Source organism: Lissotriton vulgaris, chromosome 1_1, assembly GCF_964263255.1.
Source record: "Lissotriton vulgaris chromosome 1_1, aLisVul1.2, whole genome shotgun sequence".
Classification (NCBI taxonomy): domain Eukaryota; kingdom Metazoa; phylum Chordata; class Amphibia; order Caudata; family Salamandridae; genus Lissotriton; species Lissotriton vulgaris.
Genome location: NC_141685.1, coordinates 1,824,726,835 through 1,825,303,550, shown reverse-complemented (window position 1 = coordinate 1,825,303,550; position 576,716 = coordinate 1,824,726,835). Strand labels below are relative to the sequence as shown.

The 576,716-nt window shown below is 45.7% G+C and overlaps 3 protein-coding genes across 7 annotated transcripts; 1 reads left to right on the top strand and 2 right to left on the bottom strand.

Moving 5' to 3' along the window:
* Nucleotides 1-114,060: 114,060 nt before the first annotated feature.
* NUP37 (nucleoporin 37) lies at nucleotides 114,061-251,307 on the bottom strand. Of its 2 annotated transcripts, none has more exons than XM_086919237.1 (10): nucleotides 250,950-251,307; nucleotides 238,902-239,087; nucleotides 237,496-237,620; nucleotides 228,415-228,487; nucleotides 221,477-221,571; nucleotides 195,462-195,552; nucleotides 187,439-187,620; nucleotides 149,411-149,461; nucleotides 145,677-145,770; nucleotides 114,061-114,247 (listed from the first exon to the last, which is right to left on the bottom strand). In XM_086919237.1, the coding sequence occupies exons 2-10, from the start codon at nucleotides 239,055-239,057 to the stop codon at nucleotides 114,134-114,136; spliced, it is 981 nt and encodes a 326-aa protein (XP_086775363.1). In that variant the 5' UTR covers nucleotides 239,058-239,087; nucleotides 250,950-251,307; the 3' UTR covers nucleotides 114,061-114,133. The 2 variants fall into 2 exon arrangements, with proteins under 2 accessions (XP_086775363.1, XP_086775366.1); XM_086919240.1 differs by having other exon boundaries at nucleotides 250,832-251,018.
* A 175-nt stretch (nucleotides 251,308-251,482) lies between these two features.
* On the top strand, nucleotides 251,483-448,118 carry PARPBP (PARP1 binding protein). 2 transcript variants are annotated; one of them, XM_086919200.1, is made up of 11 exons: nucleotides 251,483-251,733; nucleotides 271,196-271,358; nucleotides 280,856-281,083; nucleotides 282,778-282,888; nucleotides 296,233-296,403; nucleotides 322,653-322,807; nucleotides 379,785-379,968; nucleotides 383,468-383,649; nucleotides 431,776-431,857; nucleotides 439,120-439,285; nucleotides 447,641-448,118. In XM_086919200.1, exons 1-11 carry the CDS (start codon nucleotides 251,603-251,605, stop codon nucleotides 447,958-447,960), a joined length of 1,893 nt encoding a protein of 630 aa, XP_086775326.1. In that variant the 5' UTR covers nucleotides 251,483-251,602; the 3' UTR covers nucleotides 447,961-448,118. The 2 variants fall into 2 exon arrangements, with proteins under 2 accessions (XP_086775326.1, XP_086775319.1); XM_086919193.1 differs by having other exon boundaries at nucleotides 251,496-251,733; nucleotides 447,638-448,118.
* A 21-nt stretch (nucleotides 448,119-448,139) lies between these two features.
* Nucleotides 448,140-553,246, bottom strand: PMCH (pro-melanin concentrating hormone). Of its 3 annotated transcripts, XM_086919219.1 has the most exons (5): nucleotides 553,101-553,246; nucleotides 477,217-477,430; nucleotides 476,362-476,549; nucleotides 474,929-475,136; nucleotides 448,140-448,278 (listed from the first exon to the last, which is right to left on the bottom strand). In XM_086919219.1, exons 3-5 carry the CDS (start codon nucleotides 476,497-476,499, stop codon nucleotides 448,229-448,231), a joined length of 396 nt encoding a protein of 131 aa, XP_086775345.1. In that variant the 5' UTR covers nucleotides 476,500-476,549; nucleotides 477,217-477,430; nucleotides 553,101-553,246; the 3' UTR covers nucleotides 448,140-448,228. The 3 variants fall into 3 exon arrangements, with proteins under 3 accessions (XP_086775345.1, XP_086775353.1, XP_086775337.1); XM_086919227.1 differs by lacking the exon at nucleotides 477,217-477,430; XM_086919211.1 differs by lacking the exons at nucleotides 477,217-477,430; nucleotides 553,101-553,246 and having other exon boundaries at nucleotides 476,362-476,642.
* Between the last annotated feature and the right edge of the window lie 23,470 nt (nucleotides 553,247-576,716).

Here is a 576,716-nt window from a genome sequence, read left to right as displayed (position 1 = left end):
ATAAAGAAAGAAACAGCATCTTTAACGCACCCTCGTGTCCTGGTCTTCACTGGAGGGGAGGGTGCAGCTCCCTACACCACAGGTACTCAGCAGGGCTGTAGGCACATCACTGGAAAATGTGATGGGGTGGGGGAATGTGGCAACAAGATTGGACATTGATGAGGTGGCCTATAATGGACAGACCATTCAGGAGCAGTCGACCACTCTGAACAATCAAAAAAGGACACAGCCAAGTGCGGGAAAACATAAATATCGGCCCGAAGAAAGAACATGGGTATCGGATAGGGAGGGTATTAATTTATCCGTCTATTTATTTATTTTTTGTGTAGTGTGTAGTGCGGGCCCTGCCCAAAGGTGTTATAGCACTTTACAATAAAAACTTGTTTCATTACAAAAGATACAAAGTTACAAACAGTGGTTAATTACGATCATTACAAAAGGCACAGCGGGGTGGATCTCCACAAAGGGATCGTTGCAAAGGCACGGGCTTATAGATAATTAGAGGAGGTAGGCGGTGTAGATAGTAGTGGTTAGATTGGGTGAGGCAGGAGTAGTACAGTTAGTCTCAGTCTTGAGGATGGTACATTATCTTGGGGGGAGGTTGGCTAAAGAAACAACTGGCCACAATGTCTTAGTAGGGCAAGGGCTTTCAACAGTGTTTTGAATATCGGCAATGAGGTAGTGGGGTATAGTTTTGGGGGTAAGGAGTTCCAAATTTTAATACAAATATGCTACAAAGATTGTGCCATGAGTCGTTTCTTTGTACAGGTCGGAGGCTCTAACAACATAGCTTCAGCATTTCGCGATGGTCTGAAGGCTACGGAAAGCTTCAGTTTGTTTGCTAGATAGCGAGAAGTGGATGTATGCAAGTCCTTTTGGGTGAAACATGCAGTCTAATAAATTGCCCTGGCTTTTATGGATGCCAGCAAAGAGTGTCAAGTATTGGTAAGATATGTTTGTTTCTTTTCACCCCATAGACGAAGCATCCTACTGAATGCAGAACTGATTTCAGAGGGGTGAAGTAGGTCTTGGGGAAACTTGTCAAGATAGACTTACAATAGCCAATTTTGGAGAGAACTGGTGATTGAGCTAGAGATTTCAGATCTAGCTCAGGAATGTAGCAGAGCATTCCCCAAAGATGTAGTTGATATTGCGCATTCCTGGCCATGGTGCTGATTTGGGTTTGAAGGTTGAGCCTTTTAACTAGTGACTTTCACAGATTTGGCACTGATTTTGGGTGAATCTTTCCAAGATTGTGCAGGTGTTGGGGAATCAAAGAGGAAATGAGGAGTAATTTGGTTTTGGAAGGGTTCAGTTGTAGGTTATGGGACCTTATCCAGTCCTGAAGAGAGTTTAAGGTGTTGGCAAGAAGAGAGATGCAGTTTGTGGATGAGACCTTTAAGTAGAGCTGGCTGTCGTCTGCATGTTGATGGTAGAGGATCCAAGCCTTTCAAAGTAGGACTCCCAGAAGTTTGGTATAGAAGTTGAACAGGGTAGGAGCAAGGATAGAACCCTGTGGTTTTCCTTGATCACCAGCCTTTGGTAAAAAGAGACAATCATCAATTTTGATTCTCTGTGACCTGCCCATGAGGAAGGATTCAAATCATTTTAGGACCACGTTGTCAATGCCCATCCACGTTTTTTAGTGTGTCTAGAAGCCTATGGTGATTTGCTGTATCAAAAGCTACCAGCAGGTCAAGAAGAATAAGTAGGCAGGAGCTGCCAGTTTCTAGGACTCAAAGAGCTTTGTCAACAACTTGAAGCAGTGCTTTTTTGAATTTACATCCTTGACTGAAGCTGGATTGGAAATAGTCTAGAAGGTTATTGTCTTTGATGTGTTCAGTGTGTTGCTCCGCTACCCAGCTTTTGATGATCTTTGCAAGAAAAGTTAGCTTGGTGATGGGGCAAAAGTTAATAAGGTCATTCTCTTCTACTGAGGGTTTTTTGAGAAGTGGGGGACTTGACCAATTTTGAGGGAATCAGGAAATGACCCTTGTCTGAGAGAGAGACTCACTAGTTTTGTCCAGTAAGGGAGCATGTGTGTGTAAAGATGTTTGTAAATGTTACTTGGATTAGGATCGTTTGGAAAGTATACAAAGGCAAAATCCGGTACCTTATACCTCTGCTTTGCCGATTTAAGCAGTGCATTTGACCTGGTAGACCATTCTATGGCCAGTCTTGCTAGAACTAGGTGCACCGGAGGCTATTATCTTTTTCTTAGCCAGACTTTATGAAAAGATGCAAGCCTGCGTGCGCTATGGGGTAAACGGAGAGTGCACCCCAAATTGTAATGTAAAGCGGGGAATTAGGCAGGGCTGTGTTCTTGCCCCCTTGTTTACTCTTTTTGTTAACGCTGTGGATCCCGTTTTGAAAAAAGTTAAGGCGGATGCTCCACAGGTTAATGGATCAGGCGTGCCAGTTCTGCTTTATGCAGATGACGCTGTGCTATTATCAAGGACCCCTATAGGTCTACAGCGCCTGATGGATAGGTTCTCTGTTTTTATAAGGGAAAGAAAGTTGTTGATTAACAAGAGTAAAACCCATATAATGATCTGTGGGGCTAAAAACAATAAAAAGCAAGCCTTTTTTATTGAAGGGGTGAAAGTGCTGCAAGTGGAAACATTTTGCTACCTGGGTGTTACTTTTACGTGTACTGGTAGCTGGACCCAAGAACTTTTAAATGTTAGTACCAAGATAGCAAAGAGTGCCTATAGTATATTTAAATTTGCCTCCAAGATCGGCGATAGGCGGATCAGAGACATGATGTCAATCTATAAGGCTAGGAGTGTCTCAATTGCGTTATATGGGGCAGGGCTATGGGGTTATACTAATGTAGATTCTGTGCAAAGGGAAGAGAATACTTTCCTCAAAAAACTTCTTTGCCTACCAACCTCAGCCCCAAATGAGTTGATCCATAGGGAATTGGGTGTCGCTTATTTAGGCGACCTCATCCTGTTGAGACCTCTGATGATATGGCGTGCGATTTGGCGGAAGGAAGAGACAGCTTTTAATCAAAACGTCATTAAACACTGTCTAGATCCGGACAACTATATTAAGATACCTTGGCTTAAGTATGTTATAGACAGTTTCCGGGATATTTTTGGGCTCAATATTTTGGTAGAACCATGTTCTGCAGGGAACATCTCTAAAACAGACATGAAAAATATTTGTATGCTGTATAGAGCCCAGAAACGCCTATTAGCTAACTGTCGCCTTACTACAGTTTCCCTTTATAACAAATATATCGAAAGTGATGGATTCCAGTTATACTTGAACATGGTAACTAGACCTGCCCATAGGTTTGTTTTAACCAGACTCAGACTTGGTACGGCTCACGTTTTGGTGTCTTTTCCCCAACCAAAGAAGCACCCTGTTGGGCCGTGTCCATGTGATGGGCGTTCGAAGCAATGCACTCTGCACTTTATGCTAATTTGTACTCTCTTTTTGAATGTCAGGGTTGCCTATCTGAAGCCAATCTTTGTAAAATATGGTGTTAGAAATGTGAAGGACGCGATGAAGTTGATTAATAATGTGAATTCCCCGGACAAATGCTTTTTTACTGCGACATTTATATGTAAATCAATCCAGTTTAGAAATAGTATGATATTTTAATATTTATTTTTCCTTTTCCTTTTTAAATCGTATCTGTATTTTACCACACATTTTGCTTGTGTGCTTTTATGGTCATTGTTTAACATGCACCGAATAAAGCTACATGAAATGAAATGGATCGTTTGTGATTTCATCTTTTCATGACATTTGTCCCTTAGGTAAATTGATCTTTCATCACTGAGTCCCGCCAGATTAGTGGTGGAAGTTGTCAGTTTCCATTTCTTGTACGGAGAGCTCATGGTTTTCCTTTCCTTGTATTAGGCCTTATTGCGCCATGGAGCAGGTGGTGTTGGTTTTTCTTTTTGCTTTGGATTGGGGTTGCCTTGTCAAACAAAACAAAGAAACTGTTGAAGCAGTGGGCAGTAGAGACATTGAAATCTGTGGTGGGACTAATCGGGGGTAGTACCTTCATTGTAGATTTGCTGAGCATGTTGATGTCGATGTTCTTGATATCATAAATCTAGGAAGTAGCTCTTTTTGGTTGGCCTCTGGTCACGGCGTGAGAGAGTTGTATCAAAGGAATAAGAAGGTGGTTGGACCAGCCTACCGGAATGGGCTCATCAATTAAGAGCAGGTCGTCTTTAGAGATTATTAGATCAAGTATAGATCCTTTTTTGTGTGTTGGTATAAAATTGTGTTGTATCGGATACTTTGCAGAGAGAAAGTTGGCAAGCTGTTTCACTGTAGAATCTTCTGTGTTGCTCCGATGAAAATTAAAATCACCAAGAAAGACCACTTTGTCAACTTGTGTTGATTGGTCATTTGTGAGATCAATGTATTCCTTGATAAAGGGCAAGTTGTCACCTGGTGGGTGATAGATGACATTAAGTCTGAAAGGAGAGTTGTGTTGCACTTGTAGTTCCTAGGTTAGGCATATGACCATTGGGAAGCGCCTTGCATTTTAGGGCATCTCTGAAGATTGCAGTAATGCCTCCCCTAATTCTACTTACTCTGTCATTTCTGGTGATGGAGTAGTTTGGAGGAAGAAAAAGTAGGGTATGAGATGAGTGATTTAACCAGGTCTTTGTGAGAATTAGTAGGTCTAAATTTTAGTGTGTAATATAGTGTCTGAAATTTCAAGCTTAAGATTCTTTGCTGATTTGCAATTATGAAGCATGCAATGTAGAGACAATGTGTGTGATTGGGTGTAAGGAGTGTTGAGATTCTGGTTGCAATAGGAATGCTATTTATGTTGGCCAGTGTCTGCTTTGGGAGAGATTGGTGTTTGGACCGAGTCTGGGAAATAATTGGAATCAAGTGTTTGTTTGAATCATCTGGGGTAATGGCAGAAGAGGGGGTTGATAGTGTCTGGGTGTTGTAGCTTGCAAGTAGGTTTGCAATATTGGCATGGGAGAGGTTGGGATTTTCAAGTTAAAGGTTGAACCAGTACTGTAGAGTGAAATCTGAACTCCTTCCACGCTATCAGTGGTAGCAGGGGTGTTGCAGTCCAAGGCTTCTGAGGTGATGAGTGGCGGGGATAGAGAGGTAGACACGTCGGGTGAACAAAGGCTCACAACTCAAAATATGCTCAGAAGCCGCAATAAATGATTGTGCAATCAAATACTTGCTTTGATGGAAAAAGGAGTATTTATATACGAACACACAATAAAATACGACGTTCACAAACATTACACATACTCCCCCGAGGTCTGGGATCTAGTGTTTCATAAGCAGGTCCCACTCCACTCACTCTGGCGGTAGAGGTTATTTCCTTTTCACTTTCGGTAAGTTTCAGGTTATTCCTTACTAATAATCTGAGTCCTCCGACTCTGCCTATTTAATAAAGTCAAAAGTGTTCCAGCACTGAAGCGCTAAACAGCAGGCAAGTTCTCCTAGGGCCATCTGGCCCAAAAATCAGTCTGATCTGCACAGCAGGATCCGAGCAACTAGAGGTTTTGAGCATGCCCCCTTTGCGGTGCTCTAGCCGCAGCAGCTGCCTCCATTAAGTCTTTCACACATGGCCCAGGAAGGACTGAGGTGGGGTGTCTTCGAGTTCCTCACATGCAGCCCTGCAGCTTTCTAGGTTTTTTTTGGTGCTCTGCCGATGCTGGCAAGTTCCTTGGCATCCTCCCCCCAGGTCGGGGGCCTACGCTTCTGGTGCTAGTCCTCAGTTCTGACTTGGGCTACTCAGGTAACCACGGCGGCCTCCTTCCTCCTCTGATAGTCTTGACCAGCGCATGCTCCTTGCCTTATTCTAGTACCCCCCCCGGCATACGGGGTCACAGTTCTTTCTCTGCACACAGGCTACAGCCTGATTGGCACAGCAGTAATCTTCATGGCGGTCCTACCTGGCGTATGGGGTCGCCGACTAACAACCGTAATACGAGTGATAACCCATTCAGTGCAGCAGCGTTCATGGCTCACTTCAGGGCAGCCCTCCTCGGTCATTCGGAGTTGCTGACTTTCCTCTGTACACGAGCAATGACCCGATCAGTGCAGCAGCCTTCTCCTTGCACCTTACTTCAGGGATCCAGTCACCAGGATCCCCCACAGGACCGAGCTCCCTCCAACTCTCTCCTCTCCCTCACAGGGCACACTGGTCTTGGCAAGCAGGTAGGCACTGGTGCTCCAGCCTCAAGGGGCAGATGAACTTGAAGTAACTTGGTGATTTCCCCTCTCCCAGCTGACAGACATTGGCCCCTAAGTCCTGGTCACAGGCAGAATTCTTGCTGAGCTTCTCCTCGAATAGCCTGACTGGCTGCTTGACAGTGACAATTTGGGGGGCCTCGAGCGCCCATTCTTATAATCCATTTCCAGACCCAAAGTGTGAATCTTTGAAGTTTATATCAGAGGGTCTGCTACCTTTTGAAGAGCCATATCCTCTTACCCTCCTCCAGAAAGCAGTCTGTCACAGCAGGAGCAACTTCAAATCTAATAGCCCACACCACAGGCCATCGGTGTGACTAACGGTTCACACCTGGATCTCAGCCACAGTCAATCAAGTGTATCCAGACGCTGTGTTGCAGGTATCAGTCAAAGAGCCTGGTCTTGAGTCCCTTTCTGAAGTGGTTTAGCGAGGGTGCAGTGTGGAGATGGAGGGTGTTCCAGGCTTTTGCGGCGAGGTGAGAGAAGGGTGTCCTTCGGAGCGACTGCAGCAGATACGTGGTGTCTGGTCGAGGTGTGCAGAGCGCAATTTTGTGGTTGGTTGGTGGAAGGTCAGGTTCATGTAGGTTGGTCCTTGCTTGTGGAGGGTTTTGTAGGCATGGTTCAGGAGTTTGAAAGGGCATCTCTTCTAAACAGGGAGCCAGTGGAGGTATTTTATGTGCTGGGTGATGTGTGTCAATTTAGGCACTTTGAGGATCAGTCATACTGCTACATTCTGGATTGTCTGGAGTCTTTGCATGAGTTCGGTGGTTGTGCTGTCATAGAGTGTGTTGTCATAGTCAAGGCCGCTGATAATGAGGGCCTGGGTCACTGTTTTCCTTGTGCTGAAGGGGAGCCATCTGACGATTTTGCGGAGCACGCGGATCGTATGCAAGCAGGGTGAGGAGACGGCATTTACCTGATGTTTCATGCAGAGTTCACTCTCCAGGATGATCCGAGGTTGCGGGTTCGGTCTTTTGGTGTGGGAATAGTTCCCAGCTCTGTTGGCCACCAGGCGTCGTTCAAAAGGGCAGGACTTCTGTTTTGTCTCTGTTGAGTTTCAGGCAGTGGTCTTTCATCCAGATTGTAGGAGAGTAGGATCTGCTTTCTATGGTTACCCCCACTTTTTGCTGGTGTTTCACTGTTTTTCGACTTTAGTCTGGCTGGGGCCCTGCTATCCAGAACTCCAGCCTAGCTGCTTCCTCTCTAAATTGATTACCTGTTCTTTAGGTACACTCCAGTTTGGTTACTGAGGTACCCTTGTGAGTCCCTAGTATATGGTACTCTAGGTACTACATAGGTACCCCAGAGGCCTACCAGGGGCTGAAGCATGTATTATGCCACCCCTGGGAAGCTTTCCAAAATGACACCACAGGACTGCTACTGCAGCTGCGGTAAGGTGGTGCATGCACCCCTTACGAAGATATAGGTTACCTATATCTACCTTTAATCACTGACACATATAAATCAGTCACTCATATGGCAGGCCTTATCAATCCTGAAGGCAGAGTGATTGGTTTTGTGTGAGAGGGTGCCCATGCATGAGCTGGGCCCCTCTGCAGCTTTCGAAGCCTATTCTTTGAGGCTGTTCTGTGATGCAGCCAGACTATATACTCTAAGTGCATTATAACCTCATGGTAAATGCTAACTTTGGAATGGCTGCATGGAAACATGTTGTGTTTGGTGTCAAACACTTTGGAATCCTACCTCCCGCCAGTTGTGGCGGCGGGGGTAGAATTCCACCCTTCTAGAGGGAGAGACATGTACACACTGGTCTTACTGGTAATAGTTTAAAAGAGCCCTGGAATCACAAAATGGATGCTGCACCCACAGACACAAGTCTGGCCTCCTGCTGCTGACCGAAACTCCGGCATGGGAGGCCTGGACAATAGGTTTCCTGTCACAGGGAGGTGTAACCACCTCCCAGACAGGCTTTAGTGTATTGTGGCTGGGGGTTGCACTCTGAGAGTGCTTTGAAGTCTGCACTGGGGGCACATTTGTTTTCCCTGTGCATAGTCCAGTCCAAACCATTTGCAGGGGCTACCAGCCCCTGCTCTGGTGCAAAACTGGACAAAGGAAATGGGTGTAGCCACCCCTCTTTCCAGACCCTTCCATAGGTAGGTCGCCAGAGTATGTCCAACCCCTTTTCTTAGTATAAGTACGAGAACCATTTCCACGTTTTTTCCTCCTTTTACTTTTAAAATAAAATAAATAAACCCTGGCAACAGGACGGTAGATTACACCTGGACAAAACTCTGAAACTGAATCCTGGAAGTTCGACGCTCTACTAAAGACTAGAGGATGGAAGAATCTCCCTTGGGGTCAAGGAGTGACTCCCCTGCTCAAGCAGGCACCAACGAAGCATTTGCCGGTCTGCATCTCCGAAGCTCCAGCTGGACTCAGAAGTATTTGCAGCCCAGGAAAGGATTTCCAGACTTCTTGAAGGCTGACCCGAGTCCTCAGCAAAGCTGAGACCTGCAGCCCTCACGAGTGACGTGGAACCGGAAGCCCTGGACACCGTGCACATTTGCTAGTGCATTGGTTTCCCGAGCTTTCCTGAAGTTGTGCTTTGGGTTACTTGTATCACAAGCCCCGAGCACCATCTGAACAGAAGATTGTAGACCTACACTCCACGAGTGTTCCATGAGCCAGCTTCTTGCATTTCTTCTTGCGGCTCCTTCGCGATCCCTGGTCCGTCGACAGGTGGGTCCCCTCGAAGGTAACTCTACTTTTCCTTGGGCTTCCCTGGTTTCTCTAGACATGCCCTGACTCCCCACCAAGGGGTGAGTCCCTCAGACCTTGCTGGTCTGCACCGAATCATTTCTTTGATTCCTGCGTGGGTCGCTGTTGCCAAGGCTTGTTGGGTCCAATCTGGAAACAGACACCGCAGCACTCGACATCCTTCGTGGGACAGCTCGAATCCAGAACCTGGTAATCGTCGACTCCTCCTGGCCCTCGTGGCTGAAGAGTCAAGGTTCACCTTCTTCACCTGAAATCACCCGATATCCGTGGGCATTCGACTATCGTGCCCCTGGTCACTGGCAAGTGACCCAGACTCTGTCCCTCTGCTTTCATGTTCTTCTCATCTTCAATCCAGGCTTGGATCACACTGGACACTTTCCACTTGGACGCCAGCAGCACTTTGAAGCAGATCGCCATTGAAAACGATGAGGAATCCCAACACCAAAAGACACCTATGCACCCGGCTTCCCTGGGATAGGTAACTCGAGTACTCCAGTGCTCCCATAGGTGTTGGCTCTAGAACCCCCTAGTTCTAAAGGGGTTTGCTCCAAGTCCTCTTCTAAGTGTCCTTCATCTTTGAAATTCCAACCTCGACTTTCCCCATAGAAGTTAATGGTGATTCGCAGCTGTGTTTAGACACTGCACGCGTCCCCTATGTCACTACCTTGGGTGGTTCCTGGCGCCCCGCAGTTCTACAGGCTCTAGGCCTTGCATCTATGCAAGTTGTGGTTCTTATACCACTTTCTTAATATATGGTTTGGTATGCCCCTAGGGCTCAACGTATATTATGCTATATTACTGTGTGTTATTAAGTTTACTGAATGTACTCATAAAGAGACTTGTGGGATGTGTTTAGAATAAATACATATATTTTATATATATACCTGGTGTGGTTCTCCTTTCATTTGGTCATTCACGAGATTATAGACTGGTAAAATATGATGCTTTACATTCCTCCAAGACTTAGCCTGAAGGTTGCTCTCCACAGCCACCACTAGGATAGCTTTCTATAAAAGTTGTCTTTAACCTACCATCAATAAGGGTTGTTTGGACTGGTGCAAGGTGCTCACTAGAACAGTGGACAGCATATGCCAGCCCAACTTCTCACACAGATCACAACGACCTTCATGCAGTTGAGGAATTTGGTCTTCATCGATGTGGAGTCTACGGAGAGTGAGAGGAAAAGCTGTGTGTCATCGGCATAGGAGATGATGTTGAAGTTGTGTGGTCTGCGAGTGGTGTCATGTAGATGTCGCAGTGTTATGTCCATCAAAAGGTTGCCCCAGGGACTCATCCCTACTATTTAAGATTCTCATAACAACCCCTCCTCCTTCCTGAGATGTGCCTAGGCCCCTTCCCAGTGACCATTCTCTGAATCATGGAGCATTCTTTGAGGTGTACTGAAGAGCCTGGCTATTTGTTCCTCCAGTGTGTCCCGCCGAACTTACAGGAATGCAGCAATCTACAAATCTGTTTGGGGAATTCCTCACCTCATCATCATGTTCCTCCAGTCAGCCCTGGGTCTCCCATAATGGAACCCAGAGTCTTCCATGTATTGTACCATTCACAGGCACACATACACCCGGCACAAGCATATAATATACACACACACACTGGACAGCAATGCACTATGCCTGTATTGTACCACTCACAGGCCCACATACCCAGCACTTGTGTACCACACACACACACTGAGCAGAACTCCACACCAAACAGATGTAGCCCAAAGGTGAGTTAAGCACACAGCAGTGGAAATTTGAATGAGTGAGCCTGTCGGCCTCACTCTAGTGACACAGGTAATAAGGGCCTGTTCACTCCTATTAATCACTATACGGTATGCTGCCACAATCGCCATTGTGCTGCTTAACTCGTGGCAAAGGCAGTAGCCTTTCACCACTATGAGGGTAGTGCTTTGCGTGCCCCCTTGGTTCAAACAGACCTCATTCCGTGAGACAGGCCTAAGTCTTGGTACACACATGAACTGTGTTTGCCCATGACAATAAATAGTAGCATTAGGAATCCAGACATCATTACAGGTGGGTCTCTCAGAGCAGGGGTGTACGTCCATCCCCATGCACAGGACATTTCCGACCCAACAGAATGCGTGTTTGGAGGGGGGGGGGACGTTTGCAGAATGCAGGGACATTAGATAAAAATCTTTGCAAGTAATTGACCAATTGCACTTTTTCCCCTTGATTAAAGCACATGTTTGCAAGACAAAATGTATATATTCTGGATGTTGAACATTCTGCTTGAGATGGAAGAGTAGAGTTTCCAGTTCTTTTTTGAAAGTTTTGTGGAGGGGATTGTTCTTAAGATTTGTGGTACGGAGTTCTGTAAGGTTGTGTCATAACCTCAGAAGGAGAAAAGATTTTACACATGAGAATATAAAGAATGTTCTTAGAGAATAAATGTGGCATTAATAATAGGTAATACAAGTACATACAGTCAAAAGGTGATGCAGTCTTTTTGCTGTAAAGCAATTTTTAGGTCGAGAATCTCGACCTATTGTGATTGAGTTCCTCCTCAAGGGACGTAGAGGGGTGCACGCGCGGCGATTCAGGAACGTGAATGCGCACGTACAGGCATACGCACATCTCTTGCTCCACTTTCACACTCACGAAACACACACACACACACACACACACGCACACGCACACGCACACTCACACTCACACTCACACACACACACACACACACACACACACACACCAAGCCCCACTTACCAAGCCCCACTTACCGCATCAGTGGCTTCAGCCGCCACTCCTGACGCCACCGGTCCTCTGGCCATCCACTCCATGGGCGCGGGCGCAAAGACGGAAGTCCCGCCCCACGACAGCCGTGAGCGTGCGCATCCCGAAACCGGAAGTTCGGGAGAGTGCACGCTCACGGCTTTTTTCGTCAGCTTTGGTACATTTTTCTAGCCCTCCGATATCGTGCACGCGATGACGTGCTCTCTTCCTGGTTTCGCTACAGCCTCTCATTTCCTTCCTGCACTTTCCTTTCCTTGCCTAGGGATGCCACATTTCTTAGAGTAAGCTCCCGGCGCATCGATTGAACAAAGCGCTGCACGTTACTGTGGTCCGGCTGACCCACAGCCCGCATTTGCCAGGCCTCCAGGGAGCGCATGGAGGCAGTGGTCAGGTGGGCAGAGAGGCTGCTGCTGCAGAGCTTCAACCATGGTGAGTGTGGGCTACACTGATGCGTGTGTGTGGGGGCGCTAATCCCAGGCCACGCGATATTGCTGCTGGGCGCAAAAGTGGGGCTTTTACTTTGCACACCTGGCTACACTGTAGGCGGAGGTATTGCTCGCCTCCAACTGAACAATTGCGCGAGGAAATTCAGGTGAGCGTTTTGGTGGAGTACATTCACATACTGTATGATTCCCCTGACCCTGTGGGAATAAAGATGTTGCATGTTGGGGAAAGCCGTGACAAGTCCGGGGAACTAATGTGAATACAGTCACCTACTGGACCATGCAGTTTTGTTCTCCCCCTTTAAATGATTCTAACGTTTTAGGAGAGGACGCTTTCCAGTCTAGGACTAGTAGTTTCAGGTTTTACCATTACAAATAAGGCCATATACATCTCGTTAGGCAATCTTCTGTTCTTAAAGCATGGTGATTGTACCATTGCACAGTTACGTACTAAGTAACAATAGCACGTTGCAGGGCTCCACTTAGTAGTTATTAAGCTGACTTCACTTCCCGGGGGTAACTGAATAACGAGAGAAAGCTGGGCGGATTAAGCATCGTAGTTCAACCAGTCACAGACAGATGACCCGCTTCGTATATAACCGCTTCAGCCCACCTTAACTATATTTGTTTCAAACTGTCATTTATATTCTAGACTGGCCTGACTTGTAGGTCCTGATTAATGTAAAACCTGAAACTACATGTCCCACAATCCCTGTGCGTTGCTGAGACTAGAAGGCAGTGTCACATGGATGCACATTGGTCAAGTCCGAGTAATTCTGGCGTTAATCTGCTTCAACGCCACGATCCGGAAATAATGCGCTGCATTAATGCAAATGCAGTGAGCAGTGTTCGCTTTTCGTGCCTCCTTCCCTCTCCCCCAGGCGCATATCCCACATTCCTGCAAAACAAAAGTTGCTATTGTTTCTAAAACCAACAGGCGCTTTAAGTGTGTGTTCCTGCGCGTCCATGTAAATGTGTGATGGTATTGTAAATATGCAAAATATAGCTTTCGCAAATTATTATCTGCTTTATGTTCCTGTTTAGAACAAAAATTCCTTTTTTATGTGAAAATAAATTCAGTTTTAGCAAACTAAAAGTGTTTAGAAGGTTAGTCTAGCTGTTTATGTATTCAAGGCTTTACAGCGACTCACTGACACACGGCACTGCTTGCAGTTAAGTTACTCTCCCGTATATCTTCCCCAAACAACACCTACCGCCCCTTACGGCTAGTTATTTATCAGTAGGATTGTTCGTAATTTTGCCACTACACCCATTTTGTGAAAAAACCCTCACTCCCTTACATAATGAACAAAATGCTGCGCTGCAGGAAATGAATCAACTGATTACACACCCAAAAGGACATTTAGTTGTGAACAGATATAAAAATCCAGAGTGAAACATAATACGAAAATAAATAGCAAAGCACCAGCAAAAATACAGGCTTTCCTACTCCGCTTACCTAGGCTCTTCCTAGGTGGCTTCCCCCTTTCATTTCACTGCGCTTCCATAGGCCTTTTTCAATTTTGTTTTCCTCTCCCATCCCTCCCACTTTCTGTCGCTCCACGCCCGGTTCGAAATATCCCAGCCAGTAATGTCCTACTCCAACTGCTAATCCAGGAGGTGCCTGGCCTCCTGCAGCTCTCGAGTTCGCGCTCCAAGTCTGGGATCCAGTGCAGATCGATTCATAGAGCAGGACAGCCAGGGAACTAATGGTGCCAGCAGCTACTTTTACCTACCTCACTTGGCCGTGCTGCCTCCTACCTATCTGCTCTACATGCTATTTAAGGGGTCAACAGTGGATACTGCCAACACTCTAACAGCTGCCAATAATACATAAACAGCGAACACTACCAGCACAGCACTAACTAGGAGCAGCGTGCTACTGTAACCGCACAGCTGTGTCTACCACAGTGATAACACACTGCAAGCTGCATTAATAATGGGCACTAACAGCACTACACGTTCACTGACAGCTGCCATTCCATATTGGGTGGGCACAAGTACCCGCTTTCTACACCGTAATATGCACTCATTAGCCTGGCATATTTCTTTGTGACCCGAGCTGGGTTGCTGCAGGTTGGCGTCTGCATTTTTTCCTAAATAGTTCCCATATGTACAATTAATAAGGCTGAGTGTTTTGATTGCTACATTCGGTTACACCAGTCTCTTAATGTTTGGTTGATTCTCTGTGGTTGTTGCAAGTTTTGCTCCAATGGACTGCACACTTATATATGTAAACAGCTTCTGTTATTGCCCCCCTCACATCCCCGTAAATGGTAATTTATATTAGCACATTGGAACGCAGGGAGCTTCTTTGAAGACCTTGGTTTGGGAGAGGGTGACTCACTGTAGGCAGAAGCTGTTGTATTCTTTCTCTTTTCAATTTAAAACCTTGTGCTCACAGTGGGTGACGTGTTCTTGTAACCTTGCAGACCTAGGTTTTACTTGTCCTTTAAGCATTCTCACTTCTTACAGGCCTTCATCTATGGTTTTAGCCTATAACTTAGGCAGAATGCATTTGACATCCATTTAGTTGACTGAGCTATGCTATATAGCTACATGTTAAACAAGTGTACATATGTAGTTTTGTGGGCCTTTAGCTGTTTGCAGACCTCTGCAATGGGGACTGTGCATCCTTACCGCACCCTCTTTTTGGTGTTTGTGAAGTGACATCGGATTATTATGTGTCGAAATCCTGGTATGCACTTACCATTCATACACTTCAAAATGGCAGAGAGGGTGTAAAAGAGAAGCTTGCCGTGCATGCATAAGTGAAAGGCCTTCGTTTATAATAGTAGTTTGTCTGAAGCCCAGCACATCACGAATTCAGATGTGCACCTTCTTACATACAAAACAAGCATTTGCAATGCAATAGGTCTTGCATTTAAGCTATTAGCATTGTAAATGACAATGCCTTTTATTTATGTTTTAAAAACCAAAACATAAATCAAAGGCTTTGCCATTTACAATGCCAATAGCTCAAACTTGCGTAAATGCGAGACCTATTGCATTGCAAATGCTTGTTATAAAATGTAAAAGAAAAACATTTCTATGGAAAGTAATCAAAAGTTTTTAGCATTGTGAACATTTGGATTAAAAACATGGAAGCAAAGATTATAAATTCTTTCTTGCTTTAAGGAACTTAACAACCACATTAAGACATTAAAAAACCAAGATGTTATAACAAAGATCTGCAATATCATGAAGTATGGCTGTCCGTCAGTAATAATCCAAGTACACAGTCTTGGTGGAAGTAATCCACATCTTCTTCCTTTAAGAAATCTATGAAAAGTCAGCACATTCAAGAGCTTACTCTCACTTCTGATCAATAAATGAACCCAAAGGGGGCAATTAATAATCTAATACCTGTACACTTTCCAGTAAGTAGCAGGTGTTATCATAACATCATCATCATTTCAACCTGTGCTCAAGGGTGAGATAAGCCTCAGTACCTTGTCCTTAACAGAATTGCTTGAAAACAGATTCTGAGCTCCAATTAGCCATGCACATATTTCTTGTAGACTCGCAAATAGAATTTGGGAACCATACCCCATCTAAATGAATGGGCCCTGAAAATGAAGCTACCAATACTCGCCTTTGACGGAAGCCATCTTAACCATTTGGCTAACTTGGGCGCAGAACCTGTAGCATAAGTCAGACAATAGATATGGGAAGCTGATCAGAAGGGGATTGCCTAAGATCTCATCATTCTCTCATAAGTACATAGACACTCTATCACTCAACATTTGGGATCCATTGGGAAACTAATGTAAGAAAACTGTCTTGAGGAAGTCTTAATTCTTCTTGACAAAACAAAGGTAACAACTTCCAGTCTAAGGAACCCACCTGCCAAGTCCAAGGTTCTCGTGCCAATATTCTTTGTTAAGACTTCAAAAAGAGAAGCAGTCAATTACGCTGACAATGGTTTCAGGGATCAGGGATCGTTCTGTAGACAATTTTTCACAAATCTTAGAAAAATTGAGGTATCCCAAAGAATATCATACTTGTATTTGTAAAGAGAAGTAAAGTGAATTCCACGAAGGAGTTTGGACACTAGAATTTGTTCATGTACCTGAGGATCTGCCAATGAGATGTGACATACTGAAATATTTGAATGGTAAAAATGGCCATTAGCGTTCAGAATTGCACGAAGTTGACCAAAAAAGTCACATCTTCTGCCACAGTATCCAGATCCCATTCCATGCACCAGTATGCAAATTGTTAGTCTCTATGAGTAGAGTCGGGCCAGGCTTTAGCAATGAAAAGAGCTTGGCTCAAAATTCCTGCCACTTACAAGCAAGTCCTGATAGATTCTATGCTACACAGTAGATCTGGTTGCAAAGTACCAGGGGATGCAGCCTGATGGATCCAAGAGAAGAGCTGGAAAGGAACGAAGTGGGATAGCAGATTTGCAGGATAACTCCAATAGAATTGGGAACCATGGTAGAGTCCTCCATAGTGGAGGATAGTCTTCGCTGCTTGGCTCCTCATCTGGCATTATGGAAGCCCTGGCTACTAAAGTAGGCCTGCTGGCTACTTAGACAGCCAACTTCAATATTGTTGGGGACCTCAATCTCCATCTGGATGTTAATCAGGATGGGGAGATTAGTCATTTTTAGCCGATCTAGCTAAGGTCCAACTGAGACAATATGTCCCTAATAGTACGCATGCAGCAGGCCACCTGTTAGACCCTTTTTTTCAAATATAGAGACTCTCACAGCCCTCCATCCCCTTCCCATGAGCTGGATGGACCACTATTTGGTGTCATTGATGCTACCAGGTATAGGCCCTCCCTTAGAAGCTCCGCAGAGACCTATCCTAAAACGGCACGGGAATAAGCTGGACGCGGATCGCTTCCCCGATCTCCTTCTTACTCATAGGCCAAGTTTCCCTAATAACCCTGACAGAGCGAACAATATTTTATCAGACTGGCTCACGTCCACGCTAGACACCCTGATTCCGGCTAAGTTGACTAACAGCCGCAGATTCTGATCCTGCCCATGGTTTAACGGCAAACTAGCCCAAGCTAGGAGGGCGTGTAAAGCCCTGGAAAGGGCATGGAGAAGACATTATGATCCAATTTTGAAAATTCAATATCAAGCACGCGTCAAACAATGTCATAAATCCATCCTGAAGGTCAGAGAGGACTGTTTTCCAGGGAAATTAAAGACAGCAGTAATCCCACTAAATGTATATTCTCCCTTCTTAAGGATCTCAAAAACTCTGGGCAACCCACGTCATCCCCCCTTACCTCCAATGAGCAATGTGTGATCCTCGCCGCCTTCTTTATTAAAAAGGTTGATGATATCTATACTACTTTCCCATACATAGTGCCCCGTATAGGTCAGCCATGTCCTATGGTAGCTACCGGTCCATCACTTTCTGTTTTTCCAGCACTTCCTCAGGAAGCCATGCGGTCTATCTGCAACAAACTTAAATCGGGATCGCCTGCGGATCCTCTTAAACCTGAACAATTAATTTTTTGTCCCTCAGGTGTTTCTCCATAGATTTTCACAGGTGCGACATCAACCCTGTGGACTATCCGATTATTCCCCAGTCGCTATGCAATTTCATACGTGCTCACGTAAGCCCCCATTCCGCTGGAGAATGTCCCCTTGGCACCTCCTCAATTCTGCATACCAAGATCTGCTCAATAGGGTGATCACTACTTATTTGGCAGATAATGGCCCTTCCGCCCCCTCTAGTAGTATTCTTTGGAAAGCCCTCCGAAATGAGTTACCGCACTACCAAGAAACGTACAAGTCGAGAGCTCCTCGACACCCTAGAGGCGCGCCAGGTTACCCTATCTTCCCAACTCAATGCAAACCCTAGCCCCATCCGTAGTCTGATACTTGCACAGCAGGAGCTGAGACAATATCTATTGAATGAAGCCAAGAAAATGTGGGCGGCGTCACAACATCGGATATATAAATGGGGTGATAAATCCAGTAAAATGCTTCACAGACTCTGCCAGGCAGAGGGAGCTCCGGCCGTGACGCCCACTATTCGGGGTCCAGATGGGTCTATATTCACGACACCGGAGGGGGTTGCGGTGGAGTTTGCAAGACACTTCACATCCCTATACGCCCGGAAGGAAAAGATTTCTTCCGACCTTATTGCCGAATTTCTAGTGGACATTCCGCCTCATCGTCTCCCAGACATGGTCCGGGAACATCTGGAGACCCCAATCACATCGGATGAACTGACTGGCTCCCTCAATACACTACACCCTGGTCGTGCCCCAGGACCCAATGTGTTCCCAATGGAATTCCTACACTCCCACATGCATCTTTTAGGGCCCTTATCTATTGGCAACAATCACGGAAGTCGCAGACCTGGCCTGTATGCCAAGGGACTGGCGACAGGCGGAGATTGCACTCTTTCTCAAGCCGGGTTTACCCCCGGAAGATCCCACTTCTTATCGCCCCATCTCCCTTATTAACTTTGAGCCCAAATTGCTAGAGAAGGTCCTGGCAGATAGCCTTCGCAGGTGTATCACAGACCTGATTTATCCTGACCAGACTGGCTCTATGCCTCAGAGGGCCACTAGGGACAATATCAGACGAGTCCATAACGCTATAGCTGCCGCCCCTACTTTGGGTAGATCTGCTGCTCTGTTATTAGCAGATATTGATAAAGCTTTTGATTCACTGAGCTGGGTCTATCTCTTTCAACTGCTCGAGGCGGTCAATTTCAGACCCTGCTTCCTAGGTGGAGTGCTAATTTAGTTGTGGCCAATTTGAAAAACTCAAACGGAAAACCGTTGGGCCCCATTGTCTTACCCAAGCGTATATCTCCGATTGCTATCTGTAGTTCTTCGATTGTGAGATCACCTTCGAGGGAGACTCGATCTTAGGGTGTTTGAACAAAGGAGGGACTAGAGAAGGACAATGTTTAACGGGGTCCAGTGTACAAGTCTACCAACTAGTAACACAGGGGAGATAAATGCCCTTAAATTATCCGAGCATGTTAACTACTACCCTCTGGTTAGGTCGACATGTTTCTTGCCGTGATGACAATTCCTCAGGACCTCGGCGGCGCACGGTCCTGACCGTTAGAACCGAACCCACGTACAGCGTCCGATCAAGACGCGCACCAGCTGCTCTGCGCCTTGATCGGACGCTGTACGTGGGGTAGGTTCCAACGGCCAGGACCGTGCGCCGCCGAAGGTACCATACCTTGACAGCCGGTCCCACGGGAGCAGACTGCGAGGTACCTTAGGGATTTCTCTGGGGTCGCAATACTTCAGCAAGACCAATCGGCCTGTGCTCCGGTATTACCGACCAAAGAAGGTTGTATACCATATTGCAAGTTTTAATAATCTTTTCACTGTGTGGTACTATTTACCGAGGTCCTGAGGAATTGCCATCACGGCAAGAAACATGTCGACCTAACCAGAGGGTAGTAGTTAACATGCTCGGATAATTTCAGGGCATTTATCTCCCCTCCCACCTTTTAATCAAGGGAGTCTACCACGTGAATAAATTAGATTGTGGACTGACCCACCTTTTTTATTTTCACCTTTTCACGTCACGACCACATCTCCCCGCCCTCTCACACGCATGCACCATATGGCCGGAACAAAAGATCTCCGATAAAGAGTCCCGGTTTCGGGAGCCCGTCAGATATTGCAGCGCCAGTCTGACGAGGAGCAGAACCCATATGATGAAGCATGACACCTAGTTATCTGGGTGTGTGAGGGTTTTAGTTCCAACAAGGGGATTCCCCCTTCTTTCTAGTACACGCACTTCTTCTCTGTCACTCTTCCCGGGGAACTTTGTACCTTCTTTGTGTTACTCGATCTTAGGGTGGCCAAATAGTGGCCAGAAGGTCATGGCAGTCAGCAGCAGTTACGGTTGTTCCCGTGGTTTATATTGCCTCAAAATGGGATGGAAATCCCTCGGCTACCTCGTGTGGTTGGACTATGCCCTCTCCTGTAGGACCCTGGTGTTGGTGGCCATTTGTGTAGTTCTAGCCGTCTCTGTTAACAATAGTCTATAGTCCAGTCTCTTAGCCTTGAGTGCTTGCTGGGCCGCTTTGCCTGTGATGTGTGTGTGGACGCCACTGAACCTACGTTTTCGTGAAAGTATAGGTCTATATTTTGCAATTATTCTGCCTTAATATGTGGGATTCTAATTTTTGTTGTTTTTTTGCAATTTGTAGAGCACACAAATGCTCTTGGGTGTCTCGGGCTGCGGACTATGTAAATGGAGCAGGTAATTTATTATTATTTTTTTTAAACTTTATTGTGCATGTATATGGTTACACTTACGGGCCTACAACCACAGGGGCCGGCCGCTAGACAAGGCAACAGCAATCAACATTTACCACAATTCCATAGCCGACATCCTAGAGGTACGGCAGTAGTGCAGGATAATGTTCGTAGCAACTCAGGATGGAGCCAGGATACAATAGTATTTTGTTTTTTTATAAAAAGGAACAAAGAAAAGAAACGAAACAACTCTCAAGGCCTAAAACATTGAATATGAAGTAGCGCTTGTACAGGGGGGAGCCTCAATTGCAAGATGAACAGATGTGTAAACGGTGGAGTTTGTCTGTGGGGGGGGTCAGTGAGGGTATCAAAAAGCGGTAACAAATAAGAATTAGACAAGGAATGTCGGATCAGGGGGAGAAGGAGATGTCTGGAGTATCTTCGAACGGGGGTGTACATATATTCCCTCGATAGGTGTTCCACTGACTCCAAATTGCAGTCCACGCCCTAGGCTTGCCCCTAGCCAAATACACAGTCTTCTCTCTGAACATACACTAATCCATATTTTCCTTCCATACTGACATGGTGGGCGGCCGCTGGGAGCCCCACAGCTGCGCAATATCTCTTTTTGCGATCATGTTCCCAAGGGCCGCCCACCGAGCCTGGGCGACGTTGTAATCATTCAGCTCCCACACATTCAACAAACATCTCCGGGCCTCAGGTAGCAAAGCAATCCCGGTGACACACTCCATCACAGCATGCACTCGATTCCAAAATGCGGCCACCTCCCGGCATTCCCAAATGATATGGAGGAAAGTAGCACTCAATCCACAGCCACGGTTGCATAACCCATCCGGAGAAAAACCCATGGAGACCAACCGAGGACCAGTGACATACACACGATGAAGGATCTTTAGCTGGACGAGGCGGAGACGGGCGGGAATGGCCACCTCCTTAGGGGAAGATAATGCGGACTGCCAGTCTTCATCATCCAGTTCCAGCCCGTCTCTAGTCCAGGCCTCCCTGAGGCGTACGTGGAGATCCACCCGATTGTTAATCAATTTTTTATAGATTAGCGAAATCGTACTATCGGGCAGATGACCATCGAGTATACGATCTTCCAGTGGGGAAGACTCAGGAATGTTGGGATCGGAGGCGAAGACCGCGGTCAAGGCATGTCGGACCTGCGCATACCTAAAAAACTCCCTGTCACTCAATTCATATTCATTCTTCAACGTCTCAAAAGTCTTGACAGCACCCTTAGCCCAAAGGTCACCCACTCTACTAATTCCAATCATGTCCCATTTCTCAAAACCTTTCGTTGTCCAGAGGCATCCCAATCTCTCCGACGCATACAATGGAGTCGCACGTGTCAATCGATCCTTCCAACCCAAGGCAGCAGTTGCGTCACACCAGACTCGTACAGCAATCTTAGTAGGTCCTGTTAAATGTCTCCCTGCTCCCTTAGAATAGAGCGTCCTATTATAATTCCCACCCGGCAACTGATACTTGTCCATCTCAAATGCCGGGTTTGGGCTGGGTGCATACTTCGCGTGATTAATCGCGCTCAACTGGGAGGCCCAATAGTACCGCCTGATATCCGGGAGCGCCATGCCCCCGTAATACCAGGGGAGGGTTAGCTTAGCGAGAGCAATTCTTGCGCGCCCATCCCAGATAAGCCGCCTCTGTAAGCTTTCCACCTCCCGAAAGTAACTCGCCGGGATGGTGTCGAGCGAGTTCTGAAGTGCATACAGAAACCGTGGCAGGCTCATCATTTTAAAGAGCGCGGCACGACCGAGCGGTGACAATGGCAATTTACGCCAACGAACCACGTCAAGCTTCAGCCTCTGGAGAGGGGGGAGCAAATTACGCTCATAACGAGCAACAGGGTCCAATGATATAAAGATCCCCAGATATTTGAATCCCGTGTGTGAAACCTGAATGGGAAATCTACGCGGCAAGGGGGGAAGACCCCCCGAAATCACATAAACACATGATTTGGTCCAGTTGATCACTAGACCTGAATTTTTGCCAAACGAGGTAAGAACGTTGAACAAGACGTTAAGCGATTTTCGGGGGGAAGTGAGGTATAATAGGATATCGAAGGCTCCCAGCGGAGCCAAGCTGCGAGGGGCTCCAAGGCTAGCGCAAAAAGCAAGGGAGACAGCGGGCACCCCTGTCTCGTACCCCTCCCAAGTGTAAAGGACTTGGATACCCGGCCGTTAACGACCACCTGCGCCACAGGGTCCTTGTATAGCAGCTTCACCCACCCGATAAACTCCGAACCGAAACCAAATTTCGCGAGGGTGGCCCAGAGATAAGGCCATTCGATAGTATCGAAGGCCATCGTGGCGTCCAAGGAAGCCAAGATGGCCGACTCTTGAAGTGACCCTGCCCTCGCGAGAACACCATGCAAGCGCCGCAGGTTGAGTGCGGTGTTACGGTGCGGTATAAAACCAGATTGATCCGGATGGATCAGGTCAGCAATCACCGTTATCAACCGCGGTTAGCCAAACTTTAGCAAAAAATTTTGGCTCCGCGTTCAACAAAGAGATGGGCCTGTACGAGGAGCAACGATCCCGAGGCTTGCCCTCCTTGGGAATTACCACAATTGTAGCCAATCGCTGATCACAAGGGAGGGCGCCAAGGTCTCGTGACTCCAGGAACATTTCTCGGAGATAAGGTGCAACTTTATCAGGGCGCAATTTATATAGTTCGATGGGCTAATCGTTCGGGCCCATGGCCTTGCCGGAGCGAACAGAACGAATAGCGATCGCAATCTCGTCCGCAGACAAAGGAGCTTCCATCAGGTCACGGTAAACCTCCGATAGGCACGGCAACGTAATACGCGTAGCAACAAATGGGAGTCTTCCTCATCCCTATCAGACACCGGGGAATACACAGTACGAAAATAGTCCACAAAACAGTCCACAATCTCGCTCGGTTCAGTCACACACTCGTCATTCAAATTCCGAATCACGGGAACCCCACGATTCGCCCTCTCTTTCTTATCCAGCCACGCAATCAATTTACCCGCCTTGTCCCCGACATCATACAACCTGCCCTGTTGCTCCCTGTGCATTGGGACTTATAATCCAGCTGCTTTAGACCAAGGGCGTGGAGTCTATCATGGGTAACACCTGATTCTAAGTCATTCTCCAGCTCAACTATTTCAGCCTCAAGACGCACAACCTCTTGATTCTTAGTTTTCTTGGCTTCAGAAATCAAGGATAAGGCCTGCCCCCGAATGACAGTCTTGAAGGCTTCCCATAGTGACACAGATGAGGACACAGACCCCTCGTTTTCAAGGAAGTATTGATCTAGGGACTTTATCAAACTGGCGCGGGTTTTGGGATTACGCAGGTACCAGGGGTTTATGGGAGCGACTCGCCCCGCGCTACTCACTCCAGCATCCATACGAAGCCACACTGGGGAATGGTCTGAAATGCCCCGGGCAAGGTGTCGAATCTCTCTAATTGAAGGGGACTGGGCAGCAGGCACAAGGATGTAATCGAGTCTGGAGAGACTTCCATGAGCCCCAGAGTGAAAAGTGTACTGACTCTGCGTTGGATGCATCAGCCTCCAGCCGCCTACCAGACCAAAAGTGTCCAAAAATCCACTAAGCCATGACTGGGATTTGAGAAGATCCCTGGGGGGATGACCATCTACGGTACCAGAAACAACAGAGTTAAAATCCCCGCCCATAACCAAAAGACCCTCAGGAAGCCCCAGCACAACTCGCCCAATATCTGAAAAAGTGGAGGTCTGGAGGCCCGGGGGAACATATGTGGTGAGCAACGAAATAGTCCTACCCTCCCATCTACCAGTGAGGGCGGGGTAGCGCCCCCTGTCGTCAAGAATTACATCATCTATCTCCAGGGGGAGAGAGGACCGAACGAGAATGCCCACCCCCCTAGAGCCAGTGGTGAAACCAGAATGTGCGGCAAGGCGATAACCCCACCTATTCATGGCGAGACATGTATTGCCCACCAGATGCGTCTCCTGTAAAAGAGCCACATCGGGAGACAGGCGACGCAAAAATTGTAGCACCACACCCCGTTTTATCCTGTCACCCAATCCATTAACATTCCAAGATATTAACCTCAACCCACTACCCCCATCCCAACAAATGATGCAGAACTCACCCCACAAAGAGCACAACATTCGAATCATGGAGAAAAACAATACATTGCCTTGAAGAAGAAAAACAAACTTACAAACGACCCTCCCCACCCCCCAACCTAATCCCGTTACAACTCCCCCCTCCCTGCACCCCTGCATTAGACTAGAAAGCCACCCCAACTTGCAGTGTGCCTGTCGCCCTACCATTACCCAATCTACAAAAAGACCCTGGAAGAGGAAAGAGACCCACCCCCCGCCACCCTCGGGCACATAACAATGAATTACAAAAATAAGGAGTTTATAGAACCCAGCTGCACAAAGTCAAATGTTTGGAGATCAGGGTCCGAGTCATCATTTCTGCTCCAGCTCACCACCCTCAGCACCACCAGGGCGCTCAGTTCTGTCGTTCCGGGCAGGCAGAGAATCCAGCCAGTCACTCACATTCTCTGGTCGGTCAAAGAAGAATGTCCGGTCCTCGTATTCCACCCGAAGCCTGGTGGGAAACAGCATAGCGTATTTCAGGCCCAAGTCACGGAGACATCGCTTAACACCCTGAAAACCTATCCTTTGCCTCTGGACAAGTTCCCGATCTCGGAAGTGAAAAAGCTTGGCAATGATAGGCCTTGGAGGGGTGCCCGGTTTCGGCTTTCCACCCGGAACACGATGGGCACGTTCCACTGCAAAGAACTTGCTCAGTCCCGTAGGAGCAAGATGGTTCAAAACAAGGTCTTCCACCAGGAGGTCCATCGAGTGGTTCTCAGGGTTTTCCGGGACACCTATGACGGGGATATTGTTGCGTCTTGCCCTATTCTCAAAATCTTCCAGTCGATGAGACATGAGATCAATGGTTGACTTCAGGTTGCCAATCTCAGTTTGAAGTTCGTTCGGACACATCGGCTGTGAGGCTAGCGGTCTTCAAATCCAACGATTTCACCTTCTCGTTGGTTTTAGACAAATCGGCTCTAATCAAGGTGACATCGATAGCAACCGTGTCGATTTTGTGAGCTAGAGCCTCATACTGCTGGCCGATGGTCTCCTTCATGCCAACAATGGCGCTCATGATGTCGTGAAGAGACGGATCAGTAGGCACGGTGGAATCTTCCTTGGCGTCCTCTGGGGTACGGCTGATGCCACCAGGGGATCCTTTAGGTTGCGTATACCGATCCATGACATTGGTTTGGAATGACCCCCCGCGAATGGGCGTTTTAGTTTTCCGTTTCTCAACTTCGCCCCTCGCCGCCATACTGGGAAATAGGCCCCGGAGTGGCCCGTGACACCTGGTGAAAATGGCCGACTGCGGGCAAGTCACCAAAAGTCTACAACAGCAGGCTTGTGCGGCCGAGGCAAAGATGTAGTTCAACACAGCTGCGTAGAGGAGAGAAGGCACACTCTGATACAACAGAGCCTGGGTGAATCTCCAACAGAACGGAACTGTTGTGCCGTCAGACAATGCCAGGACCCAAAAGTGAAACCGAAAGTCGATGCAGGGCTACTGGGGGAAGACCCCTCAGCCGTTGTTGTTCAACTCCGTCCCGGCGTGCCAACTTGCCAAGTCCCCGGCTCGCCAAGAGGTGGGCCTCGAAAGTTCAGATAAGCGTAACTTCGGTTCCCAAAGTCCAAATCAGAATTTTAAATGAGCAAAGCGATCAGCAGAGGTTCATCTTCAAGAGCCCATCTGAAAATTCAGGATAAAGTCAGGATAAATTGCAAAGAGTGGCGAGGGTCCCGGGAGCTCTGTGCTCACGCGGCCATCTCGGACGCTCGCGTAGCTCCTCCCCGGGCAGGTAATTAATGGTTGAAAAAGCCAGGTACTTATTGGTTAAAAAGCCAGATCTTTACTAGTTTCCTGAAGGAGAATAGTGTAGAGCAGGATTAAAATTTGAGGGGGATGGGTGTTCCATAGCTTGGCAGTGGCAATAGTACATTTTCTGTCACCCCAATAAACTTTTTTGTTCGAAGGACCTTCAGGAGATTGGCCATTGCTGATCGCAAGGGTCTCTTGGGCTTGTAAACACACAGAGCCTACTTTAAGAACTCAGGCCCAGTGTTGTGGATGGCTTTGAAAGTGATGCAGAGTAATTTGTATTTAATTCAGCTTCTTATCGGTAGCCAGTGGAGTTGTCGGACTGTTTTTGAAATTGGTTGACATTTAGGGGTGTTAGTTAGCATTCTGGCAACTGAGTTCTGCGCCATCTGTAGTTTATTTATGACCTTCTTCTGGGCATTGAGGAGGAGGCCGTTGTAATAATCATTTTTTGACATTACTAGTGTGCTAATAAGGGTTTTTTTGGTACTGGATGGAACAAATGGTAGGAGTTTTTTGATCATCTTAAGGGTGTAAAGAGATGAGGAGACAACTGCATTAGCATGAAATGAAAAGGACAGTTTGTCGTCGAACATGACACCTACATTTCTGAGTTTCGAGATGGGGCGGTGGAGGACCTAAACTGGTGGCCCACCAGAAGGGAGACCATGCAGAAGAAAGATTACCAAAAACCAAAAACCACTACCTCCGTTTTATCAGAGTTCAACTTTAAGCAGTTGATGGCCATCCAGGTGCTAATGGCCAACATTCCGTCTTGAAATCTTGTTGCAATTTCTCCTCCATCATTATGAATTTCAAGCACTAGTAGTGCCCAGGGGTTAATTGTGAGGGTAGATCGTGGTGGGTGCAACCCCCCGTGCATCTCCATCAATATTGGGGAATAGTCCGAGATGCCCCTAACCAAAAAACGGGCTACCGAAAAGTCATGGCAATGAACTGCATGTGTAAGCATATAGTCAATCTGGGACTGGGTGTTATGATTGAAACCTGAATTGTGAGGTAGTGGGATTGAGTGGCTGCCAAACGTCGACCAGGCTCAGAGACGACAGAAAAGCAGCCAGTTTAGACCCCGTTCTTGGATCACTACATGGTGGCATCTGGTCCGTCATCCCATTGAGTGCCAAGTTAAAATCGCCACCAATTACTAAGGTACCAATGGGAAGATCAAGCATGAACCCACTAAGATCCTGAAGTGTGGTTTGTTGCAGTGCTGGGGGAATGTAGACAGATAATACTGTTAGTGGTCTCCCTTCCCAAGTTTCGGTGGTTGCTGCAAATCGGCTCTGCTCGTCTACCCGAGTTTCTTTAACCATGTATTGGCAATTCTTACAAAGCAGTATACCCATCCCACTGGAACTTATTGTAAACCAGGCATGCGTCACCAGTCGATAACCCCATCTATTTAATGCCTTTCATGTATTGCCCAGCTGAGCTAACTATAACTCGCACACCCGCAATCCACTGCTTATGACTTCACATACTACATCATTCATGACATGGTCAGTGACATTATTGATGAAATCATTCAGTGACTGTTTTTAAAAAGTTTATTGATATTGGTATATGAGTGGTATATAAGTGCCTGTATGGATGATTCAGTGGGTGCTTAACTGACTATAAGTGAGTGATTACATGTCTCAGTGAATTTATGGGTGAATGACTGGTTGTTTGAATGTCTGTATCAGTGTGTAAGTTGTTGTATAAATGGGTGTGTGAGTGGGTATGCGAGTGGCTGTACGGGTGAGTGATTGGTTGTCTGAGTACCTGTATGGGTGTGCAGTAAAGTGAACCTTTTTTTATTGTACCCCCCACTTTTTGCCTGACATCTGATGCAACCTGACTTGATGTGCCCTGGGTTCCTGCCAATCAGGTTCCCATTGCCTGTGGTCTTTCCCAAAACTGTACCTTTGTATCCACAATTGGCACATCCCTGGCCATCGGTAGGCCACTTGTAAAAGGTACCAAGGGCACTGTGACCTTAGAAGGCCTATAAGGGCTGCAGCACCTATTGTGCCACCCTTAGAGGCCCTGCACCTCAGCACATACACTACCACTGCAGGCTGTGTGTTGTTATGCAGAGAAAGGTGAAGAGTCGACATGGCACACATTCCTGTGTGCCATGCCTGCAATCTACTACCTAAAGTCTTGGTAAGTCCCCCTAACAGGGTGCACTAGCCCTAAGGTGAGGGTACAGAGGCATGTATCTAAGTTCATTCCTAAACATTGTAAGTGTAGTAAAGCCGTGAAGAGTATATGGTATGGGAGTTGGTTATGTCGAACTCCACGGCTCCATAATGGCTTTACTAAAAACTAAGAAGTTTATTAGGAAACTTTTCAGCTCATTAAACCCACACTTATGCCAGTGTGAGATTTAATGTAAAATGCACTCAGAGGGCACCTCAGAGATGTTATGTTATGTTATGTTATGTTATGTTATGTTATAGTAAGTCTTTTATAGCGCTCGGCTACTCAGAAGAGTGTCCCGGCGCTTTATTGACAACCTAAGAAGACAGACACAACACAACAGACGGGGAAAGTAAGATCAAAGAACAGAAGAGACTAGGAAGCAAAGAGCCAGGTTTTCAGGCCCTTCCTGAAAGCCAGCAGATTTGAAGTGCTGCGTAGGGTAAGGGGCAGACTGTTCCAGAGCTGAGGTGCCCGGAGCATGAATGAACGGCCTCCAATGCGGGACTTCCTTACACGTGGAACAATAGCAAGGAATTTCGCCTCTGACCTTAAAGATCGGGCAGGGCGATAAACGGCGAGCCTCTTCTGAAGGTATTTCGCCCCCGTGGCATAAAAGACCTTGTGGGCAAGGGTAAGGGCTTTAAAAACTATCCGCTGTCGGATAGGCAGCCAATGAAGTGACTGCAACAGTCCCAAGACTTTAGCTCGCCTATGCAGGCCAAAGATGACCCGTGCTGCCGCGTTTTGGACTACCTGCATCCGTTGCAGGAGATATTCGGGCAGACCGAGATATAGGACATTGGAGTAATCTAGTCTTGACCCTATCAGGGCCTGTACCGTCGTCCTCCTGTGATCCACGGAAAGCAACGGAGAAGCCCCCTGAAAATAAATCGACCAGCCCTGGAGTGGTTCCTGAATGGCTGCCTGCCATTTGCCACCACCAAACAGGTTTCTGGACCCCTGGGTAGAGAGCCTCCGTTCTCTGGGTCCAGGAACAAAGCCCATCCTGGCCAGAGGTGTCATGCCTCCTCCCCCAGGATTGACTGGGTCCATGAAAGGGAAAGCTTCAAAAGCCTGCCGCCTTTGGAAGCAGTCCCCGCCTTTTGCTGCCCCCAGCAACTGTCTCTCACCGGTTCTGACCCCCACTTTGGGCGGGAGAATCGTCAGGAAAACCAAGCTAGGAAGAGGGGTGTGCCCACCTTCGCAAACCCCACCCCTTAAGTGGGGGTGGTGAGGTGAATCACACATCTCAGTTCCCTCCATCTGGAAGATATGGGGACTTTGCCAATTAGGAAGAGGCTCATGCCCGCTCCTACTGGAGGGTGGCATAATAGGGGGTATACCCACCCCAACGAAGGGACCCATTGGTCATGACCTGCACACCCCTTTAATGCCCCTACATTTAGTATTAGGGGGTGACCCTGAACCTTGTCTCCTCAGATTCGAGGAAAAAAGAAGAAGGGCCGAAGAGCTGTGCTGCCCCAGGAAGGAGAAGAGGACACTAACTGCCTTGGTCCCAGCCCTACTGCCCTGTCCCGTCTACGACCTGACTTCTGCAAGAACCCCAGCAAGTCCAGCAGCCAGCAACTCCCAGAGCCCGGAAGACCTGCCCTGCATGCTTCCCACAAACTCTCTCCTGTGAGCACCAGATTTGCTCAACCAAAGACTCACTTCCAGAATCCGGATACCAGTGTCTCTGCGATTCTACACCCGACACCCATGGCCCGATTTTGGTGGCCCAACACCCCAAGGAGGTCTCCCCAGTGATCCTGATCTGGGATCTGGTGATCCCTGACTTCCCTCAAGCCTCAAGACGACGCCTGCAACCTCAACCTGAAGGGTACTCCCGACCGCACCCGGAGTTGGTAAGAAAACCCAACACCCCTGCACCTGATGCCCCACGCCCTTGGGTGACCCAACCAACGGTGTTCAGGCATTACCCAAGATTCCAACTAACCTGTCCAGAAGGTGGTCGCATTCAGGAACTCTCCCTGCCTGAGCCTGCAGCATCTTTCCGGAACAGAAGGTTTCCATTTGAAAGCACAGGGTTCCTGAGGTCCAACTTGCACCCTACACCCAGCTGCCCCAGTGCCGCTGGTGATGCAGCTCCTGTGCTGGTTGTTGACCCCTGCAGTGCTGACCTTGAACCCCAGGAGCTTTACTCCAACACCTGAGTGGCCTGCACATCAGCAGTCCTTAGGCGAAGACCCCCTTAGCCCTATTGGCTAACATTGGGCCCCTGCATTATGCCCCTGTGCCGCCCCAGTGACGCTGGTGGTTCAACTTGAGTGCCCTCCTAGACCTTGGGGAACCTTGGTCCTAACCTCAAAAACTAGCCCTTGTAAGTCGCGTACCTACCTGCAAAACCAATAACCATTTTTCTCCAATAGGAACCCATGTTATCGAAATTCGGGCCTAAAAATATTTAAAGTGTGGAACTGTTAAATGTATGGAGAACTGTGAACTCAAATGCAAAGTATAAAAAGTGGTACTTACCTTGTATTGCACGAACGTACAGTGTGGTATCTAGGTATACCACCTCCAGTACTCAAAGTATTCAGAAAGTAATCAAAAAGTAATTCTAACTGCATTTCTAATTGCAAACCTGTTACAACTGCAAATTCAACCAGAACTGCATTTCCTTGAACAGTCTTGCTTTTGAAAGTATATTTTAGTTACATGTGCCAAGTCCTGCTTGGCTCTAAAATAAAACCTAAGTAGATATTTTTTTATACTTACCTAATTTGTCTGGATTCTGTCTCTGAGTATGTGTATCAGTCCTTGATTGAGTGAATACAAAAAAATGCTTAACACACCCTCTGGATAAGCCTAACTGCTCGCCCACACTACCACAAAGAGAGCTGTCAGTACTTACCTAATTCAGCCTATGTTATACCTTTGGAAACTCCTTTGCAAAGACTCTGTGCACACTATACCTTACTACGGTATGGTATATACAGAGACAGCTTCCTAAAGGATGTCTGAGTGTCTATGTGGGTAGGTGGGTGAGGGGGTGTGTGACTGCTTGTATGGATGATTGAGTGGGTGAGTCAGTGGCTGTATGGGTTAATAAGTGCATGTTTGAGGGTCTGTATGGGTGACTGAGTGTATGCAGGGCTTGTCGGTGGTATACAAGTCAGTAACTGCATATGTGAAAGGAAGCATAGGTGAGTGTTGGATATATGAGTGACTGTATGGGTGAGTGAGTGAATGTGAGAGTAGTTGTATGGGTTAGTGTGTGCTTATGTCAGTGACTATATAGGTGAGTGAGTACATTTTAGTATCGATATGGGTGAGTAAGTGGCTGTGTGATTGACTATGGGTGAGTGAGCAGGTGTGAGTAGCTCTATAGGTGACTGCCAGTGTGTGAGTGGCTGTATGGGTGTATGAGTGAATATGTCAGATTTTGAGTGAGTGGCTGTATGAGTGAGTAACTGGGTGTGTGTAGACCTATGAATCAGTGAGTGGGTGTGTAAGTACTTGTATGGGTGTGTGAATGGGTTTGAGAATGTTAGTGTGGAAGTTGGAGTCGGTGTATGAAAGGTTATATGGGGTGTGAGTGGGGGCATCAGATTCTGTACTCAGTGTTGTCATTTGAGGTGTGTTCCGTGATGTCACTGACCATGTCATTAGTGATGTAACATGAAGTTATAAGCAGTGCATTGCTGGAGCGAGAGTAATAGTTGGCTTAGCTAACTATAACTGCTTAATTTCACTGGTTTTATACAAGTGAAATCTGAGCCCAACTATAACGCCCCTGCAACCTTTGGTGTTATCAGGGAATTTCTATGTTTTTTATGTGGTTGTCGCGTTTGCAGAATTTTAAATGCTAATTCCTAACTAAAATGTCCCAGCAACCTTTGTTTTTTCTTCAGTGAATTTTTATGGTTTTTTAAGTAGTAGTTGCGTTTGCAGAGTGGTGGAGAAAGGGGGTTGGGCCTCCAACCAGCTCTAGGAATCCTGCTGTGTAGGTATTACAGGAGGTACCAGGAGGGCTTCTTGGCCCCCAAGGTCTCTCAGGAGTAAAGTAGACTTCATCCCCCACCCAGTAGTGTGCCAGGAGGCGCGTTTGCAGAGTGGTGGAGAAAGGGGGATAGCCTCCGAAGACCTATTAGCAATCCCGCTGTGTGGGACTTACTGAAGGTAACAGCATAGGTAGTTGGACCCCCAAGGACGTTCTTGGTGGGGGTTCAACTACGCCTCCTGTTACCTCCAGTAAGTCCCATACAGCTGGATTACTAAGAGGTGTTCGGAGGCAATGCCCCCTTTCTCCACCACTCTGCAAACGGAGGTCCTTGGGGGGCAACTACCCCTGCTGTTACCTCTAGTAAGTCCCACACAGTGGGTTTACTGAGAGGTTTTTGGTGGCCACGCCCCCTTTCTCCACCACTCTGCAAATGCAACTCCAGGTGCACTACTGCTTGGGGGAAGAAATACCCTTTAGTCCTGAGTCCAACAGAAGGCAAGAGGACGTCAACCCCCACCAGCAGTGCGCCGAGAGGCATGTTTGCAGAGTGGTGGAGAAAAGGAGCATGGCCTCTGACCACCTCTCAGCAATCCTGCCGTGTGGGGCTTACTGGAGTTAACAGAAAGTTTTGTTGGCCCCTAAGGACCCTCAGCAGCCAAGATGACTTCATCCCACAACCAGCAGCATGCCAAGTGGCACATTTGAGAGTAGTGGACAAAGGGGGTGGGGCCTTCGGCGAGTTGCTGCCTTTTTTTTTCTTTTTTAATGGAAGGGGGCTACCTTAACCTCCCTTCATTTGGTCGATTTCGGCCCCGAGAACCAAATCCCCCAGGGCCTGGCCTTTTTTCAATTTCTTTCAATAAAGGTGTCCTCGGGTGAGCCTGTCGGGTGCGTACAGATGCCCAACAGACTCGCCCAAGGACACCAATATCAGAAGAAGAAGTATAATTTAAAAAACAATACTATAGGTGTCATCTTCCATGTTGAAGTTAATCTTCTGGATAATAAGGGCGACAGACTCGATGGTCCTAAGTAGAAGGAATGCGATATAGGCCAGCAAAACGCGATATAGAGAGTAGTACTGTCAGTTTTAAATTGTACAAAGGAGGTTTCTTTTCGAAACAGACAGGAGTATTGCAGACAACCCCTATGTATGCAAGATTCTCTCTTCACAATCTTTAGTCCTGAAGAAGGTGGTGTTGCCACGAAACATGCGTAGACCAAGCCTGCCCCGTCGAAGTGGTCCTGGAAAAACAATTTCATCATTTAGGATTGTTTGTAGACATCTACAAATACAGATCTCTCTAATACAACTTGCTACCTCCCAGAGGGCCGAATCTCTAGCGATGTGTATTTATAGTATGTTTGCAGTTAGAATGTGTAGTATGAATTAATGAATTATAAGTTGGTGCTTGTTTAAGTATCTTGATATTCTTAGCAAATTCCATTGCAATAAACTATGAATTTTGAAGAAAAGTGTATTGGTTTGTATTTATTGGGATTCACAACTCTGCCACAGAGAAACGGAGACGCACTCTCCTTCCAAGCATATTTAATTCTGTCAAGCAGCAATCCGGGTAAGAAATAATGAATGCAGGCCCAACGCGTTTCAAACTATCCAGTCCTTGATCACGGGCCATTTTTAAAACACTGCGGAGGTGCCGCGCTTTATAGTCCTTCATTAGCATATCTTCCATCAAGCTCATGTGAGCGTCGTGATGCCTTCTGGGACCATGAGTCTGCGGCAGGAATTTCCCTTTCAATCATTCTAAAATAGAAAAATATTGTGCTTTAGTCCATAGGCATATTTACCCAAATTGTCTCTGCAGTGACAGAATTGCTGAAGAATACACCCAGAGGCTCATTTCCATGCCCCGTGTAGTCGCTACAGTCTGCGATGGTGCTGTCTCCCGGCTGGCGACCGATACAAATTGGGATTCACAACTCTGCCACAGAGAAACGGAGACGCACTCTCCTTCCAAGCATATTTAATTCTGTCAAGCAGCAATCCGGGTAAGAAATAATGAATGCAGGCCCAACGCGTTTCAAACTATCCAGTCCTTGATCACGGGCCATTTTTAAAACACTGCGGAGGTGCCGCGCTTTATAGTCCTTCATTAGCATACCTTCCATCAAGCTCATGTGAGCGTCGTGATGCCTTCTGGGACCATGAGTCTGCGGCAGGAATTTCACTTTCAATCATTCTAAAATAGAAAAATATTGTGCTTTAGTCCATAGGCATATTTACCCAAATTGTCTCTGCAGTGACAGAATTGCTGAAGAATACACCCAGAGGCTCATTTCCATGCCCCGTGTAGTCGCTACAGTCTGCAATGGTGCTGTCTCCCGGCTGGCGACCGATACAAATTGGGATTCACAACTCTGCCACAGAGAAACGGATACGCACTCTCCTTCCAAGCATATTTAGTTCTGTCAAGCAGCAATCCGGGTAAGAACCGAGTCACAAGAAAACAGTAAAATAAAGGTTAAAAAACAAGAAAAGGGGGCAGGGTAGAAACAACCTGATCTCCTAGGCCTGCTCAGGGGTTCCGACAAGGACCCCCAAGGCCAAAAAAAGCATTACAAAAAATATAATTTTGCCCGAATTTGCGCTGGGTGCGCGCATTCAGCTGCAATTATTTTAAAAAACGAAGCATGGTCTCTCCCGCTTTGGTTGTTTCAAGCTCCGAGTGGGCCAGGTCCCAGGGGCAATTGTTAGTTATGGTGTGGGGGCCCCCACAGCCCCGGGAACCACCACCTCCCTGGGGCTTTGTTTATCATATGCATGGGGGGGCTCCTGCACCCCCACCCTGCCCCGGGGCATTCCTAATAATGTGGGGGGGCTCGTGGCCCCCCCAAGCCCCGGGGACCACCACCTCTCCGGGGCTTTTAATTATTTGGGGGGCCTCGCGGGGCCCCCCTAGGCCTGGGGATCACCACCTCCCCGGGGCTACCTGATTTAAATGTGGGGGGTTACGTGGCCCCCTGGGGACTGCCTTCTCCCTGGGGCTATATTCACAATTAAAGTGTGTTAGGGGGCTCAGCCCCCCCTTCAATGCCCCGCGGACCACCACCTCCCTGGGGCACTGTTTATTTAAATTTGGGAGTCCTTTATGGACCCCCTGCCCCGGGGTCTACCACCTCCCCAGGGCTTTACAAATGGTGGGAGGGGGGCTGCGTGCCCCCCTCCTGGAGCCCATGATGACCCTGGGGACCACCACCCTCCAGGGCTAGCTCCTGCAATGTCCTGGGGTGCCCACCCCCGGGACATTTCTGTTTGCTAATGCAGGCCGGGAGCCGTGCGGCTCCCGCCCTGCCATAGCAAACCCTGCTTTGCTTTTTGGAAGCAAGAGCAGGAAACCTTCTCTTGCTTTCAAAAAGCAAAGCAGATTACTTTGGCACAAGGGGAGCTGCATGTCAGGGGGATGGGGCTCCTGGGGACAGAACTGGGCCAGGGGAGGGGTGCCACATGGCCCCCTCCAGAAAAAAAAAATATATAAAATAAGAAAAGAAGCAATGCCCCGGGGGATGGGGTCCCTGGGACAGACAAATGCCTCAGGAGGGGGCGGCACGGCCCCTACCCAGTTTTGTTTTTTCTTTTTTTTAAATGTGCAGGCCCTGGGGGATGGGGTCTCCGGGGCCCAAAACCTATTGAAAGAAGGGGGGGGGGCACACAGCCCCCCTTCAATGAATTTTTTAATTAATTTTTTTAAAGCTGGCATCACGCCAGAGGACCGCCCCTCTCTTTACCACTCAGCAAACGCATCCCCTAGCGTGTTCTAATTTGGGGAATTATGTCCCCTTGAATACTGAGGGTCCCTGGGGGCCAACTAGCTGACCAGGTAACTCCAGTAAGTGCCACAAAGCTGGATTGCTGAGAGGTGATCTGAGGCCATGCCCCTTTTTATACCACTCTGCAAGCGTGCCTCTTAGCACACTGCTGGTGGGGCGATGAGGTCCTCTTGTGTCCTGAGAACCTCAGGACTAAAGTGGACTTCATCCCTCAAATAGCAGTGCGCCAGGAACCGTGTTTGCAGAGTAATGTAAAAATTAGGGTGGCCTCGGACCACTCTGCGTAGTACGGGAAGGGGGATGAAGTCCAATTTGACGCTTCCCTCAGCTTCGATGAACATGTGCGCATTACCGCTGGGCGCTGTTTCAGCCTGATCAGGCAATTAAAGAAATTTTTCAATTTTCTGCCCATCACAGCCAGGAAATCAGTCGCGGTGGCGCTTATCCTCTCCCGGCTGGATTATTGTAACGGCCTCCTAGCAGGCATCAAGAAGTCCTCTCTGAAAAAGCTGCAGAGTGTCCAACATGCAGCAGCCAGGCTTGTTTTGAAACTCCCCCGCAGGTCCTCAGCCTCTGCAGCCCTCAACACCCTTCATTGGCTGCCCCTCCATAAGAGAATCTTATTCAAGCTCCTAGTCACTGTATTTAAAGCAAACAGGGGCTTGGGTCCATCTTACCTGACCAAGCGCTTCCAGCACTACATTCCTATCCGCTGCTTGAGGTCATCTGGCGCCAATTTCATTTCGGAACCCCGCATAAAACTAAAATCCAAGGGTGGAAAGACCTTCTCCCTTCTGGCGGCTAAGGCATGGAACCGTCTCCCCCCCAACCTTAGGCACGCTCCCTCAGAAAGCCTATTCAGGAAATTTCTGAAAACCTGGATTTATTCTCAGTCTGACTCCTCAGTCCTCGCAGCTATTTGATCCATGCACCCCTAGACGACCTTCTGTGTGCTCAGCGCCAAGATGCTCCCTCCGGAGCGAAAGTTAGCGCTCTACAAATGCCAATAAATATCAAATATCAAATATCAATTTACTCCTGAGGGACTTTGGGGGCTAAGAAGCCCTCCTGGTACCTCTTGTAATTCCTACGCAGCAGATTTCCTGAGCACTGGTCGGAGGCCCAGCACCCTTTCTCCACCACTCTGCAAATACGAATAGTAGTTAAAAAAGTGTTTGCAATGTAATAGGTTTCGCATTTGTGAGAGTTAGAGAGAGGTATTGGTGATGTAAATGTAAACGTTTTTTAATAATGTTTTTTGGAGTGGAGTGGATGTACGTTGTGTGTAGTGGAATTATGTGGTAAATTGTGCAGTGAAATTATGTGGATAGAAAGTATGTGGTATTTATTTTATAGGAATTATGTAGAGTGGGATGATGTGTTAAGGAGAGTAAGTATGTGGTATGGTAGTCTGTGTTGTGGAGTGGTAATCTCACGTCTACTCTTCCTCATTTCCATATGAACTCAATGAGACAAAAAAAAAGAACGAATCACGGAGGACAACTTCTGGACCTAGTCAGAGGTATGAGCAGGGTCACTGGACTTATGGGACTGTTTGGCTGCACCAACTTTTGGACAATTATACATTTTCCGCATTAGCCTAATAATTCATTATCTGCTGCCTAATCTGCAGATTTGAACAAAAAAAGCCTTGTTTCTAGCTCAAACTGATCAAATGTTACCAAAAATGCAGCGACAAGTGTTACAGCGTAGTGGAAGGTCCTTCGTAAACCTAGAATGGTCAACTGTTACTTATTGCTAAATGTGGGTGTTAAATTGGTACTAATGGTGTGCAAGCCACTCTTGCTTCTTTCTGTACCTTTCTTGCCTCTTTCTGCATTTCTGTTGCTTCTTTCTGCACTTCTCACCTCTTTTTACGCATCTCTTCTACTTTCTGCACCCCTCTTGCCTCTTTCTCCACCTTTTTCTGCATATCTATTGCTTCTTTCTGCACCCCTCTTCCCTCTTTCTGCATCTCTGTTGCTTTTGTCTGCACTTATCTTGTGTCTTTTTGTACCTCTCTTGCTTGTTTTTACACCCCTTGAGCCTCTTTCTGCACCCCTTTTCTCTTTCTGCACTCCTCTTGCCTCTTTCTGCACCTCTGTTCCTTCTTTCTGCACTTCCGTTGTTACTTTCTGTATCTCTCTTGCTTCTTTCTCACCTCTCTTGTTTCTTTCTCCTCCCTCTTCCCTCATTTTGCACCTCTGTTCCTTCTTCATGCACCTCTCTTGCTTCTTTCTGCATCCCTTGTGCCTCTTTCTGCACCCCACTTCCCTCTTTTTACACCCCTCTTGCCTCTTTCTGCACACCTATTCCCCTTTTTGCACCCCTGCTGCCTCTTTCTGCACCTCTGTTCCTTCTTTCTGCACCTCTCTTGTTGCTTTCTGTATCCCTCTTGCCTCTTTCTCCACTGCACCTCTCACTTTCTGCATCTCTGTTGCTTCTTTATGCACTTCCTCTTGCTTCTTTCTGCACCTCTCTTGTTTCTTTTTGCACCCCTTATGCCTCTTTCTGCACCCCTCTTCCCTCTTTCTGCACTCTTCTTGCCTCTTTTAGCACCTCTGTTGCTTCTTTATGCCCTTCTCTTGCTACATTCGGTACCCCTCTTACCTCTTTCTGTATCCCCTTTGCCTCTTTGTGCACCTTTCCTGCCTCTTCCTGTAGCTCTCTTGCCTTTCTCTGCAGTTCTCTTGCTTCTTTCTGCACTTTTCTTGCCTCTTACTGTACCTCTTTTGCCTCTTTCTGTACCTATGTTGCTTCTTTCTGCACTTCTCTTGCTTCTTTCTGCACCTCGCTTACCTCTTCTGCACCTTACTTGCTTTTTTGTGCACTCCTCTTGCCTCTTTCTCACCCCTCTTCCCGCACCTCTCTTGCCTCTTGCTGCACCCCTTTTCTCTCTTGCTGCACTCCTTTTGCCTCTTTCTACATATCTGTTCTTTGTTTCTGTACTTCTTTTTGCTTTCTGCACCTCTCATCTCTCTGCTTCCATCTCGCCTCTTTCTCCATCCCTCTTCCCTCTTTCGGCATCTCTGTTGTTTCTTTCTGCACTTCTATTTTTTTCTTTCTGCACCTCTCATGCTTTTTCTGCACCCCTCTTGCCTGTTTCTCCTCCCCTCCTCCCCTTTCTGTATCTCTGTTCTTTTTTCTGCACTTCTCTTGCCTCTTTCTGTACCGCTGTCCCTTCTCTCTACAACACCTGTGCCTCTTTCTGCGCTCCTCTTCCCTCTTTCTGCTCTCCTCTTGTCTCTTTCTGCTCTCCTCTTGTCTCTTTCTGCTCTCCTCCTGTCTCTTTCAGCGCCTCTGTTGCTTCTTTCTACACCTCTTTTGCTCCTTTCTGCAATTCTCTTGCCTCTTTCTGTACTTCTCTTGCCTTTTTCAACACCTCTCGTGCCTCTTTGTTGACCCCACCTGCTTCTTTTTGCACCTCTCTTGCCTCTTTCTGCACCCCTCTCCCTTCTTTGTACAACTCTCTTACCTCTTTCTACACCTCTCTTCCCTCTTTCTGTACCACTCTTGCCTCCTTCTGTACATCTGTTGCTTCTTTCTGCACCCTTTGTTCCTCTTTCAGCACCTCTGTTGATTCTTATTGCACTGCTCTTGTTTGTATCTGCTATTCTCTTGCCCATTTCTGCACCCCTCTTGCCCCTTTCTGCACCTCTCTTGCCTCTTTCTGCACCTCACTTGCCTCTTTCTGCACTTCTCTTTCTTCTTTCCACACCTTTGTTGCTTCTTTCTTGCCTGTGTCTGCACTTCTATTGCTTGTTTCTGCACCTCTTGTGTCTTTTTGCACCTCTGTTGCCTCTTTCTGCACCTCACTTGCTTCTTTCTGTACCTCTGTTGCTTCTTTCTGCACTTCTCTTCCTTCTTTCTGCACCCCTCCTGCCTCTTTCGATACCTCTCTTGCCTCTCTGTGCACCTCTCCTACCTTTTTCTGCACCCCCCTTGCCTCTTTTTGCACCTCTGTTGGTCCTTTCTGCACTGCTCTTGTTTCTTTCTGCACCTCACTTGCCTCTTTCTGAACTTCTCTTGCTTCTTTCTACACCTCTATTGCTTCTTTCTGCACTTTTCTTGCCTCTTTCTGCATCCTTGGAGCCTCTTTCAGCACCTCACTTGCTTCTTTCTGCACTCCTCTATCCACTTTCTGCACCCCTCTTCCCTCTTTCTACACCTTTCCTGTCTGTTTCGGTACCTCTCTTGCCTCTTTCTGTACCTCTGTTGCTTCTTTCTGTACTTTTCATACCTCTTTCTGCACCCTTTGAGCCTCTTTCAGCACCTCTGTTGCTTCTTTCTTCACTTCTCTTCCTTTTTTGTGTACTCCTCCTGCCTCTTTCTGTACCTCTTCTGCCTCTTTCTGTACCTCTTCTGCCTCTTTGTGCACCTCTCCTACCTCTTTCTGCACCCCTCTTGCCTCTTTCTGCACCTCTGTTGGTTTATTCTCCACTGCTCTTGCTTCTTTCTGTACCTCGGTTGCCTCTTTCTGCACCTCTCTTGCTTCTTTCTACACCTCTGTTGCTTCTTTCAGCAATTCTCTTCCCCCTTTCTGCACTACTCTTGCCTCTTTATGTACCCCTGTTCCCTCTTTCTGCACCTCTCTTGCCTATTTTTGCACCCCTCTTACCTCTTTCGGCATCTCTCTTGCCTTTTTTTGTACCTCTGTTGTTTCGGTCTGCACTTCTCTTGCTTCTTTATATACCTCTGTGCCTTCTTTCTGCAACCCGTGTACCTCTTTCAGCACCCCTCTTTCCTCCTTCTGGACTCCTCTTGCCTCTTTCTGTACCTCTGTTCAGTCTTTCTGCACTTCTTTTCTTTTGGTACCTCTCTTGTTTCTTTCTGCACCCCTCGTGCCTGTTTCTCCACCCCTCCTCCCCTTTCTGCATCTCTGTTGCTTTTTTCTGCACTTCTCTTGCCTCTTTCTGCACCTCTGTCCCCTCTTTCTGCAACACTTGTGCCTCTTTCTGTGCTCTTCTTCTCTCTTTCTGCTCTCCTCTTGTCTCTTTCTGCACCTCTGTTGCTTCTTTCTATACCTCTTTTGCCTGTTTCTGCACCTCTCTTGCCTCTTTCTGTTCCCCACCTGCTTCGTTTTGCACCTCTCTTCCCTCTTTCTGTACCACTCTTGCCTCTTTCTGTTCCCAGTTCCCTCTTTCTGCACTTTTCTTGCATCTTTCTGCATACTTCGTGCCTCTTTCAGCACCTTTGTTGGTTCTTTTTGCACTGCTCTTTCTTGTATCTGCTATGCTCTTGCACATTTCTGCACTGCTCTTGTTTCTTTCTGCACCTCGCTTGCCTCTTTCTGAACTTCTCTTGCTTCTTTCTACACCTCTATTGCTTCTTTCTGCACTTTTCATGCCTCTTTCTGCACCCTTGGAGCCTCTTTCAGCACCTCACTTGCTTCTTTCTGCACTCCTCTATCTACTTTCTGCACCCCTCTTCCCTCTTTCTATACCTTTCCTGTCTGTTTCTGACCCTCTCTTGCCTCTTTCTGTACCTCTGTTGCTTCTTTCTGTACTTTTCATACCTATTTCTGCACCATTTGAGCATCTTTCAGCACCTCTGTTGCTTCTTTCTTCACTTCTCTTCCTTTTTTGTGTACTCCTCCTGCCTCTTTCTGTACCTCTTCTGCCTCTTTGTGCACCTCTCCTACCTCTTTCTGCACCCCTCTTGCCCCTTTCTGCACCTCTGTTGGTTTATTCTCCACTGCTCTTGCTTCTTTCTGTACCTCGGTTGCCTCTTTCTGCACCTCTCTTGCTTCTTTCTACACCTCTGTTGCTTCTTTCAGCAATTCTCTTGCCCCTTTCTGCACTTCTCTTGCCTCTTTCTGTACCCAGTTCCCTCTTTCTGCACCTCTCTTGCCTACTTTTTGCACCCCTCTTACCTCTTTCGGCATCTCTCTTGCCTTTTGTTGTACCTCTGTTGTTTCTGTCTGCACTTCTCTTGCTTCTTACTATACCTCTGTGCCTTCTTTCTGCAACCCTTGTACCTCTTTCAGCACCCCTCTTTCCTCCTTCTGGACTCCTCTTGCCTCTTTCTGTACCTCTGTTCAGTCTTTCTGCACTTCTTTTCTTTCGGTACCTCTCTTGTTTCTTTCTGCACCCCTCGTGCCTGTTTCTCCACCCCTCCTCCCCTTTCTGCATCTCTGTTGCTTTTTTCTGCACTTCTCTTGCCTCTTTCTGTACCTCTGTCCCATCTTTCTGCAACGCTCTTGCACATTTCTGCACCCCTCTTGCCCCTTTCTACACCTCTCTTCCCTCTTTCTGTACCACTCTTGCCTCTTTCTGTACCTCAGTTGCTTCTTTCTGCACCCTTCGTTCCTCTTTCAGCACCTCTGTTGATTCTTATTGCACTGCTCTTGTTTGTATCTGCTACTCTCTTGCCCATTTTTGCACCCCTCTTGCCTCTTTCTGCACCTCTCTTGCCTCTTTCTGCTCCTCACTCGCCTCTGTCTGCACTTATCTTGCTTCTTTCCACACCACTTTTGCTTCTTTCAGCAATTCTCTTGCCTCTTTCAACAGTTTTCTTGCAGAAAGACACGAGCAGTGCATAAACAAGCAACTCTATTGCCTCTTTCTGTACCTCACTTGTGTCTTTCTGCACCTCTCTTGCCTCTTTCTGCATCCCTGTTCCCTCTTTTTGCACCTTCCCTGCCTGTTTCAGCACCTCTCCTGCCTCTTTCTGTACCTCTGTTGCTTCTTTCTGCACCCCTCCTGCCTCTTTCGGTACTTCTCTTGCCTCTTTGTGCACCTCTCCTACCTTTTTCTGCACACTTCTTGCCTCTTTTTGCATCTATGTTGGTTCTTTCTGCACTGCTCTTGCTTCTTTCTGCACCTCTCGCCTCTTTTTGCACCTCTCTTGCCTCTTTCTGCACCTCTCTTGCCTTTTTTTGCACCCCTCTTCCATTTTTCTGCACCTCTCTTGCATCTTTCTGTACCTCTGTTGTTTCTGTCTGCACTTCTCTTGCTTCTTACTATACCTCTGTGCCTTCTTTCTGCAACCCTTGTACCTCTTTCAGCACCCCTCTTTCCTCCTTCTGGACTCCTCTTGCCTCTTTCTGTACCTCTGTTCAGTCTTTCTGCACTTCTTTTCTTTCGGTACCTCTCTTGTTTCTTTCTGCACCCCTCGTGCCTGTTTCTCCACCCCTCCTCCCCTTTCTGCATCTCTGTTGCTTTTTTCTGCACTTCTCTTGCCTCTTTCTGCACCTCTGTCCCCTCTTTCTGCAACACTTGTGCCTCTTTCTGTGCTCTTCTTCTCTCTTTCTGCTCTCCTCTTGTCTCTTTCTGCACCTCTGTTGCTTCTTTCTATACCTCTTTTGCCTGTTTCTGCACCTCTCTTGCCTCTTTCTGTTCCCCACCTGCTTCGTTTTGCACCTCTCTTCCCTCTTTCTGTACCACTCTTGCCTCTTTCTGTTCCCAGTTCCCTCTTTCTGCACCTCTCTTGCCTACTTTTTGCACCCCTCTTACCTCTTTCGGCATCTCTCTTGCCTTTTGTTGTACCTCTGTTGTTTCTGTCTGCACTTCTCTTGCTTCTTACTATACCTCTGTGCCTTCTTTCTGCAACCCTTGTACCTCTTTCAGCACCCCTCTTTCCTCCTTCTGGACTCCTCTTGCCTCTTTCTGTACCTCTGTTCAGTCTTTCTGCACTTCTTTTCTTTCGGTACCTCTCTTGTTTCTTTCTGCACCCCTCGTGCCTGTTTCTCCACCCCTCCTCCCCTTTCTGCATCTCTGTTGCTTTTTTCTGCACTTCTCTTGCCTCTTTCTGTACCTCTGTCCCATCTTTCTGCAACGCTCTTGCATATTTCTGCACCCCTCTTGCCCCTTTCTACACCTCTCTTCCCTCTTTCTGTACCACTCTTGCCTCTTTCTGTACCTCAGTTGCTTCTTTCTGCACCCTTCGTTCCTCTTTCAGCACCTCTGTTGATTCTTATTGCACTGCTCTTGTTTGTATCTGCTACTCTCTTGCCCATTTTTGCACCCCTCTTGCCTCTTTCTGCACCTCTCTTGCCTCTTTCTGCTCCTCACTCGCCTCTGTCTGCACTTATCTTGCTTCTTTCCACACCACTGTTGCTTCTTTCAGCAATTCTCTTGCCTCTTTCAACAGTTTTCTTGCAGAAAGACACGAGCAGTGCATAAACAAGCAACTCTATTGCCTCTTTCTGTACCTCACTTGCGTCTTTCTGCACCTCTCTTGCCTCTTTCTGCATCCCTGTTCCCTCTTTTTGCACCTTCCCTGCCTGTTTCAGCACCTCTCCTGCCTCTTTCTGTACCTCTGTTGCTTCTTTATGCACCCCTCCTGCCTCTTTCGGTACTTCTCTTGCCTCTTTGTGCACCTCTCCTACCTTTTTCTGCACACTTCTTGCCTCTTTTTGCATCTATGTTGGTTCTTTCTGCACTGCTCTTGCTTCTTTCTGCACCTCTCGCCTCTTTTTGCACCTCTCTTGCCTCTTTCTGCACCTCTCTTGCCTTTTTTTGCACCCCTCTTCCATTTTTCTGCACCTCTCTTGCATCTTTCTGTACCTCTGTTGCTTCTTTCTGCACTTATCCTGCCTCTTGCTGTACCCGTTGAGCCTCTTTCAGCACCTCTTTTGCTTCTTTCAGCACCTCACTTGCTTCTTTCTGCACTCCTCTTCCCATTTTCTGCACCCCTCTTACCTCTTTCTGAACTTCTCTTGCCTCTTTTTGCACCCCTGCTCCCTCTTTCTGCACCTTTCCTGTCTGTTTCTGCACCTCTTTGCCCTTTCTGTACCACTGTTGCTTCTTTCTGCACTTTTTATGCCTCTTTCTGCGCTCCTCTTCCCTCTTTCTGCTCTCCTCTTGTCTCTTTCTGCTCTCCTCTTGTCTCTTTCTGCTCTCCTTCTGTCTCTTTCAGCACCTCTGTTGCTTCTTTCTACACCTCTTTTGCTCCTTTCTGCAATTCTCTTGCCTCTTTCTGTACTTCTCTTGCCTGTTTCAACACCTCTCGTGCCTCTTTGTTGACCCCACCTGCTTCTTTTTGCACCTCTCTTGCCTCTTTCTGCACCCCTCTCCCTTCTTTGTACAACTCTCTTACCTCTTTCTACACCTCTCTTCCCTCTTTCTGTACCACTCTTGCCTCCTTCTGTACATCTGTTGCTTCTTTCTGCACCCTTTGTTCCTCTTTCAGCACCTCTGTTGATTCTTATTGCACTGCTCTTGTTTGTATCTGCTATTCTCTTGCCCATTTCTGCACCCCTCTTGCCCCTTTCTGCACCTCTCTTGCCTCTTCCTGCACCTCACTTGCCTCTTTCTGCACTTCTCTTTCTTCTTTCCACACCTTTGTTGCTTCTTTCTTGCCTGTGTCTGCACTTCTATTGCTTGTTTCTGCACCTCTTGTGTCTTTTTGCACCTCTGTTGCCTCTTTATGCACCTCACTTGCTTCTTTCTGTACCTCTGTTGCTTCTTTCTGCACTTCTCTTCCTTCTTTCTGCACCCCTCCTGCCTCTTTCGATACCTCTCTTGCCTCTCTGTGCACCTCTCCTACCTTTTTCTGCACCCCCCTTGCCTCTTTTTGCACCTCTGTTGGTCCTTTCTGCACTGCTCTTGTTTCTTTCTGCACCTCACTTGCCTCTTTCTGAACTTCTCTTGCTTCTTTCTACACCTCTATTGCTTCTTTCTGCACTTTTCTTGCCTCTTTCTGCATCCTTGGAGCCTCTTTCAGCACCTCACTTGCTTCTTTCTGCACTCCTCTATCCACTTTCTGCACCCCTCTTCCCTCTTTCTACACCTTTCCTGTCTGTTTCGGAACCTCTCTTGCCTCTTTCTGTACCTCTGTTGCTTCTTTCTGTACTTTTCATACCTCTTTCTGCACCCTTTGAGCCTCTTTCAGCACCTCTGTTGCTTCTTTCTTCACTTCTCTTCCTTTTTTGTGTACTCCTCCTGCCTCTTTCTGTACCTCTTCTGCCTCTTTCTGTACCTCTTCTGCCTCTTTGTGCACCTCTCCTACCTCTTTCTGCACCCCTCTTGCCTCTTTCTGCACCTCTGTTGGTTTATTCTCCACTGCTCTTGCTTCTTTCTGTACCTCGGTTGCCTCTTTCTGCACCTCTCTTGCTTCTTTCTACACCTCTGTTGCTTCTTTCAGCAATTCTCTTCCCCCTTTCTGCACTACTCTTGCCTCTTTATGTACCCCTGTTCCCTCTTTCTGCACCTCTCTTGCCTATTTTTGCACCCCTCTTACCTCTTTCGGCATCTCTCTTGCCTTTTTTTGTACCTCTGTTGTTTCGGTCTGCACTTCTCTTGCTTCTTTATATACCTCTGTGCCTTCTTTCTGCAACCCGTGTACCTCTTTCAGCACCCCTCTTTCCTCCTTCTGGACTCCTCTTGCCTCTTTCTGTACCTCTGTTCAGTCTTTCTGCACTTCTTTTCTTTTGGTACCTCTCTTGTTTCTTTCTGCACCCCTCGTGCCTGTTTCTCCACCCCTCCTCCCCTTTCTGCATCTCTGTTGCTTTTTTCTGCACTTCTCTTGCCTCTTTCTGCACCTCTGTCCCCTCTTTCTGCAACACTTGTGCCTCTTTCTGTGCTCTTCTTCTCTCTTTCTGCTCTCCTCTTGTCTCTTTCTGCACCTCTGTTGCTTCTTTCTATACCTCTTTTGCCTGTTTCTGCACCTCTCTTGCCTCTTTCTGTTCCCCACCTGCTTCATTTTGCACCTCTCTTCCCTCTTTCTGTACCACTCTTGCCTCTTTCTGTTCCCAGTTCCCTCTTTCTGCACTTTTCTTGCATCTTTCTGCATACTTCGTGCCTCTTTCAGCACCTTTGTTGGTTCTTTTTGCACTGCTCTTTCTTGTATCTGCTATGCTCTTGCACATTTCTGCACTGCTCTTGTTTCTTTCTGCACCTCGCTTGCCTCTTTCTGAACTTCTCTTGCTTCTTTCTACACCTCTATTGCTTCTTTCTGCACTTTTCATGCCTCTTTCTGCACCCTTGGAGCCTCTTTCAGCACCTCACTTGCTTCTTTCTGCACTCCTCTATCTACTTTCTGCACCCCTCTTCCCTCTTTCTATACCTTTCCTGTCTGTTTCTGACCCTCTCTTGCCTCTTTCTGTACCTCTGTTGCTTCTTTCTGTACTTTTCATACCTATTTCTGCACCATTTGAGCATCTTTCAGCACCTCTGTTGCTTCTTTCTTCACTTCTCTTCCTTTTTTGTATACTCCTCCTGCCTCTTTCTGTACCTCTTCTGCCTCTTTGTGCACCTCTCCTACCTCTTTCTGCACCCCTCTTGCCCCTTTCTGCACCTCTGTTGGTTTATTCTCCACTGCTCTTGCTTCTTTCTGTACCTCGGTTGCCTCTTTCTGCACCTCTCTTGCTTCTTTCTACACCTCTGTTGCTTCTTTCAGCAATTCTCTTGCCCCTTTCTGCACTTCTCTTGCCTCTTTCTGTACCCAGTTCCCTCTTTCTGCACCTCTCTTGCCTACTTTTTGCACCCCTCTTACCTCTTTCGGCATCTCTCTTGCCTTTTGTTGTACCTCTGTTGTTTCTGTCTGCACTTCTCTTGCTTCTTACTATACCTCTGTGCCTTCTTTCTGCAACCCTTGTACCTCTTTCAGCACCCCTCTTTCCTCCTTCTGGACTCCTCTTGCCTCTTTCTGTACCTCTGTTCAGTCTTTCTGCACTTCTTTTCTTTCGGTACCTCTCTTGTTTCTTTCTGCACCCCTCGTGCCTGTTTCTCCACCCCTCCTCCCCTTTCTGCATCTCTGTTGCTTTTTTCTGCACTTCTCTTGCCTCTTTCTGTACCTCTGTCCCATCTTTCTGCAACGCTCTTGCACATTTCTGCACCCCTCTTGCCCCTTTCTACACCTCTCTTCCCTCTTTCTGTACCACTCTTGCCTCTTTCTGTACCTCAGTTGCTTCTTTCTGCACCCTTCGTTCCTCTTTCAGCACCTCTGTTGATTCTTATTGCACTGCTCTTGTTTGTATCTGCTACTCTCTTGCCCATTTTTGCACCCCTCTTGCCTCTTTCTGCACCTCTCTTGCCTCTTTCTGCTCCTCACTCGCCTCTGTCTGCACTTATCTTGCTTCTTTCCACACCACTTTTGCTTCTTTCAGCAATTCTCTTGCCTCTTTCAACAGTTTTCTTGCAGAAAGACACGAGCAGTGCATAAACAAGCAACTCTATTGCCTCTTTCTGTACCTCACTTGTGTCTTTCTGCACCTCTCTTGCCTCTTTCTGCATCCCTGTTCCCTCTTTTTGCACCTTCCCTGCCTGTTTCAGCACCTCTCCTGCCTCTTTCTGTACCTCTGTTGCTTCTTTCTGCACCCCTCCTGCCTCTTTCGGTACTTCTCTTGCCTCTTTGTGCACCTCTCCTACCTTTTTCTGCACACTTCTTGCCTCTTTTTGCATCTATGTTGGTTCTTTCTGCACTGCTCTTGCTTCTTTCTGCACCTCTCGCCTCTTTTTGCACCTCTCTTGCCTCTTTCTGCACCTCTCTTGCCTTTTTTTGCACCCCTCTTCCATTTTTCTGCACCTCTCTTGCATCTTTCTGTACCTCTGTTGCTTCTTTCTGCACTTATCCTGCCTCTTGCTGTACCCGTTGAGCCTCTTTCAGCACCTCTTTTGCTTCTTTCAGCACCTCACTTGCTTCTTTCTGCACTCATCTTCCCATTTTCTGCACCCCTCTTACCTCTTTCTGAACTTCTCTTGCCTCTTTTTGCACCCCTGCTCCCTCTTTCTGCACCTTTCCTGTCTGTTTCTGCACCTCTTTGCCCTTTCTGTACCACTGTTGCTTCTTTCTGCACTTTTTATGCCTCTTTCCGCACCCTTTGAGACCCTTTCAGCACCTCTGTTGCTTTTTTCTACACTTCTCTTCCTTTTTATTTGTACCCCTCCTGCCTCTTTCTGTACTTCTCTTGCCTCTTTGTGCACCTTTCCTACCTTTTTCTACACTTCTCTTGCTTTCTTCTGCACCCTTCGTATCTTTCAGCACCTCTGTTAGTTCTTTCTGCACTGCTCTTGCTTCTATCTACTACTCTCTTGTATGTTTCTGCACCCCTCTTGCCTCTTTCTGCTCCTCACTTGCCTCTTTCTGTACTTCTCTTGCTTCTTTCTACACCTCAGTTGCTTCTTTCAGCAATTCTCTTGCCTATTTCTGCACTTCTCTTGCTTGTTTCTGCACCTCTCTTGTGTCTTTCTGCACTTCAGTTGCCTCTTTCTGCACCCCTGTTCCCTTTTTGCACCTTCTGTGCCTGTTTCTGCACCTCTCTTGACTCTTTCTATACCTTTGTTGTTTCTTTCTGCACTTCTCTTCCTTCTTTCTGCACCCCTCCTGCCTCTTTCTCTATCTCCCTTGCCTCTTTGTGCACATCTCTTACCCTTTTCTGCACCCCTCTTGCTTCTTTTTGCACCTCACCTGCCTCTTCCTGCACTTCTCTTGCTTCTTTCTACATCTCTGGTACTTCTTTCAGTAATTCTCTTGCCTCTTTCTGCACTTCTGTTGCTTGTTTCTGCACCTCTTTTGCAAATTTCTGTATCCATCTTGCCTCTTTCTGTACCCCTGTTCCCTCTTTCTGCACATTTCCTGCCTGTATCTGCACCTCTCTTGCCTCTTTCGGCACCTCTGTTGCTTCTTTCTGCACTTCTCTTGCCTCTTCCTGCACCTCTGACTTAAAGGTAGTTTTAATCTTCCTGCCCTATTATGTACTAGGGCCTTACAGGGGAGGTCATGCCAATCACAGGGGTACCCCATCCCATAGTGCACCCTAGTGTATGTAGGTGTTTTCGCTGTATTCTAAGTGTCTTTCTGCTTAGCACTGGTTGTGGGCCTGGTTAGTCAGAGTCAGTTACCACCAGTACCAGTCAGCAAAATGTTGTGGGCACAGATGACTTTGCAACAAGGCCTCTTTCAGCACCTCCGTTGGTTCTTTCAGCACTTCTCTTGCTTCTATCTGCTACTCTCTAAAACATTTCTGTACCCCTCTTGCCTCTTTCTGCACTTCTCTTGCTTGTTTCTGCACCTCTCTTGCGTCTTTCTGCACCTCTGTTGCTTCTTTCAGCACCTCACTCGCTTCTTTCGGCACCCCTCTTGCCTCTTTTTGCACCCCAGTTCCCTCTATCTGCACCTTTCCTGTCTGTTTCTGCACCTCTCTTGCCTCCTTCGGTACCTCTGTTGCTTCTTTCTGCACCCCTTGAGCCTCGTTCTCACCTCTGTTATAGTTAGAAATTAGCATTTAAAAAACCTTAGAAATTCACTGAAAAACCACAGGTTTCAGGGACGTTACAGTTAGTTGGACATTTCACTCGTACAAAACCAGCAAAATATGGCTGTTATAGTTAGGTAAGCTAACTATAACTCACTCCCTTGCAATGCACTGCTGATAACATCACATATTACATCATTCATGACAAGGTCAGTGACATCACTGATGACATCTCAAATGACATCACTGATGACTTCATCCACGTGATAATCTGATGCACCGCCTCACACCCTAATATAACCTTTGATACACCCACTCTAAAATACAGACTACCATTTTTGAAACCATAGACACAACAATACCAGTTGCTACATACCCACTCACTGAATTCGAGTTCTTAATACACATCCACTCATTCACTCACTCATACATGCAGTCACTTATCAATACAGCACTATCATATGCACTCATACACCTATACAATGTCACACACCACCACTCCTCCATAGAGTTACTCACACACCTAGTCAGTCATGCATATCACACTCCCAATTTCTCACCTATACAGTTATACACACACCACCTCACATTCATACAGATACTAACACATACTTACTCTCTTAAATAATCACTGATACAAGCACACACTCATCCATACAATCACTCACTCTCACATAGTCATTTATATACTCCAACACTCACATATACTGCGTTTCACATATGTAGTTACTCACACATGTACCACTGAGACATCCATTCACTCACCAACACACCCATACACACTCAACCACATACAAAGCCCTTCACACATGCAGTCTTGAACCCAAACACCCATTGAATCACCCACTCACACATCTATGCACAGTGTGACACCCCCCACCCACTCAGGCACCCATCCAGATACTCAAACAACCAATCAATAAACCATATAGACACTCATGTAGCTACTCACCAACCCATGCAACTGCTTACACATCAATGTGGACGTGGGGTTGTGGCGGACCGGAATACCAAGCGCGGAGGCCGTATGTAGTGGGCAATGTTTGTTTATTTTATGCCACTTGAAAAATAGAGTAGGTAATAGTCTTGCAAATTCAACACAAAACAGCTCCTCGGGTAGAAGGATGAGCCCTGGTCCGGGACACGTGCAGTGCTGGTTCTTCCGGGGTTCCGGTCTGGGTTGTCCTCGGAGGTTCCGGGAGGGAAAACAAAGAAACAAAAGAAAGGAGCCGTTAGTCCTGCCGGACTTCCGTAGGTCGGAACCTTTACTAACACCCGGGTATCCGTGAAGGGGAGAAAACGACAGTGAGGAGGGGACGGTAGGGTCAGGGTAGGAACGGGACACAAGACGGGTATCGAGATATAGTAGGTGCGCTGAGTGGTAGGACGTGAGGGGGGACGAAGGGGTTCTATCTACAACGTGGTATGGTGCTTTACAGTATATACACAGTGTTACGGGTGACAGCGTGATCCTAAGGATAGGTCTATACACAAGGGAGTTATTTACACTGCACCTAATGTGCTACAGGGGTGATTCCGATTCACTCACCCGCTCCGCCGCAACTCTCCGAGTTGAGTTGCGGCCGCTCCCCAGCAACCTCCTGTGGACACCACCAGTCTTCGGACCACTCTTCCTCCTCTTCGGTCGCCTTCTCCTTCTCCGCTCCGGTCGGGGTCTCCTGCCACAAGCTTGATCCGACGTCTGACTGCCTCCTGGTTCCGGCTTTTCCAGTGTCCGGTTCTCGCGAGGGGGAGGTACTTCCGGGGTCAGGAGGGTGTGTTTCCGGGCGTCCGCCGTTCCGGATTGGTTCCTGGAACAGAGGACAGAGGGTTGGACGTTCGGTGGGCCGGGTTGTTGCTATGGACGCCCTGGATGTGACTTCTGTGTTATTCGAAGGGCTGAAGTGACGCGGACCAAGGACGGCATGGGAGGGCACCGCATCACAATCAACTAACAGACTGATACAGACATTCACACTAACCCATGCATTCAGTAAGACATGTTTAATCACTGATTTCTGCTATCAATCACGCACCTACTTAATCATCCATTCAGACATTCATACACCCACTCATTCTTCAATACACCTTGGCATTTACATATATAAAACATTTAAACTTTACAGGAACACACAGTCACTGGATGATGTCATCAGTAATGTCACTGACCATGTCATGAATGATGTAATATGTGACGTCATCAGCAGTTCATTGAGGGGGAGCGAGTTATAGTTAGCTTAACTAACTATACCGGCCACATTTCTCTGGTTTTGTACAAGTGCAATGTCCAACTAACTATAACATCCCTGAAACCTGTGTTTTTTTCAGTGAATACATATATCAATCAATAAACAGGTGCTTAGCACATGAGGGTGCACTCAGGGGCCGCAATCTTCCACAGGCACAGCCAGCACTTCAACCATACGAGTACGCCTGAAGCATTTCAGGAACATCCCTTAATCATATGCTCAACTCTATATATATATATATGGAAATTGGTTTTAACAGTGTTTAGGGCATTTTGAGGGTTTAGGGTGGTTACGGCTTTTTGGCTGGTAAAGGTAATTTTAAGGTGTGTGTAGGTTTTTGGGTGGCAAGGAAATCTTTAGGATTTAGGGTGGGTATGGATTTTTGGGTGGCTAGGGAATTTTTAGTGTTTAGGGTGGGTAAGGGTTTTTGGATGGCAAGGGATGTTTTGAGGGTGGGTATGGGTTTTTGGGTGGCAAGGGATTTATTTGAGGGCTTTGGGTGGGTATGGGTTTTTGGGTGACAAGGGTAATTTTAGTGTTTAGGGTTGGTATAGGTTTTGGGGGTAAGGGTAATTTTAGGTTTTGAGGTGGGTATGGGTTTGGATGGCAACAGAAATTTTAGGATTTAAGGTGGGTATGGGTTTTTGGGCCTCAAGTGTAATTTTAGGATTGAGTTGGTATGGGTTTTGGGTTAGCAAGGTCATTTTTAGGGTTTAGGGTGGGTAAGGGTATTTGGGTGGCAAGGGACTATTTAGGGTTTACTTGGGTATGGGTTTTGTGGGTGGCAAGGGATTTTTTTAGGATGGGTATGGGTTTTGGGGTGAGAAGGGTAATTTTAGGGTTTAGGGTGGGTGTGGGTTTTGGGGTGCCATGTTTAATGTTAGAGTTTAGGGTGGGTATGGCTTTTGGGGTGTTAAGGGTAATTTTAGGGTGGGTATGGGTTCAGAGGTTGTAGGGTTTTATGGAGATTGAAACATTTAAAGAATTTGCAGCACACTATGGGAAATGTATTTTTGAACTGAGTCATGTGACAGAATGGTTTTTAAGCATGCATGAACGCACTTTGCACAGAATTGCTTTCACCTGTGATCAAGGCTGTACTTTAAGCCTAACACTCAAGGTCAAGGAAACGAAATGTGCTGCTGTTTCTTGCAATAAAACACCATGCATTCTGGAGTTGGGCTTCAGCTTCTCTTCTGTGTTTGATGGGTCGCTCCATACCCATTGTACTGAAGCCGCCCTGCATAGTCTGGGGTTGCTCTGGCTCGGAGACTTTGCTTGGAATTAATTCAGGAGCATGACCTGCTTGCCTTCACGTGTCAAGAAGAGGATTATCCCAATACAGTGAAATGTGACGGTGAGCAAGGGATTCTGAGAGCAAAGCCTTTCCTCTTTGATCTTTCCAGAATACCAGTGCTTTCCAAAACACTTGTCATACCAGGTCACCATGCAAATTCGACAAGTCACTTGACTTCCATTAAAGAATGTCGTATTGAATATTAGTGCACTAAAAGAGAATGATTCGAAAAAACAGGATACCAATAATGGTTTTTAATTTTCAACATTAAAATAATTTTACAGTGCATTATGGGAAATGTATTTTTGAACTGAGCCATGTGACAGAATGGCTTTTAAGCACGCACGAACGCACTTTGCATAGAATTGTTTTCACCTGTGATCAAGGCTGCTGTTTCTTGGAATAAAACACTGTGCATTCTGGAATTGGACTTCAGTTTCTCTGCTATATATGTGTATGTGTATGTGTGTGTGTGTGTGTGTGTGTGTGTGTGTATATATATATATTTACAAAACATGTGTTTGTACCTACCTGTATATTTTTATTTTTAGGAAGCATATGTCTTTTAGTATACATGCTTTTAGCACGAAAATGATAGTATTTTACAAGAACATATTAACCTTTATATATACGGGTTTATACTTACCTGTGAATACTTGTAATTGCTTGTAAATCCTTTACATCACATATGCCTTCACATTCATGCTTTTACAATAGAATTTGTTGTAAAGCCATGCATGGTAAAGGCTTATGCGTTGTAAAAACATGCATGGTAATGGCATTTGCGTTGCACCAGCCACGTTGTAACGGCATGGTTACAACAGAATGCGTGGTTCTGTCATACATCCCCTCCTAGGTTGATGCTTTCTAGCAAAATTGGAGGTAGCAGCAATAAAGAGGAAACATGGGGACTGAGAAATACTGTCCATCAAGACCAGTTAAGTACACTGTGTATTCCTCTTTTTCTCACAGGTGAAGGGCCTCCATTTTTAAATACCTGTAGAGAATCCAGATTTTGTAATCCCTAGGTAGATGACCGACCACTAATGTCCCACTTTCTTGTCCAGGAGGAAAATGCTGCTTATAAAACTGCCAGATGAGGGAAGAGGAATAATGTTATTTCTTTGGCAGCTTTTGTTTCTCTGTTGACAGTTGTATTGGTGTCAAGGGGAAAAGTTTGAGGAGAGTCGTAAAATTCCAAATGGAAGCCCCTTACCACTTAGAGCACCCAAGCATCCTGTGATAGTGATTTCACAATTGGCACAGATACCTATGGGTGTACACCCATAATTGATAACTAGGCAAAGAACAGTCTAACAATTAAATTGTGGAACCTGGCGGGTATCCACTCTAAACTCCAAGACCCAGATTGGTTTTCCTACATAGAGAAAAACAATATTTGTGTCTTCCAGGAGACCTGGGCCGTAGAAAGGGTACATATAAATGGCTACACCACTTATAGTGTGGAAGCTAACCCTCCCAAGATGCCGGGCAGGGTTAGTGGTGGGCAACTAATATTTGTAAAAAAAACTATTTATCTTGCAAATATAAGCATATACCAATTGATTCTCAAGATATTATGGGGATACAGCTTGTTTTTCCAACCAGCTTAATTTTGACCTTGTTTAATGTTTATGCTAGGTCAGAATTATATAACAGCGATTCCTCTGTACCATCACTGCTGGACGATTTGGTCGAATACATCAATCTAACTCTAAAGTTATTGTTGCGGGGGATTTTAATGCTGCATTTGAACCGTGTATTTTATTGAGCACTCTGCTCGAGGAAGTGTATGAGTTATGGGGTATCCCTAATTTGGTTGCTGGCGAACAAGGCCCTCGCCTATCAAATGTCTCCTTGCAGATTGCTTCTCTAATCACAGGTACGAGCTTGAGAGCCTGTAATGGGAGAACCGCGTATGATTTAGGGAGAAAGGCCACCTTTAAAAGGGGCACCTACTCTAGTATCTTCGGCTATATATTCGTTGATGTAAGAGTGTGGTATCTGGTTGAAGATATGAGCATTGAGCAAGGGGACGACAGTGATCATAATTCTTTATTATTAAAAATGAGGAGCCGCGCGTAACTAATAACCGGGTGATCAACCGGGTGATCTGTATAAATCAGAACCAATGATATGGGCGCTGCACATTAATCTTTTGTCTAATTGTATATTGGCTGGTGGGGACATTCCAGAATCCTGGAGGGGAGCTGAGATAATAACCATCTATAAAAAGGACGATGCTGCTATCCTCTCCAATTACAGATCCATCAGCCTGATAGACAATTTACAAAAGATTTTTTCCAGGCAAGTCCTAGAAAAATTACAATGCTGGATGGATGGTTATACAATATTGTCAACATAACAGGCGGGTTTTTGTTCCAAAATAACCACGTGTGAGCAAGCTTTCCGATTCACTTTATTAACCTGGAAATATGTGCTACTTAGGAAACAGAAGCTTTATGTAGCATTTGTGGATCTGCGAGCTGAGTTTGATCTGGTACTGCGTGACTTGTTATGGAAGATTATGCTCGATCTAGGTGCCCATGCAGATCTGGTAACAGTGATAGCACAATTCTACATGGATGATTATGCCCAAGTCAGATGGGGGAAAATGGTGAACCAACTGATACGATACGGAGTGGGGTGCAATAACGGTGCATTCTCGTCCCCACACTGTTTTCCCTGTTCATCAATGATGTGGCGAATCGCTTAATGGTTAGCAAGAATGATGCACCTTCGCTGAACGGGGAAAAAGTCCCTATCCTGCTCTTTGCAGAGGACTCCTTATTAATATCTAAGACACCAATGGGTTTGCAAGTATTATTAGATAGATTTTTAGAATTTTGCAGAGATCGGAGATTGGAACTCAACACCTCCAAGACAAAATATATGGTGTTTGGGAAAGTACTGGGTGATCACACAGGAGACCCTGGAGCGGGTAGAAAAACGTTGATTATCTAGGCATAGGTTTGAGTGAGTCACTCAATTGGGAATACCAACTAAACAAGAGTTACATAATCCTATGTCAAAGGTCTAAATCTATACTAAGATTTCATAAACAATCCTATACTCAACCCCTATCCCCAGCACTGGAAATTTACTGTGCAAAAGCCCAAAGTGGAGCCCTGTACGGAGCTGAGATTAGGGGCTACACAACTGTCAATAAGTTAACGACTTGTTAGATCTCATATTGCGGTACAGATTACAACTCCTCTCATTCCCCTTTTTTTCTGTGATCTTGGGTTGAAGAGAATTGGGGATTTGGCTGCTCTGAAACCCTTAACCTACTGGTTGCGCCTATGGATAAACCCCTAGCTCATTGATTATCGAAATTCTTTACAGGAGGTTATGATCATTAATGGTGCAAAAAGCTTACCATGGTTTAAATATATTGCAGACTGGTGCAAGTCATTGAGTATGCAGGACCTGTGGGAAAATCCGGATATGGCTACAAGAGATGATTTATTGAGATTAAAAGCCAGATATTGGGAGGTGGTGGGTAATAACTTTACTAACAATTTGATCAGTGGTCAGTTAACATCCACATTTTTAGCTGTAAAGTCATGCACACAATTTGAACCCTTTCTGGACCGAATCTCTCCCCCCTCTTGCAAAAAGCTTGTACGTGAGATTCAGATACAGCAATCTGTACCTAAAATTTCCTTGTAAGGAGATGGTTGGACTAGTTCTGGATCTTTGTCCTGCCTGTAGTACTGTCAGAGAAACTGAAGAACATGTTTTGTTTTTCTGCCCTAGATACCAACAGATACGCAGGAGGTGAATAAGATCAATCTGCCTCAATTTAGGAGCCATCACCACCCCCTTTTGTAATGCTTTTGGCCGCCATAAGTGTGGCAGGGTATGCTCAGACGTGAGTGCCTTGCTCATTTTGCCACTGGATTCAAGCAAGCCGGGCTGAAGACGGCTGGAATGCCAGAAACCGGTCCTCGGAAGCTTGTTTCCGGTCCAGGGAGACATGGCTTGGCAGTTCGGGCAGGACTGTTCCCATGAGGCACAGGGTCAGACTGATTTGCATATAGCCATGTCTGAACTGGGGTGGCAGAGTGGGCTAAAGAACGGTGATGGATTAAACCCAGATCTTTTGACTGGGTGTGAGTGTTTGATTGATTCATATGCTCCGTCCATCACCACCCCCTTTTGTATCAATTTAGGAGCTGGGCAGTATCAGAATTTTAAAATCAGATGTATCTGAACCGATAGATTTTTCTGTCCGTTACTTTTTATTTGCATTCTGGATAATTCGATAGAAGCTTTTATTATAGATTGCACCGTATTATTAATTGTCTTGCAAAATATGCACTTTATGTATTGTGTACATTAGGAACGCTCCCCTTATTTCCTTGGGGACAAGTAAGCTGCATGCTTCTTGTCAGGAAGCATGCTCCACAGCTGTCTCTTAATGTATTCTGATGTATGCTTGGCTGTCCATTTCTATTGCCCCTTTTTTAATAAGCTTCTTGAAAATTTATTTTTGTTTTTATAGTTTTAAATTGTGAATTGACAATGTTTTTATCCTTTGTATACTTTGATGGTTTTGTACAAACAAACCGAATAAAGTTATTTGACCAAGTATTTTACCTAGAATGCACATTTAAGAGTATACATGTTATTGTGGTACGGTACGTATTCAATCAAAAGAATACTGCATGTCGTACCGTTCCATTAACAAACAAGAATACTTACATCATCCCCCATCTTTGCAAAACAACTTTAATACATATAAAAATCCTTACATTTTCAAGGCAATGGACAATTGTGAGAAGACTTTCAATTAACTTGACATGCCTGGTTTTCCAAGGTACCTAAATAATAAACATTCATGTGCGCAGAAGAATCACCTATATGTTCAGCCTCCATAGAGACAGGACTGGAACTCCTGAGCTGAGCAGTATCAGGATACTGACTAGCATTTACTTCACTGCTATCCAGGGTACCCAACATCAAGTAAGAGTCAAAGTCAGTATCTGGATCATTCGAATTTTTAGTGACCAAAATCTTAGCTGCCTGTTCTTGAGACACTTTGACCACAATTCTTTTACTCCACCACCCCTTTTTATCCAGAAAGAGAGAGCCTTTAGCTATTGTCAAGACTTGGAAAGGGTCTGAAAATGTGGATGCACCTTTTATAACTATGTTGGGTTTCTTAACTCTTACCCAATCACCAATTTGAAAGTCAGGACCTGCACTTGTATATTTGGAATCAAAGTTACCTTTTTGTACCATTTGTTGACGTAAAACATTTTCTCTTAGAATGAGTTCATCATTGCAAGCAATACATGGAACAGTCTGTTCTTTTAACTGTTTCATCCAATCAGGGAATAAGTTACCTTTCGGATCCCTTTTACTAAGTAACCTGAACGGAAAAATTCTTGTGGTGGAATGAGGAGTGGTCAGATATGACCAAACTTTCTTTTTTAAGCAATCTTAAACAGGTAAGTTACAAGATAAAGCAGATTGGATTCCTTCTGTAATGAATCTGTTCATCCTCTCAACAAGTCCATTTGATGAAGGCAAGTATAAGGCTATTCTGAGATGTTTTATATCATGATGTGTGAGGAAGTCCTTCATCTTGCCTGACATGAAATGAATGCCATTATTAGTTACTAATTCTTTGGGAAATCCTTCAGAATTTAATACCCTGGACAGAAATGTGATAACTGACCCAGTGTCAGGTGTGTTAGTGAATTCTAATTCTACCAACTTAGAAAAGTAGCCAAAAGCACCATAATGTATCTTTTATCATTCGGTAGTGTTGTGTGTCGATTTAGATATCGTATCTAAATTTCCCGATTCATGCCCTTATATAGGTATAATTCACATTGCCCTTATTTAGGCATAGAAATCTAGTCCTTATTTAGGCATTGCTCATGCTAACCAAATACAGGCATGGTCAACTACATTCGATCCTCTTCATCACAACGAGTTCTTGGAAAACCAGACTCTTAAGCCTTTAGGACTTCCTCCCCCTTGGATATTGATTTCTCCAAGAACTCATTTATTATTCATGAACATCTATTCCTTAGGGATTCATGACGTTCTTATGCCCGACTTTGACAACAATACTGGAATTTCTAAACACCTTCAAGGTATAAATAGCCTTCACTTGTTATGGCAAGGCACGGTGCGGTTCGACTACCTACTTGCACAACGCGGCTCGCCACAGCAAGTCCCGAAGGAAGTCAAGTCCCCAACTGACGCACTGACTAGACGCTGCCATCCTCCTCGCAGAGAATCCAGCTCCAGTGCCTCTGACTCCCCTTGCGGGGTGTTAGAGATTGAGTCCCGGGAAAGAGATACCAATCCCTCTCATTCTAAGGTATGGAGCTTATTAGAACCTAAAGAAACTTTTGGCAACTCTTGGCATAACTAAACCAGACTAAGACAAGACCGTCTTCTTCCCTCGTACTACACTTAGGTTAGGTACACCGGGGTAGGATTATTTTAGTATTAAATCATTTTTATTGAAGTATTGTCACACAAATGATCATACATTGACTGGCATAGTTATTACATTCGTTGGTATAACGAGAATTTGAGAATCAAGGGGTTAATGAATCCAACCATGCTAATGGGAATGTAGACTGGCGAAGAGAGCTAATGCATGCAATCCCCTAATAAGAAAAAACAGACTAAAGAACACATAACTAAACCCCCCTCTAATCCACTACCCTACCCATCCTACCCATCCCACCCACCACCCGTGTTCAATGTCCACCGCCTATTGCACCCAGGTCCACCTCTCGCTTAACCGGGCCCTCCACCCTCCGTCTCTGAGAGACACAGTAATCTAAGGTATCGATGACAGGTGACTTCACGGAACTCCAAAGACAGCAAGGACAAGAAGGGCTGCCAAAGCTCTGCATATTTGGCTCCCTCCCCAGCTGCTGTCAGCGAGAGCTTTTCCATGCAAGCACCAGCCAGAGGCGGTGGAGCCACCCATGAAATGTAGGAATATGTGCAGTCCACCAGTGTGTGAGAATGTTTTGCATCGCTGAGCCTAGCGTGATCGCAATCAGGCGACCTCTGCTGGAGGGCAGCGGGTACGTCAGGGAGTTTGGTAGCCCCTGGATAACGTATGATGTGAGACTGGTAATCTCTGTATCAAAGTGCGCACCTACCTCGTCTAGAATCTGCTTCCAGTACCCCTGGAGTTGCGTGCAGTCCCAAAGCAAATGCACCAATGTACCCACCGGCCTGCAGCCCCGCCAGCACAGTGCATCCCTATTGTGATCCATTTCATGGAGACGTTCGGGGGTGTAATACCAGTAAGTCGCAATTTTAGAAAGGGTGTCCGTGAGCCCCATGTGGTATGCTCTCTATAATAAATACCCTACCACTCTTTACGGCTAAGTGTCCTGCCTAATTCCTTCTCCCAGCGAGCCCTACCAGCACTATAAACGTGTGTGTATTTAACTTGTAGCATCTTGTATAGATCGGATATTAATTTCTTATCCATCTTGTGTGTGATTAGCTAATACTCGTAGGGTGTAATACGTCTATCTGCCACAGAGCGCACTTGCTCACTAAGCGCCCAATGCTGAGCCTGCAGGTATCTGAGCCTCTCTACTTCTGGCAGCCCGTATTCCTGCCTGAAATGGGAGAAGGGAATTATCCGCTCCGTCGTGTACATATGAAAGAGGAACCGGCATCCTGCTGGCCTCCATTTCGCGTAGGCCGCTGAATCCAAACCCGGAGTGAAATCAGGATTATCCATGATAGGGGTAAGGGGGGACGGGAAGGTGGTAAGTTCATAGCTAATGTTTGTCTGGTCCCAAACCTCCAATGGAACCCTGGTAATATACGAGGCATATAGGTTGGGGGGTTTGTGCTGCTTACGGAGGAAATGAATTTCTTGTTGGGGCCTACCAGCCACAGCCTGGTCCTGGAACAACCAGTGCTTTTCAGACTCCCATCTACTCCACTCCACCAAAAGGCATAGCTGAGCCGCTTGAAAGTAGAGCGTTAAGTCTAGAAGCCCAATTCCTCCTCCTTCCGGCCGGAGCATCGCCAGTCGTAGTTTCAGACGCGGCTTTCGCCCGTTCCATATGAACTGAACGAACTCCAATTATGTCTGCTTTATCCAACCTAGAGGGGGCCGTAGAGGAATAGTTCGAAATAAATATAAGATCTGAGGTAGGACAGTCATCTTGATTGCTGTGACTTTGCCTAACCAAGACAATGGGTAGTGTTTCCACTGCACCAACTCCCTTCGAAACTTAGTCCTCAGCAGAGTGTAATTGATATTAACTGTATCCCTCAGGGATGGGGCCAGCCGAATCCCCAGATAGGGAACTGCCTCCATCCCCCACTGAATGGGCAATGAGCCAACCAAACGAGTCCAGGTCTTCAAGACACGCAGGCAACGCTTCCTTCAGGTGGGACAATGAGATCAGGACATCGTCAGCGTTAGGCTAAGCGTGTGAACATAGCCCCCAAATTTGATCCCCGTTACTACTGGATTAAGCCTCAATTTCTGTGCTAGCGGCTCCATCTAAAGGGCGAAAAGGAGAGGAGACAATGGGCACCCCTATCTCGTTCCCGTCTCGATGGCAACCCGAGGGGATGTATAGCCGTTGACTCGTACAGTGGCCGCCGGGAATTTGTAACAGTTCAGGACATAAGTACGGAACTTCGGTCCCAGTCCCGCCTTCTCAAGTACTTTAGCTAAATAAGGCCAATAGACCCTATAAAACGCCTCCTCAGTGCCGATAGCCAACATCATCAATCAATCAATCAATCAAGGCATTTATAGAGCGCACTACTCACCCGGAGGGTCCCAAGGCGCTTGGGGGGGGGGGGGGGGGGGGGGGGGTACCGCTACTGCTCGAACAGCCAGGTCTTGAGCTTCTTCCTGAAGGAGAGGTGGTCTTGGGTCAGGCGAAGGTCGGGAGGGAGGGTGTTCCAGGTCCTGGCAGCTACGTAGGAGAAGGACCTTCCTCCTGTTGTCGCTCTTCGGATGCGGGGGACGGCGGCGAGGGCGTGGTTGGTTGATCGGAGGTGGCGTTTGGGAGCGTAGAAGTTGAGGCGGTTGTTGAGGTAGCTCGGGCCTTGGTCGTGTAGGGCTTTGTGTGCGTGGGTGAGGAGACGGAAGGTGATTCTCTTGTTGACGGGGAGCCAGTGCAGGTCTCTCAGATGTCCGGAGATGTGGCTGCGTCGGGGGATGTCGAGGATGAGTCTGGCGGAGGCGTTCTGGATCCGCTGGAGTCTCTTATGGAGCTTGGCGGTGGTTCCGGCGTAGAGGGCGTTGCCGTAGTCCAGTCGGCTGGTGACGAGGGCCTGGGTGACCGTCTTCCTGGTCTCGGTGGGGATCCACCGGAAGATCTTCCGTAGCATGCGCAGGATGTTGAAACAGGACGCGGAGACGGCGTTGACTTGTGTGGTCATGGAGAGGGAGGAGTCCAGGATGAAGCCCAGGTTGCGTGCGTGGTCTGTCGGTTTGGGTGCGGTGCCCAGGGCGGGGGGCCACCAGGAGTCGTCCCAGGCGGAGGGCGAGGAGCCCAGGATGAGGACTTCCGTCTTGTCTGAGTTCAGTTTCAGGCGGCTGGTCGTCATCCACTCGGCTACGTCTTTCATCCCTTCGTGAAGGTTGGTTCTGGCGGCGGCGGGGTTGTTGGTTAGGGAGAGGATCAGCTGGGTGTCGTCGGCATAGGAGATGATGTTGAGGTTGTGTTGGCGTGCGATGGCCCCAAGGGGGCTCATGTAGACATTGAAGAGGGTGGGGCTGAGCGAGGAGCCCTGAGGAACGCCGCAAATGACTTCCGTGGCTGCAGATCTGAACGGTGGTAGGCGGACTCTCTGTGTCCTTCCAGCGAGAAAGGAGATGATCCACTCCAGTGCCTTCTCCTGGATTCCGATGTTGCTGAGGCGCTGCACTAGGGTGCGGTGGCAAACAGTGTCGAACGCCGCGGAGAGGTCTAGAAGGATGAGGGCCGCTGTTTCACCGTTGTCCAGCAGGGCTCGGATGTCATCGGTGGCAGCGATGAGGGCGGTCTCGGTGCTGTGGTTGGCTCGGAAGCCAGACTGTGAGGGGTCGAGGGATCCATTCGTCTCGAGGAAGGCGGCCAGCTGCTTGTTGACGGTCTTCTCGATGACTTTGGCTGGGAACGGGAGGAGCGAGATGGGGCGGTAATTCTTGAGTTCGGTGGGGTCCGCTGTTGGTTTCTTTAGTAGAGCGATGAGTTCGGCGTGCTTCCAGCTCTCAGGGAAGGTGGTGGTGTCGAAGGAGGTGTTGATGATGTCCCGCAGGTGGGGTGCGATGACAGCGTCGGCCTTGTTGAAGACGTGGTGGGGGCAGGGGTCGGTCGGAGATCCGGAGTGGATAGAGTTCATCGTGCAGATGGTGTCTTCTGTGTTGATCTGGGTCCAGGCGTTGAGGGTGGTGGTGGGGGGCGTTGGTGCGGCCGTGGGGAGCGTTGTTTGTGGGCTGAAGCTGTTGTGTATGTCAGCAATCTTGTTGTGGAAGTAGGAGGCGAGGGAGTTGCAGAGGTCTTGCGACGGGGTGATGTCGTTGTTTCCGGCGTTGGGGTTGGAGAGCTCTTTCACGATGTTGAAGAGTTCCTTGCAGTTGTGTGCGTTGTTGTCCAGCCGGTCCTTGAATGCTGTTTTCTTGGTGGCGCGGATCAGTTGATGGTGCTTCCGGGTGGCGAGCTTGAGGGTGGTCATGTTGTCCGGTGTTGGCTCCCTTCTCCAGGATTTCTCGAGGGCTCGGCAGTTCTTCTTGGAGCTCTTGAGTTCGTCGGTGAACCATGGGGCCTTCTTGCTGCCGGGTCTGCTAGGCGGGGTCCTCAGTGGGGCGAGGTCGTCTGCGCAGTTGCTGATCCACTTCGTGAGGTTGTCGGCGGCCTGGCTGGGGTTCGCTGAGCTGGCGGGAGGGTGCTGGCTCAGGGAAGCGGCGAGCTGGTCTGCTGTGATCTTGTTCCAGTTTCTTCGAGCAAGCTGTTGCTGGTGGTGGTGGATCGTGGATCTTCTGAAGGTGAAGTGGACGCAGCTGTGGTCCGTCCAGTGGAGTCCGGTGGCGTGGCTGAAGGCGATGTCCTTGCTGGAGGAGAAGACAGCGTTGAGAGTGTGTCCGGCGAGGTGGGTGGGGGTGGTCACCAGCTGCTTGAGTCCGAGGTTGGCGAGGTTGTCAAGCAGGGTGGTGGTGTTGCGGTCGTTGTTGTTCTCCAGGTGGAAGTTGATGTCCCCCAGGACTCCCCAGCCGTACGTGTCGCTTTCTCAATAAGATGTAGAGCCCGCTTAGTATTGTCAGAGGTTTGGCGTTTCGGGATGAAGCCCGCCTGATCCGGGTCAATTAAGCCTCCCATGTGAGGTCCAAGACGGGCAGCCAAGATTCCCGTGTATAATTGGAGGTCGACATTGAGAAGAGAAATAGGGCGGTACGCCCCGCACTGTGACCGGTCCTTTCCTGGCTTTGGTATGACCGCAATGGAGGCCTCCAAGAGATCACTCGGAATCGCTCCTGGTGCCGAGAAGGAGTTAAAAAGGCATACGAGAAGAGGGGTGATCTGGGCGCAGAATGTTTTATAAAAACTCGCAGGGAAACCATCAGGCCCCGGAGTCTTTGCCACTTTTAGGCTGGGGATGGCAGCAATAACCCCCTCCGGTCGGATGTCACGCTCTAGATGGTCCGCCTGATCTTTCAAAAGGGTTGGAAGGGGAATGGAGTCTAAAAAAGCATCTTCCTCCAGGTCGTCAGTGGTATCACCAGAATAGAGGTCGGCATAAAAATCCCTGAAGGCTTCAGCAATATCATGATCCTCTATGACGCGTCGACCGTCTCCCCTAGCGATTTCCTGTACTGACTGCTGTTGTCTGGTTTCACGCAATTTGTGTTCCAATAACCGCCCGCATCTATCCCCTCCCTAATAATATGCGTGGCAAAAAGTCGCAAGGCTGCAAACTCTGCCCTATCTTGATCAATAGCTACTAACTGCTGCCTCCAGTCCATAGGCGCCCCGTTCTCTGGTGCATTTGTTCCAGCTCCCTGGCTTTCTGGGTGAGCTCATCTCGCTTGCGTTGCCTTTCAGCATTAGCTGCGGCAGAGATCGCTATAAAGTCTCCCCTTAGAACGGCCTTCAAGGCTGCCCACTGTGTCGCGAGCATGGTATCTGTGTTACTATTGTGGAAAAGATAGTCTGTGATAACGTGCTGTATTTGTGTGATCACTTCCTTGCGGTGCAATAATGTCTCTCTAAGGCGCCATGTCCGCTGCACGCGCTGAGTCGGGGGAGGGAAAGGACGACAGTCACTGGGGCATGGTCAGACAGGGAGGCGACTCCAATCTCCACCTTAGTAGCTAGTGCGTGTGTAGGCGAGGTCACGAGCAGACAATCTAGACGAGCATATGTTTTATGCGCATTAGAAAAATAAGAATATTCTCTCTCCTGGGGGTGGAAGCTGCGCCATAGGTCCCTGAAGCCTAACACGCTCAAACGAGACAATCCCTCTGCGGAAAGGGCTCCCGCTTGTGTGGTGCGCTGACACGACCTATCCAAAATGTTGTCGAAAACAAAGTTGAGGTCACCCCCTAGCACTATGTGGTGGTCTGGCGTAGACGTGGCTTCTGTAAGTGCAGTATGAAAGAACCTCTCCTGACCCTCATTGGGTGCATAGACTGAGCCAATGGTGAACATAGTGGAGCCTAAAGAAAACCTATAGGTCAACAATCTACCCTTAATCTCCGCCGACTTGTGTAGGACTTTACCCTTGAATCTCTGGGACACAAGTATAGCGACCCCCGCCGTCTTAGTGGAGCTAGAACAAAAAAAACTGTAAGGGGAATTTCCGAGATCAGAGACGATGGCAGTCTCATTGTAAGATATGCGTCTCCTGTAGGAGGCAGATGTCGGCGTGGGCTTGTTCTAAGCATAACAGTACGGCCCTGCGCTTAACTGGGTTATTTATCCCTCTCACATTAAGTGTGAGTATTTTAAGCTCTGTGACTGGCATCTACCCTATGGTGTGTTTGAGCATCCATCGAAGTATGCTAACAGGAAAGGATCTAAGAGCCCAATTAGGGCCATACCCCAAGGGGTGCCATCCTCGGGTGTCCGATGTAATCTTAAGCACTTGGTGGACAAAAAATATTAAACTCCCTCCCAATCCACACCCCACCCCAAAAAGCCCCAAAAAGATAAGAAAAATAAGTTCAAACATATTGTCCATCATCCGCAGATGTTTAGTGCTACAACAAAACAGGTAATTTGTTGATTCCCGATGTACTCCCTCCGCCAACGGCCCAAGGCTGAGAACAAGTAAACTATTGGCCATACAAATTAGAAAAGTCAGCCAGGGTGGGTCGAAGCTAATTCTGATTCGGCCGCCTCCACTGCAGCACGCTGGCTCTCCTCAATATCCACCATAGGAGGCTTTTTCACTTGTTGTCGCCTCCTGTGTTGGCGCCACTGAGGCCTAGAATCGTCGCGTTCCATGGCTTGGCTGGTCGAGTCACTCTCTTCAGCTGGTGGATCAATGCCCAGTAAACGGCAGGCTTCTGACAGGGAGCGCAGCTGATAGAGTTTATTGTCCCACTTGAACACAAGGCGGAACGGATGGCCCCAGCTGTAGGAGATGTTGCAGTGATGTCTTAACTGGTTTAAAGGTTCTGCGTTTCTGCAGAGTGAGGGCAGACAAATCCTGGAACAGAAATGGTGACTGATCTTTAAAGGAAAGAGGTTGCATCTGGCGGGCCTTTTGAAGGATCTCTTCTTTGGTGCGGTAGTCCTGCACACATACTAAGATGTCCGGGGTGGGGCAGAGGCAGAGCGTGGAGGACCCACCCGGTGCGCCCTGTCCAGGCGAAGCTCCGCATCCAGAGAAAGCCCTAGTATGTGGTTGAAGAGCTCTTGTGCAAAACGGACCAGGTCCTTCATCTCTTCAGTCAACTTCACTCCCCGGATCCTAGAGTTATGGCGCCGGGAGCGGTTCCCCAGGGCGATCTGTAGATCTACTTTTTGGTCATGGATCCGTATAATTTCCTGCTGCAGTGACTCTATCACGGTGTCCCTCCCCTCGCTTTTGCCCTCGCGGTCCGCCACACACTCCCCAATACCGTCCATGTCTCTGCAAGCCTCTTTGATTTCCTCCTTGAGTTCCTGTTTCAGGGTGTGGATATCTTATCGCAGGGTGTTAAACAGTGACTCCAGGAAGGACTTGGTGATAGGTTCCGATCCATCCTCTCGACCAGAGGTGGGTTGGGTAACACTTGTCGCCATGGGGTAGGGTTGTTGACTCACCTGCGCTTTAGCAAACAAATCCTTCAAGGTCTTGTCCTTACGTCCCCTGGAGGTGGACATTGTGCATACCAGACACCACAGGATTCGCAGATGGGGCGCGTTTCCTCCCAAAGAGACCTAATGAGTGAACAGGCCCAGGAGTATCGATTCGGACTCCAGCATTCAGTGTAGTCCAAAGGGCCTCATCATCGCACTCTGGAGTGTCTGGGGGCCCCAGCCCCTAGAACCCGCACCACAGTCCAGCCCGGGCCACACAGCTCCCAGGCCCCTCAAAGCTATGTCATCCACTGTGTCTCCATTCAGCTTATGCTCGCGCCCCTCTGGGTTCAGTCCTAGAAGGGGGCGCCGATGGGCCTAGTAGGCCAACATACCAGGGAGGTCTCTTTCAAGCACCGTCGCAGTGCAGTCTTTCCCTCCTGCGGTGGCCTCGAGCAGGCCTAAGCTTCCATTTCCGCACCGCCGTGTCCCCAGGGGCTCCGCCACACACTTGCTCTCTCACTCAACCCTCAGGGCTGTATCTCGTCCAGCTCTCATCTGTAGGGGAGTGCCACTACCACTGCGGGCCTTCAGGCCTGGAAACTGCCAGATCCCTGTCTCAAAATGGCGGTTGGGCCCCTCCTCTCCATGAGTCCCGCTCTGGAGCAGTCACTGTCCCAAAAAGGCAGATCCGGCACTCTCTGCGCTGAGCACTCCTGGGGTATACTGCCGAGGAGTCTACTCAGTTCCCTCAGTCGGGGTGTCCTCCTGGACCGCACCTACCGGCAGGAGCCGGCCCAGGCTCGTAGCTCAATCCCCACGCGGTCCACCATGTCAGTCCGCAGGCCGCTGCACCTACAGCTGCATCGCTCCCCAGTCGGCTCCTGGCCTCCACCTACCAATGCTCTAGGCCTCCCGCCCAGGGTAGCACTCCTCCGTCTCTGCTTCTCCGGCTACAGTACATAGGTAGCAGACTTTGCAGCGCTCAATCGCTCCTTGACTCGCGGCGGGGATCCCCAGGAATCGCCAAGCCTGCTTCTATAACCAGCGCCACCGGCTGTGACCACCAACGCCAGAGTCCAAGCCCATAGAGTGGTACCTCCGCGGAGCAGCGCCTTGGTCCATCAGACAGCCTCCCGACACCCGGCCATAATCTTGTAGGGACACCCACGTCGACTCCGCCAGCAGCCCAGCCCCGCAGACCATCCAGTAATGGCACACCAGATCCTGCTGCTTTTCAGCACCGCTCTGCCATCCGCAGCCTCACTCACCGATGGTATCACTGGGCCTCCGTCTATGGGCTCCTCCAAAGTCTTCGGCCACCATCAAGCAGACCAGGCAGTAGGCCCGGCCTTGTGCTCGCCGCAAACCAGTGCTTCGGGGTGCCCCTACACCTTCACTCCCGATAGGCCGCCTTCGCTGCACAGTTGGCACCAGGCTCCCCTTCAGGCGCTTCTCGTTCGGGCCCACCACTCGTCGGCTTCACCGGGGAGGCCCACACTCATGTCTGTGCTGGCTCAGGCATGGCGGGCCTTTTGTAAAATGGCGGAACAGTCTCGCCTCTCCAGTGGCTTCTCAGGGCTCCACCGCCAGGGGTCATCAAACACCGCAATCCGGGCTGTCACGTGGGGAGCCGAGGCTCCGTTGTCGATACTTGTGCCCTGCAGCTCACCAGAGGTATCACATCCCTTTGCATGCCTTACCGGCACTTGTTCAACTCCGGCACTCCGGTCCGTCTACAAAATGGCGGCCCGACTGGCTCCTTTGCGGGACTTCAGACCTCCACCTCAGGGGAGGGGATCACCAGGCCGCTCTCGCTGGGACCGCCGTAGCACAATTCAACGCACCAGCAGGGGCTCTCGGACACGCCGGCCCAGCAAGGGCGAACAGCAGCGCCCGAGGCTTCCCGCCACTCGGCCGCGGCTCCTAGCTGCTCCGCTCCCCTGACAGCCGCAGCAGCGATCGGCTCCCGGCCCAGAGCCGAAATGCCCCTCTAACCGCCTCTTTTCTCCTCCAACCGCCCATCACCAAGCCCAGGGTCAAGTTCCCCGAGAGATTCGGGCCGACTGCAGCTGTGTCGGCCAGAAAGCTGGTGCTAATGTAGGCCGTCGGCAGGAGCTCCGGAGCAGAACGTCTGCTCACACCGCCATCTTAACCACGCCCCCTAGGATTATTTTAGAAGCACCAGTTGAGTATTTTAGCCTGTTTTATTTATGTATATATTTTAATGAATATATGTCCTAGCTATAAGACATGCTATTACAGTATTATTTTATCTTATTGCTAACGCTGTACATTTTATACTTCGCATCCTGTCTTACAATTGTAGCAGTTCATATCTCTTGCATGAGAAATAAGACTGTTCAATAAACCCTTTTTATTGAAACACCCGTCTCTCTATTTCTGTGCAAACCTGTAGAAACGAAGCATGCACGATTGACTGAGTGAAACGGTTATGTATTGTTTCCACGACTCTGAAGCTACTGTTCAGATTCTAGGGGAAACAAAGTTGTCATGTTTATGCGATTGTCAGAAACTAATCCCTTCTTGTTCATTCGAGAAAGTTTCTAGTGACCTCTGAGTTAGCTGGCACACACAAGTAATTAAGTTTAATGTACTCGATAGAGACATACTGACCTCAGTCCTATGTCAAAACTATAGTGCATATTATTCCAATGCGCAGAGCCTATTAGGGATGTAGGAACTACACTACAGTAGTAGGTCAAAGGGACCAGCAAAATCAAGAGCCAGTTTCAAGTAGGCTTCATTTGGAATGGGTACATTGTATAAGGGTGTTTTGACAGTTCTCTAATGCTTGTCCGAAACCAGACATGTCTGACAATCATTGACCAATTGAGAAACATCTTTTTCCAAACCAGGCTACCAATTGTGTTCCTTTAAAGTACATCCAATTCCCAAATGCCCTACATGAGCCATTTGGAAAGGTTTAAAGCAGAGTGAGACCAGAGGAATGCATAAGTCTCCCCGCATTAGATTATTATCTACTATCGATAGTTCGTCTGATATTTAAGCAGAGATTTCAAAGGAGCAGGTAGAGAACCTATTTTGGGCCAATCATTGACTACCATGTTCTTTGCAGATAGTAGTACATTGTCTTTGTCATATGCGTCAAGCCAGTCTATGTAGAAAAATATGCTCCTGAAGCAAACAAGTCCTCAATGTTGGCCACTACACATTCCACCTCTTCAAATGTACTCTTCGTGGTGTTGTCATTCAATAGTAGCCTGGATAAACAGTCCGCTCTCACATTATGTCCACCTGGAAAGTAATTAATAATAAAATGATATTCATGTAAGCGAGATCAAATGCGAACCAATCTCACGGAGGCCTTTCCTGTACCATTACCATTAAATAGATGTAGTAGAGGCTTATGGTCTGTGTATATATATCAAAAGATGTGCCCCAAATGAAAGTTTTACATTTTTCTACAGCCCATGAGCAAGCGAAGGCCTCCCTTTCTATGGTGCTGTAATTGGTTTCAGCAAAGCTAAAGGATCTAGAAGTAAACACAATTTTATGTTCTTTTCCATTATCCCAATACTGCACCCAGTCCGTGTTGACTAGCATCAACAGAAATGAAACATCTCTGACCAGGTGAAAATGATGAAAGTGCAGGGGCATCAATAATCAACCTTTTGATTTTGACAAAGGCTAATTCAGCAGCGTCATTCCAACAAAAGATAGTTTTCTTAAGCTACTCACGTAGGGGTTGAACTATTTGAGCATAACCAGCAATGAATCTAGAATAATTTTCAGGGTTCGCATCCCATCCTCGTCGCCAAATGTAAAGTATTATTCCAGGCGTAATCCAATATTGTTAAAATATGTTTATTTACAGTATCAATCCAGACAACATGGGAATACCTCTTTCCTCGATGAAGATCAGAGAGCATTTGTCGTTAAGTGTACTCTGAACTTGCTGACAAGAAACTGCCTCACGTGAAAGCACCTTTAAGATTATACATGTTATTGTGGCAGGGACGGCACGGTACGTAGTCAATCAAAAGAATAATGCATGTTGTACCGTTCCATTAACAAACAATAATACTAACATCATTACAATCACACTATTAAGGCGAGCGTCCACCAGAGCACAAAGGGCTGACTTGGAAAGGGGAAAATGCCACCTACCGCACCACCCTGTAGGGCAGGGTCTAAGACAGGGGTCTTCAAACTGTGGGGAACGACCCCCAGGGGGGCAGTGGAGCGATACAAAGGGGGTCGCGCCTTCACAGTCATACTTCTTCCCAGGCCCGAGGGCTTCAGCCCCCCTCCTCCCTCGTCTTGTCTCAGCCCAGCTGCTGCTGCAGTGCAACTCGATCTGCTGGGGGCTTGGCTGGGCAGCGTCTGGAGTCCTCTCCGGCAGGCCAGAATTTTTCACAGGTCTTTAAAGACCATTTGCATATTTACATGCCTTTGTAAACTAGTTACAGAGGCTTCGTTTTTTTCCTGGTTTCAGTACCCCATGGGTCCCCACTGTGCCTGTGCCTTACATTTGTATTTTACAATTACTGCTGTAGTGTGAGAATGCATTTAATGAAAAGGAATATAAAGTAGGGTTGCCAAAAGAAAAATGCCTGCCTGTTTTGTTTAAAGAGCCTGTAAAGACCTCCTCTTGACACTAAATAGACTTTTAAATACAAAAGTATATATGCATTAGTTATATGACTTTTCTGTCTTTTTTCTCTTTTTCAGTAATGGATCATTGAGGCAGCCCTAGAACACAATTAAAAGTTCTTTCTATTTATATTTGCTGTTCGAAGTATGCACATAAGTGCTGAAAATACAGCTTTAGGTGACTGCTTATTTTTGTACCGAGTGGGCCATCAAAATAATCTGATGGCAACCCTAACCATAGGACTGTAAGTTTGTTGCAGGATCAGCACATTTTTTATTTCCTCCACCCTCGATCCCCGATTAGTGTCGCAGTAGTTTAACTTAGATCTTAAACCCTACACCGCCGTCAATAACATGCTGCGTTACTTCAAGTGTCTGGGAATGCACCCTGCATTCAGACACCTCGCCCCTCATTCTCGCCCTTCACTTTCACTCTCACCCTGCACTCACACTGATCACCATGCACTCACACCATTCACCCGCTCACCCTGCACTCACAGTGATCACTCTGCACTCACAATGCACTTGCGCTGTTCACCCTATACCTCACCCTGCAGTCAAATGAGTACACTACTCATCCTGCACTCATGTGACACTTCACTCACCTGACCCCCCTCACTGCTCAATATGCAACTCACTCAATCAGTAATCATACATTCATTCGTCCCATTCTGAACTTGCATCCGCACCCAAATTCATACACCACCTCACTCACCCTGCAGTCACTCCTCTTACCCTACTCTCGCACTGTTGCATCGCTCACCGTGCACTCACATGGGCACTCTTGTCACCCACACAGTGTGCAGAGGGTTAATGTGCCTGCTACAAAGAATGAGTACCATGCAGTTCACAGAACTGAGTGTGAGTAAACTATGAGTAGCGCTATAAAAAATGAAATGTTTGTCAGAAAGGTGCTATAGAGAGATGAGGCGCATTGTTGGTGAGTGGCAGCAAAGAAATTCATGGAGAAGGAGGAAACGGGGGTGGGGCACCACAAAAGACTGTTGCAGTGTGCGACCAGTATTAGGACCAGCCCTGGCTGGGAGTGTTAGTACTCTCCGAATTTCTGGTCTAGTGACTCCCCTGCTTCTGGCTAATATTATTATTTACATTTGTAGTGCTCTACTGTTACCAAAAGATGTCCTGGGGCTAATAACCATCTGCTGCCTGTAGGCAAATGAGAAACACAGAAGGAGAAGTAGTACCAGCCAAATGGGGTAACCTACAGAGCATAGAGAAAGGTTTTTATATCTTCCTAAAGGATAATAGATTCTTGGTGGAGCGAAGCAAAGGAGGGTGCAAGTTCCATAACTGCGCGGCCTGCACCAAAACAGCGAGACAGACAACTCATGCCTTCTTAAATTAGGGAACAATAAGCAGAGTGGCACAGGCCGAGAGGAGCATACGGGTCCGACCCATATGCTTGATGAGGAGAGATGAGAGGATAGCAAAGGAGTGAGAGAATTCGATTGAAGAGGTCAGGGATGAGGAGAAATGTGAATTGCCAAAGAGAAGTGTGGACACGCAAGAAGTGAGTGTGAGCCAAAGGAGAGGGCTTCTGTTAGAACAAAGGGGAGATGTGAAAGTTGAATGGGGGGACTGGAAAGGTGTAAGATACAAATAGACGTGAATGGAGAATGAGAGGTGCTGAGGGGCACAGGAGGTGACAGGACCAGCGAGGCCATGAGATAAATGTGAGAGACTGTTCGAGATGAGGGTAGTGAAAAGACAAAATGGCAAGAGGTGATTAGAGGGGATTAAAGGTGAAGTGGGAGGTTGAATGGGGAGAGTTCAGATGTTGTAAAAAGAAAATGGCCTGCAAAGTGAGAGAGGGATCCGAGGTGAGGAGAGTGGGATGGAAGGGAGGGGGTGAGAGGAAAACTGCATGGGTAAACTGCTTAACTCTGCACAAAACCGCCAGGTTTTTAAGGGACCCCTGATTCTCCCGGCCAGGGCCAGATGAGCTTCTAATCTGGCAGCACGTATTCCTGCGGAGTGGAAGGCCCTTCGCAAAGGTTGACTAGAAGTCTTTCTGATGTTAATTGCTGTATTTTGGTTATAAACGGGTACTGATGGGGTGAATGTTGTGTTTGCATTTCTTAAATGCACTGTTGTTCTTTCTTTGTGCATGTGCCAGTTAAGGTCACTGCTAGAATGTAGAATGTTATACATGTCATGATACTGTGCATCATTTGTAAAGGACAGTTGTTCCCGAGATGCTGAACTTACTGGATGACATGTGATTGAGCTCTTCGATTTATTAAAGGAAACTTATCTAGATATCCTGCATTTATCCTTTATTACACTGGCAACGGGATTCGAAGAGCAGAACCTACGTGAACAACTCGGATTTACTTTATTCTACCTAAATTCCTGTTTTTATGGAATATATATGAATATTTAATCTGCATCTTTCAAGAAGATTTGGAAAAAAGAGTTTAAACACTCTCACCGTTTGGCGATTTTGAGTTACGATTTGCATTGGAATTTTGGATTTGCTGTGCTGAAACTTAAGAAATGTATTCCTTTGACCGCTGTCGGAATTAAGCCTATTTCACAAGGAGTTGGAATTGGTGTTTTGACATTGTTGATTTGCGCGATAAAAAGGAAACATCGCGTTTTACTTCGGACATTGTCAATCAGCGTTCTGCGTGATAAAAAGGAAACATTTTATCTTACTTCGTCTTGTTCCGTTATCAGCACGCACCATTATTTCAAAGGTAATCACCTTGTAAGTTCGATCTCCGACGGACCTTGGATTCTTCCTCTGTGGAATTCTTCCTCTGTGTCCAGGATTCAACGTTCCGAAAATGCATTGTGGGTATGCTTGCGTGTGACGTTACACGTATTTGGCGGCCATCTTTGTAAAACGTGAAGTCTTCAAACAAGACGTTCTTCACCAACGATTCTTCGTGCGTTACCTTCATCGGTGATTCGCACACCTCTCATCTGTTATTGTGACTTTATTTATCTTTGCTATTTATTCGCTAATTACAATTAGTTATTCTTTTTTTTTTTTTTTTGCATTTCTTAAAACAGTGATTCCTACTCTTAGTTACCCGTGTTATTCAGGTGAGGTAATTATAAAGCATTGACAACTACCACTTTGTTTATTATAAATTGTTGACATATGTAATCCAGTATTTGTTCAGTTAATTTCAATTTTAATAGGGTAATATTGTCTAACATTTTAACTATATTTATTTAAGTTAGCTTTGATTTCACTATGATTCAACCTAATTATAATATTAGTGCGCCTCAAGCTTTTTGGGTTTCAGGCAATGAACCTCCACTCAAATGGTTGGAGTGGAAACCCTACTTCTGCAACTATATTGACGCATTGGATGAGGATGGTAAAATGTCTCATGCTCAAAAAAAAAAGACTTCTTTTACATTCCTTGGGTCCTGTTGGATTGAAGGTGTATGAAACTATGACTAAACCTTCCTTTCCTGGAGATTTAAATGTTTATGCGTTAGCGCTATTGCATTTAGACACTTACTTTGCTCCTAAAGTTTGTATAGGTGTAACTAGGTACAAGTTTTTTTCTAGAAAACAAGCTAAAGATGAAAATATTGATCATTATCTTGCTGACCTTAAGAAATTGTCGTTAGATTGCAAATTTGGTGTGTTACAAGAAGAACTTATTAGAGACCAAATTGTTATGCACTCTTACAATTCTTCCATACAAGATAGATTATGGATTAATGGAGATTCTCCGTTAGATGATATTCTTGCCATTGCACGTAAAGCGGAAATGTCTGGCAGGTGTGCTAATGTAATCAAACTTGATAATAGTTCTCTTACTAATGAAGTTGTTAGTAAAGTAAATGCTGTTGATAGAAAGAAGTTTAACTATAATTCATAGAATACTATGAGCGCTAGTAACAGACCATTTTATGCAAAACATTCTCAAGCTTCCTCAAATTCTAGGCTTAAGTGTTATAGATGTAATAGTTTGGAGCATTTGGCAGACTTTAAGGGATGTCCTGGCCTTAAAGCAAAATGCGCTAGTTGCGGATTAAAAGGTCATTTGACAAAAGCTTGTAACAGGAAAAAGAAAAGTAAAGTGAATTTTGTGAATGACATGGATGAGGATGAAATTCTGGAGAATGATTTAGAGGATAATTTAGTTATGAATTTACATGACAAGTTAGTTTTGAAGATCCGTGATGAAGATGTGGTTAACAAACCCATTTGTTTAATGAATATTGGTGGGGTGGATGTTAAGATTTATGCAGATTCTGGTTCGCCCTATACAATTATTAATGAGATGTGGAAGTCTTCTTTTGTCCGACAAGTTGGTGAAAAATTATTATCACCAGATATTCATCCTGAAGGTTATATGGGGGAACCTATTGCTATCCTTGGTTTCCGTTGGTTTGTATTTAAATTCAAGGGTAGAGAATATAGAGGGAAATTATACATTGCCAAGAAAGGGCCACCAGTGTTAGGGTGGTTCGACCAAAAGCAATTGCACATCATTCTGGATCCAAACAGCCGTGAACAAGTTTTGGTTTTGGATGATAGTACTACAGTCACTAATGAAATTTTACATACATTTCCAAAAGTTTTTAGAAAGAATTTAGGAAATTTAATTGGGTTTGAGCACAAGATCATAATTAAGGAAGACGCTTGCCCAAAGGTACATAAATGTAGAAATGTTCCCATTCTAGTGAGAGATGAAGTGAGTAAAGAACTAGATAAGTTAGTATCTACCAATATTATTGAGCCAATTGAAGCTAATGAATGGGTTTCTCCGATCGTCGTTGCGAGACGGAGCAACGGAAAAATTAGGTTATGTGTAGATTTAAGGTACCTAAATAACAACATTGTGGTTGACAAGTTCCCACTTCCAAAGATTAATGAAATGGTGTCTAGTTTAGGCAATGCACGATGGTTCTCGACAATAGATCTATCGTCGGCGTATCATCAAATTTCTTTATGTCCTGAGTCAATGAAATTCACATCCTTTGTAACACCTTTTGGTTGCTTCCGATATAAGCGGGTGCCTTTTGGTTTGGCTTTGGCGGCCGCTGTTTTCCAGCAATTAATATATCAACTTTTTAAGGAGGAAAAGAGAGTCAGATTTTTCCAGGACGACATCCTTGTTTTTGGGGATGATAAGAATGAGCATTTGTCAAGGTTGGAAAGAGTTTTGAGTATTCTTGAAAGCAAATGCCTTACTGTAGAGCATTCAAAGTGCAAATTTGCACAAAGGAGTGTGACATATCTTGGTCATATTATTGACGAGGAAGGCGTAAAACCTAAACCCTCTCTTGTTTCTTCAATTTCAGAGGCTCCTGTTCCTACGTGTAAGGATGACATCAAGTAATTTTTAGGAATGGCAGAATTTTGCTCAAAGTATGTCCCCAATTTTGCAAATATCACCTATAACATTCGACAACTCCTAAAGAAAAATGTAAAATTTGAGTGGTCTAATTCTTGTGATGAAGATTTCAAAAACATAAAGCTAGCTATTGCCAAGGCCACTGCCCTGCATAGTTTTGATCCATCTCTAGAGAGCGTAATTACGACAGATGCTAGTAACAAAGGCCTTGGAGCTGTTTTAGTTCAAGTGGATAAGAATGGCATGGAGAAAGTGATTGCTTACGCTTCAAGATCTTTGTCCCCTTGTGAAGAAAAGTACCCAATAATAGAAAGGGAAGCCTTAGCATGTGCTTGGGCGTTGGAACATTTTAAATCTTTTGTTTGGGGGAAAATGTGTATATTGCGTAGTGATCACAAACCTTTGGTGAAAATTTTAACAACAGAAGGTGTGATCAATGCATCAGCGAGATTAGCTAGAATTTCAATGAGGTTGCAAAATTTCATTTACAAGATTGTTTATGTTCCAGGCAAAAGTAATGTTGTTGCTGACTTTTTGTCCAGAATGCCAGTCATGTTGGAAGAGTGTGACAATAATGAATGGAATAAGTTACAAGTTGCTTTTGTTCATGATGAGGGTCTTTCAGCTTTCAGTAAGGAGGAATGGAATAGGGAGTATTCCACAGATGATAATTTGCAAAAGGTGATTTCATTTACTGTTAATGGTTGGCCAAGTAAAAAGGATTTGTTGGATGATGCCATTAGATCTTTTTGGGAGGTTAGGTCTGAACTTTCTGTGGCACATGAAACGCTTTTAAGAGGTGAGAGGATAATCCCTCCTATAGGATTACGTGCAGGGATTATTGAACTCTGCCATGAGGGTCATCCAGGAATTGTGAGATCTAAGTCATTGGTTAAACACTTATTTTGGTGGCCAGGTTGTGATTCCCAGACAGAAAAGGTTGTTAGGAATTGCGTTATTTGTGCTTCTTCAGATAAGACCTTACGTACCTTTCGTCCTCCGATGTTAGAGAGTGCTTTTCCTGAACATCCTTGGGAGTGTGTAGCAGTTGACATTATGGGTCCTATTCAGGAGCATGATGGTTCTCATCATTTTTTAATTGTTCTTATGGATCTTTTCTAGAAATGGCCTGTTGTTAAGGTTGTTGAGAAGGCAGACACAGATTCAGTTCTTTCTTTTCTTGATGAGACCTTTGTAACGGAGGGAATTCCTTCCTGCATCCTCACGGATAATGGAGTTCAGTTTTTATCCTTAAGGGCGAAAGCGTATTTTTAAAAGTTAGGTATTAAGCATAGGACAACATCGCTTAACAATCCAGGTGGAAATGGTGTTGTTGAGCGTTTTAATAGAGTTTTGAAGAATACCATTCAGTTGTCAATAAGTAATAATCTAGATTGGCCTACACAAATTGGGAAGGTTGTTTGGAATTACCGTATCACTAGTAATGATTCTACTGGTATTTCTCCATTTGTGTTAATGAAAGGTAGAAATCCACGTTATAAGACTATTCCTGCTTGGTTATTTTCTAGTGATGTGGAGCCTTGGTCTAGAGAATTGGTTAAGGCACGTATGGAACTAGTGCATGATAAAAGTAAAAAATATCATGATTTGAAGCATGGTTCTAAAGAGGTTCAGATTGAGGTTGGAGATTGGATCCGAGTCAAGAAGCCTTTTAAGGTTCAAAAAGGTAATTCCCAATTCTCTGAGCCTTTTCAGGTGGCGGAGGTTTTGAAAAACTCTGTTAAGCTTAACAATGGAAAGGTTTGGAATCTTAATAGGATTGCAAAATGTAAACCTTGTAGTTCTCACACTATTTGGAAACCAGAGGATTTGGATGTGGAAAGTTCTTCTAAGAATGATGAGTTGCTGGTTAATCCAAAGGAGGTTAATTGTCCTAGTATAAGTGAGGTGGAAAATACCGTTCCATCTGCTAGTGGTGATGTGGATTCATCTGGTGATGTTTCTGAGGCATCAATTATGGTTCCACAAGAAGAGGGGTCTGTTTCTGAGAGTGAAGATTCAACTTTGTGTCGTCATTCCTCAAGGGAGAGGGTGGTGCCTCTTTGGCTTAAAGATTACATTATTAATAATAAGTAGAAAATTGTGGATATATTTAGAGTACCAATTATATCATACAATGTTTTATAATTTATATTGTGTTTTAATATTTTCCTTTTTTATTTACTCTTTTTTTATTTTTTTATTATTATTAGGAAAGGGGGATGTGTTGTGTTTGCATTTCTTAAATGTACTGTTGTTCTTTCTTTGTGCATGTGCCAGTTAAGGTCACTGCTAGAATGTAGAATGTTATACATGTCATGATACTGTGCATCATTTGTAAAGGACAGTTGTTCCTGAGATGCTGAACTTACTGGATGACATGTGATTGAGCTCTTCGATTTAATTAAGGAAACTTATCTACATATCCTGCATTTATCCTTTATTACAGTGAAATCTTTCCTCAGTGTACTGTGTGTAAAAAATGTCAAAATAATGAAGCAATGCTATCCCAAAATATGTGGCATCACATAACATCACTTACATTTTCTTCCCACACAATTTAGTCAAGCCTGTTGCGTAATTTGGTCCTCACCTGCCTCATAATTCTAGTAGCCCTGCCTACAGGTTTAGAAATTTTTGTCAGGAGGGGGTCCTTACGCTTCAAAATGTTGACAGGGCGGTCTCGGCATCCAAAAGTTTGAAGACCTCTGGTCTAAGATATAGAAATGTTTGGCGAGCCAACCTATAGGCAGGGCACATCCCGCCAGGTCAGGGATGCATCCGAGACAATGAGAGAAGGCATCAGAGGCAGTGAGGGGGCGGTCTGTGAAGGGCGTGCTGCAGCACGATAAAATGTCACCGGTACAGAGTTGATCAAAATATGAAGCGATGTAACGGGCCCACAGCACGCAACACGATTTGAAACAACACTGAGTGTTAAGGGACAGGAACGAGAGTATAAATGTTGTCGACAAAAGTCCGCGCAGCGTCACACTAGAAATATATCAACCTGTAAAAGGAAATATATTACATAAAATGTGAATGTAATCAAATTGTGACAGCAGGAAAGGTACTGACAATGGGTGGTCAAAGAGGCGGAGTTACTTCAGTGTTTATATTGTTACTTGGACTGTTATTGGTGGGTAACCAGATTTCATGCAAGTCGTTTTTTTCTCAAAGAAGCATGTACACGATCATTCTTTGTTATAAAGTTTTGTGTTTATTTGCGGTCCTAATTTTTTTCCCTAATCTCTCCATTATCCTTTTTAATCCAACCAACCAACTCTCCCATGTCCAGCGCTCAAATTAATTCATAGTTCCTTATACTAATCACCACTAATCCTTTTTGGGCTCAGAGTAGCGTGCAACTCGCCGAAAAGCGCGTTAACGCCTCGTAAAGTAGTGAGCGCTATATAAATGCAATTACAATTCAGTAGGATATTCAGTTTCCACATTCCTGCTTCGCATACTGGTGCAAAAGAAGAAGCAGATTGATGAATTTGGACTTTCATTCGGACTCTGCCCGGTAATGCACCATGTATAAAAACCTGGAGCTTTGACGACAAGGTATCCTGCTGAAATGGTCAGGATGTTCCCAAATACAACAATTATGTATTGTTATTTGCATGCAAAAACAGCTCTGACGTTTTAACTGTCATATGACACTACAACGCGTTAACTACTCTGGCTCACACAAAAGATGTGCAACTAAATAAACATTAAGCCAGAGCCGTGGGGTCCTGCCCGTGGGTGCGGTGACAATGTCACGGAAATATATACAAAATGTCACCTATGTTTTTTTCCGGAAAAACGGCGCTTAAAAAAAGCGGTCAAATACAAACTGCCGAAGCTGCAAAAAGAGGCCCATTTTAGACCGCCCGATTGCTCTACCGATGACTGTGATCAGCCTTTAAACTGAAGCCAACACGTGAAATAGAGCACGGAATGCAGCGAACAAACTACTCTAGCGTTAAACATGTGGCTAAAAGGAAAGGACCTGGAGTTTTTTTTTCACATAACCGGGGTAAGACTACAAACACTTAGTCGGATTTTAAATAGGACCGTTTCATGATCATAAAAGCTAAACATTACCTGAAATGAAGATCCAATCTAAACGCGTGATTTCACAGTTATTCAGCTGCTCTTTACTTAAACGACCGTGTAGCAAAAGGTTTGCCTTCTGCGAAATTCAGAATGAATGTTATGTTAGCTGTTTTTGTACCGCGCACAGCTGCCCCAGCAAAGGGGCGTCCTGGCGCCAAAAGAAGGTATACACAACATTGCAATAAAGCCGCTGAATCAGAGATTTTTATTAAAAAGAAAGGTTTTAATGGCACGTCTGAACTGGAATAAATCTTCCATTGCACGAATTTCAGCAGGAAGAGAGTTCCACAGTTTTGCAGCTACTACTCGGAAGGAGCGGCCGCCAGTCCTACTCAGCAAGAAACGTGGGACAACAGACAGGTTCTGACCCATCGATCTCAGGGAACGAGAAGGGACATAAGGGGTCAGTAAATTCATCAATATAGGGGGGGCCGTGCCTTTAAAAATTTTAAAAGCCAGGCAAAGCACCTTAAACTCGATCCTCCGAGCAACAGGTAGCCAGTGGAGCGCCTGCAGTGCTCTTGAGACCGAACAACGCCTAGGCAGTCCTACCACTGCTCTTACTGCGGCGTTCTGCACTCGCTGCAGCCGCATAAGTTCCGCCTGGTTTGTTCCTGCTAGCAGTGCACTGGCATAATCTATCCTAGATAGTACTGAGGCCTGGACCACAAGCTGTCTAGTGGGGGCATCGAAGAATTTAAGTACAGGTCTGATGCCCCTGATAATGCCAAAACAGGAGGCTGCCACCCTCTTAGTATGGCAGGTGAAGCTGAGGGTAGGGTCCAGCCAGACCCCAAGATTTTTTATCTCCATTACAGGAGAAGGGGTCATTCCTAACTCGGGAGGCCACCAGTTGTCATTCCACCGTCCAGGCTGCTTTCCGACCACCATGACCTCTGTCTTCTTAGTGTTCAATTGGAGACAGTTCTGATTCATCCAATTGGCCACCGCACGAAGCCCCTCGCAAAACTTGAGGGCCTCCACAGCTGAGTCCCCACTTAATGTGACCGCCAGCTGCGTGTCATCCGCATAGGAAACCATTGTCAGGCCCCAGCGTTTGACTACCGCAGCCAGCGGTCTAACATATAGATGAAATAAAGTGGGACTCAAAGATGATCCCTGTGGGACCCCCCGTGTAAGCGGGTGAGAGGTAGATTTACCGGGTGGGATCGCGACCTGGAATGATCTGTCAGAAAGGAAGGAGCGGAACCAACACAAAGCAGACCCCCTAACGCCTGCTTCCTTTAACCGCCGCAACAGGATCTCGTGGGACACCGTATCGAACGCGGCACTCAGATCTAATAACAGGAGTGCCGCTGTTCGTCCGGTATCCAGCACGGAGCACAGATGTTCAACCATAAACAACAAGGCAGTCTCCGTGCTGTGGCCTGCACAAAATCCATTTAGAGTGGGATCTAAGTTGTTGGCTTTGGCAAGATGTGGCCTTGGAAACGAGCATTCATCACTCCTGGCTACATCAGCTCCACGGATTTATAATGAAACCATTACAATGCACATCCCTTGCCACAGCACAGGGTGAACCCTGGACGCTAGTAGTTTACCCTACAGAACAATGCCAGGCCCACCCAAACACGAGCCTTGGTCCTCGCAGCGAGGACATGAAGGCCAATAGAAAATGGGCACTATAATTTAAAACATGCCCCCGAATGTTATTTTTCTTCCTATTCTAGAAGTGCAAGATTGGGCCTTGGCTCTTTCTCACAGCCATCCCAATCACCCAACATCTTTTAGAAAGGTGGGTTGTCGTGCAGGTACAATAGGGGCATGGTGAAGGAGACAGATTCTTTATTTGGCACCGAGTAACTTTTGCCTACCGTCCTACTGGTTACCTACCGTCCTGCTGCGTGGATATTTCCTTTTCAGCACAGTAGAAAAGAAGTTTGTTTATTCTGATTCACTTTTCCTGACCCCTGCAGCTGCTTATCACATCAGGCTGTGACAAAGTTTGACTAATGGAGTAGGTAAGAGAATGTGTTGCTATTTGTTTTTCTTTTTAAAATCTCCACAGGCCCAGCAAGGCACATACTTGGTGTATGCTGCAGTTAATTTTTTTAACATTATCATGGGCATGGATGCAAGACAACAATAAAAATATCCAGATAACTGGTGATTAATGATCCTGCTGGAGAGCAATTCTTTGCGTGTTGGTAGTTTTGAAATGCAGATACGCTGTATTTTATGTGGATAGCTCAGTGGGTTACTGCCTTTGTCACGGAGTTTCTTGTGTTACTTGCAGTTCAGAAGTTACAATCCTAACATGGCCTATGAACTGTCATCATAGTGCTGCATGCAAACATGAATGGTATAGTTAGAACTTCACTTTTTTGTTTTACTATATAGTTAGAACTTCGCCAGTCTTTCATTATTTTAATGTTGCTAAAAAGAGTTTGGGCCGATTTACATTTTTATTATTAAAGCCAACCCCCAACCACTGAGGTATGCTTTAAATCCTGAGTTTGTGCTTCCCCAGCCCAAACTCTCTTAAAATATACTGCCCACCAATATGGATGACATGTGATTCCTACACCTTGTAATACTCATTGGCTTATGTGACATTCCCTATAGACTAATTTACATATTTGTTTGATTAATTGTCTCGGTATAATATGGGCGTGTGGTAAAGCACAGTGACACCCTACACTGATATGAGAAGCGCTACACAACAAATGAAATGCATATGAGAGAGTGGCTTAGGAGAGATGTAGGGCATTGTTGGAGGGTGGTAGTAATGGTATTGCGGAGAAAGAGGTCATTGGTGGGGCCCCAAAAAATACTTTCGCACTAGCGCTAAAGCCGGCCCTGTTATGGCCTTTCGGTTTTATTTAATTAGCAGTCAGGTCATTAGAGAAACTATGGAACATATTTTAGAGTGTGTGCTAATTATATTTACTGCTATATTCAAAGTTTTCAGTTTGAAGGTGATTTTAATAATAGTTTTTACGGGAATAATGAAAGTGGATTTGGATGGTGGCTGGTATGGGGCTGGGGCCCAAGGTCAGCCCTGAGATAAGGTGCACAGGAGAGGAATGGTAGAAAAATGGATAATCGGGCCTGGGCTGTTGGAATTTGAGGGTTTTCACTTTGGCCCAGACATTGCTCTTACTTTCAAATAACTATCCACATGCTCTTTATACACACAGAATCGACTTGTTGTATCATGGTGACTGTATGCAAGTAGAAATGATGTAATCTAGGGCTTGTAGACTACCAGAAGAAGCGACAAATTGGGCCAGCAGTGGCTCACCCAAATGCACCCTTGGCCCACCAAAATAAAAATTCCTGGAGCTGGACCTGCTACAGAACAGTAATGTAAGTCCGCGTGTTAAGCAATGCACTAGTAGGGTTTTATTTGTCAAATACATTCGGTGCACAACTCGAGGAGCCAAAAAAATATCACCTGCACATCAGACCCTTTTCCTTAAAGGAAATGAGAAAATAAAATCCAAACCAAATACAGCAGTTTGCAGGTGCCAAGAGTTAATCACAATCGATGAGGTACACCTCCCCACCACTGTATCTCTAGGGATATGGATGGCAGAATGGACCCATCTCTGCCTACTCTCACACCGCAGTGTCTGCTCGGTCTCGAGCTCCCCGCCACGGACCATCTCTTCATTCACTGTCCCTCCACATCTTCTAATGTGCCCAGAAAATCAAGTAAACCAGCAGTAGGTATGTTTTGAGGAAGGAGTGTATTTTGGTGGTATTGCTGCACAAAAGCTTCGATTGTGGGAATGGACAGGCAGTTATCTTGTCACTCAATTCCTCTGCTAAAAAGCAGACTCTGTACTTTCCTCATGCAAGTATAACGGCGCAGTATGGCAACATATATCAACCAAACTGATTTACATGTGGGCACAAACACCAATTCTGCCAATGAACTGCTGGCTCTTTAAACACACCTCCCTTCCTGGAGCAGCCTTCATGGCAGAACACATCCATTAGTTCCACTGTGGTGGCAAAAGTGGTGCAGCAGCAACAACTTTATCTTGGATGAGTAGGCCACCGCCTCATCTGGTAGAATCAATGCCCTGAAAGGCCACCATGTAAATGGAGCAAAACCAAAGGGGAAGATGGACGGAGTGTTGAACATTGCAAGCACTCACCCCCAATGAACTGATCTGGGTTTAATCCATCATTCTTTAGCTCACTCCGCCACCCCAGTCCAGACATGGCCATATGCAAATTAGTCTGACCCTGTGCCTCATGGGAACAGTCCAGCCCAAACTGCCAAGCCACGTCTCGCCCTGGACCGGAAACAAGCTTCCTGGAACCGGTTTCTGGCTAATCAGCAATCATCAGCCAGGCTAGCTTGAATCCAGTGGCAACGTGAGCAAGGGACCCACGTCTGGGCATACCCTGCCAACATAGGGCAAACAAAGCAAAACCAAAGGGGATGATGGACGGAGTGTTGAACATTGCAAGCACTCTCCCACAGTCAACTGATCTGGGTTTAATCCATCATCATTCTTTAGCTCACTCCGACACTTCCGGTCTAGGGAAGACATGGCTTGGCAGTTCGGGCTGGACTGTTTCCATGAGGCAGAGGGTCAGACTGATTTGCATATGGCCATGTCTGAACTGGGGTGGTGGAGTGAGCTAAAGAATGATGATGGATTAAACCCAGATCAGTTGACTGGGGGTGAGTGTTTGCAATGTTCAACATTCCATCAATCATTCCATTTGGTTTTACCATGTAAATGGAGGACGACTTTTACAAAAAAGGTGAAGTCTGCACTGGTATTCTGAGAACCACCTTTCAGCACGGCAGAGTGATTAGACATCCATGTACCTGCTCCTTAGTTGGTGGTAGAAATCCCACTTTTTACCACTGGCTTTGGTAGTATTTCAAGTAGGTTTCTCATTACCAAAGAGCCACATCCAATAACTTCCAAAACCATGGCAGAAAGTAAAAAACAAAGAATAATTTATACCAGTGAAAAAGGTAGATCTGTATAGACCTGCCTCAACTGTGGGACCAAAACACTATAGACAAAAATCTAAACCTCTTCTGGTTAGGTCGAGCATTCAAGACCTCTTGTATATACTTTAGTATATCCTTATATGTGTATGTACTTTGTGGGCTCTGGAGATCAGTCCTAGGACTGGTCTGCTTCCGCTTAGGGGCCTCTATTTAACTGCCTTGATAGAAGATGACCAGTAGAGGTAAGTAAAATACCAGAATTGCTTTCTGCTTGTTCAACTGCCTCTATTTAACTGTCTTGATAGAAAACAACCAGTAGAGGTCCAGAATTGCTTTCTGCTTGTTCAACTGCCCCTATTTAATGGTCTTGATAGAAAACAACCAGTAGAGGTCAGTAAAATACCAGAATAGCTTTCTGCTGAGGGATTTTCTTTTGTTTTATTTTTCTGGCAACTGCCTCTATTCAACTTTCTTGATAGAAAATGACCAGCAGAGGTCAGAAAAATATCAGAATCACTTTAGCATTCTCTAAATTCCAGTCCATAGAAATAGTCTTCCACGAGCACCCATATTCCAATAATATTTTTTAAAATCTTGTATTTTCAGTGATATGACCACCGAAGGCCCTGATTTTATATTAACCCCGTCCACGCTTGTGACGGAACCGTTCCGTCACGCCCCTCGGGTGGGCTGTGCTGGTGACGGAACGGTTCCGTCACGGCCCGCTCGCCGCGCCTGCGTGGCGCTGATTTCGCACCTGCGCGGCGCATTTTATTGAGCGGGCGGGGCTTTGACGGAACCGTTCCGTCACAAGCACAGCTCACCCGAGGGGCGTGACGGAACGGTTCCGTCACCAGCGCGGGAGCGCCGCGCGGCCCCCCCGCCCCTTAGCACTGCGGCGGAATAGCCGCCGCAGTGAAAGGGTTAAAAACAGAGCTTTGGATATATCATTTACTGCTGAAAGGCAATATTTCTCTTCATGTGTTCCTATACCTGGCTTGTCACGCAGTTTGGTGCTTACTTTCCCTCCATGTTAAAGAACAGTAGATGCTTCAACACCCAGGCGAATGTGCTGCATAGCTAAATACATATAAGGTCCCAAAGGCGAAACCGATTGCATTGCAAATGGACAATGGAGCGCAGAGCTCACTTCAGGGACACAGCGCTCTGTTTTAGTTTTTTTTCCTTTTCACTTAAATGCTGAGCGCAGCACACGCTTCAGGGACACCGTGCTGTTTTTTAGTTTTTTACCTTAAATGCAGAGTGCAGCACCCGCTTCAGGGACACTGCACTCCGTTTTAGCTTTTTTTTTCTACTTAAATGATGATCACAGTGCCCGCTTCAGGGACACCACCCTCTGTTTTAGCTTTTTAAATTTTTTTTTTAACTTTAATGCTGAGCGTGGCGCCTGCTTCAGAGACACCGTGCTCGGTCTCAGCCTTTTTTTTAACTTTAATGCGGAGTGTGGCGCCCACTTCAGGGACACATTGCTCTGTTTCAGCTTTTTTTTTCACTGTAAACTTTAATGCGGAGCACAGCGCCCACCTCAGGGACACCGCGCTCTCAGTAATGCAATAGGTCTCGCATTTGCCAAACTATTACCTATTGGGCTTGTAAATGACAATGCCAGTTATTATTCCAGGTTTTTTAACACCAGAAATAAAAGGCATGGTCATTTACAATGGCAATAGCTCAATATCTCACAATTGCAAGACCTATTGCATTGCAAATGATTGTTTTTAAATAAAGTGGAAGGGCACAAAGTGAAAGCACACCAAAAACAAAATTACATGTTACTGGCTCTGCCCCTCTAACCTGTCAGAAGTGAAAAACAGATATCAGACTGCCACGGTGGGTGCTTTTGATGTTGATGACCAGGCTTGATAATAATGCCCTGAATTGGAGATTCTTTTAGAGCTGAGTTTCAAGTATGGTATGAGATGCTTGGTGATTGCTTCCAGTGATTTTTCTTTTTTAAGTGCAGATAGTCCTCTTTTTAATTTTTATTGGAGTTCATGGTGCAATAAGGAAATACATAAATAAATAGCCATAAGCAAGGTATAAGAACATCCGATACATATATAAGCAGTTAAAGAACACAATATTTTATGTGGGGATAAAAATTATATAGAAGATCTGTCATTAAATATAACAATACAGTACATTTCAAATTCTTATTGTATCGTCTAGCCATTTCTTAACCGCAGCCCATAATCGTCTTCCCATTTCTCGTTTTTTAACACCTTTAAATTCATAGAGGCCAGACTCAATATTGTAAATGGCCAAGAATCTGGAAATCCACATCTGAAAAGACGGGGCTGTAACATCCTTCCATCCGGCCGAGATTATGATTCTGAGCACAGCGACAGACATAAAAACCAAAGCAGCCTCATCCTCTGTTAAAACCAATTTAGAATCTGAGCCAAATAACATCAGTGTTGGGGCTAGGTCGATCTTATGACCTAGCAGCCCCTCCCAGAATTTTGTTATTCCATCCAGGGCGGGGGCCAGTCGCTCACAGGTAAAAAACATATGTAGTAAGTCGGCTTGCCCCTTATTACATCTCGGACAGCAATCATCATTTCCAACATCCCAAGCAAATAGTTTAGCCCGTGTATGGTACAGATTAAAAACTGTTTTAAAGTGTTGTGCTCGTAAGTTGGACGCCCGAAAAATCTTTTTATTCAAGCATAATGCTAGGTTCAAATCTACATCCGGGTTTCCCAATTTAGTTGCCCAGTCACTTTCTACTTTTCCTACATCGTCCTGTAATCTGGACACTAGCATGTTGTAAACATCTTTTATCTTCCTACACCTTCTTCCTATACCCTCAACCACAGGAAAGTCTGCGAGGGGTTTAAGATTTGGCCTACAAGCCTGTAAGATACCGGAGATTCAACCATATATAAGCCATTGATTTGAAGGGAGGCCAGATCTCCTTTGCATGTCCTCAAACCCGCTTATCTTATCTCCTACCATTAGGTCTCCAATAGTCTTAACCCCTAAGCCCTTCCAGACTTGTAGGATCCCATCATTACTTAACTGAGGAAAAAGGCTAGAATTTACCAAGAGGAGAGAGGGGTAGACTTTAGGGACATGAAAACATTTTAAGATTGATTTCCATACTTGCCATGCACCTAGCAAGATCTTAAATCTTGCCTTCCTATAGAACCTATATTCCAGTTCCGTCAGCAGTAGACAGTGCTTTCCCCCCCATCAGTAGTTTGAAGATGGGAGGGGGACCCTGGTTGTCTGTAATAGTCGTATCAGTGTCGCATTGAAACAGGATTGACATCTGGATTAGGAGACAAGTCCAGTGATACAATCTCAGGTTCGGAAGTGCTATCCCACCCCTTTCCCACATAAGGGTTGTTGATCGTCTAACCTTACCGTACTGCCTTATGAACCTGATAAAGACAGACACTAATTGCTTCAGAATTTTCTCCTCAATATATTGGGGAATGGCGCTAAATAGATATAGCACCCTTGGAAACATCGCCATTTTTAAGACATTTACTCTCCCGACCAACGAAAGATGAAGAGCATCCATCCTTTTCAATTCTAACTCTATGGATTTAATGAGGGGGGGGTAATTCTCTTCCACTATCTTACCCACTGTAGCATTTATCTTAACCCCTAAATATATAGCTGAATCAACATACCTTAGGTCGGGTCTTGGTATGTTCCTAGAGCAGATTATCTGGGTTTTGGATTCATTCAGAAGATATCCAGAACATTGACCGAAAACTTTAGCCATCTGTACCAGTTCTGGGAGTGCCTGCTGCGGGTCTGTTGTAATAACCGCCAGGTCATCAGCATAAGCCAAGATCTTGTTTTCGTAGCCATTATAATTCACTGGAGATATTCTAGGGCACTCTAAAATCTTCTGAATAAGCGGATCAATGTACAGAGCGAATAGTATGGGGGAGCAGGGACAGCCCTGCCGTGTCCCTCTACTTATCTTAAACTTATCTGATTTTTCTCCCATTGCCGTAATAGTCGCTTCTGGGTCTATATACATAGCTTTGATAGCCCTAACAATATTTGGACCAAAACCCCTCCCGGCCAGAATGCTCCAGAGGAAGCTCCACTCCACCCGATCAAAAGCTTTTTCTGCGTCGAGCAGGATCATGGCCATCCCTCCCCCCACGGCTTCCTGGGCATCAAAGTTATTGCTCTACATGTGTGATCTGTCATACCACGCCCAGGAACAAAACCGTGTTGCCATGGAGAGACAAGACCGCCTATGATCCTGCCTAACCTCTTCACCCAGATCCTTGAATATAACTTGGTATCGGCATTTATTAAGGATATAGGTCAATATGACCCCGGATTCTCTACTGGTTTACCTTTCTTATGAAAGACTATAATGTTAGTTTATTTCCATGAATCGGGGACCACCCCAGAATACAGTATCCCATTAAAAAGATCTACTAAAAGAGGAGCGATATCTTTTTCAATTGCTTTGTAAACCTCCGAGGGGAGACCATCAGGACCAGATGCTTTCCCTGGCGCTAATTCTCGCAGGGCAGATAAGACTTCCTCAGACGTAATATCCTTATCAAGTGCTTTTCTTGTTGTATCATCCAAACACGGTCCTCTGTCAATACATCTCTCCTCCTGATCATTATTAAAAGGATCCTTCTCATATAATTTCTGATAGTATTTTTTAAATACCAATAGGATATCTTTTGTCTCTGTATAGGTTATCCCTTCCTCTTCTATACATGCAATCGCATTCTTTGTTTTTTCCTGTCTGATCAGGAGTGCAAGTGCTCTGCCAGCTTGCTCACCTGTTTCGTACCTCTTTGCCCTTGATGATTGGTACTCGCCTATTGCTTTCTGTGTAACCTCCTTCTGCAGCGCTGCTTTTACTGCCAGCAGAACTCCCTGACTAGCCTCAGTATTACTGCCAGTAGCAATATCCTTTATATGTTATTCTTCCACCTCAGCTAATTTGACCATTAGTTTCTCTACTTCGCTTCTATCTTCTTTTCTAAGCCTGGCGGCACAACTGATAGTTTCTCCTCTTAGAGCGGCTTTGAAAGCCTCCCAGACCCCATGTTCGAGGCATGTGGGCTACTGAATTCATATCTGTGCATAGATCGCCGCCTAGTGTTGGGTCCGGATGATTGCACATTGTTGTCCTGGAAGAGTCTTCGAAGTATCACAAGATGGTGGCTCCTCCCCTGGACTACAGTGCGCATGGGCATCGACTCCATCCTCAGATTGTTTTTTTCCGCCATTGGGTTCGGATGTCTTTGAATTCCCTGTTAGTCTAATACGTCGGTATAGTCTTGCGTTCGGTCTTAGTTCTTCCAGCTCGGTTCCGAGCCGGATTCTCTACACCTGAGTGCTCTCGGCGCGACAGGCCCAGTCGACGCTCCAGACCTATCGACAGTCCATCCTGGAACGAAGTCCATTCAAGAGATGTCCCGTCTGCAACTCGAAGTATCCCCACATCGACGTCCACCCGGTGTGCAACAAGTGTCTGTCGCCGGACCACGATGAAGACAAGTGTATGGCTTGTTCACGCTTCAGGTCCAAGAAGACGCTTAAGCTTCGACGAGCTGAGCGCCAGGAGGCCCAGCATGCTGCACCGGCGCCTGTGGACATCTTCGATGCAGGGGATGTCGAGGACGAATCTATCCAGGACATTTCTGAGTCGAACCTCGCGTCGGACGTCGACTACGACTGCGACGCGGATGCAGAGATGTTCAAGGCCGAAGAAGTCGTCGACGAGGTAGGGGACGACGACGGGGCCCTCGAGGCCATGGAGGATAGCTCGGATGAAGAGCTTCCTCAAACTGACTCTGGGGCAGTGCCAATTTATAAGGCTCAGGTCGAGGGATCGCCTTCGGGCCTTACCCAAGATCTCACTATGGGTTCTACGGCCCCGCCTTCGGGCTCGGCCACGGACATTGCTGTCGGGCCACTCCCTGGCAAACCGAAAGCGAAACCAACGGTCTCGACTCCAGATACTGCGCAGGTGCAGTCCTCGAAACCGAAAGTGCGCATCGCTTTGGTCGGCTCCAAGGCCTCGGAGACCTCGGCGCCGAGGAAGCCGAAGGTAGCGGTCGAGCCGAAGGCTCAAGTCAAGGGCGTCGAGACAAAGTCTGCCGCGCCGAAGACTAAAGTGAAGTTGGTCGAGCCGAGCGCGTCGGCGCTGAAGACGGTCGACGCCGGCAAAAGCCTCAGCCACCCGAAGAAGGCTGTCGGCGACCCGAAGAAAACTCTCGGTGACCCGAAGAAGCGGCTGGATGACCCGAAGGTTCTCGCGACTCTGCGTCAGCAGGACAAGGCCAAGGGTACCGCGCCCCGAGAGTCGACTCCAGGTGTGGCCTCGAGGGATTCCTTTGAACCGGCACGCCCATCCGCCGCGTTCACCAAGAAGGTGACAGACTCCCTGCAGCGCATCAGGGACGGGACCGCGACAGTCGGTCCGAAGGATCCTCCGCCTACGAAACCGGTGGAGAAACCACTTAAGGCGTCCACGCCCATCCATTTCACGTTGCCGCCGAAGACGGCGCCGAAGGCTTTCGCTCCTAAGGCAGTCGCCGGCGTGCCCGAAAAGGTCTTTTTGGCGCCGGAGGCATCGGCGGTGGTCCCCGGCCCGCGACCTCGACGAAATTCAGTGGACGAGCATCAGGAGCACTTCATCGATGCCGAAACGGGCAAGCTTTCCCTCCACAAGCGGAAAATCGCCCCAGAACGCCCAATGGAGTCTTACAAGATCCCTCTCAAGAAAAAGAAGGACTCTGCTTTCACTCCCGTCTTGGTGGAACCACTTTCCCCACAGACTCATAATGTTTCGCCCACTTACTCGGATGTGGACGCTGGAGAGGGGGATGATGAGGATGAGTACAGCTATCCTGTCTATACAGACCCTGAGGATACCAACGAACCCTGGGCAGCTGGTGGTGACCCTGGGGATCCTCAATCAGGACAAGACCCTCAACTTTTTTCTGCAAAAACGTCCCCTATAGAAGACCCTGCAGCTTTCAATGCCCTCATTGAGCGGGCAGCTAACAATCACAACGTCCAGCTCCATGCTGACCCTGTGGATGTCGATTTCCTTTTTGATACCTTCTCAGTCTCAGAAAAAACTGTTAAGACTCTGCCTATGCTGAAAGGTGTTTTAAAGCATGCTGCTGAGATCTTTAAAGAACCTACCAGGGCGAGGGTGATAAACCCTAGGATTAAGAAGAAATACAAGTCAGCGCCTACTGATCCTACCTACATCAAAGGACAGTTGCCTCTGGACTCCCTTGTTGTCTCGAATGCCCGGAAGAGGGCTAATTCTCAGACTACGGGTGATGCTCCTCCCCCAGACAAAGAATCCAAGGTCTTTGAGGCATCGGGAAGAGGGTAGCAGCGCAGGCAGCCAACATCTGGCGCATTTCTAACACACAAGCGCTTCTGGCGCGCTATGACAGGGCACACTACGACACACTGGAGACCCTGTTGCAGCACCTGCCTGATGAATACAAGGAGGCGGCTGAGATGCTGATTCAGGAAGGGAAGCTGATCTCTAACGCTTCAATTAAGTGCGCTCTGGACGAGGCTGATACCGCTGCCAGAGCTATAAACACTAGTGTTATGCTACGGCGACATACCTGGCTGAGAATCTCCGGATTTAAGCCAGAAATCCAAACCACCATCCTTAACCAAACAGTCAACCCAGATCACCTGTTTGACCCGGAGGTTGACACCACCCTAGAAAAGATAAAAAAGGACACGGACACTGCGAAATCGATGGGTGCCTTACAGTCCCAGCAGTTTCGGGGTGGGTCTTTTCGTCGCTCAAGCACTAGAGGCGTTTCCAGGGGCCAGCTCTCCCAGTCCATGCAGTACTACAAGGGCAACACTCAGTCCACATACACCAACAAGAGTCGAGGTGGATATCGTGGTAACAGCGCCAAGGGCAGAGGTCGTGGAAACAACAGCTCCAGGTCCTCTGCCACCAGCAAACAGTGACGCCTTGTCAGTGCCCCCCGACCATACAACACCGGTCGGGGGGAGACTCCAGCAGTTCCTGCCCGTCTGGAAGTCCATCACCACAGACAGGTGGGTCAGGAAACTTATCCAATACGGTTATTGTCTGGAGTTAACATCCACTCCACCCAACATGCCCCCAAGAAACCGTCCTATGTCGCCCGAGCATTTGCACTTATTGCAGCAGGAAGTCACTGTTATGCTGCAAAAAGGAGCAATAGAGCTCGTTCCTATGCAAGAAAGAGGCACAGGGGTCTACTCCCTGTACTTCTTAATACCAAAGAAGGACCTCAGGCCACTCAACCATTACATCCTGTCGGAGCACTTCCATATGCTGACCCTGCAGCTAGTGCTCCCGTTGCTCAGTCAGGGGGATTTTCTCGCAACTTTAGACCTAAAGGATGCATACTTTCACATTCCACTGCACCCTTCACACAGGAAATACCTCCGGTTCACCATACTAAACCAGCTCTACCAGTTCAAAGTTTTGCCTTTCTGTGTCACCACGGCACCCAGGGTGTTCACAAAGTGCCTGGCGACAGTGGCGGCGCATCTCAGGAGACGGAACATCCACGTCTACCCTTATCTGGACGACTGGCTCATCCAGGCAAAGTCAGCCCAGCAGTGTGCCGCCCACATGCCCCAAACCATTCACCTCCTGCACGATCTGGGATTCTCACTGAATTACCCATAATCCCACCTCCAGCCCGCCCACATACGGCAGTATCTGGGTGCGACTATAAACACTCTGGCGGCCACAGCACAGCCGAATTCAGTGAGAGTCAGCAGCATTCAATCGCTGATACAAAAATTCAGACCTCAACACTCGCTTCCAGCAAGTGTTCATGCAGTTGATAGGCATGATGGCCTCCTGCATTTCCATAGTCCCGCACGCGAGACTACATATGCGCCCGCTTCAGGAGTGCTTAGCACGTCAGTGCACTCAGGCTCACAGGCAGTTGAAAGACCTAGTGTTGGTGAGCGGTCGGGCATACAACTCTCTGCATTGGTGGAATCCACGAAACCTTTGCAAGGGCCGACCGTTCCAAGAGCCTGTGCCACAGATCATCCTGACAACGGACGCCTCTCTCCAGGGATGGGGAGCTCATGTACTCCACTACACAGTGCAGGGACTATGGACGCAACAGCAACGGAAGATGCACATCAATGTTCTCGAACTGATGGCAATCTTCATGGCACTCAAAGCCTTCAAAGTACATCTGTGCAACAAGGTTGTGTTGATCCGGACGGACAACATGACAGCCATGTACTACATTCAAAAGCAGGGAGGAACACACTCTCCGCAACTGTCTCATCTGGCTCAGGGCACGTGGGAGTGGGCCATTCAGAGGAACATCTTCCTCATGGCAGAACACCACCCGGGCAACGACAATCAGATGGCGGACCTGCTCAGCAGGCACAGCCACCAAATGCACGAGTGGTAGATACATCCATCAGTCCTCCACCCGTACTTCCAAAGGTGGGGTCATCCAGAGATAGACCTGTTCGCCACAAGGGAGAACGCAAAATGCCAAAGCTTCGCCGCCAGGTTCCCACATCCACAGTCGCAGGGCAATGCGATATGGATGAACTGGTCAGGCAAATTTGCGTACGCTTTTCCCCCAGCACCTCTGATACCGCTGGTGGCACGCAAGCTCAGGCAGCACTCGATGACTCATCCTGGTTGCTCCAACGTGGGCTCGCCAACCATGGTACACCACGTTTCTAGACCTGTCCGTGGTACCGCATCAGAGGCTACGTCTCACACCTAGCCTTCTGAAGCAGAGCCATGGCGACATTCAGCATCCAGATCCGCAACAGCTCAACCTGGCGATCTGGCTCCTGAAGTCTTAGAGTTTGGCTACCTGCACTTGCCTTCTGACTGTATGGACATCATTCGGGAGGCAAGGAAGCCCACCACCAGAGCATGCTATGCGGCAAAATGGAAGCGGTATGTCATTTATTGTGCAGACCACAACATTAACGCGCTAGATGCGTATATTCAGAAAATCATCTGTTACCTTTTCCATCTGTACAAATGTAATCTGGCCTATGCTTCCATCCGCATACATCTATCTGCGATGGCCGCTTATCTCCAGAACAGGCAGCACCTCTCACTCTTCAGAGTGCCTGCCATTAAGGCCTTTCTAGAAGGACTCAAACAAGTCATTCCTCCACGGACTCCACCAGCTCCGGAGTGGAACCTCAATGTGGTCCTCACCCGGCTGATGGGTCCTCCCTTTGAACCACTTCATTCCTGCGAGATTCAATTCTTGACGTGGAAAGTGGCTTTCCTCATAGCGATTACATCGCTACGGCGAGCTAGTGAACTGCAAGCCCTAACTATCCAAGAGCCATTTATTCAAATTCATTGTAACAGGGTAGTGCTTCGCACTAACCCTAAATTCCTTCCTAAGGTCGTGTCTCAATTCCATATTAACCAGACTATTGAATTGCCTGTTTTCTTCCAAAATCCTGAGTCATTGGCGGACAGAATGCTCCACACCCTTGACGACAAAAGGGCCCTGATATATTGCATCGATAGGTCAAGGATTTTAGGAAGACTAAGCAACTCTTTGTTGCCTTTGCACCACACCACAAAGGTAACCCCATTTCCAAGGCTGGTATTGCTAGGTGGATCGTTAAATGTATCCAGATCTGCTATCTGAAAGCCAAACGTACTCTCACCATTCCACCAAGGGCCCACTCCACCAGAAAGTTGGGGGCCTCTATGGCATTCCTTGGAAATATTCCTTTGGAAGACATATGTAGAACAGCCACATGGTCTACCACACACACATTTACAAAGCATTATTGTGTTGATGTGCACTCCAAACAGCAGACAGCTGTAGGGCAGGCTGTTCTCAAAACACTTTTCCAAACTGCTGCAGCTGGCACGGTCGGCCGCCGTTAATGGAGGGACTGCTATGTATTCTATGCACAGATATGAATTCAGCAGCCCACATGCCTCGAACCGAATATGCTACTTACCAGTATGCATCTGTTCTTGGCATGTAGGGCTGCTGAAATTCATATCGCCCGCCCTCCTCCCTGGCGCCCGTAGCAGCTGCAGAATTCACACATACTTCTAGCATGGTCACCATTCACTTAGTTTCACACCATCTTGGCCACAATGGCTAAAAACAATCTGAGGATGGAGTCGATGCCCATGTGCACTGTAGTCCAGGGGAGGAGCCACCTATCTCGTGATACTTCGAAGACTCTTCCAGGACAACAATGTGCAATCATCCGGACCCAACACTAGGCAGCGATCTATGCACAGATATGAATGTCAGCAGCCCTACATGCCAAGAACAGATGCATACTGGTAAGTAGCATATTCGTTCGCGATGTGCTGTATCTATTTGCCCCAAAAAATTCGTTAGCCCATTTATTCAAATGGTCCACGAATCTGCTATCTGCCAACAGCTTTCTTTCAAAGGTCCAGTTTGTTTTAGACCGTTCTAGCCCTCCCATATCGTAGTTTAGCAGCAAGGGGTTGTGATCCGAAATGACCCTTGGGAGTCTACATATCTTAACTTTTTCAGATTCCAAAGCAGAGACAAAAAAGTAGTCCAATCTTGAATATCTCTGGGCTGGATTTGAAAAGTATGTATAACCTACATTTGAAGGTTCTTTAACTCTCCATAGATCCTGAAGCCCATGAGAAGCTAACATAGATTGAACCGCTTTAAAGACTCTAGGTTTTCTTCCCTGATACGATGTGCCCATCCCCCATTCAGATGAGATATTTAAATCTCCCGTGAAAACCAGAGGAGAGGGCCAATTTGCAAGCTCTATTTCTAGGAAATCGTAAATTTCTGGATCGTCCTCATTAGAACCATACACCGTACAGATAGTTAGACCCAACTCCATCTCAATAATCACCCATCTTCCATTACTATCTACTTTCACCTTCCTCGCTTTCCCTAAACTTTTTCTTCCTAGAATGGCAACCCCTCTGATTGTTGATGTTTGAGTTGTACAGATAGTCCTCATAGTAGTTAATGGCACCGAGGGAAGTGGCACAGATCCACTCTGTGTTCTTCGAGTGCTCTCATGCGGTTGCAGATATGTTGTTACAATTGGTGAAGCATTTCTTCCATTTGTCCGCTTTGTCCAGAGTATTTGATATTCATGGTGCAAGTCACAGTTGCCTCGAGATTAAATTAGGGGCTGGCCTCCTGCATTTCGGATTTACACTAACCTTCCTTTACCATATTTAAAAAGATTGCCACTTGGGAGAAGGATTTGTTCACACAGATTTTATAAACATGTGCTGCAGTAAATATTAAAGACGTTCCAGGCACATCTAGATTTGTAACAATTCATATTTGCCTGCACAGCAGCAAATGGCTGGTGTTCATGTCAGATGCGCACTCATCTCCTCACTTTCTTATCCATCTATGCGAGCCAGGACTTGGTATTGTTCATAAAATCTTCTTTCTCACTGAGAAATTAGTGCAAGACAGCTGCCTTTAGTATCTTTAAACTATTCAATGCAGGACAACAGGTTGCGCAGGTAGCTGGAAATGAGACTGCTGCTAAAACATCAAACTCTAGCACTGGCAATGTCTTAACAACGCCCTTTCCTGCCAACTGCTGCATCTGCCCATTTTCTGTTCAAAGTTGCATGCTGCTTTGGAGGTGACTTACAAGAAATTTGTGGTAAATTCTTCTATAGGAGTATCCAAATCTTGGACGTGTTTATATTCGCTCCTTCTTGACCATAGGGCCTACAACAGTTCCCTGGTAAGAAAGAAGAGCCCATTCATAAGTCGAGTGGTAAAATTTGAGTGCCAAGTGATAGCCCGTAGATGGGATGGTCACAAAGACCCCGATAATTCCACATAATAACCAAAGATCAAATTTCGATTTAAGGTAGATTATACACAGGAGACAGAACGATCTGCCAAGTGATAGGACTGTTTTCTCCTACCCTAGGATGTACCCGAAGAAAGTACAGCTGGCTTTTTTTGCAACACCCTGAGCAGCATTTGGTGTTATGTTAAAGGTGACGGGGGTGCAAGGGATCATGCATCCAAGAAGGCCACAGTTTGGCATTCATTTGGAGCATGTCCTTAGAAAGGGCCACTATGCAAGTGAACATGCTGACTGGAGTTGGGCTCCCTGACCATATCCCACTATTGAGAGACAACCTACTACAACAGCAGTTTTGGAGCAGTTGGTATGCAACCCAGGAAATCTATGCACTGCTTTGCCTTGTGATGCAGATTAAACTTGTTCTTCTTTGCGTCTCCTTATAGCACACTTAGGGCTTTTGCATAGATTTGACCAAAACCCTGTCAGCTGTGGCAAAATCTGGTCACTTATGCCTGTGGTTGCTATGAATGCGGTTGTCCTTACTTGTCATATCCTCAAAGGGCCAGTGAAGTGCATGCTTGGTACTATTAAAACTATTATTGTTATGGGGTATAGATCTTGACTTCTACGATCGGGTAATTGCATGTACACATGCATCAAGAAAGCGGATACTAAATTGATGCTACAGCCACACAAACCATTTGCGCTGGTAGGAAATTCCACGATATTTATCAATATTACTTGAGTTCACTCAAAAATGAGATCAATTAAGCATTTAATGCCTGTTAGACCTGACACCCTTGGCATGGTTTTCCCCCATTTTTTTGCCTCTGCCTCCTGTATTTTTGATGCTGTACTGGATTTCGTTTTTGCTGGTTTAGATGCTTTGGACACTCTGCCACTGCTGATCAGTGCCAGAGTGTAAGTGCTCCCTATGTAAATTGTCATATTGATTGGGTATACCTGATTGGCATATTTGTATCACCATGAAGTCCCTAGTCAAGTGCACTGTGTGTGCCAGGGCTGGTGATGACAGATGCTACTAGTGGGCCTGCAGCGCACATTGCGCCACCCACATAAGTAGCCCTAAAATGGTGTCTCCGGCCTGCCAGAGCAGTGCCTGTGTGCAGTCAGTGGACTGCCATGTCCGCCTGGCCAGTGTCCCCACTGGCTGGGCCTAACCCTTCCCTGTCTGTGCACATTAGTCACCCTTATGGAAGGCTCAAGGTACCCCCCTGGGCAGGGTGCAGTGTATGGGTAAGGTAGAGCATGTACTAGTGCAGGTAACATGCTCTGGTAGTGAGCAGCAGCCATTTTGTGTGCTCACTGCTGCAAGGTTATCTTGCTCCATAGACTAACATGGGGGAGGCTGGTCCCAATGGATACCAGCCTATCTTCCCATAGGAACAAGATGGGACATAAGTGATTGATATCCCTGAACTCAGAATTTAATAACACATCTTTTTGGAAAGGTTGTTTTTAAATTCTGTGTTTGAGAATAGTACTTTTAGAAAGTGGCTGTTCTCTTGTCTAACCTTTCTGTGTGCCTGGGCCTGCTTGTGGATTGACTGTCTGGTTTGAGGGTGACAGAGGCTGCAGAGCCCCCAGGAGGTTGTCTGAGTAAGCCCGTGGTTGAAAGGATGCATCTGCTGCCAGGGAAGTGGGAGGAGATAGCACCTGGGAGTGAATAGGGCTGTGCCTGCCTGACCACAATGCTGGCTCCACCTCCCGCTGGGAGACTGTCACCTCTGTCCCTCACACTGAAAGAAAGAAGGAAGCCAGGAAGCCCAAGGGCTCCAGCAACACCCAGAACTGGTTTGGACCGGGCTCAGGGCCCACTTGCACAAAGACTTCAAAGACTTTTAGTGGTATAAGAGAAGGACCCCTGACAACAGAAAATCAGATTCTACAATCAAGAGGAACCTCTGCTGGAAGAAGGACCGCTGGAGAACTGAAGGAAGATTGCCTTGCTGTGTGCTTTAAGGGCTGACCTGTTCTGCTGACCAACTGAAGCTGAGGAGAAGAGAGAATTTGCTGTGTGCTGTGTCCCCACTTGCTTGAACTACAGAGACTTTGCTGTGTGCTGTGTCTTTTAACTGAATCTCCAAGGGCCTGAGAAGAGCTGGCCTCCTGTCCTGGAACCCAGGGTCAAAAAGTTCCATTGCAACTGAAAACGCTCTGAAGATCGTGCTGCAGATTGGTTGAGGTCGTGAGTTTTTACCTGCGTGCCTGGGGCCGAGATCGGTGTGCTCATCGGCACGCATTCCATGAGGTCTGGGAGATCGTGGTGTCTCTGCTCGTGGGCTGTGGCCCAAAGAAGATCTGTGATCGTGAGGGCGGTCTATTGCGACCTACGCCCCCAGAAACCCTGTGCCGCCAAGTACCCATCTTACACGGGGCCTGGGAACACCCTACGCAGTCTGCTGTACCTTGCCGGTACAATAGAAGCCAGAGCGAGCCCGCTACTCTCTGATTGGAGGAGAGAGCCGAGCCCCCTCACTAACGCCGCAATGGGATTGGCCCGAGCGCTGACGAGTCATCGCTGAAGATGGGTGGTGAGTGGTTGCCGGCGTTAGCGTCATCGAGGGCCTGCCCCGGGAGCCGCACTGCCATTGGCTGACTCCCGGGTGAGTGTGGAGGCTTGCCGAGAACGCCGCGACCGGATTGGCCCACGACGTCATCACCATTGAGAGCCGCGACCAGCGAGGGATCCAACGTCGAGTCCTCTCCGGGACCCGATCTCACCGAGTGCGAGTTCACAGCCCCTGGCCTGTTGTCCCTGCAAAAAAGTGCTTCTTGATCTCCCCGCCGCTCGTTGGATTGTCGAGAGCGGGCGGCAGAGCAGTCGGGACCGGCCGGGGCTGTCGCTGAAGGCTCCGCCTATGCCGAGGCTCCTAGAGTAAACACAGCAGCGAGGGGAACGGGGTAATAACCTCCTGATATTGCGTTGGCTAATAATTTGAAGAGCTGACTGAAGTATATAGATCAGTGATAGTATTTTCACTACTGATTTAAAGTGACACTGAGAATGATTCGTTTTTAAGAGTAAGAACTTCCTAACATTAATGCAACCATCAAGATTAAGTGCAACTATTTGCTAATGAAGTAACCATCGAGTAACTGTTGATTTTTACTGCTGCAACTAGATAAAGTTATATTTTTATAAATATACGTACCTGTGTGGTCTCAGTTTGTGGTGGATTGGGGATCATTGTTTGTGTTAAGTGCACTTATTATACACATTGCCTTGGGGATAAGCCCGTCTGCTCAGGCCAAGCTACCTAGAGGGTGAGCAGGGGTTATCTACTGTGTGTATTCCTTCACTCTGACTAGAAGCAAGTGTCCCTACTTGGTCTAAGGTACTTACCTCTGCCAATTAGAGACCCCCAGATCTAACATCGTTGGACAGCGGTGTGGATTTTGAACTAATATTTGCACTTGACCTGCAGTGATTTCTTGTACATCACTAGTCTAGTTTAGCAGCACAAGATTTGTCTTTTTAGTGAAACCTATTTTTGAAAGTCTAGGAAGCATCATGTCTCAGAAAGCAGTAAGCGAAGGAGTAGAATTGGAATTTGAAATTCAGGAGTTGCTCATCTATAAAAAGGAGCAGCTGAAGCAATTCTGCAAATAGCTTGGATGCCCAGTGAAGGGCAGCTCAAACAAGGAAGAGCTACAGAAAGCTCCAAGGGCCTGGTGGGAGGCCAAACATGTTGTTTCAGAAGATGTTACTGGAGAGGGAGGCACACAGGAGAATGCTTTTGAATCCGGTGATTTGGCAGCAACCACTCCAGTAGGGTTATTTCTCCAGAGGAGCTGGACGATAATCAGAGAGCTAGGGCCCATGAGATTGAGCTTTTTAAACTCAAAGCCCAAGCAGAAGAGAGGAGACCGCGCCTTGAAAGTGAAAAGGAGGAGAGGAGGAATGCTCTTGCTTTTGAAGAGAGGAAACTCCAGTTGGCTCATGAGTTAAGCATGAGGGAGCTGAACATTAAAGCTAAACAGGTGGAGTCCAGTCCTAATGGTGTCAGCGCACAGCCAGTACAGGCGGGTAAAGTATACATACCAAAAGATCTGGTACAGAATTATCAGAGGGGTGAGGATATTTATGCGTGGTTTAGATTGTATGAGCTTGCCTTGAAGATGAATGAAGTGCCTGAGAAGAGTTGGGGGGCTGGTTTGTGGAAGCATTTTGATGCCTCTGGGAGGGATGTCTTGGCACCCTTAGAAGCAGCAGGTACTTTATCCTTCCCCGCTATGAAGGAGGCTTTATGCCTCAGGTACGGGCTCACTCCAGAACAGTACCGCCAGAAGTTTAGGAACTTCAAGAAGCTTGATTCTAGTACTTGGGTGGAGTGTGTGAGTATGTACACGCGTGCACTGGAGGGTTGGATAAAGGGCAGCAAAGTTACTGATTATGTGGGGTTGTGTCACTTGATTAGTTGGGAGCACTTGAGTAGTATATGTGTTCCAGAGCTGCGCCAGCATCTTTTAGACAGCAAGTTAACTGATCCCAGTGAGCTTGCTAAGGAGGCGGACCGCTGGACTAGCACCAGGGTCCACAAGGGGTTGGTAAGTACCCCAGCCAAATGTGGACAGGGTCCCCAGCAGAAGAGTGGGGGGGACAAGGGTAATCAAAAGGAGTCTTCTAAAGGGCCCCAAAATAGTTCCCAGGAGAAGGAGTCTCAACCCCCCCAAAGCCTAAAAAGTCCTGGCCCCATAAGGGCAAGCAGGACAACAGGTCCCCGCCTACTTGCTATGCATGTAGGGAGGTGGGGCACATTTCCCCCCAAATGTCCAAACAAACCTCCAGCACCCACTGGTGCTCCAACCCCGGGGTTAGCCAGTGTAGCTTTGGGAGGGGATTTGATTTCCAGTGGGGGGGGAGGGGTTAGCAGTGATGACCCTTGTCTCTTTAGGAGACCAAGAGATGGCCCAGGAAACCTTGCTGCCCCTTAACACTAAAAAATATGGGCAGAAGGTGATCATCAATGGAAAAGAGATAGAGGCTCTGAGAGACACAGGGGCCAGCGTGACATCTGTCAGGTGTCAGTGGGTGTCTGAAGAGCAGATGATTCCCAATGTACTACGTCCTGTGGTGGCAGCTGACAGTTCAGTGCGCCTCTGCAAGTTGGCACATGTTCCCTTTGAATGGGGAGGAGTCTCCGGTATTTTGGAAGTTGTTGTAAGTGATGCCTTGCCTGTAGATTGTCTATTAGGTAACAACCTGGAGAGCTCTCCATGGAAAGATGTGGAGCACAGAACTCATTTGGAAATGTTGGGCTTGCCTGCGTGGATCTGTGTGACCACACATGCTATGGCAGCCAGTAGGGGTGGATTAGCAGAACTGGAGCCTGGAACAATGGCCCAGAGACCTGCCAAGAGAGAAAGGGGTAGAGGGCATGAGAAACCAGCCCCCGCCGTTCCCACGGTCCAGGAGGAACCAGAACCTGAGGGGGATGCCCTGGAACCTACAGGGGAACAGGTGGCCGAACTGGGGGAATTGCCTGAGCTGTCCCAGTGGCAGCAAGATGGTGTCCCTCCAGGGAAGAATTCTGCCAGGCTCAGAAGGAGTGCCCTTCTCTCATTGGTGTGCGGCTGCAGGCCTGGGGTCCAAGGAACATTTGATTTACTGGGAAGATGACTTACTTTATAGTGAGTTTAAGTTCACTGAGCCGGGTGCAGCCCGTGTGCTGGTGGTACCAGAGCGCTTCAGGAACTTCCTACTGGGTCTGGCTCATGACGTGCCTCTCGCAGGACATCTGGGGCAAAACAAGACCTATCACAGGCTTGTCACCCACTTTTACTGGCCCCAGATGAAGAAGCACGTCGCTGCCTTTTGTAAGTCTAGCCAAACTTGTGGAGTGGGGTGGTGTGGCTCACTGGTTAGAGGTGGCTGACCCGGGAGCAGAAGTTGGCCGGGACCAGGGTTCAATTCCCAACGCGGCAGGGTCGTGGACCAGGGTCAGCGAACTCGAAAATTCTTGCCTCTGTACCTGCTCTAACCTGGGGTCCCACTCGGCAACTCAAGGCATTAGCTTGCCTAATCTCCACAACGGCCCCACCAACGCCGGGGATGCCTGGCTCCACCTTGGGGATTCCCAGTAGGGACCATCCCACAGGGAAAGCCAGGACGGGTTCCCCAGCGGTATACAGCGCCGGGGCAGCTGTGCGCTTTACAAGTATACGACATTTAACATTTAACTGGTCAGGCCAGTGGCAAGAGCGGAGGGAAGTGCGTGGCACCCCTCCAACCCTTTCCTGTGGTGAGCACCCCTTTTGAGCGGGTGGGCATCGACATCGTGGGGCCCCTGGACCCCAAGACAGCTTTAGGCAACAGGTTTATCCTGGTCTTGGTGGACCATGCCACCCGGTACCCGGAAGCAGTCCCTCTCAGGACAGTCACAGCCCCCGTGGTGGGCTCGTGCCTTAATGGGGATCTTTTCCCGTGTGGGGTTCCCCAGAGAGGTGGTCTCCGACCGGGGTACAAACTTCATCTCTAGGTACATGAAGTCTCTGTGGGAGGAGTGTGGGGTGACATACAAGTTCACCACTCCTTACCATCCTCAAGGAAATGGGATGGTTGAAAGATTCAACCACACCCTAAAAGGCATGATTATGGGCGTAGAAGAGCCCAGGAGGCGGAAGTGGGACGTCTTGTTATCATGCCTGTTTTTTGCCTACAGGGAGGTGCCTCAGAAATCCTTAGGGTTCAGTCCCTTTGAGTTGCTGTATGGCCACATTGTCAGAGGACCTCACTCTGATGAAGGAGGGGTGGGAGAAATCCCGTGGGAAAACCCCCCAGGATGTGTTCAGCTATGTGCTGGCCATCCGCAACCAGGTCAAGCGCTTCAGGAAGCTCGCCCAAGAGAACCTGGAGGCTAGCCAGGAGGAAATGAAAAGTTGGTACGACCAGAACACCTCTCTGGTTGAGTTACACCCTGGTCAGAAAGTGTGGGTGATGGCGCCGGTGGAGCCTTGTGCGCTCCGTGACATGTGGACCGGGCCATATGAGGTGGTGGAGCGCAAGAGCGAGGTTACCTACTTGGTTAACCTGAAGACTCCCAGGCAGCCCCTGAGAGTGTTGCATGTGAACCGCCTCAAACCCCACTTTGAGAGGTCTGAATTGACTATGCTCATGGCTACAGATGTTGGAGGGGAGGAGGATAGTGATCCTCTCCCTGACCTCCTGGCAACCAAGGAGCAAGATGGGTCAGTGGATGGTGTGATCCTCTCACCCACCCGGACCCCAGAACAGCAGAAGAACTGTCGCCAGGTCTTGGGTCAGTTCGCCCCCCTGTTCTCCCTGACCCCAGGTGTCACCAACTGGTGCGTCCACAATGTGGACACTGGAGATAGTCTGCCTTTGAAACAAAAGTTTTACAGGGTGGCTGACCAGGTCAGAGCTAGCATCAAGGAAGAAGTTTCCAAGATGTTGGCGCTAGGGGTAATTGAGCCCTCCAGCATCTCCTGGGCTAGCCCAGTGGTCTTAGTGCCTAAGAAAGCTGCTACCCCTGGTGGCCCCCAGAACTCAGTTTCTGTGTGGACTCAATGCAGTCACCAAGACTGACGCACACCCCATCCCCAGAGCTGATGAGCTTGTGGATCGGTTGGGAGATGCCCAGTACCTGAGCACCTTTGATTTGACTTCAGGGTACTGGCAGATTGCCTTAACTGAGGGGGCCAAGGAGAGGTCAGCATTTTCAACGCCAGAGGGGCACTTCCAGTTTCGTGTCATGCCCTTTGGGTTGAAAAATGCCCCAGCCACATTCCAGAGACTGGTCAACCAGGTATTAGCAGGGCTGGAGGAATTCAGCGCAGCATACCTGGATGACATTGCTGTGTTCAGCTCCACTTGAGAGGAACACCTGCAACACCTCTGTGAAGTGTTGAAGGCTCTACAGAAGGCAGGCCTCACTATCAAGGCCAGTAAGTGCCAGATAGGGCAGGGATCAGTGGTGCACTTGGGACACCAGGTAGGAAGCGACCAGGTGGCGCCCCTACAGGCAAAGATTGATACCATTCTGGCTTGGGAACCCCACAAGACCCAGACTGAGGTGAGAGTCTTTCTAGGTCTCACTGGGTATTACAGACGCTTTGTCAAAGGTTATTGCACCATTATGGCCCCTTTGACAGAACTGACATCTAGAAATCAGCCCAGGAAAATGAATTGGACCGAGGCCTGCCAAACTGCTTTTGATGCCCTCAAAACTGGCATGTGCACAGCACCAGTGCTTAAGGCACCTGACTTTTCCAGTGAGTTCATTGTGCAAACTGACGCTTCAGAGCAAGGTGTGGGAGCAGTACTCTCATAAATCAACGCTGAGGGCGGAGACCAACCAGTAGCTTTCATTAGTAGGAGGCTACTCCCCAGGGAACAGAGATGGAGTGCTATTGAAAGGGAAGCTTTTGATGTGGTCTGGGCTCTGAAGAAGCTGAGGCCCTACCTGTTTGGGACTCACTTCCGTGTTCAGACCGACCACAGGCCCCTCAGATGGTTATTGCAGATGAGGGGTGAGAATCCAAAACTGTTGAGGTGGTCCATTTCCCTACAGGGGATGGACTTTACGGTGGAGCACCGCCCTGGTACAGAACACGCCAACGCTGATGGTCTGTCCAGATTCTTCCGCCTTAGTGATGAGGACTCCCAAGAGGTTGGGTAGTTCTCCCCACTTTCAGCTGGAGGGGACACATGTTAGACCTGACACCCTTGGCGTGGTTTTTCCCCATCTTTTTGCCTCTGCCTCCTGTTTTTTGATGCTGTGCTGGATTTCGATTTTGCTGGTTTAGATGCTTTGGACACTCTGCCACTGCTGATCAGTGCCAGGGTGTAAGTGCTCCCTATGTAAATTGTCATATTGATTGGGTATACCTGATTGGCATATTTGTATCACCATGAAGTCCCTAGTAAAGTGCACTGTGTGTGCCAGGGCTGGTGATGACAGATGCCACTAGTGGGCCTGCAGCGCAGATTGCGCCACCCACATAAGTAGCCCTAAAATGGTGTCTCCGGCCTGCCAGAGCAGTGCCTGTGTGCAGTCAGTGGACTGCCATGTCCGCCTGGCCAGTGTCCCCACTGGCTGGGCCTAACCCTTCCCTGTCTGTGCACATCAGTCACCCCTATGGAAGGCTCAAGGTACCCCCCTGGGCAGGGTGCAGTGTATGGGTAAGGTAGAGCATGTACTAGTGCAGGTAACATGCTCTGGTAGTGAGCAGCAGCTATTTTGTGTGCTCACTGCTGCAAGGTTATCTTGCTCCATAGACTAACATGGGGGAGGCTGGTCCCAATGGATACCAGCCTATCTTCCCATAGGAACAAGATGGGACATAAGTGATTGATATCCCTGAACTCAGAATTTAATAACACATCTTTTTGGAAAGGTAGTTTTTAAATTCTGTGTTTGAGAATAGTACTTTTAGAAAGTGGCTGTTCTCTTGTCTAACCTTTCAGTGTGCCTGGGCCTGCTTGTGGATTGACTGTCTGGTTTGAGGGTTACAGAGGCTGCAGAGCCCCCCGGAGGTTGTCGGAGTCAGCCCATGGTTGAAAGGATGCATCTGCTGCCAGGGTAGTGGGAGGAGATAGCACCTGGGAGTGAATAGGGCTGTGCCTGCCTGACCACAATGCTGGCTCCACCTCCCGCTGGGAGACTGTCACCTCTGTCCCTCACACTGAAAGAAAGAAGGAAGCCAGGAAGCCCAGGGGCTCCAGCAACATCCAGAGCTGGATTGGACCAGGCTCAGGGCCCACTTGCACAAAGACTTCAAAGACTTTTAGGGGTATAAGAGAAGGACCCCTGACAACAGAAAATCAGATTCTACAATCAAGAGGAACCTCTGCTGGAAGAAAAACCGCTGGAGAACTGAAGGAAGATTGCCTTGCTGTGTGCTCTAAGGGCTGACCTGTTCTGCTGACCAACTGAAGCTGAGGAGAAGAGGGACTTTGCTGTGTGCTGTGTCCCTGCTTTCTTGAACTACGGAGACTTTGCTGTGTGCTGTGTCTTTTAACTGAATCTCCAAGGGCCTGAGAAGAGCTGGCCTCCTGTCCTGGAACCCAGGGTCAAAAGGTTTCATTGCAACTGAAAACGCTGTGAAGATCGTGCTGCAGATTGTTTGGGTGCGTGAGTTTTTAACTGCGGGCCTGGGGCCGAGATCGGTGTGCTCATTGGCACGCATTCCACGAGGTCTGGGAGATCGTGGTGTCTCTGCTCGTGAGTTGTGGCCCAAAGAAGATCTGTGATCGTGAGGGTGGTCTATTGCGACATACGCCCCCAGAAACCCTGGGCCGCCAAGTACCGATCTTGCCCAGGGCCTGGGAACACCCTACGCAGTCAGCTGTACCTTGCCAGTACCATCGAAGCCAGAGCGAGCCCGCTGCTCTCTGATTGGAGGAGAGAGCCGAGCCCCCTCACTAACGCCACAACGGGATTGGCCCGAGCGCCGACGCATCATCGCTGAAGCCGGGTGGTGAGTGGTTGCCGGCGTTAGCGTCATCGAGGGCCTGCCCCGGGAGCCGCACTGCCATTGGCTGACTCCCGGGTGAGTGTGGAGGCTTTCCGAGAACGCCGCGACCGGATTGGCCCACGGCATCATCACCATTGAGAGCCGCGACCAGCGGGGGATCCAACGTCGAGTCCTCTCCGGGACCCGATCTTGCAGATGGAGCCGCGTGTGAGTTCACAGCCCCTGGCCTGTTGTCCCTGCAAAAGAGTGCTGCTCGATCCCTCCGCCGCTCGTTGGATTGTCGAGAGCGGGCGGGAGAGAAGTCGGGACCGGCCGGGGCTGTCGCTGAAGGCTCCACCCACGCAGAGGCTCCTAGAGTAAACACGGCAGCGAGGGGAACGGGGTAATAACCTCCTGATATTGCGTTGGCTAATAATTTGAAGAGCTGACTGAAGTATATAGATCAGTGATAGTATTTTCACTACTGATTTAAAGTGACACCGAGAATGATTCGTTTTTAAGAGTAAGAACTTCCTAACATTAATGCAACCATCAAGATTAAGTGCAACCATTTGCTAATGAAGTAACCATTGAGTAACTGTTGATTTTTACTGCTGCAACTAGATAAAGTTATATTTTTATAAATATAAGTACCTGTGTGGTCTCAGTTTTTGGTGGATTGGGGATCATTGTTTGTGTTAAGTGCACTTATTATACACATTGCCTTGGGGATAAGCCTGTCTGCTCGAGCCAAGCTACTTAGAGGGTGAGCAGGGGTTATCTACTGTGTGTATTCCTTCACCCTGACTAGAAGCAAGGGTCCCTACTTGGTCTAAGGTACTTACCTCTGCCAATTAGAGACCACCAGATCTAACAATGCCGCAGATGTTGAGACTGTTGGTCTACCTCCACTTTACTGTATGGCACAACACCCTCCACCTGGGCATCACACTGTAGAAAACCCTGAAGGGGTAGGCAGTCAGTCTAGTGCTGATTAAACAAATAATGTATAACCATTTACCGAGATCCTCCTAAAAACTACTAAGAAAGAGGAGTTTTATAGCTCACATACAGAAATTGACAGGACAAACAGGATCTACAGATCTGACCCTCTGTAAATTCTGTATTATGCAGTTCTGCATAGGTAGGTAATGTATACTTACTCTATGCATTCCATCCTCGATATTTGGCTACGACAATCGGGTAGATTGATATACACTTCTCAGTATTCTAGACTACAACCACATGAACTCAAATCCAACCAAAACCGTGTCAATCTATTTTGTAGTCTGACATCAATGAATTGCGTCTAAATGTAGGAACATTGGTAGTACAGTGATAGGAAGGCGCCATAAATAAATTATACATGGTAATTAACAACTTCAGTTTATGAATTATGCTTTAACAAAAACTTAGGATGCTTTGGAGTGATTTATGCATAGTAAGGGACTGTCATGATAAAGTGTTTTTTTTTCCTTTATAAAAATATAAATATTTCATATATAAAATGTCATACGTACACATTAAAATACTTTGTGTGTAGTGGGGAGTTTTATATAGCGCAAACTAGACCCGAAGGAATCAGAGAGCTTTATATGAGCACCAGTTACGTTACAGCAGGATTGTGAATCTGAGATTTAAATAGAAAACAGATCAGTGGCATGCTTAACAAAGTGTAGTAGTGTGTCGAGTTGTATTAACTGGCCACCTCTTAGCAATTATTTAATGTGGGAAGGGGGTGTGTTTGTTAATTCTGAGTTTGGGCACTTCCTTAAATAGTTCGAAGTTGAGCGATAATTATCTTAATGGCAAAAGGCGAGACACTTGATTATGTTCCAATATTTAGTAGACTGCCTTCTGGTAACCTGAAGGATTCTCACAAGAACCTGCTAGGACAATAACTGGGTGTTGAAGAAGAGAAACGGCTAAGATCCGAGATGAGGAGTAACAATAAAGAATCAAGCTTTTCTTTTGAGTCTATGGATGTCCCTACACTGATGGTAAAATTATTCTACTAACTATTTTTTCTGCTATCACAATACAAATTAGAGTCTTGAAGCAAAAAACGATGTGCAGCAAAATAGGTCAACTTACTTAAACTAGCTATATTAAACTAGATGTCTTCCTGGTGCCATTTACATGTCTAGAAACTCAAACTGACATGTAACAATTGAGCAGGGGCGGCAGGCGAGATATTCGGATCAAGAGGGACAAAGGACTGCAAAAGTCACCTTTTATCATTCCACGTCCAGTCCATCTTTATAAACAGTTGTCAGTAGAGGTTACAGCACTTCAAAACTGTATTTCAGCTGAAAATAAAAACAAACAAAAAGCCCACACTCAAGCATACCAAGTGAAAACTAAATGATGTGATCAAGCGGAATATCCACCCAGCAGCCAACAAATACGGCTTACAGAAAGTGTGCGGCAACCTAGTTGACTGCTTGGCCACGGTAGCTTGCGAGTAGACGGGAGGGATCGAAGGAGCGATCAATCTGATGCTGTATGAGACACACCAAGGAGCGGTGGAGGAGTTTGAAGTTGGTTCATCTAATCTAAAGCCATCATAAGTAGTGGACTGCCTGTAAAACAATGTAGTAGCGCTAGATACAACAAAAGTAAGTGCACTCGGAACATCTCAGAATGCAGGTTCAACAAAAAAGCGTGGAGGCAAAACCTCTTGTTTTCAAAGTGATCTTATGAATTCCAATGACTTAGACATAGCACGGATAAAACATTCACATTCATACTGGCATACTGGTTCAATTCTCAAAGCACAGAGAAAAAAACTGGGTAGACCTTCAAAAAGCCATCTGAAAGCAGAGTTCAGAGAAACACTGTCTGAAAATGTATATGCAATGCCAGCAGCCAAATAGCATACGTATGACTTACTAGATATGTCTAACTAGGTGGCCAACAAAAAACACACCGTCTACAATATATATTAATAGATTGTTTGCAGTAGCAAAATGTGAGATGGTTGTGTTTGCACCAACTCCCGGCGACTGTCTTCTGGCCACCTTCATGATTCTCATGAGACGGCTGCTATGATCATAAACTACGTGCACAGGAAGACAAATGGCTAAGATCCGAGATGGAGAGTAACGGAAGAATCAGGCCTAACTCCGGACGAAACAGAAGCTGCCAAACTGGTAGGTGACAGGAAGGGCCTTGTGCCCGTCCCAGATGGTAGAATAACCATGATCAGTTGGACCAGACTAGCTGTGCAAGAAGAACTGCAGGAATCAACATAACAAGAACACTTCTACTTATCATTCAGAATATACAAAGCACATTACAGTAACCTTGCAGCTTTAAAGCACTATAAATAATTACGTTTTGTAACTTTGAGGTATTTATTCTATTGACATCAAATGACAAGTCAGCCCCCTACATGTCAAGCCTTTGTTTTCCAAGATACTCCTCGTTTCTCTGGAAGTCTTCACTGACGCGTACATCTGGAGGATGCAACGTTATAAACAATGGTGAATGGGGCCATTGAGTTTCTTTCCACCTTGGATTGGAAGATTTTCTGGCATAAGCTTCGATCCGAATTTCTGCATCATCAGCCATGGATTCATTCAGCGACTCACAAAATAAACCAAGTAGAATTAACCTTCTCCAGATTTTTATTAGAAAAAAAAGTTACAAAACCGTATCAAAATGTGGCCAGTGTTCTTTTCTTCACATTTCAGTTAGCCAAAATAAAAGTTTACGATATCCTCCGATGACACACATGGGAAGATTTCTGTGCCAGCTTAAACCAGATCCAACAGAAGCGGAACCAATGAGGATAGGCTAAAAGTAAAAAAAGAAAATTATTCATTACTCACACGGTTAATTCATGATATATTCTTATTCAGTATTCAAAGGCGGTAGTAGCAAGTTTACTTACTGCTGCTAAAACAACTCAATATCGTTTTTTGTGTAAAAACCATTCAAACTGTAAATCTTTTATCATCATTACATGAATAGGTAACATAGAACGATAAAAAAAGGACCTTACAAATCGATTCAAAATATAAACTTTGGCCTACATGTTGTATTCAAAACCCAAGTCTAACTGATTGTACAAATATTCCTCCAGAATGAAACAGGCTCTGGAGACTCGGAGCGCACGGAGTCCTGAACTGAAGAACATATGCCCGGTACCCTTATTGCATGGTCCTCGCACATCTGGCTACTTTCTACTGAAGCAGCGCCGCACTGGAAACATCTCCCACCCCCCTCCAACTCCACATTCAAAGCGGGCAGGCGGATGGGGTGGTGAACAGGCTGTCTTCAAAATATGGATTCAGTTAATGCCCATTAATAAAACATCACACTTCCATCACTACAATCTGTGCCAGACAAGCAGTCCCAAGTAGCTCAGGATTATAATGCAAATTGACTGTGAAGATCAGATATTTCAACAGCTTTGCTCTGAGTGAGTTCAAAGATGAAGATTATTTGCAGTAATTACTTTTGCTCAGTGTCGAGTGTCCCCACATACCTTACTCAACACGTTGGCACTCACTGCCAGAAGACAAACCAAATAATGTTTATCGAGTACTCGCCTGCAGGAATGAATCCCCAGGATGCCCCCTACTTCTGAACCCATGGAGTGTCCTGCTCACCAGCCAGGGGACCAGTGCATCTCATGATCAGCAAAGAACAAAACTACATGCGGATCCTGCAGGTTCCGCCCTGACACATCACACAGTCTCTGTGCCCAAGTTATTTCTAGCAGGCATAGAGAGAGGCAAGAGATGAAGTCTTTACCAAGGGAGCTAAGGGCCAGCAGAGGAGTAACCTGTACCTACTGGTACTTCCAGGCCCCACACTTTCAGACTAATGCATGGAGAACATTCAGGGGATAAAGCACCATTTCATAAAAAACAGTGTAAAGCATTTAAAAAAGAAACATTAAGCTCACATCTACAACCTAGTTTAGGTTTTGAAGAACACCTGCAGAGTAGCTATTCGGCAGAACAGGATACATGGTGACATTCAAGTACATAAGACGTGACTCACCTGAAGCTCTGGACACATACAAGGTGCCTTCCGGAGTCGAGAATAATTTCAGTCTATTTGCATCAAAATTTTAATACATTTGTAAAGATTCAAACAATGTATAGTACCGTCTAAGTTCGAAGAAGAGTTTAAAAGTAAAAGGGGGTGTCGGTGCCAATATGCTAAATATACAACTAAACTACAGCCTGGGGGAAAATAACAAGGACAGGACAGATGGGCCATACATAATCCCCTAGAAAGAGAAGTCTTGAATTAAGAAGAATTGGAGTTTGGCTTTTTTGCCCTGCAAGGTTGATTTTCAAACTTCTACTGTGAAATATTTTAGAGAAGGCCTCAAAGTTCAGCAGAACGACTATGGAAACTGGATTCTTCTATAATAATACGCCAAGTTCCTGGAGTTGTAATGGAACCCTAGAGTATATGTCAGCTAATCGCCGGTAGTACATGTGCTGCGGCAGATTTCTTTATGTGGTGCTGATGAACCTACAAAATGCTTTCCCCACACAGTTCATGGGAACTGCTCTAATGTCCGTGGCATCTTTTCGGGATGCCCGGGAAGTGGGACTGCTCAGTACACCGACCATGAGAGCACACACACGAGCACACACACACACACACAAGCACACACAAGCACACACACAAACAGGCACACACACACACACACACACACACACAAACAGGCACACACACACACACACACACACACACACACACACACACACACACACACACACACACACACACACACACACACACACACACACACACACACACACACACACACACACACACACACACACACACACACACACACACACACACACACACACACACACACACACACACACACACACACACACACACACACACACACACACACACACACACACACACACACACACACATATTGAGCAAGCAATAGCTCGAGATCCTATTAATGGACTAGATCTGTAGTTCCAAGAGGTCAATAAGTTAGTGGTGCTATATGCCCAGAGGCTGAATATGGTCACTCAAACCACAGCTTTAGCTAAATAAGATCAACACAGACAACTTCACAGATGACTGAGAATCTGCTTTGCCATTACGCCTTTAATCAGTGTTTTAGGTCCCTGTGCTATAAATAGTTTAGAATAGCAGTCAGCTACAGGGCTGTCTCGAAACTGGACAAATAGTGAACAGAACGTAGATGCTTGGGTAAAGAGCATTGTTTTTTAGGTCGAGCCTGGGCAGCACATGTGATGGAGCAAGAACTCCTAGAAAAGAGACTTGCTCGGAAGCAATCCTCTCACTTAACTCCATAACATTAATTACGAATTGTGTAAAACTAACGCGCACCACATAAACACATGAATTAGTGAAGCTTGCATATGTGTTTGCTAACGTTAACCAACTTGAACAAATTACTAAAAATGCTTTAACAGGACAAATTTTACTGCACATGCGTTAACGGTATCTATGCAATATGACGTACTAAGGCTTGGAGGGAAATTCTTGCGCATGAGCAAAAGGCACTAAAATGGAGTCTAGAAGACTCGCGTGCATGGCACCTGCTTAGCTGAAATTAAATCGAGCTAGTTAACTAATGCGGGGATAGTTTTAATAAATAAAGGGGGTTAGAATAGAGATGGGTGATATACAGTGAAACCATTTATTTGTGAAACTAACATTGTCTTTTCTGACTTTATCACTACCGCGCATATGGGCTTCTCGTATATGGCTGAAGTAAGCTTAACCTTGTGATAATTGTGCATGACAACTGAAAGTCAGCCCGGAATAATGACATGCGGGTAGGGAACAGGACAAGGTCGCAGTGTGCCTGAGCCTGAGAACTGACAGTGAAAGATCTAAATGAATGAGTCTACAAGTTCAATTTTAAAACATTTGTTGCAGATGAAATGTGCATGCGGGTGAGAAAATAAAACATGAATAGATAGAGGGGTGTGACGCGACGTCGGTGTTAGAGAGGTCCTCTATACTGTCCTGAATCCTATCCTGAAGTCTTTGTTTCCTGAACTATCCCAGGGGATCCTTACCAGCCCTTTGGCCAGGGGGTTCGTCATCCTGGGTAAATATAATTTTGTGCATTTGCAGATGTCCTTTTCTCTCTGTCCTCTCCTTTCTGAGCATAAGTCATTGCAAAGGTTTGAAGTATATGTTTGATGATTGATTAATTGAATATTCCCTCCTACGAGTGATGGTGACCGTACTGTATTTTTGAAGTGGTTTACATGCAATTAATTTATATAAAGACTTATAACTTACCAGAGACTGTGGTTATTTACTTCAAGGTATAGAAAAGATAGAATTATGTTCATTATCAACATCAATTAATTCAACTAATGGTTCATCGACCAGAGGAAAGAACTTTTTGATCCGTGGGAGGTTAGTTAGGAATGGTGAATAACTAATCTTGATATCGTGATCACCTACATTAAACTTTGACTCCAGCGGCTTACTCAATTGTGTGTTTAAGGGCCCAGGTGAGTATATGGTAGTAGAGTATGGAGTAGTTTCTGTCCTGTAACTCCAGTTCTATAGTAGGGGTATCTCTGTTATAGTCATAATCTAGTGAATAGTCCCGCCCATGTGCGTCGTCCCCGGAGCAATCAAAAATAATCTCTTAAAGTGTCGAAAAAATGCAGAACTGCACAGCCACTTAAGAGAGAATTAAAGACAGATAATGCAGCCTATAATCAGGCTACACTGTCCAGTACTTCAACTAGAAATTCCACCAAAAATCCACAAACAGCAAAGTCTGTCCAGATTTCCCTTGCCTTAGCAGCAAAAACCCTCTGGAATGATAGAGAGGAAGACATGGACAGACAAGCCCCATAGGCTGCCATTATGTGGCTCAAAACAGGATACTGTGCCTTTAAGAGAACTTTCCAGAACTTCACAGTATCCCAGAATGCACTGCAGGTCCCCTTTACTTTCAGTTCTTTTTGAAGGCGTAACACGCCAGACCTGTAGCATTCCTTACATGAATATCTCTCTCCACTGGGGAGGAGGGCGGGCGCTTATGACTGTAACAGAGATACCCCTACTACAGAACTGGAGTTACAGGACAGAAACTACTCCTTCTGTAGTAGGGGATCTCTGTGTATAGTCATAATCTAGTGAATAGAATGGCAAGCCCATCCCCACACCAAAGCGGCGGTGGAGAAAAGAGAAATAACACCACTATTGTGCGAACAGATTTCGCAGCGAAGCCTGCCCAACCTGAGCGTCTGCCCTGGCATCAGTGTCCAGGCAGTAATGCTTAGCAAAGGTATGAACCGACTTCCAAGTGGCTGCCTTGCAGATTTCTGCAATCGGCACGTTACGGAGCAAGGCTGTCGTGGCAGCTTTGCCCCTGGTGGAATGAGCCTTAGGCTTACCTCCTATGGTCTTATTAGCTTTTTGGTAACACAATTGTATGCAGGACACAATCCACCTAGAAATGGACTGCTTAGAGGTAGCAAGACCCGTCCTGACCGATCCATAATTGATAAACGATTGGTCTGACCTACGAATATCTTTGGTCTTATTCAGATAAAATTTCAACACCCTCCTAACATCCAGGGAACGTAAGGACCTTTCCGCTGGAGATGAAGGATTCTGAAAAAACGTAGGCAAAGTTATAGTCTGGTTGACATGAAAATCAGAAATACCCTTGGGAAGAAATTTAGGGTGAGTACACATAACAACCTTAGCAGCATGAAATACAGTATAAGGTTCTTGGCAACACAACGCCTGAATTTCACTCACCCTGCGGGCCGATGTAATGGCCACGAGGAACGCTGCCTTCCTGGACAGGTGCTGCAACAAAGCCTTATGAATAGGTTTAAAAGGCTCCTTCATCAATCTGGACAGCACCACATTCAATTCCCATGAAGGCGAAGGAAGCCTGACAGGAGGAAACACTTTCTTCAAGCCTTCCAAGAAGTCTTTGATCACAGGGATCTGGAAGAAGGAAGTCTGTGAAGGGCTTTTCCTGTAGGCAGTCAAAGCAGCGAGATGAACTTTAATGGAATGAGCATTAAGGCCAGACCGCGCCAAATGTAAAAGGTAAGGAAGGATGACATCTTCCTTGCACGTCGTCAGGTCATAGCTCTTGGACTCACACCAGATACAAAACCTCTTCCACTTGTAAGCATAGGATGTCCGAGTGGAAGGTCGCTTAGACTCCTTCAGTATGTCCATGCAATCCTCAGGCAGATTTAAATGGCCATATTGCACTATCTCAGCAGCCATGCCGCCAAACTTAAAGACGAGAGGTTGGGGTGCAACATCTGCCCCCCGAACTTCGTGAGAAGGTCCGGCCTGCACGGCAGCCGTATGTGCGGAAGGAGAGACCGGTGAAGCAGGTCCGTGAACCACCACTGCCTGGGCCATTCCGTAGCAATCAGGATCATCCGTGCCCTGGACTGGGACAGCTTGATGAGCACCGCTGGAATCAGGGGAATGGGTGGAAAAGCGTACACAAAGCTGTTCGACCAGTTGATCCATAGCGCATTCCCCAGCGTCCCTTGCTGGTAGTACCTGGAGGCGAAGTCTCGGCATTTGCTGTTTTCGGCGGTGGCGAACAGATCTACGTCTGGAGCTCCCCACCTTTCGAAGACTTCTCCTAGTACTTCGTCGTTTATGACCCATTCGTGGTTTTCCTGAATCAGTCTGCTCAGTGTGTCTGCCTGAACATTCTGCACACCTGGCAGATGGGTAGCCGTTATCGTCAATCCTCTGGCCAGAAGCCAGTGCCAGATCGTCTGCGCCTCCCGAGACAGGGTACGCGATCTCGAGCGCCCCTGCTTGTTGAGGTAATACATTGTGGTCGTATTGTCCATCTGTACAAGCAGAGAGTTGGTCTGGAAGGACGGATGAAAGGCCTTCAGTGCCAAGTGAACAGCTCTGAGTTCCAGGAAATTGATGTGATACGTGGACTCCATCTGAGACCACGTTCCTTGAATCTGTAAGTCTCCCGAATGCGCTCCCCAGCCGTGGAGAGAGGCATCCGTCACGATAGTCTGAGTAGGAATGTCCTTGTGGAAGGGAACCCCTCTGAGGAGATTCTTCGCTGAACACCACCACTTCAGAGACTGAAGAGCATGCAGAGACAGTCGTATCTTGTCGTCCCAAGATCCTTTTCTCTGGTCCTCCAAGCACTCCTGCAGAGGTCTCATGTGTAGCCGTGGAGTGAGGAAGATACAAGAGGCCATCGACCCCAGTAGAGAAGACACCGTCCTCACTGTTGTAGATGGAGCGGTCATAAGAGCTGAGCCTTCCGAAGGATCGATAGCCGTCGCTCCTCCGAAGGAGACACGCTTGCTGACAGTGTATTGATGGTGGCTCCCAAGTACTGAATGCACTGGACCGGGATCGGGACAGACTTGGACATGTTGATGTGCAACCCCAGCTTGTTCAAGAGAACGCACGTCTTCCGGAAGTGTGCTTGAGCTTCCGAGAAGGAGGAGGCCTTGATCAACCAATCGTCCAGGACGGGTAGACAAACACCTTGTTCTTCCTTAGGTGTGCCACTACCACTGCCATACACTTCGAGAATGTTCTGCGCGCAGATTTCAGCCCAAATGGCAGTACTGTGTATTGATAATGATTGGTGCCGGGCACATGGAAGTACGCATCCTGTAGGTCTATTGCACAAAGCCAGTCTCCCTGTTGCAACTGAGGATAAATCTGATGCAACGACAGCATGCGAAACTTTTCTCTGCAAATCCACTTGTTTGCCTGCTGCAAGTCCAGAATGGGCCTGAACTCGTTCTTGTCCTTCTTGCGAACCAGGAAGAACAGGGAGTACAGACCTCTTCCTCTTTGAGCCAGAGATACGTCTTCTATCGCCCTTTTCCTTAACAGGATATCGGCCTCCGCCTGGAGCTCGCGCAGTTGATACTGTGAGCTGACCGGAGGGATCGCTGGAGGCGGGCTGATGAACCGAAGACTGTATCCATTGCAAACAATATTCAGCACCCACTTGTCCCGAGTAATTTTTCTCCACTCTGCCAGAAAAAATTTAACGCTTCCCCCCCACCGGAGCGGGTAACGGATTAAGGGGAAGTAACAGCTCAGGGTCGCGACCCGGCCGGGCCCTTGTTCGCTGTAGAGGACTGCTGTCCCCCTCTACCCTTCTGGCGCTTCTGGAAGGGTCTCCGGAACTGCTGCTGTTGTTGCTGCTGATGCTGTCCCGAAGGCTGCCCTCGTCCTCTACCCTGTGCACCGAACCGTCTTTGGAACGGGCGGTTGGACTTCTTTTCTTTCGGCTTCTCCAAGCACACAGCCGTAAGGGTCTCCGCCTCCGGCTTCATGCGGGCCATCTCGTCATCTGCGTGTTTTCCGAATAAGGTCTCCCCGGAACAGGGCAGATTGGCCACCCGCTGCTGGGCCTCCGGCTTGAGTGACGTGAGCCTGAGCCAAGCATGGCGTCTCTGATTGATCCCATGACAGTAACCATGGGCAGCCAACAGGGAGACATCCGCCGTTGCACTGATGACTTGGTTTGACACCAGCATTCCTTCCTTGAGGATCTCTTGGAAGTCCTCCCTCTTGTCTCTTGGCAGAAGTTCCACAAACTGTTGCAGGGAGTCCCACAGAGCCCAGTCATAGCGGCCTAGCAGCGCCGCATCGCTGGACGCCTTCATAGCCGTGGATGCAGTCCCACAAGCCTTCCTTCCAGCCGAGTCGATCCATCGACTTTCTTTATCTGGAGGCACAGTGGAGGACGGGGAAGTAGAGTGTAACTTCCTGGCCGCCGTCACATCACTGAGTCAGGGACCGGATCTATCCTCAGAAAGGCCGGGTCAGAATCCGGGGCCCTGTACTTCTTCAGAAGCCGGGAGAGAGCGGCCTTCACTACCGCCGGTGTGAGGAACAGCTCCTCTGCAGGTTCTACCAGTCCAGGTACCGGTTGTGGTAGGAGAGGGCGAGACAAGTGCCTCTTGTGAAGCGTTTCGAATATCACGGACGTCGTAGGTGTCGGAGCCGTCACCGTGATACCCAGTTTTGCAGCCCCCCTCAGGAGAACCTCCTGGAATGTACTAATGTCGTCCACTGGAGACACTCTGGTCCCTGGGGAGCCCGACAAAGTCGGTGAGTAGGAGCGGGTCCTGAAGGAGTCCGTGCGGGACATAGTTCCCCTTCTCCTCTGGTGGTGCCTTGATCTGGTGGAGGATCTGCGTCGACTCCTCGATCTCCCTCTCCGTCCGGAGCGTGATCGTGACCTCCTAGGGCGATCAACCAGTTCCACCGGAGCAGGTGACTTGGGCTTGGCCGGGGCCTTAGGGGTCCCTTTGGGAGGTGTCGGAAACTTAGGCAATGAAGTCGACCTCGGAGGAATCGGAGGCGGCTTCTCTGGCAACCGAGGTCCAGGTTGCGGTTGAGGTAACGGAGGAGGAGTAGGATTCCTCGGAGGGGGACCCCTCGGCAATGAAGGAGGTGGAGTCACCTTCCCCAACGGGGTATACACCTCGGAATACGCCGAGCCCGGTGACCCGCCTTCTTTACCAGCCTGGGACGTTGGCAAACTTCCCATGGCGTCAGGCCCCCTTCCACCTTTCTTCGACGTCGAAGAACGGCGACCAGACGGCGAGCGTCGGCCCTGCGACGCCGAGCGTCTCTTCCTCTGCGTCGAACGCCTTCGCCTCGACGGCGACCTCGTCGGCGACCTTCTGCGCCTCGACGGCTATCTTCTGCGCCTCGACGGCGATCTTCTGTGCCTCGACGGCGATCTTCTGTGCCTCAACGGCGATCTACGCTTCGACGGCGATCGGCGCCTCGATGGCGACCTGTGCCTCGATGACGAGGATCTCCTCGACGACGATCGGCTCCTCTTCGCCGACGGCGAACGGCGGTGTCGCCTCGACAGCGAGCGCCGACGCCTGGCCTGTCGACGTCGATCGCTCGACGATGACGAGGAAATAGTCACCGGGGACTTCGATGGTCTTGTAACATCCCTAGACGCCGAGCGTCGACGTCGTTTCGACTCCGACGATGGGGAACAGACTGTAGTCATCCCTCTCGACGCCGTAGTGGGTGCAATCGACCCCGGTGGAGAATGGTGACGTTTGCTGGCCTTCCTGCCCCTGGAGAGCCCCCCAGAGGCCTCAGCATGGGCAGATGAAGCCCCTCCAGACCCACCTTGTGCCTTCATTCTTCTTTCTTCGAGGCCCTGAAGTCTGATCTTCTTTCTGTCCTTCAGGGTCCGGCCAGAGAAGCCTTGACAGATCACACACTCCTCTGGGACATGGGAAGATGGAAGGCAGAGGATACACACCTCATGGGATCTGATTTGGCCTTCTTCCTGGAGCACTCCGGGCATTTATCGAATAATATAGGCATATTCGACAAAAAACAGAGTGCAAGAACCAAGGAGAAAGGCACCAAAGTACTTTAAAGCACTTAACTTTGAAAAAAGTAGTGAAAAATCACCAAAAACCCTTAAAAAAGGAGAGCTCAATGCTCCAGGGTCCTGCTTGCAGGAGCCAGAAAAAAAGAACTGAAAGTAAAGGGGACCTGCAGTGCATTCTGGGATACTGTGAAGTTCTGGAAAGGTCTCTTAAAGGCACAGTATACTGTTTTGAGCCACATAATGGCAGCCTATGGGGCTTGTCTGTCCAGGTCTTCCTCTCTATCATTCCAGAGGGTTTTTGCTGCTAAGGCAAGGGAAATCTGGACAGACTTTGCTGTTTGTGGATGTTTGGTGGAATTTCTAGTTGAAGTGCTGGACAGTGTAGCCTGATTATAGGCTGCATTATCTGTCTTTAATTCTCTCAAGTGTCTGTGAGTTCTGCATTTTTCGACACTTTAAGAGATTATTTTTGATTGCTCAGGGGTCCACGCACATGGGCGGGACTATTCACTAGATTATGACTATACACAGAGATCCCCTACTACAGAACTGTTGTTGGTACGCCGCTGGATCACATGCGCTGCTCTGCGAGGCATGCTTTATAAGAGTATATACTTGAAGCCCCGCCCACTCTCCGCCCATATTGGTCAATGGTTTGTGTCATTGTCCTTCGTAAATGCTGGATTCTGATTCGTTAATAGGTTGGTTAGTCCTGCCTTAGTACCGCCATGTCTTCATTTGTACGTTCCTATGAGGACTGGCCCTTTTACGTAGGTGGTTACACATTCCGTCTTATTTAATCTGTAAGCACTATTTTCTCTAATGAGTATCTCCTATTGCAGGCACCACATGCTTTTCTGTAACATTCAGTTCGCCATGCACACTTTCAGTTTCCAAGCAGCCCAGGACAATGGCAGCCACTTCTTTGAAATGAAGTAGGTCCTGCATTTACGAGAGTTTGAACTTTTGGCATTGTAAAATGACAATGCCTTTTATATACGTGTTAATTATCAAAACAGATATATAAAAGGCATTGTCATTTACAATGCCAATAGCTTACACTCTCGCACATGCGATACCCATTGCATTGCAAATGCTTGTTTTACATGAAGCCCCTAACTCCATTCCTCTGAGCCTCCTAATTCAGTTGACTTTGCCCACCAGGGTCTATAAGCCTCTGACAGGACTTTAGCCTCAGTACATTCAGGCTTCAGTAGACCTTTTTCTATCCTCATGCCCCTCCATTCTCGGAGCTGTATCTGCTCTTATAATTAGAACTATTATCCAGTGCTTCTCGAGTGTATGCTTTGCATTGGACTGCCACGCCTCCTTGACAAGCTGATGTTGGGATCTTTCTCAGGGACGCCCTCTCGGATAAAGGCGACGGACACAAAATGCACGAAGATCCACAAATGCAGACCTATTCCAGATTAGTCAAGGCAGAAAAAACGTTTAACTGACCTGTTCTGTGAATAGAAAGACTTTAAAAAGATGCCGGATTTGAACTAAATTCTAAACTCTGCAAGCCTCTATGCTCAGTTAAAGTGCAATTACAAAATTAGTACATTTCTTCAATGTGGAAGTAGGAAATCACGTGTGTTCAGTAGTGAAGTGCTTCTTGGATGTACATTTGCTTTAAACTTAATCGCATTTCATAAGTATTATTCAGGGGGGAGGGGTTCAGTTGTGAAACAATTTACTAGACTTGGCACGAAGTATAATACACATCACAAATAATATTTTAAACTAAGTCTTACGAAGCCAGTATCAGAATTGAATGCAATGTTTTCACTTTTAAAAGTAGAACTTTTGCCAAAGCCTGGGACAGTTAATAAAGACACTTCTGCAGAAAGTGCTCACATGGAGTATGTATGACTGCACCTGACAGAAGCAATTATATGTACACTCAGTTCTCGCCAGAGAACTCTGCAAAATCGGGGTTAAACACGTAAATGGGCCAAGCCTTGGGGAAATAACTTTTCAATACCAGAAAAGGTCTCTAAACCTGTTATTTATAAAAAAAATAGTAATGGTCTACCAATGAAAACAGTCTTGTGAAAACATCTGTCTCCAAATCTTAATAAGAAAAACATTACTATTTTTTTTTGTCTCGGAATGGATCGAATTTTCTCAGTTCCAAGAAATAGAAAATACCCTAGACTCTTTTATAGAGTTGTCGATTTTTCAACGGAGGGTACTTGGATTAATGCAAAAATAATACAAGGTTTCAACGATCTTGTTGCCCGAATTCCCGAAAAGCATAGTCGAAAACCATATGGCACAAACTGCGTCAGTAAAACAAACACCTACAAACGCCATATGAAGGAACAGTTACTCACAACCATTGATTGCAGCTTTTAGATGTGATAAGAGTAGTATGGAGTGCGCATTTTACCATCTGGTGGTTGAACTTGGAAAGTAAAACTACTTTTTTCAAACATTTGCTTGGCCGTCTAGGGTAGGCACTTCCAGAATAACTTCCAGTGGCTTAGCCATGATACCCACAATGCGCGAGACACACTTCCCCTTCTTTCTTTAGCTCAGTCCTTGAATCGGACTCCGTTCCAGTTTGGGAATGTTCAAAGTGCTGAAAGCTCAACAGAACAATTTCAAAGTGAAACTGCCTTTGTTTATAGGTTGTGATCCTGGAAACAAAACCAGGTGTTCACTTATTATACAGTGTGGAGTGGCACGGACTAGCTGACAAAAAGTTATGCTTCAGCTACCAGCCGTGTTTGGATTGGTGAGTGCACGGTATTAGGCGGGTCAAGGAGGATGCGCACAAATATGGCGCCTGTTCATAGTGCACAAAGAAGGCTGATTCCAGCCTTAACCTTTTATATTGCTGCAAGAAAACCTTGGCACTGCGCCCACTGTTGAGTCGCACTTGCATCTTAAATCCACCCCTGCTAAAACAATGACAACGGGTCTACTCTGTCTGCAGGAGCATCACTCATCTAAAAAAGCCGCCCCAAAAGGACAAACGACTGTAGCGTGCGGTGTGAAGACGGGGCTACTCTCCTGCAGCTTCAGAATACTACATCTCAGAGTTCCTGATGTACAGATTTTGAAAATACCAGACTATTCAGTTGTGAGGACCTCCTCCCCACGGAGAAAATGTCTGAAAACCAGAGCACAAACTGAGTTCCTCTTGGCCTCCAACACGATACCATACTTCATGTGCCCTAACAAATGAGGGACATTTTCTCCAGAGTGGGGTATCTCTAGAAGGCCAATGGGCAGAGCGGGGATCTTTCCTGGGAGAAGCCTGCCCAGAAGGAAGCTTCAGGGACCCAAGGGCTTGAGGGGAAGTTTGGGCTAGTTTGTTTCCTTGGGGAGCGACAGATTCTGAGCCACAGTAGGAAGGCTGTCGATGGATAGGGGCCTGCGAGACCTGGAACTACCAGACTCTTACCTACTTCACATTGGCAAAGCTAATGAAAAGTTAATTATCCAAATGGTGCTTCCTAGCCCTATCAATATAGAAGCTAGGTGCCTATTTCGGACCCGACTGGCACAACCGCTCCTCCTCCTGCTTAGAGGGGTATGTGGTAAAGAGTAAATCACTGAGAGCCTTCTACACTACCTGCACAGAAGGGTGAAACCACTTTCAGGAGAAAGGACACCGACTCAGGAGCACCAATCTATCGTGGAAGAATTTAGCAGTGGCATAGATAATAGACATGGTTATGCGGGAAAACTTCCACTTTCTTACATAGGACAGGTGTGTGGGGGTCCGCCTCTACCCGACCGCTGGTCTGAACACTTTACCAGTCTAATCCAGTCCTAAGTACCCGCAATCTTAAATTTTTGTCAGTCAACTCATTATAACAATACCCTTAACTGAAAAAAGTTTACAAAAACCCACAAAAATATGTGCGTGCAGGTGAGAAAGTCCCTCACCTGCGCTACACCAGAGGAGCTACTGGCATATTCTCACCTGCTTGCCCACATTTTTCATCATCACCTTTAGAAATGAAAGTGTGTTCAGTATAAAGATAAGAGGTGAAAATAGTGATATGTGTATCAAAGAAAAAGACCCAGTGTTGTGCAAGAGATTATATATATATCTCTAATTAAAATGAAGTTAAACCTCACATGTATAACGTAACTTTTATTCAAAATCGTGAGCTTACTCAAAAGTAAAAAACAACTGCATGTCACAGACAAATTCAAGGTGGGCCTACATGTTTCATTGTCTATCCTTCGTGGCGGCAATTTCGTCAGGGCTCGATGTCGACAATCACCTCACTGGACATCTAACTTTATACACAGAGTGACTGACAAACACAATTTTTACAGATTTAAACCACCAACCAGTTAGGACATCCTACATAGCAGGTACTGGTATATCAGTTCAAGGATTGAAGGTTGACCTCGACATCCTCAATTTCAATATGGATTTACCAGATGGTAGCCAAGGGCCCTCGTACCAGCTTTCCACCAAGCCAAGGGGTATTTTTCGGATATCATCAATCCCCTTACAGCACTATCCATTGCCTAGAGTACACCTGTGAAGACATATAGCCCTTTATTCATTTATCATCTCATTAAATCAAAAATTGGAGATATTATCAACCCAATGTCTTTAGTGGGTCTGTATAGAAATCAAACCCCTCGTTTTAGAAACCGACTGCGGTTTCCGAGAAGTGGGGACCACGTTAAGCCTCCTAACTCTCTCCATTCAAAGCAGAGGTTTGTATGTAAAACACATCCCTCGTTTACACACCAACTATCGTTATATCTGAAGTTTAGGCATATAGGTCACGGGTTTATATGCAGATCACACCCCTCGTATCGGACAATCACTACTTTTACAATCCGGGCTTTAAGAGTCCATTAAGCACCCCAACTTACTCCGTTCTTAACCCCAGGCAGGACAACAAACAGAGGAACGGTCCAGTCACCAACAACGCACACAAAGTCTCTCACATACTCTTACCGCGTCTGTACGTGACCCGAGCTTCGTCTCGTGCCATACAGTCCTTGGTCCTCATTTTCAATCGCGTGAGCTGGAAGGATAAAGTCACATGACTATTCCTCCGGTCACCACGCGATATTGGAAAAGTTTTTACAAAAGTGGGCGTCATCTTTCAATGTTTCTCATTCCATTGCACAACATTATTTAATTTGTGGGAGGACATGGTAATTGAAATTCAGCAACTGCAACATTCAATGTGATATACAGACTCGTGTGTCAGTGTGGGTTACATCACATAGGTCTAACCTCACGTAAGACAAAGATCCATATTCAAGAACATCTCAGTACAAAAAAAATCAGAAACATTAACCACACGACAGGTGTAACACTTCCAGGAACAACATAATGATTATGGATCATTGAAATGGATCGTGCTGGAGAAAGTAGTGGGAGAGACATGTAATCTTGAAAAGACACTTGCTATAAAAGAAGCCCGCTGGATTTTTTCTGAAAAGGCTGAGCAGCTTCGTTTGAATGATTCCATTGAATAGAAAAAGATCAGCAGATAATTGGTGGAGCACGGAGGACTGTTTTCATATACCTATTTATGCACCTTAGGAATGGAGTGGGGAGCGCTGTTTTGAGATCAATGATGGTTTGTGATCAAATGTGAATTAGCTGTCTTATGAGTAGGACTCCTAGATATGCGTCATTTTCACATATAATAAAAGATTTTAAAAGTTACTGACCTGACGGGATCTATGACATAGTAATCTAAAGTCTATATAAGCATAATATTTAACACGTTAAAAGGTAGTCCCTTTGGATACATTGAGACTATAATAGTAATGATATAATGTGGACTGGGTATGCTGGTGAATAACCCTGGAAAGTAATGACATTTTATGATGACTAATCATGGCCACTAGTAATAAGTATGGTGGATTGCTCTTACAACTTAGGAATTAAATAAAGAATTTTCCTGAGTATCAATTAATTTAAATTACATTGATGGCTGATGTTGCAGGCATGTGAATAGTACCGACTGTAACAGACGGTAGTAAGCTAGCCTTTATTTTGTGTTTAGAACAATATACAAGCTCTTTTGGACCTTTTTTGTTAGCGATAAAAAATGAAATAACGTCGTGCAAAGGGATGAGAAACATGGAAAGATGGCGCCCACTTTTGTATAAAGTTTTCCACTATCACATGGTGACCGGAGGAATAGTCATGTGACTTTATCTTTCCGGCTCAAGCGTTTGAAAATGAGGACCTCGGACCAGTCTGCACATCGGAACGAGATGAAGCTCGGTTCACGTACGGATGCAGTAAAAGTATGTGAGAGAGTTTGTGTGCGTTGTTGGTGACTGGACCGTTTCTCTGGTTGTTGTCCTGCCTGGGGTCATGAACGGAGTAAGTTGGGGGTGCTTAATCGACTTTTAAAGCCCGGATTGTATAAGTAGTGCGAAACGAGAGCCATGATTTGCATATAAACTCTTGATACAAATGCCCAGATTTTAGATGTAAAGAACGGAGTGAATTGGGGTGCTTAATGGATTTTTGATCCCTGGACTGTAAAAGCAGTGACTGCGTAAAACGAGGGGTGTGATTTTCATACAATCCCATGACATATAAGCCCAAACTTCAGATATAACTATAGTTGGTGTGTAAACGAGGGATGTGTTTTGCATACAAACCTCTGCTATGAATGGAGAGCGATAGGAGGCTTAACGGGTCCCCACTTCTCGGAAACAGCAGTCAGTGTGTAAAACGAGGGTTGTAATTTGTATACAGACCCACTAAAGACAAGGGGTTGATAATATCACCAATATTTGATTTAATGAGATGATAAATGAATAAATAGTGGCTATATGTCTTCACAGGTGTACTCAAGGCACTGGATAGTGCTGTAAGGGGATTGATGATATAAGAAAAATACCCCTTGGCTTGGTGGGAAGCTGGTACGAAGGCCCTTGGCTACAACCTGGTAAATCCATATTGAAACTGAGGATATCGAGATCAATCTTCAACCCTTGACCTGATATACCAGTATGTAGGATGTCCCAACTGGTTGGTTGTTTTAATCAGAAAAATGTGTGTTTGTTTGTCAGTCACTCTGCGGATAAAGTTAAACGTCCAGTGAGGTGATTGTCGACCTCGAGCCCTGACGAAATTGCTGCAACGAAGGAAAGGCAATGATACAGGTTGGCCCACCATGAATCTGTCTGAAACATGCAGTTGGTTTTTACTTTTGAGTAAGCGCACGATTTTGACTAAAAGAGTTACGTTATACATGTGAGGCTTAACTCAATTTTAATTTAAGATGTATAGGATTTCTTGCACGACACGGGGTCTTTTCCTTTGATACACAGATCACTATTTCCACCTCTTATCTTTATACTGGACACACTCATTTCTATAGGTGAGAAAATTACCAATGATGAAAAACGTGGGCATTCGGGTGAGAACCTGCCAGTAGCTCCTCTGGTGTAGCCCACGTGTGGGACTTTCTCTCCTTCACACATTTATTTGTGGGTTTTTGTACACCTTTTTTCAGTTAAGGGTATTGTTATATTGAGTTGACTGACAAAACTTACATTTATGAAAATTTAAGATAACTGGTGTTTAGGACTGGATTAGACTGGTAAAGTGTTCAGACCAGCGGCCAGGTAGAGGTGGGCATCCCCCCACACACCAGTCCTATGTAGGAAAGTGGACGTTTTCCCGCATAACCAGGTCTATTGTTGTGCAGTGCTTTATACGTGGAGGGTGACCTGGCTATTATTTTTCCCTCTGAAGCTCCTCTTTGTTATTGAGTTGCACAGATAATGCCTGCAGCTCACTGACCCATTGCATGGAATGACAGCGATAAGGAAGACTGTTCCATGGATCAGTAAACCTCAAGGAGCAAATCTACCTGGAGTCGAAGGCTGAATACAACAAAAAATGTAAGAACCAAAGCAAGGTCCCACTGTAGCATTACAGAGGGGGCAGGCGGAAATGTAAATAAGCCCTTTCAAAACACAAAATTACCGGTGATTTAAACAAGGCCTCACCAGGGAAATGCAAAAAGGCTGAAAGGGCCAGTAGGTAATTGTTAAATGTCCACAGCAAGTTCTTCTCTAGCCCAAAACAAAACAAACAGGACTATGTAAGACCATTAGACTGAAGCGTGTCAATGCAATGGTACACACTGCATCAAGGTGATGGATGTGATGCTTGAATTAGAATGCTTGAAACTAAGGTGGCATGATGTGCAAAATAACAATGGACTTGGATGTGGCCCGAGTAATTACCAGTGGCTGAGATTAATTCAAGAATCCCATTAATCACTTTTTCTATATTCTGTGTGTCGCCCTCAGTTTGATGGGTATGCCCAGACGTAGTGCATACTGCATCAGTGGAACCAAGCTGTTACGTGAACATGAAATACCTTGAAAAGACAAGAGGCATTTGGCAAAACAGGAACAGTTTGTTTAATTAAACATAGTGGCCGGGGGGAACAGTTACAGGCACAGGGTCAGAGGACTGTCTCAATGTACAATCAGTCTGTGCCCTTCTTTTATACAGTTCATGGTAGGTAAACAAAGCTTTTCGGTGATCCATATATGGTGAGGAATGCTAGATGCTGTCTTTGAAGTCATAAATGAATTGCCTAATGGAAAATACAGGTGGGCCTCAACTTTGCGTCGACACAAAGTGCCCAGTGGGTAACATGTCCAGAGGTCCGGCATGGGAAGCACATAATCACTGTATGTGCTGTTTCCTGATCGGCTATATGTTCCTAACTCATGTGACATCTGACTTAATGGTATTTTAGGAGCACGCGTACCCTCTCCGGCCAAGTGTGCTTTATTGGGTCCAATCTCCGTTGACTACTGTATTGTCCTGAGCCCATCTGTGAGATTGACCCAAGGGTTCCTGTTGCTGCGTTTGTCTGCCTGCTACGTGCCACCCAACCTGTCACCTATCAATAAGTGACCTTGGGCTTAGGTCTCATAGCTTCCTGACTAAGTATTTGCAAGTCAGGGTTGATGTTGAGTTCACAACTGGAGATGTCGTTAATAAAGACGCAATATCGTTCTCATAAATGAATGCATTGGTTTCCATATCAGCATCAATGTTTCCCATATAAACAAAGCTGTACCAACCTGATGAGCCCATAATTAGGGCGAAATCGTCCTGGGAGGACCTGGCTTGTCAGTTTGGGCTAGACTGTTCCAACTGGAGTAGGGTCAAATCTGATTTGCACATAGCTAGGTCCAATCTGAGGTGGAACGTTTGAAATATAACTAAGGCTACCTGTTTCCCGTTTTTACTGATTTGTACAGATAAATTCAGACAGAAAACAATGTGTTTTCTGTCAGTATTTATTTTTAAAAGTGGATAAGTCCAGAAAATTGTGCCGCTTTTAAGTGACTCTCTGTGCTGTCTTTCATGAATTATAGCCCAAAAGCTGAGCAGAAGGCCAGCTTGAGAAATTCAAAAACTGGATGAAATTTCTTGTCAATATACATTTGTTGTATAATGCTAGTATTTACCAGTGGATGTATTGTTATGTAATATTTGGCAGCTTAATTAGCTGAAACATGACAGACATCAAAGTACGACTGCGTGTCTATTAGTTAAATAAATAGGGAAATGTACAGTTTTAAATCTTCATTAATACTCAAACACAAAATAAATATGGACAAATACAGATAAAATGGCCCAAAAATAAATTTGGATAAATACAGACGGAAATGTTAAAAAAATAAATACCATAACACCGGGAGCCCTAAATAGAACAAAGGATTGGGATGCCGCCCTGAGGAATTCCCAGTGGTGGGGATTAATTCAAGCATTACATCCATCACTTTTTGTATACTTCATAGTACACACACTAGGCAACAGACGTAGCTCAGCGGCTAGCGTTAATGTACTTTGTGGAAGGATGGCGGGCAACGAAAATCACATTCACAACTTCCAGTGGCAAATCAAAACCAATCAGCTACTTCCGTGCATGCAGACATAAGATAGTGAAGGTTCAGGTGTGCAACACTGCCTTGTTGCCCGGATAACAGATCCTCTTACAGTCTAAGTGGAGAGCACAGGTTCAGCAAGTGGGAATACCACACACCACTGAACCAATCCAGGGTTATCAGGAGGAGATGAACTCTGGTCCCTACTGCCGTAACTCAGCACTAATGGAATCACTGGCAGGAATGTGTACATGAGGTCCGGAGCCACACTTTGGAGCAAGTTGGAGCATGTCTCCTAGATAACCGTGAAAAGGAAAAGCCAAGGCGCAGAATACTCAGCAATTAACGTTCTCTGAGGTAGCAAGAACATTTACCATGGGCGTGCACCACTAGGCAAAGATGCCCTGTCACACCGCTGGATCCAGATGACACTTGTGGTTCAGAAAATGTTGTTGTCAGTGTGCCTGCTCTGCTGTTGAGAGAGTCAGTCAGATGACTGACCATCAACAAAATCCCACAAGAGACCAACCATGGCCACAGGCTACGGGCATTCAGATAGAGCATCTGAGATCCGACACCACCATGGTTGATGCAGTATCACATGGAGATGGTGTTAATCATCAGGTTCTAGACAGAACTGCCCTTTGAAGGCAGTAAAACTTTGAGGGCAAGGCTAACTGCCTGCAGCTAAAGACTAATGAAGTGGCACTCTTCCATCGGAGAACAAAGGCCTCTAATCTCCACCTTGTCTAGGTGACCTACCCAAGCAAGAGAAGATTCCTCTTTCACAACTCTATTCTCAGGGAGGGTCAGGGTAAAATGGTCTGCCACACACTAGGTGGCCTCAGTCATCCAACATTGAGGATCTCCGGCTGCCTCGTCTAAGATACAAATCTGATCAGACAGGCACCCTAAGAGTTGGGCAGCTGCAGCTGAACCTTCCACTGCAGAGCTTGCATGTGCAGCAGAGCTAGAGGCACTAGCAACATGCATGAGATCAGAGGATCAAAAAGCATGAGAAACTTCCAGATGGGAACAACAGCTTGTGCTCAAAACGTCTTGATCATAGTGGTAGTTATAATGCTCAACTCTGATCATGAACCGGAGGCAAGAATCAGACTTGGAATTATGCGTACTGCAAATTCAGAGGCACCATTAGCAGGGGAGCCCTCAAGTTTCGTGGGCTGGGATTCTAACCTATTGAAAGATAGGCAAAGAACTTAAAAAATCCAGTTTAGGATCCAACATCTTGACTGGCGCTGAAACAGTATCAGGCACTGATTCCAGAATAATTGGCGAGACTTGCAACAGAAAATTCGAAGCCCAGGCTGGAGGTGGAGAGGGGGTAGGGGAGCTGGACCTCAGTCGTATGAAAAGGTTGGGCTATGAGGTGAGATTGATGATGTGTGTATGTAGGGAGACACACAAGTTTGGGTAACTCTGATGCTGGGGGGAAAGAGTGTACCAACATTTGTCGCTGAATCAGCATCCTGCTAACAGGTAAGAAGTGCTGAGTTAGGAAGTTGTGCGTTTGGGGAATTTGGTTTCGGACTAGTATTGACAAGGGGCTCATGAAATCATAGTGCGATTTGTGGGTCGAGAAAAACATTGGGGCACACTGGTTAATAGAGCGGGAGGTTCGGGAACTTTCAATTCACACAAAGACGGGATGTATAAAGCGACAGGCTGACGCACAGGAGCATTTCACTTTGAGCAGTGATATAAGGAGATTAAAATGGATACAGAGTTCATTAGTTTAAGTTCGAGAGTGTGTTGTGGATGCTTAAAGTAAGTTGGATTAACCATTTTACACTGACTATACGGCTATTTCATATTGCTGGTGGTACGTTTTCATGCACCCAACTCTGGGGTAAGGAACATGTTGCAGGATGGTGCTCGTAATGTGATGGAGAATAATTAACTCATGTTGATGTTTCGACCATGATGAATATGCGATTGCCTGGACCAAATTTAAAATGTATAAAGTACTTTATGATAAAACAACTATGGGGATATACTACATTGATTGAGCGCTAGATAAAATTAGCATGATTTGTAAATTAATGACTACAACATTTTGGTGCCTATTTAGAAACTCATTTTTTTAAGTTAATGGTATGTTTTTTATTAATAGTTTTAATAACAACTGACAACACAGGACTGCGTGAAGTGACATTTAACTACCGAGATTACAACTATGAACATTGTAAGTTGTACATACTAATGAAAATTGTAGTTTCTTTGCAATTTATGGCATTAAACAGAAACAAAGCTATAAATAAAACGGTTATTTTGTAATATGTACCTTGCCAAGAATATGGGCCAAAATGCGGTCGATATGTATGGTGTACGTGTACAGTAATGGTCAAGATGGTAATGCCAGTTCTATGGATAGTGCCAGAGTGCGCGGCAGTCTGCCAGCTGCTAGAGGGTGCGCATTCCAGGTCAGTTGCTAGACACTCTTGGCTGGGAGCAGAGGGCGCGTCAGTTGCAGTTTGAGCTGAGCGCCTCTGCCTGTGTTTGTGGTCTTCCTGAGTGTGTGGGCCCTTGTCAGCTTGGTGCGCGACACCCTTCGGGATAAGGACGCCAGGGTGATTAAGCCAGTCGCCCAGGCTGCTTAAGTTACTTCCTGCCAGTGCTTTTCTGAGGGCTGTAATTACCTGTGCACTGAGGTCCTCTTAGGGTCTGTGGTTTTACAGTTGCCTTCCATGTCTTCCCCAGTCATTACTTACTCTTACCAAGTGGATGGCCACCCGTCCCCATTTCTACCATCTACAGCTGGATAAGAGTGCTGTAATACTAGCCTCATGAGGAATTTGGGGACTATTATGAAGAGGAGGAGGATGTGCAGTAGTTACTAGTCACGGATCACTTCTGTGACGCGGTGGACGCCTCCATTGACAGGACGGTCTCAGATGCTATGGCCCCTCCGGAGAAGATTATAAATTATAAACAAGGGAACCCGTTAGGTAGCATCGGTCCAAAGGTATCAATTATTATAGAAAAACAAAAAGGTTCTATGCTCATTTAAGAATTTTCTTCTAACATTAGTAATATATAGACCACAATAAGTACTAGATATATTTTGCCAGTGTCCAGCCGGACAGTGGATTTTAATCCAATAAATTGTCAGGAATTAATTCAAGGAATGTAAGTACACAAACTAATACACAGGCACAATCCTGTACCACACAGAGGAAGAAGGTGGGAGGAAAACCCAAAGGACTAGTACACAAAACAAAATTTTGAAATAATCAGGCAAATAGTTCGGAGCACAAATAGGCTTGAGTCAGATCTTTTAGAGCCTGAGGATCTCTTACACCCCGCTCCTCAGAGTTGGTCCCCTATAATAATGCGGCCTAGTATGTGGCCGGTAGGCTGAATAAATCACTGGTCTACGAGGTCTGCTCTAGACTTAGGGTGGAATGCCCCCAGCCTTCTTTGGAGGACAAGGTGGTGGTCACAACAGAGATAGATGCTTGTATGGCTACCTTCTTGACCAAATCCATCAAGGACCAGAAGAAGGGCATCGACTGCTCCTGGAGGTCGTGCCAAGAAAAGCTCTTGGACTTTACTGACCCTTTGGTAAAAACTGTTTGATATGGCGAAGGACGCTAAGGCGTCCGGGGCTCTGATTCTCCTGATGTCCGTTCCATTTGGGCCCAACCAGTGATTAGATTTCTTGGCAAACTCCAACTGTGCCATTTCCACGGAAAGTTGCAGGACATTGCTCATCAAATTGGATCCTAAGTTGGAGGAATTAGTCCAGTCAGAGGCGGGTCAGCTGGCTCAGGGCGGGCTCTTTGGCATTCCATTTGTCAAGGAGCTTAGCAAGTTTGTGTTCATGTCCAATTACCTGGATAAGGCCCAAAAGACTGTGAAGCACATTTTTAATGCGCGTGTTTTCTCTGGGGCTGGCCGTTCCTCCCAGTCCGCCTCTGGCAGAGAACAACCTTTCCAAAGAGTGCAGTGGCAAGATTCTTCACGCTTTGGAGGATTCTACCCTACCAGGGGCCGATCATGCCAGAGAGGACAGCGCAGTGGGCCCGTGGTGGAGAAGCCGCCAACTCCCATGGTGAGTTTTAAGTGCATCAATATAGCAATTTATAGACAACTGGCCAGCTCTTAGAGTGGACGCCTGGGTGCTTTAGACTGTGCAAGGGTGTCAGGTGGAGTTCTATGCGTCTCCCTTCCAACGGTCCCCTCCCCGACCACTCCTCTTCTCAGGCTGAGAAGCCATTCATATCCAGAAGGAGGTACACAAGCTATTGTCCAAAGGGGAGATTTGTCCTTCCACATCCCTCAGGATTTTTAAGCAACCTGTTCTTGGTGCAGAAGCCAGACGGGGGCCAATATCTGGGGATAAATCTCCGGGAACTCAATGATTGGTTGGTATAAAGCCACTTTGAGATGGAGGTGATCCATTTGCTCCGAGACCTTCGGCCCAGCAACTGGATGGTTCGGCTGGACCTCAAGGACGCGTACCTCACAGTCCTGATTTTTCCGCAGCATCACTGGTTCCTCCAATTCTAATGGCAGACCCAAACTTTCGAATTCACCTCTCTACCTTTTGGCCTGTTGTTGGCACCTTCGTGTTTCACCAAGGCTCTGCAGCCGGTGGTGGATCGCCAGAGGACATTGGGCATGCGGGTCATTGTGCACTTGGATAACATGTTGTTCATAGACCAGTGTCCATGAGTACAGCAGTGGAGCTTCTTCAGTCGTTGGGGTTGGTTATCAACCAAGCGAAGTCCAGTCTCTTGCTAGTCCGTTCAATCACCTTTCTGAGTTTTGTGATCAATTCAGTAGAGGCCACGCTGAGTCTGCCCTCTTGGAATAAAGCAAAGATCCGGCACAAGGTTCGATGGATGCTAGCAAACCCTCAGACCACCCTATGCAACACTGCCAGAGTGGTCGGTCTCTTTCGTCCTCTATCCAAGCAATTTACCCGGGCCCCCTACTTTTCCAGGCCCTGCAAAGTCTCACGGCATCCCACCTGCGCCGCCGACTGACATACACTTAGCAGGTTCCCTTGCCTGACAAGGTCAGGAAGGAGCTCAACTGTTGGCTCTCCAATATAGAGGCATGGATCGGGCAAGCCATTTTTGGCTCTCAACCAGGTCTGGTAATCGAGTCAGATGCAAGTGCTTTGGGCTGGAGGGCCTATTGTGGAGGTCTTCACCACCAGTGGCGGATGATCTGCAGCAGAACAGTCGCTCCATATCAACTGCCTAGAGATGATGGTGGGTTCCTTTGCGATCCGGTGTTGGACCAAGGAGCAACAACGCAACTTGAGCAAGCTTGCGTCTTGCTCAAGATGGACAATGTAACAAACTACAGGAGGTAGCATTTAAACCTGGTAGAGACCAGGGTAGAAGTATATAGCAGTCAACAATGTCTCAGAGGGTAATGTTTGGAAGACAATTTTAAGGGAGCACAATTATTTGCTGTGAAAGTCAACGGCGTTTCGCCCTATATACAATGTAAGGCCATCATCAGGACCAGGTTACTGATAGTAGAGAACAGTGCTGGGGGACGGGGGGTCTGGGGGGGGGGGGGGGGGGGGGGGGGGAAATAAAAACACTCAATCGTGGACCAAGAAAAGGTTGAAAGCAGAAAAGGGAAAGGCCATGATGGAAAATGAATGAGCCGAAGAGGGATAGTTACAACATGCAAGAATTAACAAGCATTAATAATTGTTGCTGGGTAGCGCACTAGCAGAAGAATAAACAGTGTCTAGGCATTGAGAGAAAGGGAGAGGTGAAGGGTGGCGGCCGGGGAGGTTAGAAAACTGACCTGGAGGGTCTGAAGGGTCAAGAGCGGAAGGGTCAGGCACTGGAGGCAAACTCAATATGTCCAGAGAATTGAGGTAGGCGCTGGAAAGTAAAGGAAGACATGAGGGGGAGACGCAGCAAAGAGGACCGGTCTGGGAGCCCTGAAGAGCGGGGGGAAAAAAACATACTACCCATCTGAAAAAGCTGGGGGAAAGGAAATGTTAATCATGGTGGGGGAAGGGTTATGAGTGAAAGGTGTGCGGACGGCAAAGAGACTATTATTATTTAAGGTATTGCGTCCTGTGTGGGGTATCTGAAAATGCTGGAGTAGCCCGTGGGGAATGAATCCCTAGGCAGACAATACGAAAATTGCTGTCACACCGGTGTGGGACCGGTAGGAATGGCCGCCCCGGGCGTGATGGAATTAAAATACTGGCTGCCAGTGGTAATGTGTTGACGTGATATAAGACCGTGTAGTGGGCCAGATGTGAGAAGGACTAGACAGAGCAAGCGAAGGCTCAGAGGAAGTGTGAATAAGGGAAGAGAGGACAAGATATAGAAACCATTGCTAAACTAAATAAACGATCAGTGCAGAGCTTTGGGTCACTAAAGATTGTACAGGTGTCATTTAGGGCGATAAAGTAATTACAGTTTAAAGGTCAATTTTACATTGCAGGGCATGGGTAAAAGAAGTATATAGATGTGTCATTTGGGGAAATGCGGTAATTAAAATTTGAAGGGCCATTATATATAGGACTAAAAGGTACATTTTTAAGAAAATTAATTTAAAAGTTTGGTCTTGCAGGGAACAGTTGAGAACAAACATTAATGTAATTAATTACACTCAGGACCGGGAAACATACATTAGTCATAATTGAGCCAAAGACTGCAATAGATAAGTCCGCAAGGAATGTATGAACACTGGATGGAAGAAGAATTACAAGGTGCAAATAATTAATTACAGAAATCGGACTTGTTGCACCAAGTGTCAGACTCAGGTTATTTCTTAACCGGCTTTACCAGATATGCCCAAGTTGAGTGTAAGGAGGTGCATTAAGGCCTATAAGTCCATGGCAGCAGAGCTGCAGCCTCACGGGGAGAGGCAGCTGCTGATTGCTTTGAGGAAGCCCTTAAGGCAGTCTCATCTCCGACCATAGTAAGATGGGTTTGGTGGATTACGCAGGAGGCTGGCACCGACATCGACATTTTTGGTGTTCATTCAGCTCGGGGCGCAAGGGCCTCAAAAGCCTTTGCATTCGGAGCTCACTTGGAGGATCTCTTGAATGCAGCAGACTGGTCGTCAGTTTCAATCATCAAGAGCTTCTATTTTCTGCCAGTCTCTATTGCGGCTCTGGTGGTGGAGAAGCTGTGAACAAACTTAATCCTTGCTTCCATGTCCTGACATAGAATGAAAAATGTCCTAGCTTTCAAATGGAAAGTTTCAATTCTAATAACCACACAAAGGCGAGGATTAGCCCGCCCCCTGATGAATCATGACCCGCAGAGGCTATCGGATTTTTGTCTCGCCGGGCCACAAGCATTCCCATATCCACCAGCCTACGCTCAGCTCTAGGCAGTTTTTTTTAGAGTAACCCAGTAGTGCAAGCGCAGGGTCTTAGTCCAAATCCATGCCAACTATCCCGCTCAACTCCTCAAAGATCTTCACCCAAAACTCATGTACACGCGGACACAACCACGCCAAGTGTAGGAAATCAGCCGCACGCGCATGGCACCTCTCACACTCGGCCTCCTCACGGAGTCCATATCTGCATAGGCGTTCTGGGTGTAATATACTCTATTAACACCTTGGCTGCTAGATCTATTAACACCTTGGCTGCTAGAGGTTTTCCCCTCCTGTGCTGGAAAGTAAGATTTATCATTGTTCATGACAAGGTCAGCTCGTCATAAGCACAGATCCACTGTGCCTAATGACGAGCTGAGCTCGTCTTGAGCAGGGAAGGGGTTATTATATTTAAAGGGAAATTCGCCTGGTATTCAGGCAGCAGTAGCGCCACATCTCATCGTCAATCGTAATGTGCAAGTCTCTCTGCCATGCCATCCCATCCACGCAGCCGTATATTGGTTCTCCCTATGTGACATTGCTATTTTGTACAGATTAGTCACCAGCTTTCGAGGGGTGTCAGCCTGGATCTCGTAAGTAAGTTCAGGAACCTCCGGTGGTTCATCAAGGTCTGCCCCCAGCTGCTCCAGTAAGGCTCTACAGAGTCTGAAAAATTGGAAGCGCTGCAACAGGGTGACGTCCCCCCCCCACTCGCCGCCACCTGTTCCCAAGTCGTTGCCTTACCGTCTAAAAATAGATCTCCCGCAACGCAAATATTCATTTTGCATAGAGCGTTTATCACATCCTTGTCCCTACAAGGAGCCAGCCATTGAACCCAGTCTATCGGCACAGTTGGTGAATACAGCAACGCGCCCCCCTGCTGTAGTTTCTTTATTAGATCGTAGTTACGGGCTAGCGTCCATGTAAAGAAGCCCCACCAGGGGCAGCCTGCCGCTCAGCCCAACTTTAACTGTCACACCTCACACAAGCACCCAAACATTCCAATCATCAACCTCACACCAACATTCCACTCAGAAAACTCCCCCTGGCTGAGCAGCTAGGAGTCAGGTAACATAGGAGAAACAATATTAGACAGGCAGGATATAACATACTTCTTAAGACTGGTCTGCCAAAGTGAATTCTACACCCACAGTGACATTGAAGTTCCGAGTTGCTGTATGCCAATCTGCTCATTTTAGACTGAACCACTGGAACTAAAGTAGAACTTTCTTAAATGATCATGCAGTCCCAATGCCTTTGTAGCACAACTGAAGTATCTCGTTCCTGGACTTTCAGATGCAATGGATACAAATCCTTATAAGGATTTTAAGGTTGCTCTTGAGTTCCTTATGCACTAGAGAACTGGAGAGATAGATACAAAGGAAAAACTTTTTTTAAATTCTTATTTTACTATATAAAACACCCAGGTATCAAAGGTTGCAAACAGAACACATGTAATACGTCCTGAGAGACAAAGATTACTTTTTCTAAAAAAGGGATAACGGATTTCTGGTCTTAGTGCAGAAAGAGCTAGTTTTAGACTGCCCAGGAATCTATTCAACAGGAAGGTCACTGTAGGCATCAGCCTTACTGCCCTGCCACAAGATGGGCTCTAGATGAAATCAATTTATCTAAAAATTGCCCTTTTGCTAGGGTGCCGCAATATTTGAAATCTCAAAATCTGTTATTTTGCCTAGGACTTCAAAAATAGTACCAGAAAAACCAAGAATGAATTTTGTACTAAAGGATGCACATGACAAACAAGACTTTGATTGAATGGGTATATGAACATTTTTATTTCAGTCTAGTAGAAGGTGTATATGATAACTTCGCAAAATATAGGCATTCACAGCCAAATAAGTGGTTTCAGAAACAGAATGCTAAAGCTTACTTTTCACATTGTTCTCATAATGACTGCCAGGCGGCAACTGTAAATCATTGTATGCCGGACCAGGCAGAGATGTGGGGTTCTGCTGTAGATCACAGGGATAATTATCGGGAACTGAGACCATACATTTGCCATTACAGAAGAGTTTTCAGTTTGTTTCTGAATTACCCATGGTCTCAAACTGGATGGAGAATTTGTGGAGGGAGTTTCCTAGAGGAGCATTATGTGTGTGATCCACCAGTAACATTTCAGCAGACATCATCCCAACCTAAAGCAGAGCTTCTGGTCAGCACCCCTTTAATTTCCTTCCAACATGATTTAATATTCTTTCTCAAACAAAAGGGATCTTCAGATGTGTTTGTGTCAACCTACAAGTAGTAAGGGAAAGTTGCCATAAAAACATGGAGAAAATCTTTAAAAAAAAAAAAAATTATTTTTCTTTTTATATTCAACATAGCGGGATGCAACATCGCAACCCGAACTGTAATGAACATATTTAGTCTCCAGTGGGACTTCAACCCCTAGGATATTACGCAGTTCACACACTATTTCTTCCCAATATTCCCAGGTCACCCGGCAAGCCCAAAACATGAGCAAGACTGTCCCCAGCTCTGCCCTTCACCTCACACATTTGAGGGACATAGTTCTTCCCCTAGTGTGTAATCGCCCCTTGTCATAGTAAACCCTTTGGCGTATTTGGAGTTGAATTAGCCTCTGCCTGGTTTTAATTGCAACCTCTCATCGGTGCATCAAGGGCTACCTCCCAATCCAAATAATCAACCTCACTCACATCTTGTAACCATCGTCCTCTGAGCTTAAGCAAAGTGTCTGGCATATTATTGTTTGGGATCATGTAGGGCTGCGAAATGGCACCCCTTCCAAGCTCCTCCCTAAGCAGCCTGCCTTCCAAAGGTGCATAGTTCGATATCTCATGCTCACTAATTTCTCCACCTGCCACACATGCCTCCCCTGCGCGTATTGCAAGCACTGGTTCGGATGTAATTGGTACTCCCTCTGCAGCGATGCAAAGAACATGAGGGTCCCCCCTTCTATGTGGTTCCCAACCTTGGAGATCCCTATTGTGTCCCAAGCCTCCAAACCCTTCAACTTTCCTAGTTCCCACAGCATCACCCTCACCCAGAAGGGGGTCTCTCTCGTCACCCTCTGTGCCCACCTAATGCATGTAGTATCCTTGTTTGATGCCTCCAGTATCGCTGCTAGTAACTGCCAGACGGAGAAAATCTTGTGCTTATTATATATCTTTTCCACTGTTCCTGTTAGTGTTAAGTGTTTACTCCATTAAGAGGGAAGTGGAACTTTTTGTTACCCCCGTCACTTTATTTAACTTTCTACCCGGTCTTATTTTCCCCTTTTTACATGGACTTACCTTTCGGTGTACTTTTAATCAAGTCTTCCACTATAAGGCTATCAATGAGACGTTTTCCGCGTCTGCACAGTATATTTTATCTATGTGCACCAATATATTCTGTTACGGCCTTTGAAGCCACTCTGTATTTGAAACAGTGTGCTATGAGTTGGAATGCAGGGGGGTGAAAACGGAGGGCATCCTGACCTTGGAGAGTCCTGGACTGCCATTTGAAAGAGTAAATCTGTTTGCTTTCTAATTTGGAGTCCTGCCTTCAGTCACTGGCTAACTTGATGACTGAAAAGCATAAGTTAGGCGATGTGAGAGGTGGAAAGACAATGTGTTTCATAACTTCCAGTTCAATTATCTCATTCTCTCAACAGAAACCAGTCGAGTAGAGTCAACAATGCCATTAGAATGAGGCACTGGTTGTGGATGATCGATAGAGAGAATATGCCAGTACAACAACAAATCACAGATTACAGAATTCCTATCATTATCAGTCAGAATAATGGCGATGAGACTGCTCCCGTAAAGGAACACCACCTTCTCAACTCAACATCTGCAAGATATTCAGTCCCATCATTAGTCACTATAGAACATATGAAACTTGACCAGGCTACAGCTCTGTAGCTCAGCCATGAATTAGCCAAGCCGTAGATATACAACTGGTGTGATGCCGGACCCTACAGCGCAACCCCTGAAACCTTTAGAAGCTGGAAACTACAACTGATGCTTTAGCTCGTAGACTGCACCCATCAAAATAGAAAAAAAGCTTCTTATAAGCTCAGTCTAACAGAAATAACATTTCAAAGCTTCAATTTTAAACTTCTAAAATTACCTATTAGGTGGCTTCAGGAAACCACAAGGAAAAGAAAAAGAGAACGTCTTCTGCTTAACAAAATAACATCAGACACATTGCATGACAAACAAGGATCAGTTCAGCTTGCCACTTTCTGGGAAAGCTGGAAGAAGGGTCTCGCGCCCATAGAGATAGTTCTTCCAGCTTTTCCAGAAACCCGTGGAGTCCCTTCTATAAAGTTAAAATAAGAACTGGCCAGTAGAGTACGAATTCCAAGTCTTTTCCTTCAGTATTCATGTAGGACTATGACAGTCTGTTCAATTACCACACAAAATACTGTGCCTCTACACTACAATTCATTGGATAAGCACCCAATAGCTTCACCATCCGCTTACAGTAATGTTATCACCTTTACAATTTGATCAGGTTACAAAACAGAAAGCTATCTGTTAAATAATCGGAAGTTTTTGAACAATGTTCTGCAAATGGTGGCAGTGTTTGGATCCTTGCCCTCCATTAGAAGGACTACTTCACAACAGGGAAAAGGGACAGTGTGAATGGACTGATGCAACAATTACAAAAGTGCAATGCTTGCATTATTCTCACCTGTGGGTGTCCGAAATGATGAATAAGTAGCTGAGTGTTCACCTTTCCTGGACAACCAGTTGTTGCAAACACATTTTCATTGGATTTGCACCACCTAGGGAGAACAACATTAATCAACTATCACAGGACTTAAACATCAAAAGAAAAATATCTTCTTAAACAACATTTTGAGTACCATTGATTTGGGTAACAATAAACATCTGTTATTCAGCGCCAAGATACCCAAGGGTGAACGTGTGCTTTACAAATACACTTGTAAAGTCGGTTACACACATTCCAAAATACTGGACCCCACCACATCAATAGTAACAATCAAAGTGTCGTTTTTAACAGAAATTCATACATTTACTCAGCTCCGCAGTGCTCCCACTCGTTGCAGGCAGGAAAACTAAGATTGAAGCAAAGTGACCCAACTAAATAAGATTGGAACTTGGAGTCGTGGAAAAATCCAGCACTGCATGACAGGTTCTCCTCAAGGAACGAGTCCCTATTAATAAACACTTCAGTTACTTCACAGCCATAAAGGCCAATTCCTCCCACCCAGTTGGTCGACTTTGGGCACCAAGTCTTACTAGAAGAACCGAGAGTCATAGTAGGTAAAAGGATCCTCATTGCTTCTGCTCAGAAAGGGCCAATGGAGAACACAGAGTTCCCTGTGCATATCTGCCTTCACAAATATTGGACTTTGTGACAACTGGAGACAGAGTGGTGTCGGACAAATTAGCTTCAACTAACCTCCCCACATACAGTCTGAACCAGGGACACACAGAAAGTTTCACATGGAATTTATAAACGGACACCTCAAGTTTGCTTAACACCTCCTCTCAAATTAAGGTCCAGTATCACTAAAACCTGAGGCGGCCACTACTCTTCTAAAGGAACCTTTCTCGGGCCTCAAAAATCGAAACAACTGACACTTGTTCTCTGTGTTTCCCAAGTATGATCATATAGAGGGAGGAACCTAAACAAATACATGAAGCACACAATGCAATTTTCTCCTTAATTGAAAATTAGGGGTTCGACTCCTCAGAGGGACGGAGTTTGCTTTAGTACATATGAGATAAAAAAAAATCCTTTTTGAAATTGATGAAAACAAGCCCACAGTCTTGATTCTAACTGATTGGTCCTCAAGGAATGAAACGAGACCTCATCAGACACAGGGGAGTGAGCTCAAAGGCTGAAACAGCCCTTGACTGGATTGAATCCTTTTTAAATCGAACAAACCTTCCATGTGACAATCGGCACTGACTAGTCATGCTCAACTGAGCTACCATGCGGTGTCCCAGAGTATCCCTCATATTAGTAACAATTTACTAATACGTTTGACCATTAGTTCAGCTCACTGAGTATTATAATCTACAGTTCCTGACAAATGGAGATGATCCGCAAATCCAGTTGAACAAATCTCGTAATCAAAGAACACAGAATGCTTTGAACACATCTCCAGTGACTGAGGGAAAGTCGCTGGAGATGTGTTGGGACCCCCCCGGCCAATTGTCTAGGTATGGGTAAACAACCCTGCTCTGGTGGGAGGTGTGCATGCACCACTGCCAGACTTTTGATGATCACTCTTGGTGCTGACATCATTCCTAAATGCTAAACTGTGAACTGATAATGGTTTGAACTAACCATAAATAAGTCGTTGTGATGAAAATTCAGTAGCATCGGTATATGGAATCAGTTGTCCATTAGGGTGAGGGTTAAGAGTTATTTTCCTTGTTGCAGAAAAATGACATGCAGCATGATCATTCTGAAATGTACTGTCTCAAGACATGTATTATAGATCATAAAATCTAGGATTAGACCGAGACTGCGGTCTTTCTTTGGGACGAGGAAGCACATTAAGTGCACCCCTTAGTCCCTAGGATTCAGAGCACCCCTTCAACTGCCACTTCACAGAGTAAGGAGCACACTTATTTCAACAGCAGTGGACTATGGTGCTGTTTTTTTTAATTTTGCAGTGAGGTTGAAGGATGATTGGGGAGTAATTTATGGTGGGAAATGAGTGACCTTGATGGAATATCCCGGCTTACCATGGATAACGCCCACTTGTGGAAGAAAGGAAAGTCTCTAAGCCTTTCCCCAAATGGTGACGTGCAATTTGGCAAGAACTTGAGTTCTGCTTGCAGGTAGAACTCTTGCTGTGAGATCCTCTATCTCACGCTCTGTTGCATCCATGAAAAGTTACCCTGATATTCGGACTTGCCATCAGAAGATTGCTTCCGTTGAGTTTGAGACTACAGAAATAACTGATGGCCCGGCGAATACATTTGGCTATTGTACCCACTTGGACATCTGTATTATTGACACCACTTAAAAAGCTTCTGTTGTCGCAGTGTGCATATAGATTTAGTTGTCTTAGTGCCTTCGTTATCTTTTGTAGGCCGTTCTCTACTTGTGGATTAAATATGTGCACTCCATCAAAAGGCAAATTGATCAGATGATGTTGGACTTTTGGTCGGAAACATAAAAAGGGACCAAGGCATGGAACGGTAGGAGAACTCTAGTGTTCATTTGCCAACGGACACTGCTGGCCGTGTCAAGAGCACACCAAGTCCTGCACCTCAAACAGTTTTCCCTCAGAGACTATCTCAGCTCCTTTCTTCCAGTACTCCTCAGGCAGCTACTGGAGGAACTCTTTCAACTTGAGCCATTGGAAGTGCCTATCTCTTGAGCGGAGTTTAGGAGTTTGCAGTGCACCGGCTAGTGGGTACTGCCATTGCCATGGGCTTGCTTTCTTTGTCCACAGGAGGTCCCTTGCAGGTGTCCTGTGTGAATGATCTTGTGGCCTGTATAACAGAGTGTGGTGGAATGTGACTTCAGATGTAAAATGGGTGTTGGAGAGATGCTTTTTACATGCACTCAACCCATTCTCTAATGGAGCATACTTTAAACAGGAGCATTCACTTTTTTGACCAGATATCAAGTCATGTTTTGAGCAATGGAAGGTACTGGATTGCAAGTTCTGTAAAAGACAGTCAACTATGGTGGTCATTTTCTTCTTTCTCTTTAACGTTTGTCACACCATGGACAAAAGAAGCCCACTGTATGACTGTGTGAGGTGTTTTGATCTTTCTGCATTTGGTGACGGTGTAACATCAAAACACAGGAAAAATAGGATCTGCAAAGGAGATTTTCCATTTGCTGGCGTTCATTGCTGGAGGTAGGTGGCTCCTGGGATAAGAACTTTAAGTGTCTTTTGTGGCCCTGGGTATATCTTTATGGTTTGGGAGAAGTTTGTGTGATCCCAATACAAAAGGAGCTGTATACAGTTCAACAAATTGCATTTTTGTTGAAAAACAGTTTCGCACAGTTCTTTATGCGAAGGCTTTGAGGAATCTCTCAAGGCCAATTAAAGCCTACCATTTTAACACATTTTGAGGATGACCTTTTAGGGCTCGATGATTGCTAGGTTTTGACGCATGTTTTGCATATCTTTGCGTCTGGGCTTCCCAAGCAGGCCCTCTTTTAGTATCAACGCATCCTGTTGGGGTAGGATCTCCACGGATTGCATGTCAAGCTTTCGGGGCTTCCCTTGTGACTAGTGTAATTTTAAGAGTGAGGTCGCTATATTAGAAAAAGTAAGAACTCTCGGAGCAGGAACAATAAGAGAGATAGGTGAACAAAGAAGTCCAGTATTCCTCACCACCAGATTGGCAAACAAGTGGCACAGAAGGTGTGGTGGCTGAAAGATGAGGTGCTGCGGATGCATGGTTAGTGAATGAGTAGAGTACCTGAATATTCTGGCCTTATCCACATGGGCAGGTCTCTTATCTTGTGGATAACTGTAATACAAAGAAGAATTGGGGTAAGAAGAGGTTAGATACAACTAGAAAAGTAATTACAATTAACATTGAATAGTTCATGTGTATAATCACTATGTATTAAAGGCACTATTGTTTGACACCACACTATTACTTATCAATCCATTGGTTTCGGTGCAAATTGTATTTTAACCTTAGATTAACTGCGGAAGTGCCTAATCGCCTATTAAAAAAAAATCTTGCTTCGGGTATTTATTTGCAACAATTTCTCATAAATGTTTCAATGAACAGCTAAATGCAATATCTAGCATTACTCCCTGCATAGTTCCCAAACGTGCAGCGTTACTTCACATACAATGATAAAGTCGTATAAGAAAATTAGAATGTGTTCTAACACTGTCCTCGATTATTGAGTACATAATCAAATTCTTCCAGCTCTGAGAAGTCAACGCGTGACCCATTTAAATACTTTGAAGCATACTGCCGTAAGGGAAGGAATGGCTAACACCAGGTTTATTACAGTACTATTCAGATCCAAATGTTAACAGAAAGCACAAGTTACTACTTCTGTAACGATATATCTGTAAGAGACATTAGTTGGTGATAGATTCCTTACCTTAGAATATCCCCAGGTGTCAGACTGGATCTGGAAACTTTTGCCTAGCAATACCCCTGCGCGTCGGTAGGCATTGTCTGAGGCTCCGCCTCCGTCGTCGTTAGCGCCGGAATGACGTCGCTGGAGTACTTAGACGCCGCCCTCGCATGCTGACGTCAGTTCATATACACAGCTTTTCTGCGGCAGATACGCAGAGCCAGGATAGAACCAACACTGGTGCCATGAAACTAGGGCCCTGAAAGGGGATGACAACCCTAGATATCGGTTCACAGAACGGGGAGGATGGGTGGGTCAGTAAGGAATCTATCACTAACTAATGTCTCTTACAGATATATCGTTACACAAGTAGTAACTTGTGCATTTGAAAGAGACACGTTTGTGATGGATTCCTTACTTTAGAATATATACCCCAGCAATACCAACCCCGGTGGAGGGTCTGCGAACCAATAATCACACCAGAAAGTCCTGGAGGACGGAACGGCCAAAGAAGCCATCCCTCCGGACTTGGCTGTCCAGGCAGTAGTGTCTTGCGAACGTGTGCAGCGAGGCCCACGTAGCTGCCTGACAAATGTCCTGCAAGGGGACTCCTCGGCCCAGGGCAGTAGTAGTCGGCGTGACCCGAGTCGAGTGGGCCCTCAGCCCAACAGGAGGTTCCTTCTTAGCCAGGGAGTAACAGGCTTGGATGCACAACAAGATCCACTGAGAGATGGTCCGCTTGTGCACCACCCATCCTTTCTTAGCGCCCACGTAACCAACAAAGAGTTGGTTATTCACCCAGAACTGGCGTGTGCGATCCAGATAGTAAGAGAGCGCCCATTTTGGGTCCAAACAGTGGAGCCTCTCTTTCGAGGGATGCGGAGGCGGAAAGAAGGTGGGCAAGGTGATGGACTGCCCGATGTGGAATGCTGTGACTACCTTGTGAAGGAAAGAGGGTTTTGTCCGCAACACAACCTTGTCCGGATGGACAGAAAGGAAAGGAGGTTTAGAGGAAAGAGCCTGGAGCTAACTCACTCTCCTGGCAGAGGTGATGGCAACCAGGAAAGCAGTCTTAAGGGTAAGAAGACGTAGAGGACAATTATGAAGCGGCTCAAAGGGAGCACACATCAAGTAAGTTAGAACCAGGTTCAAGTCCCACTGGGGCATCAGGAAAGGAACAGGAGGGAACACATGACTGATGCCCTTTAAGAATCTGTTTACAATGGGGGACTTGAACAAAGAAGGCTGATCAGGTAGCCTTAAGAAGGCTGAAAGGGTAGAAAGGTAGCCCTTGATAGTGCCCAGAGCAGAGCCCTGCTGGGCAAGAGAAAGAAGGAAGAGGAGAACCTCAGAAAGAGGGGCATTGAGAGGATCCACAGCCTTTGCTGTGCACCATGTCACAAATCTGTTCCACCTGCAGGCGTATACCGACTTTGTGGAGGGACGCCTGGCTGCTAGAATGACATCACAGACTTCAGGAGGCAAGTCAAATGGCCTCAACTGTCGCCGCTCAATCTCCAAGCATGGAGGTGGAGACTGGACAGGTTCGGGTGGAGGAACGTCCCCTGCTGCTGCAACAGAAGGTCCTCCTGAAGAGGCAGAGAAATCGGGGGATCGACTGACAGACTGAGTAGCTCGGGACACCAGTACCTTCGCGCCCAGTCCGGAGCCACCAGGATGACTTGGCCCAGGACGCGCTTGATTTTCTTCAGCACTCTGGGCAGAAGTGGTATAGGTGGAAAGGCATACAACAGACCGCAACTCCAGTCGCAACGAAAAGCGTCCCCGAGCGAATGCCGCCTTGGAAATTCTAACGAGCAGAACTGATGACATTGCGCGTTCTCTTCAGTGGCGAATAGATCTATAATCACAAAGGAGCTAAGAGGGACAAGACGGTACACACGGGATAGCCCTCCACTCAGTTAAATTCAATAACAACAAATCCCTGTACCCTGGATTTTAGTTAGCAAACGTCTAATCGACATGAGAAACCAACTAGCTGGACCACTGCTATGATTCCAACAACACCCCTTTTCAATTTTATGGTTAGGTGTATGTTCTCTAATGTCATACTATCCAACACAAACCACTGTTTGTAACTATAAGTGGGAGACTCCGGGAAAGATTCAACTCGACACATCCAGTGATGTCTGTCCCACTGAAACAGTCCATCCATCCACATTCAAAACATAAGAAAATGAAAAAATGTAGGCACCTCACGGGCGAACAACCCTCGGGGATCTTGGCAGATGTTACCAATACTCAGCCCCTTTCTCATCACTGGTTGCCATTCCTTTTCCAAGAAAAGAGCAGTGTCAAAACAAACAATTTATGCAAACAGAAAGGTGCTATACAGGCAGCGCAGAGATTTGCTACCTGATGTGACAAACAAAAAAGAAGTGAGGTTTTAAAATCAACAGACACACTAATTGCACAACTTTTATTACTAACTAAGGTGTGTGCTGGTGAGTTAAAAAGGCTGGTAGCTTAATGTCGCATACCTTCGGCTGAGCTCGTCCGCCCTGGCGTTCCGAGAACCTGCCAGGTGTTGAACCACCAGGGTCACGCCCTGATGTGCCAGCAACTGCCAGAGGCGCAGAGCCTCCTGGCAGAGGGTCCACGACCCCACCCCGCCCTCTTTGTAGCAGTACCACATGGCGATGGTGTTGTCCGTGAACACCTGCTCTACACTCCCCCAGACAGAGGGGAGGAATGCCTTCAGTGCTAGACGAATCGCCCGCGGCTCCAGAAGGTTGATATGGAGCTGGGACTCCGCCGGAGACCAGAGGCCTCTGATATCCGCCTCTCCCATGTGGCCTCCCCAGCCCTGGAGGGACGCGTCTGTCACAACTACGTGCTCCGGCTGGGGAAGGGAGAGGGATCTGCCGCTGACCCAATCGCGGTCCGTGAGCCACCACTGCAGTTGTCTCGCAGTGCCCTCTGAGATCATGACATGGTCAGACAGGTTGCCCTGATGCCGGGCCCATTGAAACTTCAGGTCCCGCTGCAGAGCCCGCATCCGCCATCTGGCGTGATGCACCAGAAGGATGCAGGAGGCCATCAGCCCCAGAAGCTGCAGCGTCAACCTGACCGAGACCCGGGATAAAGGCTGAAATAGTGGAATCAGAGCCTGAATATCCCGGACCCACTATTCGGGAGGATAAACCCGAAACTGCGCAGAGTCGAGGGGCACAGGTGTGACTTTGGCACATTGATGGAAAACCCCAGCGGTGCAGGAGGTCCGCTGTTGTCTGGAGGTGGCCGACTACTGTCTGGGGCGAGCCCGCCTTCAACAACCAGTCGTCGAGGTAGGGAAAGACTGAAACCCCCAGCCTGCGCAAATGAGCAACGACCACTGCCATCACTTTCATGAACACCCGTGGGGCGCTGGTAAGGCCGAAGTGGAGCACGGTAAACTGAAAGTTCTCGTGGCCTACCGTGAACCGCAGGTAGCGCCGGTGGGCCGGCAGGACGGGGATGTGGAAATAAGCACCAGTTCAGCACCAGAACGACACTCACCTCACCTTCACACCCAGCACCATTGTCAATTACCCACCTGCTGCAGCTACCCCTCCCCACCCCTCAATCACAGACATAGATCTCGCCCCCTCATACACCACCCGCTCCCCCATCACCCTTACCAACCCTCGTACCTCCGCTTATCTTCCCACACCCCCCCCCCACACTTTGCACTCCCGTCCCGTCCTCCACACCAATCTTCTCAGAACACCCCTCCTCCCTCAACGGCACCCCACACAACATGACTCTCTCTCCGCCTATCTCCCCCCCCCACACTTAGCACTCCCGTCACGCCTAGCCTTCACCCCTCCTTCAACCTCTCACCCCCCACTATCCTCCCACCTCCTCCCGCACAACCAGCCTCCACACACCGCCCCCATTTACCCTTCCCCTCCTAGCACTGATGCCCTTCCCAATAACGCCAACAACAACCCTAACACCTACCCTCTTGCTAACACACCCAACCCCTTCACCAGCTCCACCTCTCCACCCTGAGTCCCCCCCATCTCCAGCAACCTATTCGCCTGTTCGCCGCCAATACCCCTCCCCAACTCCGCGCCCATCACCACGCTGGAAATGATTATGTCCACCCTCCTCCAAATGAAAGAAGAACTACACTCCATCAAAGAGTTGCTCATCACATACCCCAGACACCCCCCTCCCACCGCCACCCTTACACCTAATAACACTTCCCCCTCACCTCCTACCCGCCTTACCACACAACACTGCACACACCGGACCACTATCCCCCCTCGCAATACCACCAATCGCAATACCAATCGCAATCACATTACCACCAAGCGCAATACTCCCTCTACACATAACACTTCCTCCTCTCACAACTCTCCCCACACTGGACCTCTATCCCCTCTCGCAATACCACCAATCGCCCCAGACACACTACCAATACGATCTCAGACCATGACATACACACCCTTCTCCACTCTTACGTCCCGGCTCCCCAAAATCGCCTAGCTACCAACCACATGTCCATCCCAACGATTATCTCTAACCCCCTCAGGTACCAAAAGGATAACAACAGAGGCGCCGTCCCCAACAACCTCACTAATGTACCCCTCACTATAGAACCTTCCTCCACCCTCTGCACCCCTAGCCTCAAATGCATACTTCTTAATTGCAGATCGGCCCAAAGACATTCCGCGGAGGTCGCCGACCTCATCATGTCTCTGGAACGGGATCTAGCCATTCTGACTGAAACATGGCTGTCTGATTCTTCTACACCTATCTTGGATATCCTAGTCCCCCCCCCCCAACTACTGTATCATTAGACTTGACAGGACCAAAAAGACAGGCGGTGGAATTGCCTGTATCTACAGAAGCAACCTCTCAGTCACTAAAGCGTCCGCCCCCTCTCTTACTTCCAGTGAATAGCTCTGCCTTGATGTCATCAGCGAAAGCAAACCGGTATGCTCACTACACATTATATACCACCCACCTGGGGACAAGCTCTCCTTCTTCCAACAACTCATGGATACAATATCAACCAACTCAGGATGGCAAAACACTCAAATTTTCCTTGGCGACTACAATCTCCACTGGAATGACAGCAGTGACACAGTGGTAAACAGCCTCAAAAGCTTCCTCAACGCACTTGATCTCACCCAAATATGCAATAGCCCGACCCATGAGAGAGGTTCTATCCTCGACCTTATCATCTCCAAAGAGGACGCTATTCAACTTGAGTCAATCCAACCTTGTGACTGGTCAGATCATCATATTGTCTCCTTCCTCATCAATGAAAAAATTAAATTTAACCCAGTTCAACCCTCCAAGCCCAAAGTTTGGAAAAGAGACTTGAAGAAACTCAACCCAAACTCCTTACCGCCTAACAGCTGCAATCTCCTACTTCCCCCTTCCGGCGCTACGGACGTTCAACTCCTGACTGACCACTATCTGAATGCTATGTCCATAATAATCAATGAGGCTGCTCCCATGCAACTGAAAAGAGTTTCGTCCAAGATCTCCAACCCATGGTATGACGGGAGCCTCAATGAGGATAGACGGGCCATGCGAATGGCAGAGCTCACTTGGAGGTCAGCCCCCTCTGCACTGCACCTAAAAAGCCTGAAGAAACAGAGAAACGCCTACTTCAGGAAAATAAAACGCTCAAAAAGAGATTTCTTCAGCTTCCAGCTCGCCCAAGCAAAAAACCGCCCAAGAAAATTGTTTGAGTTAATCAGAACACAATCCAAAGAACAACCCCAGACACTCAGAACCATGGGCGTTACACCTTCCTGTGAAGACTTCTCTGCTTTCTTTAATCAAAAAACTGACAACATAAGAAGTGATCTCCTCAATGACGCAATCCTTTACTCCAACCCCCAACACACAGCAGTGCCTGAACCAAAGAACAATGCTACATGGTCATCCTTTGGCACCTACTACGAAGAAGAAATTGGCAGATTGCTCAGCACCCTGAAACCATCCAATCACCTCACTGACCCCCTTCCTGCTAACGCTGTAAAAGACTTTACCCCTTTGCTCCTCCCACTCTGGACTAAGATTATCAATAGCTCTCTTCAACAAGGATCCATCCCTGACGCCCTCAAAGTCGGGCAAGTCACACCGCTACTAAAAAAAACAACAGCGGACCCCACTGATCTAAACAATTACCGCCCTATTACAAATATTCCCACCCTCGCTTAACTGCTGGAAAAATGCGTACAGCTACAACTGACTAAACACATAGATAAGTTTGATCTCCTCAACGCTCATCAGTCAGGCTTTCGAGCAGGGCACAGTACCGAAACTGCCATGACTCATAGTGGACGACGCCCTCCAAATCCTAGACCAAAACGATACCTGCCTCCTCATCCTTCTGGATCTCTCCTCAGCATTCGATACAGTTAAACATGAGAACTTACTCGAACTGTTAAACACAAGAATGGGCATATCTGGGACTGTTCTCAAGTGGTTCACCTCCTTTCTACACAACCGGTCACAAAGATTCAAAAGTAACAACCTGATGTCCTCTCCGGTACCTGTATCGCTAGGCGTCCCTCCTTCCCTGAAAGTTTCGGGGGTATTCGTGAAGTGGGGGCTGAGAAAAAAGGGGGGCCCCAAAACGTGTTTTCCCCATGCAATTTTCCTTAGGACGTTCTGACACGGCTACAGCTCGAACCGCTGAACGGAATTACGCCAAACTTTACAACATTGTAGGGACTGGTACGCAGATGTGCCTTTGCTATATTTGGTGAAATTTGCTCCAGTGGTTTTTTGAAAATTAACTTCAAAAACACATATATATCTATAGGCGCGCTCCAAGCGCTCCCCGGTACGTGTACCGGGGAGCGCACGGCGCGCTACTGGAGTGCGAGAGCGGAAAGCTGATTGGCTGTCAGATGTCTGTCAACATTCAAAACAGTCTGGTGAGTCCGCCATCTTGTGTCTCGGTAGAATCGAGACACAAGAGGTAAAAATTATAAGGGGGAAATGATTAAAAGGGGGCAGGGTACACACCCCCTGACCCCCTAGGTTTTCAGAGGGGGGCCTAGAAGGACCCTGAAGTGCCCAAAAACTATTTTTTTTTAAAATTGCGGGGTGAGCGCTGGGTGCGTTCCCATGTGCGCTCTCCGGTGTGCGCACCCTGAGCGCACCACAGGGTAAAACAGTGAAAGAAAATAGTGTTAAATAGGAATTTGGATTGCTTACGCTCACTCCCTATAACTCAGCCACACTCCCTCACTTATCTTTCTTTGCTCCCTCACTCAGTCCCTTTCTGTCACTCTTTCCTTCAGTACCTCAATCCCCTCCCTTCCTCACTCCCTTTGTCTTACCCTCACTCACTTTTATCCACCCTCTTTACTCATGCTCTCTGCCGTTCTTTCACTCCCGTTCTCTTAGTCTGGTTCCCTCACTACCCCTCATTCCATATCTTTCTCTTCTTTTCCCTTTACTTTCATCCCCCACTCACTTTCTCTCAGTAGCTATACTTCAGTCCACTTCCCCTCGCTTTCCTCCCTTCGCTCACTCACTCATTCCCCTTACCTTACTCACCTTACTCCACTTCACTCACTCACTCTTTCTCTCACAAACTCTGTCCTGTCATATCCTCATTCTCTTTCTCTCACTCCCTCTGTCTAAGCTTCACTACCTCTGTCCCCTCACTCTCTCACTCCTCTTCCGTCACACTTACTCCGTATAACGCACCTACACTCCCTCACTTATCTTTCTTTGCTCCCTCACTCAGTCCTCTTCTCTCAGTCTTTCCTTCATTTCCTCTGTCTCCTCACTCCCTCACTCTCCTTGTCTCACGCTCAGTTGCCTTTAACCACTCTCTATCACCACTCTTTTCTCAACCACACTGCTCTTCTCTTACCCTTACTCACCCCCGTTACCTTACTCCGCTTTCCTCACCTATCCTCAATTCCCATGTTCACTCCCCTTCCCCTCACTCACCTCCCACACTCACCTTCTTTCAGTCCACCAACTTCACTTCCCTTCCCCTCTTGTCCCCTTCTTTGCTCCCCCACTCATTTTCCTTTCCTCTCTAACTGCACTCCACTCACTCCTTTTGAATTTGTAAAGAATATAGCTCTTTATTGAGAATTGGAGGTAGTTCTAAAAAGAACTGTTTTTTTCCTTCTTTTTTAGTTTTTTTTTCTTTTTACGAACGTTTTAAATTTTTTTTGGTATTTTTATCAGAACAAAAACAAAAATAGGGAATGCCAAAGTGCTCAACAGGAGCAAAAAAAAAGGGAAAAAATTAGGGCTGGGGAGGGCAGCGGTGTTCTTCCCTTTTGCGAACTATCAGGAGGATCCTCTGCTCTCCATAGCAAAGCAGTTCGTCACACTGCTTACATTTAATGGTGATGTCAGTAAATACTGGTTGTATGTTCGGAATCAGCTCCACTGCTCTTCCTCTCCCCGATGATGTTGCTCCTCCGGTGGAAGTTGAGGCGCCATCTCTCGGGGGATTACGTGCCAGGTCCCGGACACTCTCCCGGGCATAGTTCTGGGGGTGCCTCCTTTGAACATGCCTGATCATTGTTGAGTTGTCAAAACTATATTTTCTTCTAGGGTCACCCCGCGAAAGAACAGTTTGGCAAATTTTGCACTCCACTTTTGGAGCATTAACCTTTTTCTTTCCTGGTCGAATAGTAAAAAACAATTTCCAGATAAAGTGCTCCTTCACCTTTGGCTGAGGAGGGTCCTCCTGGATAAACTCATCAGAGTTCTCACTGCTGCTAGGTGGTCTTGCAGCCATTCTTTCTAAAGTAAAGAAGAGAAACAGGGAACAGGTCTTGCTCTCTCCAAAGTGAAAGAGGTAGTGAAGGAAATTGGTAGGGTTTTCATTAGTTGTAAAAACACTATAAAGAACCAATGAAAAGTGTTATACTAATGTCACATGACTTAACGCGCTTACGCTGCGCGACCCGGAGCGCTTCAGGGGGCGCTTACGCAGCACGAACGTAGGCGCTTCTGGAAGCGCTTACGCAGCGCGCCTAAATGACGTTTTGCTAGCTTTTCGGAAATATGTTCAAAGTTAAAATATGAGTATTTAAAATCAAAAATACTACTTTTATAAGTATGCCACTAAATGTCTTGCATTATTTTTTACTTTAAATACAAACTTTTTTTTCTCTCACCCGGGAATAGCGCTCTCGCTGCGCTCTCGGGTACGCTCACCGGTGCGCGCACCCTGAGCGCTCAGAGACAAAATGATTTTTAAAAAAAACCTACATGAAAAATACATTGACAAATTAATTTTAGAAACAAAAAAAAAATGGTTATAAAAAACAGCTACTAAAAAAAAATAATTCACTTTCAAAATCGTAGGTTACAAACTTGATATAGTAAGGAATTAGCTTTTAAAAAACCTTTGAAATTCACTAAAAAAACCATAGGTTGCACACCAGTTATAATTAGCTGAACATTTTACTCATACAAAACCATTGAAATTCCCACGTTATAGTTAGTTGGACTCACTATAACTCGCGCGCCTGAAATCCACTGCTGATGAGGTCACATATTACATCATTCATGACATGGTCAGTGACATCACTGATGACATCTCAAATGACATCACTGATGACATCATCCATGTGATAATATAATGCTCCTCCTTACACTCTAATCTAACCTTGGATACATCCAGTGTTGAATACAGATCACTATTCCTGAAACCATTGACACACCAATACCAGTTACTACATACACACTCACAGATTTCTAAGTCTACACACACACATCCACTCATTCGCCCATACAATCACTCATACATACAGTCACTCATCAATACAACACTATCATATGCACTCATACACCTATACAGACACTCACACACTGCCACTCATCCATGGAGTTACTCACAAATCTAGTCAGTCATGCAAAGAATCAATCACACTCCCATTTCCTCATCTATTTAGTTATACGCACATAACCTTACTTTTTCAAACATATACTAACACATACTTACTCTCTTTTTCAATCACTGATACAAGTACACATTGACCCATACAGTCACTTACGCAATCACAGGCTCTCATGTATAGTCCTGGATATATGCCAACTCTCACATGCACTGTGTTTTACATATGTACTTAGTTGGACATGTAGCACTGAGATATCCATTCACTCACCAACACACCCATGCTCACAGTCAACCGCCCATACAGCTGTTTCCACATGCACTCTTGAACTCATACACCAAGTGAAATGACTGCTCACACATCTATGCACAGAGTCACACACCTCCCATCCACTCCCACACACTCACCCTCACATACAAATACTTGGGCAACCAATCAATAACCCATATAGCCACTCATATAGCTACTAATCAACACATGCAACAGCTTACACAACGACAGACATAATGATGCACACATTCAGACAGATTACAGGGAAATTGCCTCCTTCAGATTTACCACACTGACATGCCAAGAGATTAATTCGCTGAGATTCCAAAACAATGTCTTGCAGTTTCATTTTATCCATAAAGTCCCTGAGTAATTAATCGGACTAATTTTGATTTTACATTTTCATTTTCTTAATTACTAAATCGTTCATCCAGACACTCATACATACACTCATTCTTCAATATGTAAAACGTATTTTAACTTTACAGAAACACACAGACACTGGATGAGGTCATCAGTGATGTCATTTGAGATGTCATCAGTGATGTCATCAGTGATGTCTTCAGTGATGTCATCAGAGATGTCATCAGTGATGTCACTGACCATGTCATGAATGATGAAATATGTGACATCGTCAGCAGTGGATTGCGGGCGCGCGAGTTATAGTGAGTCCAACTAACTATAATGTGGGAATTTCAATGGTTTAGTAGGAGTAAAATGTGTGAAACCTATGGTTTTTTCAGTGAATTTCAAAGGTTTTTTAAATGCTAATTCCTAACAATAACAATTGTGAAACCTATGGTTTTTTCAGGGATATAGATATATATATATATATATATATATATATATATATATTACCTACTGGCTATCGCCAGTAGGTATATATAGTTAGGATTATTTGTCTATGGAACTTTTGAAAATTCTATGTCTAATAACTTTGGCGTTTGTGGACGGAATCGGCTGAAATTTTCTGGAAAATGGCACATTATGTTTCTGAGTAGCCCCCGAAAATTTGGGGGGGTTTCGTCAAGGGGGGGCCGAGAAAAAAGGGGGGTCCCAAAACACGTTTTCCCCATGTTAATTTCCATAGGGCCTTTGGCCTCACTTTTAGCTCGAACGGCTGAATGGATTTGCACGAAACTTGGCAAAATTGTAGGGACTGTTAGCCCGATGTGCCTTTGCTAGGTCTCAATATATGTGCTCCAGTGGATTTTGAGAAATTAACGTTCAAAACAAGATATATATCTGTAACAGCGCTCCGGGCTGCGCTCCGGTCCGCTTACTTTTCGCGAAACGGAACTTTGCGCGCAGAAAGCTGATTGGCTCTCCGGTGTCTGTCAACATTCTAAACAGTCCGGAGCGGCCGCCATCTTATCTCTCAGTAGGATCGAGAGAGAAGAAGAGGTGAAAAACGAAGGGGGAATTTAATGAAAGGGGGCAAGGTATACCTCTCTTGACCCCCTAGGAATCATGTTGGGGTTATTAAAGGGTCCCGTGGGGAAAATAAAAAAAAATATATTTTTCACGGTAGAAGCGCTTCCCGGGCCGCGAACTGGGCCGCAAACTAGTAGCGAAACGGGAATTCGCCATTTTGTGTTTCGTTTTAATTAAATTACTAGGTATAAGGGGGTGCGGGAGACGTATCCTGACCCCTTATGTTTTCTGAGGGTGGCTGAGGAGGCTCATATATGTTGATACATGTCTTCCAGCGGCTGTGCGTGAGCTTTTTTTTTTTTTTTTCTGCGTGACGTCTGTTAACGTTCGATTCGATGGAAATCAGGAAGTGTTGACCACCATTTTGTCACTGCGAGTAAATATTTTGTTATAAATGAATCCTTATTGATAAACATTGTCTGCGCCATCTTGCCTTTTTGTCCAATGACACAATTTTGTCGTGCACGGCAGCCATTTTAGATGCCTTGACCAGACCCTCTCTCTGCACGCTGTCGATTCTCAGCACGGCTCCCCACCCTCGCAAGCATCTCCCCCACGCACTGGTCACCCCCGCTCTCTCTCTCATGCATGGGCCATATACTTCTCCCCATCTGCGCTGCTCTTCCCTGAGAATCACACCCTGTGCCCGCCCGACACCTCCCTTTCACCCTATTCACTACCGCACCCTCCGACACTCCTCTTCCTCTGTGTCCGATTGTCCAGGCCGGACCCAGGCTATCACCTAGCCCTGCGGATGTAGTTTATGGCCCCAGCTGTAGAGAATCCAGACATACCAACCCTCCCGATTCAGGCGTGAGACTACTGATTTCAGTGCTAGTCTCCCGCCTCCCGATTTCTGCAAGCAAAAACCCGGGGGCATATTACCAACAACTAGCGATAATTTTTGTCTCTAACTTGTTTAGAGACAAAAATTATCGCCGCACATCGGCGATTTTTATCGCAGATAAACCTTGCTATTAGCAAGGTTTATCGCAAATGCGATAAAAAACGGCCGCAATGCATGAATATCGCTGAAAAGTCAGCGATATTCATGCATTATCGAGCAAATGCTCTTAGCCATGTTATCCACCTCCCATTGGATAACATGGCTAAGAACTGCTCAGGTCAGGTGTTAGCTTTTGGAGATATTTGCGCTTAGCGCGAATATCTCCAAAAGTTGGTAATAGGAGATAGCGATGTTAGGGACTGTTTCCAGTCGGTAACATCTTGGCACGCCCACTTTGCATGTCATTAGTGATAAATATCACTGACATGCAAAGCGGGGCCTAAGATGGTCGCTATCTCCTTTTAGCTGTCACTAACTGGTGTTAGCGACAGCTTGGTAATAGGGAGATAATTTTATCTCCGCTTTCTTGGCTTTTAAAGCCAAAAAAGCGGAGATAAACCCCCTTGATAATATGCCCCACGATTCCTCGGGGGTTTCAGCTGACAGGGCTTGGTATTGTGTTACGTGGTAATTTTTCCAGGAAACGTCAGAGGGTCGATGCAGGGGTTCTAGAAGGGGTGATAAACCATTTAAGCCTCATGAACAAGCGCATGGTCTTTTAATGATCTGTGAAGTACTCGGGGCGGCGGTGTGTGTGTGTCCTCTTTCAGGAGCGGGCGGGGGGGGGGGGGGCACTGCCAGCAACTTGCCAGGCCAGGCAGTGTTCAACACTTGCATCACCCTTTCTCTGCCTGCTATTGCGCTCCATGCTTCGGAAAGGTAAGAAAAAGAACGTGCATTTGAGTTTGAAATGTCCGATCCTGTAGCAGTACACTTGCAAAGCCCACACATGACAATAACCCGATTCAAGGCCCCATTCACCTGATTTTTTAAAAATATATAGCACTCCAATAAAGTGGGATTATAAAACTTTATTAACTTTTAAATATAACGAACGGAACAAAAACTGTAACAAAAACATTTAAACATTTTTGACAAAAAAAGCAACAATGGTCAGAAGCTGTCTTTTGTGCGAATAGTCCCAAGGCAGCACAACGTGCGGAGTTCTGGACGGCACCCAGGTGATGTCACCTGGGTGCCGCACTGGTTTTTGGGATCCTACAATGCAGCAAAGAAAAACAGCGTGGGGCGTCCCGGGTGGTGCGGAGGAGGCTAGCGGTCTGTTGTGCGAATAGTTCCAAGGCAGCAGAACGCGCTGAGATGTTGATGGCACCCAGGTGATGTCCAGTAAACTGCTGCACTGGTTTTGGTATCCTACAATGCTGCTCCGAAAATTGGCGTGGGGGAGGCGGCGTGAACGGGCCTCCCCAGGTGGCGGCCATCCAGCTGAGTTGCGCCCGCTCTTGCGGCTACAGCGTCTCGCTCACCATGTTGTTGAGTTGCTCCCACTCTTGCAGTGCAGCGATAGGCGGCTGCCACATGACTCTTAAAATGGCGGACCGCTCTTCGGTTTTGGGCCTGGTCCACTAAAATGGCCCTGGGACACCTTGGAACTCGGACGCTTGCCTGCTAGGGCTTGGGCTCCATTCTCGAAAGCGTCCCCTCAGCCGTGAAGATTCTACAAAAGTCTTGGGGGCCCTCGACTCCTGCAGGCTTCCGGTGGGGAGCGGCTGCCATGATTGCTCGCGGAATGACCACGACGGAGCCACGAGATGGTGGTGCTCTCATGCGGACGCCAGCTTCAGTCTGAATCATCCAGAAACAAGGTGGGGCTTTCATCGTTTGGGAAAAAAAAATGTTCTAAACCAATGAAAAGTGTTATTTTTAGGTCATATGACCAAGCCTTCCATCTTTAGGAAACCAAAAGTAAAATGAACCAATGAAAAGTTTTATAAACAAGTCACATGACCTGTTATGCGGCATAGGGCTACAAAAAGCGTAGAAAATCCGTTGGCACGTGAGGCGGCGTCAGTAGCGGACCGATGTGCGAATAGGCCGAAGGCAGCACAACGCGCCGAGATCCGGATGGCACCGAGTTAGTGTCCAGCAAGTTGCTGCACTGGTGTGGCTATCCTACAATGCTGCGCCGAAAGTCGGCGTGGGGCGCCCCGTTGGCCTGTGAGGTCGCGTCAGTCAGTGGGGGCTGTGAGTCTCCCCCAAGATGGAGGCTCCTCGGCTGCAGTGCGGCGCCCCTTAGCGTTTCACTCGCCGTCCAACTGAGTTGCGTCCGCACTTGCGGCTACAGTAGGCCAAAGGCAGCACAACGCGCCGAGATCCGGATGGCACCGAGGTGGTGTCCAGCAAATTGCCGCACTGGTGTGGCCATCCTACAATGCTGCGCCGAAAGACGGCGTGTCCATCTGAGTTGCGGTCACTCTTGCGGTACAGTGACTCGAACGCGCAGAGATCCGGATGGCACCGAGGTGGTGTCCAGCAAATTGCCGCACTGGTGTGGCCATCCTACAATGCTGCGCCGAAAGACGGCGTGTCCAGCTGAGTTGCGGTCACTCTTGCGGTACAGTGACTCGAACGCGCCGTGATCCGGATGGCACCGAGGTGGTGTCCAGCAAGTTGCCGCACTGGTGTGGCCATCCTACAATGCTGCGCCGAAAGACGGCGTGTCCAGCTGAGTTCCGGTCACTCTTGCGGTACAGTGACTCGAACGCGCCGAGATCCGGATGGCACCGAGGTGGTGTCCAGCAAGTTGCCGCACTGGTGTGGCCATCCTACAATGCTGCGCCGAAAGTCGGCGTGGGGTGCCCCGTTGGCTTATGAGGTGATGTGAATAGTGGACTGATGTGTGAATAGGTCGGAACCAGCACAAGGCGCCAAGATCCGAATGGCAAGTCCTGGATGTTCAGTGCCATAGTTGAGAGTTCTGAGCAGTGCTTGTAAGACTGTCTGAAGCTTATTTGCACCTGCTGCAGCTTCACTATTGCCCTGGTGTGGCCAAAGGTCGCACATGACATAGGCGGCCGGCTCCCGAGGTCCGACGGAACTTTTTTCCTTTTCCTTTTTGCTTCTTGTCCCACAATCCGTTTCATCTGAAGACATGACCAGGTCCCTGAATGTGTGCAGGGGGACGTTATTGATTGAATCAAAATGGCGGCTTGACACAAAGCTGACTCAAGCGTTGCTGTTGATGCTATACAGACAAAAATTGGTTTTCAGTTTGTACATTCTTCAGGATTTTTTTTTCCATCCAAGGCTGATTGAGAGTTTGTAGAAAAATGGCTTCAGATTTTCCACATACTACTCTTCAACATTCTTCCTAAATGTAACAATGTGAGACTCACTAGGAGAACGGCTGTTTATGTTTCCTTTCAAAATGCTGCCAACAATATTTTCTGAATGGAAGACACCATCTTGTAGCATAAAGGGCCGAAAGGGGTTCTGGTCTGGCCGATTGTTGGTGGAGACATTTTGACTATATCTTGGACCTGCCCGGCCTCGCCCAAAATGGCGCCGGTATAAATGGGACTCGTAACTCATTGTTGTGTACTGGTTGAACAACCTTGATATCACGAGATATGAATGCAGTTTTGATGCTCATGGCGGGCGGGGACGAGAATTGATTGAATATTTCGACATCCCTATTGATATTAAGTTCTGATGTGTTATTGATTACTGTACTATTGAAAGTTCGAATTTCAGTTTGCTCCGTGGCCGGCCCACGTGGTTATAGGCCCGTATTTGTATGCTGACATTTTCACAATAAAGGTTTTTAAAACAAAACATGGTAGTAGTATTTACATTGGTAAAGTTTTTACTTTTAGTCACTGTTTTCGAATCAGTAAAAGGCAAGTGAAATAAAGCAGTCCAATTACATGACGGATAAAAGGTATAATATGTAGGAACGCAGTAAAGATAAATGGTCAAGGGCAGTTGTGTTTTCCTCTCCTGGAACATAAAGTGATCGATAAGAATCTGATAATCAGGCGTATCGGCGACTAAGACAGCAGGCCGAGTCTCTTTTACTCAACGGCTCCATCATGGAACGAAGAAACGCCCTTTTTCTCGAAAAAGGAATATATTTTACTTGCAGGACAGTTGTAAATTTTCCGGGAAAGTACATTAGCCTGGAATATTATAACATATATGTTATAAAAAAAAAAGTTCGAAACCAATAAAAAGCGTAATTTTTAGGTCATATGACCAAGCTTTTCATCATTAAAATAACAAAAGTAAAATGAACCAATGAAAAGTTTTATTAACAAGTCACATGACCTGTTATGCTTACGTTACGCGCTGCGCGCCGCGCCCCGGATCACTTCCGGGTGCGCTAACGCGGCGTGTCATATAACGCATTACGCGACAACGTAGGTCAAGAATATAGTCAAAATGTCTCCACCAACCAGCGTTCGGAACACAACCCCTTTCAGCAGTCCAAAAAGTTCTGTTAAATGACAACAGAGGGGACAGGCAACAAGAACCATCAGTCAAAGAGGGGAGGGCAAGTTCTTCTCTACCGGGTCATGTTGGGGCGCTACCGGAACTGATCGAATTGGTAGTCTACAGTGTTTCTGGATGTTTCAGACTAAAGCTGGCGTCAGCATGAGAGCACTACCATCTTGTAGCTCCGTCGTGGCCATTCCACGAGCAGACATGGCAGCCGCTCCCCACCAGAAGCCTGCGGGAGTCGGGGGCCCCCAAGACTTTTGTAGAATCTTCACGGCTGAGGGGACGCTTTCGAGAATGGGACCCAAGCCCTATCAGGGAAGCGTCCGAGTTCCAAGGTGTCCCAGGGCCATTTTAGTGGACCAGGCCCAAAACCGAAGAGCCGGCCGCCATTTTGAGAGTCCTGTGGCACCCGCCTATCGCTGCACCGCAAGAGCGGGAGCAACTCAACTACATGGTGAGCGAGACGCTGTAGTCGCAAGAGCGGGCGGTAAAAAGCTGAATGGCGGAAGAGGCACAGTGTAGCAAAAGCGGGCGGAATGGCAACTAAAACGGTAAAGGGGCGCCCCACTACAGCGTGTCTTCAGGTCAAACGGATTGTGGGACAAAGTCCAGAATAGAAGAGTCATCAAAAGGCAAAAAGTTCCGCCGGACCCCGGGAGCCGGCCGCCTATGTCGGGGCGATCTCAGGCTACACCAGTGCTATAAGACTTGGGGAGGGGGTCGGAGCCAAGCGTCTTCTCCGAGTCCGTGCCATCACACCGCCCCTCGGGGGCCTCCGTCAAGCTGTTTAGGGAGGTACCATATAACATTGTTTTCAAATGCAGTCAGGTCCACAAACGACCCTCACTTACTTTGAGAATAGTGAAGCTGCAGTAGGTGGAAATAAGCTTCAGACAGTCTTACAAGCACTGCTTTTCTAAACATTTTTTGATTTTTTTGTATTTTTGCACAGTTTTATATTTTTTTTTTGTTTTTGATGGAGGGGAAACAACAAAGCACAGGCATTGAAAAAGGCTCAAACTCAGAACTCTGAACTATGGCACCCAACATCCAGGACTTGCCATCCGGATCTTGGCGCCTTGTGCTGCTTCCGACCTATTCACACATCGGTCCACTACTGACATCATCTCATAAACCAACGTAATGTAAATAGTTATTTAATAAAATGTTTTACCCTGTTTCTTTGCTGGTGTGTTGTCTATATTTTTAATATTTGCATAGGGTTTGTCGTTATTTTGGGCGGGGTGGGTGACGGAGCCGAGCTGTCTTGCAGCCCTCATGGTGTGGAGCTCAGTTCATCTCACTATTTTCGTATTTCTCATGAAGGGTTGTTCCTAATATTTCTATTTTAGCGAGGTCAAAAAGAGATCCAATTAGTGGCCTACTGATTTTGCTCGATTACTTTTATTTTTTTACACGATTTTTCACGATTTTTCACTATCTGCAAAGACTAAACAGAGTATTGCGACTTTGTGCTTGTTTGTAAATAGAGAAAGAACCAAAGAGAATCAATTGTAAAACAGTAAATGCTTGGATAACAATCAATCAAATGGAGAGACAAGCAGGCACGACGGATTACAACGGGGGTAAAGGCCTACGTTAACTACTCTTCACTATCTGCAAAGAGAGAGTACTACTAAGAGAAAAGAGGGGGGGGGGGGGCAGCGTTCAAAGCACATCAGCGTGCATAAACACGAAAACGTTTTTACCTATCACGTACTTGACATTTTACAGCTTTTGATATTTGCTATTAAAAAACCAATGAAATTCACTGAAAAAAACCATAGGTTATAGGCCATATATAGTTAGGAATGTGCATTTACAAAACCTTGAAAATTCAATGAAAAAACCATTGGTTATAGAACATATATAGTTACGAATTTGCATTTACAAAACCTTATTTTACTCGCATAAAACCATTGAAATTCCATATATAGTTAGATGCGCTAACTATATATCGCGCACCCGCAATCCACTGCTGATGATGTCACATATTACATCATTCATGACATGGTCAGTGACATCACTGATGACATCACTGATGACATCTCAAATGACATCACTGATGACAACATCCAGTGACTGTATGTTTCTGTAAAGTTAAAATATGTCTTACATATTGAAGAATGAGTGGATGTATAAATGTCTGAATGAAGGATTTAGTAGGTGCATGACTGATTGTATGAGGGAGTGATTAAATGTGTCTCACTGAGTGCATGGGTTAGTGATTAAACTGTATTAATTTGTGCATCATTATATCTGTTGTTCTGTAAGCACTTTGCCAGCTTCTACTGACAGTGAGCTCCCTAAGTTGTTATCATCAAATTTAGAAGTAAAACAGCAAAATGAGAAAGTCGGACAGATGGAGAAGGATGCAGTGGAACTATCTATGTTGTCCAGTATTGATTTAGAACTCTGTGGTCGATACATGGATGAGAGACAGGAGAACCAATCTGAACTGAACAAAACTCCCAACATAGTAAATCCCCCTGGACTAACATTATATAGCAGTACTCCATCCATTGCATCCAATGACATTCCCTCTATGCAAAGTGAGATGAAATCTCCAAATCTCAATCTATCAGGGATTCGAGCTTATGTAGAGACCGAATATCCAAAAAATGAAAAACCGATTTCGGACTCTTTAATAGCGCTCGAGGACCTTTTGGCCTCTATATTACTGCTATTAGGAAAATTTGCTGTGAGTACTGATTGTATTATGGACTCAGTAACTGAGATTTTGAAAGTACTAGTGACAAAGCATACGGAGAATGGAAAAGTCATGCCCAGTACTCCAGTGACCTCAAATACTGCGGAAGGCAATAACATATTAAGAACAACTCCTGTGGTTGGGCCAACGCTCCAGGTGGAAGTTCATGAGTATGTTGAAACTTTAATACCATCCTCCACAATAAAGTTGAATGAAAAACAAAGAGACTCTATAGTGACGGAAGAAAGTTCACGCCTCACCTCTGAAACTATAGCAAAGAGTCAAATAAAGGAGGAAGAATGCCCTGTAGAGGACAATCAAACCACTGGAAATGCGCTATTCCCTATCTTTAGTCATGACAAAAAAGTATATGAATCAACATCTGGTACTAAGGGAACCAAAAAGGGAAAATGTAAAAAATATAAAGGAAAGAATAGGAAGCCAGTTCGCAAGTATACGAGGAGACGACAAAGGCAAGTCATATTTCAACAACATTTAAATGAAGCTTTGGATGAACTAGAAATCTCAGAAAACTCCATACTAAATACCAATATGAAAGTGGCAGAGGTTTGCGTCTCCAGCTCGACTGTGAAAGACATTCCTGCTGTCAATATTAGTGATGGAAGAGCCCCAAGTTCTGAGATTAACGAGTCAGAACCACGTGTATCAGCAGAAGAAAACATAAGAAAGGAGACTACGGTAATACGGACACTTAATCCATCTGCCCCTATTTTTCAATTGCCTTCTGAAGTACCACTGGTATCAATTAATGTGCCACCAAAAGCTGCTCCGGTATGGGTAGATACACTGTCATTGGACTTTTTGCCATTATTTGACTTTGACTTAACTTTGAATAGGTCATGGCTGCTTAGCTGCCTTAAAGATATTGAAAGTTTAAAATTAATTCAGTCAAGTGACATCGATCTGGTTTCGATGGTAACATGTGAGAATGGTCAACGAGCAAGGGTTAAATTCTGCTCAAAAATAATTGCTAATATCATTCTCCAGCAAGCAGAAGCTTTTCAATGTCGAGGTATAGATGTATTACCATTTACTAGTATCTGTTATAGAGAAGGACCATCTAACTTGGGTATTAAACAAAATGTCTTGTCTGCTTGTAACAAGGATTTAAAAATTTGTGTATCAAGGGGAAAGCGTATGGTTTCAAAGATTCCAACATGTAATGAGAACATGATTTCGTCTCAATGTCATGACCCCCAGCAATGGAATTGGCTACCTGGAGCATTATCGAGCAACACATCGATTAGTAAATGTCTATTTCAGCATCTTTAACAGACAACTTAATATTATCTCCTGGAATGCTGCAGGTCTGTACAATTCCCCTGAGAAATTGAACTATCTTCTTTCTCTGAATGCTGATATATTGTGTATCCAAGAAACATGGTGTAAAGATATACAATATGGGGGGAAAGACTATTTTGTTTTTGAGGCCCCCGCTACACCATCAAATAGAGGTCATGCAAAAGGAGGAATTGTCTGCTTTTTATCTAACGCTTTTCAATGGCAATTCTCTCATTATATTGATACTAGTAAACTTTTTCAAGTAATAACCATCAATAATCTAGCTTTAGAAGGTCCTCGAAAGTCATTCGTAATTATTAATGCATATATACCCCCAGAACATAATTTTAATGCTGTTTTAAAGCGAATGTTCTTGTACATAAAACAGTTGATAGAGGGGGCTGTCCCTCCATATATCCTTCTTATGGGTGATCTGAACAGTAAAGTCTCTAACGTAAGTCTAGAGTTATTTAGAAATAAGACAAAGGAAGAAGCGTATAATATACCTCAATCTGTTTTTCCTAATAAAATAAAAACCAACAAAAGAGGAAAGATCTTATTAGAGGAAATAAGCTTGGTAGAGGGGCTTATAGTAAATGGCAGAATGCCCTCTGATGTCCCAGCTAAGTTCACACATGGGTCATATAGAGGTGAATCTATTTTAGATTATGTTATCACAGACTATGAGACGTATTCTTTTATTCAGGATATTGTGATTTCTAACTCTACCTTGAGTGATCATAAAATCGTTAATATAACAATTTCCCTCCAACCCCCTGCGACTGAGTCCTGGACTTTGAGTAATACAGGAATTAATATTAAGCATAAGGGAGGGAGATGTTTCTGGGATTCTAGCTCTGTAAGGAACGTTCAAAGTATTCTTGCCCAAACCATATTGGAACTAGAGGAATGGCAAGGTTCAGAACTCCTTCAGTTTGAATTACTATCGCAGAAACTAAGAAGGGTGGCAAAGATGAATAGTAATCCTAAGAATCTCCCACGCCCTCCGCCTTTTTTACTATCCTTAAATAAGGAAGTAAATAAACTCGTTAGGCAACAATACCTAAATAGAACTAGAGAAAATGAAAGAAATTTAGCCCTACTCAAAAGAAGAAGGAACAGATTAAAAAATAAATTAAAGAAAGAAAAAGAAGATAAGCTATGGATACGGTTAAGAGAGGCATCTGTCAATAATAACTCTAGAGACTTCTGGTCTGTAATAGGAAAAGGATGCGGAGCGAGAACCCTTCCTACTCCAGTTTCTATTGCAGAGGAAGTATGGATGACATTTATCTCTAATCTCTACGCTTCCAATGGAGTGGAGGATAATAATTTGGAATTAATCCTGAATAAAGATGATAATATAGATCTTCCTACTGAAGAATCCATAGCAGCTGTGATAAGAAGTATGCGCTCTTCCGGAGCCATGGGCCCGGATGAATTGCCTATGACTATGATAAAGCAGGATGTTACTTTATGGAGTAAGATATTACTCCCACTGTTTCAGGCATGTTTTATTACTAAATCAGTCCCCAATTCTTGGAGGGGTAGTATTCTGATCCCCATATTTAAAAAGGGAGAACGGGATAACCCTAAGAACTATCGCTTAATAGCACTTTTAGATTCAATAGGAAAAATCTTTGCAAAATGTGTTTTACTATTAATTATGAAATGGATAGATGTAAATGATATTTTACCTATGCAGCAAACTGGCTTTCGTAAAGAGCATGGAACCCTTGATAATTTAACTGCCTTACAGGTACTTGTAGACAAATATGTCCGAGTTCGAGGAGGCGGAATATATGTGGCATTCATTGATTTTTCAACCGCGTTTGATAAGGTAGATCGGTCAATGTTATGGAAAAAACTTGCCATAATGGGTATGCCAGCATATTTACTAGAATTGGTAAAGTCCCTTCACACCAACACATGGTGCAAGTTGTTACTAGGTGGGGAAAGGGGACTGTCCCAATCAATCCCTTCCCCGAATGGATTAAAACAAGGATGCATATTAGCCCCTATACTGTTCTCCCTATATACAGCTGACCTACCTTCCCAAATAACATCCAGTGGAGGACTAGCCCCAAAAATCGGGGGAGTACCGATATCTGTTCTAATGTATGCAGACGATATACTTGTTCTTGATCTAACCCCGAAGGGCCTGTCAAATCGCCTGCATGCATTAACACTCTTCGCAGAAACACACTTTATGAAGATTAATGCTACTAAAAGCAAGATTATGTGTATTTTCGGTAAGAAGAAATGCAGGTCTGCAAACTATAACTGGATATTAGGAGGACAGAAATTAGAGGTCGTTAAAACCTACACCTTTTTAGGAAAAATAATTACAGCAAACATAAGTGAGACTGCCCACATAGAGCACAATTCTCGTAAAGCATTATCACATGGGATGGGATTGTGCTCCTTATATAATGCTACAGGGAAGAGACATTTCACATTATTCCTTGATGTATTCAAAGCTACGATACCTGCCACTCTCCTCTATGGGATTGAATTAGTGGATATAAAGCACTGGGGATTTGTGCAGAAAACAGAAGGAAAGATCTTAAGGAAAATATCATCTCTAAATACGGCCTGCTCTGACAGTTCATGCAGGCTAGAATTTGGTTTGAGAAGTGGTTGGGTACAGGGGTTGATTGCCCTTGTAAGATGGGTAGCCTGTCTGGTTAGAGGTAAAAATGGTTCCCTCAGAGAAGCGATCAAAAGAGAACTTTTGGGGGATCTCAACGACTTCTCTTTATTGGTAAAAAACTTTAGAATGGCTGTTGGTCTACTAGAGTTGGATGCTAACATCTTGTTCTTATTAGACCCTGTTGAACTTAAGATGAAATTAAAAAATGCATCCTGGGAACTATGTTACAAACTAGATAGGATAGCCCAATCAAGGAAAAAAGAAAGACAATCTCTGTTAAATACATATTTGTTTAAACAGCCCCAACCATATCTCATCTGGAACATCCCTCATAGAATCAGAAGGTTATGGTTTCTATTGAGACAAGATCTGCTTCCTTTAAATTCTCTTCACGCAAAATGGTACGGTGTGTCTCCCGTATGTAATTTCTGTCATAATGGTGTACAGAATCGTAATCATGTTTTGTTTGTATGTAAGGTATTGCGTCCTTTTCGCCTCAAATGGCTAAAACCAATTTGTCTGCAGTTAGGAATTTTAAATGTAAATACTTTTCTCCATGCACTTTACTGCCCACCTAATGAAATGTTTTGCTACAGAATTTTTAACTTTTTTAAAAGTTTTTTAGATATTTATTAATAATGCACGGGGAATTGCTGGGGATTGCTAGACTAATGATTGTATGTGCCACATCGCTTTTTCTAGACTGTATGGTTCTACTTTGTTGTTACTTTTATGTGATGTATACTGTGTGTTTTATTTTATGTGGCCCTCACCGAGAGCCAAAACATAATAAACTTTGACTCTGTTGTTCTGTAAACTGCTGCATGTGTTGATCAGTAGCTATATGAGTAACTATATGGGTTATTGATTGGTTGCCCAAGTATTTGTATGGGAGACTGAGTATGTGTGTGAGTGGCTGGGAGGTGTGTGACTCTGTGCATAGATGTGTGAACAGCTGATTCACTAGATGTATGGGTTCAAAGTTGCATGTGGAAACAGCTTTATGGGTGGTTGACTGTGTGCATGAGTGTATTGGTGAGTGAATGGATATCTCAGTGCTACATGTCAAAGTAAGTACATATGTAAAACACAGTACATGTGAGAGTTGACATATATAAATAACTGTATAAGAGCTAGTGAATGTGTCAGTGGTTGCATGGATCATTGACAACTTGTATCAGTGATTGTATAAGAGAGAAAATATGTGTTAGTATATGTTTGAATAAGTAAAGTTTGTATAACTGTATAGTTGAGGAAATGGAGGTGTGATTGATTGTTTGCATGACTGACTAGTTGTGTGAGTAACTCCATGAATGAGTGACAGTCTGTGAGTGTCTGTTTACACTGATTGTATCTAAGGTTATATTAGAGTCTGAAGAGGTTCATCGTATTATCACATGAATGATATCATCAGTGATGTCATTTGATATGTCATCAGTGATGTCATCAGTGATGTCATTTGAGATGTCATCAGTAATGTCATCAGTGATGTCACTGACCAGGTCATGAATGATGTAATATGTGACATCATCAGCAGTGGATTGCGGGTGCGCGATATATAGTTAGCGCATCTAACTATATATGGAATTTCAATGGTTTTATGCGAGTAAAATAAGGTTTTGTAAATGCAAATTCCTAACTATATATGTTCTATAACCAATGGTTTTTTCATTGAATATATATATATATATATATATATATATATATATATATATATATATATATATATATATATATATATATATATATATATATATATATATATATATATATATATATATATATCTATCTATCTCTGAGGAAATAAAAAAAGCCATATACCTCCAGCCTCGAGTACATTAACGAAAAAAATATTTTCGCATCCAGGTCTAATGGACTTGTTTCACCTTCAATCCTGAGATTAAAAACAAACTCCCTACTACTCTACTAGTTTCTCCTTATTTTGCTAAAGAACAAACTATCACTGACCCCACATGGAAGCAATGGGTTTTAGCTGTTCCCAGTCTTTTTATTTTTAAAGAACAAGTTACTTACCTTCGATAACTATATATCTGTAAGAAACTTAGGTTAGTTATAGATTCCTTACCACCCACCCCATCCTCCCCGTCCTGCGAACTGACTTCTAGGGTTAAGGATTTCCTTTCAGGGCCCTAGTTCACTGAAAGTAACAGTTAACAGTTAGTTATAGATTCCTTACCTTAGAATAGATACCCCAGCAATACCAACCCCAGAGGTGGGTCTGTGAACCAAGTTTACACCAGATAGCCCTGGAGAACAGAACAGCCAAAGAAGCTGTCGCTCCGGACTTGGCTGTCCAGGCAGTAGTGTCTACTGAACATGTGCAGCGATGCCCAAGTAGCTGCCTGACAGAAGGCATTGAGGGGGGACTCCACGTCTCAAAGCAGTGGTAGCTGCTGTCGCCCTGGTGGAATGGGCGCATAGCCCCACTAGAGGCTCCTTCTTTGCAAAGGAATAGCAAGCCTTGATGCACAAAATGACCCATCTAGAGATGGTGCACAGCCCAACCTTTTTTGGTGCCCACGTAGTTATCCACCCGGAATTGCTATGTGCAATCCAAATAAAATGAAAGCACACGTTTTGGATCCAGACGGTGGAGCCTCTCTTCCACTTTGGAAGGATGCGGAAAGAAGCTGGGCAAAGTGATGGTCTGTTCAATATGGAAAGGAGTAACTACTTTGGGAAGGAAGGATAGACGAGTTCTAAGGACAACCTTGTCCGGGTGGACAGTCAGAAAAGGAGGCTTTGAAGAAAGAGCTTCGAACTCATTCACCCTGCGTGCAGAGATGATGGCCACCAGAAAGGCCGTTTTTTAAAGTCAGAAGCCTGAGAGGACAGTATGAATTGGCTCAATCGGAGCACACATAAGATACGTAAGAACCAAGTTCAAGTCCCACTGGGGCATTGTGAAGGGAACAGGAGGAAAAAGATGAGCAATGCCCTTAAGGAAACAATTTACAACAGGGGTCTTGAAAAGATGAGGCTGATCAGGAAGCCTAAAAATGGCTGAAATGGCCAAGCTATAGCCCTTTATGGTGCCCAGAGCAGAGCCCTGCTGGGCCAAAGAAAGAAGAACCTCAGAAAGAGGGGCAGAAAGGGGATCCACAGCCTTTGCTGCGCATTGTGCCACAAATGTTTTCCATATACCTGCGTATACCGTCTTAGTTAGGGACCCCTGGCTGCTAAGATAACATCATAGACTTCGGGAGGCAGGTCAAACAACGTCAACTGCCGCCGCTCAATCGCCAAGCAAGGAGGTGGAGGGTGGACAGGTTCGGGTGGAGGACGGTCTCCTCCTGCTGCGACAGAAGATCCTACAGAAGAGGCAGTCTGATCGGAGGATCGATGGCCATGTGTAGCACTCAGGATACCAGACTCTTCGTGCCCAATCCGGAGCCACAAGAATGACTTGGGCCCGGTCGCGCTTTATCTTCTTCAGCACTCTGGGAAGAAGTGGTATAGGCGGAAAGGCTTATAGAAGACCGCAACTCCACTCGCAAAGAAAAGCATAGCAGAGCGAGTGCCGTCTTGGAAATTCCAATGAGCAGAATTTCTGAAATTGCGTGTTCTCTTTGGTGGCGAATAGATCTAACCAAGGCTCTCCCCACTGTTGAACGAGTCCTTGCACCATCTCCGAGTAAAGACGCCATTCGTGATCCATCACGCACCTGCGGCGGAGTTTGTCCGCCCTGGCGTTCAGGGAACCTGCCAGGTGTTGAACTACCAGGGATATGCCCTGATGTCCCAACCATGTCCAGAGGCGGAGGGCCTCTTGACTAAGGGTCCACAACCCCACCTCGCCTTGTTAATTGCAGTACCACATGGCGATGGTGTTGTCCGTGAACACCTGCATTACTCTTCCCCGGACAGAGGGAAGGAATGTTTTGAGTGCAGAAATCAATCGCCGAAGCTCCAGAAAGTTGATGTGGAGGCCGGACTCCACCAGAGGCCTCTGATGTCCACCTCCCCCATGTAGCCCCCCCATCCCAGAAGTGATGCATTGGTCACCACTGTTAATTCTGGTTGGGGAAGGGAGAGGGATCGGCTGTTGACCCAATCTCGGTTCGTAAGCCACCACTGCAATTGATGTGCAGTGCCCTCCGAGATCTGGACGCAATCGGACAGGTTCACCTGACGTTGGGCCCACTGGAACTTCAGGTCCCACTGCAGAGCCCACATATGCCATCTGGCATGGTCCACCAGCAGGATGCAGGAGGCCATCAGACCCAGTAGCCGGAGGGTCATCCTGACCGAAACCCGGGATAGAGGCTGAAAGATTGGAATTATAGCTCGAATATCCTGGACTTGCAGTTTGGGAAAATGGACCCGAAACTGCGTCGAGTCCAGAACCGCTCTAATGAAGAGGAGCTTCAGAGAGGGAGTCAGGTGTGACTTCGGCAGGTTGATAGGGAACCCCAGCAAATGCAATGGGGTCGGCTGTAGTATGGTGGTGGGAGACGAGAGCCTGGGGCAAGCCTGCCTTCAACAGCCAGTCGTCGAGATGGGTGAAGACTGGAACCCCTGATCTGCATAGATGAGCTGCGACCACCGCCATCACTTTCGTGAACACCCGATGGGTGCTGGTCAAAAGGGAGCACGGTAAATTGAAAGTGCTCGTGGCCCACCGTGAACTGTAGGTAATGCCGGTGGGCCAGCAGGGCGGGGATGTGAAAGTAAGCGTCATGCAAGTTCAACGCTACCATCCAGTCTCCAGGGCCTGAGCAAGCGTCAACATTTTGAACTTTTCCTTCTGGAGAAGCGGTTGACGTCCCCGAGATCCAAGATAGGACGCAGGCCTTTGTCTTTCTTGTGTACCAGAAAGTAGTGGGAATTGCAACCAGGACCTACTTCTGGGACAGGAACTCGCTTGATGGCACTCTTGGCTAAGAGTGCCGAAACGTCTTGTTGGAGAAGAGCCAGATGATCCTCTACCACGTGATGTAATGAGGTGACATGGATGGAGGGGTAGTCTCGAAGGGGAGGGAGTAGACCCTTTGGACTATTTACAAAACCCACCTGTCCGACATGATAGTGCACCAGCGGGGTAGGTGATGGCGAATCCTGCTTCCCACTGGCGATTGGTGGCCCTGAAAGGTCAGACTAGGAGGGTTTGGAGGCTGCGATAGAGGGGGCTGTGGTGAACTGGCCAGACAGCCTCCAGAACCACGGTGGTGGTTCCAATGTCCCCGGACCCGCAGGGGTGAACAGTTTGCGCCGGCCTGTTGCTCTGGGCAGGACGTGGCGGGAACCCCTTCCGTAGCCACGAAAGGGGCGAAAAACAGACTGCACAGGGCGGGTGGTGAGGAGGCCCAAGGACCTGGCCGTAGCCCGAGAGTCCTTAAAGCGGTCTATTGTGTTCTCTGCCTTGTTGCCGAAAAGGCGACCGCCATCAAAGGGCATGTCCATAAGAGTGGATTGGACATACCTTAAAAAATCAGTTGACCTCAACGAGGCGTAGCGTCGAAGGGCTACCCACGTGGAAATCATCTTGCCTAGTGAGTCGGCGGTATCCAGCCCACAGCGGATGGTAAACTTTGCTGCATCTCTCCCCTCATCAACTGCACGGCCTGGGCCTCATCCGGGCACTGAGGAAGCACTTGCGCCACCGTATCTCACACAGAGTGGGAATAATGGCCCAACAGACATGCAGTAATTACCGACTGCAGTCCCAAGCTGGAGGAAGAAAACTTCTTCCCAAGGTAGTCCAGATTTTTGGATTCCCTATCAGGTGGTGCGTTAGGGAGTGGGCTTTGGAGGTAGAAGCTTGGACCACCAAGCTATCAGGAGAGGGGTGTTGGGAGAGGAAAGATGGGTCACCTGGAACAGGGCGGTGGTGTCGGGCAATCATCCTATCCACAGGAGCCACTCAGTAGGGCCTGGATCAGGTGCCCAAAAGGATGTCAGTGAGGGCTTCATTAAACAGTAGCAGGGGCTCCGAAGTGATTGCACCCAGTTGAAGTGCCTCTGTCAGGTGGTTAGTTCTGACTGCCACCATAGGTAGGGCGAGGTGGAGAACCTTGGCCGCCCTACACAACACCAGGGCTTAAGATGATCCCTACTCCGTAGCCACAGAGGCAATATGCCAAGGTCTGGTGAGGTATCCAGACTATTGGCTTCCCCAAGTTCCTCTGTCCAGTCAAGTTCATAGCCTAACTAGTCTGTTAGAGGGTTTACAGACCCCTCCCAGTGCCCCCTCGCCTTCTTCTGGCTGCCAGTCTGGCCTAAAAGAGCCAGGGTAGAACAAGGGCAGAAAAGTGCCGGTTGACGCTGGTCCGACTCCGCCAGGGTTGACGAAGGCTGGGAACACAGCCGACGCCGGCTGCGGATTTGGTGATTTGGGAGGAGGAGGTGTCACAAGGTCAACCGGAACCAATCCGGGTCCAAGGGGACCCTGCGGCGCTGGTGCCGAAGCCGCCGCCATCGGAGGCCCAGGGCCACCAGCTAAGTCTGCAGGGTCCGAAGGCGCGCTGGCGGAGTCGGGCTGCCCAAAGATGGCATGCATCGCTTCGTAAAATTGACAAAGCAGGTCAGGTGTCGCTCCGGGTCCCGGGTTAGGGAGGGAAAACCGGAGTCGACTCTTCAGGCTCCGCACGCGGAGCTGTGTGAGAGGCACCACCCACATCCCTCGTAGAGTCTGCCGACGAACGGGGGAGAAGTCGAAGAGCGATGATGCTTCTTCGACTCCTTGTGCTTCGTCTTACCTGACCCAGAGTGCGAAGACTTGGAAGAAGAGTGATGATGATGTTGGCTCCGTGACTGGTCCCTCGACCTCCCACGCGACCGGGACCTCGAACGGTGCGGAGCCGACTGCCGGGCCTCGAGAAGCTTTCGGGACCCCTCCCGCAAAGACTTTGGGTTCATGGTCCAGCAGTTGGAGGACGACTTGGGTTTGTGGTCGCCTCCAGGCAAAACAGGCACACGCGGTGCGGATCTGTCACCAACATCAGTCGGCTACAGGGACTGCAAGGGCATCCCTGATGTGCACCAGGAGTCAAAGGCTTGAAAACAGTGTTGGCAAAAGTTGGCAAAAAAGTCAGTCAAAAAGTGACTGTAGGTACTGCTGACGAAAAACTTTCCCGATTCAGTCTGATGCCTGGGGGTAATTCTAAGGTAAGGAATATATAGCTAACTGTTTCTTTCAGATTCTCTTTTTATTGAGCATACAACAGATTGTAAATTATTCATTACACCAAAGAAGCCTCCTATCCATACAGGTTTAGCAATAGCCCAGTTTACATTTTCCATTATTAACCGCAAGTTGCCCCCTTAGCCTCATTCTCCTGATCATCGATAGTAGCTACTCTGGAGGAGACTCTGCTTAATAGGGTGGAGGGGGCAATGCACAGTTTACCCCTGTAAGCATTCCATTTCCCCAGATCTGCTCCCATTTCTTGGGGCAGCCCCTGCCTTCGTAGACGACTTTTTCAGCAACCATGCACCAGTCCACATCTTTCTCCCATTCCCCAAGGGTTGGTGCTATTTGTGCCTCCCAACGTCGAGCACAGTTTCATTATCGTCATCCCCCTAAGTCACCCAGATTTGTTCATTCAGGCTCAGAATAGTTGCCTCCTATATATATTATGGAAACACCACTTTGGTGCGGGTAGTAGGTTCACCCCACATACCTCCTGCATAGTGCGCATAACCGCCGCCCAATAAAGCCTCACCACTGGACATTCTCATAGTATGTGATAAAAGGTACCTTCCTGTCCGCATAATCTGTGACAGCTGGAATCCAGTTCTTTGCCCATTTTGACTAACATACTACTGGAGAGGTAGGATCTACTTGGAGCTGGATTAACCTGAGTTTTGACGATATAGCCACTTTGTTCGATGAAGCGAGGGCCTCCTGCCGTTCTTCGTCCCCCAATTCCCAGGGGAGTTGTTGATTAGTTTTTGATAGGTTGGGGAGATCGCTTGGCGATCCATAAGGACAGTTAGTAGTCTGTCTTCTAGTGGGGATGATTCCGGAAAGCTGCTTCCCTGTGGAATAGCAGTCATTAAGGCACATCTTATTTGTAAATACCGCAATGTTTAGCTGGTGGACAGATTGTATTCCTGCTGCAGGTCCACGAATGGGACACTCTCTCACCTAGACCCTAGATCCCCCACTCTTGAGACTCCTATGAGGTCCCATTTCTCGAAGCCTGGGCACCCACTTAACTGACCGAGCCTTTCTGCATCCCAAAGTGGTGTAGCCTGGGCCCCTATAATGACATCCCAACTTCCTGTGTACTAAGTGCCAGAGCTTGACAGTGTGTTCAGTTGGACCAGTAAGATGGCAGTGCTTGGGTTTATCTATAGTGCCTGTGCGTATACCCTGGAACCCAGGTGGAGGCTACCCATTCGGTAGGCTGCTTCCTAATGTGCCCGGTGCACCCCTTGGTTGACGACTGCTAGTGGGGTTGCCCAGTAATATGTCTTGATATCTGGAAATGCGGTTCTGCTGTCACACCACCTTCTTACCAGCTTCAGCGTAGCGACTCGTGGTGGCTTCCCATCCCAGGGCAGGGTTCTTACCTTGCTGTCTATGGCCCGGAAATAGGATTCCTGAATAGTATACAGTGCTTCTTTTAAGGCGTATAGAAATCGCAGGATCACCATCCTCTTAAATAAGGTCGCTCATCTCAGTAAGGAGACTGGCAAGGATCTCCAGTGCCTGACTTCTCCCTGCAGTTGCGTCAAGGGAGTCTGAAGGTTATCCAACACATCACCAACTTCCACCTACTAGATGATTTCCAATCTGGTTTCAGGCCAGGGCACAGCACGGAAACCACCATTCTCCACATCGTGGATGATGCCCTCCAAGCCCTTGATCAAGGCAAAACCGGTCTCCTAATCCTCCTAGATCTATCCTCAGCATTTGACACAGTCAACCATGAAAACCTACTTGAACGCCTCAAACTCAGTATGGGATTGGATGGCTCTGTTCTTGAATGGTTTAGGTGCTTCCTCCACAACCGCTCTCAGAGATTCCTAACTAACGGCAATCTGTCTGCTGGCTCTACGGTCACGGTTGGAATCCCCCAAGGATCCACCCTGTCCCCTACCTTCTTCAATCTTTACCTCGAGCCACTTGCCGAAGTACTACACACCGCAAATATCTCCTACAACATGTATGCTGACGACACCCAGATCTACATTAAAATCTCCTCTCTCAAGGATAATCTTTCCCTGAATGAAGCACAGAAATGGACTGTCCAATGGCTCTCCTCCAATGAACTCAAACTCAACGCAAAGAAGACAGAATTTCTACTAATTTCCCCTCCTAAAACCAATCCTGAGACTCCGTTATGGACAGCCTTAAACTGTCCTCCGACCATCGTGGACTCTGCCAGATCCCTCGGAATAATCCTGGACTGTAACTTGACCATGCGGGACCACATCACCGAGATGGCCAAATCACCCAGATTACACCTGAACTACCCAAGGAAACTCAAACCATTCCTTGATACTCCCGACCAAAAAATGGCATTCCAGTCACTTGTCATCTCTAGACTTGAATATGGCTGCTCTACCCTCTCCGGTCTACCCAAGATCTCCCTTGCACCTATAAAAGCCTGCCTCAACGCAAACGCTAGACTACTAACAGGCTCAAGGAAATTCGACCACATCTCACCACATCTGAAAGCTCTGAACTGGCTTCCGCTACAGACCAGAAACCAACTCAAAATGGCATGTATCACGCACAAAGCACTATACTCAAACACCCCTGCATATCTTGCCCAGAAACTTGTGGTATCCGGAGGAATCAGAAACTCCCGGACCGCCAGAGACCTCTTGATTCAACCTGCACGTTTTCGTAATAGGAAAACTTAGAATTGGGCCTTCTCCGGGGCTGCACTAAGAATATGGTACTCACTCCAGCCCGCCATTAGAAGAATCCCTTCTGTAGCTTGATTCAAAAAAGACGCCAAAACCTTCCTAATGGGTAAATTCCTCGCCTAAAACTCTGCCTTCCAATCATCCAGTGGCCTTGCTCCACTTCCGTCTAATACATTCCCCTCGTATATTGTTACTGTAAAATGTAATTACTTATCCTTTTACCACCCTTTGTATCCAGCAACCCCACCCCCCACCCCCGTCCCAAGTTTTTGTCTACTATAGCGGATTCCTGTAAGGCACTCGGATATCCTAAACGGTCAAGTTCGCACTCTATAAAAACTCTAAAATAAATAAAAATGTGTATAGAAAAAAAATCAGAGTCAGATGTTACAAAAATGCTGAGGCAACGGAAACTTTCCGTCACCACTGCTGCCTCGCACTGTGCTAGCCTAATCGGGGTTGGGCCGTGTAATATGTATATTGTGGACTTGGACCGGTTTGTAGTGTAAGCAGAGTACTTGCTGAAGTTAGTAAAAATACTTAGGATTCTGGCAATGAGCAATGTATAATAATATATTGTTAGTATATAGGGATATATCTTCCCATCATTCGGCCCAGGCTGTTCACAGTCGTGATCACAATCTAATCGTGATCAAGGCTGGGAAAAACCAAAATGGCGATTCCTTGGAACAGCAAATAAACGCATTAAAAGCCTTCCTGAGGACCGGTCTTTTTCTGAAGTGACAAGATTGCGGAATTTGAAGGCACTGAAGGTGGGAGTGCCCATTACCGAGCACCACCGGTGTTCAGGAGCCCGCCAGCGGACGTGGAATATATACATTTTCATGCATGCAAACACATTAGTTAAGGCATAATAATAATAATAATAAAGAGCTTATAAAGCGCACAGTAACGCCATCCCGGCGTGTCCCCGCGCTGAGAAAGCTACTAACAACCACCATTACAGAGCCCCTAGCCCTACAAAGTATAGAGTAGAGTTTTGAGCCTAGCCCTAAACACCGTTTCACTACTCTCCAATCTCAGGGCAGGAGGAAGTTTGTTCCAGTGCTGAGCATCTTGGAGCGAAAAAGATCGTCCGCCCATTCTGGCCTTCCTTACCCTTGGGACTGTCAACAGCCCGGTGCCCTCCGACCGGAGGGCCCTTGGCGGTTCGTAGCGGCTGACTAAGTCCCTAAGATAGGCGGGCGACCTGCCCCAGACGATACGGTGACAGAAGAGGAGGCATTTGAACAGCATGCGTTTCTTCACTGGCAACCAGTGAAGCGCATCCAATGCCTGCTGAGAATTAGCTCTCCTAGGTCTCCTTAACACCAGTCTGGCGGCGGAATTCTGGATGACTTGCAGGCGGCCAAGGCTGCCCTCGTTGGACCCAAGGAACAGAATGTTTCCATAGTACAACCGAGAGGTCACCAACGCCTGCGTCAGTGTCCTTCTGGCCTCTAGAGGTAGCAGGTCTAAAGTTTTGTTTAGGGTCTTCAGTACCCCAAAACACTTGCCCACAAGACGCCTTATATGGCCTTCACAGGAGAGGGTGGGGTTAATCCATACTCCCAGATTCTTAGCCTCCTCACAAGGTGTGGGAGTAGGGCCAAGGCACGAAGGCCACCACTCGGCTGACAAGCTTTTACTCTTTGCCCCCACTACCAAAACCTCTGTCTTGGAGCCGTTGAGCTTTAGGCAGTGGGAGTCCATCCACTCAGCTAGCGCCTGCATACAGGACTTAAAGTTGGTGGAGGCATTGGTGGTGTTCTGCGATAGAGAGATCAGCAGCTGGGTGTCGTCGGCATAAGATACCAATTCCACCCCGAAAGCCTGTACCACCTTCGCCAGGGAGGCCATGTACAGATTAAAAGGAGTTGGGCTCAAAGCTGAGCCCTGAGGCACTCCCTGGTCTAGTGGCATCTCTACCGAACGACATGCCCCTTGTTGTACCTGGAAGCATCTTCCTGTGAGAAACGACTGCAGCCAGTACAGCGCGGGACCAGCGACCCCAGCCTCACTAAGACACTGTAGCAGGATGGAATGAGCTACAGTGTCAAAAGCTGCGCTGAGGTCGAGCATGATCAGGGCCATTGTGTGTCCTGCATCCGCTCCTGCTCTTAAAGTCTCAGTGGCACGTAGGAGAGCTGTCTCCGTCGAGAAGCCTGCTCTAAATCCTGATTGGGAGGGATGAAATAGGTTCCCTCTCTCCAGGTGCTCAGTGAGCTGAGCATTGACCACCTTCTCAGCCACTTTCGCCACATACGGCAGTAATGAAATGGGTCTGAGGTTTTCCAACACCTCTATGCTTACATTTGATTTTTTCTTTATTGGGAGTACTATAGCCTGGAACTCGTTGAGTGGAGAAAGAGGTCTGTAAGACATGTCTTATGTGTGGTTCCAGTCCAGCAAGACCCTCCGCAATGACCCAAGGAGGGGCCGGGTCATTGGGGGAACCAGACTTCACGCTCCGACAGATCTTTATTAGCCTATCAGCGGAAGGGACCTTGAAGGTTTGCAAAGAAGAGTCAAGAGCCATAGGCGGACCAACGGCTCTAAAGTCTATGCCCCTTCCCGGCTGTTGAGAGAAGGAGGTATAAATTGCTTTGACTTTGTTTGAAAAAAAGTTAGCGACTCTGTTGCATCCCTCCATGGTGGCACTTACAGGGGTATTTGAGCTGGAAACCAGCGATATTTCCTTGTAAATAATATCCGAGGCCTCATTCATAAGGTGGCTGAATAAAACTCAAGGAACTTAAAGAGCAAAAGGACGACTGGAAGCAGCATTGATAAATTTAGTTTTTGCCAACTCAGACACAATTCCCTCTTCATCTGTAGACTTCTGAAGAAGGCTACCCAGAGCTCCTTCTATAGAGACAGATCTAATGAGTAATCGGCACACATTTACTGCATAGGGGCATCACTATTACTTGATATGGGGACTGCAAGACATCATGTGAGGACTTGTCCACCATTATTACAGAGATCATAACAGTTACTCTGATCTATATAAGTATGAATGTGTTTGCAAGAAAAAGGCCAAAGTAACAAGGACTTCTTGAATATCCTGGCTTTGCAAACAGTTCGTAGTATTTTGATAAACTCTGTTCAAGTATAATTTATATTTTATTTTTTCTAGTGGTACTATTAAATACATTCCAGAAAAACTATTAATCTGTGGTCTTCTTAAAAGGTAATCCTCTTCCCATGTTAGTGTTTGTTATTTTTTTTAACACACACACACACCCACACACACACACACACACACACACACACACACACACACACACCCACACACACACACACACACACACACACACACACACACACACACACACACCTACAGAACTGTTTCTTGCAAAGGTTACAAGGATGCAGGAACACTTTACCCAAATCCAAAAATGCACTTACTTTGTTCGTCCAAATTTAACAGAAGAACACATACTGCTGCGATTACAAAATGGACTACATTTTACCATGGTTTTAACGTTATAGGCTTACAAATCTGCATATAGTAGAAATCCTTTATTAAATCTTAATCCTCCCTTCAGTTTTCCTCACAAGATGAAGTTCACCAATTAGGAATTTGAAAAAGGGAGAGTTGGCATTGTGACTAAGACCCAAGCGTTTATAATGCGTGTCGCACACAGAGGAAAAACTTTGTATAGATTATTAGATTGCTGGATGCGAATCTGGAAAAAGCCATATGCAGGCTCAGAACTCATAAACTGATCTTAACTTCCATTTGGTCCCGATATCTTAGAAGTCCGTGTTTAAACTTGTGTATACTTCTCAGTTGCACTTTAGGTAGATAGTACCTCTGTTATGAGTCATTACTGCTAAATCGTAAGGTTAAGTTTAATCCAAAACCTCATATACAACTGGTAGAAGTGTTCTGAACTTCTTACTCGCCATTAGTTTCTTGAAACTGATTTTTATTTGCACCCCTTGTTTGAGCATGTTGTTATATTTCTTCTTTATTAAGCCGATTACAATGGTCAAAGAAAAGACACAGAAAGAAGAAGAAGAAATTACCTTGAGCGGGTCATATCCCATAGCAACCAATCATTTCCGGCGACTGCTCCCACTTTTAATGTGTTTCTTAGACACCAGTCAGCAGACATAAGAGGCATTTGTTCAGACTCCAATGACAATATAGCTTGATGCGTAATAACATCGTAAAATCGAATTGTCCCGTTCTTCTCTGCCACCATCAACTGTTGAAGAAAAAAAAAATTGTTAAATGCAGTAACTTTAGACTGAATAGAAATTAACAGAAGCAGGTTATTCTGCTTAATGCTTGCTTAGCATGACCGCTAAAAATACTCTTAAGAGAAGGTGATACCACATTTATGTTGGGGACTTCAAACTGGCCTTCCACATGTGCTTCCAGACATATGGCTTGATTAATTTCCAATGCGACAACACAATCATGATTAGACAAAAGTTATTACGCATTTCTCCTTCTTTAACTAGTAGAAACAGTAATATCAGAAAATAAAACCAATATTTTGCACTATAAAAAAAGGGAAAAAGCATCCACGGGCCAGGGGCTAAGAGGCTAGCAGAGTCCCATATGAAATATCATGGTACTTAATCATCTTTCATTTTTAGGTATGGCCAAAGGGTGCTTCATTAGTTCAAGCTAAATCAGTTTAATTCACTTCCACAGTTCTTTGAAGTAGGAGCAGACGTTGCTCCTTTAAGAGTGCAGGTTATAAATTTGAGGAAATAAGGGAGGATGAATGGAATGGAATGGAATGGTATGGCCTCAATGTGACCGGAGTGATGGTTATAAAGAGCTGCATGAGTGATACAGTGACCAATGCACATGTAGAGGAGTGCGAGTGCAGCAAAGCTGTGCTGTGCAGCACCGAGCTGTGTGAACGTTTAAGCAAGCTTTCTTTGTGTGTCCTAGAGAGACAGCTGCAAGTGCTGAAGTAAGTGCCTAACAGTGGCGTGCATGGGCCGAAGAGTGCTGTGTTATAGATAAAAACTGCCTGACTAGCACGATCATAAGGGCTAATTAGATATTTGTGGATGCTAAAAGGGAGCTCAGAGTGCTGAAAGGAGATATGGGGAATAAACACCAAAGAGCAGCTCGTAAGGGCAACATCCAGAGATAAGGGAAATGGCATACACAAATAGAGTCCAAAAATAAGAAATGGAGGGAAATAAAATGCTTCTATTAAACAACTAGAGTTATAAGAGTTAACAATTCATCACACAATTTGTGTGAATGTCCAAAAAAGATGGTTCCTTAACCTCTGGACTAGTGTTTCTACAGCCACCTCTTGGGCTATTTTTTTTATTTTTTTTTAAAAACCTTTATTATATCGTTCAGCAAAAAATTACAGCAGTAGCCCTACAACCACAGGGGCCGGTCACCACATGTAGGCAATACGTATCAGAAGTTCCAATAACACAGCTATTCAGCCGGCAACCCTGAGGTCCGGCAGCGGTAAAGGATATACGGTGCATTGAGACTAGTACAGATCGAAGGATATTCATAAAGTTTTCATTTTACATTTACCCCCCCAAGACAAGATAAAGAAGAAGATACAGAATATACGGAGCCACACATTCGAAGGTATGAGAAAGGCAGGCAGGTGTAAGAAGGTAGTCGCGGACCAAGTTTTTTTTAAATGTATTTTTATAAAACACTTTAAGGCTGATGAGACAATCCACAGTAGTAAAAAACGAATGCATGTCATGTATTTATGAATATCCAGTATCACAATCAGCATATCAAGCAGTACAAGTAGGTGCAAAGTAGGATTGAGCAATAGAACATTGTGGATGATACAGTAGTAACATTTTCTGTAAAGGCAACACATATGGAAAGAAAATGCAACATAGTACGAAAGGTAAAAGTAAGATAAAAGAGACAGACATCATAATTACTAAATTGCAAGACCAACATAGCAACTCAGCAGGAGCGATGGCAAGCATTACCGTTGACAACAACCACCCTATAGCTGAATCAGATGATATCCTGTGCCAACCGGCTAGGATCTGAACGATGTGCAGGAGCCTACACAGGTAGGTGATGACGTAAAGGTCCAAGGAATGAGCCGAGCATTGTACTAAAATCCAGTAAGCACAAGTAAGTGTCCCCCGTGCCAGGAGTGTCGAAGGGACCCCGACCCTCCAAAACCCGGCCCCAACATCCAAGGGGCGGAAGTTTGCCTCAGTAGAATCATCGCCAGAACGGGTGTAAGGAGGGGGTATCCCATGGTCTAACCCACCCCAGAGGTCTGTAGGGCGGGAAGAGGCTGAGAGTTGTTCAGAATATTCCACACTGTTCACATTGCAATATGCTACACTCCTGAGCCATGCCGCGACCGTGGGAGCGTGTCGCGATCACCAAAGCAGCGCAATATCTCTCTTGGCTAGCAGGAAGCAAATGGACGCCAACTTGCGAGTTTTGCGGGGGAAATTGGACACGTAACCCAGCAGCGCAATTTCAGGCAGGACAGACAGTGACATATCCAGTATATCACCCAGAGTGTTGTGTACCTCAACCCAGTAGGTGTGCAACTTCGGGCAGGTCCAGGAAAGATGAGCAAAGTCGGCTTGAGGGGAATTACATTTGGGGCAGGTGTGGGGTCTGGTAGGGTCAATTCTGTGTGCTAACGCTGGCGTGTGGTACAGCCTTCGAAGGAATTTAAAGTGTACGAGTGTGTGCCTGCTGTTCATGGAGACCTCTCTGGTCATGGCACAACACGCTTCCCATTGGTCGTCTGTGATCTGTGTGCCTAAATCCCGTTCCCATGTGGCGCGAACCGTCTCATCAGACGATGAGAGTGAGGACAAGCATAGCTTGTAGAGTTTGGACACCACGTGAGCTCCCGATGTGTTCTGTATGATGGCCGTAAGTGCCGGAGTATCGTCGGGTGGTAGCGGGAAAGTGGGATATGTAGCACGCATCAGCGCCCGCACTCTCGTGAGTACAAATGTATCCATAAAAGTGCAACCAGCGAAGCGGGGTCTTCAGTTATAATAAAAGCGTGGCCGTTGGGGAACAGATCGCCGATCGTATGCAGTTGGAATTTTGAGAGGGACCGGCGGATCACCATTTCGCCCGTTATAGGGACCCAGTGGGAGTTGGGTAGTGGGAGGGCGGGAGAGTAAAAGTGTCAATGTGTAGCAAGCGTCTAAGTTTGTCCCAAGCCCAAGTTGTCGTGGTGAGTGGGAGTATGTCATGTGGTTCTCGGGGGAGGCCTTTGGGAAGAATCACGTCAAGAGACACAGGGAGCGCCGCGTTCGCTTCGGGTTTCAAATGTGGAATCCTGGCATCCGGATGATACCAAGGGTGGGCATACGAGCACTGGGCGACCAGGTAGTAAAGGTAAAAATCCGGGACCCCAAAGCCGCCTTAATCGTAAGGTAGGGTCAGCGTGTGCCAGGCCAGTCGTGGACGTTTCCCCCCCACACCAATCTCAACAGAGCGGTGCGCAGTTGTGTAAAAAAAACCTTGGTGAGAGGGATCGGTATGTTGTTGAAGAGGTACAAAAAACGGGGCAGAACCACCATCTTGACAATGGCAATGCGCCCAGCCATAGATAAAGGGAGGCGGAGCCACCTGTCGGTGTTATCTTCTAGAAAATCAAGAGCCGGGCCGTAGTTCAGGCGAATAATGGACACTGTGTCGAGATGAACATGGATCCCCAGGTACTTAACAGAGTCCTCACACCACTCCAACGGGAGGGAGCAAAGCCACCGTGCAGTGGCGGGGGTGAGTGGAAACAGTTGCGACTTATGCCAATTCACCTTAAGGCCCGAGTACTCGCCAAATCGGGTAATTTCAGTCAGCAGGGGTTGTAGATTGGTCTCCGGAGTGCGGACGTATAAAACCATGCAGTCCGCATAGAGTGAGACCAGGAAAGGCCCAGTGCGGAATTGGAGCCCTCTGTGCAGATGTTTCTACTGGAAGTGACGAACCAGGGGGTCCATTGCCAAAATAAAAAGTAAGCGGGATAAGGGGCACCCTTGCCGGGTACCTCTGGAAAGAGTGAATCTTTCAGTGATTGTGCCATTTAGGCGGATGCGAGCCGTGGGAGCTGTATATAGCAACTCCACAGTCGCGACAAACATTGCGGGCATGCCCATCCACCGCATCACGTCCAAAAAAAAGGGCCACTCCAGAGTGTCAAAAGCTTTTTCGGTGTCCAAAAAGACCGCGGCAGCCGGGGTGGAGGGATCTATTCTGTGGAGAACCGAAAAAAGTGTGCGAAGGTTCAGCGACGTTGACCTCTGAGGTACAAAGCCAGACTGTACCGGTGAAATAATGGTGTTGACCAGCAGCGCAAGCCGCATTGCCAGAACCTTGGCCAGAATCTTATAGTCCAGGTTTAGAAGTGACAGTGGGCGATAGGAACTGCAGACCGTGGGGTCGCGTCCAGGTTTGGGTAGCAAAACTATGACCGCTTCACGGAGCGTCGGTGGAAGAATACCAGACTCCAGGGCCTCGGCGTACACTTCGACAAGTATTGGCACCAATTCCTCTTTATAATTCTGGTAAAAATCGGCCGTAAAGCCATCCAGGCCGGGCGCCGAAGACCCTTTTAGGGAGTCAATTGCCTCAGCAATCAATTCCGGGGTGATGGGATGGGCTAAATAGTCCTGCATATATTTCTCCAAGAACACCATGGCAATTTCGTTGATGTACGGACCCGGATCCCGACACTCATCCGGAAGGGCAGACGTGTAGAGATGCCAGTAGTAGGTCAAAAAAGTGTTGCAAATATCGGGGGTGGAAAAGTGATGTTTGCCCTGTGCATCCGCTACCTCCGTGATGTATGCGGCCTGCCGAGGTGGACGCAGCAGCTGGGCCAGCAGCCTGCCCGGCCTATCACCCTCCCCGTACCGTTGTGCCGTATGGTACTTGACCAAAAATCTCAGTTCTTTGTCTGCCGCGTCCCTGAACTCCAGCAGAAGCTCAAGGCGACGCGCTTCATGGATCGGGGAAGGGTCAGTAGTGAGTACAGATTCGACAGCCAACAAGTCAGTCTCTAGGCGGGATAGGGTAGCACGGACGTCGCGCAGCGCTCCAACATGCTTGGTGATGCACACCCCCCTTATGGTAGCCTTGAACCCCTCCCACAAAGTGGCCCATGCGGTCACAGAGCCAGTGTTAATCTCAAAATACTCCTCGATTGCAGACCGAACCTCTTCAGTGAAGACCGGGTCCGCTAGTGCCCTCCCAGGGGTTCGCCACTGCCGTTCATATCCGCCCAGCCTGGGGATTGCAAGTGCCAGGACCACCGGGGAATGATCAGAGAGGGTGCGGGGAAGAGTGCGAAGATCCGTGACCCATCCCGCCAAGCCCGGAGAAAGGAGCCAGTAGTCAATTCTGGTGCTCGTGTTGTGATAGCTGGAGTGATGAGTAAAGGCAGGGGTGGCAGTGTGTCGTGTGGCCTCAATATCCAGAAGTGAGAAATGGGAACATATAGCCGCCACCGCTGCGCGGGCCAGCGGCTTACGATCAGGGGAGGGGGACATGCTATCCCTACTGGTGTTCATTAGCAGATTAAAATTGCCCCCTAGTGCCAGTAGGTCTATGTCGGAGTGCAATAGTGACAGGTATAGCTCCTCAAAGCAGGTAGGAGAGTCGATATTGGGACCGTAGATCCCCACAAAGGCAACTTTATGACCAAACAACAGACCAGTGATTATCGCATATCTACACTCACCATCGATTTTACTACTCGTTAAAACAAAGGGGATCCGTTTGTGTATCAGAATCGCCACCCCGCGTGCATATCTACTGTAGCATGAAAACACTCTGTGAGCACCCCAGCCCCTTGCAAAGGAAGCCGTGTCCGTTTGAATCATGTGAGTCTCCTGAAGGACAAGTACATCAACCGTATGTCTCTCAGCATATTGCAGAACTTGTTTCCGTTTACGGGTGGAATTCAGGCCTTGGACATTCCATGTCATCAATGTCAGACTAAAAGGACCAGTTTGTAAACCTATCCGGGCCATATCGTCAGATCAAGGACTGAACAAGAGGTGGTCGTTCAACAAGCCGATACCATGGGTCTCGCAATCAGACAACAACAAAAAAAAAGGAAGGCACAAAAAATACAAACATCCCCTCCCCCGCCCGCCACCGAGCCTCCCCTCACGCCAAGAGAGGCAGAACCCCACTAATTCCTGAACAATGCAGAATGATAATAGCCAAGTATACAAAGCGTTGAAACATATCTGCAGATGCAAATTGAACAAACTCCAAAAAACAGAGCAAAACATGCAGGCCTGTGCCATGGGGGGGAAGCAATGCTAGACCCCGAAGGGCAACCCAATAGTGCGAAACAAGAGATTAGCTAGGAAGGAAAGAACCGGTTACGTCGAGCCAACACTCCAGGTAGACAAGCAACCATGTCCAGAGAGTTATGGACCATCAGCCCAGGCCAGCGTCCACAAGCAAGTCAGCGCTAGCTTGTGTGTCAGGCTGTTGAGGAGAGTTAGGTCTGGAACCAGAGGCCGAGCCCGGCCCCTTTTTGTATGTGTGGCAGAAGTCTTGGGCCTCAGCCGGAGAATCAAAGATGCGGAATCTGCCATGAATGTCCACTTTCAGACGGGCTGGGTATAGCATGCTATATTTTAGGCCAAGATTGCGAAGAGCCGCCTTAACACTGGTGTATTTCCTCCGCGCCTCTTGCACCATCAAAGTGTAGTCCGGAAAAAAGACAGCTTGCTCCCCTGCCACTGCACCTCCCCCATTTCTCGTGCAGCTCGCAGTGCGGCGTCACGATCTCGAAAGTTCATGATTCTGGCGATAATGGGTCGGGGCAGTTGTCCGGTGCGTGGTTTAGGCCCCAAGGACCTATGTGCTCTTTCCACAACAAAGCCAGCCGTGAAGGTGTCCTTGCCGAACAGCTCAATTAGGAGATTTTCCACAAAAGTGTTGAACCGGCCAGTGGCGGTTGTCTCCGCCACGCCAAGGATTCTAATGTTGTTTCGCCGGCTACGTACCTCTAAATCCTCGTTCTTGATGGCAACATCCTTAAGAATCTTTTCGACCCGTTCTAGCCGTTTCAGAGTCTTGGAGGACCCGTCCTCCAAATCAGATATTCTAGACTCAGCTAAGTCGAGACGCCGGTCGTGGGCTTGCACCGTGGAACCAATGTCAGACAGCTTTTCCTCCAGACTATCGAAGCGAGTGTCAAGGGCCTTGAAGCCTGCATGCATCTCTCCCATCATGGATGTTGTATCGCTACTGTCCTGTGGCACCTGGGCAACCGGAGCAGACAGCAACAATGGGCGCCCTCACCTCACAATTTCTACACCTTCGCCGCTGGTCAGGGCTCCCGTCCGTCACCCCCAGGAGGCTTACGGTGTCTCCGGGCGTCGGATACAGGGCCACAGCAACCGAAGAGTCACGCTGCAGCGTCTGCGGTGTAGATAGGATACCAAATCGCTGTTAAAAACAAGTAAAGTGTGTCTCCGTTCGGGAGACCGGACGAAGCCCGAAGTCCACAGCCGATGTTGTTCAACTCCAGCCCGGATGGGTTGGAAATCCAGGCCCCGGCTTCCACGCTGAGTTAGGCCGAGAATGAAACACGGCGTATCTTCGTCACCCGATGAGTTAAAAAGTTCGGGATTGCACCTTCAGAGTCAGTCACTCCTAGTGTAGACGGGAGTACGGTGTGAAAACAGGATAACTTGCAGGATATACGAGCTGCTGGCGGAGGTCGGTGGAGCCGGGAGCTTATGCGGCCATCTTGCTTGCTAGCGTAGCTCCTCCCCCAACAAAAAAACGACCTCTTGGGCTATTAAAATGCATGCATCTTGGCAAAGCACTGCTGATTGCAGATAATAGAAGTAACTAAAATGTGCTTTTCTTTTTTAAACAATGCATGCAGGGAACAATACACAAAAAAAACAGCAGTTTTTACATAGTCAACAACGCAAGTCTGAAGCAATCTTTGCACTACATAAAACTGATTTTTTCATTGCTTTCTTTATAACTATAACACATTCTAAATCCAAGAAAGATTGCTGGTGTTCATAAACAAAACAATTAGTGGAAAAAAAACTCTTAAAAACCGACCTTGAACTCTTCTGAGGGGTGCCAGCATACACTCATCCCAGGGGAACGCAGAACAAATGAAGCTTTTTGATTTCCATCCAAGTCCCAAATCCTAAAGCAGAAAACAAGCAATAATCTGATTTTTTTAAGGAGAAAACAAATGCATTCATCTTTTACTCTCGTCACAGGAAGGTTGAAAGATGGCTTATGTTAGTATTAATTCACAATCCCATTTGTTGTGACACTGATGAGTAGGTTCTGTCACATCAGCTTTTGAAATTGTCAACCTTGCATATCTGAGAGTGCTGCACCCAAAGCAGTGCCTCCATCGAGAGCCTGAGAGAAGTCTGGAGAGAACTTGCTTCAAACAGAAACACAGTGACAGAAGATAACACACTGGGACGTAGAGCACAAACATGTGACGTGCTCAATAAGCCTGGAGCCAACTTTGAGGGCGTCGGAGGGAATTGAATACTCAGGGACTTGGCTCGACCAATTGAGCAGACCTGGTAACACATCACCATGTAAAAAGAAAAATAGAAGCGGAGTGACGTCGTAATGCCGCATTCAAGTGCAATGAGGTGTGGGAGATCATATAGTGCACAAAATGATTTAAACATACTTTAATCAATAGCTACTTGTCACTTTGTTGGAAAAAAATCATTAAGAGGACCATTCGGGTCAAAAATCACAGGCTCCTGTTATTTCCAACAATATGGATACTATGTTTTCCAAGATAAATTATAGTTTTCTATACATTTTCCAAAAGGAAAAAAATGACAAAACTCCAACATCCACAAATCCATCTCTAACCCTTCCTCTTTCTTTCGGCTCACCCAGGTCCTACTCAAAAGTAACCATAACCCTACACCAAACCTTTTAGCTTTACCTACCTTGCAGTCTAACTATTACTCATTCCTTAACACTGATGTTGACCAGAGGACTGGTGCATAACACAACATTGCTTTAAATCTTATCTTAACCATATCAATATACCTATACTTAAAACGAACAAGAAAACTGACCAATACTTACCCATACCCACCCTTTACGGTCCAAGGATATTGGTCTTGCTCCGAGATATGCCCCCCTAGATATCTGTAATACAAATACAGCACCCTACGTGGAGCAACACAATGACAAAACCCAAGTAAAGACTGATCGATTTGACGACTCCCAGTGATGATTCACCTACAATGGCTTTCACCGGAATTCAGGTTTGTTTGAATCTAACAACATATTAATTTCCTGATTTCAGCTTGCTCCGGCCGGTTCAAATTTACACTGCATTCTGCAAGTTCATATGGACAGTTTTTTTTATTGCCAATCAAAACACACAAATCTACGCTTCTAGTCTATTTTGATCTGATAGAGCCATAAATAGCAGAACAACGTAGCAATAACTTCACTTTTCCAATAAACAAAATACGTCATGGGTAAAACATATCAAGGGTCCTGCCGGCCCCACTGGTTGACTCTGTGGCCTGAAGACCACTCGTGTGCATCAGCGCGGCCGACAAGTGCTTTTAATTTCCTCCAGCTGACTTGGAGCTGTAGCTGTTTGGATTTTAATATTTTTGGTGCTCTGAAGCTGAATACTAGCTTCAGCGGACGTGTACTAATCCCTGCACTGTTGTTCTGCGCGAAGGCTGACAGCGCTCGCATTCATGCTGTGACGCTCACTTTTCTTCTGCTACTTACCCGCTCCTGACCCCGGTCCGCCCCGGCTGTGTGCCGTTTGTTGCGGAGGGTCCCTGCAAGAGCGCCACTTCCGCTTCGCGGCACTTCCGCCCTGCCTCCAGACCGCGCAGGTGAGCGGTCTAGTGTCTCACGTCGGACGGTATAAATGGCCATCTGGAGGAAGCGCAGCGGACGAGCGCAGCGGGAGCGTCGACTTCGCGCCGAAGTCGCGCATAAGTCGAGCCCGTCTGCGCCCGTCCGCGACCGACCGAGGCCAGGGGCCACGCATGCTGTTCCACGTCTGGTCTACTCCTCTCAGGCACTTCGTGCCTTATCCCATCACGTCTCCCTTGCTCCCCATGTCATAGCTACCATTTTAGGAAATAATATCCTATCCTCTCCCCCGTCTACAATTCCTCCCTCCCCTTCCCTTCCCTTTTCCCCTCCTCCCCCCGCTGCACCTCGGCTGACTCAGTCCAGTCCTAGCGGCGGAGATCCCCTCTCACTACTTTATCTCAATACTCGTTCCCTTCCCAAACATCAATTAGACATATTCCAACTCTTCGAAGGAGGTCTCATTGACATCTTGCTCCTTACGGAAACTTGGTTAAACGCTGACTCTTACCCAGATATCTTGGCCGCCATTCCTGCGGGTTACTATATCCTCCATTCTAATAGAAACTCCGGCAGATCTGGCGGCGGAGTTGCTGCCATTATTCGCTCTCACCTACAATTCATTACCCTCACCACTCCACTCATAGCCAATACGGACATTCTTACATTGAAATTTACCTCTCCCAACTCCTCATTTATCTGCATATTAGTTTATCGCCCCCCGGTCAACATGCCCCTTTTCCCATCCCTATTTAGCAATATGATTTCGCAAATAGCCATCAACTCTGCTAGGGTTTTAGTGGTAGGCGACTTTAATTATTGGCCATCAGACCCCCAAGAATCTTCCCTCTCCCGTGAGTTCACTGACTCACTGCTTGGCCTAAACTTCTCCAAACATATTTCTGTTGCCACACACAATAAAGGCCATATATTAGACCAGATCTGGTCCACCAACTCTGACATTTCCCCTCCCTTGGTCTATCCTTGTCCCTGGTCCGATCATTTTTTCATTTCCTTTTCCTTACACCTATTTCTGTCTACTTGCCTTCCGGTCCCCCATAATTTTCAGGCCCGAAACTGGAAACATGCTGACATTCCTCATTTTCACTCGATCCTTGCTTCAACATCTCTTCCTGACTATTCTGATTTGAATTCACAAGCAACTTCTTTCGATCAGTGGCTGTCCTCTGCCTGTGACGTTGTTGCCCCCATCAAAACTGTTAAGTCTAAACGTCCCCACGACGCTCAGCGCTGGTTCACTTCTACTCTGAAGGCGGACAAACTTCGCTTTAGACAGGCTGAGCGCCGCTGGCGGCGTAATTATGACCCTTTACTCAAAATCAGTTACATTGATCTACTAAAAACGTATAAAAAAAATCGATCATTTCGCCCAAACTCTCCTATTTTTCTCAGAAGGTCTTGACCTCGGCATCCAAGACCAAAGAAATTTTTTCTATTGTAGCTGAGCTTTCCCTTCCTGACCGGGTCACTCCCCAGCCCCTACCTTTTCAAGCCCTGTGCAATTCTCTTAATTCTTTTTTTTCTGACAAGATTTCCGCTATCAAAAACAATATTCCCTCTACTACTCTGTCTCACGATTCTGTTCTCCCTTCCTCGAATCCTCATTCTTTCTCTAAATTTCCCCCTATCTCCTTGGACATTTTTCTTTCACTACTTCAGACTGTGAGCTCTGGCTCGCCTAATGATTGCTGTCCTACGTCTATTCTAAGAGCTGCCTTTGTGGCCTGTCCCGGCCCCCCTCTTGATCTCTTAAATAAATCTCTCTTGTCAGGCTCTGTCCCCAATGCTTTTAAAAGCGCTGTGGTGGTCCCCATTCTAAAAAAACCTGGTCTTGACCCTACCACGTTGGCAAACTATCGTCCCATCTCCCTCCTCCCTTACCTGGGAAAGGTCTTGGAGACTTATGTCACCCGCTGCCTCAGTGCCTTCATCGAGGAAACACACTTCCTCGACGACCGGCAGGCCGGTTTTAGACCTGCTCATTCCACTGAGGCAGTGGTGGTGGCAGTTATGGACACGCTGAAGCAGGGAGCTGACAAGAACTTGGCCCAGGCCCTTGTACTCTTAGACCTTTCAGCCGCATTCGACACGGTTGACCATGGAATCCTGGTCGACCGTGTCAGAAATGCTGGCATCTCTGGCCTGGCCCTGTCATGGGTGGTATCCTTTCTCCATTCCCGCTCTCAATCTGTTCGCCTTTCCTCTTTCTCTGCCCCTCTATCTTCTCTTTCCTGTGGTGTCCCCCAGGGTTCTGCTTTGTCCCCGCTTTTGTTCAATCTTTATATGCAGCCCCTTCTTGTCTCTCTTCGTCAGTTTTCAGTTACTGCTTTCAATTACGCAGACGATCTGCAGCTTATTTTTCCTATCAATTCTTCTCCTTCTTCTTGTTCCAATTTTCAAAATGCCATGCTCTTCATCTATGAGTGGATGAACCTTAGCCAATTAAAGCTCAATCCAAGCAAAACAGAGCTGGTGGTGACCGGCGGTCCTCTCACTCCCTGGTCTCCCAACTTTTGGCCTACCGCTCTGGGTTCCCCTCCTTGTCCAGTGAACACCAAGAAGAGCTTGGGGGTCACCATTTCTAGTGACCTCTCGATGCGGCCACACATCAACACCGTCACTTCGGCCTGTTTTTTCCATCTCCGCCGAATCGGGAAGATTCGCAGGTTTTTATCCCAAGAGGCCCTTATTCTTGTTATTCTCGCCCTCATCACCTCACGTCTAGACTATGCCAACTGCCTATACGTGGGGGTTCCTGACTGTCACCTTTCCCGACTCCAACTGGTTCAGAACCAGGCAGCCAGACTAATCTTTCAGCAACCTAAACATCAGCATGTCACCCCTCTGCTGAAGACTCTACACTGGCTCCCAGTTGCGCAACGGTGTGTTTTTAAAATGGCCTGTACCATTTTTAAATCCCTGTTTACCTGTGCCCCTGCCTTTATCTCCTCTTGTTTGCACGCCTATGTTCCTCCCCGTCACCTCAGATCTTCGGCTCATAATCTTCTGATCACTCCCAGGTTCAACCGTAAAAAACATGGGGGCGCTTGTTTCTCTTTTCTTGCTCCCGCTACCTGGAACTCCCTCCCTCTTGTTATTCGTCTGTCCACCGACTATTGTTGTTTTCGCAGTTCTTTGAAAACCCACCTGTTCCGTCTGGCGCACGGTTAGCTGCCCTGACCCTGATTGTTCTTCTCCCGCCTGGTCTTGAGCGCCAAGAAACCAATTGGTGTATGTGCGCGGTACCAAATCTCTTTTAATAATAATAATAATAATAATAAAAGGGTGCAACCCTTATCTAACAAGTATTGGCAAAGCCAATAGATCTCACCTTTTTAACCTGACAAGGTCAATGCTTTTGCAGTTGTGCAATGCACGAAGCTACTGGCAGAAATATTATTCCATGTACGTGCAGGTGAATGATGACGTATACGCATGTATGCGTTACCATGCATGCATACATGCGCATACAGAGTGATGAAAGCGCCATGTTATTTTATTAATTTTTTTTTACCATTTCAAGATGGACAACACCCCTTGGATCAGTAAATAAGAAAAAAACATTTTACTTATGCAAAAGAACTTCTTTTGTAAGCAGAGGGGTGAGCCTGCAGTAAATGTCAGATGCAGGGCCCAAGAAATATTTTGCTTAAAGAAAGTCAAAAATTGTCCCTGAATGTGAGCAGTGGATGGATGTAAGCCATCCAATAAAAAGGGTGGTAAAGAAGCTAAGCCCCAGGTGAGGGACAAACAAAAGAATAGGAAATGAATCTATTGGATAAGAAGCAAGTGAATTAGGCTGACAAGAAAGCCAACAAATGGAAAGCAATATATTGGCTCTAAGCCCACTTCAGGTTTTCATTTAGTCAACAACAGGGTTTTCACGGATAACTAAAAGATGGCTGTAGGCAAGAACTAAAAATTGTGGAATTTCAGAAACTGCTGGTTGGAGTGAAAAATAGTTTCAACAGATTTGTACTGCGTAAGGGGAGATGCGGTCACTTGTTTTTTTTTTTAATTTCAATACAAAACATAACATCACACTCATGGTGGACAGTCGCCACACATGCTTCTTGCTGTTGGTTATATCTCTATGCACGTTTATTATCACAATAGTGTCTTTTCTCACAACGTTATCACACATAGCCATCTCCTTCCCGTGCATATTGTGTGCTTTATTCCGCTCCGCCTATATCCTGTGTGTGCGTTTCTATTAGGTCCAGCCTATAATATTTTATGGACATTCTTGGTGCCAAGTATGTTGACGGTAAAATACTTACTGAAGTCATTGGACAAATGTATCCTCTTGATTTCTGTTCCATACCGCAGGGATTTGTTTTCGCACAGATTGAAGGAGCAGTGATCTCTTCACTTGCCTCCCACATCACAAACGTATCCCTCTAGAAACGGCTTCTAGCCCTTCTTGTCAGTGGTCCACAGAAACACAGCCATGTCACCCCCTTACAGAAGGACTTCCATTAGCTCCACATCCCAGCCAGCATCAAACTCAAAACATCTCCCATCATACAAGAAGCCATTCACCCACCCATTAACCAGACAAGTGCGCCAAAAAAACAACCATCCTGAGCCTGCACCATTAAGGCTTTCACTTCCATCTTGAGATCTACAGGAGCCAACAAAAACACAGTCCATACATCTTTTGACCCCATATAATAGAATAAACGTGTTCATGATGTTCAGGAAAGAACCATATTCTCTTCTAATGCACCCGGGATAAGGCAAGTGCACCAGAGATGATGTGTGCAGCTTGGGTGCGACAAGGGTTCTTGGGTGAAGGGAGTGTATCTTGAGAGAGGATATATACCTGGGGAAAGGAAATGAACTTGAGAAGAAGGCAGATTACCTGAAAAGAGGAGTGTGTGCACGGTGTAATGTGTTTGTATCTGGGGTGAGGGGAGTACATCCGCGGTGAGGTAAGTGTATGTGAGAAAGTGGTAATGTACTTATGTGGATTGCAAGAAATATACCAGAGTGAGAGAAGTGTAACACAGATGTGCTGAAAGTACTGAACTGAAGGAAGTGTGCCTGGGGTAAGACATGTGTACCTTAGCTGCGGCGCAAGTAACTGGGTAAAGGGGCGAGTAACTGGGGAGAAGGGGGCGTTTTACTGCCAAGTAATAAATGTAACCGAGTTGTGTGCAACTGGAGTGTACCAGAGCTGGAGATTACGTTCCTGGGGTGAGGTGGGTGCAGGGCCTAGGCAAGTGTGCATGGCTTGAAGGCAGACAGCCTGGCTAAAAAAGGTGCAACTGGGGACTGGTGTATGTAGTGGAGAGTACAAGCACATTCAACTGTGCCAGGGGTGGGAGATGAGTGTTCCCGGGGGGGAGGAGAGAGTGCACGTGTGGTAATGTGCCAAATATGGGGCATGGCAGCGTATCTGACGCATGGTTTGCATGTAATGGGTGAGGGGACTGCACCTAAGTGAAGTTAAAGCCCCCTAGGTGAGCGGAGTCTACTCGAGTTGAAAGATGTCAAAGATGAGCCAAGTCTACCGGAGAGCGCTGCCAGTCTACGATCGTAGGGCTCAGAGTTACTGCTGGAGAATTCCCACACTGTGGAAGGCGATTTGAAATGTTAGGTCCAAAACAAATTCAAGACAAGTAACGAGGATGCACAAAACAGGATGGGAGAGTGAGGTTGAAATAGCACTGAAATAGGGAGGGCAGGTGTAGTGAGAAGCACATTTCGCAAACAAAAGCACAGAGGAGAAAGAGGAACGTGGTGGGGGAGAAAAGCAGACGGCAGAGACAACAGCTGGAAAACACATGCACTCTCATTGTGCGCTTCGCATATAAAAAAAAAAGTGTTCCAAAAAAGAAGGCACTGGTGGAAGGAAGCAAAGATGCAGTGAGTCAGGTAGTAAACAAGCTATGCTTCACTGCCAGGACAAACAGGAGATGGACAGGCCAAAATTAAATAAGGCCATCCAATAAAAAGCAAGAAAGTCAAAGTGGCGAAACAGAAAGCCAATTGAAAGCAGTGGGAAAAGCTGCTTACTAGGTCACCTAGCGAAATGTCCTCAATAGTTTTTCGCAACCTGACAGCTGTGCCAACTGGCTTAATTCGACCTAAACATTGTACATCCTTCTGTGTTAAAGACCATACGTGCCTATTTAGCCTGGCTGTACTCTAAGAATATAAACAATATGGACAACTAACCAAAGAATCCAAACTTCACTTATTGGTGTTTTTGAAAATTATCATGAATCCAACATATAGAATTTGGGGGAAAACAATGGCTCAAATCTTGATGCATGTACTACATAACATTTGTGTTTGTACCTGTGCATTAGAACGTCTACAAACTATTCCTTCAATCATGCTATGGGAATTTGCTAGATTTATCCAAGCTCCTTGGAAGGTGCAAAGGTGGTGTGCGCATAATTCAAAGCTACTTCTTCAACACTGAGCTATACATTTCTGTAACTCTATGACTTGTTACAAATTTTTGATTTTAGTGTTTCTGGTGTGCATTTTTGTGTTGTAACTTTAAGGAAAGGCTGTGATTACGTCTTATGGCTATAGCTGCTACAGTAAGTCTACTGGGTTGAAACTCCAAATAGGAACGTATTTTGAACGAAAACCAATGAAAAACGTTTACCAATCCGACTATTTTGTTTTTCCAAGATGTGGATTACTGCATTTAATAAGGTTGGTGACTATTATGGCTTTTCTCCCAACTTCAACAAAATAACCTTTTTAACCTGCACTGTTTTATTAGGTAAATGCCCCTTATGCTACAGTACCTGCAAATAGTGGAAACCGACTTTACAGAAACTGAATGGAACATACAGAAGGTTCCTGTAACGTTAGCATTATTTTTTACAACTCTAATTTTAGCTGAATCTTTTCCTTCGAGAACGATGATCAAGAAAGGGAACACGTTATTGTGAATCGGTGTTTTCAAAATGTAAATTCAAGTCAAGTCAAGCAGTGGCTTTTTTAAAGCTCCTAATCACAGTGGGTTCAAAGCAAAGAGCAAGCACTGCATTTAGGATACCAGCAACGCAAAATTCCTCTTTCTGTCCTTGTTGGGTCTGAATAGTCTGGACTTGGACATTGGAAGCAAATGTTTACAGTGAACCCTCTCTGCAGAGCAAAACCCCACACAATATTTTGGGAAAACCTACTAAGCACCTACTTTCAATATATTTATCCGATGAACTGACGGGAGTTCTTGTGGTTAACAGTATGCACCAATTTTTGATTCTTTGAGGCAGATGAGAAACAGAGTGCAATGTCAGGGCCTGGAGAAGGGGATCTTTAGCATTTATATACTGAGGGCTCTGTGTTTTATAATTGTTTTTTTTATATCAATTGAGGGACATGTTTGGGGAGGAATGACCACCCCAGTCTTGATTTTCAAATTTCTAGTTGGTTTACCTTTAGTAATCAGAGATGTAGGAGTCAGGGGATGGGTGGGGAGTTGGGTATGGTTTCCCAATATTTATTCTCAAATCTGGGGTATCTGGAGTGAGTCGAGGGAGGTGAATGGATTATGGGAGACACTATGTGATGAGTAATCAGATTACATTTATTGCAAGTTATGAGAGTGTTAAGGAAGTAAGGAACAAGGTGTTTGAATAACTCAAAATGATCTAGTGACTCAGGAAACAGGCCATGGCAGTTGCTTGGCATCTACACTGATGGAGAAACCAGCACGTTACCATTCTGAGTAAGACACACAAACTCACCTTTAACCAAATTTAAGATAAAGTATTGATTTTTAGTTGCCATGAACACATAGATGCAGTGTTTGCTTCAAGGCCATGTGTTTCTCTTTAATATTCTTTATATATTTTTATAACATAAAATTAGACAACAGATGGTGCATGTATAAAAACTAACGAGAAGCCCCAACCTACTAGGTGTGTTGCAAGCTCTCACTGCCCACCATCTCTTGGCCTCCACCACCGGGCTGGCACCGATGGTGGAGGCAGAAAAGTTGCTGAGGACATTCTGTAGATGCACAGGGCCACAGATCCAGGGTGTGGTAAGCCCCTTGCGAGCACTAAGTGACACAGAGGCAGGGCAAGTGGTGCGAAGCGGAGTGCCCACCTAGAAGTGGCTATCCCTGCCTCTTTTTTTGTGTTTGTCGTATTCTGTAACCTCATTGTCATTATCAGAGCAGACTGTACAATGCTGAGTGTTCTAGTGATCACCTTTATGCAGACAAATAATCTTTCTATTAAAAGTTCATAAATATTGGTGTTCTTCCACCTATGTGCAAGAGCATACTGTAGCAGCATGCTTGGATACCACCAAGAGTCACCAATAGCAATATGCTCCAAAGGGCTAACTACTGAGGGAAAATAAACTTCGCCAAACGGGGGCATTCCCTGAAAACACCCAATTACTACCATAAACAGGAAGATTAAAATGATTACATTGTGGTATTTGCAAGAGCCCCATATTTCTTTAGGAGTGATAGCTACAGGTATGTTATAGGACATGCAGAGACCAAACATTAAATAAAATATAAATGCATTTGGCGAAAGGCCAAAGGGGAATGAGGTAATATGAATTTTTGGTCAATTGTGTCCCCTAACGTGAACCCCACCGTCTCCATGTACGAGCTTAAAGTGCATGTAACTTCCCTCCTCGACCAGTTATGAAGACGCAAATACATTTGCGTCCAACGTTAACATGTCCTCTTTCAGATCCACCATGAATGGATCGATAATTCAGTTCCTAAGTATGCCTTGCCAACGTCTTTTCATGGTGCACTTTCACGTTTTCCTAGCCCTGCAGAGCTAGGCCCTGATTTCTGCCATCGAGCCCTTTCTGCTCTCTGCCTCCTGAAAGCTGCAACGTGGGATACATCCCTGACCTCTGTCTTACTCCCTGCGTGGCGAGCGGTGCCCGGCTCGGCCTGCTTGCCTGCCAAAAGACAGTATTTTGCCTTCAAGTTATCAGTATAGCCGAGCTTAGCTCCTCGAAAACACATTCCAGTCTAGCAGAATAGATAAACAATTCCCCGGCTGCAGAGCAAAGGGCCCGGCCTCTCTGTCTCCATGCAAGTAATTCACTGCTCCCGTTACCATGGTAGGCCCATGGCCCCTCGCATTACACGCAGACACGTAGTCACATATGCACGCATTAATAGTCAGTATAGAGTAGCCTCTGCCCAAGAGACCTTTCCTTCTAGATAATATAGTTCCCCAAACACAAGATATCAGATATGATTTAGGAACGAGTCGATCTGACATGCCAGACTTCTGTCTCTTTCCTCTAGTGCTAAATGTCAAGTCCCCTGCACCCTCCAGCCTCACGTCAGTCACACGTCATGCTGCTGCGCGCGCATCCTTGCTACAGATTTCTGCTGACACTGCAGGATTCCTCTATGTATCCACCCACTTGTGACACTTTCATGTGACGTTTCTAGCACACACCTCTGTGTACGCCCTCGTGCACGCCTTTCTGTTACGCACATGTGTTCTTATCTCGTTTTTCTCAGCTGTTACGCCTTCTGTATCCATCACCATTATATGCATTTACTATATATATTGTACTCTGTTAATAAAGTATTGTCTATCCCTTCCTGATCCTTAATGGTGAAAGGAACATGATACCCTGGTTCGAACCATTCCATTTTATGGAATAAAACCCTTATAAACTCAGATACCACGGATTCTGCCTCTCATTTCCGATTGAGTTATTTTATTGAACTTTACTGCATAGAAATTCCGACGGTAAATATTTATTTACCACAGTAATTTGGCGCCCGAATAGGTACCCCTCCCCCACCCCACGCACCGGTAGGTGCGTCGCAGGTTTCGCCCCCTGCCACAGCCGTGACGGACAATTACGCGTACCCGCAGGATTTCCTGTATCTCCCTCAGGCCTACGGAGGTGATGGAGACTGCGATCAGCATCCAGACGAGGCGGTGAGGAGTGCGGAGGATCCCGACCAGAGCCCAGCCGAGAGAGCAAGGTCCGAGGTGTCTAGAGGCCCACCTGTTCCGACGTGCCTGTGACGTCACGAGTCGAGTCCAGTCCGGTCCAGTCCAGACGAGTTTTCCGAGGCCTTCCGTTCCGTGCTTCCCGGTGAGTACCGTTGCTGGGGACGCATCTAGACGGGTGCATTACTATGTATCCGGTCAAGACGGGTTTGGGTACACAGACCCGGTCTGTACTGTTTAGCAGTATATCAAGTAATTCGTGTCTTCAACGGTTCGATTTTGTTTTCGTTATAGAATTCAAGCATAGCAACTGTGTGTTCGAAATGTTTCTATGTGATTAATGTCGTGGTATGAGTGACTGTTTGATCCACATTACTGTGTTTCTGTGTAAAAAATTGTGTTCCAGTTCGAGTAAGTGTCAAGTGCCAAAAATCAAGATGCCATTGTTTTCAAAGTTAAGACAGTTAGGAACTAGGAAAGGGATACTAGAGGAAGCGATTCCTATCCCACCTAGGGACACTCCAGGAAATTTTATGTATCATAAGCACGGCTTAGATGCCATATTATATCTAGATTTATGGGTCGATTATACTAAGAACCTAGACGAGAAATATAGATGGCCCGTTACAGGGACATGGGATGCAGACTGCATCATGAGAGTAGAAGAAGCGCTATGGAAAAAGAAGGCCAGACAATCTCAGAAAGATGCCATAGAATTGTGGCGTAAAGAATCACATAGACGTACAGAGAAAGAATTCAGAAAAGCAGAAAAGCATAGAGAAGATTCCAATAAAGCCCGAGAAAACGTACTAGTTGAAGAAGGAATACGAGTTAAAGCAGAACAAGTAGACCGACAACGAAACACTCTTGTGAATGGTATGTATCCTCTTATGGCCGAGGGTTTACCTAAGGCCACTCCGGAAAAACCAAAAGATCTGCCCCCTCCATTGGTTCCGACTAAATTACGTCACAAGACCGCAGCAGACATTTTTATTTCTTCCTATTTAGACGATGTAGCTCCTACATATACTACTGCACCTGCCCATGTACCCGCACCACCTGCACCTGCTGACGGCCTCCTACCCCATGATCATCAGCCCCCAGTTCCGCAACAGCAGATCCCTCCTGCACCCGTTCCCGTTGTTCCCCCCGGTATTCAACAACTGCATCCATTAAATCCTTTTGGGACTGGCGTGGTCCAGGACCCAACCCAGCTACAACAGGTACCGACCCTACAGCCAGGTTATGCTCAAGACTCCGCTTCAGGAGGTGCTACAGGAGGTTATCAAACACCCCCACAGATACACCGAGTGACAATGAGAGATCTAGCAAAGGCTCGGACACCGAAAGGCGCACCGGCCGAACAACTTAGAAGAGAACTTACAGACTGCAGATATGACCCAGTGCCTGGTACGTCAGGACCCATGTTGTTAGCGCCCCTACGTTTGAGACGCGTTACAGATTATTTGATACTACTACCAGGAATGCCAGAACATCTAGACAAATTGTATTATTTTATTAGAACAGGAGAAGGACCGGAGTCTGTTGCTGAAGCCATGTCACGTCAGAAAGATGAGACTAAAGGTTTAATAATGCGATTTTTGGTTAATTGTTTAATAAGAGAACAAGATCAGGCAGGTTTTCCGCAAAGTGAGATGAATAGACTAAATAGATGGAGCCAGAATATGTCGGAGGGTAAACATGATAAGGAGAACAGTGTCCATCGTATGGTTATAAAGATCCGTAAAGAAATTATAGAAATACATGCCCAGCGAGCACCTGAAGAAGAATTTGAATTAGACGACCCAACTTCCTCGCAAGAGGAGGATAATATAGAGGATCTAGCAGAAACCTCGCAACAGTCAGACAAAGAGTTGATAGCATATGTAGGTAAGGGAAGATACCTTAAGAAAACAATACGTCCAGAAAGCAAAAGACTTTTCCTCTCTGCTATATCAAATCCAAGTTCTCCGGAACATATGTTTCAGGCTACCGATAAAATACTTCGAGATCGAATGGGGTACCATGTACTCAATTCCATGGATGAACAAGAACTAGCCCGGTCCGCAGTACAATGGGCTAACAATTCTAGTACATATAATGATGATACAGTAGCACAGACGTTTTTGAACCTTTCCCCTGATGAACAGAAATTAGCTGGTGTATACATGATTCAGCATCTCATTACGTTGTTCAAAAGCCAACACTCTGATCCAGGTCCCTTACCGGATATATTAGTAGAACTACTCTCGAATAGATGGAGAGGCCTAGGTACTGATTTAATTAAAGAAATTCTAGAACATCGACACAAATATAGTGCTTTCCTGAAACAACAGTTTATTTCAGCTCCCCCACCCTCAGAAAGAAAAATGTTTTACTTTGACAGACAGAATCCCTTACGGGAAGTACATCCGGTCAGAAAAGACGATAACACACTAGAACGTGTATTCGTATACACACCCATCACTAAAATGGAATTATTGGAAATGAAGAAAATAATGCCCAGTCATGATAAAGACCCTGCAGGTTTCCACCGAGAAATTAAAGATATGTTACTCATGGGCGATTACACGTATACAGATATTATGAAAATGTTAAAGGTACTATTGCCTGCTGGCATTTACGAGAAATTAAAGGAGAAAGAATGGGAGGTGGGAGACACAAAGATCGATTGGGCTGCATTAGAAGTCGAAGAAAATGGTCGTACCGCAGGTTTAGGCCTTGGGGACAAAGCTAAAGCATTACCAGGTTTATTAGTACAGGTTTTGCCTAGACTGTTAACAACTAAAAAGGAAGACTGGGACGCAATATCAGCCTGTAAGCAGAAACACGATGAAGACACTAGTGATTTTTATTCTAGATTCGAGAAATGTTTTATTATTAACAGTGGCCTGAAAACAAGTAGCGAGTCATACCCACACCTTTTTGTATCAAAATTAGTCGAGAATTCCCTGCCTCAAGTTAAGAATCGTGTTTTGAAAGTAGAAAGTACATGGCAAGCAAATACGCCGTCCCAAATGTTACAAATGTTACAGTACCACCAGAATAGAATTAGGGAAGAACAAGATCACGAACAGAGACGTATGAAAGATACGAAAATGAAAATGTTAGTTGCCCAGTCAGTTCCAGCTGAAGGTCAGAAAAAGGGTATGACACAGTCTATTAATACGGCGGCTCCCGTTAAAGGGACATGCAACTATTGTAAACAGCCAGGTCACTATGTGAATGAATGTACGGTTCTGAAATACAATATAGCAACAGGTAAAACTAAAGAGAGACCACGTCAGCCTAGACAGGATCAGGTCCAACATCAGGTTCAGCAACATATCCCACAGAACGGACAGTCTATGCCTGCTCCACAGCAGACAGTACACACAGTAGCGGTACCACATCCACAGCCCATTGCCGCGACACAGCACGTTTCACAGCAGATGTACCAGTATGCACAATCCGATTACCCCGACTATCAGCGATACTCATGAAACAGCCTAGAGAGGGAGGTTGGCTTGCCTCTCATTGAAGTTCCTGTAGATCAAGAGGGTCCTTATGTACATAGTCAAGTATTAGGAAAAGATAGAAAGTTTTTGATTGACACAGGGGCAAGTCGAACAACAATAAGTCACGACGAGGTTCCAGGGGCACCCCTCTCACGCTCACAGAATGTTTCCCTTGGATTTTCAGGACAGCCTATTGTTAATGAAGTATCGAAACCTGTTCCCCTAGCAGTTGGTCCATTGTCACGTACTACAGACTTATTGCTCACGAAATCATGTCCAGAAAACTTGTTAGGTATCAAGACACTGAAAGCTCTAGGAGCTGTGATATGTTGTTCTCCGGAAGGAGTTAGACTGTTTTTACGTGACTTTAAGGGTCACTATGTATTACGAGATTTTGATGTCAGATTGAAAAATGTACCAGAACATTTGTGGGCGCAAGGCCCAACTGATGTAGGTTGTATGCACATTACACCATACCGTGTTACACTCAAGCCAGGAGTAGTACTGCCCCGAATCCGACAATACAAGTTACCACCCGATGCTGTAGTGGCTTTACTGGAAATCATTGAAGAGCTCATTGCACAGGGAGTGGTTGTAGAAACCGACTCCAATCTATGTAATTCCCCTATCATTCCGATTCTTAAACGTACTGACCCAAATGCACCTCCAGTTTATCGGTTGGTGATTGATTTACGAGAATTAAATAAATGCATTGTACCACAGTATCCTGTGGTCCCAGACATCTCATCATTATTGACTGCTATTGATTCAGAGGCGACGTTCTTTACTGTAATTGACCTCAAGAACGCCTTCTTCAGTGTCCCCATTGATCCGGAAAGCCAATATCTTTTCGGATTCTGTTTAAATGGCCGTAGCTTCAAATTTGCACGCGCACCTCAAGGATTCACAGAAAGCCCCAGCATCTACAGCCAAGCATTGAAAAGACAACTTGACAGTATTCACATGCCAGTTAACACTGCCCTACTCCAGTACGTCGATGATCTGTTGATCACCGCCCGTAGCGAACCTGAATGTGAACAAGCATCACTGACGGTTTTGCATTTCTTGGCTGACAAGGGACACAAGGTGTCCCCTTCAAAGTTACAATTCTGTGTTCAGCAAGTGGTGTACCTTGGGCACTTGCTGTCCAAGAGGGGGAGACAGCTAACACCTGACCGCATTCAGTTAATTGCACACTTACCGCAACCCAAGACACAAAAGGAAGTGCGGGCCGTCATTGGCCTCACCTCTTACTGCAGACAATGGATTCCCCAGTACGCATTTCTAGCCAAGCCACTCATACAGTTGACAACACAGGAGGCAGCGACTTCGACTGTCCTCCCTTGGACTCAGGAACACACACAGGCTTTTGATGAATTAAAGAAAGCATTATGTCAAGCACCAGTTTTAGCAACACCATGTTACAGAAAACCTTTTACACTTTTCGTTACAGAACGTGATGGCACAGCATTATCTGTCCTCACACAAGACCAAGCAGGTTCACATAAGCCGTGTGCTTATTTTTCAAGTACATTAGACCCAGTAGCCCAGGCCCTGCCTGCGTGCTTAAAATCAGTTGCAGCAACAGCCTTAGCAATCCGACAAAGTGATTCCATAGTGTTAGGACATCCCCTGACAGTACAAGTTCCACACTCTGTGGAAGTTCTTTTAAACAGAACACAGACTCAACACTTGACTATAGCACGACTGACAGGTTATGAATTGACATTGTTCCAGCCCCACATAGAAATCAGACGCTGCAATATGCTCAATCCTGCCACATTGTTACCCTCGAACATAACAGATCCAGCTCCACATGACTGTATAGAGATCATTAATGCAGTAACAAAGCCCCGACGAGACTTGACAGATGTTGCACTGACTAACCCAGACCTGACACTTTATGTGGATGGTTCATGTATGAGAACAAGCACAGGAGAATTAGTGGCCGCATATGCAGTGACCACTGAAACTGAAGTCAAAGAAACACACCGTATTGATACACTGTCTGCTCAAGCTGCAGAGCTCATTGCTCAGACTCGAGCCTGTATAGTAGCCAAGAACAGGAATGTTAACATATACACAGATTCACGTTATGCATTTGGAGTCGTACACGACTTCGGTGTACTCTGGCAAGAAAGAGGTTTCTTGACCTCTCACGGAGCCAAGATCCAACATGGTCCCCTCATTCAAGCATTATTAGAAGCAATACATTTGCCATCAGCTATAGCTATCATGAAGTGCAAAGCACATACTAAAGTTACAGATACTATTTCCCAGGGTAACGACCTGGCCGATCGAACCGCGAAACACACAGCTCTGACTCACACACATGCAGCTGATATGACAAAGACAATAGTTCCGACACCGACACATTGCATGGCAGTTAAGGATCCCGCACTAGATGTAATTGACATACAGACACATGCTACTCCAGACGAAATAAAGAAATGGACTGAACTAGGAGGGATCCAGACAGACCAGGGATGGATGACGAAGGGAAAAGCCACATGGTTTTTCCCCGACTCTATGGTTCAAGTAATGATTAACACCGCACACAGTCCAGCACACTTAGGAGAAAAAGCCATGTTAGACAGTTTACAGAATCTCTGGTACAACAAACATTTACGAGCAGCAGCAAAACAGAAAGTGCGTACTTGCATGATCTGTTGTCAGTTCAACCCAGGCAAAAGCATTCCTGTAGAGCAAGGTGGATTCAATCCTCCCGATTACCCTTTTGAAGTCCTCCAGATGGATTATATCCAGATGGAACGATGTCGAGGATTCAAATATGTCCTCGTAGTTGTATGTGCACTTTCCCGTTGGACAGAAGCATATCCAGGCCCAGATTACACTGCTCCGACCACTGCCAAACAGTTGGTTCGTGAATTCTTCCCACGGTACGGTTTGCCTCGTGTCGTGTACTCAGATAATGGTCAGCCATTCTCGTCCGAGCTAATGAAGCAGGTATCACTCCTGCTAGGATATCAGTGGAAATTCCACTGCGTCCGACATCCCGAGGCAGCAGGCCTCGTGGAACGCCACAATCAGACACGTCTTGCTAAGATTTGTGCCGAGTAAGGGGTAGACTGGATAGTCGCCTTGCCAGTTGCATTGTTTTACATGAGAATGGTTGCACACTCTAGAACAGGGCTATCCCCGTACGAGGTGGTCTTTGGTAGGCCACCGAATATGTGGGGGACGCCTCTGCCTCGTAAGATCACAGATGTTGACTGTAATATGCTGATAGATTACCTTGCCTCCTTGATGTCTGCACTACAATCTTGTCGTTCACAGGTGGCTGCAGCCTTTCCCGACAACACGAGGTGAAGCCACACGAGATCGTCCCTGGGGATCACGTCTTTGTTCGGAATTTCGACAGGAGGAGTCCGCTGGAGCCCCGTTGGCAGGAGCCGAAGCTTGTTTTATTAACCACAAGGACAGCAGTGAAGGTGGAGGGCCGCAAGGGCTGGCTCCACTCGAGTAAAAAAAAATATCATGGACTGCCGCCAGAGACAGACTCCCAGCCCTGCCCCGTTTCAGAGACTGATACTAAACTCCCCCTGGTAGAGAAAACTCCTCAGCAGGAGTATCGCATGAAATTGAGGTCTAGCAAGTCAGACAGTTTAATTGTTTAAGTCCTCCCCTAGGTGAAGCGGTTAGACAGGTTCCTGACATGTACAAGTTAGACCCCAATAGAGAGAGAGATAGACAGAAACAGCTCAAGAAACGAGAATATTGTAAATCTCTCCGTAGTCACTGCATCGTGAAATTATTGATTATGTTTTTTCTGAGTCTTACGATTATTGCTGCAAGTTTATTATTACACATGAATTTTCCTATTTCCATACATGCACATTTCTTTCCAAATAGCACTGTCGAGCATACTTTCAGTGAATTGCCCCCGCACAAGTTATCTTACCGGCTTGCGCTGCGCAACAATACTTTTATCAGTATGTTACATCATTCCCATCAGACCAGCAATGCTACCAATTGTTGGATATGTGGCCGACTTCCTCCCTATCAGAAATACAAGGGAGTCCTGCCCCTCTTCCCGTATCCGTTCACACATAATGGTTCCTGTGGTGCCTGGTTTAGTTTAATAAATTCTTTAGATTCTGATTCCATAGTCTACCAAGGCGATTGGGTATGGGGAAATCTGAATACAGTTATGCATAAAGATGGTACCCTAACAAGGAGGGTCTTCCACAAAGGACAGGGACCGATCTAGAAAATGAAGTATATGGATTAGGTAATTATACACTTAACCTCATGATTCTGAATGTTCAGTCCGATACAGGACCAGACTTACCCTCTATGTCAGTGTTACCAGTAAAAGGCGAATTATGTGTCAGAAAGAATGGTTCAGTACACCTAGGTCATAGTAAATGTACTACTGTGATCGAATTCAGTGATAAAGGCAAGTCTACATTCAAAGCTACTCGCCATTCCTATTTCATTTGTGGTCATACAGCCTATATACGTTTGCCACTAGATTGGGATGGGACATGTTACATTGCATTCCTTCTGCCACCTGTTTTTCTAGCTCCACCTGATTATCATAAGAACTCCCGTCTAGTACCTAATAGACCCAAGAGAGAACTCCCAATTGTCGACTATACTGAAACGGCATGGGAACGATACATAGATTTCAATAAAGGTTTCTTTCCCTATTTAGGAGCTATCTTCAATAGCAAATCAATACGTCACTTGACCAGAACCCTTGAAGCAGTGGTAAATGAAACTACTTCCGCCCTAGGCAATTTAACAGAGGAACAGTCTGCTATGAGACTTGTTGTCCTTCAAAATCGTCTTGTTCTTGACGTCATCCTGGCCGATAGGGGCGGAGCCTGTAGAGTCATCGGATCGAGTTGCTGTGTTTTCATTCCAGAAAACGCACCGTCAGTATATAAAGCCATAACCCGTCTCCATAAGATTGCAAGTCAGATGCACCAGAATCCAGGCACCTGGACTTGGTCCGGTTAGTTCTGGAACGTGTTATCAGCCTGGGGATGGAAAGTCCTATCCTTCCTCGGAATAGCCCTTCTCATAGTATTCAGTTGTTGCCTATGTATACAGTGTGGGCCAGCGATTTGCGGCTTGTGCGCCACATCATGTTTTCCTCATCCAAGTCCACGTTCTAAATCCCGCCTGAAAAAGGAAGAGCAAATGATGTTATATGAACAGATAGATGGATTAATGAAGATCGATATATCATGAAGGGTCCGTAGGGGACAAGGAGGGAATGAGGTAATATGAATTTTTGGTCAATTGTGTCCCCTAACGTGAACCCCACCGTCTCCATGTACGAGCTTAAAGTGCATGTAACTTCCCTCCTCGACCAGTTATGAAGACGCAAATACATTTGCATCCAACGTTAACATGTCCTCTTTCAGATCCACCATGAATGGATCGATAATTCAGTTCCTAAGTATGCCTTGCCAACGTCTTTTCATGGTGCACTTTCACGTTTTCCTAGCCCTGCAGAGCTAGGCCCTGATTTCTGCCATCGAGCCCTTTCTGCTCTCTGCCTCCTGAAAGCTGCAACGTGGGATACATCCCTGACCTCTGTCTTACTCCCTGCGTGGCGAGCGGTGCCCGGCTCGGCCTGCTTGCCTGCCAAAAGACAGTATTTTGCCTTCAAGTTATCAGTATAGCCGAACTCAGCTCCTCGAAAACACATTCCAGTCTAGCAGAATAGATAAACAATTCCCCGGCTGCAGAGCAAAGGGCCCGGCCTCTCTGTCTCCATGCAAGTAATTCATTGCTCCCGTTACCATGGTAGGCCCATGGCCCCTCGCATTACACGCAGACACGTAGTCACATATGCACGCATTAATAGTCAGTATAGAGTAGCCTCTGCCCAAGAGACCTTTCCTTCTAGATAATATAGTTCCCCAAACACAAGATATCAGATATGATTTAGGAACGAGTCGATCTGACATGCCAGACTTCTGTCTCTTTCCTCTAGTGCTAAATGTCAAGTCCCCTGCACCCTCCAGCCTCACGTCAGTCACACGTCATGCTGCTGCGCGCGCATCCTTGCTACAGATTTCTGCTGACACTGCAGGATTCCTCTATGTATCCACCCACTTGTGACACTTTCATGTGACGTTTCTAGCACACACCTCTGTGTAACCCCTCGTGCACGCCTTTCTGTTACGCACATGTGTTCTTATCTCGTTTTTCTCAGCTGTTACGCCTTCTGTATCCATCACCATTATATGCATTTACTATATATATTGTACTCTGTTAATAAAGTATTGTCTATCCCTTCCTGATCCTTAATGGTGAAAGGAACATGATACCCTGGTTCGAACCATTCCATTTTATGGAATAAAACCCTTATAAACTCAGATACCACGGATTCTGCCTCTCATTTCCGATTGAGTTATTTTATTGAACTTTACTGCATAGAAATTCCGACGGTAAATATTTATTTACCACAGGTTGGTTGTAGGGACTGGCCATCATAGGATATCGTGTAATTTTAAATGACGTTTGGCCATCACAATATAAGGGACAGTCATTTTAAATAATGTAGATTCACTGGCTTTGTCAAAGTTTAAAAACATCAATATATAAAAGGTAAGCCTATTGGCTTTGTTCGGAGGTCAGGACAACAACATATATGTAAAACAGGCCTATTGGCTTTGTCAAAGGGGAACCCCAGTAATACATTTGGCTCGTCATAATTTACCACGCAATTGATTCAATAACTATAATCGAATACATTCATTATTTTTTTTTTTAAAACCTTTATTGTGCAAGCAGAAGCGTACAAATACGGGCTTACAACCAATCAGGCGGGCCACAACACATTACGGGCGCACAAAATCAGGATAGAAAGTCTCCAGCAGTTCCTCAGCATTCTATAAACAATCAGTAAACATTAAAAGGCCCAATATAACCGTTAGGAGTAGGATAAGAGAAGGTTAATTTTATAATATAGTAGGAAGTATAGCAGGAACAATTGCAACTGTTAATTTCCGAATTCCTATGGCGGGCAGTTGGTGAAGCAGCAGTACAAAGGAGCAGTGAGAATCAGAAATAATAGCAACAGTTGGCAAAGGCAACGCATAGTTCCCCCGTTTCAAATCAGTTCCCCCCGCTGCCCACCGTCCACCCGTCACCACTTGAATATGTGCTGGTACCAATCAAAGGAGTCAGAACAGCAACACAAAGATAGCCATCCGCTATACTAACCCAAAGAAGGGGAGAAAGGAGAGGAAGGGTAGAAGAAGGAATGTGTAAAACAATGAAGAAAGAACGCAACGCCGCAATATGCGCCCCATGGCGAATAAGGCACACAATACTCAAGACCCACAATCGGGGTCGAGGCAAGTAGGTTGTGTAAGTGTGCTATCATTATCATTAACGCGAAGGAGTCATGTCCTACACTGCCAGCGAACACCCCATGGAGTATGCGTGCGGACACAGCGTTCTGATAAAGGGATACAAAAGAGCCATAGAACTAAGAAAAAACGAACAATATACAGACCCCATCCAACCCACACCACCCTGCGCCCCTGCAGAAGGCTACGGCCTACCCCCCCGGCAGCGTGCCTGTCGCCCTAAGTAGAACCCGAAATACAGAAGAATCAGAAAGTAAAGAAAGAACACTACAGACAAAAATAGGAAGGAAAGGGGGAAGAAAAAACCCGTGGGAGAGGAGATATGCAATCGAACCTTCAGCTCCCACCTCCCGCCTTAACACAATTAGAACCCACATCGAGATGAGATCGACACAAACTCAAACATCAGGAACATGAAGAGGAATTGGTCATACTGTTACAGATGCGAGCAGTCCTCATCTCCACACATTAATTAGCAGTCCGCCGAGGCGAGTCCATCTCACCCCTGTCCTCTCCTGAGCATTACTTTAGTACACAGTAAAGGAGAATACAGCAAGCAGTTAGGCACGGAGTGTACATAGTATCGGAACAAGGCAGGCCAAGGGTGCCTAACAGGGGATCCAAGTCTCGAGCAGCAATACAAACAATGGCGGCCGCGAACCAAGCTGGCGAAGAGCAACGTCAGGAGCAGCAGGCAGCGTGGGTGCAGTCCCGCCGACCAAAGGGGGGAGGTGTCCCCCACGGAACAACCATGGGACCCCCTCAAAGCAATCCGAGTCAAAAAGCCTCCGGGTACCCCAGCAACACTGACCTGGACGGACCCCGGCGTGGGGCCCTTTCCCACGTCCACCTCAAGCAAAACCTCCTGGAGACTCGAGGCAACAGACATATGAACTCCCAGATGAACGGCGGTCGCCTTCCCTTCAACAGCCGGGAGAGACAAATCAGCACATTCCCTCGGTCGGGCCGCATACATGGGGGGCGGCCCAGCAGGCCCGGCAGCAGAACCGTTATCTTGCACCGCTGCGGCAAAGGCCATGGTCGCACGCCAGGAACACAGGGCGGCGAAGAAATCGCCAATCGTGGGCTCACTCCCACACTCTTCAGCCAACGTGCAGTTCGACAGACCAGTTTCGCCGCCCCCAACAGGTCCGAGACCCAGGGGCCGACCGCCATTTTGTCGGCGCAACAAGGCCGCTCCGTTCCTCAACCCCGGTCCGGGCCGTCAAACAAGGCCCAGCGGAGTCTCGCCGGGTCCCGCTAATGGCAATCTTGGCGCAGAAAGATGGGTCGCCAAGACACAGGGGGTAGCCGGCGCCGCCGTCTCATGGGCACCACCCACCGATTCCGGGCGAGGGGCTTCAAGATGGCCGGACAGGAGAACAAAGGGGGGACAAGCCTCCTGTACGGTCAAACCCCGGCCGAGGGAGGCCGCGCCCCGCAGCTGGGCCCCCGGGCCACCAGACCGGGCCCGGTCTGTCGCCACCGGTCCAACCGCACAATGGCCTCCTCAGCCGACTCCTTTCCTCCACCAGGGGTCGGCGTCGATACCCTGCTCCGGCCGACCGTCGCAGGAGAGTCCCCGGCCTGCACGCCACGGAGGCTCCGGAGAAAACAAGGGCACAGCTCAAGATCCGCGGCACCCAGGAGCTCCCGGGACAAACGGTGAGTGCAAGCAGCCTTTCATATTCCCATATTCCGTCGAATGTGTCTCCTTGGGGCAGGATAAAGTACAGGATTTACGGTTCAGGCAGGAAGGTTGACGGAGCCGAGTTACAGTGCGGCCATCACGGTCGCGAGCTTGGCTCCTCCCTCGAATACATTCATTATTAAAAACACCCATTGCAATGTTCATTAATTGTAGTGATCACAAAAATATTTTAAATAAATCACAATTCAAAACCATAAACATTTGCTTAATATTCCTCATCACTTTTCAGGCCACATTATTCAGTCATACAACCAACCATACGTGGTACCCTCACTTTAGCTGAAGAGCATACAACTCCACCTCAGAGTCCTTTAAAAATTATGGTAAACTCTCCTGGGATTAAGCACTCTTTGACCCAGGAGAATTACCGTCCAATTTCTTTTTTAAACATTCCTGAGGGGCTGCTTTGCTCTCTGCACCACGGCCCACGCCAACATATACTTTAACCGTTGCGGATGCGCCTGTCCCTATTTTAGGCACTAGAAGAATTATAATATTGGAAACAATAAACCTTGCAGGGCATTATGGGGCGCGCTCAGGCAGGGATTGTGAACAAATGAGCAGGCTTGCAACTATTTTTCTATTCTCTATATCCTGGTATCCCAGCACACACAACTTTCCTTTATTTATTTTTAATGGCAGAGCCGAGAGCCCACTCTTGGCCTACGCTTTGTTTTTTTGGGGCTGGGTCCCAGCCCAGCCGCCTTTTTTCTTGTTAACAGTGGCAGCACAGAGAGCCCACCCACTTACTTGCTGGTGCGGAAGCCTGCAGCCTCCTGTGCTTCCTTCTCACAGGGAGTGGAAGAGTACACCGCAATATGGGGGAGAAGCAGGGGGGTTGTTTAGGAGAGAACCCCCCCCCCTAAACAAGTGTTCTGGGACGCCTTCACCTTTCATTGTGCACCCGCCACCAGAGGCACAAAACATTTTGGAGAGCCCCCCCACCCCAATAGAATTTATATACGTTTCAGGGTCCTAGGGATGGGGTCCAGATACCCCTTCCTATACAAAATATCTCCTGGGGAGATGAGCGTCTGAGGAGGAATAAAACCCTTTGGGGATGGGCCTTCACACACATCCCTTACCCAATTTCAATTTAACCGCATCGCTGCGGCGGCTTTTCCCGCTGTGTGAGGCAAATTTGAAAAAGCCGCGTTACACGACGAGCTCAGCTCGTCATCAGCACACGACCACCGTGGCTGATGACGAGCTCGTCATCAGCAGGGAAGAGGTTAAAAATTAAAGAATGCACCCCCTGTCCCCAGACTCCTGCCCGCCCCACGTGGGATCCCAACCGTACCCGGCTATAAATAATACATTGTGATGAAATATAAATGTTGAGGTTTGTGTGCATGACAAATATGCTCAAGCTCAGTATACACTTTTGAAGTGGTCTGCCAGAGTGCCCAGATATGACAGCGAAGACACGTAGTGTACAAATAGAAAGAAGGGATTCTAAATTAAAAATTATTATTTTATCTCCATTTTAAACAAAAAAACTGAGAAAAAGTACTACTTCCCACTCAACAGAATCAACCATGTGATTCTTTTCCCCATTTTTTAACCAAACAATGAAAAGCATTTCAGCAACCCGATTATCTTGAAAGCATGGCATACACCTGGCAACAGAATATGAATCCAAGCAGTGCTCAGTAAATGTTATTTTTCTCCAATCGGGCAAAGAACTGAAGCTGTAAGAATTAAACACGTGATAATTGATTTTAACACTCACCTGCAGGTGTGATCATCACTGACACTGGCAATATCCTTCCCTTCTTTGGGAGCAAAGACCAAATCATTAATATATCCAGAGTGCCCTTCAATGACCTGTCGATGAAAAGAATACATATTTCACTTCAAAAAGGGACACCTTTCATCTGTGTTACTTTTTTATGTCACTTGTGCTATAGGGAGGCAGCTTCAAAGCGAGGATTTCAAAAGGCAAAGAAGGCCCACAGAAGGTGAAAGTGCAAAGAACATCATTACTCTTAGAACTGTAAGTAAAACAAATCCAGGTCGATCTCCAGTGCTCTTCTGAACTTCAAGCAGTCAGGGTTGAGGCAGAGGTGACCTAGTAAGATGCTCCGGATGGGGAAGCATAGAGCGTGGTGGGCTTGGCTCCAAAACAACTGAACAGTGGCTAACCGATTGCCCATAGGTTTTGTAGTGTAGGAAGGGGTCAACGGATTAGGGGTGTCTACGTTAGGTACTTGGTTTCTAAGGAGAGCACAAGCGCTCCGTTGAAGGAAAGGGCTGCCGGACCATGGAAATCTTTGTGGGCCAGGCATAAGAATGAAGATGATGTGCTGTTTTGTAGTAATTTGGAGCACAAGTTTCCTGGCCTAAGATATTATCAGACCCCTTTAGGCTGAAAAAAAGTTAGAAAGCATTATGCTCTGCTGCAGCTTGGTGTGCAGCCTTGCATAAAACTTATTGCAGTAATTGAGCTATGACGCTAACCTATGCAGGAGTCATAGGGTATAAGTTTGACTTAAGGTGCATACACAATGGAACAAAGGACACGTTTTCAATAAAGATTGCCAAGTAATCATTAGTTATAAATGTTCCGACTATGTGGTGTAGTGGAATTCAGAAACAGAAAATAAATCTTCTTGCATCTTCTGTTATGAAGACATCCTTCCATTTATTTAGAACACCACATTTTTTGCAGCTCTGGTCAACTGATGAGCATGGGGCTTAGATCGCTTTTCATATTACAGGCAGAGGGCATGCATTTTGTCTTACGGACTAGCAAGACTAGTCAATATCTATACACACCCCAAAGAGTATGGTCAAGTCACAATGATCTCCACAGTTGAAAGCACCAGAAGAGACCATTATTGGTGTAATGGTGGGCTTACATTACACCGCAGAGTTACAGGTAACACTCCAAAGTCAGTGCATCGAGTGGGAGGGGTTTTCTTCCAAAGGCGTTTAAGGTTGCAGACTATAGGGTACAGGGGCGAGCCAACGCAGGACAAACAGCTAAAATTGTATTCCTGATCTGCAGGCCTTAGCAGCAGAATGTGTGTCTGAATATCTGTCAGTAGGAAGTAATGGACAGCATTTCGGACAATCAATCCACTTTCAGAAGTAAAATGTGTAGTAGGGTGCCATCATACAAGAGGAGGCAGCTGGAGAGTATTGCAACCAGAGGGTCTTTAGATAAATGAAAGGAGGAAGGTGAGAAATCGGGCATCAAAGGCAACAAGCAAACTAGATTTGTGGTATATGATACACACATTCAGTGTAAAGAGGCAGTAACTGCTTTTAAATGTGTATTCTAGACAAGTCCCTAGGGTGTACAATGATGTAATATTACAATATTATTTACAATTAGGGCAAAGCGGCTGCCAGTGTCTACATCTTGCAGGACACTGGCGTAGATAGGGGGTGGAAGGTGTCCCGTCCTGGGCGTCACTTTTTTGGGGGTGGTGGCGAGCCACAAGCGCAAGGTGAGTTTTTTCCTTTATTCGCTCGCATCGGCATCACTATACAACCCCCCCGCTCCTTGTCGTTTGTCACGAACAACCCCGCTCGTCATGGTCTTTCGCCACCACCCCCTGCCCCCCTCTTACCGGCACTGGGCGACAAATTAAGGGATCGCCCGGGACATCAAAAGCCCTAGCTAAGCCACTACACTGGCAGTCACGGTTCTGCTCTCTTATTTTCAATTTAAATGATTAAATATGTATATAAATCAGCAATATCTCGTTATGTTCCGATGGTAACCCCCAAATCATTATTAGGTCAAACCTTCGTGGCCATGCTCGATATTTTAGATTTGATTGTGAAATTTACATAGCGCTCGAATGCCCAAGGGCGTTTAGGCGCTGAGCGGAGGCGTCTGCCAGGATTTCAGTGGAAAAAGGTAAGAATTAGTTTGAGAATAGCCATGTTTTAAGTAATTTTCTAAAGCAAAGTAGCGACGGGCAATTTTTAATATCTAATGAAAGCGTGTTCCACAATTTCACTGTGCTCAGGATCAAACTACTTCCTTCCTTCCCTTAAATTTGGGTGTCTGGAGGAGTTTGCTCTGAGCTGCACATAGTTTTCTGCGTGGCTGATACCAGTTGAGATGTTTCAGGAATGCAGGTCCTGTTCCATGCATACCTTTGTACGCTGGACGTAAGGATTTAAATGCCATCCTCTTTTTTATCGGAAGGCAGTGGAATTTTTTTAAGCCTTGGGAAATGTAATGGAATTTGGGGATATCCAGCAACATTCTGGCGGCTGACTTTGGCACCCGCTGGATTTTGAGCATGTGCGGTTTCTGCAGGTCCAGATATAAGGCCTTCCCGTAATCCAGTCTGGCCATGGCTAGAACCGTCACCAGTGTTTTTTACAGCTTCGGGGGGGAATAATGGTGCGCACCTTCCGGATTGACTTCGGTGTTAGAAAGACCAGAGTGGCAACATTGCTGATCTGATGTTGGAAAATTAGTCTATCATCAAAGAGGATGCCCAGTTTCTTCACCTTATGAACTGGGGCTGGAAGAGTTCCCATACCCAGAGGCCACCAGTTGTGTGATCAAAAGGAGGTGTCCAACAGGAGAACCTCTGTTTTGCTTCCATTGAGCTTTAGGCAGTTTGCACTCATCCATTGGTCTACGTGGGACTTACATTGGTTAAAACGATCAGTGGTTTCCTCCGAGTTGCTGGAGATGGACACCACTATTTGAGTGTTGTCTGCGCAGAAAACCAGCGAAAAGCCAAACTGCCTGATGTCAGCTAAGGGGCTCAAATATAAGTTGAACAAAGTGGGGCTCAGTGAGGAGCCCTGCGGCACCCCACATGGAAGTGTGTACTGCTCTGAGCAAGAGTCACTAATCTGAACATATTGAAACCTATTGTTCAGATAAGATTTGATCAAATTTAGAGCAGAATTCTTGACTCCTACCTCTTGGAGCCTTTTGATAAGAATGTCATGGTTCACGGTGTCAAAAGCCGCAGATAGACCCAAAAGGATCAGGGTGGCCCCTGCACCCGTGTCCAATATTGTCTGGAGCTCCTCTGCTGCCATAACCAAGGCAGACGCTGTGCTGTGGCCTTGTCGGAAACCATATTGTGAGGAATCCAACAGGTCTTCCGAGGACACGAAGGCAGCGAGTTGAAAGTTTAGAATTGTTACCAAGATCTTAGCCGGGACAGGAATCCTCGCAATAGGTCTATAGTCGCTGTGTTCGTTGGGATCTAGATTGGGTTTGTTTAGTAGAGGAAAAATGGAGACCGGTTTCCACGCATCTGGGAAGATGCCTGAACTAATACTCTCTTTAAAGTGTATACGGAGTTGCTCAATAATACTTTTGGGTGCCATTTGAAATATTTTTGGAGGGCATGGGTCTGCGGGTGCACTGGATTTTGTTGATCTGACTACCTACGAGATCTGTTCCGAGTTCGGTGGAATGAAGGAATCCATAACATTGACAGAGCTTGGAATAGTTGTAATGGGGGTGTCAACTGGGCGGTCATCTGTGAGGGAATCAAAAATGGATTGCATTTGGTCCTTAAAAACCCTGCAAGTTGGTTGCAGAATGTCACACTGCTGTCATCTTTTAATGGTTCAGGTAATTTGACTAGTTTCTTTAAAGTTGCAAAGAGTACTTTGCTAGAGTTACCTGCCTGTCAGATTTTCTCTGAGAAATAAACTGTTTTTCTTGTCCAAGATCATTTTTTTTTATAGGCGCTCAAGGACTGTGCATATAAAGTTCTCTCAGCTTCAGCGTAATTCTTTCGCCACGTCTCTCAATTTTTCTACAGAGTTGCTTCTGTGCGCATAGTGCATCACAGAACCAGGGTTCCGATTTCTTAATACGCTTGCTAGTGAGGTTTTTTCCCCGGAGCTAATATATTTACTGCGGTTTCAACCCAATTGGTGAAACTTCCAGTTGCCGTGTTTACTTCGGACAATAGGTTCGGTTTTGAAGATGCTACTGCGGATTGCATCCGCTGGGGCTGATATTCCTCCAGTTGCGCCCTTTAATTATCCTATGGGGAATATGAGGCCAGGGGATATGATGTGTGGTAGTTACTACGAACAAAATGGCCTCATGGTCTGACCATGGGATTGGCAGAACCTCTTGTAATTTCAGATGGAATTGGATGTACAAATTCTGTCTAGTGTGTGACCGGCATCATGTGTAGGATGCTTGACCATCTATTTCATCGAGGCACTGGCCATCATCTCTAATATCGAAGCTGTGTAGTAGTCTTCTGAATTTTCTAGATGAGAATTAAAATCACCTATGATAGAGAAATCCTGTAAAACGGTACTAGATTCTATGATGGGGCTAATGATTTCTTCAAATTTGCTTTTCACACCGGGAGGTCTATACAGTAATGTATCATTGAACGTATAGTTGTCACTTAAAGTGATTTAAAAGAGAGCAATTCGCAGTCTGTGCTGCTTCCTGCTGGGGAACTTTTTATAGCCATGGTATCCTTAATAATGATCGCCAAGCCACCTCCCCGCTTATCCTGGCTATCAATTCTGATTATTACAAAACCTTGAGGGATGGCTAAGGACAGTTCGAGATCAGAGGTGCTATCTGCCCATGTTTCGGTGACGAAAGCCATATGTATTTTGTGTGCTGTTAACAACTCTGTAAATTCTGTGTTATGTTTAATCAGAGAGTGAGTGTTCTGAAGCAGACCTAAGACCGACTTGGGTAAAGGTGATTGCTGGCGCTAATCCTGTTTCGCGGTAGGACAGCCTTTTGATTTTGTGAAGAGAAAGTTGGAATCGCACTGTGGACATAACTTGGGCTCCTTCAGTGGGTCGAGCTGCTGGCAGAGAGGCCGACAAATTATGTGTCTGGATTCGGCGTGTTGGAATACCACCAACTGACTTTCTAACTATTGTCTTTTTGCCAACAAAACCCTAAACAAACCCCCCTCCCCACAAACAAAACAACTAAAAAGCACTTCTGTAAAAATTCCACAATTTTGTAAACGTACCGGCAAAAATAGCATCCCCTCCTCCCCCCATGAGGCTCAGTGCTGCCGGTAGTCAATGAAAAGAGGGTGAGCAAAAGGTTAACAGGCAGCAGAGGGGTTCACTTCCTCTGTCGCGTGCCTGGTAATGCCACGGCAAATGGACAAGCCCCCCCTCCTGTGCAAACAGGCTGTATCCCACCTCACTATTTAAGATGAGAGGAAGTGGCTGCCAAAGGGATCTGCAGTTATATGCACGATTCGGCCTCTCTGACAGGACCCGTTCTATTGTACCTACCTTCAAACATGGAATGGCATGGTGAGCAAAAAAAACGATGGATTTAGGCTCAGATTCAGTACTGGGGTGAATGTATGACATTGTTCTGCATTCTGTCCATCAATTGTTCTTTTTGCATTTGTCACCCCGAGTGGGACGGGTATGGCCAGATGCGTGTCCCGTGCTCTCCATGCCACTGGAGTCCAGCTATCCTGGCTGATGAGCGCTGAAAGCCCAAAATCGGTCCTAGGATGCTAGTTTCCAGTCCAGGGAAGACCTGGCCCGGCAGTCCGGGCTGGACTGTTCCGGGGCCGGGCTGGACTGTTCCGGGGCCGGGCTGGATTGTTCCGGGGATGGACTGGCCGTTACAGGCACTGGGCATTTCCCCAGTGGGATGCTAGGGTGGGGGCCGTTTTAGTTACAGGGCCGTTTTTGCAGCATAGCTACAAAATCGGCCCCTGTAACTGAATCGGCCAAAACCGGCCCTGTCAAACAGCTGGGCTGCTCCCAGGGGGCCGGCCGAGCTCTTGGCCAGGGCTAGTTTTGGTTCCCAGTCCGGCCCTGGACTGTTCCCATTGGGTGCAGGATCAAGACTGCTTGCATATGGCTGGGTCCATACTGGAACGGCATGGTGAGAAAAAACAAAAAACGATGGATTTAGGCCCAGATCTCTGTACTGGGGTGAATGTATGACATTGTTCTGCAATCTGTCCATCAATTGTTCTTTTTGCATTTACCTTCCCACTGCAGCACCCTGTGTCCTGTGGACCAGCGGTCTCCTGTATACCTTTGCACCCTGCCATCACTGGCACTCCACACTGTCAATATCCCATTGTGTCTTCTGTTGCCATTTGTCCTCCTCTCCTGTGACTCCTCTGCTCACCCAGCATGTCTCTTGTCCCCCCCCCCCCCCACCTGTGACTCTTCTGGAACTCCGCCCCCCTCCATACACATCCTTCTTTGCTGCCCTGTATCTCCCCTGGAAAGCAGGCTGCCAAGTCACAGACTGACTCAGCAGAGTCTACAGCAGGGACAGACCACAGGCGGATTTCTGTGACAGGGAACTTTTCAGCACCCCCCCAATATACTGCATATTTTGGGGGGTGACCAGCAAATGTTGCTTATTTTGCCACACATCATTGAGGAAGGGTGGGGGGTGCAGAAGGGGAAGGGTCCGAGAAGCTTCCATTTTACAAAGCAAGTGCATCCATTTTGAAGAAATGTTTGTATTAATATTATATAGCTGGATAATACCACAGAATGTGTTACACAATCTGCGTTTTATGGGAGAATATGCAGTATTGCATGATTTGCCTTTTCCTAATAGAATTCAGTGAGCTAAAGCTGCAGAGTTAGATTCAGCATTACAACATACTTTAAGAGCCTGTGGTTATATTGTTACTTATGAAACTGAAACTTTAATGTACCCCCCCCCCATAAACTGAATGTCCTTTTACGTACCTTATATTCATTCTTGTCATGAAGGTCTGATGTAAAGAGCCTTAATGTTTTATCTGCTGCTGCAGTACAAAACCTAAAGAAAAAGAAAATGTTATCAACAAGTGGTAGCTCTGGTACTCGGTCTGCAGTGTATGCTATAGGATGCACCACTCTCACCCATATCACTCTTTTACTAATGTGCGAGGACTTTGTATGAGGACCTAAAACTTGTCAGTTTACAATGTGCGAGGCGAGCGGGACAAGGTGTTGCACCCCAGGCGGCTCTCTGCCTAAATCAGGCAAGAGAAGAGAGGCAAGATTGAAAGGATAGACCTGCAGCAATCCTACCCAGGGCACGAGATGTACACGCAGAAAAAAATGTCTCAGCTGTTGCTCTCAATACAGAACTGTGCACCATTACTTTTGTGTGTGTTTTTCTTTCTCTAGTTTTTGTTTTTCCCCCACTCCACGCTAGACATTCTGGCTCTGGAGGTCTGTTTAACCTCAATATTTCCACTTCATTTAGGCCTTGGAAGCTGTAATATTTCTTCCCAATTATTACAGTATGGATTGGTTTGAAACCCCCTTCTTTATTCCTCTACTCTGTAAATTGATTTAATCTCCACAGAAGCTCTTCTACCTTCTAGTGATGGTCATACATGTAGGTAAAGGAGGTAGTGGAAAGCTTAAAACTCATTTCGCTCTTCGGGCAGCTTGAAGGATTCATGCTGCACGTGCTCAGATGGGAGGATGATTCGAGACTGATAACCCACCAAGACTGTCCCATGCAGTGCTTGTGTGTCCTCTTTCTCTTGTATGCCAAGGAAACACTTGAGGATTTAAGTTTATTTTCCAGTCCTGTGTCTGGCTTTCGCATAACAGAGCACGGTACAGGCAAAACAGCCAGACTGCATGTACATATGGCAGCATTTACTGTTAGAACATGTGTATAAGCATAGGTCTTCGAAAAGTGGACTAACTGAAAAGTAATACTAACTGTTGGACTTGGCCTTTTTTGCAGGGTCATCCCTGAACTTTTTGCCTTCCTCCTAGGTTTTTTTTCTGACCTGGTGTTGGTGGTTTTAGGACTCTGGGCACTTTAGAACTGCTGTCCAGTGTAAAGTGCGTGTGGTCTCTGTGGTAAACATGGTAATATTGGTCAACACCTGTTTGGCGTACTTAATTTGCCTGTCAGTCCCTTGTAAAGTGGTATCTCAGATACCGAGGGCCAGTAAATGAAACACTACCGGTGGGCTTGCAGCATTGCTTGCGCCACCCACCAAAGAAGCCTTTCAAACCTGTCTCAGGCATCTGCCATTGCAGGGCCTGTGCGCAAGTTTACTGCTGCTGTGACATGGCGCGTAAAGTGGTTGCCAAGTCTGTGACCCCCCTTTTACTGCATGTCAGTCATCCCTAGGGTAGGCCCTAGCTAGCCCTATGGGAAGGGTGCATTGTAGGTAAGAGGTAGGATATGTATCTTTAGTGGGTGACATGTCCTGGTAGTGACAAACGGCCATTTTAGTTTCTCACTGCTGTGAGGCTGCCCTCTCATAGGAATGCTTTGGGGATTCCCTGATAAGTGTTACAGTGGGGATTCCTGATATGAGAGGAGCAGCATGGTCAAGTTTGGTATGTTTGGCATAGTAATAATAAATGCTTCGTAATGGTGTGCGCAGATTTATTATCACTATTTTAGAAATGCACTTTTAGAAGTCGGCATTTCTGTGTGCTACATGCCTTTGTGAATGCCTGAAGGGTCTTGCATGTCTGACTCTGTAGTGACAGGGGCTGGTGAGGTGTGTGGCTCCAGAGGGGCAGGGTGAGTCAGCGCTAGGCTGAATGGGTAGATCTGCATTTGGAGTAGTGGGAGGAGTAGCCCCTGACCCTGAATAGGTCTATGCCTGCCTGGTTTAATGCTGGCTCCGCCCCCTGTGGACTGTCTGAGGACAGAGCCCAACCTGACTAAGGAGGGTGGAAGCACTGTAAATAAAGTAATTCAGTACCCCCAGAACCAGTTGGGACTGGTTGTCCTAACCTCCTGTGCCAGGGTAGAACAAAGGCCAATGTGGTAAAAGTACTGGGGCTTTGAACCCAGGAAATTGTGCTTGTACTGACTTGTACCTGCTCTGGGGCAAAGGATTGCTGGTCGACAGGAGGAACCGCCGTGGGACCCAGCTGCTGCTTTCTGGGGGCCCCTACGTGCTGGCTTTCCTGTGCCCAGCTCTGCCCCGGAGGACTTTGGACTAAGTGCCCTGAAGAAGTGCACTCTGAGGGCACTGCCCAGTCCTACTTTTCCCAACTTCGTGAGAGGGGCCCTTTCTGCCCCTGGTGGTGTCTCAGAGAGGGAGACACGGAGCGTAACAAGCCTCCCGTGCTGACAAAGGCGAGAGCGACCTACTTCTCCCTTGTACCCAGTGCCAGGCAATGTGTAACTGCAGCTGGTGTTGGGCTGCATTGCTGGGGGCTTAAACGTGGAGGAGACTCTGCTCGGTACCCTGGGCTCAGAAGAAACCGGAAGTCAGGCGAGGATTGCCTAGTTGTGAGCGGGGCTCTCAGGAGAATGAGGAGAGCCCCGCAGAAGTCAGGCAAGGTTGAGGCCTGCGTGTTGTCAAGCGGAAGTCCAGCAGGAGTCGTTGGAGGCTTGCAGGCTCCATCTCCGTACTTTCCAGCCTCCCCCCACCTGGTAGAGGGAGAGGCGGGTCCCCGCATATCACCGGGCCCAACAAGGAGACCGGGCAAGGTCTGAGGAAGTTTCCTGAGCAGGGCCCTCTGCGTACCCTGTTTTTCTTTTTTTTCTGGTGGAAAAGGGACGGAGGGAAGTCTCTCCACCGACGGGGGCATTTCCTTTATGGAGCATTTGATGTGGCTGCATCTGCAGCCATGGAGGCCAGAGTGAAGACCTCTTGTGGGCCAGTGGGATCTTGGGGACATGGTGGCATGATATTTATGCCCAGAAGGTGCTAATGAGCTGTATGCTCCTGGACAGTGTTACTAGGGTGCAATGGTGAGCTAATGTGATGCATAATGTGTTTATACTTAATATGATAATGCGGAGTACAGTATTTTACCAGTAGTCACTGGTTATTTCATTACTTACCTGTTATTATAGTCTTGAAAGGGGCCCGATTGGCCCTTTCCTGTATATAATCCCCTGTGAAGTATGGACTAGTACCAGGTGGCACCGTGCACATTTGCGATTATGATCCTAATGTGTTCTTTTTTTTATATAACCTTGTGTGGAGTTTCTTTTGTACTGTGCCTAGTACGTCGCGGCTGTGTGTGTGTGTGTGTTGTGCAAACGGCTTACACATTGCCTCTGGGATGAGCCAGACTGCTCGTGCCAAGATACCAAGGGGGTGGGCAGGGGTTATCTTCAGCGTGTAACTCCCTTGCCCGGACACAGTGGTGGTTTTTGCCTGGCTTAGGCGCAAGCCCTAGTCAACCTGAAATCCAATTTCTAACACTAACATATGCTTGTTTAATCACCATGTTTTCTAACACCAAACTAACCAGGTAGAGAGGGAAAACTTCCTACCACTCTAGTTTGAGTGTTGTAACCTCAGCTGCAAAGGAAGATGGCCATGCAGAGATACGCTTTGGAAGGAAAGACGAAAAAGGGGCATTAGGTCCTGCAAGCCTCTGCAGAGCGGCATCATCTGCACATTTTTGTAGCAGAGCAGCAGCAGAGAACAAGTGAGGTCTCCTTGCTCCATAAGACATCCTTAGCAGTAAAGGTATACAAGGCGTTGGTACAGGAATGGAGTTAAGCCACATGGAATGATTGCAGAAATGAGAAGCTGAAGGTCCAAATTCTGACTGTTAACTGGCAGCATAAAGTATCCTGGGAAATTATATGTGGATTGGCATAATAAATCTTGCAGAACCGATACATCCATTTAAGGCTGGATGGCTGAAATCAGACACATCGAGTAAAGAATAGACTAATAGGTGAGGGATGTGAGATGAAATATGATTGGAGCCTTCTTAACCTTTGCCCTAAATTTGCAAATCATTTACTGAGTTGTTTATAATAATCATTCTGATCTAATCTTTATGGAGAATAGTTCTGCATAATAAATAACCATACAACGTTTGAAATACCAATCACTGTGTGTGCCACGTGGCAACCCTATGTAACACTTCACTTTAGCCTCCTCATTTATCATTTGGGTCTTCGTGTGAGCGGAAGACAGAAATCTTTCCATCTCTAGCCTCTGCTTACGCCTGTGTGGGGACATATCATTTCCACTTTTTTTAAATAATCATTTACAGTGAAGTACACTATACAATTCAAATTACAATATTCGGGTTGGGCGACATCCAACACTATGCTCTTTCAAGAGTTAGACCTTAAGAGAGTAAACCTCAAAAGGAAAGGGTACATAAACATTTTTTAATAGGTGAATTCGTAACCCCTCCTAACTAATTACCACTCTCACACTCTGCAATCAGACATCTGAGACAGGAAATTCATTTATTTTACTGTTATGCCACATAATACCCATCTGAATTTCAAGCCTACCACCATTCCAACCTTTTTATTTTTAACAGTCAACATTTAGTCAAACATTTCCAGAGCACTCAGCCTGGGCGGGGATGTCACGTCACAACCGTCCTCTTCCAAGAGAAGCAGACATACAACAGCTCGAAAGGCATCTCTTTCTCGGTTAACATGGGGTAACAGCAATCGTCCCCTAATCCCCCAACAGCATGCATGCTGGTTGGACTAGAACGTTGTTTCCATAGACGCAATGGTTATCCAGGACACCAAAAATGAATGTTAGATTAACTTCCAGGATCTGTGTATAGCCTCGTTCCAGCCACAAGGGCATAGCTCCAAAGTTTAGTGGCTGCACCAGCTTCTACTGTGAATCCCAGAACGGACTTCAAGGAGCAAGAACTTCTGAAAGGTTTTGGAATCGTGCAAGGTCACCAAATGTGGAGGGAGTGCTCTCCACCTCCATTGGATGTACTGTGTAATTTGTTCAATCTAATACTGCGCCGTTATAATTTTTCAAAGATGATTTCCAGTGTTGAACAAGTGGATTGCGTTTCTCAACATCCCTCAATAGCGTTTTTCATCCATCTTGGGGCACCTCTCAGTCTCAACTCATACTCCCGCTTCCCCAGTGTCAGTGGTAAACTCAGTTGTGAATTAAACAAAAGATTCTTCATACCTTAATAAATCGTAATCAACCCCCCCCCCCACCCTGTTTATTATCTTGTTGACTCCTCTTAACTTCACCACCTTCGACCACTCTGCGTTTCTTTCAGACTCCTCTAGTTCTTGCTTGTTTCCAAACTTCCCTCTCTCACCCCGGTTTTCAGGAGTCTGAAAGGGAGTTCCCTCAAGTTTGGGTGAGTGCCCCCCAACAGTGGACCCACACCACAGATGCAGCTAGGTTCATCTCCCGGAGTTACCGGGACCTCTGCTAGGCCCCCAGTGCCTCTGAATCGCTTTCTCTCCAATTGTGCACTCTTTAGCTCATTGCCCGGCGCTCATTCTTTATGCGCCCTTTGTCTTCCTATAGTTCTGTGGTTTTGGCTCCGAGGTTTCATTTCGACACACTTATTCATTCACACTTTCACCTGCCGTCAACTCCCCAAGGCCATTGCACTGCTAGAGCCAGATGTCCTACTTAAGACTGAAAGAGGGGGCAATTGTGCATGTTATTCCCTCCAAGTTATCCTCTTCTCCCCAAGTACTGTTCCCTCTTGACTAGAGGAAGACATCAAACCCCAAACGTACTGCAGGTTGTGGCAGGAGTGATGGTGTGGGACACCGTTCGGGACGGCCAAGCAGGCCATCTAGTTAACCAGTGGCCTCTCGCCTTGGTATCCATTGGCTCAATTCCTTGAAGGTGAACACCTGCACACCACAGGAATACACTTCTTTCCAGATGACAATGTGTCTCCACGTCACTGCTCCCAAACCACAGGACGAGCTTCTGTATCTTTTCTTTGGTGGGTGTGTATACTACCTACAACGCAGTGCGTATCCATGAATTAAGCTTAGATTTAATTCTGGAATTCGCAATTGGGGACACCTTGTCTGTTGCTTAGCAAGGAGCGAAATCCTACGAAATGTAGACCTTTATGGAGAGCTCTCATTCTGCTGCCAAGGCAGTTTGCCACATTTAGTCAAGAGGAGTTCTATAATCCTATCAGACTGGGTACAGTTGCCATAGAAGCGAATGCCTCAGAGAAGAAGAAATCACTTATTCAATCAGCTGTAGTATTTTAGGCCACTGGAGCTTGGAATCAATCACATGGGAATGGAGTTAACTGACCTTTGGAGGCACATTTTACTTTTATTTGAATGGTGTCCAATGAAATTGCTGCCCGATACCTAGCGATGCTGGCAATAACATAGGTATACTCTAGCATTTCAGTTACCACACACACCAAAGACTTAGTCAAACCCACTGTCTCCAAAAGGTGCCATTGTCAGGACCTTCAACACTCGTCTATCCTTTCCTGAAAAGAAAATGCGCCATCCATCTGTCAGCCTGCCTCTAAATGGGCAGTAATACTAGAAAGATTTTGAATTCTACATCACTTATTTTCAGAAATCTTTCAAGACAATTCCCATTCAATTGTTTGCCAATATTATCTCAAAGTAGGATCCTCTCCACCCGTATTTGAGTGAAAACATGTTCATGCTAGTTCACACCTCATTTACAAGGTAATCAGATGTAAACAGATAGACATGCAGTCTATTTATTTATTTATTACATTTCTAGAGCGCACTATGACCTGACAGGCATCCTGGCGCTAGTAACTCGGCATGACCAACCTCCGTTAGACCTTACTGTAGCATCCCCATAAGCTTAGGAAATAGCCATGTTTTTAAATTCCTTCTAAATGGAAGAAGGTCACTGATTTGTCTCAGCTCAAGAGGCAAGGTATTCCAGAGCTTAGCAGCAGCAACCCAAAAGGACCTATCACCTGCTCCAACTTTTTTAAATCTGGGGATTTTTATCAATTTTCCCCCAGATGAGCGCACAGTTCAAGTAGGAACATACCACTCGAATTTGAGTTGAAAAGATGTAGGACCCATTCCATGCAGGGCCTTAAATAATAAGCAAAGTGATTTAAACTTGATTCTTTGTTTCACAGGGAGCCAGTGCAGCTCCGCCAGGGCCAATAAAGCGGAGGACCTTCTGGACCAGCCTAATACTAATTTAGCTGCGGTTGACTGTAACCTCTGCATCCTGTCCAGTAGAGACTTTGGGGATTCAAGGAGCAGGGCATTACAGTAATCAACTCGGCTAAGTATGGTGCTCCGTGCCATCAGTGAACACGCCAAGGGGGGAAGCAACGGAAAGATCTTACGTAAAGAACGAATGATGGCCAGGCAGCAACCTACATATTTTGTGACATGCACCTCCAAAGTAAGATTACAATCGAATGTCACACCCAGGTTGCGAACTGTCTTAACAGGGTGAACAAAATTAGGGGAATCAGAGGGCCAAAAATTACAAGGCAGCCCGGAAGGAATCCTTCCCTTGGCACAATAAAGCCCCTCCGTTTTAGACGCATTAAATTGCAGCGAGTTATCCCTCAGCCAAGTGTTGTGTCCCACAGGCAACTATGAAACCCCTCTAGAGAAGTTGACTGTGTTCCCTCCAGGGAGAGAATTAATTGCGTATCATCCGTGTAATTAACGATCTTAATGTTATGACGCTTGATGACCACCATTAGGGATTTCATGTAGATATTAAAAAGAATTGGGCTGATGGCGGAGCCCTGTGGCACGCCATGGGAGACACTAGTGAAAACAGATTGGTAAGGAGAGAAGGACACTAACTGCTGCCTACCTGACAGAAAAGACTGGAACTACCCAAGGGCACATCCGGTCACTCCCACCCTTTTAAGTCGTCTCAACAGGATTTCATGGTTGACCGTATCGAAGGTGGCAGACAGGTCGAGCAGAATAAGTACAGCTGCCTGACCCCTGTCTGCCCGCCCCCGAAGTTCGTCCATCACGGTCACCAAGGCTGTCTCAGTGCCATGTGCTGGCCGAAACCCAAACTGCTCCTCCTCCAAGAGCTTAGCTTGTTCAACATATTTAGACAGCGTGCCACTCACCACCTGTTCTACTATTTTAGCAGGAAAAGGTAGGAGAGAAATGGGTCTAAACTTTTTGGGACACTCCGGATCGAGGGAGGGCTTCTTAAGCAAGGGTGTCACCAATGCCTGCTTCCACTGAGACGGCACTACACCATCAGTGAGAGACGGATTACAAATCAGACGACGCAAGGGGAACAGCTCTGCCCCAAATTCCTTCCAGATCTTACAAGGCATCGGATCCAGGGGAGAACCAGGTGCAATACCATCAGCTAATCTACAGAACTCCTCAGGCTCCAAAGGCGAGAACTCGGAGAGAACCAGTAATAGCCCCCTCCAAGTTGACACCTACTGCAACAGTGCGGATATCCTCAGTGTCAGGCGTTGGAACATTCACCCCAACACCCCAAATATTTAATAATGTCATTAACTTGGTTATGAAAAAACCTGGCTAGGTCATCACAAAGAGCTTGGGAGAGGGAGATCTCATTTTTGGAGCAGTCTGGGTTAGTCAGGCTGTTAAGAATATTAAAAATACTTTTAGTATACTATTAGGGGCGTGAAGTATCAGGGTGGAAAAATAATCTGCTTTAGACCTATTAATCACCTTCCTATATTCTAAAATCTTTATTCAAGAATGGGGCAAGCATAGTCTCACTCGAGCAATAATATAATTCCATGAATAAGTGCTCCAGAAAGAAGGCATTGGGAATCTTTCATTGGTAGAGCGAGTCCAGTGAACAATATGTGTGACATTATTTTTCTGGATGATCAGAGAGATGGATAGAGCAATCAGCAAAGGTATTTCAGCACATATTTTTTGGTTGAGGTCTGAAAGTGCACCGACAAAAGTAAGCAGTCTGCGACGAACGGTGGGTGCATGTATCCATAACTTTGTTCTCCCTGTTCTGTGGCTGAAAATGATAGGAAGGACAACCCAGTGTGACAGCAGGCAATGAATGAAAACTCTAGCTGCAGAGTGTCTGTTCAGGGGCAGACGTGCATTTGCTTTAAGGAGTATCGACATAATACCTGATTAGTGGTGGCAGTGCATCACGTCTGGTTTCAGGACTCCATGCGATTGCATCCACTCGCACGCCATGCTGAAATGTTTTTAGAGTCTTATAGACAAATGCTTCCACCGAAGAATCCTCCTCCTAAAAACAGAAAAATCAAAAAAATGGTATCCAGTAGAATATATAGGTTAACTTGATAATGATATGCTTAAAGCTATCAAATATACAGATAACTCCCCAGGGTAAGCAGGGGAACAGTTCTAACGCTTTTAAATAAAAACAATGAGTGAAGATCAGGACATGCAATGTGAACTACGTCCTCCCAGTCGGAGAACAGCAGAAAGACAACAAGCATTGATAAAGCCAATCAGTCTGGTGTTGACTGTCAGCCTCTTGTCTTAGTCAATCTTTGTTTTTTTTGCCTTTAAAAAATATATATAATTCATTGTAGTGGGAGCAGACGGGCCACCTCCAATATTAACCTCACAACTGCAAAAATATTTTTGGTATCAAAAAGAAAACAATGCCATAGTAGTCCCTATCCCTTTGTGTGCAGATGTGCACCTCCCGAAAGAGCAAAATGTCCTTTGATTTAACGTTTATTTTATATAAATCACTGCAGTGGGAGCTGCAGAGTCAAGAGGGCCCCACCCAGTGGATAATATTGGGGTTGTGGTAATCAGCCTTGTGTCCTCCTGGAGCACCATCTTGAACTATTGCTATTACTTTCCCAGAATTTGCTGAGCGCCCAGGGTATATAACTGATTACCAACATTTTACATCGAGCTGCAGAGTCCTCGTCAATACTAAAAAGAAAAAATATTATTGGGGATCTTGAAGCATTTATTGCCATGGTAGACCCAAGCACTGTAGGTAACTACTTTGAGTGCGGGTGTGCACGTTGAGAAAGGGCAGAATTAGATTAAACTGCCATCTGAAGAATATAACAAAGTAAACCAGCAGACCCCATGTCGTTAGAATACCAGATAAGCGGACCAAACAATACACATTTGAACGCGAGCTTTAAAACAGAAAGGCGGGTCAATTTAAAATACGCAGTTAACGGGGCAATACAACTATAACCTACAATAGCATGCATACGCTGCATTAATAGCAGGAGAATCCTCGGAGAAGAAAACATTAAGCCAGAAAAGCTGCAAATGTGAAATTCATTGTTTCAATCAGATATAAAGATAAAGGCAGAAAAGGGGGGAGGTCAGGTCAGATTTGTGTTCCAAGTATGATTGTACAGACTTCACTAATAGGGTGTGAATGCAAGTGTAGTTTGAAATGTCAAAACACAGATTAGTGTTATTAATACAAACAATGTGGCACAGATTTAAAGAATAAGGGACACTTACAGATTTCCAAATGCACAGGAAAGCTTGACATGCAGGAGAAATTAGCCTGAAATGTGCTCACCGGGAACCTACAGATACCAATAACTATGTAGTTGTTGCCTCCATATGCAAGCAAACTTCCTTCCTCGCCAGACTCGAAGGGATTGAATTCCACTACGTGTACGTAGTCCTCACAGTCCACGGTGTAGGCAGGCACCCTAGAGGCGTCCTGCTTCATTGTCTGTTGTAAAGGTGATGTAAAGAGATGCTGAGGAGGAAGAATTGGAACAGGTCAAAGACATGCAGGTTTGGATTATCAGTAACAATAATAGTGCTGCTACACCAGCAAATAAAATACAGTGCATTAATGAAAGTGAAGGATGAATGACAGTAGGGAGGAGTCTTGGCAGTCTCACCTGTCCTGGTCATCCAGTGGGTCACACCCAGATGCAAAGCATGAGACAATCTCATTTCTCTAGGTTGAGCGCAAGAAAGATAAAGTTGGTATAAAAAAAGCTGGAGAAGACAGTAGGAAGTAGTCACAGGTGTCACCGCATATGCAGTACTTGTAAGACATTGCCTGGTAATTTGTCCCTCCCTGATCCCACCTGCGATGCGTGTTAATCTTTACGACACGCCGATACCAAAAGCTTTGCAGCAAGTTGCAAGAATGGCCAGTTCCATTCAGAAATGAGAATACTTTATTAAGTGTGATCACACTACATTAATCTGTCTTCAAGCTTTCCTCGAAAATGATATCCTAGTTGGACAGAAAATTAACATATGAACTAGACCATAACCACTGATAATGCAGGACCAACATTTAGAATCACTAGTTTTATTATAGCTTGGAAGAGATAGTAGAGTGATACACAAATAATGCTAAATAAAATACAATGTGTCCGTTACATTTGCTGTTGTTGAAGATTCTGTAACTTAAACCAAATCTTATGCCAAAATTTAATAAACCAACAAACATTAAAATATTGCTCCCGGAGTAAATCAGTGTCTGATTTTAGTCTGAAAGGGCTTATGGCGGTCAGGCATTTATAAATAACAGAAGCCTTAGGATTTTTTCTGAGGATAGGTATTAGATCTTTGCCCTTCGACGACACTGGTGAATGAGAATTCAATGAGATAACAGTATTCACAATAATTTTGGAAATAGAATTAGATTTACCTTTAAAGGAAAAAGGGAATTTAAATCTTAACTTACAAATTCTGTACTTGATTTATTGATAGCTATAGGAGTCCAACAGATTATTAGCAACTGGAATAATTCTTCCAATAACATTTGAAAGTATGCTAATATCCAGTCTGTTGCAATCGAAATCGGATTTATAGGGTGTGGCTAATCATCCGTGACGGTATCCAGGAACTGATAGCATTGCTGCTAAAGGGCTAAGTTGAACAGCCAGGTCTTTGGTTCTTTCCTCCTTAATTCCGGAAGAGAGAATGAGGTCTGCAGGTGAAGGGGGGGGGGGGGGGGGGGGTGGAATCGTTCCAGGATTTCATTGAGAGGAAAGAAACGGAGCTTCCTCCACTGTTTCTTTGGCGGAGTGCAGGAGTCTGGAGAGTTGGTGGAATTTCAAGCGGTGACTGATGTATGCTGGTCTTTGGTTTAGAAGGGCCTTGTAGGTGGGATCAGCATCTTCAATTGACAGCTCTTCTGAACGAGGAGCCAGTGGAACTTCTTGAGATGGGGGGTGAGGGGGGAGTTGGCAATGTCAAGGAGGAATCTAGCCACTGAGTTCTGTAGTCTATTCAGGAGGTGTGTGGCGATTCAGACTTGAGTGTGTTACAGTAGTATAGTCAGCTGGTTATCAGGGCTTGAGTTACTGATCGTCTAGTGTTGATGGGAAGCCATTTGAAGATCTTATGGAGCATGCGAGGAGTGAGGAAGCAGGCGGAAGACACTGTGTTAATTTGGTTTTTCATGGTGAGCTTGCTATCCGGGATGATGCCATGGTTGAGTGTGTTCTCTGTTGGAGTGGGTGCTGGTCCTAGTTAAGAAGGCCGCCAGGAGTCGTCCCACAGGGAGGTGTTCCCAAAGATTGGCACTTCTGTTTTGTCTGTGTTGAGTTTTAAGCAGTTCTTTCTCATCCAGTTGGTGATGCCCGTCATGCACCTGTGGAAGTTGGCCTTCGTGGTGGAGGAGGTCTTCTGTTAGTGAGGCGATGATCTGGGTGTCACCTGCATAGCATAGGATTTTCATTCCGTAGGTTCGGTTGATGTTAGTTCTGGGGGAGGGGTAGGTCATGTAGATGTTGAAGAATGTTGGGCTGAGAGACGATCCTCGAGGGATGCTGCAGATGTTCTTGGGTTCCGAAGTAAAAAGTGGTTGGCGGATTCTCTATGTTCTATTGGTGAGAAAGGAGTCAATCCATTTGAAGGCGTTTCCTTAGATTCCTATGTGATGAAGCCTCTTGATAAGGGTGTTGTGGGATACAGTGTCAAAAGCTGCTGAGAGGTCAAGGAGGATCAGGATGGCCATTTCTCATATGTCGAGGAGGGTTCCGATGTTGTCTGTGCACCATCAGGGTGGTTACGGTGCTGTAGTTGGTGCAGAATCTGGACTGGAAGGTGTCCAGAAGATTGTTGATCTCCGGGTGTTCCAAAAGTTGGCAGTTGATGGCCTTTACGGGGACTTAAGTGGGACTTGGGAGCACTGAGATAGGATGGTAGTTCTGGAGTTTGCTGGTGTCGGCGGAAGGTTTCTTGAGAAGGGGTTTGACTTCTGCATGTTTCCATACTTCATGGAAGTAGGCTGTGGTTACGAATGATCTGAAGATGGCAGTGAGATCACTACTGATCATCTTGATCCAGAGGTTAAAGGCTACAAATGTGATGGGGCAGGGCACTGTGGGGGCTGCTGAGTGGACTGAGTTCATGATGGCTGTGGTGTTGTGTTTTTTTAACTGCTCCATGGGAAAAATAGGTGGTCATATATTGCATCGTGGTTAGCATCCGAGGGAGCGAGGAGTCTCAGGGTGTCGGCGGCAGTGGGTTAGAGTTTGAAGCTTTTGTAGATGGTGGAGATCTTGTCATTGAAGAAGTCCGCCAGGAAGTTGCAGAGCTCCTGGAAAGTGATGATGGTGTTTTCAGTGGCTGGGGGATTGAAGAACTCTCTGATGATGTTGTAGAGTTCTTTGCTGTGGTTAGAGATGGTTTTGATGCAGTCGACTAGGGAGTTCCTCTTCGTCTCATTCAGAAGCAGGTGGTATTGGTTGAGGAATGTCTTTAAGGTGGCTTGCGTGAGGGTGCTTTGCTGGTACACAATTTCCTTTCTAGCCGCTTGCAGTTGTGATTCTAAGTTTTGTGGTGTACCACCTGGCTGGTTTGGTGGGTTTCTTGAATTTGTAATCACGTAATCATAAACTTGATACAGCTTACCTTACACCATTGTTGTTATTTAATAAAAAAAAAGGTTAACATGGTCTCCCATTATGGATTTCCTTATCAAATGTAGTTTAACATCTAGAAAATGGTTAAATGGAGATGATAAATCACTGTGAACATTGTATGCTCTCTTTTTGATGTTTAAAATGTGATCATTCCATTTTTTTTGCAATCTCTTCTGCGTAACCGTACATAGTTAAATGTATTTTTCAGTCTTGCAAATATTTGTATACTGTTCATAATAGCAGAACCACTGTCCTCCTCCTTTCCTTTAGATTTTCCCATTTTCTAGTTCTGTTGATATATATGCTTCTGGTTATGATTGTTTTCTAGTTTCAAAGAGAAAGAGGTTATTCTCATACTAATATTGTTATATATACACACTATGATGAGAGTCTTGTACGGTTATTATAATTACTTAATATAACACTTATATGCTTGTCGTGAAACTTATGTATGCTATATCCATTACATAAAGCTTATACACATTAAAAAAAGAGAAAAAAATGGTGTATGTCCATTCTTCCCTTGGTAACAAGGTTAGTTAAAAGGGATGGTAATCCCCACCACATATAGTAGCATGCATCGTCATCAAGTGCCTTCTAACAACAAACATACTTGTGGTGCATGGCATGGTGGCCTCCTGTTGCAACATGAGAGAAGTCAGAGTGTCCCTGAATAACCAGGTCACATTAGAAACGGAGGTCCAACATTAACTCCATTACAGGGTACAATCTCCCAGAGCGCCCGACTGCTGAGGTTACTCAGCGGAACCTATAATTAAACAGGTGTAGCCAGGGCAGAAACGTGTTGACAATAACACTATAGGGGTTCATACCATAACCTCTATTGGGCTGCTTATTTTTTTTTTATAGAGGTAGGAATAAAAAGTAAACAGAACTGTAAACATCCTACACACCCTGGAGCAACGATTTCCTAGAGAATGGGTATAATGCTGTACCAGACACTCTGGAAAGGTCAACTGCTCACCTTGGAGGGTATTCTGGTACCTATACTTTGCAGAGTGTACATTGGGAGTCATTACATTGAAGGCTTTACATCACAAGCATTAGATATTTCATCACGGATATTAACTAGCAAGTATTTTTTCAATGTAATTAACATACTTTAACATCAGCTGCTACATTATTACAACACCGATAACATCACTTTGACCGTTTGGTTTTGTCCCAGTGAATATCTGAGTTTTTTAAAATCTTTTTCATTCAACTCTCCTACAGAGCACAGCTTTTAGCTGCCAGTGGCAGCTGATTGGCCGCAAGGCCTGATCTGCAGCTAAGCCCTGCCTCTAGCCACCCACAGGCGGGGAGATGTCTGCCACACACGGTCTTTGCCTGTGGCCAGGCCTTTTGCCCAACCCTCCGTGAGTGCTCAACTCCATCTTCAAAACAGAGTGGATTTTTTTGTTTTTACTTTATTTTTCAGTTTTTTTTGCAGTTTTCAACTACTTTTTTTATATTTACATTTTTTATTTCTCATTTAATATTTTTTACTCGTTTTCTTAATTATTTTTGAAAATTCTTTTTAACTTTAAAAAAACAACTTATGTTATGGCTTCTTTTTTTTCCCACAGGTCTTTGTGCTCTTTTTGCAGAGGCTGTTCCATGGCCCTTTATGGCTATGGTTGCAGTATATTCCGAAATGCTGTATGTTGTAGTCATTTTCTTCCTCTAATTTGTGTAATACTTGCCACAGATCAGTCAGATGTCTTTCGACTGCTCTTTTCTTTTGTACCTCTGCATGGGCTATGATGTTTGACTACATAGCCCTAAGTTGCTTCCACATGCCAGTGGTTCCTTTCAAATATAGGCCAGTCTTCTTTCTGTGGAACGCCTTTTGGCACAAAGTGCATGTCACCTCCTGTGCACTCTTTTTTTTCACTAACTGGAAGGTCAAAAAACTACCACTCCAGTGATTCCTTCGCTGCCCTTGGTTCTTGTGGTGATGCAAAGGTGCTTGTGTGCACAACAATGTCACCATCGTCCAATGGAGTACACTGCATAAACATAGTGGATGATGGCCATGGACTAGGGGTTTGCTGGTCTCCAGTTCTGTCTGAGGGCATGATGGCTTTGGATTGTACTGCAAATTAGTAATGGTGGATGACAAAATCATTTTGGTTTGTTTCAAAAGGGTATGGAATTTTTTTTTGTGGTCTCTCCGAGTAGCCAATCATATGGGCGGCTTTAATTTTTATTTATATTTTTTACCTCTAATAGGTACTGTGGTTCTTCATCGGGACCATTAGAAACAATGCAAGGGTGCCATGGGAGTCCAGCGTGGGTTTTACTTCCTGTTCTGGGTCACAGAGGAGTACCGCAAGACCCAGAACCAATGAATAAAAAGAAAATTATATATATTTGACTATGAAGGAGTAGGTCTTATTTAAACTTTTATCCGAGAGGCTCCCTCACAGGCCGGCCCACATAACGAAGATGTCTCACAAGTTTAGGTGGAATTTTAACTTTTTTAGCCGTTTACCACAGTCCCTAAAAACCTGTGAAAGACAGAGAAAGTATCTCATTGACTATTAGTTTAATGCATAGACTGGAAAATTAAGTGCCTAGCCTGCCCCCCACCCCAGCAGCCAACCCTCTGTGGCGCACTGCTTTGGCCTTGCGCAGTATGGCAGTTGGCCACACGGCCTGGTTTATTGCCAGGCTCTACCCTCAAGCCTCTGTTGATGGCCAACCCTCCGCTGTGTGGTGTGGGGATGCCCTGGAAGTCCTGAGTTGCGAAAAGCGCTGGGACCAACATCCAGTTGATAGCCAAGATGGCATAGACCCCTACCACTCATTTTTCACATCTTTGGGGTACTACTGTAACCATTCAGAAATCACTATAAAAAACTGAATGGATTTTTATCAAATCACAAAATGTATGCTTTCCGAATAAAGATCCAGATTTGTGCCAAATTTGGTGTAATTCTGTTCAGCCATTTTTATAAAAAAGTTCTCTAACTCTCGATGTGAAACATCATGGGGAAAAAGAGCTGGTGATCAAGAGGGAGGAAGAATTAAGCAGACAAAAAAATAATCCTCATACAAATTGTTCCCATTTCATTGGGGGGTGGGGCAAAATCATCCCTTTCATCAAAATTGTCAGATTCTGTGCCAAAGATGTGCAATTCCTGAGCTCTACGGCAATGTAAACACAAGTTATCTTAATCTAATAGGTTATGGAATGGCTTTGCCCCAGTACACCGGAACGTGGCCTTGGCCGAGGTTGGGACGACTTCGCCTCAGAAAGCACAATTGGCAGTGTTGGCAGCACCTGGATCAATGTGAAAGGAACCGGCATTGGGAGTGAAGTCGGGACTGAAGTCAGCACCGGGACCAGTGCAGAACATGAATTGTGGGTGGGGGTGAGGAGGGAGGGGACTGGGAGGCAAGTTGATGACATCATGCCTTTGCTGATCAAACAGTCAGGTCTTTAGTATCCTCCTGAAGGTCAGCAGGTATTGTGTCTGTCGTAGGCTCAGTGGGAGGGTGTTCCATGTCTTGGTGGCGAGGTGGGAGAAGGATCTCTCGCCGGTGATTGTTTTTCGGATGCGCGGGACAGTGGCGACTGAGAGGTCGGTGGGGCGTAGCTGGCGGTGTAGAAGGAGAGCCGTCTGTTGAAGTAGGCTTGGCCAGTCTTGTGGAGTGCCTTGTGTGCATGGATGAGGAGCTTGAAGGATATCCTCTTGTTGACGGGGTGCACGTTTCTCAGGTGGGGGGTGATGTGGCCGTGTTGTGGTACATCGAGGATCAGTCGTGCTGAGGCGTTTTGGATGCGTTGTAGTCGATTGATGAGCTTGGTCGGGGCTCCCGCATAGAGGGCGTTTCCGTACTCGAGTCTGCTGCCGACGAGGGCCTGGGTGACTGTCTTTCTTGTATCTGTCAGGATCCATCTGTAGATCTTGCAGAGCATGTGGAGGGTGTTGAAGCAGGAGGAGGAGACTGTGTTGACTTGCTTGGTCATTGAGAGCGTTGAGTCAAGGATGATTCCCAGGTTATGTACGTGGTCGGGCTGCCCCCAGTGCCGTTGGCCACCAGGAGTCGTCCCAGGCTGATGGGTTGGAGCCGAGGATGAGGACCTCCGCCTTGTCTGAGTTCAGCTTCAGACGGCTGATCTTTATCCAGTCGGCGAAGGCCTTCATTCCTTCATGGAGGTTGGCTTTGGCGGTGATGGGGTCCTTGGTGAAGGAGAGGATCAGTTGAGTGTCGTCGGCGTAGGAGATTATGTTGAGGTTGTGCTGTCGGGTGACGTGTGCGAGCGGGGCCAAGTAAATGTTGAACAGTGTCGGGCTGAGGGAGGATTCTTGGGGTACGCCGCAGATGATCTCAGAGGCTTCGGAACGGAACAGGGGGGGTGGACGCTCTGGGTCCTGCCAGAGAGGAAGGAGGTGGTCCATTCCAGAGCCTTGTCTCGGATCCCAGCGGCGTGGAGGCGTGGCAGACGGTGTCGAAGGCGGCGGAGAGGTCTAGAAGGAGGAGTACTGCAGTCCCCCCCGTTGTCTAGCAGGGTCCTGATGTCATCGGTGGCAGCGATGAGGACGGTCTCGGTGCAGTGGAACCCTGACTGGAAAGGGTCCAGGATTCTGTTCTCTTCGAGGTATCGGGTTAGCTGTCTGTTAACGATTTTCTCGATGACCTTGGCCGGGAAGGGAAGCAGAGAGATGGGTTGGAAGTTCTTGAGGTCTCTTGGTTCTGTCTTGGTTTTTTTTTAGTAGGGCGTTGATCTCGGCGTGTTTCCAGCTCTCTTGGAAGGTTGCGGTCTCAAGGGAGAGATTGATGACATTGCGTAGGTGGGGTGCGATTAAGCTGCTTGCTTTGTTGAAGACGTTGAGCAGGAATGGGACTGACGGAGAGCCGGAGTGGATTGTGAAGACGTTGAGCAGGAATGGGTCTGACGGAGAGCCGGAGTGGATTGTGCTCATGATCTTGATGGGGTCATTGACGCTCACGCTGGTCCAGGCTAGCAAGGGGACGTGGTCGATGGTGTTTTGTGTTGCTGTCTGTTGCGGCTGTCTGGGTGTTGAAGCGGTCATGGATGTCTGCTATCTTGCGGAGGAAAAAAAGGTGGCGAGGGAGTCGCACAGGGCTTGCGACGGCGGGATGTCGTTGGTATTGGAGCTGGGGTTGGAGAGTTCCTTCACGATGTTGAAGAGCTCCATGCTGTCGTGTGCATTGTTGTCGAGGCGGTCTTTGAAGGAGATCTCCTTGGCAGCCCTGATGAGGTGGTGGTGGTTGCAGACGGCGTCCTTGTTGGCTGCGTGGCTGTCCGGAGTTTGTTCACTGTGCCATTTCTTCTCTAGTTTCCGGCAGGCTTGCTTGGAATCTAGGAGTTCTGGGGTGAACCGGCTGGCCCTCTTGCTGGTGTCTCTGTTGGGGGGTTTCTTCAGCAGGGCGAGGGTGTTAACGCTGTCCTTGATCCAGCATCTGAGATTGTGGGCAGCGACGTCGGTGTTGGAGGGTTCGGTGGGTGGGCTGAGAGCGAGGTTTGCATGTAGTTGGTCTTCGGTGATTTTGCTCCAGTGGCGGCTGGGGATCTGTTGGGTGCAGTGGTGGGTTTCTGGAAGGTGAAGTGAATGCAGCAGTGGTCGGTCCAGAGGAGTTCGGTGGTGTGGCTGACGGAGATGTGCGGGCTTGAGGAGAAGACTGGGTCGAGCGTGTGGCCGGCGGAGTGGGTGGGCGTTGTGACGAGTTGCCTCAGTCCGAGGGTGGCGATCAGGGTAGTGGAGTTGCTGTCGTTGTTGTTCATAAGGTGAAAGTTCAGGTCTCCGAGAAGGATGTAGTCGGTGGAGGTCAGGGCGAGCGTTCTGATGAAGTTGGCAATGGAGTCGCTGAACTGGGGGTGGGGTCCGGGGGGGTCGGTAGACAAGGGTGCCTCGGAGGGTGGAGTTGGGGTCAGTGTGGATCTGGAAATGCATGTGTTCGGCGGTGCTGAGCGCGTCGTTGGTGCTAGTCGAGAACCTGATGCTGTTCTTGTGGATGAGGGCGATTCCTCCTCAGACTCCGTTGGTGCGGTCTCTGCGGGTGATCTTGTAGCCATCTGGGATGGCTATGGCGATGTCGGGTGCGGAGGAGTTGTTCAACCAGGTCTCTGTCAGGAAGGCGACGTCCGCGGAGGTTGTGTTGAGCATGTCCCAGAGCTCGACGGAGTGTTTGCGTGTGCAGCGGGTGTTCAGTAGTATGCATTGGAGGTGGTTGAGGTATTTCTTGGTGGGTGGTTTGTCGGCTCGGTGGCTGGTGTGGCTGCAGTTCTGGCAGGTGGAAGGACTATGTGTGTGTGTTTCGGGCGGCCTTGAAACAGTTGTGGGTCCGTCCGGGATTGAGAGCATGCAGAGTGCTGGCGTCGTAGTGGTGGAAGGGGGAGGGGTTGGGGTTCTGTCGCTTCGCGCAGTCCGGCCGCAGATGGGCTTGCCGCACAGCGGCCGGCATGTATGGGGAGGTGGGAGTGAGAAGCAGTTGGGAGGCGGGGCAGCCAGGGGGGCGGAGCCGCAGCGGCGTGGGCAGTGAGGGGCGACGAAGGAAACAGAAGGCAAAAGGGCACAACAATTGAGGGGGAAACGAGTGGCACAGAGGGCAGAAAGGTCACAATAGGGCAAAAAGGTCACAAAACACGGTGGGAAACGAGTGGCACAGAGGTAGAAAAGTCCCAGGAAGAGCAGAAAGGTCACAAAAAAAACAGGGGGAAACGAGTAGCACAGAGGGCACAAAGGTGACAAGAAAGGGCAGAAAGGTCACAGAAATGCAGGGGCAGCTAAGCAACAGAAGGCAAAAACGGGCATAGAGACACAGGGGCCACAAGGGGAGCAGAAGGAAAAACCGGGCAGAGAGGCACGGGGCGGCGAGGGGAGCAGAAGGGAAACCGGGCAGAGAGACACAGGGGCAGCGAGGGGAACAGAGGGAGAGAACGGGCACAAACCACGTACAGGCAGCGGGGGAGACAGACAACAGCAGTAACAGACACAACAATGAAAATGCAGTCACTACAACGGGAGCAATGAAAGAAAATACAGGCAATACAATGGAGGATGAGCAAGCCTACGGCCTACCACTGGCCACCAGGGATGAGGTGCAGGTGGTAGCCTGCGGGTGGAGGAGAACCTCGAACTTCCTCAGAAGCGGCAGCTGGGGCAGGGACACACAGGCGGTGCTGTGCGGAGGGGGAGCGACCTACCTGGAAGGGTCAAGGGTCGCTCCCGAAAGCACTGGCGGAATCTTGGCGCTATATACCTGGAGTAGCGAAGAAAAGTGTCTTTGTCCAGTCGAGGCATATAGACGTGTAAGTGCTCCCACATGAACATCGGCTTTACAATTTAGGTTCTGTATATAGAGCGCGTTTTGTAGAGACTTTGTAAAGATTCAACCTAGGTAGGTGTACTCGTTTGTCACTTCCAACAATTTTCCCCCTAGAGTCCAGTTGAATTTGGCACTCCGTTTCCTTCCCGAGAATGGAACTATTTTTGTAATGTTCGGTATTAGATAATTTTCCTCCGTGTAGTTATAGAGTGCTTGCATATTTTTGGGCAGGTCTCTGCTTGTCACTTCTGGAGCAGAACAAAGTTGGTGCAGAACCACACTACACCCTGTAGCAGTGTACAGAAGTACTGCTTTGAAGTTTCTGGATCCAATCTGACACCACCAGAATAGTTTACAAGGTGAGGAATCTACACTTAGAGGTATTGGGCTATGAAAACATTGAAAATATGTGTTTGTGGGACAAAGGTCAACATAAAAATTGATCACAAACTCTTAGAGAAAATATTCACCATGGTTTAAATAGTATCTCCTTCCCAATTTTTAAATGCATAATCTCACAACATTAGCTTAACTTTACTGTGGAATATTTACAGGGAATCACCGAGACAGCAGTTTGTGTGAGACGACTGAAAAAAAAGAAATTGAGGGAGTGGTTTAGATGAAGAAATGGATGACGTGAAGGTGTGTGAACTAACCACTGATAGTATAACAATGGAGACCGAATATTATTGTAGAGACGACAAAGGATGAATAGTCAGTGGAAGTAAGCGCCACCTTGGTGGGAAATATCATGGGATGACGTTCTCTGGACATACTTGGGGGATGATGGAGGAGTTATCCGTGTGTGATGGTGTAATGTTAAGGGGGAAAACACGGATTCAATCTCCCAGTTTAATTAAGCTATTGGTAAACTTTGCACATATGGGTCACTTAATATATGCAAGACGAAGAACAGACTACGAAGAGAAGTCCATTAGAGGCTCTTAGGAAACTGGAGTACCTATTGTACCAAATCACTATTCGTTTTTGGAACTTTATGTTTAGCAGGATATCAGAAGACACAGATTTCATGTCTGCGGACATGCTCTTTGCCTATTATTATTTGATGTGTCTCGGAAAAGCCCTTAGCGGTCCTGGGCCTTGACACGCTATAACAAAAACTTAAATTAAACGTATTGATCAAAATGCTAATCTTGCTGCGGCAAGTTTTATTTTGCTGGAACTTTGAGACTATGCACAAATTAGATTACAGAAGATAACTTTCAGTATCGCTATCACAGTAAAACGATCTGCAATATTTTAAATCAACGAGTATTAAATAAGTGTTTGGGAAGGCACCTACACATGGTAGAAGAGAGTTCGGAGAGCCCTGCCAAGCGACTGAACACCGGCTTCGGCTTCAATCTGCCACTACATAGTGTACTCTCGCAAAGGGCGCAATCAGAACGTTGCACACTCACCTGCCGAGTGGCAAAAGCAGGACAGCAGACCTCCTAAAGTTAGACTTTCTAATGACGGCGGGCAGGTGTGGCGTAAACGAGGTAGGGTGCTGGGTTAGTATGGAGGAGGCGCACGACCTGTGACGATATTAGAGCCCGGGTGGCTCCCGGCAGCGGTCTGTTGTCTTACAAGTTGATGTCACAGTCGTATCAGAGCTAGGTTGGCTGCCTGGCGAAATGTCCAGTCATCAGCGACCTTCCCGTTTACGACGATCAAAGGGGTCTTTAAGGTAGTTGTGTCCCAGTTCACTATCTCATGGTTCATTGACAGAAGGGGAGGAGAGTCTGTTGCAAAAGGCTAATTTTGTTCCGGTCACGTGAACTCTCCGAGCATCACAACCAATGAACAACTGGGTTTGATGTTTAAACTTTAGTCTTTAAAAGAAGAAGCGGTTATCCAACCAATCGTAAGCATTCATAGCCCGATAGCCAATGAGCTCAGTGAAACCCCCATCCAATTAAGGCAAACGGAATTTTTTCACCATTTTTAAAATACGTTTCACACTCTTACGTGGTAGTGCGTGTGGAGCATCCAAGTGCTACCCTTGGCTAATTGTTCATTGTAGTAATGGTGTATCCGGGAAAGGAGTAGTACCGAGGTTCGTTTCAAATGAATGACTGTCTCGATTAATAATTCAACTCAAGTGGTGAGATACCTTGTTACCTGCGAGAGCCAGAGGAACCCCGACTGTCAACGTGTGTGCGGTATAGGAGCATCGTTGACAGGAGAGCCACTGTCTTTTCGGTAATTCCAGAACTTCACTCTGAAGTGCTTACTACGAACGAGTGTGATTAAAGCGTAGACATTCATGGTTCTTGCTCTTTTAGCACGATCTTTTGTAATTGCATGAATGTTGACTTTTGGTCTGAATACTAGAATGCTGGAATATGTAGAGGGGAGGGGGTGCGTTTACGCCCCAGGTTGACTCGTATATCATGGGATGTCATCTACAAAGAGAACGTTTTGCTGGAAAGGATGATAGTGTACTGTCATATCCTTTGATTGTGTATCTCCACCTAAAACCGCGATGGTGTCATTTGCATGTTACTGTCTGTTTACTTTTTCTTAACAAAGTGCCGCCTGAAACCATTAGACCCAAACAACTAGTTCTAGGTGGAACTGTTACACTGTTAGTTGATTAGATGTCTGTAAGGGTATGTTGCTTTCAACTGGATTGTGACTTCGGTGATGGACCAGCAGTGGCAAAGACACTCTAATTTACTTTGTGTGGTGCAAGCAGACAACCTTGAAATATGCACACCAATTTGGCCCCTTGAATCGCCTCAAGTGGAACATAAGTCTTATGAATGTAATGATTTTTACCTAAAGGTGTGGCAGTTGTTTGTTGGCCTATTGAAATCTATATAACAAGCTGGAAAGAGGTGTATAAATGTGGACGGGGTGAAAGTTGGTAATAGTAGACTGTTCGATACCAGGGAGAGCTAGCTACCTTTGGCTGTAAATCAGGCACGCCCAGTGGGATTGGGTCGCACAAAAAAGAAAGAAGGAATGTATTTATCAGACTTGTAGAGCTTATGGTTTCCCAGCCAAGTTTTTGGGAGGGATGAGGGGGCAAGCCACACCGACAACCATTTGTGTGTGTAAAAGGCCGCTTTATTGGAACAGGTGCACATCACAACTTTATTTAAACTGGCACTTTGCCTTACAAAACTAAAACCTCTCTAAACATCGAATTACCTGACCCCTTGCCTCCCCCTCCCCACCCCTACGATCCCCACATGATAAAACCCACCACCCTGAAACATACAATGCATAACTGCCAATACATTAAATAATACACAATCTTTTCACATAACATTTAAAGTTCCTAACCTCCCAAGACCGACCTACAATCCTATCTGTCTTCCTGCAACTGTAACTAACTAAATCCAATGTAAACTTCCAACCTGCTCAACCTTTCCCCGCTCCTGCTCACCAACTCCCCAAACTTAACGATAAACTGCCAAACTTGGCCAACTTCAAAAACAACTCCGCAAGCACCTGTTCCAAGCAACAGAATCACAATAACATAAAACCCCTATGCACCTGTTCCAAACGCGGCCAAAAAACAAAAACCTAACGTTTACCCCCCCCCCCCCCCCCCCCCCCCCTGAAGCCCAGGGAGGGTGGGCGGGGACAAAAAATTTGTACACTACAGCGCTCCCAGTCACCAGAACCTAAAATGGTGGCTGGGGCAGCGCAAATCCCCTAGAAATAGGCTTGGGCTACAATTTGAAATTGGGCTGCCTTTGGGCTACTCCCAAGGCAGCCCAAAGCCACAAAATGGCTGCTCCCTTCTCGCCCCCACCCCCTACCAATCTGCCTGAGGGACAGACCTCACGTTTCTCGGCTGACCCCCAAACCCCCCTTGGGAGGGATGAGGGGGCAAGCCACACCGACAACTATTTGTGTGTGTAAAAGGCTGCTTTATTGAAACGGGTGCACATCATAACTTTATTTAAACTGGCACTTTGCCTTACAAAACTAAAACCTCTCTAAACATCGAATTACCTGATCCTTTGCCTTTTCCTCCCCTCAACCCTGCGATCCCCACATGATAAAAACCCCCACCCTGCAACATACAATGCATAACTTCCAATACATTAAATAATACACAATCTTATCACATAACATTTAAAGTTCATAACCTCCCAAGACCTACAATCCTATCTGTCTTCCTGCAACTATAACTAATGAACTCAAATGTAACTTCCAACCTGCTTAATCTTTCCCCGCTCCTGCTCACCAACTCCCCAAACTTAACGATAAACTGCCAAACTTGGCCAACTTCAAAAACAACTCTGCCACCCAGGAAAAGGCCGGAGGATAGGTGACTACACCGCTTTCCCTGCTCACCCCCCCCAGCCCCCCCCCACGCACTGCCCCGTCAACCTCCTGACCACCCGTCACTCCCTACACACTCCCAGCAGTCTTGGCAACACCTCTCTCAGCTCCGAAAGGTAAAGATCCATGCCAATGCAGGACAAGTGAACACCGTCCCCCCTAAACAACTCTGGCGCATCATACCGAACGTCCCTGTGCCATATCCTCGAGAAACCTAAATGCCTGCAAAACCAAACCATTTCGACATTTACCTTCTTCCTTGCCTTGTCAATTGCTCTGGGATTCACTGCACCCCTCCACACTCGGCGCAGAATGAACTCTGTCTAAACGACCGTGCAACCTGCCCACTGCCGCTTGAGCTCCTCCAGGTTTCTTCAACCCCTTCTAGGTTGTTTTTCCCTAAGTGGAGAACCAAAACATCCAGGCACCGACCCGCCACCAACATTGCGTTAAGTGTGGACATCAAGTCCTGCCAAAGCATGCCCCCTGTACCTTTCCAATACACATTAAAAACATTTGGATTAAACCCAGGTTTTCTCTGAAAAAACTGGACCGGGCCTGCACCTGGGCCCTTTTAACAAATGTATGACCCACGATCCATACTGGTATATCCCTGGCGAGGGGACCTGCCACCGAACCTGAAACGAGAAACAAGTGCAAGTACAGGAGCAATACACCCACCGCGCGATCATTGGCTAGCAGAGCAGAGCAGAGCAGAGCAGAGCAGAGCAGAGCAGAGCAGCGCACGTAGCAGTCAGACGACCACCTGCCCAAACGCATGATGTCCCCTCACCCCCACCCTTGTCTGTGCTCCTCCGACGCTGCGCCGATCCTAAAGGAAAGCGTGCCATAGCGCCTCCCGTCTGCACCCAGCTGGTCTAACGCCTTGCGCAGTATCGCCAGCAGCTGCGAGCCCGTCGCCGGCCGCCCGTTCGCATGCCTGAAAACTGCACAGTCCGTCTGCGCCACTGCCCTCCGTCTCAAACCCCACCTCACAGGGCATATCCCTTCTGAATCCGCCGACAGCAAAGATACCCACGCCCCTCTGGTCCGTTTTAGCCTTCCGCAGCCAAAGGCGCACTTCAGTCCCTCTAAAAGAGACCTCTGACCACAACATCCCAGCCTCACCCTTGGATCCCAACAATTCTGACACCTGGAACGCCCCCGCGAACATCCAGGACATTAATGTTGCAAACAGGCAGGTTTTCTCCTAGTCATTGCACACCCCAGGCTGTCTGGTCTGGCACCCTCTCCCACACTCTTGGGCCCAATCCTCCAGCATATGAGAGCCGAGCTCCCCCGCAAAGGCCGCGTAACCCCTCTGTAGTTTACCCATAAAAGCAATCCCTGCCAGCTTCCCTGATATCGTAACCCACGTGAGCACCTTCTTGATTAATGACCGAATAAACTGTATAACCTCCTCCTGTCTCCCCTTCCCTGACTGCCTCCATCTCGCTCCGGATGCTAAGAACTCCTCCCATGCTGTCACATAAGTCACCTTCGTCAATTCCGTTAAGGACCCTAAAACCAGCTGCAACATCCTGTGTTGCCTACGTACCATAGTTGCGGCGGGATGCCTGTCGGGTCCTGATCCGCGTCTTTGGCTAACCCACGGAATCTCCCCCACTGCGAACGAGATAAAGCATCCGCTATGTCAATTTCGACCCTGGGCTCATGCATCGCGCGAAAAGCAATATCATGGCGCAAGCAGCCCAGCAAAAACACTCGCAGCAGCTTCAGCACCTGCACATCCCGGGCCGACTGCCGATTTACCACCTCCACCACTGCCGTGTTATCCACATGAAAGGTCACCCGTCTGTGTGCCAGCAAGCCCCCCCCCCACAGCGAGACCGCCACCACCAAGGCAAAGAGCTCGAGAAACGCGATGCTCCTACCTCCTCCCCCCCCCCCCCGCCCACTCTGGGGGCCATTTCTCCACACACCACCGCCCCTGCCAGTACACCTCAAATCTGTCACTTCCCGCCGCATCTGGACATCCCAGACCAGGTCATCCCCCCTCTGCATGGGGATCCCGTTAAAATTCTGCAAGAACTGCCACATCCGCAAATCCTCTCTCACGCCCGCTGACAGCCTTATGTGATGATGCGGTGGCCTCCGTCCCACCAAGGCTATGCCCAATCTCCTGCAAAAAGTCCTCCCCACACGCACCACTCGGCAAGCAAAATTGAGGTGACCCAAGAGCCCCTATATTTCAAGAACCGTGACCTTGTGTCGTGCCAACATAACCTCCAGCAGCTCCAACATTTGCTGCTTTTTTTTCCCCGCTGGTAAATGGGCCTCCACTGCCACAGTCCAGCTCAATTCCCGAAAATGACAGCGCCGTGCACCACCCACTGTCTTTTCCGGCGCCAATGGCACCCCCATAAGCTCCTGAAACCTGTCCAGTGCCACCTGGCAGTCCGTGGAGCCTGGGGTGCCAACCAAGAAGTCATCCAGGTAGTGCGTTACTCCTTGCTGACCCGTCTGTTCCGTGAACAACCATTGTAGGAACGTACTGAAACACTCTTAACACTGCACAAGACATCGAGCAGCCCATCGGCAAGGCTTTGTCCACGTACCAGCGGCCGTCAAACTGGATCCTCAGTAGGCCCCAATCTTCTGGATGGACTGGAAGCAGCCGGAAAGCCTACTTAATGTCGCACTTCGCTATCCTCGCTGTTGCGCCCGCGGTTACCACCAAGGACATGGCTGCGTCAACAGAGGAATAAGACAGCGTGGTCTCACGCTCATCAATGTCATCATTTACAGAGCCACCTTTGGGCCATGACAAAAGTTGAATGAGGCGAAACTGCCCCTTTTCTTTCTTTGGCACTACCCCAATGGGTGATACAATTAAATCTGCCAACGGCCAGTCATCAAAGGGTCCGGCCATGCGGCCCTCACACACCTCTTTCTCTAGCTTGCCCCGCACCACCTCCGGGTGCTTTTTGGCAGACCTCAAGTTGTCTGCCCACCGCCGCGGCCCCTCATAACCCAGTCGAAACCCTCCAAAAACCCTGAACGTAACCGCGTGGCAGCCCCCACATCAGCGAATATTAAAAAGGCCGCTGTCCAGTTTTCAATCGTAAGAGGCACCATAGGCCTCTTCTGGAGTTCATACTCCTCCTTCGAACACTCTTTCGCCTGCACTTCCCGATGTAGGAGTTTCAATATCTCCACGTACTCCCCTTTCCAAATGCGCTTTTTCGTAGTCAACTACAGATGGGCGCACAACGGCTTTGTTACCCCCATATACAGCAGCCGCTTGATTTTCAACTCCTTACGCTCTAGCTTCACCACATCCTCCCCGGGCGTGCCTGCCGCTCCAGCCCCGCTCGCGGGTCCCGGCAGCCACGCTCCCTGTCGCCCCTGCAAGGCCTGACCCCTGGGGCCCTACACCTGAATTTTTGCTGTCCCCCCAGCGCCTTCCCCAGAGGCTCCTGCATCTCCTCATCCGACCCCACCCCTTTATCATACATATAGTACCCTTTCTGCAGCCATTCCCCCCCCCCCCCTCCCCTACTGATACCAAGCGCGCCTCTGCTGCTGCACGTGTACCTGAAGCCAAGGAAGCCACATGCCGCTCTCCACAGCGCCGATCCAGGGACGCCGTTCTCGTCTCCCAGCGCGATGCCCGGGCCGTCGTCTCCTGCTGGCCCTGTGACACCTGAAACACACTAGCAACTAGATTACTCGCCCCCTCACCATTTCGCAGCTCTCCTTCTTCCAAACTATCATCATCCCCCACTAACTGTACATCACTAGCCACATAACCCCTTCCAGCCGGCGGAGCCGACTGCACTCGGCCAGAAACATTAAAAACGCGTGCGTCGTTCCTCCTCCTGCGATGCTCCCCAAGCCGTAGTGGCCCTGTGGTTGTAGGTGTCGGCGAGCCCGCCTCAAGCCTGTCTGCCGGCCGCGACGGGATACCCCACCGGTGCCAGGCACGCTGCGGGAGGCTCCGCCCTCCCATCTCTTTGGCGCTGCTGGGCCGTCCCTAGCCCTACCAAGTCTGGAGCCCCGCGCCGCGTCTCATCCTGCAAAAGAAATGGCCGGACTGGTGTGCTGGGTCCCTCTCTCAGTACCCCGCCTGCCCCTCCCTGCCTCCACTTTGTCCCCCGCGCGTCTGCCACCCACGCCCTCTCCACCGCACCACTAAACTCCCCCACCCCTCCTCCTCCTCTTCGTCGCTCCATGCCAGCCCCCCACCCCACCTATATCCGACGTAGCCCCCCCCCCCCGTCGCCCCAGCTCCCCACACCCAGCCCACTCCCCCTTGCTTCCCCCCCACCCCAGCCCCCTCTCCAGGGGCCTCAAACCCCCGCCCGTCCAACTCCCGGGCCTCCTGACCGCCTCCGCCCAAGAGTCAAAAATGCCCAGGCTGTCCCAGTCGCTGACGCTACCATCCAATAATAGCAGCGGGGACCAGTCTCCCCAAACCTCCTGCAGCCCCCCCTCTCCCTTGACCCTCCTGCCCCAGCTCCCTCTAACCCACTCACCTGCACCCCCCTCCTGCCCTCCCCAGGACAACCCCCTCCCATCCAACTATGGCCCTGGGCACCTGCCCCTGAACCACACCCTCCCTGCACTTGCCCAACCTGCCCCTTACCGCCTGGTGCGCGCCCCCTACCCAGGCGGGTACAAACTGGGGAGGGGCTCTTTTCCCTCCCCTTCTTGCCGGACTTCCTCGCTGCTCTCCCCTCCCCCCCCCCCCCTCCCCCCCCCGCTTGTGTCCGTACACGGCCCCCCCTTCTCCACACCCCGCGCGCGCCTGTCTCCTGCCGAACGCTCCCGTCCCTTGACATGCCCCCAGGCGCTCGGGGAGGAGAGACGCTCTCCTCCCAGATGCCCGCTGCCGGCCCCGGCAGCACTCCGGTGCGCACCGGGGCCATCCGACGCTCGGGGAGGAGAGACGCTGCTCCACCCTCCTCGGTGCTGCAATGCAATCACCGGCCCCAAACCGCCCCCGCGTCCCAGTACCTCACCTGCCTCCTCCTCACCGGCCCCAAACCCGCCTCCTGGCATTACCACGGCTGCCCCTCATGCAGCAGGGTGGTCAGCGAGATCCCGCGACTGAAGCGGGGAGGCCCCACTGCGCTCCCCCGCAGTGATTTTCTCCCGCGGGCCCCCCTCACGCCTCCCGACCCCGCTGCCAGGGCCATGCCCCTGGCATCCGCACGGCCCTGCCCCCTCACCTGCACGCGGGCACCTTTAAGGGGCGGCGAGCAGGCCAAAACGGCTGCCGCCACACCCGCTGACGCGCTCCTCATGGGGCTTTTCCCCCCCCTGGGGCGCCACCAGTAAGTCCATCCGCCCTGCCTCACTGAGCAGGCGGATGGCCTCCAAAGCGAGGAAATCTTCAGCAGCCATCGCTAAATAGATGTAAAAGCACTACCACAACCATAAAGGCCTGACAAAAAATTCCTACAATACAGCGCTCCCAGCCACCAGGTCACCAGAACCTAAAATGGTGGCTGGGACAGCACAAGTCCCCTAGAAATAGGCTTGTGCTACTATTTGAAATTGGGCTACTCCCAAGGCAGCCCAAAGCCACAAAATGGCTGCTCCCTTCTCACCCCCACCCCCTCCCAATCTGCCCAGGGGGCAGACCTCGTGTTGCTCGGCTGCCCCCCAAATCCCCCCCTTCCCAGCACCGTCATGGTGTAGGTAAAGCCTGTGGGCTAATTCAGAAATAAGGAGGTAAAGCAACCAAGTTGTGAGCCTCTTCGGGAAGATATAGCTATAGGTTCTCAGATTAGGGGAAGAGATTTCCACAGCTTTGGCCCTAGGAAATATAAGGCTCATCCTCCTTGCCTCGATCTTCCAACTCTAGGGACTGCTGCAAAATCCTGGTTGCTCGACCACCAGGATCGGTTGGGTGTGTAGAGTAGCACCAATGATCTGAAGTAGGAGGGGCCAGTGTTTGATAGACATTTGTGCACATAGCATAGTGCCTTGAATTGAACTCGACCCTCAATTGGAAGTCAGTGTAGCTCACGGAGCAGGCTGGCAGTGGGATGGAATTTGGGGTTTCGAAGTAGGAGTCTAGCTGCTGTTTTCTGCACTACCTGGAGTTGCCTAAGATGTACTATGGGACACCCAGGTGAAGAATGTTCCCGAAATCAAGCCTTGAGATCACCAAGGCTTGGATGACTGTTGGCTGATGACTTTTAAAAAATTTTCTCAGCCATCTGAAACTGAACTGGGGTGCGAAATGAGCTAAAGAACGATGATGGATTTAACCCAGATCTGTGATTGGGGGCGAGTGTCTGAAAAGTTTCAGCGCTCAATGCATCATCTCCTTGTGATTGCTTTGTTCGCCCTAAGTTGGCAGGGTATGCCCAGACGTGGGTCCCTTGCTCACTTTGCCACTGGAATCAAGCTAGCCTGGCTGATGAGGGGTTTACCCCGAAACCAGTCCCAGAATGCTTGTTTCCGGTCCAGGGAAGACCTGACTTGGCAGTTCGGACTGGACTCTTCCCGTAAGGCACAGGGTCAAGACTTATTTGCATATAGCTGGGTGTGACCTGTGGTGGCAAAGTGAGCTGAAGAACGATGATGGATTCAACCCAGATCTGTCACTGGGGGGTGAGCGTCTGAAAAGTTTCAGCGCTCCGTCCATCAACTTCTTGTGTTTATCTCAAACTGCCAAAGCAGGCGGCAGACACTTTGGTGATTTGATGGTTCATGGAAAGATTATTGTCCCGCCATACTCCCAGGTTCTTAACTATTGGAGCCGGGGTAGAAAAGTGCCCATTGCCTCTGACCACAACTGTGAGCCCCATAAATGAGGATTATTGCCTAGCAATAGTACCTCAGTCTTTTCTCAGTTTAACTTCAGCGAGTTTGTGTAAATTCAGGTCCAGACTTGTTTGAGGCAACAATTTAGTGCCTCTATGCTGTGTTTATCCTGGGAGGACAGGGGGACAACAATGTGAGTATCATTGGTGTAAGACAGGAGGGTGAGGCCATGTTTTTCTACAATTTCCTCAAGTGGCCTTACGTAGAAGTTGAATGTTGTACATTGATTCTTTTGTAATATGGCTGACTGTAGTCTTTAGTCCTTCCTTAGTGTTTTCACCTTCTCAGCCTTCCTGTATACCTGTGTGTGTTCTAACCTGTACCAGTGTGTTCTACCAGTGTGAGTTGATGGTCTGGTTAGCTGGCGAGGTTGTGTACTCAGCTGTGTCCTACAATAAATCTACATGTAATCAACTAGAAGTATCCTGTCATCTATGACCATCCTATTATACAACATTGAACAGTGTTGGGAAAAGTGGAGCTTTGCGGGACCCCTATGGAAAATAATGCGACTTAGAGCTATGCTGCTGGGAGTGAACTTGGAGGACCCTATCTCAGAGAAATGAGCTCAGCCAAGACTGGGCCATGTCCTGCACCCTTAAACTTTAGAGAAGAGTATTATGGTTCACCGTATCAAAAGCTGCACTGAGGTCCAGCAGGATCAGTGCAGTGGTGCCCCTATTGTCAAGTTGTTGCTATAGATATTTAATTACGGCAAGTAAGGCATTCTCTGTACTATGACTATCTCTTAAGCCCGATTGTGAGGGATGGAGCAGGCCATTGAGTTCTATGTACATCATGAGTTGCTTGTTTCACATGTTTTTATAGGGCTTTAGACCGGGTGGGCAGGAGGGAAATTGGTCTGTAGTTAGCCCATATGGATGGGTTCAGATTTGGTTTTTTGAGTAAGGGTTGGACTGTTGCTTGTTTCCATGTCCTTGGGATGATATCCCCTGAAAGTGAGGCTTTAAGAAGCTGTGTAAGAATATCCATCACTGACTCAAATTTTCTAAACTCTGAGGGAGAGCAGGGGTCAAGTGGTGAGCCTGACTTAATGTAGGAGAGGAGGGAGTTGGAGGCTGAAGGGGCTGGAATGAGCACAGTAAGTAGGTCCTAGTCTGAGGGCCCTGTTGCACGTTGTATTCTGCTGTGAGAGGGATCGTGGTGGAGCGGTCTGTCAGATTGTGGTCAGACGTAGAGGAGAAAGTAGCATGATTATCTTCAACTTTTTAAAAAAAGGAAGATGCTAGCTCATCACAATGGGGGTGTGAGATTGATGACCGGGGCTGTATTTGTAAGATCTTACAACTTGGAACAGAATTTTTGAGCAATTATGGGCCGTGCTAATTTTCTACGAGAAATAAGAAGCTGAAGCAGTGTGACAGCATTTATGTTGTTCTTTTTAGGTCAACTTATACTATGATCTGTCTGCTGCGCTGTAGGATTTTCACCACTCTTTGGAGGGATTTACAAATCTTTTTGCTGTTTAGTGTATCATTGTACCAGGTAGCTGGTGGGAGGGCTCTGTGATGTGTTTGGTTGTTATCAGAATAAGTGAAGAGTGCAGAACCAATCCACGCATTAATAATGTTTGCAGCAGAACACGGAATTGTGAAGCTTGGACTCAAGGGGTGGACTTAAAGTTGGAAACATTGAGCTTTAACCAGTTCCTGCCAAAGGAGGCGGACTGGGCGATTACTGGCCGAAAAGAGCCTGAGATCATAAGGGAACTGTGTAGTGGTCAGACCAGGCTGGGAGAATGGCCTGGTCGGCTAGCAGGTACTTCTCATTTGAAAAGATGGGATGGAGCATATGGGAAACCTTGTGAGTAGGGCCATCATTGATCAGTTGGATATCCAGGGCCGGGAGGCCCTCAATAAAAGACGAGGCAATCCTACATGCCTTATTATCAAAATGGATATTTAAATCTCTGGTATTTATAATGCTGGCATACTTTACTGTGTATGAGGATGTTTCTTCCGTTAATGAGGAACTCCCAAGTGCCTACTGGGCCAGGGGGGTGGTAAATTAGAGCTCCTGAAATGGTGAAGGTGTTCGAAAGAGATTAACAAAACAGTAGAGTTTCACATTCTGGGATAGAAAGTTTATTTTACCGACCTATCATGTGCATTAAAAATAATAATTCCCCCGCCCCCTTTTCTTGTTGACCCAATCAACCCTAATCATTCAATATTCAGAGGGCAGAGTGGCTACAATATCTGGTGTTGAGGTCTCATTTAACCATGTTTCTGTGAGAAACACAGCATTCGGGCCATGTTCTATTTAGAAAATTGATGAAGTCTGATTGTGTTTGCCTAAACAGCGACAGTTAAGGTTAGAAGACTTGATGGGTAGAATTGAAATTATGTCTATAGAGATGCAAGCTTTTTGCCCACTGTATATTTGGATCTTAGAGTGGCGAAACCAATTTGGAGCTAGAGGAAAGATTTACATCAAGCCTTGGCCCCTTATTTCACAAGTATAAATCATTTAATAAATCCTACAATTTTATATCACTAAAACATATTAATGCTGCACTGATCCCCCGCAGCACAGCCAAATCCACCCCAAGACGATTTATTTAAGTAAAATAACCCAAGTGAGCACAACATGTACGTCATTGGCCTCCCTGCAAGTGAGAATAAAGTTACCACCGCCTACTGTCTCATTTTTTATGTGCAATAAATTAACGGTCCTTTTTATGTGACTCAGTTGCCCCTTATTATACCTAATGGTCCATAGGTACTGGCAAGCAAAATGAGACCAGGCGGCAAACCCTGCAAATAACGCACACCGATACAGAAAGTGTCTGATTTTTTTTTTTTTTTTCCCTACTGGGCATGAAGTCTTCGAAGCACTAAAGCTTGTAAGAATCACTTCAAAATGGTGAAATACTGGAATGTATTGATAAGTTCTTTGTTTATGCTCAATGTGAATAATGTTTGGTCTAAAACTATTTAAATGTACACTCTGGTCAGAAGATCACTATCGTGACCAAGGCTGTCTGCCGAAACGCGTAGATAGCCTCGGTCATTACATATTATGGCTACTTCCAACACTGGTGTGCCTTCCTCTTAATTCATTATTTTAAAGATAATTTGAATGTTGAAATGTGCAGGTGGACGCTTAGCCCGAGCACCACTGGTTATCTGGTGCATGCTGGCACGGCAACCATGGCTGTTTTGAATGGATAAATGTATGTTTGTGTGTGTGTGTATGTATGTATGTATGTATGTATGTGTATATATATATATATATAATATATTCTCCACAAAATCTTGTTGCTGGTTCTTTCAGAACAAACACACTGCATTCCAAGTGTGCTTTAATAGTGCAAGGGCCATTCTCTACACATTTTGGAGCATGAGGCTCCTTGTTCACAAGTAATTACCATAGCATTTCCTGTTGCCTATATACAGAATCATGTGATTCTTAAGAACAAATGTAATGAAAACTGACTTGTACCAGCGTACCGATCTTGTGAACAATTCTTAATACAATAGATACTGCATGCTTATAAATTATTTCAATTCAAAGGTAGGCAGCAAAATCTAATATTGATATCATATCCGATTAGTTACTTTCACAAAATTCGAGTCATGGCTAGATGACAATATTACAACCAAATACGGGGGTCACTTTTCCATCCGAGGGTGTGCTGTGTAACTTACACGCCCACATCAGATATAGATAAAGAAAGGGGTGAAGGAGGGTAAAGAAAGGCTAGGTATGGTGAGGACCCTCTACAGTGAAGCACGGGGTGGGGTTGTCTCTTGTTGCCCTCACACACACCGAAGGATGTCATGCTTCATCGGGCGGTGCTCCTCGTCGGGCCGGCGCTGCAATGTCCTACGGGTCCCCCGAAGGGTCACTTTGTTGGAGATCTTTTAAGAGAACAGCCGTATGATGAGTGCGGGTATGTGGGGAGGGCCCTTGTGTAGGGTGGTGGTATAGGCGGTGGCTTAAGTATTGCTAGGGGATACCAAAGAGCAGTAGTTTAATTTTTAACGGTACCCCTGTCATGTTAAAAAAATCCAAAGGTTGATTGTTAGTGTGGGTAATAATGTACCCTAGATAACAAAGTGTGGTCAGGTCGACATGTTTCGCGCTATCGTGGTCAGAGCAATCCAGTGCGCTTCCTCAGGACCAGTAAAATAACTATATATTTTTTTAAACTTGGAATGTTTATGGAGGCGCTACTATGCTCTCTGCTGCAAGGAAAATACTTTTTGCACACCTAAAATTACATATTCTTTATTTACAGTTCTAAGTGGTGTCTGCTATCTTGAATTGGCCAATAAAGCTAAGAAAATGGCACCTGTTATACCATATGCATGTTTAAAAATGATGTGATGAGCAACAGTGGCAGCAGCATGTCTTTTTAGATCGAAGCCTACAAGACAGCACATCTGTCTGGTTGATGAAGGCTTTTTGGGGACATTCTGAAAGCTGATTTAGGATTGTATTCTGCCCATTGCTAAACATACACTTTGTGGTTTGAAACTGACATTTGCTAGCTTTCTTTATGCCGATTTATTTTAGGCTGTCCAGCATGTCTTTGTCCCTCCTGTGGAGCATAGCTTGTTCACCCCCCCACTCTGACTTACTGCTTTTATTCGCTTATTTCATGTAAATAGGCTGTGTGGAAAATGAATACGGTTTGGTAAACATTATCTGCGCCATCTTGCCTTTTCCCCCGATGCCACACTTTTTGTCGTGCACATCCGTCATTTTAGGTGCCTTGGTCAGAACCACCCTCTGCATGCCGCAGATCCTCAGCATGGCTCCTCGCCCTCACAAGCACCCCCCACGCACTGGTCACCCCGCTCTCTCATGCATAGACCATAAAACCTCTCCATCTGCGCTGCTCTCCCATGAGAATCACACCCCTCTACCGCGCAGCTCTACCTCGGAACCCCATCCTGTTCCCAGCGTGACACCTTCCTCCATTCCTATCATGGTCCCGGATCCTTTGATAAAAAACCCTTTCCTTTTGTGCCCGTTTGCCTTACTCGTTCCCAGGCCGCCACCTGACCCTGCGGATGCTGTTATTCCCCCCCCCCCCCCTGTACAGTAGGAAGCTTCCCTCATCAAAGGATCCACGAGTTGATCAAAGCCCCCACCCCATGAGATCCGATCAACCTCACCCATTCCGTAAATCGGCGGAATGTCCAGCTGTGCGATAATCATCACCTGCTGTGACCAGGGTGGGGACTTCAACTGTAAATGTGTGTGGGAACGGGCCTGAAGCGGGGATTCCGAGGATGTCTTTCCGTACATCAAAGGGTTGACAGAGATGTGTTTTATGCAATAAAGTAATAAACTCGTATATAAGAGGCCAGGCCTCAGAGATGCGGTTAGAGCACCTCGTGACGATACTTGCTGTCCGAACTGATGTGTTCTCCTCCGGAGAGAATAAACCCTTGTTTCCAGCCTTCCAGTCTCCAGCGCCTGCCTCTTCATTGATTAATATTTTGTGGGTGAAAGAGGCGACAACGCCGGGCAACACTTAAGGATCTTTGTTTATTGGTTGCTTCACACCTTTTTACAGCTGTTGCATTTTGGTCTTATCTTGTCTCATTTGCTGTGCATTCAAAGACAGAGATCAAATGTCAGGCTCTGATTCCATGAGAGCTTGCTATTTACTTTTCTTTCACTCTCTTCAAAGTGAGTGGATCAATGTGACAATCTGGGGGTTTGACAGGAAAGGTGTTTTTTCGAACACATCCCAAAACGTCAATGTCTGTAAATGATTCAGAATTAGGAAAGCACAAAAGAAGCACTTATTTTTTTTGTGCCTCTGAAGTTTGGTGGACACAAATATTTTAATATGATCAATACATTAGGTGATGCAATTTGCAATTCCCACACATTATAGTTTGTGCTCTGTATAATTTTATCAGTAAAACTGTATGTCTGTGCAATATTCGTCATTTCAATTGAAAATGTGTTGTCTGTAGTGCGAGTGCGCTACAACACTATGCGTACTCCATTCTACACCCCTGCAGTCTATGGAACTATACGACTCTCCACTCTGTCACACCACTCTCTGCTACTCTACTCCACACTACGCTACTCTACGCTACCCCACTCTACGCCTCAACATTACACTCTACAACACCACATTTTACTTCACTTGCCCCCTCCACTCTACGCCACAACACTACGCTACTCGATGCCACTGCACTCCATGGAACTCCTTGCCATGACACCACCACACTCCATGACACTCTGCTACACACTACTTTATGCCACTAACTTTTAGCCATGCTGAACAGCCATACAGTTGTACAACATGGATAAAAGTCATTGACAAAGCCAATAGCTCTTGCAGAGACAAGATCTTTTGGCTTTGCCAGTGCTTGTTTAACTTTTTTTTATTTTTTCCAGATTCTGTTGGCATGTTTTTTTGCAATCCTCAATTGATTTACAAGGCAAAGCTTCCTACTGGCTTTGCCAATTTTCTTTTATTTTTTTACAGCTGCTTACTAATGGCTTAAGCTTTCGAGAAGACATCACTTCAACAAATAAGTAAAGGCGGGGGCTTTGGCTCAGCTTCCATGAGCCATAGCTGTTCACATGTTTTTCATAGCGATTGCGTGGATGGACTGTCGATGCCATTCGTGGATGGTTACATTTGTTTTCCCATTAGATGTGTAGATGGGCCACTAAATTCCTTTTTCGACTGAAGATGGAACATGATGTGTAAATTGTAATTGATATGCTGTGTATTCCCTGTATTTACTTTGCTGACTCAATGGCATTTTAATTAATAGACTAAGGCTTTTTTTGTTCAGCAATTGTCTGCTCTTTGCATGTCTTATCCTGTCATAAAGGCACATTGCCACTCACCTATTCCACTTGAGCATACATTCTTTTTACATGTTGGATTTACAACTTTTATTGTCTTCAAAGTAATGACATGCATAAATGTAGGTTTTCTTAAATATGCAATAAAAGTACTGGCCCCTTGTCAGAAGTAACTGCTATGCAATATTTTGCTCCTATATACCTTTTACGTTCACCATACATAACATACGTTTCTGATTGCGCTCTGTTCAGCAAAGGTGCTTTTTCTCTGTATTCATATTGTTGTAGCCTAAGATGTTGCTCCATTATGGAATTTTCTTCTAGAACAGCAGGAATCACTCACCCAGCCACCCACCTACTAGCAAACAATTCCTTTAACAAAAGGGCAGACCAATTGTCTTTGTGGGTTTCTTTATTAATGTGTTTTTTTTTTTTGGATGACTTTTCTATGACTACGTTTTGGCTGCCTCTTGGGCAAAGCAAAATGGTAATAACCAATTTTGCTGTCATAAAAGGACCTTTGACACAGTATGCTCCCTTCAATATGTATTTCCTTTGTTTTAGAATACTGGTTTAAAAAAATGTATTCTACTGTTGTAACTAATGACGCTCAAGTCTGTTGTGCTGTGGACTTTTAATGCATTTTAGGTACGTTTTATTTGGCAACCAGTATTGTAAGTGTCTTTTACAAATAATAAGACTTACACTAGTACAAATGTATAATCGCAATAGAAGAGCATGAATGGAGGCGCATGTCCAAAATGTCTGCCATTCAGAATCTGGCAAATTAGGAATACATATAATAAACTTACATAGGTATAGGAAAGAGAACAACAATATAGAAGAAAGAGCTTCTTCCAATTGTTCGGCAGTTACTTGATTTTTTTAATTCGTTCTTCTGGGCCATGGTGCCAGACTGAACTTGGTGGTTGTGACCTTGACTAGAATTACTATCTTTTTTTAAACAGTTTATCAACTTGATCTTTAGTGTAAACCACGATAGCGAAACAAGTGATTTAATTCAAAATGGCGTGGTAAGCTGGTGGAAAGATTGTGTGGACATTCCAGGGAAGGTGCCCTCTGGAATGCAAGTTTAACTCCGTAACCTCCCTATCTTCCTCCTGTGACCGTATAAGCCAGTGGGTCATTCCCAATACTGTCACAGGGATGTTTTCTCAAGTAAGATTTTAAACTTCTGTAGCAGTCACATGCACTGTTTAGTTGACTGAACTGCCCTGTCAAGGGGGGGTGGCGCGGGGGGGAAGGGTATAATAATATGATCCGGGAAATTTAATGTACATGTGTAATTTCCAAAGAGGGGCTGTAAAGATCTGTTAACGAGCTCACAGGTGTTGCGTCATTCAGTAAACTTGTGTTTCTTCTTTCATTGAGCATTCTAAGAAATTTTGCTCTACTTGTGGACTATCCTAGGCAATTTTCTTTTTTTTTTGTTGCATACGATAAAGTACAAACTACACATTGTTTACATTTATCAGTTTATTTAGTAGATTTTACAGTTTCTGGTTATTGCTTTAATGCATCACATGAATTGATCATCCTTAAATTAACTGACATTAAAACCTCCCACCTGCTGACCATTCCACATTTTTCAGCAAAAAAATCCATAGATTACCATAAAGGTGCTAAAAGAATTTTATTATAAAGCGCACCTAGTTCTAATGCTTTTTAGTACAAACATTCAGACCTCCCACCTACCGACCTTTCCACATTTTTCAGCGAGAACAATCTACACCATATTACCATGAAAGTGCATCTGGCATTGCTAAAGTGCTATTATAAGGTGCTCTCCGTTCTGGTACTTTCCTATACACTAGATAAAGCTACTTGGCTTAATATCCTAATACAGCATCTAGCTGCCTAACTATTCAAGCATATTCCGAAATTTGCCTGCCAGTAATACCAATAAAATCCATTCAAGATATCCCAGGTACATAGAGCAAAAAATGATTTTATACAGTGCCCTTGGCTTAAATGCTTACCACGAGGTGCCTAAAACATTGCCGAACTTTAAAAAACTTCCTGACTCTCCTTCCCTTTTGGCATACAAAACCAGCTTATTAAGCCAAACTTGTGAGTCGGGCGGATCCCTTGATTTCCATAGGTAGTTAAAACTGATCGAGCAAATAAAAATAGCTATATACCTCCAAGCAAGCATACTTCTTATTCTAATCTTAATTTGTATAGTACTTTCTAACAGTATAGCTTTAGAATCTGGTACTACCTGAATTCCTAAAACCATCCGAACAGTTTTCAGTACCCCTTGCCAGTATCCCGCCAGCCTCAGACCGCTTCAGATCATGTGCTCCCATGTGTGCTCTGAATCACATCTAGGGCAGTTTTTTGTAGCGTTCACATTCCACTCATGCAGTTTCTCAGGGGTGTAGTACACTAGCTAAACCGAGTACATTTTGCATACGCTTAAAATTCACTTCTCTAAGCAACTGAGCAATGAAATGCAAAATTCTAACCATTCTACCTCTGCCAAATTCTTTCCAACCTCCTTTCTCAACTTCCCTTGAGCAATATGAAACATTCCATCATCCTTTCTGTGGCTCGTATGCAGCCATTTTACCCATTGCCTAAGCTTTTTCTTTGTGCTCTTGTAATCCTATATTACCTTCATTCCCTCCTTTTTGATTCCTCAACCTGAAGCAGGAGGAATTTATGAACACTTTGTATTTGGAAATTCCCCAGAGCTTTGAAGACCTGTCCAGAGGGAGGACTTGGCTGCACTACCTCCCTTGAAACAATTTAATTGTTAGTATTTAACCAAACGCCAATTTCTCCACACCTGGCTCTTTCATATCTTCTTGCAGTTTGACGTAGCTCTGAGAAGCTGACTAAGAATTTTGAGGGGAAGAGCTGCATGAATCTATGGAATGTTGAGAGAATTCTAAATTTGCTTGTGCTTAAATAACGCTAAGGTCTTCTATCTAATCAACTTGGGATTTCTCTCATAGAATTTGATAAAGCTTGAATATAGTGGAGCTTCATTTTAATTATTTTCCATATAAAAGTTGTCTACTGCTGAAGCCTTTGATATAGTATGTATCCTAGTATGCATCACTAGAAAAGCTACCAGATAATATGCTTTCCAATATAGAAGTGCTATCCCTCCCTCTTAACAATGAAGAGCCCATTTTAATACATTTATTCACAGGTTGGCTTTATTTCTAATGAACTCTGAAATTTTTGCTTACATTTTAGTAGAAAAGTCATTATTTTGATAAACTGGGCTGGCTGTGTAAAGAAAGTTTAATATGAGCAAAATATCTTAATCATTGCACATAGGACGCGCCTTCCAACTATCTAATTGCTGTCCAATCTTCCTAAGCAAGGGGATATAATTCAATTCATAGAGCTGTTCAAGATTTTTCGTAATCCAAATTCCCAAATACCTGATGGGTCTTTTCTTGTGTACCTTCTGGAGGACTACTGGCAAGCATTTAACCTCCACACTAAAAAGCAGCAGCTCTGATTTTTCAGTATTAACATTTCAGCCAGTTACAGCCCTGAAATGTCCTAAAAGTGTAAATGTTTCCTTTATCACTATTGGATCTGGTTGAATATGTAAAACTAAATCATCCGTGTATAATTTGAGTTTAGGAGTATCTCTCTTACAAGGGCACAAACAGCTTGCGTTCTTCTTAAAGCTGATACTAAACTAAATACTAAACATTAATTTGTCTTTTGCTTAATGTTGTCCTTGTTTATAATGTTTTTCTTATAGGTTTTTTCCAAAGATGGCTACTATGCACCAGGATGTTTTGAACATGGTCAAATTGTTCAGAAAACATTTGTCCTCTGTACCTGGCTGTGAGAGGGTCACTCTGTGTGGAGCTGATTGTATGCTCAGAATTTTGCAACTTTCAATGGCTGAAGTCCATAAACAGGTTAGTACTCTGTTTAATTTCTCTAGTGTTTTTTAAGCCTTATCAAAAATGACTGGCCTATGAATGGAGGTAAACAGCCTTTATAAATGTCCGTGTTTGATTTTCATAATATTAAAACGTGCATACACAGCTTTTGTTGTAGGATAGTTTGTTAAATTCTGTGAGCATGCTTTAATATACTTGTGTAATTTGCAGGTGTTTAATTTGTTTATCTGCGGACAGTTGTTGCAGAGTACCAGATTTAAATCATTAATGGTGATTGGAAGTGCTGTATGTTAAGTTTGGGGCACAAAGTAGTTGCTATCGTCAAATGCCAATAAATCTTGCTGACACTTGGGCCCATATGCTATTAATTAGTGAGTGGTACATCTGGTGTCTCGTGCTTCCCACTACCTCCTGGGTTGGATATATGTTTTACAATTTTATTTTAATGAAGTGGCAGCAAATGTTGAAAGGTACTTAGTTATAAGAATTGCAATACAGTTCTTTACTGTACACCCATACATTTCTTTATTCACGTTCTCACAACAATACCCCATACATTTAAAAACAGAGTTTTTCAATTGAGTGTTTCACACAATTCATTTTAAAGCCAAAATTAGTTATTCTGTATGCATGTCATATTGAAACACTAGTTATGAATAACAAAGCATGAGACCTCTGACAGTGTGAAGGAAATGCAGAATGAATGAATGAATGGATGTGAGTGTGACACTCGAATCTCATTGGAAAGGGTGTGTACATTGGATGCCTGTCAGAAGAGTGTAGATTAGCAGGGGAGATATGCCTTGGTTTTTCTGCTGAGGCACCCTCAATTTCTGCAACCCAATTGGGTCAGTGGATACATTTGTTTTAGAAATTGGTTGTGAAGGAAGACCGAGAAACCTGTAGTAGCGACCCACTGCCTTGATAAGTAAATGGGTACATTAGTTGAACTGCGTTAGGATGAGAAAAGTATTTTAGCTTGGACGGCTACATGTCCATTCTCAATGTGAATTGTATTGAACACTGATTTATCTTTCTAGAAATTGGTGAAAGGGTGTGTTATTGCATTCTGGCGGTGGGGCAGAACTATTAACACCACCTTCATCTTTCGCTCATGCTCTCAAGTTTGTTTCCACCTGATGTGGTCTATTCTCAGCAGACAAGTGTCATCGTTCTCTAATAGTGTTATTGGAGTCAGTATTGTAAGGCTATAGCTATTCTAACCGTCTATTAAGCTGTTTTGCTCTGGCTGATCCCAAACCCATTGGCTACTGCTAATTTGAGCTAGACTGGTTGACCTTATTGTGGCCTTTAAATGAAGCAATGTTGTTGTTGGACTTCAGTACAGGAACCGTTAGTTGTTGCAGCTGAGCAGAGAGGAGGGATCTCACTTGAGGTCCTCTAACTTGAACCGTGTAGTGCTTTCTGGTACTTGTGCTAGCTCAGGGACATATGTTCTAATGTTTAATACCTTTCTGAAATGGGTCTGCGGTATAGTGACTGGCAGGCCGTGACTGATTGTGTGAGTAAACGGAGAATTGATCATGACATGGACACATTAATGCAATTACGTTGGACGAATGAATGGAGGACAAATAACTAATTTTTGTAGTTTTCCTCCAATACACTCTATTCAGAATATTCTTCCCACTAAATGCCGCCCCTAAAGGTACAAATTTGACAATGTAATGAACGAATTGACCCTGTTACATGCATTTCTATAGCGGTCATCTGCCTTTGATGTTCTTCTCTTCGCTCTTGAGCACTGTTTCAACGCACATGCAGACACTTATTCTGGAGTATCTGTGCAATCTTGATTGGTTGGCACGTCTTAATGTTAAGAACGAGCTGTTGCATGTGCATATGTAGGTACTGGTAGGGAATAAGCTTTTGTTTTGCATGTCAGTTTATGCTTTGGTGGTGGTAGGGGGAGGAGTTTAAGGCATGATCAGATAGAGCCTATCGGGTGAGATGACACAGTGTGAAAAGGGCCGCTTTAATGAAACTGGTGGATATTACAATTAAACAACCTGGCAGATTGCTTAGAGACTACAGATATAACGCTTCACTTACAAATAATTTATATCAAATCGATCTTCTCACTTAGGATAACATTGGGATTAGCTTATTACATCTTATAAGTGTAATTTCAAATGGGAAAGACAGACCACCCCAAGTCTCGTGTCTCCTGAATCTTAATTTAAAATCCTAACTTAAGGCGAAGTTGGATTTTAAACTACAATTCTGAAAATGCTACTTTTCGAAAGTTGACAGTTTCTTAAATGAGCCATTTGGTGCCTGCTGCCTGTCTCTGGTAATGTTTGGGGTGAGTGACAGCTGGGCTTTGCGTATCCCCTAGACAGCCACACACAATGGGTGCTTAGGTGTGACTTGATGGGCTTTCGTGGCAGGGTGGGAGGTAGAAGCTGCACCCAGCCTCACCTACATCTGAATAGTTTGTGTCCTGTCCCCACACAAAGGGTTGCACATCTCCCTGTATTTAGTCTGGAGCCAGGAAAGAAAGGGCAGAACCTCTGTGCACTTCAAAGGCCTGTCTCTGAAGCCTTCCCCACTTCAGAGGCCCAACTGGGTATAAGTACTGAACCTCAGACATCACCACTTCAGTATACCTCTGGACCTGTGAATACCCTGCCAGGAAGGTCTGCTGGGCTGCTGAAAGGACTGCCACTTTGCTGGACTGATATTCTGAAGCAGCTGTTGCCTTGCTGTGTTGACCTGCTGCCCTCTTGCCTAGAGAGGAAGAGCTGGACCTGGAACCTCTCTTGAATTCAGGACCCCAGAGGGACTCAAAGGTCTACTCTGAGGGCCTTATGACCTGAGCCTCTGGGACATTAGCAGGTTCCCACAACCCATTGGACCTGTCTTCAACAAGTTCCTGCTCCCCAAAAAGGTGCTGTTCAGGTTCTTGGGGCCTTGGTGGTGGTGTTGAGCTCTTCAAGTCAAGCTTTTGGGCTCTTCGTAAACGGGCCTGTTCCGGAACGGCGCACCTCGCACCGAATCGGTGCAAGCTGTTGCAAATTCCTCTTCACACAGCAAGCAGTGTGTATTGCCACCGCGAGGCAAGAGCCACCGCCCGCGCTACCCGACCTGCTCTTCGTGCCCACCCCCTCGCAACCATCACCAGCAACGTTCTCCTTGCTCCCGGGAACTTCTTCCCCGTGAACGGGACTCATGGCACAAAACCTGAGAAGGTAAAACTTCAGCTGGACTAATCTGGTACTGTATTTGACCTTCACAAGTCATCACTCTTGGACACTTATCAGTCAGCAGAAAAACCTCTGCTTTCCGGGGTACCGCAAGGGTCTGTTCTCAATCCTGCACTCTTTAATGTCTATATGTCTCCCCTGATTAGTTTGATATCATCCATTACCATCTCAACTATCTCCTACGAGGACGATACGCAGCTAATCTTAGTTTCAGATTAAAAACACCACACTGGCCGAAGAAAATCTCCGACAATGTCTTACACCTGTCTTTTGTTGTGTGAAAACTAACCACTTAAGATGCAACTCCAAAAAAACTGAAATTATGCTACTAATGAAAGAGGAGATCTTTTCCCCTAGTTTATGGTGGCCCTCAGACATTCCACCCCCCCTAATACAGCAACAGTAGCCAGAAATCCGGGGGTCAAAATTGACTCCGCACTATCCTTTCACCATCAATCCTTAGTAGTAGCTGGAACCGGTTTCCATCTAATAAAGTCATTAAAAAAGTTCTTTGACTTACTTTCTTGTATGGCAAGACAGGCAGTGGCAGTTGCCCTAATCACTTCCAGATTGGACTATTGCAACAGCCTTCTGCAGGAGCCAATAAGTCGGTCCTACACAAGCTACAGATGGTACAGCACGCTGCAGCCCGACTAGTCTTAAAATGGCCCAGACACTCATCAGTATCCGCTGCTCTAAAGGCTTTGCATTGGCTACCTATCCATAAAAGAATCTTGTTCAAGATCCTCATAATTACTTTCCAAATCTTTCATTCCTCAGGCCCACACTATCTACGGCCTAGGTTTACACGCTATCTGCCATGCCGAACCCTCAGATCTTCGAATGCTAATCTACTAAAACCCCCTGTTTTCAGATACATTTCAAAAGGGGAGAAATTAATTGCAGTTCTAGGGACAAAAGCCTGGAACCAACTGCCTAACTACCTACGTTTCATCCAATCAGAAACCCTCTTCAGGAAATCTCTGAAAACGTGGATTTTTACGGCACCTGATACGCTATGTAAAACACTTATCTCAAATCTCTTTTCCTAGTCTCAGCCATCCTGTCTGTTAGCAACTTGCTCCGCTCCATGTTGCCCCTCTGAGTGAAAGTTACGCTTAACAAACACTGTATAACAGAACTCCATCATGGCCAGCCTAAACGTTTGAATTTGGCTCTGTTCAGCATGACCAGATATCCCCGGTTGGCGGTTTTTGCTTTTTAAGCACTGTTTTACAGATTATTCTCTAAAAATTCAAAACTCTGGTTCTGCTTAATGGATTTTTGTAGTTTTGATCTTTATTATTTATAAATTACACCAGCCTTCTCCACAAGTAGCTCATGAGCAACTGGTAGCTCTCCAGCTACCCGAAAGTAGTGCTTGTGTGAGCAGTCCAGTTTACTAAATTTGAAGGTTTTGCTTAGCTGAATCAATATATGTTTTCCAAAATTGAAATGTGTTCATCTGATACAAAAAAGTGTGTATTTTCCAGCATTTTAAGCTTGTTTGAAGATATATGGTTAATTTCCAAAATATGTCATGCTAATAATTAAGTGATGAATCATGTGGCACTAGGGGTTGCAGCTATTGCTGCTATGTATTACCAATGTAAAGGGATTCCAAATTGACAAAACCTTTTTTGTTCCCTCTGGCAACCCTGCCTGATGGATGCATTCAAGTGATCATTACTGGCATGCCCTGTGCTGAAGTGACCACTACCAGTAATCTTGCATTGGGTGGCCACCAATGTGTTCTTGTCTGGTGTGGTCGTATTACAACACTAACAATATTAGTAGCTCTTGATAATTTTCATTGAGCTTGAGTAGCTCTTATTACAGAAAAGATCGTAGACCCCTGAATTACACATTGACTCTAAAGTTAAGCCTGACTGCTCTGTGCCAAGCAACCAGAGGGTGACCCAGGTTAATTTAGGGCTTGCTTGTGCGTTACCCTAACTAAGATTGTGCTTACTGCTTGACCAGGGCTTTTACCCCAGTCAGCCAGAAACCCAGTTTCTAAGAGTTCTCCCAGCCAACTTTACATACAAAATTAAGATGTTCTAACAGTACCTGAATTGCCTTCCACAGTCCTCGAATCACCAATTTTTTCTCAAGCATTGAACTCACTTCTATTGTAACAGTCAATTTCGATACCCAAAACGCTCAACAGTTTCTGGACCCACAATCTTTTCACCTGACAGTGCCTAACTTGATCATGAATAGCTGATAATTGCCATGACCTGCCTGGTACATGTAAACAAACAAATGGAGGAGTACCACCACAAGACCAGTCAAGGTCTCAGTAAAGTGGAGGGAGAGAGAAGAGAAGCATGAGAAAAGGAAAATGTCATTTTCTAAGAAGACCTCTCACTCACCAACCTAGTTGGTGACATGCTTCATCATCAGGGTCCCACCCGAACAGCCAAATGCCATCCCAGTGTGCTGCGACACCTGATTACAGTGGAGCGGGTTCTTTTTTTGTGTGAGTTTGTGAGCGAAAAAAGTGGATTAAAAATTGTCCTGGTATAACTGAATTGAATTTTTTTTATTCTAGAGCTTTGGGCAATATTAAAAAGATATATCAGATTCATATATGAATGTTACTGATCCATTGGTATCTGTGTAATGTGAAAAAAGTGCTGAGTGACGGTCTACATGTTTCAGCCTGTAACAGGAAATTACCAGGTTTTCGTCAGGACCAAAGTGTGCGTGACCTGGGTGGTGTACACACGCTAAGGTGTACCCTACCCTCTATCACAAAAAGCCAGCTTTATACTCACAGTTGACACCCTTTCTTCTAGTGTGAGAAAGAGGGGAAAAAATAGAAAAAGATATTTTCCTTTTCTCATGCTTCTCTTCTCTCTCCCTCCACTTTACTGAGACCTTGACTGGTCTTGTGGTGGTACTCCTCCATTAGTTTGTTTACTTGACCATTAAGGGGACCGGGAGTATTCCCCTCCACATTGTGGAAATCCCTTTCTCTCTCCTTTTGTTTTACCTGCCTGGTACATGTCCAAATTTCACGACACCACAAAGAAAAAAATAATTCATTGTGTGACAGCAGTATAACCAGCCATAAAAGTGAAACCTTGGTAAAAATATACTAAACTGTTGAAACAGATACATAAATGGAGCACCTCACAGGCAAAGCTTTATCGTTGAAGATGTGCCCTAGAAACTATGTCCCTAGCAGCTCCTCATTTGGATAAGAAAAGCCATACAACTTCAACGTCCACCGAAGCATAATGAACTGAGCTCAAATCTTTTTGCTTATGTCTGGCCAACCAAGGTGGGCTCTTCATCAATCCAAACTACCCTTTCTCCTTCTTAGGCTTAGCTCCTACAGGTGACACAATCTCTCCACTGGCCACTCATCGAAAAGTCCTTCCATTGCGCACTCTGCACCTTCATCAGCTATGTCTGTCCGACCTCAAGATAAGAAACACAGAATGCAGGTTTTCAGTCCATCTTTTATTTCGAAGTCTCTACTGCAGTACCCCAAAACCGGAAACCTATCCATTTACAAGTTTTCCGGCTTCCTCCTGCCTGGGATTAAATTCCAACCAATATTGTAAAATGTCTACCGTAACTGGCTTTTGCCATTCCGGCTGCAGTGGCCCACCCCTCCTGCTGGCTGATTGCAACTTCCAAAACCCCCTCCTATGCCCCCCCCACCCCCCCAACTTGGTTAAAACAGGGTTAGACTGGATGGTTTACATCACACTTGGAGGGTTCATGTTTGTGGGTTTTTTTCATGTCTATACTTGCAGTACTCCTTGTTGTAGAAGGCTTCATAAAATGCCCAATATGCCCTCTCCCCTTTTGCTCATTAGACCTCTTCCTGTTCCACCCATCCTGGCATAGATGGGCTGACCTAGAAATGGATTATATACCACTGGCAAAGTGCTTGCTATTTAAGATGCCAAATCTGCCCTCATTGGTGCTATCCATTACAACCATAGGTATGTGTCTAACTCTTCCTCACTTGCCCTCTGCCAACCTGGCTCAAAATCCTCACCATAAAGGATCCAAGCTATTTCCTAACCCCTCCCATTAGTAGCACTTTTCATATTGCATCAATACATTTTAACTGCACCACACTCTGTTTTAGATATTTCTCACAGTATACATTACAATAAATCCGAAAAGCTACTGTCCAGCTTTCAGTAGTTATCAACATGTTCAACATCTTTGACTGCTCCAGTTCATCTTCAGAGCCTTCAATCACTCTCACTTACCAAAGTAATACTTTGAACACCTCTATGTATTCATCTTTTCGTCTATTTTTTTCTCTCTTGTTTTTTGAAGCCGTAAGATGGGCCCCTAATGACTTGGTCGCCCTAATTTATGATCTGAACTGCCTACAGACACAGACCTATGCCCACCCTTCTCTCCTTCTACCCAATATGACTTGTTGCCTTATTCATCCACCTTAATCATCTCTTTTCCTGTCCCGCCTCTCCAGCCCACCTTATCCCTTCTAGTGTGGTCCTCTGCTGCCTTACCAGTCTATACTCCTGATTTTACACTGGGGTAGCTGGGCAATACTAGAGACTCCTAGTTACCTCACCAGTTATCCCTTCTTCGATCAAAGACCACTTGCAATGTTCGCACTTCCCATAAGTCACATTCCTCCCTACTGCACCCTACATACCGCCCTCCATACCTGCATATTTGGCTTCGCCCTACATCCACATGCCAACACGCCCCCCTACTATCCCTGCTGTGCCTCTCATATCAAACTGTGTACTGAACTCCTAATCACCCCCCTCCCAAGGCTCATTCTCTGCGCCTACCCTCACCCATTTTCTCTCCGCCATGATTTTGCACCCCATTTATTCTTGACCGACTGGCGTCCAATAATTAGTCCTGCCTCTACATTTCTACCCCTTCTACACTCATTTCCCACGCACACCACCCCTTCTGCACCATCCCCACCTATTTTGTACAACTTAGATTATCTTCTTGACCTAGGGCATAATCACTAGGCTCAAGTTAATCATCCTCTTGTGTTCATCTCAGCTTTTTAGCACACCCACAACCTTACTCCTTCACCCTGAGCCTCATTAAGTGCAGCCCCCCTTTCTCTTTCGAAGGCACATCCAAATTGGATTTACCATCATCTGTCCCGGATGAAAAGTTATTTTGCTTTTTTTTCTCAGCAGCTCTTTGACCTTGCTGTCAAAGGGGTCTATCAGTGCTTGCTACTCCTCCAACCTCTTTGACAGCACAGTAGGGATCTTCTCATGAGACATCTGCTGGCCAGGTCCACCCACCATGTCCCTGAGCACCTGGGATGTACCTCACTCCCAAGTCTATCCTGCCATGGGGCCTGGATCGCCCCATCTACCCGAAGAACCAGGGAGTGTGGGGGTGCTGGGGCGGCCATGTCCTTTCGTCACCCCTCCCGCACTCTTGTTAATTGTCAGGGGAGTGGAAATGGCATTAGTATATCCGTTTTTTTACATTAATAAGATTGTACTCTATTACAACATTTATTTAGCACTTATTACCCCATGTAGGTTGCTGAAATGCTCTGGAGATCAGCCCTAGGACTTGTCTGCTTATGCATAGGGACTTTTTTTTCTGTTCAACTGCCTCTATGTAACGGTCTTGATAGTAAACGACCAGTAGAGTTCAGTAAAATACCAGAATCACGTTAGCATTCTCTAGAATCTAGTCCATAGAAATTGTCTTCCACGAGCACCCGTAGACAATATTTTTTTCAAATCTTGTATTTTCAGTGATATGACCATCGAAGGCCCCGATTTTATATTAAAAACAGAGATTTGAACTATACCATTTCCCGCTGATAGGCAATGTTTCTCACGATGTGTTCCCATACCAGTTAGGTGCTTACTTTCCCTCCATGTTACAGAAAAGTAGATTTTTCAGCACCCAGGATAATGTGCTGCATAGCTAAATACATATAAGGTTCCAAATTCGAGACCGATTGCAAATTCTTGATTTTTTTTGTCTCCTTTTGGCTAGGGTGTGTACAGCAAGGAAAATTGGCTTGATGTGCTAGGGCTGCTGGGGGATAATGGCTAACATCATTGATCTGAAGTCAGCAAGGCTTTGTTTCTGCCATGTAGGAAACTCAAGTCTGTTTATGATCATGCTTAGGATGTGGGAGTCTGTATGCGATTTGTTTTAAAGCAATGGTAAAATGTGTGTAGCGTCAATTTGGTTAAGTTAATCGGAAACCAATCTGTTTTCATTGTTGTTTAAAATAAACAATAACCTGTATATCTTTCCTCCTACCTTGATATTGCTGTCATTTAGAGCTTTGGTGAATTTGCAGTTGCTCTCAGTGATGTACTAGAAACCTGGAAGTATTTTCTGCATGATAAACTGGGCCTTCAGCATGAGATGAAAGAGCCTGAAGATTATGCAGAGTTTCGAAGCACCTACGACATTTTTCTGAAGAACAGTAATATGTTGGATCTAATTGATGTCCATCAAAGGTTTTCGGAGCTTGAGGATGCAAGTACCTTTGCACCATTATCTCCTGTAAGTGATATTTAACTTTTCTCAGTGATCATCATGTTTACCTGTTCTGTTTTGGTTCAGTATGCAGATTCCTGCATAGAAATTGTCTTTATGAAGTTGAGCTCTTCATCTACAAAAGTCGAAAGAGTATTGAATCCGTTCTTCGACTATTCGTTTTGGCTTCAGGGTCACTGTATATGCACCAGTAAGCAAAAGTAAGCAGTGCCGGAACCTTTGAAACATCCAGTACTGGAAGCCATTTATTCTGGTTGAACCTGTACAGCTGGGCAACCGTACTGACCATGCACAAAACTGAGGTTTTCCACTTTAAAAAACCCGTTTCTTTCGCTCGCACTGATTGTAAAAATGTGCCCATAATTCTGAACTGACTTATACTTTCTGATTTGTGCTTTTTGATATTCTCTTTAATACATCACACTTCGCACACAATTATGGCACCTTTAAAATCCAGCTGCCAACAATGAATGCTTGTCCCAAACGTAAATCAAAGACCCAGTTCAAAGTATTAAGTGGATATGTTTTTCAAAGAGCCAATGCATTACTCTCACTCTTTTTATTCCCTACAAGCTGCTTCTAGTATCTTTTTGAGTAGGCCATTCATCAATCTAGTACTGAAGGATTCCACTTCTTCCTTTTGGAAATCATTCCAGTATTTATTAGTAAAACCTCTTATTAAATGCAGCCATCTACAAATATTTAATCCTGCACCGAAAGACTGCCTTTTCAGTTGGGATACCGTCAATATAATGTGCAATGTGAGAGTAACCCTCTGGAGCAGTCTTAATCTAATTATCCTTTTTTTGCCATCAGTTACTTGAATTCTTGGATGCCTCAATGAAAAACCAGGTTTCCTTGCTCAGGCTTCTTTGATGGTCGACAAACTGGCCATGTTGTAGCTGTTATGAATTTATCATAATCCACCTTATTTATGTTCCAAAGTAGTTCTAGACCCCACTGTGGCTTGTGACCAATACAATTTCCATAACCAATATGACCTGGATAGGGTTTAACCAGCTAGTTGTTATACCAACCTATCATTGCTGAGTACTGTCTTCCAGTGTCTTGTTTGTTTTTTTTGCATCTTCCACTCGGCCAGCTGCAGTGTGGATTCCAGGGTGCTGAGTGGCCACTTGTTTTTTAGCCGATGGTGGTAGAGCATTGGCAGCGGTGCTCCTTCAATTGAATTCTTCCTGGTCGCCTAATATACTGGTGCTAAAAGGTAGACCTTCATAGGGTAGACTAGCAGCTGGAAACATGCCAGTCTCAGCAGTGCTTCTGGCCAACATTTAAACAAAACTGCTTATGTTTGATACTTTTGAAGAAACCGAAGATTGGGAGACCGAATTTAAGGAGGTTTATTTTTGCTCTGATGCCAAGTGCTTCACTTTAATTTCACATTTTGCAGGTCTATTATTGACCGATTTAGGTCTTATAGGACTGCAGTGACCTTCCTGGCATACTTTGGGCGGGGAGAGGGGGGGGGTTGGGGGTTGGTCTCCCCTGCGGGGAGAGGGGGGGGGTTGGGGGTTGGTCTCCCCTCTCCAATATGCTATCCTTTACATTTCTCACTTTGCTGCAGTATTAGTGGCTTGACTGTCTTGCTTATTCAATGCTTACATCTTTTTGCACATTGACGTGAATGCATTCAATAGCAGTAAATTTCCAATTGCATTTGTTTTATTCTTCTAAAACAGATTCAAATCTTGGAATTTATTTCTGATGGCTTCCACAGTTCGGAAGAGCGAGATCAAGTACTTTCCACTATCTCAACACCAAGTAATGGACTGACTCAGAATAATGCTAAGGTAATACAGCTTGAAGGTTTTTTTCCCTGCTTATTATTTTGTGATATACATATTTTTTTTGCTGACAGCTGAATTTAGGCACCAGCACCTGGATAGAAGGTGCTGGTGTTTCAGCACAGGTGATAGTTAAAAACAGGACCTTGCTGAAGTGGGAATTCAGTGGATGATCGTTAGCGTAGGTAGGGTAATTTGGTCAGCTGCATGTATAGTCCCTTTGAGGAGGAACCAAGATGGAATTGGAGATGGGTACCAGTAGACTAAGCTAGGTTGTTTGGTGGATTGTGTTTCTGAGCAAGAGATCGTGTATTCCATATGCATTAGAAGATCCAATTTCCACATTTTTGTTGTCTTACTGAATCTCTTGCAAATGTAAATTAATGGATTCAGTAAGAAGCCAAATTTACAATGTTGTACACCCTGTTCAAGGTTTGGAGCAAAATAATATCCCGCATGGAGAGGCTGGGTAGGATTAGAAGGCAAGTATACAGGCTCAGAGAAGATATTGTCATGAATTTGGGAGATTTCACTAATGAAGAAAGGCTAGTTCTCAGTATAGAAATCGCGAGGGGTAAAGGAGTAGTCCCAGGCGAGATTTCCGTTAATGTGCTTACAATGTGAAAGATTTATGTTTGAGCCACAGACTCAGTTCTTTCATGGGGAATGTAGCGTCACTGTTTTTAAGGGCAGTTTTGTAGATACCTAGGCAATACTAGTATATTATTTTCTTTGCCACTTTCTAAATTTTGATTTCTTGCATTTTCTCTTTCATGGTCATACTTTCAATTCATGGAGCCGTTGAGTGAACCATGGAGATGTCATTTATTTTTAATTCTTCTGATGGATTAGCAAAAGACTCAAGTGTACATAGGATCCCACTGCAATAGCTATGGTGACCTTATTCAGATCAATTTTGGGGGGAGTGGGTAGACGGAGAGCACAAGAGGAAACCGATATTTCCAATTTCTATACATTTAGTAAATAGAAGTAGGAGGCAGGAATAATGATCAAGCAAGAAATTGGACTGTCCTGATAATAGGAGTAACAATGATGTTAACAAGGAACTTTGCAGAGCCAGAAACCAAGTCCAGCATGTACTCAGTTCACGAGTGGCGTTTGAGACCAATTGAGCAAGAGTACATCAAATAAGTAATTAAGAATGTCTTTCGATGTGTCCTTTTGATGTGATAGTTGAAATATTCTATAAGAGGGATGTTGCCCAAAGTGAAGCTGATTACATCTTCACAAGGCCGAAGGAAAGGAGGATTGTCAGAGGGTTGACAAGCAACCAACATTAAGCATAGTTATATATCCTCCTTACATAAACAAACTTATTTTTGGTGCCGGCAATAGTGAAATAGCGAAAAATTTACGGAAAATTGGCATAACACCCCACTTTTCTCAGAGCTGTTTGGTCCAGCTAACCATGTAACCTGAGGCTTCTCAAATATCAGCATGGTGCCATTTTTTGAGGCATGTTTTAATAAAGGCTGATGGACCTGAATTAAATCCACTCTTTGACTGTTTAGTAATCTGAGAGATTTCAGTCTCCTACAGGCATTGGGCGTTACCTATGTTTTCTGCAATGCACCTAGGTCAGAGCTGGAACATATAAAAGCATGCATCACTGGAGGAAGGTCAAATAAAAAAAAGATGTGCCTTTCCCTCCTGTGTCCCTTTCGTTCCAGGTGTGATGACTGGCTTGCCTTAGGCGTGCCTGAAGAGTGGTCACACTAGTGGGCAATTTTAATGGACGCTATAGCAGGAGTTGGGAGGCAGGTGAGGGGGGGCATTAATCTCTGCCCTCTTTCCACCTCTAGACCACCCCCAACTGTCACTCGTACCAAGGATACCCTAGGGTGAGAGTGGGAAAAGAAACTGGTAAAACAAACTGCCAACTATGGGCTGGGCAGTAAGGAAACCACTCTTTGAAAGGTCCCTAGGAGAGCAATTATGGACAATTTGTTGGAACTGGGATTTGCTGCTGGAGAAGAGGGTCATGGCATTGAATGATTGCAGTTAGAGCTGGGCATGAGAGCTACCTAGAGTAAGCATGGGAAGAAAGGGATGGCTTAGGGGCCTAGTGGGATGGGCTCTGGAGATCTAGCCCCAAGAGCATATTGGGGCTGTAGTTGTAGCTGGAAGGCAAATAGCAGTTTGTTGGATGGATATGTAGGGGGTAGCCTAGGCACGATGGTTAAAGGATTGTGTCAGGGGCATTATGGTACAGGGGACGAGTGTATGTTGAGACAGGACTTTCTTTGGAGAGGAGGAATCATCTTGGGCACCTAGAGAGCCCATATGGGGTATAGAAGAACTAGTGGTGGGGTTACAGATCGAAACACTTTTGCATGCAGGCAGCCATCTAAAAATATTTAAGAATATTCAGAAGTCTCACCCAAATAGGGCACTGCTTAAAGAGCATCAGGCACAGAGGTAGGTGGTAACCAGTGGCACGGAGGAGCGGTTAGAACAATTGTGAGCAGCTGGTACTGAGATTGAGTGTCTTAGTCATTTAGGTCTGTAAGGGCAGTAGGGGCATCGGGGGAGCTTGAGAGGTGGTGTCCCATGTACTTGGGTAGGTTTTTTGCAGTGGGGCATGCAGTGCGGTTATCTTGACAGGAGTAGTGCCTATGGCCACATATGCAAGGTACCTAGGATTTGCAGAAATGTTGGCTTTATTTATGGCACAGTGGAAAAGGGTTGATACGGGCAGTTGATGGCGACGACTGAGCACCCTGTGCACTTTAGGTTGGGGCACAGAGAGCTGCTCTGGGATAACTGGGGTGACCAGTCTTGGGGCATGTAGAGAAAGCATCTGCAACCTACAGTGGTGTGGTCCATAGATTGGAAAGTCTGTAGGGCTTTTATCCGTGTAGTTAGTGTTGTGGGGCCACAGAGTGAGATCTAGGGCGCAGTGGAAATGGTACTTTGGGCAACAGGAATATCCGGTCTGATAGGAACAGATGATGGTGGAATTAAAGGCCTTATGATTCTTGGACAGGGTGATTGGGATCACACAGGGAAAGTAGAAGTGAAGAGAAATAGTTGGCCTTAGGATCCTGAGGGACGTGAACAAGGGCACATTGGTGGTGGAGGTTTGGTGTCTGGGATTAAAGCTGAGGCTAGAGGGACTATTTCATTGGGAAGACGGGGATTCCTAGGGTATGGAGTAGGTGCTCCTGGGCCAAACTGGAAGAGTAATTCAAATATATGGTTGTGGGGTAAGTGGTGACTGGGTGCAATTTGGACTAGTAGGACAATTATGTTGGATGTAATTAAGGGGTACCCTTGGGACCTCCGTGGCAGAAGGAGCATTGCCTTGAGGTGTCTGAGTCAGAAGCCTGTGAGCAATAAAAATGTAAATGATCTTTCGTTCGGGGCTCCCAATCGCATCCAGGATTTTCCTTGAGCTCAATTGATCAATTGAAGTAGTTTACCACTGGTGTTCAGGGGTCCCTGTACAGTTGTCACCCCTAACTGAAAATTAAACCTAATCCTACAGCACTTGGTTTCCAAGGTAGCAAAACAGGAGCAGCCCAAGTTTGAAGTGGTTGGAAACACGAAGCTTAGTACTGTACATAGTAGCAATCAATGAATAATTACCCAGTCAGTACTTTAATGCCCACATAGTTAAATACTATGAAAAAAATTACAAATATGCACAGGTGCATAACGGTATAGCAAATAATCCGCATTAAGTTCATATTGGGAATTACAGTTCTCAACCATTCTTAAAGGATAGGGACTCGCTGAATAAACAGGGTCCAAATCAACTACCCTGAATAATTGTAACGGGGGGTGCTAACTCCATCAATCTAGTCTACATAGATCTGTAAGGAATTAAGTGACAATTGCGCCTGCAGACTAGAACACCTAAAATTAACAATATGCCTAAACACTCCAATTACATGGTATCTTGTATGGCTTCGGCAATAAGCCTAGTGAGGCATAAAACTGTGTTAAAGCATTGGTGAAAAGTATCTCTCAACCCCCTCCCACAAAAGCAACAAAACTGTAGCCAGAATTAAGGTAGCTTGTTACAGGAGCCACAGCTTTTCCACAGGTAACACTTGTTTGCCAGGTTTACTAGCAACTCTTCATGACTCTCTACAAACAGACCAGCTGCCACCAGAATCGAAAATATTAGAACCTTGAGGCACAGTTTTCCCGGGTCTCATGATCATCGGTCATCTGCCTTCTCCCTCCTTGGACACGTCTGAGAATTACTTCCTGCTGCAGACATTTGGGGTGCAACTCTTTGTAGCCACACCTTTGGATTGGGGCAGGTGTCTCAAACCCTGAGGTCTCCGAGGTAAATTTGAAAAGAGCCCTACAGAAGCAAATCCTGCAAAACCTTTAATTTCCACAAGAGCTGCTGTGATTTTTGAGGCCACATCAGATTGTAAAAGTTCTTTGTTCTTCCTGTACAGCTGTGATATCCCTTTCCAGTTGGTGTACTCTTGCAACGCATTTCAACGGCAATTTTAGCCCCTTTTACTGTAGAGGGAGTGTCATCAGACCATTTCACTGGACAATGTGACCTCTGGCACACTAGAGCTAGTTACAGGCCGTTGATAGAATTTTGTTTTCAGTTCCAGACTAGTCAGACTACAGTCTTTGTTGCTTAAATGCAGCAAGAAAAGCGAGTGACGCTGTGTATTGGTTACAGAGGAGTCTGAAACAAAGACACAAACCACGTGGAGGCCTTCCCGCCAACTACTACACAAAACATTTAGAAACAACACCTCTTGTATGACAAAATGGGGTGCATAATATATTGTGTGGCTTTGAGCAGTCAGGCTTCAACAAAGGAACAAGTGTAGAGCATTTAAACAGCATCAAAACAACTGAAGAAGAAAGGATCCAGATTCTCAAGAAATCTGACACCAATTTATAAAACTTTTTTTATATAATTCTTTTTATTGAAAAAAGCATGCGAACAAAGCACATTAATGCTCAACGGGTCTGTAGAGCACATTAATACATCAGCAATAGCTCATGGCACAATACATTCCAAATGGCATCAAAAAATCACATATTATAGCATTACAGCAGCATCCTCCTCCTCACCCGGCTCACATATATCCCAGCAGGAAGTGTTCCATGACCCCCATATTTGTGACCATTTAGTCGGGCACCCCCTAAAAACATAGATAGGTACCTCCTTCACCATGCACCAGTCCATGTCCTTAGCTCAATCGCCAATGTTGGGTGGGTTCCGGGCCCTCCATAAACGTGCAATATTGTGCTTAGCCACCATGGAGCCCAGAGCCACCCAAATTCTCTCCTTAACACTGAGGTCCGTGGGGTCCCAGTTGTTCAACAAAATCAATTTGATGTTACATGGTATCTGCTGTCCTAACGCCTCCTCCATCATACGTACCACCCCTCCCAGTATGTCTGTATTGTAGCACATTCCCACAGTGTGTGAATAAAGCTGCCCTCTTGCCCACAGTGCTGGACCCAGTTAGTGTCTTGGGCATAGCCCATATGGACCAGTGAGGGTCCAGACAAATATGTTCTGTGAAGGATTTTGAGTTGGACCAATCGGAATCTGGAAGAGATGGCGACTTCCTGCATAGATACCACTGCAGCGCGCCAATCCTAGTCATCCAACGACATAGTAGTCCCATTTACCTCTGAGGCGGATCAGGGGATCCGGCATGTTGTTAATGAGTTTTCTATATACAAGGGATATAGCCTTCTCTGGCAAATTGGCATCCAAAATCCTGTCCTCCAGCGGTGAGGACTCCGGGATGTCGGCCCCTTTTGGGAGAACTGCGAGCAACACGTGCCTGATTTGGAGATACTGAAACTGTTCAGAATTGGCCATTTCATATTATTGCTGCAATTGGGAGAATGGTATGACCTCGCCCGATTTCCATAGGTCCCCAATTCTGGAGATGCCAATGGTTTCCCATTTGTCGAATCCCTGGGACCACAACAGTCGACCCAGCCGGTCACTGTGCCATAGCGGTATGGCCCTAGTGAGTTTGCCCTCCCAACCCAGACTCCTGATAGCGTCTTTCCACACATGCACAGCGTGTTTGTCGGACGGGACGGATAACCGTGATTTACTATACACCGCCCCCTCTGGGAGGAGCCATCGGTCTATTCGGAAGCCCGGGTCGTCTTATCGTCTATATCTGCATTGGTTGACGGCAACAAGCTGTGAAGCCCAATAGTACAGTTTCATATCAGGAAGCCCAATTCCACCATTGTACCAGCCCAACGCAGTTTCTGAGCAGCAATGCGGGAGTGGCTTACCCTCCCATAGTAATTCCCGAACTAAAGACTCCATTTCCTTGAAGTACGACGCTGCTACCGGTATTGGCGTGTTCTGTAGCGCATATAAAAGTCGGGGGAGGGACATCATTTTAAATAGTGCCACACGCCCCAGGAGAGTTAGGGGGAGTGACTTCCAGTGCTGGACATCTGATTTGAGGCGTGTTAACGGAGGCCAGAGTTTAGTCTCATAAAATCGAGACAAGTCTTTGGATACCCAGATTCCCAGATATTTGAACCCTGCCACGGCATCCGTCATTTGACAATCCCTGACAAGTCTGGGCTTCTGCCTATTGAGGACGTAGAGCACAGATTTGGACAAGTTGATCCAGTAACCTGCGAATCTGCCAAAGATGCGAAATATGTCCATCACCACGTTGAGCAATTTTGCCCGGGAGGCAAGGTAAAGCAGGATAAAAAATATTGCATATTTTTATGAATTTATGGACACCAAAATGATCAGTTTCCACTGGATTTTCCGGAGATATAGATTTTACCAGGAAGAATAAATCAAGACTTCTCACTCTGCCGCAAACAAAGCATTGTCAAATTCAACTAATTTGACACTTTGAAAATTTGACAACAAAAAGTTGCATCGGGGTGAATATGGGTACTTGGAAGTACTTTGGGTAACCAACTCCGGTGGGGAGCCACTCAAAGGGACCAACAAGGTCCAAAGAAAGTTACCTTTGCAAGAAAAGCAGTCTTGAGTCCAGTTCCAATGTTGGTGGTCCCTTGTCATTGGCTTCTATGAAGTGGTCCTGTTGCTTGGGAATACAGGGTGCTGAAGATGTGTGGTCGACGGATCTTCCTGGGGCCCTTCTTTGGCCCATAGCCCTTGTGGGGCGACTTTGGCCACAGAGGTTGACGTCCCTTAAAGTTCTCCTTGGTCCAACAAAAGTCCAGTCGCCACTGGACTACTAGTCGCAATGAAACCAGGGTTGTGCCTCCGTTGGTGATAACTTTCCTTCTGGGTGACCAAACTGCACTTCAACAACTCTCCCTGGTCCAGCAGACTTTGGTGCAACTTTTGAGTGCAAGTTCCTTGCCTCCCAGGCTGCACTGCGAAAAGGAGCAATGATTTGGTGATATAACCTACCAACCTACCAAGGAAGGCTTCCTCAGCTTTTGTGGTCCTATGCTGCTGACTTGAAATCCAGCCAACTGACTCTAGGAGTCCCTACTTCAGACTGGGCTCGGGAGCAGCAGTTGCAGTCCACCTTCGGTGCAGCCTCCTCTTTGCCCATTCAAAGGTCAGGAGGGCAGTCCTTCTTTGGTCCTCTTCTCCAGTACAGGTGAGATATTACCTCTTGGAGCCCTGGGGTGCCTCTTTTATGCCGAGAAGGTGCCCTTAGGGGCGTGTGCAGTCACCAGCCAAAGGGCTACTTGGTTTCCTCATGACTGATGACAACTTCCAGTGTAGTGTGACATCTAGCTATCACAGAGTGCTATATTCTGCCCACTCCCAAGATGTTGGGTCCCCTCGACTGGTTTGTGAAGCTCAGTAGTCTGCCCTAGCGGTGTGGCTACCTGGGGGCTACACGCCCATGGAAAAACCGGTTCGGCCAGTGTTTACCACTCTGTCCTTTACACCAACCTGTCTACCCAGCTAAGAGTAGTCCCTCTAGATTGTGGTTACCATTTGCCCTTTAAAGGTGGCTTTCCCTTTTTGAAGTTCACTTTTTGGGCTAACACCCCAGGTGGCTTCCTTCCAGGAGGCGTGAACACCTACTGCAGCGCAGCAGGCCTCTATTGTTACCTCTTGTGGAGACTTTGACACACCTACCCAGGTGGGCAGAAGGCTGTCTAGTGGTCAGCCTTGGCAAATGGCCACTGGAAAACCTGGGCACACAGACAATTTTCTAAAAGTTTAATGTGAAAATAAGTTACATTAATTTCAACTTGGCCATCAAGTCGGGCTTAATATAATGAGTTGTTTGGTAACTTGAAGTACCAACTTTGGTATTCTCATTCAGTAGTCACAGCAGAGTTGTCGGTGTGTAACGCTGCATTGCCAATGAGGCTACCAGTCTCGTAGTAAAAAGGTGAATTGTGAGTTTTTAATGTCAGAATATGTAAATCCCATGTTCTAATTTTTAATGTGCTGCATCATTCCTTAGGACTCGATAGGCCTGCTGCAGGGGCAACATACATATATTTAAAGTAAGTTTGGGCTTTGTGATGACTTAAAATGGCAAGTCGAGTTAGCAGTTTTAACTGCTCTACCAGTCTGCTGTGGCAGTCTGGGAAACATGCTCATGTCATACTCGTGGTGGTGATACAGCTGTAATTTCTCAATGCAAAACCTTATCTACCTCTATTTCACCGCTGAAAAGGTGTTGGGCCCTTGACACCATGTATTACCTCCAGGACACTTTACATAAACAGTCAAAAATGCAATTATCATTTAAGCCAATATAGAAAATTGTTGAGTAATTTTAAAGGGTTTTATTTTCTAGTAAAAAGTACATTTTTTCTCTGACCCTTTATTCATTAGTAAAATATCAATATCAATCGGGTTACAGAATTGGGAAAACAGGAAAATAGCATTAATACAGAACATTTTACAGTCTGCATATAAGCATCGCATGTAGAAAAGAAAAATGTGGCGCAAAAAGTCAGTCAAAACTCTTAAAGAGTTTCTGAGAGAGTCCGTTTTACAAGGCTTATCAATTAATAGTTGGCAAAAATCTCCCATAAAGAGAAATAAATACATAAGACAAATACATATTTTCAGACCTAGTTGATTAGTCAAAGCATAAACTTAGTTTTAGCATCTAATTCTACATTCTGCCTGTCTGTGTTTGGAGCAAGACAGCCCGCCCTTCACCAGTCCACAGAGGATTGTGGTCTGCCTTGCCAAAAATATGAAGTGCAAGGACTTTTCTGGAAAAAAAGAGCAAAAACCCCCCCACCTGACTCTCCTCGGAAGCAATCTCCTCCCAGGCTGCACCCTTGACGATCACGTACCTAACCCATATGATGTCTGGTCTAATCTGTTCCTTCTCTCTAGAGCTCACACGCCCCCCTAAAGCCCAAGAGCCTAAAAGCCAAACACACCTCCTAAGAGTTCATTATTTATGCTCTAATTTTTGGCAGACTACACAAAAATGTTTCATATTCAGAAAAGCTTGTACCTGATTGGTTAGCCTAGATGTGTTACAAAATAAAGGGTTATACCCACAAAGTCACTGTTACCTGGGTGAAAGTGTAGTACAGGGAAGAGGGGTCCCAGAACGTAGAAACACAAAGGATTTTGACAGATAATAAATGTAACATTAATACAAAAATAGTGACAACATTGTTATTTAATCACAATGTGTAGGCACATAATCCCACAGATAAATGCAAGCGAAATTCAACGCAATAAGTGCCCCAGAGGGAGATCAGGTGGGAGGGGAAGTGGTGTTGGGAAACGTGTAGGGTATTTAGGGTAGTGACATAGCAATGGTCAAAGACCTTAATAAGCAATAAGATTGATCTGATTTACAGAAAACAAAGACTGAGTTCAAAAACAAATGTTATACATCATGCTTCCAATAGAATTACAATCCATGATATTTGTGGAAGGAAGCTGATCTATGGACTGTGAGAGGTCTGTCGACGTTTCGACCCATGAAAAACACAGGCAATTATGAGTTCCTTGCTGGGAGGCTTCATCAGGACTGGGTGGGGCGGATTACCATGAAGCAGATTACAATGGTATCATGGTAAGTTTTGAATCATTGAAGGGAGAAACATCGCAAATGCTGCGGGAAAATATCGGCTAAGTCAACCTCCGATGTCACATGTTGGTTTGGGTAGTGCCGCCGCGATGCGGTCGGTTGGAGTGGAAAAGTTCGTAAAAGATGGTGTGCTTAATGTAGAAAATCCTGAAGGGGAACCGATCGGGAATCTGTTGGCTAGAATAAATCCTCCACAGGCATTCCCGATCGCGCTATGGAGGATTTATTCTAGCCAACATATTCTCGATCGGTTCCCCGGTGGGATTTTCTTCATTAAGCACACCATATATTATTAACTTTTCCACTCCAACCGACCGCATCGCGGCGGCACTACCCAAACCAACATCTGACATCGGAGGTTGACTTAGCCGATATTTTCGCGCAACATTTGCGATGTTTTTCCCTTCACTGATTCAACATTTACCATGATACCATTGTGATCCACTTCATGGTAATCCGCCCCACCCCCGTCCTGATGAAGACCCCTCAGCAAGGCACTCATAATTGCCTGCCTTTTCCGTGGGTCGAAATGTCGACAGACCTGCAAACATTCCATAGATTAGCTTCCTTCCACAAATATCATTGATTGTAATTCTATTGGAAACATGATGTATATGATTTGTTTTTGAACTCAGTCTCTGTTTTCTGTAAATCAGATCAATCTTATTGCTTATTAAGGTCTTTGACCATTGCTATGTCACTACCCTAAATACCCTACACATTTCCCAACACCATTTCCCCTCCCATCTGATCTCCCTCTGGGGCCCTTATTGCATTGAATTTCGCTTGCATTAATCTGTGGGATTATGTGCCTACACATTGTGATTAAATAACCATGTTGTCACTATTTTGTATTAATGTTAAATGTATTACCTTTCAAAATCCTTTGTGTTTCTACATTCTGGGACACCTCTTCCCTGTACTACTGGTTAGCCTAGATGGCATGAGGTCTCCTCATCCTGATCTCATTGCAAAAACCATACCGGTTTTAACAAAAAATGGTTAATGATTAATATATTTATGTTTTAGCAACATTTACTAGGAAAAATGTTTTAGTCTTTTTCCCTTCCTTCCTGTCGCATCGCAGGCAGCAAGAATACTTTCACTATCACTGGTACATTGGCACAATAACAAGAATGTACAGTTCGCAGTGGCCTTGACTCCTTCTGTACTTGAGGCACGCTGGTATAATCCGTGCATGCTCTCTTCTTTTTAATGCAAGTCACAGCCTTACTGGATTCACAGGCAACCATTTTATCTTGGGCCCAAAAACAAAACACAAGAGTATTAACTTTATGTAAATAAACCCATTGTTTTTCCAACCCCATACTAATACCCTGTAAAATGATTACCTAGCAAACCTATTAGTTTAAAGCAGCTTTTCTTATTGTTTATGCACAACATGCAAAATGTGCAATGTGCAATATAGCATGATACATGCACTAGTGTAAAATTTTCAAAGCGCACACAGTTAGTACATACTCATAGCAACATGCTTTAATGTTTTAGATAGCTTTTCATGCAAAAAAGCGTTTTGCCCCGCGTGTAGTGTTTGGTGCATTATTAATTAACACACGTTATAAAAAGTGGCGTTCTAAACTGAAATATTTTTTTTCTAAATATGCAACAAAGCCAAATTCTTTTAAAACCGGGATAGTGAATGTAGATTGCAAGGAAAATGAGCTGGGAAGAGAGAACACATTCTATGGTTATTCTTCACAACTAAGAAGGCCACTTAAATCACAAGTTTTCTCTACACTGCGAAAAACACATGTTAATTCAGCAAAAGCATTTCAGACTGACTAGGCCTCATTTCCTGTCTTATGTGCCATGTGTTATCACTTGCACCAAAATGTGCGGGTTAATTTAAGTGCCGTCTGTCTGAAGCATCAAAATGAAGCAATGCCTGACTCCAGATGAAATCTGCTCCATCAGTGGCATGGCTAGTGCTGCAGTCCATGAGTGATGCTTTAAATTAGTGGCCCTAGGTACACCTGGTATATATAATAGGGAATTACAAGTAAGTTAAGTTATGCTAATTGGGTAAGTCAATCAACATGTATCTCTTTAAGGATCAGAGCACATGCACTGATTAGCAAGGTTCACGGCATTTTAGAGCCATTACAATAGTGCCCAGTAGTCAAAAGGGGAACAGAAATGTGGAGTGAAACCTGTAAAAAGCCTGTTTCCTCAGAAGAATGAAGGGAGAGGAGACTGTCACTGTACTTCAAAGGGACACCTCCCTCCTTCCTTTTATTCACAACACCCTGTTCATTCCATAGGTCCTTAGTAAATTCTCTATGATCTATATTCTTGTCTGGCAGGCTCTTTTTATCCTTTGGATAAAAGTCCTAGTTGTGACAGAGAAACCATCCGCCAAACTCTAAATCCGGCATAAAATCTTTCAGCTGCAGCGAGGTAGACAACTATTGGATAATTAGCTATTTAACTGTCTACCTCATAAACTGTGAAGACTCTTTACTGTTTCCATGCCTGCAAGCCAGAAGGTACGTAATCTCTGCTATTTAGCAAATAGCTTACTTAATAACAGAAAACCACTATTTATCTGGCTGCCAGCGAAACATACGCCACCTTTGTTTATTTATGAATTTGGGAAATGCGGTTTGTAAAGGCTCCTAGTTTAGATGGAGAGGTCAAATGTTTTTATCCAAGATGACGTCATGTTTTCAAGGTAGAGAGCCGGTAGTAGAAGCCCCGTAAAGGCTTGCTGGAGAGAAGGGTCACCTTCTCTTAAATCCTGCTTGTTTAGAATATGTGATGAAATGAGGTTTTTCATGTAAAAATGTTAGCGAAAATGTTCCTCTACCCACACAATGCATCATTTCTACTCTAGTATATCCTGCATCTTTACAGTCTGTTCACCCCTTGCGTCCAAAATTAACAAATTTCAGTTGTAGTAAAAATATTCCCGCAGTACCACTAGTTTAGAGATGGGCATGTTTGTTTTTCAACTAAAGTGAAGCATAACTATACATCCATGCCTATATTTAAAGTGGACCCTGACTGTTTATCTTTGGGGCACTGCCCCCAACACCCTGTGTATTTGTATTTGTATGGGATTTACAAAGTGCCGGAATCGCCCCTGAAGGAGTATCTCCGTGCTACAAAAGGCGTATGATAGGCCAGAGTAAATCAGTAACGGAACAGAATATTACCTATATCTAACCTTTGCCGTTATGTCTTGTTGGCTAATTACTTGTTTGTGGTTTAGCAAACTCTAGCTTAGTTTGTTGATCATTCGGAAATGTTAACAGTTTTGTAATGTGTGTAGAATTTACTAAGTAAACATTTTTTTCTCCTATATTTTGTGCAGCTTCGTTCAGTGATGAAGAGGATAATTTGTTCATATTTAAACCTGCTGGTGAATTCAAAAAATGATTTGGCATTGGCTTTGATTCTCAATGTTCCTGACCGAGGCCTGGGACGAGACGCTTTCAGAGATCTAAGACATGCAGCACGGAGCAAGCAGCTGTCTCTCTTTCTGGTATTTTGTCTGTTTTTGGAGCAGATGCATAGCGAATGCAACAGCTGACTGTTAAGCAGGAGAATAGAGGGGCGGGAAAGGACTTATCTAGGAATAATTGGTAGTGCCATATAGCTCCAAATGCTCTAGGTTCCACCTGTGGGTCTACTGAACATGTAAAGATGGCTTGAATTTTAGAGCACTAATTAATATGTTGTGTGTATTTTATATTTATCTTCAATAATGAACTAAACACTTCTCTTAAAGGTAGTGCTGCTGCCGGTTATTTTGTTGTGAGAAGAATTATTATTTGGGGTATTTGCGAGACCTCACTAAGGATTAAGGTTGTTATTCCATATCCTGTCTAGTTAGGTTACTTTAATTTAAACCTTAGTCCTGTCCTGTCCTGGGTAGCTGTGGCACAAAGCAGTCAGGCTTAACGTAAAGGCAACTGGTGTAAAGCATTTATTAGTACCAAATTAGTCAAACAAATTTGAAATCCCACTGAAGTGTACAAAACAAAATAAATTCCACTGAGCACATAGACACCAAAATGACAAAATTCAGATCAGGGGTAAATGGAAATATGGAAACGTGATTTTTATTTTGAATCTTAGTTTTCTAGCACAGCAAAGTGCTCTACACCGGGTGACCGTCAAAAGTCCAGGCTGGCCGCTATAGAGCACGGGTCTGAGACATGGACCAGGTGTGAAGTCTTCCTTTTGTCTTAGTCTTTTTTTTCTGTAGGAATTTTCTCATTTGCTGGTTGGGATACTGGCTGAATCTAACAGAGAGCTCGATGATGGCATTGTGCTCCTTGCTGATTGTCCCCGTGAAATCCTGCATGTTGGCACATAGAAACTTTTGTGGAAGTAGAACTTCTTTCAGCAGGGCAAACTAGCAAATTGAATCTGATCAGCGATGGAACAATGGCGGCTGGGTTTTGGCTGCAGTCCCATGGTAGCCTTGGGTTCTTTTAGGAAAAAGTTCCTAAAAGATTTCTAAGTGTCCACTTTTTAAATCTTTAGCCGGGAAAAGGCTAAATTTTAACAACAACTAGGGGGACCAGGACCTTTTAGGCACAACTCTGTGAGTTAGGGCTCAACATTTCAGAACCCTCCAGCAGGGTCCAGGGCAAATCCAGTTGGAACTTCTCAGCTCTTCTTTGTTGCAGGCTTCTTGCAGCTTTTGTGTTCCTGGAGCTTAACAGGAGGCTAGCCAACTATAAACTAGAGTCCACACTTCTCTCTTGGGTTCAGGTGGGAGCATGTCCAGCCCTTGGGGTTTCTCACCATAGCCAAAACAGCAGACTGAGCCCTTCTTCTCAGTTACAGTCCTTTGGTTCAGTAGGTACAGTACTCCTGTTTTCCACAGGCCCATCAGTATTCTGAGTATGATGTACCTGACACTAGCTTGTGGGTTGGGGAGAATCCCTGATTAATAGAAGTCAAATTCCTATGGGCAACTATGCCCACTCTTAAATCAATTCCTGGGGTTTTGGCTCTAATCCCTCTGCCAAATCCAAGATGCCAGAATGTTTCTTCTTTGGGTTAGAGTTATAGGCTGACACTTGAGGTGTGTCTAGGAAAATGAGGAACTCTCCCAACAAAACTAGTTCTGGGACAGTTCTCTTCGGTGAAAGTACCCGAGATTTCTGGCACTTGGTTCCACTCTGGCTGGAATGCCAGAAACCGGTCCTCGGAAGCTTGTTTCCGGTCCAGGAAAGACATGGCTTAGCAGTTCGGGCTTGACTGTTCCCATGAGGCACAGGGTCAGACTGATTTGCATATAGCCATGTCTGAACTGGGGTGGCGGAGTGGGTGATGGATTAAACCCAGATCTTTTGACTGGGTGTGAGTGTTTGATTCAGATGCTCCGTCCATCACCACCCCCTTTTGTACCGACTCTGGCTACTTTGACCATAGCTGGGGCAGGGCTAAGTGTAAGTTACATTTGCCTGTGAGAGGGGCTGCCACTTTAAAACTTGCACAGTTGGTGGCCATATCCCCTTGCCGCTCCTACCCCTCCCACCCCCAAGCCATCATGTCAGGAGGAGGTCAAACTTCCTTCCAGCCAAGGCCCTTTTGCTCTCTTCCCTGATAGTAATTCACATCTCCCAGCAGGCTTCCTGGCTTCAGTTAGCGATTATCTAAAAGGCATTAGGTAGGAAAATGGTGCCATTTCAAAATGGTAATTTACCAACCAATTAGATTGTAAATTCCTATTAATATAAGTTCTTTGGTCTAGCTATTCCAAAACTGAAACAATACATTATAAGATGTTCTAAAACAAACTAGTGCTTTTCTATTGGAGAGACCGCTTTGCCACAGTAAAAAAGAAGCATTTGCAATGCAATAGGTCTCGCATTTGCGAGAGTTAAAGCTATTGGCATTGTGAATGTCAATACCTTTTATTTATGTGTTTTAAAAACCAACACATAAATAAAAGGCATTGTCATTTACAAAGTTAACATCTCAAATTTTCGCAAATGCAAGATCTATTGCGTTGCAAATGCTTGTTGGAAGGAGTAACCAGCCAATGTCTATTAAGGAGGACAGCAACCCCACAGCAGTCCGCAAGGGGCAGCAGAGCACGTTAATCTCTCCTCTGAGCAGCACAGAAGGCAGGATTTAGGAGCAGGGCGGGCCGAGAGTTCATGAAACTACCACCGTAGGGCAGCTGAGGACAACAAACCTCTCAATGAATGTCTAAAACCTTCCATAAGAGTGAAGCATTTCTGTATGTATTTATTTTATGTTTGCAGTTTTCTGAACACAGACTTGGCCTGGGGGCACTACAGCGCTTCACAAGAGAGCAAGATGTGTGTTCCGGACAACAAATGGAAGCAAAAGGAGTTGTCCGCTTATGTCCGCATAGGAACACTGCCAGTAAGAATTACTTTAGAGGACCGTCATAATGAAGGGGTCCTCAAGCAGCAAAACAAAACCAGCCTGGGAGTGGTGTGTGCGCGCGCAGTCTGCTCATTTTAGAGCACTTCACTCGTGCTAGTGGCGCGCCCCTGCTAGCTCCCGCAAGGTGGATGCCGCCACAATCATGTGTGTGTGCTTGAAAATTAGCAGAGCTACGGGGAAAAGGCCCTCCTATGCAGCGCATGCGTGCTCCGTAGGCGACACCTAATGACTTTGGAGATTGTACACTGCCAGGACATGTAAGACTTAGTACACATGTCCTGCAGTTTTAATACATCCATCCTGCCCTATGGGTGCTTAGGGCTCACCTGTTAGGTGATTTATAGGAATTAAATATGGCAGTTGAAGCCTAGCAAAGGGGTTATTTTGCCATGTTGAATTTGCAGTTTTAAAGCTGCCATGGCAGGCCTAGAGTTATGTTTTCAATTTGTCACTGTAGTGGCGGCACAATCTGTTCTGCGCTCCACTAGTGATATTTAACTTATAGTCCATGCAGAGTGAGATAAATTTGCCGATAACAGCCAAGTGCACATTATTTTAGGGGTCGAAACACATGCACTTGACGTCAGTGTCCCAGTGTTCAGAGTCTGTACTAAATCTAGCAAAAATCAGGTGTGAATCTGCAAACAGGACAGTTAATCGCAGTTGTTTTTTTGTTGTTTAAATTTGCTTTATTGATTTCCATTGCATTAAACACAATACGACAAACTAGGTCCCTGTTGGCTGCCCCCTACACCCGCACCGTACCACCCTCCAACCTCAATTAGGGAACTCCTTATACCACAGGGTAGTCCAATGTGGCCATGAGAGCGAGCAGTGGTAGTCCCCCCTACTAATAATGCATTCAATTACCCCAAAAACAAACATCCCCTCCCCCAACCCTGCTCCCCCCCCCCCTCCTCCCCCCGACCTCCCTCCACCTTCAGTGTCGCATCTTCCTTCTTGATGTAGCGCAAAGGACGTGCTTATGTGAGTACTAACTTGAGGAGCTGGACCCCATGGCAAACTCATCCGCGAGTCGCAGCACCCTGAGGTATTTCGGACAGGTAAGTTAATTGAATTCCCCAGCTATAAGAGAAATGAAACGTTGCCATATGGTGGTGAAGGAATCTGCCGTCTGAGTAAGTCGCCTGTATCTGCTCCATACCAATTATATACCGGAGCCTGTGGAGCCAGCCTGTGCGTGTAGGTTTCCTCGTAGTACCCCCAGAGTGAGAGGATATGATGTGCCTACTGCCAACCCCATCTGTCTCCCCCTGATTGATTTGAGTGGAAACGTTAGGGCATTAGGGAGGCCTAATAATGTGTAGGCTGGAAAACGGGGAATCTCTGTCTCGAAGTGTGTCAATGTTGTGAAGTACTTCTTTCAAGTAGTCTGTCACCTCCTTGCGCTCCCACAACAAATGTGTCAATGTCCTCACATTTCCACACCCCCTCCAGCATGTGGAACTGCGGCTTGTGGTGTGGCTCACCAGTTAGAGGCGGCAGACCCGGGAGCAGAAGTCGGCCGGGACCAGGGTTCAATTCCCGACGCGGCAGGGTCGTGGACTTGGGTCAGCGGACTCGATAATTCTCGCTTCGGTGCCTACTCTAATCTGGGGTCCCACTCGGCAACTCTGGGCATTAGCTTGCCTAATCTCCACAACGCCCCCCCCCCCACGCCGGGGATGCCTGGCTCCACCCTGGGGACTCCCAGCAGGGACCATCCCACAGGGAAAGCCAGGACGGGTTCCCCAGCGTTGCACAGCGCCAGGAAACCTCCGGGTAGCAGCGCGCTTTACAAGTGCAAACATAATAATAATAATAATATTAATAATAATAATAAAGGTCGGGGATGCCCAAGCCACCTTCTATAGGAGGCTGCCTTGCCAAGTCCCTGCGGAGTCTCGGACGTTTACCCGCCCATACGAACTGCCGTATTGCATCCTGCATTTTCTGAAGCATCCCGATCTGTGGAGTTACTGGAATAGTTTGGAACAGGTATAGGACCGTGAGTAGTAGGGACATTTTTATCGCCGCCACACGCACCAGCCAAGACAGCGGTTGTTGCCGCCATCTCTTCAGGTCCCCTTGAAGTTGAGCAAAGAGTGCTGTGTAATTTTGATCAACCGTCTGTGTCATGCTGATTGTCAGGGTGATCCCCAAGTATGGCAAAGACATGCGGGAGGACAGTCTCCCAAACTGCCGCAGACCGCCAGCGGTCCTACGGGCGTTACAGCCCAGTGGAAGAATCAAGGATTTCCCTACATTCATTTTGAATCCCGAAACTTTCCCAAAGGTCTCCATTTCTGTTAGGTAAACTGGCACCGAACGTGAGGGGTTGTCTACCGCCGCAAGTATGTCATCTGCGTACAGGCTAATGGTATGCGGCCTAACGTGACACCAGTGATATCAGTTTTGTCACGGATTCTCTGCGCAAATGGGTCAATATAAAGCTTCAAGAAAGGATTTGGTCATGGGTACCTCCCCGTCCCCTTGGTCTGCGGGTGGCTTAGCTGGTGGAGAGGGGGGGGGTATATTGTATTGTTCTTGTTGCCCTTGGGAGGGCCCTTGAAGAGCATGTCAGTAAGTGTTCGCCCACCTAATCTCCTGGCGTTGGCCATTTTCTTCTTTGATCCTGCAGCGCACCCTTTCAAAATGTTGGCGGCCTCAGCAGCTCCCGTGCCGCGCGTAGGTGGGGGGGGGGAGGGGCTTAGTGGCTGACCGAGGCGATGCAGATGCGGAGCAGCCCCAGTTGCTTTCCGGGTCTTCCTCTCTAATTCGGGCTAGTACCGGTATTTTGACATCGACCAGGGGTACAGTTCAGGGGGTCCGCTATCTCGCCAGGGGCAAGGTGAACAACCGCCGACTCTTCAGAGAGGCCACTTCGGCTCTGTCCCCCGCACGCTGTTGTGATCCGAGGATAGGAAGGCGGGCACCGGTTCGGGAGAAGAGCCCAGAGGTGACAAGGATTTGGGCTCTGGGGCCAGATGTACACCGCTCTATCACCTGGGGGGAAGTCGCCGTGGGTCCCGTGAAGGCCTATCCCTCGACCAGCAGCAAGTGCCAGTTATCTTCGTTCTTGGGTGGATCGCCGCCCGCCTTCTGTGCCAGGGCGCTCTCCCAAATGCGCCTCGCAATCACTGGATGTCGCGGGGGGGGCCTCGCTCCCCACCCGTTGTCCACAGTTGCTAGTTCATGTGGCCGATGCCCCTCGCCCCACAGCTGCGGGTGCCCACCTAGGCCAAGCGGGGCCGCAGTCGGGTCAGTCGCACAGGCCTCGAAGCCTCAGCCGAAATTTTCACGCCTGCTTAGATCGGCGGTCTCTGCCTCCAGCGCTGTCCGCCGTTTGCCTCATCCAAGTCGCCGCGCGCGGGGGGGGGGCGCGCGCGCAACGCCTCACCTCCGTTCATTCAGGTGCTCAGCTGCGGTGTATGCTTGCCTTTGTCCGGGCACCCACGATGAAGTCAGCGGCCCGCGGCAGCCGCCAGTCGTTCCCGACACCCGCCGTCGCTCTCACCGTTGTTCTGGGCATACAGCTCCGACTCCTCCAGGACGGCAGTCGGCCGGTGGCGCTGAGCTGGTATTAGGTCAGGAGTGTCTCGTCGAGCTCGGGTGTCTGTGTCTCAGCTCGCGGCTCATGCAGCCGCCATGTCGGGGCGGCAGCCCTCAAACCGCAACTCCGGCCACACCGTGTCTCTGAGCCCCAGGCTGCACCTCAACTAGACACCTCGTCTCTTTGTTCTAAGCTTTGGACCTCGCTAAACTTGGGTATTGGAGCGAGGAAAAGGTCGGGAAAGGAGACCCGGACCAGGGAGCCTCCAGGTCCTGCTGCCGCTCAGGTCGCCATCTTGGCCACGCCCCCCAATCGCAGTTGTTTTAAGCAAGGCCATTTCAACATTGTACTTATGAAAGAAAAGCTATAGCAGTTAGATCATACCAGTTCAAATTATGAGCCTTTATGGTGTCTTGATTTAGGTCATGAGTACTGTATTGAATCACATTATCAACGGGAATCTGCTTATTCTAAAAGTGCATGTTTGTCATGAGTTTGCCCCTTCCCCTTATTGTACCCCAATGCCTTTCAGATTGGAAATGGCATTTAAGTTAGGTTAAATATGTCATTCTTTCTGCCTGTAGTCAGTGTCTACATACATGTCTTGTATTTTAGTAGGATCAAGGGAGTATTCTGGGCTTTCAGTGGAAGAGAACTGTCCTAGAACTGGTAATGTAGGGTACAGTTCCTCATTTTCCTGGGTACACGTTGGGTTCTCTTATTTTCCATCCAAAAAGGTCCCAAACTAGAGATATGCAGAGTAGACATCCCAAATGGCTGATGAGCTCTACATGCATGGGCACAGACAAGGCTGTGAAAGAAACTGATGTCAGAGTGCATGGGTGGCAGTTCGATGTGGCTCAGTTTGCCAATTGCTGGAGTGGAGCCACGCAGTTCCACTACCCTGTGTGCAGGAGTACTGCTTTTCGTATTTTTCTGGATCCCGCCTGACACCTGGGGAATATTTGCAAGGTGAGAAATCTGGGGTTAGAGTATTGTTAGACCTGTCAGCCTTTGGGTGGTCTTCCATCAAACTATTTGCCTTCTGCCTCCATTTTTACTGACCTAATTTTTGCTGGCTTTAGGACTCAGTGCACTTTACCACTGCTAACCAGTGCTAAAGTGCTTGTGCTCTCTCCTCTAAACTTGATAACATTGACCTATACCCAAATGCCATATTTAGTTTACTTAGAAGTCTGTAGTAAAGTGGCACAACACGTGTAAGTTAAATGCTACAAGTGGATCTACAGTACTGATTGTGCCACCCATATAAGTAGCCTTTTAAACATGTCTCATGTCTGTCATTGCATGTTGTGTGTTTGTGTGTGCAGTTTTACACTGCCATTTTAGACTGCCATTTTGACCTGGCAAAATAAACCTGTGTCACCCCTACTGTAGGCCCTGGACAACTCATCGGGCAGGATGCAATAGATTTAAAAATGTTGCACATGTATTGGTAGTAAAAAACGAAACACTCTTACATTTGTTTTCCACTACTGCAAGGCCTACCTCTCCAATAAGATAAAATTGGAGTTACCTTACTACATTCTAGAAGTGTAATTTCCAAATTGCAATAGGTACCAGTTCATGTTTGGTGTCTCTGTAATCATAATTTAAAATCCAAACTTATGGTGAATTCAGATTTTAAATTGCAATTCTGAAAATGCCTCTTTAGAAAGTTGGCATTTTCCTGCTTTATCTGTTTAGTGCCTGTGGTCTGCACCTGGTTCACATAACTGGGTGTAGCGGAGAGTTAGTTTTGTGTGTTCCTCCTAGGCAGCCACACACAATAGGGAGCTTACTTGTGCCGAGATGGGCCATCATTGGCAGGATGTGAGGGAGGAGTCGAGCACATCCCCACTTACAGTTGAGTATGCTTTATCCTGCCTCCAGACACCGGTCAGCATACCCCCTGTAGTTAGTCCCAAGACTGGGAAGGCAGGATGCCTGGGGCCTTCAAAGGGAAACTTCTAGAAGATTCTCCTCACTGCAAAGGCAGAAACCTCTAGAATATTCTTGCCACTTCAAAGGCACAACTGGGTGTAAATACTGGACCTCAGACACCAACTCTTTTGTGCCTTCTGGACCTATGGATTCTTACCTAGGAAGGACGACTGCTGTGCAGCTACAAGGACTGTCACTGTTCTGAACTGTTGCTCTCCAGGAACTGCTGTCCTGCCCACTTGCCTGGAGAAGGAAAACTGGACCTACAACTTCATCTTGAAGCCAGGATCTCAGAGTGACTTAAAGGGCTAGTCTGCTGCTCTCCTGATCTGAGCCTTGGGGACATAAAGGGCTCCCTAACAACCTACACCAGCCCCTAGACCCAGCTGCAGCAGGTTTCAGGCCCCCAAGTGGTGCTAATCAATGTCCTGAATTATTGGTGTGAAATCAAGCTTTTGGGCTCTTCGTGACTGCAAACGGGCCAGTTTGCCCACAGACCTCATTGTTCACATGACAAATCAAGGCAAAGCTCTGTCAGCCGGACTTGTCTCACTGCAGCATTGACTGATTTCCCCCACGGCAAAGTCCGCACAGGACGCCGGCCGGCTCCTCGTGGTTCGCCAACAGTGTCCTGTGATGATCTCTCGGCCATTTGTAGCACAAACGGACACTTAACTTGAACGTAAAAAGGTAAAGCTGCAGCTGAACTAACCTGGGACTGTATCATACCTGCTGTCGGTCTGAACTGTCAATTTTGACCCATTATATTGCAACCAGAAAGCTGCAGTTGCCACTTTTTTGCTTTTAGGTGCTATTTTACTCTGTATTCTTTAAAAAAAAATCATACCTCTGGTCTTCTGGATTGAATTCTTGTTTTTTTTTTTTATTTTTATTTATTCCATTCTGCTCTATTTTTCTAACTTTGTGTGGGATCCTTTGTGGTGTTTTCACTGTATTAAGTTTAAGGGTTGTACAAATACTTTACACATTGCCTCTAAGTGAAGCGTGACTGCTCCCTGCCAAGCTGCCACGGATTGAGCACAAGCTAATTTGGGGTTTGCTTGTGCCTTAACCTAACAATGATTGTGGTTGCTCCTTGTCAACCAGTAACCCAATTTTATACAAGTATTCCCCTGAGACCATTACCAAAAAAAAGTAACTTGTTCTGTTGGTGAGAAGCTAGAAGGTAATTGAGCCTTGTAAGATGCCGAAGTGAGGGCTATGTGGGCAGAGGCGAAAGGGGGCATAGTTACCAAGCTTTATTTGTCTTTAAGGTAGCAAGATATCCACTTTCCTTTTTCCAGTGTGTGCTGATTAAATAGCAACATTTGACGGTTGACCGTACTGAAATCTGCTGATAGGCTAGAAGTAGCAGTGTAGCCATGCCATTTTTCCACCACTGAACTTAGTCACCTAAGATATTCGTAATGCTGACTCTGTATCTCTGCCATGACATAATCTAGATTGTTGATCCAAAAGTAAATTATACACTTTGACAATATTAGCTATCTTAGGACTGCTCTTTAAATTGGTTTACTGAGGAATGGGCCGTTGTCCATAGTCCTTTAGTTTGTAGGATTGAACGGGTTGAGATTCTGTTTCTTGAGGATTGGTTGATGCCCTGGTGGGAATGATCACTGATTTAGGGGACTGTTCAAGGTATTTCTTGCAATGGGTTCAGCAAATATATTCAGGAGGATGGTTTCGTGGATTTTTGCAGGAGACTGGTTGGTTGGCGAACCAATGGGGTTGCTAGTTTTAAATAGCCCAATTAATGCTGTATTAGAAAACCTTTTATGGATAATGGATTTAAAGTATTTGATGACAGTGAGCTTGTTATTTTAGGAGTAGCATTTAAGGCAGCTTTATTCCGGAGTTGGTCCTTAGGTTTTATATTTTGGCAATAAGCTCTCTCAAGATTGTGTCGCAGACCGCTGAAGTTTGTGGCATCTCTGAAGTGGACTATTCCAGGTTGCTGAATTATGGCACATTCCTATGTAGTTCATTCTGAAGGGCATTCTGTGTCCATTATACATGTAGAGTAGTGAAGCCACTTGGCAATTCTGATAGCCTACGTCGCCACAACAGAGCAAATAAGCTAACTTCATCATGTTTTCCAGATTTCTCGATTGGTGCTGTAATGCCCAGAGCTCTTATTTCAGTTTCTTTCCCTTTATTATTGCCTTATGAGATATTTAAAAGTAAGTCTGGGCAGATGCCTTTCAATATTGATGATTGTCAAGATTATCACTGAGCCAATCATGGAAGGTGCTCACCTCTAGTGGCTAGTTGTCATTTGAGGTCTAGATGAGGTGAGAATCCAGTGTTCACGTCTAGTTTTGTTCTTCCATTGTTAATGTTGCTTTTGTGAGTTTCCTTCATCGCTGTTTTTCTGGCTTGGAAGCATATTTGAAAGGCGATATGGTGATCACTTCAGATTACTGAAGAGTGTATTGCTAGCATTGTGTGTCCGGGAGCAGTTTGCTGAGTGAGTTAGTCCATTTACGATTTACTGGAAGATTAGCCACTAGTTTTGACTTAACTGATTTGGTTTGTGATAGATCCAGATAATAGGGGTGTTGGAAAGTGGGTTATTACTAGTGGTAATATATATCTACCACTGACAATGAGGCCATTAGCGCACTATAGGGCTCAGTACAGTTCTTAGAAAATTATTCCCAGGCTGAACCTTTAGTAGCTTGGCTGCGAGCAGACCGGCTTAACTTCAAAAACAGGTATGCAAAGCATTTAAAAATACAAATTCAGTAAATAATTTAAACACAACACACAATAAAAATCCAACACCGATTTTTATAAAAATAGGAAATATTTTTGTTCTTAAAAAGAGACCAAAACGAAAAAATCCTATGTAGGAAACCAGAGAGATGAAACTTTTAGAGTTATCACTAAATAGCACACAGAAACCTATTAGGACATCTGGCAGCGCTAGACACAGACGAATCAAAGTTTCAGGGCGACCGCGATGAAGCCCTTTCGCAGCTACCCTTCATGGTAGGTCTTGGTCAAAGTTTTTACCTTAAACTTTTCTGGAGCTTTTCTTCCTCGGGTCTCTCGAAGCTCTCAGCCAGGCTGAATTCTGTGAGGGCTTGCTGGCTTGCCTTGCGACAGCTCCAGGTCAAACTTGTGGCAATCCGACCTCCAGAGCTTTCCAGCTGGATGAGCTGGGAATCCAAGCTGGCTCACGGTTGAAGGTGGGTGGCTTGGCTCTCGCTGTTGGTCTCAGTCACCTTTTCATGTTCAAATGTAGAAACTTTTAAGGAGCTTTTTCTTGTGTGGTCCCTCGCTGTTCTTCACAAGGCCGCATTTGGAGAGGGTTCACCAGCTTGAGTCTCAGCTTACTCCCGGTCAAACTATGGAAGACGGACCTCCGGAGCTTTTCAGCGGGACGAACCTTTACGGCAGCAGGCTCGCGGTTGAGGGTCGCTGGCTTGGCTGGCCAGGTCGAGTCGGTCCACTTATGGAGCTTTTTTCAAAAGTTGCTCCAAACTTCTGGAACTTCTTCCTAAAGTTCCTTTGAGGCTCCCAGAGAGTCCAAAACTCACTCCATGGGTCTGGAAGCTCCAAGATGGTCCTTGAAAGTTTGGGACTTCAATTCCCACAATCCACTTGGACAAAAACTTTACAGATCCACTGGTAGTACTCCAGGCTGAGGATTCTTGGTGGTGATGTTCCAGGTGAGCTCTGATAACCTATAGAATGCAGGGAGTCCACTCTTTAGTCCTTTCGAAGCAGGTTTAATCCACAGGGCTGTATTTTCAGGTTTTGTAGCAGGTGCAAATCAAACTTTTAGCATGGGCCCTTCTTCCTTAAGTTTCAAGTAGCAGATCTCAGAGGCTCTGCCCCTCTTGGACACTCATTCCAAGTTCTCTGGGTCAAGCAGGAAGGTACTCCTGTTCAATGTGGTGCAGGGCAATCCCCCCCGTATGAACCCATCCTCCAAAGTGTGGCATTATTTTCTCCCAGAGAGCACCATTTTTCCAAAATTCATCATGGCTGATTCCACAGCAGAGAGAGAAGAGCTTGCTAAACTCACCTCCAGGATGGTTAATCTCCATAGACTCTCCAGTATTGGGGTGTCTTTCATAGATTCACATGCTTGAATATTCCCCGTCGTCAAAGTGGGAGTCCCACAGTAAATAAAATAGCCAATTCTTTTACTGGAAAGGAAACAAGCTTCTGGGTACCGGTTTCTGGCATTACAGCCGTCTTCGGCCCGGCTTGCTTGAATCCTGATGGTGCAGTGAGCAAGGGACTCACATCTGAGCATACCCTTCCACGCTTATGGTGGGCAAAACGATTCCAACATGTGCTGGAGATTTGAGACGAGCGACAGAGGCAATGTCGCAGTTGGTGGCTTACCTGCGTCTCCAGGGCGTCCACATTTTTTCATACCTGAACGACTGCCTCCTCAAATGAGTCTCGCAACCAGCTACTTCGGGACACTTAACTTTGTCAGGACGTGTTTTGCTCCCTCTGCCTTTCAATCAATGCTGGAAAGTCCCATCTACCAGGCTTCTTCAACATCCTAGCGGATTCCCTAAGCAGATCCACGTCGTCGACCCACGAGTTGGAGTTACATCAACCAACTCTCGACTTAGTCTTTTGATGGTGGGATCATCCGTCTTTGGATCTCTTTGCAACCCCGGAGAACCGAAAATGCCCATCCGGCGCAAGTTGATTCAGAAAAAGGGGGTGGTGATGGACAGAGTATTTGAATTAAGCAGAACACTCCTACCCAGTCAACAGATCAGGGCTAGATCCATCACCGTTTTTTAGCTCACTGCACCATCCCAGCTCAGAACCTGGCTACATGCAAATCAGTCTGTCCCTGGCCCAGTGCATCATGGGAACAGGGCAGACAAAACTACCAAGCCAATTCTTTTACTGGAAAGGAAACAAGCTTCCGGGGACCGGTTTCTGGCATTACAGCCGTCTTCGGCCCGGCTTGCTTGAATCCTGATGGTGCAGTGAGCAAGGGACTCACATCTGAGCATACCCTTCCACGCTTATGGTGGACAAAACAATTCAGGGCCAGGGACTAATTTGCATGTAGCCAGGTTCTGAGCTGGGATGGTGCAGTGAGCTAAAAAACGGTGATGGATCAAGCCCTGATCTGTTGACTGGGTAAGAGTGGTCTGTTTAATTCAGATACTCTGTCCATCACCACCCCCTTTTCTGAATCATCCGGCGCAAGTTGGCATCCCCACCACGGGTCGTGCGGGAATGCCCTTTTGATGAACTTGTGCGATCTATTCGCCTACGCTTTTCCTCCGATTCCGCTAGTGCCTCACGTGTTGTGGAAGATGCGGAGACAGCCTTGCCACATTCTCCTGATCGCCCCCAGATGGCCCGTCAGGCGCGGTTCTCGAAGCTGCTTCTTCTATCCCAGTGCAAGCCCATCCTCCTTCATCCTCGAGCGGATCTCCTCACGATGGACAAGGGTCAGATTTGCCATCCAAACCCCTCCTCTCTGAAATTATCAGCCTGGAACCTGAGCACCTTGAATTTGCCCATTTGAATATTTCGCCAGACTGCAGAGACATTCTCGCTCAGGCCAGAGCTCCGTCTACAGTTAAGACCTACAAACTCAAGTGGAAGAGATTCTGTCATTGGTGCGCAGCTGCTAATATTCATCCTATTCATCCTATTCATTCCACTCCGGCTCAGCTACTCCCGTTCTTTTTGCAACTGGCTCAATCAGGGCTTTCCCATTCCACTTTGAGAGTTTTCTTGGCGGCAATTTCTCGTTTCCGTCAGGATGGCTCCTCCTTGCTCTGTTCTTCCAGAGTCATTTGCCAATTTTTCAAGGGACTGTTCTGGAAGTTCCCACCTATTTGACGTCCTCCTCCGACCTGGCACCTCCAATGTCGTCTTGGCCCAACTAATGAAGGTACCATTCGAACCTATCCACAAGGCGGACTTAAAGTTTCTAACCTGGAAGGTAGCCCTTCTCCTTGCTCTGACCTCATCATGTTGCATGGATGATATTCACGCCTTCACCATTAAACCTCCTTTTCTCCAATTCAAATTGGACTGTGTGGTGCTTCGCACCAATCCAACCTTTTTGCCTAAAGTACCCACGGATTTCCATATTAATGAACCTGTTTTCTTGAAAAATTTCTTTGCTGATCCTCAATCTCCGGCAGAGCAACGATAACATTCTTTGGACATTAAAAGATGCCTTAAATTCTACATCAACAGGACAGCCCTCTTTCGCAGGTCCGATCAACTGTTCATTGCCTATGAACGCATGCGCAAAGGGCGTCCTGTTACCAAGCTAACTATTGCACGTTGGATTTCTTCAGCCATTGCCTCTGCCATCAGAAAGCCGGCAAGCCTATTCAGTCTTCAGTGATTGCTCATTCCACCAGGGCGATGTCATCCTCTACTGCCTTGTTTGCTGGTGTCCAGTTTATCAGATCTGCAGACCAGCCACGTGGTCCAACAGGCACACGTTCACGAAACACTACCGCCTGGATGCCATCAACAAAGCAGATACAGCAGTGGGACAGGCAGAGCTTCGCAATCTTTTTAACTAAGGTGAGCCTCTGTCTTTCCTCCTCCATTTTGGTTTTATATGATTACTATTATTACTTGCATGACTATATTATTGTCTCATTGGGTTTTCTTCCATGCTGTTGTATGGCTATTCGAGCCTTGATCGGCTACTACTGCTCACTATTCTATTCATGCATGTGAATCTATGAAAGACACCCTAATACTGGAGAAGAGCAATTGTTACTTACCTGTAAACCGGTGGTTCTCCAGTATTGGTGTCTTTCATAGATTCACATGCGATCCACCCACCTCCCCTCAGAGGCTCGCTTCTCCTCAGTCTCTTTTGTCACTCTTGTGCTACGAACATCTGAGGAACTGAGCTCTGAGGAGAAGGTTCTGAAGGGGTGCTGGCGCCTGATTAGCTGTAGTTTGGACTAACATAATGACAGGAAAATGTTGTAAGTGTTTTTTCTCTCTACCATGTATTCCTACGTAGGAATTATGTCTGGGTATTTACTACCTTTTTCTAGTGTATATTTTATGTGTTATGTTTTTACATACATATGTTATTAGTATTTTATTTACCGTGGGACTCACACTTAGACGAATGGGGAATATTCAAGCATGTGAATCTATGAAAGACACCAATACTGGAGAACCACCTGTTTACAGGTAAGTAACAATTGTTCTTATTCCACCTTAAATCTGCTCATTCCTTCCTTAATCCCACCATGTGGCCGAGTTCAAAGCGTAAAGGATTAAATGAAACAACGGTCTCCTGCCTCTGTGCTCCTCCCATTGAAGAATATTGTTTACCACCCCTCCCTCTGCTCTGGCATTTCTATGTAGCAGAACCCTGCCCTCCTAGAAGAGCTTTCTAATCCCAGGGGCTTTTTATCACCTTATCAAAGGAGCCTGGCTAATCCACTTAATTCTGACCAATCCGACTGCTGTTTGGTTTGCAGACAAAGTCTTATAATATCTTGTCTGTACACTTTAGGAGAAATTCGAAAATACCATATTGCTGTACTTATCTATACCAGTCTAGGAAGTCCTTGAATAGTATTTTATGATTCTCCTAGAAATATTTGTTAGTAATGTCTTGCCATGTTAACCTATATGGCTGGGAATTTGCAATGGGAGAAATGACTTAAGTCATTTTTCCAGGGCTTATCAACTATCTTTTTAAGGACCCTACCTAGATCTACTGGACCCCACACCCCTGTAACACCTAAGGGAGACTTTAGGGGTTCTGAATATGAAAAAATATTGCAGGTCCTCCTTCCACGGTGCTCCTAGCACAAAAGTCTATTTTGCAGAAGCACTTAACCACAATGTTGGGAGTGAAAATTGCATTTTCACTTAACCCAGGACATCTAAAACTCATTTTATTAAGGTCCTTCTTGTAAATACCTGACCTCCCACCCATGGGACACATAGAAGAGACCCTGGGGCTACCTAATATGCCAAAACGTATTATCAATTGTTAAGTGCCCCAAACACCAAAGTCCAGTTTGGGCACAATTTGCATTTTAAAAGCAGTCCTACAACAAGGGCTGCTTTTTTTTTTTTTTTTTTTTTTTAAACCTTTATTTTACTGTCCAATAAAATTACAAGCACGGGCCATCAACCGCAGGGGCCGGCTGCAACACAAGAATAAGTCCCACTATATTATCAAATAACACAGCTCTTCGGCCGAGAACCCTGAGGTCCGGCAGCAAATCAGGATAAACATTGTATTGAACTCACAACACGTTACAGGATAAGACAAAGGTTCCATTTTATGTTTAACCCCCCCTCCCCCCCCCCCCCCCCCCCCCAACCTGCAAGGAAAAAGAAACCGACATATCTGGTGCCATACATTCAAACACTATGATAAAGTGAACAGGTACAAAAATAGAATAAGCACAGATCAATTTAAAAGGAACGACCGAGACGCCTGCACTAGCAAGCACAAAACAGGATGTACGACAAAGCAATCTATAACCCAACGCAGTCGCCCGCACACAGATCCCGCCCACCCATTGACACCAGGATAGAAAAAGAAGTACGGTTACCATATACTGGAATACTTAGGAAATCTGGATAATACCCCATTGTTATGAAAGGAGAGCGAAAGGAAAGCGTGAGATAAAGAAACCATAAAAACTAAACTAACTAACAAAACTATAAACCCATCCCCCCACCCTGCACCCCTGCATGTGGCTTTTGCCTAACCCCAACTAGCAGCGTGCCTGTCGCACCGACTAACTAAACTACAAAAAGTAAAAGAAGAATGGAGGAGGAGAATGTCATACAAACTCCCGGTCACCTTCCCCCCCCCCGTCTGAAACGAAAAACCCCTGTCCTAAGACCACAGAGTACTCAAACATATTATAGACAGAGCCAGACAGGGGAGACGTTGAAAACCGCCCAACCTCCCGCAAGCATTACGTTAGCGAATCCCTTGTCCTTTAAAGCCCCAAAATCAAACCCAGACCAACAGTCTCATCCTTGACCCCTCCGATCTTTCATGCGGACTCTGTCCGGTAATACCATCACCACCCCAGGAGAGTCAAAGTTCGTAGGAAGTTCAATTAAGATTATTATGAGACCAATCGAACACATTGAGTCTCTGCAAGCATCCGCCGCCGGTAAGATCTCCCTCACCGACATGCAGTCCAGATATCCTTTCCTCCGTAGATGTAAAAGAACCACAAGGGCGGGAAGGTACGGTAGTGATTTTCGGTTTTTGCTAGTCGTAGTCTCAAGGAGTGAAGAACCAGGTAGCTCCCCAATAATCGGCTGCGATGGTGAATGCAGCGATACCCCCAGTGAAACAATTCCGCAAGTATTCTGCAAACAGGTCAATGGCGTAAAAACTTTATCGCGCACGGGGTCTCCATCCTCCTTTACTACGGGCATCGTGGGAGAATCAGTTTGTTGAAAGTCATGCAATAGAACAGAGCCCAGACTCGGTCGCCCAGTTTCGATGTCACCAGTGATCATTTTATGGACAATGGTCTCCAAATGCAATTGAAGTGCCCTGATGGCGGCCATTACGGTCTTCAAGGACGTCTCACAATTCGTCCGATCCGCCGCCACTCGCTCGGTTCCAAGCATGGGCGGGTTGTCAGAGAGCCTGATCTCTCCGGGAGAAGAGGCAAGAGCGGAGCGGACGGCAACAGAGGGTTCATTATCGGTCAGCACTACGCCACCGCGACAGAGGGCCCCGGCCCAGCAGACCCGGGAGGTGGTGACCGGGTCGCCGGGGACGGGGACTTCCAAAAACCCCCCGCAGCCCCCCCCAAGCCACAGCCTAAGCCTATCGCCAACACCATTTAGTACAAAACAGACTAGACCCTCACCACCAAAAACAGGCCAGGATAACCTCCACTGCAAGAGACCGGAACCTGTCTGAGTCCCACGGCTGATGTTATTCAACTGCAACCCGGCTGGGCAAGTACTCGAGGCCCGGCTCAGAAGCTGGGTTAGACCGAGATCTTAAACACAACACAACTCCGTCAATCTGGGCGATAAAATTCTGGGGACCGCACCGTCCGATTCAGCAACAGTTCATCCACATGGGGGTCGGGCGTAAAATCGGGATATCTGGCAGGATCATCAAGCAGCAGACTGAGGTCGGCGGAGCCAGGAGCCTATGCGGCTATCTTGGTTGCTGCGTAGCTCCTCCTCTCCAACAAGGGCTGCTTTTAAACTGACCTTGGACTTCAGAAGTGCACACATGCAAGTGCAGAAAGGGCTGCTGGCTTCTAAACTGCCATGCCCTATTATATACTAGTGACCTAAAGGTAGTTTAAACCCCCCTGCCCTATTATGTACTAGGGCTGTATTGGGGAAGCCATGCCAATCGTAGGGTTACCCTAAGCCATAGTGTACCCCTAGTGTATGCAGGTGTTTTCACTGTATTCTAAGTGTCTTTCAGCATGGCACTGGCCTGGGCCTAGTTAGGCAGAGCCCAGGGTCCATCAGAGTCAGTTACCACCAGTACCAGTTAGCAAAAGAAGTTGGAGGTGCCCAGGGCTCAGGATGATTTTGTAATAAGATCCAAATGTTCATATTCTGGAGGATACATATGTTGGTTTCTGGAAATGGCATGCTTCAGTATTACACCAAGTATCTTACACTCCAGCAGATTGTCTTTTGCAGTGTCACTTTCATCTCTGCTCTTTGTATATAATATCTGGTACTTACCACAATGTGGACTGCTCCCCGATCTCTGTTTATCTTTAAGAAGCAAAGAACTTAGTGCCTGGCAGGTGTAGAATTTTCCAGGTTGTTACGAATGGTGTGTTTCCACTGATGTCATCTGTAAAGTAGTCACTTTGGCTCGCCTCATGATAACTGCTACAATTATGTCCTGCATTCCTTCTGGCGGGTGGACACACACTTTGAAAAGGTCATATTGCAGGATGTCTCAAAGAATTAATATCTTTATTTGATTATTGTACAATAATCACAAAAGATCAGATTAAATCTTAAAAACAGCATAGTTAAAAATACAGATAAATCAGATAGGGATTAAGATATAAAGAATAATCTTAAACACTTTCATAAAAGTAGCAAATCTAAAACCGAGATCTGAATCGACTAACTCATCCCCTTTCTATGGCTCGGTCAATCATCTTTATACCTATTCATGGAATCTTTAAGAATTCCAAGTGGTATTCAAAAACAGAGCATTTTTTAAGAAAGACTCCACAGCAATTGAAAGTGCATGCTCAGACCGCTATTGAAGATAATGAAAGGCTAGTCTGTACTTACAAAAACCCCTAGATCTAAAAATAGGTGACCAATGTGTGCGCTGAAGAAAATCCTAAAACTTGCAGAATAAAATAAGACGCATCATGGTTTGTAGTGAACTACCATCAAAGGGACAACTCAATATTGAGCTGAATCATATTGTTCAGGAGGAAAACCAAGTCTAGAGTGAATTGCACCCTAGCAAAACCTTGTGAGCAAAGATCTCTCCCAAAAATTTCTCTAGGGAGAGATGGGGCTCAGGGTCGACATTAGTTTGGAGAGCCAATTAAGCCTATAAGGACGGCTTGTCCATGGCAGCATTCTCTCTGGCTTTCATAGCGTGTTAAATACAGCTCTTTTACCTTAAGACTATCACCTTTAACAAATGTCTGGGGGACATAATACAACTTTGGGCAGCCCAGGAACACTGCAATTTTTTAACATAATACAGCAATGGAATTTCATATCCAAAGTCCCAATTCGAGCAGTCCTGCATCACATCCCTGTTAAACAAAGTGTATTCCCCACTCCAGACAGTAATCCACAAGAGCAATGGAAGGAGTTTTATAAAATCTTCCACATGTCCCAAATAAACCTCTTTTTGCAGAGAAAGGAAAGGACTAGCGGGCCCACACCAGGTAGTCTCCTGCAAAAACTCTTCTCCTCCTGCTGTAAACTCCATCATTTGTTACTCCCCCAATGGCTGCACCGTAAGTCAAAACAGGTAGCCATTTAATTCTATAAATTTGTTGTAATGGGACAATGGTTGGTTGCCTTTTTATGAGGAGAACCTAAAAAGGGCCCCACATGCTTGATTAAAGTGTAAGCATCTATTTACCACACAAGGGATCCAACTGTTTAGTTGCTCAAACTTGTTGCCCAAGTAGAGCAACACTTTCGCCCTTGAAATGACCTTCTCTTTAATGGTTATCACTCTTAATTCAGGAGACTGCCTGCCATAGACCATAAATTGGGCTTTGTCAATGTTTGTATCCATGAACTTATCAAACAAATCCTTTAGACCCCTAAGGCCATTCAAAGTTTGGGAAAGGAATACTACGTCTGCATATAAAAGGCATGGCACATATGCAAATTTGATTTTCAGTATGTCCTTCGCATTTGCTCCCAAAACGTTAGTCAATGCATTTATATATAAAAGAAATGAAAGAGTGGCTTGGCTGCAACCTTGACTAACAACCCGAGGGAGGCCCAATGAGTCAGTGCTTTCATTTTCCAAACTGTACCTAACCGAAACTGCAATGTCAGTAATGTTTAGCCCGTAAGAAATCTATCAAAGACTGGGGCATTCCAGGATCTGCTAAGATGTTCCATAACTTTGACCCGATTAAAGGCAGCGCTCAGGTCCATTAACGCTAAATAAATGGATCCTTTTTTGCCACCACATATTTCCCAATCATCAGGTTAAGGTTTAAATATTGCTCCAGTGTACCCCTACTCTCTTGAAAACATCCTTTATCCAGTCCAGTATGGGTTTAAAGTTGCGCCCAGTCATCTATTCGGCATAAGAGGATATAACCCAGCACTTTAATTACTGAGTTTAGTAGGGAAATAGGCTTGTTGCAGCCGGGATCCTGATTGTTTTCTTAAAAAACAGGTACAAATAGTGGCAGGTTCCATGCCCTGACAATGCCGACTGAGGTTGCTTATTGACTGGAACTATGCTGCCCACTGGAAGACTCTAATTGGCTTCCTTCTTTGTAATAATTTGAGATGCTGGAATGGAATGTACTTTCCATGATGGTAAGAATTGAGTATACACCTGTTGGAATACGTTAATTGTCAAATGGTTTCAATTTACAAGTGCCCACATGCCTGTCGTCACCGCTTTTTTAGTCTAGTTAATCTCATGCATCTGAAAGAGACACGTTAGTGATAGATTCCTTACCTTAGAATACCCCCAGGCATCAGACTGGATCCGGAAAGCTTTCATCAGCAGTACCCCTGCACGTCGATATGTGTCGTTGTACGGCTCTGCGTGCGTCGCTGTCATCTTATTTGCCAAGATGATGTCGCTGGAGCTACTTAGATGCCTCCACGCGCGCTGACGTCAGTTCTTTCTTTTTCTGCGCTAGCAAACGGAGATCCGGAGAGAGGGGTACCCCGTCAACTTGTTGACTAAAGTTTGTTTGATTCAATTGTAAGTAAAACTTTCTCCTGGTGCATAGGGATGCCCGGTTTCAAACTTTGCGAGACCTGTCCGCGCACGATGTCGCTGACGGTCCTGCACCGTGAGTGTCTTTTCTGCCTGGGGCGTGACCATGACACTGAGTCGTGTTCCCACTGCCGAGCCATGGCCCGTAAACTTAGCAGGAGTGGTCACGAAAATGGCTGGAGGCCCGAGAGTCGGCCTCATGTCGTTCAAGGTCTTGGTGTCGTAGGAGGTCGAGGGCCCAGTTGCGGAGCAAGCACCACCATTCGAAGTCTTCGCACTCTGAGTCTGGTAAGGCGAAGCACAAAAAATCGAAGCGTCGTCGCTCTTCGTCACCCCCTCACCGGTCGCGGGTCCATCGGCAACTCCAGCCGAATTGCAAGAGTTTGTGTCTGCAATGGCACGTATCTTTGGCCCATGCGGCCCCGTCTGATCGCCTTCAGGCCCTTGGGACCCACTGTTCCGCGTTCCTCGACATCCCTGGCTCCGGCCCAGACGCCGTTGCTACCCAGAGGCCTCCATGGCTCTGGCCGGGGCGCCCCATTTTTGGCGGTGGACACCGTTAGCCCTCACTGACATCGGCGCCGCTGACTCCGATGCCGCGTCTATTTCTATTCCGACGACGACACGGTGTTGGAGGGATTTCTTCCGGCGCCGATTCCGACTCCAATGGGGGACTTTTACCCTTTTATTCACACACATCCTTGTGCAGGAAGGGGAGGATTGGGAAGGGTTTGGAGACCCTCTCGCAGCACAGTGCGAGTCCGTCCCCAACTGGGATGAGGAGGCGGAGGCTGGTGACCCGGATTACACTCTGGCGCCTTGTTCACCATCCCATTCAGCTACTGTGGAGGAGAGTGGTTCCATTTCCACGGTGCTACGTAGGGCAGCCGAGGCTCTTGGCCTCGAGCTCCCTACAGTGGCTGTCAGGACCAACCTACTGACTGAAGTGCTTCGGCCAGCTTCTTCTTGTACAGAAACGCTGTTGCTGTTTAATACGGCACTTTCTGATGTGCTTTTGGGCACTTGGTCCCGGCCCAACACAGGGGCTCCTGTGGATAAGGGTGTGGGTTGCCGTCATTGCCCGTCTCCGGGCGACCCGGCCTTCCTCACCCAGCACCCCACACCTCAAAGTTTGGGTGTTCAGGCCTCCACGTCCCAAATGCATTTCCTTCTGCTCCACCAGACAAGGAATCTAAGAAACTGGAGCAGTTTGGCAAGAATATTTATTCTTCCGCATGTTCTGGGCTGAGGACTGTGAACACTGCCTGTCCCCATTCTGTATGGGATGCGGTTGAGCAGGTGCTACCTCAGTGTCCGGAGGAGGCTCAGACAGTTCTCTCCCGAACTCTTATGGAGGGGAGAGATGTGGCCAAGTTCACTAAACATTGTGGTCTTGATACCGCTGATTCGCTGGGTAGGGCTATTTCCACAAAGGTGTCTTTACATCGTCATGCCTGGTTGAGGACGACTGGCTTTTGAATAGATGTCCAGAATACTTTGATGGACATGCCCTTCGATGGCATCCGCCTCTTTGTTGATAAGGTGGATTCCACTTTGGAACTTTTTAAGGACTCTCGGGCCACGGCCAAGACCTTATGCCTTTCAGCCACACGTACTCCTTCCACTTCCAACTTTTGTTCCTTTCGAAGCTTCGGAAGAGGCGTGCAAACACGTTCCTTTCAGAACAAGCCTGCGCAGCAACAATCCCAGCGCAGCCGCGGGCATGGGGCTCGCAGAGGTGGGTCACGGGGCCAGCGTGCGGGTCAGTCCACCAACACCCCTGCTGCCAGTGCCTCCACACTTTCCTAGTCCGGCGTTTCAGGCCCACCAGATCCCAGTTAAGGTCAGGATTCATCATCAACTCCCTCACTGGCGCACCAGTACATCAGACAGATGGGTTCTGGAGATTGTTCAAAGGGGCTACCCCCTCCCCTTTGAGTCAACACCCCAGCCATGCTACCACAGTTGCACCGCATGTCGGATCATTTGACACTTCCCCAGCAGGTAAGTTGTGGTCCTCTTGGCCAAGGGGGCCATCGAGCGCGTTCCGACGCCAGAAGTAGGTCGTGGTTGTTACTCCCACTGCTTCTTGGTGCCAAAGAAGGACAAGGGTCTATGTCCCATCGTCGACCTGCGGAATGTCAATTGCGTAGAACTTCAAGATGCTCACTCTGGCTCAGGCCTTGTCTGCTCTCGACCTACAAGACTGGATGGTGGCACTGGACCTGCAGGACGCTTTTTTTCATATTCCTGTCCTGCCGGCCCATCAGCGTTACCTACGATTCACGGTGGGCCAGGAGCATTTTCAGTTCACTGTGCTCCCCTTTGGCCTTAACTGCGCTTCTCGGTGTTCACGAAGAGGGCGCGGTGGTCCCAGCTCATCTGCGCAGATCAGGGGTTTGTCTTCCCTCGACGACTGGTTGTTGAAGTCGGGCTCGCCTCAGTCGTCTCCCATCTCCAGACTACAGCCGACCTCCTGCATTTGCTGGGATTTTCCATCAACGTGCCGAAGTCGCACCTGATTCCCTCTCAGAAGCTCCACTTCATCGGAGCAGTTCTGGACACAGCGCAGTTTCGGGTTTATCCTCCCGAACCGCGAGTCCAGGACATTCAGGCTAGGATTCCGATCTTTCAGCCCGTGTCCTGGGTTTCGGTCAGGAAGACCTTGAGGCTGCTGGGTCTCATGGCCTCCTGCTGACCACCCATGCCAGGTGGCATATGCGGGCTCTGCAGTTCCAGTGGGCGCAGTATCTGGGAAACCTGTCCGATTACGTCAAGATCTCGGAGGACGCTGCACAACAATTGCAGTGGTGGCTCACGAATGGGAATTGGGTCAGCGGCAGATCCCTCTCCCTTCACCAACCGAGCACACAGTGGTGACGGATGCGTCCCTCCAGGGATGGGGCGGGCTCATGGGAGGCGGAGCTCATAGGCCTCTGGTCTCCGGCTGAGACCCGGCTCCATATCTACCTAATCTTGTTTTGACCCATCTTGTGTGTGCTCCCTCGAGCCACTTCACAATTGTCCCTTACGTGACTTTGAAAACTGCCTTCCTGGTGACCATCACCTCTGCCAGGAGAGTGAGTGAGCTTCAGGCTCTTTCTTGTAAGCCTCCTTTTCTATCGGTTCATCCGGACAAGGTTGTGCTTCGCACTCATCCTTCCTTCTTGCCGAAGGTTGTGTCTGACTTCCACATTGGGCAGACGATCACCTTGCCCACTTTCTTTCCTCCTCAGAGGATCCACCGTCTGGACCCAAAACGCGTGCTTTCCTTTTATCTGAATCGCACACAAGCATTCCGGGTGGATGACCAGCTCTTTGTTGGCGACGCAGGCGCCAAGATCGGCCGGGTTGTTCACAAGAGGACTACCTCATGCTGGGTCATCTTGTGAATCAAGGCCTGTTATTCTATGGCTAAAAAGGAAACCCCGGTGGGGCTGTGTGCCCATTCTACCAGGGCAACAGCAGCCACTACGGATTTGGGATGTGGTGTCCCCTTGCAAGACATCTGTCAGGCTGCCATGTGGGCTTCACTGCACACCTTTACAAAGCATTATTACCATGACAGTCCGGTCCAGAGGGACGGCTTCTTTTGGGAGTTCTGTGCTCCGTGACTTTCTGTTGTAATCTTATTCGCAGACCCACCACCGGGGTTGGTGTTGCTGCTGTATCTATTCTGAGGTAAGGAATCTATCACTAATGTGTCTCTTTCAGATGCACAAGTTACTACTTGTGTAACGATATATCTATAAGAGACATTAATTAGTAATAGATTCCTTACCGCCCCCCCATCCTCCCCGTTCTGCTAACTGATTACTGGGGTTAAGGTCATCCTTTCGGGCCCTAGTTTCTATGAACCAGTGGTTAGTATCTTGCATGGCTCTGCGTTCAGGTCGTGAAAAGTTGTGTACAGAACTGACCGAGCACGTGGGCACGTCTAAGTAGCTCCAGTGACGGCCTCTCGGCGAATGCAAGGCACGCGGAGCCGTACAACGAGGCCTATCGACGCGCAAGGGTGCTGCTGACGAAAGCTTTCTGGATCCAGTCTGACACTTGGGGATATTCTAAGGTAAGGAATCCATCACTAACTAATGTCTCTTACAGATCTATCGTTACACAAGTATTAACTTGTGCATTCGTCGTTTAGTGGCTGAGTAAGAAGTAGACTTAAAACTGAGGGTGGGTGGAACATCAATTGAATATTTGCATTATCAAGATTTAACATGCTGGCTCCGGATTCTGGTACAAGAGGTGTTGCTGCTCCTATACATTAATAGTGGCAGTTGGAATTTGAAGATAGTAGACCTGTTAGTGATGGTAAAACTGCTGGATGTGGTGTTACAGTATACGTTTGTCTCACTCGTCTATATTAAAATGACTCCTTTTCTTATTTCTTTTATAACTAGATATATATTTAATTTACTAGGTGGCAACCTCATTTATTCGAACTATAGAGCTTGGGGGCAAAGGTTACGCTCCTTCACAGTCTGATCCGTTAAGAAAACATGTGAAAGGACTGAACAGCTTTGTGAACTTTATTGACAAACTTGATGAAATGCTGGGGGAAATCTCGGATCCAAGGTAACTTGATTTTTCATCTGTTGAATGCATTTTTTTATTTTTGTTTGTAATTGCGCATATGTGGATGAAGGTTTGTAGAGAAATAGCTTTTTTCAGGTTCACCCTCACTGTTTGATATTTTGATATTTGATATTTATGTGTATTTGTAAAGCGCAAACGTTCGCTCCCAAGGGAGCATCATGGTGCTGAGCAAGCTGCAGAGGATAACTGAAAAGTGGGATGTGGTGAAAGATTGAAGCTAGATGGCAGCCAATGCAGAGGTGTCTGGTTGTTGGTAGACCCATGTCTTAAGGAGTTTTCTGAAACTGTTCTCATTTTCAATTAGTCTAAGGTTGGCTGGAAGGTTGTTCCAGGCCTTGGCTGCTGTTTGATGACTTAGGTGTAGGTTTCTCAAGTTTGTAGTGCACTGGACCCTGCTGTCCATGCCCCAATGCTTGTGCTTTGACCCTTCAAAGTAGGGTGTACAATTAGCTAATACTTGGTTGACATATTTAACTTACCTGTAAGTGGCTAGTAAATGGTACAACAGGTATCCAAGGCTATTAATGTATATCCCACTAGTGGATTGCAGCAATTATTTGCCCTGGCACTTTAGTGAAAATGTGAGCAAATCCTGGGAGATCGAACCCTAAACTTTGAGGTGTCCCAAAGTCCTTGGTACTCGAAGCTAGAATTTACCCTAGTTCTCAGAAAGGAAACATTTGATAACTTGTAAGTATCTGCTGAGAGTACTGTTGTAACCAGGAGATCAGTTGACCAGTGGTGACAGGACCTTCACAGGACTCCACTGCTGCTTTGTGGGAAATAGTCCTGACGCTGGTGACTACCCATGAGATTCATGGATACCAAGGTGGCCTCAGGAACACACACCGCATCTCTTCAGCATGCCCTAACCCCGGCATAAAGATGACCTAATGGATGGACGCGATAAATGAGAAAAATTCATTGAGAACTCTGAAGCTGCTAGACACGATAGGTAATTGTCCAACTTTGATCTAAATCGTTCCGTTCATGAAGCAATTGTTAAACGTTCTAACCCATTGTCTCAGACCCTGCAAATCAGATTACAATGATGTATTGTACTTGCAAGAATTTACTGGCCTTTCAAAAATATCTCTTTTCATCCATATATGTTTGTCATTTTGCTATCTATTTAAAGATACATTAATTTTGTATTTTTATTGTGTTGTGTTCTCTACTTATTGACTGTTTTGGTACTTCTCAATGCTTTACACTTGTGTTTTTGATTAAGCTGGACTGCTCTATGCCACATCTATCCACGACTGAGCTAAGGGGTTTATTAAAGAAACCTAAATGGACCTAATAGAGATTGTGACATTATTACATGGTGAGGTATCGCACCCACACCACATGATGATCCACTTTCCTACAAGGTATTTCAAATGGATATGTCTATCTGCAGATTCCTCATCTCTTAAATAAAGAAACCTAAATGGACCTAATAGAGATTGTGACATTATTACATGGTGAGGTATCGCACCCACACCACATGATGATCCACTTTCCTACAAGGTATTTCAAATGGATATGTCTATCTGCAGATTCCTCATCTCTTAAATAATTCCAGGTGCCAGACTGGATCTGGGAACTTCAAAACTCTTTGACACTCGTAGGGGCGCTGCCTTTGTGTGTATATTGGAGGTGACTTCACCTACGCCGTATTGTGCCCACCCCTGTCAACAGCATTGGTCCCTTTTTCCTACACCTTTTGATGCAGATTCCCAGCTTGCTCTGAGTTTTTGCATTTCCTGTGGAAATAAATTACAAGTGCAGTACTAGCAATGTCTGTGGCAGGCCTGAGACATATTTTAAAGTTCTACTTTTAGTGGGTGGTGCAATGAATGCTGCGGACCGCTAGAAGTATTGAATTTACAGGCCTTGTGTACATATGGTACCATGTATTAGGCCAGTTTTACTTTTAGTGGGAGGGCGCAAGCACTTTAGCACTGGTTAGAAGTGATGAAGTGTTGTGTAGTTCCTATAAATCTATATAGGATCTGCACGTTTAGACCACATAAACTGTGGATAGGTGTCCAGACTGATTTCAGACACCGCCAATGGATATGTTCACCTGTATACCAGCTAGCTCTCAGCGCCACTGTAAACCTCTCTTACCAAGGAGAGAATAGTTCTGGCAACTATCGAACATGAGAACCCTGTCCCATCGGGGATCGTGGATACAGTACTTTTTGCACAGTCACTCCTGCTCACTTTGTCTCAGAGATACACAGAAGAAATCGTGGGGATGTTTTTAATCAGCATTTATTGAACCAGCATCATTCTAGTGTAAAATAGGTGTGCTGTAATAACCATAATACAGAAACAGACATAAATTATATTAAGCAACAATAGAGTAAATGGATGGTAGATTTCTACCATTGTTCTAAAACAATGTATATTTGCAAGCTTATAAATACATGACCGTAATAATGCATACTCCTACTATGCAACCCTAACTAGATGTACCTAAGTGTGCGTAGCATGTATGTAGGTGTAGAGCCAAGAATTCCCCCTAGGCTGAAGCCAACCCCATTACCTGCAGTGAGAGACTGGACACCCTACGAAGGATGTCGGACCACTGCGAGCTGGAGTGTCTGCGTGAAGGAACCTCAGAGTCTCGCGTCAGTGTGTCAGCATGGAAGTCTTTCTCCGCTGCCTGTCCTGGCAAAGATGTGTATAAATACCCAAAAGGTACCCTTGGGTATTCTACCTTGCTGTATCATGTCGGCCGAGGAGGATGGAAGGGATGACCCTTATACATAGTTATTGTGCAGGAGATGGTAATCCTGCTGTAATTCGGAGAATCCTCTTGCATAATTAATGTAGCCAGTTTTCGGGGAAGCCTCCCGACATTAATGCAGCGCTTAACTAGTTAAGAGGTCATACCAAAACCTTTTATCTAGTGTTATGGTACAGTAAATGTAGGAGAAGGGCCAAGGGACAACTCAAGCCTATATTGGGGTACCCTACGGAACATAACAGAAGTGCACAGAGTACTAAAGCCAACAAAAAGTATCTCCGCAAAATCAGAGAGGTGAAGGCAGAGGGTGTTGGGTCTAACATAGGGCTACGGCTTAGTCTCTAGGCTTTCAACATCCTCTGTGTCTGTGGGATTCTTGGCAATTTCAATGCTTTTGGGGCTTCTTGAGAGGCTTCAATTTCAGTCAGTGGCAGTAAGCTCAGCCACAATCGTAGCAGCCCCAAAACCCCTTGGTCAGTCAATATTGGGGCGGAGGTAAGGATTGGGGGTCCCAGCGTGCAATCTCCTCCCTACCCCAGCACGACCAGGAAAGTAGTCCTCATTTGCTCTCACCAGAGCACAAGGATCCTGTAAAAGGCTGGGTGTCATCCTTTCTACCGGCCTGGGAATTAATTACTTTGAGCCAGTGGGTCCTACAAGGTGAAGAAAAGGGTGTATGTTTTAGCCTTCCTACCTGGCCTTCCCCTGGTCTTTCCCCAGTCGGAAGATCATTTTAGTCTTGCAACAGGAGGTGGCAGCAGTGCTGCTGAAGGGGACAATGGAGTTGGTGCCGGAGCATGAAATGGGGGAGGGATGCTACTTGCAATTCTTCTGTGGACCCAAGAAGAATGACAGTCTGCGGCCAATTCTCAGGAAGAAAAAGAACAAGATGCTGACCCGAGCTTAGAGCCTATTGGCATTGAAAAGGAAAGACTGGTTGGTTTCCCTTGATTTGTAGGACACACATTTTCACGATTTGATTCTAATGTTGCATTGGAAGTACCTGCATTTTGTGGTGGTCTCCACCCAATAACAATTTTCTATGCTCCTGTTTAGCTTAACATCAGTACCTTGGGTCCGCATCAAGGTGATGACTGTGGAGACCAATAGGTCCCTGTCCTGGGGTGGGTACACCCCCTAGCCTGCTTCTCTCCTGTGGGATGGGGACAGGAGCCTAGCTGTGATTGTGCAGGGCTCCCCATCTACAAGATGGCCGGAGCCCGGGGTCGTGCTTCACTTCGTCTCCCCCACCTGAGGGGTAAAGTTGACACAGGCTGGCACAACCCCTTCCTGATGTAGTTTTTCCTGCCAGTCTTCCCGCCAGAGTGGGAGTCGGGACTGGTGGGGACCAGTTGCTGGGTAAAGCAAATGGTCTGGAGAAGCTCACAGAGGCGGCATGCCTTTGAAGCTTCCCTATGCCCATCCTGGGGGAGGAGACCTAACACCTCGCCCAGGATGTGCATTGTTGCAGGCCCAGGAGAGTGGGGGGCTCTCCACCCAGGGGTCCAGCAACATATGCTGTGTGGCAGCCTCTGCAGCCACTCAGCCCAGACGTGGATTGTAGGTTAGGTTTTCAGAGGGCATCTCTAAGATGCCCTCTAGTGCATTTTACATTAAATCCTACACTGGCATCAGTGTGGGTTTAATGTGCTGAGAAGTTTGATACCAAACTTGTCAGTCTTAAGTGTAGCCATTATGGTGCTGTGGAGTTGGTAATGACAACTTCCCAGCACCATATACTCTTAATGGCATCACTGCACTTACAGTGCCCAGGAATGGCCCTGGGTACTGTAGGGGCACAAGGCTCATGCACCTGTGCCCACACCTCTGGCACAGGGCACCCAGCTAGAGGACAGTGGGTTCTGTGGGCATGGCACACAGGGATGTGTGCCATGTCGACTCTTTGTTTAGTCCTGCAACTAGACACTCAGCCTGCAAAGACAGTGTGTTGGTGTCAGGGTACAGGGCCCCTGAGGGTGGCACAATAAGTGCTGCAGCCCTCAGGGGTCTTCTCTGGTCACCATGCCCTGGGAACCTAGTGTGCCATTTACTAGGGGCTGACAGGTGGCCAGAGATGCCAATTGAGTTTTAGTTTCAACACAGTTTTAGGGAAGGAACACAGGCCCTGGGTACCTGGTTGGCAGGAACCCGGGGCACACTCAGTCAAAACACATCATCATTTCAGAAAAAATTGGGGGCATACCAAGGCAAGAAATTATGAAATCAAGAAAGGTTCCTAGGGGTCCCACTGATATTTGGTCCTTTTAAACAAAGAAGAAATTGGCACAGAAGCTGAAATATAAAAGATACATCTTTATTAACCTCAAATGAGACAGACTACGTCACACAGAAGCCTTAGCAACTGAATGAGGCAGTCTAAGGAGTACAGAAAACTGGGGCCTTATATATGCTTAGGGTTACATAGTCCGTATGAGACCAAGGGGCAGTCCTGGCTCATGTAAGCATGCAAAATGACTAATATGGGCATGCAAGATCTGCTTGCTCAACAAAGTGGGGGGAGCTAACAGTGGCTGTTTTTGGCAAACACATTCTGACATTTACATACTAGGAACAGTTGCAAGGACAGCTACAAGCTCAACTGAGCATGTGCGAAGGTGGACGATGCTGAATATAGTTTGTTTCTAGGCAGATTACAAGAGCAGTCAACACTGAGGGAGGACAGAGCACATGGTGAGCATGTGGCAGCACATGGCAAACTAAAATGGCTGCCAGAAATACAAAATGGCTTTCAGCTCATGCTAACACATCCGTCCAATATTTAACAGAAAGATGGCACTTTCTCACACCAACCACGTAAGAACAAACCACATTAGGGCAAAGATCAATTGATAACCTGGGTGCACTTCAAATAGAGGATATGAATTTGATATTAGATTTAAGAATGCCAGCAAGGGAATTCAGGCTCCAATGAGTGAGAAGGCACTGATTTACAGAACAAGGACTTGGTTTTGGAGACGTATTTACAAACTTCAAGTAAATGTTCAAATTCATGCAGTGATGGCGTGTGATGCCATAGACCTTTTCAGTGATGACAAATGTGTTCATAAAGAGAGAGAGCCTACCATGACTTGTTCAATAAAATGCAGTTAAGAACAGATTGGGTGATTAATAACTCTGATAAAGGGGGAAATAATGTGATGTGGGCCAAAGACAAATATAAGCTTATAAGCAACTGAACACTAAAACCTGTTATCATAGATTCACTAACTGAGCAGTGGAGCCTGTTTTAGATGAATTCCATCTTGATTTAAAGCTCTGGAGGGAACAAGGCTTTTTGAGCCACGAAGAGTAGCCATTTCTGAAAATAGACCATCCAGTAATGCCAGTATTGTGCTGATACCCAAAATCCACAGAGCGCCTTATTAGATCTACTATAAGTGGCGCCTCTGAAAATACATAAGACTAAGTTGGCCACTTTCTGGGAGACTTTGTGAGGAGTCTCCCTTCCTATATACAGGAGACTTCTTACACAGGATGTATGATCTCCCATGTGAGGAAGACTACATTTTATTCACAGTACATGTCACCACACTGTACACCAGTATACAACACCAAAGGATGAGAGCTGTGAGTTATGTCTTGGGCACAAGACCATTTAATCTTTGGCAACACACGAAAATGTTGCTATCAATGTTAGAGAGATGCCTTAATAGCAACTTCTTTACGCTCAATAGAGTTCACTTTTTGGATGTGCCAGAGCTAGGAGACCTGATCTATTGAGCAATAATCCTGAGAGTAGAAAAGTGGTCAAGGAAACATGGCTCAAAAGTGTGGTAAATGTAAAGCTTGTCAACACAGCAGAATCACAACAGAATATGCCTCACCGCTAACATCCTTCATAAAATACATCAAGGGACATTACAACTGTAAAACCAAGTATGCTGTTTATATGCTCAGGTTCCCATGTCATCTAGCTTATATAGGGAGTAACATCTTGGCATTGCATACAATGATTTTACATATTCTCAGAGCAATCAGAAACCGTGATAAAATATATCCAATAGCCCGACACTTCGAAGAATACCATAATAGAGGGTTTGACTTACTGTGTATTAGGTGGTGTTCGGTGAGCATATGAGGAGGTGAAAGGGTAAGTAAGTTAAGGCAATTGGAGTTGAGGTATACATTAAAATGAACACTAAAACCCCAGGAGGTAGTCTTAATTTTGAGGAAGATTTGTGTACGCACCTGTAATTTGCATCTTTATAGTGAAGTGAGAACAACGGGCCTTCCTCCTGAAACATACAGACTTTTAACCTTTTAAAGTGCAAGTATTTGTATGTTAGTGTTTCACTGTGTTGGGGTAATTATTAGTGTCATGAGGAGCACTTGTATAATGGTGATACAGACTAGAATTCAGTGTATATATTGAGTTGTTGATGAACATATCTTAGATATAGCAAGTTGTTAGATGGTTAGCTATGGTCCATTTGGGCTCAATTCAAAAACATTTTTGTATTGATATTTGTTATACGTTTTAGGCGTATAGTATATAAGATTTTTTGTACATATATTTATATAAATTATAATCTATAAATTGAATGTGCACGAGATCTGGAATGGAGATGAGGATTTACTTGAGGGGTCAGTACTATTATATTGAAATTAAACAGTAATTTAATGGATTCAAGTTAATATTGATCAATTGGCAAAAATTGATTTTCTTTTGGGTTTATATGGTGATATATTGGTCAAGATATTTTGGAAGTGTAAAGAATTTTAAGAGGATTTTTCAATATATCAGTGTTTTATACGTTCTGACAATTTTTAAATGATTGAGTTCAGTAATCCGTAATATAAATATACACAATATGTGCGGAAAATGCTATATTTTTCAATGATGTAAAGCACCATTGTGGTGGAATATGGATTGAATCCCCCTCAATATCTGTTAATGCACTTTAAAGCAGAATGCACATTATTTATTCTGCCTAAAGCTTGCGAAAAAATGATGTGAATGTAAAAAAAAAAACTATGTCGACATTTAGAAGAATGATCAGTCTGTTTACAATGTTTATTGGGTCTTGCGATTTGGTGCACAACTGTAAATGCGTTGAGAAAATGGCGAATCACTATCGTTTAACAAGGCTGTAAGTCAGCCGAAACAGGTAGGTGCTAGGTAGACAAAGTCATTTTGAAGCTCACCCGCAGCAGCAGCATCATCATCTTAGAAGGTTCTCAATGAGGTGTGTAAAATGTGTGTGCGCCTATGTATGTATGTGTGTATGTGTATATATGTGTGTGTGTGTGTGTGTGTGTGTGTATATATGTATATTGATATGCCCAGATATTGACTACATTGTGATGTATAATATAAAAAAGCAGGGGGAGGGCAGGATTTTCACTGCTTTGTCACAAGGCTTTGAGGGTGTGGTCTTGGGTGCATCATCAAGGGGTCTGGTTGACAGTCAGTCACCTGCCGGGGTCTCTGAATGTTAGAACCAACTTCCTGAGCTGACGTTATCATGCCGATCTTGAATGGTGTCTTCTACTGTCAGTGCTTGCGGAAATCTTCGCTCTGTGGAAGACTCCTCAGGTGATCTTTTTTGCCTCCTTGGAAAATGCTCACTGCCAGCAATTATGCACCCTTGAGACTATCCGCTGAGGAGATCCATGTGGGGGGCGCGTTTCAGTTGAGGCGGGACTTCTAGATGCACTGTATCAATAAGCTTTGAAGTTTCTGGTTGCAGTCTAATACCTGGTAATATTAAACCGGTTGTGAATCGAAATTTGCCTAGCTAGTGTGACGGTAAGTTTCAATTCTATTAAGAACACAGAGGCGAGGATTATGCTTTTCTTTCTCCGCCATTTATTAAAATACAAAACACACAGCAGCCCAAGAAAAGCTCTTATTGGAACAAAACATCATCGATTTCAAGAAAAACTTGTGAAAAACCACCAAGTATTATCAATATAGTGCAAATGTCTCAGACTTTAACTACAATCCCAGCACTCCAACTTGTAAGGACCCGAGGTGTAGTCCTTTCACAGTGTCCATTATCCTTAGATAGGAAGTCCCCTCTCTCTGTCCTTCCTCTTTCTTCGCGAATTAGGCTTCATCTTCACTGGTCCTGCTTGGCACCATCATTTCCTAGTGTGAAAACACATCCGCGTCAGCGTTATACAACCAGATGCATGTCAGCAAATATAAGCAGAGACAACAACAGGCATGAATTCAACAGTGCCAAAACTGGAAACCTACGTACTTACTGACATACGGGTGGGACGTCACTTGTGGACGATCTGGGTGGGATAATCCTCTCCTCTGTGTCCTTAATAGAATTGAAACTTACCGTCAGACTAGCTAGGCAAATTTCGATTCTATGGCAGGACCGGAGGCTCGGATTATGCTAGTTTAAAGCTTACTCACCACCAAATGGGCAATATCCACCACTGGCTTGAAGTAAAACTTCTTAAAAGTGGACTCTGAAGACCAATCTGCTGCACGCATCAAGTCTTCCAATCGTGCACCTACTGCAAAAGCCTTAGAGGCCATGGTCCCTCTGGCAGAATGAGCTCCAAAACGTTTAGTATCTATGCCTGCTTACTGCATGACCCAGCGCACCCACCTGGCAATGGTGGGGGAAGAGACTGCATGGTGTGGCTTTCGCAAGGCAATTAACAACTGACGTTCGCCTGGAGGGCGGAGATCCCAAGTGATGTCCTCATACGCTTTCAAACAGTGCACAACACACAATTTTGGAACATCCACAAAAGCAGGATACGTAATCGTCCTGGAGCCAGATTTCGTACGGCGGCCAACCGTAAAGGTGATGCACTCAGGCGAAAACACCTGTGCGGACACATCCAGAGCTCGAACATCTGACACTCTGCGACACGACATCAAGCATAACAGCATGGCCAATTTGGCCGAAAGCTCCTTTAAAGACAAGTACCTATTAGCCTGCCAGGATAGAAACAAGTTCAACACTACATTCACGTCCCAGAGGACGGAGTAACGAGGTTCCGGCGGCAAGGACAACCGGATTCCTCGTAAGAGCCTGCACACATAAGGATGTTCAACCACTGGGGAACCGTCCACCGGCAGATGCGCAGCAGAAATCGCTGAACGCATGGCATTAATTGTACGATATGCCAAACCCGCCGTAGCCAATTCCGCTAGAAAGTTCAGGATGGGAACCACTCCGGCGACCAAGGGATCCAGACCTTGTCGAAGACACCAACGCACCCACTTAGTCCAAGCGGATTTGTAGCGCTTCGACGTACTGGGAGCCCAGGCTTTGGACAACAGTCCTTCAGCCGGTCGCGAAAGCCCTGGGAGCGACCAGCGTCCCCTGAAAGCCTCTATACCATGAGGTGGAGAGAACCCTGCACGAGGAGGTGAGGAGGTGAGGAGGTGAGGAGGTTCCTGATCTGGACTGAGAAGCAGGTGAGGAAACTGGGGGAGTAGGATTGGAGAATCCCAAGAAAGTTCCAGTAGAACTGGAAACCACACTTGAGACCTCCAGAACGGTGTCACTAGGACCAGCTCCCCTTTTTGACGGCGAAGCTGAGCCGCCGTTCTCGTTATCATGGAGAAGGGAGGAAACGCATAAGGAGACTCCCGGCTCCAGTCCTGAAGAAACGCGTCCGTGGCTTCCGCCGCCGTATCCGGCCTCCAACTGAAGAACCTCGGGAGTTGGTGGTACAACCGAGAGGCAAAGAGGTCGATCGAAAAAGGACCCCAAAGGTTGTTCGACCATTGAAAAACCGGAACATCCAGCTTCCACTGACTGAAATCTTACAGATATCTGGAGTGCCAGTCCGCCACCTGATTGGACTGGCCCGATAAGTACTCTGCCTGTACTGACACATGATTGTCCAGGCAATAGGTCCAAAACTCCTTCGCTAGATTTGCTAGCGCACGGGACCGAGAACCTCCCAAATGGTTCACATACCGCACGGCTGAGACGTTGTCCATCTTCAGCAGGACGCACGACTGCACCGTATCCTTGGTCCAGCACTGAACAGCAAAGGACCCCGCCAAGAGTTCCAGACAGTTGATGTGCAACCTCTGCTCCTCTGGCGACCAGGCGCCGCCTGTGAAAAACTCTCCGCAGCGTGCGCCCCAACCGGCTCTGCTGGCATCGGATTCGATAACCAAATCCGGGACCGACCCAAAAATCGCCCGACCATTCCAGGCCTCCATGTGTGAAAGCCACCACATCATCTCCTCCTTCACCTCTTCTGAGAGAGGAACCACCTGATCGTAAGACAAACGCCTGAATGGATGAAGACAAAAGGCCCACCACCCTGGCGATCTGCCTCAAAGATGTGTGGGATCTCCCCACCGTCTGCCGCAACACATGTCGGATCTTGGACAATTTGCGGGCTGGAAGACTGAGGTTTGACTCGACCGAGTCTGATGAAACCCAGGAACTCTATCTGTTGAGAGGGAACAAGAACCGACTTGGCCTCGTTGATAACGAACCCCAGCTTCTGCAAAAGCAACACCGTCCGCTGCAACTGCATTCGCAGCCTCTGAGGGCATTGGTCTAAAAGCAAAATGTCGTCCAAGTAGACGATTAGTCGAATGCCTTGACCGCGCAAAAACTCTATCACCGGGTGCAACACTTTCGTGAAGCACCACAGAGCGGAGGACAGACCGAAAGGAAGGGCCACTAACTCGAACACTTGACCCTTCCAGACAAACTGCAGGAAACGACGGTGCGGGGGATGAATGGGAACCACCAGATAGGCGTCCTTTAAATCCAACCGCACCAACCAGTCCCGTGAGAGAAGAATGTCGCGCAAAAGATGGATCCCCTCCATCTTGAAGTGACGATACACCAGCCACCCGTTGAACTCTCTGAGATTGATGACTGGGCGACGGCCTCCGCCGGGCTTGTCCACAAGAAAGAGGTTGCTGATGAACCCCGAGGGATGACTTGTTGAACGACGAACGGCCCCTTTGCGAAGCAAGTCCGCGACCTCTTCGTCTATCAACAACGCATCGGACTCTGAGAACACCATCGGAGGAGGGGCACTTACCTGAAAAGGCTGATCGTAGAATTCTATATGGAAACCGCGGACGGTTTGTAACACCCACGCGTCTGCCGTGAGATGTGCCCACTCCCCCCAGAAGGCAGCTAATCGGCCGCCAACACGAACCTGGTCCGCAGGAATTACTCACCGGTAGCGGAGTTGTTTCCGGCACCCTTCCTAAAGCCGCGACCTTGACAGCGCTGTCCTCTGGTGGGATAGAAGTTTGTATAGTTGGCAGATGTATTATACTGCCCTCGTCCGGAGCCTTGCCCTCTGTTGCCGGCATTCTGTCCACCACGGCCGGTCGCACGGCCCCTGCTGCGACCAGCCCCGGAGGAAAAACGCTGTTGGAAAACTCGTTTAATGCTGGATTGAGCTTTAACCAGCGAGGTAAAGGTGGAGACGAATTTGCCCAATTCTTTAATGAAGGGCTCGCCAAAAAGACCCCCTTGGGCCACAGCCCCCGCCTCTGAAGAGGCTAGGTCCCCTAGCTTCGAGTCCAGCTTAATTAAAAAGGACCGTCTGCGTTCTGTGGATAGGGCGCAGTTGGCGTTACCCAAGAAAATAATCACCCTTTGCGCCCAATTGGACAGCACCTCAGGGGAAATGGTCGCACCCGTGACCTTTGCTTCCTCCGCCATATCCAGTATTTTAGTGATCGGACCCACTGCGTCCAACAACTTATCTTGGCAGGACCGCCAAGAACGGTCTATGCCTTTGCGCGGGTCCTTCATGAACTTTGCCAAAAATGTCGCCATCTTGGCATCAAGGTCTGGAGTCATGGCCACTTTGCCTTCTAAAGATGGTCTAGGGCATTCCCCCCGTAAACAACCTCTAGCCTCCTTTTCCAGTGGTTTGCGAAGCCTGCTCGCCACGAACTTGGCTACCTTGTCGCCCGGGGCCCACGCAGCTGACCGCGGATGAATAATTTCATCCGGGTCCAGCATGCCCGAGCTATCCCGAGGCAACTCCGCAACCGAGCCCGAAGGACGCCAGGAACGCTCCGACTCATCATCCTCATCCGAATCCGGGGAATCCCTGTCAGGGGAAGAAGGTGCAACCTCCGAAGGTGCCACCGGGACAGGGGCAGCAGGCTGCTCCGCGGGGGGGCGCGGTCGCCTTAGCTAGGAATGCGTCCCTAAGACGCTCAAAGGCGCCCTTATCTACCCCTTGGGCACACTCCGACGGCCCTTCCCTGCAAGGTTTCTTTGGGGCTGGGGGGACCCTCCCCATAAGGGCCTGGAAGGTCAGCGCAAGCCAACTTGGCGTACTCCTCTACAATGCGCGCTGAAAGGCGGTCCTCCATAGGGCCAACCACCTCAGTCACACACCTGTAAATAGAACTATCAACCGCCTGATAGAACTCATCATCATTCAGGTAAGAATGGGATTCTTCATAGTATTCATCCTCCATGATGAAAGTCACCCTGAGAGACCACCCCCGTACACGTGACCCAGAGACACCTAAAGGGCTCTCAAACACTGCCCCAGCAACGTGGGGGTCAAGAAGTATTCAAACAGCCCGAAGGACTGTACAGCTTTTGGGCGTCAGGAACTGACCGCAATTAGGGCGCACTCAGACCCCTCACAGCGCGCTGAACCACCACAAGGGACCAGGTCTGCCCCCCCACAGCGCGCTACCACACCAGGAGCTAAGGAGTGCTCAAACCGGCACCACCGGCAGAAACGCGGTAAAACCGCAATACAGACCCTCAACAGGGCGTAGGAGTGAATAAAATCACTGAAGCAGGGCTACAGACCCAGACAAAACCGGGCGTAACCGAGGGGCACGAGGGCAAGGCTCCGCGTTCGTTGGTCTCCTCAGCGCGGCTCCTCTGAGGAGAAAACCGCGCTGAAGACCAACGAGACGCCGCAGTGCCCTCTAGCGGCCGATACACGCCGCGCAACAACAACAGGAATAAAGGTCGCGAAAGGAGCGGAAAACCGCTCCCGCGACGCCCTCTGGGCTCTGCAAAGAAAAAAAGCTGCCACAGCGCTTGCACAGACCCCGAAAGAATAATCAAGAAACCCCAAATGTGAGGCAAATTCAACCACAAACCCAAGAGCAAAGAGAAAACACTTAACTGGCTGCGTGAGCAGCGAAGAAAGAGGAAGGACAGAGAGAGGGGACTTCCTATCTAAGGATAATGGACACTGTGAAAGGACTACACCTCTGGTCCTTACAAGTTGGAGTGCTGGGACTTGTAGTTAAAGTCTGAGACATTTGCACTATATTGATAATACTTGGTGGTTTTTCACAAATTTTTCTTGAAATAGATGATGTTTTGTTCCAATAAGAGCTTTTCTTGGGCTGCTGCTTTTTTTTTGTATTTTAATAAATGGCGGAGAAAGAAAAGCATAATCCGAGCCTCCGGTCCTGCCATAGAATCTGCAGGTAGGGTATCCACCAGAAAGATTGTTAATGATGAAACGTAACTTTTTCTTTTGATGTTTGTTCCTCCCTCTGTCTTTTACTCCATATGCTCAAACACTTTCTATTCCAACCCAAGCTCTTGGAGATGAGCTTCACTCTGTCTAAAACAAGCAACATAGGTAGTCTTTCTTGTATGTCCGCACATTGTCTTTCAAAGGCTGGATTGAAGCATTTACTATGGTTAAGTCTTTTTGTAATGGAATTCTGATGAAGAGTGAACCGCTCTAGCCAAGGAAGGATGGCCTCCGAGATCGTTGATTAAGGATCTTGCTCAATGTAGTGCATTGGCCATTGCATTTAAAGTGCCCAGTATTCCAGATGGATGCTATCTTAAATGTCCGGCATGTTAGTTGTCGCAAGAAACAAACTGGCCCAATGTCATTTTTTTCTTGAACTTCTATTTAAAGTGAATATTTTTGCAGGGTTTGCATGCTGTTTTATGGAAGGTAATGTTTGCTTACTGTTTTCACCTCCAATTTTTCATCCTTCCTAGCTGATGAAACGGTGGAATGTTGTGACCCAGGATCCTTCTTGCAGGTGTCCTCTTATCTACCAGCCTCATCCCTTACCTGTTGTCCTCGATGATGCCTGCCAAGTCACTTCTTGAATGCGTAGACATTCTAAGGGATTAGGATGTAAAGCGTTGCTGCTGTTTTTAGGGTTTCAGCTGTTTTTTCTGCCCTTTTGACTCTACTTCTCTTGCTGCTCTATAAAAGTTTCCAGTTTTGAGCTGCAGCAAATGCTGGTCCTGATTTCCTATATTAAATGGGTTGGTCAACCAATGTTTATTATTCTTGCCTCTAGCTCCAAACCTTTCGAATCCATGTGGTTTCTTTGGATACTGATCCTTACTTTGGACAATTGCTTGACCACCCCAGGCAGCCCTGAAGATTGTAATAAGAATGATAACTATGCACAAGTGGCATATCGACAACCGCACGAAGAGGGTCTGGCTAGACCTCCATATATTCTGCTTCTATACCCCCCTGCATCTGCCAATGGATTTTCACTTTCTTAAATGTTATCTTCCACAATTCCATCATTGTGTTTGGGGAAACACATGATTACAATCATATTGTTCTATTAATTCAAGGCTATCACGGTTCATACCTGCAACAAGGTTAATTTATTATTTACATTTCATCATAGGAGAATGGTTAATGTATCAATCCTAGTTGCACATGAGAATGTCTCGTTTAAATTCCAGCATTACCCCTTCTGAGAATTTAAACGGTAGGTGACAAACAGCAAGTTTCAAATGTGATATCACGTTGTATGTAGTTCATACAATAAATGCTGAAATGTCCATTCATCATTGATTACCTCAGTATTGCGTGATTAATAATTTAGTAAAAACAAAAAATAAATGGCAACAAGAAAAAGAGACCAAACGCCACTGTAGAAGTGCTCTAATGGCGGATAAATCTGCATCAATTTAAGATAATTGGCACGTAACAAATGGTGCAGTACATGAAGACCAACGTAATATCTGGAGGAAACTATTACTACTTTGGTAGCCCTATTTCAATAAGGCAGCTAGGTCCCTCCACCACTTCCAGGAATGTACTAGTCTAATTTTTCCTCGAGCAGTTTCTCATTCATTTCCCTCCAGTCCCTTAGGTCCTCCATCACCTTGTCAGCAGTAGGTATTTTTTCCTTGCAAAGCTTTCTGACATTAACCATTCAGTTCTTTATTCCAGCCCGTAAACGATAACTTCCTCTTGTAATCAATGTATGGCAATGTGCCATTTAGCGTGTAGTAGATGTAGGCCATTACATTTAAATGTATACCACATCTTGCCCTTTATATTTCTCTTGTGAAATCCAGTACACAATGTTCAAGCATCGTAAGTGCTGTCCCTACTGTTTTCTGCCATCCTCATGCTCTTTTGTTCCAGGACTCCACAGTCCTCCTACCCTGCCATATCACATGTAAATAAGCAGCCTGACTAAGAAAACATGTGGGACATTTGGGTGAAGTAAATCTGATGCTAGATAACTCAAAGCAGGAAGACCCCATGTATAAATTTGCATTGCGAATTGTAGAAAATTGCGTTACTTGTTACTGTTCTTGTAGAGATGAATAATATTTACCAGTCAATGTGAATATATGCTCACACATCTCTCCCCATTCATTGTTATTCTTTAATTCTGATACTGGGCTATCTCCTTAAAGCACTACGTAAAGTGTTCTTTTGTCACGCAATTAGTGGAGTGCTGTCCGATTCAGATGGCCTACCTGGAAATCCTCTCTTGGTGCAACATATAGCCACTACCAGTCTAGCAAAGACCAGATACTGTCACTGATGAGCTCCAACCCATTCATATGTCAAATGTCATACCCTCTCCTCATTAAATCACTCATAAAACTATTCTCTTTTCAGACGTGGGGGGGGAGGGGCAGGGGATTTGTAGCACTTTCTTAGACATTATGTCCCACATGTGAAACCCCAGCGTTCTTAAATACTGGGTCCTCATCATTCCCTAGGAGAGGCATATGCCAGGTCATCAGGTAGTGTCTTACTTTGTGTTCCTCTATTTGGTGCCTCATTTAGCCACTGAGGAGTGCTGCTGGCCCGCTCTATATTAACACTCAAAATCTGGCAAAGTCACACTGCCCATTATATGTTTAAGTGTAGATAGTTTAATCCTGAATGACAAATATCCCATGTAGAAGACACCACCCTATTCAGTTTAGCAAATATTAATTTTGGGATAATGCACATTGCACCTTGTTGCACATACAAGCAACAGGGTTCCACCACCACATAAATGAGTTCAACACCTCCCATCCATTGATCCATGAACATGGTAGTTCTGTTACCCAGTTCTACATCTCCTTCTTAAGTACTCCTATCAGTGGCTCAATGGCCAAGGCCGCCAAAAGCAGTGACAGTGAAAATTCCTGTCTTATACCATAATAAACCCCCCTGCTCTTCTCAAGTGAAGTATCTGTTTTCATTTTTGGCCGAACAAGAAAATATAATAACTTCATCAAGTGTATAAAACGGACCAAAACCATATGCTTTCAGTGCTTCAAACTAAAAATCCCAGCCAATACAGTTGCATGCCTTCTCTGTGGCAAGTGAAGCGACCACAAAATACATGTTCTCTAGTACGCTGAAGTATTTTGTGTGGGCTAATCATTGCAAGCTGACAACTGTATTCCTACTTTGAATAAACCCGGTTTGGTTCTGATGCACTAACTGTGTCAATACCGTCATAAGTCTGCCAGCTACAGCATTTATTATGATCTTGGCACCTCTTAATCGTAGATAAGGGTCTACAAGACCCAAAATCTGCAGGGTCCTTACCAGGCATGGGCACTAAGACTATTACAGCTTTGTGAATAGTATTTGGTAGACACCCTGCTTCCAGAGTCTCCTTCCATACTTCCAGGATTGTAGCTATCACATTTGCAAAATGTAGCCTTTCAGCCACCTGTCTCTTCCTTCTATGCGTTTCCTTCAGTCTTCTTCAACTCTGCCTCCGTAAGTAGCCTTTTGGACTTTGGCCTCTCTGCAGGGTCATCTCCCTCCCGCCCCCCAAACGTTTTGCCTTCACCCTCCTGTTTTCTGAACCCTTTTTGTTGCCTTTTTGGACACTGCACACTTTACCACTGCTAACCAGTGCTAAAGTGCTCTCTCCCTTAAACATGGTAACATTGGCTTACATCCAATTGTCACATTTAATTTATTTGTAAGTCCCTAGGAAAGTGGTACTACATGTACCCAGGGCCTGTAAATTAAATGCTACAAGTGCTCCTGCCGCATTGATTGTGCCACCCACTTCATTAGCCTTTTAAAAATATCTCCGGTCTGCCACTGCAGCTTGTGTGCAGCTTAGACTGTCATTTCAACCACACCAAGGAATAGCAAGTGGGATATCAGCTCTTTGTGGGGTTCTCTGGTGCAAAGAATGAGTAAATGAATGAATGGAAATACTTCCAAAGTGTCACAGTGCTAAAGTAACAGGCCTAAAGAGACCTCATCCACCCTACAAGCTGAACAAATTCGTTTTCAGTTGCTTTCGGAATATGGTTTTGTCTGAGATACAACCAAGTTTGAGGGGAAGCTCATTCCAGTGCTTGGTCACCATAACAGAATTGGCTGAACCACCAAGGTTCTTACGCTCAGTGTGTGGATTAACTAGCAGCCGGGCAGACTGTGAACGCAAGGCACTTAGGGAGCAATATTCATGTAGCCTGTTGGACAAGTATTTAGGTCCGGCCTTGTAAAAAGCTTGGTGCTCGTAGGTCAAAGCTTTAAAAATAATCCTTTTCCTCACTGGTAGCCAATGCAGTTTGTTACCATAGTGCAACACCAAAACGCATTTTGGAAGTTTCAACCAAGGGCAAATGGTCGTATTCTGCACAGTTTGCAGGCACTGTATGAGAATTCCGGGATCCCCAGGAAGAGAACATTGGCATAATCTAATCTGGAGAGAATCGGACCACTGATTTCTGAGCTTTTCACGGCAGGAAATCAAGAAATGTCCTTGGTATTCAAAATGTCCAACAAAAGGTTTTTACCAATGCAGAAATCTGGGGTTTAAAAGATAGGTGAACATCGAAATGCACTCATAAGTTCTTTGCCTCCTCCGTAAGGTGGGAAACTGGTGTGCTGCTGTTGACCAGCTAGGGAGGGATTTAAGGCCAAAGAGCAGAATCTGTGTTTTGTCCGAGTTATATTGCAGGCACTTGGCTTTAAGCCACCCCATCACTGTCACAATGCAGACTGAACGTTTCTCCTTGGTTTCAAACGAGGTCATAGGTCAGCAGAAGCTGGGCGTCATCTGCATAAGAGACAATTTGAATACCAAAGGATTCAATGAGAAATGCAAGCAAGAACATAAAGATGTTAAAGTGTGGGGCTCAGGGCTCAAAAGGTTAGATTGAATCTTTAGAATTTTATCCTCGAAGAAAATGCTCAGCCTAGCACATAAATTAACATTAATCTCAGTGGGGGGGGGAAGTTACTTTAGGGGTATTTTTTTGGGAATAAAAGTGTATTGTGCAATTTTGTACTGTGTTTTTTTCATTTTGAAAATAGTTTAGTCTCCACAGACGTTTTAGTTTCATTCGAGAACCAGTTTGGTCTTACTGTCCTAGAGCTAGATTCAGGGACATAGTATTTGCAGCAGCTGTAAGTCCGTTATCAACTACCACATCACATCAGGACGTTACTGGTTAGCATGGGCTTGGATGTTAGGATATCATGCAATATTGGTATATCTACATTACTCCAGGCATGACTCTTAGGGGTCAGGCCAACTCATCTTTCCCTTTGGAGATGGCGAAGAAAGTAATAGAAAAAGGTCTGTGCAAATATCTTCCCTAGGGCTTTCTTGTAAGAAAGTGGCTCTATATATACTGGACCAAAATAAGGTACAGTGTGTATAGAGTCCCCAGTCCCCAGAGGTATGGCAGAGGTTAAAGTTAGATATAACCTTACTCTCTAAAGTGGTAACTTGGTCGAGCAGTAAGGCAGTATCAGAGGACAGTGTAAAGTATTTGTTGTACCCACTCAGTCAGCAAAATGTTTCACACACTCAAGAACTGAACTCTAGGCCAATTGTTTCTATAGCAAAAGATATAGTTGTTTTATTTTAGAACCAACAGGTATCAAAATATACTTTTCTAAATATGAGTGACTATAGGTACGGTAATTACTTTGCAAAAAGGCAATAGACTTTGTAAGTACAATAGCTACAGTGGTTGCAGTAGGCAACACCATTCTAAACACAATTTAACATTGAGCTCAATGGGTTTTTCTACATAGATTCAGTTGATTACTTTGAGGATTACTTTTCTAACCACAGGACTGGATCCTGGATTCAGTCCCTGGACCGAAGCTGTAAACAGTTAAGTAAAAGCTGTTTGATTACAGTTGTGGGTTTTAAAGAATATAAATGAATTTTCAAAGTTGAAACTTTTCAGTGAAACCCCGGCAATGTTATCCTATGGAAGGAAATTAAAGTCCCAGGTAAAGTAGGTTCTTGTTACTTTTGTAATCCAGTACTGGACTCCTAGGTTCAGCACTGTGACCTCTACCTAAGACAGGTAAGTAATTACGGTTTGATAGCTGGTACGATTTTTAAAGAATATTTCTAATTTGCAAAAATCTACACTTCGAAGAAATTTCACAGAAAAACAATGGTTTCCTATGGAAGAAAATACAGGTAACTGGTAAGTACAGTTGGGATTACTTTTGCGGTTTAGTACTGGGCTAAAAGGTACAGTACTTGCTTCTGTCCTGATCACAGGTGAGTAATTCGAAATTCGTTATTCGGCTGATTTTAGATGAATATTTTAAAGTTTCAAAACTCCACACTTAGAAGAAATTTCAAGTGAAAACCAGTCCATGTTAACCTATGGAAGGAAAGTGAGTTATCAGCTTTATGGTAAGTACTCGACTGGTAGAGTTAAGGTTCTGGGCATAGACTCGGGGGTTTACCAGGGTTGGAAAGGTACAGTATTTACACCCTTAGCGGCACAGGGGCAGCCGGGTGCAGAGAGAGTAGGCCCAATGCAATCCAATGGAGGGTAGGGGGGGTCTTTGGTTGGTGGCTGCAAGCAAGCAGGCCACGCGGCTGTGGGAGCTGAGTATCTGGTCACTTACTCAGAGCAAGTGGGGGAAGTAGAGTACAGTAGTTGTTGCACTTCCAACGGCACTCGGGCGGCTGGGTGCAGGGTGCTTTTGAGCCATCGGGCGCTCTGTTATCCAATGGGAAAGTTAAAAAGTGAACAAAGGCTGCAGATTCTGGGACGGAGATTCTTCAGGTGCGACCACCACTTTGAGAGTTTAGTTAGGATCTTGGAGAAGAGGTAGGTACTCCAAAGGAGGGCACAGGGGGCAGCAGGGCGCCGGGTGCAGGGGTGTCGTTTAGTGTTGGGAAATCTTACCCTTTGCTGGTCGCGGTTGGAAGGGTCCCTGGTTCTGAGGCTGCAGGCATAGTCTGGTTCATCGCAGAGGGTCTTTGGGCACTGGACTGCGGGTCCCAGTCGCCGGGGGACGTCCTTGTGGTCTTGGGTCACTCAGGCACAGGCCGGGCTTGGCGGTGCATAGTGGGTTGGATTCGCGATTCCTGGATGGCACCAGGGGTATTGCTGGTGGAGCAGAACCACTGCTCGTGGGAGTCCCAGTCTTTTGGAAGGTTCAAGGCCGGCAGTTCCTCCGGGGTTGTCAAGGTTGCTGTCCGCAGGAGACGCCGGAGTTTCACAGGAGCAGGTTCTGGGGCCAAGTCAGTGGGCGTCGTCCTTTTGTTAGCAGCTGCGTGGCAGGTCTTCTTGTTTCTTGGTCTTCTTGTTGTTGCAATTGGGATCTGAGGAAGGCAGGTTCGGGGTTCCCATAAATACTAAATTTAGGGGCGTTACAGGTAGGGCAAGGGCAGGGACCAATGGGTCCCTGTCCTGGGGTGGGTACACCCACTAGCCTGCTCCTCTCCTGTGGGAGGGGGGGACAGGAGCCTAGCTGTGATTGGGCAGGGCTCCCCATCTTCAAGATGGCCGGAGACCGGAGTTGTGCTTCACCTCGTCTCCCTCACCTGAGGGGTGGGGTTGGCATGGGCTGGCTCACCCCCTTTCCTCACTTAGGTTTTCCCACCAATCTTCCCGCCAGAGTGGGGGCCAGAACCGGTGGGGACCAGTTGCAAGTGGCCTGGAGAAGCTCACAAAGGCGGTATGCCTTTAAAGCTTCCCCTGCCCATCCTGGGGGTGGAGGCTTGGCACCTCGTCCCAGGATGTGCATTGTTCCAGGTCCCCGAGAGCGGCAGGCTATCGACCCAGGGGTCCAGAAACATGTCTGGTGGTGGCTGCCTCGGTAGCCACGAAGTCAGGACACTGGGAGTTGGTTAGGTTTCAGGGGGCATCTCTAAGATGCCCTCTGTAGTGCATTTTACATTAAATCCCACACTGGCATCAGTGCGGGTTTAATGTGCTCAGAAGTTTGATATCAAACTTCTCAGTCTTCAGTGAAGCCATCATGGTGCTGTGGAGTTCTTAATGACGACCTCCCAGCACCATATACTCTTAAATGGCAGCACTGCAATTAGTGCCTAGGAATGGCCCTGGGTACTGTAGGGGGCACAGGGCTCATGCACCTGTGCCCACACCACTGGCATAGGGCACCCAGCTAGAGGGATAACTGGATGCCGGGGCAGTGAGCTTGTGGGCATGGCACACAGGGATGTGTGTCATGTCGACTGTTTAGTTCTGTACTTAGACACTCAGCCTGCAAAGGCAGTGTGTAGGTGTCAGGGTACAGGGCCCGTAAGGGTGGCACAATAAGTGCTGCAGCCCTTAGGGGTCTTCTCTGGTCACCATGCCCTGGGTACCTAGGGTACCATTTACTAGGGGCTGACAGGTGGCCAGAGATGCCAACTGAGTTTTAGTTTGAACACAGTTTTAGGGAAGGAACACAGGCCCTGTGAACCTGGTTAGCAGGAGCCCAGGGTACACTCAGTCAAAGCACATCAGCAATGCAGCACAGTGGATAGCCTCTGTGTTAAGATCTGCTACACATTGGTTAAGAAACAGCCTCCAAAAGGTCTGAGGGTACATTTAATCAGGGCCAAGGCTGCTACTACTGAATGGGCGCATGAAGTACATTTCCTGGGCCTCTCGCAAGCAGCTACATGTGCATCAGTGTACACGTTTACAAAACACTATTGTTCAGGAGTCAAGTTAGTCTGGATGGGTAAAGTTAGCTTTATTGTTTGATTAATAAAAATCATTGCATCATTAATAAAAAACATATGTCAGATGATTAGTAAAATATTTACACATAGTACAAAAGACTGGCGTTATCTGGATCCTCTATTTTCGCTTACATTGTTTCCTCTTAGATTTTTTTTTTTTTTTAGGAATCCACCCAAATGCGTCCATTTAGTCCATTTGTACCATCACAATAAATTGGGGGGAAAAATTAATCAATAATTAATTTAAAAAACTTGAAATCTATATTTGTTCATAATAGTAATGTCTTCATCGAGACAATACAACTTTTTAAGGAGCGATGAAGAAACCTTTAAGAACCGTAGTTTGTCCTTCTAATTTAGCATCTCCTGAGGCCACAGGGCAAGAAAAGGTAAAATCCCTGCATACAATAATTTAAATGTTCCTGGGACGCACAAGAAAGCTAAATAATCCATGTGCAAAAGGCCGTGGTCAACTGCTGTTAAGTGGTATGGAGGACTTGATCCTCCCTTTTTATGGTTAACCGTTGTTGACTTGCTGGCTCTCACTGATTATGAATGTTCTTGTAGCGAACTTGGTGAACTTAATGTTAAGCAATTGCTTGCCCGGGTTCATTGATGCAAGGATAGCTTGTCGACACGTGCGAATGCCAAGTTTGTTCTATGCGCTCATTAACAAGATCTTGCAGTCGTTGATGAGTGTAGGACAAAGACATACTACATGCTCAATTGTTTCCTTGCTACTCCCGCACCCCCCTGCACATTACATTGGTATTTGCACATCGCCAACTTGGCCATTCACTCATTCTGAGGGCCAAACATCTTTTTTCCACAACACTGAGTAGATACATGACAAATAGGGTGCCATGATCCCTGGCTTGAACCCTGATCCAATTGTCCAGGTGTGCTTTGGTTCAGCCAGTTGGGCTCTATCAGAGTGGAAGAACCAGAGGCGGACGTTCCTTTTGATGTGGATTTGAAGTGCCTGCTGCAATGGATTCGAGCTCCAGATTGCTCCAGATTGTTTCTGTGTCCAGGAGTTTTAAAGAGTCTTGTGGATGACACCAGTATGATCTACCAATTTGACTGGCTGAGATTTCCTGCCACAGAAGGGCCTTCAGGCTTCCTTCTCTGGAATTACGCTACTTATTGCACAGCCTGATGAATGCTCCAGCCCCTACTGCTTGGTGATCTTGGAGACCAAACTCAAGACACATTTGAGCGAGGGATCAAGTTTTAGGGAGGTCAGTACTTGTTTGAATATTCTTGTTGTTTTATTCACAAGTAAGTTGTCTTTCCCTTGCATGTTCTCCTGGCTATAGGTGAGGAAGTTGATGATTCTTGCCTTCATAACAGTTATGAGTGGGGTCAGGTTTGGACCAGACAGTTGCCTAGCAAGGGTCTTAAGAGCCACCTGGATTGTCAAGGCGTTGGCTTCTGCCTCGTCTCAATGTTTAGAGAATGAGCCCCTACTATCCATGTGGACCCCCAGGTACTTATATGAAACTGCTCCATCAACACTTTTACCGTTATATTGCCAACCGCCACCTTGTTATTTCCTTAGCCCAAAGGTGATTGCCCTTGTCTTTGTTAAATTCAGTTTGTTTGTTTTCGGTGTTATAATAGGACAATCGATCAAGTAGTCTCTGCAAGCCGACCCTGGTGTGGCTGAGCAGGACTAGGTCATCTGCGTACAGTAGATTACTAACTCTTACCCCGGTGAGTTTTGGAGGATAAGCATTAACTTTGTCGAATGACTGACAAATCGGAAATGAAAAGATTGAAAAGCCAGCACACAAGAAAACAAGTTACTTACCTGTAACTTTGGTTCCCCAGTGTTGGAACCTGAATCTGACAGGTCACCTAGGGTAGCCTGGCCTAGGGTGAGGCAATATCACTAGAGGCACATGTGTAAAGGTTGCAAGCCACCCAGCAGTAATCCAACGCAATAACACTCAAAAATGACGCTACACCAATGTTTAGGAAAATACAAGCTTGTTTATAAAAATATTCTCTGCTCTCTTGTCTTCAGAAATCACAGTTCAGTACATTACATTTACTCATGGAATTATTAAGATTTTCAAAGTTATTAAAATATTTCACTTTTCATCTTCCCAGCTTACTAATACATCACATTGGTCTCCAGGGAGCAGTGTCTCAAATTTTAGCACAGAAACATTAATAGAGATTACTTTCCTGTTCAGCCCCCAGATACCTTAGTTATAGGATCTCGAGTTTAACAAAGCCAACTCTTTCAGATATCATAGCAACCCCTCCTTCCCATAGCTGAGTTTTTAGCAGGTGAACACAATATCTACTGAGTGAGCCTTCAGTGAAACAAGAACGTTTTGGCAATCCTCTAGAGTACCACAGGCATTCTACCCAGGCTGCTCCCTTGTAAATTGTACAGTGTTCTGTAGTTGACCTTCCTCAGCTCTGAAACTCCCTTTTACTCTGTCTCTTTCGAATCTCTGTAAAGGAAATCCTTCAAGTTACCAGAATCGACCCCTCACTCCGCACTTTAGTGCTTCCAGACACCCTGAAGACTGAAATAAGAGGGGAAGTCTAAGCACCTCGCGCTTTTCCCCCACTCCCCTTACTTGTGATGATAGTCGGCCTCACTCTTCTGCCCACGCTACCACTCTGGGGCCTCAGTCGATCTCTCCCAACGTGTACCACAGGGCGGGGTTTCAGATTACACCCGCCAGCCCCGTGAGGAGTTCGCGCTAACTCGCGCTCTGTGAGGAGCCCGCTCTCCGCCTCTTTCTGCCTCCGTGGATTCCCTTGCTGGCAGCGCTCCAGCGCACGCGCGAGGGAGTAGCGGCTCAGATCGGCGGCTGCTCCCCTTGTCAGCGCAGGTAGTGGCTCACCTCTGGGCCTGCTCGGTCCTAGGCCCCTCCTGTCAGAACAGTGGTCACCGCCAAGAGTCTGCTCAGAGGCGAGTCGCCCAAACTCAGTCAGCGCCACACAGTGATCACCGCCGAGAGTCCGTGCAGAAGTGCGGCGCCCAAAACAACCAGCGCTACACTTCCGCTTCACATAGACTTCATGGCAGCGCCGGATCTTCCGCCTTAGGGTCCACAGGTGAGAGGAGGTGACACTGTCTGCGCTCACTCTCACAAGCAATGGGGTCCCGGTTTTACACCGAGGAGGAGCTACTCAAGGTTGAAGTTCCACGCTCCAAAGCACCAATCCTCTAACTCCTGCCAATTGCTCAATTCCCCTCTACTGGACAAGAGTGGGTCGAGGTTTGCTTTTACACCTCACACCCTCCTAGGCTGGAGTCCCCCTGTCCAGGGTCAGCAGGATGGGCTAACTTGGTCAGACTTAAAGAAGGAAAAAGGGGGAGGGGGAATCATAAAAGGGGCAACCCTTAAGAGGCAAGCTTCCCTGAAAGATTCTACCCTCTACCAGACCCTTCGCCTATACTCCAGCTGCTCCTCACTAACAAGACAAAATGGTTGCCCAGCATTCCGCCTTTTTTAGGCTGACCCTCAGAGGTCCAGAAGGGACCAGAAGGTTCTGGAATGCCCTAGGTTATCCTATGGGACAGATCTCAGGTGTGTCAGTTGTGGCAGTTAGAAGCCACCATTTTGTGGTTCTGTACTAATTCCTGTCCGGGAAGGCCTCTAGGCCTGAGGTGAAAAACTATGAGGGCGAAAGAGCACCTATCCCCCAGCCCAACACCATAAAAATTCTAGTGGACACCAAAAATAAATAAAGGCATGAGGGGCAAAAAGGGGACAAAATAAATAATAAATTGGAGGGACTACGCAAAAGGTCAGACAGGTCTAACACCCAGTATTGGTAACTCCCATGCTTTGTATCATTCCCCGTCGTCGGAATGGGAGCCTCGGTAGTATCACAACCATAGAAACAAAAAAGAAACATAGGCCTAGGCCTCATCTCATTTTGTGGAAAAGAGACCAAACTTTTGCCAGGACCAATCAGAGCAGCCTCACCCCATAGAACCTTCCTGAGAGAGCTAAGAGCCTCAGATTTTCGTAGCCGTTGTGGAAACCGCCACTAACTCTGTAAAAAGACCGAGCTTTCCCAGGGGAGAAGGGTGGGCGCATGGGAATCTATGAAAGTTACCAATACTGGGGAACCAAAGTTACAATGAAGTAACTTGTTTTCTTGCCCCAGTATTGGAACTTTCATAGATTCCCATGCTTTGTATCAGAGTAGCTAGCAGTAAATTACCAAGACACATTTTGTAAATACATGGTATCACATCACCAAATAGCAATACTTATAGCTTAGCGAAAACAAGAAACAAAATGTGCTCACCTGGAAGGAGGGACTGTAGGGAAAGCTCGCCTCTCAATGAAAAAGATTCCGCAGAACTGCCTGACCAACAGCCGCGTCATCTCGTCCTGCAGATTCCAGGCAGTAGTGTTTCGGGAAGGTAGGAGTACTGCTCCACGTTGCTGCCCTGCATATGTCCTTAATGGCGACTCCAGAGAAAAGAGCCACAGACGATGCCACAGACCTTGTGGAATGTGCACGGACCTTTCTGTTTAGTGGCTTGCCCGCCTCTTGATGGCAGAATTGAATCGCACTTGAGATCCAGCAGGAAATGCCAATCTTTGCCAAAGGAAACCCCTTCCGTGGTGCGCTGTAGGACACAAACAATTGGGATTATTTTCGAAAGGGTCGTGTGCGTTCTAAGTAGAATTTCAAGCATCTTTGAACGTCCAAAGAATGTAATGTGCGTTCCGCAGGTGTAGAAGGGCGCGGAAAGAAAGACTTTAAAATCAATGTTTCATTCAAGTGGAACTCAGAAGGCACTTTCGGAATAAATTTTGGATTGATGCGAAGAATAAGGACATCCTTTTTGAATTGAAGGAATGGATGCACTTTGGATAGGGCTTGAAGCTCCCTAACTCTTCTCGCTGATGTAAGAGCTAAGAGGAGGGCAAGTTTCCAAGACAGGAATTTCAAGTCCGCCTTGTGCACCGGCTCAAACGGAGCTTTCATGAGTTGAGCCAGGACAAGATTGAGCTGCCAAACTGGCGGAGGAGGGCGAACAGGAGGATACATCCGAAACAAGCCTTTCAAGAATTGTTTAACAATCCTAGAGGACCATAAGGACGGGCCTGAAGAACTGTGCCGAAACCTCGATATGGCTGCAAGATGTACCTTCACAGACGAATGCGCCAAACCAGACTTAGCCAATGATAGTATATATGGCAAAAGTTGATGCGGTAGAGATTTGTAAGGATGGAGACCTTGTCTTTGGCACCACAGGCAGAACCTCTTCCATTTCGCCTTGTAAGTTTTATTAGTGCTTGGTGCCCTTGCCTGGTATAACACTTCTCTACACTCCTTGGGGTGATTCAGAGGACTGAACTCTGTGTTCAGGAGCCACGCTGTCAAGTGCAGCGATTTCGGATCCGGATGGAACACCTGCCCTTGATTCCTCGATAATATGGATGGAATTGGTCTCAAGCGAATTGGATGTTCCTGGGAGAGTAGAAGGAGTTCTGTGTACCAGAATTGCCGGGGCCAAGCCGGTGCAATGAGAATCATCTTGCAAGCTTCCACCTTCATCTTCCGGAGTACTCGTGGGATATGGGGAATTGGCGGAAAAGCGTAAAAGAACGCGCCGCACCAGGCAATCGAAAGAGCGTTCCCCAGAGATCCCTGATGGTGAACTTTGCTTGCGTAGAACCGGCATTTGGCGTTCACCGGAGAGGCAAAGAGGTCGATGGTCGGTGTCCCCCAGACCGAGAACATACTCTCCAGAATGGACTGATTCAATTCCCATTCGTGATTCGCCTCTGTCTGGCGACTCAGGGCATCCGCCGTGACATTGAGAGAACCTGCCAGGTGTTCGGCCTCCAAATTGATCCTGTGCAGAATCGCATAATCCCAGATTCTCTGAGCCTCTTTGGATAGAGTTTGTGAATTCGTTCCTCCTTGCTTGTTGATGTAGTGCATGGCCGTCGTATTGTCCGTCCGGACCAGCACTGTCTGATTTTAAACTCTGGGAAGGAAAGCCTGCAAAGCCAACCGAATGGCCGTCAGCTCCCAAAAATGTATATGGCACTGGCGCTGCTCTGGACTCCACTGTCTGCTGACTTGAAGCTCTCTGAGCACTGCTCCCCAGCCTTCCAAAGAGGCATCTGTAGTCCTAATCGGGGGGGAATGGTGAAATCCTGAATGTCAGATATTGTCTTTTACTAGCCACCACTCGCATGCTGTTCTCATTTGTGGCGTCACAAACACCTTGCCGTTGAATGATCCCTCTGCCTGGCACCATTGCTTGTCTAGCTCTTTTTGCAGAGGACGCATTTGCAACCTGCAAAGCGGTATTAATGGTATGCAGGATGACATCGACCCGAGCAGGGACTTGTATTGTCGGACTGAAAGGCATTTCTTGTTGAGCACCTGGCGAGCTGAGACGATCAACTTTTGTTGACGTTCCTCCGAAGGACTAGCTGTGCATTGCGTCGTGTCCAAAATGGCACCGAGGAACTTTGTGGATCTTGCTGGCTGCAGAACTGACTTGTGTTTGTTTAGCTGAAGTCCTAAGTGATTGAACAACTGGATACAAGTTGAAACGGCTTGAGAAGTTTCCTTGAGAGATGGAGCCTTGACGAGCCAGTCGTCCAAGTAAGGGAAAACTTCCAGGGATTGTTTTCGTAGGAATGCTGCTACTGGTGGTAACACTTTGGCCTTCGGTCTGCACCACGGGTCTTCACCAAACGGAAGCACCTTGAATTGGAAATGGCTCTTGCCCACTGTAAAGTGTAGATATTGTCTGTGAGCTGGGTTTATTGGTATGTGGAAATACGCATCTTCTAAATCCAGAGACGCCAAAAAATCGCCTGGGTTCAAAAGAGGAAGAATATCTTGGAGAGTGACCATCCTGAAAGAGAGTTTGATGAGATAAGTGTTGAGCTCTCGTAGGTCTAGTATGGGACGCCAAGTCTCTGCTGTCTTCCGAACCAGGAAGAACCTGGAATAAAAACCTCTGCCCCTCTGAGAGAGAGAGAGAGAGAGAGAGGGGTACCGGTTCTATTGCCCCCTTGATGAACAATTGGTGGGCTTCAAAATGGAGCAGGCTCAGATGTTTTATGTGGTTGGCGCCCGGAGCTTTTGTTGGAGGAAGATCTTGGAATTCCAACGTATGGCCACTCTGAACAATATTCAGGACCTACTGGTCCGATGTTATACACTTCCAGCTGTTCAGACAAAAGGATATCCTGCCCCCCACTGATGTTACTGGGAGGGAAGGAACAGTAGGTAGAGCCAGGAGGCCGCTATTGCCTCTTGGCATTGTCACGTCCTTGACGGTTCCGACGCCCTCGCTGAGGCTGGCGAGAGAAAGACTCCGATTGTCCCTGCCGTTGATTTGGATATTGAGTCTTGTAAGACTGCAAACACACTGTGGAATATCTCTGCTGGGTGTTTCCTCTATAAGAAGAGAAGCCTCTGCCTTGTGCACCTCTAAATGGGACCTTACGATAGTTCAGAGATCCCAATGACTTTGCTGTGTCCGTGTCTTTCTTTATACTCTGCAGGGCATCATCAACATGCTTACCAAAAAGCATCTCCCCATCAAATGGGAGGTCCAGGATCTTATTTTGGACCTCCTGACGAAACCAGTTGGCTCTCAGCCAGCCCTGACGACGTAGTACTGCTGAGCCTGCTAAGGCACGAAAAGCCGTGGAAGCAATATCCATTGCGCAGTCAATTACTTCGGAGGAAGATTTTTCTCCTTCCATAAGGACTCTCCAAGCCTCTTCCTTCGCGGAGTCTGGCAGCTGTTCCACAAATGGCTCCATGTCACAACACATCTGGCGGTCGTATCTGCCTAGAATGGCAAGAGCATTTGCTGCTCGAAAAAGCAAACTGGCCAGGGAAGAAAACCTATTTCCCACGTTATCCAGGCACCTACCGTCCTTGTCCGGAGGCGTAGTCAAAGGTGTTGATGGGTTTTGGATTTACTTTGAGCAGCCTGGGAGATCACCGAATCAGGCTTCGGCTGACCAAGAAGACAAGCTGGACTGCCCTCTGGAGCCTATTTTTCTTTTCCAGCCTAGGAAGAACTGGGATAACGGTGGCTGGATTTTGCATGGACTTTGTCCCTTCATCCCACACATGCTCAATTATGGGAATGGATTTGACTGATCTTTTGTATTGTTCTTTAAAGTCATACAGGAAACATTCAGACTCTTCATTTGTAATAGTTAGTCCAAACCTCTTTGACGCTCTCTCCATGAGGTTATGGAATCCCGCTATATCGACTGGAGGGGAAATAGAAGTATCTCGACCAGTGGCGTCTGGATCTTGTAGTCCACTGTCACCGGGATCCAAGTCTGGGTCCTGAAATGGATCAGTCAAAGGATCCACCTGTACTTTCTCATCAGAAGAGGAATCCTGCTGAATGGTAATGGCGGGCTCCTCGGGATTCGATGTCTGGGAAAGGACCGTTCGTATGACCACTGGTGTGAGAGGAACCGCTTGCGAAGGAGGCTGCACGACCACTGGTTGCGCTTCCGGCAATACCTGAGGCGGAGGTTGCGCAGGCTGCATTAAAGGTTCAGAAGGAAACCTGGTTTTATAGTCTTGCAGCATCTTCTGAAGATCAGAGATTAGAGAGGCCGGCATGGCCACCATGTCCTGTCCTAAACCAAGTGGACGTCGCTCTTGAGGAACATAGCGATGAGCCTCTTGATCATATGCCTGTTCATAATATTCCTCCGTGTCAGTCTCTTGCAATTTGACATGCAAATCTGAGGGACTGTAGGCATCCCCATATTTGCCACCATCATACTCTTCCTCATCCGACTCGTCATCCAGGAGCAGTGTAGGTGGAAGCGTTGAAACCCGTCTTGGAGACGTCATTTCAGGTGTAATCTTCAGCTTTTTAGTAGGAAATTGCAAGATTTGACCCGTCAACGACATCGTCGACGGAACAGTCGTCGACGGTGCGCTAGTCGTCGACGCTATCGTCGATGGAATAGTCGACGGTGCAGTGGACGTCGTCGACGGAGCCTTGGACGTCGTCGACTATATTATCGTCGACTGTCTCGCCGACTAACTCGTCGTCATCACCATGAGCAGCGTCGTTGTTGTCGTCGACGTAGTCTTCGACGACGAGGCCGTTGACAGCACCTTACCGGAGATCTTCATCGTCGACGAGGAAGAAGTCATCGTCGACGAACCTGGCACCTTAAACGATGAAGTCGTCGACGTCCAAACCGCCACAGACGACGATCCCGTCGACGGGGGCAAGGAAACAGCGGGATTTTTCATAGAAGTACTCGTCGTCGACGTACCTGATGTTTTTGTCGTCGACGGATGCTGTTTTTTCTCAGGAACGGTCCCTGGAATGACTGTAGAGTGTTTTTCACCAGTCTCTTCCTTTTTGGACAGAGGAGAAGAGAAAGCAACCTCCTTTTTGTCCTTAGTGGCTGTAACCAATCCAGCAGCCTGTCCCTGCCTCTCCTTTTCACTTCCGTGAGGAGATTTAATGGGACTAGCCCTCTGACCTGTCAGATCTTATGAGGGGCCTTGATAGGGGGCTCGGCTGAAGGAGACCTACCCCTCTTCTTGGATCTGTGAGAGGAAGCCATAGATGTTGAATCCTCTTCATCTGATGAAAGCACTTTCTTCTGAGTCTTCATTATTTTGAAGCCAGGTCAACAGCCGCCCCTCTGTGTCCCGAAGTGTTTTTGTAGAGAAGGTTATACAAATCTTGCAGCCCGTGGCCTTGTGGTTGGGGTATAAGCAGTATATAGTGTTCATGCTTATCTTCCACAAAAAGTAATTTTTTCCCACAAGAGGCACAGGACCTGAATAAGGCCTTCTTCTCCTTGTCAGACATGTCTTGATTGAAGTTGAAAAAGTTGTAGAAATAACTTGAAAGAATGAGAAAACTGAGCAGAGCTTAGTGTAGACTCCCTAGCACAACGTGCGTTAGAAAAACCTGAGGCTCTGAGCTCTCAGGAAGGTTCTATGGGGTGAGGCTGCTCTGATTGGTCCTGGCAAAAGTTTGGTCTCTTTTACACACAGAGTGATAGGATACAAAATGAGATGAGACCTAGGCCTATGTTTCTCTTTTGTTTCTATGGCTGTGATACTACCGAGGCTCCCATTCCGACGACGGGGAATGATACAAAGCATGGTAATCTATGAAAGTTCCAATACTGGGGCAACATTGTTTCACTCCGAGATGTTTGTATTTTACTTGAGGTATACCATCCGTCAAGTTTTATGCGGATCCATGTGTTAGTGTGTAGTGCAATTATGGCTTGTAGAAGCACTGGTGGAATCCCCCACTTCCGCAGTTTGAGCCATAATAGGTTTCGGGGTAGGCAGTCTAAGGCGGCCTTAAAGTCAACGAAACAGCCATGCATTAACATTCCTGAGGCAGCCACTTTATCCAACAGGACAGATATTGCAAGGAAGTTTGTTATAGTGCCTAATTTTTGCACAAATTGTGTCCGGTTAAAGGGTAATAGATGGTTTTTCGTTGCCCAAGTCGCCGGATCTTGAAGGAGCAGTTTGGCATAATATTTCGATTCTACGTCCATTAGAGTAATCCTCCTATAATTTTGGGTCTGATCTCTTGCCACCTTTTATAAATTGAATGTTTGATAACACCATGCCACGATTCCGGTAATACTGGGTTGGTCCAGCAGTAAAGAAAAGGGGTGCCAGTTGTTTGGCCCAGAATTTTGTACCTTATTTCAACAGAGACTGCGGTAGACCATTTGGCCCTGGGGCTCCATCAAAGCGACCCTCTTATCATTCGAGCTGTTTTTTCCATAATAATTACCAATGTTGTGGGTGCATATTGGGGTGGTTCTGCGAGCTGGAGCAAGGATTTAGTATCAATTGCCGGTAGCATCCTTATGTTTCATTCAAAATTTTTCTTTGGTGACCCTACGTCCATTATAATAAAGTGCGGCTTGTATATCAATCACAACAACACTTGTATAGCGCGCTACTCACCCGGAAGGGTCTCAAGGCGCTTGGGGGAAGGGGGCCGCTACTGCTCGAACAGCCAGGTCTTGAGTTGTCTCCTGAAGGTGAGGTGGTCCTGGATCATCCGAAGGTGGATGGGGAGGGAGTTCCATGTCTTGGCCGCCAGGTAGGAGAAGGATCTGCCTCTGGCGGTGGCTCTGCGGATGCGTGGTACTGCGGCGAGGGCGAGGCTGGCGGACTGTAGCTGGCGGGTGGGCGTGTGGAAGGTCAGGCGGTCATTTAGGTACTTGGGGCCCAGGTTGTGGAGAGATTGGAGTGCGTGGGTTAGGAGCCTGAACGTGATCCTTTTGTTGACGGGGAGCCAGTGTAGCGCAACTGTCACTCCTAACCGAGTATCCTGGCGCTGAAAATGACAAAGATCAGATTACATGGAATGGGACCTAAATTAGGTCTAAACAGCAGGCATCGGATATCCCAAAGATCCAGGTCTTTAATGCCTTTCATGAACTGCCCCTCCCGTTCGATTACTCAAAGTTCCTTTGGCAGGCAGTTCCAGGCCTTTGCTCCCAGTACAGTGGCTGATTTCCGACCTCTAGTTACTAATTTGAAGCTCGGCACTTTAAGCAAGCTTGCAGCGCTAGATCTTAGTTTTCTTGCTGTAATATAAGGCTAAAATCATGCTGAGAGATAAGTTGGGCCCACTTAATGATGTGCTCTAAAAGTCGTCAGTAGTAGTTGTACAAAATTCTTTTATGAACTTTAAGCCCCTGGAAGGTCTTCAAAGCAGCCGAGGCCGATGCCCTAGGCTGAAGCCCTAGGATCAGTCTGGCTGCAGCGTGCTGGACTAACTGTAGTCTCCTCAGGATAGTTTTATTAATTCCTACGAGGAGGCTATTGCAGTAGTCCAGCCGCGATAGTATGAGAGCCACTGACACTGTTTTCTTGGCGGCTAACGGGATCAGGTTGAAGAACTTTCTTAACGTTTTTATAAGCCCAAAGCAGGTCCTAGGTGTCTTCAGGACATGGGGCTTAAACGAAAAAGAGTCGAACCAGACACCTAGATTTATTGCTACCTCCACCGTCTATGGAGGGGCTGTAATGTCGTCTGGCCACCAGTCCTTTGGTTGAAAACAAATATTTTTACCGATAGGTAAGATCTCAGTTTTATCTGTTACAGCAAAGATGATTATCTTTCATCCACTTTATAACTGCTGCAAAATGTTATACCTAACAGTTGGCAAAAATTAAGTTGTGAGGCCATAGCTGCGGGTTTGGCCAATGGACCATCTTTTTCTGGTTCCTCAAAATGGGTTGTTAGATAGGATAACCATTCGGCTTCAGAGATGTTGGCGCTACTTTGTCCTCCTTGTTTGTGTATTTTGGAGTTGAGTGATCAGAAAGATTTTGCGTTTGTGATTTTTACTTGCATATATCAGTTTTATCTAAAACTGTTAGGAGTTTTTGTTTTTCTCAAGTAATATTGCTGGTCAGGGTGCCTTTTGAGCTTGCTTATATTTATTTAATTTATGATCTTCCCATGGGTGCCTACGTACTTGTCTTAACACACTATTACGTATTGATTTTAGTTTCTTAATTTAATCTGTTATTGCTTGATTGTGTTTTTTGGTTTTTCGTAAAGTACGAGAAGTTTTTAAGCAGTTCCCGTGAGAGGAGATCCCATGCTATAATTGGTGGGAATTTGTCAGTACTCCTTGAGTCTTGCAGGGCTCTACGTTAGCTGATTTATTGCTGGTATAATTGGATCTGACCATTTCAACCTTTTGAGATTTTCAATATAATTTCCTCCTGAAGTTAGGCTTGTCACGGCATGATGTGCAGGATGAAATTACATGGTGATCACTTGGGGACGATGATCGCTGTCTCCTCGTCTATGGTGTAATTCTCGATCAAAGGGTGAATTTCCTTGTTACAGATGGTGTTGTCTTGAAAGAAATAAATATGACCATTTGATCTTGTCCAGACCGGTGGATTGGCCTTAGGGAAGCGACCATTCAAAATTGTGTAGACCCGGGCACTGAGTTATAGCACCATATATTCACCGTTTTTGCAATGTTTGTTTCTAGTGGGTTTTGTTTGTGCCAGAATGTCTGGCCACGGTGCGTCATACTCTTCAGGGAAATCTTGGAAAAGGTTTGTGTTAGTCACCAGATACTAGACAGGCTGGTCTTTTGTAATTACTTTGCAAATTACACAAGATCTGAATTAGATCATTGAACTTCGTTTTTTTCTCCCAGATACTTTGTGAAATATAGACGTTGATCAGAATCAGTTTGGGTTTATCAATCCTTATGCTTGAAATCCAATCTTCCTCGAATGTCAGTTGAGCAATATTAATGTTTAACTTGGCTGAAATGTAAATTGAAAGACCACTTCTGGGCCGGCCAGGTTTGTGCCGCCTTTGAGCAGGTGTTCTATATTCAAGTATCCTTCTATCAGAAGACTAACCAGGGACCGTGTTTCCAGCAGTAATATAACCTTGTGTTTTTTAAAAACGTTATCACTTCTGTGGATTGGAGTTTCGGGGTAAGGCCGTTGATATTCCATGAACATACTGAGAGACCGGGTTACATACCAGTTCAATTGTGATTTCCCCCCTCCAGGGCCGCTGGCAGCCAAGCTGTAATTTTGGCATCCTCTGTTTCAGGGCGGGTGGCCCTTCTGGGGGGATCGCCTTTTAGCTGATCCTAGTATTGAGAGGGATGGTGGTCATGGTTTATCTAGTGAAGCCGGGGATTTTGCGAGAACCGAAGGGTACAGTGGTTCAACTTGTGGAACTATTTTAATGCCCATGTGTTAAATAGGTCGGACCTTAGTAGTACCTGCTCCTTAATTACTACAGTTGAAAAAGTGATTAATGTTTGTTCAACGAGCTGATTACTTCCAATGGGATTGAATTTGATTGAAATTATATCATTTGATTCAGTATGACGCAGTTCAGGGATGCATTTAACCCCTTCGATGCTGATGACGAGCTGAGCTCGTCATCAGCCACGGGGGGCGTGTGCGGATGACGAGCTGAGTTCGTCATCTAACGCGGCTTTTGAAAAAAAGCCGCGCAGCGCGGAAATCACCGCCGCAGCGATGCGGTTAAAGAGTTTAAGAATGTTCCCTCTATTCAAGATATCGTGTGGTTCTTGAGTGTGGTATTCAGGGATGAATAACAATTCGGCTTTTTGGTTTGTTGTTATGGGGTCCTGGCCTCGGGTCTTGTGGTTGTTTTTATCTATTGTCTGGGGTAGGTCGATTCTCCTTTGAATATGGTATAATTGTTGCTTATGTCCTGCTTGTTCACCTTGAGGTAGATGGTCCACTATGTTGGGGGGTGTTTGCCCATTTGTATTATGTCCGGATTCTTGAATAGTTATCTGAAAATTCTCCTTGCATCTTGACCTATACTTGTGGTGTTCTATATTTTCCCAGTTGTGGTTTTCCTTTGGTGTGTGTTCCATATTTGTTGAAACAGTCGAGTCTTCAGGTCGGTCATAACAGTATGAGTTAATATTTCCGACTTAGTGACCCTTCCTGGCTCATCTAAAATCAAAGGCTGTGGAGGCTTTACTAAAACGTCTCCCCTGGCTGCAGATGGATCCTTATGGTTTTTGCAGTGGGCGGATGCTGATGGCGCCTTACTGATTAGCTCTGTGGTTAATTGTGAAAGTGATTTTTGTAATGATGAAAAAATCAAAACTTGCAGAGCTGATTGAGCCGAGTCGTGTGTTGTCCTTATCGACGTAGGAGGGGTCACTGTGCTCAGTTTATTGCGTTTTTTCTGTAGTCTCTTCCTTTCCCTTTTGCTCAAATGTTGGTTGTGAGGGGATTTATTCATTAGTCCCGTCCCTGAGTCGACGTCTCTGATGTCGGTATTTTGCGTTCTCAGTCATAAGCAATGTTTCTATTTTTGACGTAATGTTGTTCTTATTATTTGGTTTGGTTTGGAAAATACCGTACTCCTTAGGTGCCACTTGGTTGTCTGGAGACTGTACTGCTACTAAGACGTCGGTCGTCGGATGTCTGTTTTTGCTGGTGAAACCTGGTTACCTTTGCTAATTTTATTTAGGTTTATGCTTTGGTCTTTGACTTTGAGTGGTTACATTATTTGGGTATGGTGGGTCTTGGAAACCTGATGGTAATTTCCTTATTACTGTCCGGACCAGGGCAAGGACCTAAGGAAGCGTAGACAAGCTATCGATAATTGGCGAGCAGCAGCATATCGCTTGGGTCAAATTGACTTTAGATTGTGCTTTTGTGATGAAGGTGTTAATTCTTTCCCGTTTGCTATCGATCCCTGTCGTATATACTGCTAGTGTATTTAGAAGTTTGACTTGTAAATCAAGTTGATCTGAATAATAATTTAATGCAGATACTGTGGATTGTAAGGATTGTAAAAGCTGGGGCCAGACGGCGATGGTTTTAAACTCTGCTGAGTCATGACCTTCAATCACGGTTTTTGTTTTATTGGATTCTGTCTTAAACGATAAAACCGAGAAGGAGTCCTCAAAGTGCCCTCCTGACTTTGCTTTGGATGATTCGTAATGGACCAAGACTGGGGGCATCATTGGCGTTAGCGGTTTGATGTTACCTGGGGTAGTCCTGGTCCACCGTGCTGCTTGAGGGGTAGAGTTTATTTTGTTTCTAGGAGAGACTGAATTATCTATATGATGGTTGGTTTCCTGCTGTAAGGGTGATTTTTGGTTGAAGGGGGAGTCTTCGCTTGAGATGGATATTGGCGATGAGCTTTGTTCCTTATTTGATTGATTAACTTGTAGAGGGAGAAACAGGTCTCCTGACCGGATAACTAATTTTGGCCTATTTTTTCCAGGAGCACAGAGTTCGTCCCTTGTAGAATGGCCATCTGGGGATGTGGTGATGACCTGGTTATTAAGCTGTTGGTGAATCAGGGACTGCACTTTAATCTGAGCTTGGTCAAAATTGAGAAGAGTTTGAGGGTGCTGAACTGATGGGGACGATGTTTTGTTGGAGTTGGTTGGAGCTTGAACTTTGGTTCCATGTTTCCAAAAATAATCTGAGGGTCCTCTTTTTTTTTTTTTTACGTCATTGATTGTTCCATCTTGCATATTATGATGTTGGGTTGAGGGTACTGGAGAAGTTGTTGTTTCCGTCTTGATAGTGCAGCCTGGGGGGCCAGATCCTTATTCATGGTCCTGCGGATGAGGTGGTGATGGTGCTAGGAGGTGGAGTTGCACTGTCCTCAGTTCCTCAAGTGGTTCATTGAGATCTTTGTTCAACTTCTTGCAGGTTTTTGATGTTTCTTTCTGAAGCCTTCCAGACAGTACTGTGACTTGGGGTGGCTACTTCCCCTTCTTTGGAGCTTTGGCTTCTTGTATTTCTTGTTTATTGTGGGTTTTGGCCTCAATGGGCTACAGCCAGACTCCACTCTGTTTTGGTAGGTGGTCGTGGGGAGCCAAGAGTGGGGAAAGTAGGGGAACAAGGGGACTTCATCCACCACACTAACCTGCGCGGCTAGTCTAGGCTAGACCCTACTCGACCCCTCTGCTCTTCCAACGCTGCCCCCGATCGCCGATTCTGCACTGTCTGTGTCAGGCGACTTGACTACTGACTGCACAGGGGTCCTCTTCCTTTGCAAGTGGGCGCTATCCGTTCAAAATCACGGTCTATTCAGATGAAGTTGTCGCTGCTCACTGTTGTTGGTGTAGTAGTGTGGTTTAAGGGGACTAAAACTGCTCCACCCGTCCTGCCTGCACGTCCTGTTGGGAAATGCAGATGATCCTGTTAAAAAGAAGGCAGAGGAGGGCGGGGAGACAGGAGCGAGAGTGTGGGGTGTGGGGAGGTGCATTCCACACAACCCTACTCTGCCCTGCTCGGCACCGGTTCCTGGCTCACAACGTCTTACGGCAGTTCCCACAACAGTCTCCACATTGGCGACGCCGTGATTAGTTGCAGGCAGCATGCCGCTCGCCTCTCCTGGAGGCCCCCTCGCTGTGGCGATATGGGCAGAAACAGCTTGGTTGATGTTTTGCTCGCCAGCTCACCGCGCGCTGGTCGCGGCTCTCCCCCGCGTCGCCTCACCTCAAACCGCATTCACTCTCACTGGCTCTCAGCACAGTGGTATGGGCGGTGGCGGCTTGGCGGCTGTGCTATGCACGCCGGCTCACCACACGCTGCTCGCGGCTTTCCGCCGCACCCCGCCTCGAGCCGCGTTGACTCTCACTGCGGCGGCTCTCAGCACGGCAGCCCCAACGTCGGCACTCCGGGCACATGAAGACACGGAACAGGAACAGGGCGGGGTCAAGTTTGTCACCTGGATGGGCATTTTGCCCAGTGGACCCTGCTGGATTTTTTAGTCGGACCCATTCCACAGACCCACCACCTAGGAGGTATTGCTTTAGTATCTAGTCAAAAGGTGAGTAATCTCCAGTTAGAAGTAAATATTGGTAACTTTCTGGAGGATACTCTATCCACAGATTATCCACTGCCTTCCCACTTCACCTGTTCTGCACAATGGTCTCTTCTTTTCAATCTAAAAAGTTACTAAATTATAGATATGCCGACTGTTCATCCAAATTTGCTGATGAGCTTTACATCGGCGTGCACCATTGAGCCTGTGAAAGAAATTATGTTGGCACATGTGTAAAACTTGTATGCGGCTCAGTTTGTCATTTCGGGAGCAAAACCAAGCTGGTGTGGAGCAACACAGTACCGCTTAGCATCGTTCAGGAGTACTGCTTTAGTATTTTTGTGAATCCAGCTTGACACCTGGGGACTATTCGCAAGATGAGGGATCCGGGGTTAGATAGATTATTGTTAAATAGCTCAGCCTTAAGGTGATATTCCCCAAATCTATTTACCTTCCTTCTCCATTTTTAGTGAACTCAGTTTTTCTGGCCATACGGCTCTTTGCACTTTACCACTGCTAAGCAGTACTAAAGTGCTGGTGCTCGCTCCTCTAAACATGGTAACATTGGCTTATACCCAATTGGCATATTTAATGTACTTATAGGTTTCTAGTAAAGTGACACTAAATGTGCCCAGGGTCTGTTAATTAAATGCAGCTAGTGGCTCTACAGCACTGATTGTGCCCCATTTCGGAAACCCTATAAGTATGTCTCCAGCCTGCCATTGCTGGCAGTGTGAGTGCAGATTTTGACCTGGCAGGATGAAACTCTTCAACAGAGGTGGGACTGCATCCAGTCCCCAGTGAATGCACAGCGAATGTGCCGTTTTCAGGTAATCTTAATCCATACTTTTAATTGTTGTCCTTTTTATCCATTTAATCAAAATCCTTTTGACCATGTTTTGTCAGTATTTTTAAACGGAGCCACACGCTGCGTGTACACATTATTTCCAAGTTTCTACTGCTCAATGGTGTCACTTGACTTTTTCCAAGAGCATGAGAGATACGTGAATTCATGTAAGGCGGTGTTTATTTAAATAAAATCACCCAATGCATTTCGGGCTGCACGCCCTTCTTCGGGGGTCACATAGGTGTGCGTCCTGCCTTCATAAACAAGCATCATAACTTTTGCCCAACACCAGGACTGCACCCGCGGAAATCAAAAGAAAAAGAAAAATGGGTGGAGTTGTCGAGTCCACACGCAAAGAATCAACGTCGTGGTTCTGGGAGAAGACAGTGTATCTACAAAGACTGTTACTCTAATGGACATACAAACAAGTTTTAATTTATTTCAGACGGACTGTGGGGTTAATCGGGTTTGTGATATCCAGAATCAAAAGCTACATGGTGATGGCGGGAAAAGTCGATGTGATGAACCAATCAGGGCTATTGGGACGAGTTAAAAATGCAGAAGGATTGTGGGAGGCAAAAGGGGGATTGGAGAGAACCAGGAGGGAAGTGGTGTGTTTTTAAAGATGAACGGCAGGTACCTGACATTTGAGATTAGATTAACGTACTTCAAGAACACGGATAGTACTCTTTTAGAATTCTTGACTTCCTGGGATTAGATAGTAAGGTGTTTTCACCGCTAGTGTATTTGTGAACACAGCAGAGCAGAATAAGATTTAGTTTTTCTGAGATGGTTTATGAGGGGGGAATGTTGAGAGTATAATACGAGTTAAATTTCTTTAGCACCGTTTTTTGAGGTAGATTCCCAATAGAGAAATGCGATGGGAGGTTAGAAGGGGCGCAATGACTATGAACAAGCCTTTGGATTGTAAAGTAGATCATTAAGATTTGATGGGAGAGACATAGATCTGAAAAGCGCATAGCGCTGGTTCATTTACTTCTCTATGTATTTTTCTAGACCGAGTGATTAATTACACACAGTACTCCATGTTGTAGTAGTTGAGAAGTTGAGTTAACAGTACACTAATTGTATGATTTTATGATTATCCCCACAGTGACCCCCAAAGGAGGGCGTGCAGCCCGAAATGCATTGGGTGATTTTATTGAAATAAACACTGCCTTACATGAATTCACGTATCTCTCATGTTCTTGGAAAAAGTCAAGTGACACCATTGAGCAGTAGAAACTTGGAAATAATGTGTACACGCAGCGTGTGGCTCTGTTTAAAAATACTGACAAAACATGGTCAAAAGGATTTTGATGAAATGGATAAAAAGGACAACAATTAAAAGTATGGATTAAGATTAGCCGAAAACGGCACATTCGCTGTGCATTCACTGGGGACTGGATGCAGTCCCACCTCTGTTGAAGTTAGTACCTTAGTGCGATTGGGCACGGCACTTCAGTGAAGTCGCACTCCTATAATGACATAAATTGAATTAAATTAAAAAACACTGAAGCTATAGGTGTGCGTCCTGCCTTCATAAACAAGGATGAAACTCTTGCCAGGCCTAAACCTTCCTTTTTTAATACATATGTCACCTCCAGGGTAGGTCCTTTACCGTCATAGGGCAAGGTGTAGTGTATTTAAAAAGTTGGCCATGTACTTTTAGCTTTTTCTTGTTCTGGTAGTTTTTCTCTACTGCAAGTTCTGCCTCTCCCAAAGGGTAACATTGGGTTACCTTATTACGTTTAATAAGAGATACATTTCAGTTCACAGTAGGTAGGAATGTAGAGTTTTGTGGCTGAAGAAAAATAATTTCAAACCCTCTTTAAAGGTGAAGTCTTTTTTTGTCACTATTCTAAGAATCCCTCATTTAGATAGTTTAAAGTATACAAAAAGTGATGGATGAAATTCTTGAATTAATCTCAGCCACTGGTAATTACTTGGGGCCTCGTCCCAGTCAACCATCGTTTTGCACAACATCCCACCTCAGTTTGGACCCAGCTACATTCAAATTAGTCTTGAATCTGCTCCAGTGGGAACAGTCCCAGGACTGGATTAGCCCTTGTTATAGACACATTAGCCTATTATTATTGAAGGGAAAAGAAAGACTTGCTGAGGCTGAAGAACAGATGGGTAAACACATGCGTTGTATAGACCGAATTTGTGGCCGGGAGTGTATGCCGGGATGCATTGAATCTTGCTGGCGTGTATAAGACCAGATGGAAGTCCAACAAGGTAATGAGGGTATTTTGTCTAACCACCTGAATGAAGTTTTCTCATGAACACATTAAGGTAGCTGATGTTGCGCTGTAGAATTTGGATGGTGTGCATCTGTCATCATTCGGTAATGTGGATCAGGTCATGTAACTTGGGAAATGGGAAGTAGGTTTTGTGGTGTTCAAGACACATTCTTTTTGTCATTAGGAATATAGGATGCATAAAGGTGGGGGGGGGGGAAAGTCACCTAAGCAGGGTTTTCCTGCATGGCAGATGTTTGGGGGATGAGGATTCGTGAGCGAGCATATCTACCCCTCCAGGGTTGGGGCTGCTCTTGAAGAGGCAGGGAGGTGGGAGCTCAGAGCAGGGCCTAGGGACATTGGAGCAGTTTTAAGCTGGTGACAGCTGCGAGTTTGGTGAGGTGGCTGTGGAAGGACTGGTTGTGATACGGGAGAGGGACATGCAATTATGGCGGATGAGTGATTTGGTATCTTAGGGAAGGTGGGGAGCGGACTTTAAGGGAGGGAGTTGACCTGGTTGCTCACTATAGGATTTTTTCAATATATATGGTCTGTGGTCCATGTGTAATCATGCCCGAATTTGCTACACAGAGCTATCTGGCCTTTTCTGGCATCGGCACATGGAATATTGTTTCACAAGCTCTAGCCACATGCAAGGATGAGAGCCCAAGTTCACTCTTTTTTGGAGTTTGTGATCTATAAATTCGGTTTTATTTGTTAATGAACCAGTAGCCTCATGGCACACAATTCCTCCTCTAGGGATTGCTAGGGTAATACTGTGACCCTTGCAACACTGCTCAAAAGTGTGTGTGTGTGTGGGTGTGTATGTGTGTGTGTCGGTCTTCGCATGTCTTGGTATCCTTTGAAGTTCTCTGACGTCATCCAGCATTTGATTAGTATTATAAGCACAAATCCATACATTGTGTTTATTTCTTTGCTTTAAACCGGTGTTGGGCCTTTAAATGACTTACCCATATTTGCAGGATGTTGCTCAAAACTGAGATACCCAAACATGCTTTCCCAGTTCTATAGTTGCCAGCTAAAGTAACAAGGGTATACCACCTCCTGTTTCTACTCATTCTTTCTGGCTTCTGGCGTTCCTTTGCTATTCCAACTCCTTCATGGTGCAAATGACACGCTAAAAAAACATGATTCAACAATGTAAGGTGTTTGTGCTTATATGTACCAAATATGAAAACTTACACACAAACTGTGTACCCGTCCTCTGTGCATTCTTTGTGGGGATGGGGAACACCCATCTTTCCACTTGGTGATTGTCCATCCTTTCAGTAACCTTGTCCCATCGGCCAACATCCCCTGCTCGCAGAGGAATTTAAGATCTCTTCATTCAATATTCTATATTTTAAAAAAGTTAAATTAGCAGTGACATACAATTGCTATTATGTACTATCAGACGTGCACTCACTATGCAGTAAAAATAGATAATGCCTCTATCTCTGCCAAAGCGATATTTGCCTGGCCTGGCAGTTCGGGCTGAACTGTTCCCATTAGGAGCAGACTGATTTGCAGATGGCCTGGTCAAAACAGAGGTGTCCTGGTGGGCATAAAAAAAAGATGGCTTGGGTTGGATCCTGAGCGATTGCTTGTGGCTGAGATTAATAGGGCATAAAATTACAAAAACATCAAGGTGAATGATGGAATGCTTCTAAGTGCACCAGGTATGCCCAGACGTGGTTCCCAGGCTCACTGTAACACTTGAACTGTGCTTGTACCTACTGAAGAGCCCCAACTAGGACAAAACCGACCCCAAGTTGGTTGTGTTCGGGTTCCGAGAGGACCTGGCCTGGCAGCTGGGGCTGAACCTTGCCATGAGGAGCAGGGTCAAGACTAGTTTGCATATAACTGGTTCCAAATTGATATGACATGGGGGGCAAACAAAGATGGATTGTGATGCAGCATAAGTGATTGCCAGTGGCTGAGATTAATTCAATCATTCCATCCATCACCTTATGTTTGCAGTAGAGATTAAGAAGGCTTAAGTAACTAACCGAACATTGAAATGGCTATCCCTTTTTTGGATGGAAGGAACGTGCAGGTCTGTGGCAAGTCTCGTTTCTCAGTCTTTTCCCCTCAAGCATGTGCGGTGCCCCATGCCTCCTTGTTGAGACCCATGATATTCAATCTGTATGTACGTCCTCTTCCAGAGATTGTTCAATCTTGCAGAGACTCATGAGTATCATATGCTGATGACACTTAGATTGTAATCTCCTTAACCCCCAAAGACCTCTCTAAAACAGACCAGCTAAATGCGTGTCTGAAGGAAGTAGCCGGCCGGATGGCTGCTTATCGCCTGACACTCAACAGAGGTAAAGCTGAAGTGATCGTTGTCTGCAATGATTTTAACTGCTGTCCATGGTCTTTTGGCCGTAGGCTTTAGGCAGTCATCTGGTGCCTAAAGTGACAGTAAAACATCTATTGAATTTGCTGGACAACAAACGTACTTTTACACAGGTACAGAAATTAGCCGCACGCTGTTATGGCATTCCGAGAATGCTCATGAAGTCTTTTAGATTTTCAACCTTGTTCCTCGCGGAAAACCATGGTCCAGACCTTAGTCCTTCCGTGCCTGGACTACAGTAACTCTTTCTTTTTAAGATCTCTGCCTTGCATTGGTTGCCCGTCGTACAGAGGATTCCATTTAAAGTGCTCTGCATTGCTCATTGAGGGTTTTACGTAAAGGGCCTACTGCTGGTACAAGCCTACATCCAACTATAACCTCGAGATCCTCCACTTCTTATTTTACAGTGACTGCTGAAAGCCAGATGTGGAGGACGAGCCTTCTCTCACCTTGTCTAAATGATTACATTCTCTTCCTATTAGGGTACGAAAGATGAGCTGTGCTTTAGGAAGTTGCTTAAAACCTGGCTATTTGTTTAACTGGGCGGGTTGGTGCCGAACTACATGCAAAGCTGGGAGGCCCGCCCTGGGTTGACATGTGCTTCACAAGTTCCAAGAATAGAACGGAACTGGTTTGTGTAACATGTGAGGCGCCTCTGTAGCTTCTAAGCACTATATAATTATATAGTGCTGTCTGGAAAGTGTTGCCTTTGTGTGTATTGCCATAGACCTGGTCACTCACCCAACATATTTACAATAATTTATAATATGCAAGTTTGGATTGAGGGTTTTAGTCATCACATAACGACTTGCAGTCTGGCAACGTGTATGGATATTCTTTCATACTGCACTTAAACCCTACTATTTATTAATATTTTCTAAGAACTTGTTTTACAATGTTTACTCCAGGATATCCCCGTAGAAGGATGTAAACTATTTTCAAGATGGTCACTGAGGAATAACGAGGTTTCTTTTTAGGTCTGGTGTTACCCAAGACCTTTTGATTTTAGTAATATTATATGTGTGATATACTTATAGGGTCTTTCATCCACACATCTTTACCCATTAGTGTGTTACTGTGCCATTCAGTTCTTTCTTCTGCCCACTGCAGCATACAGCACTACCAACTGCTGTTTCACAGAACAGGAACCTCCACTACAAGCAATGCTTTCACACCCCTCAGCCTAACAGTTTGACACTGCTAACAGCACTCGCACACCTCAAACTCTAGCATTTAGACACGAAGGGCATTACTCTTATGCCAGAGTGTAGTCTCACTGCTAACAGCGCTCGGGCTCTAGGACCCTGGCAGCACTCACACCCCTCACAGATTAGCAGAAGAGACAAGAAGTCTGCCTTTCAGCTGCAAGTGTTGTCATTTGCTGCTTCTTTGGTTTGTAAGTGTTGGATTAGTGAGTAAATGCAAAAATGAGACAATGGTTTGATGAATAGTTTGCGTGCAAGGATGATTGGCTTCTTGCCTTATGAATGGATGCATGAGTGACTTGCATGTATAGAAGCATCCAGACACTTTTAGGGATGTGTTAGCCATGTTGGCTTTGCCAATGTTTGTTTCTTAATGTGTGTATATGTCATAGTATTCACATGTTGTTTCCTTGCCTCCCAATCTGTTAGTGCAGGAGTTTGGCAAGAAAAACACAATTTTGCCTCTCCAAACCTTTGCATGTGTTGCTACTGTTCTCTCACTATTTTTGAGCTTCACATTTGAGGGAGCCAGGACATCAATCAGCACATTAGGTTCCTCAATAAATGTCAGCAATCTGGAAGCTTTGTTTTCTTGTCAGCAGCGAGCTTTCCAGGAGTAATTTGAAGGATTAAGTAGGGATGTGGAGTTCCTATAGCCGGACACCCAGGTCCTATTATTTGGGGTCAAGAACAACAAGTTTTAACCCCTTGGCCACAGCGGTAATTCTGCCGCGGCGCTGGGGGGAAAGGGGGAGCTGCACAGCGCCGCCATGCTCGTAACGGAACAACTCCGTCACGGGCGTGCTGTGCTTGTGACGCAGTGATTCAGTCACGGCCCCGCCCGCTCATTAAAACTGGTGCGCAGGTGCAGAATTGCTGCAGCGTGGGTGGGGCAGCCGCGCCGTGACTCGGTCACCAGCACATCGCGTCCGTGGCTAGTGACTGAGTGGTTCTGTCACGAGCACGGAAGGGGTTAATGTTTATTTTGTCCTTGGAAAAAGTAGGCCCAACCTCCTGCAGTATAAACCGTAAAGCTGCCAGTTCACAGTACCACATTATGGATAAGGGAAAGGGCATTGTCTGCAGTTAAGGTAATATTCGTGTCCATATGTTATTACTGTTCAGACTTGTATTCATGGTTCATTAAGACAAAGCCTTTATATTAGGGTGAGAGTTTAACTATGAGGCTACATATAATGCTTCCAGGCTCCTCACGGATTAGATTCAAATAAATTCCAAAATCAAAGAAAGGGGTCCTACTTGCCAAAGGGACATGCTCCTTTGAGCATGCGAGGAGACTATTTAGTCCCGGCTGTCCTATCTTGAATTTTGAGCGCTCGACTTGACGGTGTTCAGTTCTCTAAAAAGCCTGTATGAAATAGAACTTTTTGTCATTTTGAGGGCCATAGCACCAATGACCACAACAACACGGATTCACAACTAAGCGCAAGAGAGGAGTTGCCTATTGGTTTTTAGATCTGATTCGCCCGATTTGAACAAACCACGATAAAAAGAAGCCATTAAGAGAGACATTTTTAAAGGGAAGACGTTTACGCCCCCTATCTTCGGTATTAGAATTGTGGCTAACCTGTGAAGGAAGCTACCATTGGGGAAGAGATTCACCACCCTTGAATATCAAGTCTCTGATGAATGTATTGGGAGACATTGATCAGTAGTTTTAAGCCTGAAGAAGGTGGTGAACCAAATCATACCACCGAAACGCGTTGCTTTGGTTAAGAATGCACCCAAATTACACCTGGTTGTAACAAAAGAAAAAGAACGTCATTTAACATCGAACCAGGATCACCAACATCATTGTATATGTATTTGGAGTGGCTATTAGATTTATTAGTTTTTTGATGATTTTGTAGCAGGATGAATTCTCCCATGTTGACTTTGGATTAATTGTTTTTAACAATCTGCATTGATGATACATATGTTTTTTTTAATCTCTTTGTATATATTTTGAATTTGAGGATTCTGAGATAATAAAAGTATATAATGGGATTTATATTACTTTTTTGATTACTATTGGGCATTGAGTGGATGGTAGTAAGGAGATTCTGTATGTTTTTAAAAAAAGAGCCCAAAGGGATCTTGTCTTTGACGGAAGTAGATTCAAATAAATGCAAAAGCTTAAACACGATTGATGATTCTTTGCTTTCAAAATTAGATGGTCATAAAAAAAATGCAACTAGGAAAAAATAGTTTTGCTAAACTACTGTGAAATTTTAGGTACCATTTCTTTGAAGTATCATTTAGTAAAATGTGCTGATGCATGCTAGTATTTCCAAAAAATATTCATAATGAAAAATCAATGTAACTAGTTTCAACAGTATTATAGGAAACATGAAAATATTGTGTGGAGAAGTGTGGCTCAGGGGTTAGAGGCGGCAGACCTGGAGCTTTAGTTTGGCCCTGGACCAGGGGTTCAATTCCCCGCCTCGGCGGGTCTTGGGCTCAAAATTCCACGGACTCGATAATTCTCGCTCCGGTGCCTTCTCGACTCACGGGTTCACACTCTGCGACTCTGGGCAATAGCTTGCTTAATCTCCACAACGGCCTGTCGCGGTGGGATGCCTGGCTTTCACCTTGTGGATACCCTGCCAGGGTTATCTCACAGGGGAATACCAGGACGGGTTCCCTAAGCAAGCGCGGAGATGCCCCATGGTAAGTCGTGCGCTATATAAGTTTCATTCATTCATTTCATTTCATTTCAAAATATACAGGCATTGGAAAGGCCAATAGGTAGAACATTGGTGGTTAGCCTTTTGGGTTTGTCAAGAAGTGTCTTGTTTTGACACGTTTTTGTGAAACTTTATTATTGTGTGAGCTACAGGGCCCTCATCATTATACAAAATGCTGTCAAAAGTAAAAAAAGTATTGTTCTCAAAAACCACACATTGTCCCAGTAGTTCCTGGCACTGAACAAAACTTTGTGTGCCAACATGCTCCTTGTGAAAAAGAATACTGATGCCAGCCAGTAGATAGAGAGAGAATTTTAATGAAAACAAAACATCTTGCTAAACGCCAGATCTAAATAAGGGCTAATCCTTAGTCACAAAAGTGCACCCATGGTATATGTCCTTGCATTATTGCAGATTTACAGCTTTCATGAATTCACAAGAATTTACATAAGTAGGTAAGTAAATCGTACTCCTAGAAAATATTTGTAAACTGCATTTTAGCATGAGCAAATATGCATGTGTAGATTTGCTCATGTGAACATCTGTTGAGCAGTAACACTGTAAGAAAGAACCAACCTCACCCCCCCTCCTCCCGAAAACAACCTAATACATTCTAACGGATCTCAACTCAACACCTGCAACACACCTTCACTTACCTCTTCATTCTCAGCCCAATGAACTGCTCCGACTGTCCGTTTCCTGTAACAAAAAGAACAAAAGGGGTGAGCTGCATGACCGAGAAAGGCCGATGAAGAAGGAAGGCGGGTCCGTAGACATGCATGACTAATCACCCCCAAGTCTGGAAAGTCAAGAAAAGACGCTTGGCTTGGAGGCGAGAGGAAGAAGGCGGCACCCAGAAGACTCCAGAAAAGATGGCGTGAGACCAGTTTAATGGGGAGGAGGAGAAAAGAACCAGCCCAGCGGAGGGGAGGAGGACAATGATGCCGATCCAGAAGACTGAGACTGGTGCCCGATTTCTACAGCCGGGGAGCAGAGGTCAACACGAAGCTCCAGAAACGTGGAGCGAAGAGTGGTGGTCGCCTTGGGAGGCTTGACTTCCCCTCCGCAATGCAAGAGAGTTGCGGCTTTTCCCGGTACGTGGGCAGAGGGAGAAGGTAAGCTTCAGGGGCAGTACTGGGTGGGAAACGAAAACACTGGAAAGGTTTAAGACAATTGATACATTATGGGGGGGAGGAGGGAAAACCAGAGAGGGGGCCGAAATCAGCAGAGAATAGGGACCAAGGAGAGTCCTGGCCTTAATACAGTTATTAGTTTCAGGAAAGAAAGAGAAAAGAAGAGGAAGAAAATAGTCTGCCTAATAACCTGTAAAATTATAACTAGCACTTGATTCGAGAGAAAGAGAAGTTAACAAAGCCAGCGGGGCAAACAGCACATTTTTTTCTTCATACACACTCCTCCCCCGCCTCCCCTCCAAAGGTCTAGATGTTAATAACCTGAGAGCGAAAGAGGGTCTGTTTCCCGCACACGTGGGTGTCGCGATGGCCCCTGTCACTTACAAACCTACTATTCAGGCGATCTTACTTGCCTTTCGTGTCTTCTCTCTGGACAACCTGGGGACGACACACCACTGGAGTCCGAACTTGAAACCAAAGAGAAGGAAAAGAAAAGATTACCAATGAAAGGAGACAATCTGAAAGACCAAAACCAATAACCCAGAACCAAGACAAGTTTCCTTTGTTGCATTGTCTTCCCACAATAAAAACGTCAAAATTGGGAAACAGGTTTATTTTGCGCCCATCCCTCGCAGTCACTTTCCCTCCAACCACTTTTTCCCCTCAACCCTGGAAGAGGTTTAACTTATACCCTTTTCAGGAGTAAATTGCAGCTTTAGAGACATGCCGATGAAAACCCATAAAACGTGCAAGTTAGTAGGTTTGCACAGACTCAAAAGGGCATTCCAACTATGGGGAACTATTGCTTACCGCTACCTTCAGCCCTATTATGTAGATCAGCGGAAAGGTGAAAAAATAAGGGAATTTCTTCTATTCAAACCCTACTATATGATCCCTGGCATATTCATAGAGGCTATCATCTGATATCTTATATGAGATTGCTGCCATAATTTGTTGCTGCACTGCATGGCACCAAAGACACAAGTGGATTTTGTTAAGAGTACAAGTAGATTATGAAGCAACCAGCGCCATGGACAAGAGGATGTTTTGTTAAATTCCACACCCCTAATTCAGACTTCCAGGTCAATTGAGTTCCTGCTGTAGGCTGTTCAGAAGGAGCACCTTGACTGACTTTGCAGTGATGTTGGTTCTGCAGTGAGTCTGTCTACCGAAACCCTGTGCCAGGCCTGAGGAAGAAGGCATACATGAACTTTCGCACTATTTCATTTATTTAGTATCCCAAAGTGGCGTTTTCATACTACTGTTTTACACAGCTTATTGAATCCCGGGGTTGAGTACCTTGAGGCAAAAATCAGCAATGGAGAATTGAGATGATTTTGGAGATGTTTGTTTTCGCTTCTGATGCCAGATGAGCGCTGATTCTGTACCCCAGTATCTTGTTGCCTTGACTTAGGGGCTGATGTTTCCAATTTATTTCTTGAAGCTGTAAACCAAGAAATCCACAATAATTCTTCCCTTTCATAAAGGGCGAAAGTGCCGTCTTTCAGACACTCAACACTACTGTAGTGTTGATGTATGTATGTATGTGTGTGTGTGTGTATATATGTATGTGTGTATATATATACTAATCAGACAAGAATGTGGAACTTCCATGGGCATTTCTTTTTCACCCAACTACGCCAATACCACCATGGGCTGGTGGGAAAAAATCATAGCATGGGACTCCTCAAATCAAACTGACTTAGAGAAATTGATCTTATGGGTACGTTATATCGACGACTTGTTTTTAATTTGGAACGGTACACAAGTTGAGTTTGATGCTTACTATGCCAAATTATGTGACAACAACCTTGGATTGGAATTTACATATAAAACGAGTAAAAGAGATTGATTTCCTAGATTTAAAAGTCTACATAGAAGAAGAGCAATTACACACAACCCTATTCCGCAAAGAAACTGCAACGAACAGTATCCTACATGGAACTAGCTTTCACCCTCAACCACTGTTAGCTAGCATCCCTTATGGCGAATTTATTCGCATGAAAAGAAATTGCTCAAAAAAAGAGGATGCGGAAATCAAAATAGAAGAAACAGCTGAGAGATTGAAAAAACGAGGATACAGTCAACATATTCTGGAAAAATGTAGAAAGAAAACTGCCAAGCAAAATAGAACTGCATTACTCATTCCTCAATTGAAAACCAACGACCTTAAAGGACCACCACGCTTTGTAACAACTTACAACAAAGAAAGCGGCATTATAAAAAGTAAAATTAAAAAATACTGGCACCTAATATCAGGGGATCCTGACATTGGAAAGATTGTAGGAACGGAACCAACAATAACCTACAAATAAACTTCCTCACTCAAAGACAAATTGGTACATAGCCATTTCACAGAAAAAAAGACCAAAAAACAAAGTGACTGGCTAACTGACCAAAGAAAAGGGTTCAAGAAATGTAATGCTTGCAAAGCCTGCAAAATTGGCCTCAATAAAACAACCTTTGAAGAAACTGATGGAAAAAGTTTCCCTATCACTGAAAAAATAAACTGTTCGTCGACACATGTGATATAAATCATACAATGCAAATGCGGATCCAAATACATAGGAAGCACGACCTGTGCCCTTAAAAAAACGTATTTTAGAACACATCAGAGCGGTCAAAAATAAAGACATGTCCTACGCAACTGCCAAACATATGGCTACCTGTCAAAAAAGTGACTGGAGGGCCATGTCATATTATGGCATACACATGATTGAGATGAACGAACGTGGAGGAAACAGAAAACGTAAATTACGACAAACTGAATCAAAGTTCATCATCAGACTGAAAACAAAAATGCCCAGAGGGATGATCTTTGACGAGGAGCTTTACGTACACCTAGAATAACATCAGTGACCAACATAGAACATTGCGATGGGAACCTAATAGAAAGGAAAAAACATGTACTATTGAAGTGGGTACTATACCCAGAAAAATGTCATGAACATACGATGAAACAGTGGTAACCTAGAGTACTATACCGCAAATGCAAACAAAACATATATATAATTTTCTGAACACTGTGACTCTCAGAAATTAGTTAAAACTGTGACTACAATTATAACAGTGTACATACAACTTATACAATGTATTAGTACCTAATGATAAGAATTAAGTGCTGATATTGCTAAATGTCATTATTATGCCTTAAAAAATCCCTTTTTAATTTACATGAACTACCTGTCCCACAATGCACCTTAATAGCCAGGTGGGATAAATAGTAGACATAGTAGTATGCTAATTTACCGTGAACAAAGCCTGTCTCTAGGCTGAAACGCGTTGGTCTGAGCTTGGAGCAATAAATCACCTTTGAAACTGAACTGGAACTGTGTTGTGCCGCATCTTTCGTGTCAAAAAAAAAATAATAATATATATATATGTATATAGGGCTGGACTAAATAAATGAAGCACCGATATGGCCCTGTGAGACTAAATGCTGCCGGACTTTGTGTGCCTGCTCCTCCTTTGAAAAAGACCGTGGAACGGTCGAAATGCATCAGGAATTAACGGAGCTTTGAAAATAAAACCAGCTGAAAACCTACCGCATTAAGTGTGCGACTCATCTTTCTCCTTGTGAGAGGCTGCTGAAATATATATATATATATATATATATATATATATATATATATATATCCACAATGTCGTGCCGATAGTTCATTCAGAACAAACTCTCACAGTGACCTAAATTGCCATTTTCTACAGTGTTTTGCTTACTCTGAAGCTTCAATTTTGACCAATTTCAGGCACAGAAATGACTGTGTTCCATTTCAAGTATGCTTTTTAATAGTGCGAGGACGTTCTGTACGTGTTTCGGGGCGCGAGGCTCCTAGTCAAGTGAAAAAGGGGTTTTGCACTCCAAAACACGTACAGAACCGTCCTTGCACTATTAAAAAGCACGCTTGACATGGAACTTGAGCCGCAGTGGGTTTGTTCTGAATGAACTACTGGTACGATCTTGTGGGTATTTAGGGGTTCTCTACCCCGCCGCGGAACAGTCACTAAGAGGCTTAGGACTCAGCGATACTTGAATGATTGAATATAGGTAGATGGATAGCTAGGTAGATGGGGAGAGAGATAGGAATGGATGGGAGAGAGAGATGGGGATGGATGGGAGAGATATGGATGGGAGAGCGAGATGGGGATGGATGGGAGAACGAGATAGAGATGGATGGGAGAGCGAGATGGGGATGGATGGGAGAGCGAGATAGGGATGGATGGGAGAGCGAGATAGGGATGGATGGGAGAGAGATAGGGATGGATGGGAGAGAGATAGGGAGGGGTGGGAGAGAGATAGGGAGGGTTGGGAGAGAGATAGGGAGGGATGGGAGAGAGATAGGGAGGGATGGGAGAGAGATGGGGAGGGATGGGAGAGAGACAGGGAGGGAGGGATGGGAGAGAGACAGGGAGGGAGGGATGGGAGAGAGATAGGGAGGGATGGGAGAGAGACAGGGAGGGAGGGATGGGAGAGAGACGGGGAGGGAGGGATGGGAGAGAGATGGGGAGGGAGGGATGGGAGAGAGATGGGGAGGGAGGGATGGGAGAGAGATGGGGAGGGATGGATGGGAGAGAGATAGGGAGGGAGGGAGGGATGGGAGAGCGAGATGGGGATGGATGGGAGAGCGAGATAGGGATGGATGGGAGGGAGAGAGAGATGGATGGGAGGGAGAGAGAGAGATGGATGGGTGGGGGGAGAGAGATGGATGGGGGGGAGAGATGGATGGGAGAGAGGGAGATGGAGATAGCTAGATTATATTCATGTGTTTATTATGTGGGCCAGACCGCTACTGCAAGCATCAGACAGTTTTTAAGGGAATATGACCCGTGAATGCACACATGGGGACGATCTCTAAATGTTTCTGTGGCCATGTATTATTATCGTTCTGGTATTGAAGACTTGGATTAAAAAACAAAAGCATTGCCAAAGTTAATAGGCTGACAATCCAACCCATAACAATTGGCTTTGCCAGTGCTTGTATATGGCTGTGTAAGAACGAGTTGTCACGTTTTTCACGAAGTTCCATGTAAATAAGAGATGTGGGGCTCTAATGCCTAATAATGGATTGCATTTTTTTCCATTTATATTTTGAGCGATGATTAACATTCCTGTCGAATGCTGCATTTTTTTGTTTTTTTACACTGATGGTTCAGCACATAGTACATTTGAATAGTTTTTAATTGTTAATTTGTTTTGTGTGCATTGGAGAAATGTACTTCTTTATGCATCCTGCACAGCACGCACACTGGGACGAAAGCATGGATGATGACAATATATATACATTGTTAGAAGTCTAATTCTTAAAGCTTTCTCTGCAGTGGGCGACTAGGTCGTTGACTTTTTGCAACGCCATAAGAACAACCCTGCTGTCATTGCCAATGCTTGCCCTCTAAAAAGAAGCTCGCGCACATTCGCTCTTCAGTTTTGATCGACCAGATCTCTAGCCACACTCCTGCATAACCAGTCCATCTTCTGCGCCCCATTATTCACATAGAGCTATTTATTCCATAGACTCTAATTTAGGTTTTCGAATTTCCCCGATAAAATTAGGAAAATGTTCACGAGGCCACGGTTTACTTTGTCTTACTTGTTTCCAGAATACTCTACGTGCATGCTTTATGTTTAACCCTTGCAGTCACTTCACATTGCACTTTGCTACCAATTTCATGAAATTTAGTCTGACTTGTTTTCCAATTGAGGAAATCGTCCAGCACGCTTTGCTGACTGCTGTTAAACACTTTTGACCGACTTTCCTTTTCTTGGAATAGGCATTTGGGCTGTTTTCTATTTTAGCAATTTTTTTATGTCATCCACATCCTGAACTTGACTGCCTTAATCTTTTTCCATTCCAGTTTATTCCTAGAAATCAAACCTTATTTGCAATATGGAAGATACATTATGTTGTGTTTTCTATTAATTCCAGCAGTTTGTGGTCATTTTCGTTATGTTGTAATGGTCATCTCGTCTTTTGTTCAGGAAACCATATTTCATTAATTTTGCTTCTCGTGAAAGGCTTTAATTACTGAGCTATTTTCACAAGTCTTCCTCACCCTTACCATTTCATTATTTTTTAAATGACGACATTTCTGCATGTTTTTTTTAAATTTGTGAGTAGAATGAATGTATGAACCTCTTCTAAGTGCTTTACACGAGAGGTTCGGTGAGTGCCTACAGATTCATCAGTGGCTGGTGGAAATGCAGAGCTGCTGGCTGTGTGTAAAACCTTGTGCAAAGATCCATTTGAGAGTGACTGCATGCTTTTATTTTCCCAGAAATGCAGTAGCCCGGATTTTATCAACAATAAAAATGAATTTGATAAGAGGCCGCAGCAGCGGAGATCGATTCTGCGCAGCCGCGATGGACGTTGTACAAGATTTGGAATTGAGGATTCAAAACATCATCAATGTTCAGCAAAGTGCAGTCAATGGCCTCACCACCGGCATCAGCCCAGCCCGGGTAATGATTCTACCCTGTTCTGTATTTAACCTTTAATCTTTAAGGCTTTATAGTTTGTAAAGAACAGAAATGCTGTCCTCAAGCAGCTGACAACATTCATGTAAGTGTAGATAGTCAGAGAAGGGGAATGAGGAGTGGACGTTAGAGCAGTATTTGAGGGAGATCCACGGAATCCTTGGATTGCTCATGCACGCGCAGCCATGGGGTAGATTCATCCCGGGTGATAGTCTGGGGCAAAGCACAGGAGGATGTCCGGAGCCAGGCAGCTCCTGTAGCACCTGCTGTAGAGTACACGCACTTGAGGATTGTAGTGGGAGGCGGTGAATAGTTTGGATGAGGTGATGTTTGAGAGTATTTCACTTCGTTAAAGGGGTGGCAGGAGTGATCCGTCAGTTATTGCGTGTTGGAAGGGGAATGTGATCTGAATCTGGGCATGGTGAAATACTTTTGGGAATGGGAAGGCAGTGGGATTTTGTGATTTGATATAGTGAGGGGTATATAGATGGAGATAGCAAGAAGTGTTCAATGTGTTGGGTGCAGTAGGTTGCCAGAAAGTTGAATTTAAATATCAGAATGATGCTTTTTTTCTTAGGGCTCTATTATATTAGGGAAGTATCGTCAGAAGTGAGGCAGAGGTGAGCTGTGGGAGGTTGTCTGGATAGGGTTGGTAAAATTGAGAACTTTTGCCAAGAGGTGGGAAACTTTGATGTCAAAGAAGTCCGAGTAAGGTTCTGCAGCAGTCGCATACCCAGTGAATGTCTAGATTGATTGGAGTGACACAGGACTTGAACTCTGGTCACTCCAGGGATTGAGGAGTATGTGGCAGTCTAGATATGTTTTTCATCTTGCTGTTGACGTGAATGCTTACTATTCAATCTATTCTTGGTTTAGGGGGTAAGATCGAGATGGGAGACTTTTGTTGTTTTGAATGATGGAAAGTGGACAACCTATTTGAGTTGATTTGAACATCAGACTGAGCATGGCCATCTAGTATCGAGTGGTGAAGAGATTTCTCGTTCAGCAATGCAGGAGCAAAAGGAAGCATTTTGTGTTCCCTTAATTAAAGCTATAGTTGGTAAATATGAGGCCCTTCTGCCAAAAACATTACCATGAGGCACACAATAGGAGTTAGATAGATACCGAGGGGTCTAAGCACCACGACACAGTAAGTACAATTAAATTTCCCAGTTGCCAGTCTTGCCTACTGAACTCTTGATTCGGGTCATCCAGGAGTTTCAGAAGTCCAGTCATTCATCAAAGCAGTTATGTGGATGGAAGCTAAGTTCCAAAGAGTGATCTTGTTGACAAGTTCACCATGACCTACAAGCCACAGTTCTCCTTTCTTTAGAGTGGCAATCCTGATAAGATATTGTAAAACCTTTGTAATAAAGTGCGGCAGAAATAGTTCTAGGTGCAGGGGCATTTTCATTGGTAATACAAAGGTAGAACCCACTAACATTTCCCTAGTTAGGTATTTTATTCGACAACCAGGAGACAAGGCACCAGGTAGTAAAGAATAGGAGCTTACCTTTTATGAAAGCTACTACGGCCCTGACCAATTTCGCAAGAAAGCTGGCTAGAAAACCACCTGTGTAACTCCTACAAATCTATATGGCAAAATGTACCAACATAGCAATGTATGGTGCGGGTGTGTGGTGTTATCTGGATACTAAATCTATTCAACAAGCAGACGCCTTTTTAAATTATCTTTTGGCGGTTCAGGATAGTACTTACACCTATGTATGCCACTCAGAACCAAGATTGCCCTACATTTCAGACCTAATAATAATCCAACCGCTCCTGTTGTGTCACAGGATCTGGACTTCCCCAAAAACCAATTTTAATTGTGATATAGTGAAAGATAGTCTTACGTTAGATCTGGCCATAGAGTTCCCATGACTGAATTACATAAAAAAATTATGACATTGGTCCCTCTGAATATTTTAACAACCCTGAGACTTTACAATCTGTTACCAGAAAACATCTTAAAAAATGTTGTTTGACACACATGGAGGCATGTAGACTTACTATCGAAGCAGTTAAGCCATCGGTTCAGTCGAATTACTTCTACATACTTCTTATGGCATGCAGATGTATTTAAATTGTACATTAAGCAGGTTCGATCGATTTTGTTTTAACCCGTTTCAGACTTGGTCTCTATCATCGGTTGATAACTTTTCCCGAACCAAATGACTGGTCTCTTACACTAAGTAGTTGCCCTTGTGATAAACAATCTCAACAAACAACTATGCATGTGGTTTTATTTTGTAAATTTTATGTAATGCAAAGAAAAATATGGATCTTACCTGTTTTATGATTGTTAGCGTTGAGACAATGTAGGCCAGCGATTCTTGCCTTGCAATTTTTAGATAATGAATATTTTGCAAAGTCGATAGCATCTTTTTTAAAAAGCATTGCTAACTTCAGGAAATTAATTGCCATGTGACATTTACTGGAGAGAATTAAAAGGATCTGTAAATTATCGGTGGTACCATTCATTGTATCCCTGAGAAACGTATTTTTTAAGATAATTATGTAATACTGTCGTTTTAAATTGTTTGCTTTTATGATTTTTACAAAAATCGAATAAAGTTGGCATTGATTGATTGACTAGATCACCATGACATACAATCCACAGTTCTCAGTTCTTTAGAGTGGCAATCCTGTTAAGATATTTGACTGTTAAGATATTTGACCGTAGGTGAAATGCATGACCAAAGCTGTATGGTACAGTTGGAAACACTAGAGTCCAAGACCTTCGTAGTGAGTTATAGGTATGCCTCTGAAACCCAAAGTTCAGTGCTTGTGTCCCTAGTTCTTGCCAGACGAAGATGCAGAGTGTAATCACTCCTACATTTTTTAATAAGATCAACAAATACCCTGCTGAAAACATCTGTCCAAAATTCTTCCCTCTGACACACGCCTGTATAGTAATTCTTTCAATAACCTCCTTAAAGAAATGGCTTACAGGTTGGTCATTGTAATGAAATTGATTTGGTTTTGCACAAAGTTCAGAAAATCACCTTGCTAAATAATTCAGTAAATAAGCATAGGCTAATGCAACCTGGCATGTTATTGATCCTACTAGGCAGATTGAACAGAAGTGAATTGATTGTAGTCTGACTCATCAACCTCTATGCACAAGAGTTTTTAATGAAGAACTGTTTGAAAGTAAAGAACCAAGGCATAGCTTTTAAACACCGGCCTTCTTGAGCCCCTTCCCTCTGCAGTTCGCCATTGTGTACTCTTGTTTTTTTATATGGACATTTTATATATTTATTTCCAGACTATTTGTTGCTGCAGTGTTTCAAAGTCTTTCTGGGTATGAATGTGTGGCCAGGGTCTGTTTGCTCTTTCTCACAACATTGTTGTATACCCTGAATGGAGATGTATAGGTATGTGGTTTCTGTAGCGCAAACCCAGCCAAAAGGCAATGGTGTGGTGTAACTAGCATTTTGGTAATGGTGCATCCTAAAGTAACAACTATTGTATTTTTCAGCCAAAAACGCATGCCATAAACCATGGCACAGCATCTTGTGGGCGTGATACTATTAAGGCCTTGCTGGTTCTTTTGGATGAAGAAGCTGCAAACCCTCCAATTCAAAATAAAGCGGATATCCTCTGTGTAGATGAAGACAATGCATCTTTTTTTGGAGAGGATTCAATGCTGACTCTCTTTAGGTATAGTTTTTTATTTAAATCTTGATATTGAAAAAATTATTTCTTTTTAGAATATGTGGTAACTTTCAAAATACACTGAATAGCTTGTGCGCTACCACTTGGAACGGCTATGTATTCTGAATCTGAGTTACTGTTTGAGTTACTGCTTCAGCAAGTTTGAGATAAATGAATTGGCTTTTCTTTTTCAATTGGTATGTATTTCTTTGCTCTACACGTAAATCCGAGCTGATCTGGTCTGCAGACTTTTTTCTGGTATAAAATACCATATCCAGCTTAAACAACCGGTATAAATAGTATTATCTTAATCAAAGTTAACCACCTGTTCCCATTATAGTACCTCCTAGTAGAAATTGCACCAGAATCACAAACATGTCCTTGCAGATCTCCCACTCTCGTCACTTTGATCCCATGTTGTCTTTCATATTGTGCTCGCTCGTCACTTGGTCTAATGTATGTGTGTACTTATGGACCATGCATGCACGCTATCTCCTAACGCCTGCCATGTCCCATCTTCATCTCTCAGGCCGTGCATGGCAGGTGCTGTGAAGTGAAGAGGTAGAAGCAAGCAGGAAAAAATCTTCGATGATTTATTTCCTGTAGGATAGAACCTACGACCATCTTGAGTCCTTTCTCATGGATGTCCAGAGTCAACTGCCATAGTGGTCGACAAGGTCTCCATGAAGAAATCTCTTGTGACGTGTGTATTGTAAATCATACATAACAGTCCATAACAAAGGAGTTTTCACACATAGCACAAGAACGTATCAAACTATTACACATTGGTAAGTCATCTTTCCCCCATATGACAAAACAAACAAAAAAAGCAAACCGGTATGAGAGCACAATAAATTAACTTGCATCAAAATTATTAAACCATCTGGGCATGGACACATTACATGAACCCCTAGCAGAAGAGAAGTGTTGTGGTTGGGATTGTTATTGACTGAGGAAAATAGCGACACATCTGAGCCAATACTGAAGATAAAGTGACTAGGTGATGTATTGTTGGTAACACTCACCGGTGAAAGAACAGGAAGTACCATTGTATCATGGCCTGAACATGTGTGGTATAGTACTTGAGTTTGATGAAACTGTATCCTGTGACTTATGCCATCAAAAGCATTGTCATCGTTAATAACATCACTGGCATTCCTCTTCCTGGCAGTGGCTTCCCTCCTTGAGGAATCTGTTCATCCTCTCAACTAGTCCATTCAAGGTGGGAGAATATAGAGCAACTTGTGGATGTTTGATGTGATGCAAATAAAATGGGTACCATTATCAGTGACAAGTTCTGGGGGTGCACCTTAAATTTCCAAAAGTCTATGTAGAAATGTAATAACATGACTAGTGTTTCCGGCTGGAGTAAGATGTCTTGTTGGTTCCGCCAAGGGCTTCACTTCACACCATGTTTTCCCACTCACCGATGCCTTGCGGTCATTGTTTCTCGACAGCAAGCTGAGCGGCAGAACACCGAAAACGTTGATGTTTTGTACCACTGTTTCCTGCTTGTTTTCTTGTGCTTTTCACAGCAAGTTTTTTTCCTGCTGCTTTTTGGCGCTTTTCTCTGCGGGTCTGTAGTTAGCAGGAGCCAACATTGTGGTACTCACCTTTTGAATGCTGCAGCTCTGTGGAAGGCATACTTTTTGCCACACATACCTGGTTGTTTGCAGTCGTGTATTTTGGCCAAACCTTATTTGCAAGGACTCTACAATGGCTCCTCCAAAAACAAATGCCTCACAAGGAGCAGGCGAAGCCCTATGGACACAAAGACCTGCGCTGACAATCGTGGTCCACAGGCGGATGTGGAAACAACTGGGTCGCCTGCACCTTTGGATACGACAACTTCACAAGTTGGTCATCCTATCCTGAAGCTGCTAAGTACCGGTGCAGCGCAAGATTTTGTGGAAGCATTTTCTAAGGAATTGGTACCTGTGGAAGAATCCCAGTTGGCAGAAGCTTTGTCAGCAGCAGCTACAACTACAGTGCTAACTACATCTCCCTGACTGCCCCAGATTTAGGATCAGTGTCAGGGCCACGATCAAGCCCTCTGCACTACCAAGCGGACGCTGGGGGTCATAGCACTCTGCGACCTGGCTCCAACGATCCCAACCCCGACTCAGGTTGGTGATTTATCTGGGGGTAGCACTGCAACAACTATTCAAGAAGTTTCATTCAGAGGGCGTGCAGGACACTCCAGAGCCTACAAATGTAAGTACTCTCTTTGACCTTTCACATGTTTTGGAAGAGTAGCAATGATGTTGATTTGCCATGCTATGCTCCTTGAGAGCTGTTAGATGAAGATTTATCAGGCAAATGTAATTTAGGAATGCATAGTCAGCATGCCAAGCCAGATCAGGTCTCCAAAAGTAGCCTGCTGAGGAAATGGATAACTTTCATGGGAGAAGTTAAATTTATTATCTTGGCTGTCTGCTATGCTCCCAAGGGCACAAGTGGAAAAACAGTACCCTCAGCAACAAGCACAACTGGTTGCACACTCTCTGCATATATGCTTCACTCCGAATCCTGGCTCTGATATATCTTCAGAGAATCTATCTGATCAGTCTCTTCTACTTGTGATTAAGGGGGGGGGGGCATATGGAGGATGGCATACGAGAACCTTCTTTAGGATTAATTATGTTGGTCCTACAAATTCAATGGGCCGTGGCACAAGTCTTACACCCAGGCAAGAGCAGATAATTTACAGATGCAAAAATCACTTGAGGTCTCCAGGCAGATCAGTAACCTTCCAACCGATGTGGCTGACCTGCAGGAGAGGGTTGCCCATAATGAGGAACAAGCGATGACAACAGCTAAGTCTAAAGAGAATCATGAGAGCCTACTGGAATCTCTCCAAGCTAAGATTGAGGACATTGAAAACCGACACAGGCGGAACAATTTGAGGAGTTTTGGGATACCAGAAGGCAAAGAAGGCTCTGACCCCCAGCAATATATGGTTCAGTTGTGCATGAAGGCTTTCCCCGATTTAAGAGATTGGGACTGGGACTCACAAATACAACGTGCTCATCCGCATCCCTTCAATCCTATTGTCCCCAATATCAAAGCAACACAACCCTGACGATATCGATTATATATCGCAAACCTCCTCCTCAGACAAGCTGTCTCTTTTGCAGCCCGACCGACATCACCAGTCTTAATTGACAATTTGTCGATTGTTTCACGTTCAGATTTATGTAGATCAACAGTGGACCAGAGATGGAAGCTTCAGCATTTTATCGATCCATTTAAAGCAGCAGGCGCTCAAGCTTTCTTGCAGGAACCTACCCACCTTAAAATTATGAAGTATGGACGTTGTTGGATGTGCTTCTCGGTAGAGGATGTGGCCCAGACCCTGGCTTCAGTTAGAGGGGCGAACAATCCTACCTCAGTCAAATAATATATGAAATGATATATGATATAATGGAACTATAGCTGTTTTTTCTTCTCCCTTTTCACTTCACCCTTTTCACTTCCTTAATCTTTTTCTTTTTTTTCTTTCTTTTTACCTTATTTTACTTTGGTTTCTGCCATTCTGTTATGTTCGAGGCATGTGGGCTGCTGAATTCATATCTGTGCGTAGATCGCCTAGTGTTGGGTCCAGATGATCGCACATTGTTGTCCTGGAAGAGTCTTCGAAGTATCACGAGATAGGTGGCTCCTCCCCTGGACTACAGTGCGCATGAGCATCGACTCCATCCTCAGATTGTTTTTTTCCGCCATTGGGTTCGGATGTATATTGGTTCACTCTAGTCGGAATCGATATAAACTTTCTTAAGGCCAAAAGGCCTTTAGTTTTCTTTCGTCGGTATAGTCTTGCGTTCGGTGCCTGATTCTTCCAGCTTGGTTCCGAGACGGATTCCAGAGAACCACATGCTTTCGACGAGGAGGGCCCAGTCGACGCCACAGACCCTATCGACTGATCATCATGGAACGGAGCCCGTTCAAGAGATGTCCCGTGTGCAACTCCAAGTATCTCCACATCGACGTCCACCCAGTGTGCAACAAGTGTCTGTCGCCGGATCATGATGAAGCCAGTTGCATGGCTTGTTCCCGTTTTCGATCCAAGAAGACTCTTAAGCATTGACGCGCTGCGCGCCAGGAGACCCAGCAGACTGCACCAGCGCCTGTGGACATTTTCGATGCCGGGGATGATGAGGGAGCTGACCAGGAAGTTAGTGAAAACCTGTCGAATCCCGCGTCGGAGGTCGACTATAACTACTAAGCGGACGCTGAAATGCACGAAGCGGAAGAAGTCGTCGACTAGGTAGGAGTTGACGATGGGGCCTTTGGGGCCATGGAAGATAGCTCGAGCGAAGAGCTAACTCAGACTGACATTGGGGCCGAAACGCTTCAAAAGGCTCAGGTCGAGGGATCGCCACTAGGCCTTACCCAAGATCTTCCAATGGGTTCTACGGCCCCGCCTTCGGGCTCGGCTACGGACATTGCTATTGAGCCGCACCCTGCAAAATCGAAACCGAAAGTAAAAACAACGGTCTCGACGCAAGTGAAAGGACTGGTGCCCCCCACGAAACCGAAAGTGAGCATTACTGTGGTCGGATCGAAGGCCTCGGACTTGTCGGCACCGACGAAGCAGAAGGGTGTTGTCGATCCGAAGACACAGGTCAAGGGCGTCGAGCCGAGTAAATCTGCGCCGAAGATGGCCGACACCAACAAAGGACTCGTTGATCCAAAGGTTCTCGAGACTCCGCGTCGACAAGGCCAAAAGCGGCACAACCCACGAGTCCACGTATAGTGGTGCCTCGAAGGATCCCGTCGACTCGGCGCGGCCGTCCGCCGCTTTCTCCAAGCAGGTGGCGGACTCCCTAAAGCGCATCAAGGAGAAGGCCTCGATGGTCGGCCCAAAAGATCCTCCACCTTCGAAGCCTGTCGATAAACCTCAAAAAGCGTCGACACCAATTCACTTCACGTTGCCGCCGAAAGTGGCGCCGAAGGCTTTCACCCTTAGGATGGTCGCCAGCGTGCCCGAGAAGGTGCCCTCGGTGCCGAAATCGACGACAGTGGTCCCGGCCTTAAAGCATCGACAATCTTCATTGGAAGAACAGCAAGAAGATTTTATCGATGCCGAAACAGGCAGACTTTCCCTTCATAAACGGAAAACTGCCCCAGAACAGCCAATGGAGTCCTATAAAATTCCTTTATAGAAAAAGAAGCATTCCACTTCAACTCCTGTTCTTGTGGAACCACTTTCTCCACACGGCCATGATGTCTCACCCACTTACTCTGACGTGGACACTGGGGAAGGTGATGATGATTATGATGAGTACAGCTATCCTGTCTACACTGGATGATACCAATGAACCCTGAGCAGCTGGTGCTGACCCAGGTGATCCTCACTCTACCCCAGACACAACTCTATGCTGTAAAAACATCGCCTACAGAGGATTCAGCTGCGTTTAAGGCACTCATTGAAAGGGCAGATAAAAATCATGACGTCCAGCTCCATGCTGACCCCATTGAAGTGGACTTTCTTTTTGACAACTTTTCTGTCTCCGAGAGAACTGTCAAGACTCTGCCTATGTTGAAGGGTGTCTTAAAACATGCTGGGGAGATTTTTAAGGAGCCTACCAGAGCCAGGGTGATAAACCCTAGAATTGAGAAGAAGTATAAACCAGCACCTACTGACCCTACTTACATCAAAGGACAGTTGCCTTTGGACTCTCTTGTTGTTTCAAATGCCCGGAAGAGGGCTAATTCACAAACAACGGGTGATGCTCCTCCCCTAGATAAGGAATCTAAGGTGTTTGAGGCATCAGGGAAAAGGGTGGCAGCTCAAGCGGCCAATATCTGGCGTATTTAAAATACACAAGCACTTCTAGCGAGGTATGACAGGGCACACTATGACACACTGGAGACCCTGTTGCAGCACCTGCCAGACGAATACAAAGAGGCAGCTGAGATGCTCATCCAAGAGGGGAAGCTAATATCCAATGCTTCTATTAAATGTGCACTGGACGCGGCTGACACCGCGGCCAGAGCTGTCAACACTAGTGTCATGCTGAGACGACATGCCTGGCTCAGAATCTCGGGGTTTAAGCCAGAGATACAGACCCCCATTCTTAATCGGACAGTAAACCCTGATCATCTGTTAGGCCCAGAGGTGGACACCACCTTGGAAAAGATCAAAAAGGACACTGAAACTGCTAAGTCCATGGGGGCCCTGCTATCCCAGCAATTCAGGGGTGGTTCTTTTCGTCGCTCAAGCACTAGAGGTGTTTCCAGAGGCCAGCTCTCCCAAACCACGCAGTACTATAAAGGCAACACGCAGACCACATACACGAAACAATGTCGAGGTGGATATCGTGGAAACAGCGCCAAAGGCAGGGGTCGTGGAAACAACCACTCCAGATCCTCTGCCACTAACAAACAGTGACGCCTTGTCACTGCCCCCCGACCACGCAACACTGGTCGGGGGGAGACTTCAACAGTTCCTGCCAGTCTGGAAATCCATCACCACAGACAGGTGGGTCACACAGCTTATACAGTACGGTTATTGTCTGGAGTTAACATCCACTCCTCCCAACATACCCCCAAGACACCGTCCTATGTCCGCCGAGCATTTGCACTTATTGCAGCAGGAGGTCCTCGTCATGCTGCAAAAAGGGGCAATCGAGCTCGTGCCTGTGGAAGAAAGAGGCACAGGAGTTTACTCACTGTACTTCTTGATACCAAAAAAGGACGGGTCCCTCAGACCCATACTAGACCTCAGACCCCTCAATCAGTACATTCTATCGGAGCACTTTCACATGCTGACCCTGCAGCAAGTACTCCCGTTGCTCAGTCAGGGGGATTTTCTCGCAACTTTAGATCTAAAGGATGGGTATTTTCACATTCCGCTGCACCCGTCACACAAAAAATACCTCCGGTTCACCATCCAAAACCAACATTACCAGTTCAAGGTTTTGCCTTTCGGGGTCACCACGGCACCCAGGGTGTTTACAAAGTGCCTGGCGACGGTGGCGGCGCACCTAAGGAGACAAAACAATCACGTCTACCCTTATCTGGACGACTGGCTCATCCAGGCATAGTCAGCCCAGCAGTGTGCCACCCACATGTCCCACACCATTCACCTTCTTCGCGATCTGGGATTCTCACTGAATTACCCAAAGTCCCACCTCCAACCCGCCCACATACGGCAGTATCTGGGTGCGACGATAAACACTCTGGCAGCCACAGCACAGCCAAATTCAGTGAGGGTAAACCGCATTCAATCGCCGATACAAAGATTCAGACCTCAACACTCGCTTCCAGCACGAGTGTTCATGCAGTTGATAGGCATGATGGCCTCCTGCATCTACAAAGTCCCGCACGCGAGACTACATATGCGTCCGCTTCAGGAGTGCTTAGCACGTCAGTGGACTCAGGCTCACGGACAGTTGAAAGACCTAGTGTTGGTGAGCGGTCGGGCATACAACTCTCTGCATTGGTGGAATCCACAAAACCTTTGCAAGGGACGACCGTTCCAAGAGCCTGTGCCACAGATCATCCTGACAACGGACGCTTCTCTCCAGGGATGAGGAGCTCATGTACTCAATTACACTGTGCAGGGACTATGGACACCACAGCAAAGGAAGATGCACATCAATGTTCTGGAACTGATGGCGATCTTCATGGCACTAAAAGCCTTCAAAGTACATCTGTGCAACAAGGTCGTGTTGATCCGGACGGACAACATGAAGGCCATGTACTACATTCAGAAGCAGGGAGGAACACTCTCCACAGTTGTCTCATCTGGCTCAGAGCGTGTGGAAGAGGGCCATTCAGAGAAACATCTTCCTCATGGCAGAGCATCTCCCAGGCAAAAACAATCAGATGGCGGACCTGCTCAGCAACATTAACCTGCTGGATGCATCTATTCGAAACATCATTTGTTATCTCTTACATCTGTACAAATGTAATCTGGCCTATGCTTCCATTCGCATACATTTATCCGCAATGGCTGCTTATCTCAAACAGACAGCACCTCTCACTTTTCAGGGTGCCTGCCATTGAAGCCTTTCTAGAAGGACTCAAACGAGTCATTCCTCCGCGGACGCCACCAGCTCCGGAGTGGAACCTCAATGTGGTCCTCGCCAGGCTGATGGGTCCCCCTTTTAAACCACTGCATTCGTGCGAGATTCAATTCTTGACATGGAAAGTGGCTTTCCTTATAGCGATTACGTCGCTACGGCGAGTTAGTGAACTCCAGGCACTAACTATCCAAGAGCCATTTATTCAAATTCATTCTAACAGGGTGGTGCTTCACACTAACCCTAAATTCCTTCCTAAGGTAGTGTCTCAGTTCCATATCAACCAGACTATAGAACTACCTGTGTTCTTCCAAAATCCAGAGTCACTGGCGCAGAGAATGCTCCACACACTTGACGTCAAAAGGGCCCTAATGTATTACATTGATAGGACCAAGGATTTTAGGAAGAATAAACAACTTTGTTGCCTTTGCGCCACAACACAAAGGTAACCCCATTTCTAAGGCTGGTATAGCCAGGTGGATCGTTAAATGTATTCAGATCTGCTATCCGAAAGCCAAGCGCACTCACCATTCCACCACGGGCCCACTCCACCCGAAAGTTGGGGGCCTCCATGGCTTTCCTTGGAAATATTCCATTGGAAGACATATGTAGAGCAGCCACATGGTCTACCACACACACATTTACAAAATATTACTGTGTTGATGTGCACTCCAAACAGCAGGCAGCTGTAGGGCAGGCTGTTCTAAAAACACTTTTCCAAACTGCTGCAGCTGGCACGGGCGGCCGCCGTTAATGGAGGGACTGCTATGTATTCTATGTACCGATATGAATTCAACAGCCCACGTGCCTCGAACCGAACATGCTACTTACCAGTATGCATCTGTTCTTGGCATGTAGGGCTGCTGACATTCATATCGCCCGCCCTCCTCCCCGGCGCCTGTAGCGGCTGCAGCATTCACACATACTAGCATGGTCATCATTCACTTAGTTTCACTTCATCTTGGCCACAATGGCTAAAAACAATCTGAGGATGGAGTCGATGCCCACGCGCACTGTAGTCCAGGGGAGGAGCCACCTATCTCGTGATACTTCGAAGACTCTTCCAGGACAACAATGTTGTCATCCGGACCCAACACTAGGCGGCGATCTATGCACAGATATGAATGTCAGCAGCCCTACATGCCAAAACAGATGCATACTGGTAAGTAGCATATTCGTTTTCTCTTCAAACTTCGATATTCTTATCGCATCAGTGGGTGGGGGTTCCGGGGTGGACGGGCTGCGGGCTATCCTGGGCTGTTGTCCATCAATGGCTCCAGAACGGGGTAATTTCTTCTCTAGGGCACTGGGGTGGGGGGCTTTGTGTATGGGGTGGTTGCAGTGGGCAAATCGACGTAGCGGATGGCCTCACTCAGGTTAATTGACCCACATGCACAGGGGGAGTAGAAATAGGTCATAATAGGCTGTTTTCTAATGGATATGTGAAATTTACATTGGAATATCCAAACATGGGGATTTAGATGGTTTTTATTTTGTTTAGATGGCTAAGATTATATGTATGTATTGGAATCTGATGGGGATCAATGCAAGGTCCAAGCGGCACTTGGTACGGGAAACAAATGGACATTATAAACCCCATTTTGTGGCCTTGACAGAGACTCACTTGGCATACAAAGACAGGGCCCTACTTAAAGATCTAGGGTACAATACAGTTGCCTGTACAACACATGTTCAACAATTCCCTGGGGGGGGGGGGTAGTTGTACTTTGTTCTAAGCAGTTTCAGTGCCATGTTTTAAAGACCGCAGCTGACTCTAGGGGGAGATGGGTTTTGGTACAGTTGCTCTTATATTCTATTATTCTATTAAATACTAGCTTACCCGTTGCGCGTTGCTGCAATCTCAGAAGAAAGGAAATTCAAGGAAACTCGTTGTTTTAACATTCAATTTACATTGTGTCATTGTTATTGAAACTTATTCATTTTAATATGGAAAACATTTTTAAGTGTGGCATGAGCAGTGCGTCCTCGATTGGCTTCCAATCTTGATTCTGCTTGCTCTCCCGAGCGGGCTTGAGCAGTGCGTAATCGATCTGTTTCCAATCTTGATTCTCGTTGCTTGTTCGTTTGAGAATTACGGGCTTGAGCAGTTTGTATTCGAACAGCTTCTAATCCTGCTTCCCATTGCTCGTCTGTTTCGGAAGCTCGTAATGCCTTTTTTTTACGTGCTTCTGATGTAGATTGACCAATCGATTTCCGTTTGGGGGTCATAACTGTCAACGATGCTCGCAAATTCGCGGTCTATTTCAGTATTCGAAAGATTGAGGGCACTTGGGGGCCGAAATTTGGGCCCTGGGGGGGCCGATAATTAAAAAAAAAAATGCCAGAAACCTTCGCGGAAGTGTACTCCACTTCCCAAAGTTTCATGACGATCTGATGAATGGTGTAGTAATGCATAAAGGACAAACAGACATACATTTGTGTATATATATGTATATGTGTTGTTTATGGACCAACTATCGATGACCCCGAAATATTTGATACTTTCGCTGGAATTATTGAGCTGGGTGGGGGAATTGATTTTAATGGGGGACTTGAACTATGTAATGAATTATGTTATAGACTCCACTAACTGTACAGCCACTGTGCGCAAACCTAGGACTTCCCTGAGTGACCTAATTAAATTACATGGCATCTGTGATGCCTGGTGGACTTTTTATCCTACAGATCCTGGTTATACATATTATTCCCAACTTCACAAGCAATACTCAAGAATAGACATGGTCTTCATTTAGCGTATGTGACTTGAAACTATTGAAATGTCAGTATGCCCAAGGGTAGTCTCGGATCATAGTCCGATCTACTTCCAATTTTTCCTGGATTTAAATTGTGACTGGCCCAATACTCCTAAGTTCACTTTCACTCGACATTTATTGACTAATAGCGAGTACATCAATCTTATCTCTGGTTCTCTTTAGGGATTTTATACCACTAATAGAGGGTCAGTTTCACCTTAAATAATACAGGACACTATGAAGGTATATGTCCATGGTATCACACTTTAATATGTAGTCAAACAAAATAGTGACCTCCAATGAATTTAATTCTCTACATCAAATGGTCCACCACCTCGAATTGCTTAATGTACTTAAAATTGCACAGGGTGCCATTGATGCATGTCCGGTATTTACTCAACTTCTAGAGCTGCGGGCAGTGCAGGACAGGGACTGAGGGAACACATAGCTGCTAGAGTTGCTAAATATAAGAGTCTTCAGTATGAATATGGGGAAAAGGTTGGTAGAGTATTGGCATTACAGGAAAACTAAATAAGGGTAACATTCAGGCCATCCAGAGACTAGATGGGAAGCTCTACTCCAATACCACACTCATTCTAGAACAATTCGCTCTGTTTTATCAAAAGCTATACAGCTAGTCACAAGAGTTTGACCGATTTAACAGTATGGAATACATTTAACGTTGCAATCTCCCAACTCTTGTGGATGACCAGTTAAAGGACCTGCAATCAGATATTTCAATGCTAGAAATTGAGACTGCATTAATGGCCCTGCCCTCGGGTAAGACTCTCCGCCCACAGTGTTTTACAAGATATTTAGAGATATATTTAGTTTGGGATGTGCCTCTGTTCAATTTATTCAGGCAGAAGGGCCAGTGCCAACAAGCTGGCAAATAACTAATATTGTGGTCTTTAAAAATTAACTCTGATGCCAAAATGGTTCGCTAAAATCCGGCTTCTCGCCTCAGTTCAGTAATCCCTGCTTTAGTATCCCCACAGCAACATGGATTTGTCTCAGGGAAGGATACCATTGTTCATATCAATACAGCAATTGAACATGGGCATGATATTACTCTATGCCAAGAAGGCATTTGACCGTGTTGCATGGGACTGCATATAGGTCACGTTGTCTGCTTTTGGTATAGGGGAAGATTTTATCGAAATGATTCAGGCACTTTATAAGACTCCACGTGCTCGGGTGGCACACGCTTGGAGCTATTCCGGATTTTTTTCGGATCTATTGTGGGAAAAGGCAGGGGTGCCCACCCCCTGCTTTTTGCTTTGTATATGGAGAACCAATCTACAATCCCTCTCTAGGAATATAGATATCCAACCATGGGCTCTCTAGGGCCAAGAATTGAAACTAAATGCATATGCCGACGATGTGGCAATTTTCTCTTCTAATCCTGCAGTAGCAATTACTCAGATTGCTCCTATTCCAGGGACCACTACCTCAGCGGTTTATCTAGGCATTAGGCTTTGCTCTGTGGTTTCTAACATAGTTAAATTAAACTACAAAGGTTTGTTAGCTGCAATTATTGCTAAATTTAAATCCTGGAGTAAGCTACCACATACTATATTAGGACGAATAAATATTCTTAAATTGAATATTCTTTCCAAATGTCTTCATTTTTTTTAGGGCATTTTGAATTCTTTTTTCAGAAGACTTGAAGGTGTGATTGGCAGCTTTATTTGGGGTTACCGGCGGGCAAGGCGCGCTATCCGTCTTTTGAAAACTTCCTATAAGAGAGGAGGACTCTCACGTCCAGATTTTATGCTTTTTTTGGGCCTCTTTTACTAGTCGATTGCACAGTTTCTTAATTTATAGAGAGCCGGGAATCTGTGAGAAATACCCTGTTGGCTTTATTAACAAAGACACTCCCATTTGCGAAAACCCTGTTTTTCCCCTTTTCTCTCGTGACTCAACCTGTAGAGTCTGGGCAGATTGTGGAATTATTTAAAATGGGTCATTTATTTGATCTAGGTGGTTTTAGAGCCTTTTCCAATTTACAAGTTGTTTTTCGGCTACCATGCCATTATTTTTTCAAATATCTTCAATCGAGGGATTACGTACAGACAAGCGTAAAGCAAGCACAGGACATCGATAGGTCCGATTTTTCTTCATACTATTTTAAGCCTAATAAACCCACTACAAGCATGATGTATCAAGCATTTCTGCAATTTGTTGGGGAAGACACTCCAATATTAGCATCAAAATAGAGCAGACTTTTATCATCCTAAGTATCGGCTGAAGAAATTCAGATCGCTCAGTACACTCTGTTAACCTTAGGTTACACCAGAGGCGCATGCTGTGTCTTCTTTAATCTACCCCAGATGTCATTGTAAAAATGGCGAATAACTGCTCCGACAGGTAGAACAGATAGAACAAGATGTCCTATGTTCAATCTTTTTGCAGCTGATGTCCTACACATTTTTGCACTCTGCCCTTGTTTGCCAAAATTCTGGGAAGGGGTGATGAATTACGTCCTTATTCTTGGGCTTGCCCGTAAATGTATTTGTTAAGGAGAAAATGATGGGTATTAAGTATGAATTTGTGGGGGGCTTCCAGAAATGTATTACAATCATGCTGGTAACTGCCCACCCCTGTATTGCGAGGGCATGGATCTCAGGGAGTGCTCCTAATGACTACGAGTGGCAAACCCTTCTTTATCAAATATATGAATTGGACTTTGCTTTGGCAGAAGCAAAGGGTCTCTACTCGCTCCCAAAATGTGATAAAATATGGAAAAGTTTTAGACGGGACTTTTCTTATGTCGAAAATGATTGATTGGCAGGTGAAATGGTATTTTATATGTTCATATCCCTTTAATGTAATGTAATATAATATAATCTTGGTCAGTCTTTCAATAATTTTTGTAATTTCAGCGAATCCATGTATGAATTTGCTAATGGTAAATTGTGACTATTTGCACTGTTCTTTTCTACAAACGATAGTTTTATCCTGTATGAATTGCTATTAATTCTTTATTTGATGACCAATACAAATTTTATAAATAATAAGTTTTAAAAACAGGATTAGTTTTGGGTATGTGTCCACTCAAAGTGCACACATTTGGCAAAGTAATCTACTAGCTCCAGCGTGCACCTTTTTGTGCATGGGGAAAAAGTTCAAAGGGACCAGCAAATTCTATTGCACATTTTATTCAAACATTGGAAGACCAAGGGGCCATGTGACTAGGTATTTCTAGAGCAAACCGGTGGTTAAATTGTGAATGTATATGGAAACATGGGTGTCTGTGGATATCCACAATAAAACAGTTTCACTATTTTGCTAGAAGAATTGTTACCCAAATTCCAAGAATAAGCTTCCTTGATCAGTGCTTCTCTGATAGATAAAGAGGGCACACATACATCATGTCGCAATAAAATGCCCTTTTGGACCGACCACTCCTTGACTACTTAAAATGAAAGGCCATAATGCAGTTTCCACATTTCTATCTTTTGGCTAGCCCCGTTTCATATATTTATAAACTGACTGGATGATGGCAACATTTTCAGCTGCTTCAAGCCACTGGTGATAACTAACCGTACCTTTGTCTTCAACAATATCACTCACTGAAGCCACCACACATTCTTCTTCATCAGCAGTTATATCAGAACAGTCCTCAACAGGCATCCTGTTTGGGCAGTTAGCCCTGAATTTGTTGCCATTCAGTAGATGTAAAAGTGGTTTGTGATCGGTGTTGAGATCAAAGTGTGTACACCACAGGAAAGTTTACATTTCTCTACAGCCCATCAGCATACAAGTGCATCTGAAAGAAACACGTTAGTATTAGATTCCTTACCTTAGAATATCCTCAGGCGTCAGTCTGGATCCGGAAACCTTTGCGTAGCAGTACCCCTGCGCGTCGTCTGCAGGCGTCCCCTGCGGCTCCGCGTCCGTCGTCGGCGTCGTGCGCCGTGATGACGTCGCTGGAGTATATAGACGCCGCCTCCGCGCGCTGACGTCAGTTCTTCTTCTTTTTTCCGCGCCAGTAAGCGCAGATCCGAAGAGCAGTACTCCGGTCTTTTGACCAAGTTTTGTAAACTTCTTTATACTTTTTGGTGCCGGTAGGATGCCCGGTTTCAAGAATTGTGACGGTTGTGACCGCACGATGTCGGTCACGGACCATCACCGACTCTGCCTCCGGTGCCTGGGCCCCGACCACGACGTGGACACCTGCGTCGATTGCCGGGCCTCGACATATAAGGCTAGACTGGAGCGGTCCCGCAAGCTGCTCGAGCTCCGGGTGTCGGCCCCGCGTCGAGAGCTGTCCCGGTCCGGCCGGAGGTCAAGGGAGTGTTCGAGGGAGCGGTCGCGGAGCCGTGCCGAGCGCTCCGGAAGTAGTCACCATTCGTCTGGTTCCTCAGGTAGGAAGCACAAGAAGTCGGGGCGTCGTCATCGTACCTCCGCGACGCGGCCGGGGGTTTGGGTGACCCCACCCCCGCGGCTCCGTGTGAGTCGCCGGCGCGGCCTGCTCCATACCCTCCGGTCCCTGGGCTAGGCGTGACGCCCGAGGAGATTGAGGCGTTCCTCATGGCCATGAGGGCGCTCACTCCTCCGACGGGGCCTACGGCGCCTTCGGGCCCAGTGCTACCGTCCGGGGGCCCTAGTGGTTCGGGTGTCCCTGCCTCGACGCCATCGGGTGCTCCGGCCCCAGTGCCGCCGACGGCTCCGACCCCGGCGCCGCAGGGGCCTTCGGGGTCGACGCCGGCTGGTCTACCGGCCTCTCCCCGGTTCTCCGGTGCCGGCGCCTGCTCCGGACGGCGTCGTCCCCATGCCCTCCCCGAATCCGGATGCGGAGTCGGACCGGCGTCGCTCGATGCCGATGGGGACTGTGAACCCCGAGGAGCCGGTCTACATTGTTGACTCCGAATATGGAGATGATGTAGAGTACGGAGAGGGTTGGGAGGGGTCTGAGGACCCTCTGTCACGTGAGTGTCAGTACGACGTGGACTGGACAGGTGATTTGGGTGATGCCAGTGGTCTGGACGACTCTCCTAACCCTGGCTTTGTCTCGCCTCCTACCGTGGCATCGGAGGAGGGGGCTGCTTATTCTGTGGTGTTGATGAGGGCTGCCAAGGCCTTACACCTTGAGCTCCCCGTCGCGGCCGTGAGGCCTAACATCCTCACTGAGGTCTTCAAACCGCAGTCATGCCCACAGGCGCCACTGCTGCCGTTTAACGAAGCCTTGTCGGACGTTCTTTTGGGCATGTGGTCCAGGCCCTCTTCAGGTTCGCCTGTTGATAGGAACGTGGCCAGAGGCCACCGTCCGTGCCCGGACGACCCCAAGTTCCTGTCCACCCATCCCACCCATGAGAGTCTGGTGATCCAGGCCTCGACTTCCCAGACCGCATTCCCGTCGGCCCCGCTCGACCGGGAATCTAACGGGTACGACCAGTATGGCAAGAAGGTCTTCTCGTCCCTGAGTTTGGGACTGCGGTCTTGCAACACCGCTTGCCTCTTGGGCCGCTACACCCACTCTGTGTGGGATACTGTCGCGGAACTGCTGCCAGAATGCCCCATGGAGGTGCGGGCGAAGCTCGGCAAGGCTGTGGCTGAGGGCCGAGACGCAGCAAAATATTCCATAGTTGTGGTCTTGATACGACCGACTCGCTGGGCAGAGCGATGTCCACGACGGTGGCAATTCGTCGCCACGCCTGGCTGAGATCCGCCAATTTTTCGGCAGATGTCCAGAATGCATTGATGGACATGCCGTTTGATGGCTGTCGCCTGTTTGGTGACAAGGCGGACCACGCGCTGGAGCGCTTCAAGGACTCCAGGGTCACGGCCAAGTCCTTGGGTCTCTCGACCCAGCGCCAGCAAACGGGTTCGTTTCGCTCCTTTCGTGGCCAAGGAAGGGGCGTCCCCACACGTGCTGCCAGCCACGCGCCGCAACAATCTTATCAACGCGGTGGCGGCCGTGGAAACCGCCGTGGAGGCGTTCGGAGTCAATGGCGGGGTCGGGCCACACCTCCCCCCGCAGCATCAGCCTCCAAATCCTCCTAGTCCGTGCTTTCAGGCCCATGTGACGCCAGTGGGTGGCAGGGTTCGCCATCACCACGCCCGCTGGCGCGCAATCACATCGGACAGGTGGGTGCTGCAACTCGTCCGAAGGGGCTACTCCCTCCCCTTCGAGACCAATCCTCCAGCCATGCCACCGCAGAACCACCGTGTGTCGGGGGACCACTTGACACTTCTGCAGGAGGAAGTTACGGCCCTCTTGGCCAAGGGGGCCATTGAGCGCGTTCCTGGGCCAGAAGTAGGGCGTGGTTGCTATTCCCACTACTTTCTGGTGCCCAAGAAGGACAAAGGGGGCCTACGTCCTATCTTGGATCTACGGAACGTCAACGGCTTCCTCCGGAAGGAGAAGTTCAAGATGTTGACATTGGCTCAATTTGTTGCCATTCGGTAGATGTAAAAGTGGTTTGTGATCGGTTTTGAGATCAAAGTGTGTACACCACAGGAAAGTTTACATTTCTCTACAGCCCATCAGCATACAAGTGCTTCACGCTCAATAGTGCTGGTAGTAGATTTGGGTTGTTTGAGGGAGCGTGAAGCAAATGTGATTGTGTGCTTTTAATTTTTAATTTGGAACTACCATTTGGGACAGAACAGCTCTTAGCCCAATTTGACTGCCATTAACAGTCAACAAACATTTGCAACTAGCTTTTAAAGGTGTTACGGTAGAAGTGGCAGAGATAATGAGTTGCTACATTTTCTTAAATGCCTCCTCAGCATGATCTGACCAAATATACTTTCCCCCGTTTTGAGTAGGCTGTACAATTAAAGCATAGAAGTGCACAAAACCGAATAATATTATCTGAGACCAAAATGGAGCGAGGAGTGTCCTGTTCCCGGGTGCATCCTGAATAGCTTTAACTAAAGAAAATTTAAGATTTATACATTGTCCCTAATGGTGTGACCTTGGCCGTCAATTTCTTGTGCCAAATATTGGCACTTATCACATCGTAAAGTAATATTGTATTGCTGAAATCCAGTAAGTGCTTTGTCTAGAGTTGTGCTATGCTAGTTTATGCTGCTGGCAAAACTCTGTATGTCATCCTGAAAGGCTTGTGCTCATGTTATGTTCATTAATATAGTGTCCATCAGTTTCTGAAAAACACTGGCAGCTGTTGCTAAGCCAAAAGGTAATCCACTGTACTTGTAGGCACTGAATAGTGTGATGAATGTGATGAGTTCTTGAGGCTCAAGAACTTAAACAATTTGGTGATCGGCAGGCCTAAGGTGTCACGGCTTGAGGCTCCTCCAATATCGGAATGATGCTCAAAGGGGTCCTCCTCCCGACGTCCCTGCACTCTGACTAGCACTAAGCATACAGAGCCCAAGGCAATCAAGCGAGGGAAAAGGTAAGGATGGGAACAGCAAGGGAAGGGACACCTGCTACAAAAAAAGGCACACGTTAGTACACACACTATACTCTCCATGCTCCTAAACAATGAGATGCTTCTCTAACAAAACTAACCAGGTTGATCTAAATATAAAAACAACAACCGGTTAGTCGGGATAGACTCATACCTTTTGGCCTCACTCATATATGCTTTATTCTCGCACATACATACCCCATCCTTAGGAGCCAATAATATTAATGTCTTTATCTGCAGAGGTGAATAACTCCTTCCCCTCTTATGGCTCCATAAACAAAGAAAAAAAATGCTGAAGGACAACTACCTTCCTCTGGATATAGCGTAGAAGGCTTATCACTAGAATAACCACGTTTTCCTAAATGGTCGATGACTTCTCAGAATATCACTATATACGCTTATCGGCATTCATAGAGTTCAAAGCGTCACTCACTGTAATGTCAGCAAGTATTCCCGAATTCCTGATGACTAGAAATGGGCAGAACACAGGAGGGGGAAATCCGGCGTCTCCCAGTTCCACAATAAAGTACTCATCCAAGGTTCACGGTCTGATGCAGCGAAGAGGGTGCAATCCCGCGTCTCTCCGCCCTATCTCAGGGAGAATCTTTGATAGAGGAAAAAGGGAGGGGGCAATCCTGCGTCTCCCAAATTTCCCACTCCGCAGCCGTGGAGTCAGAAGGTCACAAACCAAGAATGTTCCAAAGAGCAAAACCAGGTCCACGGGAATAAAGCGTCCGCCAGCACTGCTTACTCCAGACACAATCACGTGCAATGAACATGAACTCTCACGCTACTAAATGCTTTCTCCAGGCGCTAAGCATTATGGGAGATGTAGTCTTATTCCCTATAAGTGAGGGAGGCACATTATCCAGGCCCTGACATAAGGTTGAGGAGGCTGAAGAATTTGGCTTGTCTTTATTTTGCTAGGAGCTCATGTATTTTGGGTAGTGGGTGACCATGAGAATATTTGTGTTAAGTATAAAAAGATCATCACAAAGGCAAATCTCGACTGAATTCTTGCACAAAATAACTGGGCCGACCTATTCTGCTGAGTTGGTGGATTAGATCATACCATTGGCAATCTGAGGATCAAGCAATTACTTACCTTTTTCCCCTCCCACTCAACAGAGCTGGTCTAACCTTATGTACCACAGAAATGGCATTTTTCTTTGGTCAGATTTTGTGCATTCATTTACTGAGAACCGGATTTACTCACTGAAGATGTCTCATCCACACATATTTGAGACAAATTTCCAGAAACGATGGGATCAAAAAGTAAAACAGAAGCATCTGCAACCCTGACTAGTGGATTAACACCAGTTACAAGCATGAGACTCAACTTGGCGAGATCTTGACAAGCAACTGAGGCTACCCTTCTTGGCTACATATATTTTGGTGTTGATAGTGTGACGAAGACACGTCGGCTGTCCGCAAAATAGCCAAGCATGATGATGTTCTGCTCTTCGTATTCCTTTGGGTGAATATCAGGAGCTGTAAAGGAGTGGTTTGCCCGCCCTTGTTGAAAGACTAAAGAATCGGAAATTTTTAGAAGTGGCAGCACCTTAATCGGCTAGCATGTTTGTAGTGAGCAGTGAGCCAAGGGTGACTTCACATAAAGGGTTTTTAACTTTGCTGAAATCTGCCACAACATCTAAGGTCCACACTAAATTAGACCACTCAACAGACCAATCCTCTAAAGCAGCATCCAAGCTGTTGATCTCCAAACATTTGTTGCCCCTTTTGCTCAAGGTGGCTGAAAATTAATGCTGCTTTGCGTTTAGTTCAAAATCTTCACCATCTATAGCAAGAAGAACATTTTTAAGGTATGTCTCCATGACTTGCACATGAGATTGTCAAATATTTGTTGCCACTCTTGATCAAGGTGGCTGAAAATTAATGCTGCTTAGTGTTATGGTCAAAATCTTCACCATCTATGGCAAGCAGAACTTTTTTGAAGGTATGTATCCATGACTTCCACAGGAGGTGGTTTCCTAGTGTTATTTGGACGAAGGGGTAAGCGGTAGCCCTCTATAAAGGTGAACAATTGAGTAAAGGATGAAGTAATAAAGCAGGCAGATAAAAACTGTCATTGTACACAATCGCTTAAAAATATCTTAAACAATGATACTTGTAGTAAGCAACTCAATCTAAAATGGCTGACAAAAATAGCCTGTGTATAAAAAAACAGTCCAAGGTGGCTGTCCTTGCAGCAGTGTGACGATGTCTACTAATTGGAAGTCAGCCCAGTCTAAGATGGCTGACCGTAAACTCACATGTGCAGGGCCAACAATAGTAGTGTGGGTGTAGCCCAAATCTGCCCAGACAGTAATTAGTTTATCCAAATTATGACGTTCCTGAAGGAGGCTACAAGGGTATAGTAAAGCCCCTGACTGGGCAATGCAAATGACCAAATTTGAACTTGCCTGGAAATGCATCACGGAAAAAGTGCACAACCAGTATAAGAATGGGTCTCCCAGAATCAAGCAGCGCGTTGTCACACGGAAGCAGCTGTATGGATTAAACGAGTCCGCAGCTTTGAAAGTTTAAATCCTAAAATAGAGAGCCTGCAACTAGCTGGAGTACTTTCCCATGGATATCCAGAGTCAACACTGGAGTGTGGAATTTAAATCAGAATATAGCACTCCATTTTGAAGGAGCCTAGTGAATATAGCAAGCTAGGTGCGCAAAATGCATTAAACCATTTCACATTAGTACAGCAACATCATTCCTACTGACGTTTTTAACTGATTGGGTGAGGTGCTCCTGTTGCTATGTCAACAGTGTGAAACTTCATTTCTGATGATGGATCGTATCTTGCACTGCCTCGTTCCTTGCCAAAAGTGAAACTACTCTGGCCAAGGCACTGCTTGGTCTGCAGTCTAGCGGCGATGAGGTGAGCCACTTGAGTTTCTTTTTGTGCTTGCAGTGAGAGAGGGCTTCCCTGTGGCACTGGCACATGTTCGCTTCCATGATTCCTGTACTGATTACTCCACCCCATTGCCTACCATTGGTTGCACAAACTGCCTGAAGGACTTGCTCCTCCACCTTTTGATTGCCTGCTCTACAGTGGAGTGGCAGCTGCACGGTGTTCTCCCAGCTATACTCTAGCTGGCACCATGCAATGTAGGTCAGCCTGGGTGCTGGGAGAGCTGTGAATGGGCATGCGTTACATTTTTGGTGTAGTGTGGTTGATGCAGTCCTAGGAGGAGCAGGATAATTCTGAGGCGCGCACTAATCCATTAGTCTCTACTCAGTCCCCTGCTGGCTCTCTAGTTGTCTCTGTGAGTTTAGAATGAGAGTTCATGCGGGTAAGTTTGAGAGCTCTGAATTTGGGGCTGAATACACAGAGTTTTAAGAGCGCTTGTTGCCCTGTCATGATGGTATTTTTGTTGTGTGCACATTCAGTCATTGACCTCTCCGCTGAGCACACAGTGATAATCACATATGTCCCAACTGTAATTACAGTTCTGTGGGAAAACTGCAAAGTGTACCTCTTCTGTGAGATGAGTCTTGTATAGTGCACACTGTGAACTGAGCCTCAAAGCCCATGTATCTTGCCCACCACTAATATACAACAAATCAGAGGGATAGTGAGAACACTGAAGACTTTGGAAGATGTCCTTAAAGGCATTGGGTGGTGCTGGTGGGGGGTTTCTAGGTGAAGCCAGTGGTGAAAGTGAGCTGCATAAAAGACAATAGTTGACAACAGTGCACACATTTTCTTTAATTCTATATATTTATTTATTGTAACAAATTAAGTACTAGAGTATAACCTGTAATATGCCTCCAGCACTGATAGTCTCATAGATTCACATGCTGGAGATCTTTTCTGTCATCACACTTAAGTAAAACAATGTTAAAACAGGAGTAACTAAACGTATTGTACGTTAAGAGCCTAGCAACTTAGCCAATCAAGGGCTCCCGTAGCACATATTTTTCTGAGCTTTTTGCTGAAGAAATTCTACAACCTGTTTCTCTTATATCTGGGTAAGATTAATTTCAACTAACTAGATTACAGATGAGGTCTTCTGGGAAGCATACCTTTTGTTTTGGGTCATGTCTAACCACTGAATGCAAAACAGAGGTATGCCTCTCCCAGTGTCTCTGGGTGTTGGAGCCCAGATAACATATTTTATACACGTCTCTTCAGCCCAGAAACATGGGCAAAGTTGGCACATCAGGCAGAGACTATTCAGGAGCTTGCACTAAGAAGGTTTTGTGCCCTCTACATGTCATCTGGTCCTCTCATTGCACACTGCTGCATTCAGATGTTCACCATTCATGAGGAGCATGACTTCCATACTCAAGGCATTTGTATACTGAGCATCTGCAGAGTGCTGAAATTGTGGTAAAAGTATTCATCAGTAATAGTTGTACTCCAAAAATGTTATCTGTCCTTTGCCACATATTCCTTACCTTGTGAATTTCCCCAGGCACCAGACTGGATACAAAAACCTCAAAAGCAGTAGTGCTGCATGCAAGAAGGTGGTGACTTATTTCGCTTTGACACTATTCTGCTTCAGAAGTGACAAATGGAGCTGCATGTAAACGCCACATATGTGTGCTGACCTTTGTTCCTGCAGGTGGGATGGGGTATTCCAGGGAAATCAGAGGCTGTCTCATTGTGAGAACTGGATGTGACTACAGTTGGGGTTGAGACCACACCGGCTCAGAGTTGGACAACACATTGGGTTGCGGATCTTCCCCTACCAATGATACTAGAGGAGCAGACGGAGATTTTGGTGCCAGCACAGAACCTGAAACGGGCTCAAGGGGGTCCAAACAGCACTCCATTTGGGGTCCCTGCAGATCATCAGGGCCAAAGGTGCAGGAAGTATGCCAAAGGTGCACAGCAAGCCTCTCTACCTTCTGTGACCTCGCTAATAGACCTGGTAACTCAAGGTGCATCAGGACCAGAGATGGAATGGGCTCCTCAGGGGAGCAAGGGAACACCCTCAAGCCTTCTCTGGAGATTGAGTGGTGGGATGGGGCAGAATCCCACTTGGACTTCTTGTGTTTCTTCTTCGACTTACCCGAAGACTTAAACCACAAGGACGATGAGCCTTATGAACTACTTTGGAAGTGAGAGCTAGTGCAAGTCTTCCCCTTCAATCTGGAGCAGGGAGCCGTCTCAGGTGTTGCCACATAGAGCTTTGCCTCACACTTGCTGATGCCCAACAGGTGGCAATCTGGCCACCAGGGAAGCGTTCATCCCAATCTTCTGCCCCCACCCTTCAACCTCCAAGCCCCTTTTGTGTGCCCTTAACATTGCACAGATATCCAGTAGGAGGCAGGATCATGCACTTCCTGCTGAGATGGCAGCAAATTGCATCTGGCAAATGCGTCCTGCATATTGTCCAACAAAGCTACGGCCTGCCATTGCTTCCACTGCACCTGCCACCTACTTCAGACCCATTCCTGGAGGACATGTCCATTTTATGTAATTGTAAAGAAGTGCAGGCTCTTTGCCCAAAAAGCCATAGAAAGTGTACTGGCCTTGAAAGCAGGAATTGGTGTTATTCCCACTACATTCTTGTGCTGAAGAAGGACACGGAGGCTTGTGTCCTAGCGCCTGGATCTTCACTCTCTCAATGCCTTTAAGATAAGGGCAAAATCAAAATGCTTAACCTGACCCAGGTTGTCTCTGCCCTGGAGACCAGATATTGGCAATGGAGCTGCAGAATGCTTATTCTCACATCCCACCTTGCAGGCACACAGAAGCCACCAACGGTGGGCCCAAGCACTTTGTTTGCCTTATTTTCTTTTGGTCTTACCAGTGCACCTTGGGTGTTCCCAAAGGTGATGGCGGCGGTCGCTGCCCTTCCCTACTTCGATGACTGACTGCAGACTCACCAGTTAGTTGTGGATCAATTCCAAACGAACGTGAACATCCTTAGATCATTGGGGTTCTCGGTCAACCGGCTGAAGTATCACCTGCTTCCTTTGCAGAGCTTTCCTTCATTAAAGCTATTTAGGTTGGTGTGCTTTTGAGCCTTTCCTAGGAAACAACAGGTCCAGGATGTTTGCATTTTGATTTCCGAGGCTTCAGCTTCTTTCCTGGGACACAGTGAGGATGGCTAACAGGCTTTTTTTTCCTACTAGTCTCTTGCATTCTGCTCGCTGACCGTACCCGGTTGCACATGCAAGTAGGACATGAAGACTCAGTGAGCCCAGCACCTAGAGAAACTGACCGATTCGGTGGCGGCTGGACACTAATTGGTCCAGTGGAAGACCCCTCTCCATGCTCCACCCAGAGTTAATGATGGTGACGGATGCATCGCTACTGGGTTGGTGTAGTCCTCTGGAAGAGGTGGAGATTAGAGAGCTTGTGTTGTGGAGGTGGTCCTCTGCCAGAAACCAGTTTATTCAATTTGGAGGCAATTCTTTTGGCTTTAAAGACCTTTATACCCTCCATTAAGGGATGGCTAGGTCTCACAAACCACTCCACTGCCTTGTGTTACTGTAGTGATGAGGGCATGGGGTCCGGTCCTAAGAAGCGGTCTGTCCCTGGAACTGACGGAATCATCAGGGAATCTCTCTTGTGGTACACCAGATGGCAGGACCTACTAAGCCAGCGGCACCTAGCAGATAACAAATGGCAGTTCTACTCTGAGGTGGCATAGGGCATTATGATATTTCTTAATTCTGCACAGTTTATAAAATAATTCAATAAAACCTAAATCATGCTCCTAAACCTTGCATCTTTTGACCATAGACCATAAGCAAGCTATTGCCCAGAGTCGCAGAGTGTGAACCTGTGAATCGAGTAGGCACCGGAGCGAGAATTGTCGAGTCCATGGACACTTTTTTTTTTAGGACTCAAGACCCCGCCGAGCCGGGAATCGAACCCTGGTCCCGGGCTGACCTCTGCTTCTGGGTCTGCCTCCTCTAACCAGTGAGCCACACTTCTCCACATGAGTCACCCATGTATCTTTTGGAATGTGGGACTTGACTAAACCCTTATGAAAGGTGTTGAGAAGAGGGCGATTTAAGCACTGCCAAAAATTCAGCAACATTTCTTGACTCAGATGCTGGTAGTAAGTCCTGCCAAGCCTCATCCTTGAGTTCCTTTTTTTCTTCTAAGGATTTGGGCTTTGTAATTCCTTTTACGACTAGCAGTCCGGATTTTATCTCTGGGATTGCTTCTTAAATCTTAGGCAGTGCACCATGGCCCATAGAGCACTGCACTATCAAACCATCTCTGGTTAACAGGTCAAACCCCCTTCCGCCCCCCTACCCTGGCATGGAATTAAGAGTGCACCAACTTTGCAATAACAGAAAAAAGCACCTAAAATCTCCATGTCATTATTGGAGCCTCTTGTGCGTAATTCCACTTCTTGGGCACAACTAACCTATAATTGTGCACACACCTCGACCGGGACCACTTTCAACAATCTTAACCATCTTAACCTTCGTCCTTGTTTATTTGGAATAAAATCTAAAATGTTGGACTTAAATGTGACCCTTTCTAAGTCTGCATTAAAAGTTCTGTTCATGTTGGTTGTGAGGACGAGGCTGTCAGCGAGAGGAACAAGTTGAGTGGCATTGCTGTAGTGCCAAGAACCAGTCATCACTTGAGTTTCACGTTTGCAGCCGTCGTGGGGGGTCAATTCTTGGCACAAAGAAGTCCCTTTGTGACTGGAAGGAGCCCAAACTTTAGGATTTTCGATTTTTTCATTGGGTGTTCCACTGACGCCAGCCAAGGGTCCAGGACCTGGGAACACCTACTGGGGCTCAGGACTAATTTCAGCGGGGGGAGTGACTTTGAGCCCGTGAAAGATGGCAGCTCCCTTGTGAGTTATGATGTGCCCTTATCTCTCCTGTATTTTGTTTCCCAGGAATGCGTCTGAAATTGTAAACTTGGCGCCAGCAGTTCCGGGGGGAAATTGAGCGTGTTGTGGCCCCCTGCCTAAGTTCAATAAATTAGCAAACTACCCCAGCGCAAACCAATTCTGAGAATGGTGAGTGAATCTTATGATAATTTTTCGCATTGATACTAGAAGGCACTGTTACCAATTGCACAGGGGATTTCATGGCAAGGTCTCGCCGATATTTCTGCTTAGTTCTCACACTGGTCCGATTGGAAAAAAGTCTGCCTCCATTTTTTTGTTTGACTAGCCAAGATTGCACATGGTCTTGGTATGTATGTACTCTGCCTAAGGTGCTTTGCCCATGACCTATTTGTTACGTCCCCCAACTCTTAATTACTGGGTCGTCCCTTCCTCATAAGCACAATTACGCTAATACAATAATACTTTGACCCTCAGTGATTTGTGCAACTAATATACTTCAATCAGTACACCAAGGCATTTTACTACAAGTAAGACTTAATATATGTGAAACTTAACTGTTTTGTCCCCCCACTGCATTCAAATTCGCAATCACCGAGAGGTATCCTCTCTGATTCCCGGTGCAGGGTTTATCACTTGCCAGGATGGCAGTCGAAAGACTACATGGAGAAAGAGTTGAACGCTAACTTGAAAATAACAAATCAAGATCCTCCAATACCAGAATCTCTAGTAAAGGACAACCCAGATAATGCATCCATGCTTAATACTATAGTAAAGAAATTAAACTCAGTACTTGATATCGCCCGGAGTTCTAATACAGACCTACTTCAGGTATAGCTTGCTGGCATTAGGAAAGATTTGAAAGATGTGAACAAACGCTGAATACAGAATCAGCTCCTTGGAAGACGACGATACCAGCCTACAAGTCCAACAAATCAAGAATGTGGATAAACTAATAACCAATATCAAACGGAATATTACGGACCTAGAAGACAGTAATAGGAGAATCACCCTATGCACCTTTTCCCTACTGGAGAGGGTTGAAGACGCTGCCCACTCCCCAATTAGTTTCCTAGAAACCTAGATAAAGGAGACATTAAAACTCACTTTCCACAGAGGCTTTGAAATAGAACGTGCCCATCGTGTTCCAGCCTTTAATACCAGAAACGAGGCTAAGTCTAGGCCAATAATTATCACACCTTTTGAAAAATCCACATCTGAGACGGTACTCGCTCACATGAGAAAAAAACAAAGATGTCCTGCAGAAGGGAGTAAAAATTTCAATCTCCTAGACTTCGCACAAGATAGTGTGACCAGAAGTAAAGATTTTCTTGCCTACGAGAAAAATTGGTTGACTTGTCCATCCAGAATTCCTTTGCTAGTCCTTTTTAGATTTAAAATTATATTCAAGGGCCAGACAATGGGGTGGGTGGGGGGGTGGGTGGGTGGGGGTGTGTGTGTGTGTGTGTGTGTGTGTGTATTCAAAGTTTTATATAGCGCGAACAAGATCTTTGCAGATATCAGAGCGCTTTACAGAAATAGGTGTAGGGGCAACTGGAGGGTGGATAAATCCACTATGGGGTACAATATGGTGGCCTAGCAGTAAAGGGTAGCAACAGTACATATATAAAACCAATAAATGACATGTAAATAATGATACCGAAACAGTACCGAGTCGTGGGTCCCGCAGCAATAGTGACCAGGTGTACTTAGACATTTACCTCTTTCTTAAAGCTCGCAGAGAAGGGGGCAGGAGGGTAATTGGAACAACTATTAGGAGCAATATAGTAACTGTAGCATACTAGGATATCAGTCATATACAAGGATAGTACCAAAAGTCAATCAGGTAACCAGTCCAGCGGCAACGGTGCAGCAGTCTCTGTTCCATTAGCGGGAGAGTTCAGGTGAACTTGGCCATAAGGAAGGCTTTTACCTCTTTCTTAAAAAGTGCCGTAGAGGAGATAAGCCTGGTTTCAGGAGGGAGTGCGTTCCAGATTCTGTTGGCCATTCCTGAGTAGGAGCGTTTGCATGTTTTTTCCTTCCGGAATCTACGAGGTTTCAGGAGTAGATTTTTTGTACTTCTATTGGTTCTCGAGCCTCCAGATATAGTCACTTATGGGTGAGGTAGCTGGGTGACTTGTGGTGAATGGCCGAATGTGTCATAACGGCTATTTTCAGCTGTATTCTGGCCTCAAAGGGCAGCCAGTTCAGGGAATTTAAATCCGGGGATATATGTGAATGTTTCCTTGAACCAGTGATGAGTCTCTCGGCAGCGTTCAAGGAGGCTCCTAGGGGAGCGGTTGTTGTAATGGGGAGTCCGCTAAGGGCCACAATTCCGTAGTCTATGCTGGGGATAACTAGGGCCTGTACAGCAGTTTGGAAGTCCTTAGCAGGGAGGAAAGGTTTAAGTTTCCTCAATGTGTTGATTTGGAAGTTAGCTCCTTTAGTAGCTTTGCTAACATGCTGCTGCATGTTGAGTTTGGCGTCCAGTGTAATGCCTAAGGATTTCCCAGATTCCACGATGGTGGGTTTGACATTGAATGCCGTTAGTTCCTTGAGCCAGGTCTGGGTGATGGCAATCTTCGTGGGAGGTGATATCAGAAGGAACTCAGTTTTCAGAGCATTTAGTTTGAGGTGATTATCGGCCAACCATGATTGGGTGTTTGAGTGTGGCGTTCAGAAGCTTGATGTCTTCCGGGGATTGTAGCTTGAGGTAAAGTTGAGTGTCATCGGCGTACATATGGAAGTGTACATTAGATGCTTGAAGGAAGGTGGTGAGTGGTTCCATGACGAGGTTGAACAAAGTGGGGGATAGGGAGGAGCCTTGTGGGACGCCTAATGTTACAGGCACTGTTGAAGACAGCACGTTGTTGATCTTGAACTTCTGAGACCGGTTATGTAGGGAGGAAGTGAACCATTTGAGAACAGTCCCGGATAGACCCATTCTGGTATTTAACAGCTCCAATAGGTTCTCATGTTTGACAGTATCAAAAGCTGAGGAGAGGTCCAGAAGGATGAGTAGGCAGGAATCGTTGCGATCAAGGATTTGGAGGGCGTCATCAATTATGTGCGTCATAGCCGTTTCCGTGCTGTGTTTCGCTCTGAAGCCTGATTGATGAGGGTTGAGGAGGTCAAACTGATCGATGTGTTTTGTCAATTGGATTTGTACACATTTTTCCAGTAGCTTTGCCAAGGTGGGGATATTGGTGATAGGGCGATAGTTGTTCATGTCAGCCGGGTCAGCTGTAGGTTTCTTGAGTATGGGTGTGACTTGCCCTTCTTTGAGGGAGTCGGGATGAGACCTTCTTGAAGGGAGCTGTTAATGATGTTCGTCCAGAGTGGGAGGAGCATGGGTGTGAAGTCTTTCACAGCATTAGCAGGTAGGGGGTCTGGGAAGTGATTAGCAGGCTTCAAGGTGCCAAGCAGATTGTGAATTGTCTCTTCAGTGTAGGTGTCGAATGACGTCCATGAAGCGTTGTTTTTCGGGTGAGTGGTGGTCATGCTGATGGGTCTGGAGTATCGGCTTACATCAATGAGGAGATCACTTCTTATGTTGTCAGTCTTTAGCTTGAAGAATGCAGAAAAGTCTTCACAGTGAGGAATATCGCTTGTTGCGCTGTTTGATTGAAGCGGCTGCATCTTAGTTTGAGTTTTGACTAGTTCGAACAGTTTTCTTGGACGGTTCTTTGCTTGGTCCAGCTGGAGGCTGAAGAAGTTAGATTTCGAACGCTTGATTTTCCTAAAATAGGCATTTCTCTAGGTCTTCAGCGCTTTTAGGTGCAGTGCTGAGGGATCAGATCTCCAGGTGCGCTCCGCCAATCGCATAGCCCGTCTGCGATCGTACCAAGGGTTCGACTTCTTGGTGGAGACTCTCTTCAATTGCAGGGGGGCTGCTTCGTTGATTATTGAGTTTATTGAGTCGAGGTAGTGGTCAGTCAGTCAGTGATTGGACATCAAGGGCACCAGTAGGGGGAAGGAGGAGACTGCAAGTGTGAGACGGAAGGGAGATAGGGTTGAGATTCTTCAAGTCCCTTTTCCAGATCTTGGATTTGGTGGGTTGAGCCGTGATAGGTTTAACTTTTTCGTTGATGAAAGTGATGATGTGATGGTCTGACCAGTCACAGGGTTGGATCGACCCCAATTGGGTAGAGCCTTCTTTGGCGATGATAAGGTCGAGGATCGAGCCTTTGTCGTGTGTCGGACTATTGCATATTTGGGTGAGGTCAAGCGCATTGAGGAAAGTTTTGAGACCATTCACCACTGCGTCTTTCTGATCGTTCCAATGTAGATTGAAGTCACCCAGGTAAATTTGAGAGATCAGTCGACCGGCATTGGATGAGATTGTGTCCATGAGTTGTTGGGTGAATTGGAGGTTGTCCCCGGGAGGATGGTAGAAGACATGTAAAGAGCAGACAGGTTTGCCCATGCTGGAGATATCAAGGCAGAAGAGTTCGCAGGCAGTGAGGGAGGGGGAGGTGATTTTGGTAACAGAGAGGTGGCTCCTAAAAATGCATGCGATTCCACCACCCAACTTGCCGGACCTATCGAGCCTAATGATATGGTAGTTGAGGGGGACTAGTATGTCCATTATAGGTGTAGAAGCTTCAGTTAGCCATGTTTCCGTCAAGATGGCCAGGTCTAGGTCCATTGCAATAATGAGATCCGCGATGTCTGAGGAGTGTCTCAGGGCCGATCTACAGTTGAGTAGGATGCATTTGAGTCTGGGGGAGAAAGGGGTGATCGCGTGTTCTAGAGAGAGGGTAACGTTTCTGAGATTATTGGGGACGGAGCTTCTGTTGCTTAGAGTGGGGGGCCTAAGGGGATTTGTGAGGATTGTGGGAATGGGGAGGTGTGTAGCAGTTATGTGTTTTAAAGGGCCAGGGCCAAATGAGCGAAGGAGGGTGTAGAAGTCATGGCTGGAAAGGGCGTTGCGGGCGCGGCGGGGCGGTGGGTGTTATTGCGCGCGGGGATAGAGGGCCAGCGCGGGGAGTAGAATTTGAGAGGGTATGTGGGGCGAATGGAGGACTTGTTGGGTGAGGAGGAGGTGGTAGGTAGGGGTTGTCTGGTGCGCGTGGTAAGAAGCTCTTTGATGGTGTGGAGTTCTTCTTTGACTTGTAAGAGGGTGGATAAAATCATGTCCAGAGGTGGGTTGTGGATGGTGTAGGGGATGGGAGCCGTGGGCGAGTCGTTGATTAGGGAGCTGGAAAGGGGACTGGCTATGGGGGAGGGGAGGTTAGGCTAGCGGTGGAGCCGGGCTCTGCTGTAGTAGTGAGAGGGGCATCATTCGATGGGTGAGAGAGATTGTGGGTGAGGGATGTGGATGGAGAAGGGGGGAGGGCGGAGGCGTGGGTGGGGGTGCTGGTGGGGGGCGGCGCAGGTGCGTTAGGGGATGGGGGAGGCTGGAGGCAGTGGGGGTGTGAGGCGGGTATTGGGGGCTGAGAATGGGGGGGGAGCGCGAAGGAGGAGTTGAAGTAGGGGAGGTGATGTGTTCTGCGAGTCTAGTTGCTGGAGTGGGGTAGTGGGGAGTAAGCGTGGGAAGGGAGATAGGATAGGAGACGGGCCTGCTGCGGGGCGGGGGAGATAGGTTCCGACCGATGGAGGGGTCTACGAGACTCGTGAGAGGTGTCGGGTAGAGGAGGAGGGGGTATGGAGGATGTATGAGAGGGGGAAATCTCCGCCATTGGGTGAGGGGCGAGGAGAGGTTATATCAGGTGTGTGATAGGCTATAGCGCTGGGGACGTGTGGGGAGGAGTGGACTTCACGGGTGGGTGAGAGGTGTGGTGAGGTTACATCGGGTGGGTGCCTACCTACAGTGTTAGGGGGATGGGAGAGGTGTGTGTAGTTCGGCTGTTGTGCTAGGATAGGCAAGTTAGATTGGAGGTTGGTGGTGGAAGTGTAGGGGCATGTGTAGCATGAAAAGTTAGGAAAGGAGGAACGCCGGTTGAAGATGTGTTCGCGGATGGTGGGGAACAGGTTGTCGAGCAGGTCCAGGTTCCTATCAGTGGATTGGAATAGGATGGTACCGTTGTTGTAAATGGTGATGGTGGCTCTACCTGGGAAAACTTAGGATGGTGTGATAGTGAGTGTTAGGCCATGAGCGGATTTTCTGGTGGTGGAGATGGTGAGAACGGAGACGAGGGCTATCCTCCACTGTGCTCTTCGTGCAGTGTAGAGAATGATATCGGTGCTCGTGGCGCCATTGACCAGAGAAAAATAGGTGTCCACAAACGGGGTTTCAGGGTGGGTCTTCAGGAAGTTGTGTTTGAAGCGTTTGGCGTTTTTTTTTTGGATAGCTCAGGTGGATAGTTAATGTTGTATGTATGTTTGCCCATGCGTTCCATATTAGAAGAGGAGTAGGTAGGTAGAAAGAAAAGAAGTGGGGGGGGGGTATACGTAGTTGGTCTCAGGTGTGGGCAGTTTATGCAGATGATTAGACTAGGTAGGCCACCGCAATGAGAGACTAGTCAAAGATGGCCGCCCGAGTAGCACATGCAGAAACAAGCGTCCTTTGTAGTAGTCCTTTGTCTGTTGATGTCTTTTTAGAGAGTTAGGTTTCCCTTTCTACTCTAGGGCAGGTCGGGTTAGTCCATCATCTGTGTTGGTTGGTGGGGAGGAGAAAGTACAGCTCCTGTGTTGCAAGGAGAGCGTCTTATCTCTATTTTGGTGACCCCTGAACTCATTGGAATGTAGCCTCATGGTCATCTGATGGGCAGTGGAGGTGATTTATAGCTCTTCTTTATGGCCCCCGCCATTTTAGTTAGTGGAGAGTGCAGGTACCGCTTTGTCCACAGAAATAATTTTGCATGCCGGTACCACTGTGGTAGTCCGTTCAGATCATTCAAAATAGTTATTTGCGTGCAAAAAACTTCAGGAACCTCATGAACATCAAACGCTCACCAGGCTGCAACAGTGTTGTTCAGGACAGGCGCTTCACCGGGGACGTCCTGGTTGCCGAGCTCGCCTGTGCAGACGCGGCAATTGGGAGCAGACTCTCTATTTTTGTAAATCATTTATTGGGGAGGGGGGGGCGTGGCGGCAGGGCATCTGGCTGAGAGACACGGTGTGAGCAATGTTCCACGATCTAACCGAGAGTCTCCATGGGGGTAGGGTTGCCCTTGCTCGCCTGCGCTGCACTGCCTGCACTGCCTGCACTGCATATATATATATATATATATATATATATCTATATATATATATATATATATATCTATATATATATATATATATATATATCTATATATCCTACTGAGCTTGAAGCTTTTCTTGCTAACCAATAAGAATCTACAATGGAATCTTGACTTTAAATCAATTGTTGCTCTGAGACAGTTTGACCACTTATCACTGTGACCCTGACTTTTGCCGATCCAGACACTCTTCCATCTACCTCTATGCAGATGTATTTGACATAATCATCTTCCATACTCAACACAAGCACCTAACCTTCTACCCATTTCGAGGTTAGGCTTCCCAACCCCGAAGTGACATAAACCTACCCTATTGCATGCTTTACTTTATCCTCTGTATAAGGATTTTGCCACCACAAACCATAACCACCTACCACCTCAGACTTCAAGCTGCTAGTGTTTATTCATAATGTCGCTCACCCTTAGTAGTGTGTTCCAGTTTGGCTACTCGATCAGACACGCTCTTGCCCACCCCTCGGTGTGTAGTTATATTTGACTTATTCTCCCCTGCATTCTCACGCACCACAGGCTCCTAACTTTCTATACTTTCAGTATACCACCACACCTGTCTAATAATTATCTTATAGTGCACTTTATCCTTATTCTCTGCCTACGATCTATCACCACAAATGATACTCACTTGCCACAACCACATAATTTCAGACAGACCTACGTAGGTAATTGCTTTCTGCTGCCATTTCTCGTATTCTGAACCTGGAGACTAAACCTGCACAGATGCATTCAGGTTGCTGTGCCTTCAATGAGGACTAGTGACTAATCCGCAAGTGTAATTGCCTCAATTTAGAAGTTGCTATTCGTTTCCGTATTTTTATGTTGCAGGAGTGCACTACTGATAGTCCTTAATATTCTTAGCTGGGAGTTATGATTTAATTGTTTTGATTCGATGCACTAATCAATGCTTTTCCAGTTTCAATATTATTTGTCTCTGAAGTGTTTGGTTATATTATATGTTATTTCCTGCTGTTCTTTCTGCCTTTTTGATGTTTACTTAAATTATATCTCCTCAGGAGTGTCAGGGGCACTGTCCCACTTGTTGAGTTCTCCTCCAGTGCTCCATTCGGAATAGCGCATCTCTCAGAGGTTACCCTTTGTGGGTTTCATTTACGGTTTTCTACATTTTCTCTATTGCGGTGACCCTTTTAGAGTTTCCCCCTTACTTTTGTCGATATCCTCTTCCCACCTTTCTCGGTTTGCTCCCCACATTGTAGCCATTTACTCCAGTACCTCGGACATATGGACAAGAGCCTACTTCACCCCCACCTCTAGCCATCACCATATCACACCCTCTATACTGCATACAAGTTCCACAGCTATGATTAAAGGGATTTCCCTTATTTCGAAGGACCTGAATCACTCGGTCAAGGGACAGAAAATGTGTGTTTATTTTAGTAAGGTAAAGGGCGGCACATCTTTTTACAAGAAACAAAAATCGGTTATAGGGAAGCACTATCCATGAGGACATGATGGGTGGATGATATCTTCTGCTCCAAGGAGTCTGCGAAAAAAATACAACTGGGTAATATGTCGTATATAATATATCTACTGTTTACGCAGGGCTCTGCCCACTCTGTACCTTCCAAAATGAATAAAACTTATTGTGAAAAAAAAAAGATTCTGATGGCTCCAACTCTAAAACCATGGACTACTCGAATGTTTTCTGGAATTTCTATTTTTTTTTTTTTTTAAATATATCCTTTATTGAAATCACAGGAGAAAATACAATGACATTAGTACATCATGGTTTCGATCACATCCTGAGGATGTCTGTCATAGTAGCAGGTGCATCACAATTAGCGAGTTGGGTCGTAACATGTAGTTCGGCAATTGCGTGTGGTGACCATTCCCTTCGATTCAGTACAGCGGCATTTTTGCACAATAAAGAAACATGCGGAGTTAACAATTAAACAATGCAGAACAGGGGTGCAAAAAAATATATATATACATGGAAAAGAGAGAAAAGAGGAGAAAAGAAAAGGGAAGGAGTGCTAGTGGTCGGGAGTTTGGGTGTGCGTCCGGTCGTGTTCTTCGCTCTTGGCGTGTGTGTGGCCGCAGGTCGGCGCTAACCAGTGTGCCGCCCGAGCTCGGGCGTCTCGAAGCATTGTTGGTGAGGTTTCGCCAGCATTGGGGGGGGGGTGGGTCCGGAGGGGGCCTGTGGTGTGGGGCGCATGGTGGGAGTGTGGCTCCATGCGGGTTCGCCCCGTGTCAGTTATGTCGTGCCTGTGTCCGTGGGCGCTGCGGAGACGCCAGGGGCCTGGGTGGGTGGGTCGCCGCCATGAGTGGTGACGGCACGGTGCGTTGTCGGCGACGCAGTAGGGTCCGACCAGGTGTTTTTGTGCAGGGAGCCCAGCATAGTGTCCCACAGGTCTGCGATCGGGAATTTCCGCAGACCCGCAGTCTCCTCATTGCGCAAAACGGCGCTCTCTGCTTTCGCCCAGTTGTCTAGGGAGGCTCGCCAGTGCGTCAACTGAGGGGGGGTGGACCGCTTCCAATTTTTCGTGATTAGCCATTTAGCTGTGATTAGGCCCAGGTCCCAGAAGCGTGAGGGGACTTTGTTGTGTTTGGTTCTCTTGTAAACACCCAGAATGCACGCCTCCCATGTGTGCGGAATTTTCTGATCGGTGCAGTGTTCCAGTGTTTGTATCAGTGCCTGCCAGTAAGTCTGGAGGCGTGGACAGCTCCAGAGCATGTGTAGGATATCTGCGCCTGCCAGTGTGCATCTCGGGCACTTAGCCGTGGCCCCCGGGAAGTATGAGTTGATTTTGTCTGGGGATAGGTACGCGCGATGCAGGATGTAGAATTGTATGATCCTGAATCGCGCGTTGCGTGGAATGTTCCTCGGGCCCGCTAGCGCCATTTCCCACTCCTTCTCCGTCCAATCCCTGCCCCTGTCTGCTACCCACTTGTCTTTCAATGGCGGTAGGCTGTGTTGTGTGTGCGATAGCAATGCGTATGTCAGCCAATGCACCACGTGCGTGCCGTTCCCCATAACATGTAGGTGTTGTATTAATTGGTGTGTGGGTGGTTCTTCCGCTATTGATCCCCACCTACGTGAGTAAGTCAGTACTATGGAGGTGTGCAGCAGAAACTGCCCCGCCGGTAGGCCAGTGTCTTCCATGGTGTCTATTCCTGTACGTGACCAATGCTCAAGCGCTGCGTCTGAGACGTTAGTGGAGGCCGTGGGTGTGCCGAGAAGCGGCAGGGCTGGGGCGTATGGCTTTACATGTTTAGTGAGCTTCAGGCTCCTGTTGTAGCATTTGACCGCGACTGCCACGTGCAGTTGTGTCGCCCTCCTGCTGGGCGCCAAGGGGTGGAAGAGGGAGTGAATCTGTGCGTGTGTTAGCATGTCTCCGGCCGTGGCCGTGTCAGGTAGGTGCTTGCCCGCCAGCCAGGCCGTCACCCACTGCAACTGCGCCGCCAGGTAGTAGAGTTCTAGGTTTGGGACTGCGAGTCCCCCATCGGCTACAGGGGCGTAGAGTTTCCTCAAGGCCACTCTAGGTCTCCCGGCATTCCATATCAGGTCCCTGAGCATGGATTCCAGCTCCCTGAATGTGCGAGTCCGGACATACGTAGGGATATTGGCAAAATAGTACAAAAGTCTAGGTAGGACGATCATCTTCGAGAGCGTCACCCTACTTGGCACATTTAGCGGGAGCGTCTTCCAGAAAGAGATCTGGGACCTAATGGACGTGATTGCACGTGTGAGGTTACCATCCAGTATGTCCTGGGGCGTCCTATAGATATAAATGCCTAGGTATCTAAACATGGTATGGTGTCATGGCAGCCGTTCCCCTTGGATCACCACTTCAGTATCGGGGACACCTTGGTTGAATGCATACACCCCGACTTCGCCCAGTTAACCTTGAGGCCCGATATTGCGCCAAAGGACTGGAAGATTTCAGTCAGTTCCTGTGGTATACTGGCGAGGTCCCTGACATATAAGAGCAGATCGTCAGCGTACATTGAAACTATGTGCAGGCCGTCCGCCAGGGGGATACCCCAACGCGCGCCCTTGTCTCGTAAGAACGCCGCCAGGGGTTCTATCGCCAGCGAGAACAACAGGGGGGATAATGGGCAGCCCTGTCTGGTGCAGCGCCTAATCCTGATGGTATCAGACATCAGCTTGCCTGTGCGGACACGCACCTCTGGCTGTTTGTATAACAGCCCAACTAGTTCAATGAAGTCGTCGCCTAGGTCAAATTTTCGCAGGACTGCCAGTAAGTAGGGCCATTCGACCGAGTCGAACGCCTTCTCTAAGTCAAGAACCAGGCAGCCCGAGCGTGGCCACGTCGGAACTGCGTAGGTCTGGACACGGAGTAGCCTCCGTATGTTCTGGGAGGTGCATCTGGTGGGCACAAAGCCATTCTGGTCAGCGTGTACCAGTGTTGGCACTGAGGTTGCTAGGCGCCTGTCCAGCGTCGACGCCAAGATCTTATAATCTGTATTGAGCAGCGCCAGCGGCCTGTACGACCCTAGGAGCATACCATCACGGTCAGGTTTCAGAAGGGACACCAGTGTCGCCTCGTTCATGGACCGAGGTAGCGTCGAATCTTCGAGCGCCGCCGAGTACACCCGGATGAGTTCCGGGATGAGGATGTCAGAGTAGGCCTTATAATATTCCGCAGGCAGCCCATTGGGACCAGGGGCTTTGCCGTTGGAGAGTGCGAAGATGGCTTCCCGTATCTCGTCTGCCGCCAGAGGGGCTCCTAGGTCATCACGCTGATCGTCAGTTATGGTAGGCAGTGTTACGTCTTCGAGGTAGGTATCGATAGCCTCCCGCGTGACCAGTAGGCGAGACTGGTATAGGTCGTTGTAGTGCGTCACGAACGCACCGTGTATCTGTGTCTGTGTGCGCGCCACTAGGCCATTGGTCAGGCGGACTGCGGTCACCGTGGGCGAGCGCTCCTCGCGTTGTATGAGCCAAGTTAATAGCTTGCCGGGTTTGTCCCCCTTGTGGTGCGTGCGTGCCGAGTGGGCAGCATAGTTAACGTGCTTCAATCGGTCTAGTAATCTGTCGTGTTTCGCTCGCGCTTCCAGCAGGGTTGTGGTGTCGTCAGTGTTCGCGGCTTGTTCTAGGCGGTGTAGGGTGGATTCTAGGTGCGTGAGGTCTAGTTCCAGTTGACGCCGGGCGCTGGCCTGCGTGCCCAGGCAGTAACCCCGAAGGACTACCTTGAGCGCATCCCATTCTACCTGGGGCGACGACGCAGTGCCAGCGTTGTCTTCGAAATATTGCGCTGTTTGGGCAGCTATTGAGTCTCTGAACTGGCCGTCCAGTAGGGCATCTGGCTGCAGCCTCCACGTCGGAACCGGAGGCCGCGGCTGCTCCCAGAGCATGTCCATGACATGGGGATTATGATCAGAATGTGTGCGGCCCATGTAACAAACATCGGCCACGTGTGGTAGCAGGTCGCTGGATATCATGAACCTGTCCAGCCTGACGTGTAATGCGTGAGTGCTCGAGTAGAACGAGTAGTGCCGAGTGTGCGGGTTGCGGGTGCGCCATGCATCGTGTATATCCCATTGGGCGGCCCATGCACGGAGTGAGCTCGCAGTGTGGGGGGCAGATGAGTTGGGGGGTGGTGGGTGCGAGCGGTCCAGGGCGGTGTCCAATGTGCCATTGTAGTCTCCACCCAGAACCCAGGGGATACCATGCCAGGGGGCCAGAGCGTCTGATAGTTTCGCCAGGAAATCCGCCAACCCAGCGTTAGGTGCGTACACCGAGACCAGTACTAGCGGGTTGCCAACGAGTGTGCCATGGACCGCAACATACCGCCCCTCAGCGTCTATGTGTGTCCCCAGTGTCGTCCAGGGCAGACCCGCTCGCACCCACAGCAGTGTGCCCCTGGCATAGGAAGAGAAGCCCGTGGCGTGTAGCTGCCCACGCCACCTACGTCTCAGCGTAAGCACCTCCACGTTGCTCAGGTGCGTCTCCTGGAGGAGGGCTATTTGGACGCGGTGTCGCTTCAAGTAAGAGTGAATTTGAAAGCGGCGTGCAGGTGTGTGAATGCCTCGCACGTTCCACGTGCACAACCTAACTGTAGACATAACAGCGACTAGCAAGTGTCCCTCTCCAGGACCCCCTGACCACCCCCATGTGAGCCACTTCCTCCACCCGGCTGTCCTCGCTCATCGACCCGCTAGAGCAGATAACAATCGACCACTGTTGTGCAAACGGGGGAAAAGGGGGAAACTCGGCCAACAAAGTATGCAGCCATGGAACAACTCTAACAATCAGAATACCAAAGGGTCGGATGCAAAACGTGCTCCCGTCCATACTCTCTAGGAGAGCAACAAAGTTTTAAACCTTCTTCAGGGGGGTGGGATTGCTATATGCACAATGTCTCTCAGCAAAGAGTCAATTGTTCTTTCGTGAGTGGGATCGCCTTATCCCGGGGGTGATATGCCAGACCATACCGCCCGGTTAAGCAGGGGACCCCATCAGAGTACATATCAGTCGGCATACTTTACGTGTCTGACGTCTTCTCCGGCCAGTGGAGTCGTTCCCGGGCAGGAAGGGCCTTCAGCTGTGTTACACACAGAGGTTTGCTGCAGCGTGGCCGGTGCTGTCCATACTAGCCAAGGTAGTCCGAAGTTTGTGGAGTGATGTCCGGTCGAGTGCCCGATGCCTGTGAGTCCGATATTCCGTAGATGGCTTCATCGTCGCTCTGAAGGTCTCGCACGCTGCCGCTTGCAGTCTCGTTACGTGCAGGGGATCCGCTGAGCTCCATTACGAGGCGAAGGGGGTCTTGCTTCTCCTTCCTCGAGGCGTCCTCCGGAGGGGAGGGTTGCGGTGTGCCCGTGTCGTCCCGTCGAGGTCGCTGGCGAGGCCTACGCCGTCTTCTGTTGCCACCAGGTTGGCGGCGGGGCGCGGTTCCCGCGCGGTTCTTGGGGACTGTGTCCACCCCACTGTCCAACCAAGCCTCCACGTCCGCGGGCTCGGTGAAGAAGTGAGTGCGCTCTCCCGCTACCACCCGTAGCTTCGCCGGGAACAGCAGGGAATACTGTAGCCCCAGTTGCCTCAGGCGTTTCTTCACGTCGAAGAATGAATGACGGTGGCGTTGTACCTGTATTGTGTAGTCCGGGAAGAACATCACGGTCGCATTATCAATGCGGACTTCATTGAGCTTTCGCGTTTCTCGCAGGATCGTGTCCCTGTCCCGGTAGTTCAGGAGACGGATCAGCATGGGCCTAGGATTGGACCCCGTCGCCAACGGTTTGGTGGGAACTCTGTGCGCCCGTTCAATCACAAAGTGTGGGGACAGCGATCCCTCCGGCAGCAGGTCTCTCAGCCACTGTTCCATGTGCACCTCAGGGGTGCGCCCTTCCCATTTCTCCGGGACCCCCACTAAGCGCACGTTGTTCCGCCGTGCCCTGCCTTCCGCATCTTCCGCCCTGTCCTCGAGAAATTCCACCCTGTTGAGCAGGTCTTTTATCTGTTTATGGGATTGCTCTGCCTGTGGCTTGAGCGTTTGTAGATCACCCTCCAGGGATGTGGTCCGCTCCGACAGTTTCTTATGATCCGCCCGCAGGTGTGTCAAGTCTATGGCCACGCTGTCTATCTTTGTGGCTAGGGACGTGCGGGTCAGTTGGATGGATTCCTCCAGTCTCTCCATGGCTGCCAGCATGGTGTCCAGCTTTGCCGCCGTATGGTCCGGGTCGGGGCCCTTCCCCGGTTTGTCCATTTTTCCCTTGGAATTGGAGCCGCCTGCCCCCGCTCCGTTTCGGGTCCTGGGCCCAGTAGACATCCGTCGCAGCTCGCCCCTGCGGTCCAGTGGCTTGGTGGAGATCGCCTCGCCACGAGCGAACAAGTTGGGAAGTCCCTGGCCTGCCTCTCGTGGTCTGCGTCCAGCCTGGTTGTTGTTTCGCGGTGAGCCTCAGCGTGATTTCAGCTGGCAGGCGGGGGCCGTGTGGGTCCGTCTCAGGGTCCCCCCCGGCAGTGGTCTCGTGCCCAGTTTTGTCCGAGGCAGGCCGCCAGTGCGTCAGCTGCATGCAAAGGAGTCACAGGTAGGCCGCAGGGTGAGGCCTGTAACACGTGGCAAAGCCTCGGCCTCGCGTAGCCCACCGGCCGGATCCGGACGTAGCTTGGGCGGCGCCGGCGGGTCGCAGCGCCCGGAGCGGTGGATGTGCGCCGATCGCCCTCAGAGTCGGCAGGGAGTCGGAGGATGGAGTCCCGCTGCTGCGCCGTCGGTTTTTGGCCAGTTTCGGATGCGTTTCACCGGATAATTACACCGGGAAGGGGAGCTCGGAGCGGAGCTCTACCCCAAGGCGTCCATTCACGTTGCGTGCTTAGCCACGCCCCCGTTTTCTGGAATTTCTATACCTCTCTGTACCTTCGTACTATCCTCACAACAAGAAAGATGTCCACACAATTTTTTACTAGTAACCTGTGACTCAACACTATCTCTGACACAGAAAGAGAATTGCTCAATAATCTCATTCAGAAAAATGAAATTATATATGCTATTAGAGTAATTACAAGTGGTAAAGCACCTCGTCTGCATGGGCTCCCAATTCCCTTTTATTAAGATCTTTCTTGAAAAACTCTTTATTCCCCTTGTGGCCACTCTTCAATATTTTGCCCACTTAAGTAAAGTCTCAGGTAGGGCAGCCGAGACAACTGTAGTGGTCATCCGAAAAGAGTCAAGACCACTCTGATCACAAAAACTCAACATGGATGTGAAAATGTTGGCACACCGATTAGAGTATATTAATTCCAAGCTGGTCCATAAATCTCAGTCCGGCTTTTTGAGGGGTAGACTTGCAAGCAATAATGCTCAAACATTCTGCCATAGCATCGAAAAAGCTCACCTCATTAACTGTTCCACAGTAGCTGTGGCTTTAGATGAGGAAAAGGCCTTTGATTTAGGTAACATGACCTTATCTAGAAGTTGTTTTACACCACCACAATTTGGACTCGTATTTCATAAAACTGGAGATGGTTCCATATGCCAACCTAGTTGCCAGAATAAGAATCAATGGGCTATTATCGAAGCCCTTTAGTTTGTGACAAGGCACTAGACTGTGTCGTCCAGCATTCTCCTCTACTAGTTTTAATAGTAATTGAACCCTCACTGTAGCTGCCTAACAACTCCACTGACACAGGTTTTCAGTTTCAACTCAATCCATATTAAATTGACATAGGCTGATGACATTCTGATATTTTCTAAGAAAGTCTAAACTAAAATCCATGAAAAAATTAAGGATGTTTTAGATGGTCTCCCAAACGCATTTCATAGTGGGGCAGAATCAAGACAATAAAAATGATGGCTACACACTTAGGGCTGGATGTATATAACAGTTTTACCCCTTCTGTGCCTATGGGAAAATGTGTTCATACATCTGGCCCTTAATCAATTTTGCTTCAAGTATGCTACCTATCTGCCGGTCTAACATTTTCTTTTCTTGATTGACCAAATTACTTCATTTTTCTTGTGGAAGAACAAAAAACCTAGAATCTCTAATAAAACAATTAAGATTAAACTATATGTATGGTAGATGCATACTCCCTGACAGAGGCTGCCTTACTTCTCAGGATGCTGTGTGGCTTTTAGATAACTATCCCACATCCCTACAGGTGCAATATAGAGCAAGAGCATGTTTCACCCTACCATGTCATTTCAATCCTTTCAGTGCCCAACTTTGAACAGTCGCACTCAAAAAAAGAAATCCTCTCTGACACAACTAAGGTAATTTCACTCATTGATAAGAAATTGTCCTCCCATATATCTCTATTCCTATCTCTACGGAATTCTAAAAATTAAAATTTGACATGACCCACTACTAAAGAGTGATTGTTGGCAGAAAAAATATCTATCTAATAAAATACCTTTTTTCAGCAGCCAGTGTGTTATCGTTCACTGAACTTCAGCAATCCAATATCTATGTAATATGGATTTTTTCACTTTCCTAAAGTTAAAGGCAGTTATCAAAAGGACCTAAGGATCCTGAAATTACTTCCTTATTTATGAAATATGTGTCCTCTAGGGACACAGCTTCAAAGATTTGTGTTAATAAACTTTCACAAAACAGATATCGCTCTGTCCCCTACCTCATAAATGGAATAAACACAAACCACAACTAACACGTCTCCAAGCTGCAGGTCATTTCGTATCTAAAGTCTACAAACTACTTATCCCAAAAGCTGGGAAAGCACAAAAACGTAATGAACTAAAATGGGAGGAAGAATCCAACAATACGGGAATTGAACTTGACTGGGATAGAATTAACGCAACAGCTCTTGTGAACAAAGTTTCTCCAATCCTATCACAAACCAAGTTTGTTGCTTAACAGGGCGTTCTGGACACCCCAAAAACTGTTTAAACTTAAACTAAGGGATACCCCAAAATGCTCGAACTGTAATCAGGCTGAAGGTGACCTGTCACGCATGTTTTTTCATTGCCCTTCCCTAAAAAACTATTGGAATAACATTTTCACCTGCATAGAACATATTTTTAAAATCAAGCCGCGGAGAGAATTTATCTGTCATTATAGGTGCTTTAGACCCAACTGTGGCTAATGAGTATGATCGACAACTGCTAGACCTGCTTCTCACCTTAGCATGTAAGGTTATACTGTGTAAATGGAAGAATGCTGAGGAAGTCTCCTTTAAGATGTGGCGAGAGTGGGTCTCTTGTATCAGAGGAGTAGACATTAATGCCCTACAATCCTCTCCTTGGCGTGCATCAACTAAAAAAACTCTGGAAATCTCTTGATGCTTCCTCCTTTTCGTTCGATCCTCCTTAGAGGTAATACTAGTTTCTCTTGCTTGCATGTATGTGACCCGAATATGCTCTGTGTGACGTAATTGATGGCTTGCTTCCTCCTACACTTAGTATTGCGACACCGACAAGAACTCAGTATGGGCTATATTCGATTTCTTAACGTAAAGTACCAGTGTATGTGCTATTTGGAAAATACATTTTAAGTATTTGTGTATTTTGTATTTTATATTTTATTTATTTCGTGAATATTTGGTTCAGTTTGTAGAACAACTACTTGGCTGTGCAATACAGGTATAATGGATTGGTGTCAGTACAACGCGTTCTTTTACGTCGCATTCCGTTACAACGCAGATTTTACAACGCAGGATCCATTACATCGGATGCCATTACAACGCATGGCATTACATAGCAGATGCTATTACAACGCATGGCATTACATCGTAAGTATAGGTAAGTATACCTTTTTTTAAAAATGTTATTAAGTTAATTTAATTAATTTGTTTTAAACAATTTAATTAAAATACATTTTAAAATAGTCATTAATTTAATTTAATAAAATAATATCTATTTAATAAATTAAATTTTAATAAAAATTGTAATTAATTTAATTTAATTAAAATAATGAAATTAGTTTAATGTACATATTTTTAAAATTGAAATTAAATTAAATTAATATTAATAATTTATTTAATTTAATTTAATTAATGTAAAATAATTAATTTAATTTATTAAGTATATTTTAATTAATTTAATTTATTAAATATATTTTAATTAATTTAAAAATGGTAAATATAATTTAATTATCCCTAAACACAAACCTACCCCTGAACCCTAAAACACCCCTGTACCCCAAAACCCAAACCCTGCCCTAAAACCTAAAAACACCCCTGTACCCCAAAACCCAAACCCTGCCCTAAAACCTAAAAACACCCCTGTACCCCAAAACCCAAACCCTGTCCTAAAACCTAAAAACACCCCTGTACCCCAAAAACCCAAACCCTGCCATAAAACCTAAAAACACCCCTGTAACCCAAACCCTACCCTAAAACACCCCTGTACCCCAAAACCCAAACCCTGCCCTAAAACCTAAAAACACCCCTGTACCCCAAAACCCAAACCCTGCCCTAAAACCTAAAAACACCCCTGTACCCCAAAACCCAAACCCTGCCCAAAAACCTAAAAACACCCCTGTAACCCAAACCCTGCCCTAAAACCTAAAAACACCCCTGTACCCCAAAAACCCAAACCCTGCCCTAAAACCTAAAAACACCCCTGTACCCCAAAACCCAAACCCTGCCCTAAAACCTAAAAAGACCCCTGTACCCCAAAACCCAAACCCTGCCCTAAAACCTAAAAATACCCAAACACCCCAAAACATATACCTCAGTACCCCAAAACATATACTCCTATTCTCATACTTATTTAAAAAATTACTTAAATATATTTAATTTATAATATTTAAAAACATAAATAAATATTTTTTTTATAATTAATAATAATTAAATCAATTATATAATATTAAATAAAATAAAAAAAATTATATACTTACCAATACTTACGATGTAATGGTATGCGTTGTAATAGCATCTGCTATGTAATGCCATGCGTTGTAATGGCATCCGATGTAATGGATCCTGCATTGTAAAATCTGCGTTGTAACGGAATGCGCCGTAAAAGTTGCGTTGTAAGTGTTACATACCGGTATAATGCTATAAATGTACATCTTTACAATGTTATTTTATACATAATTTGTCAAGCTAATTCAGTGTCAGCCATACCCGTACGTATTATATGTAATTTTTGTACTATGCTTTTTGTATTTATCTTTCGGTTCTTATTATGTTCTTTCTTCAATAAAAAAGATTTGAATTAAAAAAAATGGAATAAACACTTTACTAACCTTTGTAGAACACCTTCAGACTAGGAAACAGAACACCTTCAGACTAGGAAACATGGGCTAACATTTCTTCTAAGACACTAAGACATACAATTATCTCTTCTGTTACGCAAACACGATTCTTTACCATGCATCTGGCACTCTGAACACCAAGTAGATAAGCCAAGCGTAACCTTCGCGACTCAGATCTGTGTTGGAATTGTAACAAGAAAACCAGAGATTTCAGTCATAGGTTTTTTTTGTTGTAGATTGCTACAATCTTATTAGAAGATAGTGGGGGATGTCTATCCAGCATCTTTCAGCGATTCATTCTCCGATTTAATCGCAGTTATATTAGGTCCATCAGCATCCCTGGCCCCTCCCAAACTCACAAGAACAGAATATGAACTCCTTGAGCTGCTACTTACCTTTGCAGTCAATCAGATTCTCATTGATTCACAATTGACCACCCCATATTTCTTTTCCTTCATGGTGGGTGTGGGTTGTGTATATTCGTAGTTCACATAAATAAGTGCCCCATGCAATTCTCCACTATGTTCTCCCCTAATGTATGGGGCATTTCTAGATCAATTCAGTGACGATGCATCTTCCTTGTAGGATGCTCTTCATTTGTTTTCACTTACCTATGGGCTTGACTGTCTCCTTCTGTGTTTTGCTCCCACGACAATGCCCTCTTCTCCCCCAACACCCCTTGCCCCTCTTATCCTTCTTTCTTCCATTACTCATGGTAGACTCCTTGCTAATGTTTCTCATCTCATTTCTCATGGGGTTATTAGTCCGCACAATTATGGTTTCTTTTGCTTTCCATTGCTTTTATTGTTAACTGATCCTGCTTGCTTTATGAAACATAAATGTTGTCCACTTTCACAGTATCTAGCAGAAGACAATGTTATGTTCATGTTCTATTTTTGTTTTTGCCAACTGTTGTAAACACATACCCCTCTACTATATTGAGTTCTTGTAACCCCCTACCTTTCTGGTTTTTCTTCATTTTATAAGTTAGCAATTGAAAATCTCAAACAATTTGAAATCGAAAAGACTCACAAAGGCCTGCATTAGGGCTCAGACAGGTCCAGGTGGTGCTCGGCAGTTGCAGAGATGGGTCTGAAGGCTTGTTGTACACTGTAGCTGACACCGGAGGTCAGACAACTGACCCTTGGAGTCACTCTGGGTAGCATGGATCTAGGCAGGCAGGCTAACAGGGCAGACCTTCTCATTTTTCCACAGGTCCAGGAGTGTTCTGATGAAAGGTTCTGGAGGTCCCACTTTTATACCTGGTGCCAGCCTTTGTGTGTGGCAATTCCCTGACCTACCTGCAAAACAGGTTCTAGTCAGTTCTTTGCCTGGCTCCCTACTGTCCAGGGTGACAAAGGCAGGCCTGATGTTGGGTTCCTTTGTATGTGCGTTTCAGGCAGGACTCTTTTAATGTATTGAGGGCGATCCTGTCAGGAAGACCTTATTTCACACCTAGGTTTCCTTTGTTTCACTGCCAGGAAAAATACACAACAGCAGACCCATTCAGTCATGTGCCCCAGGACCCTGGCAAAAAGGCACATTTTATTTGAGCAGAAAAATGCCATTACAATTCATTTGAGTGTAAACATAGTTTCTATGTCTGCTCCCAATCGGACGTTCGCACTTCTTAAATGTAACTGGGTAACCCAGTGTTAGTCTTTGGGGGAGATAGCCATAGCATAGTGAAAAGGGAGTTTTTCACTGCAAGGACATGTAAAACTCAAACCCAAATGTCCCACTTTTTACATTGTATGCATGCTGCACTGTGAGCTTTCGGGCCTACCTAATGGGTAGCTTATCAGTATTAAAAAGAAAGGGTTGGTCCCGGCAAAGTGTTGATTTTTGCAAGGTTGAAATGGCAGATTAGAACTGCACTGCAGGCTAGATTGGCAGGCCTGAGACTGGTTTTAGTGGGTGGCACAGAGAGCTGTGGTCCACTAGGAGCATTTAATGTACTAGTATATGTAAGTTCATAGTATATGGTACTAAAAGTATATTAATGTACCCATCAGGTGGACCCCAATTTTACCATGAATATGGGTGACTGCAGAAGCACTTTACCGTTTATTTGCAGGGGCAAGTGTACAGAATCCTAAAAGCCCACAAAGACAAGTTTAGCAATACAAAGCAGACGAAGACAAAACTCTGGGGGTGGCACCGCTGCAGCAATTTTAATATCAGCTACAGCTTTGAAAACATATATAATCAAAAATCCCAAACTGGATTGGGTAAAATAGATTCCTTTGGCCGTTGCCACTTTTTTTTACACTTATGTCTTTGATATATTATGTGTTGTGAATGCACTTAATGTGGATACCTATTTTTGCCTTTAATTACAGATCTCCTGAGCAAGCCAATGATTCCTCTCCCAAATCCCTCAGAGACCGTGTTCAAAAATCTATGGATGGGAGAAAAGAAAAGGTAAATTTGTCCTTCATCTTTGGCGTAATATGAGACTAAAGTGGGAGGAAAAAGGGAGTCTGAGCTTTTTTTTTCTTTTGTTTTAATTTCAAAGTATTTTATTAGTTTTATAAACAAATAAAATAGCATTTCTGTCCCGGGGTTAGCCAAACGTAGTATGTATGCGATGGTCACAGGTACTTAAGGTAAGATATATGTTTGAGCTAATCCCCTCTACATTGACTTCCTGGGAAATTAGGCAAAGGATGAGGTTTTAAAGTACTCTTCATTGAAGGTTCTGTGCAATGAAAATAATGGATGGTTGTATTACTCAACGCTGGTAAAGTTCTGTAAAAGGAGCCGATCTTTCAGGAGAAGAGTTCTTATTTCAGTTGAGTCCATTTTTTTGGAACTGTGCGCTGTTACATTGTGATAATGGCATCACAGAGGAGCTTCACGTCCTTACAGTGACTCCGCAAGATGCTGGTGCCCTGCAAGTGGTCATGCCTTCGTTCAGCATCCCATAAAATATATACCGCCCCTGGTGAGAGAAAAGCCCTATTGCTAAAACAGCTATATGTCCATAGAGACTACTTTCCTTCTTTGAGTTACCTTTTCTCAGCCTAGCATCCCTCGGCCTAAATTAGTTTTGGGCCTCAATTGGCAGTTACTCCCAAGTGAAGAGCATGGTAAATAAAACAATCCAGCGTTCCTCTCGACTGGCCAACAAAAAGGTCTGTACCAAACGACGGCTCGCCTGTTTAGCAATAGCTACCTACAAATAGGGTGACCAACTGGCATGGGTGCAAATTCAGGACAGTGAGTGTAAAAATTCAGGGCAAAAGGTAAGTTTTACAGACCCATCAGGGGAGGTTGCGCCATAGTATATAAGTAAGTGAATAGACAACCACTTAAGTACAAGTGAAAGTAAATTTGTATTAGGTTGAGACAATTGTGCACTTCATGGTTTTTCAGTATGCGCGCAGCTTTAAGCAAAAGTGCAGGTCTTTTTGTGGTAACAAAACTGCCCCCACCCCACCTTTCCATCTCCCAGGGAGATGCCCCATGCCCGGTCTGGCCAGTTGGGCCATGCTACCACACTTCAATGGTGCCCCTTATCTTCACATAGACCTTCTCTCATTCGACGTATGTACGGCAGGGTGTCGGAGTGCGTTACATCACGCACACATTATATAGAGATAATGACTCATAAACGTGAAAGTCAATGTATAGAAAATGTTGCTTAAGATAATGGGCTTACAATGTGTAATCATACTTTCATCCATTATTCAGTCTTTCACCATTCATTCTGTCCTTCCGTGTGTGTGCCCATCCATGACCATATTCAACCATTTACAAACCTATAAATCACGTATCCTTCCATCCATCATTTCACTCATCCATCCCTCCATCCACCCTTTTACTCATCCACCCATTATCCATCCATCCGCTCTTCCACTCTATTCATCCGTACACTCACTCACCCATCCATCCATTAACTCATCCATCCAGCCATTTACCTATCCAGCCATTTTTTCACTTACTCTTTCATCCACCCAGTCACTTATCCTTCCACTCATTCACCCGTTCAGTCAGCCATCCGCCTATCCTCCCTTTCAGTCTTCATCCCCCTTTCACTTAGCCGTCCATCATTCCATCCATCCATCCATCCATCCACCCATACATCTACTCATCCACTCACCCATCTATCTACTCATTTATATAAAGCTTATAATTTATATAAAGCTTATAAAGCGCCTGGTTACACTAGCTAGTGTGTCCCCGCGCTGGATAGAACTGAATGACAGACCTAGTGTTCATATATTCTAGGCAGCCCATGGTCCCTCAGTTAGACTTTGGGGAACAGGATGGTTTTTAGCTCTTTGCGGAAAGCGGCTTCTGATGTTTCGAATCGTAACCTTTGAGGCAGTCTGTTCCACTGAGTGGAGGTCATGACTCTTAAAGAGCGCCCTCCCATTCTCGCTCTGTTGAATTTTGGGACCTGGACTAGTCCGGTCCCACTTGATCTCAGCTGTTGAGTAGGGAGGTATGGGTCAAGCAGATTGTGCAAGTACGTGGGGCCCTTCCTCTGTAAGATTCGATGGCCTACACAGAGTGCTTTGAATACCACACGTTCCTTGACTGGCAGCCAGTGCAGTGTTTTGAGTGCTTTCTTGGCTAACGCTCTCTTGGGAAGCATCAGAATCAGGCGGGCAGCCGCATTATGTATGCGTTGCAGCCTCTGCATGCACTTTGCACTGGCTCCCAAATATAGGACATTTCCGTAATCCAATCTGGAAGTAATTATGGCGTGTATTAAAGTTTGTCTAGCAGGCACTCATGATCCATCCATTGAACCTATCCCTCATCCATCCATCCTTTCTCTAATCCATCCACCCTTTTACTCCTTCACTCATCTATCCATCCTTTTGTCCATCTACCCACGCTTTCACTCACCCAGCCTTACAACCACGCTTTCACTCATCCGTCCATCCAGTCAACCTTTCACTTATCAATTCAATCCATCCATCATTTCACTCATCCATCCACCCATTCACTCACCCATCATCCACCCTTTCACTCATCCATCCATCATTTCACTCTTCCATCCATCCAGCCACCCACCCCTTACTCACTCACCTTTTCACATTAATTATGAGCTGAGCCTTTGTCTGCAGAGTTGCAGACAGAAGACCCATCAAGAACTCTACCCTTGCTGTAGTTCCTAAAGCAAGGGGTGGGGTGGGAGAGGGTTCACTATGCCCCTGCACATAGGCAATCTGAAAAAGTGAAAGGCATGAGTCGTGCATGATGCAAAGTGCCTGGACATGAGGCGACTGTGACATGGTGTTTGCAGAGCTTGAAGTTGGATGAAAAAACTGGGGGATGTCTCCAAAGGGGGTGTTCGATGTAATTAAGGGCTTTGCTTAAAACAGCTAAGCTACAGATTTGTGCATCGTATAATGTGCCGCCAGACTGGTATTTTTATTGCACCAAGATATATAATACAGCAACGTTACACCTAGAACAAGCCAGAACTATTGGCTTTGTCAATAGTTGTTAGCTGCATAAAATAAAAAAGCAGCAACCAAGACTTCCTTGAATATAATATTGAAAATGTGTCAGTTCTAAAATGATGAGACTCCGAAAGAACTATAACCCATTCTTTTAAACTTCTTTCACCACCTTTGTTTGATTAACTGTATTCTCAGGTAGCAGCAGCATGGGCGTTTTTGCACTTCCATGTGGCAGAAGGCCCTGCCCTAGACCAAGGATGGAGGAGGCCAACACATGCTTTCACAGCCCTGACTGGCCATTGTCATTCTGTATGTGGCAATTAGCCGCATACAGAATGACAATAGGCGGTGTGGGGCTTATCTAGTGCTCTGAGGAGGAGTGCGAGGCGCCCCATCAGGGGCTGAGTCCTCTCGCAGGGGAACAGCTCTGTTCCCTGAAAGGCCCAAAATTACGGACAAAAGGCGTCCGTACAAGTTGTCCTCACGGACAACGGACGTTAGGTCCCAATTACGGACGGTCCGTTTAATTTACGGGCGGTTGGTCACCCTACCTACAAAAGCCGAGCACCTCACCAATACCTGGGCCCAGGCATCAATGCACACATTAAAATACATTTGAAATACCCTCTGGGCTGTCTTCCATCGCTTCTACATCTTCCGCTTCGAATCGTACTGACCGCACAGACACATGCCGAAAATGCGGCCAAGACCCTGAAACTATAGTTCACCAAATCTGCATATGCAAATCAACTTTGGAGGACTGAAAAAAACATTAAAACCAGCGTTTAGCGTCAGAGGGCTACGTCATTGTAGGGAGAGAGTTCTAGCCTGTTTTGGTCCTTCTGACACACGCTAAATTGCAGATTGGTGAAATATCTGGCAGGGGTTGAATAGAAATTCAGAAGCTGTAAATCCTTCCAGGCCAAGCATGAAATCTTGATCTTTTAGCTCAAGACCAGTGTTTGCCCTGGTATTTTATTGCATCTTGATGCACAGATAGGTACAGGCACTTTATGCACTTTGAATTGATCAATCATTTTTCAGCGGGACAAGTGGTAGGTACTCTTAAGGACCAAAGGCCCTGACGTTATACTGGCCCTGTCCTGATTCTTTTGGTTTGAAGCTTCCGCACCGACCCCTAATTGTCAAGAGCTCACGCGGCAGTTATATTTTACAGTTTTCTCTACGCAGCACACGCTATCTTGTGCCATCAGCATTGACCTCGATCTGTCAAAAGCTCATGGATAAAGGTGCAGAGCATGAACTTTTAAAAGGCTATAAGATATCCTATTGCGGCTGTCTACGCTTTAGAGTTTTCTTTACTTTGATCAAGCTTCTGTCGGTATTTTACTGTGTTTAACTGGGTCATCTGCTGGACCCCATATTTGTCAACTGGGGGGAAGTGGAAGCTATGACCCCTATTCCCATTCCTTGGTAGGACCACTATCTGGTCCCTTTTTCCATACGAATCCCCGGAAGCAGACCCCCACAGCCATCAGTCATGCACCACCTCAAACGGAAATGGGCAACTTTCTCTCAGTCCAAATTCTGTGAAGAATTGACGAAAGGAGGAAGCCCAGGGGGGGAGGATGCGGACACGGCCAATGCGAACCTCTGCATACGCATTAATGAGGCACTAGACTGCACAGCCCCTTTGCTAAAAACCAAATCTGGGGGCCGCGTACACAAAACCGCCCCATGGTTCAACGCTGAACTAAGAGTCCAGAAAACCGCACTGAAAAGAACCGAAAGAGAATGGCGCAAGAGTTTCTCTGAAGAAACCAGAACTAAGTACCTAACCGAGAGACGAACCTACCATGGACTAATCAGAAAGACGAAAACAGCATATTTTACGTCTAGGATCAGTGAGGCTGGTAACTCGACGAAAGAGCTGTTCTCACTCTATAAAACTCTTTCAAGCGGAAATTCAGCTTTTGTCCCTGATGACTGCTCGCCAGAATTGTGTGACAAAATCGCAGACTTTTTTTCAGAAAAAATAACAAAAATATACTCAGCATTCCCTACGCAGCCCAAAACCGGGGCAGAGTTTGTTGAAAGCCCAAGGGAGTGGGGAGATAAACCAAGACTTACCAACTTCGTTACCCCTCCCACGGACGATCTTTTAAAAATCTGTAGGTCGGTGAAGTCGGGCTCCCCTCGAGACCCAACCACACCCACACGCCTGACAGATAGTCTAAGGGTACTAGAACCATACATCAGACATCTGCTCGATGTATCTTTTAGCACCAAGACAGTACCTAGGGATTGGAAAAAGGCGGTTGTTCTACCCCTCAGCAAGAAACCTACCATCAGTTTTGAGAAACTTGACAACCTCCGCCCAATTTCACTCCTTCCCTACCTGGCCAAGGTGGCTGAAAAAACGGTCAATATACAGCTAATGGACTTCGTGGAAAAGGCTGCCTTATTGCACGACACCCAATTCGGATTCCGCCCCCGCCACTCTACAGAGTCCGCACTCCTAACAGCAGTAGAGACCCTACGTCAGGGGGTGGATGAGGGACATACCATGGCCCTCATCCTATTGGACCTGAGTGCAGCATTCGACACTGTAGCGCACGACAACTTGCTACAGTGTCTGAATAACGGTGGAATATCCGAAGCTGCACTCCAATGGCTACAATCCTTCCTGACAGGGAGAAGCTTCCAGGTTCGCCAAGGCGACCACTACTCGAGAGACATAGGTTTGGGAAAGGACGTTCCTCAGGGTTCGTCCCTGAGCCCAACCTTGTTTAATCTCTATGTCTCTCCAGTGGCTTCAATTGCCGTGAGTCACGGATTGAGCATCGTGTCATACGCCGATGACACGCAGCTGGCTATCTCCCTATCGCGTGCACCCGGTCTTGCGATGGACAATTTCAGGGATTGCATGCAAGAACTTGCAACCTGGATGTCCACCAACTGCCTTAAATTAAACGGCAACAAGACGGAGGTGCTCGTGGTGGGGAGGAACCCATCTGCTTGGTCATCGGCGTGGTGGCCTCCATGCCTGGGTGAGGCTCCCATACCCAGCCAGGGAGTTAAAAACCTTGGTGTATGGCTCGACGCTGACCTATCTTTTGGACCCCAAATAGACCGAGTTGCAGGTGTCTGTTTTAGCATCTTAAAAACCATAAGGAAGGTCCTTGACCTCCTTCCCATGTCAGCACGGAGAACACTGGTACATGCCCTTGTGACATCACGCCTAGACTATGGCAACCTACTTTACCTGGGTACCACCTGCAAAGCTATGAATCGCCTTCAGGTAATACAGAACGCGGCAGCCCGTCTCATCCTAAAAATCCCTAAACGATCAGACACCAAAGCCGCTCTCAAAACCCTCCACTGGCTGCCAGTAAAAAGCAGAGTGGAATTCAAAGCCCTCTGTACCTGTCACCGCATCCTGGCTAAAAAATCACCTATCCCACTCCAGAACTTAGTGACAAGGTATACACCAGCACGCGATCTGCGCTCCTCATATGGGGGCCTACTCCAGGTTCCTAGAGTCAGAAGGGCCCGTATGGGCGGACGCTCCTTCCGCTATCTGGCAGTAAAAAGCTGGAATTCCCTCCCTCTCCATCTCCGCCTTGATTCAACTGAATCCAGCTTCCGCAAGAATCTAAAAACATACCTGTTCTCCAGATAACTGATCACTGGTCTGCAAACCTCGCACAGTGTTCTTCAGTTGTAGCGCGGGGACACGCTTCTGCGTAACCAAGCGCTTTATAAGCCACCCTTATTATTATTATTATTTAATGAATGCACTCGTTTCACCGATCGGTCCAACGGTTTTAATTAACTATGCATTTAAATGAACTTTAAAACAGCTGCATATGCAAATCTGAGGTCCCTCGTACAACTGTTCTCTCCTGAAACTGCACTTGAAGTATTGGTGAGGGCTGCGAGTACATCGTCCGCCTCCTCTCGGACCCGCAGTCCAAACGCCATACTCCACGCTCCCCACCTTGTTTTAAGTGCCCTTCCTTCTCTGCAGAACCTGTGGTAAGTCTGATTGATAGCAAATAATAATGCTGCATTTCAAATAGTATTACGGAATCTGTTGGTGGTTTAAAGCAACTGATGTTTACATTTTTACTGTGAGATTATTTTAGTAAACCTTTTCGATCATGCTGCTCGGAACTAACTTTACCCATTCATGCTTACCTTTCAGATGCTAGAAAGCAAAGGTATTCAGACCTCCTTTCCTGGCACTGGCGGCGTTTCCCTCTGTTCCATCAGTTGATGATTTGTGTTCTTTTTTGTTTGTAGTTGAAGCAGACTTTGATCCGCTCGCAGTTTGCCTGCACATACAAGGATGACCAAGGGCTGCACCGAAAGCTACAGAACTTCCCTAGCATGAGCCAAGTACCAACATGTGTCCACCCTGCACCAAAGCTGGTTTCTGTGCTGTGCTTCGACGATGAGCCGCTCTCAGGTATTAAGACCTACTAGCCGCCTTCTCACTGAGACTTTTTTCTGTGCCCTGCTGGAGATGGCCTGAGACCTGTACCCTTTGGTGTATATGCAGCAGAACTGCAGATGCACTGCAATGTATCTCACATATATCCGCAACCCACACAGTCTCTCAAACAGTGGGGGTAGTGTAAAGACACACGAGTTTCACTGGGCCATTCAGGGCCTCCTGTTCAAACGTGGCTTGATGAAATAATACATCATGATGGTATTTTAAAGTCTGGGCGCTCGATACATTTCTCACACACTGTACAACATATTTGGTGGACGTTTTTGCACGTTAGTGCGTTTTCTGCTGGTTTGATTTGTGTGGACACGGCACAGATTCTTCTCAATGTGGCTGCTTTCACACGTAGATCTGAAGTTCAGATCCACGATTCCCGTCGCCCACCCGACAATACTTTGTACAGTGGCTTAGTTGATCATGTGAACTGTGCCATCATTGCAGCTAAACATTCTTTCTACCGTGAATTTATCCGCATAATTGTTTGAAAATGGCGAAGTTGCCCAACTTGTCCTTCCTCCTCGATCATGAAAATACACCGTTTTGTGAATTGTGACGACTCCCATTGACAGATAGATAGGGATGTATAGATCTATTATTTTCACTCAAAACAAAAACTACAAATAAATAAATGTTATAGTTGATTTTGATTAGAACACCTTCACTTATGTTTAAAAAAGAAAAACCGAAATTCACTTACAAACCTTAAACGACAATTGGAGTGAAGTTATGGTTAACAAAGCCTAATAAAGCTCCGGATTCAGTAACTAGCACAACAGCCATGAGAACAACTCTCACAACAGACACAATGCCCATGACTTCACCCTTGATGCGACAAATGCAGTTACAAATACCATGAACAACCTTACAAATGAGATTCCATATGTTACCATTAATACAATGAATGAGAAGAAGATGGAGCTAGTATTGTTTTGAGTACGTGTTAATTAATGAAGTTGTCCTTTTAGGTGTTGCTACTTATTGGAATAAATATTGTAAAGTCATAAACTTTGCATTTGGTGTGCAGTTTGGCTTCACAATGTACCCTGGTGATACCAGCACATCAATATTGAAGCAGCATTGGTGTGAGCCTGGAATGGCAACTATCCTCACAACCCCTGCCCGATCACCCACCCATATCAGGAGCTACAGCCCCAACTCTCTTCCAAATTTAAGAAGAATTACATCTGCTCCATGCCTCCACTCATGGAATCTAGCGGATCCACACACCTCATGCCCACACTGTGACTTTCAGTTCCATGCAGCTCCCCCCACAAAAAAACGAGCTAAACATGTACATCCTTAATTGTAGATCTCTCCCCAAACATGCTACGGAAATCTCCCTGCTCTTAGAGGAGCTCAACCCGGACGTCTTCCACCTAACAGAGACTTGGCACTACAGAGTCAGAACCCGATCTTATCCAAGCTCTACCCCAATGGTATCAGATACTTCGGGAAGACCGCAAAACAGGAAAAGGGGGCGGCCTAGCAATCATTTTATAAAGTTTGTTATAAGTGCTGCAGCTCTTCCAAACCGATACCAGACTGTGAAAGTCTCTCCTTTGCCATAGACTTCTCCCCCACTCGCACCTTCTGTGGGACACCTATAAATCGCCCACCCGAGACCCTGAAACAATTCCACAATGCCCTTCCCTCCATCATAGCCAACATAGCATGCAGCCCATCCAATTATACTCTTCTAGGGGATCTTAACATCCACTTCGACACCTATGACCATACTGCCCTAGAACTGACAACAAGCCTCTCTGCACTACAAGTGAAACAACTTGTGCGCTCACCAACCCATGCCAAAGGCCACCTGCTTGACCCTATTTTTAGTAACTGCGAGGATCTCCTAGTGGGCTCTCCCTCCCCCCTCCTGTGGACGGACCACTTCCTGATTCCCTTCGCTTGGAACACCCCAGACCCCCTCCCAATATAGCTGCACGTAGGGATCATAACTGGTCAAAACTCCCCCTAGAGAACTGGCAGACAGTTCTGGAAATCTCCAGACCCACCAACAATCCTGATCCTTCTCTAGCCAATGGAAACTACAATAGCTGAATCTCCAATTCGTTAGATTGCATACTCCCCATGCATCACACCAAACCGAAGCGCAACACAAGGACTGCCCCCTGGTATTCCTCCGAATTACGGGAGATGAAACGTCAATGTAAAAAATTAGAAAGGAAATGGAGCTTGGACTATTCCCCTTCAAGGAAAACTGCATACAGGGAAGCGATAAGGTCCTACAAAAACGAAATTAAAACCACCCCATCGAATTTTTTCACGGAAAAAAATAACGCAGCTGCCTCCAAGCCAAAAGAAATAGATCGCATTGCGAAAACCCTACTTAAGCTTTCCGAAAAAAAAACCTTCCTCTTACAACGTGCAAACCCGCTGCAACGACCTGGCAGACAACTTCTTCCAGAAAATTCAAAGTATTTACACTTCCTTTGCCTCCACTCATATTGACCCCCTCACCCACCACATCACCTGAATCAGGCACTCAGTCCCTGACCACCCTCGAAGTCCTCCCTCCCCTCGACCCCAAGATGCTGGACTCCATCATGCCTCAGGTAAAACCAGTCCCCCCCCCCCCCCACGACCCGGCACCCCCGCGCAGTCTGCTTTCAGTCACCGCCAATATCCTCCCTACCATTCTGGACCTGCTTAATGCCTCCCTATCCACAGGCACTGTCCCACCTCTCTGGAAGCAGGCCATGGTTAAAGCTCTCCTCAAAAAGCCCAATTTAGATCAGGATAACCCTAGTAACTATCGACCAATCTCCTTGCTGCCCTGGTTGAGCAAAATCCTAGAGAAACATGTCAACATGGTGTTGGCAGAGTTCCTCAAGACCAACCATCTACTCGACCCCTCACAGACTGGATTCCGTCCCATGCATGGGACCGAAACTGCCCTGGTCACAGTGACTGAGGAGGCCAGGAAGATCCTGGATAAGGGAGTGTAAGAAAGTGAGTTGCTGTTGCAGTAGCCCCCCCACGTTTTGCCTGATGCACTTTTTCCTTTGTGTGCCCTGGGTCCCTGCCAATCAGGAACCCAGGGCCTGTGTTCCTTCCTCAAACGGCACTAAAGCCTAAAACCAATTGGAATCTCTGGCCACATGTCGGCCCCTAGTAAATGGTACCCTAGGTACCCAGGGCATTGTGACCAGAGAAGACCCCTAAGGGCTGCAGCACTTATTGTGCCACCCTTAGGGGCCTTGTACCCTGACACACACACACACACACTGCCTTTGCAGGCTGAGTGTCCTGGTGCAGAACTAAACAAAGAGTCGACATGGCACACATTCCTGTGTGCCATACCCACAAACCCACTGCCCTGGTGTACATCAGCCACCCCTCTAGCTGGGTGCCCTATGCCAGTGGTGTGGGCACAGGTGCATGAGCCCTGTGCCCCCTACTGTACCCAGGGCCATTCCTGGCACTGTAAGTGCAGTGATGCAATTTAGAGTATATGGTGCTGGGAGGTTGTCATTACGAACTCCACAGCACCATAATGGCTACACTGAAGGCTGACAAGTTTGATATCAAACTTCTCAGCACATGAAGCCCACACTGATGCCAGTGTGGGATTTAATGTAAAAAGCACTACAGAGGGCATCTTAGACATGCCCCCTGAAACATAACCTACAATCCACGTCTTGTCTGAGAGGCTGCCTAGGCTGCCACACATCAGACATGTTGCTGGACCCCTGGGTGGAGAGCTCCCGCTCTCCAGAGCATGCAACAATGCACATCCTGGGACGAGGTGCCAAGCCTCCTCCCCCAGGATGGGCAGCGGAAGCTTCAGAGGCATTCCGCCTTTGTGAGCTTCTCCAGACCACTTGCTGTACTCAGCAACTGGCCCCCACCAGTTCTGCCCCCACTCTGGCAGGAAACCCTATGTCAGACAGGGGGGTGTGCTAGCCTGTGCCAACTCCACCCCTCAGGTGGAAGAGGCGAGGTGATGCATAACCCCGGGCTCCGGCCATCTTGAAGATGGGGAGCCCTGCCCAATCACAGATAAGCTCCTGCCCCCCTCCCACAGAAGAGGAGCAGGCTAGGGGGTGTACCCACCAGAGGACAGGGGCCCATTAGTCCCTGCCCTTGCCCTACCTGTAACGCCCCTAAATTTAGTATTTAGGGGCACCCTGAACCTATTTCCAGAGATCCAGATTACGAAACAAGAAAGAAGATCAAGGAACACGATGACCTGCCGTTCCGCTGCTAAAAAGAGGAAGACACCAACTGATTTGGCCCCAGCCCTACCGGCCTGTCGACCCTCGAACCTGCTCCTGTTAAACCCCGGCGTCTCCAGTGGTCAGCAACCTCAAAAACCCCAGAGGACCTGACTCCCTTGTGACTCTGACTACCTGGGTCTCCCACGAGCAGTGGTACTGCTCAAAGCAAGTAACAAGCCCTGGCATCAGCCCGGAACCGCAAACCCTGCAAACTCTGCACCTGCCAAGCCTGGCCTGTGCTGGAGGAAATCAAGGCCCTGAGGATGTCCCCCCGGCGATTCTGACCTGGAATCCAGTGCCCAAGGACCCTCCTCGACGACCCCAACAACGCCTGCAGCCAAAGGACAAGGAACCCCTCCAACCACGACCAGCTGGGGGTAAGATATCCCAACCTCAAGACGCCTCTGCACCCGGTGCCCCACGGCCCCCGGTGCCCAACTCCTGGGTGCTTACCTATCCTCCAAGATCCCAATGTACCTCTCGAAGTGTTGGTCGCTCCAGAAGATCCTCCATCCCCGAACCTGCAGCCCCCTTTTCAAGATCTCCATTGAATAACATTGAGCGCCCAATGCCCCAAAAGCACCCTGCACCCAGCCGCCTGAGTGCCCCTGGCAGTGCAACCTTTGTCCTAATCTACTTCCCCATTTGCCCTGAGCAAGTGACCAGGAGCTCAGCTCCCACAGCCGTGTGGCCTGTTAGCCAGCAGACGCCAACCGAAGGACCCCTTCCTCACATTGGATAACATTGGGCCTAACTACCTCTGCACCCGGCTGCCCTGTGCCGCTGAGGGTGTACCAACTGTACCTACCTGACCCTGGGGGGGCCCTGATCTATGCTCAGAACCTTAACTTCACCAGTCGAGTACTCACCTGAAAACCGATCGCTCACTTTCCTGCCAGAGGATAACATTGACTGGTTTGACTCGAAAAATCTTCAATGTGTGAAGTTTTGAAATTCTCTAAAATATTCCTATAAAATCAGCCGAATACCGAATTCCGAAGTACTCACCTGGGATCAGGAGAGAAGCCAGTACTGTACCTTGTAGCCCAGTACTGAACCGCAAAAGTAATCCTAACAGAGTTTACTAGCAACCTGAATTTTCTCCATAGGAATCCATTGTCTGCTTTTCTATGAAATTTCTTTTGTCTACTTTTGAAAACTTGAAGTATTCCTTAAAAATCGTACATACTACTGAAACATAATTACTTACCTGTCTTAAGTAGAGATCTCAGTGCTGGACCTAGGAGCCCAGTAATGGATTACAAAAGTAACGAGAACGTACTTTACCTGTAACCTGAATTTTCCCCACAGGAATCCATAGTCTGCTTTTCTATGAAATTTCTTCTGTCTACTTTTGAAAATTACAAATAGTCCTAAAAAATCGTACCAACTACTAAAACGTAATTACTTGCCTGTCTTAGGTAGAGACCCCAGTGCTGAACCTAGGAGTCCAGTATTGGATTACAAAAGTAACAAGAACCTACTTTACCTGTGCTTTGAATTTCCTTCCATTGGATAACATTGGTAGTTTTTCACTGAAAAGTTTCTAAGTGTCAACTTTTAAAATACCTTTATATTCTTTCAAAATCATTGCAATTACAAAAACGTTTTTACTAAACTGTTTTCAGCTTAGACCCCAGGACTGAATCTAGGATCCAGCCCAGAAGTTACAAAAGTAATCTATAAAGTAATCTGCTGCATTTATGTAGAAAACCCCATTGAGCTCAATGTTAAATTGTGTTTAGAATTGTGTTTCCTACTGCAACCATTGTACCTATTGTATTTACAAAGTTTATTGCCTCTTTGTAAAGTAATGACCTGAGAGTACTCATATTGAGAAAAGTATATTTTGATACCTGTTGGTTCTAAAAATAAAACAACTATATCTTTTGATATAAAAACAATTGGCCTGGAGTTCAGTCCTGAGTGTGTGAATCCTTTTGCTGTCCGAGTGTGTACGACAAATGCATTACACTGTTCTATGGTACTGCCTTACTGCTCGACCAAGCTACCACTTTTGAGAGTAAGGTCAGCCCTAACTTTAACCTCTGTTATACCTCTGGGGATTGTGGACTCCATACACACTGTAACTTACTTTGGTCCAGTGTATATAGAGCCACTTTCTCACAGGGAGGATCGGCAGCAATCATCCTCCTTGACCTAAGTGCCTCCTTCGACACCGTAAACCATAAAATCCTATTACACCGACTCACCAGTTTAGGAGTCTTGGGTAAAGCAATCGCCTGGTTTGAATCCTTCCTCACTGACCGCTCGTTCCAGGTTTTCGAGGATGACACCAGCTCCCCCAGCAAGCCTCTTGGCTGCGGGGTGCCGCAGGGCTCTTCCTTGAGCCCTACGCTATTCAATATATACATGAGCCCACTAGCTGAGGTAGTCCGTCCGTTCGGAATAAAAATCATCAGTTATGCCGATGATACTCAGCTAGTGGTGGCTCTCAACCAGTCAGACACATTCACAGCACACAATAACCTGAGGGACTGCTTAGAAAAAGTCACCAAATGGATGACTTCCTCGTGTCTTAAATTAAACGGAGACAAAACGGAGCTAATGCTCCTAGGCAACCCCCCCAACTCCATGATCAATTCACTCTGGTCCACCTGCCTTGGCTCTCCCCCCATACCAAATGACACTATAAAGAGCCTTGGCATCTGGTTGGATAAATCCCTTAACTTTAACTTTCAAGCAGCCAAACTATCAGCCACTTGCTTCGGGCTACTCTGGCTTCTTTGGAAGATCCTACCTCTCCTGCCTTTCCGGGAAAGACAGATTATGGTTCAAGGTCTAATTCTGTCCCGTATTGACTTCGGAAACACACCCTACCTAGGAGCCCCACAAACCACCATATGCAAGTTTCAGATCATACAAAATTGCGCTGCCCGAACACTGCTTCAGATTCCCCGTCGCCTTCCAGCTACACCCGGTCTAAGAAGCCTTCACTGGCTTCCAGTCAGGGAAAGAATCCATTTCAAAACACTCTGCATCGCTCACCGAGCATTCTGGAAAACAGGGGCTGTCCTCAATAACTCTGATCACCCCCTACCACCCGAACAAACAGCTCTGCTCAGCATCCCTTCTCCTCGCCACAGTCCCTAGGATCAAGAAGTGGAGGCCGGTTATTCTCTTACAACTGAGCCAAACTCTGGAACTCCCTCCCCCTCCATCTGCGCTCTGAACCTAACCTACTTTGTTCCGCAAACACTTTCCTCTTCAATAAAACCGAAATAAATTCTCAACGGTTTTACACCTGCAAGTGTCGTCTGTAGCGCTAGGACCCCTGAGGGTAGCTATCACGCTTTACAAATGACCATTTCATTTCGGCTTCAAGAACATTCCTCATGTTCGTGTCAACAGGATGGAATTTACAGCTGCAGCTACTAACCAGCAATTCACCTGGTCTAAGACTAGTGGTCTGGTAGCCAGATCCTTCATTAGGATTCATATGCCTCTCTAGAGTCGTTCAATCTTGTATTTTAAGTGCACTCCTTGAAATTCATTACTCTAACGCCAGCATTTATGAGGCATATAGTTAGTACTACTGGACGGTTCCTTTTGGGTAAACCGTCACCAATAGGTGGTTGTAAGTACTTCTAACAAACACCTTTTCCTGATTCATGACATCTTGGCGCAGGTTAAAGATCTGTTGTGGGTTTGAAGCAGTTTATTGGAATGTGTAAAATAGTTATTCCTTGGCCATGTAATAGTTTGCTGCGATCTGCTTTGCTTCTTAACATGTTTCCTCTTACACCATAAATCCAATCAATAATGAGATGTAGTTTTGTTGTGGCTTTGTCCCCACCTCTGGCTAAAATGTGTAATCTACTTGCATACAGGAGAATATGCTGGGGGCAACTTGTGTGACGTGTCTTAACTGTATGCTGAATTCTGCAAAAGGAATATGGTTTATAGGGTGTGAACAATTTGCTGCTTCTTTGTCCACTATATGTAGTATTTAGTATTCCTTTGATTTTCATCTATAATAATGTTTTTTCCACCTTTCTTTCCTCTCCTGTATCTGATGCACTATGAAAACCCCCATCTTCTTTAGAAGAACCTTCACTTCCAACAAGACCAGCTCTAGCATTGGTTTCTGGAAATGTTCCCCTGAAAGGACTTGCCTGCACTAAGGGTAATTCAGGCGAGAAGTTGGTGCAGAAAAGCTCAAAGAGGAAACAAGTGAATTCAAGTAGTGAAAACCTTTCCTGTGAGGAACCACCTCACAAGAAAACTGCTGGTGGACTGAAGGTGTCAAAGAAGCCGCCGAGTAAACTGGACAATAAACTCAGTGTAGCAGAGAATGTCAACAAAGCAGCATCCAAGAAGAAACAAATCGCTGGTCAAGCAAAGCTAACCAGTTTTTTCAGACTCTGATTTTGTTTTTAGTTCTTTGACAATTGAATGTGGTCATCGTTGGGCATTAGTTTTAGGTAACACCTTGTTTTATGGGTTTGAATGACGGGTTCTGACTAGGTTATTAATTTTGCATACATTTTGTATTTTATTAAACATTGTAAATATTTCTCTGGAAACGTAAATTTTCTGATAGTATGTTTTTAGACTAAGCTGTACACAAACGAGGCAGCAATGCAGGATGATGTGTGGAGTCCGGTCGACTTCATGGAATCATCTGACATGAAGATCATATTTGCCAACATGGTCGGTAAACTCTTCCCAGCATGCATCTAAGCACTGCAATAAACATAGAAAATATGGTGTTAGTGAACAAGTCAATCCAATGATCAATGCAAGATTTGAGTATTCCGAATTTCAAGACACGATCTACATTTAGGACAAAGGTAGCAATTTGTAACTTTTGGTCTATAGAAGAGCCAGGTATTTGGCATTGTTGTCGTATTTCAAAGATTTTCGCAACATTATCGAAAAGCTGCAATTAAATATTGGGCCTCATCCTCTCCTTAGTCTGTCGTAGTGAACAGCATTAAGTAATCCGGATGAAGGAACAATTGGGGACTGTAAAAATCTGAAAGGTACGCCTTTATGGTGTCAACAGACTCAAGTAATGGCATCTTTGATACATTTGTAAACTACTATTCAGAAATGTTTTCCATATATTTCCTTTCTATATATAACATTTAATATTTTTAAATTCACAGCAGTTTTTCCCCATTTTGGCTAATGGAAACCCAACAGTGCTTTTTCCAGTGTTTAAAATATTTTTCCACTAAAGCCTGCACATCTCGAACTGTCACTGCTTCCCAGTATTGCATCAGTTCCTGCCTACGCAACCTTTGCCTAAACCTGAAAATGCTACACAAGTGTACAAATACTCATACACAAAGAGTTGTGAAATCCATGATTCTTGACAAAGTACGTGTTTATTTGACTCTTGCTCATGGCAGGGCTCTCAGATAGAAGCAAGGACTCCCAGAAAGGAGCAATAATTACACCCTGTAGATTTATAAAGATTGAATCTCAATTACTCATTTAGGGCAAACTTCGACAGCGGGAGGAGCCACAGAATAGACCAATTCGCTATAGCAAGAAAGGCAGAGAGCTAAGACTTTGCATCAGCGATCACAGTAACCGTTTCAGAGAAAGAGCTCCTTGGATGGATCTGTCGGGCAGCTTTCTTTTTTCACCTCCAATTCCCCTTTTGCCAAATGTTCTTATCGGGTAGCACAGCTTGAAACTAGTTCTCATGGATATGTATTGGCTGATGCTATATTATCTGAACTTACACCTCCTGTCACAAAAACCTTGCAGGAGACTTCTGTGCAAGCTTGAGCTCCACAATGTCTGACAAAACCACAACATTCTGTTTCTGATCTTGGCTGCATGGTTTCTGAGTCCTTGCAGTATAGTTCCGTAGAATAGTATTAGAGTTACAGACATAGCACAGAGTACTATCCAATTGGCACAATGTTTCCAAATATATGGGCCTTATTACGATCTCGGTGGGACCACCACAGTTAGGCCGTCGGTGGAGTTTCCACTGCCATCCCGTCCATTGGATCCGATGATCTCATTAGGATGCAGGCTGTCGGATCTTCGCTGGCGGGGGGGAAAGACCGCCATTTTCGACAGGATCAAGGATCCCATCAGTGTGGCAGTCTCACTCCTATTCCTACAATAGTGCGGTGCCTAATCAGGCACTGCAGTAGGGATTAGGATACCCCTTTCATGGCGATTAACTTACCATGAAAAGGCAGGTGGACAGTGACTTTGGGGGCCCTAGCAGGGCACCCACCCCTGGCCACATGGTGCCTGCCACGTAGTGCAGGGATGTTTAAAAATGTTTATTTTGTAATGTGGTGTGTGCTGCAGCCTGCAGCACACACCGCAATGCAAAGTATACACATTGCGGCATCCGTGAAAGCGGTCACATCATAATGCGGCAGCGGGACCACCGACCTCTAGTTGGGTGGTCCTACTTCTGCCACGGTGCCAGTGGTACGAAAGTTTGACCAACATTGTAATCAGGCCCTAAGTGTCTGTCAAAGAGAGAAGTTTTTCACTCCATGCTTTTGTCATCCTCTTCTTCGGACTCTGCCCCAAGAAAATGAGCGGACACTTTAGGAAAGCAACAAGTGGCGAGGCCTCAATAGGGGCTAAGAGTCAAAATCAGTTTCCAAGGTTGTGCATTCATCCTCACCTCTGTTCAGAGGCTCATGCCACTTCTTGGGGATGGCTGGGGACACTTTTTACAATCGCCACTGGATCCAAATTACCACTGTCCTTACATCTTGTTCATTGAACAGGATGGGTAACCTTAGCTGATCTAACAAGCCCACCTGTTCCCCGTTATATATCCCTGGACCTCGTCCAGTAGGTCAGGAGACTCCTTTCACAATTGATAGTGTTTCTCTCCAATCGACTAGTAATTTCTTGTGAAGAGAATGGGTGGAGATTTCTACCATACTCTGGATTTTCAAAGTCTCAACTAGTTCTTCCCTCTGCAGAAGTTGAAGATCATGACTTCTCCTCGGGTACTTGCAACTGTCCAAAATTATGACCATTGTGTTCAGTGGACCTACAGGATGCCTATGTCCATGGACCCATTGCACAGCAACACAGACAACGCCTCTGCTTTATTGTGGGAACTTTACACTATCAATAAAGGAACCTGTATTTTGCTTCAACATGCCCCTGAATGCGTCATCAATATCCTGGCCATGTTCACTGCTTCTCCCTATCTGGCTCTGCCACAATCAGTCAGCAGTGTCAATGGAGTTGGTGGGGTTATACCTGGCCGTACCCTTCAAAACTGGTTGTGATCTGGTTTTCTTGGCGAGTGTGAGGATTGTGGTGTAATATATGGTATTGTTGTGAGACCATACCATGAAATACACACACATCTGTCTTGGGTCAAGTCAGGCTCATTTGTAAACTGAACCCTGGGTAACTGTGGCTTCAAGCAACACGTTTTAAACAAAGAAACTTGTGTAAAGCATCTAGAAGCACCAAACACTGAAATAAGCAAGAAAATTGGCCATCAATATATAAAAATAGATTCTATTTGTATGACTTTTTAAGACTCCAAGATGAGCAAAATTCACCAGAGGGTTCCAGAGATATAAGATTTTAAGTAAGACTTAGATCTCCGCTTTTTAGTCCAAAGCACAAACAGGCATTGGTAATTGTAATGTTTAGAAACTTTTTAAACAGTTCTTTGGCTACTCCGCTCCAAGTGGGATGACCAAACATGACTGGTAGAAGGTCAGGGGACAGCTAAGGGGTATTTAGACAGTTGCCTGATCGCCAAAGCAGTCTCAAGTCCAGTGGTCACTAGCAAATTGGCTGCAAGGATCCCTCCCACCCTGTGACGACTTATGCCTGTGTGTCATCTAGTTATCCAGGAGAGCACTATTCTGGCTTCTTTCAAGATGGTTGAACCCTTCTTTTGATGATAAGAGTTTGATAATCCGCTCATTAAATTCAACTTGGACATCAAGTCCTGTTTAGTGCCACTATTAAATTGATGCCTTGAAGTGGGCATTTTAATAATCCCATTCAGAAGTTAACTGGACTAAGAGGTCAGTCCGTAATTTTGTTAGCCAAGGTGGCTACTAACTTTTTCACAGTGAAAACGCCAATTTGGACGTTTTGCTATTAGGTCATTTAATCAAAGTATATGCGCTACTTAATAATATACAGCTCCCTGCCTTAGGACTCCATAGGTCTTCCTTAGGAAGACTTATTTTATTAAGGGAAGTGGGTGCCTTACATTGGTTTAAATGGCAAAGTCGAAGTAGCAGTTTTAAAGTTGCTCTTCCAGGCTGCAGTGGCTGGCTGGGAGTCATTGTGTACTTTGTCACACACAGGGTGGCACAATCTGTTCTGCGTCCCTGGGGGGAGGTGGTTGGGGGGCACTCTGACCTACATGCCCTCAGTACCGTTGGTACCTTATACTTGGGACTTAAAAGTAAGTCTGCTAATGCCAACTGGGGGTAGCCAATTCAGTATATATTTTGTAATGGGTTAGAACATTGCAACTGAGGTCAGGTCACTCTCGGAATCAAAAAAGCAGCAGCTAGTAGTCAAAATGGGGTCAAAGTGTGCGGGGGCTTGCAAAAAGCCTTTTCGCCAAACAGTCTACTTTTTTTTTTTTTTTTTTAGCCCTCAGTGGTTCCAATTATGGGGGAAATCAAGGAGCAGTTTCTTGATTTTCAATAAAAGTAATGTTCACAAAGTGTACTTACTATCATTGCTGGTCTAGCTCTTCACAAACATGATCACTTGCTTGTGCAGTAAAGGCTTTGCAAACATTAGGGCACCTGTCACCACTGTTACCTGTAAATGTTTCTGAATATTTTTGATGGATGCAGCTAAAATGTTGCCCACAGAGGACAACCCTCTTACCTGCTACCTTTTACTACTCTTGTTTCCAAGCTTTTCTGAACAGAATCAGTTTACCATTGCTACAATCCCAAGAAGGTGTACTTGGGCTTCTGCATGCTGACCAAGGCCCCAGTCGTGCACTGCTGGGAGATTTCAGGGCTCCTCTAGATGCTAATATTTGACCGATTCACTAGACACTGCATAGCAGTGGCTATCTGTCCAACTGCCTGACTTTTAAAAACAAGCCAGAGCTGTCCAGCAGCTCACTTGTCCTCTTTTGGATTGAGTGGGTCCAGCTAGTCAATGAATTCAGAGTATGGAGCTTGCTGGCTGCCCAGTACTGTCTGCAAAGGGTTAAGACTGAATGCCCTGCTAAAAACTCGGTTGAAGACCATGTGTGGAATACCCTAGTGTGAGAAACGAAGTGTCTGTTTCAGTACACCCTCCCCCCCACACACTTTTTGCCTGGTTTCTGGTGCAACAGAAACTGGAAGTGCACCGGGTCTCTGCCAACCAGGTCCCCTGTGCCAGAAGCTTTTCCCTTAAACCGTCCCATTTTCTTTCCCAATTGGCACGACTTCAGTACCCATGGTACCTAGGGAATTGGCACTGAAGGGGGACCCCCAGAGTAGCAGCACAAATTTTGCCACCCTAGTGTCCCTTCACCAAGGCCATGCACACTGCCATTGCAGACTGCGTGCAGACAAAACCGAAGGATCGACATGGCACACATCCCTGTCTGTCATGCCCACAGCCACTGCATCGGATATAGGTGAGACACCCCTCTAGCAGGTCTTCTAATCCTAAGGCAGGGTGCACTATATCTCCTGTGAGGACATATCTGCATGAGCAGATATGCTCCTGCAATATCCATGTCGTTTCTTGACAGGGAAACCAAAGAGTACATTGGCTGGACACTCATCATTCCGAGTTACCCAGCTCCATGATGGATTCACTCTATTATGGGATGTTTGGTACCACACATCTCATCCTAATAAACCTGCACTGATTCCAGTGTCAGATTTATTAATAATTGCACATAAAGGACCCCTGAGAGGGGTCCCCTAAACCTACCAACCCTTAGTGTGGTCACTGACTGGTCTAAGCCAGACAGAGTTCTGACCTCATGGGGTGGTTGCTAGCGTGCTTGGAGGCTGAGAACAAAGCCTGCCTTGGGGGTGTTCACACCCCCTGGTCAGGAAGAGCCATATGTGGCAGGGAAGTTTCATAGACCTTGATGCCTTTGAAACATAACCCTTAGCCTCGCCTGATCACCCCACCCCACAGCCTTGCCCTCTTGGCGAGAAGACAGGTGAGAAAACTAAGAATGAATAGAAGATGTGCCCCCCCACCACCAACTCCTCCTTTGAGGTGCTGGAGGTGAGGTGATGCCCAGTTTTCAGTACCCACCATCTTGTGGATGATGGGACTTCTCCAATCAGTTCTAGAGCTATGTCCCCCCCTCCCACAGCAGGTGGGCATAATAGATGGTGTAGACACCCTAGGTAAGGATACCTTTGGTCACTTGCTGTCACTCCCTTGTAAAAGCCACAATCTTTTTATTTAGGTGGCATCCCCAGACCTGAATGGCAGTATCCACGGACACAATAAGACTAACAAAAAACCACTTTTGGACTGAGAACTGCAGATCTCGTGGGTGACTGTGTGTAAACTCTCACCTGCACTACAGAACTCGAACAAATTGCCATCCTCCAGCTGGTCTCTTCACTGTGTGGCCTCCTCAAACCCCAGAGAGTCTTCAGCACTTCATAAATCGCCAGAGAAACTCCCTTGAGATAGAGATGCTATCTCCAAAACAGCAATGTCTGATCCAGCGTCTTCCAGTTCCCCAGCCCGACCGACATCTCTGAGTGCCAGCCGAAGGTAGACTTGCTCTGGAGGGTCAGCTCAGCCTCTGCACCAAGTCTTGAGACCCCTGGACCCACCAGAGCCGAAAAGCACTAATAACCATGGTACAAAACCGAGTCCAGGGGGATTCGAACTCTATTGTCAACCAGCACCTGACAAAGGACTACAGGACACTGGAGATCCAACTCAACAGTGGCCAAGCAGCTCCAGAATCATCGCTCCAAGGTGCCAGTCCCTAATGCGAGGTGCTTCTTTGCGCACCATTGGCCAGCTGCACTTCTTCACTGCACCGAACCCACCTGGCTGTGGCATCCTCAAACCAGCTGTGCTCCCATTACCCCAGGGCCCTTGCGACCTCTACTCTCCTTTGCGAACCCTCAGACTTGCCTGCAAGTCCCCCTTTGCTTTGCTTTTGCAAATTGCCCCTGGTCTTCATAGCGTGCCAGCTGCAAAGTCCCCTTTTTCCTTGCTCCCCGAGAAACCCAGAAAGCATCAGAGAACTTGGCTTTCACACTTTGGACGTTGGGCTGCTAACCTTCCGATTCTAAAAGTTGAACCACAACAGTAACTGCATTGCATTGAATTTCTAATTGCCTTTTTCCCTCCATAGGAAATGTATGGTTCATAATTGCGCACAACTGTGATTATTGCATTTACTGTGATTCTATTTGTATTGCGAAAAGTGTTTACCTTGTACCGGAAGATCTTGGCCTAAATATTTATATAAAAAGTACTATTTTTCTAATTTGGTCTCAACTTCATTGAGTGTGTGTATCGTTTATTACCTATGTGATTACAACAAATGCATAGCACTACCCTCTGATAAGCCTAATTGCTCTGCCACACTACCATAAAATAAATCTCCATATTATCTACTTTTGCCTCTGTAAACCAATATGGGTCTCCCTTACCTCACTACACAATGTAGACCCTTGTGGTGCACTATTTAGAGAGGTGGGTTTCCTACACTTAATCAGCCAAAGAGACCAAATATGTACTTTAGATCCTATCTCTGATCTTGTTGGGGCACAGAGCTATTTATTTATTTATTTATATCCTTCTATAGCGCCAGAATCGAGCCCGAAAGGGTTATCTCCGCGCTTTGACAACAGGTTACGAAGGTACTGTATAGGCAGCAATCCTAAAATTATTTCTCCATAAACAGATTCGTTTTTAGCATTTTTCTAAAAGTGAGGTGATTGGAGATCTGTCTTAGGCTAAGGGGGAGGTTGTTCCACAAGGCCGGCCCCACTGATGAAAGGGCTCGGACGCCTTGTCTGGCTTTTTTAATGAAAGGTGGTTTGAGCAGGAGTAGGTTACTTGACCTTAATTCTCGTTCTGGTTTGTATGGCTGGAGTAGTTTGGCTAGATATTTGGGGCCATTTCCAAATAGGCACTTATGTACAGTGCAGCAAATTTTGAATTTAACCCGTTGGCGTATTGGGAGCCAGTGAAGTTTTTTCAACAGGGGTCCAGAGGGTGTTCTGGGGGGGGCATTCAGAATCAATCTCGCCGCCGTGTTCTGGACCACCTGCAGGCGGTTGATGGCATCCTCATTGGCCTGTATCAAAAGCCCATTGCAATAGTCAAGGCAACTTATTACAAGGGCTTGAACCAGAGTCTTTCTGTAGGTGTCAGGTAGCAGGGGGAAGACTCGCCTAAGTAATCCAATGGTGTGAAAGCAAGCACCTGCAATTACATTTGCATGTTCTTTAAGATTTAAGTTTTGGTCAAGTTTCACACCCAGATTTTTGATGGTAGATTTAGGAGAGGGTACAGGTCCCAAATCTTGGGGCTACCAATCAGGGGACCAAAGCATGCTAGCTTTTCCGAAACACATTACTTCGGTCTTCCCGACATTGCACTGGAGGTAGTTAGCAGCCATCCAGTTGAAGATGGCCCTCATACCTTCCGCAAAGTTTTCCCTAACATTAGGGTCAGGGGCATGGAAAGGGTAGAGGAGTTGAGTGTCGTCGGCATACGACACTGGAGTGAATCCGTACTTCCTCACAATCTCAGCAAGGGGGGCCACATATACGTTGAATAGTGTGGGGCTTAGACATGAGCCCTGTGGCACCCCCTTAGTGAGCGCCCTAAAGATGGAATGGTAAGGGCCCAGGCTGACAGATTGTGAGCGGCCGGAGAGAAAACTCTCCAACCATGCAAGTGCCTGACCTCTGATGCCCACTCCTTGTAACCGGTTCAGCAAGATCTTATGAGAAACAGTATCGAAAGCTATACACAATGGTCTGAGGGGCCCACTGCACCACTAATATAGCTGTTTTTTGTATTACTACCAAACTAGAGGATAGGTGACTCATTTTCTTTGCTTACATTATGTCCCATTTGCTACACATCTGATGGTAGGTGAAGTAGAAACGGGCTGGGACTCCACCTGGCCCAGTAACTGAAAGGTCTTCAGGTTTGTGTATGGTTTGTTAAACATCTCTACTGAGTGGCAGAAGACTGAGAGCTGTTTTATCTGCTACGTGCAATTACTAAGTTGTGATTATAGATGTAGTTCATAAAAAATATAAATGTGAGCAAAAGGTAGATGCCCAGTTACACAGGTGGTATCTCTGCAGTAAGTTGAATACTACAGTGCTGGAAGACTGACCACTTCTAAAGATGCTGTTAAGTCAGTGGTTTATCGGAGTAGAAACAAATCATGGGTCCAGTTCAAAATCACACCGAGTATATTAGAGATACTTCCTGGAAAATGGTGGTGGCAGCAAGTAACCCAAGTGGCGCCATTTTGGGTGCAGCTAGGATGAAAAAACACCAGTTGTGCTTACACAGCTTCCAAGTTTCCCTGCTTCATGCGTGATGAGCTGCTCCAGTTCAGGTGTTTTTTGTGAGAACTGTAGTCCTAGTTGTATAGTGGATTCAACATGACTACAAGTCGTAGAGTGCAAGGAAAGAACGTGGATGGGCACCTAATCATGTATGGACCCGGGAAATGTGAGATGCAGCCAAATAAGACATTTTCAATCTGCTCCCATATGGGTCATGGACACAATTATGGCATGGGGTGTGGAGTTAAGACGGCAGCGCATCTGCCTGAAAAAAATTAGGGATATTCTAAGTGACAGAGTCTCATAACGAGATGATTAATGGGCCGGGGGTGGTACATGCAGCAATCTGCATATCTGTGACATGTGGAAGTTTGGAAACCTAAAGATACAGGCATTTTGGTATTAAGCGATCTTTGCTACAGTAAAGAGGCCATCCAATTAATGTCACAATAGTTCGGAAACCTCCTCAAACCTGCCGAGCTGAGTTCCAGATCTGGGATCACTTAAGTGTAAATCCCGACTGGATCAACCACAGCAGCTACGCCCTGACGGCTGACACCTACAACGCGGTACTCTTTGGGCTGGCCTCTGATGTCAACAGGGACTTCGGACGGAGATCCTACAATGAGGAAATCCCAGGCTGCAGGGTCGGGAGTGCTCTCTCTCTCGCTCTTTCTCTCTCTCTCTCTCTCTCTCTCGCTCTCTCTCTCTTTCTCTCTCTCTCTCTCTCTCTCTCTCTCTCTATATAGAGAGAGAGAGACCGACCATTTCCGGAGATCCTCAGAGCCACCGGCGAAATCGTTGAGGAAGATCTCTCCGGACGAGGGAAGCGCAACAAGAACCGGAGAGCAAGGACTCCAGAGGCAATGCTCCGCCCTGCTCGGCAACACCGTGTGACCGCTCAATGGTACAGCCCTCCTAGCGCCAGACAACGCACCCGGGTGTGACCAGTCGGAGATCCCCGTAACCCCTGGTGCAGGCTTGGAGACCGCAGTCTACGGAGGATGAAGATTCACGAGGAGATGCCCCGTTCCGCCCGGTGATACAGCTTTACATGCGGCCCGAAGGGAAACACAGAGAGACATTGCCTGACCTGGCAATGGCCGCCACATACGAAGCCCAGAACAGACTAAGCCAGGATTAAGATCACAGAAGGACCCGATCCAGCTGGTTCCTCCCCAATCTGGTTTGAAGCAAGTTAGTGGCGACCTGCGAAAGAGACCAGGACACTCTGTGACAACATCGGAGCCCTGTGACTCCATCGTGGCTGGATTCCTGAATGCCTGACCCTGCAATGGCCGCCAAACTCGCAATAAAAAGCGGTAGCAACATCGGAACAGGTCCACAATGCCCAGTCACAAGTTTCCCAATACTCCACTTCTGATTTACACCAACTAACAACTGAAAGTTATTAGCAGCAAGTATTATGCAAACAAACTGAGATGGTCTTCACGGCCAACAGATTGAGTCTACAGTCATTCATTAATAATTTGTGGAAAGACACTGAAGACCAATTGATCAATAACATTCAACAACTGAACCAGATTGATCCAAGGATACAATTTACCCATGTAGTACATGAGAATAAAATTAACTATCTGGATGTAAATATCCATAAAACTGGCGAGAACTTTGCAACTACTCTTTACACCAAGACGACTGATCGCAATAACCTGCTTGCCTACCAGAGTTTCCACCCTACCCCCCTCAAACAACACTTACCGTATTCTCAATTACTTCGAGTACAAAGAATTGTCTCAGACCCGGAGGAATCCAAGACACAAGCACAAATCATGATCAATAAATTCAAAAAAAGAGGATATCCCAATGAGGTGCTACAAGATGCCCACAAAAGAGCCACAGCCAAGAATAGGAAGACCCTACTTTCTTCAAAAAAAGATGAAAAGACTACTAAAATCACATGTGTGAGTAAATACTCCACTATCACCCCCCAATTTAAGAAAATCATCAAAAGACATTGGTGCATGCTCAAAACGGAACCTGATTTTAATGACATTTTTCAGGAGGAACCTGTGTTCGCATTTACCAGAGCCAAAAACTTAGGTGAAATCATCAAGAAACCAACTCTCATGAAACCTCAAATCACCTTCAAAGGTACTATCCCATGTAAAAACTGCAGTAATTGCAACAACATCATGGAGGGTAACACCATCACTCACCCCATGAGGGGTAAGAAAATCAAGTTACAAGTTAATGGTACGTGCGACACAAAAAACATCATATACATGTTAAAATGCCCATGTGGCAAAGCTTACGTTGGACAAACGGAACGTAAACTTAAAACAAGATTGACTGAACACAAAAGTAATATAAGAACCAAAGTGTCCAAATCAGTGGTTGCTACCCATTTCATTGAACATAATCATCAGATCAATCAAATAAGAGCATGCATATTGGAAATTGTGGAAAAGAATGAAGAAAGAGACAATAGAAAAACTTTGCTGAAACGTGAAAACCACTGGATATTCTATTTACAGACTCTGCGCCCTCAGGGGATAAATGAACGGACTGAATTTAGTTGTTATTTATAATTTATCATGAGCTAGTTCTTATTTTATATCATGCGACATATTTACCATGGTGCGAAACCGTTTAGCAGCCAACTATGGTTACACTTGACTGTTTGTCACTAAGCATGCCATTAAGCATAAAGTTACATACACATTTTTTCAACCAGACCCTGGCCCTTTAATTGAAATGCGCACGCCTTTAAAACATTAGAACACAGCCCACACGCGTCACACGCCAACTTGCATCGCGTCGAAAGCACTCCACTACCAGCGCGGATAGAACCTAATTTCCTGCAGTCCCGGTAAGAAAGAGCCGCGCTTACAGCCTCGTAGAGGCAACCCGAACACGCACAGTAGTACGTTAATGAGCATTTTAAAAGCGCGAATGAACTCCTGTTTGTTTACGCGCTATGTTAATCACCCCGATTGTGAGATGAACTGACAATGTTACAATGTTGCTCTTAGTACCGGATTACGCATGTGGGTAACTGAACATGAATCAGTCAGCAATTTTTAGCGCGTAAATTGAGAAGGTAGCCAGTAACTTTCAACTCGACATTGTATGCATTTTATGTAATGATGATAGATAACATGTGATAGAGATAACGTCATTATAATATGGTTTGTTTTGATTATAAATTTGATTATAAATTGAATTACCGTTAGTGACAGATACTACTCCTTGTTTCATAGATTTCCCAGATGAAGGCCAGTGGGCCGAAATGCATTGGAATACATGGATTGTTGTAAAAGAAATTGGATATGAAATATAATTATTGAATATCTTCATGAAAAGACCAATACAAGTATGAATAAAATACTTCAAAGAACAGTGAATTGAAGCTATAGAAAACTTTATTGTTCAAAATTTGCTGGTGAATCCAGCACATTAGAAATCAGTGCCCTTTGTGACACTAGCACCGTGTAGTGCTAGTGCATTCCTCAGATCTTTTTTATTAGGACTGACTGGGTCATCTGAGACCCGTGACACCACAAAGCTCTCGTTAGGCGGGAGTGATGCCCCGCCCACAACAAGCGAGTATCCCCTGTTGAGTGATTGAGGAAGCTGGTGACCTGAGACACTAGAAGGATACAGACCCTCTGTGACCTAAGAGGAACCCTAGAACTCAACAGGCCAGAAGCTGAAGAGGCTTGACCTAGGAAGGGCCAACTTGCCCAGATCCAGTATAGAAAACGACTACTGTCAAGCTCACAACAAGACCTTTGTCACCCTCGTCATCTGACATCCGCCTCCTGGCCGCAAGGTCAGCGTAGTCAGGAACAGTAGGCCTCAATCGGGCTACTTGGGTCCAACATAGGACCAGCAATTAGATATACTTGATTCAACGCCACTCCAAAGTAGCCACAGCGAACGCGCCCTCTCTATCCCCACCCAGAAACTAAATCTCTGACCCATCAGGACAACTTGACAGAATTATCCCTGTGTCCACGAACCTCTCTAGTGACCCAGGCCCCCCTTCCAGAAGATCAGGGCAGACTCTCAAACTGGGCCAACATACTCCCCTCAGCACGCCCCCTCCTCCCAAGAAACTAGCCCCTCCTCCCGAGTCTCCTAAACCCCCAATCCCACCTCCCGAGCGGACCATACCCTTCTCTCGACAAGACTTTCCATCCTATTATACATTGGAGAGATCCTGCCTCCCCAACACAGAAAAATGCCACCGGACACGCAATCTGCTTTTGCCCCGCAAACACTAAACTATCAGAGCCCCCATGGGCCGAATTCCTTCGCTATAACCTTTCCCCCCCCAAACTCTCTAGTAAAGCGAAGAAACTCTTCAAACATGGACTGCTCAAACACCCCGAGACACTATTTGTAGACACTTGCCATTGCTCCTCTAGAGGGCAGATACAAATGGACTTAATTTTCTAAACTGATAGACCAGACAGCTGGTTCTTCATTTTCAACACACACCTCACCAAAACCACCACTACAACCCACAGCCGTAAATTGATGACCTCCCTTTCGGATCACCAATCGTTAAGAGGCAATATCTCCTTAACAATCTTCGCCAACGGCACAGTCCTGATACAGGCTAGGAGCACTCTCCTTGAAGTCTTCGACTCCCTAATTTCTTCTTTAAAAGAGGCCTCTGGATTCACCTCACGGTCAAGACAGACCACACCTTTTCCCCAAGTGAGCCTTCCAAGACAAGGGAGCCATGGGACCCCTCTCTTCCACCTCGAGATCCCCCTCCCCACCATCTCGAGACTCCTACTGTAACGTACTCCCAAACAATGGTCCTTACCCCTTTGCCCCCCCCTCCCTTTCCGACTGCTAGGATCGAGAATAAACCTCTTTATCAACCCCTCCACAGCCCCTCCCTATCTTCTTATCTCATGAGAACCGACACTAGCCACTAGGCACCACTCCCTCTACCCTCGAGCCCTCCTATAATCATACAAGGATGCCCCTACCCCAACAACCTTCAAGATAGGGTCACACACACCTATGTTTTCAACCATCTCGACAGGGATCTGTCCCCCTACCCAGAGGGCAATACTACCACAGATACCCTCCCTCCCTCATTGGACATTCCCCCCCCCTCACCCAAGGGCACTGTTAATCCAGACACCCCACCACCCTCCCTGGAAATCATGACGCAACGCCTCACCTTCCTAGAAACTCAGCTTGAAATCCTGATCCGAGGACTGAGCGAAGCTCTTTCCAACCTGACCTTGCTCTGAAAGTACACACAGTTACCCATCGAGCTATCCAGTCTCACTCAACACAAACCAGACACGGTCCCACCCCTTAGCGAGCCTCTTAGTCCCCACAGTCCACGACTTTGGTGCAATAGAGAAGGGAATGGTAAGTGTTCCGAAAGGCCCAGAAGAGCTCCAGCCCCACTTTCCCCTCAGGAAGTGACTTAACTAGTCTCATCCTACATCCCCCGATGAAATCCTCCCCCAAATCCTCGATCCAAGTAATTATGGGATTTAGAGGTGAACACCCCCCTTTAAGAGTCCCTAGACCCCCAGCCCACCTAGCCTTCCTACCTAAATCGCAAGCCTATGACAACAGGAGCACAGAAAGCCCCCCTTCAACTGCATGCTCCTTAACTGCAGATCAGCCTCAAAACATGAAACTGAGCTAGCAGAAGCCATCCTATCCCATGATATAGACATAGCTTTCATAACGGAGACCTGGCGCAATAATCTCTCCTACCCCAGCATGGACATGCTGGTGCCTCCCGGATTCACAATGATTAACAAAGACAGGCAAGAAAAAAGGGATGGGGCATAGCAATCATCCACAAGAACAACATCTCCATCACAGAAACCCCCTCCTGCGTGTACAGCTCCTTTGAATGTCTGTCATCAAAACACTCGACACTAGGACTACTCTCTGCCACCTTCTATACCACCCCCCCAGGCAACTCCTCGGAATTCGGGGTTCACCTTGCCGACCTGATTGCCCACTGCGCACTCGGCAACTCCAACAATATACTTCTGGGCGATCTCAATCTAAGATGGAACGAAACGAAAAAACCTGCTCATCCAAACCTTAAACAACTTATTACTAGAAAACAATCTGACCCAACATTGCTCAGAAGAAACTCCTCATCGAGGAGCAATCCTAGATGCAATAATAGCCAAAAGCAATGCAATCTCCATCAACCACACCCTCCCCGTCGACTGGTCCGACCACCACATAGACCTTTTTCACATCGATCATGCAATCTTGCCCAATCCAATCCCCAAACTAGACCCACCCAAATGGGTCAGGAACACAGCCCAGATCCCGCGAGCAAACCTAGAAGAAATTAGCTTGCTCCTAACCAACACCACTGACCACCTCTCAACTACCGAACTCACCTCTCTTAACAACTCTAATTTGGCATGCACCTTGCCCCCATGAAACTAAGAAAATCCAGGAACATTCCCTCCAGATCATGGTTCTCCTCTGACATCAATGAAGAAAGAAGACTACTAAGAGCCACAGAAAGAATCTGATGTCTTGATATGCTTTTTGTACATCCTCCAAAGACCGCTTTCTTCTGCTCTTCACTAGAGACTGCAAAAAACCGACCCAAAGAGCTTTTCAAAATAATCAGGAAGCAAACCTCTAAACCTATATCCTCCTCAACGAAGGCATCCAAAGAACGCTGCAACAACTTTCCCACCCTTTTCAATGACAAAATCGCCAAGATCCGTCTCTCACTTGGCTCCAATCCCCTCCCCTCCACCATAATCAAATCGACTAAAGCTCTTGTCAGCACCGCCCTGAACCCCCCCAAAGCATTGGTCTGCCTTCAGTCCCTTCCAGGAAGCAGAGATAGTCAAACTAATCTCAGACGCCAAACCATCATCACTCACCCTGGATCAGCTTCCCCCGCACCTGACCAAAGACCTGAAGCATGTCCTAGCCCTGCTTTGGTGCAGGTTCATTAACAGTTCACTGAGCTCTGGAACCATTCCTGAATGCCTCAAAGTAGTCCAACTCATGCCACTGCTGAAAAAAAACAGGGCTGAAAATTGAGGATCTGAATAACTTCAGACCTTTATAGAACCTACCTCTTTTTTTATAAGATCCTAGAAAGATGTGCACTCCCTCAGTTAACTCAGCACCTGGATAAATCTCCTAGACCCCCATCAATCGGGCTTCAGAAAAGGCTGCAGTACCGAATCCGCAATCCTCAATGTCATTGACGATCTACTCAAGTCACTTGATTAGGATCCATGCTGCCTTCTCATACTCCTAGATATGTCGTCCGCATTTGATACAGTAGACCACAAATTGCTAATCAAGGTTTTACAAGAAAGGGCCGGTCTTCATGAGATGGTCCTCCACTGGTTCTCTTCCTTTCTCCACAACCGTTCCCAAAGAATAAAATTTTAATAACTTCGAGTCTGACCTTCACCCTGTCACTAGGGGTGTTCCACAAGGATCAATGCTCTCCCCTCAGCTTTTCAACATCTACATCGAACCCCTCACCTCTCTACTCAGGAAATCCAACATCCCTTTTCACTTACATGCTGACGACACACAGCTCTATTTAGAAACCACTTCAATCGACGACATCCAGAAACCTAGTAACACGCTTAAGGAGGTTCAATACTGGCTCGCAAGTAACCACCTGAAACTTAACCAAGAGAAAACGGAAATACTCCTTATCTCCAACAAGGAGGAAAAACCCCAAATGAAGAATGGCTCAAAGCCATTGACACCCTCAATGGCAACCTCACCTTAGCGGATTCGGTAAAATCTCTAGTGATCACCCTTGACCCGAAACTGGACATGAAGAAACACATTACAAGATCTGCCAAAAACGCCTTTTTCAATCTGAAACTTTTATACAAAATAAAACCCTTCCTCCCACCCAAGGACCTTCAACAAGCCACCCAAGCACTGGTACTCTCCAGAATAGACTATGGGATTGCTGCCCTGACAGGGACAGCAAAATCCCACCTCGCCCCTCTGAAGACCACCTTCAATGCAGCTGCCAAAATGGTTACCGGAACTAAGAAATTCGACCACATCTCTCCCGTGCTTAGAGAACTTAAATGGCTCCCAATCAAGCTACGAGCCAGCTTTAGAACAGCCTGCCTCACACACAAAGCCCTGCACACAGGCAAACCGGAATACCTGGCTGCCAAACTCAAAAGGGCCGGCCAGTTCAGAAACCTCAGGAGCTCCAATTCTCTTTTACTCATCCTGCTAAAAACTTGTAAACAGAAAACCGCAACCAAATCATTTGCTGGAAACGCATCAAAAATCTGGAACTCCATCCCCCCACACATCAGAACAACCCCCTTGTTTCCTAAATTCAAGGCATTACTCAAAGCCATCTTCCTTGACCGCTCCCGAACGAACCTGTAAGAGCCATGGAAGTTCCTAGCCAACGTCCCTCCTGACCTTTATCTGGGACCAACTACACTGACTCCAACTAAGAAAACGTAATGCGTACTAACTAACCGAACAATGACTAAGCTCAAATGATAGCCAGTCTATCCTGCTCCCTACTTCCCTCTGCCCCTTTGCGCAGGTATTTGTTACCTTCCAGACGTTATCCCTCTTGTTCTCCCAATTTCCTGTACCGTATATTTGCACGTAACTGTATATGCTGTAAAGCGCTCTGATACCCCTGGGTCCAGCCAGCGCTATATAAAACTCCTTAAAAAAATAAAGAGAATTGTTGTTTTGGGCGGCCCCTTTAAAGTTGCTATACTGGGAAATGGATTTGTAACCTGTGAGAAACTGGGTTGTTAGTTGAGGGGGTGAAACCCTGCCCAATAAACAGCCACAATCCAGGTCAGGGTTACCCACATAAAGTCACTACATTAACCTGTGCTTAACCCCCTGGTAGCTTGGTGCAAAAGCAGGTAGGCTTAACTTGGAGACTGTGTGAAGTATTTAAACGACATCAAAGTCAGAACTCAAGAAAAATCCCACACAAATCTAGAAAAATAGATTAAGATTTAATAAATTATTAGTCACTAAAATGAGATATATCTATCAGGCTGAGCTATGTAATTTAAAATGTTTTAGGTCAAAATAGTGATTAGAAGCACAAAGTGTCAACTGAATGTGTCGGACTGGGACAAAATTACAGGTTCAGGCTGACTGCAATGGGCCAGATACAAGGACCAGATTAGGCCTGCTAATAATTGATGGGTCCAGTGTGCTGCGCTGCTGTGGTTCTTAGGAGCAATGCTGGGTGCTGTGTCGAGATTTGCTGCACAGCATCAGCTATGATGAGGACCTGTGAGGGTTGCGATGCTAGGTCCACGTCAAGCTGTTTCTGTTCCAACGGGGGGTTGCGTTGTGGTGTGTTGGTTCTGACGGACCACAGCTGGGCTGGCAGATCACCTTTAGGCCCACTTCCAATGGTCTTGGACTGGGGAGGCAGCACTTATGGCGTTAGGACTTATAGCAGCCCGGGTTCAAGGGTGTTGGAACTTGTGTCCCCGTAACTCTGAACTGGAGGCCAGCCAACTAGTCCTAGGAGTCACTCTGGTGGACCTGGGCTCATGGTGCAGGGCCAGTCCTGCTTCCTCCGGTAACGAGACAGGAGAGCAGTCTCTCTTGCAGGCAGGGAAGCAGAGCAGCTGGACTCTCCTTACAGCAGGTCAGTCCATCTTTTGAGTCTTTCACAGGTCCAGAAGTTCTCTTTAGACAGGGGCCTGAGGGTCCAATTTGTATACTTGGTGCCCAGTTCGAAGTGGCAGAAGCTTCTAAAGTGCTCCCCCCTAAGGAGGTGTCTGGAATAGCCTTCCTCTCTGCTCTGTTCCCAGCTTGTCTTGGGACACAAGGATAGTGTGAAAACCTTTGTGAGGGTGTGGAGGCAGTCTATGTGATGTACAAGTGTAGTCTGTGACAGCTCCTTCCATACACAGACCGAGATGGTCCATCCTAACAACACCCAGTCCCCCTTTGCCTCAGTGTCTGGGAGGAATACAAAAAAACAAACTGCCAGCTATACCAAGTAATGTGTCCCAGGATACAGGCTCCAAATTGTTGGGACAAGAAAATACCAACTTTCTAAAAGTGGCATTTTCAAAAATGTTTCTTAAAATCTGACTTTTCCATTAGAGGTTTTTACACTAAACGTGGCTTTCCTACCTGCTCCCAGATTAAAAGGTATCACGTATTAAATGTAATAAGGTAACCCAGTGTTGTTTTATGGGGGACGTAGGCCTTGCAGTAGTGAAAAGAAAGGTTGAGTTTTTCACTACCAGGGCAGGTAAAACTTAAAAGAACATGTCCAATTTCTTTAACTACATACACCCTGCCCTATGGGTTGTTTAGGTCCTACTCTGGGGTGACTTATGTATATTAAAAGAGAAGATTCAGGCCTGGTAAGAAGTTTGTTTTGCCAGGTCAAACTGGCAGTTTAAAACTGCGCACACATGCCACAACTGCAATCCATGCTGCAGGCCCACTAGTGGCGTTTAATTTACAAGATCTGAGTGCATGTAGTACCACTCTACTAAGGACTTACAAGTAAATTCGATATGCCAAGTGGGTGGCAGCCCATTTTACCATGTTTAAATGAGGGAGAACCAGCATGTTGTCACTAATTAGCAGCGGTAAAGGGCAAAGAGTCCTAAAAGCCAACAAAAACGGGTTCAGAAAACGAGAATGAAAGCAAAACGTTTGTGGGTTACCATGCAGAGGGGTCCAAGTCCAGCACAACTGAAATCCAATAAATATGGTTGTATGTTATCAGGAAGACACGCTATTTGCGGAGGAACAATATTTGGACTGGTTTGTCTAAGTTTTATATAGCCATAAATCCGCCCCTGCTTCGGCCATGATGCTTCCCTTGGCTTGTCAGCCAAATGGGGAGGACATTTTGAAAGCCTCAATAGTCCACTGTGTAACACCCAGGAAGAAATCATGGTGCATTTTAATTATTGTGCCCCTTGTTATGTAGAAATTACATCTTCTCCTCCACCCCATTGCTCGGCTTTGCTATGAGGGACATTCGACGTGCGTTAGCACTAATCTACTGTGCGTGGCAGTGCACTGACCATGCACGATGGAAGAGTAGAAACAATACGAGGACGTAGATGCATCTGACTTGACGATGCTGACGTGTGGTCAACACAACTTAGAATTTAATACAACGCATCAATTACTTGAAATTAACTAGCTTTTGTCTAACTTTGCTTTGTTAGGTAACGTGTTTACATTTTTTGTTTTTCATTGATAGTTGCGCATTAGACTACTTTGGAGCAAAAAGGTAAAAAAAACTATATGGGATGAAACCGATGTAAGTGTCGTGGTGAGGAGGATATGGGAAGTGGGGTATATGGGCGGGAAGCGAGGATGCAAGAACTAGAAATGGGCATGCGACCGATATGTATATATTTTCAAGATATGGTACTGTCCATAAGATGGCACTGTTCCCACACTATGCAGAGAGCTGACGAATGGAGCAAAGAAGTTACTACATGCAAGTCACCTGACCTTCTCCCGTCACAATGTCCGTACTAAATATTCCTCCATGGTGAAACTGTATCCTAACACCTTGTTTCCTCTTTCACTGTTGATTGGTTTACAATTCTAGTACGCCTGAACTAACCTTGTTCCTCTCCAAACTTCCTGCTTTTTACTCTTCTGTGCATTGAGATGGTCATAATTACTGGACTAATGTTGTGCCACCTACAAAGTGACTTATCCCTAGGTGCTTTATTACGCCAGCCATGGGGTTTCTGTAGGTTAGGAGGGCTGTGTAATTTTAAAATGCCAGAGCCACTTTTGACAATGAAGAGGTTTGGTGATAGCTAAAGTACTTGTAGAACGAAACATAGAGAGAGCATGTTAGGTTGGACAAATTGGAATTTATAAATTGCACCGGAGCGTAGCTGCTTGGCCTGGATTGGCCGTGTGTGTTTGCTGTCGGAGAACTGCAGTGAGCACGTGCAACCCAAATGAGATGTAGCGCGAGTCCGCCACAGAGAGCTGCGTGAGAACCCGTTTAAGACGAGAAGCTCCCACGGTGAGCCCAGCCTGCCTCCAGAGCAGGTTAAAGCAGCCAGCTCTTTGGGGGTGCCTACCAACACTAACAGTTTTAAATTAGATTGAAGTCTGCCATTGAGAGTAGCTCCTCTGCTGTGACTACTGTATTAGCCCAAGATATGGGGTTTTTTTGAGCAGCCATTTTCTGCAGTTTTAAAAGCTGTGACTCAGGCAGCTACAAGCCATGGGCTAGCAGTAACTGGGAGCCTTTGGTGTCAACCACCATGTACCAGGTGAAGAGTCCAAACTGGTAGAAACACTTGCCCTATGGGGTTGACTCGCAGGCCTAGGCACCTGAGCTGAAAAACAATTTTTAATGCATTAGATGTTTTAGCATGAATAGTGCCTAATTTAATTGCTATTTCTAACCACCTAGTGGAAACTTACACTTTTTTTCTATTCTTTTGCGCCTTTGTCGACTACCTCATAAAAATTTGTACAAAACATTCGTGTCAGCTAATTTTAATTAAACAGTTTAACATAACCAACTAGAATTCTCGCCACGGTTACCCAGGAGTATTGGTGGTTTCGTGCCTATGATGATCACATGTGAAGGTGCAGCAGTTTGCATTCACCAATGCTACGTTGAAACACACTCTAATGCTTACAGTACAGGCAGGCGATGCCCTGCAGGCTGTGCTCGGATCTAACGTCTTCTTTTCTGTTTGAGGGCAGTTTTTTTTTAACTAACTCTGAGTCTTTCCCCTCAGGTTCTGTGCAGGTAGAGTGGGGCCTTCTTGGGCTGCATGTCTGCAGAGGGAGGACGGTGGCTCAATGCTTCCTTTTCCGGATTTATTATTATTGGGAACGAATCCCCCAGCACTGCACTGATCATAGCTTTAGGACGGCTGTACCCAGCGCTCCGTGAAACCCTGCAGTCCTGTTCCTTACGCCACCGAAGGAAAGTTTACCTGTGACTCCTGTTCAGGAGGTTGCACATGGCGGTCTTAGTCTGCCTCGACCATGTTATTTGCTGGAAAGCGGATGATTGACTTGTTAGTTATCCTCAAAAATACATAAATTAAATACGGCAACACTCTTCCAAGCAACCTCGGCATACACGATGTAAAGATAACTGTAGACCTACGGTTTCATTTAATCGAGGCTTGCGAAGGTGGGCCAGCTAGTGCACAGAGAAAGCACTGGGGTCAACGAAGGAGCCAGGGAAATAAAACCTCTCACACTTTAAGACATGGGACACTAAATAACCGACACGTAAGTGATTCCGACTCTTCCTATGAACGCTAGTGATAATTCTGTCCTCGAGAAAAACTTGCAAACAATAGTGCATAGTGTTGCATTTTAAAGCATGATTTTACATGAATTTGGTCAAAAACTGCATTTACTTATTTCTTTCATTCTTTCCTTCCTACATCTTTCTTGCCTTTTATTATTTCATTCATTCATTTCTACAATTCTTTGTTATTCAGACTTCTTTCATTCCATTTTATGATTTTTTTCTCTTCCTTGTTCGTGATTTTCATCCTTTTTATGTACCTTTTCCGATTTTGCTTCTGTCTTTCCATACTTCCATTCTACTCTCCTCCCTTTGCACTCTCTCCCTTTTTTCTTTACTACCATTGTAATAAGTGTCTCTTCTGCTTTGACAACGTTTTTGGCTTCTTTCTCACCATTTGTCCCCCACCACACAGCAGTGTCCTGTCAATACTTTTTTCTCTATTTATTAGTTTCTGTTTCCACGATCAGTTAGGAATGGCCATGAAACAGTGCAAACTACTCCGTTGTCCGCCCCCCCCCCCCTTAGTGGATATGCAGGATGCTTTACAGTCTCCCTGCCCCCCCCCCGATTAATAATAAGGTGCGACCCCCTGAGGTGAGGACGTCAGACCGCCACGTCAGCTTGTTAGCGAAAATTACCAGACACAAATAAGCGACCATTAAGCAACGGCCGCGGTCGCAGAGAAAGTCTTAAATCCAAGATGACGCCCGGCAGTGCCGAAGGCCCAAGTGGGCCACAATGGAAGGCCAGAGAGCGAGGGTTTCGAGGTAGCACATTGCGGACCGGTACCCAGCCTACAATGAATGCAATGCACAATTTGTCTAAAAAAAAAAACCTTAACATATTCAGGTGATGCGCGACCCAGACTTTTAGTGAGAGTGTATTTGCCTTCCGGAAGAGATAGTCTCTTGGAGAGGGAGGACAGCATAGTGTTTCGGAGTTGCGCCTGAGTTAAGCCCGTCTGCGCCCGTACGCGGCCGGCCGGGGCTAGGGGCACGGGACGCTGTTGGTTATACCACCTACACTCCGTCCCAGTTATGCCTCCTGTGGTCCCCCGGCTGTATTAATTCCGCTACCACCACTGGCCTACAACTCCTCGGTCTATATAGTCCTCCCCCATCCCACCCCCCCAGATTAGTATCATCTTGTGTTTCATCCGCACCCACATCCTTCCCTTCCCCCCTCTCGTCCCCAGCCCCTTCCGCCCAATTGTTTTCTACCTCAGCTACCCTTCTAAACACTAGGTCCGCCGTAAACCACCAATACGAGCTATTCGACTACCTTGACACCAACGAACCAGATCTCCTGTTCTTAACTGAGACCTGGTTCAAGACCGACTCACTCCCCAATGTGCTTGCCGCCCTACCACCTACTTATTCCGCCATTCGTGCGGATCGCCCTGACGGCAAGCGGGGAGGTGGAGTGGCTTTAATAGCTCGTACTGATGTCAACTTTCAAATCCTCCCTTCCCCACTCATCACCGATGTTGACCTCCTTGTAGCCCGCTCCACTTCCCATCAAGCCCCCCTTACTTTTGTTCTTATCTATCGTCCTCCCCAGTCCACCCCCCTATTCCTCCCTGAGATTCAGACCCTTTTGGCCACTTTGGCAGTTAATCACTCCTCTGTACTAGTACTAGGGGACCTTAATTTCTGGCCCAATGACCCGGCTGAAAGCCCCCAATCCAAGGAATTCACCAGCCTCATGAAAAATTTGAACTTTGTACCGCTCATTCACAGTCCAACCCACCTACATGGCCACACGTTGGATCAAATTTGGACACTAAATGTTTCATGCACTCCTCCCATTATCTCCCCCTGCCCATGGTCAGATCATTCCACCATTTCGTTTTCCCTCGCCCTAGCCTCCCCGGTTAAACCCCCCCTTCCCAAAAACACCTGGGTTCGGAAATGGGGTAAGGTAAACATGCCCTCCTTTTGCTCGGCCCTGGCCACGACCTGCCCGGACCTTACTGGTCTGACAGCTGCCCCCCAATTGGCCGCAATTAACAACTGGCTCACGAAGGCAGGCGATGAATTTGCCCCCCTCAGGCGCCTCTCAGTAAAACAGGCTCATGCAGCCAACCGTTGGTTTACCTCTGACCTTAAAGAGAAAAAACTCGCTGCAAGAAGGGCTGAACGAGTTTGGCGAAGAACCTACGACCCTGCCTCAAAAACAGCTTACCTGGCCACTCTGCATACCTATAAAAAGAGCATCCTGGAAGCTAAGGCGGAATATTATACCCACAGGATACTGGTTGCAGAGTCACAATCTAAAGAAATCTTCTCCACCGTTCATGAACTTGCCTCATCCACTAGAGCCACATCAACCATCCCCCCGTCCCAATCCCTCCGTGACTCGCTTAACGAGTTCTTTATAGATAAAGTGGTAAAAATTAAACATAACATTCCCCAACCTTCCCCTTCCTTTGTGGACCTTTCCCCCCCCTTCCACTGTTAAACTGACCAACTTCCCACTCCTCACCACTGATACCCTTCGCCTTTTGCTCCAACGGGTCAAATCAGGCTCACCCCAGGATTTTGCCCCTGCCAGCATACTTAGGGAAATCTACTTAGCCTGCCCCACCCCTCCTTTGACCCTCCTCAACGATTCACTCATTCATGGCCATGTCCCCACTTCACATAAATCGGCAACTGTCATCCCAATCTTAAAAAAATTGGACGCCGATCCCTCCTCTGCTTCTAGTTACCGCCCCATTTCACTCCTCCCCTACCTTGCAAAGGTTCTCGAAACTCATATCACTTCCACACTGAGCACTCACATCGAGGCAAATCGTTGCCTCTCCCCCTGCCAAGCTGGTTTTCGTCCCCTGCATTCTACCGAAAAAGTGGTTATTTCAGTCATGGACAAATTGCGTGAAGGAATCGACATCAACCTTCCGCAAGCCCTGGTTCTCCTCGACTTATCCGCCGCTTTTGACACGGTGGACCATACCATCCTCCTTAACCGTGTCAGGGCGGCGGGTGTAGAGGGCCTAGCCTTCTGCTGGCTAAAGTCCTTTCTCGCGGGGAGAACACAGGGAGTCCATTTGGCTGGTTTTTCGGCGGCCTCTCGCAAAGTAGAATGCGGGGTTCCCCAGGGTTCATCACTTTCCCCTCTTTTGTTCAACCTCTACATCTTCCCCCTCATTTTTATGTTACAGCAACTGGAGGTCACCGTGTTTAACTACGCGGATGATCTCCAGTTAATTTTCAACCTGTCCCACTCACCTTCATCCGCTCAGAACGTTCAATCCATTATGACCCTCATCCAAGACTGGATGAACTGCAGCCACCTCAAACTCAACCCGGACAAGACCGAACTGGTCCTGACCGGAGGTGGCTGCAGTCCCTGGTCTTCCTCCTTCTGGCCCCCTTCCCTTGGTGTCCCCCCCACTCCCGGTTCCCAAAGTGAAACCCCTGGGCATCTTTCTTAATCCCCAGCTTACTGTTCTCCCACAAGTCAATTCTGTGGTTTCTTCATCTTTTTTTTCTCTCAGAGTGATTCGGAAAGTTTCCCGCTTCTTTTCCCCCCCAGCTCTAAAAATTATCATATTGGCCATGGTACTGTCCCGTATAGACTATGGCAACATAGTCTATAACGGAGCACCTGCATACATGATCCATCGTCTGCAACTGGTGCAGAATCAGGCGGCCTGATCCATGGCCTTCCCAGATACCATCGGGTCACTCCCTTACTCAAATCTCTGCATTGGCTCCCCATAAGAGAGCGTGCCCTGTTTAAACTCGGCTGTCTTACCTACCAGGCCAGAGTGGGCACGGCTCCCGAGTTCATCTGTTCCCTCATCAAACCTTACTGCCCAGGCAGAGAACTCCGCTCGGCCCATTTGGCCCTTCTTACCATCCCTCGCTTCAAAAAGCAGAGAGCGGGCGGAGCGAGATTCGCTGTCCTGGCTCCAACGTTTTGGAACTCTCTCCCGATTGCTCTTCGCACCTCACTCTCCTACCCCTTGTTCTGGAAAAACCTTAAAACTTTTTTGTTTACCCAAGCTTACCCTTAAATCTACCCTCTGCTGCCGTCCACTGATCACCACTAGCGCCATGAAACCGCTGGGTATGCGAGCGCTGTACAAATGTTTTTTAAATTAAATTAAATAAAATTCTGTACCCGAGGCACATAAGGCATACCTTTAACCTCCCCACACCGAGGCACAGATGGGGCTTTTTTGAGCCATACATAGTACCCACCCGCTCTTTGCGTTTCGCTTGGAGTAGCACTGTGCTATACAAATATCTATGAAATACAACGATACAAATCAATAAATGTATTTAAAACTGTTGGGTGCGTTTTGATATCTGGGTAGGGTGCGCCAGTAGAGCAAAATAGCTCAATCACAGTTTCCAGCTAAAATGTATGTATTGCAAATTTGCTTATTTATTAAATGTATGTATATTTACAGTTAATATTATAAGAATATACGTATGAATCCATCATAAAGCACCTTAAGTTTGACACGATGACCTTGGGACTCCGGGTCCATGAGCGAGCAATAACGTGTGTGACATATTGTGAAAAAAGGTATGGGGGAAATCTTCAGCAAGCTGTGTCGTATGTCTATAGGCTGGAATGCAAAACAACTTCTATTCAGACTTACTGTCAAAATCTCGCCTGCCGATTGGAAGTTTAGCTGAATTATCCTCATCGCCAGCATCTCGCCTTTCCTGCTCTGTTTCCATGTTCTGGCCTTCAGAGTCAGATGGAAAAACCACTGGTCCTGTAAGAGCCAGGTAAGGCAAGTGCTTCTTAGCCAAGTCCAAAGGTAGGCCGCTATGGCTGATGAAGGTATGTTTCTGGCCCAAGTTCTGTTCAGAAAGAAAACATGGTTGCCACATGAAATTTAAAGATGCACAGTGGTCTAGTTTAGTTAAAGAACTCACAATAAAAGAGCATGTTGCATTTATTACAGTTATTATGGTTGAGCACATCTATATTGCTAGGGTGGATGTGTCATTTTATACAGCTGTAAACAATGAATTTACTATTTTCTAAACGATTGCCACGTAGTTTAGCGTACTTTGAAGGATGAAAGGCCGAGTCAGCCCTTCTGGGATTAGGCATTGTGATCTGCAAGTTTCTCAAAGATCTCTACAACGCGCGCTACACAAAAGAGAGTATTTTATTAGCTATTTTTAAGTAACGTGTGTTATTATTATATAACTGGGTGTCAGTCTATCCTAACCACAGACTTAAAAATGTAATAAAAGCAGAGACTGACCTACCAGCTCGGAACTAAATGAACCATTCTTACGACATGTGCAAGAACACAATTCCGCCATTCACAGTGAAGACAGATAATGGTTGAAATGGGCTGACCCATTGCCAAAATCATTCTGTGGTGGGTGGATCTAAATGTAAATATGCAGACCAATGGCTTAAATGAGCTGACTATATGTCTCTGTGTACAACCATTTATGTATTTTTTTTTAGGATTTAAAAAAAAAAAGAGTTAAACTGTCCGCTGGACAGAACTAGCATGTATCTTTCTTTGGAAATAAAAGATGAAGTGAAGCAAGCTCTTGAGGGTGCATTTGTTTTGAGTTGGAAGGAAGGAGAGGCAAGAAACAGGAGGGTCTAGACTGGAAATGTAGAGGAAATGGAATGGAGGGTAAAGGGGAAATCTGAAAGGGCTGGCTATGGGAGTGCGCTTTCTGAGTGATCTACCTAATTATGAACTCTCCGTCGTAAATTACATTCTTTTAAAATTGCAATTAAATTCCATGGAATGTTTTGAGTTCTTTTTATTAAGGAACCAAATGTTCGACCTATTGATTTTTTTTCATGGGGCGCAAGCAAGGAAATACTTAATCCAGGGCATTAAGCATTTTGTACTTTTCTACTTTTAGAACACCACTTTGTTGCATGCTGCATGCCAACTGGCATTTACTGTTTGTTGCAAAAAACGCATCGATGTAGCTGGTGATGGCCCAGTAAATGTTGCTAGACGCGTTTTGCAGCACTGTGGCTATACCTTTTTTAAATGTCATTGGCAAAATTCTGAGGATTGAAGGACGATTTTGAACACCCTACCTTGGCAAGTCTCTCTTCATCTTCGTCCAGAAAGCTGCTGTCCTCGTTCTTAAAATGTTCTAGAGGGGAAGCCATGGACTTCTCGGCTGTGTCTCCACTGCGGAAGGCTTTTCCAAGGCTAAAGGTGTCCAGGAGCATCTCATCGCCTTCAGCTTTCCTTATGGACTTGGAGAACGAAAGCAGGAAGCCTTGAGAAAACAAAGAGAGCGCCATTACTAAACAAGACAAGAAGCGCATCCTTACCATCCTCGACCACTTTGCATAGAGCAGTGTAGCAAGCCCGTCTCTTGCCCAGAGCTATGACCCCCACTCATTGGTGACGGCCATTATATAGCAGCAGAGAGACTGGAAACCATTGGAGGGAGGGCGGCCCCATTGCTGGTCAATGACTCATGTAATGAAGAGGGCCACTTCGTCTTTTTGACGTCTATCACTATGAAAAGTTAGGTTTTGCAATAACTCAATTATTCCTCACTTTTCGATTAAATGACAAATACGCTCATAAGAGAGGCTCAAGACTTGCGGATTAAGATTGCATCTGAATAGAGGGGATTTTACCTGAGCGAGCAGGGGGTCATGAAAAACCCTAGTCTTTCTTCTGTGCGGATTATGTTTTGGTTTGAGAGGTCTGAAAGCGCCACTTAGTTTTCAACGGGAAGAAGGTACTTCTGGACAACCGACTGAGTCAGGCAGATAAACAAGGAGCCTTGGGGCTGAAACATCTTTATCTGTTGACTGAGTTTGTGGAATTAATGTAATCCCAGCGGGGGGGATTTGCATCAGGAAAGAAGAACTGCAGAGTGCCTTTTGTGCCTCAGCCTCTTCCAGCATTCTTTTTGTAATGCAGTTCATTACCCAGAGGGCTGCTCGGCTCCTGGAGAACGTCTTGCTGAGACTGTAAGAAGCAAGAACCCACGCAGGTGTTTTTCAAGTGGGAATGAACGCGGAAGGTGTTTTTTTAATGAAGGTGTGTTTGGAAGGTCATTCTTGGTCCTCATGGCCTGCATTTGGGCTGACACAGGCCTCCACTTGTGTAGGTCCCATTTGGTCAAGGTAGCCATAAGCACAGCTGCAAAGACAAGCGGCGACAGGTTAATAATGTGTACTTTGAGCAGTGAGGCCCTAAAGAATTTCATGAAACTGTTACTGATTGAAACTTTAAACGGAGCAGGCAGCCATTGTTCCAGGCAGCTGAACGCAGGCTACAGGAAACTACCTCTGAATACAGTACAGTCGTTTTCAGTGACTAGATCTTGTGCATTGGACCTACAAATACAATTTATTTATATATTTATAGTTTTAAATGTGTTTATTGGTATGAAAATCAACTATGCAGCATCAGCAAAAGAACACCAAAGAATTACAGCATTCCAAACTTTATCTGTGTCGAACCCACAGGAGTAAACTGCCATGCAGAGTGAAAACAACCTCAAGTTTGATTTCTGAATAAGCTGTTCCCCAGGAGATTAATAGCGGAGAAAACAATGCGCTTCAAAGAGTCAGGGAGAAGAACAATATAATATTAGGGAAAGGAGAAAGTGCAACATATATCTACATTCTGTTAATTAACCAGCATACCCCCAATATCAAACCTAGAAAAAGAATCCTCTAGGGCCCCACTGGCCCAGTAACCAACTCATTCTGTCCCTTTCTCCCATATGCCAATAGGGAGGCCCAAACCCATTGCTCCATATTAACTAGTTCCAGAGTCTGAGGTGTCTAGCAAGACATTCAGTGAGTCAACGTGCTGAAAAAGGAACGTGGTCGCTCCGTGCGCCATCCTCAGCATAACTCTGGGTACTAGTGGCGCATTAGGACCTCTGCCTTCAAGGCCGCACGCGATGTTCACCAGGACCCTTCTCTGGTTAGTGTGGTAGGACTCGGATAAGGAAAATACATAATAGTACTCTTTCGTACAGCTGCAGGCAAACCCTGGTCCCTTTATTCCGGTGAGTACATTACCACCACCACCGTGCGCTATCATAATCTGCAGACTTCTTTGGATTTGGGGAGGGTCCAAAGGCTGTCACAGCAACATCAGTCAGCACTCTGCGCCATGCCCAACAACTCAGGAGCTCAGATATATAGCCACAGAGAGCACTCCGCTATTTCTGATGGCACTCCCAAAAATCAAGTGTTGGGGCCCTTCCTCCTGTTCTTCAATACATCAGTCTTATCAACCAATTTGAGCAAAGCAACCTTTCCATTCCTCCTAAGAGACCCCAGTTTCTGCAGCCGAGCCATTTGTTGTGCTATCCCGCCTTTCATGCAGTGTTACAGGTGCCTCCTGCTTCTGTTCCACTGCCAGGACAATCGTTGCCAGGTCCTCCAACTTTGTTCTGCATTGTACATTGCGGCTTCAATTGCAGTAGCTTATTTATATAAGTTAGGCATTTCCCAATTTAACCAAGGACCCCTTTCCTTAGGTCATCTTGGTGCCAGTACAGTTCTTTAATGGAGTATTTTGTGAAGCAAAAAACACTGGCTCTTCTTTTTCACCTTCCCTTCCCGGTGACTCAGCATGCAATGTTGGAGCAATAAACACAGTAACAGGCCTTACAGATAATATGCCCCAATTAAACAGATGCAAAAAGAGCAACTGATGGACAATGTTGAACAATGTCAAACATTCACCCCAGTGCAGAGATCTGTGCTGAAATCCATCATTTGCTTTACTCCCATGCCATTCCAGTTTAAACCCAGCCATGTGCAAACCAATCTTGATAATGCTACCAATGGGAACAGTCCAGCCCGAACTGCTAGGTCAGGTCCTCCCTGGACTGGAAACAAGTTTCCTGAGACAAGTTTCGGGGATTCACCCCACATCAGCCAGGCTAGTTTAAGTCCGATGGCATGGAGAGCACGGGAACCCACGTCTGAGCATACCTGTCCTACCTGGGGTGACATGCAAAAAGAACAATTGATGAAAAGAATGTTGAACAATGTCAAACATTTTCCCCAGTGCAGATATCTGGGCCTAAATCCATAGTTTTTTTGCTTCTGGTGCCTTTCCAGTTTAAGCCCAGCCATATGGAAATCAGTCTTGACACTGCTACCAGTGGGAACAGTCCAGCCCAAACTGCCAGTCCAGGTCCTACCTGGACCAGAAACAAGCATCCTGCGACTGGTTTCGGGGTTTCACCCCTCATCAGCCAGGCTAACTTGACTACAGTCGCATGGATCGCATGGGACCAACGTCTGGGCAAGAATATTAGATTTAACCCAGATATCTAGACTGGGGGTGAAAGTTTAATTTGTTTTGCATTCCGTCCATCATTTGTGGGTCTTTTGCTTTCTCGCCCTAAGTGCACAGGGTATGCCCAGCTGGGTGTCCTGGGCTCACAGTGCCAGTTGATTCAAGCTAGCCTGGCTGATGAGGGGTGTTATCCCAAAACCGGTCCCAGGCTACTTGTTTCTGGTCTAGGGAGGACCTGGTTTGGCAGTTCGGGCTGGACTGTTCCCATGAGAATTGGGGATAAGACTGATTTGCATGTGGCTAGGTCTAAACTGGGGTGGCATTGTGAGCAAAAGAACAATGGATTTAACCCAGGTCTTTTGACTGGGGTTGAATGTTTGATTTGTTCAGCTTTCCATCCATCATTTGTGTTTCTTATGGTTTCTTGCCCTAAATTGTATTGTATTGTAGGTGTTATTTATAGAGTGCACTTTGACCAATAAATGTATCCTTGCGCTAACCTATTTTGTAAGATGTAGCAGATGGAAAGCTAAACAGTGGCAGTTGGTGGGGAAATAGCCGGGTCTTCAGTGACTTCCTAAATTTTTGTAGATCAGTTAGAGAGCGTAAGGAGGCTGGAAATCTATTCCATAGCCAGGCCTGGGCAGCGGCCAGAAGTTCGATGGTAGGGACATCGGGATTTTGGTGCAAGGGCCGCAAAGACATTTTGTTGTATTTCTATTCATCTTCAGTGAATTGGAGTTCATCCAATCCAGGATGTCAACAGCGCATGCTTGAAAGTTTCTGATAGTATCCTCCTGATTATTATTCAATGACAAAATTAATTGGGTGTCTTCCGCGTAGGTCATTAGTTCGATGTTATACATTTTTATGAGTGTAATCAAAGGTTTACTGTAAACATTAAACAAGATAGGACTTAGGGAAGAGCCCTGGGGGACACCAGGAGTTGTTTTTCTGAATTTGGAACGAAACGGGGGGAGAGATATGGCTTGATAGCGGTTGTGCAAGTATGACTTTAGGCAGTTTAACATTGGTCCCTCCAAACCCACTGATAAGAACCTGGATGTGAAGATATGATGGTTAACGGTATCGAACGCAGCCAATAGATCTAGGAGGACAAGGACAGCTGATTGTTCAGTGGTCCTCCTTAGCTGCGCAGATCATGGGGGTTACTGTACCATGACCAGGACGGAATCCGAATTGCTCCTCCTCAAGCCATGCAGAGTCTTCTAGATGTTGGGACAGCAGTGAACTTATGCTCCTTCCCAAGGTTTTTATAGGGAAAGGAAGAAGGGAAATAGGTCTGAAATTAGTTCAGTCTGCGGGATCAGAAAGAGCTTTTTTTAGCAATGGTTTTGCTATTACTTTCTTCCATTCTTCCAGCAGTCGGGTACCCTCTGGGTTTCCAGAGAGTCATTGCAGAGTTGTCTAATGGAACCTTCCAGCTCTTCTTCCCAAACTAGTCACTGCTTTGAGGGCATGGGGTCCAGCGGGGATCCTGATTTAATAGCTCTAAACAAGGTTTTGAAGTCTTTGCTGGAGATAGGGTCCAGTCTGGTGAGTGTCACCAGAGGTAATTCGGCAGGAAAAAGATCTAAGGAGGGAGGGACAGGAAGTAGTTTCGAACTGTGGGATTGTGCACTCGAGTGTGTAACTGTTGGTATGTTATTAATCCCTTCCAAAATAGTTGTGATTTTGCTGTCAAAATATTCAGACAGGTTGTCAAACAATGTCTGTGACGGAGTGATCACTTGCTTGAAGCAGGATGGATCGGTAAATTCTTTAAGAATTTCGAAAGTTTTCTCCGCTTTATTAGGGACAGCGGTGAACTGCTCATAGATGTAATTTGCTCTGACCTTACTTAGTTTGTTTTTATATTCGTTCAGTGTACTTCTTAAAATGAGCGTATCCATCTCGAGGTACTGGCGTCTCTATTTCCTTTCCAATGGCCTACATCTGAGTTTCACATTTTTCAGCGTAAGATCGTACCAAGGAGCTGAGAGATTTTTTGGTTTCTTCTGGGTAGTCAGGGGTATAGTTTCGTCTAGACTTTTTATACTTTCCATTTCAAATCTATTATAGTTCACCTCCGTCAAATCTGTTGATGAAAAATATGGGATCCTAATGAAGGGTTTGTTTTTAATTTCAGGGAGCTTATTCCAAGCTCTACCTTCTATTGTATTTCCTACGGGCTTGGCGAGGGAACAACTTTTAGCCGAGTGCAGATTGAAAGTAATTAGTGAATGGTCAGTCCAGCAAAGAGGAGTGATTTCCTGCGCCGGGTATGCCCAGTCGTGGGTCCTGGGCTATCTGAGCCACTTGATTCAAGCTAGCCTGGCTGATGAGGGGTGTTATCCCAAAACCGGTCCAAGGCTACTTGTTTCTGGTCTAGGAAGGACCTGGCGTGGCAGTTTGTGCTGGACTGTTCCTATGAGGAGTAGGGTCAAGACTGATTTGCCCATGGCTAGGTCTAAACTGGGGTGGCATGATGAGCACAAGAACAATGGAATTAACCAGATCTCTTGACTGGGGTGAATGTTTGATTTGTTTTGCATTCCATCCATTATTTGTGCATCTTTTGCTTTCTCATACTAAGTTTGCCTGACGTGGGTCCCGGACTCACTGTTCCACTGGGCTCAAGCTAGCCTGGCTGTTGAGTGGTGTTACCCTGAAGCTGGTCCATGATGCTTGTGTATGGTCCAGGGAGGACCTGCCTTGGCAGTGCAGGCTGGTCTGTTCCCATGAGGAGCAGGGTCAAGCCTGATTTGCATATGACTGTGTCTAAACTGGGGTGGTATGGTGAGCAAAAGAACAATGGATTTAACCCAGATCTCTTGACTGGAGTTGAATGTTTGATTTATTCCACTTTCCATCCATCATTTGTGCGTCTTATGCTTTCTCACCCTAAATGTGCCGGGTATTCTCAGCTGTGGGTCCCGGGCTCAGTGTGCCACTGGATTCAGGCTAGCCTGGCTGATGAGGATTGTTAGACTGCAACCAGTCCCAGGATACTTGCTTCTGGTCCAGGGAGGACCTTGCTTAGCAGTTCGGGCTGGACTGTTCCCATGAGGAGCAGGGTCAATACTAATTTGCATATGGTTGGGTCTAAACTGGGGTGAGATTGTGAGCAAAAGAGCAATGGATTTAACCCAGATCTCTTGACTGGGGGTGAATGTTTGATTTGTTCTGCATTCCGTCCATCATTTGTGTGCCAATTAAACAGTTAACGGATATAGTTAGAGACCCTACATTATCATCTCAGACGGTGGCTGCATGCAGGGTTAGATGCTCAATAAAAACCTAGTCATCGGATACAAAATCTCCAATAGTGGGAGCCTCAGTCTGACAGCCGCATGGAAACACTGTCTCTCAAAAAAGACACCAAACTCATCCTCTCACAGACAAATGACCCAACGGCCATCAAAGACAGGTTCCAAAGTTACAAGAAGGATGTGGCCATCTGGATGAACAACAACTATCTCAAACTCAACACAGACAAAGAAGAAGTACTCATCTTTGAGAAAGGCAGGGCACCCTATGGAACAACGAATGGTGACCACCCGAGCTGGGCCCTACCCACAAATCCACCAAACACTCCTGCAACCTAAGCAGCATCCTCGACAGCCAGCTATCCATGAAGCAGGTCAGCAGTATTTCCTCTGATTGTTTTCTCACCCTCCGAATGCTCAGGAAAGTCTTTAGATTGCTTCCACCCAACACTAGGCGAACTGTCACACAAGCTTTCATCACCGGCAGACTCGACTTCGGTATCTCCATCTATGTAGGAATCGCCACCCAACTCATGAGGAAACGCCAGACCATCCAGAATGCATCAGCCAGACTCATTCTCGAGCTCCGATGCAGAAGCACATCACCTCTCACATTAGGAAACTCCATTGGCTACCAGTCGTGAATAGATGCTAGTTCAAGCAGCTCAGCTCACCCACTCTTACAAGGGACTACGCAGCAAAGGACTGGGCTACCTCAACAAGCTAGTGCATTTCCACCAACCTACCAGGGAATTCCATTCCAGATTTACTCCCCCTAGCAGCTACCCAGCACATCCACTGGACAAACAGCAGAGGTCGCTCCATCTCCAACCTAGTGGCTAAGATTCTGAAAGTACATGTCGTGCTTGTAGACTTGCTGCATTTCATTTGCTAATAGCATACATGCCAACATTTTAGGACAGGGACGTGGGAGATTTAAAATAAAAAATCGGGAGAATGAAAATTCCCCATTGACTTCTATTGTAGAAAATGCAATTTCAGGCGGGAGACAGCTAAAGTAAAGCCCTTTTTGGTTTGGAAAATCGGTAGACTCCCGCCTGAATCGGGTGTATTGGCATGTATGTAATAAAGAAGGGCAGATTGTGTTGTGGGCTCGGTTGGGCAGTGTCTGGAGTCTTATCTCCGGCACGCCTGAGTTTTTTCACAGGTCTTTAAAGACCATTTGCTTATTTACATACATTTGTAAACTGGTTACAGAGGCTTAGATTTTTTTTCTAGTTCCAGAACCCTCTGGGCCCCCACTCTGCCTATTCCTTTGCGGTAGTGTGAGAATCCATTTCAAGAAAAGGCATATAGATTAAGGTTGTCAAAAGAAAAATGCCAGCCATTTGTTGTTTAAAGAGCCTGCAAAGACCTCGTCTTGACACTAACTAGGGTTATAAATGAAAAAGTATGTATTCATTAGTAATGTGACATTTCTGTCTTTGTTCTCTTTAATTATCAGTCATGGATCATTCAGGCATCCCTAGAACACAATTACAAGTGCTTTCTAATTATATTTGCTGTTCGAAGTATGCATTGATACGTGCTGAAAATATGGCTTTAGGTGACTGTTTATTTTTGTACTGTCTGGATATCAAAATAATGACCTGGCAACCTTAATCATAAGTCTGGAAGTTTGTTGCAGGATCAGCACATTATTTTTTCCTTCACCCTCGATCACTGATTAACGCCATAATAGCAATACTTTAACTTGTATCTAAAACCCTACGCCGCCGTCAATAATATGCTGAGTTACTTTGAGTGTCTGGGAATGCACAATGCATTCAGATAACTCACTCCTCATCCTCGCCCTTCACTTTCACGCTCACCCTGCACTCACACAGCGATCACAATGTACTCACACTGATCACCATGCACTCACACCATTCACCATGCACTCACACCATTCACCATGCACTCACACAATTTGAGGTGCTGGGTTTTTAGGAAGCCGGTGGTGCCAGGGGATAACACCCGAAGACCTCTGAGTTCTCTCTGTTCCGGACCACAGAAACAAAGAGTCTTCAAGGTGAAGTCAGAGATCGAGTTTTATTGGCTGCAACCAAGTAACAAGTGTCCTAGAAGTACAACAGCACGGGATGTAAGTTCTCAGGAGACTGTTCTTTTTTACAGAACCAGCCTTCTCCTTATATACAGAAATAACAGCTGCAGGCAAGAATTCTTGAGTTTACAATAAGGTCATTTACATATTTCCACAATAAAGCAAAAAACAAAGTCTTGACGACCAACCCACATTTTAGATGTCCAGTTCGTGATGGATTACCCAGCCAGGCCCAGAACTCCCATCAGATATCGATGAAACCCCAATAAAATCTGGCACCTCCTCGTCGTAAAACTGGCCATAAACAAGAAACATGGACAGGTGTACGTGTGTGGATAACATGGTTTGTATGTAGTGAATGGTTTATGGCATGTTGTGCCTTGATGCTATCTTATTCGGCCACTGGGCGAGGGACTGCCTGAACAGGTTCAGCTGGAGGCAGTGGAGTCAGCTCGGCCAGGTCATGGGGAAGTCAGCTAAGGTGGACGTGTCCTTTCCAAACTCGGCCTTAATCAATTGACTATATGAGGGCAAGCCACAAGATGGATGCCGTTCACAAAATGGAATCTGAGATTTCGGGACGAAAACCATGATTTAAAGGTGGTAGCATCACTCAATCACGACGCAAATGCATAGGGATAATGTCCTAATCATTACCGGTCTGTAGACACCAAATTCGTCATGGTACGATGATATTTTGTGACACGAGTGTCGGGCCTCGGTACCGTGTTACAGCAAGGTCCAGAATTTCAGAACCACAGACCCTCCTTTTGCCCTCATATAAGGCAATAACTCATGCTAATCTGAGTCCAAATCTGTATTCATGAAGTCATGGAGATGCTGCTGTAGCATCATCCTGTTACTCAATTCGTCCCTTGACACAGGCTTCCTAATACATTATGTAGCACAGAGGCCACATCTTGCAGGAGCGCACTGCACAAACAGGCAGAACAGGAACAGAATGGCTAAGATCATCCCAACGAATATCAGTGTTTTCCATCCCCAGGCAGGTATCCGTTCCCAGAACCATCCTAGCAATGACCAATCCCCTTTATCCACATGAATGGAATCAGAGATTTTGTGCAGTTTGGAGATGGCCTGGTACACTGTTGGAGCATTACCAAGGATGAAAATGCAGCAACTGGATTGGATCACTCTACATACCCCTCCACGGTCTGCAAGTATGACATCTAGGGCAACCCTATTTTGAAGAGTCATAAGTCGGTCTGACTGGAGCTCTGCAGTCAAGTTGCTAAGGGCACTAGCCGTTTCAATCACGGCGGATTCAACTACCCTCGTCAATTGGCGGATGTTCCTGCTGTTCACCATAGCCCCCCAAAACGGCAGAAAACCCTTTGCGAAGTCTCCAAACTCTTGACCCGCAGTGTCGTCTTGACTCACGACACCCCTAACTGTCCTTGTCCGATGGTAATCTGCCTCGGCCGTGTAGGTGGGTGGCAGCAGAAACGCGATAAAACACGTGCCCGAGAAGTCAGGGGTCAACCATGTATATGCTTTGTCATGGCAGACGAAGTAGGTAGCCTTAGCCGCTAAGAATGAAGGGTATCTCTGAGAGGAGAAAACATAAGTCTCAGTACAGACACTTTTCCCTAACTGGGCTCTAGGGTTGTTGCCATTTCCCTGCAGACATAGGTGACCTCGGTGGGGTACTATCCAGACTGGGAGGATTTCTTTGCTTTCAGACTCTCAGCCAAGGAAATTCCAGATTGAGTTATATTCCATCTGCTGTAAGGCGTCAATTCATCTTTGGGAGTCGTTCTAACTGTGTCGATATCTTTGCTCATATTTCTGATTCCTGCCACTAGTGCCTTGTTGTTTGAATTTTTCCCTGGAACATATGGTTCAAGGGAAAACAGGAACATGGTCTGGAAAGCCCACAGAGAACCAAAATAACTAAATGGCAGGACAAAATACGGGATACCCTTATCTGTGGTGTGTGGCATGAGTCCACATATCCAACAGTTCGTAGTGTTCATTACAGATTGGTGCTGGTGTAGGAGTTGGACGAATGAATTATTTACAAATTCTAATCTTCTGGCAGACTCGTGTTCAGGTAGGGGGTGAAAAGAATGCGGGGAAACAGTAGGAGGAGGTGTGGGCTGAGTGTTGTATACAAAGGTAACTCGAAAGATGAACAGAGCATAGCCACTAAAAACATTATTATGCTACACAACATTAAAATGCATATGACTAAGAATTGTTTTCTTGCCATTTTAGCGCATAGTCTCTTTTCAAAGTTCGTAGATCTAGCAGGTCTCTCTACCCTCGGAAACTCCATCCTCTAGTTGCTGCCCACGGTGGGAGATTGATTCTGCCAAGGAGTGCTTTCTGTTCAGCCCAGGGTAATTCCCTTGGACCAACCAGAACCGTTGACCTAAACGTCTCCAGCTGCACTCCCCAGACTGTCAACCGCAACCCTAGCAGCAGAACCGGATGGCGGTTCGAAAATCAAAAATGAGCAAGTTCCCGGGGCGAGAGAGCTGTATAATCAAAAGGAAAATTTTTTTTTATTTGTCCATAGTCATAGGTCTTGGCCTCAAGTTATAGCGGTTTCGGCCAGGCGCTGTGTGATCTGCAAACAGTAGTTCAGGCTCAGTAGTGTCCAATTGCATTGACGGTGGCACAGATCCTTGCAGAATGTGATCACTCTCCTTTTCTGTACCAGTTCCTTTCAGTCGTGCATCGCTGAAGGGTGCAAAGCGTGGTACGGGCTCAGTCTCTGAGTCAGCAATTCCCTCCTGGACCCACCGGTCATATGGAAGGGGCAGCGGGACCCGTTTACAGTGGGCGCCGTGCACCCAATGTTTTTTTCCGTGGACACGTACTGCAGAGCGGGTAGTTAGCAGGACTTGGAAGGGTCCGGTCCAGCGAGGCTCCTCGTTCTTGGTTCGCCTGAAGTTCCGTACTAGGACCCAGGAACCAGGTTCGATGGCGTGGCCTTTATCGTCAGACGCCGGTGGAGAGGAGCTGTGGACCTGTTGGTGTAAAACACGCAATTTAGTTGTCAATTCGTGCAAATAGTCAAGCAGTACAGGGTGCTCTATCTCACTGAGTTTCTTAGGCCTTGGCACTCCCCATATATTAGCTGGGCGGCCGAACACTATCTCGTGAGGGCTAAGTCCTAGTCTGGAATGGGCAGTCATTCTGGTAGATAGGAGTGCTAAAGGCAGGCGTCAGGCCATTTAAGACCTGTGCTGGCTTGGATCTTGGCTAGTTTGAGTTTTAGGGTGCCGTTGTAGCATTCTACTAAACCAGCTGATTGGGGGTGATTTGCGGCGTTGAACTTCTGGTGTATGCCTAGACACTCACACACTCTCTTCATCACTCGTCCCACGAATTCACTTCCATTATCACTCCAAACAATTCTAGGCATACCATACCTAGGGAAGAATTCTTTGACCAGGGCTTTGGCAGTTGACAAGGCAGTGTTGTCCTTAAGGGGATACGCTTCCACCCACCTGGAGAAGGCGCAAACAACAACAAGCACGTATTTCAGATTGTTGCACCTCTCCATGTGGATGAAATCGAGCTGCAAAACCTCGAACGGGTACATTGGAGGCGCAAAATGACCAGCTGGAGTTGGAGTTCCCCTACCGGGATTGTATTTCAAACACACCATACAGTTCTTGACCACATTCTCTGCGCATTTCGGGATTCCACTATTCTGCCATACTGGGGCCAACAACTTACAGATTCCTTTCATACTGATGTGAGCCATCCCATGAGTCATCGTCACCACTGCAAGTACATATGCATCGGGTAACAGCCATCTTTGATGCTCTGACAATTCGACCCAATAACCATTCGCATCCAATCTACCCTTGCTTTCTCTCCATTCATTCACCTATTTCTCAGTCGCCTCGGACTGTATGGACTTCACACTTTCAATAGTGTCCTCACACATACCCACATCAGCAATCCATCTTGCAGGACCTACAACATACATTCGACTCATTGCGTTCCTTGCAGTCTCTTTCGCAACTTCATCTGCGAATGCATTCCCACGACCAACATCATCTTGAATCTTTCTGTGTGCACTGCATTTCACAATTGCAACTTGTAGTGGCAAGGTCAGTGACTCGAGAAGCTCGTTAACTAACTGACCGTGCTGGATCTTTGCACCATGCGATGTCAGGAACCCATGTTCACGCCACAATCGTCCGAAACTGTGAGCCACGCCAAAGGCGTATTGGCTATCAGTATACACATTCACTCGCTTTCCTTTTGCCAACACACACGCTCTTGTAAGTGCAATCAACTCTGCTGCTTGCGCAGAATTATGGGGAATGCGCGCAGTCTCTACAATCGTGTACAATGTTGTCACCACATATGCTGCAGTCGTATCACCATTTGGCAACTTGAAACATGAACCATCAACCCATAAAGCATCATTACATTCAGGAAGGGGAGTGTCCAATAAGTCTACTCTCCCTTTTGTCTCTTCTTCTGTCCTAAAACAGCAATCATGTTTTTCGACCACATCTGTCTCTGCTGGAGTGGGCAATAACGTGGCGGGGTTGAGTGTATCGCACCTCTTTATGTGAATGTGACTTGCTAACAGTGTCAGTTCATAACTTGACAGTCGAGCACTAGTTAAGTGCTGTGTCTTCGTTCTGTTTAGTAAAATGTCTACTGCATGTGGGACCTCAACGATCAGAGTGTTATTCATTACTAATCCAGCAGACTGTCGAATACAGACAGCTGCTGCAGCAGTGGCCCTCAAGCAACTTGGTAATGCCTTAGCTACAGGATCTAGAGTCGCTGAGAAATACGCGCATGGACACTGTTTGTCCCCAAAGGATTGTGTCAAGACTCATAATGCACAACCTTCCCTCTCATGGACGTATAATGTGAAAGGTTTACTGTAGTCGGGGTTGCCCAACACAGGAGCCGAACACAACGCATCACGCAACTCGTGAAAACTCTTCTGACACTAACAATGAGAAATTTGGTATCCATTGTCTGCAATATGATGTAATGCCCAAGAAAGCACGCACTTCTCTCTGTGTCCTCGGGACACCTAATTTCGTAATTGCCTGTATTCTCTCGGGGGTCAGTCTCCTTCCCTCCTTCGATAAGATGTGACCTAAGTAGGTCACTTCTTGTCGACAAAATTGTAATTTCGAAAGAGAGGCTTTGTGCTTCATGTCACATAAATGACGCAACAACGACAATGTGGCTTCCTTGCAAATCTCATCAGTATCTGCAGCGATCAGCAGATCGTCTACATACTGAATCAGAGTCGCACCATCATGTAGAACAATCGTGTCAAGTTGTGATTTCAGAGCTTGACTGAATATAGATGGACTTTCACAGTAGCCCTGAGGAGCGCGTTTGAAGCGCAAGCTTCGTCCTCCTAAATTGAAGCCAAAAATATCTCTGCTCTCCTCAGCAATCGGGATGCTGAAGAAAGCGTTCTTCAAATCAATCACCGAAAACCAAGTGGCTGAAGCTGGAACCATTGTCCATAGGGCAGTAATGTCGGGAACAACTGGAAATTGTGGCACAACAATTTTGTTCACTTCTCTGAGATCAATTACAAATCTGTACACAGGTGGCTGCGAGGGATCAGTACGCTTTAGGACAGGCAAAATAGGACTGTTACAAATGTTGCCTGTTGTCTCTTCAATGACATCTTTCTCAATCAGATCGTAAATGATCGCTAACAAAGCCTTTTCACATTCGCTAGATATCTTGTATTGGGGAATACGTGGCAACCTAACGTTAGCTCTCAATGTTATGACATACGGTGCTATCTCCAAAAGACCCACATCATTAGAACCAGTAGCCCAAAGTATATCTGGAAGAGATGACAATTCAGTTGGAATATTCTCCTTTGCCAAATACATTGGAGAAATCACTTTCTTACCTAGGGTAAGTTGTACTCCCGAAGGAGAACAGTACAAAGTTGCATATAATCTCTTTAACAAATCCAAACCTAACAAGTTTTCGCCACAACCTGTTGTAAGAATGAGGGGTGCTTCTAATTCACATGGCCTGACAGAAAGGGGCACAGGACTAGAAATTGGGTTTCTAACCGGGGCGCCAGAAAAACCTACGGAAACATTCATTTCGCCAGACAAAGGTGCGCCAGGAAGTTTTGAGTGCATAATCGAACTTTTCGTAGCACCAGTATCCAGCAGAAATGGTTCTGACACTCCTGATGTGATCACCTCGACATAAGGTCCATTCTGATCTACTGGAACTGAAACAACTCCCTCTCTTTGTCCATGGCTATCCTAGCAATTATTACCCTCATTCTCGTTTTATGCGTAATAGTCATCAGCATAGTACTGAGTTGTCCTAGAAGACGCATTATTCTGTTGGTCAAAGCTGTTCATAGAATTCTGAGGCGGGAAAGAAGTAGTATTCGGGGGGAAATTTCCACGGCCCCTACCCCTAGGAGCCTGATGAACACCTCTACCTCTTGCGCCAGAAACACCATTTAAACATCGCGATAAAGCTGGACAACTATTCTTGAAATGACCCTCTCCCTTGCAATACGCACACTGATTCGGACCATACGGTAAACGCTGTTGAGAAGACTCATTTCTTTGTGAGTTTCTCGAATACTGCTGAGGTTGCTGATAATCGGGCTGATTAGTAGTGCGAGGCGGATAGGCTTGCTGGAGAAGGACTTTAGTCTTCAAATCTTTAGACTTTTTGTCTGCCTTATCTAGCTCGTCTTTGCGCCTATTTTCATAGTACTGGGCTGTGGCTAAAATCTCCCCTGACGTGGAAACAGCCCAAGCACTCTCTGAATCTTTCAATTTATTACACAGTTCAGGAAGTAGATTATGTACGAACTTATCTACAAACAATCTTTTGCCACCCTCGGTAGCCATATCCTGACCACTATGATCGACGAAAGTCTCTTCAAATCTCGTGAAAAAGTCAGACACATTCTCATCTTTTTTCTGCTTGCACGCAGATAACTTATCCCAATTCACACGCAATTCAGGCATTAAAGTCTTCATATAGGTAATAATTCTACCAGGAAGTTCACCTACCAAAGGCTCGGGTTTAGAACCACCAACTTGTCTAGCATCAGCAGCGGCAATATTAGCCCATGTGTCACCTAGTTCTTGATCATGATTTGCATGACGAATCTTGCTCCATAAGGGTTGTGGGACAACATTCCCGAACAACATGTCTACATCTGCTAAATTCATTATACATGAGCTTGCAGTCTGTGATAACTCCTTATAATACCCTGCAGGATTTTTACAGGGATCAGGCAACGTTTGTTTGAGTGCTAAAACTTCAGATCTTTTCCAGGGGACATGTACCCATACACGCTGGAAATGCCGTGGAATGGGTGGATTTGCATTCGCATCACCTTCCCTCCAAACTGGGGGAACCTCTCTCATGGGGTACTGTCGCGGCTTTTTCCTACCTAATATGTCATCCTCATATAGTGATCTAGATACATTTCCCTTACTCCTATAAGATAACAATAAATCTATTGCTCGTTCAACATCAGCACCTACAATCATGCCTTCATAGAACTTGAAACGCATACGGAATAATTCCTTCATTTTGCGTTTTGGATCATTTGTCTCCAAAACTTCGCAAAGATATACACACATCTCTTCGAATACGTATCTCTGAGTGGGTGCATCCCACTGACGGAAGACTTCCATAACAGACTGAACGTCATACCTAACAGTGTCAGTAACCCATTTGCGTGCTAACTCATTCAGCACTTCTCTTTCCTCGTAATCAGGCAGTTGACTACGCAACTGTCTACGTCCTGTTTTAGGGGTCGTTTTAGGCGACCCAAAGAAAGGTGAGAACAGACCAGTGACAGTACTTGCCACTCTCTGTCGAACAGAAGGAGAAGCTTGCGGAGAGGCAGACGTGCCAGAAAAGACAGGCTGATGTGAAGAGGAAGTCGAGGCAATAGCAGAAGAAGTCGAGGCAGTGGCAGAAGTAGTATCAGGATAAACAGTTGGAGCGGTAGGCAAAGTCGTAGGAAAAGTAGACGGAGTATGTAGCAAAGGCGGCGGCCCTTGAGAGGGCTGCGCCGGAGAAGTAGGAACCAGCTGAAGAGGAGCTGGTGCTTGTGCAAGAGCTGCATTTCGTGCGCTGGGGCGCGGTATAACAAAGCGCTTTGGGGGTGCAGTAATGCTCGATGTATATGGGGGTGGTGAATTCAGTAAATGGGACATTAATGGATCTTTCTCGGATGTTCTCTTTGAACCTTGTCCCTCATGCGGCAACATTGGGTAGCATTTATCTATTGCTAACTTCTTGCTTCTGAGCATTTGTTCACTCTCTTGCTCTTCCTCATTATCCCTGTATGCAATGGCAGCTTGCACCATTGACATACCTCTTTTATTTTTCTTAGCTAATTTCATTTCTTTCTGTTTGGCTTCTTTGCGCCATAGGCGAAAAGAGTCAAACATCGCCGGCCGGGCTTTCTTCTTAAACAGTTTGACCTCGAGGTTATCTAAAACTTCTGCGTCAAAGCTACCATATTGGGGCCAATTTAAAACACCATCCTTTCTGGTGTATTTCATCCATACTTCATTATACGTGATAGGACCTACTCCGTGCTTTATATAGAGCTCATATGTTGGAGTTCCAATCGGAGGAACCGGACACAAATCCTCTAATCGGGAGTCCTTACTACAACCAAGACAAAACAAGTTTCCAAGTCTGCTAAGACCAGGCATCTTCGCTCTCTAGTCTAGCTTCAAACTTTAAAGGATTATCGAATACGATATTTTCGTGAATACACAAATCCCTTGGTTTTGGCGCTTGCAAGTTCCAAACAAGGTGTATCTCAAAGATACCAAAACTAAGAACAAAACTAAGGACTGGGAGACGCTCCACTTATACTTAACTGAAGTATTGAAGATCGATGACGTCACTAGAAGACTCGTCTATCGTTTCGCTCTACCAAGGATCACTGGGTCCAAAACAGGGCGATAGTCAGGGCAGCAGTCCTTCGTAGCCGTCGGGACGCGGGGAACCTCGCAGCAAAGACCTTCGGAACCACGTCGACATACAGGGGTCGCTGAAGTGGCTGGCCGTCCTCTGGAATTTCCACACGAAGCTCCTCACGAACATCTGGCTTGGACCGATACCGCTTGATACCGCCCCGAGTTGGGCGCCAACTGAGGTGCCGAGTTTTTAGGAACCCGGTGGTGCCAGGGGATAACACCCGAAGACCTCTGAGTTCTCCCTGTTCCGGACCACAGAATCAAAGAGTCTTCTAGGTGAAGTCAGAGATCGAGTTTTATTGGCTGCAACCAAGTAACAAGTGTCCTAGAAGTACAACAGCACGGGATGTAAGTTCTCAGGAGCAGGGGCGGTGGGTGACATTTCAAAGTGGTGGGGCGCAAAGTGATTTGCATCCAGCACCGTAGCGAGCGAGCGCAGCGAGCGAGGCCGAACCCTAAAAGGGGGATTTGGGGGGATAACCCCCCCCAAGAAAATTTTGAAAAAAAAGAAGAAAAATCGTGCATTTTCAAGCAAATTTGAGAAAGCAGGAAGGTTAATAAAGCAATTGTGAAAGTGCAGTTATTACATTAATAGATGGCATAACATAGGTAGCTGCTTATTCAGTATAACCACAGACCTTAATACATTTCGTCCTATTACGCTCAGGTGCTGAATTCAGACTATAAGACTTTCATGAAAATCTCAGCTCTAAGAGTAGAAGAAGTTGCACGCAGTTGGGAAACAGCCTTCACAAAGCTTTGGGAAAATGAGAGGCAATTACTTTAAAGCAAACTGAAAGCAATGCATCAAGTAGTAACTTAAAGCAATGCATCCAGCAAAACAGTGCATGCAGTCAACCATACAAAAGTAAACTAAAGCAAGTGTGAACCTGTGAACCTTCACTTTGAAAGCAGGGTGCTAGTCAACAGGCCAGTCACATACATTTAAACTGAAGAAGAGTACACCTCAGCATGCAGGCACCAACATAAAAGCACCAAGCATGTCAAACAGTTTAATGAAAGAAAAATGAAAGCAATACATCCAGTAAACTAGACAGTGACTCAAAAGTAAACTGAAGCAAGTGCACACTGAAAGGAATGCACAGTCATAAGTCAGACATTCACATAAAAGCAACTTACCAAGACACCCAATCAATTACATGGGAAAAAACTTGAGCCAATGCACCCAGAAAACCAGACCAGCACACCAAAGCATCCCACCCCTGATAGGATGGCAGCTGTGCTCTTAGGGTCACCCCTCAGTTTTTTGGCAGGGTTGAGAACCCCCCAGTTTTATGCCCTGTGCGCCTGAAGGGGAGACAGGCAAAAGGGGTCATAATGGGACATCTGGCACAGCCACTTTGTAATCGAGGTCACCGACCCAGCTCAAGACTGAGTTACAGGCTGATCTTAAATCTTTAAACAACCACAAGGGTCACCAGCTAGTTGGTTCTTGAGCCAAAAGAGTCCTCAGCTCACTCTTTACATCGCGCCTGAGATGACATGACAATGTCCATTAATCCGGAGCAACTGTGGGGACTGGTCTGGGTCCGACTTGGTACGAGCAGGATACAAAAAGTAACGGGTAGGTGGTAACCCACTTCAAGTGAAGGAGCTGTAAGGAACCTAAGTGCACTGGTGTTGATACCACTAACAGGGCAGCTCTGGATTTCTCAGGGTGGGTATCAGCTGTGTGATGAAACCAGCATGTGACGCAGTTACCTCAAACAAACTAAAACCAATGCACTCATCAAGACAAGGAGTTACATGAAATCAAATAGAAAACCACCATCAAGCCAGGTAGTCACCTAAAGGCAAATTGAAGTGACTGCACACTATGGGAAGTGCACTTCACCAGCCAGCCTATTACACTAAAGGAAAATAAAAGCAATGCTCCCAGTCTGCTAATTAGCTTCCGCAACCCATGGATGGGTGGGGTTGGGAATGGGCGTAAAGTGCCTTTTACTTCAACTATATCACTTCTGTAAATACAACACAATTTCCAGTAAAACCAATAGCATTAACATCACAACAATATGGAGAGGAAAACAGATGATCAGTAACAGTAAACACATTGACTGATCAGGCAATGTGCCTTTACGGGCAGGGAATGAACCCTTGGTAATGTAATGTGTACTCTGTTTTCATGCTGGTTTCATACCCTTTCTGCTAGATACAGGAATCAGAGACTGGCTGATTGTATAGCAGTCGTGAACATGTAAATGACTCTACCATAACTCCACTGGATGGAAAACATGCTGATTTCTTAAATTGCTAGTCCCTCGCTGTTGATTGCTAGACTAGTGTGTTACATCTTCTAATTTGTGTGTATGCATAGCCATGGACCAGAAAGGGATGACACTTTGGAGCAATATGCACTTCAGTAAGAAGTTGAATATGAACAATATGAAAGTTATGTCAAGTATATCCTAAAAAACCATTGCAGAATGGATCTGCGAAGGTGTCTCTAAATTCCCCTTTATGTATCCCTTGTCTTTTGACAATTAGATATGCCTTGTCAATCGCTGCATCATTCATGCACCCAAAAGCATGTGGAGATCTAAATTCAAAGGTGAATTGCCAAAATTAAATAATAGGACACTTGCTGTCATAGCCATCATCTTTTGCCCAATCTCCATTGCTCCATCCTCAGCAAGACCAATACGTCACTAATCAATTATGTAGGAATCACAACCTGTAGTAAATACAACATCTAACATGACAAAATTGATATAAATGATAAACCTGGCCGGTCTGCATGCCACATTGAAAGGTATGCTGTCATCAACTCACTTCATAAATCAAAGGCAGATACTGCCCTTAATATGCATCCCTGGGTATTCAAGAAACCTGCAATACAGCAGTGCCTGTAGTGAGGGAAATGTTTGTGTTTCATCACTATTCTGAGCATACACAGATCTAGACCCAGCCAGAAAGCTGTGCTCATCTCATTTTTGAAACCCACTAGATACATAGAGTATGTGGCGGGCTGACTAAATTATGCTGCAAGAAGAGGCAAATTATGCTGTGTGATGCAGCATAGTTTGTGATAGTATCTGTTTCATTTTGTTTGCTCATTGGTTTCACCTCATTAGCACTACCTTAACATCCGCATGTGACAATAAACAACAAGCATTGCCATAGCCAATAGGTCTTGCTCTTTGGGACCTTATAAGAGTACAGCCAGAGCTATCGCCTTATATTGAGTGGAGAGTGGCTCTTGGGAGGAATTCATGTCACCATGAGCTTCTATCGCCCCATAAGACCTTGCGCTCAGCCTCAAGTGCACTCTATCGGCTGCAGAAAACTGAAGCGCACTCCAGTGCCAAAGAGAGTGTATCTGGGGCCCGATGCACGAGACATTGATTTATACAAAGACGTACAGAGCGACCTACTGGAGCGGATGTCAAACACATTTTAAAAATTACTATAACACGTTTAAACTTATACATGCATAAAACAGAGTTTGTACTATTATGCAAAGATAGACTCGCTTGCGTACACCCCACATCTATTTTGTGCACCGAAAATGCAATTTTCAAATAAATATCAACATCCAAGAGTTTGCATGGATGTAACTTGAAACAATAAATACTCTCGATTGAAATGTGAAACCTAACAGTCTTTAAAAACTAACAAGATTCTTTAGTATAAGTCAAATAGAGCTTCGCCATTTAAAGGCCTGGGTTTTCAAGACGACCTAGAGTGAGGTCAGTGTGTGGGCCAGTTTTGTGGCTGTGTGTGGGCTGGGATTGTAAACATCTTGAAATCAGGACTAGAAGGCATTAATAGGTAGTAGTGTGCAGCTGTGGTTGCTGTTATCTCGTGGCATGATTGGATAGACCAGTCACACTTTGAGGGTAGAAGGGCAGGGATGTGTCAATGTAATTATCCTTTAGGTAGAGAAGGACTTGACTGTCACATTTCTTGAATATTATCACCCACATTGCCTGCAACAATCACAAAAACATGTGGTTCCCCACCCCCCACCCAGACATTATGCCTTAAACAGTCGAAAGGTGCTCGTATTGAAAATGTGGGCCACATTTTTTTTTACCACCAATTCATAAATATGGGCCACTTTATTTTGTTGCCAAGGCCTATTTTCTACCCCACTAAGACCCTGCTGCCCAGACGCAACCATTACACATTAAAACATATCCCGCAAAAAGGCCAAAGTCGACAGAAGGAAATAACCCCATTTAATCCCAAAAAGCAAAAGTAGGAGCGAAATGAAAGGGAGCCCTGAAGGACTGACAGACGAGGCTTTGCCAGAAGAAGGACGGCGGCAAGCTAATATGAATGAGCACATGCTTGCGGAGGGCAGGTCATTCCACAAGCAGCTTTACTAAGGGAGAAAAATTGACAGCTTGTACCGGAGCAAGAAATGAAGACAAAGTCTGCCACATTACCCATGCAGTCTAATAATCCCTCAAACGGAAAGGGTGACAAAGGAGACGGCTCGGATTATAGACCTCGTTTATCAACAGTGGCATAGCTTTGCTTACATTATTTAATGTAAGCAGGTCCAGGAAACATAACAATATCTTCTTTCACAGCACAGGCATCAAGCTGTGAGACAAGAAATAAAATGCCTACTTCGATTGCCTGAGAAAGGAAAAAAGAGGCAGACAGTATTTTCACAAGAAGCTGGTTAGTCCTTGCAGCCCTCCTAAGGAGGCCACTGTGCAAGAAATTCTGCAGCAGGGAGGAATTAGTCAGCACCGCGTCTGCTGCTTTTCCCAATGTATTAGCTACGTAAGGGATTTTTAACCCCTTGTGCCTCAGTGCCTTTCTTATATATGCATTGATCTTGCTCTCAAATACAAATTATGCTTACTGAGCAAGTCTGCCATTTTTTTAAAATCCTAAAATACGCCAAGCTACATGTGACTATTTGCTCACTAGTACAACGCTACACAGACAGTCAAGAATACCAGGGATGGCTCTGCTGCCAATGTACAGCACATCTGTTCTTGAATGAGCTTAAAGATATAAACAAAAAAATACACGAGGCACCAAACCCGTGAGCCACAAGCACAGACATGTAGCATCAGAAGCTTAGCATGTTCATTTAGGGCCGGGGTTCTTATTTTACATAACTCTATGCTTCTGGCTTTTATGTGAAGTGCCTCCCCCCACAGACCGAGATGATAAAAGCGCAGTGAAACCCAAACACTTCCTAGTTCCATACACAGGCAGGCCATGATTATGAGTGTCTGCTCTTCATTCATATGGAGATTGGGGAATTGTTTTTTCTACATTTCTGGCACTAGCGCTAGCTTTTGTGCACCACCAGCGATCAGGCAGCACGCCAGTTTACCGCACTTTGGATTTGGAGATAGATATATATTTGTTAATAGGGGGGGGGGTGCGTTGCCAACTAAAATGGTCGATTTGACATACCCTGCATGCCGTAACTCCCGATAAGTAGGGCATGACACAACCTTAGAATTTTTATTTTGAAAGCCATTGCAACGAGGTTTTTGCCCAGTGTTCGTAAACAAAGCTTACAGCATCCAGAACATTAGGCTGATATTCTATTACTATTTTAGGGAGCCGAGGACAAACTTCTGTCAAAAGGTGGACAACAAGCACCTCACTTTTAAAGCGCGATCTCGGCCTGAAGGCATCAGAGCGCTTTACATGAGCTCCAGTCGCACACATTCATTTTATGAGGCACAGATTAATTGATTTGCCTAGAATCTCGGGCGTCTCTGCTGAGTCTCGAACCCGGTTCAGCAGCTTCGAGGCCGACCGCTGTAGCTTGATGTCGTGCTCAGCCCCTCTCTCTTCGCGAGCAACGGCCGCCCACGCCATTACATGCCCTCCCGGCCCGCCTCCCTCCCGCTCCGCACTCACCTGAGGCCCAGAGAGAGAGTGTCGGTACTGCGCTTCTTCTGCTCCTGCCTCCTGGCCCTGCCGCTCGCAGCGCTTCCTCCTCAGCCGCTGCTCCTCCTTCTCCTCCGGGGGCAGCGCGGACAGTGCAGCCCGACCCAGGGGCCTCTAATAGGCACCCGACAGCAAGGGGAGCACAACGAGTAGTTCGCAGCATGAGCATCCCGCCTGAGCCCGGGCCCTGGAGCACCTCAGTGGGCACCTACAACACTACAGCACCCCCGTTACCATTATACCAACGTTGACCGCGATCACAAACTACCAAACCCGGGACTCGTATTTCGGCGCGGTGGAGGACCAGCCAATCCTGGCGCGGAATAAGAGCCAGGATTGGCTGGGGGGTCAAACAGACACTCGCCCTGATGCTTCTCAACGGCGGGGCCCAGCCAGCGACACACCCCCTGGCTCCTTCGGTATCTTGACTGCTAGCACGCATGCGCGGGAAAGTTTCCGACTTTATTGCGCAGCAGAGTCAGTCGACTCAGACACTCTTACGTTGTTGTAACCTAAACCCAGCCCGGGCAGCCCCACCCCCTGCGCACTCCCTATTCCATCGGGACTGTCCCGGTCGGAACCCCCGATGGAAGCGCTGCATTTAGGTGCTCTGTGCTCTCTCTGCTTTAGCCGCAGGTGCGTCCACCAGGGTTAGTGGGGCTACGCCCCTACGCCCCAATGGACGCACCGCTGCTGCTCAGGAGACTGTTCATTTTTACAGAACCAGCCTTCTCCTTATATACAGAAATAACAGCTGCAGGCAAGAATTCTTGAGTTTACAATACGGTCATATACATATTTCCACAATAAAGCAAAAAGCAAAGTCATGACGGCCAACCCACATTTTAGATGTCCAGTTCGTGATGGATTACCCAGCCAGGCCCAGAACTCCCATCAGATATCAATGAAACCCCAATAAAATCGGGCACCTCCTCATCATAAAACCGGCCATAAACAAGAAACATGGACAGGTGTACGTGTGTGGATAACATGGTTTGTATGTAGTGAATGGTTTATGGCATGTTGTGCCTTGATGCTATCTTACTCGGCCACTGGGCGAGGGACTGCCTGAACAGGTTCAGCTGGAGGCAGTGGAGTCAACTCGGCCAGGTCATGGGGAAGTCAGCTAAGGTGGACGTGTCCTTTCAGATCAAACTCGGCCTTAATCAATTGACTATATGAGGGCAAGCCACAAGATGGATGCCGTTCACAAAATGGAGTCTGAGAGTTTGGGACGAAAACCATGATTTAAAGGTGATAGCATCACTCAATCACGACGCAAATGCATAGGGATAATGTCCTAATCATTACCGGTCTGTAGACACCAAATTCGTCATGGTACGATGATATTTTGTGACACGAGTGTCGGGCCTCGGTACCGTGTTACAGCAAGGTCCAGAATTTCAAAACCACAAATTCACCTGCTCACCCTGCACTCACAGCGATCACTGCACTCCCAATGCACTTGCTCTGTTCACTCCGTACCTCACCCTGCAGTCACACGAGCACAAGATTCACCCTGCACTTATGTGACACTTCACTCACCTGTCCCCCTCACTGCTCAATCTGCAATCTCATTCAAACAAGCCCATCCCTAACCATGGATTAATTTGTCCCACTCTGCACTTACATCTGCACCCAAATTCATATGGTCACCTCACTCACCTTGTAGTCACTCCTCTTACCCTACTCTCACACTGTCTCATCACTCACCATGCACTCATATTGGCACTCCTCCCACCGACACAGCACAGAGGGTTAAGGTGCCTGCTACAGAGAGTGTAAGTAAACTAGGACTAGCGCTATAAAAAAATGAAATGTTTGTCAGATAGGTGCTATATATGAGGTGCATTTTAGGTGAATGATCGTGAGGGAATTTATGGAGAAGGAGGAAATGGAGAGGGAGCAACAAAAAAAACTGTTGCACCATGTGCAACCATGGCTAGGGCCAGCACTGGCTGGGAGTGTAGCCCACCGAAGTTCGGGTCTAGTTGCGTCCCTGAGCAAGCCCCCAAAATTGGAAGGGCACTAACCTAGTTAACCTGGTCATACTGTTAAAAAAATGATGTAACCAATACAGCCCTGCAGTCACAGTCTGTCACAGAACTACACACCACTAGCAATGACCAGGCCCGCAGCTTTGCTGACTTAATGCGCTGGTGCTGAAATTAATTGGACCGGCACCAGGTGCTATTAATAATTGAAAGTACATTTTGAAGTAGTGAGAGAATTGCCTCATGAGGCACTACTTATTTTGCGAGGCGACTCTCGAGGAGCAGCAATTAGTATGGGCCGCTTCACCTTAACGTCTTCCTTGGCAAACGCTGGTTTGTTTCTCAATGTGGAAACCACACACTGTCAATCGTACGCCGACTTGTCCTCTCATAGAAAGCAAATATTCTAGTCCACAAGAGGCCTAGCAGATGCGTTGTGAAACAGGTGAAGGAGGTGCACCGTTAGCAGTCACATATTCAACCCATCTGTCACACACTTGACACCACGGCGATAGGCGACTCCACCATTCCATCAAGTCATACTTGCCAAGCACTATGAACATGATCCCATATGATTCCCCGTAATTCCCCCTCAGTCACTGAGAACTTACCACCAGGTTACCTTTGACAGCACGGGTCATCACTGCTTCCGCACCACTTGGTCAGGGCAGTGATGGGCCTAATCCAGCCTTCAGCCACTATGGCTCTGCCCCCACTTGCACCGCTAATGTGAACACGCACCCACTGCCCAGCCCCTCACGCATCTAGTGAAAGTTACGATTCTGACTCAGCTTTGTTTTGCTTGGAGGGAGCAGTCTGTAGAAAACCAAAATAAGTGCACAGGAGTTAAAGTCAGTCAGTTAAAAATATGCACAGGAGATAAAGTTAGTCAGTGAAAATCAATCAGTCAGTATTAGTGCATGATTACGAGCCCTCCTGATGACCCGCAATTATCGTGACTTTGCATTTCAGTGCGGTGATGCAGACCACCACACTGAAATGCGTTAGTCTAACACCTGATGCATGGTACTTGGCAGGGCTGAGACTTCAGAGACAATTTAAGGAATGGCCAAAGTGGGCTGTGGCCCAGGGCCCCAGCCTTTCAGCAGAACCTCCTGATAATCTTGCCGTGATGATCTTGAATAATTACTAAACAGATTGTTTTGAATACCATTATCCCTTAATTTATTTTTAAGGAGGGTGGTGTATGAGTCTATTATAGCCATTCTGCAGAGAAATATTAATTTTTTATGCAACATCCATAAAAAGTTTTCTTTTAGATCGCAATAGGAACAAACATATGAGAAACGGGAGTGTGCCACAGATATTATTTGCAGTAATATTAGTGAACTGCTGATGTGTTACAATATTGTCCCTGAATATTCGATGTAAACACATTTAGAATTCAGACAATTGGGCTGCGGCCTGTATACTGTCAGTGACCTGGCCTATGAAAACATCAAAGAGCTGAAATATAATCATAAATTCAAACCTTTTCTGAACAGGGGCACCTATATTTGTTTGGCCCAGGGCCCCCAAATCCTTAAGATGTCCCTAGTAGGCTTGCTGCATTTCTTTGGTTAATAGAATTCAGCTGCGGTGCCTCGGCCAGCTCTAGGGCGGGGTGACTGGTGGCACTGAACTTGTGCTGACTTCTGGTGGGAACATTGTGTTTGAGGGGATATTATTGTTTTAAAATCATTTGCTGCGACATTCCTTGCCTCCAGTAATTTTCATGCAATAATAAATATGTCAAAATAACTCTCAGATTTTTCTCTAGTGGAAGTTTTGAGGTAGCACCGAGGGTTAATATGCCTGCTGTAAAGAATGTGCACTAGGCAGATCTCAAAGCGCAGGCTGTCCCACGATGGTGCCTATGATAAAGGCACCGAAATTGGAATGCCAAAGCGAATTCCTGCAGGGCATGGACTGCCAAGACCATGCCCTGCAGGAACTGGGGGTGCGTGCACACAGGGGGCATAACATGTGCCCCTCTGCATGTATCCCCAGGTATGCGATCTTGTATAGGCTCCCAACATTTCCCCACCCTATGAACAGAGCTCTAGTTGAGAATCTTTTGTGAAATCTTATATTGGTACTACCGTTGGAGTCCTATGCTTTTCTAAAGCCAAAGTGTACTTGCCAGTGTAACCAATTCATGTGTATTTAAATTGCAAACCTGCCTTAAGACCCATCATGTGGTGCTGTATGTGTGGAAATGCACCATATTGTCACTTTTTAAGCAAAAGTTTGGGGTGATTTGTGGATTGATATTTGTCACTGCACCCACATGCTCGGCCTGGTCCTTGGCACACATAGCAATGGCATTTTAGGAAGAAAGGGACCCCTATGTGGAAACTAGCTAAACATAGGGAAGTAAATTAGGGAAGAAAGTTTAGCTAGACAATATGTCAAAAAAGAAATACCTTTCTGAAGTTTGCAGTCACAATGGACTATAAATTAACAAACCACCTTATTCAAACATAAATGGCTATAAACTCATACATTAATTCATCATTTTCAGTTTCTTTTTTCTTTTTTCAAGTGATATTATATTTTTTGTTTTTTTATATTTCATAGGTAGTTGCATAATAATACATCATCATTCATCATAAACAGGAAATCAAGGGACGATAGACGTTAAGTAGATGGAGGCAATGCGGCAGATGTCTACAACGCGCGTTTGGGCATACATGCCTTCATCAGGTTGCCGTCTATTACACATAAATTCATGATAGCTGATACAAGAAAAAGGAAGGAACTGAAGCACAAGATTCAGCTTGGGGCATGGGTATATTATTATATCATAAAGCTGATAGAATGAACTTTTCAATTCGTCAAGTAATTCAATAGAGGATCTGCATACAGATGGTAGAATTCATAAGGGTTCGACCCTTTCTGATGTATTTATTAAGAAGGTAATTTGCATGGTCAGTTCTGTAGACAACTTTTACAAACCGCTAAAGTTCCTCATTTAGAATTTATTGTATCAGACACTCTGAATGCCAAAAATGGAAACTACAAAAAAGAGGGGCCCTACCTACCCTCTTCCCTACAGGGCCAAACCCCCCTTCTTTCTTCAAAAATGGAAACTAGACACAAATTGATAACTGTTAACCATCAACTAGATTAGAGCTGAGAGGTGATGGTACAAGTGGCAGTTATCAGTTGCATTATTTACAATTTGTATTTTTTATTCATTTTTCTTTCATGATATAGTTACTCCTGCTGGTCCACCATCTCAATAGGAGATAGCAGTAATTTGTGGCCATCCAGGCTGAATATCGCCGGCTGATGGCTTTGAAGGAGGAAGAGGCAGAGGCATGTGCTACTGCCCCAGTACCTCCAGCCATCTGCCAGCGCCTCAATCCCCACCACACCACTGCCAGCGGCGCTGGCAGCCGGGATCCACCAATACTGCCTGCCAACTCATCGCCCAGTGACCGTCTACTCCACCACATCCCACGGGAGCTTGCGCTGCTTTGCCATGAGGTGGCATGAATCGACACCCTCATTGATGCCCTCTGGGCCCTTTTTAAATATATTTACCTTGGTGGTTGGAGTGACATTTGTTGTGGGTGGAGAGGGTAGGAAACAAGACCACTTAGTTCTCTTCCCAGAATAGATGAAGTTATGGCTGTACCTCTCTCAATCTTCTATAATCTTATTGTAGGGTTCCCCAAGGTGCCTTTAAAATTGTGGTGGTAGTAGTAGCAGGCTTGTGCACTAACAGGGAAGACCATAGATCACAAGTGAGGTCCCACTCCCCCCTAGAGGAACTCTAACATTAGGATTTATCAGAAGGATCATCCATCACAGAAAACTACATTGAAAGAAAATACAGAGTTAGTGGGTTATATATATATATATATAATCACTGACCTGATATAAAGCTAGCAATAGTAACGTCTGAGCAACGGTGAGCTATTAAACTAAACCTACCAAGTCCTTGATTCATGAGGAGTGGACTCAGGACAGAAGAAGGTTAAGCGTGTAAGCAACACAAGGCCTGAATGAAGATTGTGACGAATGCTGTTATATATGACTATTATGCGTGGGTGGGTAAGTGGGGATGGCGTGGGGCATTGCTCAAATAAGAGAAGATCCTGCAGTGAGTTGGTGTCACTTTCACCACATCAGCTTTAACAAGAGTGTGATCAATTTATTGTGGAAATTCATAAGTCACACCTCAATATATCACACAGCCCAGGGGGAAGCGGTTTTGGCGTTTGATGAATGGATGAGAACATGAAGTTGAAGAAAGGAGTGACAAAGACAATTACTACAAAACTATATTCATCACAGCGATGAGAAGCTCATCATCCTCCTCAAATCTGTTGTGGAAAGAAATGAAGGAATGACACAGTTCAGTTAAATGCATTGCAAATAGTCCTTCAGCCCCAGAGACCCAAGTGTTATCTAAATGTTCTGTCATCCAGCTTTGACAAATACAAATTATGGAGGAGCAAATTAACATAGTTCTAAAAATGATGATTGTTAAAAAAAAATTATACTGCATATAAAGGTAAAATTGGGCAGTGTATCTGCATTCATCCATGAATGTCCCACTTGGATGCTTGGCTGAACCAGTTCAGTAAGGTAAGCAGGAGTGTTATGGTGCTTTTGCCTTTCATGCAGGATTAGAGAAGGCCTGTGGCCTGTAAAACAGAAATGAGATTGTAGAGTCAAGGAGAAGGACAGAAGGTAAGCTTCATGAGGAGTGGGCCAAGGGACAGAGGAAGAGCAGAGGCTGCTGCAATAGTTTATTATGTTTCATGTGCGATTAACTGAGAAGGGAGAGCAATTTTACAACCAATCCCAGACAGGTAGCTGCATCTTGGACTGCCAGTGTCCGCTGAGCCAAAAGGATGGGGAGCTTTGCCCCCAGCTGACCCACGCCGCGCACGCTGCTCATCTCCCACGGCGCGAGACACCATACTTGCATTCCTTCTACGACGGTTTTCGCCAGAACTCGGACTCCTAGTGTCCTCTGAGCCACAAGAAGGTGGAGCTTTGCCCCCGCTCACCCGCATCGCACACTGTAAAGGTGCTGCTCATGTCCCGCGGTGCGGGCTCATCAGCACCCGTCAGAGCCCAGAGGAGGCTGGGCTGGGCCCCCCCCCCTCTTGGCTTCTTCACCTTTATCTTCAACCTGAACCGTGGAATAGGGTTTTGGATTGCTGCTTTCGATCACTAAAGAATTATTTGATCTTTGGAGTTTCCAGCTGGGCCAGGACTCCCACACGGTCAGACTGTAGGTAAAAATACCATATTCTTTTTTTTCCAGCGCACGGCCTCTGCGCTTAACTTGTTGGCTTACCCTTCCCTTCATTTTAGCAGCTTCACTTGTGACTGTGGGGCTTTGTGGATCTTGTGGACCTTAACATTTACACACTTATTTAACCATTTATTCTTCCATCAACCTTTACAAATACATATATAAAACATATTAATTTTTCAGAAAGACACACATTCACTGGTTGGTGTCATAAGTGATGTCATGAGTGATGTCACTGACGATTTCATGAGTGATGTAATATGTGACGTCATCAGCAGTGCATTGCAGGCTCGCTTGTTATAGTGAGTCCAACTAACTATAACTTTGGAATTTCAATGGTTTTATGTCAGTAAAATTTCCAGCTAACTATAACTGGTGTGAAACCTATGGTTTTTTCAGTGAATTTAATAGGTTTTTTAAATACTAATTCCTAACTATAACTGGTGTGAAACCTATGATTTTTTAGTGAATGTCATAGGTTTTTTAAATGCTAATTCCTAACGATATATAGGGCCTCAAACCTATGAAATGTAATATTTTTTATAATGAATCCTATATTGTATATTTATATAATACAAATTATTTTTTTGCCCTGGAGCGCTCCCGGTGCGCGCCCCGGTGAGCGCACCGGAAAGCACAGTTTTCCGGCGCGCCCCGGTGAGCGTCCCGTTAGCGCTATTGCCGCGAACGAAAACATCATCGTGACGTATCGCGTAGCCGCGTCCACATGATACGCTCGGCGTAAGCGTACCCGGAAGCACTCGAGCGAATACGATCGCGCAACGTAGCGTAAGCGCGTCGGGGGAATGTGACCTGAAAATAACACTTTTTATTGGTGCAGAACAGTTTTGGTTTCCAAATGATGAAAGCCCGAGTCATGTGACCTGAAAATAACACTTTTCATTGGTTCAGGACAGTTTTTTTTTCCAAATGATGAAAGCCCCCACCTTTTTTCCTTATTCTGACTTTGTCCTTTGACTGAGGAAGACCTGTTTGGAGATCTGTGACTAATATTTTGCACTTTAAAATGGCTACAGTAGCAGCAGCAGCTGGAGCATCTGCACCACCACCACCACCAAGAGGACCACCACAACACCAGAGTGGTGGAGATGAAGAAGAGGAAGAGGAGGAGGAGGAGGAGGAGGAGGGGAGTAGGACATTCCTACCAGAAGACAATACCCCATATAGGCCAAAGCAGCACATTGTATGGGAGTTTTTTTCCATCCCAGAGGGCAAGAAGAAAGTGAATGCGCCAAAGGTGACTTGCCAAATCTGTGGCATTGAACTTTCAAGGGGGAACCCTAATAAGAAATACTCATTTGGCAATAACACCATGATTCGGCACATGCAGCGCAAGCATCCCAACAACTATGCTGCGGCAGAGGTGAGAGAACTGGTCAGCAACCCTCCCCAATCTTCACCCAGCACCTCCAAATGAAAGCAACCCACTCCATCGGGACCAGAGACAAGGCAGATGGTCCCAAACATACAACCACAGTTTGGGGAATACAAGATCTCTTGTATATTTTGTGGTAAGACCATCACCTATGGTGAGCAAAGCATAAAGCTCATCAACCGTGCTGGTGACAACCACAATTGCCCCAAAAAACAATAATTTTTTCCTGATTTTTTTTTGCTCCAGTTGAGCCGTTTACAAGTCCCTGTTTTTTGTTTCTCCCCATAAAAATAACAAAAAAAATATAAAATAGTTCATAAAAGCCAAAAATAGTACAAAATGTTCAAAAAAATTAAAAAAAATAAAACAACAAAAAGAAGAAAACACAGTTCTTTTTAGAACTACCTCCAATTTATAAAAAAAGGCTACATTTTTTAAAAACTCTGTCATTCTTTTTTTCCCCATGGTACGCTCCCCGGTCCGCTCCCCAGTGCGCGCAAATCGAAAAAAAAAATGTTGTCCTTTAATAGCCCCCACATCAAACCTAGGGGGTCAGGGGGGGTCTACTCTGCCCCCCTTATGGTCATTTCCCCCTTTGCTTTTGCCACCTCTTGTGTCTCGATCCTACCGAGACACAAGATGGTGGCCGCTCCGGACTGTTTGGAATGTTGAAAGACACCCGAGAGCCAATCAACTTTCTGCGCGCGAACTGGTTAGCGCCCCGGTGCGCTACCGGGGCACGCTTATAGATATATATTTTTTTGAACCTAAATTACTCAAAATCCACTGGAGCACATATCTTGAGGCATAGCAAAGGCACATCGGGCTACAGTCCCTACAATTTTGCCAAATTTCGTGGAAATCCATTCAGCCGTTCGGGCTAAAAGTGAGGTCGACCTCCCTATGGAAATTAACATGGGGAAAACACGTTTTGGGACACCCCTTTTTTCTCGGCCCCCGCTTGACAAATCCCCCCCAAACTTTCAGGGATGGACCGGAGCGCCGCGAGGCAAATTTGAGGAAATTTTCAGGCAGATTCCTCAACCGGTGCCAAAGTTATTCACAATAGAATGTTGCGATTTCCCTATTGAAAATAATCCTAACTATAACTACCTACTGGCGACCGCCAGTAGGTAATATATATATATATATATATATATATATATATAGACTTCCAAAATCAGTTCACTACGAAGTGATCGCCCGGACACCTTTTCTGTGCAATTTCAATAAAGATTTATTGGCAACAACAACGCGTTTCGGCGGTTAAGCCTTGATCACGCTATATATATATATATATATATATATATATTACCTATTGGCGGTCGCCAGTAGGTATATATAGTTAGGACCTAGTTTCCATAGGAAATGCGCAACATTCTATTGGGAATAACTTTGGCGCCGGTTGATCAATCTATGTGAATTTCTCAAAGAAGATGGCGCGTTACGCTCCGCTCCTTCCCTGAAAGATTCGGGGGGATTCGTGAAGTGGGGGCCGAGAAAAAAGGGGGGTCCCAAAACGTGTTTTCCCCATGCAATTTTCCATAGGACCTTTAGACACGGCTACAGCCCGAACAGCTGAACGGAATTACAAGAAATTTGGCAAAATGGTAGAGTCTGATTCGCAGATCACGCTTTTGCTTAAATGGTATAAGTCCCTCCAGTAGTTGCTGAGAAATTTCAAGTTGAAATCAATTATATATCTATAAGCGTGCACAGTGCGAGCACCGTGCGCGCACCGTGCGAGCACACCGCGATTTTTCAAAAAAAAAATTATTTTTAGGGGCCTTGGGGGTCCTTGTGGGACCCCCTGAGCAGGCCTAGAGGGTCAGGGTGCTTCTACCCTGCCCCCTTTTTTGAGTTCTACACATTTGTTTTCCTGCTTTTCTGTGCCAGCCCACACAGCTCTCACAGCCCACACAGCCCTCACAGCCCACACAGCTCTCACTGCCCACACAGCTCTCACAGCCAACACAGCCCATACAGTTCTCACAGCCCACACAGCTCTCACAGCCCACACAGCCCTCACAGCCCACACAGCTCTCACAGCCAACACAGCCCATACAGTTCTCACAGCCCACACAGCTCTCACAGCCCACACAGCTCTCACAGCCCACATGGCTCACACTCTCACAGACCAAACAGCTCTCACAGCTCTCACAGCCCACAGAGACCTCACAGCCCACACAGTCCTCACAGCCCACACAGTCCTCACAGCCCACACAGCTCTCATATCCCACACAGCTCTCACAGCCCACACAGCTCTCACAGCCCGCCTAGGTAGACCGAGGCACAAAAGAAGCAGAGCTCACAGCCCACACAGCTCTCACAGCCCACACAGCTCTCACAGCCCACACAGCTCTCACAGCCCACACAGCCCTCACAGCCCTCACAGCCCACACAGCCCTCACAGCCCTCACAGCACATACAGCTCTCACAGCCAACACAGTTCTCACAGCCCCACAGGTCTCACAGCCTACACAGCTCTCACAGGCCTCACAGCCCACACAGCCCTCACAGCCCACACAGCTCTCACAGCCCACACAGCTCTCACAGCCTTCACAGCCCACACAGCCCACCCTCTCACAGCCCAAACAGCTCTCATAGCCCACACAGCTCTCACAGCCCAAACAGCTCTCACAGCCCACACAGCTCTCACAGCCCACACAGCTCCCACAGCCCACACAGCTCTGGCAAAGATAATACCAGCAGAGAACAAGCACTGGCAAAGACAATAACGGCAGCAAACAAACACTGGCAAAGACAATAACGGCAGAAAAAAAAGGCAAAGACAATAACGGCAGCAAAAAAAAAAACACGGACAAAGGCAATACCAGCAGAGAACCAACACTGGCAAAGATAATACAATCAGGGGGGCAGGGGCACAAAAAACGGCACAATCAGGGGACAGAAGGCCCGACAAACGGCACAATCAGTGGGCAGAAGGCAAGAAAAAACGGCACACTTAGTGGGCAGAAGGCAACAAATATGGCACAATCAGGGAGCAGAAGGCAAAAAATACAGCACAATTAGGGTACAGAAGGCAAGAAATATGGCACAATCAGGGTGCATGAGGCAGGAAATACTGCATAATCAGGGGGGCAGAAGCCAAGAAATACGGCACAATCAGGGGGCAGAAGGCAAGAAATACGGCCCAATCAGAGAGCATCTTGCTCCGGTCCAAAAATCGGATCCCTAGGGCTGCTCAGGTGGTCCCACAAGGATATTAACATATTTAAACGTTATCCGCTAATAGAATTTGCATTTTCAAAACCTTGCAAATTCACTGCAAAAAACCATAGGTTTCAGGCCTTATTCAGGTAGGAATTGGCATTTAAAAAACCTTTGAAATTCACTGAAAAAACCATAGGTTTTAGGCCTTATATAGTTAGGAATTAACATATAAAAAAACATTGAAATTCACTGAAAAAAACATAGGTTTTAGGCCTTATATAGTTAGGAATTAGCATTTAAAAAACCTTGAAAATTCACTGAAAAAATCATAGGTTTCTGGCCCTATATAGTTAGGAATTAACATATAAAAAACCAATGAAATTGCTCCTATATAGTTAGTTGAACTAACTATATATTTCGCGCATTCGCAATCCACTGCTGATGATGTCACATATTACATCATGGTCAGTGGTATCACTGATGACATCACTGATGACATCTCAAATGACATCACTGGTGACATCATCCAGTGTCTGTGTGTTTTTGTAAAGTTTAAATATGTTTTACATATTGAAGAATGAGTGGATGTATAAGAGTATGGATGAAGGATTTGATTGTATAAGTGAGTAAGTATGTGTTAGTATATCTGTGTAAATGTAAGCTGTTCTGTGTTTAACTGTATAGATGAAGAAATCAAAGTGTGATTGATTCTTTACAGGACTGACTAGGTGTGTGAGTAACTCCATGGATGAGTGGCAGTGTGTGAGTGTCTGCATAGGTGTATGAGTGCATATGATAGTGTTGTAATAATGAGTGACTGTATGTACGAGTGATTGTATGGCTGAATGAGTGAATGTGTGTGTAGACGTAGGAATCAGTGAGTGCGTATGTAGTAACTGGTATTCGTGTGTCAATGGTTTCAAAAATGATACTCTGTATTTAACACTAGGTGTAACAGAGGTTATATTAGAGTGTAAGGAGGAGCATTGTATTATCACATGAAGTATATCATCAGTGGTGTGATCATTGATGTCAAATTAGATGTCCTCAGTGATGTCATCAGTGATGTCATTTGAGATGTCATCAGTGATGTCATCAGTGATGTCACTGACCATGTCATGAATGATGTAATATGTGACATCATCAGCAGTGGATTGCGAATGCGCGAAATATATAGTTAGTTCAACTAACTATATAGGAGCAATTTCATTGGTTTTTTATATGTTAATTCCTAACTATATAGGGCCTGAAACCTATGGTTTTTTCAGTGAATTTTCAAGGTTTTTTAAATGCTAATTCCTAACTATATAAGGCCTAAAACCTATGGTTTTTTCAGTGAATATATATATATATATATATATATATATATATATATATATATATATATATATATATATATATATATATATATATATATATGATACAAAAATATAAACAGGTAATCGTAAATAACATTGTTGCTATTTTTTGGTTAAAAAAGAGCAGGAGCTAAAAATTGGATACAATATAAAGTATCACCTGAGCCCGATAAGATAATTGCAGGGGGGAGAGTCTCCTGAAGCCAGAATTCTCTCACATTCGCCAAGCTCAGGGATCCAAAGCGGGCAGATTCTACAGTTCTGACGAAAGGCGGGAAGGCATGCTTTCAGGGAAATTGAATAATCCTCCCCTTAGTATGTGTTCTGTTCACCTCCGACCAGAGTCTACCCCGCTTGTCGTGGTTTTAGCCAATGTATCCCGTCTTGATCCAGGGACAAAGGAAGGTTTTGTCCAACTGAAGAATAAGGTGGTGATCTAGGGTGGAAAACCAAATCCTTATGGTGCGTAGGACACAGTGGGTGGGTAGTGCCAAGAAAGCCTGGGCGGGGGACTGCACTGTCATTATTTTAACAATTCTTTTATGGTGAATCGAATTTAAAGTAATGTCGTGCAAATCAACAACAGCAATTCTGGCACTTCCGCTGGGCTACTTTTACATGCCCAGAAGTTACCAAGCAGGGAATCAACAGGAACGGCATCAAGAGGTGGGCTACAGCAGTCAAATGGTGGCGACCACAGGAGTAAGCTTAGTAAATAGGTTTGCCCCCCTGAGTTCATTGGAAGGGTGTGATTGAAGGTGTGCTGGTACTCAGGACCTTGATGCACCTATACCTCAGGGGAAGGCGCGGCCCTCGGACCAGGTATTTAACAAGTGTGAAGGGTGTAAATTTCTTTCCTAGAACATTTTAGGGCTTATGAGTAAGGTCGAGGACCCGAGGACCCTGAATGGTTACTCCTTGTTAAAAGCTTCAATGTGATTTGCCTACAGGAAACATGGGCTGTAGAGAATAGTTATCATTTAGAAGGCTACAAAACCTTCTTCATGCCAGCGACCCCATCTAGTCTAGGACTAACCAGGGGGGGGGGGGGCTTGTTAACTTTGTTTCAGTAGCAGTCCGTGGCAACTCTGTCACAGCACTCCATGCCTCCTCCACTCTACATGTGATGTTAATATCCAGCAGAAAGAGAAAGCTCCTACTGGTAAATGTTTACAATGAGGGCGTTGCACACTTGGAAGAATGTAATATAACGCGGCTGGGGTCTGTACTCCGGGATATCAATCTGAGAGGGCAAAGTTACCATACCACAACAGGGGATTTAAAATCCACATGTGTGGAGATTTTAGGCAGGGAGGGGTGAAAGCTATGGACTGTGCGCGACAAGCAAGCATGCATATGCAATTACACCTCAGGGTTCTGCATTTAATACTATCGTGCAAGAATTCGACCTAACATACACCATGAATCAGCTGCCCCAGGGAAAACCGACATCACCGCTACTTTTATTGGGAGAGGGTGTGAGACTATTATTGATTTTATCTTTGTTTCTACACCTTATTATTCCCTGATTACAGATTTTCTAGTTGAGGCGAGTGTATATAGCGACCACAATCCCATTTATGTCTCATAGGATGGTCGTTAGTATACAAACATATCAAGGAGGGGTCGGGTGTTCCTTTAAAAGAGGTGGAAGCGGGGCGTAGATTAAAGTGGGGACAAATTGTCCTGGAGCAACTTCATGAGTCCTTTTTAATACAGTGTCATAGAGAGTTTGCCATCTGTCATGATAGTGAGGCCAGTGCATCGGATATTATGGATGTATTTGAAAGTATGTCCAGTGCCCTAGGGAAATTATTACGGGGCCCCAGGTGGGCGCTGCAAGTGCCTAGAACCAAGATGGTTTGACTCGGTGTGTTCCCAGGCACCCAGGAAATTGAAACAACCCTTGTGAGTCACGCCTCAATATCAGGTGGCTGTCAAAGGCCTCCGGAGAGCCTAAAAGGTCGCTCTAGCAAACCACAAGTCCGCCTTGAAGGAGGAGGCCTGGATCGAACTAATAGAGGCCAGCACATTGAGCAATAGCTCAAAGTTCTTGGGCATTATCAACAGTACCTTCCTAGCTGGAGATAGCAGCAACTTACTGGATGCCCATATCACAGAGGACGATTGGATAAACCATTTTGAGGGTATATTTCAGTCGGACACCTTGTTGACTGAAGGGCAGAAAAGGGTGGAAGGCAAGGGAGAGCTAGTTTTTACAACACAATAGGTAAGAGCCAGCATCATGGGACATAAGGCCTAGATCACTTCAGATCTTTACATTGCACATGTGGAAACCTGGGTTCCTCTACTTACAGCTGTTATTAACGCATCATTCCACGTCGGTCACCAAGACTCTTGGGCCTTATCGACCATAATCCCGGTTTTTAAAAAGGGGGCCCGGGACAGCACTCTTTGCTACAGGCCCATCTCTATTTTGGATTCTGTGGTGAAGGTGGTGGATCATGTTGTACTGGATAGAATTGTGTCCTAGGCAGATGAAAACAACATTCTAGCTGAGGAACAATATGGTTTTCGACCAGGTCGTTCCAGGGTGGATCAATGTTTTAATCTGTTTTTGGATTTGAATAAGTACACTGTGGCCCGCTTCGGCTCTATCCACTGAGGCTTTATGGACCTGTCCTCAAATTGAAGCTGTGGCAGTTGATGTCCTCTTTTGGCATTGACAGGGATATTGTTTAATTTATTAGGGACCTTCATGGAGACTCAAAGCGGCTGTCTGCTATTCAAAAGACCTCAAAGCGATCCACAAGTATGACATCAAGAGAGGGGTGCGCCAGGGGTGCATTCTAACCCCCTTTGTTTTTAACTTATACATCAATTCCCTGGAGAAGGTCCTTTTGGACACAACAGTTGATTGCCCCCAGGTGGGTAAACGTAGCCTGCTGGTCCTCCTATATGCAGACGATGCTGTTCTCATGGCGAGGACAGCCAGGGGTTTACAGGTCCAGCTGAACTCCTTTGTTCATTTTATGGAGAATTCGGACATGCAGGTGGGATCTCACAAAGCTAAGCAGTCTACCTTTAAGATAGTCAATACAGAAGACAAAAATCTTCTCCTATCTGGGAGTAGTGTTTGACGACGCCCTCAGTTGGGGCCCCTGCTCACTCGTAAGAAAGGGGATCTGGTCAAAGTGACTGTAGCTGTTTTTAAGATTGCTGCCGGAGTGGGGGGGGGGGACCAATAGGGTCCCTCTTGAAGAGTTTTTAAAGCTAAATGCATTTCGAAGATCAGTTATGGGAACGAGATATGGGGTCACATTGGGTTGGAGACCTTGCAAATTGCTGAAAATACTTTCCTGAGACGGGTCCCCTCAGTTCCGCAATGTACCCCGTCATATGTTGTGCATGAAGAGCTGGGGACGCCCCTTCTCTCAGATGAATTGGATTTCCACCCACTAGCTTTGTCGTTAAAGATTTGGGCTAAGCAAGAAAGTGCACTTAGCAAAGACATTTTGAAGGATTGCCTCTACCTTGACCACGTCACGCGCATCCAGTGGCTCCCGTATATAAGAGCAGGCCTTTCTAGGCTTGGTAGGACAGAACTATTTGATAACCCCGAGCTTATATGCAAGAGTTACTTTGCTTGGATTAAAGAGTGTTTTTTAGAAGGGGCTGCTGTGATAGAGAGGAAAAAGTGCTGTGTAAGTCCAGCGTGCTTAGGTACATTGCGTTAAAAACTGTACCAACCACCAAATAATATCTTTTAGGGCTTAAAAGTATTCATGATTGCTTTTTACTGACCAGATTTCAGCTTGATCGTTTTCACAATCTCCTTGCACAACCATGTGGTGCTCAGAGAGGGAAGTGCCTCACACCATGAGGCTGTGACGGTCAGTCTCCTCAGGACATGATGCACTTTTTAAATGTTTTATAGTTTTTATGTGGTTTCCAGAAAGTTATTCATAATCCCCATTCTCAAAAAGGCTTGTTTTAGGAGGGTGAGACCAGCTCTTATCTTTTTACAACTCCTCTCTAATGACACCGTTTTGTACACACTTAGGGGCCGTTCCGATTTGGTAAAATGCCCTCTGAATAGCCGTACGGAGCATTTTTCCTGTACAAATCGTACGCAGAACCGTACCCGTACATACGATGTAGTACGATGTGCCCAAAGCAGTTCTCCATACGAATCGTAACGAAGACCGTTCAACTCACTAAATCGTATGAATCGCATTCAGAATGCGCAGTACGCGATGTCCGTACAGATCGAAGCTGCATTTTCCGACCCAGCAAGTACGAATCGTATCACAACACTCCCTACGACTCTTTTTCTATGGAAGCTTAAAACGTCCGTAAAAGCAGATTTCGCCTCGAAATGCGTACGAAACGGACCCCCTGGGTACGGTGCGTACACGCCATGGTTGCAGGGGTACGGTGCATCGGGGTACGGTACGGACACCCCTGGATTTCAGGGGTACAGTGCGTATGTCCCCGTGCGTACACCCCATGATTGTAGGTGTACGGACCGTAGGGGTACGGGTCGTACACCCCAGCGTTGTTGGTGTATGGTGCGTACACCTTGTGTGTACACCCCTTGATTTTAGGAGCACGGTGCATATGTGTTAGTGTTGCCCTCCGTAATGTAGAAAAAGGTAGGGCCGATGTTGACCGAGAACATTTTTAAATATTGCCCGGCGCTAACCGCCTCTCATACCACTCGAATCTATCAAACAAAGAGGCAGGCGCTGGAGACTGGAAGGCAGGAAACAGAAGTTTTATTCCGATGGAGCAGAACACGTCAACTCAGACAACAGGGTATCTTCTCGAGCTGCTCTAACCGCATCTCTGAGGCCTGGCCTCTTATACACAGGTTTATGGCTTTATTGCATGAAACACATCTTTGTCAATACTTTGATGTACGGAAAGACATCCTCGGAATCCCCGCTTCAAGCCCGTTCCCACACACATTTACAGTAGAAGTCCCCACCCCGGTCACAATAGGTGATGATTGTCACGCAGCTGGACATTCCGTCAATTCCTGGAATGCATGTGGTTGATCGGATCTCAAGGGATGGGGGCTTTGATCAGTTGTGGATCCTTTGATGGGAGAGGCTTCCTACTGTATGGGGGCAATAAACAGCATCCGCAGGGCCAGGTGGCGGCCTGGAAACGAGCAGGACAATCGGACACAGAGGAAAAGGGGGTTTATCAAAGGATACGGGATCATGAAAGGAATGGAGAGAGGTGTTGAGCTGGGAACAGGATGGGTTTCCGAGGCAGGGTTGCGCGGAAGAGGGGTTTATGGCCCAAGCATATGAGAGCGGGGGCTGTCAGCGTGCGGGGGGATGCTTGCGAGGTTAGGAGAGAGAGAGAAAGAGACTCACTGGCTTTCGGCAGTGGGCAGAGAGGCCATGGTATTCAAAATGGCTACCACTTACGCGCACGAATGAGCCTAAAAAGGGACAAGATGGCGCCGATAATGTTGATGTCGCAAACTAGATTTTAACAGTCCTCCCCTTTCAACATATCTAGCCAGCTTGTTTAATCAATATCTATCTTCATCAAGTTCCTGACCTCGACATCGTACAATGCTCTCATGCGTTCTTTTTCGAAGTCCAGAGTCTTAGGGCAGATACAATTTGCACATAGTGAACACAGAGGCGGCAGGCATTGAATTCCTAGGCAGAACCCACATATTACAACAACGGGTATCAGTATGATCGTAAATAACCTCCACCCCCAGTTCTTCACAGTACTCCAGAACCAACCACCAAGCGACCATTCTTCTTGTTCCTGGTGAACTTCTGAGGAAAGTCTGTGGAGGTGTTCAATGGCTTTGTACACTGAGGGTGAATTGTCCGGTATATAGGTGCAGCAGCTGGACCCAATGATACGGCATGCTCCTCCACGATCCGCTAGAACCACATCTAGAACAAGGCGGTTCTGAAGAGCCACCAGGCGGACCGCTTGAAGCTCGGCTGTATTGTTCACAAGGATGCCAGCTGTAATGTTCATTGTCGTTTCAACTGCCTGGGTCAAATGTCGGATGGCACGGCTGTTCGTCATCGGACCCCAGAGTGGAACAAGTCCCTTCATTGCGTCGAGGAACTGTGCTCCGGTGGAGTCGGCTTGTTCAATGTCTTTCGCTCGTTTTTATCTTTGGTGATTTGCTGGAGCTATATAGGTCAGAGGAAGGATGAAGGCAATGTAACAGGTGCCCCCCCAGCCTTTGGGGAGCCAGGTGTAAGCCTTTGTACCACAAACAAAGTACATATTCGGAGAAGTGACAAAAGTGGTTGGATCAGTGGAGTCCAAAGTTCTGGTGATGCGGCAAGCGCTTCGGCCTACCAGCTGTGTCCCAAGCCCTTCGATACACATAAGGCCTGTGACGTTGATGACGGATAGGGCCACAGTCAGGGTGGCAGCTGTTCGTTTCCGGAGGTAGGAGAAGGTGGGTCTGGTTGGGTTGTTGAACACCTGCATTTCAATCCGTTCTTTGACGGGGATGTCCATGTGGATAGAGTCGTTGGATGTCAGGGGGCAAAAGTGTGCAGCAGTTTTCTTCGTTTTGTTCTGCCAGACCCCATGAAAGAAATGTGTCATAGTTCTGCTGGAGGTGGCATTATCCCTATAGCTTTCTTGCAAGAGGATCAGCCAAGCAAGGCAGGAGCCGTGCACTGAGAAGGGTGAAGGGATGAAGGGTATAGAATGTCCAGTGGCGTGAGGTAGCAACCCACAGATCCAGCAGTTGGTGGCATTGGTGGCAAGATTGTGCTGGTGCAGCAATTGCACGAAGGAGTTGTTCCAAAACTCCTTCCGTCTTTCTCGGAGTTGGGGTGAAAGAGAGATCAGATAGTGTTCTTTCATTGTGGTAGGCTGTGCAGTGGTCAGGAATGTCTCATGAGCTGGTGGGCTCTATTCCACAATCCAGAGGGAGGTCATGAGGAGGAGGCAAAAGAGAAGAGCGATAAAAAGTGCAATAGTCTTTGAACTGTGGATTTTGTCAGTTTTTGGGTTCCTGTAGCGAATCTTTGGATATCCGGTTGCTTCCATCATCTTCGTGCCGGGGGATTCCATCATCTTCATGTCGGGCGCTTCCATCATCTTCATGTCGGGCGCTTCCATCTTCTTCAAGGGGCTCGGTAGTGGGCAGAACCACAAACTTCGTTTGGCTTCTCTCCTGGCAGCCTTAGTAGTGTTAGGCCACCGCTCTGAGAATTATAACTTAGTCAGTGGTCTGCTTAGCCGAAGCTCGCTCCTTTATTCGCAGGTTATACCCTTCTCTGGATGGCACAGTGGGATCGGGAAATTCTGTCAGTTCAAGAGTCTCTTTATCAGGGTAACAGTACAGGGATGGTCGATCTTTGTTCAGGAGCTCTTCTTGGGTGGCCACGTCTTCGGTCATCGTCAGGGTCGAGGAGATCTTCTTACAGTGGTGCGCATGCACCCAATTGCGCTTTCCTTCCACTCGAAGAGCTGTTCGGGTGGTGATCCAGACTTGCCAGGGGCCCGTCCACCGGGGTTCCAAACTCTTTGCACGCTGGAAGTTTCGAATCAACACGTAGTCCCCGGGTTGGACGGTGTGTCCGGGACCCCTGGAAGCATCAGGAATGGCATGCAGCACCTGTTGGTGGATAATAGACAGTGTCTTAGTCAATTTGTACAAGTAATCAGACATTGGGACGTCCGGGACGTCATGAATGGAAGTTGGTTTTGGTGCAGACCAGACGCTCATGGGCTGGCCGAAAACGACCTCTTAAGGTGTCAAGTGGTGTTTGGTGGGGGTGGAATGCATTGATAGCAATGCCAGTGGGAGAGCATCTGGCCTTTTCAGTCCTGTGGTAGCCACTATCTTAGCTAGCTTGAGTTTTAATGTGGCGTTATGTCGTTCGACTAGTCCAGCAGATTGGGATGGAAGACTGCGTGGAACTTTTGTTTTACACCCAACCCCTTCAGGATGAGTTGGATAACTTCGGCTACGAAGTGGGGGCCATTGTCGCTCCACAAAATTCGACAAAGGCCATAACGAGGGAAGAATTCTTTCAGTAGTACTTTTGCAGTGGCAATGGCAGTATTGTCACGGGTTGGATAGGCTTCCACCCACTTGCTAAATGCGCACACTACAACAAGTACATACTTCCGGCCTTGGCATCTTTCTAGCTGGATGTAGTCCATCTGCAGGACTTCAAACGGATGATTGGGAACCCCAAACCCTCCCCGGGGCACTACAGTTCCTTTCCCAGGGTTGTGTTGCAGGCATATCAGATATTGTTGGACCAGTCTGCGATCTTGTCATTGTGCCAAACTTTGGAGACAAGTTCGGTCATAGGGGCAGATCCTATGTGTGCAGGGGAGTGTGCCATGGTCAGTATGGGGATCAGGTATGAATCGGGTAGCAACCATTTGTTCGTGTCTTTTGTCCGCCAACAGCCTTCATCGTCTTTCAGTCCCACCCATGCCCATTCAGTCAATTCGTGTTGTGAGCTGGCCATTTGAATGTCCCTAATAGTTTCCCTAGCGTCCGTCCATTTCTCTGCTTGTGACCTGGTCACGTACATGCGTGTCGTTGTCCTATTCTCAGCTGTGGTTCGGGCAGTGATGTCAGCCAGTGCATTCCCCTGCCCAATGATGTCTGTCACCTTTTTGTGTCCTTGGCATTTTATTACTGCAAGTTGTTTGTGAAGAAGGACTGCTTCAGTTAGGGCGGAGACTAGATCTTCGTGTAGGATGGGGGTGCCGTGTGAGGTCAAGAATCCCCTCTCCTTCCATAGGAGCCCAAAATGGTGAACCAACCCGAAGGCGTACTGGCTGTTGGTGTAAATGTTTGCGGTGGTTCCTGCTGCCAGGATACATGCTCGTGTGAGGGCAATCAGTTCTGCTGCCTGTGCAGATCGTTGTGTGATGCGGGCTGTCTCTACTGCAGTTCGGGCTGTGGTAACTGCATAAGCAGCTGAGGTGGTGCCATCGGGGAGTTTGATGCAAGAACCGTCCACCCACAGCTCTCCGTCAGGGTCTGGGAAGGCTGTGTCTCTGAGGTCAACCCTACTCCTAGTCTGTTCGTCCGTGAGGGTCACACAGTCATGTACAGGGGACACATTGGGATCGTTCTCTGGTAGGGGTAACAAAGTCGCTGGGTTCAGCGTGGTGAATCTTTTCAGGGTGATGTGGGGTGCAAGCAGAGTCAGTTCGTACCCAGTCAGTCGTGCACTAGTCAGGTGTTGCGTCTTAGTCTGGTTCAGGAGGGTGTCGACCGCATTTTGCACTAACACCGTGAGGGAGTTCGAGAGTACGATCCCCTTACTTTGTCGGATAGAGATAGCAGCGGCAGCTACAGCTCGAAGGCAGGCAGGCAAAGCTCTGGCTACGGGGTCAAGAGTGGCAGAGAAGTAGGCACATGGGTGTTGTTTTGGGCCAATGGACTGGGTCAGGACAGACAAAGCGCATCCCTCCCTTTCGTGAGTGTAGAGGGAGAAGGGCTTCGTGTAATCGGGGGTTCCTAGGACGGGGGCTGAGCAGAGGGCATCTCGTAATTCTACGAAGGAGGATTGGCATTCAGGGGTCCAAGGAAGTGGGAAGGGGATGTCAGCAGAGAAAGCACTGGTTTCACAATGAGGCTGAAGTTTGGCAACCACTGTCGGCAGAAGGAAGTGAGGCCTAGCAGGGAGCGGACTCGTTTCTGGGTTTTGGGGACAGGGGTCTCTAGGATGGTCTGAATTCGGTCGGGGGTAAGCTTTCTCCCGTCTTTGGACAAGAGGTGGCCTAGGTAAGTGACCTGGGGTTGGCAGAATTGCAACTTCTTCTTGGAGACCTTGTGGCCATTTTCCGCAAGGAAGTGCAAGAGTTGGATGGTGGCTGTGACCGCAAGTGGAGTGGTGTCGGCCGCCAAGAGGATATCATCAACGTACTGTATTAACACCACTCCATCGGGTAACTGGACTGCGTCCAGTTGTCTCTTGAGGGCCTGGCTGTAGATGCTGGGACTTTCAGTGTAGCCCTGGGGTGCGCGACAGAATCTATACGAGCGGGCTTTTAGGGTGAAGCCAAAGAGGTATCGGCTGTCTGGGTGGATGGGGATAGAGAAGAAGGCGTTCTTTAGATCAATGACAGTGAAGGTGGTGGCAGTGGAAGGAATCAGAGTCAGAATAGTGGTGGTGTCTGAGACTACGGGATACTGAGGCACAACTACTTTGTTAACCTCTCGTAGGTCGATGATGAAGCGGTACGCTTTCTCATCTCCCTCTCCTTGCTTCTTTATGATGGGTAGGATAGGGCTGTTGCAAACATTGCTAACTACTTCCTCTACCACTCTGCATCTATCAGGGACTGAATAATCTTTACCAATGCCTTCTCGCCCTCGGGCGATATCCGATATTGTGGAAGTTTTGGGAGTATTGCGTCCTGTCGAACAGTTATGTGCACTGGGTCGATCATCATGCGTCCTACGTCCGAGTCAGTCTTGGCCCACAGATATGGAGGTAGAGTGTCAAGTAGGGACGAGCCAGCGTCAGAGATGGAAAACATGCGTCGGGAAGGACAAAGTCTGAGCAGAGCCGGGTTATCGTACAGAAAAACCCGAACTCCATCTTGCGAATACCTAATGGTGGCTCGGAAATGTTTCAGTAAGTCAAGTCCCATAATGGCATCAGGGGTGTTGGATGAAAGCAAAAGCGTCGTGTCAGTGATGTTATTTTCTAGGTCAAAGAAGATCGGTGTGGACAAAGGGTTAGTGGAGGGCGTTCCATCGAAACCTATCGATGTTACATGTGAGCCAGACAAGGGTGCCCTTGGAATCAGTCGTTTAGATAACGCACTACGTGTTGCACCAGTGTCTACCAGAAATGGAGACTTCGTACCCAGGATCTAAGCGGTGACATAAGGACCTTGCTGGTCAACATAGAGCTCAACTGGATCCCTCCCTTGCCCTTGGCAGTCCTATGCGAAGTCGTGGGCGTCGTCGCAGTCAGACTGTTGGTACTGATTCTGTCGGGGACGGTCAAATGTGTTCAGTCTGCCTGGTCTGTCGTTATTTGTGTCACTCGTGGACCCTCGTCCTTGTCCTCTATTTCTTGGTCCACCCGCTACGTCTCTGGTGTCCCTATTTTTATTCATCTCTAACAGGACCGGACACTGGGATTTCCAATGGCCGAATCCCTTGCAAAATGCACACTGGTCCTCACCAATATCTTTTCGTCCGACATAGGGTGACGGTGTGCGTTCTTTAGGGGGTGGGTTTCTAGGAGCATTCGACTGGTAATTTCCCTTGTACTGCTCTCGTCCTATAGTCACCCCTTGCAACTGCGCAGTCATCACCCTCTCCTTCAAGTCCTTCTTCTTTTTCTCGGTCGCTCTATCGTGTTCATTCTTCTGATGTTCGTAATACTGGGCCATCAGAAGGATAGCCGAAGGCTTGGATGCTGCCCAACTACTTTCGCTGGCCTGTAGTTTCTGAGAGACCTCTTGTGACAGACCTTTAACATAGTTCTGGACAAACAGATGGTGTCCGGTTGCAGTGGTCATGTCCTGGCCGCTGTAATCGGAGAACACCGTTTCGAACCGGGAGAAGTATTCTGACACGTCTTCCTGGGGTTTCTGGCGGCAGGCTGTCACTATCGACCAGTCCACCTTCTTTTCTGGGATCAGGGTTTTCAGTTTCTGCACAATTTTGTCTGGGAGTTCTAAAATGGATTTTAAAGGTTTCTGTCCAGGTTCTCGTTGTCTATCTATGCCATCGAGTTGTGACCAGGTATGTCCGAACAGCTCAAGGTGGTCGACTTTCCGGATTTGCTTCCACACATCAGCTGGCAGACACAACCCGAAAAACAAATCGATGTCAGCTAGGGTCATAATCGTTGAACCTAAGGCTGTACCTAGTTCTGTATAAAAGGCAGTGGGGTTTTTCCATAGATCGGGCAGAGATTTTCGGAACGTCACCATATCTTGCCGATCCCATGGTTGGTAGACCCAGTTATACACTACCCTCCCTTTCGCATCTTGATGGTTAACATCATCGTGTGTTCCCTGGCCTCGTGGGGGAACCCAGTAAGGAGCAGCCTCTCTTATTGGCATCATGGCGCCAACTTGCTCTATTCGTGGTTCGGTCGCTACAGGAGTCGTAGGTTTAGCTTCCAAACCATGTTCAGTGAGGTGGTGGAAAACCTCAAGCGTACGCGTGAAGAGGTCCGTCACGTCACACTCGCCCTCATCCCCGATGTCAACCCTTCTATATAGAGTCGTTAGACTCTCAGGACCTTTGTCTCGGTATCGGTCCTCGTAAGCATTTAGGGCATCATAGCACAATCGAACAACAAAGTGCCGTCTATGGCTCCCAGCATATGAGTTGAACATGTCCATTATGTACTCCTCACTTTCCTTCCGTTCTACTAGGGACTTTACTACCTTGTCGATCCCTGCTCGCTCATCTTTGCTCAACCTGTTAATTCTCGTGGAATCTGTCTTTCGGGCCTCAGGGTCATCTAACATTGTTGCTTGTGCTGTATCGAGTACAAGGGGTTCGGCCGGCGCGGAGGCCATGGGGACCGAGGCCCTGGTACTACTCTCGCCTATGCTTGGGGGTGGCGGGTGCTGTGCTAAGGGTCGGGAAGGGGCATATGGAGGGGGCATGTAGATGATCGGAGGACCTAGTAAAAGATCATCATTTGCTTGCTGTTTCGTGGGTAACTCAGGGTAGAGTATAGAGGGTGTTCTGACAGGACACTGACTCGATGTTTTGGACTCTTGCTTCTGTTTGGTTTCCTCTCTCTCCTTTATCTCTTCTTCTAACTTTCTGGCAGCTAGGTGAGCTGCTTTTCGCAGTTCTTTCTCTAATCTGACTTTGTTTCTCTTTTTTCGTTGTTCTGTTTCTTTTCGCCACATGCCAAAACTATCAAGCATAGGTCTCTCGCTTGCTCAACAATCTATGCCCTACGTAGTGAAACATCCACTTCCGAAAAAGGAATGAAAGTGGCAAGTATTGTTTTATACAGTAGATAAAGTATTGTGGCACAGATGTACTCTTTGGATGACATGATGTCTCTTTGTAGCATTGAATGAACAGCCAAGTGAAGGATTAAGCTCTCAACCAACACATGCGCTTCTCCATTCACACTGGCGAACCTTTGGAACACCTTTTTGACCATTCCTGTAGCAGATACAACAACGGGATAGCTTGGTTCATCATACTGTTCCCTTTCCTGACTTCCCATGTAATAACTCAAAAGGAAGCAGCATCTGTGTCAGACATTTGACAAGGCCCCATTTATCCACCTCCATGGGCATGCTTTCCCAGTCGCATCTCCTCCTCTTTGAATGACATACTGAGTGGTTTGTACTGCTCAAACAGACATTGCAACATGCAATAGCTCCAGTTCCAACATGTTGGCACTTCCAGTATGAGGGCTTTAACTGTCATTTTATTAGCATGCTGACTGATCCTCAACTGCTTTCAGACTTTAAAAGAATGATTGAAATGAGTGCAGATTTTTGTGTAGGTTGTCAAAATGTTGCTATTTCTTCTTTTATGAGAAAGTCCTGCATAATCAGGTTGACGAAATATGCCAAACAAAAGACCCTGAAATAGCCACCATCTGCTATAGCCTTAACTATATTACTCCCATTTTCCATGGCAACAAATTCAATTCGGAGACCTCTGGGTTGCAGCCATTCAAACGCCTTGCTGTTAAAGTCTTCCAAGATGTTTGCAGCTGTATGTGATTTCTCAGTGGTGAGCATCACTACTGTTGCATGTCTCCGAACAGCCTTAAAAGTTTCTTCAGTGCTGAGACCTGTAGATAGCTGTTGCCTAATCCCCAGAAAAGAGAGCCAGTGTTCAGTGATATACATGTAATCAGTTTTTTGACAACTGGCCCACATTGCCTGTTGTCTGGTGGATAGTGTGAACAGCATGCTCCTACAAAGTTTGTCCAACCAATTGCAGCACACTGTGAAGGAGTATGGAACAGCAACCCTGGCAAAATAGCTCCATTTGGGAACCTTCCATTTTAGGTTAATGGCCAGCACAAATTCTAAAAAAAAAACACTTCTTCCAACAAAAGAAAAAAGGAGGAGGGCCAGTGCTAACATTTTAGCCAGCTGCCCTTTGTGCAAACAGGCAATTGGGTGGTTGCATTCATAGTGCACCTCCTGCCTAAACATGCTCATGATAGTTGCCAGGATTTCTTTTCTTTTGTGGTGTCACTGACGCAGGTGACTTCCGGTGTGAACCAGGAGGTGGTAGACTTAATGTGCATCTTGGGGCAGTCACTTTATGCTGTTGCTATGGTGTCTCCATCTGACTCTTGTGCCATTTCAAAGTTGCTGATGTGGGCAATACTGGCACACTGCTGGGGACAGAGCTGCTTTGCATAAAGCTGTCACCCTCTTCTTCCTCATCACCCCCCATCGTGATCAGAGCTGATTCCCCTCTTTCATCAGCAACACCACCTTCAACATTTTTTTTTAAAGTGCTCCTCCCACCGAATTGCGTGATGTGTTTTCATACGGGTTGTTTGGCTTCCAGTACCATAGTGTGAACCAGGCTTACCTTGACATGGAGCACATGGAGCATATTGCAATGTTATCCTCCTGTTAGCTAATAATAAAGAAGTCCCAAACTGGGGAGGAGAACTTTTATATTGGGCCACTGGTGCCACTGTCAATGCCCGAAGAACTTCAATAGGTGGGTGTGTTGACGATTGCCTCTCTGAAGTGCAAACTTCGACTGAGGTAGTAGTGAATGCAGGTCTCAGCATGGGCCTTACATATATGGAAGTTTGCGGTGGTGGTGGTACCAGTGCCACATCCCCTGGAGCATGCTTAATAGCAGGGGTAATGTTGGTATCCTCTGAGCCAGCTTCCATGACAGTGACTGGGTTGTCCTCCTTATCCCCTTCTATAATTGTAAGGCTTTCAGGAACTTTTCCTTTCCCTTGTCTCCCATGGCGGGTCTCAGACTCAGCTGGAGCTGGACCATATGCAGAGCATCAGAAGGGGGCTTGGAGGAGATGGGCGGGTACCATTTTCTTTATTTTTTATAGTGATCGGGAAGCCAATGGTTCAAGAAGAAGTACATCTTGCTCAGCAGGAAGCTCAACCTCTTGTTATGCTTCTACTTCAGGAAGATCTACTATTGCTGGCTGTGACTCCTGCTGTCCACTTTGCTCAGTTTTTTTGTGGTGAAATGAAATGAAATGAAAAATTCCATTTATATAGCGCATAACAACCCGGAGGCCTCGCAGCGCTTTAGACTGATTATTGTATCGGGCTACTGGGTGAATTAGTACGCTTTTGAAAACAGGTAGGTTTTTAAATCTCTCCTAAATGACATTCGGTTGTTATTTTGTCTAAGGGTTAGAGGCAGGGATGGTGATTGGGTACTAGTTTGTGGCTGAGACAAATCCAATTTGGACTCACTCCTCATCGCCATGATTACAATGTCTGCCTCACTGAGAGACAAGGGCTTGGGCTTAGATTTGGGTGGTGCTGTCATTGATGTGGGAGTGCTGCTCCCAGCTTGCAGCCCAGAGGATGGTGCAGCAGGCACACAAACTGTCTTGAAGAGGAGAAGCGCGACAAACCAATGGTGGCAATCTGCTTCTTCTTCTCCTCACTGGTCCCTTCTTCACAGCAGCTTTCTTTGGGGCCATTGTCATGCTCTGTCAGTTGGCATTCAGCTGCACAAGCAGAAGAGAGAAGTACTCATGTGTTGTGGTCACATCACTTTGTGATAGCCTTCTGTTTGGCAGTACATAGTCTCTTGTGCACCTAAAGGCAAACAAGCAAGGGAAATGTTTGATAAAATGAGGCATTTTTGCAGTTTGAATTATTCATAGCACTATTTGCTTGTGTGGTTAAATAATTAACAACAATAGAGTATCCATTTCAAAGTCAAACCACACCACCATAACATAATGACATAATATTTCAATCAGGAAAACAACATATAGATTTAACTGTTTGCTTTATGTGCATCTAAGGGGAGATAGCTGTGGCAGGCAGGGAGGTGTAGGGGAAAATGGAAGCAGGCTTTAAAAAAATAAATGCGGGTCTCCGCCTATGGCAGGCAGGGGGGGTGTACGGGAAAATGGAATAATCCTCAAAAAATGAATTCTGGTTGCCACCTAAGGCAGGCAGGGGGTCCTGGGGAAAATGGATTAATCCTTAAAAAATAAATCCTGGTGTGCGTTTATGGCAGGCAGGGGGACCAGGGGAAAATAAGTAATGACAATCCTTAAAAAACTTAATGCCGGTGTGTGGCAGGCACCAATGTTAAGCAGGGGGCAGATGGAAAATAAATAAAATACAAAACTCCCCCAACAATAAAAAAAATACAAACAATAATAAAAAATCAAATAAAAAAATTACAATTAATTGTTGGTGTTTTAGGGGACTATTAGAAACCTATTGGGAGGCATGGAGTTTCAAGGTACAAATTGAAAAAATACATGTAATATTAAACACTGTTCATATATATGTATACTACATTAATCCTCAAACACATTGCACTGATATCAGGGTAAAGTAAAAAAAAAAGAACAAAAGCAAAAAGGCATACCCCTCTCCTATCAATCTCCCTAGAAAATGTTTCTGAAAACTGGAAAAAGGATTTCATTCAGCACATGTTTATGACAAAAGCACACTGGCTGACTGCACCAAATGGCCATTGCCAACATAGTCAAACAACAAGAGCTAGCAAGGAGGCATGGACAACAAAGAACACATGCAGGCCAATCGCAAAGGCACACTAGATGGCTGCACAAAATGGCCACCGGCCACATGGTCAATCAACAACAACAAGCAAGGAGGCATGAACACAAGAAAGAACACATGCAGGCCTATGACAAAAGCACTCTGGCTGACTACACAAAATGGCCACAGGCCACATGGTCATACCACAACAAGAAGCAAGGAGGCATAGACACCGAAAGACAACCTGCAGGCCTATGAGAAAAAGCACACTGACTGGCTACACAAAATGGTCGCCAGCCACATGGTCAAACAACAAGCAAAGAGGCATGGACAACAAAGAACACATGCATGCCTATGGACATTGACTACACAAAATGGCCCCCAGCCACATATCATGGAGAACACATACAAAGGGTGGCCTATGGCAAACACACACACACAAAAGAGGCATGGTAAACAATGAAGCAAACACTATATTTAATTCAGCAATGCCAAAAATGAAGATTAAGTGAGCTATACAAATTGACTTGTACTGGCTGGATGGCCTTGTAGGCAGACTTGGCCGCATAGTAAAAAAAATGGATAGTGCAAATTTAACAAATATGGAGAAAATGTACTGAACTGTGCAACCTTTTTCCTTTACAAAAGATTAAAAATTCAATGCAAAATGCAAAAAAATAACTAGGGGCCTACTGTACCTCCAGGCCACTCACCACAACCATAATCAAATAAAAAATTGGATAAAAGTACAAATAAATACTGGTGCATGCCCTCTATCCCAAAAAACAACACCCTTGTACAAAAGATTTTGAACTTACTTGTGATTTCTCAACAACAAAGTCCTTAAAATCCAATGGTATAGATGCAGTAGAAATTGCAGCCAAATAGGGTGATACTTTAAAAAAATCTTTCTATTGATTTTCAAAAGAAAGCAAATTGAAACGCCACTACACAGAGTGGCACACCGTCAATGATATCAGAACAAGAACAACAAACCAAAAATAAGGTGATACTTCCATAAAATCCAAATGGAAAGTTACCAGGAGATGGGAAAGCTCTGGGAGGAGCCTGTTCGACAGAAAGAGCACCGTGCCTCATGACGAGCTGAGCTCGTCATGAGCACCCAAGGGGTTATATTGGATAGGATTTCCTGAGTTTTATAGCAGCAATTATAACGCTAAGTAATGGGTGGGAAAATCTGGGGAGGAAAGGTATTGAAAAAACCTTAAACCCTCTTTATATGAAATAAAGTGACTGTGCAAAAGTGCAGTATTGATATCTGATTGGGCCATATAATGTGCACAACAGCATAAAGTGTGCAGTGGACTGAGTGGAGACAGCATCACATGGAAACTTTGTACCCAAGGTGACCCTAGAGCCGGTGTAACGACCGGATTTTCGGACCAGATAGAATCAGCTCACCAAGACACCACTAACCCAGCCGAAACCTAACCACCTCCCTCCTCAGGACCTACTTACAAAAGGCACCTGGGTACCTACCTAAGGATGGGGAATTAGCAATATACAAGCTTAGATCTTCCAAAACACCACATTCATACCTTATAGTCTCGCGGCAAAACAGGCCCAGACTAGACTACCCTGAGGCAGTTCCGATTACTTACCATTACACACTGATCACCATCAGTGCTCGCGCAAGCCACAATCCTGTGGGTATATGCACTGTGTCCTCCCAGTGCTCTCACTATTTCATACATACACAAGCCACAATCCTGTGGGTATACACATTGGCCGCAGTCAATGCTCTCATTAACGCCACTTTCCCTAACAGCGATCTCATTACACACCGTATCCTTCCGGTGCTCTCGCAAGCCACAATCTTGTGGGTTTACACATCGACCACAGTCAATGCTCTCATTAACGCCGCTACACAACGACGATCACTTTCCTATGAATACCTTCATCTCTCTCTCTCTTTCTATATTGGGAAATTTCTCTATATACTAGGGATACAATATTATAGATTATATGACAGATAGACAGGTCAATCCTCTCACACAAGAATGGCCAAATTACACTGTGTAAAGGTTATTCCCTATTTCGAGTGCTCCTCTACTCCCTTGCTCAGTTACCATTTACCTGGACGGGAGACGCATCCATCCACATAACAGCATCTGACTAGAAGAAAGGTTAACTTTATCATGAGAAAGTAACAATTACACACTAGTTCACTAAGAACTGGGGTACCTTTATTTAATAATAACAACAACAATATAATACTTCAATATAACATATAGCCTGAAAAGCAAAAGGAAAGATTAGAATGTGTGTGCACACTAATAAGAAAGGGTCGACGTCACCTTATGAGTACGAAGTCTGGACTCAGTGGTCATCTGGGTTCCCTTCTCGTCTGTGCCTTGGCTCGTCTTAGGATCACCCCTGCAGTCACGGATACACGTCTGCACCGCTATGCTCTGTCTCCTCTGCTCCCCTCCAAGTCACTGGAACCTTCCTCTTATTCTCTGTCTCGTCTGCTGCACTCTCGCTGTTCTGCACTACTCCTCTCTCCTCTCAATCACGGACTGTCTTCACCTTCCAACTTCGATCTTATAAATCAGTTTCTGCCGCTCTGGTATTCGTTCGCTTCACTAACTGCTTCATTCTGCATGCTCTGATCTTGGTATCAAAGCTCACCAGCTGCTCCAGCTAAAATAACTTCAATCTTTCTAAGAGAGTGTTAGTCTTCGGTCTTTCTCGGAATTCAAAATGGCGACTGTCTGCCTTAAGTTGATTAACTGCAATAATGCTAACGGCTAGCTGCCTCCTACTAACTGACTCACGGACTGACCCTTAAGCTCTCGTTCATGCATGAAAAGTTACGGCCAGTAACCTGCCGCCCACCAAATTCTTGTACCACCCCGTGCCAGGGACACGTTCTCAGCCGGCCGGCCTGATGTTATGTCTTTGACACGAAGAAAAATACAGTCTTTCGATAAGGGCCAGCCTGAGCAGGTTCTCTCCAAGCGAACAACACCTTATAACTAAAACATTACATTTGACCTAAAAGCATCCCAAGCTGCCGAGGCAGAAAGAAAGATGGAGTCTCTCCCGTTCGAGGCCTACAAGGCCCAAAATAAGCATAACTCCTTTAGAAGTATAATAGCAACCTTACAAAAGGACACATTAATACTTATACTAAGGAATCTATCCCTTAACACAAGTTTATAAGCCCTAGAATAAAGAAAAGGGTAGGGAATTACATCAAACACCTTGTAAATAGGCCAGGTCCGGGGTTCTAGTCCTCCTATTAGAATGACAGCAGGCTAAAGTCACCTTCACTCAAAAAAGGGGCAGAAAACCCGGTCAGAACACTTCACCCTTGACTTTAGACTACTAATCATTCGCTGAATGGAACTAACATCTGTCGAAGAATAATATGATACAAAACTAACTGATCTATTTCTAGTACCACATCTACAGGTTTGAAGTAAAGAAGGAATACACTGAATAAAACAGCAAATAGCAACTAAAATGCAAATACAAATAGCAAGCAGGATCCCCCCTAATATCTGACGTAAAGAATGTAAATCTGGTAACCAATTAACCCTTTCGATGCTGATGACGAGCTCAGCTCGTCATGATGCACGGTTGAGCTGTGCTGATGACGAGCTGAGCTCGTCATGACACCAGCAAAATGGCAATTTCCAGCACAGGACGGGAAAACTGCTAGCAGCCAAGGTGTTAAAGAGCCAGTCAAACCAGCCCTGGTCAATGTGTTCTCTAACTTCTTTGGTCAAGTCGTGAAGTTTGTCAATATGAGCCTGAATAGATCTAGTATGATCTGATAAATTGAAACAACAAAGGCCCTCAAAGTCAGAACAGTCATGTCCATGTTTAAGCAAAAGATAATCTATTGCGGCCCTGTTCTGCAAAATAGCTCTGCGTTCACCCTGGGCGTCAAGTAGCATGTCAGATAGAATTGTAGAAGTGTGATTAATAGATTTAACCATCCAACAGGCCATTTTTCCAATAGATTTGGCATTATAGACGGCTAAGGCAGGGACACCCAGAATAGAAAAGGCTAAACTAAGGTATTCAGATTTAGAATATAAATGTAGTGTAGAATCACAATCGTCTTTTAGCATAACTGCATCATGGACAACACGGGAATTTGCATTAGGATGTGAAGAAAACATTGACAAACTCAATCTTGTGATGGCACTGGGTCCCCCGGTAATGTTCGCAGGAATGTAAGGCCAAGATGTATTGCCACAAGAGAAAAGCCATCCAGAAGGTAATAGCATTGTGCGATATTTTTTATCAAACTTGAAAAAGCACCGCTTCAGAGTTAAATCTTCATCAAACATGGGTGATAAATACGTGATCAAAGAATGTCCCAAATGAAAAGACGCTGAATCGTAATTGCAAAAAGTTTAAGGTTCTTTTAATAATCCATTTAAGAAACCAGCCAACGTGTTTCGTTCCGTCAAGCGGAACTTCTTCAGGGCACAATAGGTGTCACCACACGTGCGTATATTCCAAGGCAAATCGTCATATCAGTATACATCCATTCCCTCTATGCAGGTGGTCCCAATGAAGTAAGCCCAAGCTCAAAGAAATATTTTTTCTCAGGTACGTTTCACACCAATTTTTTGAAAGGTGCGAGATGTGATATTCGCCTTGATAGTGCACTTATCACAGTCCAAGGGTCCCACTTCTTGTACTTTGCTTCAGACGTACTGCATAAGTCACCTTAAGGTAGTTGCCTTAGTAATGTGACGTGCGCATTTTGCACCGTCGAGTGGTCCCACTTTTTGTTCTTCAGTTGGAACGCAATGTTAAAGTCACTTTGAGGTAGTCACCTGTCAGGGTCGGTCCCGTAACCCCCAGCTGGCGTCTCCAAATCCACACGCCAAATTCTTTCGGCAGGTAGAAGCTTCACATCTCGCACCTTTCAAAAAATTAGTGTGAAACGTACCTGAGAAAAAATATTTCTTTGAGCTTGGACTTACTTCATTGGGACCACCCGCATAGAGGGAATGGATGTATACTGATATGACGATTTGCCTTGGAATATACGCATGTGTGGTGACACGCTTGACGGAACGAAACGCGTTGGCTGGTTTCTTAAATGGATTATTAAAAGAACCTTGAACTTTTTGCAATTACGATTCAGCGTCTTTTCATTTGGGACATTCTTTGATCACGTATTTATCACCCATGTTTGGTGAAGATTTAACTCTGAAGCGGTGCTTTTTCAAGTTTGATAAAAAATATTGACGTTTTTCCCAAGGTTTCGGGATATACTCTCAGGACAGGGAGTATTTGAAAATTTGCACGCAATTCTATTGAAAATTATATATACATGTTGGTGATATGTGGGTTGGTGCTTTGAAAGTATAAGAGTGGTCCACTGTCCGAATTGTGTTGCATTGTGCGATATTGACTAGGGGTAACCACAAGACTTTTACAGGTCATAATATTTCTAACTGAAATACATGACTTCGATGATCTCCGGTAACATAAAGTCTTTTAATTATCTGTGAAAGAAGTAGCGCCTTTTAGTTTTAGACGCACACATTCAGTTATGGCGCTTGGATCACAGGTAAGGAAAAAACATAAATCACCCTGCGTGATATTGTATGTAGTTATTTGTGAATGAATCGGTGGTACTGGGTCCAAAAGCATAGTACATAAAGGACAGTACTCATGTGTAGCGAAATCACCAAGAATAATATTAGGACGGGCATTTGATATATTGAAAATATGGGCAAGGGTCTCCAAGGAAGCAGGGACGGCAACCAAACAGGTTGCTAATATGTCAGTCACCAAACGCATCGGTGTTAAACAGAAATGTCGGGAATTTGTTACCCTTTGTGCCAGGGTAGTCCAAAAATTAGATGATGAATCCCACGCAGCGAAGGAACGCGGTACTCAGGTTATTGAATCAACCAAAGTCTGTGGGTTCCCTCCTTTCCCGACGTAGCAAGCAACAGCAGTCCAGAGAATGACCTGAAAGGAAAATCAAACACAGGCATTATTCATTCTCGTAAGTAACATTTGTCAGCTGGGACAGCTTCCCAGCTATCTTATCCTAGTCTCATGACAAGTACTGTATTATCATGACCGGTTGCAGTAATTTCAGCCTGTTCAGGGGGATTTTTAGGCGATTGCACCCACACTCTCGCTCCTGGATTATCAGTGGAGCCAAAACCTTTTTGTCCTCGAACAGGCAGTGCCTTTCTGAATCTCACCACTGAAAACAGGCATGATTAGCAATTGAGCAATTCGGTCAGTCTTTTGAATCGGCAAATCAACCTCACTGCTATTTAGCAGGAGTACCTTAATCTCTCCCTGATAATTACTGTCAATGACTCCTCCGCCTACTAACTGACTCACGGACTGACCCTTAAGCTCTCTGCGCTTTCGCTAATATGGAACCTTGTTCATGCATGGAAAGTTACGGCCAGTAACCTGCCGCCCACCAAATTCTTGTACCACCCCGTGCCAAGGACACGTTCTCAGCCGGTTGGCCTGATGTTATGTCTTCGACACGAAGAAAAATACAGTCTTTCGATAAGCACTTGAATGCCGTTTAAGGCCAGTCCCGATCTAGGGGCAATTAATCCAAAATTTCCAGTTGGTATACAGACACCAATGCCAGTTTCAATGATAACTCGATCTCTGCTTTTTACAGTAATGTCATTCATGGCATGCAGGTCCAAGCCTGTGGAACCTGGGGTTGCTCTGCATGGAGCCCGGGCTCCCGGGGAAATCTCCCAATACATTACAGTGTTTTTAACTGTATTCGGTTTAGCATCAACAGCTGGAGGAAATAAACGCATTAATGGAGATTCAGCATTTAAAAAGGGACGATTATTCAAAATCAACAGTGCCTGAAACAAATATTCTCTCCAATTCTTATATTTATTGTCAGTTAATTTACGTAATTGATCTTTTAGCAAACCATTCATTCTTTCTATAAGGCCTGCTGCCTGTGGGTAATACGGTATATGAAACACCCATTCAATGTTGTTCTCCACACAAAATTCCTGCACCAATCTTCCCTTGAAATGGGATGCATTATCAGATTGAATTTGAAATGGAACACCATAATAGAGCATAATCTATTCCAATGTTTTAATGGTTTTACTTGGGTAGCTCGTTTACAGGGAAAGGCCACCAAAAGACCACTGTATGTGTCAATGATGGTGCAAATATATTGGCAATTTTTACTCATAGGGAGTGGACCAATATAATCAATCTGCCAAATTTGAGCGGGTAATTTTTCTCCGTGTAAATGTCCTTTAACAATTTGGGGTACTTTTCGCTGTCTAGAATGTTGACAGATAGGACAATGCAGTATAGTATCTTTAATCAAATTTAATGGAATATAAATCCCTCGATCAGCAGCCCACCTGCCAGTGGCTCTCTCTCCAAAATGTCCTGCTTTCTGGTGGGCCCATTTCGCCAATCCCGCCAAATCAGAATCCTGCATGTCCACCACTGCCTCAGCAATTTTAGATTTCTCATCTGCAATGTTGTGAAAAAATTTGTCAAGGGAGTCTATCGATGTATGAGCATCCACAAGAAAGATTGTACCAGTACTTTGTGGAAGTAGTTCCCAAATTTCTTGCCATAACTCTTTACCCCAAAGTTCTTTAGAATGCAATTCCCAATTACGAGAATGCCATGTTGGTAACCAAACCGCAAGTCCATTAGCAGTGGACCAGGAATCAGTAAAAATGTGACACGTACCAGGTAACTCCTGGTTTAAAACTTGGTAAACAGCATACAAATCAGCAAATTGACTACTTTTTCCTTCACCAGTTGTACTCAGCAATTTTTGTGATAGGATTATAGGACGATGCCTTCCAATGCCTCTTCTCTCCTATGTACCTCGCTGAACCATCCGTAAACCACACATGGTTTCTGTCCTCCGTGGACAGATCATCAAATGGCTTACCCCACTTAACAGGGGATTCCTGTACTATAGGTACGGAGTATTCACTCCCAGGCTCATTCGATGGCGCCTGCGCCACTTGCTCATGTAACACCGTTCGGTCCCACACGTGCCCTGTCTTGTATGTACCATTTCCACTTAATCACACTCGCCTCTTGAGCATGCCCAATTCGATGAGTTTTCTGCGAACTCAAAACCCATTGCATAATAGGAATTTCAGGTCTCAACACCAAATCGTGTCCCAAAGTTAATTGCTCGGTATCCACCAGAGCCCAATAACATGCAAGTAACTGTTTTTCAAAAGGTGTATAACGCTCACCAGCATCAGGTAACTTTTTAGTCCAGAAACCTAGCGGTACTTTATTTCTGCCTTGTTTTTGCCACAAACTCCAATTTGCATAAGGACCTTGCACAGACACATTCAGATCCACCTCACCATCACGCACGGGCCACAAATCCAAAGCATACTGAATTGCTTCTTTCGCCAAATCAAACGCATCTTGCTGCGGTTTACTCTATTCAAACGCATTCTTTTTGCGAGTAACTCTGTATAAAGGGGCCAATATCTGACTCAAATGTGGGATGTGTTGACGCCAAAAACCAAATAAACCAATAAATTGCTGGGCTTCTTTTCGGTTCTGAGGAACCGCAAAATCAAGAATTTTCTGCTTCACCTGTGGAATCACTTCTCTGTTACCTTTATGCCAATTGATGCCTAAAAATTGCACACTTTGTGACAGACCTTGCAACTTGTCGGGATTGATTTCCCAACCTTTTTCACGTAAATGATTGATAACCTGATCTAACTGAGTCTGAACTTGATCCTGTGTCTCACCTTGAATCAAAATGTTGTCAATATAATGACACATTTGAATTTGTGGGTCTATGGGTATTTCAGATAAATGTTCAGCCACCAGCCGGTGACATATCGTAGGACTGTGCACATAGCCTTGGGGAAGACTTCTAAACGTCATTTGACGTCCATTCCACGTAAAACTGAATTGTTCCTGACACTCGGGGCAATTGGGATTGAAAAGAAAGCATTAGCAATATCAATAGATGCATACCATATTCCTGGATGCTTCTGAATTCTTTCAATTAAAGTAATCATGTCTGGTACTGCAACCGTCAAAGGGGGTGTATGTTTATTCAATTCGCGGTAATCAACAGTCATACGCCAAGAATAATCACTTTTACGCACAGGCCAAACGGTATTATTCCAAGCAGAAGTAACCGGAGTTATAACTCCTGCATTCACTAGATCCTGGATTGTAGAACTAATCTCTTCATGACCACCTGGGATGCGATACTGTTTTTGAGAAACGACTGTTGTAGCCTGGGGAATTTTTATAGGAGGCATTCTTAGACGACCAACTCGTACAGGTCTGGATGATACATAACCTATACCTCCAAATTGATAACAACCATCATCTAAATGCAATGTCATACCTTTTAGGATATCAATTCCAATTATGTATTCCAAAAGTGGGCCAACTAAAACAGAATATTCTTTTCGAGGAATTCTACCTATTTTCATTTCAACTTTTGTTTGCACTGCGGGAGTTTCCTTTCCACCTAAACCAGTAATTGTGAAAAATTGTCCTTTAAATTTCTTCGATTTTCCATGAATTAGAGTGGCCTCCGCTCCTATATCTACCAATGCTCGGGCCCTTTGTATATTACGATGTCTCCAAAAAATTTCAATATCTACATAGGGTCTATTGTCTTTGTGAGCCCAACTGCGTACTGGAGCTTGACCTATTGCCTAGTCATTTTTATTACGTTCTGACAACCAAGACAAATTAGGGTAAATGCTCTCAATTTTCTTGGACGATATAAAGTCCTGTTCATATCCATCCCCATTACGAAATGGATTATTATGATCTGCATAGTATTGTGAGTTTAGTTCATAAAATCTGTGTCGATCCCCCCCTTCTCCTCATCTCGTGGGACTGATCCTTTTCATCTCTGTATCTGCCTTCAACACGATCATCTCTCCCCCTCTCTCTCTCCCCCTCTCTCCCCTTTCTCTGTCACGCTGAGGGGACACATCTCGCTCATTCCGTCGTCCATCATGCCGATCCGAATCATCACAACGTCTATCATCCCCACTGTCATCAGAATATTCATGATCACAGTCATTCTTCCGCACACGTCGAGCACCCTCCTTCCGATCCAAACCACGCTTGCGAAACATGTCCCACAAGCGATTATTAGGTTCACCATCAATGTCTTCTCTCTTCACGCCATCATCCAACAGGGCAAGAAACATATCACGTCTAGTGAACTTATAATTTCCAGCAGTACGACCCTCGGGTCTAGACTGCCTCTCAGGTTTAAGCCATTCGCCCAGTTCACCAAGCTGACGTCCAGATTCAAGCACCATAGACAATGCATTGCCAGTCTGCTTGATCAACAAAGTCATCATAACCTGTTTATAAGCAACAGGGGAAGAACGGATAATGCGATTCCGCACAGAAGATGTCAACAAACCATCCAACAATCTGTCAGATGTACTCAGAAAAATCGCCAATTTCATCACCTCCTCCTTCAGCCTTTGTGCCGCATCACGCAATGTGTACCATGGCTTGTCATTCAGAGGCCAATCAAATTCAGTAGGGTATTTGTGATTACAACCATCAGTTGCTAACTGAAGCAGACTAATTTGACCAGCAGCATTATAGTTACGGAAATGATCCTGAACAATAGAATCAGAACTCAAAGAACAAAATTTCAAGGCATCTCCTGCATCTAACATGATGCCCGCAGCACCCAGTTCATAAAGGCGCACCATCCATGTAAGCAAGGCCTCACTGGGCCGTTGCCGAAACCGTTGCAAAATGTCACTAACTTCCTGTTGCGTAAAATCTTCCAAACATTCCAAAGGAATACCATTTGGATTACCAGGAGCTTGCTATAATTTTCGTCGAAAAACCGGATGCGCAGAAACCTCAGTACGAGCATCAGAAGAAGCCCGATCAATAGATTTGGAGAGACATTCAGATTGAGAAATGTCATCAGATTTAGAATACCGACCATGATCGCCGGAACCATCAAGTTTGTCAAAGTATTAGATTACAGTCACATCCGGTGCGAGAATACTCGCGATTGTCAGACTCCTCAGCCGAGGAGCCAGAATCATTCGATTCCCAGATATTACCATCCCATTCATCAGGATTCCAGTCCAGCCCGGCTTTCGCCACGACCAGACGCACTTTCCGTTTACAAACCAGACCACGACTTTCTTATATTTGTATTTGGCAATACGAACAGCAGCTCGTTCAGCAATTGTCTGATAAGTCTCAAGTTTGTCGGTAAGCAATTTATTCTGACATCTCAAAAGAGTGTGAGCATTTTGCACTTCAACAAACTTCTCTTCCATGTCCACATATTGTTTCTGTAATTTCAAAAGTTTTGCATGCACAATCCTGTACGCAGATAAAACAATCCAACATCTGCGTCCCAAAACAGGAAGCTCCTCACCCTTCACAACTGGCGCTTTCTGTAGACAAGCAATTACATTATCCGGCTCCGCTAGTACCAAACAAGAACTCCAATTTTCACTCAAACCAGTAGAATCGGCCCACTCACGGGCCAATGCCTCGTAAGGCGTTGATTCCCAGCCGGGAATTTCAACAGGCAATTTAAAAGTAGACTTTGACCTCAAAAACATGGTGCCAAAAGAAAAAGATATATACAACTATGAACAAATAATATACAAAATAAACTCCGCACGCGCCGAGCGCAAACCAACAAATTAGAAACAACATCACGCTAACAGGCTTTCGTAAACGGTTCGTGACGCCAGATGTAACGACCGGATTTTCGGACCAGATAGAATCAGCTCACCAAGACACCACTAACCCTGCCGAAACGTAACCACCTCCCTCCTCAGGACCTACTTACAAAAGGCACCTGGGTACCTACCTAAGGATGGGGAATTAGCAATATACAAGCTTAGATCTTCCAAAACACCACATTCATACCTTATAGTCTCGCGGCAACACAGGCCCAGACTGGACTACCCTGAGGCAGTTCCGATTACTTACCATTACACACTAATCACCATCAGTGCTCGCGCAAGCCACAATCCTGTGGGTATACGCACTGTGTCCTCCCAGTGCTCTCACTATTTCATACATACACAAGCCACAATCCTGTGGGTATACACATTGACCGCAGTCAATGCTCTCATTAACGCCACTTTCCCTAGCAGCGATCTCATTACACACCGTATCCTTCCGGTGCTCTCGCAAGCCACAATCTTGTGGGTATACACATCGACCACAGTCAATGCTCTCATTAACGCGTCTGCACAACGACGATCACTTTCCTATGAATACTTTCAGCTCTCTCTCTCTCTCTTTCTATATTGGGAAATTTCTCTATATACTAGGGATACAATATTATAGATTATGTGACAGATAGACAGGTCAATCCTCTCACACAAGAATGGCCAAATTACACTGTGTAAAGGTTATTCCCTATTTCGAGTGCTCCTCTACTCCCTTGCTCAGTTACCATTTACCTGGACGGGAGACGCATCCGTCCACATAACATCATCTGACTAGAAGAAAGGTTAACTTTATCATGAGAAAGTAACAATTACACACTAGTTCACTAAGAACTGGGGTACCTTTATTTAATAATAACAACAACAATATAATACTGCAATATAACATATAGCCTGAAAAGCAAAAGGAAAGATTAGAATGTGTGTGCACACTAATAAGAAAGGGTCGACGTCACCTTATGAGTACGAAGTCTGGACTCAGTGGTCATCTGGGTTCCCTTCTCGTCTGTGCCTTGGCTCGTCTTAGGATCACCCCTGCAGTCACGGATACACGTCTGCACCGCTATGCTCTGTCTCCTCTGCTCCCCTCCAAGTCACTGGAACCTTCCTCTTATTCTCTGTCTCATCTGCTGCACTCTCGCTGTTCTGCACTACTCCTCTCTCCTCTCAATCACGGACTGTCTTCACCTTCCAACTTCGATCTTATAAATCAGTTTCTGCCGCTCTGGTATTCGTTCGCTTCACTAACTGCTTCATTCTGCATGCTCTGATCTTGGTATCAAAGCTCACCAGCTGCTCCAGCTAAAATAACTTCAATCTTTCTAAGATAGTGTTAGTCTTCGGTCTTTCTCGGACTTCAAAATGGCAACTGTCTGCCTTAAGTTGATTAACTGCAATAATGCTAACGGCTAGCTGCCGCCTACTAACTGACTCACGGACTGACCCTTAAGCTCTCTGCGCTTTCGCTAATATGGAACCTTGTTCATGCATGGAAAGTTACGGCCAGTAACCTGCCGCCCACCAAATTCTTGTACCACCCCGTGCCAAGAACACGTTCTCAGCCGGCCGGCCTGATGTTATGTCTTCGACACGAAGAAAAATACAGTCTTTCGATAAGGGCCAGCCTGAGCAGGTTCTCTCCAAGCGAACAACACCTTATAACTAAAACATTACATTTGACCTAAAAGCATCCCAAGCTGCCGAGGCAGAAAGAAATATGGAGTCTCTCCCATTCGAGGCCTACAAGGCCCGAAATAAGCATAACTTCTTTAGAAGTATACTAGCTACCTTACAAAAGGACGAATTAATACTAATACTAAGGAATCTATCCCTTAACACAAGTTTATAAGCCCTAGAATAAAGAAAAGGGTAGGGAATTACATCAAAAACCTTGTAAATAGGCCAGGTCCGGGGTTCTAGTCCTCCTATTAGAATGATAGCAGGCTAAAGTCACCTTCACTCAAAAAAGGGGCAGAAAACCCGGTCAGAACAGCCGGCCAAAGGAAAGGCAACTAAATGATGGATCAAATTTAGTCTTAACCTTGTCATATAAAATATGTGCTGCAGATCTCCTATCAAAGTTAAATAGCAATCAATTCCGGGACCATTAAAAATTTGCATACAATTTCTGGTAGCACTTGAGGTGAGAGACTTTTCAGTTAAACTTTCTTCTCAAAAGAGGTAAAACCCTTTTTCACCCTTCCTTTTCTCTGAGGGCCTATGACTTTTGGGAAGTCCTAAAGAGCTCTCAGATCCAAAGTGTAGAGAACCTTTTTTACATCTGCCATCAATGGAATGGAATTCATAATATCTAGGTTTAAACAGTCCCTCAGAACGTCCCTAGAAAATCTGGCCCAGTCAGTGCTCCATAATTTTACCCATAATAATAAAGGGGCTATACCACTTTGGTCTTCCAGAAATCCCATCCCTACTTCTGCATGTGTGATGAAGCTTGGGGTGGATTTGGTAATGCTAAAACTCTCCATATAAAACTTATTTTCTGCTATCTGCAACTTTCATTGACTGTGTACCTCCACACTCCTGCCCTGTACGAGCCAAGAGATAGGCTCTGACTTTTGTATAGTTGAAGCATCTCTCTAATCGGTTTATGTCTCAGTCTTTTAGCAAACCTCAAAATTGCGCCAACTTCTACCTCAATCTTTTGCAATTTTTGACTAATTTGACTTTCTAGGCTGGGCTGTGGTTACTTCTGTAATTAGCCAAGCATTGCTTCTTGTAGGTAGTACCCAGTTCCACCCTTTTTCTTTTTCCCCCTTTAAATAGTGTACTTCCATCTCCCCCCTCATTCTGTATTTCAGTTCCAGTTTGGAGGAGGGTGGCAGAACAGTTAAAAACACTTTAGGAGAGAGGGGGACTGTTGGCTGGGTCGTTTGTAGGACCTTGGGACCTTGTTACATCCCCATGTCAACTCTTGGACTGGACCTTCATGGGGAAGTGTAGGTGAGGATAGAGACATTCTGCATTCCACCATTTCTATTTCTTTATTTAGAGCTCCGACAACCTGTTGAAGAAGCCCGTTAAGGGTGGTGTTGGGGACTTAAGGCACTGGGGGTAACTGGACATAATATCGACTACATAATATCGAATGGACAAAATATCGACGGAAAAATATCGACATTAACTAAATATCGACTATAGGAATACCGTTGGACAAAATATCGACTGTAAAAATGACCCAAAAATATTGAATACAAAAATATCGACTCAAAAATATCGACCAGACAAAATATCGAAATATAGTGAAAGTAAAAAATATCGAGAAAATGTTAGAAAATAATGATTTTATAAAATAATATATATATAATATATAAAAAAATAGTACTTAATGTTTAGGAGCGGGTTGTGGGTTTATAGGGGAATAGGGTGGGAAGTAATTTAATAATAATTAATTATTTAATATATGTTTGGTAATTGTTTTAATTAGATTTTAATTGGTAATTAATTAATATTAATTAGTTAATTGTTTAATTGAGTATTTAGCATATAATTTAATTGATTAATTGATTAATTAATTATTAATAATTATTATTTTTAAAAATTGATTTGTATATTGTTTTAATTGATACATTGGTTATTAATTATTAATAATTAGTGATTTATTTTATTAAGAATTAGCATATTATTTACATTTATAAATTGCTAACACATTAATTATAATTAGTTAATGATCTAATTAATATATTGCATATCATTTAAAAAAATTAATTGGTAATTAATTTATAATAATGACTTAATTACATTAATTGGATACATTTAAATGTAATGTGTTAATTTATGTTGATGTTAATTAATTAATTGGAATTAAACAATATTAATTAATCAAAATTATTATTATAGCTAATGTGATAATATATTTTATTATTGTTTTTGTAAAATATTTTTTTTTTTATTATATATTAATGTTTAATGTTGTGTTCATTATTATTTATAGTGTTCAGGCTCAGTTTAATAGTTTTTGTTAGAGGTTAATTTTTTAGGGTTCAGGGTCATTTTTCTGTTCGTGAGTAAAGGTGTATTTAGTGGGATTTGGGAAATTTTTACGTTTGTGGGTAAATGGGTTTTGAAAGCGTTAAGGGTCAGTTTTCAGTTTGTGCATTAAGGGGTGTTTTTTAATAATCAGTGTCAGTTTTAAGTTCAGGGGTAAAGGTGTATTTTTGGGGTCTTGGTCAGTTTTTAGTTTGTGGGTAAAGGGGTATTTATAGTGTTTAAGGTCACTTTTTAGGTGTTGGGTAAAGAGTTTTTTTGGTTGAGGGTCAGTTTTAACTTTGTGGGTAAAGGGGTATTTGTAGGGTTCAGGGTCAGTTTTCAGTTTGTGGGTAAAGGGGTATTTGTAGGGTTCAGGGTCAGTTTTCAGTTTGTGGGTACAGGAGTTTTTTTGAGGTTCAGGGTCAGTTTTCAGTTCTTGTGTAAAGGGCTATTTGTAGGGTTCAGGGTCAGTTTTCAGTTTGTGGGTAAAGGGGTATTTGTAGGGTTCAGGGTCAGTTTTCAGTTTGTGGGGAAAGGAGTATTTGTAGGGTTCAGGGTCAGTTTTCAGTTTGTGGGTAAAGGGGTATTTGTAGGGTTCAGGGTCAGTTTTCAGTTTGTGGGGAAAGGAGTATTTGTAGGGTTCAGGGTCAGTTTTCAGTTTGTGGGTGAAGGGGTATTTGTAGGGTTCAGGGTCAGTTTTCAGTTTGTGGGTAAAGGGGTATTTGTAGGGTTCAGGGTCAGTTTTCAGTTTGTGGGTAAAGGGGTATTTGTAGGGTTCAGGGTCAGTTTTCAGTTTGTGGGTAAAGGAGTATTTGTAGGGTTCAGGGTCAGTTTTTAGTTTGTGGGTAAAGGGGTATTTGTAGGGTTCAGGGTCAGTTTTCAGTTTGTGGGTAAAGGGGTATTTGTAGGGTTCAGGGTCAGTTTTCAGTTTGTGGGTAAGGGGTATTTGTAGGGTTCTGGGTCAGTTTTCAGTTTGTTGATAAAGGGGTATTTGTAGGGTTCAGGGTCAGTTTTTAGTTTGTGGGTAAAGGGGTATTTGTAGGGTTCAGGGTCAGTTTTCAGTTTGTGGGTAAAGGGGTATTTGTAGGGTTCAGGGTCAGTTTTCAGTTTGTGGGTAAGGGGTATTTGTAGGGTTCTGGGTCAGTTTTCAGTTTGTTGATAAAGGGGTATTTGTAGGGTTCTGAGTCAGTTTTGGCCTTTAGGGTGAAGGGGTCTTTTTAGTGTTTTGGGACAGTTTTGGGTATTTTAGAGTGCTGATGTATAGTGTAACTTAACACTGATACATTAAATCTATTACACGAAAATAGAAATTATTATAACTTTACATTAGTACGCTTTATTTTGATCTAAACAATATATGTATTAGCATGTTTCCAGACAGTAGCTAGAGTGGATTGGAATTCTATTTATTAATTGGTTGGTGTCCAGCACCATCAGTAATATTACCTACACTGGAGTTGGATTAATAAAAAAACATTGGTCAGTCTCCACCACATTTTATGGTATTACCTTGAGTGTAGTAGGAATAGTAAATAATTTTTTGCTAGTGTCCTGCAGCTTCTATGATATTAGATTGACTGGAGTAGTAATAATACATATAAAATTGGTCAGTGTGCAGCACATTTGTATACATTTGTTCATTACTGTATTTTAATATAAAAAATGAATGCAACATGGATGTTTTCAAATAACTTTATTAAACCATTTTTTAATTTTTTATTGTGTACTACAATACAATCACAAACAAATATAACATCACTTTTTTTTGACTTTTATTATTCACAGAATAACATCTTTACATTTATATACATGTTGTCAATGTAAAAAAAAATTTGTTTACTACATTCTTTCAGTAAATTTTACATATTCCCATCAGTCACTTACAATTTAAAGTATTTATATAGAAATACATAAAACAATGATTTGTTATACATTTCTTACATTAATATTTAATAATGTTAATATTAAATATTAATATAATAAAATATATATAATACATTTTTCATTTTAACAAGTAACATGACTATTATTACATTTGTTAGGATACATTGAAATACAAAAAAAATTTTTCTTGGTGTATATTTCACAAAATGTTGTTTTTACATTAAACATATAAATCGATTTGGTTGTAAAGTTTATAATTGTATAGGGAAACAATATGTTTAATTATAATATCTGGTATTGACCAAATATTAGTAAAGCAATTATATAGTTTTGTCCTAGTTAGAAATAATTATAAAACTTTTTGTCATAAGTAATAAAAATAATAATTATTTTATTAAATATTATTATTATTAATTAATAAACATAAACATTCATTTATTATTAACAAAAATATATACATTCACAGATAAAATAGATACTTTTTTTCAGGCCATTCTTTATATAGTAAATGGTTCTAATTGTTATATTAATAACAATAAATAAGTTATATTATTTATCATTATTAATTATTACCATAAACATTTATAATGTTTTATTAAAATTAAACACAAAATTATTCATATAAATATACACAATAACAAAATATTTACATCTTTTATTCAAAGTCTTACATAATTATTTAATATTATTAATATATAATAAATATTATATATTAATTTATATTAAATATATTTATTTTTCTTAATAAAGGAAAATTGTCATGAGTATAGTGTATTAATTTGTTACATTATACATGTGTATGTATTATATATTTTACATATGACATTGTTTATTCTATTATCCTTTTACACAAATGGGTTAAGGGGACTACTTTTTTACCGCGTAAGGTTATTGCGCTCCATTCAGGACTGGAGAAGCTCGCGGTTGGGAGTTGCTTCGCGTGGAGAGAGGTAAGGTTATTTTTAACTACAAATTATAAGTAAGTGGTCATGTTTGAGGGTATAATCGAACTTTGTAGTGTTTTTTGGTGTATGTATTACTAGTTTAAGTAGCGTTTGGGTGAAAAGTCTCCGTTATAGATGTGTCGTGCTTTTTTTCCTTCAAGTCTAATTTTAAGTGTTCGGAAATGTCTTCTTACATGGTTAATGTTCATTGTTAGTATATTTACAAATGTGAAGGGGGTATTTGTGGGTGGCTTTCGTTATGTATGTTATTTTACAGGTATCGGTTCCTCGCATGAAAACTACATGGAAGGAAGCGTGTTTTTTAACGGAGAAACAAATGTTTAAGTTATTATGCTTATATTTTGACATTTATCTCCTATTTTTCGTGTTTGCCAGGAGCGGGTTTTACACTTTTTAAACCTTTTTCGGGTTTTTTTGAGGGTTTCGATTCGGATTGATACATTGATATGCGTGACCGTTTTTTTAAAATTGTGTGTATATAACTTTAAATCCTAAAGTGTCCACACTACTGTTTTCGGGATTTCCTGGAGCGTTTTTTTACGTTTTACATGTTATTTTCGGGTTTTTGAGGGTTTCCCATATTGGAATAGTAAGATATTGGATTGGATTGTATGGATTGCTTTTTCCTTGATTGCGTCTCTCAAGTCCAAAAATTGTAAGTATTTATTTTACAATTTTGATTGGGTGGGAAATGTCGATTTTTAATGTTATGTGTATGTTATAAAAAATTATAAACATTGCATATTTGTTACGAATTTTTTTACATAAATTTCAAAACAAATATGTTTTATTTATAATTCATTATATATGTTTATGACATGTCATTTTTATTATTATTGTAAGAAGACATTCGTATATTTACTTTACATTTTTATAGTAGACTTTTTGCTATTATTGCCAGGTATTCTAATCCTCTAGTTGTAGGGTATAATGTGACTTGACTTTGAAGTAGTCGGAACATTTGTTTGGTTTGTTTAGTGAGTTTTGGACCTATTTGTGACACTGATTGTTCCATTCTTAGTTCCTGATAGCTTTGTTCTTTTTTCAAAGCTTCTAGAAGGTTATGGAATGTGGGTTTGCCTCTGTTTGTAGTTGCTTGGAAAGCATTATGCCACCCTTCAACACTGTTGTTGGTTTTAGCCTCTTGGTTTAAAGTACTGAGATAGACATTCCACCAAGGGATTTGGAATTTGGGCTGGCGTCGATGTCCTGATCTGTGCAACCTTCCCACCCAAGTGTCTTCAAAATAGTCTAGCAATGGTGTTAGTTTATCCTCATTCCTCTTATAATATGCGCTGTCAATTAATAAATTGTAATGTTCAGCAACATCTGTAACAGGGACGTAGGCCAGGGCTATTAACTTTTTAACTTGATAGGCAAAGGTGCTATCTGTAGAGTATAGTATACTTAAAGTAGATTTTTGGAGATGCCTCCATATACTCTGATTAAAATGATAATAGCAACCCTGGATTGCTGTGTGGGGAAATGTTCTCAAAATGCTATTAATCATAGCTAATTCGAAATCAATAATTATTTTTTCGGGAAAATAATTATTGATTTCCGTTTTGAGAACATTTAAAATTTCGGTGTAAGTTGTTTGCTGTTTGTTGGGTAGCAAACAGTAAATGAAAGGTATGTTAGAATGATGGTATAAACCGTGGATGGAATACAGTTGGTAAAAAGGTTTTGGGCAGGGTTTAAATGTTCCATCCATCATCCATTGGGGACACTGTTGGATTTTTCGTAAATTACTTGCAGTTGCAAACATAATTATTCTGTTTGTACTGCTTTCATTATCAAAAAGAATAAATTTATCTTTATTGTGTGTGATGGCCATTTCGGGTGAAATAATAATTTCCTCAAAACAAGTTGGGTTGGGTTGGGTTGTGCTAGTGAGTCGTTTAGTGCGTGCAATTGTGCGTTTCAGGGAGTCAATAGAGGGTAGTTGACCTGAAGCATGGGCTGGGATTTTTACCAGTTCTTCTTTAAGGATTTGTGTGGTGGGTTTGTCACTTTGTGTGCTAGCACTTTTAATACTTTCTAAAGCATCTCTAATTTCAATTACTGTGACATTTGGGGGATGAATATGTTCTCTAGTAAATAGCACATTACTTTCCTCAGTAGTGGCCCTCCCATAACATTTGTTGGAGTAATATTTGGTACACTTCCAAAAAACCTTTCTACCACTTTGTCTCTCCTGATTATACACATAACCCATGTAGCATAATAGTAATTTATTTTTCTGAGACATGACAAATTCTGCACCTTCAGTCATTTTGATTTACTTGTTCTAGGAAAGAGTAGAAAGAAACAAAATCAGAACAAATTTTTTTACTTTTGTGGTGCTAACATCATTATTGATGCATTTATACTTACAGTTAATCAAAGTAGTAGTCACAGAAGCAGAAATGTCTTTTCAATGATGTTTTTGTATGTATGTCTTTATTTGCTGTTGGTATGAAAATATAGAAAAGCAACGTTAATGTTTACATATAACAAACGTATTTCCTACTCAAAAGCAGTTGTCATTTTTGCTTACTAGTGCATTTGATGTAAACATTACATATACTTACTTGTTTAAATAGTAGAATAGTAGTAATTGCTGGAGTACATCAAGTTAGTACAGGTATGATCTGTAGAGTAGATAGAAGAAATAAAAGCAAAATATTATAATTTTAATACTGAACCGTTTGGAAATGTAACAGATTTAAACGTATACTAACTTCTAAATATGTCGTTTTCTTTGTTGTAGGTAGAATAGCTGTATGATGTATTCAGAATATCTGTAGATGAAATATAAAATAGATAACATGTTGTTAAGAACATAGTCTGTGTTTTTTTCGGCAGTTTTAGAGAAATGACAAGTATACTTACATTTTTTACAAGGCTATTCTTGTATATTGGTATATTTTGTGTAGGATGTTTTCATATGATATGTAGAATAGATGTATGATGTTTTCTGAATATCTGTAGAGGCAATTCAAAATATATAACATGGTGTTAAGAATATAGTTAGCGTTTTTTGTGCCCACTTTTTGCCAAATTACAATTATACTTACATTTTTCAGAAGGGTATTCTTGTGTTTTGGTATAGTTGATGTTGGATCTTTCAAATGATCTATAGGGAAGATGTAAAAAGCAAGACATGTTGTTTCTAAATGTGCATTAATGAAATTGGCAGTTTTATAACAAACACATCTATACTTACATGTGTAATTAGTGTAGTTTTATCGTTTTTGCTGTAGAAATAGCACAATTTCAGTATATCTGTAAATATAATGTTTTTAAAAATTAAATACTCTTGTAAATTAGTGTTTAAAAACAGCAGTTGGTGTGTAACAGAGAATTATTATATACTTACTATCTGATTTTGCACGTGAAGAAATATGACCATGTAATAGGAATTGTGTTGGAGTAGTTTCTATTAGAAAAGTAGGAAGAGATGAAAATAAAATTTGTGTAAGACTTAGGAGATGTAAGGAAAATAGTGCACTTATAATTTAGTTTTCTACAAAAATGCTGTGTTACTTACTTGATTAATTAGCTAGTGAGCTGGATCTTTAAAGATGTTTATTCTGCAACAAAATCTTCAGAGTGTTGGCATCTACTTTCCAGAGAGGTAGCAGCAACAAATGGTAGAATGCATGTATCCCTTTTATAGTATATGTGTTATGTGTGCTTTGATTTGATTGGTTGTAGGATGTAAGGAAGCATAGTATAGGCTAGTTTGAATTTTTTTTAGTTAATTGGAGTGTTTGTTGATGTGAGAATGGTGGTATGTGGTTATTCCCGCATTAAAGCAGGTTCGTGTTTAAATGAAATATATTTATATGTGAAAATAAGTAATGAAAATGTTAGTTAAATGCAAAGAATAGTAGAAAATGATAAAATGCATGTAATAGAATGTATAGCAAATGTGGATTAATAGTAATTTTATGTAAGTAACAGGTATTATATGTGAAATGTATTTTTTAGTGAGAAATGACTTTTATTGATGATAAAGATGGTATTTTAGAAAGAAAAGTGTACAAACATGAACTCGATATATTTTTTTTTTACGATATTTTGGTAGTCTATATTTTTGTAGTCGATATTTTTGTAGTGTTAGGGCTAATTTCATGTCCAACGATATATTTGTAGTCGATATTTATTTAAGCGATATTTATGTATTCGATATAGTTAGTACTCAATATTTTATACTCGATATTTTTGTAGTTTGTGTAATAAGTATAGTAAGTCGATATTTTTGTCGTCGATAATTTGTCAACGATATTTTGGTAAGTCGATAATGTGCCCGTCGATAATATTTCAGTGATCCGGCACTGGGTTCGCCTTACGCTTCCTCATCGCAGCACTTATTTTAACCAGTTCAAAGATTAATCCAATTTAGTCCAGAGAAAGATGTTAGAACTAGTGAGCCCAGAAAGAGAGAGAGGTTATATAATTAGTAAAGCCGTTGAGCAGACAGTTCCCTGCAGGGTCCTCTGGCTGCTGAAAAACCCTCCTTGAATAAAGCCATGAGGGGGGCCTCAGCGCAGCCTCCTCCTGCCACAGACGGGTGCAGCGGGAGTCTGTCACGACTCAAATAGGTGTCCACTGTCATATGTGCTTGTGTTGGCGCCTTAGTGCCACAATGACAGCTGGGGCTTAATAAGTCTTATTCTTTTGACTCCTCTTTTCTTTTTAGCTTCCTTGGTTTTCTTTTACCTCAACGGCACAGCAGACTACCATCGTCTTTTCCTTAGAGAAAAGAGAAGAATTGATACCGGTACGTATTTCTATTTTAATTTTCCTTTGAGTGAGGGATCACCAGAAAAGCTCCTATCCAGAACCGAGTGTCCTGTGATTGTGAGGGAAGGGTGGTCATTTTTTTTTCAGGGGCTCTCTAATATCTCCCGGCCATACCGACTCCCTCCCACCTCCTGGCCTACCCCCAAAACCAGGCATTTACCTGTGCAGGAGGAGTGTGTTGGGGTGAAATGCAGGATCGTTGGCTTCCTGGCATGCTGCGCTGACTACCCTCTGAGCTTCTGGAGTAAATCGACAGTTCGCGGTTTCTCCCCTGGTCTCCGGTATTTGCCTCCTTCTCTTGGCTCCACGCTCCAAAGGAGTCTTCCATGTGCATTACTCGTCAGCCTTTGTTCCCGGTGATTCCCTGTGAGGGGGGTGAAGGATGGCGGTGAGTTGGGCAGTGCAACTATGTGGGACAAGACTGGGCCGTCAAACGTTCATGCTTTTCATAACTCTGGAAAAAATGAAAATTACTTCTACTGCTAAAGAGTGTGCACAGCATATAACAACACAAGAGGCAACAGCAGGATGATATTTATTCTGTCATGAATGAGAAGGATGTGCACTTTCTGTATTGACTCGGCAACATGGATCGGTTAAGTGGCCCATTGCATATTATTCAGCAAAACTGGGTTCAGTTTTCATTGCTCTGCCTGGTTGCATGAAAAATATTGTGTTGACTTCTTTGGCAATTGTACAGAGTGAGGCAGTTGTGATGGGGCACACACTCATATTTGTTTCATATTCAGTAGAGACATTACTTACACCGCATCTCACAAATAGTTGCTTTACCAAGTATGAGCAATAATCTTAGCAGCATAAAATAATTCAATCAAACACTGTAACCCTGAACCCTGCTATAGTCTTGCCTTTGCCAAAGAGGAATGGGGAGATTAAGCAGATGATAGTGATCATGATTATATTAATGCGACAGAGTTGTGCACCAAACCAATACCAGACATTCATAATATACTACTTGAGTTGGTTGATTTTATTGTATTTATGAATCGTTCTTGTCTGAGAGACAATCGACAATCTCTTTGAGCAACATATAAACTCTTCACAATAACAGATATTGTAGAGTCATTATGATTGTGCAGTGTAGCTTCAGTGCGTGGTGGATTTTTAATCTTTAACCCCCTGGCCTTTTCTCAAAAGTTCTCCCTGAAATTTTGTCAAGCCCACCCTGGCCTTTAGGAGCCTGGGTGAACCCAGTGATGAAGCATGACACTATTAGATTGTGTGAGGGTTACTATACAAAGAGGTATTGCTCCCAGTATTGGTAGACGCATATTACCACCCCTCTGATAGAGAATTGTGCCTACACTTTATATTCTAGTTCCTTTTTGGCAGGATATTTATTTATTTTGGATGTTCCTTACTGACATCTGTTAGTGAGGTGAGTGCTTCTCAGGGTGCACAGACTTTACACCCATGGGCCTATAAATGAGCCCCCCCGGATGCTTCCTAGCATAGACTAAAGTTAAATGGTAGCAGTGCCGGCTGAAGATACACCATCATTTGCATTGATATGCCATATGTAGAGGTAGCTGGTCTCAGACCTTCAAGCGGAGGGGGTTGCAGTCATGAGCAACCATCCCCATGCCTGGTAGGATCCCTTCTACTCAGCAACCCTTGAGGTATCAGCTAAAACCAGAAAAAATAATAGGATGATAGTGACACAGCTGCTGCTGATGATAGACTATCAAAGTGAGCATTATCGACTGCTCATAAGCTTCATTTAGAAATGTGTTCACCAGGATGGCTGTCAGGAATGCAGGAGTGCCAGCCAGTCCCTATGGATAAAGGTTCCTGATGACTGGACAGTTACCAGAGAAGTTAAAGCAAATATCACCAAGTCCTCTTTCCATGATGAGAAAGCGGATGCCTCTCATGATCTATGTGGATAACAGACTAGACCCAGACATGAATTAGTGTGATAACCCAAAGGAAGTTGCCTTTGCTGGCATTAGATTCCATTCCGCCATGGAAGGTGACCAAAGCTCTGAAGAGTATGGTTTCTGATCAACTGGTGTTAGAAATGGGATTCCTTGTTCATTGAGGTATGCACCCAAGACAGACAGGAACCACCACTCTTGTCAGCTTCAGCTCAATACACACTAAAAGATAACCTGTCCTCACCCTCTGGTAGCTTGGTACAGAACAGTCAGGCTTATCTAAAATGGCAATATGTAAAGTATCTGTTGAACACACACACAGCAACACAATGAGTACACCACAAAAAGACTCTGCACAGGTTAGGAAAATAGAAAATATTCATCTGAACAAAATGAGACCAAAATAAAAAAAACACCCAATCAGTACAAGTCGGGATATTCATGTTTAAAGATTAAATGAAAAAATAGTGCTTAGAAGTCACTAGCGGTTAAAAAGTTACTTGAGGTTGCGAGAGAGCGGTGCAAATCCAAAGTTCGGGCCGACCGCCATCATCAGCAGGCTGGCTACAGAACCTGCACAGGTCCTGCTGAAGAAATACCTTGGATTGATCTTTGGTTGAGGTCGAGAGTCTACTGTGTCGTCTTTGAGCTGCGCAAAGAGGATCCTGCATCAGTGTCAAGCTCCATTGAAGTGAAAGCAAGGCGTTGTCATCGAGCTGCACAGAGCATTGTTGTTGCGCTGCTCAAACTGTAAAGCCAATATCATTGGGCAGCCTCTGCTTCGGCGTCTAAGAACGATGCAGACAAAAATCTCATGCAATCAATGCAATGCATTGTTTTTTGCTGAAAACAGATCCACTTCTGAGACCTAGAGCTTTTAGGGGGCACCTCAGGCATCAGTAGGGCTCACAGAAGGCAGAGTCCAGGCGCACCAGCAGAATTGTAGGAAGTCTTTTGTGTCCCTGGGACTTAAGAAAACAGGAGGCAAGCCAGCAAGCCCTTGGAAATCCATTGGAGGGAAGGCAGAGCCTTTCCAGCATAGTCAAGGAGCAGCGGGCAGCAGGGCAACAAGCAGAAAAGCAATCCTTCCAGAAAAGTGTCCAGTGTCCTTTATGCAGCACAACAGTCCTTCTGACAGAGGTACGGTTCAAGACCCAAAAGTTTCTGATTTTAGAGGGTCAGAGACACAGTACTGATATCCAAAAGTTCCTTTGATGTAGGGGTTAACTTCAAAAGAGCTCTCTGAAGTACAAAAAGACCCCTTTGAACCCAGTCCTGTCTGTATGGATATCTGTTGGGGTATATCAGTGCTTTGTGTGTGGACAGGACACTACCTATTGAAGTGTAAGAAAAAGCTCCTCTCATTCCTCCCTGCCCAGGAAGACCCGTCACAATGCAGATGAACCTTACCTTCCAGTGTTTGTGGCTGTCTAAAGGGAATGCATAAAGTGTAGCTGTCACCCAACCCAAATGTGTATTGGGGACAGGCTGTTAAACACACACAGCAGTATGTACAGAGAAATGCCAACTTTCTTAAAGTAGCATTTCTAAAACAGAAATGTTAAACCCAACTACACCAGTAAGGAGGATTTATCATTACCATTCCAAATGGGAAACAGCCATTACAACGCAGCTGTTTCCCCGCATGCAATTATATTGCAAGCTTTACAACGCATGCGATGTAACAACGCGTAGCGATTACGATGCATTTTTTACATCGCATGTGCATGCACATTAACAACGCATGTGATGTAAAGGAAATGGCAATCCACCTCGTTGTGAGGAAACAGAGGCTCTTCTGTTTCTTCATAACATGCACCGCCCCTCAGAGCTGACGTGAAGCAGGAACCAGGAGGCAAGAGGAACCACAAGGACAGAGAGGTAAGGGGGATTGGGCCTGCGGTGGGGTTACTTTTTTAGGGTAAAAAGTAGTCGGGATGGGATGTGTGTGTAATGCAGGGTAGTGTTTTAGGGCTTAGGGTAGTGTTGGGGGTCGTGCAGGGTAGTGTTTTAGTGTAGGGAGAGGACTGGGGGTCGGGGGAGGATTGGGCTGGGGTAGAACTTTAGGGTAGTGTCGGGGGTTGTGCAGGATAATGTTTAGGTGTAGGGAGAGGACTGGGGCTCAGGGGAGGGTCGTGCCGGGGGTAATGTTTTTGGGTTTAGGGAAGTGTCAGGGGGGTTATGAAGGGTAGTTTTTAAGTGTAGGGAGAGGACTGGGGGTCGGGGGAGGGTTATGCAGAGGGTAGTGTTTTAGGGTTTAGGGTAGTATAAGGAGAGGACTGGTGGTCGGGGAGGGTCGTACAGGGGATAGTGTATAGAGTTTAGGGTAGTGTCGGGGCTCTTGCAGGGTAGTGTTTTAGTGTTGGGATAGGCCTGGGGGTCGGGGGAGGTACGTGCTGGGGATAGTGTTTCAGAGTTTAGGGTAGGGAGAGGACTGGAGGTCGGGGAAGAGTCATGCAGGGGGTAGTGTTTGAGAGTTTAGGGTGGTGTTGGTGGTCATACAGGGTAGTGTTTTAATGTAGGGAGAGGACTGGGGGTCAGGGAGTGTCATGCTGGGGGTAGTGTTTGAGAGTTTAGGGTGGTGTTGGTGGACGTACAGGGTAGTGTTTTAATGTAGAGAGAGGACTGGGGGTCAGAGAGTGTCATGCTGGGGGTAGTGTTTTAAAGTTTAGGGTAGTGTCAGGGGAGTCATGCAGGGTAGTGTTTTAGGGTAGGGAGAGGACTGGGGGTCGGGAGAGGGTTTTGCTATGGTTGTGTTGTAGGTTTTAGGGTAGTGTCGGGACGGTCATGCAGGGTAGTGTTTTAGGGTAGGGAAAGGAATGGGGGTTGGGCATAGGGTTGTTCAAGGGTACTAAATGAGGGTTTATTGAAGGGCATGGTAGTGGAACTTCCCTTTCTTACTTTTACCATGAGTGTACCTTTACCACGCATGCCTATTCGTGGTAAAAGTATGCAATGTAATGGTAGGCCGTTGTAATTGACAATGCGTAATAATACCTAATGAAACGTGTGGTATCAGTATGTGTTGTAACGAGTCATATTCTTATGAAAAATGTAAAAGCTACTTCTTTCTGATCAGCAATTACAGCTTAAAAGTGTATTAAGGAGTTCCCAATGCTGGTCTGTGAGAGGGGTAGGTGTCACAGTAGTGAAAAACAACATAGGCTGTTTGTCCCAACCAGGACATGCAAAATATACAAGTACATGTCCAACCTTTTAATTACATGGCACCCTGCCATTAGGGTTACCTGGGACCTAGCTTGGGGGCAACATATGTAATAAAAGGGAAGCTTAAGGCTTGGCAAGTGGTTTTAATTGCAATTGAAGTTGCACATACAGTGCAGTAGCAGGCCTCAGACAAGTTTGTAAGGCTACTTCTATGGGTGGCACAATCATTGCTGCAGCCCACTAGTAGCATTTGAAGTACAGGCCCTGTATATATGGATATATGGTATACCCCTTTATAAGGGACTTACCAGTACAACAAATATGCCAATCAGGTATACACAAATGTCATCATGTTCAGGGGAGAAGCACATACACTTTAGAACTGGTTAGCAGTCGAAAGTACTCAGAGTCCTAAGGCCAAAAAAAAGAATCAGCAAAGCATTGAGGCAAAAGGCTTGGGTTCTAGACATTTATTTTATTAGGACTGCCATCTCCTACTGGAACACAACTATAGGAGTTACAGATAGTGTATTTATAACAGAGTTCCATTTGTCATGATGACAGGAGGTTTTTAATAATACTGTAAAAATCAAAATATCAATTTTATATATTATAATGATTTTTAATTTTTGTCGAGCGTTGCTAGGGTTTTAACAAATCATGCAATAAAAGATAATAAAAGATTGAGGCAAAAGGCAGAATGCCTGGGGAAACACTACCTTAAGAATGACATGTCTAACACCTGACAAACAGAATGGCTAAAAGGCTATTGAGGCTCCTAAATCTAATCGGGCCTATTTCCCTCTGCTGGTGGCCTGTCCTGGGACCCGGTGGAGGAACTATCTGGTACCCCTTGACTGGTAAACAGTGGCTTTCTCTGATGGTGGTGCAGCACCCTCCCCCCGTGTTTAGATATACCTGAACTATGGGTGCTGGAACTGGAAGAAACATGTTGGGAACTTGGGTGGTAGATACCTGCAACTCCAGCCACTCAACTTAACTGCGGCCATGACCAAGAATGGGAACTGCAACAGTGACCTGAGCTGGGTACAAGTTGACTTCTTCCCCAGTATGGCAGGAGTAGACCCAGAGAATCAGCAACTTTCTGTAGTCTCGCTGCAGAGGGGCCAGAAAGAAGCTTCAAACCACTCTAACAGGGACACAAGGCACAATAATAGGTATAGCATAAGAGAGCTGGAAGGGAAACTGAGGGGCATATTACCAACAACTAGCGATAATTATCGCTATGTTGGCTTAGCGGCAATTTTTATCGCCGAGCTGTGGCGATTTTTATCACTTAGGAACCTTGCTATTATCAAGGTTTATCTCCTAAGCGATAAAAATCGGCCGAAATGCATAAATATCGCTGAAAAGTCAGCGATATTCATGCATTACCGAGCAAATGCTCTTAGCCATGTTATCCACCTACCATTGGATAACATGGCTAAGAACTGCTCAGGGGCAGGTGCTAGCTTTTGGAGATATTCGCGCTTAGCGCGAATATCTCCAAAAGTTGGTAATAGGAGATAGCGATGTTAGCGACTGTTTCCAGTCGCTAACATCTTGGCACGCCCACTTTGCATGTCATTAGTGATGAATTTCACTGACATGCAAAGGGGGGCCAAAGATGGTCGCTATCTCCTACTAGCTGTCACTAACTGATGTTAGCGACAGTTAGGTAATAGGGAGATAATTTTATCTCCGCTTTCTTGGCTTTTAAAGCCAAACAAGCGGAGATAAACCCCCTTGATAATATGCCCCTGAGTTTCTCTCACGTTGAAGGTAAAGCTCCCTTTCTACGGGCCTATGCACCTCCTTACACTTTCTTTCAGATCCCTCCCTTCCATCGTCATATTTTTCTCCTTCTGACCTCACACCTTACTCATCTACTGTGTCTATAGCCTCCATTGTGCATTGAACAATTTGCACAAGTGGAATTGTCTAAAGATTTACGTAAGATGCTAGCTGCTGGCATTTTTCTCTCTTGTTCCACTGCCTATGCGGAATCTGCTCGTCTTGAAGCAGATTTACCCTTGAAGACATTCACTGAACCTTGCGCTCACCCCTGCCTCCTCTGTTAATATTTAACAGGTGCATGCCTCCTCGGTTCACAGGTTGAGTTATAATCATTTGAAGTGACTGTTCAGGGAATCGTTGTACTGTGAAATGGGAGGCGCTTCCTATGAAATCTAAAGACACCTGAAAAAGTCAATAAAAAGTGGATTGTGACTTTTGACATTGGCAGTATTTCCAGTCTCTTTGTTTGTTTTTCTCTAAAAAGAGTAAATATTTGTAAAACATTCACTGATAATTGTGTTTAGTCTGACTCTTTACTTTGCATCGCTAATTTTGGCGCTTTGTGGTAAATTGTATGTCTCATAGCATCATTTCGAAAAAGCTATCAATGTTTAAATATGACAAACTTCACAGTGCATACTCTATCATATCCTTTAATGACACCTCAACAGCAAATACAGTGACGGAGTTTAATTCAAAATGATCAGAATTGAGTTATAGTAGCAAAAAATCAATTATAAAGTTTTCTTCAGTCATGGTTTCGCTCTGTATTTCCGTCTAGCATTTACATTAGACCTCAACTTTTTCACACATTTCCAAAAATGCCATTATCTCGATTTAAAACTTTAAAAAAATGTAAACATGATCCGGCACTAACAGTGTACTAAACTGATTTTTCTAAATGTCTACGCCCATTGTAGTCACTGTCCAATGTGGCTCCCTTCAGGAGGTCAGTTTAAGAGAGCATTAACTCTCCATATATGATCTGAAAAACACACAAAGGTTAAAGGGGCCCTATAATTAGGTGACAATGTTAGTCATAATGCGACGTTCTAAATCTGAAAAAACCTTTGAAATTCGCCAGTTATAGTTCAGCGATATAACTATAACGTGCTCACCGCCATGCACTGTTTGAGACCTCACATGTTACATCACTCATGACATGCTTAGTGACATAATTGATGACATCTGAAATAATAACATTGGTGACATTACCCAATGAATGAAACTCTTTGCTATACGCTCATTATACTGGAAGGTATTCAGCAAGGTACATTAAGATTCAATTTCCTAAAGCCTATGTACAGCAAATGTGTGTATGTAGGAAGCTGGCTCTTTATATAGTATATCAAAAAGACATATACTGCAAATAGTTCAGGTATTCCCGTATTAGTGGACAGGGACTTGCTCTAGCAATCCCAAGATGCTCTCCAAGTGGGTAGTGTGGTCAAGCAGCCTTAGGTTTATCAGAGAGGAGTGTTAGACATCTGCAAATACACACAATAGTAAAAAAATGAGACACAACTCAATTAGGAGATCCACACCAATTTATAAAAATAACACATATCTCTATATACGTTTAGGCACCAGAATTAATATTGTCAGGTAAGTAGATTTTGCAAGAGAAATGCTTTTACATTTAAAACCTTAACACATTGTGCATTTTTCAGAAGCTGCAATGTTATCCTATGGAAGAAAAAACAAGTATGTCATTCCGGTTCAGTACAGCGACTTACGAGACCAATCTCTGGGACTTAAGGTGAATATGAGACAAGGTCCAAGACAGCACCAGCAGGTCACCTCCAGCAGCACTGGGGCGGCTGGGTGCAGTGGTGAAATACATATTTGGGTGTCCAATGTTAGTAGATGGGGATTGATCTGCGGAAAAAGAAGCTGCAGTTTTAGACTGGTGGCCCGTCGGGTTGAACCAACCAGAGGGTTCAAGTCTTGCGATATTAGGGTTCGTAGGGACACCAGTGGTCCTCTTCTCCTCGGGGCAGGGTGGCTGGGTGCAGAGGGTCTTTGAGGTGGCAGATTTCTTCGTCCAGCTGCACTCACAGTCGGGAGGTCTACACACAGAGGCTGCAGGCGATGTCGGAGAATTCATGAGGGTTGAAGCCAAATTGGTCTCAGTCTCTTGATGGCTTAGGGACCATGCTCAAACCACTTTAACATGGGGTGGAGGCGGTGTTGGGTGCAGAGGTGCTTGGCGGCATTGGGTTTGGCGGGTCTGAAGGTGCCTGTAAGATGCAGCGGAGCCACTATGCTGCTCCACGGGAGTTCTTGAGTTTTTATGGAAGGCTGCCAGCCCTCCCAGGCTTTGGAGGCACGACTGCTTGCAGAATGATATGTATGTGGTGCAATTTGACAGGGAACAGCAGACAGGGTGGCACGGCTGGTGTCAAGTCAGTTGCTCTTCTTTGGTCTTTGCTTTCGTAGATGTTCAGTGTCCTTCTTCTTTGTAGGTGGGCAGGATCTGCTTTTTTTCTGGTGCCAGAGTATCCCCTAAATACTGTATTTAGGGGTCCTTTAGGGTGGCACAATTCTTGCTGCAGCCCTTAAGGAGCCTCTTTACGGTGTATAACATTCAAACAAGCCACCCAAGCACTGGTCCTCTCCAGAATAGACTACAGGATCGCTACCTTGACTGGGACAGCAAAATCCCACCTCGCCCCCCTAAAGACAACCTTCAATGCAGTAGCCAGAATGGTCACTGGAATTAAGAAATGTAAACACATCTCGCCAGCTCTCAGAGAACTCAGATGGCTCCCAGTTGAGTTGCGAGCCAGCTTCAGAACAGCCTGCCCCACTCACAAAGCCCTGCACACTGGCAAACCGGAATACCTGGCCACCAAACTCAAAAGGGCAGGCCAGTCCAGAAACCTCAGGAGCTCCAACTCTCTACTACTCATCCCGCCAAGAACTCACAAGCATAAAACCACAGCCAAATCATTTGCCGGAAACGCTCCAAAAATCTGGAACTCCACCCCCCACATTAGAACAACCCCCTTGTTTCCAAAATTCAAGAACCTACTCAAAGCCCTCTTCCTCGACCGCTCTCGAGTGAACAGATAGAGCCCAGGTAGCTCCCTAGCCGACACTCCATCTTACCTTAAATTTCGAGACTGACAACACTGACTCGGACCTCTGCTCCTTCGTCCACTTGCTTGTTCCCTTCCCTGCTCGAACCCCCCCATGTTCTACCCTTCTCCTGTATCATCTGTTTGCACATTATTGTATATGCTGTGAAGCCCTCTGATACCCCTGGTCCAGCTAGCGCTATAGAAAACTTATAAATAAATAAATAAATAAAGACATCAACAATTCTTAGATTCACACCATCACTCATTCTTGAACAATGTCTACGATCTTCTACAGAACCTTTATACAGAAATAGCTGCACATTATTAATTTGAACTCTACATTGCACTGTTTAAAGCACTAATGGCCCGATGAGGGTAAATTCATTTTACCACTTCATAAATACCGAATCATACCGATTCAGTATTTAAGAAGTGGTAAAATGGAGGGGGGGTGTAGGTATTTCACATTCGATAAATACCGAATCGTTCTGATTTGGTATTTACCAATTCTGTAAATACCGAATGGGTAATGCCCATTGATTCCTATGGGCATTGAAGCCCATAGGAATCAATGTGCATTACCGAATCAGTATTTACCGATTCGGTAAATACCGAATTTTGCAAGGGTGCAAGGGGTGTCACTTTGACACCCTCTAGCACCCCGAATTCAGGCACGTGTGACATGTGGCACACAGACATGCCCTAAGGGCATGTCTGTCTGTCACATGGCACAGGTGTGCATGCACACATGTGCATGCACACCTGGATTCAGTATTTTACCACCCAATTGGATTGGATACCGATTCTGTAAGGCCTGTGGGACTCAGAAGAGTCCCACCTACATCTCCAAGTTACCGAATCGGTAAAAATACCGATTCAGTATTTTACCGATTCGGTAAATTTACCGATTCGGTAAATTTACTGAATCGGTAAAATAGGGCCCCTACATCACAAATGACCATTACCGGTCGGTAAATGGCCACCTACATCTGGCCCTAAATTCTTTATCTATAACGTCACATTGTATATGGAAATGTGTAGGTAAACAATTTATTAAGAAGAGTAGCTTTACATTTTCTCTTAACATTTTGAGAACAATCCATTGATTTAATATACCAACTGTCTGAAACATATCTCTGCAACACTTTCTATATGTGCACAGTGGTTACCTTTTTTTCTGAAGTTTTCTGATAGTTATAATATGCACAACTTTTGTCACAGTAAATTAAACTTGTCATCTGGTCACAATAGACAAACCCAGAGACCAGAACACCGCATCCTTTATGGAGAGCCTCGCCAACATTGAACTCAAGCAGCTACTAACAACTCTGACCCACTAAGTGGGACACATGCTCGACCCCTTCTTCTCCACCGGTGGAAAAGTCACCTAAAGCCACACCACCGAACTCCTCTGGACCAACCACCACTATGCGCACTTTGCCTTCACCTCCCTACTGTAAACCACCACCCTCACTGCCCCCATTGTAGCTGGAACAAGGTCACAGAAGAACTTCTCATTGCCTTCCTCATCACAACCACACCACCGACATTATCAGGTGCTAACACCTCAGCACGCAACCTCCACCAATGGATCTCCAACTGCGTTGACACTCTGGCACCCCTCAAGAAGTCACCCGGCAACCCTCATTCCAAGAAAGCCAGCTGGTTCACTCCTGCCCTCCACTAGTTCAGACGCACCTGTAGATGACTCGAGAAGAGTTGGAGGAACAAAAAAATCCCTGAAATCCACACAACCTTCAAAACCACCGTCAACGCATACCACCTCCTCCTCAAGACCACAAACAAATGGCCTTCCAAGACAAAATCAATGCCAATGCACACAACAGCAAAGAAATCTTTGCAATCGTCAAGGAGGTCGCCAGGCCCAACAGCGAGACCACAGATGTCCCATCCTTGCACGACCTCTGTTACAAACTCAGCACCTTCTTCCACCACAAGATCAGACAGAACTACAACAGCTTCGATATCCAAGACCCTCCCGTCAGGCTTGACACCTCCACATGCAACCAAGATGTACCCCAACAGATCCTATTCATCTGGACTCCGTTCACCACAGAAGACACACTCAAGAACATGAAGAGCATCCATTCTAGAGCCCCCTTGGACCCGTGCCCATATAACATCTTCCATAGAGCAGCCAACGCCATTGCCTCGAGCTTCGCTGCACCATCAACTCCTACATCGAGACCACCACGACCTTCCCCGATGACTGGAAACACGCAGAGATCAACCCCCTGCAAAAGAAGCCATCCTAGACCTGACAGACCTCAAAAACATCAGACCCATGACCCTGATCCCCTTCTCAGCCAGGCTCATCAAGAAAACCATCAATGCCGAACTCTCTGAGTTCACTGAAGTGAACCACATCCTGGACATCTCACAATCCGGCTTCAGAAACAACCACAGCACCGAGACCAAACTCCTCGCCACTACCGATGACATCCGCTCCCTCCTCGACCAAGGCAAAACCGCAGTCCTCATCCTGCTGGACCTCTCAGCCACCTTCAAAATTGTCTCCCACCGCACAAGACTCCACGATGCCGGCATCCGCGACAAGACCCTGGACTGGAAAATTTGAAAAATCCAAGCAAAATAAAAAATTGCTTAAGAAGATAAAACATTTTGTTTTACAACCACATCTGTTGGTTTGAAAATAGAAGCATTTAGGGCCTCATTATAATGTTGGTCGGATTGAAACTGGCAGGTCATCAGTTGTGGTCTGACCCACATCTTGTGCCGCAGTCCGTAATTAAGATGCACGGTGGTTGGAGGCAACAGGCAGAGTGATGCTGCCGAAAGGCCCAAGGAGCCCGTCCGACGGTTGGTCAGAATGTAATACCCTCCAATAGGGTGGTGCCTGCTCAGGCCACGGTAGGGATTACGATGTCCCTTTCATACAGCCTTTCAATGGTGGTACAACCGCCATTTAAAGCCTCTTGGAAATTGACTTTGGGGGCCCCCTAGCATGACCCCTGTCCCTCAGTGAACCCTAATCATCCATACCACTGGTGCCATGCACCAGATGGTGCCTGCACTCGGTGCATGGATGTTTGCAAACATCCATTTTTTCAATGGGGCTTGTGGTGCAGCCCTTTTCCGACTAAAGCACTGGCAGCAATGAAAAAATGGATGTTTCTAACTGCCTATTGGGTGGTCGCATCCTAATTTTCCAGATGGGACTGCTGACTACTAGTCAGACGGTTTCCATTCTGAGACGATTTTGGTTGGACGCGCGTCCGACCAGCATCGTAATCAGGGCCTTAACTTTGTACCTCATGTTTGTTTGTCTGTTACTATAGTCTGCTAGGGGAGTCAATACATAACAATAAAAGGTAAGTTTACTGTTATAAGTTTAAGTGAAATGTAAGCACTTATAACAAAAGATTTGTGCAGATGAAAACATTTTTTTGTCAGGTTTCTCCTTTTTAACACAGACTCCATATTTAGGTTGGAACCTATAAACCTGTACATCCACCCATGTATTTTGTTGCAATCCCATAACTACAAAGAACTGTAGACATGGATTTGGACAAAAATCCTGCACCTTTCTGAGACACTGAACAGATTTATACCAGTTCAAAAAAAGCAAGCTTCCTTCAGCTGCTTTATCTAAAATGTTTCTTAAAGTTCACATGGGAAATTGCATGGGTCGAACGCATTTTGGGGGCCCCCCTTTTTCTGCCCCCTGACATATCACTCCAAAATGTGCCAGAAAGGAGCTGAGGTGGATGAACTTTTTTGGGGAGAAGTTTCATAAAGATATGTCCAATCGCACTAAAGTTATTAGGAATTTAAAAAAAAAGCTCTATCCATGGAAACTCTGACTTAACTCTAACTACACAGTGGCCACTGTCCAATATGCCCAGTCCGCAGTGTATGCCAATCCCCCCATGGGGGGAACATCCTTTACGACGAAACTTTAACAACGCGGTACTGTTACCACGCTACTTTTACAACGCAAGTCGTTACAACGACTTGCGCTGGGGTGCGCTCCAGGATACTAAATAGTTTAATTTACTATCCAACTCCTTCCCTAGAGTCCACGGGGACTGGAGTTGGAATAGTAAATAAAACTATTTACTATCCAGCGCCCCCCAACGCAAGTCGTTGTAACAACTTGCGTTGTAAAAGTAGCCTTGTAACGGTACGCGTTGTCAAAGTACGCATCGTAACGTCATACATCCCCCCCATGGACCCCTACCTCACAAGTATATTTATTTTTTTAGTTTGCATGACCATGGTACTCCAGCTGCACTGCCACTCATGCATTACCTTCATGGTATTGCAGGGCTGTGTAAGCTTCATCCAGTAAAATTTGCATGGTCTTGTGGTAAGGCTCCTGTGAGACTACAGTGGTACCTCACAAGAGCTACACTAGGTCGTACTAGAGTACTGCAGTGCAGGGATTCCAGGGGGTTATACTTGTGGTACTGCAGGACCAGCTGTCCAGCTATCACTTACATTATACTTCTTCATGGCCTCCCCAAGCACCTATTTAAATGCTAATTTCTCAAACAACTGAACAGATTTACACCAAATAATGAAAACACGTTTTCTGAGTAAAGTTCTAATTTTTGGTCAAATTTGGTGTAATTCCGTTTTTTCTCTGTCGCTTCCCAATTTTCCTGCAGGATTTAACATGTAGAAACAACATTTTGGGCCCATCCCCTTTTTCCTATGGCCTTGTGTAGGAAATTGGGTGACTGGTTGAGGGGATGAAACCCTACTCAAGCAGCAATCACAACTCTTGTCAGGGTGACACACAAGCAGACCCCAAATTAACCTGTGCTTACCCCAAGGTAGCTTGGCACAAAAGCAGTCCGGCTCAACTGAAAGGCAATGTATAAAGTATTTATACAGCACTACAAACAGTAATAAAGTGAAAACACAACACAAGAAAAATCCCATACCACTTAAGAAAAATAGAGTGAAATATAATACATTATTTGACACCAAAATGACAAAAATCCAATCAGTAAAAACGGAGATATTCCATTCTAAAGATTTAAGTAAAAATAGTGCTTAAAGCCACCAGAAAGCTCCAACTGGGGTTATATGGTCATGTTGGACCAGGACAAAGTCAAAAGTTCAGGCTACCATGATGGAGCATAGACCTGATACCGGGACGAAGTTAAATCCTGTTTGTGGAGGGTTGCAAGATCCAGCAGTAAGGATGCATTGCACACCTGGATGTGAGGAGGGAACTCATATGATGAAGCATGTCACCTAATGGTGAGTGAGGGTTCTTGTCCTGAAGCAAATTTCTCCTCTTGTTTTTCCTCTTCTGACTCCTACCTTCCTTCCTCTCTCTCTCACATACAGCCGGACGCACTCTGTGTGATAATAACTATACAGAATACTGCCATAGACTACAATGGCAATGATTCACTATGAAGGGCTTTAGAACAGTAAGCCCTGCACCATGTGTCACACTTCAGAAAGTTGATTTACTGCCTGGCTTCCGTCTCCTGATTCAGAATGAGGAGGGGCAGGCTGCCTCGGGCAGAGTCAGACAGCCCAGACTTAAATACATCGATTAGTTTAGAGATATGATCGTATCTCTAAATAAATCATTCTATTCAATATTTGTACAGGAATGTGAAGGAAAATCATTTTGGGGGGGGGGGCGCAGCCTCTGAGCCCTAATGGAGGATCCAACCCCGCAGAGTTAGTAGGCCTAAATAAGCATAACAGAGCATATCACGAGTACAGCACACATAAAATCACCTCGGTTTAAAATATATAAACTCCCTCTCTTATCACAGGTCACCTCACGCTGAACGCATCATATAGAGTAAAGTGCAAGCTTTCAGTCTCTGACTTAAGAACCCAGTCAGCCCAAAACTGTGGTAGATTGTCTTAATCTAACACTACCAATGCTCACTTTGTTTAGGTGATACAGCCTATGTTTAAGAAAAAGAGGTAATTTTCTTTCCTTTTTTTTACATATATCAGTTAAATGAAATGTCAATTGTACTCTTTACACAATAGGCTATATTTCAATATGATCTTAAAAAGACAGCCTCCATGCCATTACCTACTAGAACTCTCTCAATTAGAATATATTGAAATATTGTTCAGACTATTTGATTAATTCAAAGCTTTTCTTGACTGATAGTGTCAAAATAAAATCTCTTTTGTGAAGATTTGTTTTGGTCCTAATTTAATCAATCTTCTACAGTTATGCTGAGCTGGTGAATTCCGTCTTGTCTTTGGTCATAAATTCTATCTTCTAATAACACATTTGTTGAATATTACTAGAATTTCTGCAGGAATAGCAATAGTAACAAGCCATAGTGTGAAAAATTAGATTTTGCAAGCACCCACAATGTTTAATTTTATAAAAACAAGTGCAGGGACCTTGTCAGGATGCTAGTTCCACTTGACCCGTCCATTGCCGCTGTCCGCTCTGCCAATTAAAGTAATAACACCACTACCAACTATCACACTCCTATGAGTGTGACAATTCTGACTATTCAAGGACTCCAAAGCTATAAGAATGGCTGTGGTGGCCGGTTTTAGTCATTTTTAATGCATATTGAATTAATAAATATCAATTATTATGCTCACCCCAAAATTAGACAAGCAACACCTCCACCTGGCAGAGTGTTACAAGTGCCAGTTTTGACAGTTAATTGCCGATGCCAAGCACCAGAAACCTCTGGCCCAAATTAAGCTCTAGATCGCACCAAAGTTTCATGATGACAGTATCCTGAAAGCTCACTAGCACGATCAATCTAGATCCTGAAGTGACGTTGATGCAACAATCCACTTTGTAGGCCAGCCTTAAATCTCTAACAACATGAGACTTTCAAACTAAAAGGGAGAGTGCAACTTGAAAGTGGGTACTGGGAAGAGGTTCTTATTGTTGCTGCATGCCTCCTTTTGTGCAGATTGTATGCACCAACATGGCCCTTGGCTCCTGCGAGTCAACAAAATGAGGACAATCATTATTTACGGTATCATATATGACTTAAAAACACTCTGCCATCGGTACATTAAGGACCTGATTACAAGTTCGTGGTCCCCAGACCGCAGGACCCACGTTTGCAGTCTGACCGCCACGACCTCGGCGCACCGCCCACCGTATTACTAGACATGCGATTACATAGATGAAAGACCGCCGCTGTCCCGCTGCCACCGCCTGACAAATCTGCAGAATAGCCTGTCTGAAGCTCAGACCGCCAGTAAAACCGCTGGCCTAATTACAAGTTGCCTTACAGCTAGCATGTCCCTGGCCGACGAACCGCGACATCTGAGGAGGCGGAAAGGGAGGTATACAAGACCGAAACTCAAAGCTGCTCACCTCTACATGTCCTGTGCCTCCATGGATCCGATCATTCACATCCTGCTCCTGCTGTACCTGCTTGACCATGTCCAAAACTCAAACCGTCCTGAATGCAATGGACGTTAAGTCATACTACTACCTGTTTCCATAGACTTCTCAGCATACCTGTTTCCATAGACTCCTCAGCAAAACGATGTTCGTTCATGGACCAGGCTAGGGTGTTTGGGTGGCTTGGTCAAACATATTCACTTGGACCCTGTGTGGGATTATTTTAAATGTATTACCCAAATATATCTGTGTGATTTCCCCGCCCCCAAATCACTGTTACTGTCCATACACATTGTACACAAATGGACATGTGTTTACAACTCATAACCAGTGATAGTGATGTGTGCATCAAATTGTGTCACACAACAGCACCTCCTCATAAATATCACACCTATTAAACTCTGTGACACACTCACATTCCACACATCCCATGTCCTGTTTTGATGTTAAAGACGCATCTGTATGGATGTGTCATTAATGTGAAACAGACCTTCTTGACTGCAACTCTGTATTGGACTCTCACAAATATCCCACATTAAAAGGCAATGTCAGTAAATGGGATTTCCAATAATCAGTGTGAGAAGCATTCTAAGGGCACAATACACTCTAATGAAAATATATGACTCTATCACGGGAACCCTGAAAGGCTAGGGCTCTGGGGCACAATACATGTTGCACATGGCTGAAAAGCTCAACGTGCACAGGACCTGTGAATTGAGGTATATCAGGGGCAACCAATAGCATTACAAGTACCATTCATGTGTACGCGGACAATGCACAACTTTACTTGAAAATCTCCTCCAAGGAAAACATCATCTCTCTCAACACTACCCTTCAGGACAGCATTCTCACCCACAAAGCTGATCCTCAGGAGGCCAATAGCCTCTTTAATCAGGGCATCGGGATAACAGGGTCAGGAGCTGAGGTGTCTGGAGTGAAGGAGACTGCTCCTCTCCTAGGGGAATGGGGCTAGCCAACTTGTTGGGGGACAACAGAGAGGATGGCAATGGAACTGGGGGTGGCGGACAAGAATGAAGGTAGTACTGATCCTGTGGGGTTCTTCACCACTTGGGAGTGTCCAATGGAGGATGACTCAGATGATGACGAGCTTGAGCTGCTGTCCTCCATGTCACTCCTCATACCCTCCTGGTCCCAGGGCCCCTCCGTGTCTGAGGCCACATGTCCAGAACCACTGTGACCAGCTGTGTCCCCACTGACTTTGGCCCCTTCTCCACTGGCCCTGGATGCATCTGACGTGACATGTAATATGGGTTATTGCAACTGCATTTCCATACCTGACCATCACAAATCAACAGAAAACATTGATGAAGTGCACATATCACACCAGCTTCATGGTCAACTCTATGGATATAAACATGGAGTGTTGCCAACTACATCAATGCATTTAGGCTACAATCCATCTTTATGTCCATACTAGGATAGTTGATCACCATGCATACTTTGGAACTGGTGTCATACCATTGCAAAACCGATGTAACCAAATAGGATGGATAGAATTTGAAATATACAGAATGCTCACACAAGGCCCAGATTCCAACAGATCTACCCATCCCTTATAACACATCATGATGTCATGAAGGTAAAGTAAAACGCCAAATTACCATCCATTGGGGTTGTGGCAGACATCATGTGACATGCAAATGCTCATTGAACATTGATGAGACTTTGGACTCCAAATTACATCATATGCCCGGTATGCAGACAGAATACAGAAATATCGGCAGCAAGAATATTGTGGTCAAGAATATCGAATTTAAGGTAAGAAATATTGTTTAAAAAAATATAGAAGTCATTAATATTGTTTTGCAAAAATATAGTTGTTCAAAATATCGATTTTTTAAATTGGTGTTATGTATTTTAGTTTACATTTTAAATGTTTGTGATACATTTTTTTGTATAAGAATTATTTATGTTTTTTAATATATGTATTACATTTTTTGTATTTTCAATTTTGTTTTAATTACATTTTGCATTTCTTAGTTCAGTTGCGGGTTGTGGGTTTATAGGGGAATAGGGTGCGAAGTAATTTAATTATAATAAATTAATGATTCTTTTTTATTTATTAATATATATTTTATTGAGATTTTGTAGTGTTAATTGTGGGAAGTAATTTATATGTAATTAATTATTCATTGGTTGTTAATTAATATTAATTAATTAATTGGCAATTAATTATGGTCATTGTGTTATTTTTTTTAGGTGCACGTTGTCAGGTTTATAGGGATGAAGGGTGGGAAATAATATTTGACTAATTAATAATTAGTTGTTAATTTATATTAATTAATTCACTGAAAATTGAAAATTAATTATGGAAATGGTGTCTAATTAATTTTAGGTGTGGATTGCGGGGTTTATAGGGGTAAAGGTTGGGGACTAATTTCTGTTTAATTAATTAATACTTAGTTAATAATTTATATTAATTAATTGATTGTATATTAATTATGGAAATTGTGTAATTAATTTTAGGTGCAGGTTGTGGGATTTATGGGGTAAAGGGTGGGTAGTAATTTATTTGTAATTAAGTATTAATTAGTTGTTGATTAATATTAATTATTTAATCGAATATTAAATATGGAAATGGCATAATTAATTTTAAGTGTGGTTTGTGGGGTTTTAGGGGTAAATGGTGGGAAGTAATTTATGTTTAATCAATTATTATTTAGTTGATCATTATTATTAATTAAATAGTTGATATTTAATTAAGGTATTTATTTATATTTTTGTGTGTGTGGGTTTTACTTTTATATGGGTAAAGGGACGGGAGTAAATTAATTTTGCTTACTTTTTAATTAGTTGTTAAATACTATGGGGGTCATTAGAAAGTAGGGTGGATTGCCTCCGCCCGCATGGCGGTGGTGATCCACCCTACATCCTTCCCCCCCGCCACCCATTTACCCCCGCCGTATTAGTATGGCGGGGGTACCGCGGCGGACGGGAAGACCGACCTCCGCTTTTCCACTCGGTCGACAAGTCGACCGGGCAGAAAAGGGTTTAAAATGGTGCGGTGTCTGCTAGACACCACCATCCATATTAGCATGTGGGTTGAATGCATGTGCATTGTGCTTTCGGGGGCCCATTGCGGGCCCCCAGGGTATTGGGGGTGTGGGGGTGCACATGCATTGTCATGGACATGGTGGCAGACACCTCGTGGTGCCTGTCACCTTGTGCATGACAATGCACGCATTCCCAGCATTGTGGCGGGCAGTGGCCACAATGCTGGGAATGGAGGATGCCACCGCTACGGGGGTGGTGGCATCCTAATCCCCGGTGCGGGACGGACACACCACTGGCGGCCAGTTCCAGCACAGCTAGGGTGGCAGGCGGATGGAAGTCCGCCTGCCATCCTAATGGCCCCTATGACTTTTCTAATTGAAAATAAGTTTTAATTTGGTAATACAATTTTTGAATTTTTATGAGTTTTAATTAGTTTTTTAATTAATAATATTTCTTTAATTGGTAATTATTTATGTTAATTATGGAAGTACATTTTTTAAAATTTAGATGTAGTTTGTGAATTGTGTAGTGTTATAGGGTGGGAAATAAAAAAGTAAATTTATGTAATATTACATTTTTTTGTTTCTAAATAATTTGAAATGAAAATTATTTATTTGCTTGTAATTTATTTTTAGTATAATATTTGTAGGCATTTGTCATATGTATTTATCATTATGATGTGTGTTTTAAATCTGTTTTAATATTCAATATGTTTGTATTTCAATTTTTAACATATTTATGTATTTTTTTATTTATTAGGTTTAAAAATATTTTTGTTGTTGTTGATATTTTGTTTGTTTTTAATTTTGAATTGATTGTAGTGAGAGTATTAATTGTTACCCCTCCGCAATCCAACACTTTCCCTAACGTTGCACTCGCTGGAGTGGGAATAGTAATTTTTACCTCTCCACTATCCAACACTTTCCCTACTGTTGCACTCACTGGAGTGGGAAAATTAATTTGTTATTTTTACCTCTCAGCTATCCAACACTTTCACTACTGTTGCACTCACAGGAGTGGGAATAGTAATTTTTACCCCTTTGCTAGCCAACACTTTCCCTATTGTTGCACTGACTGGATTGGGAAATTTAAGTTTAAAGATTGGTAAATAGTTTCATGTTTTAATTTATAGTTAAAATGGTTTTTAATTAGATTTGATGTTATTTGTGTATATATAGATATATATATGTAAATGATATATAATTTTTAAAGTGATAAAATACATTTAAACATATTTAATATCTATTATTTTATTATATATATATATATATATATTATATATATATATATATATATATATATATATATATATATATATATATATATATATGTATAAAATAAAAGAATAGATATTAAATATGTTTAAATGTATTTTATCACTTTAAAAATTATATAACATTTACAAATATATATATATATATATATATATATATATATATATATATTCAGCTCCAACTCTTGATTCCTGTCCTTTAGACAAAGAGTACAAGTCTTTATTCCTCACAAAACAGACGGGTTTCGGATTGCCTTTGTCAGTGTTTACAGCACGACACTGCGAGGGGCCATTTTAACTCATTTACGTCATGAACCATAAATCTAGAGAGGATTCTATCGCGTGCCCCATTAGTAAACAGTGTGTCCTATTTCCAACTATACATATATACAGATATTTATGTACAAGTTACTAAATACATTCAGCATTTACTATTCATATTTACATATTTATACATGGCGAGTCACGCACTATCTTATGCATATTGCATCCTTCAGCCGCCTTAGTGTTTAGATCACAGATGTGGAAACTGCTCATTAGCCTGGTAACACACCCAGGTGAGCTCACAGGCTCTGCACAAGGGAAGAAAGTTTTCTCAATCTTGAATTTTGAAAGTGAGGGGCAGGTGGGATTCTTTGCAGTATAGCACACAGAAACGGCTAAAAAAAGTGGGCAAGGTTGCCCCAGAACTTTTACTCCACTGATTAAGTAGTGCCCAAGAATAAACACCCATGCACTAGCTTGTGCGAGGTAGAAAGGTGGCTTCCCAAGGCACCATTCTCAGAACACTTACCGGACCTGTGGAAGATCATAATAGGTCTGGATCTGCTGTGTGCGAGTAGAGCCCTAAAGTACTGGACTTACTATTTATTGTACCCAGGACAAAGATGTGGACTCTAAGGGTCAGTCGGCTGACTTCCTGTGTTGCACACAGCAAGCTGCAAGTGGCATTTTCCCTGTAGAAACTAGCTGACCAGTAACATCTGTATATGTACTTCACTGTTTGTCTCTGCCTGGCACCATGAGAGTCTCTAAATGTCTTCTCCTGAGGTTCAGGAGGCATCAGAATTGTACTCCTCTGGTTGTTTGAAAGAAAGATTCCTTCAGAACTCATTTAATCTTTGTTCAGCTAAAAGATCTGTGTTCCTCCGAACACACTACTATTGGCCACATTATGAGTTTGGCATTCCGAAAGCTGTAGGGCTGCGCCCACCCCTACCAGCAGCCCACACCACCCATGATCCGAAGACTGTTGAATTTTGAGTTGACAATGGGGCCAGAGGTGTGGAGGCAGGGATCTTGCAGCATTGATGAGTATTTTTCACAAATATATCGATGCATTTGTGTGCATTTCGACTGCAGATGTGTTGGATGCACTCATATGCATGATATATGTGGGACAATACCATATACCCATTTCCGAGGTTCAACCCATATTTGGGCAGTCCTAGCAATGGGTATATGATTCAGAAAGGACTTACCAGTATATCACCGCAAACAGGGTCATACTCCTCGGCGTGAACATTCTGCTGAAAATGGGTGACCTGGAGTAAGGGATCCACATTAGAATATGCCTGAAAGAAGAAGAAAGGGGTGAGTACACACCCCAAATCCTTCATCACCGCCACCTTAAAGCAGGCAGTCGGACCGCCGTGGTCCGCTCTTGCAACAGGCAACTCATATTAAGGACGACGGGGCCGCTCCGCTGTACCGCCCTATGGTGGCTTTCCCCAGCCACGAACCCGGCAGTCTACTGCCAATTTTGGCGGCCCCGCAATGGTCTTCGCAAAGCCGATCTGCCCACTCGTAATATGGCACTCGGGCTGCCATGCCAATACTGTGAACCACGAAAACCCCCCAACTGGTAATAATGCCCTATGTCCCATTCTACATTGGGGCTTAGAATTTTTCAGTGAGAAATCTCCAACGTTCCAGAGCACCAGAGGGACCAGCCTGCTTGAGGTATCCAACATTCGTTTTCATGGTGGTGGCTACAGTTTTACTGGCGTCCTGTGCATGGAAGATTTTTCTTCTCAAAAAGTGACACAGCCCCTTTCTGAAGAGAGACTTAGAAACATTTTTGAATTCTTTGATTTTCAGACTTTTACCAGGACCAATCCATTTAGTATTCCTGCTGGTGTAAGGATGAAAAGTGACTAAAAGCAAGGACGGATGGATATGTGAA

What these genes read in the sequence shown, in the direction of transcription:
- NUP37 (XM_086919237.1), bottom strand. Translation starts at nt 239,057, where the DNA reads ATGAAGCAGGACGCCTCTAGGGTGCCTGCCTACACCGTGGACTGTGAG. An exon ending in ACCCCTCAGAAGAGTTCAAG is followed by an intron (nt 187,621 to 195,461) that starts GTCGGTTTTTAA and finishes TTTCTTCAACAG; the next exon opens with TTGATGGTGGCAGAGAAGAA. An exon ending in GATAAGGCCAGAATATTCAG is followed by an intron (nt 145,771 to 149,410) that starts GTACTCTACTCA and finishes TGTTCTCCCTAG; the next exon opens with GTGGTGCAAATCCAATGAAA.
- PARPBP (XM_086919193.1), top strand. Translation starts at nt 251,603, where the DNA reads ATGACTGTCTCGATTAATAATTCAACTCAAGTGGTGAGATACCTTGTT. An exon ending in TGGCTGAAGTCCATAAACAG is followed by an intron (nt 271,359 to 280,855) that starts GTTAGTACTCTG and finishes GCTGTCATTTAG; the next exon opens with AGCTTTGGTGAATTTGCAGT. An exon ending in AGCAGCTGTCTCTCTTTCTG is followed by an intron (nt 296,404 to 322,652) that starts GTATTTTGTCTG and finishes TTAATTTACTAG; the next exon opens with GTGGCAACCTCATTTATTCG.
- PMCH (XM_086919211.1), bottom strand. Translation starts at nt 476,607, where the DNA reads ATGGTAAGGATGCGCTTCTTGTCTTGTTTAGTAATGGCGCTCTCTTTG. An exon ending in ATGAAGAGAGACTTGCCAAG is followed by an intron (nt 475,137 to 476,361) that starts GTAGGGTGTTCA and finishes CTTTCTGAACAG; the next exon opens with AACTTGGGCCAGAAACATAC. An exon ending in CGGCAGGCGAGATTTTGACA is followed by an intron (nt 448,279 to 474,928) that starts GTAAGTCTGAAT and finishes TGTTTATTGCAG; the next exon opens with TGCTTAGATGCATGCTGGGA.